A 545,315-nucleotide genomic window follows, 5' to 3' on the forward strand; every position below is an offset into this window, starting at 1 on the left:
TCTCTTGCTAGACTGATAAAGGTAAAATGTGTAGGAAGCCATGTGAAACGTTCTTCAGATGGTGGCCTCTCTGTCACCATTCAAAGACATGTTGAAACTCCAGCTGACTGGAGACCCACCTGGCCCTGGTGGTCTGGAGAACACTGCTTATCTTAGTGCAGTATGACAAATCCAAGCTTCCCATGGGTATTTTCAGCCCTGGTGGTAGTGCTGAGAGAGGACAGATGATGCCTCTCTCAAAAAGTTATGGGCCAAATCAGTTGGAGGAAAGAAATTTTAAAAAGAATTTAAAATTGTAATCGACAATTACAATTGTAATCGACAATTACAATTGTAATCCACAATGTTTCTCTGAGGAGAAACATTTTCTTAGATGGCCAAAAGTCAGAGCTTAACATTGGGAAAAGAGGTTTCTCCTGTTTTTCTAAAGAAAATTCCTGCAAGTAAAATTATTCAAACAAAATAGAAAAGAAAAAAAAAATGAGACATGGATAAAAACCCCCAAAACAACTAAAGTAAAAAAGTTCACAATCTGTATAATTTGGATTATTAGAAATTTAGATTATTAGAAACTAGATTGTTAGAAATTTAAGAATTACAGGTGAATAGGGATTGTTTCTGGAATAAACATTTCTGGTAGAAATAACTCAGAAATTATTTTGGCCCTTTGGAATCAACTTATTGTGGCCATATCTAAAAGTATTTTTAATAATACAGAAAAGGTGAAAATGCATGGAAATTATATTACTTTCCTGTGGGAGTGTTCAGACAATATTTTGGTGAAACCAATAGTGGGTAAAACACTTTTCACTCCATGCAGGAATGTGAATTGGGCGTTTTCAGTCTGCAGGTTTGGCCACCCTGTTCTTTTGGTGAATGTAGGCCATCTCTCCATGTCTTGTAATGCCATTGGTCAGGTTTGTTTTTTTTTTAATATGTGATCCCTTCCTGATGTTTGGACTATTTGGGGACTTCCCATGACACTGCAGGCTCTCAGGTCAGCCATTATCTTTGCCTCAGTGCTTTACTGTCTTGGTAAACCCATGCTATTTCTGATTTCAGGTTCTAGATTTTGCTCTTTGATGCTTCACAGAGGGAAGTTCAAAACCTTGAAACCCTTCTGTGCTGCATTTCTTCCTGTGATCTCTGTATCATGATACAGGTTTTGTATCTGCTTGAATTACAGGGAATATATATCTGCCTCTCAGAAAGTATCTCAAAAGTGTGGATTGTCAGTAAGACCAAGACATCCAGGTCACAGAAGTATGACCCTGTCTGGAGCTCTTGCAGTGGAGCTCCAAGTCTGTGGAAGAATGAGGTTGTTTACTATCCCTGCATAGCAAAAATGGAGCAGTCTGTTGTTCTTTAAAAAGACTGAAGAGCCAGTCCACAAATATTCAGGAAATGCCTCTTGCCAACAACAGCAACAGCTCTGAGCAGGTCTGGAGGTGGGCTCTAAGGACCTGCAGTACTCACATACTCACACTGTGCCCAGCCAGGGTCTGCTCTGACTCAGCCCCCCTGAGCCAGGTTCTAAGCTCCACCAGCCCTCCCTTAACCAAGCAGCACAGCCCTGCCTGCCATGCTGTGGTCAGAAGCAGTGAGCTCTGCTGCAGCACTCTCCCAGGGGGACACTGAGGTCCCAATCCTGCAGGACCCAGAGCTGGCTCCTTCCCGAGCCTCTCTTTTGAAACAGAGCTATGATGTAGGACACCACCATCAGAGAAGAGGACCACTGTTGTCCACCTCCAGCACCTGGCTCTGAGACACCACACATACACACATTGTGGGATTGTTTTTTATCTTAATGGCATTTTTTAAATGTGCCAACAGGAACTTCCAAGTGTTCAGGTTGCAATGAGTTTTATTTTCACTTCATTTCAAATGGAAAACTTAACTGTGTATTGTGCTTAAAGAAAACTTTTCTGTAAGCCAACAGCTGACTTTTTAAAAATGTAACCCATATTTTTAGCCCAGAATCCCCTCTGAATCACTTTTTCTTGAGTTTTGAGGTTTTACCTCCATGTAGCTCCACCAATATCAGCAGTCCTCTCTGTTTCCCCAGGGGAAGGCAGAACAGGACCCAGCCTGTTCTCCTGAAGAAACAGAGCAGGAAGCCAGCATGCTAAACTCTGATTATTTCTCTGGCTCTGTGTATTTCCTGAGAGATCTTGAAACAGAACCATATACACAAGTTATTTTGCTGGAGGTGAGCTATGAAGATGATAAAAAAAAAAAAAATTATTGTGGAGGGAGTGGATGAAGGTAGCACATGATGGCTTTTGTAACAGCAGACTATAAAATGCTACATTCTTTTAGAATACATCTAGGTGTGTATTACAATCAGAAAACAAATTTCTGTGCTTTAGGCTGGTCTACTTGCTCTGAAAGAGAGCATTCGACAGCTTTTGCTCTGTGAATGGGTCTCTTGGCTTTTGGGTGGGATCCAGGCAGAGCAGGCACAGATCTGTCACCAGACAAGCCTACTCTCAGTCACTGTGATGTGACCATGGATGGGCATTTTTGGGAATGCAAAACACACAGCTCTCTGTTAGTTTTACTGGTGGTTGTGTGTGCGTGTGAATCCTTCAGAAGAATAGCAGCTGAAAGGGTTTGATTCTCTTCCCATCAAAAATAAATTGCAAAATTTGTATTGATTTCAGTGCACGAGGATTGGACCCTTAGCCTTCAAGAGGATATTTAATATATTCCATTACTAGCATCTTAATGGGATACAGCTATACCATGCTGCACATGGAGCTACATATGATACAGCTCCCTCAGGCTGCTTGACAATATGCTCTCCACTTCAGAGACTAGTACATAAATACAATTCACAAGCTCTGTCTTTAGTCATGCCACAGTTTTGTCAACCACACCACATTTTTCTGCCTCAGGCTGCGGTGTGTGCTGTTAACGCATGTCTTCGGACTCAGGTCAGAGAGTGCAGGGACAGCACTGTATGGCTTCTGTTTTCAAGGGACTTTCCTGTCTTTTCTTGTCATGCAATTAACTTGCCTCATTCCTATTTTAGCTTTTTTATTATTGTTATTTTGGCTTTTTTATTATTGTTATTTTTGCCTACCACACAACATCCATTTAATGTAAATACAATATAATTTGTACAATTCGTTCTACTGTATTTTTCCAAGTAGATGTAAAAAATGCTGAAGTGTAGGGAAAAACCTCTGTAGCATATTACGGTTCTGCATAAGTGAAATCCACTAATTTTCTCAAATTGCCTCCAAATCTTCTTTCTCAAGTTTTCTTCCAGAAGATTTTCAACCAGTGATTCTTTCGAATTGATTGAAAATTATCATATGTTGATATCTTGATTAACCTTTGAACTCCTGAGAATTAGCAAGGGAAAAACCTTTTGCCCACTTACAAAAATATTCTTCCCAGTCATAGAGCTGGTCAATGGTTTTGGAATTTCCATATGAAATTTCATAAAAATGGAGAGGAAAGGGGAGAAACCATCAATATCTCTTTTGTATTTAACTAACACCAAACACCCTGCAGCTGGAGAGGCTGGATGGTGAATCAGGTCAGGGGTTCTTTGCTGCTCTCTATCTTCATGGGCAAAGTTTCTCCCAGGATGTTGGCATTATTCTGGAATTTCCTTCCCTCTCTCTCTCTCTGGGCTGATTTTGCCATGGCCTAATGTACACAGCAATGAAGTAGATGAAAGCTGACCAAGGGCATACAGAAGGCAGTTCAGCTGTAACTGCAAATCCCTCTTCCTTCATCCTTGTTGACTGACCCCACCCATCAGAAAAGCTTTTGTCTAAGAAAAGCAAAAGCAACATGAGACTATGTAGATGGGTGACTTGCTTTGTTTCCATCTTTGTTCACCCAGCAGTAGCTGGGTGAACAAAGAGACTGCTCAGCTTCCTGTGCTTTCTGGATTCAAAATGGAGAATACCTTACAATAATAGTTAGTTCCTTCCTCTTGGACACACTTCTTCATAGAGAAAACGTAGCTTAAGAAAATCACAATGTCTCTGTCTGGGTTTTTCTGTAAAAATTTAGTGGCTTGCCTCTAATGTTTCTAATCCATAAGGATTCATTGCCACCATTGTAAATCTTTTAAAGCAAAAGAGAGTGAGAAATGTTAATGACAAAGAGGAGAAAGGGCTTATTTTTCAGAAGTTTATTTCTCTGCTGGACATCAAAATGAAATGTAAAAAGCAAATTGGTCTTCAAAACATGCAGCTGAAAGGAACTCCGGCAGTAGGCAGCCACACCGAGCCACATTCTGGCCTACAAATAGAATTCATGTTGTACCATCCAGATGAAGATGGCCACTGTGCCATGGCAGAGCATCGCTCTGGCCTTGTTTCTGCCCTTTCCTTGAGGTGGCCATGGGCCTGTCTGGGTGAATGATGTGGTGGGACCAGAGCTCTGTGGGATGGGCAGGGCCCTGCCTGGCTCCCCACCTCTGCCTCAGGCTGGGCAAAGGCACAAGAGGAATGTGGGATATTTTATCTCTTGTGGTGGGGTCAGCTTAATGGAGAGTGATTTCTGGAGTGGTGAATGTTTCCTGGATGATTTGAGGTGTGTGTCCAGCCCCACAATTTTGTGTTCATTGCAAGAGCTTGACTTTATTTAATCTGGTAAAAATAAACTGGAAGGGAACCTAAGTTATCCTTGGCAGTAAGTGAAATGTGCATTGGTCCTGTTAGCTGTGGTTTTGAACTTGCAGTGGTGTGAGAAGGGGTGCTGTAAGGAGGCTGGGGAGCTTGTGGACAATGCTTTACACAGCAAAATCCAAGCAGCCATGGAAATGTAGTGCTGAGTTTAGCAATAGATACAGGGGAATCATTAGCCTTGACGATAACTTGCATATTTCTTGTAGGCAGAGTAAGGAAACATTGGAACAGGCTGCCCAGAGAGGGAGGGATTTTAAAGATATGGGATCATGGTTTAATGGTGTATTTTGCGATGCTGGGTTAATGTTTGGACCTGATGATCTTAAAGGTCTCTTCCAAACAAAATGATTGTATGTAGCACATGACTTTGTGCTGCTCCTTTAAGGATGTCTTATTCCCAGGGAGGGAAAGGCTGGCCAACTGAGCTTCAAGGAACTAGTCCTAACCCCATCCTGGGCTTTTCTGCAGCTGCTAGCTCCTGCAGGGTGAGACCTGACAGAGCTAGGACAGCTAAGCCATTTACCTGTGGGCTGCTGGACTGCTTTAGGTGACTACAGCCCTAGTGCTGTGGCCCTGCCTTGCTCTACCACTGCAGGCTGGCTTGGGCCAGGCAACTGTGAGTGTCATCCTTATTTCCTTCAGTGGTGACATGACTAACGAAGCCCTTTAGACACCTTTGCTGTTACAAATCTCTTCCCTGGTGCAGAGGGAAAATGTCCTTATGTGAGTACTGGACAGTGCAGTGGGTCTTGTCTCTAAGCAATAGCATAAGTTCATTAAGTCTATGCTGTCCTGATTTTTCATTCCTCACAGATAGCTCAGCATGAAGTGTAAGCCTCTCTTTCTGCTCTAGGCACTCTGTGGTCTGATTAGAGCCATGCAGTACCACATTCCCCTCCCAGGGGACAGCTGATGGTACTGCAGCTATTAGTTCAAGCCCTGAAAGCTTTGGTTTGGGAAAAGGCGCACAAAGACTTGCAAGAAACAAAGGGAAAAAAATACCACAAAATTCTGTGGAGTAAACAAGATCTGGTTTGCAGAGGCTGACTAGAGACAGCTCGGCAGAGGCACTTCCTAAAGTCACAAATTTTCTTTTCTGCCTCTGTGCCTGTTTCCTGAAGGACCTGAAGTGCTTTCATGGACTCCAGATGTAAGACAACAGGTCGTATAATTGAATACCCAAACCAAAAGCATATCATAGCTGCTAAATTGTATAGTTAACACCAAAAGTTAGTATTTTTACATCAAAACTGTCATGTGGTTAGAGGACCTCAGGTACAAAGACACAGAACAGCCTCTTCTGCCAGGCAAGGCAGATCTTAGGATTTTAATTATGCAGGTCTTCATGTTGGTTAGGCATCATGTGTGAGAAAGATAAAAGAAGTAATTTTTATTTTTGTAAAATATGTTTATATTGGCATTTTTTAAACCCACATAACTTTTGTGGAAACATTCCATTCTCAGTTTAGTCCCAGTAGTACAATGTTCATAAAACCCAGGGGGAAAAAAAAAGCACCCTAGTATACCATAAAAATTAAGTAGGATGGGGCATTTTATGTAAAACAGCAGGGTGGGGTAGGAAAAAACCTCTGTACTAATTCTGAAAAGGGAGCAGTCACTTGCTTGAGGTGCCCTGACGAAACAATGGAAATTTTTGCATGAACAGCTGCTCACTGGTGTAAACACAAGTTGCTGGATTTGGCCAGTCAGTACCAACTGAGATTTTTAAAAGTAAGGTCCAGGTATGATTTTTAATATATCCCATGGACACCCTTTCTTTTGATTTTATCGATGTGCAATTGAAAAGAAACTCATCTAGAAATAAAGAGACTGACGTGTCACATCCTGATATTAGTGCAGAGTTGCATTTTGTGGCCCATGTTCAGTGCAGCCCTCCAGTGATCTATTCCAATAACGCAGATAACAGCCAGTAGGATGATTCACCCATCAAGCAATAATGAGCAGCCATTGCATCACCTTCTGTTGTTTATTGTACCCTCAGGCCTTTCAGAATACAGTTCCCTTGATAAAAAGATAAAAGAAAGGAACATAAAACTTGGGTGAAAGAAAAATCTTATTAAACTGAATCTACTTCTTGTCTCTCATTTCTCTGTTCTCTTTAAAGTTATTATTAATAGGGTTAGACTGTTTGATAGTGAGCAATGTTTGAATGAGGTGTTGCTTGTGGAGCAACCCTTCTGAAGGCTCTTGGTGCTTTACTCAATGAATAAATGAGGCTGAAAGAATGTAGGATGGATTAGAGCCAAGTCCAGCCCAGGAGAGAGAGGTACAATATGGGCCAAATTTTAAACACTTTGTTCCACATATTTGCATTGTCCGGAGGTCAGTAAGAACTCTGCCAGCATAAGAGACCTGAGTAAAACCGGAGTGATCCCAACAGGCTTTGAAGCTATAATAATGTTTATGTCTCAACCTCCTCTCAGAGTTCATAATGAACATTAATTAAATACACCTCAGGGCTCCCTATGTAAGAGTAAAATAGTCTTACTCCCACTAAAGAGAGAGAGGAAACCAGTCCTTGCACAGGAGGGCTTGAAGTGTCTTCTGGCTTTGGGTCTTATTTCAAAGGGCTTTGAGTGTTTGAGTGGTCAGCTAGACATCAGATTTAGCTGTGACCACAAAGATTTAGTTGTGACGTTGATCCTGTGGCTCAATTTTCGGGAACTCCGACCTCTTCCAGCTCCCCATATCTTCAGGCAGAGATGTTGCTTAGAGATCCATATGCCAACATTCTATTTATCTTTAAGAACATGGGGTAAAGCAGTAATCTATTTAGTAGACAGTCAATGTAAATGATGTTGAAGATAGCTAGTGTACTTAATTTATGTGAGGTAGGCACCAAGTGAAAACTTAGTAATAAATACATCTAATTTGTTAGCTTCAAAGGTGACCAATATGAAGTCCTCCCAAGTCACCAAAGAAATAATTCAACAAATTCATGTACATAGTTAAAACAAGCACATTGATCAGAATGTGAAACAAGGTACCAGACTTCACTCTGGGAGGGAACAATGACAAAGTCTTTGTCACAGAAATGGCAGTGGATGTGTCAGTGTGAGCCACAACATACAAAGAAATGATGATACAGAAAGAAATTTATTGCCTGTGAGTTCTGAAATACTTACAGGAACAAAACCTGACCAATGCCATCATAGGGCCATTTGCTTAGATGTGGTCCATGTGCCTAGATAAGGTCTTCTGATCAAGTGATACTTCAGTTTCCTAGCAGCTGTTTCACAACCAGCACCCCCAAGAACCTTGACAATGGTGAAAACTTGGAGGGTGAAGAGAGACTTACTGTACCATTACAAGTTTTCATGGTTCATTCTCTGTTTTGCTGCTGCTGAACAGATTCCACATGTGACCAAAATCTGCTCTTGGGCATGCAGGAGTATTTCTGCTCCTTCTATCTCAGGTGGTAGCACTAGCAGAGTTCTCTGTTTAAGCTCACTGGTGGAGTTTAGGCCATGACCAGCACTCATCTCAGTGGCAGCTGAAGAAAGCAGAGAATAATGTTTTGATATGGCTCTTTTAAAGAGCTACATGGGAGAATCAGCATAGAACTTTTTATCTCTAGAACAGGCTCCTCTTGGGCTGTGAGTCCTGCAATACCAGGCAAGTGTTTACATGCAGATCCCCCACACAATCTGCCTTGGAGACTAATAACCTAAAGCAAATCATCTGCACACTATCTGCAGGTTCTCTTCATATAGACCATATAGCTCCAAAAGCATATGAGCCTACACACTTGTAAGAGTATCATTCTAATTCTCATATTTATTTCTTTGTATCATTCCTAAAATTTTACAGAATTAAATCATTCTCCCTTTTCCCTAGACTAAGTCAAATTTGCAGCACTTTTACTTTTCTGAAGTTCTCATGGTTTCTCCAAGTTTTCTGTGGAACACATAAAAGTAGTATTTGGTTTATAAGTTGTGACGTTTTCACTTCAGTTTTTTATTTCTAGATTATGCTGTAAAATCTCACATTCACTTAGCTGTCTAAAGTAAAGGAAAAGTTATAAACTTTTGCCCCAGGTCTGAGACAAGACTTTCCTTATGGCAAAGTGACTGTCAGGAGGAAACTAGCCAGACAGTCTGAGTGATGACCTGTGGGGGGGTGATGGAAGCCCCTCTGGGACAATGCTTTTTCCTGCTTCTGGAAGTCCCTCCTATTTCCACATTGGCTTCTGCATCCGGTACTTTACCAGGATTCTCTTTCACATCAAAGCATCTCTCCCCAGGCTACACATGTAGGGGCACAGCCTTAGTTTCCATGGGAAATAGTTTTATCCCAAAGGAAAGGGAAAGAAATGTTTGGTTTAAACATGCTTAACACTCCCCCTTCTGTATAAGGCACTCTGTTGTTGCACTTTCCCTGGTCCCTTGGGGTATCAACATGCTCTTTACCACACTTATGCTTATTTTCTTAGTTGAGGTGTTTAAAAGAGGCTGTGGGGAAATTTTGCTTTCATCCACATTGGTTAAATAAGCATCATCAGGCTGAAAGCTTGCTAAATTAATTGCACCAAATTATTTTTTGTTGGTTTCACCTTTAGGATGAGTTGATCCCAGTTCTACTATTTAAAAGAACTTCATGATGTAGACAGCATGGAATTCGTGTTTCTCTTCTAAAGTTATTAGAAATACAGAAGGAGCCAATGTATGGATGATAAAGCTTTTGCTTAGCTTAGTGAACAGATTCCTCAATTTATGTGCAGGGAAATTAAACTTCCCTTGAGTTGTGTGCTCCTCTTGAGTAAACAAACTACCAGCAAAAGTTGCAAGCTCCATGATAGCAGCTACAACATCTTAAGGTTATTGATGTGATAATCAAGATATAGATTTATAGATTTACAGATCACTATGAGGTTTGTAGCTCATAGGGATCTATAAAACAGATGGGCTTTTGAGTGCACAGTCCCTTTTCTAAGCTTAGCAAGAAGACAATAGCATTTTTCTGGTTTGACTGTGAGTGTGGGACCATTCAAACTACACAAGTGTTTGCTGGTAGCCATGACTGACACCAAGGAGGAAACACCCAGTGCTTTCCATGGTCAGGATTAAACCAAGCCTGAACACTCTAACCACACATGTTCCTCCTTATCCCAAATACTTACAAAACATGCAATTTGGTAGCCCAGTTATTCCATTTCTGAAGTCTCCTGATTTTGTTTTTCAGCTGTTGATGCCATTAGTTCCTCCCTTATTTCCCTCTGTTGGCATGTAATTTCTTTAGGTTGGTTGCTCATGCCTTCAGGGTTGCTGGGTTTCATTCCATGACAGACTCTTTGATTTTGCCTCTGTTTGGGGGTGGGTAGGTTTTTTGGTTATTTGAAGTACTTTTAATGCTGACTTTAATTACATTGCCTTGTAAGAGGCGCTTCTACAAGGGTTGGTGACTGCAAGGCCTCTGACTGGCTCAGGAGCCATGCTGCTGGGTGGAGAAAGTGCCATGGAACACATGTAAGTGTTTTATAAAGACAGTAGCCATTGAAGTGCAAAACTGACAAATTGCCTTCAAGAATGTGAGACTTTGTGTTGTTTCATTTGTTTTATTATACATGTATATATATACATATTTATCAGTACTATCAGAAACTAAAATGCTTACATCTACCATGGAAAAGTGCTGGAAAAATCTGGAAACAGATTTCTAGCATCTCACTCAGAAGTGTGGCATTTTTCTTAGCAACAGATTGTCAGGCAGGGCCCAGCAGAGTTGAGGCAGGGCCCAGCAGAGTTGAGGATATAGATGAATTGGAGACTGTCCAGAAGAAGGCAACAGGAATGATAAAAGCTTTATAAAACATGAGTGATGAGGAAATGTTAAAGAAACTGAGTTTGTTTAGTCTAGAGGAAAAAGACTATGGGGGAAAACATATGAGTTTTTCAATATGTAAACAATTGCTTTAAATAGGGCAGGAATCATTTGTTCTCCATGGCCACTGTGAGAAGGATAAAAAAACATCAACATCATTTGCAAGAAAAAAAAGTTAAGCTATGCTTTGGGAACTAGGTTTTGTCTGGATATTGAGCCCTTTCATTGGCAGATTCAAGAACAGGTTAGACCAACACCTTACAGGGAGGAGGTGGCTAAACCTTATTCTGACTCATGGGAAGATTTAAGAGAAAATCACTGCAGGAGATTCTTTCCAAGACTTCCAGCTTTATAAATTTATGAAGAAGGACTTTGAAGGGAAAATATTTGAGCTGGGTGTAGTTGCTTTTTCTAACTGGTACCTCCAGTCACCCTCGTATCATTTCAACAGAAAGAAATTAGGTCTCCCCTGTGTCAGCTTTTCTGGGAAGAGTTTTTAGAGCCATACAGCTACTCTGTTTAGCAGAAGCTCCCATTCTTTCCTCTTTGTTCATCCTCTTAACGTTCCTCCATACGATGTAAAATACTTTTTGGTCTCCTGCTTGAGGGATTTGGATGGGCCTCATTCAGCTTCTCCCACTGGTTTTAAAGAAATCCCCGGTCTGAAATTGCAACCAATCCAGTCTTTCCAGCAGGGAAAATGGTTCATGGAGCCATGGTGGGATAATACAGTTGCAAGTTTTAGGTATCACACCTCAGGCAAACTGTTCTGGGCCCTCAGTGTCACGCTGAGGAAGTTTTCAATGCACATTCATGTGACATTATGGTATCGGGCTTGTCAGTGTGCACCAACCACCATTGTGTGGTCAGATTTGTAGCCCTGTTTGCAACAACAGAAGGAGTGTGGTGTTTGCTGTGCCTGAGTAACAGTGGGATTAAAATCATCTGGGGAAAGGTCCCTTCTGACCCAGCCAGTTGGTGGGTCAAGGGCAAAGTCGGGGAGCAGCTGAAAAAACTGAGTGCTTTAGTAAGGGTTTTTAAACAATTAGAAAACATTTATGCAACAGAGGAGGTTAACAGGAACCTTTAAAAAATGTCTTACTGTGTTTTGTACCTTGGACGTATTTTTCAGGGAATAATAATTCATTTATAATTAATTGCTAATGGATTTATTATTATCAATATTGATTTCACTTGACAAGGCAAGACATAAAGTTAACAAGTGTGAGGCATTGTGTGCAAAACATGAAATACCTCCAGGTTCATTGCCATGCCAAGTAGGTTGATCAAGAGCCAAGCTTGCAAAATGTGGCATCAGGGGACCCCTTACTGCCAGTCTGCCAGAGAGGATAAGAGTCCTGGAGGCAGAACTGCCATCAACAGAGGAGGCATAAGCAGACAGCCTTGAGCAGGCCATGGGGGAGGCAGTATACTTCTGAGATTAAATCCTATGTGTCTTAATAGAAACAACTTCTCTCTACAGTATCTTTCAACATTCTGTTAATTAAAAAAAAAAAAAAAAAAAAAAAAAAAAGAAGACTAGGATAAATTTACAAAAATAAAGAGAAAGTAACTTCTGCCAAAAAATGAACTTTCATGTTCAGCTTGAAACTAACTTCCCAGGAGTCAGCTTTCTCAGGGAATAGCCTGTTATCAGATAAAGGAAGGACTGAATCAGAAAGATAATTCCTTTGTTATGAACGTCATCCCCCTTTATCAGGACATTCTCCTCCAGCTTTTAATGCTCACTGAATTTCTTCTGATCTCTTAACATCTTTATATTCTCCCACCTGTCTGTCAACCTCCTCTGAGGGTATTTTCCTTCTTGAAGCTAAACTTTGCAACACAACTAAGAGAAAGCAAACAGAAATTTCTTCAATCATTCTCATTGCTTAAAAATTCATAATCATTTCTATAGCCAAAGGCAGAAAAGCTAATTATTTACTGTCCCAAGCAATCTCAGCACCTCCCGGGAAAATGTGCTATTGAGCCGGCTGCACTGATGCATCCGCAGCTCTCATCGCTGGGGCCCAAGTGTGCCAGCATCACCAGTGGGACTTCTTCAGCTTTGAACAGAGCTGCTGCAGCAGGCTGGCTATAAGGCAGAGGAGCTCAGCCACCAGGGACTGGGAATATAGCAGCATCTTGCTTCTCTCCCTAGTGAACCTTCTGGCCATCTTCATATTGGCATTTACAGGAAAGTGAGCTATTTAGGAAAAGATCGTCATTCTTCTCTTTTCAAAGTGCAGCCCATTCAAGTTGGTACATAGGATATAATGGAAAAGGAGCACCAGTAGAATTCTGGCTGATGCAAGCAAATACCTGTCCAAAATTATTCACTGAGTTGTGGCTTTGCCTTTCTGTTTATGTGTTTGTTTGCCTTTTATGGAAAGATGCCCAGCTCTTTTATGGAAAGATGCCCAGGTTACTGCTGTGAGAGATTTGGACTTGCTCTCTATCCCACATTATATTGCTGTCAGATTCCACTGGAAGATCATCTATATGGGTATCCTCTTCCTCAGCCTTTTGAGGCAACTCTTTCCCTCTCTTTCTTACGTGTTTTCCAAGGCCTTTCACAATCTGCCTCTAAACTGAGTTCTGATCCAACATTTGTGACTTCTTTGTAACATGTTCTGAACCAAAAAGACCTTTTCCTCAAAACCTCAAATTCTTTGAACTGCCCCATCCAAATTCCCAACAGACTCTTCTTTCCTGTCCTTCTCTTGCTTTTTGTTGTCAGCTGGAGTAGACTTGCTACATTTCTCTGTAAAGACTAAGGAGGATAAACCTGAATACACAGAACTTTACTGAGGTCTCACTGTGGGCTACCTCAGGCACTGTCTGCTGTTCTGCACTGGAACAAGAAGAATAGTCAGAGAGCTATAATATGCAGTAATTTACCTGGTCTCTGGCAAGCTTTAATTGCCATTGCTGATTAAAAAGACCTGGGAAGGCTAAGTGTGAATGATGGGGTTCTAGCAGAGGTGGATGGTCAGGGGTGATAGATCAGGCATGACATGATGATAGTACAGAGAGGATAATGGGCTGTCAGCACTGGAGCTGCATGTGTCAGAACTAAGAAAAGCAGCAGATCTGGGACAGCAGTGATGGGAAGGGTCCTGCAATGGAGGGAATGAATATGAGGGAACATGATGCAAAATGGAGAAGAGGGAATTGGCATGGCAAACATATCTATGATTGGCAGGTGCCAAAAGGTAGACTCGTTCCTTTCCACAGTGAATATTGTGGAAAGGACTGTGCTATTCTTAACTCTTGGAACTAGATTAGCCTATTGTGATATGCATCATAAATCAACAAAGCATATGTGTGGTCCTAGCCATGTATCCAAGACAGCCTAACTTCTGCCAAGGACACCCCACAGAGGTGTGTCCTTGGCACCACAGAGGTGCTTGTGGATTCAAGCAAAAGGCAGAGTCTCCAGTATTGTATTTAGTCTAGGCTTCAAGACATCCAAAAGGCTGCTCAGAACTCTGCCCTGCCATTGCTCCACCATGGCCTTTCCCACCTTGGCTGTGCCCCAGCTCCTAGATGTCCCAGCTCTTCCTTCTGTTAGGCTTTGGCTTCCATTCACAGCCCCATGTCAACACTTTCTCTCCATGCCCTGAGCACAGCAGCTCCTCTGTCAAGGCCAAAGTCTCCCACCTGCTTGCGAGGGGCAGTGCCACCTCCTCCCAGCACTCTGCTGGGGTACCTGGCTTGCACAGCTGGGGCTGAAGCCAGCACAGTTCCCCAGCTGTAAGGAAAGCCTCTGGGTAGTTAAGGCTGCTGCTGTTTCTGGCAGAATAACTATACTGACACGTGCATGGAAAGTTTCTACCTTTTCACGTGTTTTCACTGAGAGAATTCAGCATTGTTTCCCAAGGTTACTATGAGCTAACAGACTGCAGACATGGAACAATGACAGGATTTTTCCCTTGTGAAGGCACAGGACTAGTGACTTTCCCCTACAAGGACAGCCCTATTCCCTTCTTCCCATGCTTTCACTCTCCCATCCACCCAGCACAACTTGATGTTGCATTGATTGAGTAAATTATAGAGAAGGATGCAAACATCTGGGTGTTGGCAGAGTGTCTCCCAGATGGCCAACACTCTTGCTTCTTTCTTTTTCAAGATGAAAGGGTCCATTTTAAAGCCAGTTAAAAGAATATTAGAGAATTGATCCGAACACAACAAAGTGAATAGGCCGAGTTACATTTTCATCCTCTACTGCCCTCTATTGAGAATGGATACATCTGCAGAAAAAAATCTAAACTGCATTTACTAACAACAAAATTCAGCATAGAGTTTTATCTCCACAAAAAAAATCACTATTTTTAAAAGCCTATGTGTTCAGTTCCAAACAAAGCTTATAACTTTGCTTTTTGACATATTTTTTAATGCATTCTTTTTAGGTTCCATACATGAAGGCAAAATCCTTCCCTGGGATGTGCTTACAGAGAACCTTTTATATTAATAACCCAGCTAATAACCTACCTGTTACAATGACCAAAAATAATCCATTTGGGACATGATGATGCCAGGTGGAAGCTGCTTGGAGGGTTCTATGTGTAATGTCTTCCACATGCCTTATGGCAAAGGCCCTTTACTTTCACCCTGACCTAATCAGCTCAAATGTCAGTGGATGAAAGGGCCATTAGCTATACTAGTCATGCTTGGAAACTAAAATGACGATGCATTTACCTAAAAAAAAAGAACTCAGAAGAAAATGTGCCTCTTCACTTTAAAACCACTCTCTGGCAGTGTGATTCCTTGGCAACATCATTCCTTCTTTGGCAGTATTTGTGGAAAAATGTAGAGGAACAGAATGAGTTATAGTGATGCTAGCAAAAAGAAGACAGAACAGATTATTATGTCCTGTATTTTTCTACCACTTTATCATCTGAAGAGCTCTAAAGGCTCACAAATAATTGTTTACAAATTAATTATTTGCAAAGTAATTATGTGGAAGTAATTATCTGAAAAAGCAGAACGAACAAGCAAAGATTAAATTTGGTTTTGTTTTACATAAAGGGAAATTCGAAGGGAAAAAATCATATCTAAACTGTTTAGGTCTAAAGCCTAAAACTAGAATCCTCCATCTTCTCTTGTCCTTTCAAACAAAAAATTTTAATATTTACAGGTGTATAACACTTTCAGCTATATAAAGGATGGCAGGGGATTCATATTGGTAAACGACATGACCTAACATTTTTTTGAGGTGAAAGTGTCCCACTGTGACATCATCTTCATTGTGAAATTTAAGAGTGAAAAATTATGTGTTCTGGATAAAGCTGTGATGAGTTGAAGATGAATTTGCAAGAAAATTCCATCTATTTTGGATGCTGATTCCAGATAAGAGTTGGAGAAGATTCACTTCTCTGGGCTTTCTTCATTTCCCCACTATTTTGACAGGTCCCCACTGATGTTTCTAGGTCCTCTTCTTCCAGTGACCCCTAAGCTCTGGCAGGCTTCCCCCAGCCCAACTTACTTCTTCCTCCCTTGTATACAAAATGGTGTAATTTTTACAGAACTTGTATTTTCTTAACTATCTTCTGCATCCCAGATCCATCAAATGACTGGCTTACATTCCAGAAACACTAGTCCTTCAGTATAAATCTGAGCACCCTGAATGGGGAGCTGGGATCTTAAAAAACAAAGCCCTCTACTCCTGGAGCTCTTATGGCATTTCATAAAAGCAATAATCCATCTTTTGCCAAGCAAGGATTCTCTCCCACAGACCATCTATGTGGTTTCCATCTGCACATTAATTGGAAACTGCTTGGGGTAAAAAAGTATTTATATGTTTCAAATTGCAGCTGTTCCCATGCTCTGGCCAGGTGCAAGAGATCTCTTTTCCCACAGTCCAGCCCTCCAAGGAGGAACCACAAGCTGACTGCAGACGTGGAGCACTGAAACTCTGGGGCATTTGGGTGGTATCGGCTGGGCCGAGGTGGAGCTGCGTGCCAACGCTCACTACACGGAGCAGTGTGCCTCTTTGCTCCCAGGCAAAGGGCTCTCTGCTGGGCACACTCCTGCCTGCAAGTCTTCAGCAGTGTCTCCTCCTCTCTGCCAGCTGTGGTTGAAGGAACATGTATTTTATATTGTTTCTGCCAGGTGAACATCTTTAATTCCCCCGACATTGATGCTGATGACTTCCTTCAGGCACATAAGTCTTGAAACACATGGGAGAAACCTAAAAACACAGATGAGAGCCCTCAGCACAAAAACTAAACTGAAAAGCATCAGAGGCTGAGCAGACAGAGCACTTCTGTCTTACTCAGACCTTCTCTGGAAACTGGGACTTGCCCATACAGAAAATTACAGGGACCCTGAAGAGCAAGAAATGATAACAGGTAGATAGGCTTTTCATTGGACTAACCAGGAATGGTCCAGCAGTGCTTTACACTCAATCAGTTTATCAAAACAGCTTTTCCTATGTGCAAGGGCTAACAGTTTTGGCAACATTCATCCTCAAAGAGCACTCACAGAGCAGATCTAAGGAAGATTTTACTCAAAAACTTCTCTGGCATCTCCTCACTTAGGAAATGATAGGCACAAGAAACAGGAGAAGGCTCTTAGATGGCCTGTATCCTAACTGGAAAACTGTTTTGCAGACTTGCTCTCTGTGCTGATCTTCCTCGCAACTCATCTTGGGATCTATGAAAAAAAAAAAAATCCCCAACATTTATAAAATATCAGAGCAAGTTTATCCATGACATGAGAAACATTCCATGGGTATTATTTTAGCAGAGGATCCAGATGGTGATCTATTGCAGCTTAGTAACCAGAAAGATTTTTATGCTGCTGTGAGAAAAAAAATTTCCGAGGTCTGAAATCAGAGGAATTGACTGACAGTCTCTCTGCATTAAATAAATAATGTGAAAAGCGATAAATGGAATATTAATTTTTATGATTAAACGAATCAGCAGGTTAGTTTTAATATAATGTAAATGCAGGTTTTATGGAAGGGATAGTACATAGCTAAATGCTATGCACCAGTTTTCCATTGCTACAGGGATTTCACTGCAATGTACTTAAAGCCCCATCCTATGTTTCAGCAGGGCTGAAAGCCTGCTAGTGCTTTGAAAGGATGAAAGCAAATGAAATTGAATAGCAAACAAAAAAAGTCCAGACTTGATCAGTGATGATGAGAGAGTTCCAACTGGGTCCGCTTGGGAGCAATGATCAAGAATTAAGGTCTTGATTTTTTTTTAAGCTAACAAATGAAGCTTCTTTATTCTACTTAAATGGGATAAGAAAAGCCCTATTAAAGGGAGCTAACAGTTGTACTAATCTGTGAGCCACGTCCCTATTGGCCCCAGTAGGGAAAAAAAAGGAAAGCCTTTTAAAAATGTTTAACAAAACACACAGAAAATGAGAAGAGCAAGAGATAACTCTAAAATGTGCAACTTTGTTTCTGTGGAAGAGGAAAAAACTCTATTTTCATAACTGAGTGAAGAGGCAGGAGCATGAGGTGCAGTTCTCATCCTTTGCACTCCAACCTCTGGAGTTTACAGTCTGCAGGCTGGCTGCAGAGGGGCTCTTGCCAGGTGTATGAAGGTGGCCTGGGGCTCAGGGTTTTGCCTTTTTTTTTTTAATTTTTTTTTTTTTTTTTTTTTTTTGACTGAGGATTTGATGCCCCCAGGCACCTGTCTTACCAGGATTACTTGCATTTCTGGCATGACTGATCTCAGCAGGTGGCTCTATGAGGGCAGCTTGCCCATTCCTGGGCAAGCCAAAATATTGGCCCACTCTGCTGTCACATTGGCATCCTTTAATGCATGCTCATCTCCATATAAGTATTGCTTAGGCTCCAGATTTGGCCAGTAGTGAGATTACTGTGCCATCTGTAATCTGTACCCTCTCCTGAATCTCTGGCTGGCTTGCTGGCTAAGGGGATCTTTCAGCACTCCTGCTGTATCCATGTCCATGTGCTCTTGGTGGCACCATTCAGTGTCACTGACTTGACTCTAGCTGACAGGGAGAGCAATAGCTGTGAAGATGTGTCAACATCCCTGGCTGCCAACATGTAGAGGCAGCCTGAATGCATGCCCAGGACTCCTCGGGAATTAAGATGTGGTTTCTAAATCTTGTGGCTGTCTCTGCACAGCCCTGGTGACCTGTGCTGGCTGGATTAGTGACAGAGTAATGCTGTGAGGACACTTTCCCAGGGCTGGTGGACTAATCTCTCAGCAGGGGAGGAGAGAGAGGAATAGCATGAGTGAGATAAGAGAGAAGCTCCCTTGGCAAATGTGTAGCAATAAGCTAGGAAGGAACCATTGCTCTGGGAATTGAGGACAACATGCCCTCATTAGTCTAGGACACAGAAAAGACAGGGGGTGGCATGGGGTGTGCAGGGACGAAGGATAAAATTTGGCCCCATTGTAGAAATACATAAAACAATAGTTGAACCAGGGTCTTACTTTAGTCTTTTTTTCATATGGACCAAGCCCAGCTGTGAATTGATAACCAAAATGTCCTCATCTCAAGTCAGTGTTTAAATGCACGTGATGAGGAAGAACTCTCAGAAGGACCCTGAGCTCATTAAGAAGAGAAGGCTCAAGGGGAATCTTCCCAATCAGTAGAAATTCTGAGTAAGGGAGAATAAAGAACCCAAAACCTGAAATACAACAAGTGTTGAAATACAGAAAATCCAATTTGTACTTAAAATAAAATGTATTTACTATGAAGGTGGTCAATCACAGGAACAGGTTGCTCAGAGAAGTTGCGAAGTTAAAATTTCTGGAGGTATTCCAAACCCAACTCCATGCAGCTTTTTGCAAAGTGCTCCAGCTGACCCTGCTTTAAGCAAAGGGATTGGACTAGATGGGCTCATGAGAACCCTTCCAGCCATTTTTTTCCCTTTATATCCCCAATCTCATCATGGATTCAAATTGCACCCTCTTGATGAGACCAGTACCGTTCTTAAACTCCTGCTCAGCAAACACATGAGATATACCATGGAGATGCGTGTTTTCACATGAAGTTCACAAATCCTCCATGTCTTACACTTTTAGGTAAACATTTGCCCCTAAAATTTTAAGCTATAAAGTGCTTCCTGACTTGCTGTTAATGATTGCATCAAACAATGCAGCAATGAATTCAAGGCTAAAACAGGGGTCTTTCAATGAACCTCAGAACTTCCAGCTGCCGCACACAAACCCCATTAGTGCAGAATTGTTACACAGAATAATGAAGTAATTTATCCAGGCTAAAACAGGTCAGAGTTTTGATAGTGATTTCAGTGAAAACATGGTGAGGTCCTTGGGGTTTGGTTATTTTTTTCAAAGAACCAAACCTGATTCCTAGTACAAGGAAGCATGCCCAAGTTACATGGCTCTATATTTTAAATAGAACTTCTTTTTAATAACCTGGATTTAATGTGTTTTACAATATATTTATTATCTCACACTGTGATATTTTGTAACTTAGATTTTCAGCTAACGAGTAGCTCATCTAATGAAAATAATGATTTTTTCATGCTGCACTACATGGAAACTTAAAGTATTTCAATTAAACAAACCACCTCATTAGTGTGCCTTGATAACATAGTTGAGTTTTCTTTGATATGGTCAGAAATATCTAGCATGCTTTTGGGATGCAATCAAACTCTCCAATAAACTTGTTGCTAAAGACATCTGCCTAGCACCATGTATTTCTTGAGCAGTCAAATGACCTAGTTTAGAAGTGTTTGAAGCCATTTTATACTCTGGAAGGAGAACAAATTAACCTTGTTTAACAAGTAGTTTTCAATTTGTGCTCAAGTACTCTTCGGCACTCTACCATCTCCAGAGCCGTAACATGGTCTTATTTCATCCTTCCTCTTACATACTCTATATACTTAATGCTACAGCTTTGGGAAACATCTCCCATGTGCTGCATGGACCCTGGGAGGGGGTACTGTCATTGCATTCAAAATGCATTTGAAGCCACTAGTCCTGTTATCTGAGGTCTGTTTCAGTTTTTTGTTTTGGTGGGTTTTTTTGTTTTTTTTTTTTTTTTTACTTTATGAAGAACTAAAAGAAAATCAGGGCCTTTGTTACCTTTTACTCAGATTTATTTTGCCTGTTCCTTTTAAAGACTTGTTCAATTGGATATTGCCAATATAGCAGAGAACTCTGCAGCAAAAACCTAGCTTTTGGTTTAGACAAGACCAAACTGATCTTTTTTGCAGAAGATTTCTGTGGCTGCAGCTAAATGTGTTGTGATGTGGGGTCAGACCTATGGCTATTATAGATCAGCATATCTCTGTTCAGGGAGCTGGTTTTATCAGATGAGGATCTGGATTCACATTTCCATAGTTTCTCTGAGAATGAGCATTTCTGGATAATTTTCTTTCTATAAGGCTAGTGTACATTGAAGTTACAGTGAATTGCTGTCTTTTAGGCTCTTCCCTTGAAAAACTTGGTTCAGATTTGGATCTCGTTATAGGCAAAATGATTTGCAGAAAATATCTCTTATTCTTGAAAGTAATTAGCTACTCTCTCATCAGCTGCAGTAAACCATACATTTAACACTAGATAGCGTCACCATCTCTAAGAATTCACTATAAAGAAAAAGCAGATGAAAGGCATTTAGTCCAGTGCCAGCTCACCTGTATAACCTTTCCTGTCACTCTATTCTTTTGTCAATTCTTTCAAATAGGACTTTAGTGTGGCTTTTTATCACTGTGAAAACCACGCTAAACAACAAACAAGCAAGCTTTTCACATGCAAAATTTAACTGGTACACTGTTACATTTGGGAAGCTACATGGTATCTCCCCATCTACATTCTTTGTTAGTTTTCTATTCAAGCTAATTTTGATGTCCTCTGTTCTCAGCAGATAAAGTCTTCATCCTGCTGCAAAGAAATATTTACAGCCAAAGTGCAAGCTCTCCTCCACCTTTGCCTGCCTGTTATAAATCCTAAATTCTAAGATTAATGTAAATTGGCAGTGTCCCTTTAATCAAAATTTAATGCTTGTCTTCAGTCTCCTCAAAGCACTTAAAATCTAGCAGCTTTATAAGGGAGAGAATCATTAGTGCTGCTGTCCTCTGCTTCCCAGCAAGCAGGAGGTTTGGCAAAGGGGTGTTACAAAACTGGGGGTGTTGTGTTGCCCTCCACAGAGCCCTATTTGGGATCGGCCTGTTCGACTTCTGCTCTTTTGCTGCTCACAGGGAAGAGGGTGCAGAGCAATCAGAAAATCTGCTCAAGAATAAGATGAAGCCAACACTTTCCTTCAGAAGTTCGGAGCAGGCCCTTCTTTGCACCTGCCATCTCTGTGCAGACAGGTACTAAAATTCACATCTGACTGTATCAGAAATACTGCATTCAGCTGTCTCAGCTTCTGTCACAGCCGTATCTGCTGATCAGCCAGTTAGTCTGGGATGCTCATAAGAGATTGGTTTCCATTGAGTCATTCTGATTCCTGGACCTGTGAGAAGCCAGGCTTGCAGCTTGGCAGCCAAGTGCTTAGAAAGCTGGCTGTGAGCCCCTCTGAAAGTCTGGCCTTAAATCTGCAAATATGCAACTCGGAAACCCCTGTAAGGAACAGCCAGTCCAATGCCAAGCATAAGCCAAGTTCATCACAGCTTCATGAAAAAATAACACCTTCTGGGATTTTTGCAATGCACAGCAAAGTACAGTGTTGCAGAAATATTTTGTAGGCAGCTTTCTGCATAGTAACCTGCTGCTCTGCAGGCATGGCTACCTAACATTGATCCAGGCATTTCTTTCAGCACAGTGTCACATCTTGCATTCTACCAGTGTGATGCTTTATGATTTAATATGCTCCATTGTTTGCTTCTCAAACCATTTAATTTTTCTTCCAATTTCCCTTCAATCAAGGTGAATTTGCATTATTTCTTTGTTACAAAACTTCATAAATGCAGAGGTATATGGGTAATTCTAGGCCCTAATTGTTTCCTGCTGAATACCAATAAAAATGTATCTGGACAGATATTTTAATGTATTCCTATTTACTAATGTACAGTTTAGGTTGTACCTAGCAAGGAATATCCAAAGCCCCATGTGCACATATTTTCTTGCTTGCTTTCTCTGTGCTTCTCTCCCTTTTGCATCTGAAGTGTGTAGAATTGTTTTGGTCTTTTACCTTTGGAGAATTTGGTTCAATCTGACTTGCACCGTAAGCAAAATTGAGTTGCAGGAGATCATTCTAGTTATTGGAAGTATTTGCCTAATCTTTAGCATGTTACAGCCTGGTCATTACCATTTACAGTACATTACAGTGTTAGATTTTAATATATGTTCACAGCTGGGCAGTACCTTGATAGCTCAGGCAGTGAAATCTGGTGTGAGGGGAATGTATGCTGCACACAATAAACCAGGGAGACAGTGTAAAGGGCAGGAGACTTGGTCCAGTGAATGTGCAGTAGATAATTTTTTGAAGGAGAATAATTTTACATGTAGCTAGCTATAAAGAGCACACATCCAAAGGGATTCTTGCCTTTATGCCTTCTTGAAGAATGAAGGCATTGATGGACAAGTAGGTTAAGGAGACACAAGGAGAAGACAGGAGGCAGCTCATTCATAGACTTAGTGCAAAGATATGGATGCACTTAACTGAAGGAATGATGCCTTCTTCTCTCTTCATATGATGAAAATAAAAAGTGATCAAGATAGATTTTTGTTATCCTCTGGGCATTAAAAGCTTAAATGCAAAATGCATGACTTATTATATCTAGCCAAATCTTAGGGGTAAATAGGCAGTATGGGGAATTAGTTGTTGTTAATTGGACTTCTGAGCTGAATTCCCAGGGTGCTGCACTGCCAGCATATCCCTTTTGTTTTAATATTGAAACAGTGAGAAGCCAGTTCTATGATGGATTCATTCCACTATAGAACAGCAGAGCACGCTAAATCATCTTCTTCAAAAAAAATTGCATTTGTTGAATGTAAATATTTTAGGGTTAATTTCTGCAAGTGCTGTAAAAGATATTTGTTTCTCCACTGAGCATTTTGAAACTGTAAAGTAAATCTTCAAGTAGCATAAATTGACTAATTGTTCTGTAATATTTGAAGATATGAATTGCTGTCCCTTAAGCTATTGTATTTAGATCACATTTTCTATGTAGTTTGGGGCAGTCAATTCTGCTGCCGGTGAGCTGACCTCTTCTGAATTCCATGGCAGTGAGTGTGCTTTCAGTGATACTAACAAAATGTACAATCTCAAAAATCATATTTCATATTGTTTTATCAACACTATACACAGTGTTCCTTCTTTAGAAAGTTTTAACAATAATCACAAGAAAAGCCCCAAAAGCCAAAGATATCTCACAGATTCAGGAGACCCAGAAAAAATAGTCTTTGCATCAGACTTTTGTTCTAGCAGCTAGTCTGGTCTCACGTGCTGAAAAAATTGATAAAGCAGAAATCCCCAGAGCCAAACAGAGGCCACAGGTCACACACCTCCTTTAGCAGCCTATTGTAGTTGATGCTCCTTGCACTGCTAATTTCACTGGTATAATCCAAAAGGTAACTGAGAAAAACAAGCATCTCTTGAGCATTCAACTTAGTAAAATGTCATGAAAAAAGGTTCCTAGTGCTCCTGAAGTCCTCAGAAAAAAAAACAGGGAGATGTTTGTATTAATTATAAACTCCTCAGAGAACTTAAGCAGCAAAACCTTCCTGTACTGTTAATGTATCTTTAAATCATTAAGACAAAAATATAATTTTTTTAAAAGGTACACTAATGCATTATTGACCTTTCTTCATTCTTTATCTCTTCCCCTCATCCCTGTATGGTCAACATTTGCCATGGTAGGTAGCCCTTCCTATTTTAAAGAACAAAGCAATAGAAAAATGCCCAAAGTTCCACCCTCTGACACTTAACCTCTCACTCACTGGTTTGGTCTCAGTCAATTCAAAGATGTTTTATTGTTTATTAGGCTTAGATAGAAATAGAGTCTATTCTATACCTTTCTTAGCTGTTCATGGGATCCATCTCAATTTATGGCAGATGGTTTTGAATAATTTCTTGTGGAAAGGGGCAGCTACGCGGGGCAGCTAGTATTTGGTGTTCACTACTCTCCCAAAACTTGTGCAGATGAAGAATTGTACTTTATTCTCTTTACAGAGTCTCTAAGATTTTATTAAATAGTAACATCAATTACATTTATTTTAGAACAGGGAAGGTTGGACTTAAACCAGTTAGGACTAGTGTTTAGGGAACTAGATTGTTAAGGTATTTGGGAGGTAACACTGAGTGACCTGCAGACATTACATTAAAGATATCCAAAATCATGGCCACCACCAGCACCCACACAGCTGATTACACTGCCCTTAATTAAGTGATTGACCCAAGTCTGCCACAGGAAACTCTGGCAGTGAGAGTGCTTTGCCCCTTTGATCCTGGGCACAGGCACATCCTCCCTGAAAGGCAGGGAAAATTCAACCATGCCCCTCGCCTTGGGTGGCTGCTGTTGGGGGAAGGAGCAGTGTGAGGTGAAGATCCCAAGCAGCTCTGGAGACATTTCCAGTGTGAGTCTTCCCAGAGATGGAGATGCCTACAGCATAGTACACACTGCTGGGGAAAGATTGCCTCTGTGTCCTTGAGGCCTGGATGGTCAGAAGGCTTAGACATGAGAAGCAGACAGTGTTTAGCTTTATTTGGCACAAAGAAGGAAATGCATTTTTCACAGCCTGGAAGAGCAGTGCAGAGCCCCTTTATTTTTCCATTGCTCTGTGTGGAAGATGCATAGCCCAGCTTATCACGGCTGCACCAGGAGAACTGACACAGGGGATGTTGTAGGCCAGGGACCCTGACTTCAGCCTGGGGCCTGATGAAAAGCAAACATGAGCTGTCACCATGAAGAATTCATATCTCAGCTGCTTGTGCTGCCCACGGGCTCAGTACCCTGCTCTGTCTTAAACACTTTCCACAGGGGAGGGGGAGTGCACACAAAGCCTGTTTAATTAGGTGTTGTATAGGAAGGATGAACTGTATCCCAAGTGAGAGGGAGGACTGCATGTCTTCTCCAGATGGTGAAAGTCTTTTTTTGCTTTAAGGCAGGAGAAAATAAGCAGGTGTGAGTATGGGACCTACCTGTATTGGTTTTAATCGGCAACTTTAGGCAAACCCAGTGTTCTCATCAGAAAAGGGGAAAAATAAACAGCTGAGCACTGTGATTCATTTACACTTCAAATATACTTTGAGTTGGTTATTCCTCAATTAATCAAATAGCTGGTGTATCCCTAAAGTAGTATAAAGTGACACGCTGTGTGAAATCAATTTTCCCTTCCAAAATCATTAAATTCAGTAGCCTGTGACTACATCCCTGCTAATTCTAGTACCGGTCCTTTCATCCTCCATTAACTTTGGCACGCCTAACAGGCTGTCAAAAATAATTTCCCAGAACGTAAATAATTCAGAAATTAAAAATTAATAAATAATAACAGAGAGCTACTGGGAGATAGACTGGGTCAATTAGTCAGCTCTGCATTCTGTTTCTTCGCAGCAGGGGGGCAGCCACATTCGTTACTAGAATCTTTCCTCCGATTCCTAGGTCTGATTTACGGCTCTTCATTACTGGATCCAGTCAGACACAATTACCTCCATCACTATCTCAGTTCCTAACTTCAAAGAAACACACATTTTCTTGTCTGCTTTTTTTCTCCTTGCAGCAGCCTCAGCTTGACGTCCCTGGAATTTCTTCCACGCGGACTAATTAATAAGACTTTGACTTATCATATTCACTTCTCTTCTTTGATGTCCTACCTTAGTCAATCATCCTATTTAATTAGAATTTCAATGATAACTTTACTTATCTCGTGGCTAGATGTAAATTAAAATAACGGGATTTTAATTCTCTTTCTTACAGGGTTATGACATTTTTGACAGAAAAAGTTTCAACCCAAATACGATATTATGTACTTCCTATGCTAGGACTGCATTCCACTAAATTGTTTTTCCCTTTGCTACAAAATAATTTTGCTTGTTTAACAAGCTCCACTGAAATGGAAATGAACTACAGCTTCTTATAATGTAATTTGCACAGGTCTGTGTTGTGGAAGGTTATGTTGATAGAAATTAGTATAATCAGATTGTGACACACACCACATAGTTAACAAGGAAAGGGAATGAGATTTTTGAGAAAAAAAATCAGCTCTGGAGAGACAGTGGAGCCAAGGACCTCTTTTTTCTCCCCTTTCCAACAGCTGCTAAAACTTTTCCAAGATGTCTTGGTTCCTTTCCACATTTATAGATCTAAGCCTGTTGGTTGTATCCAAGCATCACCTGAGGTTGGATTCTGACTTCAGTGAGACATTTCTAAAATACGTACTGATACACAATTCATGGAAATGGTATCCTTCCTGTGACTTAATAGGAGCACCACACCTCTCAGACATCACATCTTTTCCTCTCTGCAGCACCCAGTATGTGCTTGCCCACAGGCTTGCTTTCCTTCCCATGCCAGCTAGATTTTGCCAGTCTGGACTGGTACAACAGCAAGTGAATATGAGTGAAAACATGTCTCATTTTTCAATTGGAGCTTATTGTGGAGAAAAGCCCTAGAGGGGTCCGTGAAGAGAAGTTAATGGGGCAGTGGAACCCACCTGGGGCCTGGTAGATTCCTGGAAGTGGTACAGAAGTGTGAGAAAAGTATAAGGGGATCCAGCCAGGCTTATCAAGCCTTTTGCCTTTGGGAACTTTCACTCTTACTCTGTTGGAACATTCCAGGTGATCAAGCAAATTGTCATGCACATAGATAGGAGCTTTCAGTAAAAAGAGAGATCAAGAGAGGACCATGTGGAAAAGAAAAGATGGTCAACATACCAAGAACTGGTCGTAAACTGTGAACAAAGTGTTCTTCTGATGCATTAAACAGAATGTGGTGACAGCCTGCTGGAGGGTGGAAAATACATTCCACTACTAACTGCCGTCAGAGGTGATTATCCTTCCAATTGGATGTGGTGGAAAAGAGGTTTACAGTTTTGCACTGCTGATAAGCAAGTACACCTGGAAGCCAGCCTCCAGTTTTCTCAATGAAAAGGCCCACAACCTCAGGTGCTATGCTTCCACTGACATCCTAGAAGGGAAAAAATGGATTTTATAGGATGCCACTGTTACTTTTCTACATTGTTGGGCAGTGCATTTGCTAATCCATCCCCTTCATTGCATTCAAGGAAAGAAGAAAACGCAGAAAGAGTTAATGAGACATGTTGGATGTGGAAAATGACTGCTCCCAAAAGAGACGTTTTGGTCCTCTGAAGAGGTAGGAGTAGCAGAGAACATGAATCACTTGACTAATCTGTACAAAATGGGCTTAGTGAGCTTCTGCTTCAAATCTTATCCCCACATTAGATAGCATTAGACCAGTTGTCATTAAGCTAACATTTCCAGATGCTCTGGTGAGCCGTTTGCCTGATAGCCCTGTTCCTCTTAAAAAAAGAACTGAAAATGCTTGAAAAACTAGGCCAGTACGTCAGCAGAAGCAAATGGCTGGAATTTAATTGGCAGTTTCTAAAACTTCCACACGTTGAGTTTAGAGCCTCAGTAAAGTTCAAAACCTTATCAATATTATTGCCAATAATCAAATAGTTACCTGTTGCACTGACAACATCCAAACTATTCTATCACAATTTAATAGTGTTGTTCTTTAACAATTGGACTCTGTTACGCTTTTATATTTAGGCATGATTATTTAATATAATTTAATTGGCTTTCTTATTCCCCTCAGGGTTCTGGGCCTTGAAAGTTCATATTAAATACTCTAATTGCTCTGAAATTTACTTGTCTTCTAAAATATGCTCCTATTTTAAATATACCCTAAAATCTAGTTCATACATATTTTCTCTCCTTTCATGAATTAAAAAATAATTCTGGTGTCCATGATTTGCACTTAAAAAGAGTCAATAATTAACCAAAATAATAATTATAGATTGAAAACAGAGAGGATGCAGTACAACAAACTGTGAGTTACATAAATAAGGCCAGTAGCACACATCAAAGCTTTCTGAGCACCTGCTAATCTCCAAAAGCAGAGCTGAAGCTGCTAACGATGGCAGCAGCAGCACCCTACATGCTTAACGTGTGGGTCCTTGATTATCACTGTGGTACAGTGCTCAGGTCAGTGGAGCAAAAGAACATTTGAGGGCTCACAGACAGTGGGCCCAACCCCATCCTCCTTGCAGGTGGTGATCTCCCATTGGTGCTGCATGGAGATTTTGACTGTGTGAGTCAGTATCAATTGTGGCATTCACAAGCACCGTGAGAAGAAGGATTTGGTGTGGCAGTGGGAACACAGCCTCTGCCACCAGAGCTGTGGAGCAGAAGTGATGGAAAAGTGTGCTTTAAAACCTCTTGGTCTTTCATGTGTCAGAGCCAGGCGGTGGGGTGGGATCCAGATCCATTAGTAAGGTCACATATGGATAGCAGAGGCCAATTGCTGATTTCAGAACACAGAGGCAGCTCTGCTTGTCAACATGCTCTTCAGCTTGGCAGGGACCAGGGGTGTGGGATGGGAACTGAAACAAACATCTGGGAGAAGTGTAGTCCAGGGAGTGTTTCTCCTTTCCTTCCTATCAACACAGTGTTTAATGAAAAGGTGAGGGTGTGCCAGAGGTACCTTCTGTGCATTTAGACTTTAATGTGGCAGAGCTCGCACCACGGGCATGCTGTTTCTGGCTTCTGACAGGCCATCCTATAATCCTGTAGCTCAGGCTATTTCCTTTCTTTTACCAGAGACTATTAAATAGATTTCACAGAACATTCTGAGTTCAAAGGGACCCACAAGGATCATTGAGTCCAACTCTTAAGCAAATGGCCCATACAGAGATTGAAGCCACAACCTTGGTGTTGTTATCACCATACTCACACCAACTGAGATAATCTAAGGTCAGGAAATGTGATCCAGCTCAGGACACTTGGCCGATGCTGATGGATGAACACCTGGAGGATGTATTAAGGGACAGTTCCACTTGCCATATCCTTTTTTCCCCTATGCTTTTCCTAGATACCTGTAGCCTGGAAATGGAAGGTGGACCTTTGACCAGCAGAGAAAGTTTATAACTTCACGCTCCTGTGTGAGCATGTGACACAGGGAGTACAACAAGGAGGTGTCAGGCAAATGTGGGCATTGGGTAGCTCTCCAGAGGGGGCAGTTTCGGGATCAGCCTGTCTGCCTGGTCCTGTGCCCGGGAAGGCCAGTGCCGGTCAGGAGTGAGGGCATCTCGAGGGGAACGGAGCCTGCCAAGGGCAGCCCTGCAACGCTCCAGGCAAGGCTTTTGAGGGATTCTGTGGGATCAGCCTTTCCTTGTTGAAGTTCTGTGTAAGACACACGTCTCCCAGGTGTGTCACGAGCCAGTGCACCGTAGAAAAGCCTGTAGGAGTGACTTGTAATTGAGAGCTTAAACAGCAGGTTGGGGAATGGCTTCTGGGCCCACAGCTACGTAATTACCATAGTGAAGCACAAATCCTTCTTTTCCAGGACAGAAGCTGATATTTTAGTACAACAGTTTTTCAGTAAAACACACAGTAAATAAAACAGAGCCCCCATAGCGCCCATTGCTCCGGCTCCCGATCCCGCCGCCGAGCGGCGCTCCGCCCCGCTTCAGCCGTACAACATGGCGCCACCTAACACCTCTGTGCCGTACAACATGGCGCTGCCCAATCACCGACCGGCATGGTAGACGGACTACAGCGCGCAGGCGCCGCTATTTCTTCCGGGCTCCAGCGCGCCGCTATTTCAATGTTGACCCGCGCATTTCCGCTTCCTCTTCCGGGTTCGGCGGCGCCAGGTATGGCGGTGGGCGACCGAGGGCTGTGGCTGCCCATCCGCCTCCATCCGCGGCCCGGCGGGCGGCGAGCACGATCCGAGACCCCGAGGGGCCGTGGGGATGGGCCGGCGGAGCTTCTGCTGCCCGCGCGTGGGCTGGAGCGGGGGGCAGAGCCGCCCGGCAGAGAGGCCGGGCCTGCCGAGGCCTCCGCCGTGGGGCTCCCGAGTAGGGCCCGCGTCTCCCGGGGCTGCGAGTGAAGCTTATGTTGACTATAAAGTACGGAGCTGATAAAGCTTTATGCAGTTCCTTAGGAGAGCTTGACATAATCCACGCAAGACTAGGATGTTTGAACAGCGTTGGCGTTAGTTCGGGTGAATCTTCATTGCGGATCGCATCTTCCCGCTGTCACGCGATTTGTTGTTCTCTGATATAGTTCTGCTCATGTCGCTGGTCAGGAAAGGCTTTAGTTTTATTAATACCGAATCGGCAGCTGCTGATTCACATTTGGCTCTGTACGGGTGATCTTGTGAGATGTGATTTCCTCTGTGAACATCGAGCTCTTAACTACTCCCGCTTTGGTTTTGATTTATTTAGGGGTGAAAAATGGTGCAGCGCCTGACATACCGCCGTAGGTTGTCCTACAACACAGCTTCCAACAAGACCAGACTGTAAGTAAGAACGTGTGTAAGAAAACTTGTGTTGTAAACAGGTGATGCTTCTCTTCCGATTGTTATGTTAACTGAGTGTTTCTCTGCTGTGCTTAGGTCCCGAACACCCGGGAACAGGATTGTTTACCTTTACACCAAGAAAGTGGGAAAGGCCCCCAAGTCAGCATGTGGGATTTGCCCAGGAAGACTTCGTGGTGTGAGTATGATTATAAACACCTAAGGGTGTTGCTGTGCTGCAGTGTTTCTTCAGGACAAAGAGCCTTTCCAAATATACAGCGAGCCTGCTTATTGACCAGTTCTTGTTGAAATAACCTTTTTCTTTAAAATGTTCAAATGTTGTAAAGTTTACTGGCAAAATAAGCTTTGGAAGCTCAAACTTTTTTTAGTGCTCTCGGTTTGCATTATTATTAAATATAAACTCTAGTGTTAGAAAGTCTGAAATTTTTAAAACTAGGGCAATTCTATAGCAGATTTGAAAACGTAAATTGGATCTATTAGACTTGAAGGAAAAAAGGGTAAGCCAAGTTTATAAAGTATTTAGAAAAAAAGAATGTTCTTAACATAGTTTTCTTCAGTAGGTTTTCTTGAAGTAACACCATTGCTTTTAACAGTTACAGGAATGCTTGAGTAATGTTGATCTTAGAGCAGTTCCTATCTTTAAAAAAATCTTTTTTATATCCAGTTCTTTAATGAACTTCTTGTTGAACCACTGTGGTGGAATGAAAAGATCAGCTTAGGAATAATTCGGATGGCCCACGCAATGAGCTGCAACCTCAGTCACTTTTTAGCATCTTGAATAGTAAACTTCAAGTGTTGCTGCTTTTTATTTATTTTTTTTTAACTATGGAAGTGATGTTATTTTTTATGTGGCAGAGAAAAAGAATTGCTGTCCTATGACACACTTGTTTATTTTTTGCCGTCTGTAGGTCCGTGCTGTGCGCCCCAAAGTTCTGATGAGGCTGTCAAAAACGAAGAAGCACGTTAGCAGAGCCTACGGTGGCTCCATGTGTGCCAAGTGTGTCCGTGACAGGTAATTCACACAAAGCCAGCTTTATTCCTCAGGTTGCTTCTTACAAAATTTTTACATTTCTCCCAAACTTTGAAGACTCTTGTCTGACACTTGTGTAGGGAGATGGAGAGTGAGTGTGGGGGACATCAAGCAATGATGTGTGTGATTTTTGTCCCTTGGATTTGAGGGAGTTCCTGCGTATGGAGCTCCTTTGTGGAGATGTTGTGTTCTTCAGGATTTCTTGGTGCACTGTTGCATCGATACAAAACAGTCTGCTCATGCTGGGTATTTATCTTTTGTATTGACTGCCCATAGTTAAGATTATTCTGTTCTGTTGTCCTGTTTTGCCTTATGCAGATCTAATTGAATTTGTCACTTCTTTGTAGTGTTTTGGGATTCACAGGTATTATGTGGTTGTGTGTTAAGCAGCTTTATGTGGTTAAGCTTTAAAATGGCCTTTGCCAGGCCTCGCTGAATTCAGTTTTATTGTGTAGCAATTGCATATCCTATGCTTCCTTGGCAAGTTTGTGGAAAAATATGACCATGAGTTTGTCATCTCTGTGAGTGGTAAACAAAGCAGATCTCTGGGGTCAGCAGTCTAATGCCAGGTTTTTTTTCATCTGTAGTGCTAGCATTTTTTTTCCAGTTTTGGCATGTGTAAGTTCTAAGATAAATTACTTCAGGTACCACTGAAAATAAGCTGTTGGAGCTGCAGAGCCATAGCATAACTTTTCTGTATTAAAACCCACGTTTTTTTCTGAGGTTTTCCCAAATCCTTCATGAACTTAAAAGGTAGTTTTTAGTGTATGAGTATGTTTTATTCTTACTGTGCCTAAACCAGAAATTACAGTCTGTAATGGTCAGATTTTCTTCTGCACCTGCTTAGGCATCTCTGACAGGTTTGTACTGCAGAAGTAGCCATGTATGCCAGGTACTTACAGAGGACATTTTAATGTTTAAGGGTAGAGGAGCGTGTGTGGCACACTTGTGCTGTTAGCTCAGAACCATCCAATAGTCTGTTGGTATGTGAGTGTTGGTGCACAGATCTGTCCCATCTGCCTGGTGGTCCTGCATGTCTTCCAGAAATAGTCATATTTGGGCATGACTTGACCTGCTAGGCTTTTCCCTGTTGATGTGCAAGGAGCTTTAATCCTGACAGGGAAAGTATTCCTGTTTTTGATAACTGGATGCACATAGTTTCCTGTAGTTCTGAGGAAGAGAGCTGACCACCACACGTCACACCAATTCTGACTTCAACAGAATTAAATTAATTCTCCAGTTAGGAGTTCTGCTTTTTGCCTTTGAAGTTTGTGAGGGTGATAAATTTTCCCATGATCAGCCATCAAGTATTACCTTGCTTGCCTCCAAGCCACCCTAAATTTGCAGGCACTGTGGGCTCCCATCCCCAAACTGCTACAGTGCTACTGTGCCTGTCTTTTGCTGCTGGCAAGAACAGCAGTAGGTTCCCTTTTTATGTTTTATGTAACTGTGGAGCTAACACCACACGTGCAATGAATGTGGCAAAATTAATTGTAATTTGTTATATTTTTGTGTTTATACTTTAGTAGATAGACATATATCCTAAAGTCATTTTTCTTTTCCAGGATCAAACGAGCTTTTCTTATTGAGGAGCAGAAGATCGTTGTGAAAGTGTTGAAGGCACAAGCACAGAGCCAGAAGTCAAAGTGAATCTATTTGTAGTTTCAGCCCAATAAATGAGATCTCCACTTCTCCTGTGTCCTGTCATTCCATGTGTGACTCAAAGCTGGTAGGAGCTGCTGCTGCTTCTTGCAGGTTGTACAGTGCAGAGCTGGGTTTTGCTGCAGCAGAACCTGTAGGTCAGGATGCTCTGTTCAGTGCTGCCTGCTGAAAGGAAGTCTGGTTAAACAGGACTCTCAGCTCAGGCTCAGTCATGTAGAGGGATTGGAATAATTTTCAGCAGTGCAGGTTTTCTTTCAGCAGTTGTTTATGAAGTCATTGGAGGACTTGTCTCATAAGAAAGTTAAGACTTTGAAAAAGAAAAGCAAACAGAAGAGGATAGCTAGTATAAGCTTAATGTAATTTTTTTTTAATTGTATCTAGTATTACTCAAGAGACAGTGGAGAGAATAGTCTTAACTTCTCAAAGTCAGTGCTGTATCCACCAGACAGTTGCCTACTGCTACATCTGAATCTCAGGAAGAAAGCTGCAGCTGCTGTATCTTGTTAGATCTTCCTGGGTCAGCAGTTACAGGTATGATACCAACAGAGCTCCAGGGTGCAGCTAGGACAGACGTTTAAAGGCTTCCTGATTTAGATTAGCAATTTGGGCCTCTGGTATTGAAGTTTGAACCAAAGTTTGTTGGGTTATCATCAAGGATGTAATTGTAAAAACTGAACATGGCTTTGCTTCATTCTGTCTTGTAGAGAACTCTAAATGTGTCTCTTAACACTGTCTGAGAGTGTACTAACGCAGTCAGGATATTCTTGCTTTGCTTGTATGTGCAGTAGTATTCCTCAGCCCCAACTCTGAATTTTGAACTGCTTTTAGTTTTTGACAGGCATCTATTTTTACCTGTTTTTAACCAATAACTATATTTTCAAAAAGTAGTGAGCTCCACCATGAGAGTAAGGAAGGAGGAGAAATAATAACAGCACAGAGGTTTACTGGGAGCCATGAGAGTGCCACTTCAAGGGGTTTCTGAGGTCACCTGTGCAGTCTGCTCAGGCTGTGGCTCAGATGTGTGCAGGTCACTCCTGAGTGCATGCTGCGTTTTGACCCTGCCTAGCTCTGCCAGCTGCACAGGCAGCCAAGGGACAGAGGACAGAAGGCTGAGTCGAAAAGCCCTTCTGGTGGCAGTGAGCTGGTGCTTTGGGTGAGGTGCCTGGCAACTCTCAGCTGCCTGCTGGGTGTGACAGCTGGAGGTGGCTCTGTCCAGGGTAAGTGATTTAATACCGTGCATGGTGAAAGCAGTTGTACCTCCCCAAGGATTTCTTCACAGTCTCCCAAGGAGTTAAAATTGTTGGTATTCTCAAAATGGATAAATGTAGCTTTAGGTATGTGAGGCATTTCTCCTCAGCTCAGGTGTAAAGGCTGTAGCTCATTAAAGGAGGTTTTGAGCCTAACATTACTACTCTTAACATTTTTGGGTGCTGTTACTATAGTTACTTTACAAGGTTAACATTTCCTTAGTTGTGTTACTGTTCTGGTGCAAATTTTAGTACTTTGGAATGCTGAGAAAAAAAAAAAAAGAAGCAGCACCTAGGGCAGGTGTGCACTGCAACCCTGTTTTGCCTTAAAGGCTGTGAGATGAGAGTTTTCCTCCAGGCCTTTGGAAAGAAGTAGAGATTGGAGGGAAAAGAATTCTGGAATAATGAGGATAAATGTCATAAACATCTGTTGACAGGTACTGTGAGGAAGATTCTTCCAAACATGAAGGGTGAGACTGAAAACAGCTAGCTATAAATGACATGATTGCCCCAGAAGGCAACAGTTATGAGTTAGGAGAAGTGGTGTTGCCACTACAGGCAAAAATCAAAGCAGTCCTTAGGGGCAGTGTGTCAGTGAAATGGTAATAAGGCCCGTAATTATTTTAAAACTGAGCAGTTGGCTGCAGTGTAGGTACGGGGCAGACATTTGGGGAAGGGCTGTGCCGTGGGAAGTAGGCTGGGTAGCATGGCGAGGTGGGCGAGTTCAGCTGGTGCTTGGGACACTCTCCTGTGTAACCTGGAGTGATGAGTTCTTCCCCGCCCCTTTCCTTAGAGAGGCTTCCACTCAAAAGGGAGAGTATTTCTGACGTGCTGCCTCGCTGCTGCTCTCCAAAGCGAGCTGAGGACAGAGGCAGCAGGGGCTTGGCTGGCCTGGGCCGATGTGTGCACCCTTACAGGAGTGTGTGAGATGGGCTGTACCACACGGTACCCTGCTTGCTCTCAGCAGCGACTGCTGTGATGTGCCTTTTCCTGCCTGTGGGTCAGGATGGGCATTACATCCCATGGTGCGCCCAAAGGACGCCCCACGCTCCCCTGCAAACACAGGGACTGGGGTAAAGTCCCAGTACGGAACTTGGTCTGCTCGCCGGGCCTGACTGTGCAAACTCACGCGGGACGTGGCTTTTCCTCCCCCCGCGCCGGAAAACTGCATCAGCACAGGGGTGTCCAAAGGGTGCTCCTACCCCGTGGCAGGGGCTGCGGCGCCGGAGTCGCCCCTGCTGCAGGAGCGTCCCGCGAGTGGCCGGCGGTCAGAGATGGCCAGCGAGCAGGGTCCCACCGAGTGACGGACGGGCAGGGCCAGCAGTACAAGCGGGGCCCGGGGCGGCCACGTGGCTGCCCAGCCTGGAGGCGGGGCCTGCGTCTGGCCACGCCCTCAGCCACGCCCCCGGCCCCGGAGGCAGTACCCAGCGTCGACACGTCAGGGCTGCCGGGTCCTGGCAGGTGAGTAAGGCGGATTAGACCCTTCGCCGGCAGACTGGCGGCGTTTCCATGTCTTTATGCAGACAGAAAAAAAAAGTCTGAATCTTTCATTTAAGCCTGGTCGCAAGTTTCTAGAGCTTTGTTTAGTTTGTCTCTTTAGAAAGGGATCCACTCCCCCCTGTCAGGACGAGGCAGCCCATTTCCGTTTCCGCCTTCGTGTCGGTGGCCGAGCGCGGCCGCGGCGGGAGGGAGCGGACAGCGCCGGCAGGGAGCAGCGGGCTGCGGCCGCCCCGGCACCGCACGGCGGCCATGGAGACGCTGTACCGCCTGCCCTTCGCCGTGCTCGAGTGCCCCAACATCAAGTTGAAGCGGCCGAGCTGGGTGCACATGCCCTCGGCCATGACCGTGTACGCGCTGGTGGTCGTGTCCTACTTCCTCATCACCGGAGGTGAGGCCGGGCCGGGCGGGTGAAGGGGAGGCCCCGCTCACGGAGCAGCTCTCCCTCGGTCCTTGCCCCGGTGGCAGAGCCGCGGCTGACCCCGTGTCCGGTCCGAACCGCCCGTAAAACACGAGCCTCGGGCATCCCGCAGCGTGCCCGCGGTGTCAGGGCGGCTCTCGCTGCTGCGGGTCCAAGTCAGTGCTTGCTTTCCTCCCCGCAGGAATTATCTATGACGTGATCGTGGAACCTCCGAGCGTGGGGTCCATGACAGACGAACACGGGCATCAGAGGCCGGTGGCTTTCTTGGCATACAGGTAAGAGCAGGGCCCTGTTCCCACGAGCGGCGTCTTGCAAATGCCTAAGCTCAAGGGAATAAACCCCTCTTGCCGAGCTGTGCACCCTTCCCTTCCCTTCCCTTCCCTTCCCTTCCCTTCCCTTCCCTTCCCTTCCCTTCCCTTCCCTTCCCTTCCCTTCCCTTCCCTCTCTGCAAGGCAGGAGTTGTTTTATATCTGTTCTTGGTTTGCCAAGAACTCTCTTTTGCTTTTTACGAAAAGCCCACCAAATCAGCATTGAAACCAGTGGAAATCAAACAACCTAGTCCTAAAACTTTTAAAAATGAAAGGTCTGGTAGAAGGAAATTGGTTTGTGCTGTAGGTACTTATTTTTTTGCTAATCAGGTTGAGCTTTATACTGGATGCAGATACATTTGATCAATTTTTGTTGCAGAATATGTAATGTTTGGGAAACTTTTGTTTCTTAACGTTTTTAACTCTAGTGTACTTGGGATTCTGGTGGGGAACATTGTTACAAATGTGTAACAACAGGGTGTTCCTAGTGCCTTTGGCTTATATTACTGAAAATTACCTGGAGACTCCTAGTAATAAACTGGTCTGAAGAGAGTTAAGTCTACTTTTGTAACTGGGGGGTATCTATGTGTGTGGAAACAAAGAATGATTTTTATTAAATACTAAAAGGTTGATTGAATCGGTGAAGTCTGTGGCATGGTTGATGTGACAGATTTTGGCTTGGACTAGATGTGTTCTTCAGACTGGGTTGGATTGTTGCAATGTTGATGAATCAAGTTGCTGCAGGGAGTTGTTAGCACTGTCAGGGTAAACAAGACAAGAGAAGACAAACTTGTTTGTTTCCAGGATATGAGGCAGTAATGATAATCTTTATTTCTGTACGGCCATCCTCCGTAGTTTCATCAGTGCCAGTTTTATGAGGTTGCTATTTAGGAGGATGGGAAAATGGTCCACTGACTGTGGGAAGCAGGAGACTCGTGATCCAGGTGCAATATTCTTTGTGCATCTCAGCTTCCTCACTCTCCATCTCTTTCCATTTGTAAGAAGGAAAAATGTCAGCTCTCTGTCAGCCCAGGCAGTGCAGCTGCCTGGGCTGACAAAGAGCCCCATGGGGCACCCCCAGGCTGGTCTCTGCAATGGATCCAATGCAGGCTCAGCAAGCAGGCAGCAGAACATCCTACAGGATGTGTGCTGGAGCCAGAAGATGTGCTTCATGTGCTGCCATAGTGCTTTGAGTGGAATTTGTCCTGAGAGGAGGATTGAGGCAGTCCTGCCTAAACATGGGGATGGAAATAAGAAGGTCGTGGTGCCATGCCTTGGGATCATCTGCATAACCAGGGACCTCCTTGCACTGGGTGGTTTTACAATCCAGTGAGCTGAGTGGTAGCTGTTGGTATGCACAAATATGTACAAATCCTCCTGTGTGCTGCACTGGACACCTTGCAGACTCTCAGTTCTGGACATAAATTGTGTATTAATGTCTTGGTGTAATTGTATAACATTTTCCTACTTGCTTTAGTTAGAAAATCAGCCATCAAAGTTAATCATCCTGTGTGTTTGTACAGCTAAAGCATGTAGCTGTACAAACAATACAGCTGTACAATAATCTCTTTAATCTTTTTCTGACTCTTTTCACCTTTTTTTTTTCCCTTTAGAGTAAATGGACAGTACATTATGGAAGGCCTTGCATCCAGCTTCCTCTTCACAATGGGTGGCCTAGGATTCATAATTCTGGATCGATCCAATGCACCAAATATCCCCAAGTTGAATAGGTTTCTTTTGCTCTTTATTGGATTTGTTAGTGTGCTTTTGAGCTTCTTCATGGCCAGAGTTTTCATGAGGATGAAATTACCGTAAGTGATTTAACTGTCTTTCAGTCTTTATTCTCTTCTGTGGCTCGTGTGTGCTGTGTTATATTTAAGAGTAAGAGAAAATATGGTGATCTTCAGCTTGGATATAAGTTGCTTTTTTCACTGCTTTTTTTTGGAACAAGCTGCCTTAAATGAGGTGGGATGCTTTGGGAGCCAGTTTCTGTAAGATTGTGCTTATAGTTAAAAAAGGGTGACATTTCCTGGTATGTTAGAAAATGTGATTACTGAGTCTGACTTGCTCAGTGTACCTTAAAATTCATTGTATGTACTGGTCAGGTAAGTAGCTACAAAGTAGGGCTTTAAGGAATATGGAACTGTCAAAGTACTGTAGCTTTCAGGCTGTGCAAAATCCAAATGCAGGTTTTCCAGTTTTTTCCTCCTCTGTATTTTTCAGTCTATTTATTTAATTTAGAATAGCTGAAACCTGTTTTTTGAGGCACTGGTAGGTAATTTCTGGAGTAGCTTCATGAGGTGTTGAATTAATAGTGACAGTAATTCTATTCTTAAATACTTGTTTGGCCTCTGCAGCATACGTAAAAAAATTGTTTCATAACACAGAAGTGATGGGTTCCCATCACGCAGCAGCTGTCTGGATAGGGAACTGCCCTATATTTTCTTGCTTCATTGATGCTGTATGGTTTTTTTTGCTTCACTGAGTACATGTGTGTCTGTACAACAGTTCTCATTCTGAAATTCATGAAAAGAACAGGGCTTCAGAGAAATGGAAGAGAAAGAGACAGCAGATTTGTGTGAAGTGTCAGAAAAGATCAGGCTGTATTGAATATCTTAACACTTGTAGTTTGTGTAAAGGACAAATACAGGACATTTCTTAGGGTATAATGTGGGCTTCAAAATTTCCAAACAACTACCAAAGTTGAATTAAGAACATTGCTAATGCATTTTCAGTGTTCATTGAAGAAAATCAGCTGAGGACGGAGTGTGTTGTTAAGATGGCTAAATAGTCTTGATCAGCAGAGGCATTTTCAGTCTTAAGTTTTGGTTTAAGATTGTCTGCCTCTTAATTTTTGAGGAGTGCTGCCTATGTTTACTAACTTTTTCTATGAATTGATTTTCTTTCTGTAGGGGCTACTTGATGGGTTAGTACCTCTTGTGCTGTGTGAAAGTGTGAGCTGAATTTCCTCCTCTTCACAAAGTGTTTTAAGAAGAAACAGCAAGAAACAAGTTCCATAGTCACCATCAACAGCAGAGACCTGGCCATGAGAAACAACTAGGGAAAGAGTGCTTTCTCTGCAAACAAACTGTCACTACCAGTGGCTGGCTGATCTGTAGTTTTCAAGCAATGTTTTATCATTTCTGATGTAGAGCTTTTGAAAAAGAGAAAGTTATATAGCTGAGTATTTCTTTTATATTCCATCTCGGTGTGGAGCAGAGAACCTACCTTTAGCTCTACTTGGAACGAGTTCTCGCCATTGACGGTTCTTTGTTGCAGGTCTGTCTCCTCTTCCTTGTTTGGGACAATTATGTATGTGAATCAGAGAAGAAACACTCAAAACATTGATTTCCAAGTTGTAATCAGAAAATAAGTAACTTTGGATGCTTTACAGCCAGAATACAATGTATCTGAAATTATTGTGAAGGCATCTTTGGCCTTGATATTAATGATATTAACGCTCAATGTGAGCAGATCCAGACATGCACTGGGAAGGGCAAACTGTATGAATGTGCATTTTTTTTTTAAGAAAAAGTGTACAAAAGGAGCCAAATAAAACTTATTTTCTAAAAAATTATTTTAAATTTGTGCAACTTGTAAAGCTTTATCTTGTTTGTATGGACTGTTCTGCCTTCAGACAGGAGGTGCCATACCATGACCATGTAATTTCAACTTTGTTTTTCACTGTTGGATAATGATTTTATTTTTTTTTTTAGTATCAGGGACAAGAAACCTCATTTTCCATGAATTTGTACTGTATGCAAACAACATGCTGTAATCAGTAGCCAATAACACTTACTTCTGAGGCTGCTGCTTTTTTGTGTGAGGCAAAGTTCCAGTTTAATTTGTCTTAATTTTAAAAGATTGAGTGTTGCTGAAATGTTTAATTCAAGTAATGTAATGCATTTTGGGGAAGGAAAGACCCCTCTGAATCACCATAAATGTCTTTTTTTGCAGTCCATATATGTTTGAAGCACTATTTTAATCAGTATAATAGTATAAAGTAGAAAAGTTATTTATTCCTGTAGTTGTGAAGTAAGCATTGCTGTTCACATACTTAATCAAATTTCTGAGCTAGTTGTTAATCATCTGTCCTCAGGATATGTCACTTCCACTGCCACATCTTTATGTACGATGTGACACTCTTGCATCTGTTCATCTTACATGTTTGTCATTAAGATTTAAGGTTGTTTGAGCTGTTTTATGAGGCTCATAACTGCAACATTTCCAGTCTTTTTAACAGTTATCTTTTAGCCACTCTGGTTTTGGTGAGACATACGCTTAACTTCAGGGGGGAGTGTTGATACTATGTAAGTAAATAACTGCATCTTAAGTCATCTTTTAAAATACTCTGAGAGGTAAGTCAAACCAGAAAGTTCACTGACTAAAATCAAGACTCTTCTGGCTCATTGCTTGTTGTAGTGTGGTTTAGCTTCAGCATCCCAAGTTTGCAGCTGGTTCTAAAAGAGCAGGCTCTTCAACAGTGACTTTAAAGGCACAGTTCAGTGCCTGTGCTCTGTGAAGTGCCTTTCACTGTCATTGCAAATTTCAGTTGTAACTTGAAACAACAACTGAAGCAGACATACTTGCAAGGTAGAATATAATTTTGGGAGAGTATAACTAGGTAACTCCCTCTGCAATAAATAAGGCTGAAGGAACATCATGGTTTTTTGGTCACAGACTCCCAGCTAGGTCTGGCATGATCATCTGCCCAAGTCTGGCACGGAAAGAACCAGGACCACAAATGCAGAGCAGAAGATGGACTACCCAGAAATGGTAGGTTGGAAGATGGCAGAATGCTCTACTGGAGATTGGTTAATTTTGAAAGTGGTTTGGAGGCTTCTTTGTCACCCAAGATAAAATTTCTACTGAGTCACATAAACTGCAAAGAAGAAGTATTGCTGTGTGTTAGATTAATCCCCTTGGCAGTAAAGCAAGGCTGGTATATTCTGTAATTGTCTGCTGTTCTTTATAAGTAACAGCAGGTGGCCTCTAAAGCAGGGGCTTGGAATAGTAATAAGAATGTTTCAGTGACTGAAGGAAAACTGATGACAATATCCATCTGTGTTTCATGTTCATATCTTCAAGGTTCAACTGAACTAGATCGTGGGTGAAAGGTTAAAAACAAGGTAAAGGTAAAGCAGAGCCTGCAGGAACACGTCTTTCCTGATTAAAACCAGAGATTTGGCCTGCTTCCAAGTGCAACAGAAAGAGTCAGGCTGAAGTGGAGAGGTCTTGATTTTCTGGCTGTCTTGATGGAGAAAATACTGAATGCATGGCTTCAGTATAATCTCTGAGAGATGATGCCTAGTCAGTATAGTCAGGAAGACATATATAACTTGTGTAGCTTTTGAAAGTTAGTATATACATATATGAACCCTAAAATGATTTTATACTTAATCGAGTTAAGTTGAAATATACATCTAGATGAAAAAGAACAGACCTTGACTTATTTTTTAGTCTTTCCCTCAATGCATTTTCCAGACACTTGCATATTGTGGAACAGTAAAAGAATAATGGAATCATTTAGGTTGGAAAAGATCTTTAAGATTATCAAATCCAACTATCAATGCAGCATTGCCAAGCCCACCACCAAACCATGTCCCTGAGTGCCACATCTCCGTGTCTTTTAAATACCTCCAGATGCAGAGGGGCTGGTAAGTGATGGGAAGTGGCTCAGTGAGCAATTCTACCAATTGCCTCTGCTGGGGATCCTTGGATGGATTCCATCCAGGCCCATAGATCTGTGTGTGCCCAATTCCCTTGGATTATGGGGGCTTCATTCTGCCCCCCATCCCTGTCTTCCAGCTCAGAGGGCTGGCTACCCACGGAATGACTTGTCTTGTTGTTGGAGACCAAGGTGAAGAAGGAATGGAGTACCTCAGTCTTCTCCTCATCCTTGGTCACTATGTTTCACTCCAGATTCAGTAAAGGATGGAGATTCTCCTTAGACTCTCTTTCGTTGCTAATATATGTTTAGTTGTAATTTTCAGTTGTCTTTTATAGCAGTAGCCAGCTTAAGATCTAAGTGAACTTGGACCCTTCTAATTTTCTCCCTGCACGTCCTCTTGACCTTTTTGTACTCCTCCACTGCTTCTTGCAAAGGTCATAAACTCTCCTTTTGGTTGTGATTTTCAGCCAAAGCTCTCTGTTCAGTCTCCTTCCTCCTTGTCTTGTCTTTAGGCATATCCTGCTTCTGCATCTTTACAATTTTCTTTTTGAGGAATGTCAGGCCTTCCTGGACTCCTTTGTGACCCAGGGGACTCTGCCAGTCTGGGCCATAATCAGGCCAAAGTCTGCCCTCTGGGAGTCCAATGCAATAGTTCCACTGACCCCGCTCCTTACTTCTCCAAGAACTGACACATATTTGGAAGATTTGTGTCACTGAAATAATTTGTAGGAGAAGGAGGATGATTCAACCATTATGAAGAAATGTTAGTCTTATAACCTGAAAAAACCCTTAATTTCTTCTGCTGCCTTCAATACAGAGAGCCAATGTGCCTCTGGGAAAGACAGCAATTCTCTTTTTTTTTCCTGACATATGGAAATCTAGCATGCAATGGAAACTGTTTTCCTACAGCATAGCAATGTCTGTGATAGTGTAATCAGCATCTGTGATAGTGTAATTGGTATTACACGTTTGTGAATGTGATTATTGTGTTTTTCCTACGTCTTTATGACTGTCCCAAAAAGAGTTGCAACAATAACTGGCCTATTTTCAGAATTTCTAATTGCTACTTCTCAGCACTACAGTTTCTTTAGAATATATTTCTTCCAGAACTTGGTAAAGGAGGATTGAAACAATTAGAAGAAATTATTTGGAGCAGTTACAGTAGAAATCTCAGAAGAACGTTTTGTAATACTTTGCAGTTACATTAAGGTTTTTCAGCTACACTAATGTTTGGAGAACTCTGGAGAGATCTGGATTTTAGTGACAACAAAACATATAACTAATGCATCAAACTCTGTTCAAAGGGTAGTGTTTCATGGGAAGTGGCTAGTAGGAATATGGGAGTTTCTAGGTGATTTGGTTGCTCTGGTAAAAACTATTTGAGCTGGTGTCCTTTTTGTTTGACATGGATACCTTTCAGCCAAGAACTGGACTGAGACCATGAGCTCATTTCAGAGCAACAGCTGTGGCCTTGTAATGAGAATCAAGCATGTCTGACTTCTACTGTGTTTTAATTGGAAATGCAGAAGCAGGGCACTGCATTCTGCTGTCCACTGTCTTGAGTCCATAAGGCAATTTGCTGAGCTCCTGTTTGATGATATCAGTTTAGTTACTAATGTTCTTCAGGCATGGGATGGAGTTACATTTCATCATCCCATATGGGTTCTATGAATGTCAAAGCTCTTACACTGTTCTACCTGCAGGCTGGAAGAAATAGTATTTATCTCTCAGTAAATCAGATCAATATGGTATCATCTGCTGCCTAATGCTTGTGGAAGACTGACATTTGTAATTTCCTTCTCTTTTTGGTATCAGTTTTCACTACAGAGATCAGTGTGGATGGGGGTACTGGTTTCCCTTGTTGTTAGTGGAAATGTTATGCTTTTAGCTGGAAACAGGGAAAGAAAAAGTGTGAAAGAACTCAGACTGGTTGTGTTATTCTAAAATAAACTGTGAAAGTTTAACTTTTTCTCATTACTTTGTAGACAGCTTAAATAATTTAAGAATTTTTAGGTATTTCTGACAGATCCTGGATGGTAGATAATATGTTTACTACATTGGGCTTTCCGGTGTATCATCTGCCTTTAAATGCAGATGGAGACTGTGAGGAATGGGGAATTATTAAAAAATAAGCATAACTGCAGTTGGAACAAGAGGTTTTGGGGTGTGGGGGAAGCATTTTAAGCACCTGGAAGAAAATGGCAAAAATATGAGTAGCCAACTTGGATTTTTAAAGAATAAGTTATATGAAGATAAAGGCATATATGAGAGTTATGGGCCCCATGGATAGAAGAAAATCAGAGTTTGGGCTGTAGATTTTGATAGTGTCTAGAATGTTTTGGAAACTTGGCTTAGCTAAAACAGCTATAAGCTGAATTCCAAAGTACTTTAGGAAGCATTTTCAGAGAGTGTTTGCTGATTAGTTGATGTCTTTATATCAAAGTGAAAAGATATCTTACTTTTTAGGTCTGTCCTGTGGCTAGTTTTGCTCAACACCCACTGACCTGTATTGAGGAGAGTGTGCTGACTAAATAAGCAGAAATCATAAAACTCAAAGACAGCTGGGAGGACAGAATTAGGATGCATAGTGATCCTAACAAATTAATGAGTGGTCTAAAAAAACTAGGCTGGTTTATTCTTTCTGGGAACAAGTGCAAAGTATCAATGCTACTCAAGGAAAATAGCTGACAAAATGTGGGATGTGAGTAAGTCCTTGGGTTCTGCTGCACCACAAGCTGAAGATGAGAGCAGATTGCCTTTTGTGCAGCAATACAACATCACATGGAGACACTGGAAAAACTTTAAACCTCCAGGTATAGAAGGCATAAAATTAAGTGGGAAAATGAACTAAGAAATATTGTTTGTGCATCAGTAGTAAAAGAGCTTCATAGCAGCAAGGAGGAGTTGGGGTACTAGAAGGATTTTCATAAGGGTAAAATAGTTTACTACTGGACTAAATAGTCTGTGTCAGTGGCAGCACTTCTTTGTGCAGCTTTAAGAACAGGCTTGGCAAATGCCTGCTAAAATTTGCAGGTACCTTTGGCTTGTTTTGGGATGAGTGACTGGTTTCTGGAGGTGTCTTTCAGCGACTGCCCATCTTTATTATTCCACGGCTGAGAACAAAACTTTTGACTTTCCAAACACCAAGGCTCTGTGTCTTTAAAAACAGTCATTGAAGGTCTTTGCAAATAGCAAAATCTGTCCTTTAAAAATATCCCTGCAGTGCAGTTGTAGGACAGAGTGCTGCTGGCCTTGGTTCAGTCTGAAAAATCAAGTGGTTGTATGAGCTAGACATGACAGCAGAAAGTATCTCCTTTAACTGCCTACTGCCAGGACAGGAAAAGGAATTAGCTGTTGGGGTAAGGGGAATAGAAGTGTATGGAGGATTGTTTAAGGCCTTTTTCTTTTAAATTTGTCATCTTAGTCCTTCACATAAAATGTGTTATAGTTAGACAGCTGTCAATATAGCTGCTGTATTAGAACAGGGTGATGAGTGGGAGGAAGGAACCTGTGATATTCCTAGGAAATATTTTGCTGGTGGAGCTTTTTTCTCTGCTTTTCCCCTCTTTGAGCTGGAGCAGCTGTTAGACACTGACACATTTCTCAATTACACCAGCTTCTCCAGACACCTCCTTTCAGCAACTGTACTTCACTGACCTGTGGAATTTAACTTCTTTGGTGTTTGCCCCAAGTGTGTCTACCTCTCTCTGCTACAGCTGTTGTTAAACCAGCTCTGAATGCTGTGTTTCATCTCCTCCTGCTTGCCTGATGCTGGTCTGAGCTTATTCAAGGTCTTTATCCTATTGTCTTTCAGCAGCTGCCATCCCTTGTTTCTTTGCTGTCACTCCAGACTTCTGAGTTCCAGGATACCACTGTTGGTTTTGATTGCTGTCTTTCTAACTGCTGTGGTATTTCTACCTTCAAAGGGTATTATTTATCAGTCTCCTCAGCTTTTCCACTTCCTTATTCCTCCTCACTGGTACTTGCTCTTCTATCACACTGAAATCCATCACTTAGCCCCAGCACCCACCTGGCTGTCCATGAGCCTTGCTCCTCAGTATTCCTGCCTCTGTTCCTTCTACTCTGACTGCAGGTCCTTCAATATTCCCTGCTGGCCATTGTTTGAGCTACTTTACCCTGCACTGACTCCACACTTCATTAGCTCCTGCTATCTGTGGCAAAGCTTAACCTCCTGGCTTCTCTCCTGCTTTCAGCTTCTCTCATCCTCTGGTTGTTTCTTTGTCCATTCCAGTTTTCTCTTAGCTGTCTCCTACCTTTGTCTTTATTGTTCTACACTCTACACCATCTGTTGTGCTGCTGCCTGCATGACTCATCCTGAAAACAATAAAAATCCTACTGCATTCCCAATCATTACACCAGGGAGCCAACGGAGGCACGCCAAAACCTACATCAACAGCAGTCAAGCCAGGATCCTCATGGAATTCAGGTACATAATTTTTGTTTAAATCAGTGTAAGTTAACTGCCAAATACATCTGAGAATACTGCCAAAGCTTCATCACAACTCTAAGGAAAGGAGGCAATTGTTTCCTGGGGCTGGATTTAAAAACACCTCTGCAGGGATGACCTGCAGGTTCTTAAGTTTCTTAGCAAGTAACATGAAAAAATGTTTTTCTGCACATACAGTTACTGAGTGTTTTATGAGCATAGACAACATATGGTCTGTACACAATAGAACCAACTAAGAAAAATCTGTCACAATTATCAAGATTCATACACGTAGTAGACAAGGCAATAAATATGAAAGGTCATAAAACCAGGAAAATGGAACATTCCATCAGAGTTTCTTTAAAGGTACACAAGGCACACGATGCCTAAACCCACTGCTAAATAACAAAATTAACAAACTATATTTGAATCATAGTTTGGTTTCATAGCCTAAGGAGGAATAATTTCAGATGTATGAGGAGGTTTTTTCCTCTAGTGTTTTAAAAGGCAGCAGATACACAGTTACCTTAAATATTTTTTAGTCTCATCTAACACATAGGTAAACCCAGGCTGCACTTCACCAAAATCAATGGAAACAGACCCGTGCAAAGAGGGTAATAATACTTGTAGTATTTTGGATGTGTCTAAGGATTGTGTTTAACCACTGCTTGTTCACTAGGCTGTGACTGAACAAGCCTAATTTTACCTGCTTTTCCTGGTCAGTACAAGGTACTGCCTTTCTGCACCTACATTTGGAAAATAAAGGACTTGTACTTAAATACTATCAATAATCTCTGAAGCTGACTAAGGAAATTCCTTCCATCATTAGTACTTCCAGCATTGTCATTAGCTACTACTCAGCCTTTTTCAGCCTTGACACCTTTAACTTTTACCTTTCTGCAGTTCCAATCCCCTGCTAAGCTGTTGGTTCCCCACTGGATGGCAGTCCCTGCAACCTTATTCTTTCTGGGAAGGAAAGTCCAGCTTGGAAGCAGAGAGCTGAAACCTCAAATGGCTTTGTAGATGAATATGTACATGAAATGTTACAGCCGTGAGTATATTTGCATTCTTTTTTCTTGTTGCTACAGTATAAGTGTGTGAAGGATTTTTTTGTTCTTGTCTTTCACTCAAATTCATTTTCTAATTGAGACTTCAGGGCTTAAAACCATGCAAGAGGGTAACACTTCAGTGGATCAATCCAGCCAAAAATTTCAAAGCATTTTACACAGGCTAGGTCAATTTAAAAAAATCAATGTGTGTGTGTATTTACATGTGGATTTTATACATAGCTCATAAAAGGGGAAAAAAATCTGGAGTTTCAAAAAGTCATATGAATTACACAGAACTACAGTGCTTACCTAGAAAGATAAAAAAAATAAAGTTTCAGTGTTTTGATTGAACATTCACAGAACTTCTGGTGGTGGGGATGTAATTCAATGGCTAAAAGACACAGATTATTTAAAACACAGTAAATATGCAGATCAGAACCACATAGTACTGAAATGATGACTGATGTTTTTAAATTACAAGTCAAAGTCTAGATTGCAGAGGTAGAGAAAACCATGTGGACTTTGCCAGGGTTTCTATGTATATGGCTCTAGAAAAATTCCTGCCAGAACCTGGGGCTCTCTGTGCTGGCATCTGTCTGGAAGCAAAAGGTGAAAAAGTATTGCTACAGCCCCTATAAAATACTTCAATCTCTAAGATGCACTTCCATAGGTGGAAAGGTTTTCACCCTAGAATATTTTAAGGCAGTAAGAGTCTGCTGTTTCACTTGGATAGAAATTTATATAACAGCTTATTACAAGTAAGTCCTGCATAGGTCTCTTCAAAAGTGACAGGGAGATAAATGAAAATAGGAAGAAGAATATTTGCTTATCAGTGCCTGTAGAAAAGACCTCTTTTGACACCCTGAGCATTTCAAAGCACTCCTGTCACACAGTTGGCTGGTTTTGTGCAACTTCTAGAGATGCCATGTTGTGATGGTAATGCTTAAAGTTATAGAGCAGCTTAATCACCATGCCAGAATAATATTAAGATCTAATTGTCAGTTCTGCATCGTACTAACATCACTAGGGGCTGTTAGCAGCAAGCATTCACCAAAGTCTTTACAATTTTTTTTTAATTCTAGATAATTTCAGGGTAACAATGGCTTTTTAAGTGCTTTTGTCAAAGGACACTTTCTGCTGAAAAAAAATTGTAGCAAAAATTTATTGAAAGTTTAAGCACGGTATGTCCTGCTTACTGGTTTGTTGGCAAGCTCTGTCTCTTCTGTTTCCTGAAATGTAGACAGCGAGATCATTCCTTCTCCCTCCTTCACAGCTCATATGTTACTGAAATGGTTACTCCCAGCTCTCTCCAATCAGCTCATTGTGCTAAACTATCTCCCTTGATAAACTTTGAAAGGAGCTCTGTCACATTTTCACTTCTCTTAGCCTTTTTGCTTGTGCCCCATATATTTCTGCTGAAATATCATGTTATTCTTTTCTAAGCATACCTCACTTTGGAACTGCCTCTGACCCTGTGGTACCTTCAAAATTAGAGGACTGGATTCAGCTTTGGTGCTGAGACCAGCCCGATGGTGCCCCTCCACCTCCCCCTGTTGCCCATCTGTTTGCAAATTGCCCAAGGGCAATTTGTGAACTCCTGGGCACAAGGGCAGCCTCTGTTTCTGCCACACCTTACCCAAGTTAAGGACTCCTCAGCATTTTGGTTACATCCGTAGTAGATTTTGCATTAATTAGATTTTATCACACAAAACTGTATCACCAAATTCCTGACCAACTGTACTGTTCATTTCTGTCTCACTGAGGTTTCAGATTACTTTATTTCTAAAGCTGTCTTTGCCACTTTTCCACAGTTTTCCACATCCAGCTTTCCTTTCCTTTTCCTCTACTCTCCTCCCCAGCTTTCTGCTTGCAGGGAAATGCTGGTGACCTCATTAGTGTGGCCCATTTCTTTGCATTTCTGAGGCCTTTATTCAAACCCCAGGCCAGCAACTTTCTCCCTGTTTATTCTGAGCTTTTCTGTGCCTGGGAGCGTGCCCTGACACACCCTCCACTCCTGCCCAATCCTTTTCCATGCTGACGCAATTGGGTTTCTTTGGTCTGCTGCCTGTCCTGAGATAACCTTGCTCACCATCCCCACGCAGTCACATCCTCTCCCTGAGGAAGAGAATGCTCTCCTCAGCTGGACAGGTCCTGCTGTAATCACGTGCAGACCGTGGGTAGACAGTCTGGGAGACAAAGCCTGATACTTTTTGTGGCAGTTCAGGCTGACACCGAGGGCAGAGGCGGGTTCTGCACAGAGCAGGGCAAACAGCCACAGGGCCATGAAGCTGCAGCAGCTCCGGTGCAGCTGGGCTCGTTCTTTCTGAGCGACTGGCCCATCTGAAATGGGGAGGAGAGGGAAAATTGGTAGGAATTTAATGATTTAGTACTTAACCACAGGGGAGGCAGGATATTCAGTTGTGGTTGATTTTTTTTCACTTCCCCCACTGAGGAAAGTGTCCCGAAATAAAAAATGCCCCCCAGGGTTAGAAAGACCAGTCATCGATTGAGGATAAACTTGGACTACAGTCCAAATCTTTGTTCCTGACTGAGATAGAAACTCCTTTATGGTGTAGGTACACATGAGGGCAGGGTTTTGATTTAGACAGTTGTAAAGACAGTCATGGCCCAGCTGTGATTGGTATCCAGAAATATATCACGGGGATACCACGTTTGGAGATGTCATTTAAGGCTTTTCTCTTGCATGGACAAGTGCCAATAGAGTTCCCCAGTGCACACAGTGGAGCCACATTTGTTCTCTGAATTTTAGACAGTGATCTTTGAGTTGCTGTGTTGCCCTAATAAATTCAGAACAAATTATATCTGCCTGAACAATCTCCTGTATTCTCTTGTGCTCAGTTATGGAATGGGCTTGCACATAGATTAAGCACCAGTGGACAAAAGGAGGTTGCTGTAACTTGTACCTACTTCACCATAGCACGACTTTAAAAGATTTTATTAGAGACCTTCTGTACTCCCTTAAGATTTTATTAGAGACCTTCTGAACTCCCTCCTGACACTCCCTTGCCCTGTACATGTTTTCCTGTTTTGTGCTGGGGACTTGGATGGGACTTATTCTCGGCAGCTTCGTGATATGTCTGCACTGCAGGAAACATCCTTGGGTCCTACAGGGCACCCTGGGTTCCCACACAAGCTTTAAGCCCTGTGCTAATTGCCATCCACACAACCTCTGGCAGTAGTGGCCTGTGATGATTCCGTTTCCCATCTGTATTTTCTTATTGATTACCGAGTGTTCTTTTTGAGGTTACCATTATTAAAAATATATCATCATTGCCTGTGCTGTGACAATGCTTAGAGGAGCAAGGTCCCAATGGGTTTCACTGCTTCAGTTAGGCAAGCCCTGGGATGGCACTGCTGAGTTCCCAGGCAAGTTTTTGTATCTCTGTGGGTAGGGAGGCAAGAGGAGTCTGGTGATTAGAGAGCCCTTCCTCTAGAGGTACTACCTGCTCCATCCCTCCAACTTGAAGGACTTGCATACACCATGGAAATGAAACTTTTTGGTACCTGCCAGAAGGTTGTTTCTGACATTTCAGGAAGCAGTTTCACCATACATTTGACATGTTTTCTTATATCCTTGGAAAGACTCTGCAAAGCTTTAATTCTTACCCAGTTTTGCTTTTTGGGAGGACCTCTCCTTTACCCTTTACTGATTTTTGGATGGAACCTCATTGCTCTACATTTTACTTAGATATGTTGTCCTCTAGGGGCATGTGGAAAAATTGCCTGGTGGGAATTGCCTCTGGGTGGACTGTAGATATTTATGTTTGTGAAAGCTGGATGTTTTGCAGCCTGTGAACACAGACTTCTTTTAAAGCCAAACAGCCTGAGAAATATAATTGCATTATGTTATTTGATGAATTTTGACTTCTGTTATTAATGCAGAACTTCTTTTGATGATGAAAGGAAAGACGTGGGAAATGTGCTATCTTGGTCAAAGATCTGTCATATGATTTCCATTCACCATAGAGTGACCACCAGGAGAGCAGAGGATGTGGGTTGTTTTGAATGGCTTCTGTATACATGTCATATGTCTATGTGACTGCTGGTATTGTAAGTGTAAGGGGTTATGCCCACCAGGATTAGAGAAGTGCAGAAAGGCAGACTATACTTAACCTTACTATTGAAATGTTTAGTCAGCCAGTTCTGACACTAGAACATATTATTTTCCTGGGTTGAAAAGAGGACATCCAGTACAGGGCAAAAGCAGAACTGCACAGCTTCATGAGCAGCAGAGTCTGCTGACTGGCTGAATCCATCTTATCTGCTGTAACTAAGAGAGAAGAGAGGAGAATGATAAAACCTCAGGTGAAGGGCAGGAGGAGACACAGATATTTACCTCCTACTCCTTAAAAAGGAAGTTCATTGCAGCAAGGGAACTCCATAACTAGAGGTGATGCTTGAAGTGCACCTTGCATTGCTGTGCAGATGCACAAGACACTGAGGAGGGTTTAGGCAGCTGAGCTGGAGCCCTGCACTGGTGTTTCAGATGCACAGCAAGGGTAGGTAAGTCTCAGGTGGTGCAGAGCTACCAGCTGGATGCTGGCATGAATTATCCACATGCCACAGGACAGGGCCATGCAGGGAAGCATGCAGGAGTGCTGGGAGCAGCACAGCTGCGTCAGCTTGGTGCCATAGAGATATAAAAGCTTGTTTAGCATTGGGTGCTAATGTTCACTGTACTGTGCTGCTTCAAGAACTGAAAATGAGTCACTTGGTGATACCTAGAGCTTAGCTGTGCTCTGGAGCATAGCCTGTCTATTTCATTTAATCTGTGAGTAAAGCAGCTGAGGTTGAGAATTTCCATTTGACAAATCGATTGTAAGGGAGTAGGAAGGTGGAGTTTTAGCAAGAACGTCTGTGGACTGTGATGGAGTCCTGGGAAGTTGAGCCTTAAGGTCCTGAGGAGCCTGACAGGGGGAAAGAAAGAACATCATTGCTGAAGTCTGGAGAACAGTTTCAGACCAGATGTAGCATCCCTGAATGAAATGTTTTCCCAGCCGGAGCAGTAGGAAACAAAATTGAAGTCTAATATCAAAATAAGTTGGCTGTTTACAGAATGATCTCTGCCAGTGTTGTAATAATTTTATTATATTATTTTTATGAGCATCATTTAGTTGTTGTTATCTCCTTGCTCTGTTTTAAGCTTTACAGGAGAACTTAGATCCTTTTGCAGATTCCCATTGATACCAATAAAAATCTACAGCACATCAGTGAAATCCTGACCAAATATAAGTTTTACCTGCAACCATTCATTTCCAGATTTATCCAAGAAATTCATTCTTTCCTTCTTTTATTGTGTAAAAATATGTGTTCTGTTGCTTGCAGTTAGCAGCATGACAGTAATAAACCATTAAAGAAGGATAGGGACATTGGAGATGAGCTCAGGAAACTCTTGCTGCTCATCAGGGACCGGGGGGCAGTGATCATGAGGGGAGCTGCTGAGAGCTCTGGCAGAACAGCTGTGGTGAGGAAATGTGGAGTTAGACAGGGAGGGATCAATGGGAGGGGGGTAGGAAAGGCAGCTGTATCCTGGGATTTGTAGGTGGTGACAAGAAAACTGTGACAGTAGATAGTGAGCAAGTGGGACATCTGTCATCTTTGCTTTTCAGCCCTATGGAAAATACTGCTAGAGCTTCAAAGCCATATTGCCTTTTCAAAATGAAATGATCAAGCACCATGTTTCAGGGAGGATCATTGTCTACCTTAATCCCATGCATGATCTTTGCCTTTTGGCCCTGGTTTGTTAATTCACTCAGCTGTTTTGTGCACACTTATCAGACATGTGAAAGCCAGGCCAGCATTTCTCATCATTATCAAGGATGATACTTTGAGCTCTAAAGCAACCACATACGTGGGTAAAAGGCTTGCAATTTGTGCTTTTTATTAGCTACTGTTTTCCAGAGCATGAAAATCAGTGAAGATTTATAACCCTATTGTAAATAGGAAAAGACAGACTTTTAACTGAGGAAGACAGCAATGGCAGTGAAATATGCATTATGAAACCATGAGTATGTTCCTTTATCACAGAACACTGTTGGGAAATGCATTAACTGTTAACCTCCAGTTAACTGGCAGGTCAGGCAGGCAAACCAAATGTAAAGGTCTATTACCTCTCACAGCAGCCCTAGGAATGACAGCTCAGCTGGGAAGGCAGCATAATTCAACAGGACCTTGTCCCTCTGCCTCCCCTGCTGCCATCTATGTTGTAGTGATTTTGGGAGAGACCATCATCTGGTCACTGGAAATACTAGAGTGATCAGCAGTTACTCTCAGAAACACTTGATCAAAGCCAATTCTCTGTGAATAAATAAAAACTCTTTGATGTCTCCCATATAAAAACCCCCATTTGCTATAAAATATGGCTATGAAATGTACAGAAAATGGTTGTATTTCAAGTGACCACTGACAGGTTGTGGCTTTATGAAAAAGGAGTTTGAATCCTTGGAGAAGGGATGAGTTAAAAAGAAGGTAATGATTAAAAGTAAAGAATTTTGTTTGGGAAAACTATTAGCAATTCGTAAAATACCTGAAAGGCAAAATAAGTTGGTTTTGCTGTTTAGTAAGTTATGTGTAAGAGTGCTCAAATTTAGCGTTGCCTAGAGAATAATTAAATGTGTTTTAGAGGTAGAGGGAAAGCAAATTATGGAGATATGTGCTAGAAGGAATATGAGTCTTGTCCACTGAGCTTTACCAGACCTGTCAAAACTTGGGGGTGATGTATGAGACCTGAAAAAGTGGCAAGAGAGAAGTATTTCTAGTCATACCAGAAAAAGCTCTACTCCTGGCAAATAGTAAAAGTGAAGTTTCAGAAAAGGTTTGAACCATCTAAGAGCGTGCTGATTTTTTTTAGTATAATTCTGCAGTTTTCTGAATCCTCAGTGAGTTGTTCAAACCAGAAGAGCAGAAAACTAAACCATGAAAAAAAGAGTGATTGATTTTCTGCCAGCTAAGCTTCCTGACTTGGTTCTCCATTGCATCGGATGGGTGACCCTGCTGGCCAAGGGGAAGGGTGGGAAGACAGCCAGGGGTCTGAGGAGGAGGAATAACTATTTTGAGCAGCAACTAACCATTCAGTATGGCACAGTTTTACAGTATGGCAAAGCCAAAATTAACTCAAGTGCTGTGCAAAGAGGAGGTTCAAAATAATGGGGTTTATCTGATTTTTTCTAAGTATTGTGCTCACCTCTGTGAGTTGTAGCATACGAAGAAGAACACAACATTTTATATTTCAGATTAGGATAGTCATGGAAAATTGAAATAGAAAATAAAGTGGTTTTGAATTGAAATGAGGGAGATGTGGAAACATGAATTCAGGTGCACATCAGAAATCAGTAGAAAGGGTTCAAATCTGTTGTTTTACTTTTAGACAGATGAAAAGATTTTAAATCAATAAAAAAGCCAATGTTTTTCTAAAAAATAGCAGCAATTGTCCAGTTTCCACTGACATGTTTTTAAATTTTGTGAACCAGGCCACCAAACACTGATGGTCAGTGCTTTAGTTCCAGATTTATCCTTTAGCTGGCACACAGCTAAAACTCAGGCAGTTTTGATGGTCACCCTCCAGATGGGAATGACAAGATAGCTCAGCCATCCTCCTATTTATCATATAATTCATACTTTGGATATCTTTTTGGGATCAGGTGTGTATGTGGAGAGATGTACAGAGGCATAATAATTAGGAAATTGCCTTTTTCTTGTTAAGTACATATGATGATTCCACAAGTGGCTTGATCTGCCTTTACTAGGTGAAATAAGAAGTTCACTGAGTATTTTGCCTGAATAAAGCCTGGAGCAAGGTGCCCAGACAGTGAATTCAGTCCCTACCCCACCTGTGGATCGGTCACCCAAAGGCTGACTGGTAATTCCCTTCCCAGCCCCATGTGTATCCGGGGTAATTTCAGACACATCTGACACCACCCTAGCCCAACAGGAGCCCAACTCTGCTGCTCTGTGGATCGAGGTAAGCCATGGTCCTTTCCTGTTTCTCTTGAGAAGTTCACCAGGCATGTCATGAAAGGTTGCTGGTGTAACCCAAGCGGAATCCTCGCCGGATAAACCCAGGCACTTCCAAGCAGAGGAACAAAAGGTCAAAGCACTGCAAACCCAACACCGGCACCAGCATCTTGGATTACAAGGTTGTGGTACAGAGGAAGGAGGGGGATGAAGCGTAGCCTAGTAAACACTCAGTCAGCTCTCAAAAATAGAAAGTGACATGGATTCTAGGAGTAGAAATATGAAGCTACTGTACAGTGTATATTCACCTGTCATTATCACTTACATGTGCTGAGAGGTAGGGCAGCTGGCTCCAAACTTCTCCCCCAGCCGAAGAGATATTTCTAAATAAAGTTAATGCAGTAAATTTAATTTAATTGGCAGCAGGAGAGACTCTGGAACTTTCATGATCATTTTGGAAATGCTTCACTTTAGACAGCAGTATTTCATAGTGTCTCATGTTGAATCAGTATTGTTCCAGCACTTTTCATTCATGTAAAACTGTGTATAAAAATGGCCAAGATCTCATTCTGATACAGTTTTAATTCATTTGAACAGCCCTTTGGTAAAACTGCTGCACATTTCCTTTCATTTGGAGCAGGTCTTTGAGAGTTGTTAATCTGTATTTGTTTTTTAGGAAACTTCTAAGTAGAACATGGTTCATTGAAAGTGAAATATCCTTGGTGCCATCTTTTAGTCATGGCTATCTCCTCTTCAACATAATCTGCAAAATTCTGTGTAAGGCAACAACTTATTTAATGCTGTCTGATTCGAGCATAGAGGAGAGACTGTAGCTGGGATATTGCAGATTGTACCAGAAATAAATGATGCAGACACAGATACTTAACACAGCAGTAATAATGTTAGTTAGAAAGCCTCACTTTACATTTGAAAAGAAAATAGAAGACACCAGAGTAAAGAGATTGGCCAAAAGACTCTACCAACTGCTATTCTCTGTAAGCCAGAGTCCTGTTAGTCTCCAGCTATGCTCCTGAGCCAGCTTGCTGGATTAGCTGGAGTGCCAGATCCTGCTTTGCCTCTCAGTGCATGTCAACATTGGAACAAGCCATAAAAAGGCAGGTTCTGTTTCACAAATACCTCAGAGTCTTTCCAAACTTTTGAAATCTTCTGAAACTTGTAATCAGGCATGACTTTGTTGAAACCTCTGCTTGCAGAGTGAAAAGGTCAGTCTCTCTATTTAAGTGTACCTCTTTTATGTACACTGGACTTGCAAAATCTAGTAAAAAAAAGTTGAGACTGATAATTTGAACAAATGTGCTTGGTTTGACAAAGCAATTTCTGAAGCAAAATCTATTCTTTAAACAGACTTGTCACAGTTCCAACAGAATAATAAGGCAGCTAAGAGGGATGTCTCTCTCATTTAAAGACTCCTGCACAGAACAGGATTTTTGTAGTGAGTCCTTCTCACCACATTTCAGTCCTACATGCCTCTGGGGGTCTGGGACTGTTTGCATGGTTTTGGAATTGTTTTGATCAGAAATTTTATTGGCAGGTCCTTCCTGCATGAGGGCTGTTGATGTACCTCTGCCCTGTACTTTATGGAACTATCACTTAACTCTTTTCAGACAAGTCATGAGCTTTTACCCTCCTGGTAACTACATTCCTGGTGTCCTAGTGCTGCCAATGTTTCCATGGATCTGGGAAAACTCCTGGGTATTTTTGTAGGAGACTTGCTATGATTCTAAATAAAGACTGACTGTAGCTACCCTGTCCAAACTGTTTTAGATCACATGAACCAAATTACAGTAATTCTTCTCTAAGTGCTTTGAAGTTTGATTATCTCTTTATAATTTATGTCTAACCTAATGCAGCACAAACAGTACTGAATTGGGCTCCCCAGTGACATGCAGAAATGCTATGCAAGTTATATAATCCAGGAAACCATGGTGTTTGTCTAAAACCACAATTTATACTTTTATGTTGGTATCCAAAACCAGATTGGGTTTTGCCAGTGTACTACAGAGATTGGCATTTACCAGTGATTTCTTTTTGTATTTTAGTAGCAGTTGTAGGAACCATAAATCTGGATTAGGGTTTTGATGTTCCAAGTACTACACAACTAAACACAAAAATTACAGTTCCCCAGAAATTTTCAATGAAACTTAATAAAGCAATTCAGTAGTGGGATGCAGCCACTTAATATTGTCCTGATAAACCCTAAGGAAATTCAGAAGAGTAAAGGACCAGAAAATACAGTTAGGGTTACCTGAGTTGATTTATTAATACATTCCATCCTACCTCATGCCTGAATCCTCCAGCTAAACTGGAGCATCTATTTGAAAGGCATAGAAAATAAATAGAATTAAGCTGAAGAAACAATAGAGAAAGGGGTTGGAGTTGCCATGGGTCACAGTAATACAGCTTTGAGTACAGAGGGAGACAGATAGATAGATAATTAGATAGATAGATAGATGGATAGATAGATAGATGGATAGATGGATGGATGATGTTGGTATTGCTTGGAAAATGGGATTGGAAAAATGAACTGTATGTCAGCAGAAGGTAATTCTGTACCTCAGGACCCACCATAAACGTGCTGCATTTAGATACTTGTTTTAAAACAATAATGCAGGAAGAGAGAGAGATCAAAGACAGCTCTGGAGTAAGTCTGACAAAACAGGGTCAAGCAGCAAGACCAGCAACTGGTACAAACCATAACTGATAGAAATCCATATACACAATAATTTATATATTTATAGCTCTGCTCCACAATAATGTCCACATTTTCCATGCTGCTTTTTAATTTCCTCAATCATCAAAGACACAAAAAAGGACACTCTTTAAATTCAGGTGAAGAGTATTTATTGAGTGGTTTTGTCTTTTTTATTATTGACTACCAGCTACCTGGTAACTAGCTACAAACAAATGATTACTCATGGTTGGTGTAATTTGTCCTGCTGGGTGGCTCAAGGTTCAGTAAGAAATTAAACATCAAGCAAAAGCACTTGCAACAGCTAAATGAAGCAAAACAGCTGAACGATAGCTCACGAGGAATACTGTTTGTGTCATGCTCCCACCACCTCTGCAGGGCCTGTCTGCTGGCCACTGCTCCCTCTGCCCTCTGGTTACCCTGAATCACACACAAGCCAGGAGAAGAGCCAGCTTTTGTGACCACAGATTCCATGAAATTCTTGCATGAGTGGGGTCAAAAGCTTGCTGCTCCTGAAGGGCACAGGCGTCACCGAACCTTTGCAGTACCAAGATGTTTCAAGAACTTATGAACTGGGGAGGGGAAATAAGCAAGGTCAGACATTTTAAGCTGCTTGTTTCTGGTGTTACTAGCTGTCTAACAAGTACTCCAAAAATCCTGATTACTGCATAATTTTGGGGAATACAAACAATATGTAGGGTTTCTTGCACATCATTTTGTGTATATTTTCTCTGTGCCTGGGGGCTTTGCAGTATGAAAAAAGAAGTCACATACCCAGAGCTTAGGCGATATCCTCTCTGTGTTCCAGTCCAACATTGTTCCTGTCACACAATCAAAGCACAGTCACTAATTCTGTAAGCCTACAAGGATGTTATATCACCTCCTGTGAAAGCCTGGGGTGAAGGTGACTCAACCCACACAGTAAGCAGGTTATCCTGTTGCATAATTTGCTTTATAGTAAAATTAGACATGGTCTCAACCAACAAAGTTTGCTTTGAGATCCACATCTTTGTTTTTCTGAGACTCACATTCACTTAAGTAATTTTAAAAAATCAAGTGTTTCTGTACTAACTTGTAAATTTCCATATCAAGTTAGACCAACAGTTGCAGAAGGACTTAAGGCTTATGTTTTTAATCTTAAAAGCAGCAGAAATAAGAATAGTAAAAGATTTAAGGGTGCCAATGACCTTGTAGTTTTGTACTAAAAATATAAAAAGTCCTAATCATGGGTCACCTGCTCCTGTGACCCAGAATGGCTCACATTAGTGTTAGCCTCCAAGAGCAGGATGAGTGCAACCAATCTGTCACTTTAGAATGGTCTACTTGCACCAACTCCCTAATTTTATCCTGGAAGGTTTGGAAAAAGCTGTGGGCCATCATCATGTGCAACACACCGTGAGAACTTAATAGGACAGACAGCTGAGTTGTTTTATCCAGAAATGTTTGCAGGCACTGCTAACAATAGACAGAGCCAAAAGTGATCTGGCCTTTTATTCCAGCTGAAAAGAACCAGGTTGTTCCTGCACTGCTGGCAGTGAATGTGGTTGTTCACATTGAAGAAGTTTCTTCTCCTTACCAGCCTACCCAAACCATAAGCAACCTTCCAGGAGGGAGCTTGGGGTACACCAGAGCAAAGGGCAGAAACCCCTAAAACAACATTCTGTGTCCTGGGGCCATGGTGGAGAAGAATCTGTGCCCTGGCCACCTCCAGGCTCGGTGGCCCAGTGGCTACCTGCAAGGCTGTGGTGTTTTGGAGGGAGCATTTACTTCAGCGAAACAATTTCTGCTTTTTGTAGAGCAGAGCCAGTTGTGTTTTTCCAGGTAGCCCCTGTCATCCTGCCAGCCTCTCTGGCCTGAGGGCTTCTTAGACAGTCAGGAGTTTCTCCTGGTGATGGCTCTTTGGTTTCTTCCAGCATGGCCGTGAGGAGTTTTTGGCACTGAGCAGGTGGGACTTTTCCTGACAGAGCACGTGCTCCAGAGCCTGTGGGGCATTGTGATGGTTGGCCAGAGGGCTGGGGAAAGGAGAGCTGGGTGCCTGAGAGGGCACAGAAATACTTGATCCCATTGAGCAGCACTGGGAGGGAGTAATGTCATGGAGTGCAGCAGACACCTCACTCTACAGCAGATTCTGTGTGGGCTTGACAAGGGATGTGGGGGATTTAGGAAGTGAGGCTTAGCCTAATGCTATGGCTCTCAAGGGTGTTTTTTGCTTTCCTAGTTGATCATAGGTATGTGGAATAGTAGTTCTAAATTTAACAGATGAAGCAAAGCACATTGGAAAAATGTGCATGTTTATACGGTTAAGTTTTTAAAATGTGCATGTTTATACGGTTAAGTTCTTTGAAAGTGTGTTTCAGCAGAAAGTGTTGCTTTGCTCATGTCCATGGAACTAGATGATTTTTCTGAAAAAAGATTTCTGAAGTGGCTTCACATAAAGCTTTTTAATACACCCTGAAAGTAAATGACAAATAAATATTCTAATGCCTTACAATTTTTTTTGAGAATATGGTGATTATTGGAGATCTCAACTCATAGTTTTTGGTAATTTGTGCCTAGCAAAGAATGAATCAAGTAGATTTTACAGAATAGTAGAGATTGTTCTCTTGTTTCTCATTGGCAGTGAGAAAACTGGAGGGAAAAGATGAATTTTTTAAAAGTTTTGAACAGCAAAGGAAATTATTGCTAGGAACAAAGTAGGTTCAGCATGGTGCTTGCTTGCAAGACAAGCTGATAACTCTTTCAACCATTTTTTAAAATTGTGTTGATAATTCATTTTTATGTTAGATTAGTGCAAGATAGCATGGCCTGGGAGCATGTGAGCTGGACTGTGGGTTTGTACTTCAGGCTACCTGTGCACTTTGGGTGTAAAACACTACATCTTCCATACTGTTGTTTGAATGCATGGGACAGGGAATGAAGGACTGTGAAGGAAGATACTGATCCAAGGCTGCTGTGACTTGCACAACTTCACTGAGGCCTCAAATGCCCCAGGAATTTATACATCTGGGAATATGATACATCCTAGCAAATTTGAGACTTGCTCAATAGAGCTGATGAACAAGCAGAAGTTTGATACATCCTTTCATGTGGAAAGCTCTGAGTGGTTCAAATATTTACATGCATGTTTCAGGATGGACATGCACAATCTTCCCTCTGTCTCTCTCTCTCTACAAGGTTGCTCCAGACCTTTGAAATGCTCAGATTCCTGAGGAAAAGTACTTCCCAGCACTTTAAAAATGAACAGTCCATGAAGGCAAGGAATTAATGCAGGACAGGTATCAAGACATTTCTCTGCAGAAGTCATAAGCAATGTAGATAATCTCTCATAATCTGAAACATCTCATCTCTTAGATTTATCCTGCTATGTATTGTAAATTAGTTAATATTACAAATGATTGAAACCCCAGTGAAGACTTTCCATGTCCCTGAGTTCAGTCTGTACCGTGCTCTGGCTGGATATTTTCATGTGAAATTCAGGAGGGCACTTACAGGTTATTTGAAATTCCTTACAGTGGATCCCTACCCAAGGCATGCAGGGTTTCAAGTGCTAAAATACCTGGGTTTCAAGTGCTAAAATACCTGGGTAAGTAATGTAACTGTTGTCACCCATTGAGATTTTATGTGCCTTAAAGTGCACTGTTTGCTGCTGGCCATTTTACATCCTGTGCTGCTGCTGAAGTGTAGAGACACCTCCAGAGACGCTACACCTCTTCTTTTTCTCATTTTATGGTCTTATACTGAAAAACATCATCCTTGGCATGTTCAAAGCAGTGAAGTGCTTTGGGTATCATCTGCAGCAGCACTCTTCACCAGCACAATCTGAGGAGCACCTGAGTCCTCATGTGGTGATTTACGCTTGCAGTTTTTCCAGAGAACTGGATGTCTTTTCTGGGCACTGTGTCAGACTGGTGTCTAGCTTCTGGCCTCAGGGCACATCATCCAGGGCCAGATACTGGCTCTGTTCACTGCTGAAGCATTCTGGAGCCATGATTCCACAGAGATGAGATGAATACACTTGATGACTGAATTTCTGTCAAATTCACCAAAGCACATCACATAGAGTTTATGGACTCTATGCTATCTGCACTAGGACAGTATAAGCCTCACCCAGCATAATATTTGTCAAATTAAACTTCCCCTCTCTCTGCCCCCAAAATTTAATAAGCTGTTTATGTACTGAACCAGCTCAAGGGTGGCTTGTGACCACATTGGTTTTGATCTGGTAGTAGCCAGCCTAAAATTGTCACATCAAATCCCCACCCCAGGTGTATGCTTTGTGGTCAAGAGCACAGTGCTGAAAAATGGGCTTCCTGCCTGGCTAATCCAGGGCTAGGATGCAATCACCCATTTTGTTCAGAGCACCAGCTTTTAGGACTGTCAGAACTAGAGCCAAGGAAAAGAAATACCGGCTGCCTTGAATGATCTGAAATCATCTATTGACACCATTTTGAATTTTAATGTGTTTCCTTTTTATATATCTTTTTTGCTCAAGCATTCCCAATAGAAAGAGTGGCTGCATACACAGAGAAATATTTCCTTTTTGACTTTATGAGCCCCATTGGAGGAGGTTGACCATCCCATTCTACGAGAGTTAAAAGTTATTGAGTAAGCAGTTCTGGCCTGCTAGATGGTGCTGGAAATGAGCTAATTTCTAATCTCTCTTGCAGGCAAAAAGAGTAAAACACTGTCTAAAGAGCCACTGATTCTGATTCCCAGTGCCATCATTGCTGTGTTCAGAGTCTCTGGAAGACTATGGCAACCAAAATTTTGAGCAAAACTATGGATATCTCTAAAAATATTGTTATTGGATGCCGTGGTCATTCATTGTGCAGCTGTAGTGTAACAAGCTGGTCCTCTCCCTGCTCCTTTCAGAGTTACTGAGACAGAGTCTGCTATGCAAAACACAAAAGGGTCCTGGGTACTGTGGGCCTGAAGTTCTGAACCTAAAGGTACAGAGACCCTAAGAACATTAGTTACAATATCTGCTGCAGAACTCAAGGATGTCAGCAGGAGTTAATCAATAAGAGGTTCTCCAGAAGAGAAGAAGGTTCTCCCTTCTCTTTTATTATTCCCTTTATCCTCACCGCAGAGCTAAATTAAATGTATATCAAAAAGCCTGCTGGAAAAGGAAGAACAGTGAGAGAAAATATCAGACTCAAGCACATCTGAAAAAGAGATCTCAATTCTGATATGTTTCAGATCCCAAATTCTTCCTTTCAGAGTGAGTGAATTAATCTAAAATGGAATGAGGCAGACTGATTCCAGAACAAGTTTTCACACATGAGTTGCTCTGCAACAGTTATTGCAAAGTACGTTTACTCTGTCCTGGTCAGAATTAATTTACAAGTACAGACAAGTCATTCCATTAGACTTGAGCAAACTGCAAAAACATTTAATAAAGATAATTAGTTATAAAATCTGCAGTGGCATTTGTAGTTCATTTTGGTTTTGCTTTTGACAACATTTTGTGAGCTGGCACTAACCCCCCCATATTTTTTAAATAATAGAGAAATTTGTTAATTCTTCTGTGATAGTGTATGCTCAAGTATTTATACCAGAACTGTTGATCTGAAAATTGTTTAGGAATCAGCAAATCAGGGACCATTTGAAACTTAAATAATGAAATCTCTGTTGACAGCACTCATAGCATTAGAGAAGTAAATTATTCCAGAGCAGCCTAGTGAATGTTTACGATTTTCATACAGGGAACACAAAGAGAACTGTCAAAGGCATGACCTTACACATTCCCATTTTCCCAAACCATGGCCATTGCCACCTCCATTGCCACATATTTGTCCTTCAGTGTGCACCAGCACTGATCTCTAAAGCAGCAGGAGAATGACGTTCTCGGTGCATTTTGTGTCAAGTTTCAAATCAATGTTGACTTTGTCGCTGACATTTCAATGGCCAGCACACCTCCCTATTCAGAGGATGAATTTTGGCACTGTCTACTTGAGTTAATCCTTTTAAAAGTGCTTCAACATCAACGGTAGTATTTGGCTCTGCATGCATGATTTCTGGGCAACTACTCAAAACTTACTAAGCAATAATCTTTTTGTTTAATCATTCACTGCAAACAGGTTACATAAAATGGTCTGATAACAGAGTCATGTGACTATTTTTTCCACTGCTATTGTGGAAAAATTATGAGTCTTAAAAATTTTGGAAGATAGGCAGAGCAAAATTTTTTAAATTTTTTTCAAAATTAAATTTCTCCTGCTGCTGTGAGAAACAGGAATTTTTTTCAGACCAATGGAATTAGGTCTTGTTAAGTAACTGATGCCCCTCTTCCCATGGTCTACTGACCATCTTTTGGAAATCTCAGGTGCTGAAGGGCTGCTGCATGTTCTTTGTTCAGCAGCAGTAGGGGTGAGGCAGACATCGTGCACCATTAGGAGCTGCAGAGGTTTTATGGAGGCAACACTTGTGTACTGTCAGAAAACTTAAACCAGCTCAAGAAAGCATCATTGCATCCTGGCTGGGAGAGATTCTGGGGTGTGAGATGAGGCTGCTGCTCCAAGGCCCTCAGCAAGTCTGCACTGGGAGCTGCGTTGTGTCAATCTCCACGCAGACACTGGCATGGTGTGGAAATATCCTGGCACTGCTAGGTGCTCCGTTGGCTGGCAGAGATTTCTCCCATCTGTCCTTCTGTTGTGCACTTAGGAGGGGCTTCCTTGTTCTTTCTTGTTTGCCTCTTGCCTAAGTCAGCCCGTTGCCCGTGGGCTGGAAGGTGTCACCACTTTCTCCCGTGTGATCTGCTCTGGGTGCCTGTGGCTCAGCTGCCACGGACCTTCTCCCTTGGGCAGCCTGCTGCAAGTCATGGTCAGCCAAAACGAGCCCAAAGCCTTGCTTGCTCTGCAAGGAGGTGCTGCAAATGAAGTGCTGTTCATGCAGAGAAGGCAAAAACATAGGGGTAGAAGATGCAGGTGTGACTGAGGAATGTTACTGCAGAAGTGAACACAATATTTGGGCAGGCTGTGGAGCTGCTCTGTTGTGCAAGGATGAAGCAGTTAATTGAATAGAAACCAGCCCAGAAAAACAGGAAAGAAAGAACAGACTGTCTGGAGGTAATTCACCATTCAGCAAGCACGGGGGATTGCTGCTGGACGTGCCAAAGCTGCCATCTCTGACTTTCAGCTCCCTAGCAATTGGCCTAGAAGGCTGCCTTGAAACAAGGCAGGAGGGAGGGCAGTGTATGAATGGCCTTAGAGAAGGGAGATGAGGAAAGTTTGCTGTGCTTGTTTCTTTCCAGACACATTTTGTGGGGGGAGGTGGTGAGGGAGTGAGAAGAAAAGCAAGTAGAAATTTTCTACAATAGAGATTTTCTCTACAATACAAATTTTCTCTACAGTAGAGATTTTCCTCTAGGCAATTTTGAAGAACCTGGGTCTTCTGGTAAATATTCCTCTGTAGGTGCCATAGCTTTACATGTTGAGAAAGACTTTTGTTTCCAAAGAGCTAAATAATCCACGTGGAGCACTGGCCACAGACACTTGAGCAGCACTCTGCAGCCTGTAGCATCAGTGCAGGTGCAGAGACTTACAGCCCCACTCTCCCCACCAGAGCAGAGCCCCTCTAGCTTAGGAAAGCTCAGGACCATGAAGTCTGATGCCTAAGACACCGCGTTGCCAGTTTTAGCAGGGAAGACAAGCTCTGCCACAAGAACTGCAGGTAAGTTTGCAAAGTGGTTGTAGCTTCCAGCAATTTTCCTGTGTGAAGAACCCTTTCTATTTTTGTTTACAGGCCCTCCCTAGGCATTCAATGTTTCAAGGCTCTCTTATGCACTTTTTAGCTGCGAGGTTTTCCACAAAAACCCATTTCTGAGTATTAAACCTGTAGGTCAACCAGGTTTATCCATTTAAATGTTTTGGTGTAAAAATTTCTCAGTTTGAGGAATGGCATGTAATCAAGACCTGGACACTTAAGTGAGGGCTTCATTGTTGTTAAAGTAGTCTAGTTTGTCAACCCCACTTTTAAGTCTCTGTTTTTCAGGATTTGTGCTTAGATGGTATTTCCTTCTTTTCCAGCACTGGCCTACAGATATCTTACTGTCTTTTCTTTTTCTTTGCCATCTGTGGAAACAACTTTCCCCATGACAGCAGCATGATGAAGTATTCTTTAAGGGTTCTCCTGTTAGTATTAGTCTCTGAAGCCCCCCTCCCTTCATAAAATATTTTTTTTTTCATCTCAAAAATATGTCCAGTGAGTATAAAGAGGTTGCCTCACAGATAAATTGCTTTGGAATGCATCTGTATACATGTTTCTGTATGCTTTTGTGCATATAAATAAATAATAAATAAATAAATAAATATATATATATACACACACAAAAACCTACTCATAGATGCACAACGTACGTGCACGCACAGTATTTCCAGAAGAAATGCTAGTATAAACAGCTGCTATTTGTTCTTCTAGACTGTTCTTCTGGAATGTAAAATAACAAGTTTATACAGAAGGCAGTATTGTTAGTAGCTGGAAAATTTTTGAGAGACAAGGAGGAAGAAGATGTTTGGCAAGTTTATGATGCTGGAAGCAAAATAAAGCAAGGAAAAAATATACCTGGAGATGGGTGCCAGCAGCAAGCACCTGAAGGTTTGTGTTGCTTTGACTGTACTGTGGGAGGAGGAAATGTTTGTGTTCCAATATGGAGTGCTCTCTTGGCATGTTTTCCAGTGTGTCCCATTCCCCCTGTCTCAAATCCAAACTGGAAAAAGATTTGCAGTGTAGGGTTGGTGTAGTAAAGAGAGAAAAGGATGCTCTTTGGGATGAAGCAAATAAGAAAACAAGCATGAAGAAAAAGTCTTCTGAATTTCATATGAAGACATGCATTTCTGGGCAAGTAGTTTCCTACAGTGCTTGCAAGTAACTCTCCAATCCCTCCCATCAATTGGGAAGTAGTTTAAGGCACTTTGCACAAAAGAATGTAGGTGCACTCCTTACCTGTAGGTATTTGTTCTACTTACACATCAATGTCAGAAGAAAACTTTCTTGGATCAAATCTAGCTTAAACTGGAAGTAATTTCACTGCCATTTGGATAAAAATCAGTGTCCTCATTTAATTGTGAGTTAAGAAAGCAGCATTTAGTGCTGTGATTATTTTTGCATAGGGACATAATTTGGAATGGAATCTGGCCCTGTCTCTCAGAGATTTCTAGGTCTCACAGCGCTCAAATTCTGTTCTTCAAAGGTGAATGTGCAAAATGTAGTCTGTCCTTATAGTCTCGTTTATTTATGATTTATAAGCTCTGTGTCTTGCCTAATAGAGAATAGAAGAGAGCTAACTTAATTGAGAGCTGGTTAGAAGCACTGTGAACAGAAACCTTTGTTCTCAAGAGCCCACCACTGGAGCGTGTTAGCAGCACATTTTCCAGATGAACTCCTTTCATGCCTTATTTTGTGACTAGAATGAAGAAACTAAGCAATGGGTACCAGAAGCCTTCTATTTGTTTGAAGCATCTTTTGGCAACAGAAAATATATTTACAGACCTTTACGATTCCTGGGAGATGCTAGCCAGACTGCTTGTGTCATGGTTCTGCAGTTGTGTCTTTTCTTTTCTTCCTGATATTTCACATAATCAGTCTCTGAATAAGTCCTGCCCATCAAAGGGGTTTATTCCCTGACAAAATCACAGGCGAGTAAGGAATAAAATGAGATAACTCCAAATAAGTAAATTGAGCTAAGTATACTTTGGGTCTTGCAGTTTTGTATCATCAGCATTGTACCTGATAAGGTGATTAACCTTTACAAACCATAAATAAGGTTATTACAGCTGCTCTCAAATGTGGAAGTAAATAGAGACATAAAGATGTTAAGTCACCATATGAGCCATGCAATGGATCAATAGTAGGCTGAAGCCAGGAATCCTTTCCAGGTTTTCTTGTGACCTCAGGACTTTCTGCCTTGTCGATTATCAAAGACTTTTAGCAATCTTCAGTGCTGTGCCAAAACATATTTTTTTCATGTTCTTCCCCTTCCCTTTCCTTTAATTTAGTTTTTAATTCCATATTGTTGTAAACGTGTGTCATTGTGATACTGGAGCTGTGTTTACCTAAGACACATGAATGGCTGTGAGCAGAGATGCAGAGACTGAAACCTGTTTTGCTGAGTGCACATTGGTCTTGTGCTGCAAAGCTCATTGAGGGCTTTAAATCTTTGCTGCTTTGTACCTTGGGTATTCATTTCTGCCCAAATGTTTTTCCTTTTGAAATATTGGCAGGAAGAGCCCTCCTCTGCAGAGCTGTCTCTCCTGGGCTTTGTCAGGTACCCTGCCCCTCTGGAGGCTGAAGCCTACAGAGACAGCAAGCACAGTCCAGGCATGCAAGTCAGTGGGAAATGCAAAGGTACAACTTGCCTCTTCTGATTCAGCTTTTCTGCTGAACCACAGGAACCGACAAAATCAAGTGTTCCAGGTAGGAAATACAAATGTGTGTGGATAGCAGAGACAGGGAAATCCCATCACTGTCATTTGGCCCTGTGTTCCCTTGCATACTCCTTCTGGCAGAGCTTGGCTGGCAGCAGCACAGACCAGGCCCAGGTTGAAAAGAGGCACTACTAGAACACTCAAGTCATCCCTGAGAAACCTGGAAAAGAAAACCAACCTTTCTGCTGCCATGAGCTAACTTGCCCTGCTGCAAGCATAAGTCACCTGGTTTTTTCAAAGTTATTCTATTAAATGGAGACAAAGCCCATAGAGTCAGGGCAAAGATGCAGCTACAACAGGCTTCAAAGTGTCTGCCCAGTACATAACTGTACATCCCAGTGCCTTATTTGTTCTTCTCTAATATATTACCTATTGCCTCTTCTTTAATACATTCTGTTTTTTCCAGCTCTTAGCTTACAGTAGCTGCAGCACTGGGGGCTTACTCTCCAAGAAATATCTGTACAAATTCATTTTGCAAGAGCATCCAGTTAGTTATATTTTTATGATGGGGGTTTATGACTATTTCTTAGGTGTGATTTTTTTTGCATGTTGGTGCTGAAATTGTTGCCCCAGTTAGACATTTAACTCAAATTTTACCATATTAAAAAAGAGTTTTCTCTCTGTTTTACTTTTTTTTTTTTTAACCAAAAACGCCTTGTGCATTACAGTGACACATATAAAATAAGTTTTTCAGGCATGTCCCTTTATTTCCCTCCCTTATTTTATGATCTGTAATCAGAAGTTGCTGCTTCTGGTTGTGTGTGGGGAGGACTTTCCTGGACTTTCCCCGTCTGTGTTGGGGCTGTTATTTCCCAGCCACCAAGCTTAACAGCTGTGAAAATTATAAATGTGTTATCTGAGAAGAGGCTGTTTTATGTCTAAAACCCATTCATTTAAAAAGCAACAGACAAACTATAATACCCCTGAATAATTCAGAGTAGTCCCTTTGCAATGTTTTACGGAGGTGAGGCTGAGGCTCTTCTCCCCAGATGAGAGCATGTGGCATCACACCCTGTTTCCCTGGCAGTTCTGCAGTGTTGTGCTGACATGGCAACTTTGGATGCTCATTCTTCCCTCCTGAGCAGTGCTGTCTAAGGCACAGCTTCCTGCCTCCACAGAGCCTCAGTCCTGCTTTGTTTTTGTGCAGCAGAACTGGCAGTGGGTTCAGACTCAGTGTCACATTTTCATCGGTGCTAGCAGCAAGCACTGTCCCTCCTTGTTCCCTTGTTCTAACTGCTCTCTTGTGTAAATGTGCAATATAAAATGATGGGGAAAGTGGCAAACTATGAGAATTCAATAAAATTATCTTGACTGAGATTCCAGTAGGATGATGAGCTGGAGTGAAGATACAAGTGACCAACTCCGGTGTGATGCCCACTTGGGATGGATTCCTGCCTTTCCCTCACTCCACTGTCTCTTACTCCTTCATGAGCCTGTTCCTTAGCCTTCCAGAAAACTTGGGGGGGAAAGGTGGGGTCTTTTATTTATTCTGCAAGGTTAGTGAGTGGAACTGGCTTATGGAGTTGTCTGATGATTGGAAGGGCTGGGTGGAGGTTGAAGTGCATGGCTAAAACAAGGACTTGTCTCCTCCAGGACAGGAGAGGTAGAAAGACGAAAAAGGAAGATGGAATTGGAAAGGGGGAAAAAAGCTTTTCCTGTTTAGTGGAGAGAATATATTTGATCAGTTCAGCTGACTGGATCTGTGGTCCCTGTGTTTAACCTTACTCATTTCTTCTTCCACTCTCTCATTCTTTAGTCAGGCTCTTCTAATTAGCAAGGCCTTCACAGTGGGGAATGTGTGGGTGGACCCTGAGATGCTGTGGGATGTTGTGAGATATCAATGCAGTAACAGTAAGCTTAATAGGTCCAGCTCAAATCTTGGTAGTTGTTGGATTGTTTCCTCCATTTAAATGATTGTGGCTCTTTTTGGTGTGCATCATAGGTGTGATATCCTCTCTTGTTGAAGGAAATAAAACACTTGCCTTTTCTAGGTAACCTGCACTTTGCAAAATGAACAGAGCCAACAGGTAGAGAACTTCCTGACTTGTGAAGCAGAAGCTGGGTGAAAAACACACGTGGATAGGAGCAATGGTTGTTCCAAATAATTTGAGTATGTGCAGAACCAAGGCACAGGTACAGGGAGAAGCACAGAGGCACAAGCCTCTCTCTTGTGTTTATGAGGTTTCAATCTTCAAAGCACCCCACCTCAGATTTAAGCTAATCAGATTTTTTAGTCTAGTTCTTTGACATACTTTTGAAAATTAAATATTAGTGACCTGCCACAACAGCTGGTGTCATAGTACAGACTGGTACTGGGCTCTGTGCCTTTGGGCTTAGGCTTTCTAATAAATCACACAAGTATTTGCTTGCTAATTGCTCAGTGGATGAGGTGAAATATAAGTAGTGGCACTCCATACAGGGAGTGACTTAAACTGTGCCTTTAGACATACCAAATTAAGTTGACTCAGTTCTTTTTGTAATTTCATTTTGGAAAAGACCTGTCCTTCCTGGTGCAGAGTTAGCAGGGAATGAACTGTGGCAGCTGAGGCAACATTTGGCTTGGAGGGTAAGAGCTGCCAACAGCTGAGTGCCTCTGGGAAGCACAGCCTAGCCAGTTCTGCCTTGGCATAGGAACAACCTCCAGCTAAAACTGAAGTTACTTCCCTCAGCAAACAGGTGTTACTGCAGAATAAAATTAAAACAAACAAACAAAAACTTCTTGGTGTAGCACATCATAATTACAAACAAGAGATTTATTTTTATGGAATAATTATTCAAGGATCACGAGAGAGAAAATAAGCCAGCTTGAGGATGTTGGAAAGAGTTACACCAGAAACACAGACATAAATGTAGCAAATTGTGGAAACATGAAATTAGATAAAGTGCTCAATTTTCAGTCATATCAGTGGGATAATTAGCAGCAATTAGGAAACAGCAGAATTTAGGGTATTAAGATTGAAGAGGAAATAAATACACTTTGTATTTTTTTCTGAAGTACAAACTGTTTGGAAAGCCCTCAGTGTCCTCCATAGCATGGAGCTGTTCATACACTAAGAAGGGCTTGTGTGCTGTCATTGAAATTTAACCCTGACAGTGAGGAAAGTCAGCCTGAAGTATCTGCAGCACAGAGAGGCACTGGCTGCATGCATGGCTTATGCAGTGTCCTCTCCTTTCAGTAACCTGTCCAGTGTCACCACTTATGTGTCTGGATCCCCTGGAACTGGTGTGCAACTCTTCATCACCCCTGGCAAAAAGTACCAGCACCGCTTTGACAGGATCAGGCAGTAATTCCCATGACTCTCAAAACAACTCAAATCCATGGGAATGCAAGCTGGCCTGTCCTGGGAACCTCATTTTCAGACACCTTCAGGTTAAATTCAATCAATCAGTGTGTCTGAAATTATATATACTTTACTTGCATATTTTATAGACTGATAGGATACAATCTATAAACTCTAGGGAAAAAAAATTAAAATCTTACTCTATATAAATATTTATAAATGTTGCTTTATTCACAGAAAATTAGATTCTTTATTTTCCTTGTGAATTTATGTGAGAGCTCCCTGCATAGACATTGTGTCTCTACACACAGAGTTGTAGACTCTTAGTAGAGCATTGCTGACATTAGCAAAGCTACTCCAATTTACATCAGCTGGGAATATGGTCCATAGGACCAAAGTTACACTAGAAGATAATAATGATTTCTTTCTCAAGCATTGTTTAGTGAATTCAGCCATTAAAACATGGGAAGTAATTAACATCTCAATATTACATATTGAAATTTAAAATATTGTAAAAATAGCATGTTAAGCACATATTTTTTTAAACTTAATAGGATTGGCATTTGCTTTATGGCAGTTAAGTGAATCAGATTCTGCACACTATGGATAAATCTGCAGTTTTCACCAAGTCTGTGTACCTATGTCACACCTGCCATCAGCACCAAGGTATTTTTGTATCACTTGTGCATTCTGTCACATCTAGATTTCCAGCCACATGGCACAGTTCTCATGTATCTGAAAAGGTATTTTAAACCTACTGAAGCTAATAGGAATCCAGGCAGTTTGTGAAAGGCATGACAAGGCTTCAAACAGATCCTAGAGGACTCAGACTATTGCACTCTTCATCTCAAAAGCATAGGGACACAAATTCAAACTGAAGGAAGAGACTGTCCCTCTTCATGTTCTTATTCTTTTACTTGGCACTGAGCGTTTCTTTGAGTAAATCCCATTTTCTTGTCGGCAGGCAGCTCCATTCATGTGGCCAATGCTTTCACTGGCACCTTCTGGTTGAGAACTCTCCTCAGTTGTCTGAAACAGAAAGGACATGTCAGTGGAGGCATGTGTGTGTCTTCCACCAGGCACCCACTGCACCTGGCCCCCATTAGGTAGCTCTCCATTATTGCCACAACTTCTTAGATCTGAAAGAAATTGAACTGACTGTGTAAAAATGTCTGTAGGAGTAGGCTTGCACTCCAAACCTAGTAAAATCTAGATACATGGCAAATTACTCATCAGGTCTCTGCTTTACTTTCACACTTTGTGGCAGCTGAGCTATTGCATTCCCAACCCCACAGCACCAGTGGAAAATCCACCAAGGGACAGTTCAGCCAACTTTCCTGTAGAGAGGGTGATATGTTTTTAAGGGTGTGAGAAATCATATGTGATTTATCCAGAGCTTGGGCTGCAACCTTAGAAGTCCTAATTTGGATGTGTGTCAGCCATTTATACCCTAAGAGCTATGGTGGAAACAAAATCCTTGGAACTCTCTGAAAACCTGGCCACCTTCCAGGCTGCAGGCTCACTTAGAAAGCCAAATATCTTTCAGTAGCATGTAATACCAAGAGCCAATAGTTGCTGACTGCTGTGCTCATGACTTTGTGCAGCCCAAAGTCTGGCTGGTGTTGTTTGCACACAAGCAGATAAGGCGGGTGGCTCGTCTATAACATGTTGTTGGTCTGGATTACTCAGCCCTTTTTAGGTTTACCCCAGTGAGACAGGGTAAATCCTCTCAGGTTTCTAGCAGTGAGTTACCCTCCGAGCTCAGTTTCAAGGCACAGAGCCACTCACACTACCGAAATTGAAGGCATGCTCTACCAAAGTAATTTGTACTTGCTTTGCCAAACTCCTATCTGAAAGAAGAATTAGAAAAATTAAAACATACTTTTCTTTTACACTGAACATTTGTAGATGCATTATTTTCTGTCTTCATTCCAGTGGCCTCTTCCAGTTCTGAAACAAAAGTAATAAAATGACTAAATTAAAGAGAAGTGGGGGGAAGTAAGCATACCATCAATTTAGTGTCTGCCTGAAGTTAAAAAAAATCAGCTATTCCCCTCGGAATTTATCACACAGAAGAATAATTGAAGAGTGATGAGTACTTCCTAAAACATTTTTTGAGGCAATGTGATTAATCTCAGGACTGTCTAGCTTGGGGGTATTTAGAGAAAATAATAAAATTAGCAACTTGACTGTAGCACAGAATCCTTTTGGAGTAGAATTATGCTGTTGTCCAACAGGTTCACAGAAGTCTAACTTTATTTGTTATATTCTCAGAAGCTGGGAGCATTTCATGTATAACAGGCTCCAAGAGCCCTCATGCTAACAGTATAACTGATGTTATTTTCTCCTGGGCTGGTCCTCAGGTAAAAAACAGTAGAGCCTGAAAACCTTCAGGCTAAATTTGAGTGAGACAATCACGTTCCAGTACTCTAGTTAAAAAACAAACCAAAAGAAAAAAAGAAAAGGTAGAGCACATTATGGAAAGTTACACCAGTGTATCTGCAGTGTCTTTCAGGCCTGTGCTGAATTAATATATTCACTCCTTAACAAACAGCACATGTGACCAGAAATGAGTAGTAACATTGAGTCTGTAAGAGAAAGGCTCAAGAGCAGGATTTTGTCCAACAGTTTAGATGAAATACATATTGGAGGGCTTTGTATATATTTATAATAATTGGCATCAAGAATAGCAGTTTGATGAAGGGTAAGAAATGCAGATGATTACTTTCTCTTGCATCTAATGGCCTAGGCTATGATGGTTTTTCACTGGGAAATGAACAAAGAACATTCCCTTGAGCCCTAGAGCACACATACCTGTAAGAAGTGCATCGAGTGTCTCCACTGCGTGTTTTGCATCTTCCATTGTGAAACACATTGGTGGCTTAAATTTTAAAATATTCCTGTAGGGTCCATCAGCACTAAGAAGGATTTGATGCTCTTTGAGTCTGTGGAAAGAGGAAACACTTGTGTTAGATACAGGTATAAAACTGTGTCCTGTCACTTCCTTCAAGCTGAGACAGATTTTGAAAGTTTTCTTTTTTTAGTATTATGTCACCAAAAATTACACAAATTGAGAATAAAATTAATGACTAACTGCTGGAAAATATTAGGAGGGTTTGATCACTGTACACAGTCTTTAGGAACTACTTACTTGTAAATAAGATGAAGGGCCTCAGCCGTGGCTGGTGTTCGCTTCTGCTTATCTTTCACCAGATCCACTCCAACAAACAATCCAACACCCCTGGAGTAGAAAAGAAAAGCACAGACAAGTGAAATCCAGTGCCAGTAACCCAAACCTTCTGCTGCAAATGCAATACCTGTTTCTAACAACTGAATTTCCCTTCCCTGAAGCACAAATGGGGGAGGGAGAATGAGAGAGGAGACTTTGTCTTTGGTCACCTTTTGGCAACTTCACACAATCAAATGGGATATCAGGTATTTCTGGATAAATAAATTTACCTGGCTTAATAATGCTATGTGGCCAGATAAGAATGACAGAATAATTTCTTTTGTGCTTATCCTGAAAATCACAAGCCAGGGAGACAAAAAGAGAAGCCCAAAAACCCTCCAATCCAACCTCCTCCCCCAGAAAAACCTGAAGGCAATTATTTATGGTAGTAACTAAAATCCATAGTAACATCTCCCAAGGAAACCCCAGAGATTTTAACAGGGTCTGCGTGATTACAAGGGTGTGCTGACGTCTTGGTTATTGCATGTGGATGGCTCTTCCTCCTACTCTCCCAGAACTTTTTTAGTGGCTATGCTTGTAAGTAATTAAGCAGAAACAACTTAATAAATAAATAAATAGATAAATATATATATATATATATATATATATATCTTTGCAATACCAGTTTTGGACAGACCATTTTAAAAGAAAGGTGTAGCAAAATCATGGCATGTTTCTGTGTTCCACTCACACCAAGTTTGCCTCTTTTCTAGCACAGTTACTTTGACATTGCTGTGATGCACCCACCTGATATCTCCCACTAAGGGATGCTTCTCCTTTTGCTCAGCCAGCAACTCCAGGAGATAATTTCCTACACGTGTGGCATTCCCTTGGAGATCTTCTTTCTCTATTACATCCAGCACAGCCAAGCCAATGGCACAAGACACTGGATTGCCTCCAAACTGAAAGCAAAGACAAAACAAAACATGTCATCAAAATCAAAACCATCAAAACCAAACATTCACCTGTGGCTATCCACATCGTTTTCACTTGCCTCTTGCCTCCTTATGTCATGCCAAGCCTCTCCTGCTTGGCATGTCATAAGGAATGCTCAGAAAGGTGGGGATTTTATGGCATTGAGGTTGTGGAACACCATCCCCTTCATTTGGGCAGGGGAAGGGCTCTCTCTTCCTCTGCTCCAGGTTACAGTAATTTGAAGATCTCAGGACTGATGAATTCAGCTGCTTTCACGTGCAGGCAAAATGCTCCTGGGAAGAGCAGTGGGTGATAGATTTGATATTTTGATCAAGAGAGTATAAACTCCATTTAAAACAGGGAATTCAGCTGGGAAGAAGCCTGAGTCTCAGGATCAGAAAGCAGGCTCAGTAAACGAGAAGACTGAACTTCTGTGGCATGCATGCAGATGAACTGTTTTCTGGTAAAGGGTCCCTGTTTTGTTAAGTGTGAGTTGCAGAGCAAGGTCTGCCATGTCATGAGCTCCACCAGCACAGAGCCTGACCTAGAAAATGGAATTTTACATAATCAACATTCCAGAGAGGGGAGAGGGAAAGAGACATAAGGAAGAATTTATCTGTATGGATGTGAGCTGAGATGCATGACCTGCCAGAGAGCTCGTTCTGGTCTATATGATGATGTAACCCTTGATACAGAGCACATGTCAAAGCCTCTCCACTTGCTTTTAGATACTAGACTGTGGTTGGCTGGAGCTATTGGTAATGTAATGCAGTGATTGCTGCAGATGTTATCTGGATCACCTGGAGAATTTCTAACTGGAAAATGGAGACCAAAACAAAAATTAAAAAGGCAAAGCTTCACCTATGAACTTACTGTATTGAAATACTCCAGCCCAGAAGCACCAAAACCTTCAGCAATTTCCCTCGTTGTGACCACACAAGACATAGGGTGTCCATTGCCAATGGGCTTTCCCATGGTGACGATGTCGGGCACAAAGTCTTCACCTTGCAGCTGGAATGCCCAAAAATGCTTCCCAACTCTGCCAAAGCCAACCTGGACCTCATCAGCTATGAACACTCCACCTGCTGCACGCACATACCTGAAAAAAATCACAATACCTTGAAAGTCTAGTGCTGCAGAACACGAGTAGGCAATCAAGGACAAGGCAGTCTGCATCGCAGACATTCTGCAGTGTGAGACCAAGTTAGGAAAAAAAGAAAGAATACAGTTATAGCTATTTTATAGCTATGAAATATTTAGTATGCTACATGTTAAGGAAAAAATAATTGACATTTTAATGTCAAATAGGAGTACTGTAATGGTACTGTAGGATTATAACTGGTTTAACTTCATCTTCCATCAGACTTATGGCTGAGGATTAAAGATAGGAAAAGAATAGCAATTATCTAGCTAAAAATTAGCCAATATTCCCTAAAAAAAATCAAACTGAAATCATACTCTTCAATAAGCAGAAATGAACCACAGATAGCCAAGAACAGGAGAGGTTAATAGCTGAATTGATTAGATAAGTCTATAGTGAAAAAAGCTATTTCTTTGTTTAATTTCCCCGTTACACCCCTCTGAAGTGCTGTACGTACTCTGCCACTTTCTGGAAATAGCCCACAGGTGGAATTACTTGGCCTCCACAGCTCTGCATGGATTCAGCTATGAAGGCAGCAATCTACAAGAGACAAACTCGTGTGAGAGCTGTGTTCATCTATTTGGCCTTGGCAGAGACATCTAACAGTCTAGAAATAAATGTTTAAATGTGGGCCTTAATTTAACCACAGAATGGGCTGGACAACTGAGAGCTCTTGAAAACAGCTATGGCTAAAGGATTTATTAATTTTGTAATCAGAGTGCCCAAATTTGCAGTAGCCAGGGCCACCTTTGCAGCCTGATGGGAATGCAAGGATCTCCATAATTCTTTTGTGTTGAACTGGATGACACTTCCTGGTGTCAGTGGATGCTGGATTAGCTCCTGGGAGCTACATACATTTATTTTAAAATGCCTGTTTACAGGACACACACAACAGTGTGTACCATCTTCCCTAAGAGGTTAATAAAGCTTGCAGGTACATGTGGGGTTTTTGTTGAATCCTGAACACCAGGTAGTGGTGGGTGGAAGCTGACCTGTAAGATGACCTGTGGCTAGCCTTTGGGCACCCCTGCCTAATGCATATAACTACACAAATAACATGTCAGCACGAGGCACTTGACAAAAGAAGAGAAAAATTCTACAGATGAAATAATTCCAGTTGCTAGGAATGAAAAAGAAAGTTATTTCAAGTCAGGAAGGGTAAGAACAACAGATCAGACACACTGGAACACCAAAATTCATTTCTTATCAACAGCAGAGGTCTGTGCAGCAGAGATACAATATTACCCCAAGGTCTCAGCATAAGTCTGCTATTTAAGGGATTGCATCCCCACACCACTTGTGAACCCCTCCCTGAGCATCAAGAGGTCTCTGTGCTGGTGCAGTCTTCCTGGAAACAAGGCCGAGCGGGAAGGTGCAAAGAAGCGCACACTACACGCGAGCACGCGGCCAAAGAGCGAGAGGCTTCCCACAGCATGTGAGGCTTAGCCCTTAGCACAACTTGTCCTGCCACAGGTCTATGTCACCAAAACCTAAGAAATGTGCAAAAGAAAGGAAACAAGGGAAGAAAAAACAAAACTATCCGTTAGTAGAGAATAAAAAAAAAGTTGATGAAGAAACTAAAAGAGGGATGATGTAAGTCCATTGGACTAGAAGGGAACATGCTCCAGTCTCCACTGAAGTCTTCTGGGACTTCAGTGGGTTTTGGATCAAGCCCTACAAGTCTCAACACACTAATGCCATCATATAAAAGATTAACACACATTTTAGGTACACCTGATCAGAAACTGTCTGTTTTTATCAAGGTCATAGTGTGTATGAGTGAAAGTTTGACCTTTTTATACAACTTCAAAGTTATCTTAACCAAACAGGCTCAGAAATGTAGTATTGAGATTTTTTCCCAATAGATTTTCTCCATGTCTTGGATTTTTAATGTATCTTTGCTAGAATTTGTGATGTAGTTTCTCAGCTGGTCTCAAAACCTTTCCCTAAGATATTAACAATCTACCAAATCAATGTTATGCATTGGGAAATTTAACAGCTTTGATTGTGTCTGCTTATATACAACTGTATTATTGATCCTTTCATTGATGCCTAGAAAAACTATCATAAGAGCATCAGATAGAAAAATGGCCCATTTTGACCAGAACCCATCATAGAAAAATGAAGGGAGAGGGAAGCAGGTGAAACTGGGAAAGAAACAAGTCCTTAGTTGCCTGTTACACACCCCCATGCCATAATAAATAGGTGAAGCCTCAGCATTGTGCTCAGCCTCAGAGCACAAAACACACCTTGCGTCCATTCTTCTGTGTTTCTTCAATAATCTTTTTCACCTCTTCAGCATAAGCACTTGCTGGATCTGGGTGATCTTCCCTGTATTTTCCTCTGTAGATGTCTGGAGAAGGAGCCTGAAAAGACCAATCTATTTATTTGTTTTCATGAAGGCAATACTTCTATGGAGCTTTTACTTTCTTTTCTATTGTTCCACTTTATTGGCTTTTCACACAAATAGGTAATAGGAGTTAGTACAGCCTGAATGTTTGCTTTGAATTGCAAAAATGATTACTGGAGCTCAAATTCAATCTGGGCCTGTCATGCCCAATTCAACATTGCTGAACACAGCTGTTGTAAGAACCATCATCTACCTCATCCATCTTTCAAGCCTGTCCTTCCTCTCCCTCAAGACACAATAATGAGTAACCCATCCACCACCTCATTTCAGATTCTCACAGAAGATCCCTTTCTGCAACTGGATAGTAGGGTTTTCCAGCCTGCCACTTCCCTTCTGGCATTTTAGTCATGGTGCAAATCTGTGAGACATCCAAGCTTCTACAAATGGTGTCAGGAGAGGTTCAGTAACCAAGAGACAGAAGTGGTGCAAAAGGGTGGATGCTGCTTTGGCAGTGTGGTTAACACAAGGAGGTCTAGACAGAAAAGGTCTCCCTGGTGTACATTTCTAGACTGAGGATAAATTTTGTCCTTTTAAGATACACAAGTTTATGTGAAAAATAACACCCCCTTAGACACTCAGGAGTCCTATACCCCAAGCTGTGTAAACTTGTGAAATCCACATTTCCAGTTTTGGAACTAGACCAAAGTCCTGCATATCTTTAACCAAACCAATGCAATGGATATTGGCTAATTTCATCAAATTGTGTAACTATACAATGCAGTGGCTAAGAAAACCTGTAGCACAATGAAGGAAGTGTTCAGCCCCCCAAGTGAACACTTTCTTAGAAATCCAAAAGCAAAGAATTTTGCTGTATTTATTCCACTGAAATCAGCTGAGCATATGTACACTAGCATCAGCAAAACAGAATGAAAATATATTTACACCAGAAGTGGGTAATACAATACGCTGCGTAACAGGCAAAATGACAAAAAAACCCCAAACCCAAAACAAAACCACAAACAAATAAAATCCCAAACCAAAACAAAAACACAAAAAAAACCCCAAAACAAACCAAAAACCATACTTACAACATGCACATACTCCTTCTTGCTGTCCTTTCCCAGCTGATTAAATTTATAGGGGCTGATGTCGATCAGAGATGTAACATGGCCATGGTAAGCACTGTGTGAGTGTTAAATATCCAAGTCACTTTTCACCAAATATATAGAAGAGCCAAATTTATACCTGTGCCTATACATCATCCAGAATAGCAACTGTATCTGCATCACAGCAGCCTTGTTTGTGAAGGGATCTTGATTTAATTTTCTGTCTTTCCCTCAGAGACAATATGAAATTGCTGTTGACTGTAATTCACTAGCAAGACCAAAAACAGGATAAAATCAAGTGCCAGCATGGGGACAGACCAAAGTGCTGTCTGGAGTGCACTGATGTACCTAGAGCTGAAAGGTGGGTCCAGCTGCTTCACTTCCCCCATGGGCCCCCCCAGCCCAGCCCAAGCTAGAGCCCACCACCACTGTGAAAACTCTCAGGAGTGGGCATTGCATGGAGAAGTGGGGACCTCATGCAGCAGCAGCCCATCATTATCTGCCCTGAAGGCATTGCAGGTGAGAGGGTTTGGCAGAAGTCTCTGTCAGGAAAAGGATTTTGTTGAACTATAAGTGTTTTACACTGTAGAGTATGCTAAAGCTGGTTACTATTGAAGCCAACTGATTTAGAAATGAGGAACCAGAGCCTTTTGAGCCTAAAGCATGTAGCATCTTTATTCAGGGAACAGTAAACACTTTTGTTCAGACATAAATTTGAAGCAAAGCAAACCTCAAACCAAACCAAAGGCATGTCAAGATTTCTTAGTAGAACACACTTAGGTTAGTGTGTTGCTAACAGGGACCTGAATATAGCTGAGTCAAACTAGCTTTGTGCTGCTCAGATGGAGACATGTGACCTTGCATTTGCTCTGCCTGCATTTTCTAATGACAACCTGAGAAGAAAATCCAGCACTACAGCAACATCACCAAACCTACAGCTGCATCTAGGATAGGAAAACCCTGCAATGTGGTCAGCCACCTACCCTGTGGCTGGCAGCCCTCCCAGCACCTCCTGATTTTGCAGTCCCTTGGTTTTATGTGCACAGTTGTTTTCACTGAAGGAGAGATGAGCATCATTGCAGCACTGCTGCAGAACTACAGGATCTTTCTTCTTGACCACTGAATATTTATTTGTGCAAAATGAAACGTGTCCAGCAATGTGTGATGAAGAGAAAGCACTTTTCCAGAGCAGCCCAGTAGCCAGACCTCTCACTGCTTTTGAAAGCAGCATTTAAGTCTCTGGCATAAATTGCTTTGGGAGTCTGTGGGAAATGCCCTCTAACAGGTGCCTGACCTTCTGGGGTGACCGACAAGCTTATTTTTCTGAGATCTTCAAAACTTGTGTTTATCCAAATGTGAAAAAGGGATTTCCTGATCTGTTCTGATACAAAAGCAACAAAGCTTTTCTTTCAGCAGGCGGTGGAGTACAAACAGCAGGGGGTTGCTGCAAAGCTGCTTCTGAAGTAATGGCAGGAGCTGCTGGCTGCTCACATAAGCGACTCTGTGTACTTACTTTTCCAGGGTGATCACATCTTGGTGCCCACGGTACTGCCGAGCCAGCCGCAAAGCAAGATCATTTGCTTCAGACCTGCATGGGAACAGATACAGCAGCAAAGCAGTGAAGGAACACTTCCAATTAAAGGGGTATTCCAACAGAAGGCAAGCCATGGGACTCATGGATATAAGAAATCAACACAGCAGACTCTGTTACTCTACAGATTACAATGCTAAGGTTGAGACTATAAGTGCCCTGTAAGGGGGCAAAGATAAAACAGCCCTTTGTATAAACAGCAAACAAAGAGATGCTTTCTTTCCCTCCCCCAGTTTGCCTGTAGATATTTACCTCCCCTTGGTACAAAGGAGGCCAATTACAGCTGAGAACACAGTGCAGTCACTAACCCTCAAAAAGCAACGCCCCATCTCCCACAGTCCGCAACTCCTTTCTCCCCAGTGCTTGCACCATCTCAAGTCTGCACCCTGGAAAAAGACTCAAGCTTCCAACCTGAACTGTCACAGCCCCTCTGCTCACAGGTTGTCTGTTTTGGACATGTAAGTGATCACAGACTACCAATCTGCCTAAAGATGACTAACTTGTTTCCAAGGTTATACGTCAATTTACAGAAGGCATTCATCAGTCTGTACATAACATTCATCAATCTGCAGAATTAATTTCCTTTTCTGGCTTTTTTCCCCCCACTTTTTTTTTTTTTTTTTGCATAGCATTCAGCAGGCCAGTTTTGTGTTTTGGCTCTCTTGCTTTGAGCCATCACTCTAAATATGATGGCTGCAAATAGGAAGTAAGTTTTGATCAGTGCTGGGTATATTTTTGTTGCATGTTACTAAGTCCCGCTTCATAAGATTTAGACCAAGCTGTCCTGAGTGTCTGTCTCAAACAGGAGCAAAATAGTCATAAAGAACAGTGATATAAAAAACCACAAGTCAGACCTACCCAGAGTTAACAAAATAGCAAACAGAGAGTTTCTCAGGCAGGGTGGCTGTGAGTCGCTGTGCATACTGAACAAGGTTGTCATGCAGGAAACGAGAGTTTGTATTGAGCAGCTCCATCTGTTTTGTTGCAGCCTTTATCACATATGGATGGCTGTGGCCCACTAAAGAAGAAAGTTATTAGTTATTACTAGCAAGCCAGTTCAGTCAATTACTGAATAACACTAGGACGTTCAGAGAAGCACCTTGAACATCACCACTTGGCAGAAATGTGTCCTGATCCCTACTGGAAATTCAGGAATAGAAGCAGTCTCACAAGTCAAACTGCTTACCGTGTGCAACATTGTTGATGCAGTCTAAGTATTTTTCTCCTTTCTCATCAAACATATATTGGCCCTGAGCACGGACTATCTTCAGAGGGTCCTTGGCATAGAAAACTTTGCAGGAAGGCCTAAAACATAATAAACATAACACCATTTTAATTTCCTCCCTTTTTTTCTGCCTCCTTTGAGTGTTGAGAAGGTTGATTTTTTGCAGCTCAGGAGACAATTGCCTCCTTCTGCAAAAAAAGCTTGTGAGTCATTCAGGTGGTGGTCAAGCACAGCTCCTGCTCACAGTGAAAACCCATGCACTCCCCCAGGCACAGTGGGAACAGAGGCTGGTCTTTAATAAGGGTGTTTTCAAAGCTTGACTCTGCCTGCAATTGATTTCACAGGAGAACAGTGTCTGCACGTCGTTCCAGGTCCTTATATGTCCTACCATGTTCCTGGGCTGTAGCTCTGCTTGTTTACATGCCTTACAGGCATCCATGGCCAAATAACTCTCTGGGACTAAAGGAAGCTGTTAAGCACAGTTTTATACTATAGCCAAAAATCATTACGCAATGGATGGCTGTAGCATATAGAGGTCACAGTCAAGAACAAAACACTAATGCCTTGCAGGCTTTATATTCAGAGGTGCTCAGCAGGTCCTAAAACCCTCACACTCTTTGGATAAAAATCTTTAAAAGCAGTCTTTAGTAAGCATCTCAACCACACTGACTTCCAGCAAAACTCAAGCTCCTTATAAAATTAACCCAAGTACTCTTTAAGCACTCTTTTATATTTCTTCCCCCCCCGTTCTTGGAGAATGTGCCAACTATGTTATTATGTTGAATGATATTACTGAGCAGAAGGAAAGTCTTCTGAACATTTAGCAGCGTTTCTATGAACTTGGATAAACACAGTTGTTTCCAGGTAAATCTGAGAGTTATTGTCAGGTTTACTGAGGTTATGAACTTGAAAATGTGACTCCTGCATAGTGAAGTAGTTTGCTTTCTTTCTCACAGCTTCTAGCCGTGCTGCAAAGCCATACAATTTCCTGTGCTGATGATACATTCTTTTTCTTGATCAGCATCGGTCACAACCTCTGGCAGCCCCCCTGCACGTCCCTCAGTTAACATAAGGAATAGCAACAGGTTCATTCAGTGGACACGGCTGTTTTGCAGGTGCATGCACAAAACCACCCCAACCCTGCGCAGCCTCATTTTAGGCATACACCTGGGTACCACATTCTGACCTCTTCATGGGCAGTGTTCTAATGACGGCATCCCTCCGCCCGCCTAGGGAATTCCGGCTGGCCCGAGACCGGGCAATCCAGAGGGATGACAGCTCCTGTGTGCGCCCATGTCCCCCTCCCCGCTGGGTCCGGAGGGGCTGCCCAGCGCTGGCAGCCCCCGGGCAGCGCCGAGCGGGTCCGGACGGGCGCTGTCACCAGAGACAGACCTTCCTCCTCCTCTTCCTCCCCTCTGCCCCGCTCCCTACCCGATGTGCTTCCTTCGAAGGGCGAGGGTCTCCGCCTTGCTGTAGAGCTCCTCCATCCCGCCGGCAGACAGGCACGGCACGGCACGGCACGGCACGGCACGGCACGGCACGGCACCGGAGAACACGGTCCGTCCGAGCCGCCGAAGGGTTCTCCGCCTCTTATCCCGGCGCCGGCCCTGGCCAAACCCCTCCTCCCCGCCTCCCTCCCTCCCGCCTGCCCCGGCGGGACGGGACAGGACGGGACGTCCCGTCCCGACCGCTCCCCCATCCCCCTGGGCTTTCCTTTGGGGGGGACTCGTGTTTCCTGCTGAGCTGAGGCGGGCCAGCCGCGGGTGAGCCCTGTGCCTTGGAGTTGTATTGGTTTTTGGTTTTGTTTTTGTTTTTCCTAGGGTGCAGACCCGCATAAATTTGCGAAACAGCCGGCTTGGTGCGTGGGGCAGGTCCCGGCTCCCACGCGCGATCCTGCCATTCCTGCCAGTCCTCTGTCACCCTGGTGGCCACAGCGCCACTGTCACAGACATTCGGGAGGGGGGTGAGGAACACAAGTACATTATTTAATCAGAATCGGGGCCATAATTCAATGTTCCTCTCTGCCTCTTATGTCCCCAAATCTGTTTGTAAGAGTAGGCTGAGGTATTACTGTATATGTCCATCAAAGCCAGGATCACTGTTTCCGCATTTCTTAAAAAGTGAGGCAAATGAGTAAAATCTACAGCTTGCCAGGTTTTGTACATGTACCTAAAGAGCCGTGGAGCTCAAACACGTTGGTTCACCCTTAGGTCCAGGCAGTATCTAAAAATACCTAGTCCTTGATCACTTTGTAACCACAGAAGCAAAAAAGAAGCGACTTGCTCGGACGTGGCATTTCTTCATGGTTATATCGATAACCACCTCGCTGGACATCAAAGCCCACAAGAAAAAGAGGGGAGAATAAGACGGGGGGAAGGAGGACAGAATTCCCATCAAGAGGCATCACATTTCAAAACAGCGAAGCTGCTGGTGAAGCACCTCGGATTTACCTTCTCCCTGCCAAGCACGCACCAACTCCTCCGGAGGCTGCATGAGCAGACAGCACGAACACTCGCCCACGGCCCTGCTACCCCATCTGTAGCTCGTCTGTGCCACCTGCAGCACTATGTTTGGAAGAGTTTTCAGAGAGCATATGTAAAGCCACACAATTTCCTGTACTGATGATACTTCCTTTTTCTCGATCAGCATCCAGCAAGACACCCTAAATTCTGCATATTGAAGAAACACACTTCCTGATTTTTACTTTTTTTTTTTTTTTTTATTAATATCTCTGCCAGCAAGCTACCTTCCTGCTTCTCTAGACAGCACTTCTTTCCAACCAGTCATTTACTTGAGCTTCCTCGGAGTTAAATTTGAAGCTCTGACATTCTATACTCCTGCTCCATTGGAAACCTTGCCTCACCAGCCAACAGAGTAGCAGAAGTCAGCAGCTCCACCTCTATAACCCAGTAGAGACAGCTGCTGCCATCTTCAGTGCCTTGTCCAGGCAGAAAGACTTAAAAAGACAGGAAGGAATTGCCAAAACTGTCAGCTAGGGCAGTATTGTACAGGCAAGGATGAAATTCATTGTTGGGTCCTCAAGAAGAGAGAAGGCTTTTAGGTCTGCTAACATCCAAACAGAGCCAAGGCTAGAGGCTGTCAGGAATGCTCTCTGCAATGCTTTTCCTTTTTGCCTGCACCTCTGAAAACTGGGCAAGGATATTTAGCATAGGGTAGATGCAGTTCAAGTTGTCCTACACCTTACATACTGACTTTGCAGCAATCCCTGGGTACCAGCAGTGTACAGATGGACTGGGGCCAGGCAGCATCCAAGCCTGTGAGTCCCAAAGCATTTCAGGAGAGAGGGTTTCCCCTCACCGGGCTGGTGCCTGCCCTCTGTCGGTGCCGAGCACAGCCTTGTCCCTTCCTGCAGGGCTGCTGCCGATGCCAGCACTAGAAAATCTCAGCTGTTTATGCTGATGTGCCTCATCTTGCTCATGTGGAAACCCTGGGCCACAAACAGATTAAAGGTATATGCAAAATATTGTGCAGCTAGTTCTTTAGAAGCATGCACTGACAGCCTTGCATCAGGGCTTTTGTTTCAGGTTCAGCAAAAGCAAGTTTGCTCACAGCTAGCTTAGTAACTGCTTGAAGCCACAGCAAACCTCACTGGGAAAGCTTGAAGTGGTAGGTGAAGTAAAGGGGGAGATTGTTTCTCTGTTCCTTTAAAGCCATGGAAAGGGTCTTAACAATCAAGGAAACACCCCTCCCTCTTGGCTCATAGTTCTTTCACGCTCTTTTGAGACCATGAGCAGGAGCAAGCCTGCCAAGTCTCATGTGAGGAGTCTCTCCCTAGATAAGCAGAGACCCTGACCCAGACTTTTGCAGCACCACTTGCCCTCATAATGCTATGCAGTAAATACTGCCAGCTATCTCTTAATGATATATAGTAGGATTAAAATAGTTTATTTTCTTTTTTTTTTTATTTTCCAAAATACTTTTGTTTCAGTAAAAACCAAAAATACAAACCAAAACGTGCTATTTACTCCATCCTGCTCTATTTGCTTCACAATTTTAATTTTCTTCCTTCCACATGTGTTTATGGGCTTTGTCCTGGCATGGTACCAGAAACCAGCAGCCTGGCTGCCTGTATGAAGGATGAAAAGGAGTAAATATTTCTAACAGTTGCCCAAAGTATCCAAGTAAGGTGCCTCTGGCAACCTATGTGACTGCAAAGGAGTCCCTCTGAAAACAACATACTGCTGGTGCATCCTGAGAAGTAAACTCACTGCAGGTGGATTTGCTGAGGAAATTGAAAAAGGTCTGTTTCAGTGCAGAAATTTAAAGATGGACAAACCATAGCTGTCTGCACCTTCTCAGGGACAGGCAGCTGCTTGGCATTTGCTCTGGAAGGGGAATGGACTTGCCTGCAAGTTCATGCAGTGACTGGTCCAGCAGGGCCCCCAGTCAGTTAAGCACAGGGTGTGTTGGCAACATTTGTTTTTATCAGCTTTATCTCAATCAGAGTCAATTACCTCACAACAATTTTAATACACCAAACAGAAGAGATCCTAAAAGCTGGCAAAAAAGTTACCAGATACTTGTTAGCTCCAGGAGGGAGCAGCCAAAGGTGATGTCAGAAAGACCTCGTGACAGGTCCACTTAGGTGTGGGCACTATGGAAACTCAGTCAAGCTGTAACCTGCACATAAAAAAACTAACCAGGATATTTATTAGCTATTGAACATTCTGTCTTGGTGTAAGCACATGAAAAAAAACCCCCACACTCTGGTTACCTGACAGGAGCCATGTCCACCTTTGATCTTGGAGATAAACTAAAGCAGCTTGAGTACAACTATATTAGCAGACAGACACCTCTCTGAAGAGGTTTGTGTACAGTATTTTCTGAACTCTACTGGTCATATATATATATATATATATATATATATATACACACATTTATATACATTCAAGTAGACACATGAAGACATTAATATAGATACATATATATAGATATATATGTACACAAATATATAGATATGTATATATGCAGCAAACCAATGTATTTTTTTACTACATCTAGGAGATGGGAAAGTAGAATGCCCTCCAGCTGGAATTTTCCAGAAGCCAATGGAAGAGAAGACAAATTAGTAACCCTGGGAAGACAGAACCCTGCCGCAACATGACTTATGTTTTGGCATTCCCTTGTTTTCTTTTAGTCTTTATTTGGGTGCAGTTGTTACTACTTGCTGGAACATGAAATGCTTTGTCAGCTCCTTAGTTTGTTTTGGTTTTGGTTTTTTTTAACATTTATGTATTGTTATAATGGAACCACAAGGTGAAGCTGTGTGAGAAGAGGACATAAAAAGCCACTTTTGTTGCATTATTTTTTATTTTGGTAGGGATTTCCCAGGTTTAGTAGCTCCACAAGGCAGATAGCCTCTAAGTATTTAATTAAAGCTCCATTAAAAAAAAAAAGGGGCAGAACTGGTAGGCATTTCACATACAGTCCTGCATGTGCTCTGCCACATCACAAAACTGTGAATGGGGGCAATGCCAGAGGAAAAGTCATGTCCCATGGCTGCAGTAGGACGTGAAGGCTGTAGAATATTGGTCACCTGAGGTTTGGCCCTGAAGCATCTAAAGGGAGCACAGGAGTGAAAAGTAACAGGGAATGCTGTCAAAGCACGGAATGGGAAACCCACGGGGTGTTGGCTCTGGCAGCAGCTCAGAACACACGTTTGTGCTTTGGCAGGACATCTAGAGCTGCATTTCTCTATGAAAGCAGAAGAAAGATGAAAGCAAGAAAAGGACAAGAGTGGCCACAGCTGAAGCAAGGACATCACCTGGGTCAGGCCTGCCCAGCTGGGGTGACAGCAGCACCCGCAGCCCTCGGGGCCACACGCTCAGCCTGGCAGAGCACAGCATGTTAAGCTGGAAGTACCCTACCCTGGAAAGGGAGCAAAGGTATTTTTAGTCCTTCCAAGAGTCTAAAACAGAGCTAGACAAGATTAATGGACATTTGTGGGGATTAGCAAGAGTTAATAGGAGAGACCAAACTTTTTCACCTACATTTCCCTCCACCTGCAGTGACTGCATTTTTGAGGTGATGGAAAGGGAAACAATGAGGAGTGTTCTGTTTGTCTGAAATATTTTGGGAGTTAGAAAATTCAAACATTTAAATAATGTGTTCAAGAAATTACAGCTGCTCCTCAGTGCTTTTTTGGTTTTTAAACATTTTGTTCAGGGAGACTCCTGCAAACGTATACCTTCTTAAACCAGGGTGTTAAAAAATATACCATTTTGTAATAATTATTATTAACATAATAATTACAAACCAAGCTGGATGTGTGGAAAAGAGACCCTCACATTTTCTAGCTTGCATTGTTACTTGTGACACTGCCTGCGCACATCTTCATTTCTCAGGTGTTCAGGTTTATTTTTCACCTCCAGAACTACAGAAAAGGGAGACTGGTGATTTTCAGCTTTATTTCTTTAGATCCCAGGGGGCCTCTGAACTTGCCAAAGCAATAGTTTCAACTTCTGGTGAATGCACAGATCCTTGCAACATAGCCAGAGTGAGGAAAGGCTCTGAGAACTGCAGCAAAGCTTCTTCCTTACATAATTTTTGGATGCCCCAAGCCTGTGCTGCCTGCTCAGGACAGATAATGAAGAGGCACTGCTTTGAAGGGGAAAGGCACACGAAGAACACGAAGAGGAAGGTGAGTTTTCCTACTGCACACGTGGCAGAGGCCCTGATTTTTGTGTGAGTGTCTGACACAACTTGGTCTAGACTTCAAACTTCAGGTTGGCACAGAGCAGCACGCACGTTTTCCAAACCAGACAGACTAGGACAGTTTTTTGCATCAACATTAAGAACTTTATAGCTATTCAAAATCAGCACCAATGGTTGGATTAATATTTTAATAATTACACACTTTTTACATTATGAAAATAAATCATAAATAGTGTAAAAAATAATTCTGAAGATCAACTTCTCACAAGCAAGAAACAAAACCTGAAGTACAAAACTGAAAGAAAACAAAACAATATTCAACTGAAAAACAAGGAGAAATTTTAATAATAAAAACAAAAGCATGCTGTTTGATCGGGTTCAATTAAGTCCAGACCAGTGGCCACAAGAAAGTGGTAAATAATAACAAATTAAAATGGGTGATTAAAACCTTGCAATTCTTTACACTCCTCATCAAAAGAGGTCTTGTGACATATTTACAGTGCTAAGACACTCAAAATTATTCTAGTATTGATAATATGATGCTGACCCATGTATTTTTCCCCCCAAATACCGAAATCTTTGCCAAATTACTTTTCTTTGTATTTTTATCTCTTCTACGTCATTCATGAGACCATTTGCAATACAAAAATAACGGCACATATAGATGAACTTAAAAAAGTAAAAAATACAAATAAAAATATATAATATTTTCCAAAGGAAAAAGTCAGATACATACATCTTAGCAACATTTTAAAAGTTGTGTGATATTTTTCCAAACATGTACAATAATATAGAATATCCACATATATGTTAACAATATGTAAAACATTCTTCCACCAACCCAACTCTCCATAATACTTCAGGGCAGTGTGCAAGTACCCATGGGATATCTGGGAAATTCATACAATTTCTTTTTAAAACAGAAACAAGTAAAACACTAACGGTCCCAGGTTAAGTTAAGGCCCCCTGCTTTCAAAGAAAATTCAATTTCCAAGCAGCATTGATAATTGGATGCATTTAAAAACAAAATGAAACAAAAACAACACTCCAAATCCCTTTTAAAATACAAACTCCACTTGTTCTGTAGAGTATCCTTTTCAGAAATGTTGGTGGCAGGCACTTGTTTCTAACTGCATTTAATGAATCCAACCACCACGTAAAATACTTTCATAACAGAGGGTGCAAGAAAACCTTCATTTGTACATTACAGCAACACTGACATCCATAAAAATAAATGGCAGAAAATAAAAAAAAAAATCAGTGTTAGTTTTAATTCCAGTCACTGAAATAGAATTTTTACAATGATTACAAATTAGACTTTCTTTTGACCACTATACTTGCAGATGTGTTTTTTGTGAGTCTTAAGTGTGAAAATTAAGGAATCTCATTAGGTAAAACACAGAGATTTAAAAATGTAATATAAGATGGTCAAGGAGCAGAGATCAGGAAATTTGAAGGGAAGGGTCAACCTCTGCATGCCTTGAACCTTTTCATCCCTTTCAATAAATAGGCTGACAATATCTCTGCAGCTCTTACTGAAGTAGCCCTGACTCAGGCAAAACCCCACTGCTGAAGGTGGTAATATCCCCCCCATTACAAAGTGTAACACCTGCGTCCTTCCTCCTGCGTGTCTCAAAGAGCTTTGCAAAGAGGAGAGGACTCACCCTTGTCCCCTGCCCTTGCTGGGGGTGGGGAGGCACAGCCAGGGAAGGAGCCTTGCATGGCTGAGCCAGGTTTGCCATCCCAGCTCTAGGGCGGCCAGTGGGACAACTCCCTCCTCACCCCACGGGGATCCAGGATCCCAGCCACGTATCCTGGCACAGCCCCAGCCCTGCAAGCACCACTCTCCCACCAAAAGCCTGCTGATCTCATTTGGGGTTGCTCTGTCTCCCTCGTGGTCACACACACCCTGTCCACAGTGCCATGCTCAGTGGGGCCAAAGCTAACTGTCCACACTGTCCATCAACATCAAGAATTATTCCTTCTCCTACTCTATACTTTACACAAGTGCAGATAAATGGATCTGATTGCTCTGAAACTCATTCACACTACTTACACCATAGACTGAAAGAATATACAAACAGCTGGATGAAGAGTATCATTCTGCTTTGCTACACTATCAGAATATGACATCACGACCAGCAATAAATAAAAATATAAATCAAAAATACTTTGTATCATTGTTCTGTGATTTACCACCTCATGCTTTACCTCAGGAAAAAATAAAAGTTTTCCAAAGCATCCTGAAAGAAAGCTTTCCCATAGTTAGTCCATGAATATGAAGACAAGGACCATGTATGTCAGACATATTCCATACAGTGCTTCAAAGATTTGCGGCCTCTGTAGCAGGACTTCTGCACAATGTGATTTTAATGCACTGGAGTAACAGATAATTACAAAACTTCATATGAAAGAAATACTGAAAACTCTCAAAGAAACAAGGAATAATTATTCCTGAAAAAGTCAGGATATAGAAACTGTGTAGACTAATACCACTACACATTTCTACAACTGAAAAGACTGGTAGAGGAACTACTGTTCCTGTCACAAACTAAACAAAACAAATTCATATCTATCTGGAGGAATGCCACTAAAAGATACAACACACTGGCAGTTCAAACTGTAGCTTTGCCATCAAAAGGAAAAAGCTATACTAGCACCAGAAATAGTTGCTTCTTGAACAAAACAAACACGTTGCAAGTCTTCACAGGGTGCTTTTCTTGATGAAATAATAAACCAAATTATTTTTTTTCTTGTACTGACCATGCAACTTTTCTAGATATGTTTAAGTTTCATTTCAATTCAATCTGAAATGCAAGTATTAATGCCAAATCTATGTATGTAGTTTAACCATTCAAATTAAATTGTTTATCTACTGCTCACTCATGGTTATTTAAAAGGAATGAACATTTCATGATACTGAACAACACAAAGGCTAAAAAAAGCCAAGAAAGATTATTTGAAAAAAAAAAAAAAGTATTCCTACGTGCTGGAAATTTAATAAAGAAATTAATTTACAAGACAGAAAAGAAAGCAAATGAAGGTGCTTAACTGTTTCTTCAGTAGGGTCTCAATGTCAAGGAGTTAAAGGAGATTTGAGTTTTGACTGACATTTAACAGTAGCATCTATAATTATTTCCTGAATGACAAAACTGTGGACAAAAGCTCTGCTAGCTTTATTGGTGCATATAGAAATGGATGCTAGGAGGGCAGTTTAAAAATCTAAGTACACAAATTTTAGAAAAAGAAAAAGAAAGTGCTAATTATTTATCAGCCTTTTTTATCTTGTTGCTATTTCTCAAATAAGTTGTGTTTTTGGACAGTCTCAATATGGAGTTGCTAAATCATCTAGCCAGATAATAAACATCCTACTTGATTTTGCATGTAAATACTCTGAAGGACCTTTAAAAAATATTTCATCTTATGTACCGATTGCCAGTATTTTGATAACTTAAGAAACATTCAGTTTCTCATCTCCCCATCTACCACCCAGCCAGATGTGCCAAGTCAGGACACTGGCATGGGCACCTCTTTTCTGGCAGGCTTGCTCCTCACCCAGCCTGCTGGCTCTTTGAGACACTGCTGCCTCAACAAGCAGACTGAAAGTGGCAGGTCAGAGGCTCACATGGTGCTGCTCCTGTCCTCCCTCTGAAAGGCCCTCAGTCACATCTCTGCTGTAACTCTCTGGTAATGTTTTATATTCTGTCTGTGCCTCCTCAAGGTTCCCACTGTTGTGATCACCACTGTTCTAACAGACTGATACTTGCATCTCTGAAAATTTAGGAAAAGCAAAACATATTTCCTTACATCTGTGAACACTTGTTCATTTCTCACTATTGGAAAGAGGGAACTGAGCAGTGAAAATACATATGTATTCAGTGTATAGTGTGAAATTTTTGTTTTTATTAGTAAGATAATACTAATTGGAAGCCATTAAATTTACTTTTTGCTTTAAAAATCTTGTTTTCCTCAATGAAAAGCTGGGTTTGACTCCAATATACCAAAATGACAATAAAGATTCATCAAAGAGAAATATTCAATTATAGTGGCATTTCCATTGATCTGGGATTGTGAAGCAATACAAAAAGTGTGACCCCATCTTCACATGATTCAGAAAGGATGGAGCCAGGAAAAATGTGCGTTCCAAGAAGGGCATAAGGTGCCCTCATATGAATGGAGACAAGCTGTCTTCTTCAACTTTAGTTTTGGTCTACATATGAAAGACAACTCCTCAAAAAAACCCCCTAAAACTGGGATGATTCTGCTATGTACATTAGAAACAGAAGTGATATAAAAAGAATTTCCATCTGCCAAATATGGCACCATTTCTCATAAATTATACTCTCAACCTAACTTCAGTGCACCATATGAAGACTCAAAATTGTAAAAAATACCTCGTGGCAAAACTACAAATGTGCACAAATTACATATTTCTAGCAATAAAAAAAAAGTGGAGAAGGAAATGTTTCTCTAGAAAGCCATCTAAACAGAAAGGGAGAAAAATCAACACATTTAACAGTGGAGCGTGGTGACAAGCGTGCAGTGATAATCACACAGAATTGTTTCTCTCCAATGGTTTTTGAGCAGTAATGTCCACTAAAATCACCGTAACAACATGAAAGGAGCAAGATGAATACATCATTCTGTGAAACATAAAAATAAACTCTTTCTTTTCTAGACTTAAAGGCTTCAAAGACTCTGAAATAAAAACTGCTAATACTGAAACAAGATGAATACGTGGCTTGAAAGTATTTTCTTCAATGCCGTCATCACAAATGTTGAATAGATGATTGAAATGCATTCTTTATGGCAACAGAAACAGGAAAGGAAACAAAACCAACCGCTGCTTCCATATTCCCGTTGAGAAGTTCAGCTAGTTATGAGTAATTTAAAGTGAATAACCTGAAAACCACACCATGATACATACATCTCTGGTCAGTTCCATTGTTATCCTCCTCTGGAGGATGATGATCTGATTCATCCCCGCCCCAAGAGTGCTTTCTCCTCCGGCAGTCCCAAAATACAACATGCAGAGTGCATACACTCTGTCCCTCCTCAAGCGAGGTTGAGAAGCGTCTGGTCTCAGACGGTGTCTGCCATCAAACGATCCCTGCAGCACCTCTGTAACCTTTTCAAACAACCCACAGAGAAGTCTGGTTTCTTCTTCAAACTTCTGTCCCCCTTTACTAAGGACTCGACAGGGCCTATCGTGAATGTCTTCTCGACTGTGAGCAGTGCAAGGCAAACCGACGCTGATCAACAGGCGCGACCCTCTCTGATCCAAGGGGCCAAGTATCCCGCAAGAATGGAAGCCATCCACCTGCAGCTGGAATGCTATTCCCCAAAAATTCAAGGCCTCTCTCTGTGCTCCTCTGGCTTATCTCTTTTTAGCAATGAGCCATGGTGTGACTCCCTTGAGATGACAAAAGGAAATGACTCAGAAGCTGGAATCAAAGGTCACCGTCAGCAGCCACTCACGATCACACAGCAGGCAGGGCTGGCACACAAACTCATGCTTTTAGTTCACACCAGCAGATGCGGTGTCATGGATCAGTGACGTGTTTTAGATGGACATGGAAGCCAAGTCAGTAAACTCCAACAGCAGCTGGTACAGTACATTTCATAGCATTTTGCTCTTATTTGGTCACAATTTCTTGTAAACTAATTCATGGCACTCATTGTCCATGCACATCCACAAGCCAAAATATAAGAATTTACAGAAATATTAATTTCTATTACTGATCATTGTTTCGAGATCTCTCCCATTAGAGAGACAATCTTTGCAGGTTTATCCTGCAGTTATTGTATCATCTAACTGCAGATGTAGGTGAAAAACAGATGTATGTATGGACTATTGCAAACAAGTAGAAGCAGCTACATGTAAACATATCTCAGACTTGTAAAATCAAATTTTCAGTTCTCAACTATAAATAAAAAAAGTGGAGCACTATATACACAACTTCATGCTTGTAAGGTTAGATTCATCACTGCAGAGACAAAAAGAGATACAGATTAATCAAATTAGTAAAATATTTCAGACATCTATTACAAATACATAGATAAGGCAGAGTTGCAAATACTGATAGTTATTTCCTCAGCACCAAGAATTCTTCAGAGAAAAATGCACCCAGGATTTCACTTATGCTTCATGTTTTCTGATGTATTATATGCCATTGTCCCTCCAACTATATTATTCTGAATGCTGTGGTTTTAAATCAAGCACTGTCTAGGTTAAATCTTTACTAAAATAATGTCACCAGTTAATATTGCCATAAAACACAAAACCCAGGAGGATTTATTGAAGAATAAAAAAGAAAAGGCAAAGAAAACGTCAGGATGCACTGTCCTTCTCAGTCTCCCAGAAAGCCAATATAATAACAGATTGACAGATATATTTGACAAAAATGCCACATCCATGAGGTTTTATAATGAATAGGAAGCACTGATCATCTGCAGAAACCAAAGGATGTGAGAGTCTTCATGTGAAAACAGAAAAGTCTTGGACTTTTCACGAAACTAATGCCAACTATTTCTACAGTACTGCCTCAATGAATTATTCTACATAAATTGCAACATATCACATCAACTACTGTCATGGGGAGGTCTGATCCTGCACTGCTGGTATGTTTGTCTAGGAGGCTCTGAACTGTATCTTGATACTGTTCAGTACGATTGTGACAGGCATTTCTGTGTTCTAAGGACATGCTAGTCCTGAAAAGAAAAAGCTCTGCCCATCCTACCTTTTGCCAACAGCCAGGCATTGGTAATCCATCAGGACCCTGTTTCAAGGGGAGGAAAAGGATGAAGAAAAAAAAAAAAAGGCATAAGTAAGTTTGACAGGATAGATATTTCATCAACATCTGTTACATCTGTTAGAAAAGCTGTTAGAACAGCTTTGACTTTCTATCTAAAAAGTAGCTACCAGTTAATTTATTCCCTCTGTTATTCTCAAAGTGAAGGAAAAACCAAAGGCAGGAAGGTTTACACTGTAAATACATGCATGCATTTCTCTGCCATGAAAATTTGGTTTTTTTCTAGACCATTAGAACTTCTTTATCGGTTTCTTATTGCTACTAGAGCACAGGTTACATGTTATTTTAAATATAATCTGTTTTATTCACAATAATCTGTATCTGAATGTACAAGATCAGTGAGAAAAAAAATATCACTTTTATCTGGAGACTATTTATGTTTTATGGGCCCCTTGTTCAAAGGTCACCCTGTGATAAGACAGCAAGACTCAAATGGGAGTAGGATGTTTTCTTTTCACTTTCAATACCAGTTTTTGAATGAAGCAGCAAAATCCCAAGGCCTGAACAGACCTTGAGTGCCACAGTGGAAGAAAACATCAGCACTGGGAGCAGGCCAGCACAGCATCACTGATTATTTCAGTGCTTGGACAACAGGGCCATCTAACTTGTTCTCACATTAGTGAGAGTCACTCCTTTTCTTGTATCATTTCTACCTTCATGTATCTCCATGCATCCAGTAAGATCAAGGTTAGTTTTTGACCAGAGTCATGCTGGTTTTCATGGATCTAATTCCAATTTACATGGCTGCCCAGGGTTTATGCAGGGAGTTATATGCTCAAAATTAAGAGCACATACAATGTACCTAGACTATGCTTAAGCAGAAAAAAAATCAGGCCTTTAGATTTCTTAGAATTTAGAATACCAATACTTAATGTTAACTACATGTGAAGATAATGATTAATACAGATTTTTGAATATACTTGCATGTGGTCTGGTGTAAATTACTTGCTGCCTAAACAAGAGACAGTGCTGCATGCTAAACAGCCTACTCTAGCAATTATCCACAAACAGAATATTTTTGATCCATCAACGATTGTTAGTGAATCTTCAGATATAAATGATAATACAGAGACAGAAAAACATTTTTAAATTATAAAAGCATGCTTGATTATCCCCAACAAAATATGAGATATGGTTACCATTAATTGGAAGCAAACAACATGGACTATGGAATAAACTTAATGGACTATGTATTTACAATTCAAAAGCAATTGACTTCAAATAGAAGTGCTATAGTCAAAGTAAAACCTACTTAAATTTAACATTCATCTCAGAGAACCGTGCTTAACCACCAAACAATATCGGAGCATGCAGATCGAATTTTACTGTGAACAATTAAAAAGAAAATCCTCCTTGTATCTTAAGAAATGTGTATGTACTATTCATTTGGGGTTTTCTTTCTTAGATGAAAAGAGCTCCAACTTACTTTACCACTAAATAAAAATCATTGTTGCCAGATTGGTACAAGGGAGAGGGTCAAGAAGTAGCATTTTAGTATAGGTGGGAACTTGAATTCATGCTAGCATAGGATGGGGAGTGTTGTGTGTATTCCAGGAGGGTAAGTTCCAGGGATAAGACCATTAAATTGAGGACATTAAATAACGAAGACAATGAGGGTTTGGGCTGCAGACTGTTATATTCTTACAAACCTCAGGGAAGCTTTTCCTGTACTCTGATGAACAGGCCAGACACCACAAACACTACTTGTGGATGGTCTGGAAGCCAATTCCAGCTTGACTTACTGGAAATCTTGATTTTTAGAAACAATTTTTAGTATATACCTCCTTCTGTTTGTGACTCTTATTTTGGCCAAACTGTGAAAACGTGCCCCTAAGATGGTACAGCTTTGGGAGGAAGACCAGGGTGCAGAATAGCTACGGGGCAGGTCAGGGTGTGGAACTGAGCCAGTGCAGACAGAAGTCATCAGACTTGATTAGAGGTGAAGGCTGTGCTGGATTTCTACAACTTGGGTTCAGGGTGAGTGAGGGTGAATGGGTATTTTGCGAGGAAAGTAACAAACCAATGATTCTCAGGGAAAATGTAGGAAGGGCACAAACTTATAAATTACCAGGTCATGTGGGAGCAAATTGCTGAGAGTTAGGCTTAAGGTGTCAACAAAATCTCACTGTGGTTATGATCACTTGAAGCAGCTGGTTTGTTCATGCACATGCACGTGTTACGTGAAAAATGTAAAGTCAGCTCAGAAAAACATTACTTTACATTGAGAATGGCTGACCACAAACAAAGGAACTGCATGCAGGGTTGGTAGGAAAGAGAAATACTGTACCAATTGGCAAGGGGCATCCAGCCCATCCAGGCCAGGCTGGCCTGGCTCCCCTTTTTCCCCCTTAATTCCACGGAATCCCTGTTTGTAAAGATTAACTTGCAATGTTACTGTCAAGGAAATGCCTTCAGTATTGACTTAAATGGAGTGAACAAAAAACAATAGAGAGGCAAGAGGAACAAGCTGACTGCTTATGATTTAAACCTGTGGGGCACTGATTCTGGCACATTCCAAATTTGGTTCCTTTCCAATCTATTTTGCAGAAAAAAAATGAAAAAAACTTCCAAAAAACCCCACTGTCAAAACCTCACAAACTTAGACCAAAGTTCTTAAGTCTGGTGCTTTAAACCCAATTAGGAGTTTTACAAACAAAGTCTGCTCCAGAATTTGCACTTGAGATGAAGCTGTGTTAACAAAGGGCAACAGGTTGCACAGTAGCTGGTGCTTGTTCCTCTCCCCTCATTTCTTATTCCATAAGTTTACAGCAGGATGACTGATCTTCCAATACACAAGCGAGACGTACCAATGGGCAAGGTGCATCTAATCCAGGAGCACCCTGTTCTCCTTTCTCCCCTTTAGGCCCTTTTTTGCCTTTCTTTCCCTTTTCCCCCTGTGGATACAACGGTTTGGATAAAACAAGTTTCATTCTTTTGGAAAAAAAAATAAAGAAAGATTGGGTTTAAAGTTTGGGTTTTTTCTTTTTAAGCCAATGGAGAGCTGAAAGGACACTTACCACTGTGTTCTGGTTTGGATGGTGCATTATGTGGAAAAATAAATTATATGAACACAAGCAAGAACTGCAATCAGTCTCTATTAGTTTGTGTTGGTATTTCATACCAGTATTATGAATGTTTTGAAACCTAGAACAGGGCTTGAAATCACTGATTTCTTGAGACAGAGGCAAATCTGCAAATCCCCCCAGTCTGCAGTCCAGAATAAAAGGTCTCCTATTTTGATAAGTGATAGCACTGAAGGGTACATGCTCAGCTTCCCAGAGGATTTGCCACTAGCCAGAAGTAACTTTGGGAGAGCAGAATCCATCAGCAGAGTCTTTTGGTAAAAGACCTGTGGCACAGATGCTTCACAGGGATGACTGACTCAATTCCATCAGCTTCCAGAGTGTCACACCAAGGGCAAACCTGGCCAGGAGCATCCTTTACTAACTGACCCTCTGCACTCTGGAAAGAGTTTGGAACAAATCCTGTTCTCTGTGGTGCCCACAGAAACCCATGGACATCACTGAGGGTGCACTGCTGTCACTCCAAATACAACACGACCATTTCAAACCCTGTTACAGGAATCAAAACACTCAAACTGCTTGATGGAGAGGTGCTATGACACTTCCAACAATTTCATATGGTCTTGGTATCATAAAGTAATCAGAAGTGGTAGTTATTTATTTAAGCATTTCAACATTCAAATATTCTGTCTTCTGCAGGCAATGTTTCATCTATTTGTTTTATCAAAATTCATCAGTCCTTTGATTTCACACTGAGTTTTCTTTTTAAATGCGAAATTTCCAATGCTTTTATTCTCATGGAAATTAGTTGACTCCCCTCAAGAAAGCTATCTGCAAAGATGACCTCACCTTCAAGCAGTGTAAGAGGTTTAGAGAGTTCATTTTATAATTTCATTTCACACCAGTTGATCACAATGGTAAATGAGTTTCAGGTTGCTCTCAATTTCACAAAAATCAAAAAGGGATCACTTAAAAAAAATAACAAATTGGACTAGGATTGTAAAAAATGGGATAGGAAGGATGAGTAAATCAGCATATCACAAAGAAGTGGGAAAAATAGTCATAGGAAAATTAGTATAACATTGGAGAACCAGCAAGTGAGGTTGTGGCTATGGGAGGATTTAATTTGTGAGGAAAAGGGTAAAAAAGACAGAGGAATTGTAAGGAATGAGGGTGGAAGGAGAAGGAAGGAATGCCCCTTTGGAAAGACAGACGGATTTTGGTGAAGCATATTAAATAGACATTTAACTTGTTCCACACCAGTACAGAAAATCTTAATCCATTAACAATTGAGAAAACTAATTTTTATACTTAAAAAAATTATATAAATAATATTTTTAAAAGGAAGGAAAGCACATTAGTCATTTAATATAACAGGATACTTGACACATTCAAATAAAACAAAATGTTCCATGAACAAAACATACTGCATCCATGTCATGATAGAAGCAAAGTTACTTGTCTATCTTTTCTGTGTGCCAAAAGGTCACAGGATAATATTTGGAAAAACAGCAACCCAAACATTACCAGTCCTTACCAAATGATAAGATTGTGATGGAAAAAAATCCTCACAAGACAAGAACCATAAATTGGCTACATTTCCATCTTAAACCTACAAAGATGACAACATAGCAGAGAAACCCAACAGCTTAGGGTCAAATTTCATGCTATTTGTTCTAAATGTAGGACCAATATATTTGCAAAGAGTGTATGCAAGGAGTGTATGGACATACTCCAGAAAGGATTCTGAAAATGAACAGTACAGTTTGGTTTCTGACTATGTTTAAGGGATTTTTTGATTTTTTGTTTCTTTAACTTTTTGTTTTACAAGCCAGCAGGTAACTATTTTCAACTTCTAGTTTTGCAAGCATATCTATGATCTTACTCAAACCAATGCAACAGTCACCTGTGCAGAAAAAATCTGAATTTCCTGGGTACTTTACTACTTTTTCCACTGACTGAGTTCCTTCTTTTTAATCTTTGATCTTTACTCCTTATCCTGAACTACAGAAAATCACAGGCGTTCTGGGAATTCCACATGTGATGAGGATAAAAAAAGAATTCCTTTCTGTCCTTCCTCAGTGCCTAGAGAAATAAGAAACTGTGGCGCTCCTGCAACACCATTATGGTTGGAACAATCTACAATCCTCACATGCACAGATTTCCATCAATGCAGAGTGTAGGGGAAAAGGATGATGCCTTTTCATCCTCTGTTCAGACACACATACTCCTCTGTCAAAGACATAACAACAGTCACAACTGTGCATCGGGGACTGGGGGCCACTTCCCTCCCTTCCCCACAAAACAATCTCTAACTTTGCTTAAAGCTTATTTGTTTCTGAAAGAATTTCTTTTCTATTCATACAACCTGAAAATAGAAACCTTTTTTTGAGAGGAGTGCTCCTGGACTATAGTTTTATAAGAGTAATTACAGCTAGAACACTTTTTAAAATACTTTCACAGCCATGTTAAGAAGACATAATGCAAACACTGACTTGCTTTCACTGTAGCAGAAATACTGATGGGCTAAAATACAGATCAGCAGTCTAGGCCTCATCTCAAACCTAAGAAGTTAAAATTTATTCCCTGCATGTCTATGAAAAAATTGTCACTGATTCTCTTTAGAATGTTCATAATGATACGTATTTTTGCACTGCAATTAAAGTTTTTTAACTAGAAACACACTAATCTCAATTTGTGTGATGTCAGAACAATAGCCAATACTGCAGAAAAATATTTATTTAAATATTAATAAATATTTTAAAACCAATATTTTAAAATCATAAGCTAGATGGTCAAATTGTTTATCTGTTATTACAAAAAACAGTTTATCTGTTGAAAATGGGTGCTGTTACACCAATTTGGTCTTATCTAATTAGGAATTTACATAAGGAAAACCACCAGAAAACAGAAGATCTGTTATAATGAGAACTTGGATTAATTGCCTTACTTTGTATCTTTTCAGAGTCAGCTTTTTATTTGGAAAATAAACTACTGAGGCAGCTAAAGTAATTTTACTGAAATAAGTTTGCTTGCATTATATAAATATTCCCTAATTTATGGGAAAAATGCATTTAAACTGTGCAATGGAAGCGTCTTCCACAGAGGTCTCAGCTGGATCTTCCCTGACTTTTCACTGGGAAAGGCCTTCCTTTGCCTCCTAGGTTTCCTGAAATACTCTGGGAATTTTTAAGGCAGGTATTCAATCTCCATTTTTGCCCTACAGACTTCCTTTCAATCCTCTTTCTCAAAGTCCTCACAACAGTGTTTTTTGAAACATGTATCAGACCTGCTAACTACTTTATCCTCGTGCATTCTCCTCAGGAAATAGGGTTTGCCTTTTCAGGAAGTTTTAGGGGGATGGAGGACCAGAGTTCTTGGGAGATGTGTCCTGCAGCCCAAGAGAACAAGTCTCCACAGGCAGCCTAAATCACAACTGAACTCTGAAAAGAAGTGTAGCCATGCCACACACCAGTCCCACATAAAATTCCCTCACTCCCTTGCAACTGGAAGTCCCATGTTGACTTATCTAGCCAGTCCCTGGGAATCAAGTCTAATATCCAAAAGCAGCACACTGGACACTGGAACATTAAAACATTTTTACATCCTGAGTGCTGAAACCCATCTGTTCCATTTTCACATTTGTACAAGCGAACTTTTTACCAGCTTTCCATCTTTTCTCCCAGAATCCTTCTGGAGCTCTGGTGGCAGGAATTTGTCAGTCTTGTCTGCTCTAGCTGTACATGGAAACATTGACTCAAAGTCTGGCTGACGGGGAGCTCTGGAGGTTGCCCAAGATTCCCATTGTGATGGGGATGATTCCTGACCCTAGGTCAGCTCAGACCAGACCAGGTTCTGCAGTGCTCCTTGGGCAGGGGTCCAGCCCCCTCTCTGGACTCATTGTCCCAGTGCTGTGCTCTCCTCCTTGTGAACACTTGCTCTGATTCTCTCAGGAGCACCTTGTGGTCCTGTGTTTCCCCATTTGCAATCACTCAGAAGAGTTTTGCTCTATCATTTTTTAATCTCCTCTTTCGAGTGGTTTGGCCATCTCATTGTCAGACTAAGCCAGTCCCCCTCATCCAGCCTCTGCCACTGGCTGTGTTTGCCCCAGACCCCTGCCAGCTTGGTAACCTTTTTACTCTCCAATTTTGTCTTGAACTGTGAGGCTCAAAAGACCATCTGCAGTATTCAAGCAACCTCACTGGAACTGATTAGAGAGGCATAATTATTTATTTTTACCTTCTGGACACAACTCTTTGAATGTATCCCAGGGTGAGGACACCCTGTTAAGCTCACTCAATCTGGCACCTGCTGTAACTCCCACTTAGCCCAAAGAGCATTTTGACCATCACCTCTCTGAGCTGGCTGTTATCAGTTGCACCTTTAGACGGACAGCTGCTCCCAAGGAGAAAAGCTGCTCACTGGTGGCAGACAGACCTGTACTCTGGCAACAAGCAAGGGCTCACCATTCATTGTGATTACTCTGCCAGGTCAAACACTGCCTGTATAATATTCATGGAGCACATGCTTAAACAACTGCTGTTCTGCAAAATCAGGGCCTTACCAGGGATCTCTGAGCTCAAAAGAAAGAGCAATATAGCAAGGGACAAAAGGGAAGGATGAATTTCATAATACCCTTTTCAATGCATTCTTGGGAAGTGTTTTGCCTAACCAGACTAAGAAATGGAGATGAACTCTAACACTCATGGTGACTTTTTATCCCTGCTTCTTGTTTAGGATACCATAATGAGAAATTAATCCAGCCTAATCCTGCATATGTCAGCTTGAACATTGGTCTGAGCCAGAAAAATCATCTGCTGCATGTATGGACTTTTACATTAAGTGGCTTGGTGTGACTTCTTATTCAGCAATTTTAGCAGCTGGGCCTTGTGTTGGATAGAAATGGAAGAGATTTGCTCATGAAGTTTCTCTACCCACACATTTAAGTCCTGCATTGCTTTTTACTAAACAGATTTCCAAGTCACTGTATCTGGACCCTGAAAATGAAGTCAACTGTTTCTGTTAACTTCACTGTCTAGTTGGTTTACCAAAATGGTAGAATATATGATTCAATTTAAATCCAGAAGTATCACAAAGTCCTTAACTGCAAATAAAACATTACCAAAAATAAAAATTCAAACAGTTCTTATCTCAGACACTTGGTGGGACAGTTAGCATGTACAGGCATGCTACACCAGGATCAACCATAAGTGTGCAAATACTGCCAGGGAACAGAGCTGAGCTCCTCAGTATAAAATCACTGCCACAACTAATGTCTGCATTAAATATTTCAGGATTACCAACAGGTGCTGGATGGATTGGGGAAAATGAGCCTAAAAAAAAAAAAAAAAGCTGTGCTTTTGGACATGTTGGTATTTCTAGTCCTGTACATACATTTTTGTGGTTTTTTCATGATTTTGCTCTAGCATGTATCTGTGACCTGCCTTTTGGCACACAGTAAAAACAAAGGTAAAGCTTTAATGGGACAATTTATAGCGTCAAGACAGCAGAAGTGATTAGCTGAGGAATCAAGCAACAGTTATGAACACTGTGGTCACCTTTTCTCCCTTTTCTCCTATATCACCCTTTTCTCCTCGAGGACCAGGGAAACCCTATAAAAACAAAGTGGACAAAGACAGGTTGACTTTTATTAACATAAAGTTTAAGTTCTCAAATACTCCTGGAAAACCTAAAAAGATGATTTCACTACATGCTCTGTACATACATTATGCGTGGAAACATGCACGGACACAAGAGCATGTGGGACGAGAAAGCCACAGAGTTTGGTAGAGACATTTTGGCAGCTACAGAAAGAACTCATACCACTCAAACAAGCAATCATCCATGCTCATTCCTAAAAAGATTCCTCCAAGTTAGGGATTTCAATGCAGGTCTGCAGAAAAGGGCTTTCAGTAAGTCTTTTTAGCATGCCAAGGAAAGAGTCTATGTTTTGAAACATAACCCTTACAAGGGTATGAAATTATTCTCTTTAATTAGAATAAATTTAGTTAACTAAGTGCTAAGTGACCCCTTGTTGTTCTACAAATGAGTCATCTGAATATTTTCTAAGCAAGCATTTTTTCAGCCTACAGACATGGAAAGGACCAAGTGCTAGTATTGCTGAGCACTACTATCTGGGGGTGTCTGTCGATAAGGGCCGTACATTGCACAATCTTTGTCCTCTTGAGCAGAGAGAAAGAGCAAACACAGCACTCAGCACACTCTCTGCAGGTCCTGCATGCACACTAAAGGGCAGCAAAGGTGTTGTGCTCCAGAAGGGATTCTTGGCAGACTCTTACCAACCCCTGGGGGTGCCCTGGTCACACACATTACTTACGTCAAGGCCAGGCTCGCCGTCTTTGCCCTGCCAAAGAACCACAGGAACTGCATTAGCTTCCCTCAGACAAGGACACTGCTGCCCATGCTCAACAGTTCTAGGAACTGATAACCTGGCTGCAAAATTTTGCTTGAATGTAAAATCTGCAGGCAGATTCCAGGAGCAAGCTAAAAATACAAAACCAGCTAAAAACCTATTCAATTTTATTTTTGGTTCTCAGGAACAGGAAACATGAATAGGATTTTTTTAAAAAAATTAATTCACAAAGGTGACCCTCACATAAAAATGTGTGGCAAGCTAATTTAACACTCCATGGAGCCTGAAAACTGTCTCCAGCTACTGACTCCTGATCCAATTAAAGGGATCCAATTAAACCACAGGTCTGTATTCCAGCTTAAATTAATTAATCAAATGATTAAACTGGCGAGGGTATGGAAACACTGAAAGTCTCCTGGAAAGGCTGGCTGTGCCTGGCCAAGCACATTGACATGACTTTCCTTGAGTCAAAGTACAGAACAGACTTGTGTATATGTACACACCTGACCCAGTCATTAGCAGTGTAAACAGGGAAAGTCAACTGATTTTATTTGGGATATCGTTGTCAGGCCAAAGGAAGTTCTCCCTCATATTTTAGAAATGGATAACATAATTAAAATTATTAATTTAAAACAAATAATTTCACCTATGAGTGAGCAACAATGAAATTCTCAGGAAACTTCAGAGTAGATTGCACAGAAATGAAAACAAAACGGGTCTCTGAAGCAACCAACCAAACAAAAACATCATGGAGAAGAAACCTTGCAGTATGGAAATCGAAGCAGCAAACTGACATGAAGAAATTCACAGCTTTCCACAGTTCCTCCTGAACTCCTGGCACTTTCACATGGTCCCCAGGCAGCTGATGGCCAAAGGCTGCTGAACTAGGAGCACCTGCATTCTCCATCTCCTCTCTCTTACTGGTTCATGTCAGGTCTGCTTCTTTATGTGCATGGGTAGAAACCCAAGAGTGTGATACAGAACACTGACCTTGCACTGTCAGGGTTTATTATCAATCTCTGCCTTTTCCAACTAATTCTACTGCTAGGTGAAAATCAGCCATAAAGCACACAAAGTTTAATCAGGGAGGGATGAAAAGTGCAGTGTGTACAAACTCTGTGCAACTTACAGGCAAGCCATATGGTCCTCTGGGTCCAGGGTCACCTACGGTTCCCTTCTCACCCTAAGAAAAGATTACAGAACAAGCAAACAAAAACATTGGCTATCTTAGGAATTATCTCTACCAAGTGCTTTTAGGTTAAAGTTTATGCATTCCTAAGTATTTTGAGTGAAAAATATCCAAGCTCATTTGTTTTCATTAAATGTTTAAGGGAGAAAGAGAAGGTGTGTATTACCACTCTTTGTAGGAAGAATGCCTTTTTAGGCATATGATAGCACATACATTTCTAAATATGTTAGTAACTGAAAATATGTTTCAACTGAACACGCACTAGTGTCAAGTTTAAGTTTTTGACAGCTTAATGTTGCTCTCAGTAAAATGCAAAGTTGCAATGAAAACTGAGAATATACAGCACCAAGCTGTATATACACACAGCAGCTGAGATGCAGCACAGTGATAGGCAAAAATAATGTGCCAGTCAAAGCTTGATTTAAGTAGGCAATGCTATTAACAGTGACCTTGTGAAGATTATCCTATGCACTGTGCTGTGTTGCTAAATCCTCTACTGGATTCTAGGTAAGTGATGTAAATACCCTGGTTTATTAAAATCAAAACAACTGCAATGATATGCAAGACAAACACGTACAGAGATTTCTGCAGAAGTCTGATCTCATTCTGCACTAAAATCCATGGAAAAATTACCATTTTCCAGAGGGGTGCTGCCAAAGTCATTTGCAAGCTTAATACAGTGTAAACTTTTCCAAACAGAATGGAATTTCAGGGTGACAAATTTCAGGCTGACAGTAACAATCACCTTTGCTCTCTAATTTTTCTTTACCAAGATTGATATGAAGTTAAGCTTCCCAAGCCAGCCAGGACTAGCCTGTGTAACTGCAAGCACAGGTCCCTGTGAGCTTGGCAGGGAGTCAGGGCTGGGAAGAAGGTGTGCAAAGCAGTCTTGCTTCAGACTGTTCTTTCTTCTGAATTAAATCCATCAGAAAAGCATTTCTCTCTGTAGAGAACTAAACGGCTCAAAGTGTAATGAAATGAAAGAAGAAAATCCTGACCACCTCTACTTTTCAAAGTTCCTACTCTGGATGTGTCATGCAGGGTGACTTGGATCCCTCTGTCACCCCCTTTGCTGAACACACCCTAACACAGGGCTTCCTGCAAGGCTCTTGGTGTGCCCAGGTGCTGTGTGTCATCCTAGCATCTGCTGCACTTGTGCTCGTGAGAGAATTCCCTGAACAACACCCTCTGGGTTATTTACTACTTACTACTAATTCAATAATGACTCTATCATTAAAAGCACAAGACAGAGATGTAGATGTGTACCTAATTAATAGTGGGGATTACTGGCCCAGCCAAGTACTTGGCACAGCTCTGAAAATGGGCTCCTATGTCTGAATTTCATTCAATGAACTACACAGAAAGGCAGGCACCAGAACCAATGGGACCTTAACCTGTGGTTGAATAATCCCAGCAATAAGGAGTTTGTTGGAGTAACTGACATTTGATCTGTTTTAAATACTTAATATTTTTACTTAGATGGGCACTTGCTTTAGTCTAGATGTAATTAGATGTACAATGTCAGGTTTTTCTGGATTCTGCTACTCCCTTGCTAATTTCTGAGCAGCTTTTAGGCTGGATGCCCTGGCAGGACAATAGGAAGTATTGGGAAGTAACAGCTGATTTTCAAAACAATAAATCCCTTGCAGCTTTAAAGCCTTCTGCTAAGAAGAAACTAATGTGCTGACCTATGGAGGTAAGAGCTACAAAACTCTTTGATCAGTACTTGAAATATGCCAAGACTAGTCAAGCATATTTTTTTCTTTAATCTTCAACAGCAAGATGACTGTATAAAGTCCTCTCAAGATAGGCTTATGACACTGCTAAACATATGGCAGACACAAAAATACTGAATGTATCAGTCTAGGAAATAATCGTGCCTGTTATGTAAGAATATATTTGGAGAACTGTATCTCAGAATTTTTTGTGTCCAACACAAAGCACATGCTGAAACATGTTTGGAATATCAGATGAGGTCCCGAATGTTCATGGATTATATGAGATTAATGGACTGTCAAGAGCACACTGCCCTCAACCATCACAATTTCCTTCAGGGTAGCAGCTATTGACAAACTTCAAGATTTTTTTTTGAGACAATACACCAGTGTCCAAAGAATAGAAACCATAATGTATGTTTATGCCTCCTATTTCACTTCAGTCTCCTGAATCATGGACAAATATGAGTTACAATTTGAATGAATAAAGCTGAATAATCTGTGTCTCCATAAGGATAGACAGGGAGATTTCATAACATTGTTATGGTGAGAAATATTTTAACCAAATTAAAGAGAATGCACTTTAGCTACTAGTACTAACTAGTGTGTAACGATGACAGTGTTGCACGGGCTGCACATCTGAAAGCTAAAATCAAGCTCAAAACCAGGTCCTTGTCATCAATGAAAAAAAAAGAAAATGTTTATTTCCAGCTCTCAGATTCCTTTAGCTGGTCAAGAAGCTGGATATACATTATGCCTGTCATCACCCTTCAGGCCTACATGTCCCCTTTCATCAGCAGTAGCTGAAGATGACTGTTTTCCAGTGTTCTCTACTTTCACTCAAGTGAGTATGTAAGTGAAAATAATAGGTACACAGTCAGATTCAGAGGCCTATTATGATCTACTCCTCCATTTAATAAAGATGGTCTCAGTAAAATCTCTCTGAGCACCTGGCAAAATGTAATTCCCATAGCTGAAAATTAGTAAGAATTAATGGACACTGTCCTCATAAGTTGTATTAATTCACATTCTTAATTACTCTTTCAGTTTCTACTAAAAAATGCATAAAACCACATTAAGTGTCATGATTTTCTCAGTCTATGTTGTCACCGTCTAAACAGACTTTGTATAAAGATGATCTGACATTTTCTATTTTAATAGTTATTTGAAAATCAGCAACCCACCCTAACTTGCACAACAGTTTGCTCTACCTCAGAGTAGTAACTGAGCATCACCTTGAATGCAGCCTGTGCAACAATGAATTCATGATTATTCTGTTAAAGAGCCCTAAAGCCCTCCCAGATTTATACTGGCCCAAGATTTTTCTTATCAATACAGACAAAATGGGGCCTTATCCAGTGACAGTGAACACTGGCCCTATGCACAGTTTTTAATTAAAAAGTAAAGCCTGAAATCTGCAGACAAAAATGTTCCCCTCCTGCTCTCACGTAAACAAGTTCAACAGTTGCAAATGCAAATTGTGAAACAGCATTAAAAATACATGATTTGTTATTTAAATAATGAGACATATATCAGCACTGCACACCTGTTACATAACTGTGCTACAAACAACTTCTCCTCCCAAATGCTATTGAATAATTAAATGAACAATTACAGCAACAATCCTACTGGTTGCCTGCTTGGGAAAAACCCTTCCATCTGTCTTGTGAATTTCCTCCCATTCATTTAGCTCCACAGAAAATGGTGGGTGTGTAGGAATTTGCTGCACACCTTGGTCTCTCTGTTTTTTGTGAAGTTCTCCTTCTGTACTCATGCAATTACTGATTTAGATCACAGCAATTCCTATCCCCTTTGTAGCTACTGCTTTTCAACAGCTACAGTAGGGTTTATTCCAGATCCAGGTGTAAGACTTCTTATGACCTTGAATACCCTCACAAGAAATAAATATTAGTAGCTGTCTTCCATGGACAAAAAGAATAGTTTATACTATATTTCATTGTCTAAGAAATTTTACAATTAAATATATGCATTACACATGCATATCCTTCAATATAAAAGGTCATAATGCTAGAATAAAATGTATTGTATTTTTATATACTTCTACATGTGTATCTCATCAAAATTTTTTACTTAAGATTAGAGGATGTTCAACTATCTTTCCAGAGTTGACAGAAGATATATTTTGTCCTAACTAAAGGAAAAAAAAATAATTGAATCAGTAATCCCCTAGAAAAACAAAAATTACTCAAGTCCTTCAGGCACTTAACTAGCCTGAGTGGTAACTGCAGCCCACTGTACAGTTTAATCTGGACTGTGCTGCATGTCTTGTATTCATCCCTCAGTACACAGCTCTGCAAAAATGAATCTTACTTTTCTCAGAGGAAGCCAACTGGACCTCTGCCATGTGGCTGTGTCATTTTTACAGCCAGTCTGAAGTTGTTTTAGCACAGTGGTTTTGTTAAAGTGAGGAAGTCAAAGAGACAAAGTTCTGGACTGGTAACTCCTTGGAGGTTTTAGGATATCATCTTCTGGTTTGTTGTAAAAATTGATGGCTGTATTGTTAAAGGTGACAGGCTTATAGTTAAAGATCAGAGTTCCTATCCTATTTTCACTGGAGAAAATTTACTGTGAATATTTCAAAATTAAGTAGCAGGGATCCTATCTTCTAATCTTAAAAAAAAAAAGAAAAAAGCTTAAATTTTACAGAGGCTGGAGATATTTTTCCTGGATAAAAACATTTAAGTGAATAGAGGAGAGAAATACTCCTTTTTTTTTTAGCCATTGCATTCTTATATAATCAGATAACACTAGCTCCTTTTGTACCAGCTTGTTCTCAATTTGCACAACATAATGAAACCAATGAAAATCATGTTCTGTCTGTGGCACTGTGAACTAGAAAGTCCAGTCAATTTCTCACTGATTAGTCATTTCAAAATACCATCTCTCCTGAAGTTAATGAGTTACAATGTCAATCTCAAAGAGATAAATGTGTGTGTAAGCACAGCACATATCCAGTCCTGGGCTGCTCCTCTACAGGTTCTGTAAAATCTAGGCACAGTATGTGTCCCCATCTGACATTTTTCCACTGTGGCAGTCACTTTGCAGGGAGGAGCACATGGAACATATACTTACTCTCTCTCCTTTGGGACCTGCAGGGCCATGGGGACCAACTGGGCCATCTATGCCCTACAAAAAGGAACAAAGAGGGTAAGAGAGAGGGCTTGTTCTTACACTGTGATGTACACAAGAACTAACATGGAATCAGTCTTTACTGGTTGAAAATTAGGATTTAATTGTGATGCAACCTATTTGGCTTTCAAAACTCCACCTATAACCTCTCCTGTTCCAAGGCAGAGCACTCTGTTGGCATTCACTACATCCATGGAAGCAATCAGATTTACAAAGATCTTAAACTGATTGGAAGAAGATAAAAAGGTTAAAAAAATATTTTAAATTATTGTTTTATTTTTAAAATTGATTATCTTTGAATTGAAATGTCCACCTATAAGATGGACTTAACTATTGCTGGGATCAGTGAGAATCTTACTTCCAAGATATAACTCTTTCACTGGCATAGATTTCTTTATCATTCAAGAAAGCAAAAGATTTAATATCTCTGATGTGTAGCAATGTGTGTAGATGAACCCCAGCACATCTGCATCTCCTTCACTGATTCCATATTAGCACTGAACAGCTCTATTCTCCTGTAAGCTAAATCCCTAACCTTACTCAGGAAGCCTAGCAACCCAGCCAAGGCAGCTGTCCAACCAAAAATCAAAACTAAGCTGCCTTTTTAAGGTTCAGAGCTCTTTCTACAGAGAATTACATTCTCTTTCCCACACACACTGCCCTAAGAACCTGCTTGAAGCCCCCTCTTACGCTGCAGGGAAAATGCCTGCAGCATTTGGCCTTCCTTCCTGTGTGCAGTGAGGAGCTTGGCTGGCAGAGCCCTGGGAAGGACAGGGACTGGGTCACAAAGGGGGACACAGAAAGACAAGGGACTCACCCGGGCTCCTGGCTTCCCGTCTAAGCCAGATGCTCCCTGTGTGGTGAGGTGGAAGCATGGATGATGGGCACGACACGAATGACAAGAACGGGAGATTAGTAAGTGGTGCTGATGAATAAACACAATTCAAACGTACAGTACACGCTGTGACAGGGTTCTGGAGTGGGTACCACATTGCTACAGCATGTTAGTTAAAAATCCACATGGAACACCAAGAGCCTGATCCTGTTCTCATTTCAGTGTAACATCACTGACCCACCCCTGCCCTCACATGAAGCATATTAGAGCAGAATATTGTCAGGCTGTAGGAGCGCTGCAAACACCAGATGTTAGGGTGTTTTTGAGCCTGAACACACAAATATTTACTTTGTCATTTACTCGCACGCTTTCTGATTTGTAAATAGCGACAATACTGAATAGTATACACAAAGGAAGAAAAATGTGTGCTAACTGCGATAGGAAATATTTAAGTGCAAGAATACTGCATTATGCGGCCAACAAAATCTGGATCCTGACCACAATGGGCTCATTCATTTCCAAGAGCCCGGGAGACAATCACGTTTCCTGTTTTCCCGCTGTGCTCGCAGGCACGGGCAGCGGCGGGCGATGAGCCCGAGCATCCTTGGGGCCGGGGGGACCCCTCGTGGGCTCCGTGCGAATAACAGAGCACGCTCGGGACACCGGGAATCATCTGGGGAACACCGCCCTCCTAAAAAACCTAACCAAACCAACCCCCAGCCAAACCCAACTAAAATCTCCAGCCAACTCAATAAAACGAGCCGGTTTTTGAAACATCAAACGCTTGGACTTTGCTCCTGGAAATGACATTTAGAAGTAGCAAGCAGGAGCAAGACAAGAGCTGTGTAAATTTGGAAAACCCAGTAGCATATTTTGTTCTGGAGTCTCTTCTGTCTTGTAGCAATTTTCAGAGCATCTGCTCAGGCCTCTAAAGCTCACTCTCTACAGAGATGTTAACTGTCAATGTGAAAATGAGGTTTTTTTTTTCTAAAAAAAAAAAAAAATTCTCAGTGACGCTGACCTTGTCCACAGGCCCTGCACATAATTCTCGAAAATATTAATCAGAGAGGTTTGTGCTCCTTTGGGTCAGCTAAGTCTTTTTTCTCCATTTTACTGTAAAAATGTAATCACTGGGAGCAATCCTCATACAATAACAACAGCAAAGAGGAAAAATTAACTCTTTTTCTGAGAAAAAAATAGAGCTGCCTTTTCAGCATGCTTTCAAAGACATAAAGTATTTTCTGTTTTATCAGCCTAAATTTTAAGAACTCTGATGTCTCCGTATTTTTAAGGTTCTTCACTTGTAAGACAAAATTCATGCCAAACACTCAGAATGGGAATTTTCTAAAGAACAAGGCAAAAAAAAAAAAAAAATCCAGGGGGAAAAAACACAACTAAACTCCCTAAACCAATTTTTAGCTTTCCTCAATTACACCTCACAATTTGAACTGCAGAATGTAGTAAGAGGAAGCATAACTGAGGAGATGGGGGAAAAAGAAGACTGCTTTTTAATGGAAACGCCATACAACGCTTGAATTACAAGAGCATGACTAATGCAGTGGGGGTGATGACATCCTTGGGACACTGAACACTCTCAACTGACACACAACAACAACAACAGCAACAACAAAAAAAACCCTGACAGCACTGGGTTTTACAGGACATTACTTGGGATGACAGCACAGATTTGGGACAAAACAAAACAAGACTGATGCTCTGCTCCAACATGGTATATTCTATGTATGCCATTGAGTAAATCAGAGTTGTTCATGAGGAGGAAAAAGAGATGTTTGTGATTTGCACTGAAATTGAATAGTTGGGGATTTTTACTTACTGGAAGACCAAGGGGCCCTCTGTCACCCTTTTGACCTGGTTCACCCTTCAATCCTTTAAGACCATTTAACCCTGGTTCACCCTAAACGTAAAAGTATAAATGCCAAAGTTTTGGTGCTATAATGGGTGTTTAAGCTGGGATAGAAGAAGCCAGTCTCAGAAGTAGCTGCAAATTCCAGTTTGAAACAAATTCAACCTTCTCAGCTTACTAGCAATTTACATACTGATTTAATAGTGGGCAAAAGTATTTGGGAGGTGTCTGCTCGAGATTTAAATTCTGTGTAAAAAAAACTACAGGGAACTTATGGGTAACAGGTTTTTTTAATATTTTCCTAAGAATTATCACTATAGTTAGATGGTTTGAATTAAGCATGAGTTTCAGGGGGTTTTGGAAATTCTTCAGATCCCATAAACCACCCTATGCAGATAATTCAAACTGAAAGAAAACATTCATAAAAGTAAGCCTCAAAACTGTAAGTTTCTACAGTGGGATCTCCCAAAAAGTACATTTGGAAGGAAGCAATACTTTTCCTTACAGTAAACTGGAATTTGCAGCAAAATCTTACATAAGGATATTTTAAACCTTTAAGCATACATAATAAACAGTAACAAGTTAAAAGAAACAGTACAGGTTACACAATGCCAAGCTATTTGGGAGGTCCACACTTTCTGTGTTCATACAGAGAAATTTTAACAATGTAAGAAATGGCACTTGTTGTGATTATTAAATTATGCACAGGCTATTACACTAAACATCACTAAGTTGATAATACTGGACTCAGAGTTGCCAATAAATCATGCTCTCATAATGAAAAACTGCATCAGCATGAGGGCTGCTCAGTCAAAGAGAGTACTGACCACACCTGCCTCTTTTGGGAAACAGAAATACATGGGTATTTCATCCAGGCTTCTCCCCATGGCCTCATTGCTAGATTTCCCTTTGATGTATTATGTTACCTTATATTATATTCATATTCTTAAAAAAAATCTCAGTAGAACCCAGTCTGCTCCTTTAAGTAACTCCAGACATCATCTGCCTGCTTTGCACCCAAAGCAGCCATTTCTTCATTCTTATTCTATTTGACTCGATGTGACTTACAGAGCAGTAGCACTGGAAAGGCTGAAGTTTTGGAAACAGACCTGAGAAATCCCACAAAAGCCTGAGTCTCAGGCCAAAAGCCTGAGGTAAAGCAGGGCTGGTGCTAAAATGGAACATACTCGATTTCAAAAAATGATTTATGACTTAGGTTTCTTGAGCCAAGGTAACACAGTCTCCTAAGGGGTCAAACCTGTGATTTTCTGTCTTGTAGCTTTAAAAACTCAAAATAAACCCCCAAAACTAAACAAAAACACCCTTTCCTCCTCTTCCTTACTTTTTGAGAAAGGTGTGATTGGAGACCCATAGTGATTTAAATGATCATGCTTGGCAAGAACACTGGCCTTAATAAATACAGTGTCATGCTGAATTTTAGCTTACTGGAGACTACTGAATTAAAGCACAAATTAAAATATTCCAACTCTGCCAAAATGTACTTCCGCTCTCCTGAGCTGTTCTGATGGGCCAAGAGAGTCCCTAAAGAATATCTATGCTGTGGAAATTGTTCAAAATGTACTGCAGACCTGTCTGACCATGAATCCAGTGTGGAAAACACAAAAATGCACACATCAGTTTGTGATGGTGAACCAGCATAACACGTGAAGGAACAGGGCAGCAAAATCCCTGTCACCTAACAGAGGCCATGGAGACTGGAAGAAGCAGGAGATACAAGAGAGCATAAATGAAGTCGAGGTTATCTGACTTCACTTCCCGAGCCTGTAACAGGCTTCTGTAGTCCAAAGTAATTCCAAGGGCAATGGCAGCTTGCCCATAAACAAGAAGCTAATTAATTTAGTGCCACATTCCTAATGTTCATACAAAAATGGACTCAGCTGATGCTGAGGAGAAATACTACTCAGAAACAATCACAATTAAAAAAGCTTTTAAGCTTCCAACATTAAAATCTGCTTTAAGGTTTAAGAATATCAGAAACATTTATTAAATGAGGTATGACAAAACATAGCTCCATGCATTCAAGAGCAAAGCATGACACTTTGCAGACATAAAGAGCTTGTCTACTCAAAACAGCTATTAACTTACCTTTGGGCCAGGCAGTCCATGAGGTCCCTGAAAATAAAAGTAACATTTTTCATTACAAAAATACACCACGATTTTTTTTGACTTTTTGCTTTGTAGGGATACAAATTACCCCTGTATTTCTTTACTCTCAAAAGAAATGCAGCTGTCAATAAAGCAACAGTAAAAATCTGATTCTGAGGTGGAACCAGCCCACTAGCATGTGAACAATAACAGAAATGTGCAATTTGTTTCTCCACCTCCTAAGAATTTTAAGACATGCAAAAAGGATTTCCAAATTAGGCCCACTCTTCAATGGTCCCATATTTTGATAACACTTTTAGAAAGCAGGCAATAAAGTAGCAAGAGGGCATAGACCATTTCTAGCCCCTCTGTTCCTCCCAAGCTTACCATGGGGCCTGGAGGACCATGTGGCCCTGGTGGTCCAGGTGGTCCTATCATCTACAGATAAAAAACAATGGTATTAAATCATGCAGAGCAAAGAACTCCCACAAAAATACCAGAAGTCAGGCTGACCCTTATTGGCAAGCACTTACAAAAATAGCTATGCAACAGTGAACACTGACAGCACATCTAGACAGGGCTTTAGGAATGGGAGTTATTTTGATTTGAAAGACAGGGTACCCAAAGTGCAGATCTGCCTGTGCCATATGGCAATGTGCCTGCCTCCAGATTCTTATTCCTACGGTCTATGATACACTTTAGGACACTATGGGGGAAAAAAATAAATCCCTGTAAAATAAACAATACTGAAATGGGATACTTGAACTTTTAATATTTCATGGTATGTGCTCTGTAGTTCTCTCTTGTACTACTTATTCTACAGAGCTAGAAGGTGATGATGTGTTATTTTACTCCCCCTCAACACTGACGACTGGAAAAGATACTAAATTCAAGCTGGGCTTTGGAGTAATTTCCAAATTGCCCTTTGTCTCTCCTTTTATTTCTTTTAGCCCACTTGCACCAAAAATTCTCTGAGGTCATTAAAATAGGTAATTGGATTGCTCAGCATTAATGCAAGCATTTTCTGCACTGGTTTTCCTTGTTCCTAACAAATGCATGGAAAGAATTTCATGATGATATATCCAGCTTAATATTCTCTCTCTTCCTGGATTTACTCCCAATGGGGTGCTGCCATAACCTGCAGAGTGGCACCAGGGATGCTAATTCAGGTCTCCAGACTCATGCACTGCTGTAGCAGCTGTTGGTGGTGGCAAGAGCAGCAACAAGAAGCCCTTTGAAACGTAAGACAGACCCCACCAGCTGTGAAATCTCCTAAAAACTGTAAATCTTCCTTCAAGTGAAAGTAAGCAGAACAGGATGAATGAATTAGTGAATTAATTTTTAACAAACTAATCTTCTCCTCATAGTAAGAAAGTCACAGATGTGGGGTGCCTCCTGTGTCCCGTGATGGCACAGGGCAGCCTCTTTGACTTTTCAGAGCTATGGCTTCTGTCACTAACCTCTGCTCTGAGGTCTTACATCTTACTGTGCTCTGATAATGAAAGTCACCCACACCATAAAGGCACTATGTAGCAGTTTGTTTGGGGTTTTGGGGTTTCTTTGGTTTTGTTCGTTTGTTTCTGTTTAATGCTTTTATAATGCTTTGAAAAAAAAAAATCAGGAGAATGTCTGGTCTCATACAACTAGCTCACTACCCTGGGTCACATATCTGAAGTCAGTCTAGTCTGGTTCTCACTGGACTATTTGAGATTCCCAGAGTATAACGTGTTGAGAGAGAGAGATTATGGTTTGTTTGGGTTTTTTCCTTTCTTCCTCTTTTATCTTTTGATTCATTACAGAGCCAGAAGGCTTTGACTGAAGTGAGCAGGACTTGCTCATAGTCAAAGAACAGAGCAGAACAGGAATTACATCCTTAAAATTTCTTAAACTGTATTTAGCTCTATCACCAGAAGTCTGTTTACTCTCAGGAAAGATCAGTCATTAATATCAGGTATTGCTCAGAATCAGAAGCTGGGGAACCACTGCTGGACTCCTGTGTTCATTGCAATGCCACACCAAGACTTACTGAAGGACCTTGGGCACCAGGCAAACCAACGTCTCCTTTTTCGCCTTTCATGCCATTGGCTCCCTAAAAATCATTACAAAACAGCATTTATAAACAGCTTTAATCTTACTAGCAACCAATCTGGAAATTATAATATTTATTGGCAAATAACTACAATTTAAAAAAAGAATAACACAGCACACATATAAAGGAAATCCTTTCCAAAAATTCTGGCAGTACTTGAAAAATAATTTTTAACCAATATAAACATATGATTTTATATTGATAGCTATCAATTGTGGCATGATATTTATGACAATTCTTTAAAATGGCAGTCCATTCATGATATTGTACTATGGATACAATTTTGAAATTGTTTCTATTTTTTCTGTGAAATTTTATGTGTATGTATATAAATCTATACATATATATATATATATATATGTATATATATATATACACACACACAAAATAGGAAGAATGCATCCCATAAATATTCATGCATTTTTTCTCCCTCTTCAATCCAAGTCACCTGAAATTTTCATTCAAAACACAGCTCCTTTCTCCTTGCCCAGTCTGTCCTATATATTACAAGAGAAGTACAATTTTGGTCAGCCTGCCAACTAATTTCTTTCTTCCCAACATAGTATTTTTTTTTTCACTGTAAGTGGAATGAAAAGTTCTGACAATCTTACACCTCCTCCTAGATTTGCTGCAAAACAATCTCAGAGTTTTCTCCCCAGTGCTTTCTGTCCTATTTGCAATTTATCAGCACTGTTGGAAATTCCTAGTAATGGAAGAGAGAAAACAAAAGGATATTTTTTGCTATAATTAATTAATTAACTTTTCATACTCACTGGTAGGCCAGGCAGTCCAATTCCTCCCTTTTCTCCAGGCATTCCAGGATCACCTGTGTCTCCTTTTGAGCCCTTAGGACCCTAAAATATGGACTTATTCAGCAAGTCATGTAAAACACTAGAGACATCACCAGAATTCTAGCTTTGATCCTGACAAGCAGAAGTCATGTGTATGTTATATATGTTATATCTTTGCTGGTAAAATGCAGAAATGCACTATATTAGACCACAAAGTATGCAGCAGCACTATAATGATCTTTATTAATTATTATAACCATAATGCTTAGATTGATGAAAACTAAGTTACAACTTGGAACCATGGAAATAATCTCCTAAAACAACCTATGGTTGCCCACATGTTCTTCACTCTATGCTTTAAACAAAATGTACCTGCTCTCCATCAGCTCCTGGAGCTCCTGGGGATCCTGGTTCACCCTGCAAGAGGTAAGACAGAACTGGATTATTCCAACTGCCCCAGATACTAGAACAAAGAGCCAGAGAAATCCCCATAATTAACAACAACAAAGCTAGAGAATATTCTGTCAAAAGCATATATTTATTATCTATATTAAATAAACAGCACATCTGATTATGACATTACACAAACTTTGGGTTGTATAAAGGCCAGATAAGTGCATAAAAAAAAAGGAAAAAGAAGACAAAATCCCAGGGGTGAAAGGACCCTAATCCAGTGGAAACTTTGCCTGCTACCAGAATAAATACAGAATCATGCCTCCTGATTTATGTAAGGTAGAGAAAGACTTCATGTTTTTTTCCCTATTATAAATCACCCACTGAAGGAGTTCACATTCACCACATTGTCTTATGACCAGTTCTTGGATACCATTCTCTAAGGGAGCAAATTATGGGGATGGATGGAGTTGATGACATTAGAAACAAGCTCCTGTGATGTTGAATTCTGCTTTACATTGTAAATTTTGAATGAGAACGCTCACCTATAGAAAGGAACACAACATCTTCCACACTCCAATTTCTGTTTTACTACATACTCCATGTTGCAGAATTGCTGGGTAGATGATAATGCCAAAAGCAATTTCTGCACACTTAACTGTATACTCTATTATCAACTTTCACACTGAATGAACCTTGTTTCTCCCAATTTGTCAAACAATGTACATGTGTATTGTGATGTATTTCCATATGAAATACTGGATAAAGTCTAAAATTGACATGTCTAATGTTATTGAAAATGCACACATTTGCTCTTGGAATAGCATAGAGACACTGGGAGAAGATGCATTATCCAGTATTTAAGACATAGGAGGAACATCTCAACAAGTTTAAAAGCATTTAGGGAGAGTCCACTAACTTTAACACTTCTTTTCTGAGTATAGGCAAACTTACTTAAACTTTATAGAAGAGTGCAGCATATGGTACTCATTGTCTATGTATGGGCTGCTCACTAACCGTTCTGTACTACTTTTAAGCACCAGCCAGGTGGAATTGGCAGGCTTGGGTTTCCAGCCAGGCTCCTGCCCACGTGTGTACGCTGTAATTTTTACTGACATTAGACAATGCTGCACTTATTTGGGTGGGAGCCCCTGTGATAGAAAAGCTGCATTCACATGCACTGACATGGTGGCCAGTGGTCTTGCACACAGTTTTGCCCATCTCACTCCCAACTCAGCCAGAAGTGAGGCATGGGAGCCACTGTCTGGCTGTGTGGCTGTTTTGCAAAGTCCTCGGGAGCAACCTTGGTGCCGATCCCCGAGTGAGATGCTTCTGCACTCTTTCAGTACTAATTAATTTTGCTGGTCCTTAGTTAAACACCTCTGTGCGGCAACTAAACAAGGCACCTATTCTGGAAAGCTGCATCTCAAGAACCTGGGATACAATGTTGGAAACATGCCATATTTGTTAGATTAACAGTTAAACAACTGTGCTGGTAAGCTCCTGTACATACATACCTGTACACACACATCATTTAAAAAAACCCAGAAAATACTCCACCCTTCAGATACAATGAGTAAAGTAAGCAAGATCACCTTTGACCCTTGCAGCCCTTGGGGTCCTGGTGGTCCTGGTGGTCCCTAAACAGAAACACACAAACCTCTCAGTTTTTAAATAAACTCCTGAAGAACTTGTCATGTAAGCACTGGGTGAATGTTAATACAGCTACTGTAACAAGATGGGTTAGAATTTTAACACTAGGGGAACAAAGACTAGTTATGGACAAGTTGTTAACCTATGACAGATCTCAACAACCACAACACTACCACAAAAAACAGTTACTGTTAAAATAACAGTAAAACTCATATTTTATAAAAAAGTCCTCTGCTCCCATTGATGAAATGGCACTGCTTCCTCTAATGGAAGGGAGACCAAAACCCAGTCATATTTGCCAGCCCTCACTGCCTGATCCAAAACAATCTGAGACCAAGAGAAATCTCCAATCAGTTGTATAGAGGATTCTGCTGAAAGATGCTAAGTGCATCTGGGGACACTCAGTGCTTTGTGAAATTGCCATGGAATAAGCTGTAACCATTTCTTTCATTTCTACCTCAGGCTGTGGACACAGTGTCATGTATCAAACACTGGATGATGCATAGTGGGGATGATTTAAAAAAACCCCACAACAACATTTAAAACTTCCCTGCATTAATACAAAGAAAGGGCATGTCCAGAAAGGAAATATAACTAACAGCAATCTTGCAGGGAAGAACTTGAAACTAAAAGAATGGGCTTTCCCAGTCTTGCACTTAAATGACTGAAGTTCTGCCATTAACTCAGAAGGAGCAGAATTGGTTCCATTGTTGGCTCTCAACAATGGGTCTTCTGCTATGGGAACACCAAGCAAAGAAGTCAACACATGTTATGATGAACCAGGTTGACATCCAATGCAGACTTGTCCTGAGCAGAATTATGAACATGCTGCAGCACAAAGAAGTTCTAGGGCAGTAGAACAGTAAGTCATGCAACAGTAATGATGAATTACCGTGACAGTCAGGGTGGCAATCCTCTGTTGGCAAAAGGCAATAACAAGAGTTGTCAGTGGCAGAATTAAACAGTGACACAAGGAATTCTGTTTGCTACAGTTATAATCTCCACAGAACCTAAGCTGCAGGTGAGAGACATCATGCCTTCAAAAGCACTAATAAAACCATTGTTATTTTTAAATCTTGGTGTTGTATTAGCTGCTTGGTTTCTGTGGGGATTAGATGAAGGCAGTACTTTTGTACAATGCAAAAGATCAAATGAACAATGACTAAATAACAAAATCTAAGCAGAATGCTTCAAAAAGGTAAGAAAACATAATGGGTTGGTGTCTGAAGCTGACCAAAAGACTAGCCCTATGTTTTGTCATGTCTGCAGGATTTGTACCAATGTTTAACTAATAAACATGACTTCTGGAGTGGAGCTGTAACATCAATTTTCATATAAAAATGCAGTTCAAAATCCAAAACTGCCAGTCTACAACCCAGCCATATACACTTTTCTGATACAATTCTACTTTGAATTCTTGGAAAGACAAAAGATATTTTCTTCATGGAAGGAGGCAAAATACCTTGACCTGTCATGGATTATTTTTTTTAACCAAAGAATCTAAAAGCAAGTGGAAAAGTATTAAAATGGAATTTAAATGCTTGTCTGTATTTTAAAACAGAGTAAAACTCCCATATATTGCAGCTCACACATGCTTTCCTTTTGCATGTAAAGAACTTACTGGTCTATGTGGAACAAGAAATATCTTGCTTTTGTGATTATTATCCAATGTGCAAATAAAAGTTTGCAGATCTCCTGTTTTAAGCTGTAAAAGAATCTCCACGTCAGTGCAAAAATACCTACTGTTGGCAAAGATCTGGAATCTACTCAATACAAAGTACCTGAACAAAGTGGTTTTCTAACACATGGCTCTAATATATTCATATTCTTTGTATTTCAACATATTCATAGAAATATATCCAGAACTTTCAAAATACTGAAAAGTTCAGGTATGAGCATATCTAGGTATGAAAACCTAAAATAACCATTGCAAAGAACTGCTTACACGTTTACAGTCACAGATCCCTTACAGTGGCAGATATTTTAATACCTAATGCTGCACTTCCAACAAAGGTTAAACTTTTGAAACTACTGGATTTTGCCCTGGGAAATTCTGCAGAATAGGTGTGAAGAGCAATTTTGACAGAGAGATGAATTTTTTATGTGATCCTCCAAGTGAAAGCTACGTACTCTCAGCAGGGGTCTTGCTCGAACCGCGATGACAATTTTAAGATTGCACATCAGACTGACGAGGAGGCACAGGGCAAAGTCACTAAATTGCTAGACTGCTTCATGATTTATTACTGAATTCTAGCAAGAGACAAGCAGTCCGTATCCTGCAAACACTTGTCAACTTCTTAAATCTGCAGGCCAAATTCTGTGCAAGTTCACAGTTGAGTGCTGAGCACTGAAGTTCTCATGTGCTTTTGCGAGAGAACTGCAAATCTCAGAGCCCCTAAGAATGTGGCACCAGGAGACTTAGGAATGGGTGTTTGCCATCTGAAAGGACCGAGCTGGATTTGGCAAGGATCTTTTTGACTGATCCTTTATAATCGTACTTAGACCCTCCTTGCACAGCCATTCCCATTAATATCAATTATTTGTTGCCCTGGATCAGAAGGTGATGACGTTTGGAACGACTTGCAATGGGATAAAGGTTTTCTAGAAAGTTTCAACTACTGCAGAAGGCTTTAGTCCACTTTTAAGGCTGCTTTATGTGCTGCAGCTTTTCTGAGGAAGCTTGAAACTAACACTGATGCCAGAGTTACAATACCAAGACCGAATATAGGAGATACAGGGGCTAAAGCCCCTGCTAAATCTCTGTCTGGTAATACCCAACATGAATTTCAGGCTACTTTAGGCACGTAACTCGGAGAGGGATTTAGGTGACTGAAAGTTGTGTGTCTGAAGTCCCTTACAAGCAGACCAAATGAGGCAAACATAATGCAGAGCCTCACAACATGCCTATGCAGGCCTCCCCACAGACACAATGAAAGAATGGACTCAGCCTTAGTGACATACAAGGCTTTTAGATTTTAGTAAAGGCAGTGAGGTTTTCTTATTTTTTGAAAGCATCTTGGAAACCAAATGACTGGTCAGACATTTACCCACTCCCACTGCGTAAATGTAAGAAAAAAGTTCAGTGGCTTCAGTGAGAAAGTGATCAGATGCACAAAGAGCCAAATCCAGTCTTCAGTTTCACATAAGCAAGCCATTCACTGTAGTGGAGTTATACTGCACAGAATTTGCATCTGAGTGTAAATTTGCATCAATGCTGCAATGTAAATCACCTTGACTGCAATGACATATGTCATCTTGCTCCTTTGCTTTTATGCAAACACTCATTCTTTCTTTTGGTAACCCTACTTTAATCCTCCACACTTTTCTGCACACCAGTCAAAATAGGTTTTCCAGAAATGAATAAGTGAGAAGACTGGTGCTTGGTCTACTTAATGTACTCAAGTTGCTGATTGAATCCACAGCTTGCTAATGGAACTGTGTTACATGGTTTCCAAATCTCAAATATTCTGCTCTTTGCATTTTACAGGAAGAGGAGGAAGAAAACAAGGGAAAAAAAAGAAATGTCAATATTACAATATATGAATTGAAAAGCAGACACTTCTGTTGAACCTGTGTATGTGGTTTATTACATTAATTCAGCACTAAACACCAAAGCCAACAACGAATTAGTTTCATCCTGATTAGGTGATGTCAGTACTCTCCAGGGAACATGAAACTAATTCACTCAGCTAGTTTGTATCAGGGAAACAGTTTTTCTAGCACAGAAAACCTGGTTTCCAAATATAGAAAGCAATCCCTGATTAATAAGCTCAACAATTTTGCACACAAAATGCTTTCAAGCTCTAGGCAAAAGAGGAATATAATGCTGTCAAATGACTTCTTCCCAGACCAGACTAAGCCAATTCAGCCTTGTTAGGTTTGCATACCTGCAGAGCTTCATGGATATTGCCATTATAATCAATTATCTCTGTTGCACCTTGATCACCCTTCTGTCCAGGTGGTCCCTGTAATACATTTTCCATTAGAATTTTGAGACAACTAATGAAGACTATTTTAGACTCTTAACTACTGACACATGCTTTGACCTGATTGTGGGTGTTAGTCTCTAACTGTACTTACAATATACTACTACAAAACACAGAATTTGAAGGAAAATATTTTTTTTTAGTAAACATAAATAAGCAAGTAACTACAAAGTGACTTGTGCTGCAGTGGGAAAGAACTACATAAAACCTCAGCGGGAAGACATTTAGGATGTCCCTACCCTCTAGTTCACTGAGTGTAGGAACTGGCAGTGAACAGTGTCAGAACACCTGGCTTGTAGTAACATCCTGTCCATAAAGTGTGGATTGCACCCTGCTCCAAATAGTGGCAGGTGGTGTTAGTCATATTAATGTCCAGTTAGCAACCATGTTCCAACAGTGTCAAGTGCCCAATTTCACCCAGAGGTCTAACTAGAATAACTGCTACAATTTCAGTTCATATGGACTGAATCGAAAGATACAAAACAAAGAGCTGAGATAAGAAGTAGACTTACCCGTGGACCTGCAGATCCTGTGTCACCCCTCTCCCCTGTATCACCCTATGTAAAAATTATACAGGAAAAAAACCAGATATGCCATTTGACAATATATCACATAGTTCTTCCCTTTTAAATATGTTTTCTTACATGAACTGGTTTACAGGGCCTCTCATCCTAAACAGAATGTGAATCCTATTTAATGAAAGGAAGAAGTCCATCAAAATCTGTATACTGGTAGAATCTACAATGATGCATTTGGTTCTGTGTGAATATTAGAGTATTGTATTGGTTTGCAATAAAAAATTGCAAAGAACCAAAAGAATGGGCAGATTACCAATTAAGCAATTTGTGCAACATCCCTATTATTTATGACACTAATATCAAAAGCTTGAAGAGAATACTAAAGAAACGAAATTATTCAGTCTGAAACCAGTCAAAAACTTCTTCAAATGTGTTTTTCAAAATATATAAACTTTTCTTTCTGTGATCATGCCTCCACTAACCTTCTGAACTTCCCTGGTCTGAGTCACTGTCTCCCCTGCAAACACAACTGTATTATCAGATTTAGAGTTTCTTGATGCCCTTTCTGTGACAGGCTTAAGATCATTACCAGCTTACACACAGCTTTTTATTCCTGGCTATTAGTAACATGCTTCAAATGATGGAGGGAATTTCAAACATGTACACATTCACATCCCAGCATCTACAATTCATTTCACAGTCACTTTCATAGCAAGGTCTTATATTTTAATTTTAATATTACTCAAAATTAACATGGGTAAGAACTGCAAACTTTGCTCCTGTTGACATCCAGAGAACTTTGGTAAAAGTCAGGAGAAGAATTATTAATTCACCATTGGTAACAGAACAGAAAACTTTCTGGTAATAGAAACCAGAAAACTTTCACAGAGCTAATGAAGGCATATGGAGAGCAGGCTGGTGGCAGGGCATAATCAAGGTTGTGCCATCTGCCTTTCCCTTCAGGGCTGCTTTGGCAGAAGCTAGAGAACATTAGAACTGCTAAAAAATGAAGTTCCCCACCACTAGACTGACTTCTGTAGGTCAGATTTTCATGACAGGTATGCAGGTAAAATGAAAATCACATATCCCTTTTTGATAAAAAGGGAATTAAAGGGGATATCTTTATAATTTTGGTGCATGTGGAAGGTGCCCAGGTACTGTAGAGAAATGAGAGGCTGATTTACTTTTCTGCTCTCATTCTGATACTTTAATTCCCTCGTCAGTTCCCTTGCCTTCCAACACTTCTTTCTGGTGGGAATGAATGAGCTTAAATGGCACTTGTTTAATCACATCCTTAAGCACTTAAGGCCACTCCTCAAGGACCTTAAAAGTACTGCAAACAGTATCACACCAGCCTACATTGTCCTGTCACCCTTATTCTGACAGTGGACCTGTCAATAACCACCTACACAAGTACATTTTCATCCCTCATACAACATGAAGGAATCCAGTGGGAACAGTATTTGCGCAGCAGACAAAGGAACAAAAAAACCATACATTTTATCTCTCCATGTATGTGAACCAACTATATCTACAGAAAGATAAATGGGTACACAGATATAATCAAAGTCATCTTTTCAAAGCTGGTAAAACAGCAACACAACAACTCTTGCCTTTGTCAGACTTCAGCCCATCATATCTCAGCCTGCAGTACTTGGAATACCTCTGATTCCTAGCTCATCAGAGTTTGGATCCATGAAATTATTGCAAACCAAACAACAGCACAGTCAGGCATTGGGTCTTGGCACATGGGAAGACTAACACACATTGGTTACACAGAGAGAAACCAAGTTGCATGAGGAAAACAGCAGCAGAGTGGAATGGATGTTGTAACAGAAAAAGGATTAGAATCACAGTGCTCAAAACCCAAGCGACAAAACTAAATTTTTTATCTAAAATTGAAGGTCAGAAGATTTCACTTATAAAGAACACTGCAGATTGTTACAGGTTCTTTTAAAGAGAAATGTTACAAATAATTGATCCTAAAAATCATCATGTTAATTAGTCCCCTGATGACAGTTTCTTTACTACTAACCTTTGACCCTTTGGGGCCTCTAGATCCAGGTTCACCTGTTTTCCCCTGTTTGAAGGAAGATAGGAGAAAAATGGTAGAGAAATGGGAGTGCAGAGAAAAAGAAATTAGTAATCACTAACTACAGTTTGGAACAGCAGAAATACTTTATATTGATATTACCAAGATAATGAATTTTTAGGACATTTATTTTAATAGCACCCAGATCAAAATATTCTTTAACACTAGAGTGCAATGGTCACAGATTCCACTCTTCCAAAGGAAAAGTAGTATTGGCATTAGTAAAGATAGGCATCATTATCACTGGTTTTCAGGAAAGAGCTATGTCATTCCATTGCTCCTGAGAAATGATAGCCAAGAGATAGAGAAGGTAGTTAAATATCCTAACAGAAGGAGATTAAAATAAAGTGTTATCACAACTTCTTTTCCTAACAGTTCAGATGAATACAAACTAACTGGCCAAGGAGCACAAAATTAACCTTATTGTTTTCAAAATCCATCAGGAAAGAAAAACTTGACAGTATCAACACCAGGGGAAATATTAAGACAATGCTAAAAGTAGTTAGACTGATCTCTTTCTTAGAGAGTTAGAAAACAGCATGCAAAATGGATTTTCTCTGCATTCAACTGCTACAGTGGTCAAAGAGTTCAAACTTCAATGCTGAAAGTTAGGGACCTGGAGGTCAGTACTTCAGCTGGAATGAATTAGGCCAATTCCATGACAGTGTATGTAGGTAGTGTCTTTACTTTGCAGACCAAATAAAAGTCCATTCAGACTGCAGTTCACAGCTGTGAAGACAAAACTGCCATTCTCTTCTGGACTGAACAGAGCATTTGACAGCATTTTCATTTAAAGTTCACTCACCATGTTTTGTTCTACTTTTCAGCAGGCAAAGACGTGTTCATAGGTGTAAAACTAACAAAACATTTCCAATGTAAAAATCAGACTGACCTTTGGTCCAGGGATTCCAGGTTCACCTCGCTCACCCTTCCCAACAGGGCCTGCCTCTCCTCTGTCACCCTATTGAAACAGACACACATATATCACAAAATACTGGGCAGCCTTTAGCACACCACCAACTCAACAGGATCAAAGAAACCAAGCCAACAGCAGAAACAATGGTGTAGTCGATGTGTATTTTCAGAATCTGGTGGGTAGTATCAAAATTCTGCTTCCTGCTCAAAGTTTAAAGTAATCTTCCTAAAAAACCCCATGTTTATGAAGATATAGTTTCTTCAATCATGCCTATTTTGCCTCTTGAACAACTAAATGTGGGGATTATAACATGAAAAAAGATAACTTTTTAATTAAAGTTATGATGTAACATCTGCCTTCACATTTTTTGAGGGCACCTACATGAATATTTATGTAGCTATCTCATAGCACTGGTCCATGACTTTTCACATTTTCTCCAATAGTAGCCCCAGTCTCTGCTACTTGCTGAGGAAAGTTGAATTTGACATCAGCTCAAGGGGCTTCACACCAGAGCACTGGCCCATTACCCTTACCTTTGTTCCTGGTAGCCCTGGCAACCCAGGTTCTCCTTGTGGACCAATGAAACCTGGCTCACCCTTTAAAAACACAATATGAGAGGGTTACTTATTTAGCAGCACACAATTATAATAACACAGGTTTATTTTGGGCAGTGTTTTCCCCTGTACAGCTTACAGCTCTCCAGCTGTGATGAAACAGTTATACAGAAGTACTTTTTGTCATGGGTTACTTTCATCAGCACAAATTCCTGTAGCAAGCCACCAGGCAGCAGATGAGATGCAAATGAAGCAGAAGGTGCCAAACATGGGGTTTATGAGGTTAAGGACTGTTAATATGCAACATGGTCTGTAATGTAACACATCAAACTATTATCCAACCAAGTCTGAATGCAGGAGGAGAGGTCTGAGTGTTCCTAAATTTAAAAAGGGACAGTTCATTTCAGTGATGTGTTTTCAGGTGGTTTCCCACTGCAGCATGTGAATAGATGGCCAGAAATGCAGTGTGACATAGCAGTGACAAATGGAGATGGCACTGTTGTGATGTGTTTCCTCTCCTTTTGAGTCAGAGACTTGCAGTGCCATGGTACTTTCCCTCCTCATTCTGACACTAAAATATTTCAGCTCTCTGTGCCCAGACAATTTCTTGGGCTGTGAACAGCTGGGAATAAGCCACAGCTCTCCTCACTCCCTCTTTGTTCTGCCCCCTTCCTTCCCATTCAATTGTACTAAGAGGACAGAGGAATAGCAAGAATCAAGCAGAGTTGCTGCAGAAGCAGCACTGAGCAGAAGAGAAAGGCCAGATTTTGTTACCCATCTCCATGTCTGAAGAGAGACATTGCAAGATTAACAAGCCATATGCTTTCCTTCAAAAACTCCCCTGAATAAGCCTTCCTGCTATTTAATTTTGTATTTTTTTCAGATATGTTTGAACCAAGAAGATATATCTACAAGCTATTGTAAATTTTAAAATCAGTTATGTAACCCAATTAATATTTATTTAATTAGCCTTTTTGCAATATCCCTGAACTTAATGACTAAAAATTACCCATCAAAGGCCTCTTAAAATAGCTAAAGGACAAATAGATCATAATACTGTAGTGATATCATTACTGACAATACACAGAGACAGTGCATATGAGCAGTTGAATAATACTTCTCTTCATCTCTTCCCCTCCTTAGAAATACAGGTATGCTGCACATGGAGAGCAATTAGGACACATTCATCTGTGCTCTGATCAGCAATCCATCATTAACAGTTCAAAGCCAAAGAAATCTTCCCAGTGGTTATATCAAGGATGACAGCAAGCTCCCAGAGACCTCCATTTAGCTTATAAAAAAATACAAGTAAATAATGAGCTTTCTCACATGAAGTTCCAGATGGCTGTGATTCAAAATATGGTAAAGAAATAAACTGAGACAAACATGTCTCAGAGAAGTAAGTGGGGTTTTCTATTTGCTCTCATAAGGAAAAAACCTAAGAGTTTACATAAGTCTTTATGTTAGTACATACCAGCAAGAGTAACATAAGGTTGTCACTGCAGATGGAAGCACTTTAATTTCAGTAAATGAAGAACAATGCAGCTCCAATCATTTATTTTAGAATGAGAGGGTACTCAACAGCCCCATGTTGTTTTAATACTGAATTTGCCTGGGCTAATTTTTGGCCAGCTTATTATGACTTCAGGCAGAAAAATTACACAGTGACTACATGATTCTTTTCAGTGGTAAGGCTTAGAAGTGTCACTCAAAGACTGATGCAGTTTTTGAGTCAAATTCTTTTCTTTGCTCAGAACTATACCAACTGCACACTACAAGAAAACTTCTGGCCAAAGTCCAAGAAGCAGCCCCACCTTCCCCCAAAATCTCTAAAGAGAGAAGAAAAAGATGCTTTGCAAAAGCTAGTGGAATCAATAATGGTATAAGTTGGCAGTCTAATTAGCATAATTAGAATACAGGTCTTACATGGCTTTAAAATGTTTTGAAATGTGGAGTGGAAGAAGTGGTGTGTCAGCAGAGAGCAGGAACTGCCTGGGTGAGCAGCAGCTCTGCTGGGAAAGATGCAGCAGTTACGGTGGATGCCAAGCTGAACGTGATCCAACAGGGCATCCTTATCACACATGAAACAAACTGCAGTAGTTAAAACCTGGCTAGATAAAGAAAAACATGCAATTCTCCCTCAATCCAGTGTAAGAGAGGATAAGTAGATTAAAAACCAGATCTGATTTGCCATCTGAACTAAGCTTCTAAGTAAAAAGACAACGCGTTTGAATGGTTTGAAACTAAGCCATGTCTTCTCTAATATTTCAAATCTCTTGAGTGCAACCATGGCATAAGCAGTTAAGTAAAATGTTCATTGGGTAGACTTCTGCATCCTGCCATAATATTGATGACTTTGTGCTTTATGCTATCTTTTATGCCACTCAGATAGCAAAAAACCAGCCAAACAAAAAAGGAATCTATCAAAATTGGCACTGCCAGTGATGTGTGAAACGTAAAGAAAACAGTTTCCTCTCAGTAAGGCATGATGGTGTCTCAATTATGCAAAGGCAAGGGAAAGACCTTTATGATTAGTCCATGACACAAAAAATATTCCAGAGCTGTACAGGAATGTGGTTAGAAAATTAAGAATTAAAGGCTTTAGCTTTTTTTGTAAATATAGGACATATTTGATTCAGCTGGCACATAGCAGCTGGAAAGCAAGGGTGAAGGCTGATTGGGAGGGCACTCCTCTTCATAAGTCCTTTCCTTAAATAAACTCAGAATTTGTTCTAGCTACTGTGAAAGGCAGAGAGGAATGCGAGGGATCAGAGTTACCAAGACTTAAAATACTTTTCCAAACATCTCACTACAATTTGTTATAATAAAATTAAGGTTTTATCCAGTTAGAATGTACAGCAATCTTCTTTGCCTGCTGAAGCTGGGACAGGGAACACAAAATCTGTAATACTGCAATCTAAAGTACTGTTTGGCAGCTGTATGGAAAGCCATCAGCAAATGATGACTCTGTCACACATTTTAGTTTTTAGTTTAACCCTTTGGTACAGTTATGAAATCACTGCTTAGAAACCACCACATTGCACAAGATGTCAACAAGGCATATTTCAGCATTCAAACTTCATCCACTGTTAGACTTGGAGCAATTTGTGCTAATCACAACATGGGAAACTTTGTTAAAAAAAAAAAAAAAACACCAAAAAACCAACAAGCTTGTGAATTTCTTCCAGTCTACAGAAGTGATGTGTTATGATATTAAGAATAATTTTTAGTGTATTTATGTGTTAATATTTTAAGAGACTACCCCCATGCATGCTCATTTTCATTCTCAAGTATTTGCTGACTGTGGAAATACTAGAGGGTCAGATAACAAATTATATACTAACATTCACAAGCATTGTTAGTGTTCATTTTCACCTCTTATAAAAGTCTGAAGCAGAAAAGGGCCCTAAAATGCTGTAAACCTGGTGCAATATCAGCGCAATCAGAATTTAATATTAAAAAGTCACCTTGTTATTTACTTCAGAGGATAGTCAGATTTTTATGAGGGTTATTATCTAGACACAATTAGAACTGGTTTTCATGATGAGCAAAGCTTTTATGGGCTGAAGCAGAGGCTAGCTTTGATACTAGAGGTTAACCCTAAGAACCACTTTAGTTCACTCTCACTGTCAGCTTTAAGTTTTACAGAACCCATGATGCCTAAAACTTGGACTTTTCCTTAAAAAAGCTACAGCTACGGTTGAAATAACATTTCCACTGCTGGTTTCTGTTTTAAACATCACTAATTTGGCAAATATTTATTAACAGTGTAGTTCTAATACCTTATTTGGTCAGAATAAGCCTCCATGGCACAGCTGGGACACACATCACCATCATTATTTGAAACTTTGTTCTCAGAGACACACCTATTCCTCTCCTAGTGCCTGAAATATAAAGCTTTATGCTGATGCAAGCAATCAGCAGAGAAAAGCAGTTGTTGGGTACACTGTTTTCCCACAGAAGTTTCTTCCTCCTTTAATCACTCTCCTAATGACTATACAACACATTTTCACATCCAGATCAATGAATTCCTAAAAAAGAAACCTGTGCTGCAGGAAGACATCCAAACCACAACTTTCCTATAACAATGAAATAAATTCTCTCCCATTTCTGAAATTACCATCCTACTTGTAAGTGCCATGGTTACCTTACTATATTCCAGCTACATCAGATTATTACAGTATTTTCTCCATGCTACAGAAATGTGACTAAAGCAACCCTTAGACCATGAATTTGAAAGGAGAATGTAATTTCAAGCCTTATTCTTATCTAGTGCTATGCACTAGAATTAGCCAGAGAAATTGAAATGTCTCACTCTGACCTTTATTATGCTGTTCCCTGGTCCTGAAAGACTTTGTTCAGTGTTGGCCCCTTTGCCAACACCATGGAAGTTCTGTGCCTCCTGGGCTGACTGGCAGGTCTGCCACAAGGCAGGGCACACAAACACCTTTTCCTGGCATTCTCTTGGAAATCCAAATGTACCAAGGCCAAGACTCCTGTGTGCACACCTCTGAGCTGGCAAACCACACCAAAGCATCCTGAATTTCTGTGGAGGACCCCAGAAAGGGCGATGCACCCCACTTTTCCAATTAACAGAAAACCTAGTGGTGTGGGCTGGAGGAAAACCACAACCATGCTTGAACACACAGCTTTGGACAGGCTTGGAGATTCCAAACTCCTCTCTGCAAGTCTAGTGGACCTCCAAAATTCCTGTCTAACATGGGCCAGCATGCAAATTCATCAACAGAATTTGGGAGACCCCAAAGTTCCTTTCTGATGAGGACTGATGTGGAAGGGTCCTCATTTTAATAACATCAAGAGAGCAGTGATTGTTTTCAGTGTTACCCTGGCTCACTGATGAGCATATTTAAAACAAAAACAGTAGGATGCCCTTTCCTTGCCTAACACTACCAAAAGAATCCTGCAAAGGTGGGGATATATAGAAGAGCTATCAAAAAAGACCCAAAACCCAGATGCAAGACAATTTGAAGAACAGCTATGAAGCCGTAATAAATTGGATTTGGTTCATGGGTATACCTGTGTTGATGTTCCGTAAGTTGCCATCTGCTGTCCTAAAAGACTTTGTTTTTGAGGTTGCTATCTAACTAGAACACTGCAATTCCTCCACTCTGGAGAGGGGTAAAAGCCAAATTCTCAGGATCCTGCAACACAGCAATCCATGGTGGTCTACGGAGCTGCACTTGCTCATGCCCTCCCTCTGCGTGCAGCACTTAGCTCCAGTGAAGCAATTTCTCAGAAACTCAGCTGGCCTTAGACTATACAAGTCAGAGAGTACTTTGTCACTGTGAAGGGCATTAGGGGGACTTTATATATATAGCCTGACGTCCATGGGAATTTTCCTCTCAGGATGCCTACAGTATTCAGCTCCTAAGAAGGAAATGAACAAGGTACAAGGAAATCTGATAAAAAAAAGTAACCCTAACCCCATTTCATAAGGTCTTTCTTAAGGCTTTTCATATCACTTTAGAATTGGCTCCAGAAATTGCCAGTTAAAACAGGTTGTCTGGCTCACTCATCACATTTGAAACAATATCTTTACTCCCTAATCGTTCTCTAAACTTAGAAAAACAATTGTGGTTTAGAATTTCCAAAAGCGTATTTAGACTTTATGATTCATTTGGAGTTAGGGGAAGTAAAACCTGGCTAAACAACCTGGCTGAAACCCTGAGGTTTCACAACAAGCCTCACTTTGTATGACATATATTGCTTTTTAGTGAGCCTAATTTTCTTCTTGCTTTTAAGTCCTGTCTCCCTAGAAAGTATGTTGCTTTGGGAGAGTGCTATCAGAACCAGTAATGATTCTGATTAATTCTGCATTCATTAATCATAATAAAAGTAATAAGGAATTCTTACTTTAGGGCTAATTATAATCCAAGTCAGCATGGTAACTATTTTTAAGGCTAGAATAAAAACACTTGTTGTAACGAGCACCTAATTTTTAATTCTTTTCTATGACCAAACTGCTAAATGATGAAGAGTTTGGCCCTAAATTGCTTCTGTTAAAAAAGACTTACATGACAAATCTAAGGAATTTTGATGCTCTTCTGAAAGCTAAGGAGCTTTACTGCATGCCTTATTTCTGAGCTTATAAAAATTTGTATTTGAGAAATAATTTCAGATTACTGATGTCAAGTCTTCTTTCTGGATGACAAAATACTTGATTTCTGAATACAGCAGGGTGTTGGATTCTGACTTCATTAAACTGTTTCCAAAATTTTTGATTGGCACTTTTTTTTGTACAATGAAAAATTAAGCTATGCTATAAAAAATATGCTGTGAAGTAGTTCTTATAAACGTAGTCTTCCAACTATTAATAGCTTTAGAGGAAACCACATTTTGTGTTTCAGTTACTTATGTTTTAGTTTTTTCCAGAACAGAAAATAAGAGATTTGGAGGATATAGTTTGTGAGAAATCAGTAAGAACTTGAAGAATTTACCTAGATCTTACTAGGTAAAGTAAGCAACCCTGACACACGTATGCCATCCAATGTTAATGATGATTTCATTTTCTGGCCTTGATTCTCAGAATCACTTATTGGAAATTCAATGTCTATCCATGCAACTGATTACTGCCATAATATATGGAAAGCAGACAGCTAGGAATCAATGAAGAAAGTGTAATATACAGATACATGCTTGTTTATGTACTTCCATTATGGAAAGTGAATACTCAAAACACATTACACAGTTGTGCAATGTATTTTACCTACCAATGCACAGAGACACTTCTGAAACCCAGCCCTCTAAAGATGGGCACTAAGTCCTATTTTTTAGATCATTTTTCCCATTTGCACCCAGAACCTGCAGAGAGGGGAAGAGAGAGAGAAGGAGAGAAAGAGACAGAAACACCCTGCAGGTTTACTCTTAACACTATCAAGGAATAAAAACAGGAAGAACAGTGGAAATACAGAAAAGAAAAAATGCATTAGAAAAACTAGAAAAATTACAGCCTTCCTAAGAAGAACTCCTGTGAGAAAATGAGAATTTACCAAAATTTCCTGTAGGCAGTAAATGGCATTGACTCCAAACCAAAATGCTTAGAACTATTATTCACTTCAGATTTCCTTTCATTTTGCTGCCAGATGGTAAAAGCAGCACTTGAACACATTAAGCTTCAACAACAGTCGCTCTCTTTTCTACAAGAGTTTAAATAGGATACTAACTTCTATGCATTCAGCTGGAAAATTCTCTCTCATTTCCTCCAAAATTTCTCTTTTTTTACAGAACTAACTGGGTGAGAGTAGTATCAAGTCTTTTAGACCTTAAAAAAATAAATTCTGCGGAGCAGAGAGTCATTTAGTCTTTAGAGGATAAGATCTCTGAGTAGGTATAGGAAAAAAAAAAGATTTAGGTACAGAAAAAATTAGAACTGCTTTTGCTTTCATAAAAAGAAAAATAAAAGGATATAAAATTGATTCAAATTCCCATATCCTCATCCAGGTTTTTCTGAAACCTTGTTCAGGCACAGTTCCACAGAACTTCAAAGCAATTAAGTATAGAAGTTCAAAGTAAGTATAGAAAGATGCAAGACACTGCATACTGGCAAGTCTATTGAATCTGCTACTTCCACTGAATTCCAAAACACAGAAAGCTTTCCATTCTTCCCAAAAGCAGAAGGGCTAAGCAGCCTTTCTCTTCTCACATCAAACCACTCACAGGTTCTATTTTCTTGAACACAATAAAATAAAAATTTATACGTGCTCCTAAGCTTCGGTTCAGTATTTGCTTTAACATCTTAGGGACAAATGCCAGAAATACCATAGAAAATCTAGATCCTGCAAAATGTGCTGTTACTAAGAGGCCAGTGTTTTGAGAAGGCTTCTCACTGCAGTGAAGAAACTGAGGACTGTCCAGGCCAAATTCCGGAAAATGCAATGCAACAGATTTGAGGTCTGACATTACAGTGAATGAGGGCATGCCTGATTTCCATCACAGTGAGCAAGTGCTGCTTTGTAAGTATCTTCCTGCAAAAGTTATGAGGTAAAACAGACATATGAAGTTTGTGTTTCACAGACAGGCTTCTGTGTCTGCTTGGCATCAGCTGGGGGATAGTAGAGCGATGAGTTAATATTCTGAGTTTAGGTGGAACACATTCAGGGCTCATTAAGTTTCCAGCCATTCCTAAACAGCAACAGGTGCTTGAGAAACGTTTCTCCAGCATGTCATAGACAGCCTTACACTGTCTTGGAAATAACTGGCTGCACTTGTGCTTCCTCCACGGCATCAACTGATAAAAGAGGAGAGAACGAGAAGGAACAGGAAGAACTCCCAAAACATCCACATGTGCCTGGTGCATGGGTCTAGAAATGTACGTAATAAAAGACCCTGCTGTATACCCTGAATTCAGATATGCTACTTGCATGTCTGTCCAATGTTGCCACTCATTCAGACTGCAGTATCACATTCAGCCAAGTCCTTACAGGTTCCCAGGAACCTTGATTAATTAACTGAAATGGCATTATAAGAAGCTGAAAGTTTCTCAGTGATTACTGTTGCTTAATCCTTCATGTATGTTGAAGTACAGAGGACTGAATGTCTTGGGAAGCTTGTTCAGCCATGGGAAGAAAGATGAGTTGTAGCTGGAGAGAGTGCCTGGCACAGCATTTGTGGCAGCACAGGTTGGTTTAGCTTTTGTGAAGAGTGCTGAGCATGTGCACAGTTACCTAAAACATTTCATAATACAGCCTGCCACTGTAGAGAAACATGCACAAGGAAACAATTTTAACTTCAAATAACAGATTTAAGGAAAACAGGACTTAATATTTAACATTTAAGAACTACATCCAGGAATATTCAATGTGTAGAATAAATCTGTATCTTGATATTTTCCTTACCTCTTGCAAAGTTTGGAAAAAGCCTGAAAAATCTCTGCCAACAACTACTGGGCTGGCATGAAAATGCATGAGAATGGTATAATCTGTTTGTTAGGAAAAATTTTCCTTATGGAAACTTAAATTTTGTAACAAGTTCTTAGATGTTGCAATGACACTGCGAGAGTTTCTGCTAAGTCTTTGATGTTATACCACCACTGCGTATCACTGGTAAGGTAGAGCTTGGAGAGTTTTATAAAGTCCATGTGGGAACAGAACCCAAAATCCCAGAAAAATATTGTAACAGACAACAAGGATCACTCCAGAAGGAAGGAAAAAAAAAAAAAAAAAGAAGAAAGAAGCACTGCTCCAAGTAAGATTCCCCTTGGTTTTGTACAAGATGACAGTACGAACTGATTCAAAGTCCAGACAACTGAGTTTCCTCCACGCTCAAGTTTCTCATCCTGTCACTGCTATTTCTAAGTAGCTTTTGAGCAACACCAGGTCACTGGAAATTTGTTTCTCCATGAGATAACAATGATGCTGTTTTTGGAAATCGATGTAATGATCTTACCATGGTGGTGCATAAATCTTTGCTAAAAGGGAGGGTGAGAAAAGGGGGGAAACTCCTACTTTACCTTTGCTAATGAGTGCCCATATTCCTAACTCCAGCCATTCTCTGGTTCCTGCTACCACTTCTCATGCCACAATCATAGTCTCAGTGACTCAGAGGAATCTAGGGTTTTTTACTACAGACTGATTAATAAAAGAGAGCTTACAAATGCCTTGAAATGAGCAGCAACCATCCTGCAAGTCTGATGTGACCAGATATGCTTTGCTCTGTCCTGTGCATGTTCTGCTTCCCTGTCACCATCCAGGTTGCAGGTAGCCACTTCAATGCAGAACTGCAGCATATTAAATTTCTTCACTGAAACACCACCAGTCTCCCTCTGGACTGGATTTTAAACAGGAGAAAGTATTTTCCTAAATGATTAACATTTGACCAAATTATTCCATCTTGCTCTGCAGGCAACTGCACTGTTTTTCCACTGTATCCACTGAATTTGGAAACAAATTTTCACTGGGCAAAACTCCCACACTTCATTCGTTTTTCACTTCACATTTTATCTTTCAGGTGATTCTGGAAGCTGCACTTCTGAGCCGTTCTTATTGCCAACAAATAATTTTCCCAGAGCAGCCACTCAGGTGTAGACTTTTTTTATTTACTGGTTATATGCATGGACATGTGGTCTGCATGAACATGGGAACCCCAAAGAGCAGCCACGGCTCCAGTTGCATTTGGCAGGTGTCCCTGGGATGAGTGCCTCAGGCAAGTGCCCCACTGACCTCCATCTGAGCTACCTCTTTGCTCACTGTTAAAGTAAACAGAATAGGGATTGCTGCCAAAGGCCCTAATAAAAATAGTTCAATCACACAAGACTTCTCCTGCATGATCTTCACTACTCAGTACAGAGTTTGTTCTTGCAGAAAATGAACAGCCTCCACAGGAACTATTTTTTAAGCTGTTACAACACGCAAAATTTAATACGCACATTCAATTTTTCCCCATAATTCACTAGGAACACAGAAGGGACATTATGCTTCAATACTGTGGCAATTCACAGGTCCCTTGAGAAAATCACTGCAAATGTTACATTCCACGAGATAAATCCTGAATCCTACCACAATGGACAAGAGTTTGGTCTCTGACTTCTCCTCCTCGTTAAGGGGGAAATCCAATAAACTTTCTCCTTGAGACATACACAGGCCCATGCTGGAATGCAATGAAAAGGTTTCCAAGAGATTTTGTTTTCTGAAAGGACAGTCTTTGGTACACAAAGGAAAATTGGCCTTTCTAATCTGCACTCACTCAGGACATGTGAATCTGCTCACTCTGTGCAGAATTACACAGTTACAGCTCAAACTGTGCAAGTGTCTGCAGATCCTAATGCTACCACTTAGGCTAGAACCAAACCAGCTATGTGTCTTTTGTATCAACTTGCCTAAAGACTCCAGACAAACTGGAAGCCAGGGACTAAACCAGGTATTGTGTCAGGAACTGTAGCTAATACTGAACAGAATATTATTCAAACATTTTGACTTGTCAGTGGAAATCTCTGCTGTGTAATGGAGCACAGACTATTTTCATCAACAGAGCCAGGTCTGCACTGCCTGTGTATAATTAATGCAGTTCTCTGGCTGGAGGATTGGTTAATTCAGTAGAATATTGCTACTGGAAAGCACTCACAGAAGTGGAAACCAACTAAAACTTTGTTGACAAGACTTTTCCATTAAAGAAAAAAAAAAAAAAGAACCTCTACTATTTTTGTTTCTTTAAAGAAATAACTAGAATGTTCTGCCTCACATTTTAATGTAAGATACAGTGTTTGCCTCCTCACAGACACTTAACCAATTTTCCACGTGAGAACTTGCTGTAAAAAAACCCAGTTTAATACCAGAGACACAGAAAAGGATATAACACAACACAGTTAGTCCATCTGAGCCACATTTTGCATTTCCCCCCTCTCTGTGGTATTCCCACCCAGTACAACAGGTACTACAGTATTTACCTTTATTCCAGGGAGTCCAGGAAGCCCAGGAAGGCCTGGTTCACCCTACATAGGAAAATTACATAACATTACAGACATTATCCAGTTAGGATCACTATCCATTGAACAGCCCTGTAAATTCTGCAGGAAGATAAAAGAGCATGAATGATTGCTAGTCAGCTCCAGCAAGACTGTTTTTTTCAAAATGAGTGACTTAAATGTACAATTAGTAAGAGTCATGTTAAGGACTCCGATATCTTCTGGGAACCTTCAATGTGAAGATGACACACAGGGCTGAAAATCCACGTCAGAAAAGCCAAATATGAATTCACATTAGACTTCAGCAAAGGAGAAGAAAACAAGCAGCACTGGTTCATTTTACTGCCATCTAAGTTCCATGCTTATGACAGATGTTTAATTCTGTTCCATTTTCAGCTCTGAGCTAGATACTGTGCTGTGTGACTCTGATTTAGCTAAAAAGCCATTCAGAAGAGCTTGCTTTAAATTGCACAATTCAAGCAGGACTGCCTAATTATACCTGGGCCATCAGTTTTATAGAGCTATCCATGGCATCATTTCAGAGCTTGTTCTTTATCTGTGAACATACACAGTGTCATGAAGGACAGTGGGAATGTAACCTTTTACTGCTTTCCCCAGAAAAACCTTGCTTATTTAAAATTGCAATGGAAAGACCTATAGAACTCTATTTGCAAGGTAATTTTGTAACAAGCATTGAAAACTGAATGCATTAACTTTGGAAATATTCTAAGACAAGAATGACAACACTGTCACAAATGGTCATTTTGAGATATCAGCTAAATGAAAAGATGTTGTCTAGGGAAATAAAGATGGTGAACAGAAAAAAAAAGCAATAACATGTGAATAAAACATTATTTTAAAGGCTGGGGACTTTATTTTAACACAGAGATGGATTCTAATCAGCACCTTGGATCTGAATATTCCCTGAACTTTCTGGAAGCTCAGGTTTGAACTCTGAAGCCAACTTTTACTTTTATAATGAACTGAACTATATTCCAGATTTTTTACACTCATGAGCTTTACAAAATCCAGACTTCAACTCTGTGGTTTGGGCTGATACCTACAGGTAGTGCTATTAAAATATTTTCTGTGCCTGTGTACACCCAGGCTTACATACATCCATACACCCCCAGACACTCATGTGTGTGTACACACACACAAACATGCAGGTGTCCATCCAACTGCTCGACCCAGAGACACTTCTTTGAGGCAGAGATGTTACACAGACTTGGAACACTCAAAACAAAATTACACTCTGCCACAAAATGAAAAACACGGTAGAGGGTCTGCAAATCACTTCACCAAATGGAAGGATTTTTAAGTGGTATAGAAGGATCTGATAAAAGCTTCTTCATCTGTTTTAGTTTCTCTAAAGTTCTAACTGCTCAAATTGCCTAAAAGCACAGGAAAGATTCCAGTCTCAAAACATTAACTATAAAATCAGATGAAAGAACAGAGGCTGGGATGCCATTTTCACTAGGCACTTTCTGGAATGGTGACTATCACTTTCTAAAGCTGAAAATAGGTTACTACTCTTGCAAAAGAATAATGCTCCACTGCACTAACAAAATTTTAACTCCAAACCCCTACTCTGTCTTTCCACTTTTTGCATGAGCAGCCATACATACAGCACTACAACTGTCAACTTTACCCACCTAGTTGTGGAAGCACTAAATTTCACTTGCAAGCACAGAACTGGAATATTTATAATTGATATTATATTAGTGTTGCTGCAGTAGGTTACTCCTTAGCCTTGGGACAGAGCTAACCCCCATACACTCACACATAAAAAGCATAAAGGATCCACCAAAGCCAGTTCAGAGCCACAGTAATCTAAAACAATTAAAATGCCCCTAAAAGATACATCAATATGAAACACAATTAAATCAATCATTATTTCTTAATTACAGCTGGCATTAGAGATGAATGCAGAGTATTTACTTTTTTGGACCTTTCCTAATATAAAATTTCTGAGTATGATTTATGACGAGAATGACTTTTAAAGAAACCAGGTCTGTATACTAACTCTATTACATAAAGGCAGGGCAGGTCATTCTGTCACCTCAGCACACAATGTGGCCCAAACAGCCTTGTCAGACTGCTGAAACATTGTCATGTTTCATTTCATGCAAATAGTGTTTGGGTGTGCAGCTCAACACATATTTGTCCTCAGGAGATGGATAAGGGCCAACCAGAAGATAAGAAGGAAAATATAAGAAAGAAAAGAAGACAGAGAAAGGAAATATGAATGGAACACAGAGAGGGAGAAAAGCATTGAGATGATGTAGATGGTAGAGAAGTGCCTCCAACTGGAAAAAGAGCCTCCCACAACCCCTGGTGGTGGGAAAAAGTCCCTGCCAAGCAGGGGAGCAGGGCAGCAGACATGGGGCACCTTGCTGGAGGAGGCATGCTAACTGGGCATGTTATGGGAGCTGGTGCTTGGGGCTGGGACAGGAGTTGTGACACACTAGGAAATCATGGGGTGAATGGAAGGAAGACACCAAGCCCCCCTCTGGTGTCAAAAAGAAGGTGAGAATATAGAAAGTCTGACCTGCATACCTCTCACTTCTCCATGTTGCTTGAATTAGATCAAATCTGAGTGCCTGAGACTGAGAACCAGGAGCCTGCTGATAAATCACTGCTAGTTTTGCCTCCATGGCAGCCACTTAATGAGAGTCTGAATCTCCACAGGCACTTAAGTGCATTTTCTAGTTTATTAGCCAAGCAAAGCACATGCTGCAGAATGCACACACTGAGTGATTCTGTGGATTAGATAGCTTTAAACTACTTTGATTACCTTTCCTAATTAAAACTGCACTTTACTAAGGAACTGCATTTGCAAGCATAATAGTTTTATTTAGTCTCTGATGAGAGTTATAATTTCTTAAATAAAAATACTTAATGTCTTATTTATTTCTTATTTATATGTGGTTTGGGGGTTTGCTTAGTTACCAGAATATCTTGAGTATTAGAAAATGTTTGTCTTGCCATCCACTTTATAGAATTTTAGTTCTTGACTGTCTGTCTGGATAGCTCAGCTGGCAGAAGGACTCTGTTCAACTCTGGTAGCAGTGTGCAGTGGAAAATTTTCAATGTTATAAGGGGCAAGAACAGTGCCAATGGCTCCAGAGGGAACCCAAATATTGCAATGCACAAATCCATTTCTCTCACTGTCTCTCTACTCTCCCTGCAGGGCCTGCCCCCTACTCTCAGGAAAGGCAGCTGAAAGGCACGGCCTTTGCTGTGTTTGATGTACTGTGCATTCAAAGAGCACATCCCCAGCTGCACAGGGCCTCGTGCAGTACTGTTATTGTCACTCCTGCAGGACCTTTCCTTGCAGAAGCAGCCTCAGCCACACAGCACCCAGGGGAGTTTCTTTCACTGGAAGGGAGAACAGAGCAGCATTACCTGGTCTGTGTCCTTCCCAACACACTGTGTGACACTGATGGCTTGATTCCCCTCACAGGTGTAGGTGAAAGGGATTCCACCCAATATTTACTTCCTTCCTGATGAGATCCAACACTGCACCACAGATTAAAGATTAATAGTCAAACATGCAGGGTTAGCTTGTGATGACCCAAGGAGCAGAGCCATTCTTTGTTAGTCTCACTAGCTGCAACAGGGTAAGCGTTCAATGCAAGAAGTGTGCTGGGGCTAGTAGGGAAGGTGGGTTAGTCAAAATTGCTCTTCATGTTAATTAGTATCATCATTCCTGTGCCTTTCTAAAATAAAAAATAAACCAAATGTGTACAGCCTTGGGCCGCTATATTGTACTGCCTCAGACTCATCCCAGTGCAGGTAAGTGCCCCTGGTAACACAGATGTAACATCATTTATCACAAATCCAGCAGAGAAGGGAAACTGAACATTTCCAAGCAGTACCTTTTGTCCAGGCCGCCCAGATTCACCGGGTTCACCCTACAAGAAAACAGATTGAAGACATGAGATCTGAGAAAATGAATTAAAGATGGAGCTGTGGAATCCTGTAACATTAATGATACCCAAAATGTGACACTGTGAAGTACCATGGACCAACCACCCCTCTTCTCCCTGCACAAGTTCTTTAGAACTCCATTACCTTAATTCCAGCCGCAGAAGAGCCAGGGTCTCCCTGATACAAAATCCACAAGAAATAATCACTCTTACTACATAAACTATTTTCCAGGAAGCACATAAATCATGTAAGAGTACAGCAACATTATATAGCAAAATAACTGCATAGCAAGATTGCCTGTTTTCTGTGCTGCTTCATAGGCATTTAACAAATTAATTACATCAGTGTGATTCAGAAAAAGAGCAGTGTTGTTTTCAAGACCATGCAGAGAGAGATTTAGCTTCACTCACCCAAACACCTATTATAGTTAACTTCAAATTTCACAACTAATAATGTAGATCTAATAATTGCAGATGTTGTATAAATGTACTTCACACAGCCAGAATATGGGACATACTTTGACATCTCTAAATTGCTGATCTACATTAAAAATAATTCAATGTTATTTACAAAGAATATGAGTGACCATTTGACCTAATTTCATAGATGGCAAGAGTCAAGACTCAAATGAGAACATTTTTTGTGCTAATGAAGATTCACATTGACAAAAAACCCCATTGACCTATGAGTTTATCTCTATCAGGACAGGTCATAGCTTTATTTCCTCAACACTCCAGGGTATTTAAATGGATAAATTAATGCATGAAGGGCTATACTTTACATGATGAGACAGCTATGGTAATTTTACATATTCAGGAAAGGTCTGTGTTCTGAGAGGACATCTAGACTCAAAAATATTTGCCTATATTTTAGTGGGTTGACTGGATTTCACAGGCACTGATATGCACAGGACAGATGATCAGTTGTTTTTTTTTACCTTGAACAATATGCCAAAGAAAAAAAACCTACTGAAAAGTTTGCTAGTTAGGCTATGTACTACTGAAGATGACTAGCATGCTTCTATTTGAAAAAATGTTTAATTATTCATTATGCAGAATAAATGTACATTGTTCACTGAAAGCAGCAAGTTTTACATAGCAGCAACTTCCAGCTCTGAGCAGCCTGACAGTGCTTTACATAGGTAAGACAGAAGCAGAGATATATATAAGCAGAGTATAAATGTTTATACAACATTCCTGATGTTTCTGTGAATGCCATAGCTTTACAGATGGTTTGGGCATGGCATCTTTTTGGTATGGTCTTATACAATTAAATTGTGCTGGTTAACATGCTCACTGGCCTCTGAAAAATAGGAATACACAGTTACTGCAGCTTGCAGTGAGTGAAGAAAACACAAAAATCAGTATGATGAGATTGATACATGCATGGAAAGCTGAGCTGCCTCATTTTAATAGACACGTGTGAGTGACACTGCTAATATCCCCTACAAGCATGTGCAACTGAAAGCCTCAAGAACCTTTCATAGCTATAAAGGGCCAAAGCAACTAGTAAGACACATTAAATGTTTAAATATTTCAAAGGGCAATGATGGATATGGGGAAGATAAGACACAAAATATTTATAATCCACCTACATGCAAGAATAAAAATTAGATCAAAGAAAAAATTACAGTACAGTATGTTCACAATTCACTGCTGAGTCAAGACAGTTTGCAAATAAACTTTAGCAGGGGAACATGTATAAAGAAGGAAAATCCTCGGTAGTTTCTAGGGACCAAGGCTACAGTGGAAGAACAGAAGCAAGAACTCAAGCTTGGCATTGACACTGTCTTCAACAACTCAACAGAGACATTTTAATTCTGTAGTCTCGGGTTAAGAATTAAGGACTCAGGTGCTTATTTTTGAGTGTCACTAGGTACAGCAGTTCAGTGAACAAAGCTCCTTTTTTTTTCACAAACAGGAACCTGCTCCTAAACCAAGTCTGGATCTGTTGTCATGTGCTATCTTACTCTCCCACCACATGAATAAAATTTTATCTCACAGAAACTCTAAGCTTTCAGAGAAATGTATTTAAGTTTTATGGACTACGGATTAGATCTCCTAAGCAAAAACTTCCTCCTACGGTGAAGAACAGGAAAGAATACAGACCCTGTTAAGTAGCTCAAGTGTAAAGTAATGACACCAGTTTAATGCTTACTCCTAAATTATCTGTCAGAAACCACCCTTGTAGGCTCTCTAGAAAGTGCTGTTTGCAAAGCTACCTATCAGAAGCTTTAGGCTGCAGCTCTCCTCTAAGAGCTGCATCTTTTTCTTCTGGGTGGCAGATTGTCTTGTAGGTAGGGAAAAAGAAAAAAAATACTGAAAGTCAATGAAGTCACAGCTCTGGAAAGTCTGGCAAAAATGAATGCAGAGGACCCTAATCCATTATGGTTAAAGCAGTGCACTCCAAATGAACAGAATATATTCCTATGTCACCACACCACCTCTGAAAATAATATAAAACCTAGAAGAGATGGGAGACTTCTGCATTATGAAATTGAGGAGGTGTCTTGAAATTTCTTCATATACAGCAATATAAGAAGTCTCCTGAGAACCTCTGCTTTCCACAGGTTGATCCCAAATTGACTGCCTAGCTGCTGAAAGTTCACACAGCAATATTTAAAACTTTATACTTGAGCATAAAGGATCTCCCACTGAAAGAAGGAGAGAACTTGTTTCTTTCCTCAGAAAGGATCCCAAACGGGGGGAGTGTGCACGCTGCTGAGCACAGGGAATATGGGCATCCTTGTGCATGCAAGCTCATCCTCATGGCTAATGAAGTAGAAAAGCAACAGGTGAAGCTGCACTAGGCTTCCTAGAGAGATTTTAGCCTTACCATTTACTTGTTGTAGAACTATCTATCTGAACAACAATCTCAATTTATACTTGGAGCTGATTATATTCTTAAATCACGTAAGAGTGGATCAAGATTATGTTACCAGCATACATCGTGTAAGTAAGTAAATAAGGTTCTTAAGAATTTCATCTCTATTAATAAGCATGACTGCAAATAAGGTGTTATTTAAATTAACTCCAAAAATCAAGTAACTTACTGTTCTTAAATCTAATGTCTATTTTTAATGGCTGATTCTGGAATGTGCCTTAAAATCCTTGTGCTCTTCAAAGTACAGATTTACTGTACCCAAATGACAGCTCCTGAGGGATTTGCATGCACTCCTTACCAGTTTGATAAATCCATCATAAATTTCTCCTTGAACTGAAATGTTGTAAGTTGATTAAGCATCACACATGCAGGGGTACAAGAAGAAATGTTTATGTTTCTGCCCAAGCGTAGTCATTAAAATAAATGGTTTTTAGAAGCATATCAGTTCAAAACTGATGGCCAGAAGAGATCAATATGCCAGACCCTTTCTCATGGGCAACACAGCCTTTACCCTGACTGCTAAAGATTGGCTTTTGTAAGGAAACCACACTGAAAGTTCCAGTTTAATTTTCTGAGCGTGAGTCTCACATAAAATAAAACTCAGGAAAACAAAAATTTTGACAGAATCTATTTTTTGGGGATTTCTACAACATCTTCATACTCTGCAACAATGAACGAAGAAGGTATAAAGTGAGGTTATTGTTGATGTCATTTGGAATAAAGATTTAAAGTGTGTTTATCATCAAATCTTGATTTTCCAGCTGCCAGTTTGGGAGGGAAGCTGCCTATCACGATACCACAATTTTTGTCCCATATTGGTTTGGTCCCACTCTTTGATGGAAACCCAGAAGGGGGAAAGATAAAGGGTACACCAGAAAACATGGCTGTAATTCAAAGGGGCAATTCCAGCTGGCAGGTTGTGACCAAAGCTTCTGTATGATGCAAATTTCAACAAAGAGGAGTGCTAGCTAGAACCATGCTGATACATTCTATACTAGGGCTACTGCTGTAGCCCTAGAAATCTTATGCACAGTTGGACAGAATAGTGAAAATTTTCCTGCTGTTCATAAAAGTGAACTCAACCAAATCACTCACCTATAAAAAAAAAATCATCTCAAAATGCATTTTTCTTTTGAAAAAATTACTATTTTCTTTATTTGGTTATACTATAAGCATGCCTAAGGCACACATTTTCTTCTCTGCTAAGAAGAGTTACCTTTTCTCCTGTGTCACCCTTCAGTCCATTCTCACCAGCATCGCCCTACAATTGAAACACACATTACATTTTAATGATTTTCTGTAAGCACACAGTATGCAGAACATGATTAACAATGCAAGTTGATTTTGTTCATCAGATAGTCAGTCTCTGTGACATGGTCAGGAAGTGGCTATGTCTTACACAGACTTCACTATAACTGCAATCCCTCTCACAGATCTGTAAAAAAGTCCCACCACAAAGCATCAAAATACCTGCTGCTATAATCTACCATCTTTCTCAGTTCCCTGCAGCTTAGCAAGGAAGGAATGATTTAATGATTTCATGATGATTCAGCACTTTAAATTACAAATACATTTTTCCTCCCAACACAGACACATTCACCTAGATGCATCTAATAGAGTTCAGATGACAGAGACAATCCCAGTAGTTTTTATTGAGGTTCTCAAGTAATTTATAGCACACACTCTCTGAGTCTGAAGTCCTTCATGAATGATTCACAAACTAAAAAAAATTACTGAATGTCATCCTCCAAGGAGCTACCAAATGACTTTATCTCTACATAACTTCTATGCACTGTTTTTCTTAAAAAAATGACATTCAGATAACACCTTTTCATTGCTGAGTAGACATTTTCTACTCAAAAAAGTCCCAACACTTTTAAATAAAATGTCACAATATTTATCTATAAAAAAGACCTAATTTCCACCTAGTCATATGGAAACCATATAAGAAGTCCAAACTACATCAAATATGTTATATGTTGGTTTATGTTAAGAATACGGGCTAAAAATTTCTGTGGGATTTGAGGTTCATGTAAAGTGCAATAAGCATTTAAAATGCCAAAAATATAGATAAAACCAGAGCCTAAGCAGACTAAAACCACAATTCTGGCCTTGGTCTGATAACCAGTAGTATTGTTCATATAACATTATTTCAGTATCTGTCATATTGTTCTGAAAACCTTTATGTGAAATCCTTTTGGAGAAGACTCAGCAATTTATACATCACAGCCACTGCTACAATGGGAACCAGCTAACAATCTAGCAGCACTTCAATTAAGGAAACATACATGAAACATGGAAGAATAACACTGAAGAACGTTACTCAAGTTCACTACCGTGATAAACTTATTGAGGGGATCTGTAACTACACTTTTTAGAAAAAGACAAAGGATAATTATGGAAAAATAGAATGGTTTTAAGTAACAAAAATTCACCACACAATAAAATTCATTGTTATTCCCTTTATGTCTGAAGACAAACTAAGCATTACTGAAGTACTTTAAAAATATAATTTTAACAAAATAAATTATTTCATTATGCATATTTCATGATTACATAGTTCTACATGTGAGGTACAGACTGTCAAGATTTCCCTAGATTATTTTTATGGGGTGCTTTTGAAAATGTGAAATTAAAAGCCTTGGCAAAGCATGCTTAGAGCTGCTATTGCACAGATTTACGTGGATCTGGAAGTGAAATTCAGTTGCAGCTGCAAAGACGCAGGTAAACATTTCTCAAAAGCAAATTGCAGCTCAGTACAAAACTTTTTAAACATAAGCTCAGTATACTTGCAGAAGATGAGGCTGTGCATGGATTCCTACCCAAAATAAGGCTTATGCTATTTCTCAAACTGCCCCTGTGAGCAGGTGACGAAGCTCAGCTCTGAACTCCCTGTGCTCCTTCCAGCCACTATGCCTGGAAGAGCAGAATTATACTCCCCTTCTGCAGCATGGAGCTTGTTCCATCCCCTTGTCTTGCCTTGCTGTGACTGGACATCAGAGAAGCAATTTCTTAGCAACTGACTGCAAGTAAGAACCCCATCAGTGTGCCTCTCCAGACAGCATCGCTGGAGATCGTGGGGGCAGACTCCCTTGCTCTTACTCAAACTGACCCAAACACAAATGGAGCATTCCATTTTTATTTTTTGTTCAATTTTTATTTTTTATTCCATTTCCATTTTTATTTTTAGTACGTGGAGAGCTTGTTATCCAGGTATCACTTAGAATCTGTGTAGTTTTACCATTCTGTTACCTAACTGCTTTATTCCACACAGGTGTCAGAGCATCAAAACCAAGCAATGAGAAATGTGTGGATCTCTAATTTATTCAGTCAGGCTCATCATTTTCTGAGACTCACCACAGTTAGGATTAGTTGCCTGACTGCTCATCTGTGCAGCCTTTAACACACAATCACTCCACTCTGTGACTAATCCCACTGCAGTAATCACAGATCAATAACTTCCATTAGCAGGTATTATCTGACCCTTGGAAAGGCTGCACTGTGCAACCTAAGTTCTAGGTAGGAGCTGTGGTTTTTTATTTTTAAACTCAGGATCAGTGCACTCCAAGCAAGTAACCCAAAAAAGAACCACAACAAAGGAAATGAAACATCTCACCTTTTCTCCTCTTTCTCCAGGGTCACCCTAAGGAAAATAGTTGAGGCAAAGAAGTCATAAGTTACTAACTCAGGCAGAAATCTGAGTGTTAGCACTGAGTGTTAGCTTTACTGTCATTAGTTATTACTAATGTTAGCATTTCTATCCTTACTAATAATTATGTCACTACTCATGACAACGTCTCAGATGACACAATACAACAAGAAAATCTCCAATGGGCAACAAAAAATGTAAATTCAACAGATCTCAATGGACAATACAACTTCAACATTCTTTTTTAAAAGCTTCAATAGTTTGTATGTGAAGACCTCTCTCTCTCTATTTTGTCCTACACTCTGACAAAGAGGCATACATCTTTGAAAAGCAGCCTGCAGGGACTTAGGTGGCTCCTATATGTGGTTCTCCTTGTTTTGGGAACAAACAAAAGAAACAAAAAGTCTGAATGTGAAGGGGAAGTCTCATGATTCTGTCAACGGCTCAGAAGATTCCTCAAGAGAGAGAAAATGCCTTTAAGTGTCCTGAACAAATTCATGACTGTTCCAGAGTTAAGAGCCTTCAGTGCTCTCTATATTCTCTGTAACAATCCCTGTAACAAAAAGCTAGCTTAGAGCCATTACTTTTTTTCAAAATGAAAACGTGCTCGAGAAACTGCAAAAGCACTTTTGCACGCCAGCCTGACCCTGACAGCTCATCTCTGCATTTGTGGCTCAGAGCTGCACTCTGGCTCATCTGTGCCCCTTCTGATGGCTGGCAGTCGCTAGGCAACTCAGGGACTACAGCTGTGAATACGAATGAAGCATCAACTGCCATAATTTGGCTTCTTCTCTGTACAAAGTAAGAAAAGGTCATGCTCCCAAATGGTTTGTTTTCATTCCTGATGGACAAGCAGCCAGTCAGTAAATGTAAAGAGGCTGCCTTGCATGTCTGTCAGCAGCAGCATGATGCACAGAATCAGCTGAGGAGCACATGTGCACCAGGGATGCTCACTCGCAGCTGATGGGATTAGAAACTAGCATTACCCCCTCCCAGAGGCCCACAGATCCCATCATCCTGGACATGTCAAGTTTTCTTTTAAATGAAGCTATCATCATAAGCTTTATGTTCTATTTCACTTGCTCAATATTAAAACATCAGAACAAACTACAGAACAATAAAGTGCAAAGAGTCATTCTGATGTAACAAACACAGGCTGAGACATGCTCCTAATGAGGCTTGTTGCTAACTTCCAGAATAGCAGGATCAGCCCTCAAGACTTCACCCTGACATTTGTCAAAAAACTGACCACAGCAGCTCTTGAAAAGAAGCCTGAAACACATTGAAGGGGCATAAACAAAGCCTTTCTGAAAAGGTCCCCAAATTCCCAAACACTTGCAGGCATGTTGCATTCAGCTGGCAGTGGATGCCTATGAATCAGTGCCACCGACTGGAATTATACATGCACAGCAGAAGAAAATGCTTCTTTATGGTGAGATGTGTAAAGCCTCTTACACTGATCACTGGAGGGAGCAGATCATTAAAAGCCAGTCAGAATATAAACCCAAGTTGGAAAGCACAACTCTCATCTACAATATGCACTCACATGCTCTGTGCTTCCGTTTTTAATTCCTTTTCAATACTGACCTTGAGCCCAGCTTCTCCCTTCTCTCCTGCTATGCCAGGCAAACCAGGTTCACCCTAAAGGCAAAGAAAAAGAAAGATGAAGTTAAGAAAGACATGATGAAATATATAAACCTTCTCAGAATGGGTCAGTAATGATAAGCACAATTTTAAAAGACTCTGCAAAGATGCAGTCCACAGCTGGGCACTAAAATGACTTACTTTGTCAGTTAGGGTGGATTAACTCGAACCCATGTAAGGTAAGAAATGATTCTTCTGAAATAGGTGGAAACACACAGATGTCACACTAAACAGGAAGGAGACCTGTGACTCCTGATTCCTAAAATCTGTCCAATTAGCCTTAAAAGCACAGTCTTCCCAGCAAGACTGCCAATGCTTTCCTCTTCTCTTCAACTTAGAAATGCTGCAAGAAAGGCTTGTCTTAATTTATTTTGACATTTGTGCTTCTGGTCTCAGATGGAAAACAGATAATGAAAAAAAATGAGAAGGGCCTGTTTCAGAAATGGAAGAATTTGGTAAAGCAGAGAGCTTTTCAATTTTTTAAATATACTTTGCTTATCCATTTTTTATACCAGTGGTTGAAAAGTGGTTTTAAAAGATTTAAAAACTGTCAGCATTACATCAATGCTCCAAGTTTTGGGTATGTTCAATGGGTAGTGTATTACTCTTCTACAGTTTAAGGAGTCATAAATTATTTTCATGAGTCAATCAGCAAATAACACTTATTTTCAATCTTCTCTCCCATCTTCAATTTTAAAAATAAAGAAAAGAAGCCAACAAGAAAAAAAACAACTTAAACAAAAAAAACTAAAAATATATTTTAGTGTTTATATCCCATATTTATGGGAAAATGACAGATATTCATTTTAGATAAAATAATGTTAGACTTTATGGTAAAACAACTAGAGCTTATGGCTTACTATGTAAAATCTTCTGCAGATGTACATCTCAGTTTCACAAGAAATACCTTTGATAACACTCACATAGAGAACTGCATGATACTTCCAACATGGCAAAGCACATGAAAATAAAAGCCAAAGAAAGATTTTTAAAAGTCTGCGGCTTGGTCCTTCTAAAAGCCTGCCCTTTGCTATTTGAGTGTAGAAAAATGTGGAAAAGTTAAATCCAATAGCTAACATAGCAATCACATTTGGAACAGTAATTTCTATCAGTAACTCAGTGAGCAATTTTCACACAGTGTTGAAATTTAGTACACATGATGAACCAATCCTCTACTCAAAAGTTAGAGAGGTGTTAAGATAAAGGCTATTCCAAACACAACAAGACATTTTCTAGTCCTCCACAGAACTCTCCTATTTAGAACTTATCTTTCTTACTTCTGCAGGCAGATTTAATCATAGATGTATTAACCCTATTGTCCATGAAAGCAAGTTCCATTGTATTTCTAAATTAGGCAACGGAATCATTAATTAAATTTTAATTTCCTCAAGACTTGCACTGTTTCAAAAAACAAACCAAAATCATCAAAGTTCTAGCACAATTCTAGTGAGGCATTTTCCAAGCCAGAGCAAAAAATGTTAGGTACCATAAAGCCCTCAGGGAGTTAAACAGTCACTTGTGTCAGCCCCTTCTCAAGGCCCCTTTGTACTACAGTAGCTGTGAGGCTGAGAAAGTGGCACAGGCATTTGATATTTGAGTGCTCAGCATTTGAAGCTGTTGGAGATTAGGTGTGAGTGTCCTAAAGGATTGACCTAAAAGGCTCTTGAAGAAAATTGCCAGTTGACAAAATGAAGCAGAAGGGACCCATGAATATACACTTGTTTCTCCTCATCCCCACACCCCAAACACGCTTGCTTCTTCATTTTCAAACAGCTGCTGTCGGCTGATGCTTTCAGGGGCTTAAATCTCTAATCTAAAGGTTGAAGTTCCAAGCTTGTACTTTCCTCACAGGTTTACATATCAGTGCTATGGATGCAGAGGGCTACTGCTGTGACAAAAAGGAGACCGCAAAAACAGAACAAAAAAATTATTTTCTTTGGGAAAAGTGAAAACCTCAGCCTGTCAGCCAGTCATAGTAAATCCCCATTCATCCCAGCAATTGCATTTCTGACCTATATGCAACTCTGCTATGCTCAGCACTACTCCTACAGTAATGCAAGTACTAGGCAGAGATACTTGAAGTGCAGAAACTAGCTCTGGGAATGGGAAAGACTGAAGGCAAACCTAGAAGGATAACACAGAAATGACCCTGTGCCTTTATGTTTTTAAGTCATTATCATTCTGTTTCTAGTGTTCAGAAGAACAGGGAAAATATTCCTTTCCCTATTTTAGACCTTTATTTTCTTGTGTGTAAAAAGAATCAGTGAAAAGAAGTGAAAATGTACAGCCCATAAGATTTCTATGTAGAAGCCCTGATGAACATTCCCAGTGCACAGCTAAACAAGCTTTGTGCCAGGGAGCCTCCCTTTGTCACTCTGCATGTCTTGTAGGCATGGCAGTCTGGCTTTATGTGCAATATTTTTACAATTCCAGTAGGCCTTAACATAAAACCCCCAAAATAAACAAGAAAACCAAACTAGAAAACAAAAATAAAAATGCTTTGCTCAAAGTAGTTATGAAGCAAGGAGCTGGTAACTTTTGCAGATGAGTAGATTGACAGCTCTTCCCTACTCAGATACTGTGTCATTTTAGACATGTTCATCCCAAAAAATTATTTTTATTCTTGGCATGAAAATAATTTAAAATATTTCTGTTAGGAACTATAGTTAGTTATTTTTCTTCTGTTTAGTTACTTTTTAAAAATTTATCTATTTATTACTAAAAGCATGTATTAAAACCAGAGTGCAAAATGCTGTTAACAGTAAATCTGGAGTGTAAAATGCTGTATAAGTACACTTCAGCTCCCCAGGTTGGTGTTTTGGAGATGAGCAAAAAGCACAGCTGACCTTTAAGAGGCTGAAGATGATGACCCTGCTGTTCAAGGAGTGATGCATGCAAGGCAACACCAGACACTCAACAATGTCATTCAACACAACAGTTTAAATCAGACTGCTTTTCAACCTGATAAAATGGAAGAAGCTATAAAGCTAAATCCTCAATGTCACATGTTTTTTACATTCACTAGGCCATGGCTAATGTCTTTCCTGACTGCTATTGTAGTCTTCAATTGCATTCACAGCAAAGCTGTTAGGTTGCAGAAACAATTGTCTTATGCACATCAGCTAGGTTTCAAACCAAGGCAGCATATTTTCATCTCTTCTTTTATAGAATCACAGAATGCTTGAACTTAGAAGGCACTTCTGGAGATCACCTTTGAGGCCCTTACTTGGATTCTACCCAGTATGTCCATGTCTTTCTTTCACTGAGGAGCCCACAACTGCAGACAGTACTCCAAGAGTGGCCTCGACAGTGTTTTTCCCACTTAAAGAGTAATTTTTTCTGTAGTACATCTAACTTTAGCTCACAGCTCGCCCTTCTCCAGTCATGAACCCCTGAGAAATTATTGCTCAGGAACAGAGTGATGGCAATAATTCTAAAACTTTCTAGTGTCTATAAAACCCAACCCATGATCCCAGTCAGAGAATTTATGAGGGCTAAACTGCACCATCACACAAGAAAAAGATGTAAGACCCAGAGACATTGTGTGAAGGTACCCTCAGACAATCCCTTTGGAACTTTTCCCTAAAAGGGCTGGACAGTGAGGTGTCTCAGTACAATTTAAAGCAATTGTTACTTGCCCTTTCTGCCCTTCTGCATTCCTATTCTCAGCTAAACCACACTGCAGAAGCTGTCCTATGCAACAAGCACCGTGTGGAACTACCATGACAGACCAAAATAAAAATAAAACTCTCCCTCCTGGCACTGAGGTGGGCTGTGATTTCCAAAGGCCACCTCAACAATGTGCAGCTGAACTGACACTGTGATGGAAAGAGCAAGAGCTTCGTGGGATGCTGGGGTACCAGCATAATCCTATCTGAACATCCTCTCTCTATCAAGGTTCTGCTGCACCAAAGCAGCAACAAAACTACCAGATGCACAAACATCATGCCCCACATTGATAAACATGCAAATATTGCATTTGAAATGCTATTTAGGTAACCCTTGACTTCTTTTTCATAAGAAGTTTTTTTTTATCTTGCCTTTGTGTAACTTGACCAACCCCCTAACTCTTTCCTGTATTTGGGCAAAGAAAACTTTCAGCACTGTGCTCAATAAATAGGTGTAGCAGCTTCCTCAGGTGCTCTTGTGGTAGGATGAATCTGAATTTGGTGAGTACTCAGGTGTAGAGAGCATTGCTTGGGCTCTGCTGGTAATATGAGAAAGAAATCTGTCAATATGAACTCATAAAATCTACTTCATAACAGGTCAGAAAATGTATTACCCACCAGAGTCCATATTAAAGGAGGTGAGGCAGTTGAAAGCATGCTTCTCCTCACTGGAGTGCTTTCTGCCCCTGAGGCATATACCTTCATATCCAGAATTAATCAGCTAAAAACAACATGGCTGGAGGCCCCAGCCTTTCTTGTTTGTAATAGGGAAACAGCCCAGAGGCTGCAGTTCTGAAACAGGTTTTGTTTTGGGGAGATGCAATAACCCTCTACACCAGCTGGTTGATATCCACCTCACCCTGTAAGAAAGGCTGTCAGTATTGCTATATTTTTCAGTCACTAGAATGTAATCAATTTAAGGATAAGGAAACACAAGAGGCCCCAGACTTAATCCACTCTAATTTTACTCTAAAATACATAGATGAGGACAGAGGGTAAAAAAGAGTTTTTCAGATATGTTACTACGATTTCCATTTCAAACCAGGGTTGAATTCAATTCCTTTCAACTGGATTCTTGTGTCCCTCAAAAGTAACTTAAAATTGTTTGTTTAAGGACTGGAAATCTCTCCTGGCCCACTCACCAACTGAAATGAAGTGGAAAGGCTCTTCAACAAGACTCAGCTGGCCTGCAAACCTGTCTGAGAATTTGTGAACTACATTTATAATGTTTCCTCCCTTTATTTAACAAAATGTTAGTACATGCATACCCTTCCTCATTTCGCTGAAGAAATTTGATACTGCCACCTTCCAAATGTGTTCCCACACAGCACTGTATACAGTAATAAGGAAATACATGTAAATTAGAGAAACGAAAAGCATGAAGAAAGCAGTAAGAAATGAGCATACCCAGACTCTTAATCTACTGATATGAAGGAAAATTGTTCTGAGGTCTATCATATTGCTATTGCAAATCTAAGAAGAATTTGAAATGAAGGGATCTATCCAGACCACTCATTCTGTTTTCAATATACCCTTACAAAAAACCCCACCAAAATATCAAGTACTACGTAAGAAAAAGCCATTTATGGAAGTTCAGAGCGAGGGGTTTATGCACTCCAGGCAAACTCTTATTTATAACAAAAAGAGTTATTTGCACAAACTCCAGAAACTGGGTTCCTTCAGGCCAAACACCATCTTAACTTAAGGAATCTCTGTTTTTCTCTTTGTGTGCTGCTGCAGTCATTGACAGCCCTTATCAAATCAGCACCACTTAACAAATACCAGAATATATATTCTATACTTGCAGACTTTAACTTTCCAAGAAGCCCTTTGTGGCCATTTCAACATGATTAATGTAGGGATGTGATATCCTCAGATCACTGCACCCTCCTAGCTCCATGCAGAACCAATGCTTTTCTGTACTTTTCAAGTGCCTGAGGAGCTTCTGCCAGGGATGGAGAAAGGGAAGTTTATCTGCCATCGCATCGTGACAGAAAGAAACCTGTGGATTGCACAACAGTCTGCAAAGGAAAAGGAGCACTCAGAAAGATTCCTTATTTCAGCAGGTTTTGGTCCATCCCAAAAACAACACTCTTTTCAGCTGCAGGTATTATTAAGCAGCTCCTTTCCAGTTACTGTTCTCAAGATAAACTTGCTGTCGTTTCTCGAGTGTAGGAACAAATGAAGACTGTAAATGTCCTTGCAAGACTACCTGCAATGTTTCACTGGATTTGGCCGAATGTGTGAAGGTTTTATGGCAGTGATTTTGCTACTCTAAATACAAGAAAAATCTGCTAGTTAACAGTCCTGCAAAAACATGTGGGTTGTGTAAAATTACACTTACTCTAATATCTAGAGACTGTCTAAGACAAGGGGTTCATATGTTAAGGGATTAAAAGACTGTTGTAAGTGCACTCAGAATTTATGATCTCATTCCCGGACCTATGGTCAGACTTGTCAATCATCTCCCATAGCTCAGTATTTCAATTAAAGAAGAGGTGAAAACAAAGAAAAAGGAAAATTACAGAGGCACACAGATGATGGAAATTACCTAACTCTGTTTTGTTCAGCTGCTTGAGGACAGAGCAAAGCTAATTCACTGCTGACATTCATCGGCTGAAAAACACTTCATTGTCCAAACGAGAAAAGCATTCACACACTAAATTTTAAGCAAGTGCTTAACACTCACTGCCTTTTAAACCAAGGAAAAATATTAACTTGGAACTTTGTGCACTGCACATGCTGCTGTCCGACAGAGAGAGCTCACTGACCAAAAGGCAACCAAGACAGTAAGGCTTTTGTAAGATCCTTTAACTACGCCACTTGTAAAGAGGGGATGACTCGCATCACACATGCAAGTTGAACCCAGCTATTCTGCAAGTCACCATGAATCTGAATGAGTAAAGCCAGAAGTGCCAGCAGCTGGCTCACAGTACAGCCCAACTCTTAAAATCACCACTCTGGTCCTCATCAACATCTTGTGTGCTGCACTGCACTGAGAATCTGTTTTTTCATAGAAATTGGAAGAACTGACCTTTTGATAGCAAAATATTAACATGGGATTGCTAGGCTGCATTATAGTTTCTAGCTTTAGAAAACACTGCTTCAGTTTAAACTTCATTTCTACAACTGTTTCCAAGCTAACAGAATTTTTTAATCCATTTAATAAAGAGATAGCAACATTCAACTTTCATCTGCCTAGTGTTACATGAAAATGATATATTTTTTGCAAATAAGGAAGTGGTTTCTAGTCAATATCGACCAACAGTTGAGAAATCAAACTAAAGAATGCAACAGCAATTTATTTTTAGCTGTGTGGTTTTTGTCCTGGTACCTATGTTTCCCTTTAGTAATTCAGGTTTTTTTTTTAAAGGTAAAAAGTAAAGCAGTCCAGCTACACTAAAAAAAACGCTGACATCTTTAATAAAGTGGTAATAATTTTAAAATGTCTGCGAAGTTATAGATGTGATGAATGTTGAAGTAAATCAAATAAATAGAAACCCATAAATTGAAAATTTTGGAGTTTTTTAAAAGCACAATTTAAAATTATTAACCAACATTTAAAGATGTGCTTTTCATTTTCCCATAATTTTCAACTGCACATTCCTTTTATGCCCCATGAAACATGACAGCAGATAAGTGTATGTGGTCTCCTAAAAATAGACATGCAACAACCTTGCCAAAGAGCTTAAAAAAATTCCCCGTCTCCCAAAATGACACATTAATCACACATTTGACACATTTCATTAATATCAATTTTTTCTGCTTATTTGAATGAATTTTTCTGGCTGGAGTTTGCATGATTACTATTAAAAATAAAGTTCTTGAATAAAATATGAATCATCAGTTCTGTTCTATTCAAAGCAGTTTCCAACTTTACCTATCCAGTCTTCTTACATATTCCTACAGATATGCCACAGAGTAAATTTTCCCTGGCCTTTCAGTCACGCCACAAAAATTACTTGAATCATGTACAGCAAGAGCATCTCAGTTGGTAAGCACTGTCTAGTACTTCTCTTGCAAGTGAATGCAGTTATAAAATATGAAGGAAAAAATCTGATGACTTACTGCAAATTTGTTTCATAGTATTTTCTTATAAATTCTGGTATTAAATATATATATGTGTGTATATCTATATATATGTATATTTTCTAAATATTTCTTATTTTGTTGTTTCACATTAATTGTAATACTCAGAATAGTTTAAAATAAATTCCTATCACTATCACCAAAGTGAAATATATGATTATTACATTATTTCTTATAACCACTCTGAAAACACAGGTCTAATATTATGTATTATGCTGTTAGAAAGAATACATTATTTTTTTTCTTTTTTAGGAGAGAAGAACTAAAAGTAAATTATTTGAAACAACACTTATTCCTAGGGCTCTTGGTGAGGGGGATGCAGAAGAGAGGATTGGCTAATACAACCCTTATACACTGCCATCTGCTGCTGCTTGAACCTGGTGAACATATATATCATACATTTTCTTTCTGGCATCCCTTGCCAGTGCTTTTGAAGTTCACTAGGAATGCTAGGGCTTGTGAGAACACCAGATGGATAATACTCTTTACAGTCAAGGAGGTATCCTATTTAAACTTCATCACCCAGATTTGCCAAGAAACCTTAGCAATGCTGTAACACAGCCCTGCTGCTTTATTATGACCTCTCCTTCTGGAGGGCCATTCTAAACTATGATAGTGACTTGCCTAAATTAGCATTTCCTCTTGGTTGTATTCAAAAATATCTGTTTGATTTATTCCTCTGTGTTTTCATCCCCAAAATTCAATTTCAAGTTATCCTCCGGCTGCACTTCCATTTCTTTTTATTTCTCTATTTATAGGTTGCATTAACAATGTATTGGCACCACATCAGTATCCAGTATCAATGTAAGTCTTTGCATTATGGGACTGAGTTAACAAAAAGTAAAAAACCCTTTGTTTGTAAATATGCTGACTCAAGAAACACTATCAATATGCATTTCTTTCTACAGCCTATCAGTCATCACCAAATTTGAAAACCAGACTTTCAGCATAATTAATTACATTTGCTGCTTGTTCAGGTAAAACTAGAAAAAAATTACTTCAGAGCACAAAGCACATTATATGTTCTTTTCCATGAAGCCAATTGGAAACCACAGTTCTGGATATAAGGTTGCATATTGCTCACGTGAACAAGCCCAAAATTGCTTTAATCCACTACATAAATACTGGCAGTGCTGAAAAAGTCAGAGAACTCACCACTTGTCCATCTCTCCCTGGAACACCAGGCACTCCGACAGAACCCTGGAGGGAAACAGATGCCCGTGTTTAGCAAATTAAACAGGTCATGAAACCTTTCATCTCATAATACAGTGCTTAGAAATAATGGTGAATGTTTGCTTATTGGAACTGCAATAAATTTTTCAAGAACTCATTTTTATCCACGCTGAGCTCTCCTTTCAGTGGAGATTTTATACTAATTAGACATAGTCTCATGTTGTACATTTTAAAGACTGCATGGCCTTTTCCAGAAACAAGCTTCAAGCTCATGTTTTGTAATGTCGTGGATGCTTCACAAGAAATGTTAGAATTAAAATGCTATTCCATTTAATGCTCTCAATAAGTTTTGAGACTGATCCCATGCAATCAAATATAGCACCTGAACAAAACTATTAATGCTTCTAGAGGGATCATTCAAGCTCAGTAACTTGTAGCACCAATCAGTCTCAAGGCTTTTAAGAGATAATATGCACTGATTCAGTCTGAAAGAACAAATTACTTTGAAACTGCACCATTATAAGCACAGTCAGAATTAAAAGGCCAATACAGGCCAAACACAAGTGACAAAGAAGGACAAAAAAATTAACAATGACATAACATTGGAGGGATCTTTTTTACAACGTTCTCATACTGTACATTTCTATGTGATGGATAAGTTTTTTGAAGGACCTTGTGCAACTTGCTATGGAAGCTCAGTGAAAACACAAATCATGAGGAAAGCAGGAAAGCTGCATCTGCTTGTACAGCATTCTCCTCTTATTTTATAAAGATGGTGCTGCTCAGCAAGGCAACTGAAAGAATTGCTGCATGGCAATTCCCCCTCTATTTTGCTTAGAGGTGTCACTAAAATCATCACCAACACCCAAAGGAAATGTGTTCAGAATGGATGCAGACATTTGTCAATTGAGTTGGGAAATCCTGTAAAACAGGAAAAGGAACCAACTCATGAGGGTCTCAAGAGCCCTCCAAGAGCTAGTAACAGAGCTCTGAATCAGTAAGAAATAATACAACACATCCCAGCTTATCTCCTTGACTCACAGTGCTCACCCCTTTCTCCCAAAGCTTCCACTTTGGCATCCTTGTTGTCTCTTTTTGCTGGATGCATGGCCATGGCTTTATGCTACTGCAAAGGGGCCTGAGTGAACACTTTCACATCTCTGTATCATTTTTCCAGAAAATCAGAGGGCAAAGCTCAGGAGGGCATTAAACCATCAGCCTCAATAAACTATCCTATGTATAACAGTTCCCTCCTCTCAGTGGCAGCTGATTATTTTTCTTATGAAACACAGGATGTTAGAAAGTGTAAAATGAAGCTGATTCTGCTGTGATAAGTTAATGTTTATCAGATAGTCAAAAGTTAATCAGCACGTGGGTTTTGCTGATGTTCTACATGCAAAATATCCTCCTCCACAATTCTCAGAGTATAGCTTTGCAATGGCAACTTAGACATGAGCCACATTCCTGCATTGCCAGACACAAAGGGTAGTCCTCTCCTTCAGCCTGCAAACCCTATACAGCCCACAGCTGCCAAAATTCCACCAATTTGAGTACTTTGGGATTATGTTTTTACATATCACAGGTTTTTCTTTCTTTTGTTAAAAAGTTTCATGTTAACAGATGCTTCATTCTAAAGAACATTATCTCAGAAGAAGGAAAGCAGGCATCCTTCTCACATATGTCAATATTACTTACCCTTCCTCTTTTTTTTTTCCTTTATACAAATTACAGATGTTTTATTAAATATCTTTCATACAACTTTTCGATCTTTTGAAATCAGCTAGAAAATTACTCACCTTGGTGGTACACGAGTCAGATGCCGGAAAAGTGCCACTCGCTAGCTGTTACTGCTGCTATTTTGAGGACTGTTTTAATGGTGGAATTCCATAAATCCTAAACTCACTCAATCAAACTGAGGCAGTCAGCTTTAATGAGTGTGAATAAGGCTGAAGGCATTCCCAGGAAGTCAGGTCTCAGGTTACCGAAGGAACAGGAAGACACCGGCAGACCACCTGAACACCACCGGCCAAGCACTATTTATCAGCAACACCTACATCCTTTGTTTCAGCTGCTCAGTTCTTTAGTCATATGGCACTGATCTACTTGAGTAGAGACATGCATTTAATCAGAAACTTTATCTCCCCAGCTTTCACAACGTTTTAACTTTGGTTTCCTAATCGTACCAGTCTATGAATGAGAAAATTATAGTGACCTTTTCACCTGAGAGTTAAGCAGACAGATTGAAAACAGTCTGCTCTGCCTTGCTTGAACTTCTTATGATGGGGGAAATGAGAAATCTTGTGGCTCACATTATATGGCTCCATTTTGCAAAAACAAAATTCAGAACCCAAGCTAATTGACTCAATGCAGTGTACAGTAGCTTACTCATTCACCTCTTCTGCATGCAATTTGGCACGGGAGGAATAATCGCTTTCACAGCATTGTTGTTTATACTATACCTTTTGTCCCGGAGGTCCCTGAGGTCCCTGCAAAGGGAAAACAATTCAATTAACATCAAAACTTCAGCCAATTTAAACTGAAATGACTAATTAAGACTGTCTTATTGTGTAAGCACTCTGATACTGGACTGAAACCAGCTGATGTTTTATAAATCAAAGAAAAGTAAGAGTCTATGCTCAAAATGCACAATGAATCTTTCCTCTTCACTTTTGGAACTGATCTAACTACTACCCAGAATACTCAAATTTTCCCCCTTCTAATCTTTTTTCTTCCAAGATATCTGTTTCTTCTAATACTGACAAATCTCCCAGCATTAAGATGACTGTGGTTTTTCTCTCTTATATCAGCCAACAGCCAGTTGTGTGTCCACAGTAATATATCAGCTTGTCAGCATAAAAACAAGGTTTATGCAAACAACCATTTTTGCAACGGAGAGAAGCATAAACCTCAATATCTTCTCACCTTCTAAGTATCAGCACACATGACCGTGTTATACTCAACTTGTCATGTGTGCCATCATTTGCAAGTTAAGAGAAAAATCTTTAATTTCAGAAATTCTCAAGAATGCTCTTGGGAAGCAAAGAGCCACCATTTTGTCCCCATGACCTGAGAAGGCAGGAAGAGATAGGTCAGGAAAGCTTCACTTTCCTGAATGTCATGCAGGAGTCAAAGTCTCGTTGATATTAAGAGGACCCATTTCTCAGCTGGTGTCTCTGAAGTATCCAGGTGGCCACAGTGGAGAGGGGGAACAGAGAGAAAGTAGATCAACAGCCCCATCTAGGACACTCTGGCAGTCTGTTTTGGTGACAGAGAGACCAGGTCCACCACAGCTCTATGCAGGTTTGTCCCCAGGTTCCTACGATGGGCGCTGGTGCCAACTGTGGGTGCTGGTGGTGTACCAAGCAAAGTGAATTCATAGTCCATGAGGGTGCAAAACCCAACACAAAAACTGGGGAATTCAAATCCTTCTGATGTGAGAAAGAATGAAAGAAGAACTGATTGATACCAGAACTGCAATTATTCAGGAAAACAAAAGGATTTTTGGCTCAAAATGTGATGCTGATTTTATTTTTAAATTAGAGTGAAGTTGGGCAGAATCCTCCACTGTCAGTAGATGGAACACTGCTTGTTGGAACATTGCTCTGAGGCAACTTTAAACTGCTAACAAGGAGAAGCTACACTGGTGGTAATTCTGAGTGCTGCATCCACTGATGTGGACAAAAGCCTTGCAGTTTAAAATGTGGATTGGTATGTCTAAGGTTTGGTATCAAGCCTTGCAAAAGCAACGATCAATGCTGCTTCTTCAAAGTTTTGCCTGATTGTTTTAACAGAAGACAAGTATTGTGAGCATCTCCTTTAGACTGCAGAGACAGAGTCTGATAAAGGCAACCCACCTTTACTCCCTTGCCTTCAAAAGAAAGCAGAAGTACCTAAGCACTCAACACTGGTGATGATCAGAGCAATGAACAGAGTGAGCATCTGCTCCTTCAGATAAAGAAAAATGTCCCCAGCTCGCAGTGTTCCACAAAAACTGTTGTTTAAATCAAGTCTTCTTTTCAGTAAGTGCTTGAGAGTGAGTGATCTGCTGGGCAAGGAATCAGAAAAAGAACAACAAGTCCACAAACAGTGTTCTTCCCTTTCTTCGAGTGCCTGACACCACCCTTCTCTTCTTCCGTAAGAAAGACACAAGTTTGCCCAGCATTTTAAAAATGCCAAGAAATTAATGCTCAAACTAATGCTTTCCCTACAGGAATGGTATCAAAACAGGCTCCAAGTGTCTACATCTTGGGCATCAGTTGTCTGTTGACCTGTTGCAAATTAACCTGCTACACTTCAGGGTTATTTCAGGTCTTGGGAAAAATCTCTCCATCAGTAGGCCAAAGTGAATGCAGAACAACTGAAGACCTCCATAATAGCTCATACCAGCTATTTTTATGTCCAGGGGATGGATATATCAGTTTCTAGCTACTTAAGAAGCTATTAAAACCTTCTAAAGACCCTCAGCTATATTAAATTACCTTTTGGGAGCCCTTAATACAATACCACTGTATGAAGGAAAAATGATAATTCACTTACTAATATTAGCCCCCAAAGCAACCTGTTAAATGCACTCTCTGTTGAGGACTTTCTGCCTGGTGCTTGCAGCTGTCAGCTGTCAGGGATGGATACAATTCAAGACATTGCAGGAAACATTTTTTTTCCCAGAATTTCCTCTTCATCCCTGACATCATTCCAGCTTCTCCAGATGAGTTACTGAATATAAAAATATTTACATAGTAGCTTTTACATAGCCTTGCTCTTAGGTGACTTTAAAATGACTCATTCAGAGAAAAGATGCAGCAGATACTTGTCAATAAATATCTTACGCAATGAGAAGTTTTCCATTTCTGGTACTTAAGCCTTTACTTAAGACTGGAAGTAGCCCTGGTGCTTCACAGCCACTGAGCCACTTGATGACATGAACAGTCCCCAACAGCACAGCTACCTTCACAAATTGTATGGTATTGACTGAAAAAAACAATTTCAAATAAAAGTTTACCTAAATTGATACATTTCATAATTTACATAGGATAACAAGTCCTTCTTATCCTTAGAATGTTCTGACTGCAAAGCATACGTGAAGAGAACCAATTTTTCTTTAAAGCACTGCTCTTCAGTATTGGGAAAGAAGCTCAAAGTCACTAGAAAATTAACAGCTCATTCACTGACAGCTCTCGTCCCTCCTCCATACAAGCCAGCAACCATTTAACAGAAAACATGAAATTAGGTTACTAACAGAAAACTTCTTAAAAAAACAAAACAAAAACACCTGTCCAGAACACCTCAAAATGGTGCTTATTTTTCTAGAATTACCTAAAATCTCTGATCAAGGCACAGAATGACACTGGAGAAATAGAAACAAGCAAGTAAATATAATAAGGTAGAGAGAAAAAATAAAAATGAAAATTAAATTAATTTTAATAATGGATTATTAATAATAATTAAATTTTTAAAATTTAAAACAAAAAACCAAAACAAAGCAGAAAACCAAACCAACCAGAAAAAAAAAAAAACACCAAGAAAAACCACCAAAAAACCCCCAAACCAGCAAGGCTTTAGCTTATTTCCAGAGGAGGGAATGACAGCTTTTAAAAGAATCTATGTAGAAAATTCCATATGAACATGTGGATTTTTCCCCCATATTACTCTACTGAACTGGGGAGCATTCTGTGGTATCCACCTGATGAACAGACAGTAAGGCCAGCAATCAAAATCTCTATGTAGGTCTAGAGACAGAAGCAGAAGGCAAGAAATATGTGAATGTTTCCAAGCAATTCCTCAGGATGCTTTGTTTTGATGTTTTTCTCTGTTTTCCTTCAGCTGCTCCGTGCTCCGTAACAGCTGCAGCAATATCCTAGCCCTGCTGTTTGCTCCAGCACATCCAAAGGGATGCTTTGCAAATGCAGGCTCAGCTAAGCTCCCCCCTGGACAGATATTCTGCCCCTGGGTGCTGGCAGGCAGTGCAGAGCTGCTGCCACAGGTCCCCATCTTGTCCCCTCAAGCCCAAAGCCTCAGATCTGCACTGACCCCCCACACACAGAACCTGCTGGAATCTCCTCCAGCTGCAGGCTCCATCTACACCACATGGAACACATTGCCCCTCTGCCACCAACACAGCTGGTTGTATGAAGGAGGCAAAGCAGAACCACACAGCCCCTTACAACCACTGGCTGGTCAAGAAAACAGAAGAATCCCAGAAGTACAGAATTCTTTCACCTCCTAACTACATATACATATATATGACACCTGTCATTGATCAAGGACAGATTCTGCTGATAGCAAATATTTGACTTTTGCCTGAATCACTGAAAGCTGCCAGAGTTTCCACAATGGGATGCTTAGAACCAACTCCTAAACCACTGGCAACTGATGTCAAAAAGCTCTTTTTATAAAGAGCATTTAAGCTTCAAGAATTCCAAAGAAACTTTGTGAAAATTGTTCATATGAAGTGACTGCTCAGCGTTTTCTAGGATTATGCCACTTTTCCTCAAATTGACACATATTCACAGAGGAACTTAATTGAGAAGGCTGGAAATTTTGGTTGCAAGAAGTCTTGAATAGCCCAGAATAGGAAGATAACTAAACATAATGAAAATAAAATCTAGTTCTTGATCTTTCAGCCATCATGAACATTTCAGAAGAGCCCTTTGCCATCATGTCCAATCAAGTAAACTAGCTAGGCAGCTGTGACAACTTCTTGCAGGGCTTCACTGAATTCAGTTCTTGTTCGAATAACTCCACAGTAGGAGGATGGAAAACAAGGTGTGTTGCTCCAAAGAAATTTAACTGCCCTCTGTGTTTCTCTGGAGAAGGAGAATTATTGATAATATCTAAACACTTGGAAAACTGGGTAACTAAGGATAAACACAAATGTTTACAAAGTCTTCTATGCAATTGTGTTTTTTAACAGGTAAAATATATCCATTATGACCTGCAATTCTTCAATCACTGTTTTTGGAAATCAACCAAACTTCCAGAGATTGAGCATGTCAAGTCTTTGTGTTATAGAAATGATTGAATGAAGCTGGACATTTCAGTTGGTCCTTAACAAGTAATTATTCAGAATAAATTAAACCAAAAAAAACCCACAAAACAAAATACACCAAAAACTAACAAAAAACCCTATAAGCAAGCTAACAAACCCCAACCCACCCTCGCCCCCCCTAAAATCAAACCAAACTGAAAAGATTTACCTAAGTGTAGTAACACAAAGTTTGGGGTCTAGCATTCTTACTACACCTCCTTTCTAATGTTACAGTTATATTTTCTTTTTATGCTTCATATGTTCCCTGTGTTTTAGCAAGCTGGAAAATAAGAAAATTCTGTCCTGTAAAGGTTAAAGCTGCGGTTTCAAAGAGAGAGAGAGAGAGAGAGAGTAATTCAGGGTGTGATACATTAGCAACCTTTTGTATTCAATTTCTAGAGACTCTGTTGCTTAATGTTTGAAGAAATGCATGAATTAAAAACTCGGGGCATTTTCAATTTGCAGGTCTGGGGCAGGAATAATGATTTGTTTTACAAGGTGTTAGAGTTCATGGACAATGAGCACAAACACCAAATGAAAATGCCTAACAAAAACATAATGAAAATGTGAATGTTTTTGTACACTGAATAAGTTATACAGCAAAATAGGTCACAACGGTGCAATACAGTGTCATACAAAAACTCTCTTATTCCAAAGCCTTGCAAACAAGAAAACCCCAAAAACACAACTGAAGAGCAACAAAACAACCAGATGAATTTTTTTTACTTCCATACCTTCTCTGAAAGTAAAAGCTCTTTGTAACCAGAAAACCTCTGGGAAGTATTGTGTCTGTACTTCTATGAAACAAAAGAAGTTCCAGGACTGTTCCTGAGAACAGAGATTTTCCCTTTGCTGCCTGTAAGAATCATTAAACACTTAGAACAGAATCATGGAATTGTTTCGACTGGAAAATATGTTTGAGACCATTGAGCCCAACTGCTAACCTAACACTGCCAAGTCCACCACAAAGCCAGGTCCCTGACTTGCCACATCTATGCACATCCTAAATAACTCCAGGGGTGCTGATTCAACCACTTCCCTGGGCAGCTTGGTCCAATGCTTGACAACTCTTTCCGTGAAGAAGTTTTTCATAATAGCCAATCTAAACCTCCACTAATGCAACTTGAGGCACTTTCCTCTTGTCCTATCACTTGTTACTTGGGAGAAGAGATCAGACCTCACCTGGCTGCAGCTTCCTTTTCAGGTAGCTGAAGACAACAAAAGGTCCCCCAAGGAGCCTCCTTTTCTCCAGGCAAAGCAGACCCAGGTCCTCCTCACAGGACCTGCACTCCAGACCCTTCAGCAGCTCCACTGCCCTTCTCTGAACACTCTACAGTGCCTCAATGTCCTTCCTGGAGTGAGTGGCCCAGGAATGGACACAGCACTCTGGGTGTGGCCTCACGAGTGCCAAACAGAGGGGGATGATCCCTTCTTTTTCCCACAAACCCATTTCTTACCAGTCTAATGGCAAAAAGAACTGAAAATGGAAACCTGAACTAGCAAATATACATGAAGACAAAGCACAGGTTTCACACAAAGCATTAATCTGCATTTCAGTGTAGCCTGTGTCTGGATCCCATTTCCTTCGTGTAAAACTCTGAAAGTATGTACCTGCATGGTTCAGGAGTGTTTCATAAAGATTACAGCTTCTAGAACACTAGTATTGAAATGTTCAGTACTGTAATATTGATGCATCACCCAGATATAAGAATGATCAGTTAAGAAAGGAGATTAACTATGACGAAAAATCTCCTATAACCTTGCAAAAAGGAGTGACCCCATCCCGCACTATCTACTTTAACTGATGGTGCAGTTAATCAGTGCTCAAGAAGAGCTTATTATCATCATTCTTCTAGTCATTGCTGTGGCAGCCATCACCAAAGTGCAGAGGTTACAAAATGCCCAACTATTTTCCCAGAGATCTCCAGCAAGTTAGGTCCAGTGCAACTGCACTGGTGAAAAAAAGGAATAGTTGCTGTGAAAAGCACAGGCTGAGAATTTCCATTTCATCTGCTAGCTCTCATAAACTTTTGCAGCTAAACAGCTTAAGAACAACACCTTATAAATTTGCTATGAACATGCTACCAGAATAAAACAAAGAAGGCGCCTACAGAACACTGGCCATTGAAAACAAAATCACAATTAGTAGCTTCCCAGAGGAGCTGTGAAGATTCCCAGCAGCTGAGAATCTGGCCTTGACCATTGGCTGAAAGGCTGGATTGAAATCAGCAGAACTTCCCAGACAATTCTGCCTTGGCCCTGAGAGTTCATTTTAACCTAAGATGAAAAATAGTATTAATTAATTTTAAAGATGTGACTTTCTGCTGACTTAACTGCAAGGTTACACTTTTCCACTGTCTTTCACAAATATGGCTATATCCTTTGGAAGAACATCATCCTTTTTCTGAGTAACCAGTGAAAGCAATAACATTATGTTTTACTTTCTTGAACAGATGCCCAGCAAGTCTGTGTAAGCACAAAGGTACTACTTTGGAAAACAATGCATCTTAAAGCAGAGGGATTTTGCATTTGGGTTAATAATCATAGTATAGATTTCTTTTGCAAAGAGGCACCTTTACCTGAATTTTCTGGTTATTCTGGAGTGTTCTGTTCATGTAAAACATGTGCAAAATTACTTATATGTCTTTAAGGCCCATTTTGGGGAAGAAAATAATACACTGAGGTTTTCTTTCACAGATAAATGTGGTTGTACACTAAACATGTTTAAATTTTCTTCCGAAAAAAAGGAGCTGAAAATATAGCATATTTAGTATTCCAGATTTTTAGTAATATGAACTAGTTTAAAATACTTTACACATAAATACAAAAAAAGATCTCCTAAATGGAAATTAAGAACAATCCACCCCATACACACCTCCTATCCCACTGCAGTTTATGAATCTCAACATGTCCATCTGCCAGGGTCAGCCTTTAATATTTTCCATCACTGCCTCTAACTTCTCATGAATAGTCTGCAACCAGAAATCCTAACTCTTGGGTAGAAAGGAATCACAAATCCATCTATTATTCACTCTGAAAATGAGAAAATAAACTGGAAAAACTCTTTCATGGTACTTAAGAGTCCTTATCACCAAGAATTGCAGACAAATGGCAGGGAAAGCAGGATGAATTATGAGAGGCAGGACACAACTTTACCTGAAAAGGCTGAAAACCTACGGAAACTACTGTCCTTCTCTCTTGAGTAGCACACATTTTTCTAGTTCCACATAATATTTCAAAACTTAATCCCTTTGGTCACCCCACTGCTTGGCCTCCCCCTGAATTTTCTTAATCCTTTCTGCACAGAGCAATGATACCTTCAACTCTTGAAGAAAGTACATCTGCAGGGCTTTCCAATGTCATGGAAACCAGACAAAAATTTCAACTACAAGTCATTCTTTCATTCTCTTCTAACATTAAAGAGGCATGCAGTCACATCTTTATAAGCTAAACCTCCATCGCACCTAAAAAGAAATGGAAATTTCTTGGCTCAAAGAGCAAACATATTCTTCCTGACACAGCAACATACAGAGTCAAAAAACCCTTGCAAAGAGTTCTCCCAAACATCTCAACTGCAAAGACAGACCAGCAAAAGAAGCATGCTGGCACTAGAACAACCTGGAATGATTTTTAACAGAGACTCCTGTAAGAAACAACTGAATCTCCCACATCCTAAATTGTCCCACCACCATGCCATAACCCACACATCTTTTTACAACAAAAATAGGGGAAAAGAAAGGCCATTCCTTGTCTCAAAGATGAACTCTCTTGAGCCAAAGCAGAACTCATGTCAGAGAACTCAAACACTGTCATTCTCTGTGTATGGTCCAAGCAAAACTCTCCTGCCTGAGAGGTAGAAAAGTTATTACTGCCCTCTCCCAAAACATCACCCTGAAACATCATTTTCTTTTTTATTTACTAACAAAGAACTTCATTAAATACGAAACAAAACATGGCAGCAGATTCTCAGTTGCAGCAAATTGCCATCTTTTCACTAGAGTCACGGGATTTCCAGTTTCATTGAAAGAAGAACATGAACATTCCCAGAATTCCAAACGAATTAAAATAATTTCAACTTTCTGTAAATCAAGGTACACATTTTTGCAGGTGCTGGGAGGAAAGGATTAAACCCACAAGATTCCTTAAGGAGGAAATAATTTCACTCTAAGTGACCTTGCAGCTGGGAACACTGAGAATTTTGGTCTGGGGAAATTCCAGTTATTGTGTCTGCTGTTGTTCATCCTCTGCCTGTTTTGAGAAGCAGAATTCCTGTGTGGAGGCAGCACCCTGTCACAGACATGCTTGAGCCCTCGTTCTGCTGGGAGAAGGAGAGAGCATAGAAGCAGAGCCTTGTGATAAACTGCTCACTCCTGCAGGAAACCTTTGATATACTGGGGCCAGCAGCAGCCCCACCCCAGCCCTGCTGTGCACTAGGATGAGCTGAGCCTAACAGAGCCTGTGCTCATGTGTGTCTCTCTTCACTAGGACAAACTGAGCCTAACAGAGCTGGGCCTCTGTGTGTCTCTGCTGCCTGGTGCTGTCAGCAAGGTGACACGAAATAAATCTGCTCTGTGCATTTCAGCTGAGGCTTCCTGGTTGCCCTGGTTACCTGTAAGCATTGATTGATATCTCATTACTCAGTGTGTGTCACAGGCTCGTGGTACATCCTGAGGAACAAGCTGGAAAACACTGCTACCTATTTCTGTTGCCATATCTTGTACTCTTCAAGAAATTTATTCCCCTTCTTTTGTGAGAAAATAGAAAACTAAGTAATTTCAAGCTATGCCATTGCTGGTTCACAGGTTCACACTAAAATTGCCAGCTCTATCAACACCATGTACATTCATCTAGAAATACCAAAGCATGCTACCAAATACAGCTGTAAAAAATGCTTTTGAAAGAGAAAAATGTTCTGTCCCCATTATTATAATGCAGAGGTCAGGCTTGCTGCTATCCCTAACTTGAACAGCACCATGGGATTTAAAGCCTCAGAGAGTGTGACCATGTGGGCCATAAATAGCCTTCATCTTCCACAACCTTCAGCAAGTCACCCAAACTGTATGGATTCTCCTCCAGCATTTAGGGCTCTTCTTGGCAGCATCCCACCTCTGTCTTGCAGGAAGAATCAGAATATATGCCACAATCCTTGCTTCTTAATGGAAAGGGCCTTGGACAGGTGGGCAAGCAGGAAACCACAGCACACTCCAACATATGGAATTTTGGGAGACCAGGACTGGTAGTACTTTTTGGGACTCATTGAATTCCGAGTTTCAATTTCATCAAGAATTAAAACAGGAAGCTAACTCAGACTGGAGACTCTTGGTGTGAAACAAAGGCAAGTCCTTACGAAAGAATTCCTGCAGAAATAACAGAGAAGCTCCTCTGGACAGAAATCCCCGTTTTCCTTTACATTGAAAAGATAATAGGTGAAAAATGCACAAAAAGAAACTCAGGCAGAAAAAGGCCTGTGGTCCTCACCACATAATACACTATTTTTTTCTAGCAATGCAATCTTCTAACACACCCATTCGGAAATCAGCTATTCCTGGAGCAGTATCTGAATTTCCAATATGGAAATACATGGAATGTATGACAGAAGTTGTCAGAAACAGCTGAACAGCCCCTGAATAATTGTAACATTTTCCACAGGGAAGAGAAGTCTGCAAATCTGTACTGGCATAAAGAGTATGTCAGAAGCACCAAGAAGAATAAAAAGAAACTAATTACCTCCCTGACACTCTGATGCTCTTTACTTGATCTATACAAAACCTAACATTTAAACCATCAGACTGAATTTTGAAGTAGACATTTGGAGCTGGAAATTCATGTAGTCTGGGATCCATCTCCAACTCAAGCTCGCTGGTTTGATTTTTAAACACCTTTTCTTCCTATCTAAGCATATCTGCATTTAGAGAAACATAGTAGTAGTATTTTTTCAGTTCTTACACACATATGGTTACGTTGGAGCAGTGGGAATGCTCTGAACATAGGGACTAAAAGGTGGTGGATTAAAAAAACCCTCAAGGATCCTGTGCCTCTGCAGATCTGGTGTTGAATAAAAGAACACTTTTGCAGAACCTGAGTGAGTTCTGTCCAGAGGTCAAATTGGAGAATATTCCAAATACAAGAAAACAAACCAAAAAGCTACATTCTTAGCTGCTGTATCTATTCTTCACAGGCACTCAGAAACCAAAAGAACAGAGTAAAAAAGAGCCCAGCAGCATGCTAAAACATGAGGTAGTACCTTTGGGAGGCTTTGATTTTAAAATTAATAAACCTTTACTGCAAAATGAAACAGTACAGGACTTCAACTGCCTGATCACAGCAGATAGTTCCAAGTCTCAGGATCTTCATTTTTTTTCTTTCAAAAGATATTGGATTTTGTCAATTGAAAATATTTTGCAATTTGTCAAAGTAAAATATCATCACACCTGTTTAAATCTTCACAAATTCAGATAGAAATCATATCTGCACTGATTGTTGAGCTGATTATTGCTGATAATCCTCCTCCTCAGAAGCACTCAGGAATCAAAACCACATGCCCCGAGCTACAATCTGTCATCTCTTATAAAAATAAAAACGACCGTGTTTAGAGAGATCTTAAGGGAGAAGAAGCACTGCATGTTCCACCGTTCTGGGAATATGTGACAGGCAGAAACTTATGATGTTTAGCCTTAACCTGTGGCTAAAGCTGATTTACAACCAGTGGAGCTTCAATTTCATTCCAAATGAATCAAAGTATTTGACAGACAGAGGATATAAACTGAAAGCTCAGAACAGAAGAACTTTCTGACAGTTTCACTGCTGACTCTTTGCTGCTCTGTCAGGCAAAGGTCCAGAGCCCTTGCCACAGAGACAGCCTGAATTTTGGCCTGCAAAACTGTAAATGGTTCCTGTGCTGCTCAATGGTCTCAAGGTAGAAACAGCTCAGCTGCAGAGCCAGTGTGAAGAGGGGGCCAGGAACTGGGAAACCCTGGCTTGGTTCTTTTTTGTTTTATTGTGCCCTTAGCTGTTTTATTTCCTTCTGCTTCTCCAAGCTTAAAGTAGTTGGCCTTATGGGACAGGTGACAGGATATAAACAGAGAACACTTTCTTGTGTTTTCTTCACAAATAAGGCCTCAAATAGCCAGTGACATAGGAAGATCAGGAAGTACACAGCCATAAAGCTTTTTGGAATTTCTCATTTTAAAAGGCATTTGTCATGTTAAGACTTTCTTAGAAAACTGGAAGGATACTTACTGTCAATCCTTGTTCTCCTGGTTTTCCTGGCTCACCCTTCAAATAAAAAAAAAAAGAGTGAATTATTTCAGCAACACATCTTGAATCCAGTAATAAAATATCTTAAAAAATTCAATCCTAAAATAGGCGTGGCAGCTAACTACACATTAAACATATTAATTTTTTGCTCTTCAACCTGGTAGTCCAAATCACAGACATCTTAAGAAGTACTACTTCACAATTGTGTAATGGTATAGTTCTCAAGGCAAGAGTTAAGTATTGGTGTTCTGACTCTGTCCATTGGTTCTAAACATAATATTCCATTCCACTGTGCTAAAGGACACAGAGAAAGGTTATTTTCACATATGTGCTGCATCTCACAAGATTATCTACATTATCTACTCCAAGATTACTGGTCTGTATCATCACCTCAGTCAGCAGGCAGAACTTACTGTTGTCAATTACCATGTTCCATAAAACCATGCATATTGGTATTCTGAAGCCATGAAATAATTACTCAGCTGTTAAATACCTGGACTGGCTTTCAAAATGGTAACCCATCATTTCCCCAATGTATTCTCTTTCTGTGGGCACAACTCTACATGCAGTCAGAATTTATCTTCTCCCCTTTCTTCCCATATGAACACATATACAGTAAAACATATCAGTCATACAATATGGGCTAAAAATACCCATCCAAAAAAACCCAGAGCTCCTATCACTTTAGTGGTCTGGGTTATACATCACTCCCTTGAAAACCCAAGTGAGCAAGGGCAGTCCATGCACTATTGTATCAGCACAGCTGCAGGGTCTTCTTTAGGCAGCTTTGTCATAAAAGAAAACCTGTCATAAAATTGATGGGAGCTGTTCTGATGTCGTTGTTCCTGGCAACTGAAAAGAATCAGAGCCTCGTCTCTGGCTGTGTGTGCATTGCACTCAGAAGCAAACAGGCAGCATCTGCAAGCACACCAAGGACACCTGGGAGCAAGAAGCCAGGGAGGCACACACATTTATGCCCCAAAACACCATCTTACAGCTGTGGCAACTGTAAACCTTCTTGCTTGAGAGGGACAGGCTGGAAGAGAAGCCCTGCTTTGTCTAACCCTGCAAAAGAGGCAGAGTCTGCCTAATGGTCATTGGTCACTCTAAGGACACCCTCCTATAGCTGTGTGATGCTGCAACACATCACAGCACAGTGCAGCTGCTGTTTGCAGCTCACCAGGTCCACACAAGTCTTTACCTCAAAGACAAAGCTGTCCTTCCCTCTTAGCTAAGTTCTCCCTTTAGAGCTCTCCTATTTGAGTGTGTATCACACAGTCATGGAGGAAAAAGCCTTCTGAGATCAGGAATATTTACCTGAGGGTACAGAAGAGTAGCAAGGGGCAGCAAACTGGATGGCCTTTACCTGAGTGCTTGTTTGTATCTGATTCTAAAGCAGTATTAGGAACTGATTTTCCGTAATGTTATAGGGCTTAAGACAGCCACAGCTTAAAAACTATAAAAAGAAACTCTCTCTTGCCATCTAAAGTCAAAATCACTACAGAACTATTATAAAATGAAATGACCTCATTGCATAAAATGCATGACTTTCCTGTTATGAGAAACACTAATGATCCCTTTGCTAAAAAGCACAAAGCAACATGCAGCCACGCTGTAACCAGCAAGGCCAGCTGATTCTGCCAGCCCCATCTATGTATGTGAATTATTAAAACACTATCCCTGCAGTCAGAAATGGATTCTGGTTTCAGTCTTGCCCTTACTAGATCAAACCAGCACCAACTCTGCTGATCACAGTCCATTTAACAACAATAAAAGAACAAGGGAGACCCACAAGAGGCCCAGAGCCTGATGTGCCACAGGTCTAACAGGAAATGAGAAGGTTGCCCAAGTAAAGCATCATGAGAGCTACAGACTTCTAATGTCATTTCATAACCTTGAGCTGGAACTTACAAGGGCAGGAGTGGTAAAAAAGCCAAGCCAAAATGACAACAGCAGCAGCTCTAGAGTCCTAGATGTCTCAACTGGCCAGCTTTGATGGATTTTCACAGGAAATTTTAGCAGCATCTTACTATTATCATGCTATATTACATTTAGACAGCTAATACCTGAATTGGGTTAGAACAGGAGTGTAGGTATTTTCTTTCACAGTTTTAGCTAAAAGGCCCTGCAGGAAAAATGTATGCTGTCCTGGCCTCATTTAACAAGTGATGCTTTTTCTTAAAGAAATCAGTTTCTGTTTCCAGTTCTGGTCCTCACCTTTCTGGTTCCCTGTGTGCCTTCCTGGCCACAATCTTCACTTTTCACGGATGTGAACATGTGTGTGCATCTGTACATGTGCCATTTCATTTTTCATGTCTCTCTCCTGCCTGTAATTCCATTTCCACACTGATAACATAGTGCCATTCATGGTGAAAAGAGATACTTCTTTCAAAGGAATAAAAATTAAGGAGGCCACAAAATATGAAACCAAAAATCAAACACATACTTTTCTAAAAAGTTATATGTTTAGGCATCTGTTTAAAAAGTGTGGGATTCATCCCATGCCTAAAACAAACAATACACAATATACTGGATTCTGCTGCCTGTCCTAATGAAGTATGGGGGCTGAGCCAAAGAAAATGGTACTGTTCTTCTTGTTTAAAGATGTCAGAATCTAACTCCAAACTTCCTCATACCCTGGGCAGCTTTAGCAGTTTATTACTTTATTCCATGACTTTTGAGCTTAAACCATTAAGAAGTGAGAAGTCAAGCACATCCATGCTATGAGGTCTCAAATTCAGTTTTATCTTGAAGTTTAAATAGAAACATTTACTACTTGTGGAAAGGGCACACTCTCTTCACATAGCTATTAAACATCACTGAGTGACTGAGAAACCTTAGAAAGTGTAGGGAAACTGCTGGGGGAGGAGGCAAGGCATTACTTCTGGCCCTGCTATACACTTGTTCTGTGTGTGTGTGACTTCGGGTACACCCTGAAACCTGCTGCCTGTGGTTCAGCTTCCACATGTCATACTTGCCAGTCTGACCTCAGAAAATGTCTTTGACACTCTGCTGATGTACCCTTGAGAGAAATGTGCACACCAAAGCAGCAACAGAGTAACTCACCGTTAAGCCAGGCATCCCACGAGGACCATCTTTGCCGGTATCTCCTGGGGGACCTCTGGGTCCTGGTGGCCCTGGAGGTCCAGGGGGTCCAGCCTGTCCTTGGTCCCCCTAAACCAATAAAAAACTCATCACAAATTGGCTTTAGAAGCATCAACCACATAAAAAACCCCACCAATTTGCCCCTAAAGAGTGCAAGACAGGCTGGAAGAAGCTGCCATGAACTGGACAGTGTCTTCTTCACTGCTTATGGCAGAAACAGCACTTTGCCTTGAAGACCAACAGTTTGTACAGGTCTGGTGCAATCAGCCACAGAGCAGAAGGTTCACATCCTAAACTGCTTGTTTTACCACAGCATATATGCCAAAATTTGGGATGGTCTTGAAATATTTTACTCATCTAGTTCTCCAGAGCAAGTGACTGTTTTTGATAAGCATCTGTTTGCTTCATGATTTGCATAATCATAACAAAGCTGAGGCGAAAAAGAAAAGTTGCATCTGAGAATATACAGCAATTTTCCAAGCCCATGAATGATACATGGACAGATTTCAAAATTGAGCATGGAAAACAACTACTTCTTGATGGAGTTGTACATAATTTTCCATCTGTTTTGGGAGGCTGTTTTATAGTGACAATTAGCTAACTCTCTTCATTTTTACCTATTAATTTGTAAAAGTCAATTTTCAAGAGAGTTGTCAAAACATGTTACCTTCCCCTCTAAAAAAGAAAAGACACCCCAAAATGGTGCTTTAGTTATTTCCAGCACATCACTGCAAACCACTGGAAAAAAGCTGCTGGCATCTCAAACATGGCTCACTTAGCAAAGCCACCCATAGTCTTTTAACTGTTAATACCATTTAACAGCTGCTTCATTTCAAAGCATTTTCAAGTGAACAACCTGCTATAAGAAGGCACCTGACCAAAAGGTACAGCAAAGAGCAAACTGAATGTAAAGAAGAACCAGACTCCAGTGAGATGAAGCACTACCTTAATGAGGCGGCGTTTAATGAGCTGCTGATCAGCAGAGAGAAACCCATGATTGATTTTAGGAAACACCATCTGATCAGGCAGGTGAGGTCAAAGGTTGAAGATCAGAGATGAGAGAATTGAAGAATAGACATCAGAAGGCCCGAGAAAGAAATAAAGACATATTCATTAGATTTGTAATAGCTGTTATAATATGAACTGGTGCTTCTGCCTGAAAGAAACTGTGCATTTTATTTTGGAAAAAGATTACCTCTATTTTACAGGACATACTGCTATGATTTAAATCATACACAGTGACTTAAATGCGTAACTGTTTTCTCCCCAGATTCTGCATGAGAATTCTGCATTTGTATTAGTTTTTTCATTACCCAGGCTCTAAAATCAGTATTTTTAAAATATTGCTCTTTCAGCAAAGCTTCTAGAGACAAAGCACCAGTTCAACTTTCAGTCAGATTTTCTAACCAGCATAGTGTGCCATGAAGAATGGTGTTATTTTTGTAAGGTCTGAAGTTCCATCAGGAAACAACCAGATTGTTTCCTGCTTAATTTGCAAATCCACTTTGAAAAAATCTAGATGTACAGATTAAACCTCTGATATCTAACACAAATATCTGACTCTACATGTAACCAGTATAGAGTTCACTGACATTTTCCACACTCATGTATGCCTCAGGGAAGCAGAACAACAGGAAAAACTCATCTGAAAATAAAATCCTGACCAAGACCATGGGGAATGTAGGCATTTCCAGGGGTACACAGTTATAGATTTGACTCCATGCTCTGCATCAGAAGTACTTAGATCAATGCAAAGGCAGTGAGGGTTGGCTTAGATCCACCATAAGAATTCACTGGTATTCCATGCTAAAAACAATTTTTCATGTGCACTTTTATGCTGATAGAGAGAGACCTGACTGAACAGGTACACGTCAGCCACAAACCTTGACGGTGAGGATCTGATTACTGTGCAGAGCAGCAACTGTGGGGAAGCCTGGCAGACCCTAGGGACACAGCATAACATGGTACGAGAACAGCACGACACAAACATCACAGAGACCATTTACTAAGAGACAAACAGAACAAACACCACGTTTAGTACACCCCACACTGCCAACAGACAGGAAACGGCCTCTCAGTCATATGGCAAACAGAGTGAGGTCTGCACTGCACTGCAGATGCAAGCTGGTACTTCACAACGGGAATATCAAGAGGTTTTAGAAGGAGCAATCCCATGACGGTGTCTCTTCTTAAAATTACAATTGTTATGATCATTTGAAAATTGTTAAGACTATCAGCCAGCAGACGGTTGAGCCATTTTCAATTAAAATGTACTACAGCACTTTGAGATCTGTGTGGAAAGCCTTGACTCTGGATTGCTGCAGAAGCTGACAGCAATGACAGTATGCTCTCAAGAGCTTTGCATAACTAATATCCTGCTCCTCACATTCTGTTTAACATATGACATTCAGCACATAAAGTGGTAGCACATAAACAACTATGAACACTGAACATAAATCTGCTGCTAGATCTTGGGTAGTCCATAATGGCCATGGTCAAAGTTTTCAAGACATACACAGCAGTATTTTCACATCCATTTTTACCCCCTTGGTTGCTATATGCCACATATGGTTTCTCATATTCTACTCTACCAAGATGTGCAGAACTTGTACTGTGCTGGCACAAAGAGGGAAGAGTGTGGTGACTGTAGCCTGCTGTCACACTATAAGGGGGTGAATTTTGCTCTCAGTTCAACACCTTTCTTGAGCTGCCTTGTAGGGTGTGAATTAAACCTTCTGATAAAGCCAAAACCTTATGCAGTTGAGCAGTGAATTCCTAAAGAGGAGGAAATCCCTAAGTCCTCTCCTTGCCTTTAGCATAACACACACTGCTAGAAGCAGAGGCTTGTTCAATGGCAGAGAGACATTAGGCTGAGGAACATTCAATAAAACACATCCAGGGAGCTCTAAGGCCCCTATATGCCCACAGACCACCTTGATGAGGTAGAGTTGGCAGCACAGTCCCTCTGGGGGCTCCTCCTGGAGCAAACAGTGCACCATGCCAGCCTGGCACCTCCTGAAGGGAGGGCTGTGCCCGGCTCTTGCTGCCAGGCAAGGGCCCTCCTGAGGAGTCCTGTGTGAAGGTTCTGCTGGTGCAGCCCATGTTGCTCCAGCACATGAGCTCTCTGCAGCCCAGCTGGAGAGCACCAACAGGCCAGGGGCAGCCTGCCAGGTCTCTCAGCTGCAGCAGATTCTTTTAATGTGGCAAATACTTGCTCTGTTCAGCACACCAGAGAGCTTGCGGATCACAAAGACTGCACCAGTCTTTACAAAAAAGGGAGAGAGAGTTACTTTTTGAGGCATACATGTCTTCACTGGCATCTTGGAGTTGCATTTAGCATTTTTATTCCTGCTCGACATCCCTGAGATGAAGCTGAGACCCTGTAAGTTGATCCTATAAAGCCAGTGGCTAAATGCAGCTTTCCCACTTCATTGGGATGAACTGCAGTGTGGCTAACTGCATTGCTCAGTGACCTGAAATCTCCTCTTTAGAAACAAATAAACAGAAAACAAAACCAAAAAAGGCTAAAACTCACAACATATAAAGGGACTCACTCCTGAGACACTGCTAAGACTGGAGTGATACATCATTTAGGAAACAGATGTATCAAGCTTTCATTTATCTTATTATGGAATATAAGTTAAATAAGTTATTAGAGAGTAATGTGTCAGAATCTTTACATCTGTGACTCATTAGCCCTGCTGTGCACATGATCCATTTCTCCTCTAGACAGAACTACAACACCAACGTAATGGAAATGAGCACAAACAAGAAACCTACATAAGAAGATAAATCTGAATAGCAAGCAATAAATGACATTCATTGAAAAAATGGATAAACAGAAATTTTTTAAACAACTTCATTTTTACTCATCAGCCTTTAGAATTACAGCACAGTAATTTTCAGTTACCTCTAAATTAGCATATTAGCAATTTGATGTTTTAAACTCATATGAATTTTGATTTACTTCATCTTCAACATGAAGGAGAACTGAGAATTAATTAAGAAAGGCACTTATTCAGAAAATACAGTGGTTTGTTATGAAAGATTTTCTTTCTCCTTGCAAAGAAATAAAAGACTTTGGAAAGATTTGTGTAGCTGTACACAGAACCATTTACATTCAGCACTTCACAGTCCAACCCCAGCATTCCCAAAGCTTCCCAACACCACCCAGGCAAGTTCAAGATTAGCTGTCAGTACTGCAGCGTTCTGCCTACATGAACAACACATGAGAAAAGGGTCCTTCCCATTCTTCCATCTGCAGCTTAGTTACTTCTTCCAGCTTGTTCCCAAATAGGACAAAGCTTTCCTTCCTTTGCCCAAAGTGGTCATAATCTTAGACCTAAGATTAGGTCTAAGATTAGACCTAATCTAATTAGATACATGCAGTGCCAGTTTGGACCTGGATCATCTCCCCATGAGTAACACGTGTCTTTGGAGAGAGCCAGAAAGATGGGAACGCTAAGTGGAACCCAGCAAAGACACTACAATAGGTCAATAGTTTTTGCATGTCTGGGAGGCTTTAGAAGGCATTGCACCCTCTGGCATCCATGAAAGATAATGCTGGCACACAATGAGCTTCTAAAAGGGCATAAAAAGAGCTATCCTTCCCACAAAATGAGTTCTCTTCCTTTCCTGTCACTCTGCTATAAATATAGCCACAAATATCCCCTGGATCTGTTTTATTTTTTCCCTATCGAAGGCTGTTCTGAACGACGGATTCAAAGTTACTCAATTTTCTCTTTATTTGGTTTGATTCTTGAACTACACATAGGAAGGGTTCTTGTTCCACACCCTGGGAGGCCCTAACAGAATACAAAACACTACAGTCATCAACAGCGACCGCTGGCCTACTAAATTCCTCTGCTGACAGCTACTCAAGCTCACCCTGAAATGCTAGCTGGTTACAATTTCTAAATTAGCACAGTTGCTGCATGCCTTGCTGCCATTTTTGCCCAAATGCCAAGCAAAACACGATGCCTGATGGAGACCAACAGCCATGAGACAACATTACCCACCTGAAAGTGCAGGTGAAGCCTACTTGCCCCATACAACAGCTATTGAGAAAATCAAGGGATGCCAGAACATCAAAACATTCCCCCGTCTGATTTTTTTTTTACTTGGATGAAATCAGTCCTGTTATATTCATCACAGCCTTGAAGGATGCAATTCCCGCTAGCTGTCCTAGATTTTGCACAGGGCTCTCACCTTTGTCCATTGGTCCACATGAGGTCAACATTGTAAGGTCATCATAACCTTGTCAGAGGCAAGTATGATAACATTAGGCAGCAGTGTTACTGGTTTTACACTGGTTTTACTGGTTTTACACTGTGCTCCACACACTCCAGTTTGACTACTGCATTTGCTCAGTATAGTAAATGTCTCAGTCCTCTCTAGGATTTTCCTTCTGACCTGCCAATAAACCCAAGCTGCACAAGCTTGCATGTTCCTGTGAAGACATGGTAAATGAGACAGGAATTGCCACCTGCTGTTCTCTTGCACTTCCTAAGGTTACAGCCAGCTGCTGCTATTTCACATCAAATCACACAGGCTTCAGGCCAGAGTGATCCTGACACTCTTTATGGCTGCTCTGCCTCTCTCCAACACCACCCCAGTTCTAATTAATCCCTCAGACTGAGTGCCAGTCCTGTGGCTAATTATTGTACCTGCCCTGGGGAATACAGTGTTTGGTATCGCCCTGTACAGTGCCACAGACTCCCAGCAGGAGCTCTCTTATATAACCCCTTTTATCGTAACTGCTGCTTTCTCCAGCAGCAAATCTGCTAACAAAAACAGTGCACCACAACAAGACAAGAATCCAGAAATTTCTTTTCACTTAGGTAAACATTCAGCAAAGAGTTCTGATTTGAATACATTATATAATGATCCAGACTTTGAAAAAAAAACCAAACCAGTAAAAAAGCAGTGTTTAAGATCTCGAATAAACAGATCACTGTAAAAGCATTATTTCCTATAATGACCTCTGTGAAATTTACCTGACACTGCATTCAAACTGAATAAAAGTGGACAAAGCCAACACTTCTCTACTTTTGTCCTATTATTAGATGAATAAGAGACATTTTGCCTTTTCAGTGAAGCAAAATGTCTTTTCTACACAACTCAATTATGTGTTGTGATGAGTGATCACACATCTAACCTCCATAAAACATCCTTCCTGAAAGCAAACCTGCTACTCTCACTGAAAGTGGTGGTAGGCATCCAGCTAACTGCAAGACAGGCTGGATGTCTTGAGAACCAAGTTGGTTCTCAAAACAAAAATCTTCTCTCCTGGCTTATGCTTATCTTCAATTTTTTACCTGCTGCAGTTATGTGATACAGGTAAGTGGTTCAAGCTTCTCTGATTTTTATAAGGACTGGATTAATTTTTAAAGAGTTGTTTACAATCAAATTTATCTAATTCAAATGTTCAGTGCTGCAGCACTTCTGCGTGACAGCTGGAGTTTGAGATACAACAACTACATGATGTATTTTCAGCCACAGGACAGGGCTGTAGAAAAAGGAACAGGATGTACAGAGACTTCCTTCCTCACCATTCCTCTGGCATTACTAAAAAGGGGCAAGATGCAAACCAAGTGGTGGAGAGTGAAGACACGCACTGCCCAGCTCTCAGGACAGGAATGTCAACATCCTCCTCTAGGGAGCAGGTATGTGGCACTTTCTCTGGAGTGTCACAGCTGTTCTGCATTCCCCAGGGGAACTTCAGGAGCTGAACATCAAAGGCATAGCTTGGCCCTAGAGAGTCATTCACAGCCAAAAGGGCACCCCTGTGAACTCTGACTCTCAAGTCTGAGTGTCCCAATGCTTTAGACAAAGTTGGCAGCCAGCACCATCTGAGTTCTTTCCTAACCTCTCCCAGTTACAGAGCACCAAGTTACCTCGCTCCAATTTGTTACCCTAGTTTTGCCTTAATGGAAAACAGGGGAGCCACAACGGCACAATGCCAGTGAAGTGCCGATAATTAATCCCAGGAATGAAGTAGGTAAATACCCCTGTTGCCTTCTGGCAGATAAGGAAACAAAGTCTTAGGAATTAAATTAAGTGCTCACAGACAAATTGGCATTAAACCGGATGTCCAGCAGTTTTCTCAATGATTCTGCTTCAGTGAAAGCTGGGTTAACAGAAGGAATCACTAATGCTTTTTTAATGTTCTTGTTGTGGCCCACTAAGAGTGCAGTTTGAAACAGTAGCTAGATAAACCTTATATAACTTGATCTACAATTTGATCTAAACAGGTCAATTAACAAGAGAAGAAACAACCATGAGTGTAATCACACTGGCAAAGCATGAAATTAAAGCAGCACTCTGTGTCTGCTAGATATTTGATGCAACATACAATAAAAGAGAAAATATGCTTTTAGACACAGGAATCACCAAGAGCAGAAAAAATTCATAGCATTAAATGGAATTTAAATTATGCAAAATTGTATTAAATTAACATAATACTTTCACTCTAATACTATACATTTTCGCTTTGGCAAGATGTGGAATGAGGATCAAAATTACCAGCACGGAACATTTGGGAACAAATCTTCCTGTAACGTAACTGATTTACCTACATGCACTGCAGCTAGCAATGTCAACCTGACCTCACTCCAAAAAACTGAGTTCTGCTTTTGGGGAAGGCAAGAAATCAGATTAGTTTATATACTACTATTTATTTTGTGAAGCAAACCTGCTCCTTTCTTTAAAAAAAACCCAAACAACAACAAACAAACCAAAAGCAGAATCCCCCATATAGTACCAAATAGACTGGCTTTAAAGAGGGGTGAAAAGTTAATGGTCATGGCTTAATCAGCATTCAGCAACTATTATTTTCTAATTTATTTGAGATGCTGATTCTAAGGAGATGAATACAGGTTTTCCATGCATTGTCACTAGGAGCAGGAAAAGACTCAAAATACTTATTATATATTCAGAAATATATTAGAAATATATTAACTAATAATAATGCACATATATTAAAAGAAGTCTTTTTAAAATTTTCATTTAAAAAAAATCAAGTCCAAATTTACTGCTTGCACACCTTTAATTTCCCTTTAATATGGCATAGTTTATAAAAGCTGTGCTTATAACAGAACAAGTGAATCAATACTTCAATTTGAAAAGAGAGCTTATGTTTATATATACAAACATATTTGTATTTAGTTATTTCAGTAAACAGACTGCTTCCCGGACCACATTTGTTGATATTAGGTAATTCTGAAGTAGTCTGCCAGCACAGAAGAGAAGAAGTTGCAAAGCAATGATTTCTCTCGACTAGGCAGACAATAAGTAGCAAATATATTAAAAGTAAACAGGAGAAAGGGTTAACTAGAAAAGAACATTATACCTCTTCTCAACCTGTTTTAACAGGACTCAAGGAATGTTTTTAATCTTCAAGTCAATAAAGGTTAACAAAATAAAATAAACTTCTGAGTTCCTGTCTTTTCTAGAACTTCATCTTTCCTGCTTAAGATATTTTAGAGATATTATCAGTTTTGTGCCACCCCAGCCAATTGGATAATTTATTTCAACATACCAAAAATAGAAAATTATTTTATAGAAATACTTAAGTATGGCTTCTGGGTGGTATCTCATTTCACCTGACCAAAACTAATTTAAAACCAGTTTCTAGCTAATGATTTCTAGCCCTGATAAGAAAGAAATCTCTCATGTATCTGAGATAAAGGACAGAAGATATTTATTATGTCATTTACAGATGGCTGAGAGAAAACTAAGAATCATGGGGTCACTAAAGTTGGAAAATACCTCCAAGATCACAGGTCCAACTTCCAACTGAACACCACCCTCATCCACTAGGCAGGTCATCTGGTCATGAAAGAATATCAGGTTGGCCAAGCAAGACCTGCTTTTCCTGAATCCATGCTGGCTGGGCCTCATCCCCTGGATGTCCTGTACATGCTGTGTGATCTTATTCAACATGATCTGTTCTGGAACTTTTCCTGGCACTAAGGTCAGGCTGACAAACCCATAGCTCTCCAGATCCTCCTTCTGACCATTCTTGTAGCTCCGTGTCACCTGGTCAACCTCCAGTCATCTGGGACCCCCACAGTTAGCCAGGACGGATGATAAATGATGGAGAGTGGCCTGGCCAGCTCTTCCACCAGCTCCCTCAGTACCTTCATGTGAACCCCATCTGGCCCCAGAGGCTTGTGAGTTTCTAAATGAGACAGCAGGAATAACTACTCCCTCCTGGATTGCAGGGAGTCTCTTCAGATCCCGATCCGTGTCAACCAGATCAGGGGGCTGGTTGCCCTTGGGACAGCCAGTCTTTTTGTGGAAGACTGAGGCAAAGAAGGCACTAAGTACCTCAGCCTTTTCCTCATCCTTGGTTACAACATTCCCCTCCACATCCAGTAAGACATTCCACTAACTGTTCTGTTCCCAAACATTCACCTCTGTAGACCTATTTCCATTATCAAGATGCAGTCTCTACTTGCACAATATATCCTTTGAAATACTACCAGCATGGAATTTTCAAAGGCTTTTTTTTAACCAGACTAGAGCTGAACAACTGTAAATGAGCAGCCTCATATCACCATTTATTCTAACAGTCCACAGGCTAAACTCCATCATTTTTAATTTTCTCATGGTTCAATACAGTAAAGCAAACCTCCATGGACATTTCATGAAGTCATGCCCTCTGCAAAAAGAAGAGCATCCAAAAGATATATTACTACCATTTCTTGCACTGGTATCAAGGAAAGCTAGTTCTGCATTTGACCTAAATGTTTAGTCAACCAGAACTTTAGAGTAATTAGAGATCTGATATAAAAATACATAAAGAGATAAAAAAAGAATGTTTCCAAATAAGATCAGGACTCACCATCACTACTTTATTGGTGGTCTCACATGATTAAAGCTGTATTAACTTGCTGCAAAAAATCACACTCAGGGCATGAATTTCTATACCATTCACACTAGAATGTGTTTTGGCTCATATTTTCTACATAACATGGACATTGGTAGATCAAGCCACATGGCATTACTAGAACCCTTATGCCATCTCTGCTCAATGAAGGAGCCTGATCCACACACTGCTTCTGAACACTTCAGAAAACTCCTCAGATTCTTAAAAAAAAAAAACCAACCAAACAACCAACAAAAAAAAAACAACCCCAAAAAAACCCCCCAACAAAAAAAACCCCACAAAACCCCAGCCACGTTATTCTAAAAATACAAGTGCCTGACCTCTGGCTGGTATTTGCATGGCTGAGTTCTTAGTGTATGACTCTACTGAAGAAATTTTCAATAAAACCTGAACTTCAAAGCAGTTCAGTATATATTCTACAGGTCCAGTGACTGTGAACATTTTGAGATAACTGATTATTATTTTTACGGTTTTGAAATTATTTCAGAAAGAATGATCCCTCAAAATCTCATGGTGAAAAAAACTGGGTGGTACAGAAAACAATATCTTTTCCTCTTGCAAAATGTTTTTACAAATATCTTTCTATTTTCTTATCAGCAGATTTTTGGAAGTTTAAGATCTCATCTTGACTTGGACAGTCTTTACATTTTATTTTGATTTCTTTTACAAAAATGCCTGGAGGAAAGAAAGCAGCTCTTCTAAAGAAAAAGGGTCATTTTGACATTTCAGTCATAGCTTGGAACACTAAGAGTTTTTGCTAAGTTAAATGCTTGTTTCAAGCCAGTATGTAAAAATATAAACCCAAAGAAACTTCAGGCTCCTTACCTGTAAAAGATGAATTAGCACTAAAACATTCACTACTCTTAGATATTATATCCAATCTGTCTGCAAACTTGTCAAATCCAAGTGTTAATGTCATGCCCCACTTAATTTCAGGTACAATATTCCTCAAAAATAATATTGTATGCCATTACCTCCAAATCCATTTATTTTACGCACACAGTGATGGAAAACTATGTGCAAAGGTAACCAACCAGGACTAAATGGGTTTAGTTTCATTTGGTGCATGAGTGGCTTACACATAAAAATTCTATTAATTACATTGTAAATCCCCTGGCACAGCAGGTTGAGCAGACTCACCCTGAAGACAGTTATCAGAAGAGATAACTGCTGTACCATCATAACATAAAATGGTCAGAGGCTTCATGGTACTTATTACTTGTGAAAAATGGAGGGAAAAAAAAAAAGAGAAGAGGCTGTAGAATACATTCAGAATAGATTAAGGGAAAACCAACAAAACTGGGCAAATTTCCCAAGTTCGATCCATATACTTAAAAAGGAGGTATGTTACTACAACCTGCATTGACTAAAGAGTTGGTAAAGATTTAGCTTGTCCAGAAGATGCTAATCATCACCTCTTCCTCCCCACTGCTGACCTTATTGAATTCCTTTTCTGTAATCAGATACAGAATTCACTCTCAAGTGCCAGCTGCTGCTGCAGATACAACTTCGTGATGTCCTTATAAAAGAATTCCTCAGGTTGGACATTTTCTGCTTTTTATCTGCACTTGATTTACCAAACCCACAAATAGTCATAACCATGATTTGTACGGCTCAGTAAGCACTCTACTGCCTTCCTGTTTATGGAGTGTCTTGGCAAAGTAGGACTCAACAATCTCTGTGTAGCAGAGGTCCCATTGCAGTAACACTGACCAAACCTGCATCTTCTTCTTGGGCATTGCCAGCACCTCCAGACCAGGAACTGAAAGCCACATATGCTTTACCACTTAACAGTTCTTACATCTCTTCAACATTTTGCCAAGATTTCTGCATCATCATTCCCTTGTGTTGATACCACTTCCTTTGTTCTCCAGTTTTCAGACCTCTGGGGCTTTCCCTGGAAAATTCTCTGACAGTCATAATTCCAGATTCTTATCCTCAGCTATGTAATGCTCTTCACAATACTGCTCTTCCATATTTGCTATTGCACCCTCTCTGATACTGCCATCAAATTTTCCCTCCTGTTCTTTTGAATCTAAAGCCTGTGAATGTAAGAACATGCATTCTTCTGCATGCAAGGCCACTTGGTGTGAGCACTTGCACTCGAGCCTGTCTTATGCCACCTGAATGGAGCCTCCTCTCCTAAGCCACAGGCACTGCACTGCTCTCCTCCCCTGCATCTCTCTCTCCTCACATTCCCTGCAAAGCTCTGTAGCACAGAACCAGACAAAATACACAGCCCAGATGACCTCTGAGACACTAAATTTGCTTTGAAGTTAAAAGGAAATTTTTACATTATTCAGAACCTTTAGTTTGTATGTTAGTTACCTAGGAAAAAAAGCTCTCGTTATTCTCTACTTTCTTTTTTATTTATTTAAGTAGTTTTCCAACTCTTACTGAGTTTCAACTGAAATAATATTTAAAGCTGTTCACTCTCAGGCTGGTGACTTTATGATGTGCAGTCCTAGCATCAAGCATAACAGGGCACCCTGGCAGTTAACAGAACATCAAAATCAGCTGTAAAAGCATGTTGTGACTTTAGATAATCTTATTGGCTGAAAAAAATGAAAAATCCAATTAAATCAAATTATATGAAACAAAACAGTAGAACGAAATAAAGCTGCAAATTCAAAATATTTAACATAGTTAACAGAAGAAAATAATCCATGGAACATACTGTTATGGGAAAAATTATAAACATGTAACCAAAGAGAGATCCTATATCATCTGAACAATGTAACCAAGAGTTTTCTAATGAAGCACAGATGTAAAGAAGAGTGAACTAGCACAGCCAATCCATTCAAACTTACACTCCTGTATTCCTCTATTTCTCTGTTAAAATAAACATCACATTTAGAAATTAAAAGAACCTTCTCATTTCCTCAATTAAACCATGTTCTAACTGTCTGGATTGTAACTACAAGGTGATAATATTGTTATTATTAAAAATATTAAATACATATATGTCAGGAAAAAAGCTAATACATGCATACATTATATTTGTTTATAATTCACTAAATATTAGCTACATTTTACATTAGATCCAGAAGTATCTTTATTAGAAACCCACTGGCCCTCTGCACTGTGGAAGCCCATGCATGGCATGAACACACTGCTGGGGAAACTGAATGGTTTGGTTAGGAAAGCCAGCTTTATACAGCAGAGCAAAATCACTGTGGAACCTGCTTCCACCCACAATGGAAACTCCACACTTTGGAGTCACTCACATCTTCCCAGACACTTCCTGCTCACGTTCAGCACTACTGTCCTGCAGACACTTCAACATGCAGGGTAAATGCAGCTAATAAGCATAATTAGCTCAGACAGTGTATTTTAATTTAGTTTTGCACTAAAGACTAATTGCCTACTCAGCGAAGGGGAAGTGGAACATTTTTTTTAAGATGCTTACCCGAGGGCCCTGATCACCTTGATCTCCCTGCAAAGTGGAAAGATGAGATGATAGGTTTAACACAGCATCTGTGTGCTACCCAGCTCTCTTACATAATCTAACATTTCACTGCATCAATACAAACAGTCTCTTGAGTTCATGCTGGGAGGACTTTCCAGTCACCTTGTAAGAATCACCCGACCATCAACTCACCTTCTCGCCTTTTGGACCAGGAGGACCCTGAAAGAAACAAAGGCAAAGATTATTTCCTGATGTTGATGGAGTCCTGGGATACAGCAAGAAACAGGTCTGTGTCAATCTGCAATTTCTTCCCAACAATATATTTCCTTATAAGTTTTAATTCCAAATGCCAGTGCCATTCCAGAGATGGTTTCTTCACTGTACTAATAATAGGAACTGCACACCATTTCTTGAATAGTTTGCTAATGTGTGTTGAATTAGTCTACTTAGACAAGCAAAACTATGCCTGAAATGGCAAAATATCTACAGATTTCACTTAGGGACAATAGTTTATCTCCTATCAGATAAAAAAAAAGTTTTCTTAGACTGTAAAAGTTCTTTGCAAGAGCACTTAATAAATTCAAATGCATATAAATCTGTCATGTATTTTGGCACCCTCCTTGTATCAGATTGCCAAAGAAAAAAGGATTTGAAATCCTAAAAGTAGGGTTTTCATTCCTTTCTTTGGCAATACTGATGTTTAGTCTCAAGCAGACTTTTAAGGCAAAATGAGCACTTTGTGTAACACAATTTTCCAGGAGTATTACTTTTTGTTCCTTACCACCCAACAAACAGTAAGGTGACAGAACCACAAAAAGGAAGTCCTTTCCTATTCCATTTTTAATAAGCACTTTTCAGAAAGCTAGCAGCAGGTTTCTAAACCACCAGTTTTTCAGGTTAGTATCTTGTGAATAAAAATGCTATCAGTCTGCAAAAAACTGTCTGCTTACACTGTGCAGACTCTACCTCCAGCTTTCTGAAAGATATGCAGGTGTTTCATTACAAAGAAGGACCTGAGATACATATGAAAGCAGCTGTAAGCAGAGAAGTAGCCATTCAAGCCAGCATGGTTCACTGTGATAACACAAAGAGAGTGTGTGGCAGTGTGTGTGTGTTTGTGAGGGTTTATGCAGAACAAGAAAAGATGTCACTAACAACACTGGTAAAAAATTCATGTGGTTCACATAAATGCAGTGGAATGGAGGTCAGTCTGCTGTGTATTAAAGATGTGATCAACCACAGGCAAGTCTTGGAGAATCCCCATTGTAGCCAATTTTCTGCTTAGTTTTAAGGGTTTCTGATGCATGCCAGAGGAGAGCATCTGCTGCTGAATCAAAGGAATTAAAGCATATGCCTCTCCTTCCATGGCCTGCCATCTCTTCTGTCTGCAGCAGAGGACACAGAAACAAGTCTGCCTCCTGATGTCCCCACATCTCCTTCAAGGAAGGACAGAGCTCACTGCCAGCTGAGGGGAAAATATCTGCTCAATTAACTATGACCCTGGCCCACTTTGCATTGCCCTGCAAGCACTTGGCCTCCTTAAAAAGAAATGAAACAAAATAATTTAGCTAATATATACAACCTGGCTGCACCTCTAAAGTCTCTCCATATATTTTTTTTAATGCTTTAAGCCCCACTGTCCCCTCCCAGTTCACATAAATATATACTGAAAACTAAGTGCAGCACTGTCAACTTTTAGCTACAGTCTCCACATACATGTACTGTGACGTGACATTACAGTAGAGCAGGTTTGCTTTAAAGCTTACACATGCATGCCACTGAGCTTGTGCATTAGTGAACTCATACCATCAGTAACACAGAAATTGCAGGATGGGAGGAACTAAAGTCAGTCAGGGCAGGCTGTTGCTGCCTTCTCCATAGCGACCGCGAAGCAAAAGCGAAGGGCTGTGCTCACGTGTTCTGCCTCCTTGAACCATCGAGCCATTACTGGCTCTGAATATCCCACTGGCTGCAAAGTGCAAATAGCATAACCCCTATCTGCTACAGCCAGAACCCTATTCCTCAGGCCTTAGGCATGAAATGATAGGTAATGTGAATGACTGAGACTGCAAACAGATGTTGTCTTGTGGGAGCTGTTGCTGCCTTCATTTAATGCTCGGTGCCGCTCTTACACCCAAGAGTGGCCCTGCTTCTGATGGGTTTTGGCTCCTAACTTTGCTCAAGTGTGCTTGCCACAGCTCTGCCTGTTGGTAGAAACTACAACAGGAGAGATCACATCAGCTGCCTAAACTAAGCTGGCTCACAGGAACAGAAACGAGTCAGAGCTCACATGAGGGGCTCAGCCACCAGGGCTACTGCACTGTCTCCCTGGCACGACTGTGCAGCCATGTTCAGCCATCACCAGTGCACAACTGGCCCCTTCCTCTACCCTGCATATCTTCCTCTACTGAGAGTTCTCTGAAAGTACAACCTATACCCAAACATTCTTTTTAATAAGACTGAATCATATATCTTTTTTTTATCCTCCTTCTTCTGTGCAGGATTTTCTGGAAACTGGATTCTCTGGAAACAGGATTTTCTGTGTCTGTACACATCATAATCAGATTTTGCTTTGTCGTTTATTGCTTGGTGTTTTCTCTCCCTGAGTGGCACACATGGTCATCTCTAACAAGCCACCCTTCCAGCATACAAATTTTTCATAGAAGTCTTCATAAACATCTGACAAATTTATTGTACCAGGGTGAAAAACAGCTTTTCAAAAGCCCACAAAAGCACGTCTGGTGTGAACATTCTCACAAGTCTCTTCACTTGTATTTGCAATGCTTTTGCTTTCTGCAAGAGTCTTGAAAAACAAACAAACAAATGCAAATAAAAATGGTTCTTTTGGATGCAAGGGAAGAGAACCAGTGGGGTTTCATCAAAATAAAAATTAATGGAATACTTTCATGCCTTGTTCACCCATCTCTGGCTTTTCCCCCACTGTTTCAATTGTCCTCTATTGTTCTTGCAACTTTGAACAGAAAATTCCTATCCTCAGCCTTTGACATCTTCTTTCCATTTGTGCTGAGAAATTCTCCCAAGGTTTTAACTGCAGAGTTTATTAGTATGTGTACACTGAGTGGAGGCAGAGAGGAAGAAAAAATCTGAGGGAAAGTTGGGTTTGTTGGGGGTGGGGTGTAATTAGGAGACAGATTTGTTTAAAGGAGGGCAAGGTTCCTTCTGTTTAAGGGTACAGACACAAAGCACAGAGTGAGTAAAATAACACTAGTTTTGGAGGCCACAGCATGGACTTGCTGCTTTTTTTCCCAGGGAGACTTCTGTGCTTTCGTTTATGAGATGGCAGAGATCAAGCCACGAGCTGCCGAACAAATGTGAAAGCATTTTGTGTAAGTTATATGAAACGTCTGAGGTCAGAGCATTTCTGAAATAACTTCACAGTGTTTTCACTGGAAACAGAGGCTCTTTTCTCAAAGTGTAATTATCTACTCCAGACTACTATACATTTCCAAGGAGAGTTTATAGCCTGTTTCACATAAGCAAGGCCTTGTAAATCTCAAACACATGCAAAATCTGCATTCATAATTAGGCAAAAAATACTACTGTTTTTAAAACAAGGTCTCCCACAGCAGACTGAAAGGCCTCCAGGCACCTGCCAGCTAAGAACAGAGCTGAAATCAGGGTCAAATCCAAAAACCAGCCATATTCAGGATTGCTGACAGGTGACGCCCTGCATTTATTTTTTTTTTTTTTTGCTATCAAAATCCCATTTCCATACTCTGATGAAATTTTACATTATTATAAATATATGTACAGGAATAGAAAGGCAAGATAATGCAATACTAGAAAACAGGAGACTGGTCCTGTTTTCAAGGACCTTCATCAAGTAATGTTCCCTTAGAATTAACTGAATGTGATCAGCATGATTTTTTCCACACAGATGAAATTTTGTAATTCATTCCCTGAAAGATGCTAACTTTGAATTCCACCCTTGAGGTTATTGCCACCTATATAGTTTTGCAAAAGTTACATCCAGAGACATCTTAAAAAGCCAGGAGTTGACTTATAATGGTTTTACAAACATTCATAATTATCAAAATTCTCTTACAAATATATTCTCTCCACAAGCCTATTGCTACAGATCTGCCTTTAGCCATAATACAGGAAGTTCTGCTGCAGACTCACCCAAAAGGCTCCAAGAATTGATGGGACAGCAGAACTGAAAACAGTAAGGGATTCTTAGAACAGAGTACAAAGCAATGCTGAAGGTTCTGTAAAAAGCTCCACAGTCAGTGGAGAGGAGTGCAGATTTTCTCTGACTGTCAGTCATATGTAACAAGGACCAGCCAGTCCCCAGCACAAGCTGGTGACAACCAACCAACCAAAAGAATCAGTGGGACTGTGACAGTCCCAGGTCCCACTGCCTAAGGAACGTGACATGCCAAACTTGGCAGCTCCCATCAGACAGAGCTACCACAGAAGACACAGGTGACAATGACCTTTCAGGCACAGTCCCTGCTTTCCTACACTCCCACCACAAGAGCCACAGGCTAAGGCAAGCTGGCAGCTGGAGGAGTGAGTGTAGTTGGCAAGGTCCAGCCTTCATCTTCATTTGGGACTGAGCGGGGCACAGTGCCATCATCCCGACCAGCACCCAGTGTGACTGGCAGCCTGAGGCAACAGCAGCCTTGCAGGATGAACAGAAAGGTGAACCAGCTACCCCAATGTCATCCAGACAAATCCAAAAAGGGAATCAATTTCCCAGCTTAGTTTAACCATGTTTTCACAACTAAACAGCATACCATGCATTGTCTAGGTTAATTCAATATTGCAGATTACTTTAAGGTAAAAGGTGGCTTTAGCAGGTAACAACAAAATAATCAGATACAAAAGCTGAACTTTCTTTCTTTGAAACTTGACTCAGGACTTCAATAAATTACAAGAAACTGACTGGAACAACAGTCCTCAGCCTACCCTGTAATTTCTGCAAAATGTTAGGATCAGATATGCTGAATCACAGGAGGTTACACAGAGCATTATGAAACACTGCTGTGTATCATAACTATTCCAAAGTTCCTTCACTCATTTCAGTCTTGTGTCCACTATGCAAGCTGAACTACTACTGAGCTACTGAGGCAATGTGATTTTGGCATCTGCCGAGCTTGGCCACGTTTTCAGCCAGTGCTTACACATGCTAGTTTACAATGCCAACATTTCACCTTGCAACAATTTTATAAGTACTCAGAAGAATTTTCAGTGAATCTGAACAGCTTCTACTGTTGAAGTGCCTTCCTTTTTGCATGTTTCATTCTCCTCCTGTAACATGACTGACTTATGGTGAAAATTTCAACCAACCACCTCTCAAAGGACTCTTAATAATATCTCATTTTCTTCCTTTATATTCTGAAGTTTTTGTTAAAAATCCTAAGGCAGAGAAAAAGAAACCTGAATTATTGACACAATAAGGGTGACCGCCTTAAACAACACTATGTAAATGATTCAAGCTGAGAAACATAAAACTGATTTATATAGCAATCTAGATAAACAGCTCCGTTAACATTCACAACAAGCAAATTATAAATGACTCCTGCTGTAAATTCATACAATTGTATTCAAAAGTCAGTGATTTATAGCCATATATAAATCAGACAAGTTTATAAACTACAGGCAGGAGAACACAGTCTACCCAAAATGTGTCAAGAAACCATTTAGACATTCATTTAGACATTCATTTCTCACACAGTGACCTAGCTGAGGTTGGGATAAGGTGCTTATTTTGAAACTTATAATGCTGCTCACAAAAACCACCAGCTCACATTAGAAGCTGCACAGAAGGGTTGCTGCTAACTCACTAATCCAGTACCCAGGAAAAAGCACAAGGCCCAGTGTCCCAAGCAAGAACCTGCTAAAGGGGATCTCCTCTTCCTTTCTTTCTTTCTTTGATTAATCAGTAAGACTGCCATCTCCTCCCCTTCCCCTTCCCTCTGCAGACAAATATAACATTTTTCTTTGAAAGCCTACAAAACAACACAAACAGCCCTACAAAGATTCTATGGTACAGAGGGTATGTGACTATGTATCCACTGCCTGAGCATGAAAAACAAGGATCAGCTTTACTACTTCCACAAATTAATTTAAGTAAACATTATGATTCAAATCTGCTAAGTTTCTTGGGAGTCAAGTAGGTGCTGTATGTGACAGTAAGACCATTTATATGGTGGCAGAAAAAACTGGCACATTCTTAGAGAAAAGAAAATGGCTTCTGGTAAAGTCAAAAGCCTTCTGACTTTCACTCACTGCTCAATGCACTGCAATACATGTATTTCCTGAATCTTAGCCCTCATTGCCTTTTGTCCACAATGCACCTTCCTGTTCTCCTACTTGTCAGGGAAGCAAAAATTCCCTAATAATGTTAGAGACCTCCAGCAGATCCCTGTCTCATTAGATGTCCACCTGAGACTTGAAAAAGCATCACATGCTACCTTAGAATCAGCAAACAGTTTGGGTTGGAAGGGTTTAAAGGTCATTTAGTCCATCCCCCCTGCAATGAGCAGGAGCCACTTCAACTTGACCATTAAGTAAGTACTTTTTACACTCCCTTTGGTAGATTTTTGTTGACAGGCCAGTTCTCTCATTTATTCCTAAAAGTTTAGTAAGAAAAAAGCTCCTCACTGGGAGTCAACACCTTCTTTTATTTCCAGAAACAGTAGTTCATATTCCAATGTTTCAGCTATTTTTACCCTAAAACTTGGATGGTGGCTTTTGTAATTCAAACACCTCTGGTGTTTCCCTGATTTTTTACCAGCCTAGTAGATAACTCAGGTGAAATGACACTGCCCTTTGTTCATTTAATATATATATATATTTAGTTAAAAGAACCTTTTCTATGAGGATGGCAGGCTGAACTTCAGATATTCTGAAGGAAACAGACAAAGGATGAAAGCAAGGGAAGGGGGGAGTTTCAGACCAATGGAGAGTCACCACTGCCACTTCACTACCTGCAACAGAAGTACCTATGGTCATCAAACAAAATGCATCTTACAAGCCCTAGCCTTTTGGATATTTCAGCTTTGCTGCCTGCACTACTACTCTGTGATGAAATAGCACCCAACTATCTACCAGGTGGATCCTCCTTTGACCAGCAGCTGACTCCAGGAGATTTATGTACTTCATTAACAGATGCTGCAAATGGTCCAGCTCCACCAAAAAAGCAGTAACTGCACAGAAACAGATGATTGAAATTCCACAAAAACCCCTCCCTATTAATCTATTTGAAATAAGGGCTACTTTCAAAACCAGGTGGGTTTTTGAAGAATTTTGCCCTGTACCTGCTATAATATCAAGGCAAATTTATAAAGTAATAAAGGCTGAACTCATGTAAACAAGCAAACCTGCACAGCTCCCATCTGAGCAAGGTTTTGCAGACAACATGTATTTGCTGTATTTTAACACTAAACCATCTTCAGCAAGAGGATTTTAATACAGACTTTGAAATAGGGGAAGCCAATTCCATTTTTCATTTACTGTGGTGACTCCACACCAGTTTCAGTAGCAATGCTAGGAGTTTCACTCAGTATTTCAAAGGCAAGGCATGCTGTCTATACACTGGTTTTTCTTTTCCAAATTTTGCTACTTAGTACAGGAGATATTTTCTCTTTCAGGGTAGTAGAATGTCAAAGAAATATTTATATATTCCTTTAGTTTTGTCTGCAAATACTACTCTAAAATGCTACTGTGAAAGATGTTAGATTACTTAAATCATGAATGGTTAAAAGAAAATGGCAGTAAAATAGTATAAAAATAAAAAAGAATAATATACTATTTATACTAATAGTATACTATTATTATACTAATACACTTAAAATAAAAATAATATACTATAAAAATAGTATAAATCCACAGTCATGTAAAAAATAGCACAGGGGTAGAAAGCCTTCTGAGACATCCACAGATCAAGAGCAATGGAATTATTTCAGAAATCAGGTAACTTTTTACACTTCAGGGTATGCTAATGCTTGGGAAAAATCTATTTCAGCAAAACACTACATTGCTCTGAGAATCTTTCTCTTTTTTCTCTCCTATGACCCCTTGCAAATTCTTTGGCCCCTAAATTGTTCCTGTGCATGGGCTCCATTGGTACCCAAAAAAGCCTTTTCACAAGAACAGTCTGACAAATGTAGTGATAAAAACTACACTGCACAAACCCACCTGAAGTGACCTGCAAGTATTAAGTTATCACAAATGTTTCTGAATATTCCAGGTAAAAGGCATTGCTGAAAGAGGCAAAGCTTGACACGCTAAGTCATAACTCTAGTCTTGATGTGGATGTGTCAACTGTTAGTCAAATTAATGTATTTAACATCAAATAGTGCACAGAAAGAAAAGCACCAAAAAAGCATATAAATAATACTTACGTTACAATAAGCTAAACAAATAGCTTATTAAACAAGAACCAAATTTTTCATTTACTGTCCCCAATTCCCTTATCTGCAAAGGGGAAAACTACAATGATGTATTTCATAGAGCTATTTTGAGAACTGTTCAGATTTGTGAAGTTTGAGATGGAACACCAGATAAACTCAGATGAATTTTTATATCAACTTCAAGCACACACATACTTTTATATGCAGACATATGTAAAAGTGAGATGACTGAATAAATTCTTGTAACCTATAAGGCTGGAAACATCTTTATACAGGAAGCAATTTAGGACAACATAAAGTTTATTAAAAACAAAACTGTTTACTCCTGAAGACTAAGAGTATGGACTAGAAAATTCAGAACATCTTCAGGGGAAATTAAACACATATGTATATTTATACTTATATGGATATTCATTCTTTTTGGCAAATGATCACTGGCAGACATACTGGGCAATATAGCTGGATTGTATTTCTGAAAATATGTGATTCTCTTACATGTCCCTCAGCAGCTCACAGCTCTTGAATATTACTGATGGATCTCAGTAAAAAACTATATTAGGAAATCCTACAGGGCTGTAGGCACAGACAGAGCATTTTTGAATTTGGCAATCTGGATCAAAGCCCACAAACAGAATGGACATTTCCATGCTGTGCTCAACAGCAACATCACTGGCAATACACAAAATATTCCAGTGAAAGTAACTGCTGCATTTTCTGCCTTTTTCTTCCTTCTTGAAACTCGAACCATACTTACAGGAAAGAGTAACATATCAGCACAGCTCTTATTGCCAGCATCAATTCAATATAAAGAAACCTAAGGCACTTCTACTAATTCATCAATTTGCTTCAAGTAAAATTTCAGTTCACAGGAGTGTCACTTCAAAAAGGGAAATACAAATTTTGAATGTATCCTTTACCAGCCTGGGGAGGAAAACACATCCACATCTCCCAGGTCTGCTCAAGTTTACAGGACTTTTCAAGCATCTAGCACAAAGCATCACCAGCCTCTGAAATAATAATGGCTTTCAAAGGAACTCTGATATTTTGAAAACCTTGTAGAAGACTAATGTCTTAGACATCACAGCATTATCTTCAACTCACAATAAACTTGATGAAATACACATTTTTATAACTTCTAATTTTTTTTTTATTAAAGCTAGTGAAATTACTGGGATCTGCAACAAATTGAACTGGATTTCAAAGCTAAGATACAGCATGAAGATCACTAAAAACAATAAGCCAGCGTGAGCTTAAAATAAAATTAAAAACATGTGCAGAAGGATAGTAAAATAGTATATAATATTTCTGAACACAGTTCAATATGTTGCTTTGACATAATCCCTAACAGAACACAGAACCCATGAGTGTATTTCTGCCATATGTAGAATAAGAGGAAGAAAGCATGAAGGTCATTTGATAAAGAAATTATTTAGGAATACAAGAAATATTTCAGAGTCCTTAATTATATTTTGACAACCATTTGTAATGTCATAATGGAACCACAATACAAAGTTTGCAATTGCTTTTTTGTACTCATATGTCCTCTGTTAAGCTAAGCAAAGGTTTACCAAATTAAGGCTTGCAAGTAATTTTTGCTTCACAGTTTCTCACTTTCTGTTAGAAGATCTACTATGCCCTGGTGACAGCTAGAACTTCTAGATGAATAGATGGAATGCTAATGTGTGATTCTCCATCACATTTATTCTGGCATATGTAACCAGTGAATCAGATCTTCATGTTTATTTTATGAAAACAAACCTAATTCTTTTAAAAAATTAATGATGCCACCATGAAGAAAAGTTGGTAACATCCTACAAATAGAAAGCTCTCATGCATATTTTCATTTAGAGCTTTAAATATTAGTTTTATGTATTGTCTAATTTTAGGGCTTGTTTTTTCAGACTAACAGTATCATAAATTGTTGCTATGTGAACTATGAAATGAGGAGATCAACTTCTAGAAGTTTTGCATCAAACTGTTTTCTAAGCCCATATTCCAAGCTTTCTTTATCTTTTGCATACAGCTACTCCCAAAGGAGATCTGCAGATTCAGAAAAAGAAGCCACCTTTGTAGGAGCAGAATTTATTTTACAAGGGCATCCAGAGCTGAAAATTATGTTACATGAGGAGCCCTTTTCACAGAATTTTGTACAATTAATATTCTTATTTTTCTGTTTGTAGAAAATCAAAACCTAGACTGAATTGGTAATGGTAAAATTAACAGAATTCAAGTCTGATACTTTCTGAATCAAGCAAGAAAATAAGAAATAAATTATCTATTTCAGGAAATGCTGTGGAACATCTGAACATCTTGCCATTTCAGCACCCGATAGTTACTGAAGTTGTAACTCAAAAGCTTGCCTTCCAGAGTAAGTAAAAGAACACAGTAGCACAGCTAGGGTAGGAGTCTGGCCTCCTCCTGGTATCTGGCAGAGCCTGATAAGCAGAGCTCTAAAAAGTGTAATTATCCCCAACTAAGTTCACTTAGCAGGGTACTGTAGGGAAGTCATCAATCTGCCATTAGAGGCTTCTTTGCAATTCCTGATAAAAGGGTGGGAAAAGACAAGTAAAAAAATATGTTGGAAGCAGAGCATAGTATCAAATTTTAAAAGAACTTTTTTGTTGATGATTGGAAGTTTTACTGTCCTCTGCCTTTTTAAATTATGTGTGGTGCTTCCTTAGTGTTGGTACAACAGATAGTTCTGAACAATTTTCCCCGAAATCACCAATTCTGTGCTCTCTTCTTTACAAACCAAAGAATCCTCCTACTTGCACTACTACTGTCTGCATAGCCAAGAAAACCATTTAATATTAACAGCTCTTCTGGTTTACACATGTGCCCCTGGTCTACCAAGAGAAACTGGAGTGTTTTATATTTGAAAGCACTCATTGTTGTTGTAAATGCCTTTTAACAAAATTAACTTCTTTTTTATTACATATGAAGCTGAGAAAGCACCACACTTCAAAACAATTAAATGCACAATCTCCTTCTGAGAAGACACATTTCTGGCTTCTTTTGTGTCATAAACACTTAAGTATACAGTAAATGAAGTTTAGAGCATGATTTCTCCTCTTAACATTCTCTGATGTGGTTCCTTTTAGCAACTAACATAAAATGAAAAGCCATGAAAATGGCATTTGTTTCTTCTTGTTCACAAATCAACATGGGCTGTTTCATAAAAAGGTCTCACAATTTCAATGGTGTTCACAAATGCTATTACCATGTAAGAAAGGAGAATGGCAACTAAACTCAAGCTCTGCCTGCTTGAACAGATCAAAGAGTACAAGCTTGTTCATTTATGTGATGCCCTCAGATTAATTTCTGATCTCATAATTTACAGTAAATTGTTATTAGCAGCAAAGGCATCAAGGATTTATCTTCCTTATTTGTACAAAGAAAAAGAAAAAGACTGTTACTAGTCTGCTACCTAATGTTAATAAACTAATTGTTGACGTTTAACAGCAAAATCCGACCTGCAACTTGTAACTCAAAAGGAGACTAGCATTTGTATAATCAGTCTGAGTAATACAATCCTCAATAGTTCAAAAAGGAGCATAGGGTGTGAGTTTCTAGGAGAAATACCCCACAAGATCATTCTCAACAGTGAGAACAGCTGATGGCCTGGGTACAACCACTGGGATTCTCCCAGGAGCAGTAACTTCACTGCACTGTGTATCTGAAAGTGAACTATTGCTTCAGTCTTCAGCTGATTTTTCCCTTCATAAGTGTATTTCTTGCCTCCCTCCCCCACTCTCCAGGCAAGTAAAGAGTCTTGAGGCATTCATGAGAGAAAATCGCTAGAAAGGAAGGAATGTGGAGTTTACACCTCAATTTATGGTGATCAGAACAAAATAAACCTGTCCAGCTCTAACAATCTGACAGGCAGAGACCACTGTGCAGCTCTGATCAATAGGACATTGTGTACCTTACCCACGGCTTAAAAAGCCATAAAAGCACACACGATCACTTGATGTTATCAGCTGCCCCACTACTGAACGGCATGCACTGAGAGCAACACTGGACAGGCTGTGGAATGCAGATGGCTATCCAAAACCACCAAAACTGAAAGGGAACCTCAACAAGAATTAAAACACATTTTGTTTATACATCTCCTTTCCCATCCTTCCTACTGTCAGATACTCTTTTCTAAGATCTAGGAGTCTCCCTACCAGCACAGTGTTCTCTAGGAAGAGATAAATATCTTCCCTAGACTGCTGCCTTCCAAACCCACTCAAAACTAGGGCCTGGGGCCTGCTGTGTTTCTCTCTCCTTTGACAAAAACCAGAAAACTAAAAGTTAAAATGGTTCCCACCAGTACTGTTGACAGCACAAGCCAGTAATAGCCAGTTTAACCATGAATCAGAATCTCTGTCATCAGAAATTAAAAATACTCCAGTCACATACCCTGATGCTTGATGGTGAAAAAAAAAAAAACCACATACATTTGTCACTGGAATTGCTATGGAAACCTTTATCATGCACCAGGCACTGGGAAATTTCAGGCTGTTACAACACCACATCCATGGACGTGCCACACAAAGGAAAACAAGAATCTCATGAAAACAAGTATCAATCATTAACACTTTGTCCATTTCTAATGCAGACTTGGACAGCTGCCAAGGAGAAAGGAGAAGCATCTGCGAGGCTGCTGTATGTCAAAGTCCCACACAGGGAGTGCTCATGTGTGCTGACATGAGAGACAAAGTATGTTGTGCCAGAGATGGGCCAGGGAGAGGATATTGCCCCAAAGAAGGAAACAGTTGGCTGGCTGAGAGCAAGTCAAGCAAAACACCACCCTAACCCCACACTTACAGCCTTTTGCAGTTTTAGTTCAGCAAGATTTCTTTAAAGGATTGTTTTGTCTTCCCTCACCATGATATTAAAAGCATGGCTTCTAGTATTTACATGAACCTTACCTCTAAACAACAAAAAAAGTTTAAAATAGCCAGCCTTCTCTCTTTACCCAGATAGCACATTCTTACAGAATTAACTTTAGACTAAAAGCTAAACTTTGTTCTCTGACAAGCAGGAATATTTCCATTATTTAAAAAAGAGAACGTATAGGCAGAATTTGGATGTACAGATTTATTGGGAGAAGAACCCTTTATGGTTCAAGCTAATATAAATACATATTTATATTCCAGATAAGAAAAAGCAGATATTTTTTGGGTCACTCAAGAGTCGGAATTTAATTTCAGCAAAAATATTAAAGATTTTATTACTTGCTCTTCTAAAGAAGAACACAGCTTACATGGTATTTCAAGTACCTTTTTTTTAACAGAAAACCAAAATCATAAGAAGATACTTTACTTTTTATAGATTAGGCTAGAAATTCCTTAGGGTTTTTTTTTGTGGTCTTTACTTTTCAGAGATGCAACAAAACCATAAGCTTTTTCTGGAAGAAAAAAAAAATAAAAGGTGCCTGTAAATTGTAATAAAGCTTGTTGTTACTTAAAATGAGAAAATGTGAAGCAAAATTATCTTTTGTCATCTGTTTTTGAAGAAAATAAGCAGTAAAAAAAATTAAAATGATAGGAGGATGTGCCCAGTAATTAGGTGTGTGTTAGGTGAATATAGCATGTACTTTATAAAACCACAGTGAAAAAGAATAAGGGTTAATAAAACAGTGAGTATAGAAATTATTAGAATTTATCCCTGACTTTAGCATGGACTTGCATGGCCAGGACACCAGAAACTTCCTACGTGCTTCTCCAATCAGCATAACAATTCTGTTCTTTGAAGCCAGGAAGACTTTACTTGGTAACCAAACTGATCAATACTTTAAATTTTGAGTTTCTCACGGACACAGTTAAGACCAGAGAAGCTGCAGACAATCATAACAGGCTGGAATTTCTGCATTACTTAATGACATGCCAAGGGGTTTTGATTTTATCTGTATGGGAATGAAATCTGTTTTCTATGGATACATTTGATTTTTAAAAGTCTTGAGATTTTCAACCACAGATTCCAATACTTAAAAAACTCAAAAGGAGACTAGCATTTTTATTATTTAAAAAATGCTGTTTCACCAAGTTATCTGGATCTGAGTTTCAATTTAAGGGGATAAACTTCTAAATGTACAGCCTGCCTGTTGCTGCCTGAGACACTCAGATGTCAACATTGGCTAGAAAGCAATTCAGCAGAATGGTTATCTGGTTCAGTAGCTGCCTACAGTCAGAATCTGGAATTAGGAGGTACAAATGTGCACAGCTAGCATCACATGAGAGCTTCCCTAGGTATCCAGGACAGCTGCCTGTGACTGACAGCTACAACCACAGCCCAACACTGACTCCAGCCTGTACATAAAACAGCCAGTGGCTGAGGCCAGAGACTCTGGATCAATTCATTCACCAACAAAAGCCTGAATGCAGACAATGTAACTGAGCCCCAGGAGCTCACCATGAGCTGAACAGGTTGCTCAGTGCACTGAGTATTGACTTAATCTTCAGTGGCTGCCAGGAGTGCTTAGACACCATGTAGGTCAACACCTACATAAGACAAGCTTCTGGATTAAGGCATCTTAATGTAAAGCTGAACACAACTCTGTTTCATGCCCTTATGTCTGCCCCACCAGCGCTCCCAAAAGAATTATTCCTGGACTTAATCAGCCACTCGAAATGACTGAGTACACACATATCCTCCTGACACAGTAAGAGCATCTTGAGCCGAAAAGGAGGAAAAGGCATTATTAAGGATAATGGTACGTGTTGCTGAGGACAATGGTGATGACACAGAGTTGAGCATTTCCACTGGGAGGAATTACAGAAGTTAACATATAAGAATTCTCTCAAACAGTATGGGGAACAGTTTTAGAGGGCTTTTTCTTTGGTTTGCACTTCACTTCTCTTACACCCATGATGAGATTTCTCTGCCTTTCTGCCCTTGAAAGAGCACTGAACACTGCCATCTCCATGGTGGTTCGTTGCCTACAGCTATCCCAGGGCATTTCATGTAGAGATATGAGCTCCAAAGTCTGAGCAGCTGTTTACAAGCATCAGGCAAGAGACACTCTCTAAGCAACTGAAATGCGGGAGGTGGGGGTCCAAACCCAGAAGGAAAGGACACGGGTGGCAGCACAAGTTAACATCAACTGGAGGGCAGCCCACAGGCTCAAGAATCAGCCTCAGGTCCTCAACAGAGCTTGTTCAGAGCTACAGTGCCACACAGAATTACAATCTCTCTCTTCACCAGCCCCTGGCAGCACAGAGGCTGAAGATCCCTCTCTTTATAGCCAATACATCAAGAGCCCATTGTGAAACGTAAGTGCCATGGGCAGTAGTCATCTCCAGTACCATAGGGATTTCTTACACAATTCTGTTAAATGGAGCCTGGCACTGCAAGGCTACTGTGCATTAAGGCCAGGTGGTTTGAGGGCTTGTAAATCAATCTGTCTTTCAACAGAAAATTATGTTTAGAAACTAAAAAATCTAAAACAAATGCTTGCTTCTCATAATGAAATCTAAAAAATTGCCAGTCAATACGGTGGTAAAGCTCTAACTTTCAATTATGATTCTGAAATATAAAAGGCCCTCATAGTAAACCTTGTTTGGGCAACTAAATTGTGCTAAGACAGTTCCACAGACCAAAGCTTACTTCCCACAAAGCTTATGAAGCACACAAAAATCCTGAGTTTCTCAACTGATTTCGCTAAGTATGGCACTGGTACTGGCTTGGTAATTTATTTGTTTTTCGTATTTCCTTGCTCTTCCATATTTTTATAGCACTCAAATAATTCACATTTCATTTGTGCTACATGTAATGTTTCTGTTCTGCTGGTCTATTTCTTCCTTAGAACTGAAGTTAGGTCCCTAGATTTCCACGTCTTCAATTACAGTTCACAAGACAAAGTTCTACTATTCTTAAATAAAGCAGAACTAATTCAAAGCAGTGTATCTAATTAATCAAAACAGCTAGCAGTGCAATATTTAAAATAACTGAGGGCTGCCTGGATTATAGCAACATTATTAGCATGTGATTAATAAGCAGTTGAAGTATTACATTTGCTACACATTTGCTAAGCTATTTTATCTTGCTTTAAAGTTTGGTGGCAACGTTTCAAGCCATAGTTAGGAGATTTGCTCTATTCAGTATTATGTTGTTAACCCCACCATCTGGTCAGACAGCTGAGGGAACTGAACCATATGTGGGGGGCATATTTCTCTCCCAGGAAATATTTTTCTCACAGAATTATGCAATGGTTATCAGTTTCTATCTTACTACAGCAGGATCAAAAAATAAAGTAAAATACTTTGTAGACAACCTGAGCTCAGTGGGTCCTGTATTTAACTGTTACTTATGTAAGAAAAAAAGATGGCACTTACTTGGGGACCAGGCTGACCCTGAAAAAAAGACAAGAAAAACAAAAGATTATGGAAAGTTATGACAAGGATGAACTCTTTAAATAGTAGAAAATAGTTACAGTGCTCTCTAATAAGGAGCTAACAAAATATACAGTGACTGCTTTGAAGTCCGATTTTGGACTCCTAAGTTGATACTGAATTTGAGTGTTTTAATTCAAACTGATACACTTGCTTTCAACTAACTGATTCTAGAAATAAATTACAATAACATATCAAACTGCATTTGAGAAACGTCTCATTTTAGATATTACAAACAATTTGGAAATGATAGGAGGACTTAATTGACAGTTCTCAAGTGAGAAAGAAGCCAGAGGTGCTGAGATGATTCAGAGGAGGTATTATGGGTTTTTTGTTCTCTCATTTCTTTATTACTGCTTCCCTCCATACTTCAAGGAGATGCTAATTATTTACAATTACTGCTTGTTGAATGAACAAAGTCTCAAACCTGGAGGAACACACTGCTGGACAAACAGTAGTCTTTTTGCCATTGCTACAGGCACCACAATTCTAGGCAAGTATAAACGCCTATTTAAACCAGCAATTGTGGAAGGTCTGAGATGAGTTTTTTTTAGTCAATCCAAGAAGACAGCTGATACATTTCCTCTCTATTATTTATCAACATCCCCTTCAGATCACCCCTGGACAAGTGGAGTGGCACCCTTTGCACACAGAGGAACTGTATTTCTTCTTGCTGCAAGCCCTTACAGAGTAGAATTCCTGTCCCTAATTTCCCTAGACCAGAAAAGCCAATGAAAGCCATGAATTATTTTAGTGCCCGTAACAGAAATTACTTGCATGAAGCAGAATTATTTTAGCAAACAGTACAGTAGCTGTGACTATAAACAACATGACCCAGAAAATCAGCCCACATTGTAAGACAGAGAAAAATAATTACATATTTCTCCTCAGAGAATTCCTTTAAATGCCTAGGGCTAGCTTAGCCTCTGGTGTTTTATGACAATTAAAATAATACTTCAGTTAAACTGAAACTTTGTTTCCTTTTGTTGACAGAAACTGAGCGTGGAGACTTCTTTCAAATCATATAAAACCACTTCAGCTGGAAGGTACTTTTACAGAGAGCTGAAACTTTTCTGTCTGAACATCAGGAAACACTTTTTTAATTGTTAACCAAGCATGGGACCATGGGAGATTGTGGAGGTTCCATTCTTGAAGGCACTCAAAAACAATCTAGACATGATCCTGGGCAAACTGCTTGAGACAGCTCTACTTGAGCAGAGAGGTTACACCAGATGCCCTCCAGAGGTGCCTTCCAGCTTCAGCCATCCTGTGATTCTGGACAGTTTTAGATGGGGTGGGAGGCGGAAGCATTTCTGCTGGGAACCATAATCAACAAGAAACACAAATGGAGAAATGCTTTTTATAGTAACTAATAAAACTTCCTGTGCCAATGAAAAACCACAATAGAATGGTATTTAAATTCACACAAAGCTTTTGAAATATTTTTTAAATGTATGCAATCACGTTACAGAGGAATAATGGTAAAATACATAATTATTGTGGCTATCTAATCTTTACACCGAATGCAGCATAAAGTATTCCTTGTTGGGGATGCTGCAGTTTTCTTTTCATTCCTTAGAACAAAACTGCACCATAGAGAATATAAAAAACCTAAACTTACTGGCTGAGGTTGGCAGTTCAAGTATTAGCTAAAACTTTCTGAGTTGGTAAGCTCTATGAAGTTACACATCATGCTGGGTTAATGAATATGATTGAGACTCCTCAGCACTCATATATTACCTCAATTTTCCCCTCACAGCAGGTTTTAAGCTATTTTATGTTATACCTGATCTTAAAATCATCAGGAATTGCTCATAGATGCAGTACTGGGCAGCCAGTACAATAAAATTGTACAAATTACCTAAACTGAGGTCTGTGCCTGCAAACTTTATACATAAAATTCAGAACACATTTGCTCACAAAAACATCTAAAGTTGCAATAGATTTTGGCCAAATCATTAAAGGCTGTCTCCAACATATATTTATATTTAAAATCCAAAACCTAAATGAAGGTCTGAAATTACCAAAATGTTTCAACAAAGAGTTGATTTGAAGCAGTAGAAAGCAAATAAACTGAATATATGCATATATATATTAACAATGAGATTTGAAAATTGACTTTTTTTCCTTCATCTAAGACACAGAGGCTGCTAAGTGTCCACATGGTACATGCTATATATATGATACAAGACACATACACACATAACACAAACATATCCTGAATGGAATATGAGGTGAGGTTTGCAGCCATGCTCCCACAAAAGTGTTTTCTACTCTCAGCAGCATCACTACTTTGCCTTTCTGGTACTGAGGATTTATAATTAGTCTTCTTTCATGTCTCCAATACAGAAAAAGTTGGAAAATGAATTTTTATAGGACAATGTTATTTTCAAGTAGACAGAAAACTCTATGAGGTACCAGAGAATATAATCACTGCACTACTCTTAGTTTACATCTGCTGCCAATATAACCATTATCCTGCATTCAGCTATAAATGCAGATGCTGAATACAAAAGTACTCAAAAGCAGGATAATTTTAACCCCTTGGCTATTAGCTCCTTCAGCATGGAAGGAAATTTGCATTATTGAATGTAATTATTTTCTGGTTTTTACAATGGATCCTAACCCTTCAGTATTTCTGAGTAGTCTTATCTACTTCTTGCCCTACTATCCACTGCAGTTACAGTAGAATTTTCCCTTCTCAAAAGTGATCCAGTGACATGACCCAGAAGGTGCAGCAAGCACTGAATTATGGAACTCATCAGCTCTTCTTACAAAGGTATGGGTAGAAAAGCATCACAACACTGACATTTTTAATTGTGAAGGGTTATTGTCACACAACAGCAATTCAAAGTGTGGGACACAAAAAGAGACTGTTAATTTTGCCATCTTTAATTTTTTGCATGTTGTGAAAGGGTCAGGAATTAAGCTCCTTCAATTACTTTGACGTTCATTAAAAAAACCCTCTAACATGAATTCAATCTGATATCATAACTCATCAGAGCAAGCTCAATCTCAATTTATCTGCTTGTGTTCCCAAAATGGCCTCAGGATTTCTGACATCAGTCTGGTTCATTGCTGCCTGAATCGCCCCCAGCTCATGTTACTTGTGGATTAAAATGTTTTAGCTGTAAGTCTTTCTCTACATTTTAGACAACCAACAGGGAGAAAATACTGTTCAAGACTGAAAAGTCACCATTACTCTGATTTTTGTCTAATGAATCTCTCTCTATTCAAATCTGGTACATACTCTAAAATTGATTCATTGACTCTAGCTACCAACTAATTGCTGTCTTTGCAGGGATTTAGGGATCAGTCCCGCCACCACAGACTGGTTGGGTGCATTTTGGGGGCTGGTGCTTTGAGCTCCAGATTATTGTTCATATACTTGATTATCCCAACTGAATGCTGCTTTTTATTTTTTTTTAATCTATATTACTACAGCGGGTATAGCTGCATAATATCTCATGGTTTCAGTAAAATCTCCAGAACAATTTTCCCTTCTATATTCCTAATAACTGGCTTAATACACTCTTGAGGCAAACAAAGAGATTTGGAAACCTGTTCTAATTGCCATGATGGAAGGTCTTCTACTGTTGTCAGTTAATCCCTTCCTAGAAACTGAAACCAATTATTAGCTGCTGATATATAAATGATATTAAAACAAAAAGAAAAAAATCCATGGTAACTAAAGCCAACAGGTAAGTTATCAATCCCCTAAAAGAGATTAAAGAACAAGCTTATTGACTGCATGTTGCAAACTTGACAGACAAGTTACTTAAAAGTAGAAAGAAACCTCAAAGAGCAGAGAAAGAGGAGAAAATGAAAGCTGACACTGCAAATTAGCAGGTTGAGCTTGCAAAGGAAATGGAGCTTGTAGTAAGAGGATAGAAAAGAAAATAGGTATCCAGGCTATCAGTGAAAAGGGGTGCCCTGGGAAGGGAGAAAAGAGAAGAAGTGAAAGGAACAGCTAGAGAAAGTACCAAAACTGGATTTTCACACCTTTGCCATGGTGTTAATCTTTAAAGAGCTGGGAACATAAACTTCCAGGCTTATACATCTAAACATAGAGCTATACAAATATACACAAAGTAGAAATGCATTAACAAATGAATACTATAAAATTAAATGTTATTTCTAACTTAATTCAAGCAGCATATCCCTAATGAATATCTGGAATATCATACAAATGCATTTATTAGGGTACATGAGGCTGCTCAGATTTAATCAGCCAACATAATCCAGGCACAGAAATTAAAACATAAAAATCAAGAACTTGTGAAAGAAGGAGGAGTCACAGAAATGTAGTCAGAAGTGATATCCTGCTGGTGGAAAGGCACCACCAAATTACCCTTGGACAGAGCACCCAAGGAGGAACATCTGCCTTCCAATCTAATTCAGACAGAAAATGAGAAGTGAAGAGGAGAAGCAGGACTGACCTCCATTTCCTTGCATAGGCATAAAAAAAAGACTGAAGTGGCTTTTCAGCAACCTGTTAAAAATCCATGCTACTGGATTGCTACTGCTATGCTAAGTTATGCTGAAGTAAGCCAGTATTTGACTAATATGCATTTCAGTGTAAGTAATTTTAAAAAGCAAAGAGGGGAATATGTGAAAGACCTAAATTACACTGGTTTTGAACAAATCACCTACCAGCTTTCCATCCATACCAATCGGACCCTGGGATAATCAAAAGTCAAAACAAAATGGAACAGTTAAATCAGATTAACACTGAAGATGAGGGGGGGAAAAACAGACTTGGGGAATACTGTGGACTTTGGAAGATGAGTAACTGTGTCAGCAGCTAAAGCAATACATTTTGAGAATGAAGGCACAGAAAAGAAACAACAAAAGAAGCAGACCTAAGACAGGATTAATAAGAACAGCATGGTGGGAAGTAGCCAGGCAATAGCTGATGTTTAACAAAAGAGAGGTTCAACATGCAATGAAGGAATTGTCAGTCTGGCAAATCACAGTGGTCCAACATAACCAAACATATGAAATAATGCATCTTGCTTTATTATTTTATTTCTGTTATTTCTTTAAATAACAGAAAACAGCTACTTACTTAGCCTATTTATTTATGTGGTTGCAACATAAAATCTCATAACTAATCTGTATTTAAATTAACATTATAGAAATTATTGTTAATAAAAAACTTTAGCTCACACCATCCACAGGGATACTAAAGATTTCCACATACACCTTCTCATAGAAGTCCTGTACCTTACCCCACTTTCTCTTTTTTCCCTTGGGAAACATGGAATTTTCCTCACTAGTACTTCACAAATTACTCATTTTGCTTAGGAATCCAGAAGTTGGTTGCAGTTATATGAATGTAAATTATACAAAGATTTAAAGTGGATGTATACTGCTGTAACAGAGGAACCGATCTCTTATCAACTGTCTGTTTAGGTGATCAGAGGAGAGAGGACTAAAGAAAGTTGGATTAATTTTAAATGTGATGTTTATTTGCTATGTCTTCTGACAATGAGCAGTCAGGTTAACTTCCACTGGCAATGGAATAAGAGGCAGGGAGAGCAGGCAGGCAGAGCATGGCAGTTTTTTCTGCCCTTTCCCCCTGGAGCTTCCCAGGCACCCCTCTCCAGTCTGCCCCTCCTAAGCACACAGCCCCTTAGGGCTGACTGCTCACGCTGCTACATTTGGATCACTGCTAAGAAGAGAGCACATAACATACTTGCTGGTTTTCTGTTGATCTATTTTATCCTTACTGTATTTAGCCCTCTTCCTAAGCACCACTTTGGCTTGTGAGCTAACAACCAGTGTAAAAGTTTAGTCTAAATCAGGTCTGCAGGGGTTCTGGTGACTTCTTCATCCAGGAGTGTATATTCATACCTTTTGCACTATGACTGATAAATAATAATATCTACTACATGTAGATACACATATATTGAGCTACTTCAACAAGCTATCAAGAAAACAATAAGCACTATGAAAAACTGCTGCCATATTATCTAGTGAGTTCCCTAAGTATCTGTCTTCTCCCACCCTAGATCCTGGACTATGCCAAAAATTCCAGACATACTTAACAAGAACAGGGCCATCAGATGGAATCACACATTGTCAAACTCATTATTTTTGGTACAGTATTGGCTTTGTAAGAAGCCTGTGCACCAACCTACTTGTCAGATCCCATAACAAGTTACTGGTCTGGGAAGCCCTGTGGGAATAAAATGCCTCACCTCACTTTCCCACCAGCCCTCGCTGTGGTTTCCTGTCACATCATGAGTGGGTGACAGGCTGAGAGTGTAAAACAGGTCATCAGTATCCTGGCTGTCTGCATGACCACTACCTTATTTATGTGCTGACATCCTAGGGAAGTTTGTGACTGCTGGGACGACCTACACTACCTGTCAGATGTTATCTCTGAACAGTCCTTCCCTGGTAGCAAGGAAGAAGAAAGCAGCACTGTCCAATGGATTACAATGGTAGAGCTTTTAACATTATGTTTCCTCTGTGCCTCTTGATTCCACACATGCAGCACACATATAACACTTACTAATTTTCTCATAATTATTTAGCAAATTTCTAAATACAGTTCTACACACCCCAGAAATTAAGGCCTTTTCCAAGTTATTAGTTAGCCCAGATTTTTCTAGCACTGGGTACTACAGGATAATTACCTAGTAATATTTACACACACAGTCTGCTGCAGGTACAGAAACAAAGACTGAGCTAAACTCTGGCTATGCATAACTTAACTTCTCAAAAACAAGCTGGAGATATTACCAGTTAAAACACTCAAAAGCAAGGTCATGGTAAGTATAATAAGTTTCCCACAGGGATTTGTGGGTCAGAAGATAAGTTTAACTGTTAGGTCCACTGCAAGCTTAGCCCAAAAGATGCAATTATTCTTATGATGAATGAAAGCAGAAAATGATTATGCAAGTATTTGTAGAAGGAAGATTAGGGGGTTAAACTGGCTTACAGGGACCATTCAACAGTTGTTGGACCTGTATTAGTGCTTGTATTGTCAATATTAGCACAGTTTTTGGGAATGTTTCTTTATCATAGAAAAAAAAAAATACTATTTGTGCTTCTTTACAATGACAGGTGTTTTAAAATTACTATTGGATTTTTGCCTGTTCTTTATCCGCACTACATAGCTCCTGTATTTGAATTAAAGGACTGTAGGTAACATCTCAAAGAGTCTCTGAAAGAAGATTCAGAAATTCCCAGCAGACTGCAGAGAAGCATCTGCTTCTCTACAGGAATGGAAATACTAGGTATTTCTCCCATGACTCCATTTTTACCAGGGCGATTTGGTCTGACATCTCAAAATGTCTTCTGGGATTTGCTTTGTAGAATACAGGAAGCAAGCAAAACTGTCTTGAGACACACTGCCTTCCAGAAGAAAAAAAATACTGTGAAACAGGATACTATTCCTTCATTATAAAAATACTGACTTTTTAACAGCCAAACATGGCAATTTCCTTCTTTCCTCAATTACTTCTTTCTAGTGTTAAAAAGAGAGAGAAAGCACTTTAAAAAAAATGTAAAAGATTAGAATGTCCACAAAAAATACAGGCTAGATGACAAAGATGAGTAAATAGTACATGATATTGCTTCAGGATGCACTGAGTAAAATCCTATATATGACAATATTTATTGAAATTCATTACAAGATTGCACTGGAATTCCAAGTAGTTTTCTCGAAATAAGGAAAATTTAATATTTTCATTGACTTTTAGAGAAAGAATTCAAGCCATAGTCTGTCTTTGACTTAAACCTGAATGTCTTCAGGGCCATGCTATGTAGCTCAAACTACTTTCTGTTCTGTTCTATAAAATAACTGCCACTACAGATTAGCAAATAATTTTTGCCAAGAAGTACCAAATACATGGTCTTCCCTAACACAATCCCTGTAATGCAGTTTAAAAAACTAGACAAGACAATGAATCATGAAGAACTGGATGAGGAGGTTTAGACAACACGTGTACACTAAATATTTTTTCACTTACAGCAGATAGTACAGATGGTATTAAAAATGTTTCTTCAGGACTCTGCATTTCCCCTCCAGGTTTCCACTACCACTTTTAAATGTATGCTAGGGCTGGATGCAGCAGGTTTTGCTGGAACAGAGTTAAATTTCTTTGCAGCAGCTCATGTGGGGCTGTGTTTTCTATTTCTGCTGAAAAGGGTGTTGATACTATAGAGACGTTTCAGTGAGTGCTGAGCAGTGCTCATGCAGCACCAAGGCCTTTTCAGCCTCTCAGCCCACCCCAGAGAGGGGACTGGGGGTGCACAAGGAGTTGGGAGGAGACACAGCTGGGACAGCTGATCCTAGCTGATCCAGGGGATGTTCCATACCACAGTGCATCATGCTCAGCACATAAACCTGGAGGTAGAAGGTAGAGAAGGAGGCACAAAAAGGAAGGAAGCTTACATTCACAGTGATGGCCTTTGTCTTCCCAGATAACCACCAGGTGTGATGGGTCCCAGCTCTCCCAGAGATAACAGAATGCCTGCCAGCCCATGGGAAGCAGTGAGTTAACTCCTTGTTTTGCTTGGCTGTGTGCACACCTTTTGCTTTAACTATTAAACTGTCCTTGCCTCAACCTACAGTTTTCCTCACTTTTAGTCTTCCAATCTCTCCCCCATCCCACCAGGGGAGTTGGAGCGGCTGTGTGGGTGCTGAGTTGCCAGCTGGGTTTTAACCATGACACTATTTACTTACAGTCCTACATGCACCTTTTTTTGCTGCCCAGAATCCTCAAAAGTTGCTTGTACAGTAGATTTCTTTTTCCCAAGTAGTACCCAACTATCTACTTAGCACTTAACTACCTGTCTAGTAACCCTATTATGGACAGAGACAACACATGAGACATAGCAGAGTATGAGTGGCATTTCAGGCTGGTTTTGCACAAAGTAGCTTCCACTTCTCAAGAATACTGAAACAAAATCAGTTGTTTTCCATTTAAGTAATATCTTTTTGCCTATTTTTTTTTTTTTTTTCACACTGCAGGTTAATATTTTAAGGATTTTAGGGGTTTTTGTTAGAAAGTGACTATGTAAGCAAGGGCATCAGAAACCTTTGGAGAGTTTCTGTCAAATAGATGGCAAATGTTATTACTTATAGCAGCTTTAATGCCATAATAATTTCTAATAATAATTTCTTCAGAAATTTCTCACTGAAAAGGTGAGAAAAGATATATGTTGAAATTTACTGTGTGATAGAAGAATCCTCCAAGCAAAGAAAAAGAAGAAGGTATGGATTATCTTCTTACTCTTAACTTCTCCACTCATACATCAGTGATCTTTTTTAATTAATGAATACACATCAGAACACTGAGTTGTGAGCAAGGACAAATAATAAACTGAAAACAGATATGATTCCTTCTTAATAAGCTAAAAACCTACATCCTATATAAAGAAAGAGAGAGAAAGGTGTTTTTTCATTTGATCTTTTGTTTGTTTTGATTTGGTTTTTTCAGAAATCAGAAACTTCTATCCTGACAAAATTATGTGACTGAATTTTTCCACATTTATAAACTATCTAGTATAAATGCAATTGTGATTGTTACTTGCAGGTGCCTGAAAATCTCTCATGTTAATACACACACAATTGGAGATTCAGGAGAAAGCACACATCGGCTTCACAGCAGCTTTATGAGTGGCATGCCAGTTACTATGCCAGACTGAGCTTAAAAATACCTATCTGGAGGGGAAAAAAAAAAAGAGAATCTGTCTCAAGCTGCAGGTTTGCACATCATCCCATCTAAGATCTGGTGAGGTGAAAGAGGACACACTGCCTTTTCAAAACACCCATTTCAGTCTTAGAGTGATAAAAGTGGAAAAAACCCCCACCACTGTCAGGTCTTCTCATCATGATACAATTAAAATAAATAATTTCTTTGTTTCTTTCTTTCAAGGATGTCTTGATTTCTTTTTTCCCCCTTTGTTTAATTACAGGTTTACCAAGGGTGATTTTTTTTTAGATTTAATACAGTATTCCTGGGGAGGATATATAATTCCTAGCAAGTCTGATGAAATTCCTCTTTAGTGAAATTTTGCTTTAGAGCTATGTGAACAATAAGCACAGTTAAGATCATCAACAAGCTAAATCTCTTCTATTGATGAAACATTATTGCTTCTTTTTCAATGACTAAAAATGATTACTGTTAAGATCAGTCAGAGACAACAGCCCAGGTACAGAAGTCACTTGCTCCATGTGTGGGAAAAGAAAAGTGCACTGAATCAACCTGCAGCAAGTCTCTCTGCCCAGCAGTCAGGTTATTACTGAAAAAAACTCCAATCGAATGAACAAAAAAAAAAATCCAGATTGTTTGGGCAGGAGAAAAATTTACTGTAAAAAGAACAGACTAAAAGAGTACAAGAAAGATGAGCTGAGCCTCTCTAAAACTCCTTTACTGCAAAAAGAAAAATTACTGACAATGACAAATGAAGCACTACTAGGCTCCTTCAAAAAAAGCCAATTCCAGTTTCCAGAATTCTTCCCTCAAGCAGTTTGTATCAGTTACTACCTGAGACATAAAATTCAGCTAGATGGATCATCACCTGGAGATTGCAAAGTGTAACTGTGTTCTGAGGTAGAGATGCAGAGGTTTAAATGAAGTGGGTTTCTTTAAAAGCAAAACCGACAGTGCTGTTAGGCTGCTTGATTTTCTTTACCAGAAACTTATGTATCCCCATCCTAACTGCTAGAGGCTTGATCACATTCAGCTTTCAGAAACACCTTGTTTTTCCTAGACTCATTCAAAACATTGGTGCAAAACTAATCATTCAAGATCTGAACTACAAACCCTCCCAAAAACACCTCACTGATTTCATTCTCATCGAAAGGCTTTCTTAATACCTTGATAGAATTATCCTGTAATCCCAGCCATCTCTCACCTGTTTGTAAGGCCCATATCAACTCTCTCATGTACAAAACTCCTACAAGATCACCTTTACCAAACCAGCAAGTTTCTCAAAGCATACCATGGAAGCACAGAAGAGTCCTGGAAGCCACGTCCTGATAAAACCAGGAGAGTGATGACTTGCAACACCACAATTAAGGCTCCATCAACCAGAAAGGTTACACCATGCCTAAACTAGGTTCTAAGTATTGAGAATTCCTGAACATAACCAGAAGTTACTCAAATTTACATTTTAATCCACCTGTCAAGTGCAGTGCCTTTAGTGCAGAGAAATATGCAGCATGCACATGCAAAGCAATATGGCAATGATAATAGTGATCTGCTGAGCAAAAGTGGCGGTTAACACATATTTTGCTGATCTTGTGACATCAAAGAAAATTTTTGAATTTTTCCATATTTTAAGGTACTTTGAATTTAAACAAACAAATGGACATGTGACCTGAAGTAATGAATTTCATTAAGTGGCTCTAGTGTCCGTATTAACCTAAATTAGATGACGAAAATTATCAATAATGGAGTAAGATGGAAGATGAGGAACAGTTTTAAGTACTCCAAAGTAAACCAGAAGTGCCAGGTACCATTTCCAAAACCTCCTGAAGCATCACTCTACATTGCAAGACTCTCAGCTGAGAGCCCTACCTGCATTCTGAATACTCTTAACAGCTCCTTTGCAATTATAAGATGGACTGGCTATGTCTAGAACTAATCAAGTGAAAGAACAAAAGAAATTGTTCAGAGTTTGGCTATTCACGGAGTGGCTGAACTGCAAAAAACGCTCTGCATATGGTAACAATAAGGGAGTACAAAGAGTTCTGTGCAAGAAAAATTACTGTCACAGCTTTACAAAAGCATGTTTCACAGATGAAAAAGATACTTTTTTATTTTTATAGTTTATGCAGGAGATCTGAAAGGCAGTTTCTTGTGGTGCAGATGCATTTTTTGAGTATCTCAGCACTATGGCTGCTCTTGCTACTGAAATTTGTATGTAAAAGAATCATGAGAAAGACCTGGACAGATCCAAGTTAGAAGGAACTTCTTCCTTCTCAAACACTGTGGGTGGACAGTGTGCTTCTGTTTATCATGGCCAACACTGTATATGTTGCAAATATATTTTTTAAAAAAGGGCCCTGTATTAGTGTGAATCCCAAACCGTGGAATACCTCTGTTGTCTTCATACATCAGACTAGCAAGAAGATTATTTCCAGGCAGTTTTCCTCCTTGTAGCCTAAGCCTCTTACCAGCATCTACTACATTTGTACAGTCATATCTGGATGACAAATTACTGCAGAGGGAAACTACTGTTGACCCCAGAAAGAGTAAGAGTGACATAGTTCAAGTTATGGCAAAGAATGAAGCCAAAATGCTTCACCCATCCATAATCCATTGAAACAGTCCAGTGAAGTTTTGCAGAACTATGTGTTTCTGTAAAAACACTCAGTTTATGCTACTGAATTCCAGCATAGCTTAACAAGTACTTGAACATGGAAAACATTCACACAGAGCAGAGAGAAAACTCCTACATTCTACCTAAAACTTCTCTTTTCACCCAAAGAAATTGAAACTCCTGTATCCCTAAATAGAAAGCACATGGCTAATTCATCAATGCCAACATCACTGGGTGATTGTATTTGATGTGGTTGGTGCCATGTTGATGAGAAAACAATAAACTGTGAAAAATGTCATTTCTCAAAAATTAGCTGGCTAGCCTTCAGTAGGAGATAGATTGTTGTAACAGCTGTGGCATTGTGACTTTGATGAATTAGATTTTTGTTCTTCTGGAATAATTCTGAAGAATATGTCTACTCACACCACCATGGAAGCAAATCCATTTGATCACTGAGACCCTCTTAAAGAACAATCTTTCTTATTACCTGGGTTTTGATAGCTTTAGTGAATGTGAAAAAAAAAATCCCTTTCACTTATTTCAACCTGTTTTTTGGCTCTACAAATCTTTTCTATTTAGAGGGAATAAGGTCTACTAAGGAAAAATAAAAATATAGTGGGTACATAACACAGTATCATATGGATGTAACCTTCAGAGACCAATTTTTTCACCTTGCCTCAGTGGAAACATCAGATTTTGAAGATTGATAAACTCAGGAGCAGGAACATAAAACAATTTTTGCTCCATTAGGACCAAAGAATCCTACCAACACGCTCCTTTTATCTGCCTAGAGAGGCAAATATTCTGAATGAGTCCCTCGGGGAATTAAGAAAAAATACAGCTGCCATAGACACTTCTTATTTGAGTTGCAATGAAGAACATCAACTGGAGTGGATACATCTCCATAAAAGAGCACAGTTACAACAAAGGGTTTAAAAGAGAACAAAAATAAGAGCCAAGATACTGAAGCATTTAAGAATAAACTCACGAAGATAAAACCCCAGTCTCTTTCAACTGCCATTAGGTTGAAGAAAGATTTGTTTGAAGAATTCCAGGATGAGGAATAAAAGCTCGTGCAGATACACTACATTAAAACTTAAAACTGCAAAGCAGGTGCTTTCAGCTATGGACTGCCATATGTGGTCAAATACTGAAAAATAAAATTCCCTACGTGCAAGTCTATTCAGATACTTCTGGCATTTACCTATGGGATTTAAAAGGCACAAACATGCATGCAGCTAATGTAAAGACACCCCAGTTCTAATTGCATTACACTTAAATCACTTGTTAATGTGCTGTATAACAATGGTTGGTGCTGTATAACACTATGACACCTCCAAAATTACTTGGAATCATTAAATTCTCAAAAAGCATAAAGCATCATGGAAAAAACTACAGGAAGCACACTTACAAAGATTATTTCAATCACAGAAATAAAGCAGAATTCAGGGATGCAATACAGATTTTTTTTCACTCTTTCTTCCTGAAACAATTCCCTACATATATTTTTTTAATGATGCACCACCTGTTCTATTTCCCTGGTTTAACAAGGAAAGAGGGATGTAGCAAAGAAAAGAATTTGCATTGCAAGAAAAGACCATGTCTGGTTCTTTAAAAAAGAAATTTCACGTGAGTCACCATCACTTTCCATAAGGAACTTCTATTACTGTGACTTTGAAAACAAAATCATTAAGCCTGTGAAGTGCTCAGACAGGCATACAGCAGCTTTATTTCCATGTCTGTGCTTTTATTAGATATATTAACTTGGGAGCTGCATAGTACCTCACTTACCATCTTAATACCCTGTGCCATCAATCTAAGACCTCAGTCCTAATGGCCTGTCACACAAAACCCTGGACTACTTTGATTCTAAATTTCCTTTAAAGTCCAAGTACATCCTCACTGCAAAAGAGAAATCTTTCTTCCTTCCTTGACAACTGCTGCACAGAAAAAGCAAATTCAACCAACAAAACATTAAACCAGGGAAGCAAAAGTTCCTGAAATCTGATCTACCATAGAACGTGGGCTACCCCCAGCCAAGAAAACTTGAAAATCCAAGTATGCTATGCCTGTACCTTTCTGAGCCATACTCCAGCAAATCAGACACTACTCTCAGCTATTTCCTAGTTTCAATCAAATTATGCAAGTTAAAATGGATTCCACCAGAGCTGAACAGGTAAATCCAAAGGCAGAATGTAGTTCAGTGTAACAACTTTAAATCTCCAAGCATTTACCAAACTCATTAGTTCATTTAATCTCAATCTCTCTGGACTATTCTCTTACAACTTGTGGATCCTCACATGAATACCTCTAAATAAAAAATATTCATTACTTTCTTCTGACATAGTTTTCAAGACTATAAAAGGATTTTGGCAGAAGCTGGTGACAGCATTAAAAAAAAAAAAAAAAAAAAAAAAAAAAGTGGTTGTTCACATTCCCATCTAGGGAGAAAAAAATTTGGATGTGATGGCAATACCAGATTATACTTAACATACCCTAAGGGCAGAGACCTAGTATTCAGAGTGGATTTAAAAAAAAAAATCAGGATAATTGATCCACACAGCTGGAAGTGGAAATGTTGAGGTAATTTTCTCTTTGGAGACTGACTAATCAGCCAGAGTACCTGAATGAAAACCACAGGTCTGACTTGTGCCTTTTTCTATTAAAAAAAGGAAGCTACAGTTGCACTTTCTCAATGACTAGGAATGCAAATACTACATTATGCATAACAAAAGTTACTGAACTGCTGTATGCTACTCTTGGTTCTTTTGGAGAACTTTTTTTCAATGTTCCCTCTCACCCACAGAAAACTGTACCATTATTAATATCAACCTGTGAAACTAACTGCAAGGAGCAAACTAAGGTCATTCCAATTGCTGGAATCCACAACCTCAGTGTACATATCTCATACTACTGAACTAAAACATTAAATTGAATGTAAGCTTAAGTCCAGTGTAGTGATACAACTCCTGTTTCACAAAAGTCTGTGCACTGAGAAGTAGAAGAATCTACCCTTAAAATTTGGCTTATCTTAGCTGTAATTGATCTATAAAATGAAGAACTGTTAAATATAAATAGTGTAACTTCTGAAAATTTCCAAATTTTCCCTAGGCTTATTCACTTGCTAGAGTTTCAGCCTTCCAACAGCAGTTTATTTTCATTAGAATATCATGCTGCAGAAAGAAATTGATTTCTACATCAAACTCATGAGTGGTCACATACATGACAGTTTTTCATGAGTCAAAGCAGCAAAGGGCTAAATTCCTTTCATTTACACTGGGATTTATATCGTGAAAATGTACAAAATAACCCAAAAAGAATTTTTAACTCAATATTTCTCTGTTAGATTGTCAGTACTTTATAGTACTTTCTCAATACTAGCATAAATAGTGAATCTTGACTGCTTTACCTAAAGCCAAATTGGGTGGGCAGGGAGAGGGAACCAACAAAATAAAAACAACAACAAAAAAATATCTCAAAATCATTTTTTGAGGGTCATTTATGATCTGTATCCTACACAGTCATGGAAAAACCTTCCAACTGACATTCCACACTGCTCGTATATATCTTTCCTTCCAGACAACTATGTTTGCTTTCAGAAATGTCATTAACTAATCTTGATTTCAATAGGCACAGCTAGAGAGGTGAAAAAAATGAAAGTAAGAACAGTCCAAAAAACAGCCTAGAATTTTCCCTGTGGTTCAAGAGGCAAAGTTAAGTTACACCCTAAGTATGTCCATCCCAAGATCCCCACAATGGAGGAAAAAGTACTTAAAGTCATTGATCTACCAGCTAACTCCTGACCATGAAAAAGGAATCCAAAACCACAGAGCTGAGAACCCTATTAAGCTTGACAAACACTAGCCAAATAATTTTTGTGAGATTACTGAATGATGCTGTCCAGTGTGGGGCCCAGCAGAGGTGTATCAGAGAATGATTTGATTCCCAGTAGGGAAGTATTTCTTCACTCAGCTTTGTAAAGAAGAGCCAGTTGAGGTGACTGACTGCTCCAGATGTTCCTCTCCTCATATCACCTCTCTCTTAAATGGAATCTGAACACTGACTGCAGAGGAAAGCAGAAGTGCTTCAAGGGAAATCCTCCCCCAGCACTTTCTGGAAATCACAGAATCCAGACACCTAGTCTAGTAATTCAGGAACGAGTTTCTACAATGAAATTTTACACCCCTTGACCTCTGCTAGGATTAACAATGCACTTAAACTCCTACATAGGATTAGTCACCTGGGAGCTGTATGGGTAATACAGTTTTACACATCATTCAGAGTATCATAAATCAAAATTAAAAATCCAGCATGAAAGAAAACCTCAGAATCATCTGTGTAACCCCCCTTCCAGGCAAGGAACTGATGACTTAAGAATTCTTAAAGGGCAGTTTAGGATTTTCCTTCGCATTTATGACAGATGTAATCTGAATCATAGTATCATTTAGGTTGGAAAAGACCTGTAAGATCATCAAGCCCAACCATTAAGTAATTAAATACAGGATTTCTACTGTAATTGATTTAACCTTGTCTTTGAATTTCCAAGCTTCTTGAGAGAAAGTGACAGTTCAGACAAATTCCAAGAGGCATTTTTAACCACCACTGGTTAATCACTCTACATCCACATGCAACTGTCAAACATGAAAACGTGAAATATAGAATTAAAAATCATTTGGAAAACGAAATTTTGCTCCAAGGTAGTTTATTTCATAAGTAAGGCTTGTTCTATTATACCAGAGAGCTACATCATGCACTGGGAGGAAATGACTGGAAAATTTCAAGTGGCAGGCCTGACGAAAAGCAAGTATGAATGATCGCAGGTACAGTTCAAGCATCAATTAAGCCTATCAAAGCATAAATGTGAAGATATTAACCACAGCATTCTGCATGGCACCTGCTAAGCTGCCAAGCTGAACTCAGTGGAGTAGCCCAAAGAGACCAGAAATGTATGTATGCTGTCAAAAAAATGACAAACTAGCTTAATTCCTTTCTCTACCTACACATGCTTTACTATGATAGAGAAGAGGGAAATTTCTAAGTCTGCAGAGGAAAGCACTGAAAAAATACATTTAATTCTTAAATTACACCTACCCCCTATCTATCTACCACCAGCTATAAATCTTTATTTATCTGATAGATGTATGGGTTTGTGTCATTTTGAATTGACGTCAGCTGTGAATCAAAACTGTACTGACTCACACCAGCCTTCAGTATCCCAGCATTTTGTGCTCAGTGTTTAATCACACACTGACATCTAGAAAGTCCCATGCAGAGCTGTGGATTTTTAAAGTACCAGAGTCCACGCATCTGAGATGGAAATTGCCAGTTCAAAGAGGGTCTTGGTGGATCCAGCATATGGCAACAATTGTCTGTATTACTAATCATTTACTGAGGTTATTTATTATAATGCTATTTCATTCTTCTATTGGTTTTCTACACCTTTATTTGTAATGCTATGTATGAAACAGACTCAATAATTCAGGAAGTTTAATGCATTAAAAGCAGGACACCCTATGTACGCAGGCATTTACAGCAGCACAAAAATTTTTCTTCAATCTCCATCTGCACTTTCTCCTTTAGCTTATTTATGGCAATTTATTTCTACTATCTTCAGTGAAGAAATGGGTAGAGATATCTTTTAATATTGCTGGCTTTTGCAGATGAGGAAGTTGTTCCTTCACTATCATAGTCACAGAAAAGGAATAGCTTGGGGCTCTCTGAGATTCCTCCAAGGAGCTGCAGAAATAAACACTGCCTGCTCTTATTTATGCAGGCAGCATTTCACAAATGTAATGAATGAGAGCATTTAGCTCATAGCTCATTCAAAATGGATACTGCCTTGTAAGTGGCTAATGAATGTGTTCTGATGTGTTGCTTTTTTCCTGTGACACAGAATTAACAGCAACTGTCATTTTAAGAGGTCTCAAAATTTTGTTAGAATCACCTTTTATAATTATCTTCAATCATTGTGAAAACATTGGCGAATGAAAAAATTAAACTCACGAGTTGCAATATATATTATTTTGAAGAACCAAAGGTCATAAAACCCCATTACTGTATGAATGTGACTGATGTGATTACAAAGGCCACAGTCAGTACTCAGCCATGCAGATTTAGAGATCCTCCCTCAATTTCTAGGAAGAACTAGAAGTTTATTTTCTGAATAGTATCATGTGTCCTCAGCTACACTATGTTTCCAAAACTTACCACATTTTTACAGCCTTCCTATGGTTCTCATAGCACAGAACTATTACAAAGCTAACCTGCATGGCAGCAAGTTTAACACTACACTTCTCAAACCTGAAGCATCTATTTGGGAACAGTGTTGAGGTTTGTTGAGGATACTGCTATTCTATGTGGTTCCAAACAAAGAAATCTGTAAACCCAGGTATCCTTTAAGATGGAAAGCTGACCACTCATGTCTCTCTCCACTCCCTGAGAACAAGCAAGGAGTCTGAGGCAAACAGATCAACTGAAAACCTCATGTCTCCTATGGCAATTCCCTCTGTTGTGACTGAGTACAAGGACAAAGCATAGAAACTGAGAAAACACATACTAAAATCACAGCTCAAAGAAGCTGTTGAGACTCTGTATGTTTTGAATTTTCCATTCATTTAAAAGCAAAAAAAAAAAGAAGTAAACCTGAAATAGTTATCAGTGTTTCACTGCCTAACCTGAAATTTATTGCAAAAGTTTTGCTGCCATATGTCTAAGAGTTACTTTGGGCAAATGCCAGAAATAAAAGGTGGTCTGTGAAGACACCTGTTGAGAAAGAAAAAAAATTGCTGTGAAGTGGAAAATTTCTATAGGATCACCAAGCCACATGCTCAGGGTAAGGCAAGGAATTGAGATAGTTGCTCCATGAGCTTAGACATTTATATTTTTGAACGATTCTGAAAAAGAGGAGAGCTGAGCAGCTATTAGAAATACAACTGTTGCAAAAATGCTTAACATTGCCACAGGCTATGGTTAATCACAGATGAAAAATGCACAATCTTTGCTCATTTCTTCTCTTTTGATTATTCAAATTCTATTTGTTTTACAGCACCTGAGTTGCCATTGTATCTGAGGCTGAAAAACTTGCACTTGGCTGAAATTAATTTTATGTATATGAAGAGACATGGCTACTTATTACACATTTGCCTAGGCAGCCCCAATCTCTAAGTGGAGACACAGAAAACAAAATATGAAACACCATCAAAGACAAAGCAACACAGCAGGATGATAAAAAAAAATCTTTCATCAATTTCTCACAAGGGTGATTTTCATTTTCTTCCCCACCAGGCCTACTTTTTCCAACTCAAATGCCCTTCACTGTTCTACCTGGAATTCTCCTTGCCTTTTGTGATATAGGAAGAGAAAATGAGGTGAGGAAAAATCAGCGACATAACAGCAACCTGAAATTCCTTACAGAACAGGATAACAGCTTTTCTTATAGTATATTTGAACAAATTTTTATGGGTGCAAAGATCAGAAGTGTGATGACAAAGACAAAGACAGTCTGTAATCTAGAAGGAATAATATCAGGCTACAGAATAATTGAAATTTTCTACTGCACTTCAAAGCTTTGCCCCTTCGTTATCTTGAGGCAAGTTTTCTGAGAGCTAGGAAAATTTAATTTAATTGAGAGGTAAAATTTCAAAGATCTACATTTCAGTGATGTAAAAGTGATGATATTTGACACTTGCAGAAGCATAATCTCCAATTTAGACTTTTTTTTTCCTTCAGGAGAGGAATCTGTCTATACTTCTTGAAGATGAAATGAGGATGTTAGAAGAAATGGGATTTAATACAAGGCACACAGTCACCTGGAGAAGCCATGACCCTCCACAGCTCCTCCAAGTCTTGTAAATGCATAAAGTGCTCTGCAGACTGACTGTCATGGAGAGATGAAGGAGAAATTTCTACATTCCTCTGTTTATGGAGAAATGCTCTGGAGGTATTTCCATATTCTGAAACGTCATTCTGAAGAAGCGAAGCTTTATCACCACACATGTGGCAACTTCCAGCATGGTTTGCTTGGATGTTGAGCTTGATCTTGCCCAGCTTGGGAAAAATGCTATGGAAAAAAATTGTGCTTTCTTCAATTTTTCAATGGAAAACAGTAAAAATCTGCTACCCATTTAACCTAGAATTGTAAAAAACCCAACAGTTTGTTTATTTGGCCTCCTCACTGCATTCACAAGATGATTTTTTTTTAGCGGCTGGGTAATTTTGGGGTAGAGAGTTTGGTGTAGGTATTCTTTAGGGGATATGTGTGTGTGTGTGTGTGTGTGTGTGTGTGTGTGTGTGTGTGTGTGTACTTTTTTCCAAGTTCTAACATTATTTGCAAATAATGTTATAACATTGTCATACAACATGCCTGCAAAAGCTGCCTGTCATCTCATTCTCCAATGTTTGTGCACTCTTCCCTCTTTTATTTGATGATGGTCTATTTCAATTTTAAACTCAAGCTGAAAGGGTTACAAGTCTGAATTTGGTCACTGTCTGTTATACAAAACTTGTTATAAGGAAAAAAAAAAGAGTTGCACCAGTGTACCCTTATTTCATATTCTTGGTGCCTTAAATAATAACCAGTTAATCAGATAATTGTTTCTAAGCTCCTTAATAACTGTGTTACTCATTAGCAGTAAACCCCACCTACTTTTATTGATTTTTTTGATGCTGTACCTTCCTGGGAACTTAGATTTCTGACTGTAATTCTTTTAGTGTTATAATTAAAGTATCTTTAAGATACTTTAGAATGAACACATTCAAAGAAAACTTAAGCCTTGGAGAAAACAGCCACTTGCTTTTGTGAGAGAGCTACACCAGGTTTAGGTTACATGTGGCACATACACCTCACTATCCTCACAGACTATCCCATAAAATCCAATACAGATTTAAGCAAAAAGGCTTCTTATGGAGCTACATAAGACTCTGGAGAAATAACTAAGAACACTAATAGCCTTCTAATAGACCTCTACAGGGCTGTAAAAATACTTTTCAAGTACATGGCACTTGCAGTTACATATTTCCCACCCAAAGCAGGGGAGTATGACTGTGACTGAAAAGACTGAAACATTCAGCCACATGAAAACGTTCAGGAAGCAAAGCCAAATTTTATACCCAGTCATTTTCAAGCAGCAAGAAGCAGCACTCAATCAAGTGCTAAGCACTACTGACAGCTCACATCTCACATGAGGAGAAAGGCATTCAGACTAAGTTTGCCCATAACAACACCATTAGAAACAGTAATTTCATTACCATGGCTCTGAAGTACCTTCATTGTTTTCAGATCCCACAACAAATCTCTTCAAGAAAACAACTTCTACTCACCTACACAGATCAATCACTCTAAGAGAAATTGGAATGTGAACTCAGAAACCTGATAATGGCTTTAGTACATCCAAGCAAGTTTCTTGATACTGATGATCAGTTCCTCACCAGCTGACTTCCAACTACATGTAATTATAAAAATGGACACTGGATCATGACCCATTGGTGACACCACTCTGGAATTCCAGAGCCTGCCCAGGTAAAAGCATTGAAATAGGCTGCATCAAATGAAAAAAGATGTGGAGAAATATACTTTATTTTACCAAGGTGTGTAGTGACAGGACAAGGGTGAAGACTTTTAACTAAAAGGAAGTTGATATTGGATATAAGTAAGAATTTTTAAATTATGAGAGTGGTGAACTACTGGAACAGACTGCCCAGAGAAGCTATGGATGATTCATCCCAGAAGTGTTCTCAATCCCTCTAGTGTTCAAGACCAGGCTGGATGGATTTGAGCAAGCTGGTCTAGTGGAAGGTGTCCCTGCCCATGGCAGAGTGATTGGAACTAAATTCTCCAATAATTTCCTTTCTCACCCAAAACATTTTGAGAGTCTGTGATTCTACAATATTCTCTAATTGCAGGTACTCAAGGCTTACAATTTATATTTTACCAATAGAAACATTTTTAAAACACACTGAAAGATTACGTACGTTTTGTCTGAAAAACAGGGGCAAATCAGTCTATGAGGGCCCTTTAAGCTCCACTATCAAGTGCTATAAATAAGATCATTACTATATTTCAACACTCACTATGTTGTGCACATATATTATCACATTTAGTCACTTGGTTTCTAATACCCATGTGACAGCAGGCATATAATTCTTTCAATGAATGGGACACTGCAGTTTGCCTGATTAGTAGAAAGAAATGTATTATTAATAGATTTTAGAAAGATGCATTATTTCATATATATATATATATATATGTATATATATTTAGGCAATGAATCCTAAAGATATGAATGAAAATGACAGAAAAATGAATTGCATCCATTTTCAAAAATTACTCTGTGATAGTCACTGCAGCCAATTGCTAGGACCTCTGTCATAACACTTTACTTTGCTCAAAATGCATTGAACATCACAGTCAAGTGAAACAGGAGAGAATTTAAAGAAAGGAGTCAGGGGTTCCATAAGGACTCAGAGGTTTCATATGGCAACACTACAGCTTTCTAATATGGAAAATTGAGATGCAGTATCTTAGTAAGCTTTTCAATTAATTAATTATGAATTTTGTATGCAAGAATGAAGAAACTCAACACAAAATATGCACAACATCAAACAAGCAGTGCATCTCATTTATGCATTGTAAATAGTCTGGTTCTTTCAGGAAACTTGTCACAAGCTCTTTATTTTGCTTTGTTTTTAAAGGGAAATCCTGCATTTTCCAGACATCTGAGAAACCAAACAAGACAAAAAAAAAAGGGGGTCCTTTTGACAGTAATAAAGAGAAACCAAAATATACCAACAGGATTTCAGAGAAACCATAAATTGCTATCAAAAATATATGATGAGTTACCGGATAGCCATTTCGCCCTGGTGGACCCTGGTTGAATGAGATGAAATGGTATGACACATTAACAACACAGTCATGACATATGACATAACAAACATGCAGAGCACATTACCAGGAAATTTTAATTTGTGTATTGCTTGACTTTTTTGCATGTGACGATATTTCAAACCAAGAAACATGAGATGGGTACTACAGAGTGAAGAAACGAGGCTTTGGCAATGGAAATTATGTGTTTTAACTTATATAAACCCTCTGATTAAAAAACTACTGGCTACTTCTGATGCCCACTGAAGTCCTGTTTTTTTATGAAGAGAATTATCCATGTCAGCTGACAGGCAATATGCAGTTAATTTAGAAAAAAAAAAAAAAGGTTTAGTGCTTAGGCAATAAAGTATTAGATTCCACTAGAACATAGATGGCAAAGAAGAAATCTGAGATTGCTGTAAAAGATCATAAAAATATTCAAAATCCCCAGCCTCTGACTGCTACTACATGTGCCACTCAGTAGTCATGCACAAGGAAAATAAACAGAGCAACTGTGGCAGCCTTTGAAACTACAACATACACCTAATTCTCCAGTTTAATGTAGGATATATAAATATTTGATATTTTAAATGAAAACTATTACCACAGTCTCCCAGGTGAAAACAATACTTAGGTTCACAACAGTTGCCCCTAGCCAGTGTCTATGCAAATAGAAATGAATTAGGAAGAGAAACTACACTATTTTATGCCTTGTAACAACCTAAACCATTGCTGCCTGTCAGCAAGATGAAGTTTCATAGGTTTCAAGTATGAAACTTGGAATTTAAAGTCACTACTTCTTAAAATTATTCAGTTTTGGAACCTACTTCAGGTTTGTGCTAATATTGCCAAGACTACAACTTATTTTAGGGGGATTATTTGCTTGTTTGGGTTTTTTTAATGAACCTATACTGAAACAGTGGGAAGCTAAAGTCAGAGAAATTCTTAATGAGACATATCGTGAACTCTTGCCACATTGCCTTGGTACAGGAAAATAGCTTGTATCAATATTTATGTTTGCTCTTTGTGTTTCACAGGAGGACTTCAAAAGAAATTGGGAAAAACAGTGTTTCTTTCAAATAAACAGCACCTTTATGCGTTAAGCCTAGCTTTTCATTGATGGCTTGTTAAATGAATTTGTCACTATGAATTGCTGAGCACATGGTCAAAGTCTTAAAAGGGTAAGTCATATCATGACTCAATATATGCAGTTGACAGTAAAATCTTTAGGTCGCAGCAGGAATTCAACACATTAATTAAATATTCTTAAACATGCATGTATCATAGAATAGACAGATGATACGGTCTTGAAAATATTGTGGAAATATTGCATCTGATAAGGAAAAAACATAAACAGTCACATTCCTACACCCTATGATGCACATGGATGGCATGACTGATACAAAGGTTTGAAAAATACGTGCTTAGTCAGACTTTTGACTTACTCTGGGAATATACAAAAAAGCAAACAAAAGACATACAAAAAAAACCCAAGCAAAAAACGAAATAACCTCAAAACCTCAGAAGAGAGAAAACGTTTTCTCACAAGAAGAATTAGCACAAGATTCAATCTACTTACTAAATGGAATAGCACTATTTAACAATAATTTTACACAAGCACTTATTTGCTTCAGTAGCAATTACAGTGAAATGAGCTGGACAGCCTCCATGCCTCTAAAGAACAGGGAGCCTGTACCACACGACTTTGTGATAAATGCAGAGGAAGTTACTACCCAGCAAAACTGGCCAGGTTTGGGCTTAAGATAGGATACTCACACATTTTCATACTTCAGTAAAGTATCTGTTTTATGAAGTCACAGGCAAAATGAACATAACATACTTACATGGAGTTGTGAATCCAAATCTGGAGCGCTGAACATAAAGCTTTATTGGTTTAGAGACTCTTTCTTTAACCAACTTCCTGATTAAATTATTCAGCTCCAAGATACTGTGCATGTATAAATGCCAAAATTCCCTCTTGAGTATACATGATCATTTTATCACGCTGATAACTTAACAGGATCTAACAGATTTCTGCCTGATTCTGGAAGAACCAATAATGTATCACTGTACTTACAGGAGGTCCTGTGGGACGGGGGAGAGGGGGAAAAAGGGTAAAAAAAAGAGAAAAAAGAAAACATAAGCTTATGATGTTACTGAAGAAAGACACACACAGTCAAGCACAAGGCCTTGGGATTGTCAGTGAGCAGCACTGGTAATACAGAGCATACATTTTCCCAAATAAGTAATCTTGTGCTTTGGTAGTGCTCTGAAATTTGTAAGTATGACTACTGCCTAAAGGCATGCACTTACCTTAACAAATCTTCAATTACAGTCATGCAAGCTTATGAAAGTTGCTTCTCCATTTATTTCCATGCAATTTCATGCCAGTCCAAAAATACCAGCCATGGATACAATTCATTTTGTCAGGCTCCACATAAAGCACATGTACCCACACCACCAGTTTCAGTTAACCACACAGCGAGCACTGGATCAGAGCTTGGCTGCGGAATTGCACAAAGTACCCTTGGCATTTAACCTGGGCATCTTGTCAAGAATATGTGTACCAGCATCTTCCAGACTTCCAACTTTGCCTGTGAGGGGAGGTTTCAGTGGCCACCTGACAGTGCTGAACTTTATTTTCATCGCCTTCCTCTCTCAAGGCACACATATAAAAAGCTCCCCATTAAAATGTCACACTTCGTGAAGTGATATTTGCACATTTTTTCAATTATTTAGACCTCAAAGACGTTTGTGTAGCAGTTCTTGGAAACATTATCAAAGGGCCACAAATCAAAACTACTATTTCAGTCTTATTAAGGTGAGCAGCTGCAGCTCCCAAATCAATGGCATTTCATTAAGCTTTTATGCCTCTCTCTAATTTCTGAATAAAGTGAAGTGCAAAAGGAGTATAAAACAGCCGCAGCTGTACTTTGAGATTGCTTTTAATACTGACAGCCTTTTGGTTTTAACAATGCAACTTTTATTGTCCAGCAACTAAGGTAATTTTGTTATTCTGGCAAACATTCCTAAACAGCATTTTAAAGTGCAGGTCTGTTTTTAAATGAGAGATCCGTTTCCTTTATTAATAGTTTACCATGTGTTTATTCCAGATTTAAAATGAATCAATGAGCATCCCATAAAGTAATTTCCAGGATCATTTGTAACTCAATCTTCAACCACAGAACTTCCCTCTGTATCATAGCCTCTTTCTCTGAAGCAGATACCAAGACAGCAATGAATGGAAACACAAAGATGATTTGTATCAACTTTTGGCAGGGCTTGGTTTTAGTTTTGTGATTCACTTGTTTTAGTGATTCAGGAAGATATGCAAATAGTTTTTAAGAGCCAGATAAATTATCATTTACATAGGTAAGAAAGGCTATAGAAGATTTATAGAGATCAAGTTGATTGGAAGACTTTCCTAGCTGGCAGATTAGACAAAATAGCCAAGGAGAAGAGAAATGCTCATTTTCTACTGCATTTCCTCCAGAAAGTTCACCTTGATGAAAAACTCAATCCCGCAAAGTAATTGATTCAATTCCTGTGAATGTCAACAGCAAGAGGTGCTCAGCATCTCCTAAATTTGCCTCAAATGAAATTTCAAGCTACACACCAGCAGCAGGTTTCTATCAACAGCAACCTCCCTGGTAAAGGGTAACAAACCAACAAATGTTTTTCTTATTTCTGTAAGAACCTAACTGCTCATTTCTATAAAACTTCTCTCATGCAGAGTAGTCTACTTATCACATTATGTCCCTGATTATCAACATTCTCAACACAAGAAATTTTATTTCCTTTGTTAATTCTTTACAAAATTGTTCTCCTCCAACCAAAGGGGCCTGATGTAACACTGACACAGTATTCCAACTACTGACTTATATGGAGTTATTTTAACTTCTGCCTGTGTGAGAACACCCCTGAAGGGTTTGACAGGTACAGACCTGTTACCATAGGCACCGTGTTGAGCATTATGAAGTGTGCCTGCAAATTATGGGTGCCCAAGACTAGAGAAATATCTAGAAGGCCACCAGATACATGCCAAGGGTCACAACATTTTACCAGAGAAGTTTCAGATTTCTTTTTCAGGGCAAACGTGCAGTACAACTAAAAATCAAGGCATGCTGGGTATGCATCCTCACAAAAACAGACATCAAATGACAACAGATCTTATGAAATTAAAAACTTACCAGTCTCTCCTCTTCTTCCCCGCTTACCTCTTTTCCCTGGAGGACCTAAAAAGAAGATGGTGGATAGTAACTTTTCCCCTTGAAATTATATGTAGAATATAATTTGTTTGGATATAAGGACATTAGACTGATCTACTACATGATGTTCAGAGACTCTGGCTGAGCAGGGGTAAAAGATAACCCAAATAAGATTTAGGAAGTTTGTAATAAATTTGACAGCTATGGTACCCACTACAGGCTCCCTGAAAAAAGGCTGGGAGAAACTTTAAAGGACATCCAGTTCGTCCCTCTTTGTTCAAGGAAAAAGTTAAACACATCTAAATTTTTATTGCAATTTCCACAGGCTTTTTATTCACCCCAATATTTCACTGTTCTGACAAGTGGAACATTTTTCTTTATGGCCAACTCGCTGCACTGAAGCCTGTCAATTCTCATGCCTTCCACCATGAACCCCACAGAAGTTGTTCCTTTTCTTCTCTCAAAAATGTCTTTATATTCCTCAGAATAGCTGTAGTCATCCTAAACCAAATATATTGTGGGATATTAAGTTTCATTAAATTATTCCTGTATTAAGCCAAAAGATTAGTATTTATTTGTAAGAGTAAATCCTCTAGAATCTGCTTTCAGCCTCTATCTGAAAACATGCAAGAGATGAAGAAATCATCACTTGGCTTGCCATCCCCTAAACATTTAACAACAATGTACACGTTGCCAGACCCAGTGTACGGCACTTTGCCTCCATTATTTATCAGCTAACACAACGGCTTAGTCTCTGTATGCTTTTTGCTGAGGAGGCTTTACTTCTCATTGTTCTTTCTCCGCAAACATTTACATATTACCACCAGCCTCCAATGTCACCTCTGAAATGCAAAAATAAAAAAAAAAAGGAAAAATAAATAAATCCTTTTTGTTCTTCATTTTTGCCTTTAATATCTTTTTTCAAAAAACTGCAGATCTTGGATGTCAGACGGCAAACACTTTCCTCCCTCTACTTGATAACCTTGACATACTGTCCCTGGAAGTGCCAGAACACTTGCACTTCTCCATGTCCAGCTTGGAGGAGAAGCAGCAGCTGTGGGGGTGACACAAGTCCTGAAACTTGGCTGCTCTGAAGAGAGAACCACAGGTGGGACTCTCAGAGCTGCAGAGGAGAGGCGAGCGCACGGGTGGAATTTCCAGAAGCAGCGAGGCGTGCAGGAGCACAAGTACCTCTGCTGTGGCTGGATCTCACCGTTTGTAACGGATATGAGATGCACAGGTGGCTTTGTGAAAATGGCCTGCTACTTTAAACTTTACAAATCATCTGAAGCATCATGCCATAGCTTTTAAATAGCTTTGCATCATATATTTGCAGCAATCTGGCTTAGAAGACTAAGATGCTGAAAAATAGCATTAGTGAAACAATTTCAAGACATATGAAACAGCATTCGTTCTCCAGGTGAATAAAATACTATTGCTTTCTTTAAAAAGGAAGAGGGGAGAAGAGAAGAGAAAGGAGAAGGGAGGAGAAAAAGGAGGAGAAAGGAAGGGGAATAATATAGAAAAGTAGCTTCTGTCTTGAATGTAGGGAGGTTTACTCCTAATAAAGCATCATAAATTTGACTAAAATCCTTCTTGCCTGATCCAATAATTACACTAGTGGCATGATGCAACAAAAGCTTAAGACAACAGTATCATACAAGGCAAGAATGGCATAGGATATTCAAAATCAGTGGCATGAATACTTTAGCATCATGAAAAATAGCAAAAGTGACATTTAAGTATGGGAGAATCTTCCAACTTCGTCCTGGAAGGGATATCTAGGGAAACTTCTTACACAGGGAATAGAATGTTACAGACACAGTAGATTTCTATATTGCACCTCCTTTTTTCTTCCCCCAACACCAAAACTGCTCAGAGTCCCCCTACATGCATACAGCCCTGCGGAGACCCTCTGTGGAGATTTCCTGGGCTCTACCCAAGCTCACAACACAGATGTAGAGCAACTTGGACTCAACAAGAACATGGACATGTAGGAGAAACTCAGAATGTTCTCCAGTAATGACATGTCATTGTGCATTTAGCAATAATATTCTCCTAAACAGGGTGGTGATGTTTTATTTTATTAAAATTCAACTGTGCTATAGGTGTGCACACACACACAAACAAGTCTATTACCAGGTTTGCTTTTGAGAAAGGAACAGCACTTGGAAAGTAAAAATTTTGGCTACACACCAGCAAAACACATTAAAGTCACTAAGAGAATATCCTGAAGGTCACTTCAAGCTATGAATTTTAGGAAGGAATGAAATCTGTCCAGGAAATCAGACTTTCATAGAGCACTCTTGCTAGTTTAGCTGTATACAGGGACAGCAAAAAAACAGCCCCAGTTCAGCTCTTCCTTTGTCATCAAATGCTGATCCCTTCTAAGATATTATTCTAAGATTATTAGATTTAAATATGTGAATCATCAGAAAAATTACTGTTATTATTATGTTTCCAAAGTAACCACACTGCTGAGGTTAGGAAAATTACTCTGGACTTAGGCCAGTATTAATGAAACCATACCACTGCCCTGAACATCAGACCAGCAGTATTTAAGGGCCACTGAGTGACAGGTATCTCTTCTCTCTCATTAAAACTTTTATGATTTGTGCACTATTCAAGTCTATCAAGGTGGTAGCATTTGCAAAACTCTAATTAATTGTGAGCCAAGAGATGGATCTTGCAAATTTTTTTGGTTTTGATAATCATCTGAGGAAATAATTGCTGTGTATTTATCTATTTACCTACTTTTTACCAATACAAACAAATTCATTTTAAACTTTTTGCTACAGATGGTTTCAATTCACAGAAAACTAACTCTGAAATTTATGGTCATTGTTAGATGACCTACTGCTTCATAAAGTACACAAGCTTTCATGTTTTTCTGAACAGGCTGCCTTCTCTAAGTCTCAACTGCTAACACATCATCTGCAAAAGTTTCAAGCTATCAAAACCGTGGGCATTTTTCTATAAATACTAATTTCCCATCTGTCTATAATTTTATAACTTTGCACTAATTGGAGGATTTGGTGGAGACTCATCACAGCAGAAGGAGAAGGGAATAAAGCTGTATTATGGACAATGTCAGCTTAAATCAAGTCCACAGATTTTACAGCTTGCACAAAACACTCAACATGACACAACTACTCTGAACTTTCCTGCCTGGGGTAAAAAAAGTCTCTTCAAAAATATCAGAAATGTCTATGCTGAACTGAATTTATTCCAGATTATTTTAAGGGTACTTTGTTTTAAAATACATTTTCATATTAAAAATAGAAATATTAGGAAGAAAAATTGGAGTTTGAATCTCAGTGAAGTGGAGTGGTTAATAAATACTAATGATACTGAGCAATAAGCAAAAGCTTGTTTATAGTAGCCAACTTTGGCTAAACACTGTTTTTCCAGGATCACAACATTTACTTACCTGTAGGGAGTTAGAATAAAAGACCAGACTACTTGGTTTTCATTTTCAACCTAATTTAGTTGAATTATATCTGAAATTATATTATTATATCTGAAATTATTTTATTTTTCCAAAACCATTCATAAAACTAATTCTTATCAACAAAACTAATTCTTATCAAAACTAATTCTTATCAAAAAATTTAGAAAAAATATTTTTCCATTAAGTTAAAAAAAATAATGCCACTGCTATTCCATATTTATGAAGAAAATTTTGGAATTGAAAGAAACTAAAGTTAATTGAAACTAAAAGTCAAGTATTTATCTAAATTTATCTTCTCAAGCACAAAATGTCAGTGACTCAAAAAGTAGCTCTTACCTACCATTAGATTCTGTCAAACAAACAAAAAACTGCCACAAATAAAAAACCCTCCCACACTGCACAAAATGGACAAAACCACCTGTACTCTTTAAATTTATTGATATACTTACAGCAAAAAAAAAAAAAAAAAAAAAACCCACTACATTTCAGAAACAGCAGACAGAAAAAAAAAAAAATAAACCCCACCACATTTGGTGGATGAGACATAGAGCTCCTCTATCAGCACCTGCCAGGAACATCAAATGCTTGGCCATTTGGCCACCAGCTGATCTAGAATGTCAAGTTTCTCCTAATTTTGGAAAGAATTACAGCGGCATTATCAAATCAAAAGAAACATCTTTGGTTATAACAACCTCCAGAAGCTTACTTAAGCTCTTGCATTGTCATTGCAAGTAAGAGCTACACCAAACCATGCACCAGCCTAAGAATAATGTAAGAGTTCAGAACCCTGTTCCCTATTTTACTGATGCCCAGCACATCACTCATACATGGTTTCACACATACACATAGCCACTGTTAAAGGTAACAAGTATTCCACGTCACATGAGAAGAATATTTTCCTGGCTATTTCAAAGGACATCTCATTTCACTTGAAGGTCACAGCCACACAGGATTTTTGCCTGTCAAGTCAGAAAAATGAATTAACACAACTACAGTCTCAGAATAAATCCTGAGCAGCTTTGCTGAAGGTAGTAGAATTACTTCAGTACTGTCAGTCATGAAACTGTCAGCCTTGCTGAAATCATCTGGATTAAAATATCCAGCAATCAGCTGAACTATACCAGCCAAACATCCTTTCTGATTCAACTATGATGCTGGTAAAATAGCTGCTATTGGTTGCATTACTCCATCACTCCAAGCTGTAAATGGATCCAACTCTTTCCTTTCCACTTCCAAAGTACAACCCAGCTGTCATCATTTTATCCCACTTCACATTTCTGCCTGTCAGACTGACTCAGGAAGGAGCAGGGCACTGAAGGGAGCCAACCCCTCACTGCTCATAGGGAGAGGAGAGCCTTCCCAGCAAACTGGCACCCTGCCTCAGAGCTGTGGGAGCACCAGCTCTGCAGGTAGGGGGGAGAGCAGAGCAGCAGCTGCTGAGCCTGACACCCTGACACCTCCTCCTGTGATTTACACAGGCCACGAGAAGTGTAGTGGCTCCAGGTAATGCTGTCTGAGTGCCCCATCCTGCCAGCCTCCACCTGCCAGGATGGTCACCACCTCCAGCAAACAGCACTGAAACATCCTAGTGGGCTGAACATACACCCAGTGGATGTCTGCTGGGCAACCTGAGATTCAACAGACACACCTGTGGTCCTTTCTCACAGCATTGCCATCATTGGGAAGATTTCTATCTCCAAGGCTGAGCATGTTCATATAAACTCTGCATGGATGTATTCCAGGCTCCTTCATCAGCCTTTTCTGCTCTCCCCTCTTTTCTCTGCTTTTTTAACTCATGCAAAACTTGGACTCATCTTTCCTCACACTCTGCAGAACCACTCCACCTGACATGTCAGTCTTCTTTGTACCTCAGTCTCTCTGTGACAGCCTGCCTGAACTTCCTAACTCATAAAATTATCTACCCCATTTTGAGTCCTGGCTGGATAAATAACATCCATTCTTTCACACACAGTACATCATCTATTTGGCAATGCAGTATCACTGCATTGCATGGCTTGGATATGTGTCAGAAACTATTATGCAACTTGGCTGAGGAAATGTCAAAACTGAGTCTGTCTGATTCCCACAGCAAAGCGACCTGACTGCCCTAAGTCAGATTTGTACCATTTCTGTACATGCTAAATACCACCTGATTAGAGACATCTAACATAACGTAATTTCAATAGTACCAGATGCCGCTGAGGAAGAATCCCATTATTGTCACCTGCAAAATAGCCAGACCTGCCCAGAAAAACACACACACATATATACATATATTTTCACAGAATCATAGAAAGGTTGGGCTTGAAAGGAACCTTAAAGATCATCTGGTTCCAACCCCACTGACATGGGCAGGAAAACCAACCACTAAATCAGGTGCTCAGGGCCCCATCCAACCTGGTCTTGAACACTGTAAGAGAAGCAGCATCTGCAGCTTCTCTGGGTAAGCTGTTCTACCAACCTCAGTAAAAATTTTTTTCCTAACATCTAAGCTAAATCTCTTGCTTTTTTTCTTTAAAATTGTTGCCCTTTGTCCTAGCACTATCTGCCTGTGTAAGGAGGTTGTTCTCCCTCTTTTTCATAAGCCCCCTTTAGGTACTGAAAGGCTACAATGGGGGCTCCACAGAGTCTTTTCTTCTCCAGGCTGGACAATCCCACTTTTCTCAGCCTTTCCTCTCAGGAGAGGGTTTCCAGCCCTCTGACCGTCTTGGTGGTCTCTTCTGGACTCACCCCAAGAGATCCCTATCCTTATCCTGGGGAGCTCAGTGCTGGCCACAGTGTACTCTGCTGGCCTTGCTTCTCATGATGCAGCCCAGGATGCAGTTGGCTTTCTGGGCTGTGAGTGCACACTGCTAGCTCATGTCCAGCTTGTCATCCACCAGAATCCGCAAGTCCTTCTCCACAGGGCTGCTCTCAATGAGTTCTCCCAGTCTCGACTCACATCTGGGATTGCCCTGACCCAGGTACAGCACTCTGCCCTTGGACTCGTTTAACCTCACGTGGTTCTCACGGGCCCACTTCTACAGCTTGTCCATGTCCCCCTGGATGGCATCCTGTCCTTCTGTTGTGTCTGCTGCACTGCTCAGCTCGTGTCATCTACAAACTGGCTGAGGGTGCTCTCCATCTTGTTGTCTATGCCACTGACAGAGAAATTAAAGAGCACCAGTTCCAAGAGGGAGCTGTGAGGGACACCACTCGTCACCAGCTGTTTTCCATCTCACCTGTAAATCCAAGGATGCTTTCCCTCAATAACAGCTACAGTCAATGGTTCACAGTAACCCTGGGTTTTGAGCATTCCATAAACACCACACAACCTCCACTTCTTTCTCCCTCCACCTGCACTCCCCACAGGTACAGTATTCTGGCATGAATGTGTTACACCTCTTACTCTTTGGTTCTTTTCAGATTCAGGCTATGGAATGTCTGAAGTCATGATTTCCCTGCCAACCCCTCAGATGAGTCTTTGGGTTGAAGCTTCCTGAGAACTTTGTGAATGCTTCTGGTGCTCCTCCGTGGGGCTAGATGCTTGAGTTCTTAATGGATATTCCCCTTTAGGTGCTCTGTTGGCTACCAGTTCCCATCCCAACCTGAAGTTTAGGTTCATTAAACACGACATAAAATATCAAGTGCATGTATCTTCTCTTAAAGCCACAATATAAGGTGGATTATCTGCTTTCTACAGATACCACACATGACCTTATTAGCACAGGCAAGAGGTGTGAGAGCAAGTTGTTCTTTCTACCAATCCTTCCCCCACTGTTTTTCTTCTGCATTTTTATGTTATTGTGATTTTCATGTTCTGTAGGGACAGCAAAAGTGGAGCCACTGGTTTCTCTAACAGAAATATTTTGCATTTAACTTTATCCCTATGTATGCCAACACTTTGGCCATGTGCTTGGCCACATCTGCAGTTTTAGGACTGCCTTCACTGACCTCATCATGCCTACATCAAAACTTTCTGAATCACAGAAGTCTCACAGAGTGTTAGTCACAAAATTCAATCATAGTGACATTCTCTCTCTTTCTTTTTTGTTCAATAGTAGAAGTAGTGGGGTAAGAAACACTGCTGCTTTTGTGAGCTCCTTTTAGTAAGATTCAACAATGCAGAAAGAATAGAATCTTGAACTTTGCTTTTTTTACAGGTTACTGCATCACCACAGAGCTGTGGCAGAACACAAGTAACTAATGATAGCTTAAAGACTGCCAGAGGTGAAGACTCACATTCAAAAGGCAACCAATGAAATTATGCATGTCAAATCCCAGCACTTCTACCCAGATGTGATCTATTTTATGATCTATTTTGCCTAAGTAGTCTGAAATAGATCCCAGTAGCCTGAGCTGGAACATTTGATGGTTCTTACAGACTAAATTTTATTGGTAAGGCTGTTAAACTATTTTAATGAACATGTAACACTCCAAGCACACATGGTCATCTTGCAAACACAGAAATAGCTGCTATCACCTGGCTGACAAATATTGCTGAGGAACAGCTGAACCGTGTAGGGATAGCTATTCTATACTAGCAAGGCATGACAGTATTATCATTTCAACATTATCATTCCATTGTATTATTATCATGCCATATCAATAGTTGGCCCTATGATGCAAAAAGCATATGTCATATTGAGAAAAACTATTTAAGCTTCATTTAACTTTTTCAGATAATAATGTGGATGAAATAAGAAATAGGGTATCAGAATTAAATTATAGCCTCAACAGAATTTGAATTAACTTCAGAAAGAAATTTAGAGGCTTTTTGAAGACACACAGCCAGCCAGATGGTAAAGTAACTACACGGTACAATCACAGTCATATAAAAGCAAAAGCCTCTGAATTAGAAGTCCTTAAAAGCTAAACCTCCAACCACCTTTAAGGAAGTCATGTTATATCTCAGTGTCAAAGTTCAGCCATCAGGAAAATAACTAGAACAAATAATAAAAAATAATTAGAACAAAACAACAACACAAAGCATATTATCCTTCTCAATGCAGTGCTTTGGAAGCAATAGGGCTCAAGTAGAGAGTCAAATTGTAATCCCCAAGAACAAGTCATTATTTCTCTACTATTTACAGAGTAACACCAGATACAGGTGAGGATGAAGAAGGACTGAAGCATTCCAGGTTGTGTAGCTGTGAAATGAAGACTTCTCCACGGCAGTCAGTACCTCCCTCAACCCCAGGGAATGGCAGCTACCTTTCCATGCAGTAGCAGGGAGCAGCCATCCATCCTGGCTGCGGATTCAATGCTACTTGTGTGTCTGAGTGATTTTTCATCTAAGCCTTTCATGGCCTTGCTTGTGCATGGGAGACTTTGGTCATTCCTTTCTCTGAAGGCACACTCTAACCTGAGGAAACCCATGGCCTCAAAGCTTCCACAAACAACTAAATGTTTACATCTCTCCTCAAGAACAAAGGACACCTCTCCCACATCACAGCAGTGTGATCATAGGCTTAGATGTGTGGGCCACACAAGACCTGAAATCCCCACACCATGGTAGACTTAAAAAGGCTTTTTCTATTTCCTCACAAGTCCTACACAAATTTATTCCTTCTGCTGTGACTTCCCACCACATTCCTCATGTCCTTTTCCCTTCACATTTCATCAACCTGATTTTGTTTGCTTGTTTTGCTCTTTTTTTTTGCACTCTTTTTCTTTGCTGGCCATGTGGCTCTCAGCTGCCTGGCCCACTGCAGCAGCAAGCTAGGTGCAACAGCTGGACAAAAGTGCTGCTCAAGCACCCACACCAGGATTAAACACACTCTTGGTACTCTTGGTAGATGAAACAGGCTGCTGGTTTTGCTTTGGAACAGTTGGGATAGCTCACCTCAGTGCAAACATGGGATATGTTTAGCATATGAAAAGAATGATTTTTCCAAGTCTTCTAACTTTGTCAAAGTTGGGTTGCCATTTTTTAACCACACGTGACAACAGCAGAAGGTCACACAGACCTGATATCAGCCAAGGTAAAATCTCAGTCTTTCACTCCAAATTACAGCTTTATGAGAGTTAATTGACAAAGAAGAGGTAAAGCCAGAATATGTTTCCTTTAGCTTTCATTCTTAAACATCTGGTCCTGCTTGCAAAGAAAAAACAACAGACTGCAGTTGCTTTTTGGCAGAAAGGTAAGCCACTGAAACCCAGCCTCACCATGACAGGGAAGAGGCAATGCTAACAACATGCCAGGTCCTCACAACCCTGATCACAATTGGTGATGTTATTTTCACAGGCAGTAATGAAAATAAAATTATCTAAGTATCACAATTCAGATTACTCTGAATGCTCATCATAAAACAGGAGTTTTGCTACAATTTTCCACAAGTACAGATTTTAATTAATAAAAGTGATTTGAAGTGACTATGGTCTCTTTCAGTTTTAGTGCATTTGTAAAACTTGGGATATTTTTATAAGGTACAACTTTTCTACGTATTCTGATTTTTTTTCCCAGCTCAAGGGCACACCTAAAATCCAAAGTATTGCCACGAACAAGTAAAGTTCCCATCACATAATTTGTCACAGCAGATTTATATTATTCTAAAATTTTTCTCCTGCCAAGTCACAGAGTAACCTTTCGAGGTTTTTACTGATGAAGAACAACAACATCAGCACCGTGTTCAGTTAAAACTGTACAACACAAATGAAACCAATTTTTAGCATCCTGGACTATCTCCACTTACAATGTGGAGTCCAGGTGTCTCCTCTTACTGCAGATTTGATCCGCATGCTTAACTTTTAAGCCATGATTGACAAGAGTTCGTGATTATGATGACAGATTAAAGTGTTCACTGAATTCAGAGGGTTTTTATTTCAGTTGTGACAGTAGTGTACTGGGAGACAATGAAACACAATATCACAGGATTAAAGGCAGCACATAACTAGTCAGGCACTGGTACTGCAATCATCTTGGTCTCACACACATGCTGATCACCCATTTAAACATAAAACCCTACCCTGAGCACTGCATATTCCTTTCACAGTCTTACTCACGTGCCTCCTCTCATTTCTAACATAATAAATATATCATCTGACGAGGAGCTTAGTGACAGCTGCACAAGTTAGTTCTAATTACAAAAAATAATAAGTGGTTTTAAAAAGTTCAATAAGTCTCTATTGCATAACAGCAGCAAAGCAGCACAATTATTGCTTACAAGCAAAAGTAAAGACATAAATAAAAATTGTGCTAGGTTGCCTTACTCCTAAACTAAAAATGTCAGTTTCTTCTGTATATTCTAAAAAAAAAATTCCTTTTCTTGATGCACCATCCACCTATAGACGGGGAAAACAACAAACTGCAGACAGATGCTTCCAAGTATTTTGCCTGAATTAACACAGGAGGTACACAATTGAAAAAGACCAAAAATTATAAAGAGGAAGCAATATATTCACTTTGGTCTACATCTTACAGCTGCCTGTGAACTTTAGCAGTGATACAGGCTTTGGTTTCCAAGGAGATTATTCAACCTGACAGACACCAGTAAAATATTTTTATTATCCTGGGCTACATCCTGCTCCTTAGTCTTGATCATTTCCAATAGCAAATGTCCTCCCCAAAAAAACCTTCAAAGAAAGGGCAATCTCCCATGTTTAAACACTCTCGTGAGACTACACTCATGAAATATAGCAGCTTGTCTTTCATCCACTGGACATTACTTCAGGTTGAGATGTGAGTGCAGTGCATAATGACAATAAAAGAAGACTCCAGCAGATGCCAAAACAACCAGAATTTGGGATTATTCTTGCTGTGCAGGTCTCTTTCGTAATTTAAGAGGATAACAAAGGGAAGTTGTACTACGTCAGGCTCAGAGTAAGATTAAAGAATTAATGCATAAAAGTCTTTCATACCACTGCAGCGACTTATTTAATTATATTTTTTAAATGGTTTTTAAGTTTCAAAAATGTTCTGATAGAAATGTAAATCTTAGTACACATCCCACAAATGGAGAACCTGCAGAAAGGAGCACAAGAGAATGGATGCTCTCAGCTGCTTCTCTGCGACCAGCTGTATCTACGGTAGCTTGGAAACCATCCAGTGCTGTAACTTTGTCAGCCAACTGTAACCCCACGTTGAACCTAAAGAACTTAATCCACTCTATTATTGCCTTTTCACAGGTGGAACCTGTGCCCTTTTCTTTTACCAAGATCCTTCCCGTGACATAATAAGAGACACCAAAAATCAAACTGTTCATATTAATTTATATAGCTCATCCTTTACCCATACAAAGAAAATGAACTAGAAGCATAAATAAGTAAAAAAATTCCATCTCAAGCAAAGCAAATGGAGTTGAGCCATCATTTTAGACTGCCAGACACACAAATATACACTCAGAGTCAAGTACACACACAGAAGAGCTTTCTACTTTATAGGCAATTCCAGAGGGCCTTATCAGCTTTGACTGAGGTAAATCCTCCCCTGAAGCTGTGGGGCTTTTACTTGGACAAGTTCTGAATTTAAAAGAAGCATCTTGAGATTTGGCAGAGTTTCAAACAAAAATCATGTCATGGATATTCATCATAACATACTGCAAAACTAACTGTCCTCTAACATATAATAGTTTACATATGCTGCTCTGTAAATAAGATAATAAATAACACACTAGTTACACATAACTCACTATTTATGCAGGAAGATTAGGTGCAAAATTTACTCACAGTATTTTCAGAAAGTAAAAGAAAGACATTAACAAAGTTTTTACATACCTACTACTAGCATGGAATAAAAGCTGGGCTAGAAGTCAATAAAGTTAATCAAATTATAGATAGCAGCATACTTTTCTAAATTGTATCCATGCAAGACTGGGGATGAGTATAAGCCAGTTGTAAAGGAAACACCTCTCACTGCAAAACAGGGCAATCTCTCTTGGTCTTCCATCTACAAAACACAACTGCAGCTTTCCACCACCAGTTAGTAGCAGTAACATTGGGAGTGAAATGACAGTAACGCATAACAAGCTCGGAAACAATGAGATCATGGCTTTTACCTGCAAGTCAAGCTGCAACAAGTCCGACATGTGCAAAACTATTGAAAACCAGGCTCTCAGCACCACAACTGAACCTTCAGGGAGCTGACCATAATGGAAGGCTGTTCCTTGTACAGATGTTTGAGCAAGAGTTACAGTCTTAACCTGCCCACCTGTACACATGCAATGTGTCACAAAAGGAGTAAACTACTTTTTACAAACATCTTTCTTAGTGAAACTGGACAGCGTGACTTAACACAGCTTTAAAAGAAGGGGATGTTGAAAAGCACTAGGCTCTGCATTACATCTAAAATGCTCTCCAGAGTTAATAAATTTATATGGTGCTGTACCTAAACGTCCTGAGAGCAGAACTTAAAAGAAGTTCAACATTAGCACTTTGCTATGACTAAGTGTTGCATTTTACTAGAGGCAGGGAAATGCTATATTCATCACATAATGGGAAGTTGTATTTGTAACCCCTGTCAAGGTTAAGCAGTAATCAAAGAATCTTCTTTAAAGTTTAAACTTTAGGACTGAGTCGGGAAGTGAGCCATCCTCATACCCCCTTACAGTCACAGCTATGTCCTAGCAAAGGCCACAGACCTGCTAAAAGTCCAGTCTTCCTCTTGGGAAAACATCTGAGCAGAGCTCTCAGACAGGGAAAAAAAAAAAAAAAGGCTACAGCTTTACTTAGGTCCCAAAACCAGTGGCATGAACTCATATGTTCCTGAACAAAACACTAACTTGGCAGTGATGTTTGGAACATGTTATAGTTTGCATATAAACCAACTTGGAAAGCCAGGCAGCAATTGGAATAATTTCTCTTGGATGAAGAGACAGACTAACTCCTCGATGCCACTCACGAGCAAGCATGCTAGGGGGTCTGGCAATATTTCTCAGACGTTACTACAAGGTCATGACCATCTGCTGAATATCAAAGCCCAAACATCAGTGCTGAATTAAGACTAAAATATCTACCCTAGTTAAAGTGATAGTGAATGCAATCAGCAAAAGCCTACCCATGTGAAAAGACACTGGGAAGCCACCTGTTTGCTGTGGCCTTTCAAATACAGCCACAAAGCAGACAGTGCTACAGTGCACAGGCACACACAGTGAAGGAAGCAAGGTTTTGCAGACCCAGGGGATGCAGCCCCTTCCTGTGGTCCACACAATAAAATCACCCACAAATTTCATGATTAGTGAGTATGAGTCTCTAGTCCAAACAAGCTTAAGTGAATTAGATGACAGTCAGATTCAGAAACTGTCATGAGAAACCTAAAAGGCAACAAATGTATGAACAACTTAAAATTAGGGCAACTTATTAGATAAAGGCAGATCTTTACCTATTCATTTATCCTTTTGAAAGGTTGCATTAATTGTATTAGCTCCTGTGGAAAAGAACATCCACTCAGCTACTGGCGTGATGTCAGACAAGCACCATCAAAACTGCTTTTGGATGAGGAAAGATGAGAAGACAGAAATCTGAAACAGGATCACTTAGAAGCTCAATCAGAGTTCAATAGGGGTGGCCTATTATTCTTAAGCTCTTGAACCTCTTGCTGAATTCCCCACAAAGAGTGCTTTGACACCCAGATACTGAGTCTGGGTTTTTAATAGGCTGTTACCTATTAAAATCAAACATTTGGTGGAGAAAGGTAGGAGGGAGAGAAGCTTTATGCCTTTTGGGATCTAATTATCACAACAGCCAACAAAACAGATTGTTTCTTCACTTATGGAACTATCATCAAATGCAACTAGCACCCTATGATCAAGCCCCAATTCTGATTATTCAGGCTTTCAGTAAGATGGTTTACTTTCTTCTAAGGTACAACAAGATGTAAGCAAACTTATCTCTAAAAATAAAACCCAACAAAGAGAAAAACATGTGTTTAGTATACAGGCTATTATAATTTCCTCTATAAAGCCCTTGAGATCAAGAGAATAAAATGCTTAAGTAAAATCCAGTTGCTGCTGGCACCATTACTAGCAGTGCCACTGGTACACTGTCCATCTTAAATAAGACTGAGTTCATGTTCTGAAGCACAGAAACATAATTTTCACCATTCAACAGAGAAAAAAAAGGTAAGGTAAAAATAGATACCTTTGATCTTAAAAAAAACCAAAATACTGAGACAACAGATTCAAAAGTAGCTGCCTCATTTATCAGACTGCCATGCATAGCAAAAACTTATTTCCTCTGAAGCGTTTTGCTATAGATGTTAAGGCTATTAAGTCATTATTTCTTCTTCATAATCAGGAAGTGTGCATCCCAAATTTTTTATGCTAAAGTATGCAATCTATGTAAATACTTGAGGAAAACAAGATTATTAATTCTGCTTGAGGAAACAGATTGAATATGGAAAACAGTGTCTTAGCACCAGTAAAATTGCAGGTATATGGAGCTTGTGTAAATCTTCATGTATTTATGTCCTCTGGCTAATACAAATTTTTTTGGAGCAGGATCAGCAGGGGATTAATGAAATTACCTTCCAAAGTCTTCTAAAGTGCTTAAACAGCTCTAAGAGTTTGTTCAATGCTGCTGTGCAGTTCTCCTACACAGTGAATTTATCATACAGAAAATCAAGATGCACTGAATTAGCACTGGTACCCAAGTAATTTGCTCAGCATGCAGTGCAAAGTCTTGTTCACTATGTTTTTAAGACATCATAAAGAGCTGAAAACTTCAGCCATAACTACAAAAGTATCATTTCTCCACTAAGAAGTTTTGCACCATATCGACAAAACAGGGTAGAAAGTAGCTTACAGGAGGACAAAATGCTCTTTCATTACAGTAAAGGTGCAAAGATGTTTCTGTTCCACCCTCTGCTTGAAATCCAAAGAGTCATCACAGCCTCCTCTATCACAGGAGCACCTACTCCATCACAGCCAGCACCTACGCATAGTAAGGATCTGTCTTGTTTTTCTGGACTACCTCATTTTTGCTTGTTACTCATGGTAAAACCATCCTCCAGATACTTCTTTGTTTCCATGAGACCTAAGGACACCTGGACAGTCTTCACAGTGCACTTGCACAATGAAAATTCGAGACAAAAGTTGGCTATGCTTGACCAAACTTACCTTAATATGTCTTCCTTGCATGAGATTGTCAAGACATCCCATAGCAGTGAAGTGCATAGGCGTCACACCTTTTTTATACAATTAATTTTTCAAACTCAAGATGCTTTCACATAATTAAATTACCAAAAGAAGTCAGATTGAGGGTTGCAACCCTTCTTAACCCATGTTGACATTTTGTACAGCATCACAAGCAACTGTCAATTTGTCTTCCCAACTGCCAAACCATATGTTGAAAACTTCCTTCAGTTAATACCTGACAGAAGAAGGGCAATTTTTGATTAAACTACCTTCTCAGTCAAGACAAAAACTCAGTTTCACAGCCTAAAGAAACTGAGACTGAAAATGATATCTAAATTAGAATCCTGCTGCATATTATGAAACTTTTCAGCATCCCTAACATCTTTGCAATAATTTTTATTTTCCTTCTATCAGGAGTCACTCATTTTGGCTCTCAGGATCATGTCATCAACATATGAATTGGAAAATATAGAAGCTAAAAGCTCAAATAAGAACATGCATCACTCAGTATTTACAATTCCTGTGCTTTGCATGGGGAGATAGGCAATTTACTATCAGTTCTTAGATCAGCCACCTACCGCAAAATTGTAGTCAAGAACATTAAAAGCATCTAACCTACCTTCCAATGGGGATTGTTTTCCAACGGGGATTGTCCCTACTTCCCCCAATATCCAAACTATTACATTAGGGAAGAGATGAAGTGGTTCGTATTCACATACGAGCTGAATCTGGAAGGTTTATTTAATAGGATTATTATGTATGAGAATAATATTACATTACACTGTTTATTACTGTTTCTGTCAGTGCAAGGTCAACAGCTATTATCTAGAATGCTCGTACTATTAATACACTACTCCACACTTCAAGACTGAAAATGTCTAATCTCCTCACTTTATTGTGGGTATTTCTGAAATTAAAATGTACAGTTCCTACCTTATCACAGCAGTCTTTAGGATGTGTTTCAATTCAAACCTTACAGCAATAGGAGTAAGAAATATGTACTGGTATTTAAGGAATCAAAACATAACCCCCAAAGTTAACAAAAACCAGCCAATCAAACAAACAAAAAAAACAACCAGTATGTGCAGGTTTTCTTTTTTCAAAATTAAAATATTTTTAAAAATAAATTGCTCAGATATTTCAATGTCAAGAGCTACTTCTCAAAATTCACTAGTGCTAATAAGAGGGATCATTTACCAAGCAGTGCAAGAACTTTAAAAGGCCACATCTAAACATCACCTGCTCCAGAGCAATAGCTTGTATCAGCCCAGATAGCTATGCATGTTTTCACATCAGTGACTTAACATTATCACTACAGGAGGCATAACTATTTTCTCATTAGCCAGCTCTCTTCTTCAGGAGCTCATGCCAACTCCACAACAGCCACGTGCAAACGTGCAGACTGGGATTTTATTCCTGTCTAAAGCAATGAACTCTAAAGACATCTGCAGCTGGGCACAATGCCCACACTGGTACAATTACAATGCTATGCCAGCTTCTCATAGTTTAAGGTGATGGATTTCATATCTGGGCACATCATCTTGCCAGAGTCAATGGTATTTTTTTCTTGGAAGCAAGCTGGAATGGCACAGGACTGTGCCAATTTCAAAGCACTGTAATGTGTTTCTACAGCGTTTCATAGGTCACATTATAAAGCAATTTCTATTGTGCACCCTGCCAGCACTTTATCCTGAACAGGTGCTAAACAAACTTAAGGACTATTACAGTGCAATATACTTGAGAAAATCAAGACATGAACAGCCAACCCTCTTAACAAAGCAGCAACAGGAGCATGCAAGTAGAATGGCACATTACATTTAACAGGCCCCTCAATAGGATCCCACTTCATTTATTAGATCAAAGATCACATATTACATCCACTAGGGCAAAAGACCTTCAAAATTTGAAACAGTAGACAAAAGTCATTCACAGCAACAGCTCCCAGTTGTATTCACAACTAGAAAGTCTTTTGGCTTCCTAGTATCTTTTTGTTGCTCAGCTTCACAGAATGCAGTGTGGCCCAAGATGTTTTCCCGAGGCTTACTCTTATTAATGCAACAAGTAAAATACAGTATCCGTGGTACCACAAATAAAATACAACTGCCTATTTACATACTTGAACCTACAATCTCTGAATAAGGTCTGTAATGCTCTGTACAGCAAACAAAAGGACTGTGAACATCAAGCAGCTGCTTGCAATGTCTTCATCAGTAACACAGACAGTCGAACTGAGACGCCTGAGGGAGTGGATGCCATTCAGAGGGACCTGGACCAACTTGTGAAGGGGGTCCTTGGGAACCTCATGAGGTTCCAAAGGGCCAAAGTGCAAGGTCCTTTGCTCTTGCAAGATATCCCTACACATGGCAGGGGTGTTCAACCAGATGACCTTTGGCATTCCATTTCAACCAAAAGGATTCCATGAAAGACACAGCATCTTCATTCAGCATTGTCTGGTTCACAAAATGGGGAAAATAATCAATATGGAGCAGTCTAGAAAACAGTCCTGGATAAAGAATAAGAAAGAATTCACTCTTTGCCTCCCACCCCAAACAAAACTCACTGTTTAAACATGATTCACTATAGAAAAGATTATAAATATTGAGACCATACCAGATGCACATTTTATTGGAAAAAAATAGTGTATGCACCCATTTAAAAATCTCATTAATATTACATTAATATCTTTTTAGAAATAAATATATATGTTTCTATAAATATAACTAACTACGAACACCTATCCCAAAGATAAGCACATATATAAGCTGCAAATATTTTAAATACCATAAAGGGATAACTTTCCACTACAGATCCTGCTCAGAGGGGTCACACTATCAGGCATTAAAATCACCTGAGAGATGTTCACAATGAGACAAGAAGCTGCCTCCTCTGTCTTTGCAAAGGTCTGCAGAGTGCAGCACCAACAAGCCCTAAAAATTTCGAATTATGAAGTCTTCATTGCAGACCATCCATGTGATGTGCTGTTAGCACCCACTGAGGCCAGAATATCATGGAAGGAGACAATTCCAAATTATTAATCGATTTTTTCTTTGCGATTATAGGCTGCTTGTAAAACCTTTCCAGGCCCCAAGCACAACCATCACAGACTCTGGATAATGCTGGTAAATATGATGTGAGCAAAGCAGCTTGACATATTTGATCAACATACTGCAAAAGAGCAAAGTGGGGACTAGTTCATCATCAGCTGCTGCTCCATGCTTGGGAATCCAGTTTTAGTATAACAGAAAATCACAATACCTTCATGGATCTTTCAAGGAGCCAGTAAAAAGCCCCACCAGCATTCTTCAGGCACCTAGAGAGCATTATCTGAGTGCGACAAACAGATTCAGTCAGAGGTCCACTGGAATGGTATGTTGCATTGTGTTGGTCAGCAGGGGTTGAGGCAAGAAAAGGGTTATCAGACAGTGAGTAATGGAACACCTGCTGTCACCTACAGCCAGCTCTGAGTCCATGCTATACAGTTTCATCACTGACAGCACCAGAGTGTAAGTAATGCTGCAGGCCAAACATGGACCTGCCTGTCAACCTCCCGGTGTTTGGACAAAATGTCCTGAGAAGCTGATGCAGTGGCGACATTCAAGAAATGCAGGAATCATGGCTGGATCCCAGCAACTCAGCAATGGCATTAGTGATTCATGCTGTGGGTATTATTCCTGAATTCTGTGAAACCTTTCAGGGGTGAGTCCCATACATGGAGTCATATGGTCCCTCAGGGCTACTCAAAACTTCTGTCACTTTTAAAGCTTTTCAGCACCGAAAAGAATTTGAACTGATATCTCTAAATGGAACCATCAGTGCAGACAAAAGTGTTGCAGAACAGGCAGGCATGCTGCCTCAGTAATACCAGCCTGATCCCCTGCCACGTGCTGACCCAGCGCATTACCCTGGATCCACCTCCCAAGCCATCATTTGCACAGGTGCAGGACAGACCTCCTGACAAAATGGAAATAACCCAAGTGCTCATTTGTCATGTACAGGATGTGTGGTCAAGACCTAGAGGCCGTCTTCTGCACTTTGCTTCCTCAGCATCTCAAAGCAAGCAAAGGAAAACATTTATACAGGCCTACAGACAGGAGCTGGATACAGAGCCCCACTAAGATCAAAAGTTGGAATTTTCTCTCTTCCATTAAGATATTACTGCACAGGAGGAGAAAAAAATTCTAATTATGATTTTGAGAGTTCCCATCTGAATCAGCATTTTAGTCTCTAAAAAAAAGTCAGCTCTATTCTAGGAAAGCTTCCATCAATTTTGAAGATACGTTTCCTTGAATATGATCTGCAAGATTTCTGGTACTTACTGCACTGGTACATTCTGCAAAATGCCTAACAACTCTACACCTCTTTCCTAAACCATCTTAAATCTCAAAAACCTGAGGATTAGTAGAAATATGTCCAAAGGATTCTTTACCATAGAATCATATAGTTCAATATGTATTGTGGAATTATATATGCTGCCTTTATAGGTTAGGAAAAAGACAGGCATACTGTGGTGTTCAAATCATTTATTACACACTTAGAATGAATTAAGTATTAGCCTATAGGCAAGAAGGTCCCCGAGAAAGTGACTTTGTAAGCTGGAAGTACAGACATATTCAGCACTGAAAGATATTGTCTTGCTTTCTAGAAAAGGATTTCAGCCAAGTGCCACTGAATTAGTAGCTACTTCTCTGATATTCTACATATTCTTCAGCCAATTTACAGTCGCTGCCTACCTAAAAAGAATAAATTAAAAATCACTAAAAAAATTATCCAAGTCGATAAAAAACACAAAACCACCTTTCAGTGTCAGTCTTAAAATAAAAGAATATTGGTTTAGCACCCTTCCTTCTTGCCAAAACTCAATTACTGGGGAAGTACTGTATTTCAGGCAAAGACATTTGAGAAGAAAAATGCTTCTACAAAATACCTTTGAAAATCCAATTTTCAACCACTCAACTACTTGAGCTCCGTAGCTCCTTTCCACATGAGAACACAGAAGCCGGCATGGATAGGATGAGGAGAGCAGAACCACAGGTGGGTAATGCAAAATACTCCCTTTATTACAATATTCAAACTAGCAGGCACCTGTACCACCTTCCTGTGGTGCTGTCATTAGCCTTTAGCCTCTCTAGTTAATATTCTGCCCAGAATTCTGATTTACACAACACACAACAGCTGGTGTTAACATACCTGAGGCACCACCTAAACAAATGAGACTTAACCAAACATGTCCAGCTCAAACTGACTGGATGAATGCAGCCTGTGCTGGAGAACAAAGGCAATGTTTCTTCTATCACACACAGGCAGGCAGCCAGAGGGTGACAGAAACCACAGCAACAACCACTAATTAGCCTCAAGGAAGGAAGAAGTCAGAGAGATTGGCCTGGGGATATATGACTGCACCAATGATCTAATGTAGAGAGCAATAAAAAATTAAGACAATAGTCCCAGGGCTCACAGAGTGGTCAGAAGGGATAAATGCAATGCCTGGAATTCAGGTATCTTGTAGGATCTGCAGTCTGAGGAGAACAACTGCTATGTGTAGTACTGAGCTGTGATCCGCACACTGCTGAGTGAGTATCCCACTCCCCTGCCACAGGACTGGATTGAGGTGTAGGACTGAAGCTCTAATCTGTGATACATGCATTTCTGTAGAACAGGAATCGCTGCACCTACTGGACCTGTCCTGCCAAACAAGCATGCTATAGTTAATATGTCAAAATGGGGTGAGATTCTCTGCCAGTGGCCACCTCACTGACCTCCCATGACTACTTCAGGGTCTAGCAACTCTGTGTATTACATGTAATAATAAAAATACGCAGAACCCCTCCATAAATGTTCTTAAAAGAATTAAGAAACCAGGAGGAAAAAAATTGTATTTAAATTACCTCATAAAAACCCAAGCAGATGAAGTCTGCAATGTAACACACAAACATCACGTTTTCTTTTGGAAAGGCTAGCAACAAAAAATCTTAAAAAAAAATGCGAGCCCTGTGCCTCACATCTGAAAAATTGCCAGATGTATGCCCTTACAAACAAAAATTTCCTTTAAATGACAGAAATCACTTGTGGAGAAAGAATGTTTTTAAACAAAATTATTTCTCTAGAACAAAAAAGTCTTTCTACAGTTATACAAAGTAAGCATTTTAGACAAACAAGAAAAACAGACGTAGGAGTGTTGTCAAGCTTTTTCCAAGGTTTAGCCATTAGATAAAGCCTTTGACAATTTATTCATGAATGTTTAATCTGCAGCTTTAATCTTCAAACAGCTTCCTAACTTTATTTTACTACTTTATTTCCCTTCCATATCCTACCCCACATAATTACTTTTTAGTTTTGGAAGTGATTTTATGCACTGATTAGCCCAGCAAGTAACAAGTCCATCATTCAAACTTAACCATGCTCCTCAGAAATTTGTGAAAACCAGTGGTGAAAAAAAAATCTCCCTCATCTGTGTTTACTTAAGAGTAAATTAAAAGGCACATTTCTGGCACATGAGGCAACCATGAAAATACTGCCCTTCTAACTACTGAAATGTAAATGAACACTTTCCTTCATCTCTAGTTTTTTGTGTTACCATTGTGGTAATTTATTCATAAGTGTTACAAAGAAATACTTTCCCTGTCACTTTCAATTGAAATACAAATACTTCAGTTTGAATTTCTAGAATAATATGCTAGATTGAAATTATACTTGAAAGTTTATTTTCTCTATCAACATCATCTGAGCTTTTAAAACTAACATCACTCAAATGAGTGATTATTTAGGGTTGAGAATGAGGCACTGGGTGATGAAGGCAAAAGGAAGCAGACAGACACGGAACAGGACTTTCCAGGATCAGGAAAACAATGCTTATGGTATTCTTGAAGAATCCTTTGTAAGGTTAAACATACATATTAGCCAAAGGAAAAAAATACCTTTTATAACTGCAGTGGCCAGTAGGTAGAATCATGTCCTAAATTTTTAGTGTTGTGGGGGAGAAAATTTAGTAAATTACAGCATGTATTTGTAAGAGCTTTAGAAATACATGAAGAACTTGCAATTTCTGAGGTCACCAAATTACTGTAGGGTCAACTGGGTCAGTTTTTCACAGCCTAAGTAAAATGGGTAGCAAAATACTCTATTCACCTTCTGCAACAAATGACAGTTCTGTAGCTAAATCAGTCATTTAACCAATTTCACTCTTTAGAAATTGATGAAGTTTAATTAGTTACCATCTCAAACAGGCTGATGCATTTCATCATATATCTTGAGTAGTCTGTCACCAGACTTGCACGTAGCAAGCTGAGCAGAAGATTTTCCAAGAACAACACTCTGCTGTTGAATACCATAGATCAGAAATGAGCCTGAAATCTGAACCCCTGCTAACAGAAACTCTGAAAGTTAATGAACCCCTGATGGTATTGAGACCCATGGTATTCATCTAGGTGCCCAAATACAGGCAGAAGAACTTAATGTCTTGGACTATTACTGAAATAGACCCTTTGCCTCGATGTCAACAGCACGTGAAGGAGAAATCTGGGTATCAGTTACATTTCTGTACTTCAGAAACACCTCTTGATGTCAATCTCTGTAAAAATCAGGAGTCTCATGTGAAGAAGAGATTAGGCACACATCCAGAATATTATGGAAACATAACTATATTTGGCAAACTACTTGATCAGAGAGTGGCTTAGGCTTATACCAGGATGAAAGCACAAAACTCAAAACTGCCATACCTAGAGAATTTTTTAAAAACACAGAACAAAGGACTACATTTTATGAAAAGAGACTTTTTTTTCATTATATGTTTCAAATCCCATATAGCATATCACTATATGCCAAGTTCCTAAATTTTGGGCTTTTTTTTAGTAATAAGATAATCCTGATACCCAAATTGGTTTCAGATATTTTCATTTTATGAAAAACACTGCTTTAGAAAATGTACACTGCTATTTCCACAACACTGTTTTTCACTGAATTTGATGGAATGGAAAATCTGATGACTGCATAAAATAAGGTCAATTATATACTTCATTACAGTTCAACACAAACACTTATGGAGAGGTGAACTTGGCCATTTAGGGCAACTAGTCAAATTTATAAAAGCAGGATTGGACTTTTTCAATTCGGGTGGTCAACTTTCACTGAATCCCCTCCAACACATCTCTGCATCTCACTGACCCTGTTTTGATATCAGTCCACCCTTTGACTAATTTTTTTCTTTCACAATAACATTACAGAAAACTTTTTACAGGCACAGCTGACACACCTCCCATAAACTAATCATATAAAATATGTGATCTATCAATCCGCCTGCTGAATAGATGAAAACAAAGACACAAGGTACTGAGGTACTAGAGTCATCCCACAAAGCACAAAAACACAGCACATGATGGATTTTTGATTAAAAACTCCCATTTCACAACTCAACTCATCCTCAGCAACTCCTGACTCAGCATTCTCTGGCTGTGTCATGGTTGAAGCAGGGTCTGCAAAACCCAGGTGGAATTCTTTCAGCTCTGACAACCATAACTACAGCAATCTTTCTATAACTGCATTAAGTACCAGCCACCGTCATGGGCACAGCATGGACAAAGGCCACTGCAGAAAAAGGTACTTCTGATGCAAATGTGAAGGTACAGAGACCTCATAAAGTACCAAATTCCCTCCTTACTTGCATTAGGGCAATTAAACACCACTTAATCCACCACCTTTGCTGCCTCTACTCTTTGAGAGGTTTCCTTTTCAAAGCTTTGTTGCACCTGACAGTCAGTCCCTAGAAGGAGGGAAGCTTTCAGAAACAGCTCCACAATCAGCAAAGGATCCACCAAACAGTGGTTTTCTGGTGATAAAGGCTATGCCCTCCTGAGAAATAAGTTTTCACTCTTTTCAGATTTTTCTCTTTATTAAAAACGTTTCTTCAGCATTAACAAGATTTCCCCATCTGATAAAAAGCTCCAAAAACTGACAAAGTGGACTTCTACAAGAACAGGAAAACCCTGATTCTGAAAAAAGGTTTTTAGTATAGGCAATTTTATCTTTCCTGAGAGATAATTTGCATTTAAAAATGGCCAATCTCTAGAGGTGTGTCAGAGATGACTAGCATTGGAAAATGGCAAGAACTGAAACCAGCATTACATTACAGACTAAATCAAAGCCTGCATGACACACAACTTTCCTTTTGGTACTCAGAAGCATCCCCTCAAAACTAAAGCCTTGGCAAGCTTTTCCCCCCTCCCCCACAATAAAACCTACGTGCCACCCAACTCTTTGCTGGTGAGTGACATCCTTGCTTCCTGGTGCTCAGGCAGTCCCACAGACCAATGTCCACCAACACAAGCAAATGTGAACCTACACAATTTGCAAATAACTCAGCCAACAGGCTACCTACAACCTTCTAGCCAAAGAGCCAAACCAAAGCTTCAAGGAGGAATAGTCAGGCATCTGTACAACACTGGATTAACATCCACCTGGAACATGAGGGGCAAAATTCCTGAAGTGCCGTTACTGGGAAAAGATGACAATTCAAGTGGTGGAAAGTGACTGCTCTCTAAGCACATTGATGGGCTTGTCTTTTGAGAGACACAGGACCATTTCTCTTTACAAAAATAAAATTATTTCTGTTAAATTCAGCAAATAAATTCACTGTCAATCAAAAGCATTTTAACAAATTTGGAGAGAGAGCAGATTGCAGTCTTGCACAGAACGTCCTCTCAGGGCTAAGAAAGCCTGTGAAGTTGTTCTCCAACTGCATTTCTATGCAGAAATAATCTGGCACCTAGCCCACAAAACAAACAAATACCTTGCAGTCTCACAGTAGAGCTATTTTGGGAACCTACAGCCATTAGAGCTATTTTATGACTTCTAGAAGCTTCACAATAACACAAAAAAAATTCTCCAGAATATATTTTATACTGCATTTAAGAGGAACTGACTCTGCCCTGTGTCACAAGGCTCTCTCTGTCTTCTTCTGTAAGGAATGATTTACTTTTAGTGACACAGCAGCAGAGGCTAAATAAAAGAGAAAAAAATCCAAAAACCCACCAAAAAAGCTTGGGAAGAAGGTCAGCAACCAAAGGCACTCTCTGTTTTGGGTCACTTTTCGTTCAGAGACAACAGACCTTCCTGACTGTCCTGTGACAGCATCCAGTGGTAGCCATGCATACGTTATTGACTTGGAGACTCACTAAGGCATCAGAATCATTTCTCCACTAAACCTAGTTTAGCTTCAGCCCTGTATACATCAGATTTTCTGAGGTGCCAATTCTGGAACTGTATTTAATGTTTGTTGTTGCTTGAAAGCATGATTATAGAGAAATACCAAGCAATTAAAAATAGTTTTAAAAAACAATTTGCATTTTAATGCTCAATCCTTAGAAACTCGGTAACAGGCTTTTTGATCCACTAACTAAAGAAAAGTTTCAATAAAAAGGCTAGGAACCACATACCTATTTTATGCTTTGAAATATCTGTCTCTAAGACTATTTTGCTGGAACAAAGCTGCACAGTCAAAAAGCCTGGTAGAATCTAAATTTTATCCTCTTTCATCCTACAGCATGAGAACACATTACGGGTGGATTTAAAAAACTATTTTTGTGCATTTGTTCTGTTTATCTTTTAAATGCTTTGTGAGATATAAATATCCTTCAGTCACGGACAAAAAGAGAAAATATAAGTCAAATGTGACCTTAAAGAAATATTCATATGGCTTTAGATATAGCCTGACCTGTATCTGAGTGATTCTAGCACGTTCTTTTGTGAATCTGCATTTTATTCTTCTATTTTTTATTTCACAAACTGTTTATGTTTTCAGATTAATTTCCTCCATATTGGCATTTAAGCAAAATCTTTGTGAATGTGCCTGGAAGCAAGTGCATATATGTCCTAATAGTTTTAGGAGAAAAAGTCTCAGGGGAGCTCTGCAGACTGGATGTCCCACTGTTTTCTAATTCTCTTACTATTGCATGACTCCATTTTTTAGAAAACCGTGTCCTTCGTTTGCTTTGTGTCAGCACTGTGATTGCTATTTCTCCTTTATCAAATGCAGCCTTCTGGTTATCTGCTAGGATAGCTGAAGTCATGCATCGAGCTGAAAATGTTACAAGGTTGCACTATTGGAAAAGAAGGCAGAACAGCACATTTAGAAACAAAGCACTGTAGCTACAGAAAGAGAAGTATGTTCTGAACAAATAACACCTCTGTGTAAAGGTAATCCACAGTATCTAATACCAAACTCCAATAAAGGATAGACATTTCCTACATTAGTCTTCACTAAGTAGTTTGAATTAAAAGCTTTTCTGGTTTTGAAAACAATTATCCAAAGGTTACAAATAGTCCAGCTGCAATTCTCCTTTTATTTATACTTCATAGCAGGATTCATGTGCATTGTTCTTAGGTTTTATTTCCTTACCTGTCAAGAAGCAAAGCTATTTCTACCAAACTGCTCAGCAGCCAAACTTAAGTCTGTATGTTCAGCAACTGCTCACTCAATGCACGAAAAGCGTACCTTGCGTACACAGAAGCACCCTATAACTTATATTCACTACTTTTTCTGAACTGGTCATCGTAGTTACTATAGGGTCAGTTATGTAACAACCTAACACAGCTATCTTCTCCCCTACAGGAACAGATTCTTATCGTACTTTCATCTATTTAATACATAAATACAAGCCAGATTACGTAAGTGAGGGACATTACTACACCTCATTAAAAGACCTTAGGAAAAAAAAAGAGGTCACTACTGAAATAACATCAACTTAGAATAACAGAGCCATTTTGGCTGGAAAAAACCTTTGAGATCAAGTCCAACGCAGCACTGCCAAGTCCACCACTAAATCATGTCCCTAAATGCCACATCTACACCTTCACAGGTGACAAATGAACCACTTTCCTGGGCAGCCTGTTCCAATGCCTGACAACCTTTTTAGAGAGTAAGTTTTATCTAATACTTAATCTAAACCTCCCCTGGTACAACTTCAGGCCATTTCCTCTCATCCTACTTCTTGTTCCTTAGAAAAAAGTAGATGTTAAGAGATCAAAGAAGAGGGGTTGTAGACCCTCCTTCTTCATGAATATTCAAAATCCACCTGGACACAACCCTGTGCAACCTGCTCTAGGTGAACCTCCTTTAGCAGCAGGCTTGGGTTAGACGATCTTGAGAAGTACCTTCCAACTTCAACCATTCTGTGATTCTCTGAAAAGAGCGTGACTCCTACCTTGCTACAACCTCCTCTGAGGTAGCTGTAGAGATCAACAGCGTCACCCCTGAGCCTCTTTTGCTCCAGGCTAAACACCTTCAGCTCCCTTAGCCTCTCCTCGCAGGAATTACAAGATCAACTAGGTCGGAAAAGACTTTGAGATCGCAGAGTCCAGCTTATGACTGAACACCACCATGTCAACCAGACCATGGCACTGAGTGCCACATCCAATCATTCATTAAACACCTCCAGGGATGGTTACTCCACCATCCTGGGCAGCCCATTCCAGTGACCAGTCACCCACGCCTTTTGTGAGGAGTTTCTTCCTAATGTCAACCCAAACCTCCCCTGGCACAGCTTAAGACCGTGTCCTCTTGTCCTGCTGCTGGCTGCCTGTGAGAAGAGCCTGACCTCCACCTGGCTGCAGCCTCCTTTCAGGGAACTGTAGAGAGTGAAAAGGTCTCCCCTGAGCCTCCTTTCTCCAGGATAAAACCCTCCAGATCCCTCAGCTGCTCCTCATGTGTTCCAGACATTTGCCAGCCCTTATTGCCTTTTTCTGGACACTATCCAGCATCTCAACATCCCTCCCAATTTGGGGGGCCCAGAACTGGACACAGCACTCAGGGTGTGGCCTCACCAGTGCCAAGTACAGGGGAAGAATGACCTCCCTGCTCCTGCTGGCCACACTATTCCTGACACAGGCCAGGATGCTGCTGGCCTTCTTGGCCACCTGGGCACACCCTGGCTGATGTTCAGCTGCCATCAGTCAGCACCCCCTGGTTCCTTTCTGCCTGGGCACTGTCCAGCCACATTGTCCCCAGCCTGCAGCACTGCAGGGGCTTTTTGAGGACAAAGTGCAGAACCTGGCACTTGGTCTTGTTAATTCTCATACTCTTGGATTTGGCCCATGGATCCAGCCCATCCAGGTCCCTCTGCAGAGCCCTCCTATACTCCAGCAGACGACTGCTACAACCAACTCTCCCCCAATTTTGTGTCATCTGTAGATTGGCTAATGGCAAACTCAATCCCCTCATCCAGATCATCAATAAAAGTGTCAAAGAGGACTGGGCCCAGCACAGATTCCTGGGAGACACCACCGGTGTCTGGATGCAGCGCCATTCACCACCACTCTCTGTTCCTGGCCTTCCAAGCATTTCTTAGCGCAGCGAAGAGTGCTCCTGCCCAAGCTGTGGGCTGCCAGCTTCTCCAGGGGAATGCTTTGCTGGAGTCCAGGTAGCCCAGTCTTTCCCTCCAGCACTAAGCAGGTTGCCTGAGGTTGTCCACTTATTTTCAGTATGGTACACTAATAGCAACTGATTTTCTTGTTTATAAACAATATTAGCAGCATGTCTTCCTGCAACATATGTGGGAATCCTTCTTCATTTATTTTTACTTCCAGAAGAGTTTATCTTAATCCGTATGTGTACCTAGTGCACAATGTAAGGTTTATGGTTTGGTTAGGAAGCTGTCAGAGTTCAATTAAATAATTTACATCACTCAGCAGTAATGCAGGGCTTTGGCAGTGCATTTCATGCCATCTGTCCGAAAAGTTTAGAGAGCTCAGAGATTAGTCAAACAGAATTGCTAATTCTTACTTTGAATGCATATTGTGATACTTAATTTCCCAATAGGCCACAAGGGAAAGCAAGCTTTGAAGTATTAATTCAACCTACCAAAAAAAAATGAACAAAAATAATTTGGTGGATCATCTGTAAGCTTAGGTGAACAAGCTAGACAAAACCAAGAATTAACTTGTAACTATGAGATACCTTTTACAATTCAAGACCTTAGGGGGGAAAGATAAAAAAAAAAATACCACTTAGCTTGATTTTATATTGGCCACATGTAGAGAATCAGGTAAAATGATTTAAAAATCTGATAATATTTTAATCCCAGTTTCTGCAGCTTTTGTCTGCTCATAACTTGAAGAATTTCTGAAGCAATTTTACTTTAGACAAGGGCTCATGAAAAGAAATAACTCCCACAAATTAATCTCTAGAAAGAGGAATCTTGTATGTACTATTTTTTTAAGTTAACAGCACTAAAATCCTTTGACCTGGTTAAGAACAGAGCCTGGGCTCAAGGTAAATGCCACATGACACAAGGGTTTTTGAGCATAGCAAAGCAATGAAGAGACCAAGGTGGAAGACCCACACTCTTTACACAGCTGAAGCCTGAGAAGGGTCATCCAGCTCCTCATGGAGAATGGCTCCCTAATGAAGGAAGCCAAAGAACTATCTAAGAAGAGAAAATCAATCCTTGCCTGGTAAGAGCTCAACACCTAAAAGGAAAATACAAAAAAACTGCATCAGATTTTGCTGTCAAAAAGTTTAGAGTGGCTGATGGGTAAATCTAATAGCCAGAGGAGTTGTTGTGTGGTGAGGGAAAACCCAAGGTACAAACAAGGTTTGCATTTCTCTTCAGGAGTCTCTCAACTGACTTCTTTCCTGAGGACAAGCACTTGTTTTCCTGATCTCATTACTTGAAACAGAAATTCCATCATTTGACTTCAAACAGTAACTAGGGAAAATTACTGACTGATGAGTTATGTCACCATCTCTTTTCTAGGTGTTCTAAGGCTTTACATAAGATATTCACTTCTATTCATTTTATTGGCATTTCTGCCCAGGAGTTTACCAGCACTGCAGCAATACTTCACAGCAAGGAGCTGTTTCTGATCGCAGGGCTGCTGCTGGCATGTGAACTTCCTAAATAGATACTGCATCATCCTAAGTAAGTAAGAAATGCCATTCTTAGAGCAGGAAATGAAATTCATTTGAAACAATGAGGAAACAACATCCGCAGTGGGACAGATGCTCTATTGACTTTCCAAAGACCTCCTCCATGCAGTCCTACTCCATCACTCCATCATGACTGTTCACTAAGGCCTTCTCTGCTTTGGGCAATAATTTACAGTCTTCCATCAAGATCACATGCTTCCTGAAAAAAATCCCAGACTTACAGCATGCTGCTTTTATTAAAGGAGATGCAGTGCTGCTACATCGCTTAAAGCTGGCATCTGCTTTGGAAGACACAAGCAACTGAGTGTGTCTGTCCACAGGGAAAGTGGCACTTGGTAGCTGAAGTGCAATAGCCTGCTTGAACACAAAAGACCATAGGAAATAAAAGGAGCATTGGAATGCCTACAATTTTCAGAGACCTAGCTGCTGCTGAATTGTATTACCTTTTGTCACTAAATATATATTGTCAGAGCCCACACATCCAAAGGAAGTGACTTACAAGACACGAGGAACCACCTGCTGTGCTCTAAGCCAGGGAAATATTTCCTAATGTGCAAGCAAGTATGCTTGAATCTAATTTAATTATCTTGGGCATGCCAGAATAGGTATCCCTTTCCATTTCTCTTTCTTTCAGAATAATAATTAAACATTTTTTTTTTAGTATGAGACTAGCTTTGATCCCAAATTTACACCAGCCGTCATCACTATCACTTGAAAGCACTCCTGCTGTTTCCAGTTCTTTGTTTAGCCAACTTGGAACACTGGCTAATCTCACTGAGATCACTTCACCTGTTTGGAAGAAATTTAATACCTACGGTGAAGGAGAGACAAGGATAAAGTGACACAGTGCATCAAGTTCCTTATGCCAACAAGTTTTTTCATGGAAATCACTGTTTGGCAAAGGAACACGTCAGATTACTGAACAATGTGCCGCCTCCACTATTTTGTCTACAGGGTATTATGTAACGGCTGCTCTACTGGCAATACTTTCCCTTTCTAGGGGAAGGCAGGTGGGCAGTAGGAAAGCAGTTTCACTTTGAGCTCAAAGGATCCTACTCCTGGGTTGGGAAAGGTAAATCTATCCAAAAAAGAGGTTACCATCTTATTGGGTAGCAAGTGTTGAGCTTGTTCTAAAACTTCAGTGTTAGCATGAGCTTTCCAAATCCAATATTTTGATGTCTAGACAGGGAGAGGCAATATTTTAATGCTGCTTACATAACCATTAATGGAACAAAAACAAGCTTTTCATGCAGAGCAAGTGTATTACAATCATTTCATAGAAGCAGACATACTAGTCTTTAGTAAAGATAATACTCTAGCCACATTTCAATATCACACATATATTACATTATACATGTAGTGAGAGAGAAATTCAGGAAGTTCCACGTGAAACTGGCAAAAGTATGAAGTACTGCAGGAGTGCTTTTGGAAGGAAAACCCACGCTCAACCAATTCCCTGCATTGCTGTGAAGGAGAAATACATTTTTTGTCTCAATTCAAAAGAAGCTGTGTTTTATTCCACAACTTAACAAAAACTTCAAGAAAACACACAGCTCTATTGATCCACTTGGCTTGCCTATCACAGGGTACTCAGACTCATATGTCTAAGAAGGCCTATAGTTTAATGATCAAAGCCAAGCAACTGGGAATCAAGCCACCCGGTTTATTTTACAGGAAAACAAATACAAAGTGAATTAATTAATTGAGGTTGGGACTGTTATTTGCTCTGGTGCTGAACAGAGTAAGAGCTCAGTTCTGCAGGAGCAGCAATAACTACATGCCACCTCCACCTCTTCCTTCTCCCAAGGCCAAACCTGCAGAGGGAGAATACTTTGAACTTAAACCATCACAAAGGTAAGAGGAAGCTCCCCTGGAGGGTGGCTAACTTTACTTCCCATTTTGGAGGCAGTGCAGCTGAGCAGTGTCCAAGCTCTGCTGGACAGAGCTGTGCCTCAGTGCCGCTGTCAGTGCTGCTGTGCCTGCGCTCTCCACAGCAGCTGCCTTGTGCTCACACTCTGAAGCCACACGGCCTTGGAGCAGAGGATCCCAGCCCCACTGGCTGAGCAGGCACAGCAGGAACCAGCTGTTCCTGCCCTCCATCCGCTCTCTCCTACAGACTCACCTTCCCACTGGCACCTCACTGCAGCAGGATGAGAAGTGAATCAACCGGACCTTTGGCAACCTCCTCCCAGCTGCCAGCTCCTCCAGGGAAAGAGAGGAAGTCTGATCCTCCCACTGTCCATGATCAGATTATGTGCCTTCAGCATACCCAAACATGATGCCACCATCAGCTGCACAAATGACCTCAGCAGGCTACAGGAAGCCTCTAAGCATCTTTAGTAAATGAGTAATTTTATAAGGAGTTTTGGAGTGCTTCATCAATGAGGGAAAAGTAATAATGGCCTAAATGGTTGATTCTGCCATGAACAGCATTGAAACAACTAACAAAGCTTTTCTGAACGCCTCTTCCAAGGAGCCACATAATTAGTGTCTCCTTCTGGGGAGATAATTACTTTCTTTAGTCAACAAAGACCAAATACTACTCCTGATTCTCCCACCTTCATGTAATACTACATCTTTTATTGCTGCCTTAGTACCAACAAAAAGAAATACTAAACACATTTTGACACCTAACTTACTTTTCCCCTCTAGTTACAATTAGATGCTTCAGCTCACAAAGCAGTGTGATGCTGGCTTTTTTCCACTAACACTGATCACTCTTTTCAGATTTCACACAATCACCCTTGAATTTTAGGAAGTTATTCCTATCTCTCCTTCTTGATCTAAAACACGTGGAGTGGAATTGCAGATTTTGACTTATACAAGTGAAGAAAAATTAAAAAAACAAAGCTCAAGGGCCAGATTACATGCAAGGAAAGCAACTGTGCAAGGCCCTTGGAGGGTATGAGGCTGAAGGAGGGAAGGCCAGATGGGAGGAGAGGCCAGATACAGTAGTCCACAGGAACATAAAGTTTTCTTCACTCTTTTTAAAAACAACTATACAGTGAGATCTTTTAGCACTTAAGTATAAACATAAATTTCCCGATTTTACAATGCACACTAAGTGTATTTATTTGTACTGTTTGTACTGAGGCTTTTATTTCATACTTTTCAGTGTAAAAGCACAGTCAGACAAGGACAGGATCACCTATTGCAGGGAGTCTTCCTTTGTGAGCAAAGGCTCTGAACATAAATACTGCAGTTCAAGAAAGGCTTCTGGTAGAAAACAAAATAAAACCAGAAACATTGGAGCAATAATGAACTGTTCAGATTTCAATAACCCTTGCACTAATTCAAAACAACATTTTTTTCTACAATTTAATGTGAGATCCATGATACAGAACACTGTAAAACTGTAACTAGGTTAATGTGAAGAAATTTTTTTTCACATAGCTACACCTATATCAATTCTTTGATTCTGCAGTGAGCACAGGACTGTGAGGGTATTAATTCCAAACTAAACCCCCAACAATTTTATTGAAAATTGAGTCTTGAAACATAGAGCACCATGAAGAGATGGTCCCCAAGCAGGAAAGGAGAATATTTCATTTTGCCTCATTTGTACCATATCACATTTACAACAAAGCACACTTAAGACATAAGTCCTAGATGATCTCAGACAGGAGCAAATTACATTGATAGGAAAGTTTATTTTTAGTTATATTCAACAAAGTAAGATCAGACCAAAATAGCAATTTATGTGAAGCTGACAAAGAAAGTGATGGAATATGTAAATAGGTAGCCTTCCAAATGGACCAAAATAACACAGGGAACAGCTTTTTAAAATGGTTCCCTACTATATCTTTGAGTAATAAATTGATCACCATACTGAGCATTCTTGTTAACCATCCCATACAGCAGAGTCTTCCTTATACCACTGTGCCTAATGTGAAATGGTACTCTACTTGGGAAGGGCAATTCCTTCCAGTTGCCTAAGGATAATAACCTTAGTGTCAGTTAACTTGTCAGTTTTGTCATATTTTGAAACTAATATCACAGCTCATGACATCTCAACAGACCATAAAAACATGAACAAGTTCCAAAATATTCTCTACTCTATTGTCCATGGCAATCCAGTTGTTACAACAACACTACAATACCCATCTTAAAAACTTCACTTCCATAGAACCAGGCTGGAGATGGATACTTCAGAACAAGAGTATTCAAGGATTTAAAAAAAAAAAGACACAGAAACATTAGGATTAAAATGCCACCTGGCTCTCAATATCTCCTTACTTTGGGATGGCGCTAATTCATCCATCCTGTGTTCTCACAACATCCCTCAATACTGCCTTCCTCTAGAAAGAACTCTAGGTGTCATTTGACTTCACTTATGCTTTTTACTTCAAAATAACTTCCCTGTAACTTATTCCATATGTTTACCATTGACTCTTTCATGAAACAGCCCATAACCTGAAGAGGAATGGATAAAAATTTCCTCACAAAGCTGACATCTGGCTGTCTTTTTCTGCTTCTCCTGGGCCTTCCCTGCATACACACCAGACTGACTGAGCTACTGATAGAGTTTTCTTTTCTCTCCCTGGTGAAAAATTTATAAGCAGCAGTTCTTTGTGTCTCACCTTATTGGAAATGTATGCTGAAGTTGCTACCATTTTTTCAAATAAATGTCATGAAACTTAACCTTTTGTACTATTAAATACTATAAAATATGTACTGTTTCCTTCAACAAACTCTTTGGAAGTACTGTTATCAAATACCATTGAAGGCCAATAATAGTCTCAGAAGCTCCAATCTCACTGATATTTAAGAAGAATGTTATCAGGCCACATCCAGGCCCTTGTGAAAAAGTCTGACAGATACGCAGACTCACATGCTTCTCCTTTACACACCAGTCTAAGAAAATAAATTCAAAATAATCCATTTAATGCTACTAGCATTAAACTATACCACAAGAAAAATTTAGCTTGGTGTTGCATTTATACCAAGACCTTGGTATTCAGAAGAATCACAGAAATTGTACCTTAATCTCTACCCCACTGTAAGGGGTTCCTTGTGGGACAATGTGCTCTGTCACTCAGTGAAATGCTGGCGCTGCATTTGCAGAGAAAATCCACAATACCTCAAGGGGCTGGTTTTTGTTTCCATTTTCTAACATAAGCTTATTTGGCTAGCTAATTTTCTCTGAAAACTCAAAAGAAACGTAGGTAACATTAACAGCAGAAAATTGGCAGGAAACAGCAGAATTCCATGTTGGAACTTGACTGCCAGTTTTGTGGCACTGCAGAGCTGGCCTTCCATGTCAGAGCCACCAGAGTACGTAACTCATGACAAACAGGCTGTTGTTTTTCTCTATGAGCAGCACCAACAGAGTACCTGGCTACTCAGGACTGACATCATTGTAAACTCCTTGTATTTGCAGCACAGCCATCCATTCAGGAGCTCTTATGACTACTAGAAAATAAAAATACTAAAGTAAAGCAGAGCTTTATTTTGCACACATACTCCAGAGCAGGAAGAGAAGGAACCTACAGTAGTATTTAATCACTGTAATACTGTCTCATAGTCTAGTTAATTCCCTGATAGAAACTAACCTTCCACTTGACCCGAGTGTCACAGATTAAGATACACTAGACAAAAGAAGAAAAATTGGACTTAAAATTTAATGTTAGGCCTTTGGAAAAATAAAATAAATTTTAAAAATCAAGCAATTTGTTTTATCTGCTTAAAGGAAAACTGCAGTTAAAATCACCAGTGATTTTATTGAGGAAGGAACCACGAAATGCTCCTGCTGTAGCTGATGACTGAGACACTATTTCCCTTCTGTTTTGCCACAATACATGATGCTTTCTTTAAATACAACCTATTAAATATTGCTCTGAAAAATCCTTCAGTTACTGAAAGGGTTTCTAAGGAGCTCAGAATGCTGGAATTTCAAACCCCATAGGAGAATTTCGTTAAAAAGACAGATGTGGTCATATTCATGAGGACTTGTTTTCCATATTCTTAATCACCTCCAGACATTGCAGAAGTCATATTGTGCAGGAAAGGTACAGAAACATATGCTTTGTTTGCTGCCTACAGTGTGGAGCATTCCAGCTAAGTATTATGCATCTGGAACCCAAACAAAACCTCAGGCTTTATCAACAGAGAGAGAGTCCCACAACTGATAACATTATGGAACATGCTTGAGAACCAATGGTTTCTCTGCTGCAGAGTGAAGGAATAATCATGTAGTTTAAAAACCATAAATTCTACTTTACAGACTTTTGATTACATTACCCATCAAAAAAAAAAAAAAAAAAAAAAAAAAGAATCCAGAATTGATATCAACACAAGCCCACATCAAAGGTAACAAAAGTCAGGAATTAATTCCTGTTCCAGCCTACATGTGAAAGACAGAAAAAAAAAATCATGTCCTTCTGATGCTCAAACTCTATTAGTGAAGAGCTTCAAAAATTAAAAAAAAGCAAAGCCTTAGGCCAAGTATTTTTCCTTAAAATCTTTGCTAGTACATAGCAGAAATAATACTCAATTCTTTCTTTTCTCTGATATTTTGAAGCAAATGTTGCCAGTGGAATAAACATGTGAATAAAGCTTGCTGTCAAAAACTGAATCAAGTCTGAGACTTACCAATGTTTTTTATGGGGAGAGAAATGACTAGCAGGTGAAGTAAATATTGCCCCATTAAGCTGTCACATTACATTTCATTAATGTCTTCAGTTTCTAGTGGGATGAAAACTCTAAATGTTTACTAAATTGCCAAAAAAAAATGCTCAAAATGTTTACATCAGCTAATAAAAATTTGCTCCTGCAACAAAGAGTAAAAAAAGCAAAACCTATCTGCATACCTTTCCTTGCTTACTTTTTGAAAAACAAAGAAAAGCCACAAATACCATGCCACACCCAGATGGTAGAGTTGCTAACAATAAAAGTCAACAAAATGAACTGGCAAATGTATCAACAAGCTTCTCCTCTACAAAATAAAAACAAGCAAAGAAACAATTATATTCTTTAGAAAATTAATTTCCACTTGGAGATGTGTTTCTAGTAGTTCTCCCTATTCACAAAAATAGCCACAACTCATCCTAATTAGAATGCTAGTCAAGTCTTTCTGCAAAATTTTAAGTCAGTACCTTTCAGCACCCAGATAATATTTCTAAGGAGAAAGTGTGATAAATACAGTCTTGCTGCTTGACAAGGCAATAACGTTACTGAAAAGAGATTTTCAACTTGTATTCATAATCCTCTTCCTTTCTTATGTTATTCCATTAAACAAGAAATTATAGTTCAGTCACTGAAACTGCAACCTAATTAGGCTGAAGAAAAAACTCAAGTTTTTTAGTGTTTTGCAAGGTTTTTAACTCTATATTTTTACACAAAGAATTATCCCATAAAACCTTTCTTTGATTGTAGCACCTCATGATGAATTAAAGTAGTTTTTCTCTTGCAGGCTTTTTGGTTTGGCTCTGCTGAAAAATTCTGTATAGCTTTGATTTATACTCTGTTCCACATATAAATTTGAGGGAACAGATCATTCCAGATGCTGTAAAAGACAGTTTTCTGTTTTCCAGACAGTGTTATCTACAAGATTTCAGTTTATTTTATGTTTTCCTGTAGATTACAGCAACCAGGAACTGAAAGATTACTTAAAGACTAACCAGAACATCAAATTATAGGTTAAAAGAGATTAATTTTTAAAAAGGATTTTAAGGAGCAAATGCTGTGAATATGCTACAAAAGCAATTTTTCAAGATACATAGAATACTTCTCTGGCAAGAAGAGAGAATTCTTTTAGTCCAGTCCTTACTTACATTCATATCTGACCATCAAAGACTGTCATTCAACACCAATCTTTTGTCAGATGTGCTACTCCAATGTCTTAAGTTGTCACAACGCTGGCTATGGCTGTTAACTACACCTTCAAAAGTATTACAGGGAACCAGCTGCAGATTCCCAATTATTTTCCACCAGTTTTGTCACAAGGTGAACTGGAGGGAAGTACCTGTACCTTCACTGCCTTCCAACCACACCAAAAGGCCTGGATAGCCAGGCATTAACAACACTTTGTTCCACATTTCTTGGTCATAATCTCCTATCACCTTTTATTTCCCCATACTCTTCCCAAATACCATCCCTCTAACCATTCTCTTCAGAGAGAATGGGTGGTTTAGTGATTATTGCAATTTCTTTTTGTACCTTCATCCACTGCAAATGGAATGCAGTCAAAAAGAGTCTGCAGCTGAGATCATTTGTCATCTGGGTTCTGGAAATAATTAACCTGTTGCTTCAATAGCTCTATGTTTCATTACACAGATTTTTTGACACTGTGCAAGCCTGAGTGACTGCAGAAAAGCACAGACCTTCAGATACAATTACCACTGAGCAGTGATACGTGTTTCTCTTTGAACAAGCTCTTCATCTCTCAGAATTCTATGGTCAAGGGAAGCCAGACAGAGTTTGAGAGTAGTACCCCACAAGGCTGTAGGGCTGGCCTCAACAGTTGTCTGTTGACCCTTGCTGATCTAAAGACTTTGTCTGAGCAGATAGTTTCCCAGGTAAACTCTTCAAAAAGCTGCAAAAGGAAAAGCCCAGACTAAGAAGCTCCATCCCATTGCAGCTCATTAAACACTGGATTGGGTCCAGGCAGCTTGGCAAACAGCGGGCAAAAGAGAGAAGCAAGAGGAATGACAGTCACAATTCATGATCTGCTGAAGGTGCTTTCCTCTTTCTCTTTTGGACAGTAAAACCTGCCAGCCCCGAGCAGGGACTTCAGAGACCAACCCTCCCACCACCGGTGAGAGCAGCCCCAGGAAGGAGGGCTCTCCTGCTACCGTAACACAAGCCTGGCAGCCAGAGGAAAAGCAGGCACCCTGCCCACTCCCAGAAGATCTGTGCAGTGCAGGAGAGCTTAGCTGAATGCCAAGTGACAGCCCAGGAAGATCTCAATGCTGCTCTTTCAGTGTCCAAGCCACCCCGTTCACCACTGCCCCACCTCTTAGACCAGGAAAGACAGTGTTATAGAGAGGGCTACTGCAGAGAGCTTGGTTTGGGGGTTTTCCTGATTTTTGTGTTGTAGGGCTTCTGTTTGTTTGATTGTTTGATTTTGGAGGGGGTGTTGGGATTTTGTGTATATGTGTGTCTTTGGTGGGGTTTTTTGGTTTTTCTCGTAGAGGGAGCAGTATGACTGTTGCACTGGATCAGTAAAACCATATTCAAGCCATCAAAACAAGAAAAGTTCACTTGAACCCATACATCATGTCAGTCAGAGAAAAAAAGCCAAAACAAAGTAAAATAAAGAATTATTAAAGTTCTGAAATCAACCATCACTTCAAGCTTTTCATTTAGTTACTTTTCGGGTTGCTTTAAAGTTGTGTATTTAATGTTTCTAACTAAAAATAAAAGGGTGGCAAAATCAAGTATCATCTATTAAAATTCACAAAGTATATTAGAATAAAACATACTTAGATTCACTTCAAGTTCTGTGAGAAGAAACAGCCAGCAATAAAAATTCTTGTAATAGAGAATCTTTTAAATAACAATCATTCATAGTGATTGTAAAATCTCTCCTAAGGTATGAGTGCTCATTTTCTCAATTCCATCAAACGCTATGTATACATAAAACTGTACAGCTCTCATGGTAACAGCCAGGCCAGAAACACTTTTCTAAAATAAAATATTGGTGGCAAAAAGGATTCCTTCATACTTCCATTTGAGCAACCTGCTGGCCCCATTCAACTATCAGTATCCACTCTGACCTTTCCTACTTTCCTAGCCTTACTTGATCCTGGTCTCAAAACAGAACCAGTACTTTTTTAGGAAAAAGAAATACAGTTCATTTGTCAGCTCACTGCAACACTGTAAACAGTTTCTCTGAATTGTTAGGTAGGTATTATTGCCCATGAATCTTAACTTCTGCAAGGAATTACTCCTTCTCCCTATAAGAATTTACTTCTGAAAGTGTGGAGCCCCGTACCTGAAAATAAATTATAATTTTCCACCCCTTTTTTTTCCTTTTCTTTTTTTTTTTTTTTAAGGAAATGGCAACCAATGCAGTAAAGGATATCCATAAATTACTAAAAATTTCTTCTCCTAAATTTCTGCTTTATCAACTGTCAAAACACTTTTGTGGAGAATAATCTTCTCTGTGTTGAATCATCAATTACTGAAGGCATGCCCAAAAGGTCAGACAGCACTTTCCACAAACATCTTTTAGTCAGGCTATGCATTAAGATAACCATACATCTAAAATAAGTCAGAACTCTGGAGATTACAGCATTTAGTCATGACACAGAATGAACTTTGTTTCCTGGCTGATGACCACATTAATTGAAAAATGTCCCATTTCTTTCAGTCAAATGATTTCACAAGTTTACTAATGAATAAAAAATGGCTCAGAAAGACAGGAAAAATAAAGGAATTCACAAGATGACACTTGAAGTTCCATATTTTCTCAACACTGGATGAACAAAGAAAACAAAAAAAATTTTAAAAGGAAATGTAATAGAAGTATTGGACAACTGTGAATAATCTCTTTCTTGTGATGTATTTCCCTGAACAACTAAGGGTGGATAACACTTTTCTTACCAGAACAGGAAGACAAGTCCTACTTTAACATCCTGATGAAAGAACCAAGCTGTTTTTGTAGCTATTAGGGGAGATCTGCCATGAATGTGCAAAACAGATCTCTCCTACTTCATACTACATAGAACTACGGCACAGCAATTTCCACAATCACAGGTTTATTTCTCCTTGGCACGCTCCTTGGTGAAACAAAGGTTTTTTACTTTATGGAAAGTATCTATACCTTGAAGCGTCCTTTACTGTTGGCAACCCACCCCCACCCAACCTCTAAAAACATTGCCTCTCTGGCTTTCAGTTGAATTCTGTAACCAAAAAAAAAAAAGAATAAAAAAAGAAACAAAATGCCCAAAGAGATGCTGATTTAAAAGAACACATGCTCTGTTTTTAAATAAACTCCTTTGAAAACCATCAGTAATACACTATGAAAATTATTATTTGTTTTATGTCTGTTGCTGTTTTCTCAAGCCTGTTTCCAAGCCTCTACTTCTCAAAAGCACATTCAATAAAATCACTCAACTGAATGGCTTCCTATTCAACACTAAGAATAAAGAGCTTACAATCTGGTTTAAAATTAATGATGTCTAAAAAGCATTTCCAATTAATAATACAGTTTATGTATGAACAGTAAAAATAGTGAAAGACTAATTGTAGCCATAACTGCTACATTATCAACCCTCCCCATCACATGTTTTGTTTACTTACATTACACATTTTTTATGTCTGCAGTCTGTATACATTTGTACAGGCTTTTTGGGGTTGGTTCTTGTTTCCCCTAAGTAAGCAAGTTTCAAGACAGAAATGAGATGGAGAATAAGAACAACTTTAGCATTCACCAGAATGCCAATAGCAGACGAAAGCTGCACTTATCCCAGCAACAAGCAAAGCACAGAAGGTGGAAAGGTAAGTTCCTTTGTGGTTTTTGGTCTATGGCATTGTCATCACCAAAAAAAGATTCTCTGTATGACAGAAAACTCCATCACAGACATCTCTGTTCAGCTGATAGATTCAGATGGAAGTATCAATGTAACTGATACATTCTTTTGTGATTTAATAGATAATAGTTTTCTAAATGAAAATGAGGAATGAAAACACAGACATGCAGGAAGCCTCTTCCTTCATGTAAAGTTTGTAGTAGAAAAAAATCACTTTGGCTTTGGCCCTATTTTCCAGCTTCTTGCATGTGAGAACTGGATAGACAAAACTGCCTCAGAAACCTCATATTTGTTCTACCTCAGGTTATGCCTTCCTCGGGAAAAATACGATATATTTCCTACAATGTTAATGATGATTTCAACACTAAGTAACAAGCTGAGGAGAAAGTCTCTAGTGGATCTATTCCAGATGCATTGTAAAATATTTTTCATTAGCATAGAAAGCAGTATTTTTGACTGACTTGTTCTGCCAGAAGTTGAGCATGAAAGACAGTGAGTCTGAGCCACAGGTGCTTCAGGCTCTGCTTCAGGCTCTGCTCAATGGTTTTCCACACAGATTGCAATTCATCCTGATGCAAAGAGCTGGAAGAAGGATTTGGTTTAGTTGTAAAAGGAGTAATTTGAATAATGTTTTTCAAGGATGTTTTTTGTTCTTTACTTCTTTACATACTCATTGGGCACCATATTAAGGTGATTTGTAAGTGCTCTATTACCACCTCTCAGCTGATAAAGAAAGAAGAGTCCCTAGGTCATGAGTACAAATGCTAATATCTATACATGTCTGAAATACATTTTGAAACCTACAAGATCATCACCTGTGGTATACAAGTCAGCCAAGACTAAATAATAAAGCATTTTACAAGGGCAGAGAGCTTTCCTTCACCCTTTTGTAGGCTAAATTAGAGGTCCTACAAGTGTCATTGGATATGATGTTACAGAACGGGGACTACAACTTCTGCATTTTATAGACACAAGTAAGAGAAGAACACTTCAGAAGTCATTGCTTAACTGTTTCATTGCTAATTTATTTCCTCCATCCTCCCTCTAATAATCTGATAAAGTAACTTACACTGCAGCAAGGTCAGGTAGAACCTATATGCTAGGGAATGTTGATTCTGAAGAGCACTCTGTACTAAGCAGTAACATGCCTTCTTTACTATTGTAAAAGGTATATAGAGGGAAAGAAAGGAAACTATGACTCATAATTTCCGCTCAATTTATACAAAGGCTTCCATTAACATACCAACCACCAAATGTGTGCAGCAAGGAGAGCATACTCTGCTCCCCAGTACACGTAAACTATATGTCCACAAGCACACACATCAAGAGGATATGATTACATTCAGTGTAATCAGAAACTCAAATAGTTTGTGACATCTAAACCCAAGATACATGTGCAGTCTTAGGACCATATTCTGCCCTCAGAAGGATACTCACAGGTTGCATGGATTGCCACATTTTACCGAAGCACTGCAGTAAAACAGATTCTGATAATGACTTTGGTACCTCTGTAGTATTTGGCTCTAGCTCATCACAATGAGAAGATAGTTCATATTGAGCCACACCCTGGAGCCCTGGATATTGACAAATTCAAATTCAAACCTCCCCTCTTCTATGCCTGTTCTTAGATGAACCATGTAACTGCTGATCTTCTGATTGATAAATAAACAGATGACTATCAATGAACTGCTGTCAATTTATTAAGTGATACTTTATCCTTCAGAAGGCAATGACTTCCCAGCGTCTCTCAACTTTCACCACACGACAACAGCACCACTCTCTAACAAACCCTACTGTGTACTGGGAAAATGATGATTATCATCCTGGATCCTTGCCACCATACAACTACAGACAGCAGAGACTATGAAAACGTAACTCTCAATTCCAATAAAGATATGCTGGGATAACAGCAAATAAAACTAGTGCTATTTAACTCTTCAGCTTTAGTGTTAGACTTACTTAAGAACAATCAAAATTGCTCCATAAGAAAAGATAGAGGAAAAGAGAAGGGGGAAAGGATGAGGCAGAGCCACAGCTGTAACTCAAGGTGCCATGTAAAGGTTCTGCCTTGGCTCTTTGCAGCATGAGGAGAACCAGGTGAGCCTGACGTGGTCCTACCTGCCCTGTGTGCCAGTTGGTATGGCCAGGCAAACCATGGTACCACCATGGCTCCACTTCTCTGCAGGAGCACCTAACAGCATCCAGCAAACACAACAAGGAAGCCTCACCTGCAGATCTCCACAACCTGTCCAGTGCCTTCTCTCCTTGTAGTGAGAGAAGCAGAACAGCATTCAAGGTTTGGATAAGGGATTAATCTCAGGGCAGTGCACTACTCAGCTCCCTGATTTCTAGAAGAGATCATGTGGAAAAGGCCTAAGTAATTCTACAGAGAATAAAGTTATAGAGTAAGACCTCTATGGTTAAACATCATGTGCTACGAATCCCCTTGAATGATGCAAAGAATTTTATAATAATTAAAAGTACGTAAGAACACCTTTCATACCAAAGCACGTAGACCTTGCCTTGTGCCAAAAGCCAAATAAAATCTGAAAAAATTTTCCAAATATTCTTCCTGTTACAACACTTTCTTGGTTCTACAGATCTTAATGCTTCAAAATAAGAATGAAAACAGTATTCAGGAACAGTGTGTTAAAACTTGGCAGCAATGTATCAAAGCACAAAGGAAAAGAGATGGTTCACTATTTCTTCTCTATATTACTGAAGCACCTGATAACCTTCAGAGATGCCATCATCACATTAAGTACTACTGCTACTATTATTGGCATGTAGTAGTCCGAGAACACTAGCCTTGGATTCCACATTAAAAAATAGAAGCCCTATCCCTTTTATCAGTAAAGTCAGAAAATATCACCATTATGAGCACAACTACCAAAAGGGAAGGGTACTTAACAGAAAAACCTATATAAATCAAGCAACTCTTAACCAAAAGCTAGTCGACTTAATGGATGATTCTTTTATTTCACACATTTTTTAATTTCAAAATGTCCCTTTTCTTCTAGAAGAGGTATATATGTAAGAGATTGTTGTTTATAATTTGCATAACAGGGTATTCAAGTATTTAATATACACTTGTTACCACTAAGCATAGGAAGAAAATTTGCTACGGAAGAGAATTTTTTTTTAGCAGATCCAGAGGTTCAGGAGGTTCATAAAGGACCCTATGAAAGCTTAGATTTCAAAGGCAGTCCATGAAGAAAATTGTCAGAACTATGGAAAAATAGCAAGAAATCTGTGTGCAAATCTGCCTTATTATTCTCTCCAGTTCACTGCTCAGAACAAATAGTTCAATGATTACAGTTCAGTCTATATTTAGGATAAAGTAAGCAAAAGGTGTTGTGTTAAGAACAAGAAAGTAAGGGAAAAAAAACTGATCATACTTTCTGAGAAGAGCTTAAGTACAGTTGATGAAAATAGGGGGTTTTTTTCCATAAGATATATCCAAGGGCTTTGTAAACCTAAGTTTTCCTTGCTGATTCCTAGGTGGAGAGAAGGAAGAGAAAGCAGACCGCTATCCATTGGGGAAAGACTTTGATGTGTCTGCATGACTACTGAACACAGCAATAAAAATCTGTTCCTTTAACCTTTATCATCTATTTAACACCTACCTTATCCTCAGTGGAAGAGAGCACATTCCTTCAGGATGCAATACTGAAACCTCTGTCAGAAGAAGTGTGGTACATTGCTCAGGATCAGAACAAAGTGTTAATACCTGGTACACATTTTCCTGGACATGTATTCCTATGCTGCCATGGAAAAGGGGGTTTGCAGGACTGTACAACAGTTTTGAAAGCATGTCTGTCTTAGACATATTATTCAGAAGCTTATCCTTGACTACATACACTTGCATTATAGCTCAGTTTCCCAAGCAGAAACAGTTTGGGGTTTTATTTTCTGTTTCTGTCAATTTTGCTGTGTTTGAAAGGCAGTATTTCCTTTTTCACTCAAATACAACATAATTTTGTGGGAGAGGGACGAGGACAGAGTGTCTTGGCCCTCTTAGTCTTTTACTCCAAAAGCCAGCACACCTCAAAAGTGAAAGATGCCAAATCTTGAGAAGACTCAGTTCATCAGCCAAACAAATTGAAATACAAATGAAGTCAAGCCTACAGCTTCAGACATTCCTTGTATTTGTGAACTCACTCCCCAGCAGCTCTCCCCTCACTAGTATCACTTCAAGGGCACAAGCCTCAAATGACAGAAGCAGGTGTCATAAAAGGAGGTTTATCTATTCTGCAGAGACAGATCAACTCCTCCAGAGGCAACACATACATCTTTTAAAATCCAGAATCTTACTGGTCTGACAAAATGAAACCCAAAGCTACTACAGCTCAAAAAAAAAAAAAAAAACATATGAAAACATATGACCTTTCAAAACACTGCAGAAAATGTGCAATTCATCTGGCCCTTGTCTATCCACATGCAGTTTGGTCTGGTCCAAAATCTGGGTCTAAATGCAGCCATTACCCACCTTCAAAAGCCACAAGGGAAGCCACAGCCTGGCTCCAGGGCTAACTGGCAGAAATTAGTAAAATCTTATACTTTCAGCTAATCAACACAGAAAATAGATCTTTTTAATCAAAATTTCAGTGTCTGAGTTAGCCACATTATGCTAGATTACCTGAGAGGGGATTAAAGTTTTCAGTAAGAGACAAAAAAAGACAGTCACATTACAGTTCAGAAAATCAGTCTTTCACACAGATTTAGTACAGTCATTATTAATTTTTTAAAAATATCATGTCTTCCATGCAAACTGAGATGATGCACAGATCACTCTTTCTGTATTTAAATTTTGTTGATACTCTTGTTGCTTGTATTTCCCTGCTACTACCTATGTAACTGAAAATTTATTCTTCATGCTGGCTGAGGAAAAACTAGGGGAATTCTACTACAACACAAACAAATACTTCAATAAAGATGATGAGGAATTCTGTGGGCTCTGGTTTTAACCCTATAAACAAGCAGAGAAAATCCCATACCTCAATTCTGCAAGATGATTCAGTTTGAACAAATCAAAAAATTTAGTTCCATCCCAGTTTCACATATCAACAACTTCATGTTGTTACATATTAATGTGAGTCTACTAATTATAAAATTTTCTCCTATTCCCACAAATGAAAATCAAACAAATATTTCACATATACATTCCACATTTGCTCTTTGGTACAAAACATGCTTTGTTTACTTGTATCTTCACTTAAAGCCAAGCCACTGCATGTTAGTACTGGCAAGAATGTAAATCTCCAAACACTAAGGCATGATGATACATAACATTTAACACACAGCTGACTAAACACCCTTAAGTGTTTACTTCAAAGTCATTGTCACCTCTGCCCACACCGAGAATATCAAATACAGCATAATCACAGTGCTATGTTAACAACAGCCCCACAAAAGGCTGCCCATGGAACTCACTGGCATTCTGATGGATCAGTGAAGCCCAGTATGTACCTGGCTGTAAGAGCAGCTGCTTTTGCAAAAGTTGCAGTGCATGCACGTGTGTATTTATGTGTGGACGTGAACATGTGTATAGATGCCTATATGCCCACCCTGCATCAAGATTAAGTATTCAAAAAGACTAATTTTAATAATCACTGAACATTTTAAAATAGGTTTTAAAGGACTTGACATTGCATAGATAGAGACCTTATTCTCCCAATTACAGTGCAGGCTGGATACTCAGAATAGCCTAAGGGTCCAATGTGCATGGCAGAGATACAGGAGCTGGCTCTGTATGAATCCACTGAAGGTGTAAGAGTCAAGATGTGCTTCTCAGCAGGGTAAATCATCAGGTGTGGGTGCTCCATGTGAGCCTGATGAACTGCCTTTGCCATTGACCACAACAAGCTTCTCTAAAGCTGAGCACACAACTCACTGGGAGCAGAAACATGTCAATGAATCAGGTCAATTCAGCTTCTGAATGTTCAGGCATCTGCAAACTTCTGCCATTGCTGAACTTCAAGCAGACGCTTCCTACTTAGCAAACTACAAAACCCATTTCAGTTAGGAATGAGAACTTTGCAATGTGGAGATTAGCCTTGTATTTCATTTTGCTTTAAATATTAAAAAGCTATCTCTCAAACCTGATCATTAGCAGGGCTTCTCTTGGACCCTACTTGCTTAGATTGCGCACAGAACTTTCCAGCACTTCAGAGGTAAAGGAACCAATTTCCCAACACTACTCAGCAACTAGAGCGCCTCCACTGTTATGGTACGGTTTTAGCTCTCAGGTACTTAGAGAAAATGGACTGAAATCAACTCCTGCATACACAGACATTTTTCCTGAGAAAAATCTGGACCACTGCCAAATGCAAAGTCTTCAGGGGCAGAGTTATGGCAGGGGAACCTTATCACAGACAGCTATGAACTGGAAGAGGCTGCCGGGATTGTGGTTAATTACCCAAAGAAGAGGAGCATCTGCAGATGCTGCAACTGAGGCCATTCTAGCTTACACATATACTGAGATAATGCTTGTACTTCACGCAATACTAGTTAGAGTCTTACTGAAATTAAGAGGTCAGTACTAGTATCAATTTTATAATGTGAACCTGACTATTTGGAAACAGTTCAGAGAACAGCTAAATAGTATTAGTCAAGGCTTGGAAATATGCCTCAGAATGAAACGCTTAAGCACTTAATCTATTTATTTTATCAAAGAGAAGGTTAAGATGTGACCTGATTATGGTTTATAAGTAGCTACACATGAACAGACTCCTCAGATTAGACAGCCATTTACTCTAGCAGATAAATGCATGGCTAGAACCAAGGGCTGGGAAAAAGGGGAAAGTATGAATGTTTAAGTGAGATGAATTAACCATTATTAAAGGACTTTTTTTTTTTTTTTTTTTTTGGTACACTGGAGCACTTAGCCATCAAGCATTGTCTAAATATATATTTACCAGATGAAATTATATGGCCTGTTATCAGGAGAAAAGAACTGTCCTTACCACCTGAGGACTTAACAGCCTTCACATTATAGCGACATTTTCACTTCAGGCTGCAAACCGATCAACACAAAGTATTGGGTAATTATACACCAGTAAGGAGATGTCAGAAAAAGAAGGCAACTCCTCTATATTCTGTCTAAAATCAATTCCACTTTGAAGTACTGACACACAAATGCAAATAAGCAAACCTGTCTCTACACGCACACATACAAACACACCCACAAAACCTCAGCAGTCTTTTAACAGTTTTGCAAAGTTCACAAACTTTGCTCACTATAAAACTCTGGCCTGAAGAACAATTTAACCAAGATATAAAATGTAAGCAGTAAGATCCATAAGGTTAAACAGTTCTGGCACCTTTTCTTTCCCTTGGCAGTATTAGTTTAACATAATGATCACAAGGCAACATAAAGCTGTGTGACTGCTTCATGCTACAGTTTCTTTGTATACCTTTTTTAGCACAGGAACAAGAAAACCTATTTCACTCTTAAATTCTTCTGCATCACCAAGATCTGCTTTGACAAAATAGCTCTGTCTTCCTTTGAACTCTCAATCCCTACTCAAACAACTGCCAAAGAGGATATCAGAATGCAAAAAAGAGCATAATGCATTTAAAAAACAAAGCCAATGTAATTACTTTTGATCGGATTCCTATGGAAAGAAACAGCTGAGGAGAGATGTTCTCAACCATGATATCCTGTATGGCCTTGTTTGGCTCTTTAGAATACATGCTTTTTATTATGTTGTTGTAGCTGTTGTTGTTGTTGTTATATTAATGATAATAATCAATGATACTGTAAAATTATTATAATTTAATGCATAGGACTAATATTCTTAATCATGTTTGATAAAATATCATTTTGGTATTTGTATATGGCATTCAGTATTTCCTTTACTTTTATTTTCAAACAATGAAAATTCAACAGAGCATTACACTGCAACTGAAAGGTTAAAACTGAGTTTTCCAGAGCAGTCTGTTGAACCTGAAAGTGAGGAAGAAAGTCAGATGGCAGGCTTAAGAGACAAAAAAATGATGGAATAGAAAATGCCGTGCTCTTCAACAATTCAATCCAAGGAATAACTTCAACACAATGTACATCTCTTTAAGAGCAAGAAGTTAAAAAATAGCAGGAAAGCAAAGGAGAAATAACACTATATTGGGTCTTTAGGTTTACAAATAATGACAATACAGAGTTGGGACCTTCAGGACTGAGAAGAGTCAAAGGACTATCTTACTGTAAGGAATTTACTCCTTAACTAATTACAGTTCATGAGAAAAGTATATACTGAGGAGGAGGATTTTGGTGCTCATGAGAACCGGGCAATGCTGGTGACATAAAGGCCAGCAGAAGCTGATGAAAATGCACAGGGTGATAACAACTAAGGCCCTCTACATCTGTGATGTATTTTTTTGGTGGAATGTGCCTGTAAACCCTTCCACAGGGTATATGCCACGTAGGTTTGGGCTTTGTTTTGTGCTTGGCTCCTGAATCTGCTTCAGTTTCATGACTGTTTTTTGTTGCCACATGCCTCCAGGAAATATGCATAAATATGGAAATATGGATAAGCCCATTCCCAAGGGGATTTACAATTTTTGCAGTTCTCTGTGCTCTTCTCTTCCTCTTTTACATAGATATATAATAATCTCCCCAAAAGGTAGAGAGGAGGTGATTCATTGAGATTTTCCTGAATGACAATTCTCCTTTCTCTTTCTTCCATCTACCAAGCTATCTGACTAAGCCACACAACTTTTTAAGGACTTAAGATAGAAAACCTGAGTGTTGCTTTTTTGGAATGTGGTTAGCATATTTTTTCATTTAATATATATATTCAGAGTGTAAGAACCATAAGTAGACAGATTAATCTTTAGTGACTTCATTATTTAAAACCTTGTTTTTCCATAATTTATGGCTGTATTCATGTGTTATTACTAGACAAATAAAATCAATAAAGATGCATGACAAAAGGAAAGGGGAATTTATTCTCAGTGACACAGCAAATAAAAAAAAATACGGATAATGAAAAACAACAGTAAAATAAGGAATACAAGAAATACACTACCCAGCACAGGAGGCATAAACTGTGTTACCTTTCTTCTTCATCTTCCCTTCCTGCCAGAAGCTTATGTGGCACATTGTAAATGGTAGGGTTTTATCAAGGATGATACAGCATCATTTAAGCTATATTAAAAAAACATCCTCTTGGCTCCAAAACTGTGGTGTGCTTCACTCAGTAAATTACAAGTGACAGCTCTTTCACTTTACCAAGAGGCCTCTTGTGTGAGACATTGTGCTGTTGCCTCGCTGCCCCTGTGAAATTCCATTTACAATGTTTGCAGTGCTTCTGCTTTTGGAGTTGCAGTAGGATTACTGACAGAAGAATTACCTATCTTCATTTATAACAGTCACAGGACAGAGATATATAAATGAATCAAGGCTACTATTTTTTTTTTAACTTCTCAATGATACCATCATAATGACAGCTGATCATTTGTTTAATCTATTTTGCATTCAGATCTCAGAATTATGCAAAAGAGACATGAAATCTTCTACCAGGATGACAATTACCAAACTGCTTCACCTTTGTTTCAACAGAAACATGAAATATTCCACTTCTTCAAGCATTACTTCTGAAGAGAAACCAAGAACCAAAGTTACCTGTAGCACAAGTGACTCTTAAACAGAGGATTAAAATAACAATTTCCTATCATTTCTATTATACTGTCAAGATATACTATAATCATGTCTTGGGTTACAGTGGAAAACAGCACAGTACAAATAATTCTGCATACTGTGTTTCTAAAGTGCTAAAAGCTAGGGAGTTATTTTGTATTACTCATCTTTGGACAACTTTGGCATGAACTTTCTCTGTACTGGGCCCCATGTTTCACTGTAACACATTTTCCTTACAGGCATTCAGTCATGAAAAGATGACAATTGAAATAGAAAGACAACACTTCTCTTCAAAGCATTGAGCTCCAATATTTAAGCCTCTTTTTTATGCTTCTAGCTTTCTTTGATATTAAGTGTCATTAGCCCTTGTTCTTCCATTCATGTCTACAAAAAAAAGCAGCTGGTACATAATTTTTTTTTGCATAAACTAAGAATTATTTTTTGTTTTAATAAGCTCCATCTTCTTCCTTTAGCAAAAGTCACAAAGATATCTGAGTGCACAGAAAGATATTTCAATATAATTGTTGATTGTATGGTGTTCCAAACACCATCCAAAAAGTCTGAACCCATTATACTTAGAAACTCACACATGCATAAAATTACCCATTATATTTAGGCTTTTTGTTGAAACAGAAACTATTCTTATCAATTAGAAAAAAATATTTAGAAAGGCTGTATCACCAGGAAGCTGATCCTGTAATGTCTGAGATGGAAGAACCGAGCAGTACTTTTATGTTCTGTCCTTAGTGTCATTAATTAATCATGGCTGTGCTCCACAGCAGGACACATTCATATTCAAGGCTGTACTGAAATTTGGTACTGAGAATTGCCAAGATAAATTAAATTGGCACAATGTCTCTTAAGTATCTAATGTATGTTAAAACAAGGTCTATCTAAACTCATCCTTACTTTTATCTGCATATATCTTAAACTTTGAAAGACTTTAAAATTAATCTTCTAAGGAAGACTATAATATCTAAGACATTTTTATCCTCTGCTTCCTGGGAGAAAAAAAAATACCAAACCCAAACAATGGCCTATTTGTGAGGGGCCCTGCTGCATGTCATTTTAGCTTTGATACTTCATGATCTATGACATCCCTGCCTATCTCCATCTAGCAAGTGCCAAAAGGGGAGAATAAAACTGGCTGGCTTGACCTCCTCATGCTTGTAACACTTTGTGACACTCAGTGTGGCCAAGTCTCATGCTCCAGGGCTTCACCCAGATGTTGGTGAGGTCAGTTCCCCCTACTTGGGCAGGCCTTCCCAAGGACCATCAGAGCCCAGGCACAGGTTCAAAGCAGACAGGAGATGAAGTGCCCCACTGTTCAAAAACTGCAGCAGGAATCCGCCTTTGAGATACCTGGCTGGTGTGTGACCAGTTCACACGTCCAAGGCATTACTGATTATAAGGCCATTCCAATATGAAAAGTCTCCCCCTGCTTGAGGTGAGCAAGGCCTTTGGTTTATTTCCTTATTCCCTCCTCCAGAACAGAATAGAGGCTTTCCTTGGGGCCACTGGGATATATTCTATTCAACCTGAACAACACAGAAAGCTCAGATGTTTACCAATGCATTTGCTGTCCTTGCTTACTGCTCACAGCAAGCAGTTTCCAGAGGAATAAAATATTTTCATTATGCTCTCTGGTACTGCCTGTGATACACAGGAAGAGGTCAGCATAGGTTATCTAGAAGCCTCTTCATGGCCTGACTATCAAACTTTGATATTAACTACTATATTTTTTAAGGGGGATATTAACTACTGTATTTTTTAAAGGGCTAATTCCAAATAATATTTTTATCCACATAGCAGAAAATTAAATAACTTACTGCTATAAGCGGCTGTTGTTTCCTTGAATACACAAATGTACATATGCATTTGTATATACATTGATCCACAGTTGTATGCTCACATGAATTAATACAGAAGTGCAGCTAAACAGCATATACAACAATTTTTTTTTAATGGATTAGTTTTCTTGTTCCTGAAGCAGCTTAAACCAAAGAAAAACCATGGAGTAAACTGCCTGTGGGTTTGCTCTCAAGCAGCTCTCTGTGCTGGACAGGAGGGTAAAACTATGAATCATCCACTGGTCATCTACTCAGACCAAAACAATAAAAGACAGTCTGAGAACTGCATCCAGCATGATTGCTGGAGTTTAGGATTGCTGTGTTCCTATCCCATGCCTCTGTTTTAAGAGGTTTTAAAAGATGGCAGTAAGTGCACTTGCTTTAGGCAAAATTTGGGGTTGAAAGGAACCAATTCAGAAGGAAACATGCTGAACAAATTAACTCCCTTCCAGTATTCTACTTAACTATTTTAATTAATGTGAACATTGAAAAGTGAAAAGTCAGCTAGTTAGGATTGTTTATTCTGAGCTTACAACTTAACAAGAAGGTCAATTACAGAGCCATAAGCAAGAAAATATGTGCATGTGTGAAATGGTTCTTGATAGCATAGAATTATTTCGTGGTCCATTAAAAGCATCATCACAAAACTCTCTGCCTTTAGATTTTGAACAGAACTTGGTAATGGATTTGTCTACAGCATTTCCTTGCTCAGGAGGTACAAATCTTGAGATTTTTACCAAGCAGGTATGCTGTCTGGTCCACAGAACAAACAAGTAGATAAGACTTCGAAGATAAAAAATGAAATGAGTCATTTGCACTAAGAAAGCACCAAAGAGGAAGAATGAAAGCATGTCACAGAATACAATCCCAGTCCAGCGTCTGTGGACCCACAAACTGGATTTTCACTGTTCCCTAAACAGAGAAATATACACAGACCTATTACTAGTAGCATGTTTTAAAAAATAAGAACTCTCACTTTATTTTCTCAGAGATCTAAGTTGGCACATCTCTTTTCAGACTTTTCTCCTTGTGTTAATGAATGTCTGCAACACCAAAGAGTTCATGTTTCAAACCTTGATCTGCAAGGTAAAATTCACATATTGATGGCAATTTAACATATGTATATCCAGGATCAGATCCTTCCCAGTGACCTTGACTTAAGTCAACTATAGCACTTGTTGTTAAGAAATTGTAAACAAAATAAAAATTAGAATTACAGAAAGTTACATATATAATTTATATATTCAAGTTACTGAGGATTAATGTTCATGAAAAGTCCTCCTGTCATTGCATACAACACGGTATTCTCTTTACATCTTGAGAAATATATGGAAAGTCACTTTGCTAAATATTACGTAACAAGAAAATCCTTTTAGCTCTTGTTTGCAATCTACACTTCACTTAGACATCTAAAAATCACAAAAGCCATCCACAGAGAGGGATTTAAAAATCATTACTTTACAATACTTGTTTAATAGAAAGTGATGGCTTAAATGCTACAATATGTTCCTTGAATATCTTCACATTAAATGGGAATTGAACAAAAAGCTGCCTGGTCCTCTTCAAGGGCAAGGCCCACAAAGCTCCTCATTATCGTAATTTCCAATTTGGAAGCCAAACTAAATAACAAGAAGTAATTTGCCAATTAGAACTTCCTGCTCTTTTTCCCTTTATTCCTTAAACACCATTCAGGGGCTGAATCAGTCAAACACTTTTAGCTTCAAAACTGCAACTGAAAGAATTTAATTTGTGTCTCTCCACGGTGAACCTGTCAAGAGGCAGCAGTGATGCATACCATGGCCCGACACAACAGTTGCCCTTAAATACGCAGAGAGTTCTCCATGTACTTGCTCTGCCTCAGGTTTCCTGTAACCATTTCCTTCATTTTGCTCCCTTTAAAATATATGCACGCTTTTACAAACTTTAAAATTTCTCATCAGTGATTTCTGACATATTGAACAGTCCCACAGACAAAATTCATCTTTTGTGTTCCAGAAGCCTGTAACAAGTAAGAGGCACATAATGATAAAACCAACACAAAAGAGTGCTCAAAAGAAACAAGGTTCCATTCAGCCAGTGAAAGCCACAGAGACCAGATTACTCCAGAGAGATTTACAGCTTCAAAAACAGGACCATGTGTGAACTGTGCTACATGCTGTCCTGAGAATTAGAATGCTGACCAAAAAAATGAAAACTGTTTTACTTTTCAGAAGTTCATTTGAAATGTGTGCATGCAAGGCCAAGTACAGACACAGAGATAAACAGCAATGTGTAAGAGCGATGCTCATATCATGGACTATTTAAAAACTCTCTGAAACAATAAAAGGCATTTTCTTAGGGAACAAGAGATTGTATTGTTATGAAAGTCTGCCATGTATTTGTTTTTTAAGAAGATATTTAAATAGTAAAAAAAGGTACAATAAAGCTAGAGTTAAGATGTCTCCACAGTTTTTATATACTTATGGTAAAATAAATGCTAAATACTGAAAAAAATGTTTTTTAAAATATTTAATTTTTTTTCTTTTATTGATTTAAAAAAGATTTTCCTGGCACCTTTCAGATCAGCAGCTTGATCTAAAGAGAGTCCAGTACTTCCTGCAACAGTTCATTATGTGAGAATAATGAAGAGAAGGATCTAATAGCACACAGATCAAACTGCCTTTTGAGGTATCAGGGCCCTGAGGTCAGAACATCACATTGCCACAATGGATCCAAGGGGAAAGAAAAAGTGTATTATTTTGAAAGACATAAAAATTTAAAACGCTGTGCATTTGTGATTTTAACTTAACTGTAAGCCCTTAAATCTCTCCTGCAACTGCCATGTCCATTATATTGACTATTTAAACAGCTTCTTCCGTTGCTCAGCCATTTCTGGCTAAACTCTCTGGTTTTGGGGAAAAAAATTCAAAATCTATTAAAAAGGCCCACAAGGAGATACTTCCCTGACACATACTGTGTGAGTAATATGGGATAGATTGCCTGAACAGGTCTCTTTCAGCCCTCATGCTGCTGTCTGTGCAACTATTTCATGGCCTAAGTGGAAGAAAACATTTGAGGAAGGCTGCAATAGAGGGAAATTCAGTCTAACCTAGTCTAACTTACACTGTACAGCTTGAGTATCTGTACAGTTTGAGAGAGATGGTAAGAAATGGTATTTCTGGTGGTAGACGGTGCACAAAAAGGAACACCAGGACACACACACAAGCGCCATGTTTCCTGGTCACCCCCGTGTGCCATTAAACTTCACAGAGCTAAGCTGGCATGGACTTTAAAGCCAAAAATGGTACCTCAACAGCCCTAGGCCTTGATCATTTCCCCACTAAAGATTTCTCTAGCATGGGAACCTGCTGTTTTCTGGGTACATGCAGCTTGTGTGTCCAAAGAGATGCTCTGATTTGTAACTCAGCATAAAATTCAGCACTCTTGCTGCACAGTTCACTCAAAACATTCCTTCCCTTATTAAACCTCACAGAGGCATGTGGATGACAAACCACTGCCTAGCAATCATACCTAACACATAAGGCTGTGCTATATATAAAGAAATATGAAATGTACTCTGAGACACGAGACTAAGGGTTTGCACTGCAGCACTTAAATTGCATCTCTTTCAGTCAAATTCTACATTCAACCTCCTGGCAAGAGGCACAACCTGAAAAGGAAGAAAAAAAAAGCAAAGCATGACCAAGAACATTGAAGTGGTCTACAAGATAATAAAAACATCACTAAATCACCTAATTTAATATATAAATATATATTATACCAGATTATAAGCTGCAACCTCATTTACGGATGAATTCTGATGGGAAAGATGAAATATAACCTCTGGTCATCTCAAACTAGAGCCTAATACAAAAAGCTGGGAAAAAACAAAAGTTCATTCATAGACCATCAAGATAATATAACTATATACTTCAAGATCAGCCTTGTTGCAATTACTTTAAAAATCAGCTAACTCCAGTGCAGTTCTAAAAATAATTTTAAAAAATTTATGCTTCTTGAATTTCAAAAGGCTTTGGCAGATCTCCTCAATTTAGTTAATCAACTAATACCTCCTAAGAGTTCTTCTGAAACATCTAAAAATCCCATTTTCGGTGTATTCAAGGAATTATGACCCAGTCCTTATGTGTGGGATAGGACCCAGGAGTGAATCTATGAAACAGCACTTTTTTTGGCAAAAAGATAAATATATCTACTTGAAGAAACATCTTTGCAACTTTCTAATTTATTTTAACAACATGCATCAGAAATAGTTCAGTTCAAAAAGAGAATGAGCAGGGGAAATGCAATTACATGCTAAAAAAGGAAATAACTTTTCTATGTCTACTCTGAACCTCCAAGGAACAAACTTCACAGCATGCTGAAGTCACAGACAAATATATAAATCCTTATATTACTATTTACTAGAAACCATATCATGGAAATGAAGTATATATTACATCCAGAGATCTCAAAGTACATTATCAGCTAATGCAATATCCCAGTTCCATATGACATGAGCATCATTACACTGATTTTCAGCGTAGGTAAAAGGAAGATGAAACTGGCTTTTCTATTTCTTAACTAAAGAAAAGTAATTCACTGTGGTCTCACATTCTGAAAACAAGTGTTTGCCAAATTAAGGACAGCAGTGGGCAAACTCTCTTGAACCAAATGAGTAGATTTGAAAAGGCCAAAAAAAGAACTCAATAATGGCTACTTTCTATGCCACTCATAGTACAGCTTCTAAACAGTTTCACATTTAAATGACTTCACTGTCACATAACCCAGCACCATTCAAAATACTTTGTCATTTTCCTATCAGACAGCTATGAATTAGTGGGACAACATCCAAAGCTGTTCATACCAACTTACTCATCAATTAACTGAGATTTTAAATTAAATTCTGCCAGGCTGTGAAATCATTCTACCTAGAAGTCCAGGGAAGGTTTTATAAAAGCAAGCATTTTAATCCTTCATTCCTACAACATGCTTCATATGACCAACCTTGACTTACGACACAAAATTTGCAATTCTCTGAAGCCCAAACCGGGACTCCTCCAGCTCTTTCTACCATACTGCAAGTGTGACAAGAATATCCAAGGTACTTTTTCTGACTCATGCCTGCAGTTCATTTGGCTGATGTAAACACACAGTGATAACCTTGACCCACGAGAGGGCTGCAAGAGCAATTAGGAACACATTCAAAATGCCACAGCAATGAAGTGATAAAATTAAACAAACACTAGAACACCGTGCTATCAGATGTGAACTGGACTGGACCATCAATGGCCAAGGCCACACATTCTCCAAGTCTTTCCTAAACCACAAGACAGTCTGTTCCCCATCCCATGCTTGGGCAAAATGGAGGAATCTGAGGGAAGAACGCAGCCAGCACTGCACTGCCTCCCTTTGCCAAAACCTCACAGAAACATCTCTTTGGGGGGTCCATATGCACTGGTCTTCATTTCTAGGGATGGTAGGCACCAGGGAAATCCACAAGAGGAAACAGGTAGGTTGCTACAAAATGGCCTTTCATGACTATTGTGCATTCCTGGTATCAAAATTACTCCTACAGTGTATTAAATGGGGAAAATTGCTCACAAACAGGAAGTACCTGTCACACAAGTTCAGCCTTATAGTTTTTCACACATAATATAGAATCCACTGCAACGTTTTATTGTGTCAATTAAAAACAGTCTCTGAAAAACTCATAATATGGTGTATAAACACTAAATACACTTAGCAGTACATTTGCATATACAGCAATAATCACTCTTTTCTGTCCCTTACTGTGTAAAATGGTTTGGTGGTCCAACTCCTCAGGAACACCTGCTAGCCACAAAAAAACCACCATCATAATTTTTAGTTTACTGGCAGCCTGAGCAGGGAGGCCAGTGACTAGCATGAGGAATGAATTGCCCTCAGAATCCTGGAAAAGTGTCATTCTGCAATGCAGCTGAGGCACATTGGCAGAAGCTGCCTGCACTAAACCTGTCCTGAAAAAGAACATTCCTATTCAGTAAAAGTGATTAAAAGAACTCCATGAATACAGCTTTGCTCCAGGAACCACACAAGGAGAAGGCAAACAACTGTTGACTTCAGCACAGGTGTCCAGGTCCTATCATATCTCTTCTTAATTCAATTCCAGTAAAGCCAAAGACACAGGGTATGAACAGCTAGAGGGAAATGTTCTCAGAGGGCACTCACACCTGCTCAGAAAACCCACAGCCTGTTAACTTCCACTGTCTGGACATTTCAGACAGCAAATCTACAACTGCCACTGGCTCCTAATGCTATGTGCAGGTCCCACTCCTTCATTAATTCACTTTTTTAAAAACAAAGTGACAAGATGATGGATGGAGTCTTCAGGATCTTTATTTTACGAGCCATGGAAAGAGATGGTGTTTTGCTGTGACTGCAAGCATCCTAATATAAGTATTGCCAGGTACAGTATTAGAGGATCTATGGCTCAAGACCAGATATTGCTGATGGTTAATACTGTATTTGGAGAACAGTCTTAACTCAGAACCAAGTCACATTCAGCCCACATTTGTTAAGCAATTAATTTATTCAGCATTTAATTTAAAAATATTTTATAGGGTAAGCTACTTTTTTCCATGTATGAGGCTTGTCTCCACTTAGCATTCAGAGATAATGCCCATGCTTTGAAGCATGTTTGTTTCATAATACAGAAAAAGTTCAGTAAAAAGCATAATTACCATATATGTAAAACTGGCTGCATAATGATTACTTGCAATTAAGAAATTATTTTAATAATGAACTTATGGGAAAATTCATTAGCCTCAATGTTTATTTTGTTAATATGCTAGAGATGATGTTCCACTGGGATAAAAGTTAAATTAGTTAGGACTCCTTGAACTTCACAGACTTCACATTACACACTTAAGAGCAGAACAAAGAGTTACACTAGCTTCACTAATACAGGAATTAATAATGTAAAAATACATAGGACAGCAGACCAAATACCATTTTGAAATAATTGCTACCCCACCAATTAATGTTGCTTTTAAAATATTGAAACTACTAGATTCAATAGCTAAACTCTGTAATTTAGTGATTCATTTAATTCTCAAATAAAGTATTTTCATCTCATACTGTACCTCCCAGTATCAGTATTTTAAAGAACACAGATGCTGGAATTGAAACATTCAATTACAATAAAGAAACTAAATTATATGACTGCTCCAAAAATGAATACAAATAAAACTGAGTCGATTGCATCTACTAGATCACCTGAAATATTATTTTAATGCCCTAATAAGTAGAAATACATTTATCTAGGTATTTATCAACAGCTTCTTTCTGAAGAATCTATGCACTGAGAACAATGGTGCCTGGGTATTTATGCCCATCTGGCTTACAAAAAATGAAAGATCACCCAGAAAAATGCAGCATCCATCAAGGGTTTTTTTGAAGCAGAAATACTTGTATTTGAAGAAATAATCAACACATCTCATTACAGACTGAAAATTGACTAAATGCCACTTCTGCTAGATGAGAACAGGCTTGAAACAATCTTTCAGCAGTTTGGTGATGGTAGCACTGGATGTTACACTCTGCTGTAACTACAGGACACAAAACAACACAAGTGCACACACACTGCTGCTCTCATGGTGAAGAAAAGGGAAGTTTCTTTTCTGACTCTAACATTTATAGTTCTCTAAAAGTGACAGTGAATTGGAGGGTGACAGTGCCACCTCGCCAATGACACTGGACAAACTAACAGTCTATCAAATTCCTCTTCCTCTATAAAAGAATGCCAAAAAATGAGTTATTTACAGAAAGTGTGTGAGAAAGTTTGCTACAAGAATGTAAACATCAGAAGGCTTAGAAAATCTTAAAAAATCAGGGTGACACTCTGCCACGTACAGACCTTAACTCAAGAGCCCATAGCCTGCACCAGCTACTTTAAGATGACTTCCATCATGGAAAGGCAGGATGCAAGGCTGGCTACCCATCCTTCACTGCAAGCTCATCCAGTCATCCTCTGCCAGTAGAAGGGACTGCTGCAGTCTGTCTGTCTGTCTGGGGCTCTTCTCCTAACACCTACCACTAAGGACTGAATCCACAAAAACAACTGGATGCAGATAAACAATGAAAAAGCCATTGAAGGGATTTTCATTACCAATGAAAAAGGGAAAAGCTTAGTAGCACTTAAATAGATTTAAACAAGACTGGACAGAACACACGTAAAGCACCATCCTACCTGAGAAAGGCAGCACACAGGATGAACTTGGTCTTACAGCCTTTTTTTCCTACTATTCCCAAACAGTAACTAATGCACTATGATGACATTTAATAAAACCTAAGCCCACAATTTGTTTTGATGATGGTACCACAGGCAACAGGCTGGGAAATTCACAACAGAAGGCAGTAATAGTTGTAAAATTAAAATTTACATTATGAAAAAATAGAACAACCTTGAAGCAATTTCTTAAATTGTTCTAGTCAACTGGCCTGTTTGGATTTTTGGCTTGTTTCAAACTGGAAGCACTGAGACATTCTACAGAAAAGGCAAGGTTGCCTGTACAGCTTGTCTGACCTCCACATCTAACCCTTAGCCTACCAGGAGCAGCACATTCCAAACTCCCATTTATCACTTATTTTAACCACCATAAATTACTTTTCATGCTATAAAACAACAGGTTATAATCCAGTAAAAATTTTAGAACTCCAGAAAGTTTATTCAGGCTTAGGTATCAATTTTAAACATCCTACCACCCCACCAAATTTGGTTATTATAAGAGTTGGTTTCAACAGCTGTAATTCATAAGTGAAGTGCCCTTGCTACAGAGAAAATGAAGCAGTATTTGGTAGCAAAGTTTGATCCTACATAAATAGCATTGTATGGACTAACAAAATATGTCTAAACAAAGCATTCCATTGACCCTGCCTGCTCTTTTTGAGTTACTCTAGTTTTATTACCATATTTTCAAACTAATGCTGAAGTACAAAAACACTATGTACATATGAATTCCAGATTTAAGTTCTACTCTTAGTTTTCCCTTTCCACACCCAGAGAAACTCCACTGGTTTTTGACTTAGTGATCCTAAAACTTCATAATAATGAAAATGCAAACTCTGAAAATGCAGATCTGTTCAACTGAGATACATTAGTCTAATTTTACAGCATGCTATTGCTTTTGAATGCATTCATAATACTCTGAAGCAATTCTGCTTAGAATGTTAGTAGAGTACGAAAATAGGTAAAACAATAAAGCATTCTTCTATATGAGGTTAAAAGAAACCATTCACAAATTTCAGGGAGCTATCCACTTCTTCTATCTGTTTCTCTTGTACACACACACACCCATATTAACCCATACAAATTTTATTTAAAAGGCACTAGCTTTATATGATCCCACCAAATTGACAAAATCTCTCATATTTAAGTTAAGGAAACAATCTATGGGAAAGTAACCACAAACTTGTCTAGCAGATGCATTTTCAGAGTTAGAAATTTGGTTACATTTCAAAAGATGCTTTACCAACTATCTGCCTGAAGAGGCAGAACTGCACTGATCCTGTCAGCTGTCACTGCCACAGCTCAGTGTACCAGTTCTAATTTGACCCTTCTGAAAAAAAAGTACAATTAGAAACAGATAAAAGGAAAGATTTAAACATCTCTGTTTAGCACACAGGCTAAGCTGACGTGTAGGTGTCCAGTGAAACAAAAAGATAAAGAAAGTTTCTAAAGGGGTTTTTGTGTCCCAGATAAAAGCAAAGACCTTTTAAGACCCAGCTTTTGAAGTGGGCTTCCCAGGACTCAGACACAGACAAGACTAAAACATATCTTCATTTCCTCTGACCTGTAAGTATTTGAAGATCAAGTAACTGAGGAACAATGCAGTTAGGCATCTTCATGCATCTGTGATCCATCCCAAGCACCTTGAAGTTGTACTTTTTATCACATTCATATTCTAATGTGAAGTATTCCAGCAGCCCAGACAGCTTCAGACACAAGCATCGGCTCAACTCTGTTTTCTGAAACAGCACCTCCCCAGCAATGCCACACCAATAATCAAATCATACAGACATACAAAGCTGGCCTACAAAAGACAAGACAGGATTTTGCACAGTATTCAAATGGCTGAACTGTAAACTCCAGACTATAAACAGGTAAAAGAGAAAAAGAAGTGTATAGAATGTCAGTTAGACACCTTTTTATCTGAGCCATTACAGACAAGGAAAAACTGTTGGAATGAGAGAAGTTTGACGTGACATTACCAGAAAATCAGAGATCTTAGGTTATCAGCTAAGGCAATATCCCAGTTCCAAATGACATGAGCATTACTACACTGATTTGTAGGTAACAGGAAGGTAATATGTAAAAGGAAGATGAAACTGGTTATTCTGTTTCTTAACTAAAGCAAAGTAATACACTATGGTCTCAGCTGGACACAGGTCTTGAAGTAAGAGTTGATACACACTGGGCAGATGCAGTAAAGAACACCTTAAAGAATTATCATCATTATTCTTAGTCCTAATTTTCCTTTTTTCAAAATAATTTTGCTTTCTGTTTTTGAATTATTTCCAGTAATATTATTACTAAGATTACCAGATGAAAGAACTGTACAAATGACATCTTTCAAAAACCTACACAGATTACTTGATGCAGTTCAGTAGTCAAAAAAATGTCTTCATGACCTTCCAGTCAAACCCCCACTTCAAGCATTCATTTATGTTTGCTGCAGGGATTTAAGTACAGCTTTGTTTACAAAATCCTCTTTGTCAAAGGCTAACACTGATAAATCCTACATCAAAAACTCCTAGTTTTTCAGATGCAAGCAATACCAAGAAGTCTGTGAAAACTATAAAGTCACATAGAACAAAAATTTTATAAATTAGGTCACCAATATGAGAAAATAAATTAAATTTCAGTGGCCTCCTGGGGTGAAGTCAAAGTTAGCCACCCACTCAGGTTCTCCCCATTCTCACTAAAACATGTGGATTTGTAGACAATGCATTAAAAGGTGAATTCATCAGATGCCAAGAGCTGTGATGACAGTCATTGTCATTTCTGTCCCTCCACACCATCATTTTTCACCCATACAATATTCAGTGTATGGCAGTAGTGCATAATAGCCAGTTGCACGAGGAATTGTGAGCCACTGTTTTCATTTTGGGGAAAGAAAACATTCACACACATTTCATTAAACATTTCCCTAGTATTTCCTTTACCTTTAAAATAACATGAAATAATTTTCAAAATTTTTAATGTAAGCTTTTGTCTTCTTTCAAAATACTAAAATGAGAGAATCTTAATAATATCCCTTTTCTGCTGAATGGATTATAACAGTAAGACCTAGTTTTATTTCAACAGTTGTACAGGATGTACTTGCTACCAGTGATTATGCATGAAACACTTGCTACAGGAGATTTATGGCAGGGTAATCCTTCAATGATCCCAATGGAGAATTGTGCATGTGATTAATACAGATTGAGGTGCAGTACTAACTAAGACAGTCTATATGAATGCTGAATTCACAAAAAAGGTGATAATGTGCCCAATACATAAAATGGACAATTAAGTGTCAATCCCCTTTCCTACCTTCACTAAGAAGATGCATAAGATGAAATGAATATTGAAGGTGGAGGATCTGGATGGCACCCATATATATTGGGTGTTACCATCCTTTTAACCATTACCAAAGAGTTACACAAGGGTTTATCAATATCTGTTGGGCAGAAAACCAGTGGGAATACAGACTCACTCCTTAGCTTGCAGTTTATTATTTACTATCCTAGGAATCAAGCTCTTTCTGTGGTAACACTTCACACAACAGATTTGGTGCAAACAGGGAACTGCTTTTGACTGAATAAAAGGCATTACAGAATCCCACAATCAGCCAGGTTGGAATGGCCCACAGTGGCTCATCTGATCCAACCTCCCAGACAGGGTCATCCCAGAGCACATGGCACAGGATTGCATCCAGATGGCTCTTAAGTATCTCCTTTTACAGAGACTCCACAGCCTCTCTGGGCAATGGGTTCCAGTGCTCGGACACCTGCACACTGAAGAAGTTCTCCAACATATTCAGGTGGGACTTGTGAGCACACTGAGCCACTCTTTCTGAAGGCATCTTCCAAAACCCAGCACCTGAGAGAAACAGTCCCTACAGGATTTTCCAAAGGGTCTGAGATTAGATCAGTGACTGTCTGCATTCCTTTAATGCAGACAATAAAGACCTGCTCATATTGCTTCTTGTCTTTACAACAACAACCAAACAAACAAAAAAACCTAGCAATTAAATACATAAATACTTCCTTTAACCATGTTTGCCTTTTTAGGTGAACAGGCTAGGTTTGAAAATAAGTCTATTACATCACAATCTTAGGCAACCACTGAAATTCTGATGAACTCAATGACTGATCCTATGGACTGCATTTTTTCCTTTTTCCAGCTTTCCTGATTGCCCTAATAATAATAAATTATTTCTTGTATTAGTGCTATGTACTGAAGTTGTTCAAATAAATCAATCTTTTGTCAATTCCCAGATAAATCATCAGTCTGTAATCCTCTGTCTGTTCTTAGCTCCTGACCAGTCTCTTCTCTAGAAGCTGCTGTACCAGAATGTCAATAATTCAGGGGGTTTGAATCCTAAATTTCCAGCTCTTCGCTATGGCAGATGTTTTCCTTCACTAAAGTTGAAGTGGCCTTCAAATATTATACCCTGGGCATGCACAAGGCAAACATTCAGACACAGTTTTCTCTTTTATGAAGGAAAGTAATAGTTTGATCAGTTAGGAACAAAAGCTTCGATACATCATTCATTTCACACTCTTACCTGAAAAACTCGTACTTCTCCAGCATTTTATTCCTTAACATCATCAGTAATCCCAGATGAGACCACCTATGAAAATCATATCTATTCCATTTTAAGGGCTGCTATTATATGCACCATTATCAAATTATGATTCTGTTCCAGTAACACCCAAATTAGTTAAATGACATACTATTTTATCTCTCAAATTAACATTGATCTCTACTAACTTGAAGGTTCAGAATCCAGTAGCTATGGTGAGGAACAACAGGCCTAGACTTTGGACAAAAAAAAAGCCTGACTGGCACTGCAATGAGCAATCCTGCACATTGTACTGCAAACACAGGACAAAGTGTCCAACACCCCAATGCGAAAGGGAAAGGGTTACCTAGGACTTGTCAGCACCCTGGCATGTATCATAGGGGTCAAAAGGAGTATCTGTCTTTTATCCTCTCTCCTGCTCAACAGTTTTGATGCTCATCTTTGGGCACTCAGGCCACTCCACACAGTGGGAAGAGAATATCCACTGGCAGGGGCTCAACTCCAGCATCCTCCTCTTCACACTGCTGAGCTGCTGCATGACAAAGAGAGTAAGAAGACAGCTCTGAGCACTGCTCCTCTACACAGCCTTAAAGTGCTCATTTATCTTCTCTCTTGGCATTCCTGCTCCTTAATGGGGCGCTTTAAACAGACAAGAAGAAACGCGATGATGTGTTTTGAATGATGTCGTAATCAGTGAGGATGACTGACTTTTCTCTCTATATTCATGTACTCTCACACTGCTCTTTTTCCCTCATCTGTTCTGATTTAAGTGTATCCAAAGAAAGCCCAGTCTTTTCCTCTCTAAAGCTCTAAACCTGATAACAAGTAGGTGTTTGGGTTTTGTTCTGTTTCAGAGGGGTGGTGTTTCTCATGCCATGTCCTTGCTCTTAGTGCAGCAAGCACTACTAGGGAAGACCTAAGCAACCACTCCTCTTTCTTTAATTTACAACTTCCAAGGCATCAAACGAAGCAGCTGCAAGTGAAAAGGGAGAAGCAACTCCAGAATACACTGACCACTGGCAATCCACTAAGCAAAATTTGAGAGCAAATGAATCAAAAAATTAAGCATTAGAATTGATTAGTTTTTATTTCAGTGGCCACAAATTAGCAAGCTAATGTAATTACAGTCAGATATTACTATAGAAGGGTATCTCCTCTGCACTGTGATTTTAAGGCCACAACAGCCATAAAGTGGGAAAAAAATTATTATTGGGGGACCTTCACTGAAACAACAAAATTGACAGTTCAGATTAAAATGAAAAATTTCAGGCTAAAGCAGACAAGTAACAGTTTTTGACACAGAAATCCTGATGAGCAGTTAGAAGAGCTTTTTTCACTTCCATTTACACCTACTGGTAGAAATCAGAAATGGACATGATTTTATTTCAATCTGATGGGCAGAGTGTCATGAATATAAATCTCACAGTATCTTCTTCACAAAAAAGGCACAGCAGCACAGCCTGCATCAAGTGTTCTAATATCACCAGCAAAAAAAAAACCTCTCTTCACTGTAAAGGAAACAACATGAGGCTCACTGATAATCAATTCCTTTTACAGAGATGTCATCAGACTTTAAACACATTAAGGATCCTTGGTGCTATCAAAAATGTGGCAGAAGTAAAAGTGCTTGTGATCATGTCCCCCCTGCATGCATTCTGATAGGAATTAACAAAGTCAGTAGAGATACTCAATCTAAATAAGATGAGAAAGAAATTCTGTCAGAATAAAAACTGTAAAAACATAATACCATTTACAAATTTGAAAAAAAATCTACCAGATTTCAAGTTACTTGGCTTGTTATAATCCAGGGATTTAAAATACTCCTTAACCCACTCTTCAAATCAAAAAAGTGTTCTTATTTCTTCCTAAATATTTCAGAGAATGCAATATTGATCCTCTTGAGAGACAACAAAAATAGAACACACACATACTCAGAGCCCACATGGACCAGAACCATTAACAAAGGTGATACTTTAAACCATGTGTGATTATCTCTCCACTTATCAAACTCCTCTGTTCAGCTGATGGAACGTCATGCATTAGCATGGGGCTTTTTTTACTGTGATGTTTGTAACATGGTGCTCATCCATATTATCAACAAATCTGCGAAACCCAAGCTTTACTACTCCAGCTGCCTTTTACATGCACAGCATGAGCAGTCATTGACACAAGAAAGAATTGAGCTGGCACCAGGCACACAACCATGTAGCCAACACTGACACACAACGAGTTTAAATAGTGCCATACCATTCCCAACACTGCAGCGCCAGTATCAAAGGCATGGACATAACTGAAATGCCATAGTCTATGTCTCTAAAGCTTCTGAATACCTCTATATAAAATTACAGTTATGTTGACAAGCCACCTGTTAGGCTGAAGAAAAACTGAGTAACATTGTACCCTTGTGAGGCCACCTTTCACTGCATGTCCTCCTGACATTTTTCCTGCTCCCCAGCACACCAGCCCTGCTGTGTGACTCACCATGGTGTGTGCTCGAGGCTGGGCAGAGCTGGTGATGTTTGCTGGCACCCTGCACTGGCCCTGGCTCAAGCAGCACGGTGCCTCGCTCAGCCAGGGCACGCTCCCTGGGCACACAAAGGTCCTGCCAAACCCCCAGGGCTCGATCTCCTCTCTGCTCCAATGGGACAAAATGATAGGGGGAGAAAAAGGCTCCTAACTCTCACAGGGACTTTACTGGAAGAGAAGCTTCTAAAAAAAATCATAGTCCATGTGTTGTGTTCTTAAGTTGAGTGACCAAGACAAAACTATTAAATTATACAGCTCTGTGACTCTTTTCATTTGTATTTTTTCAGATTCTCATCTGTCAAAGTCTCTCTCACCTACAGACAGGGTGTACATCTGTTGAAAATATCATGCTTTAATGTTCTCTATTTGCTTTTCAATAAGCTCAAATATCACTGTATCTTCGTTCTAATAGAAGACTGGGATTGTCAAAAAGGATCTGGAAGACAATATTAGATGATAACTACAACACAGAACAAGACATGGTTTCAAGGAAACCCCTTGAATTTTAATTCATTGTTTTTTAAAAGTTTTAAAAGTAACGCTGCAGAGCATAAAACCCCCCTTTTTATTGGTAATAGGTGAGTTCTGATCTTTAGATACTTAGATGAGGCTGTTCTCTCTTTAGAAAACTACAGTAAGTGTTCTAGCTCCCCTTATTTATATTTTAAGAAAAGAATATGAGAATTATAAACTGTATCCTTTTGCCCAATAAATTTCAATACCAGTTTGGAGAAAACATTTTTAAGGGCTGCAATTTTATTCTACAACACAGATTTTTGCTCCCATACAAAGACTGCTAGCTAAGCTAACAATTGTAGTAACTTTTTTGCAATGTGGACACCTGTTCAGTACAAACTGAAGTAAGACAGGCTACTCATTTCACATAAACCACCAGCTGTTAGATGGTACCAGGATTCAGTGACTACTGACCTGGGATAGATTTGAACTGGTGACCCAGGAGTGGAAGACTCTATATCCAGTTACGTATCCACGTTTAAAAAACTCAACCTTTTCAATTGCATTCTAATTGCAAAGATCTCAGTTTTAACAAATGGCCTCATTTCTGTGAAATGCAGGTGTATCTAGGAACTTTGCTCTTTCTAATTGTGGATTTAATTGTAGTTGTTTGCATTATAATAAAAGAGGGGTTTTTTTTACTTGCTAGCTGGCTCACCATATATGTAATAAGAATGTATAAGTATTTAAAATCTGCTCCTGGAACAGAATGGTATTAACAATTCCTTTGCATATAGGAGTACCGCTACAGAAGAAGGTATTTAAGTAGCATGGAGGTAAATTCAGCAGTTCCAAGCTCTTGGAGGACATGGGGCTGACTAATAAGTATTAGCAGATGGTTTTCATTAAATATGCAGAACCAAAAGGCTAACTGCCTGTAAAAGCTAGGAACAGGTTGACCTGGAGAGCAAAGACATGGCTTGAGAAACACAGGAACTGAAAGAAGCTGTAACATTCAACAGGTCTGGAGTGACAGCCCCGTTCCCAAGGTTTCTGCAGTAAAAGAAACATGGCAGCTGCACTGTGTAGGATGAGCTGTTTACTGCAGAAGGACGGAAAAGGAAAACCAGAAGGGAATAGTGGGAAACACAAGCAGCTTTGCACTAGTAGTGAAGGTCTAAATCTTGAGGATATATTTATTTATCTATTTATGACTGAAGTTTCATAGAGGCACAGCATAGACCACTCTATTCAGCTTGCTAGATTTTAAACTAGCTTGATCATCTTTTGTGAAGCCTAGATAAAACCTAAGCATTGTGCAAAGCGTTCTGGCTGCATTCTAACTTAGGTAGTTCTGGAACAAAGGGGAAAAAAAACCAAAAATCACAAAATAAAGCCCCCCAGAAAAAATCCCCAAATCCAAGACTTTCTGCACGCAGAGAGCAACTTATGCATCCCCGTGTTTGAGGATTCATTTGCTCTCAACATTTCTTCAATACTATACATAATACCTAATGCACAGAAGAAAAAAAGCAGCAGCCACTGAATTTGGATATGCTGGGGATAGAAAATTACTATCAGAACTGCTTCTTATGGAAGACATTAAAACAGCAGCAGCTTGAGTCTAAGACTTGGAGATTTCAATGAGGCACACAACCTGCAAAAGGAAGTTATGGGATTGCTTGGGATTCCTCCTTTTCAGAGGAAAAGTTTTCAGTTTGCCATTAACCGCAAAGCAATGAATTAGTCTGTGTAAAAACCTTTAGGCTCACCTCCTCGATTCTTTAAATATCCTTTACATTTATAGTGCCCCATGAATGTTAACAACTACTCTAAATCACAGGGATTTTACTTGGACTAAAAAAAAACCCCAGACAATTGATGTGTATTCTGACCCATTTAAGCATAACTCCAGAGCCTCTCTGTAACTTGAGGCAGACACAGTGGGAGAAACTTGCATATTCATTGTGCAAAATCATTAGCTTTTCTGTAAAGCACAGATTAAAAATTGCTAGCTATTGCAGGGGAGCCTGGGTCTAACCTACCCCCAATAAAGCTTGCATGATAGGTCTATGCAAAAATCACTTACTCTCATTACATGGTCCTTCTGCTGGCTTCACTGAAGTAAAAATAGTACTGATTTGGTCCTGTCAGAGCCACAAACAGATGTGAGGTGAAAGCCAGCCAGGCCAGCTAGTAAACTCACTGAATTAGATGAGTATCTTTAAAAAATCAGAAGTAAGAGGCAGATTTTAATTCAAAAGTAAGACTGCAGTGTTATTAAATATGAAAATATGCTGACTGAATCACAGGCCCATAAACACACAGACACACAAATATACGTACACATAGATACACCCTGAGGCATAAAAATAGATTTGCCAAAGCACCTGATGCCACACATTGTCTGCAGCCTATTTTTCTGCACATGTATTTCCTCCTTGCAGAGCCTGGCAAGGAGACTACAGAAAAAAAGGCTTTGTAAATTTCTCAAGGTAATGAAAGAAATCTTAATCCACACAGCTCCTTTCAGATGGGAAAATTCCCATTTGAAATGACAACTTGCATCACGCTGAGGCAATTTACAGGTGACAGCATACTGTATTAGCTCCCCAAAGAGCATAATAAGTTAAACTGCAATTCAGTCTTAACTATCAGCCAACTGCTGCAAAGGGAATAAAAGGACAAGCCAAGTAAAAGTAAAACTGCACACAAGAGGGGAATTGCAGGATCAGAACCAGCAGCATATGGTGCACCAGCACGGGGAGCACACAGCCAGCTCTCACTCCAGGTCCAAAGCAAGTCCTGGCAGGGGCTGGCAGTATGACCATGGGACTGGCAGTCAGGGACAGGATTTGTGCTCCCAGCCATGCTGACAGCACTGCCACCCACCTGTGCACCAGCTCCTGCTGCCCCTACACGGCCACCTCAGCACACTTCACACACGCCAGTCCCACACGGTTTTACAACACGTTTCTAACACTGCTATTGAGAGCTCCCACCCTAGTTTGCTCACGATTTGACCTTTCAAACGATGAATATTTGCTGGAAAGCTACACTCCTAAAACATGACAGGCGCACATATGATACAGGGAATTAGGGATTAGGGATCATCTAATCAACCTCGGGAAGATGACCCAAAATCTTGAGCTTCTTTTTCCTTCCACCATATGTTTCCATCAGTCAGAAGCTTAAACAAAACCAATGTGAACTAACACATCTCAGATGCAAGTGCTAAACACGTGGTACTCTGATATTTTTCTTTCAAATTACACTTATAATATACTATTTAGGCTTTGTATGCTCAACAATATTGTGTGGTTAATACCCTCTTTCAAGGTCGATTACCCGAACCAAACACTGCCATAAAGATATAAGGAGGAATACACCACATTTGATTACACAGATAGTGTAAACGTGTAAAACCAAGTATTGTTAACAGCATGATTTAGCAAAGTTTATAAATAATTATATTTAAATCTTCGAGGGGTCAGAGTCCTAAAAAAAACCAAAAAAAAAAAACCCCAAAAACTATGAGCAGTTTCAATTATGGGTATTTTCTCTCCACATCATATTTATACCAAACATGAAGCAAAACTGCCAAAGAATATTTCAGAATACTTTAAGAAACTCTAGGTTGGATCAGGTGAGAGTGAAACTCATTCAGCTGACAGTGCTGTTTTAGCTTTTAACCACAGCTCCTGACACAGACTGTATGTTCCCATAAGTCTGTCCATTGGCACAATCTGGCCACATTTCCTATAATTAGGAGAAGAGTGGTCATTTGTTAACCCAGTGTCAGCTTGCACTCTGAGCTAGTAGTGAAGCAAGAGGAGACGTGACCTTTCCACTGACCTGAATGACGAGGTGATGACCTCTGCAGTCCAGCCCAAAAAGGAAAGGGGACACTGTAAGATGGTCACTATGATTAATAGTTTTCTCAGGGTAGGCCAAACGAGTAACTGCTCAATCAAAAGGCCCTCAGGCCCCAAATACTTAGCTTTATTACCTGTAGATATGAGATATCTTTTCAACTTCTAATCCTCTTTGCTCTAACAGGGAATTACACGGAAAAATTTCTCGTTGTATTTTAGGAATTCAAATTAAACTTTTTGGATCAAAGTATAAATAATTAAAATACTTAATTAAAATACAATCCACCTGCAAAGCAAAGGTGACTTTCATAACTCTGTTATTCTGAACTTTGGGTTCCATAATTAAAATTCAATCCACCTGCAAAGCAAAGGTGACTTTCATAACTCTCTGTTATTCTGAACTTTGGGTTCCAGCTAGTGAGCTTTTCTTGGAGCATCCCAGTGTTGCTTGCAAAAACTTGAATTCCAGGGAAGATGTTTCAGAAAAACAGACAATTAACAAGCTGTAATCGTTAGAAAATTAAGCATGCTTTCTCAAGTTGTTGTCAAGTGAGACAATTGCCTCTTATTGTTTTGAAGTCATTAGCAATCTGTTCTGTCAGCCCAAAATGTATGCTGTGCCAGAAATTAAGCAATTCAGCATTATGAATTATCAACCTTTATTCTAGCACAGCACAGGCAAAGTTTCTATATATTGTTGCTCACAAGTTCACAACCCTAGAAAGAAGTCACTAACTTCTTGACAGGATGTTGCAGATGTCACCACCACTATGTGACAATTTCCTGGCAAAACCACCCTATTCCCTTTCATAACTCCTGTAATCTGCAAAGGATGGCAAACTTAAAAAGAGACAAAGGCCCAGATATCCCAGTAAAGCACTGGTTTTTCCTAGACACCAAAAGTTAACACCACAGATAACTGTAAATAATTGCAGAAGTTATGTAATTTGATAGTGAATAGAAGACACTCAACTCCTAAATCCAAAACCACGGGGCATTAAATTTTCATGAGGGGCTGTACTTCTCATCTGCTGTATTTCAGTGCAACTGACATCAGAATCACGTCCGATACATTTCTGTTCAGTTACTTCAGCATCTTTCTCAGCAAGGAGGGTGAGCAGAGCACCTGTCTGCCTTCAGGGGGAACTCTGGCTCGCAGGATGATTGCATATTAACCTAGGATAAGGTCAGGGAGCCTGCCATTTATGGAACAATGTAACTGTTGTCATAAAGCATATCCTATAAAAAAAGAGTCCCACGGTCAACTTAATGACCACATGCAACTATCGAGGGAATATACCTGTAGAGAACAAAACCAAACCAAAACAAAAAAATCAGTTAAGAATTCCAGAAGTACTAGGCAGAAAATCTCAGGAACTGCTGGAGAAATTACTATGATTGGACACCTGCTATTCCCTTCCTAACACTCAATTTTTTTATCCACCTTTTTTTCCTAAGCCAGAGAGGCCACCAGTAATACTCTTCTGCACATATCCATGGAGATAACTGAGTTCACAATTGCACAACTTAATTTAAAAAAGGTTACCAGGAGGGTTTAATGGAGAATCCATACACTGCAAAAGTGAGAACATGGAATCACGAAATACTGCATTCAGTCCAGGAATTCAGTACTTCATTTCCTCTGAGGCCAGTGATTAAAGTCTCACAGAAAAAATGCTAAGCAATCTACAAAAGCAAAGGTTAACTGATCACTCAGTTAGGATAGACCTGGTTGGGACAAAGGTTGACAAGGCTGTGTACTATAAAAAAAAGTTTATCCATATTCTTTTTTTAGTTTTATTTCATCTTGAGTGGTACTTACAGGTAACCAGGCGACACATCTTACAGTCTTCTAACTAAAAGCAAGCAATGACAAAGAAGTTCTTTGGAAAGGAAAGTGACATTTAGAAATCTGAACCCATAAAACGCTAATGCAGCTGTAGAGTCTTTATGCATAGTCACTCAATCTGAAAATTAAAATATTAAAATGCAAATGTTTACTTGCTCTTACATGCAGTTTTAAATAGCCATTTCTTTCCTTTTAGAAAGATTTATTCATTATGTGATTTTTTCTTAAAAACCAGCTTTTTATCTCTGCACTATCTTCGGGCAATCTTTTCTTACAAGGTTCCTCTTTAAAATTGCTGCCCTTATCAAATGCTTTCTCTTCTCTATCTTGTCAGCCTTTATAAAAGTTTGAACTCCTGACATTTTCTGCTTCTTTGCTGCATGTGCAGTTCCAAACCTGTGTATATGAATTGGCCTGCATATTGGATTGAAGCTTATCCATAAAAACTGGCTTCAGAGTGAAAAAGAATATCAGAATTGTTTTCAACTGCCATGAGTCATAACTCAGTACCATTTTTCAATCACTTGGTTTCTTTGTTTTGGTGGATTGAGTTTCTACTCCCTGTTCCAAAGTCCTAAAAGCTTCTACATTTTTCTCCTCAGGCCACAACAGAAGGACTGGAGGTAGCAGAAAACACATCTTGCTCTACTTTCACCAGCACCATAAATTTTCATAAAACATTGCATTATATGATGTTTTATCCCTCTTGCCCCTCTAATTCTTCTAGGTGGAGCATTTATGGCTCATCTTGTCAATCAGCTTAGTTCAATCAATATTGAACTGGCAGCAGATACATTTAACTATTCCTGGGAAGGACAAACACTGGCAGAGTAGGGCTGTAAATCCATCGTTCTTCCCAGTATCACATACTTCCTCCCAACCCCCACCAAGTTTTAGGTAAAAAACATTCCATGAACTGCTGATATGCAGACACTGCTAGGAGTTTTCACCCATCTAAGCTGGCATCTGGATAAAAGCACCCTCCCCCTTTTACATTTTTATTTTTAGAATAGTAGAAATAGCATCTCAATTCAAAATTGTTCAAGTTCTTAGATACTTCCAACCACCCAAGAGTGTTCTCAGTCACAGCAATACAAATTACTGCAGCTCCATAACTTCATATAAACCTTAACAAAGATATATTTGCTTAATCACACTACTGGCACTCACCATCATTCTCTGCATCTCCTCCAAGCACTGAGATCTCATTTTTAATTCTGTAATTCCTTCAAGCTCATTTCCATTTGTCACTCCAACAGGCTGAATGTGTTATGCCTGCAGCATTCCCACAATCTAGAACCAACACATTACCCAGTTCTACATTCACATAGTTATCTGATATGTTTGTCTAAAAAAGGATATCACTTTATATTTGTCTGCTAAAGTAAATTCTAGGAAAAAATGAGATCATTTGTATTATTACAGCAATCAATATTCTATGCAGTACTTTCACAGAATTAAATGAGCAATCCAAAGCTCTAATCGGTAAATAAGCCTCCTGAAAGAAAAAGTAAAGCCTAAGTAATATAAAGATTCATTGCAGAATAGGCTCAGTCATATCTCTTTGAAGGTTTCAATCTCTCTGTTAGAGATTTGCTTTAATGTCTATTGAGCATAAGATCCATTCATAATGATAAGGGATTTGTTGGAGAAAATACATTGGTACTATTTAACATCCTTTAGTAGACAGTTTTGACAGCATTCCACATGGAACTTTACTTGCTGGATGGATGGCAGAACAGCAATTAACCGTGAGTTTCTCAATCCATTCAAATTTGACATGTTTACCAACAGAGAGCAACCCCAGCTGCTGGGCACATGGAGTCCAACCACGGAATAAGATTTTAAAAGCTTCTGAAACTTCCATAATCACTGCTCTGGTTCTGGTCCTGATTTTTACATCTTCACTGCAAATACTGGACACAACCTGAATTTTAATAGCATTTTAAAAATTCAATGTATTATTAAAGAGTTGAAGTCAGATTTCAGCTATTTTACTCCTTCAATTAGGTATACATTTCTTCCCTAAAAAGAGCAATAAAGTACTACAGGAGGAAAAAAAAAGACTTTCTCTTCCTTTCTGTCTACTATTTCTCCCCCTCCAAAACCCTGGAGACTAAGCATGTTACCTAATTGATTTAAGCCTGCTATATCCATCTCTTCAAATCACAGTGCACCAACCAGGAGTCAAATTCAAATTTGAGTGAAACAGTGATGAAATATAATGTCGGACAGCACTAGATTATTTATTCTCTTTTAATCCTATTCTGACTGGGAGGGCCAGGGGGAAGAAGAAATCTGCAAAATATAATAAAGAAAGGCAGAAACTAACAAAAATAATACAACAGGATGGAAGGTCATACTGTGAACTTCCTAGGGCAACCACCATTTTCTTATGACATTTTCATACCATGACTGACAAGAATTCTGCCAGCATATAACTAGAGGTTCTAGGCACTTCTGTACCACAAAAAAAAAAAAAAAATCACTACTAATGATTATTCACAACCAACTGAATGGAGACTTTTTACACTTCAAGAGAGCCTGTGTGTCTGACATACCCCTAGATGCAGTATAGTAAATCTGACCATAATTCTTTATTAAAATATAATACAAAAACGTATGTATGCACAAATTGATGCAGAAGGAAGGGGCAAAAAATAATCAAAGAGAGGGAAATTGTTTCTTGGGGATGACTGCTGGCATAATTCTAAAATACACTTTATTTATATTAAGTACCAAGCCGTGCTAAAGAGTTTCAGTAGCATATATTTTATTCCCTGTTGGTAACAAATGTGTTTCACTTGGCACCACCCCATGTCAATTGCCACAGCCTCCATCCATCCATCACTAGCTGATTTTCAAAACCTGAAAGATTTTCTTTTAGATACAGCTGTAACTCATTAGCTTTTTTTTTTACCAGTCTTGTTGCAATGCATTTCTTTAGTTCCTGCACAGACACAGCTTTCTCCCTCAATGACAGACTATTTTTGTGCCTTGGTTTTTTACTCTAAAGCCAGTAAAATTAGAGTATCATAAGTTTGCTCACTGTAATTCTGTTATTCTTTCTGTTTCTGTCTATCAGCTGAATTACTAAGCTCTAGTTTACCAATATGCTTGTCCTCTTAAACTTATTTGAGCTATTTGAGCTTTTTTGGTTGTACCACAGCAGGGACAAAAGCAACTATCTAATCAGAGCAGAACTTGTGAGCAAAGGGGAGGGGAAATTGGTACAGTGATCAATCTTTCACATTCAGTAATTTCTTCTCAATGTACATCAGAGAACAGACTGCACTGATTTATTATCAGTTTACTTCTTGGCCCCTGGAATTACCAACCTCATGCTGACTAAGGAATACAAACCATGTACCATCTTTCAGGCAGAGACAAACATCAAAGACTCAATTTATGAACATATTCTACTTCTGTTGGAAAAACTTTTAGGTCTAAATGAATCCTGAAAACAGGGAGCCACAAACACTCTCTTGGCAGAACACTGCCCTCTGCTATATCCACATTTCACAAAAAGGACTCTACGTTATCTGCTTCTGCAGGATTATAAACGAAACAATGTTTTCTCTGTCTGGGGGGAAAAAAAAAATATATCTATCTCCACAGCAGAAGAAGAGGGATGGTTACAATCTGTACCTTCTTGAGATGTGGATCACTGTTCATGGACCATAAACCGTACAGGATTTTAATCTGTATAGAAACACCAAGAGTCCCAAGTCCTGAGGAACCTTTAGTCCAGAGAAGTATGTAAAGACTTCTGTGCTGTTTCTTGAATTAATTTACAAATTATAGCCAAGAAACAGTCCTATTCCCACCTTCAGAGTATCAAAAAACATCCAAGAAATGCTGGGAGGTTTTGTAACATCTATTAAACACATATAATTCCATTATATCATATAAAGGCTTAACAGACACTCATCTAGTCATCAGTAAATAAGTAAATCTAGGAGTGTCAAAACCACTTTATAATACATGTACAATAACAAAACTCTCTCCCCTCTGACACAAAACCCTCTCCCTTTACCCTCTATGACTTTATGATCTACACAGAATAGGTATATATTAACAATACCAAAAAAACCACTGAAGACAACTCTATTCCCTACTGCCTATTCCCTTTCAGTTTTCCAGGAGACTATTTCACAGAACCAATTAGGTTGGAAAAGACCTCTGAGATCACTGAGTCCAAATACAATGGACTAAGGCAACTGAGCATAGGCCAGAGTAAGAGGAGGAGGTGCCCCAGGCATCAGAGCAGATGCCTACAGAGAAGTCCATAAAGGAGCCCCATGCCTAGAGCACATGGATATTTGCTGAAGGAAACAGTCTCTTTAGAGAACCCATGCTGGAACTGTAGAAAAGTGGGAGGGAAGGAACAAGTGAGAAAGAACTATTTTGTGGTAATTGTATCCCCTCCTAAATCCCACTTCTGCCACTTGGGCCAGGCAGAGGAGTGTGGAATAAAGGACAGAAGTTGTTTGAATTGGGGAACAGGTGTAAGTGGTTAATATTTATTTGTTTCTTACTACCCAATCAAATTTAATTGGCAGCCAGTTAATTATCCCAAAGGCAAGTCCTTTTTTTGCTTGCAAAGGTAATCAGTAAGAAACCCCCCCAGCCTTTATCCTGAATCACAAGTTTTCTGATTTGTGTTTGTTTCCTGGTTTCCCATCCAACTGAGGTGTGGAGAGTGTGGCTATGTGGGAATTTCACTAATTCAGCACTAATTCACGATTAATTATGCAACTTCAGTGGTTTTACTGGGATTATTTCATCTCTTAATGCATTTGAGAGAATATTAATTGTTCATTCAACATTTTTCATTTTCCTATGTTTTTCTTAGTCATAGGATCTGTTGGATACGTTATATTTGTCCATTAAGCAGCTGTTAAGTCTTCTCTGCACCACATATTTGCCAACTAATGCTAAATCACCACATCAAACATCTATTTACAACATGCTCATTTTACTTCAGAGCAAAAACATTCTCTCAACATCTGAATTGTTCCCTCTGTACTTTTCATTTAGCTGATAACACCACTGGACATCTGCAACGTGTTTAATGAACAGGCATTTTGCCTTCCCTGGTAATTGGCTGGTACTGCATGTGCCACTCTCCAAGAAGGCACTTGGGAGGAAAGGGGTAGTGGATCATCTTCACTGCTTCCACTCATGATGGGCCATACACCATCAGGACTTGGTAGCACGTTTGCTTCTCATTATCACTAGCTACATTTAGTATTAACTGTACGTCTGCTTCAAAAGTTTCTCCTTTTCCAGATTTCCTATTTCACTTCTCTGAAGAGCCTGAAACTGTTCCAGTATTCTCCCCTTTTGTTTTAATTACAACTTTATTTTAGGATTCACTCAATTGCTCCAAGACAAATACTACCATCTTTTCTCAGATTGCTCTCAGGTTCTCTTAGATCTACTCCTCTGCAGTAACAGTAACTTAGTTCTAGAACACAGGTTCAGAATTTACCATTATGTAAATTAGTTTATCTTGCTCATATTAATGTTTTAAAGATAAAATGCATATACAGACACACACATAAATCTATAAACACCAATCATAAGACTAAGCAGTGGTTTAGCTCGACTCCCTGATCAAAGACACAAATTTGTTTACCCCATTTAAACCAACTTTTTTTATCCTGAAGTAAAACCAAATGTGTTCATATCTTAAAGTCAAGACCAAGCAAAAAAAGCTTGATAGGACTGAGACAACAGTTCATAGTTTTCCAGAGAAAGAATGCAGGAGAAGGAAATTAAACAAGCATTCTTGCATATATATCCTGATGTTATTTTCATTACGGAGAAGTAAAATTACATTTACTCCCTTGACAGCAAAGGTCAAACCATCTGATAAAATCTAGTTAATGCACTGAGAATGACTGATGTTTAAATGAAAAAGTCATGTTATTTTATGTAGTAAAACGTGTTCTCTCTTCTTTACGCTCTCCATATCGTTAATATATTTATTCTTAATATAACAAAAAGGTCTAAAACCAAATTAAAGGTCAAAGGAGCCTTCTGATTTATGTACTCCCATATCCAATAAAGATTTAGCCATCCATGACATTTTCATAATGGTAACATGCCTCCTTTTTTAAGTACTTGAACTAGATAGCTCAACCACAATATTGATTTTTAGCCTAATCCTTACCCTGGTATTAGTACTCATACGCCTGTTTTACACATTTCATGCTTCTCTGAAAGAAGCAGCACTAGATGTTATCAGTAATCATATGTACAATAAAACAAATGCACCCATAGCTTCTTATAGATTATGACTTAAAACCCTTCAGAATCACCCTTGAACATGGCTTTTTAGCTCTCAGAAACTTTCCTCAATGTCCACATGCTATGGACGCATACTACAGAGCTGCAGAAAGGCTGGCAGTATTTACTGCATGTGAAGTTACTGACGTGCTCCAGAAAAATATCTCTTTCTGCTCTAGAAAAACACTAATGAATTGTCTCCTGAGACAGACTGGGAGCACCACTCTTTCCACCCATCAGCTGAACAGCCATTTGCAGCCTTGACATAGTTCATGATTCTGCTCCTAGATTTCTGAAGCAGGGCAGAAAGCAGGATGATAAAAATGCAAGGACCTGTGTGATTTTTTTTTAATGTCATTTGCTAGTTCATCTGGCAGCAATGATTTAATTTAAAGGCAATGGAGCTGTAACAGATGATCAGTTTTTGAGGATTCTGTGTAAAAATCACTACATGACAGACAGACTATGTTGGTCATCTATTTAACAGTGGCACACAACACAGATTGATGGCTTTAAATAAGTGCACCATTATATTAAGCTGAGTGACTGAAACAATATTGATGCTATCCCATTTATGGGTATTGTCTGTCAGGGTAGCAATAATTGCTTACTTTTAAATCCAGTTACAATCATCAAGGTCACATTTTCTGGTGTGGACAGAACCTAACAACACAATTTTTCTGCTAATTATCTGCCTTCAACTTTTCTCTCCCTAGTAAAAACCCATTTCAGTTTGGCAGCTGAGATTTGAGGCTATTTCAGACTGCCAAATCACCACTATGGAATTTTATTCTTTTTTCAATTCAGGAAGATTGCCATCTGAAATACTCTCCAGCAATCATCTGCAGTGTCTGGGAAGCCATGACTTCTCTATTGTGGGTACAGAAAAAAAAGCACCTAAGGTTGATCAGCAAAAAAACATGAATTCTTTTTAAAAGAAGTAGTAGTAATATGTTTATTAATATACATAAAACTGCTAGCTGACCCACAAAATTAGTCAAAGCCTGAAATAGCACAGGGTCATACCAAATGTACAGAAAAATGCATAACTATTAGGTTGGCTATTTATTTGGTACCATTCAGTTTATTTACAGTAATATACTCAATGAATAAGCAGCAGAAGCAAGTACCTTGGGTGAGAAATTCAAGGTGGGTTTCCATTCTTTGCCAATTGCAAAGCCGTTCCCTCTCATGCATAACAAGTCCTCAGTCCTTCCACTTTGTCTTCCACGGATTGTCTATCACCTCTGAACCACTGACGGGACCTCCTACCCACAGAGACCACCCCTAAAAATGTCTTGGATTATTTGTCAGTCTCCTGTGATACCAATCAGGGTCCTGAAAAAGATTACTAGAGCCCCTGATACTGCTGTAGAAAAAAGCATTTAACTGCTCCCCATGTAACCTGAAAGAAAACTTAAGCAAAGTCTAGACAACAGATCAAAGATTCATTTGTGGGCAGCTGCCACAGCTCTGCAATGCAGAAATATTATTTGCTGAAGGAAAATACAGATTAAATTTCATGCTTTAATTTGCTGATAAAACACCAAGCTCTGTCAGAGCCAGCCATCAAACGTGCATTAAGTCTCAGTTATTTGTAGGTGTAGCCTTACCAAGTAAAGTCTGAAACGGAAAAAAAAAGGATGTGGTATACAAAAAAAAAAAATCTGATCTTCACCATTTCCCTCACAGCAGACTAAAATACCATGCAAAAGCACAATTATGTCCTATTATTATTACTTGTCTTACACAAACACCATTCTCTATCATCCTTACAACTCATTTTAGTTAAAAATACTGGAAGTGTTGTGGGGACAGTAATCTCCGGGATGAAATTCTGATTTCCTCCTATCTTTAAATCATTGTAAAAGCACTTGATTTGATTTCAAAATAACCAAAATTTCATCCTCCATACCAAATATATCAGTATCCTTATACATCATGAAAACCGACACCAAAACAAAAGAGCTTTGCTCCTATTATTCCTAATGCCTTCAATTTTCATGCAAATTAAAGTTAGACTTGGCTACTGAGCTCTTGTTTCCTTGCCAAACACAAACACGGTAATACTTGCTTTAGATAGAAATTATGGAAATAAAAGTGATTTTTTTTCATATTTAAAGCAATAAAAACACTAGGCAATATTCTCTTAAATTCCAGGAAATTATTTTAAGGAGGAATTAGGTGCAGGATCACAGCAGTGCCCATAACTTCTCCACAGCAGTACTGCTCTCAACCAGTCAGTGACAGGTGCCTACATCACTCAAGTTTGGACAGTTATTCTTCAGTAATACAAGGAAGAAAGTTCTTCTTTCTCTACTTCTGCATATTCAAATAAGTAACAAAATCATGTCCTAACCACGGCCCTGCCCTTCAGCCCAGCCTATCAATGTACAGCTGAGTTCCTTCAGAGATAAAGAAGTGGGTACCATCTGCTATCAATACTGTGCACACAATTCTCAGTCAAGACTTGTTTCAGGCCAAGCTTCTTTCCTGAGTTAACAGAAGGTGACAAGCCTGCCAGTTTGCAAATTTTCCCTGCATGACTGATTCAGCCTGGCTGACCAGATACATGCTAATGAGAATGTGCCAGCTCAAAACAAAAACATTTTTGAATAATTTAAAACTTCAGAGCTTGGTGTGCCAGATAATACAAGTCATTGTTTAATGACGGTGCCAGCAGAATGTAGAATCATCTACTACAAACACAGACTGCAAAAGCATCATCAGACCTAACTTTATAAATAATGCAAAAGGAAAAAGAAGAAAAGCCAACTTAAAACTTTGCTTTCAACTGCATCAGCAAGGCTGATGACACAGGCTATATACATTTCCCAGATTCTTGATTTTGAGGCTTCTCGTATTTGTGTGAGTGCTTTGCTTTCTTTCAAAGATAAAGGGCACTGCTGACTAAATCCATGCCCTGAAATTTTTCAAAGAAAATACTTACCATTATTTTCCCTTTTAGCTTGCCTGCGGAAGTGTATCACCAACACCATCCACTCAGCAAGACAAAAGTGAATCAGAGGTGCTTCAAAACAAACAAATATTTAGGACGCTGTCTTTGGTGATAGGTCCCATCATGCCACACTGTACCTTTACTGGAAGTCCTTAAAACTAGTTAGACTAGTTAACTTAGAAAATACTGCCATTAACTACCTTTCCACAAGTGAGTATTTTTGATAAATCCATTCTTAACTGCAAGAGTTGAAGTGTGTTGACAGTTGAAAGTCCAATCATAATTTCACATTTTTTTCAGATAAAAAGAGTTGTTAACCTAATAGCGAGTTTGGGATTGGGTTTTTTTAATTTGGTTTTGTGTGTGTGCTTTGTGGTTTGTTTCTTTTTCCTTTTAATGTTTAATACACTGAACTTGTGCAATTTCTAATTAAAGTGATTTTGTCAGACTTGAATAAAACCAGTCTTATTCTTCAGAACAGCTAGCACAAACAGAAGAATTGCTAAGTTAAAAACCAGAATAAACAGCAGCTCTGAAGAGCAGAAAACTGTATTTAGGTGCTTTGGAGCTGATGCAACTCCCTGGTAAACCACTAAGTTGGGGATGCAGGTACTCTCAGCATCTTTATACTATTTTTTGCAATAGCATCAGTCTGACACACATCCATTAATGACTAACTCAGGCACAGAAAGCCTTGCAATTTATTAGACAATTTAATAGACAGGGGCAGATAATTGTTCACTTTTGTAACTACTCCCATCTTTCCAAACACCACAGAAGACTAGCACAGTGTACAGAATAGGTAGTGTAATAAAAGTTCAACTGGAATAGCAAAAATGGTCACTGAGTGACCATTCTATTAAAAGAAGAAAATACACACTCTCAAGTGTTTGGGGGTCTGTTTTGTTTCTTCAACTCCATGCTGCACTTGGACAACTGGCTGTGTGTTCAGAGCTCCACAAATTATGAACTGGCCTTTGTTCCAGGAATCTATGTCTTAATTTTGATAACTGCTTGGACTTTTTTTTAAATATGCTGCAGCATGATTAACGTGTTCCACCATTAGTGATTTATTTCATTCACAAGAGAAAATTTCTTCTTTGGCAAACTAGGAACATGTTCTGCCACCCTCCTACAAGCATGTTCTTGTCGTTCCCCATACCTTGTTAGCACTTTCTGTTCACTACAAGTCAGCATTTGTCAGGCTGTGACCACCATATGCAGCAGGCACCATCTGCACCCTCCCAGCTCCATGGGCTGGACAGCTATTTGGAAATTCCTCCAAAATGGCAAAAGTACATCTTGCACCACCTCACAGACTGCCTTCCACTGCCACGAGTGGCCCCAGCTACACCTGACACCACAACTGTTTGGACAGCTCCAGCCAGCACTGCGGATTTTAAAGCCCCGTTGTGTTAAACTACACGTGCTGGTCTCGTCCTGGTTATACCACGGGCATCCAAAACCACTGAGAGACAGTCACAGTCCCAAAAATTTGCTACATCTTCTTGGGACTTCAGAAACTTAATCCTGTTTAAAACTTTGATGTACACCTTCATACTAGAACCCCTTTTAGTATCAGTCTCTGCTGCCCTATTATGTAAGAACTGACCTGCTATTTAGGTGTCCTATCTAAATCTAAAAACAACTTTAAAAAAGTCCTAATGATTACATCTATTTCTCCTGCTCTTGTTCCATCTCCTTAGCAAAGGTGCAAGTATAGCAGGGTGAGGGCTGCATTTAAGACAGAATGTTGGATTGCTGCTTTTGCTAGCATTTCAAGATTTCAAAATCTTATCTTGCATGTTGGGTGCTAGCCTCTGCTCCACCAACCACCTTTGAGGAGCTTAACAGCAATTCTGAGCTAATTAAAGGGCCTATAGCCTCCCTTGCCCTTCCTATGGTTAGATGGAGTTGGCCACATTCTAGATTAAAATAACTTCCTTTTTATGGAAGAAAGGCAGAAGTAGGCTTTAATTAATTTTCTGACTTATTTTATGTGTCTGGTTATTTCAGCATGAGAATTCTATTACAGAGATAAGGAAATGCATGAGCTGTTTAAAAGGAAATAAAAAAAGCTGTCAGACATTTTGACTAATTAGTGAGAGTTAATAAATTAAGAATTTTATGCTAATACCAAGCTAGATGATTTTTGTACTAAGGGAAAACAAAGGAAGAAGTTAAAAGGTTGCTGATACGAAGATGCCAAGAAAGACCAACAAAACCAGCATTCTCATTTCTGTACAACACTGGGCAATAAAGTTGTGGGCCCTGCCCCTGAGATTTGAGTTCTTGCTGCCCAACTAATCAGTGGGGCCAGGTTTTCCTACCTCTCCATCTGCTTTCTTGGATCCTATTCCCACTTCAGAGGTCGCCTGCCAAGTGACCTCATGTAAAACAGATATGGGAGACCTTGTACAGCTCTCAGCTGACAACCTTGCTGTGTCCTCACCATTACAGCATCAGAGGAACCAGAGAGAGAAAGAGGGGTTTGACCCCAACAAACTTTGCATCAACATCATGCTGAGTTTGCTGCCTGGATTTTGCTCCAGTGATGGTACCTTCCTTTAAAATGATGCGGGATAAAGATTCCATAGAAGACAGTTGTTCCACGTGCCTTTTTATGAACAGAAGCAGCTTCTTCAGGCCTTTATGAAAATTATAGAAAACTAGCTTTTTAACAGTAAAGGTGGCAAAATAAACAAAGTCTTCTAAAAGAAACCTGCGAGGATCTCTTCCAGACAGACCATAAGCAAACCACAGCAAACCTGGAAGGATTATGCATCTCTGCAGCAGCCAGGGTGCCCTGTTTTCCCTGTCCCTCCTTTTTTCAAACACACCCCAGAAAGGGCAAGCTGTGCTCTTCTTGGCTATTGTGGTCCTGTAACCATACAAATGTATCAGTTCCAGTACTGAGACTTCAAGGAATATTGTTTGTAGGATAATAGGGAACTAAATATTAAGTGGATAATGCATTTTGTTAGTTTAAGAATGTGCTGGAGGTTTGCACACTTTCTGGAAGTCTTACCTTTACTATTTTTCCTACAAAGAATGTCTGGTTTTATTTGGAAATTTTACAAACAGGCCCAGAACACTTGTTGAAATTCTTCTCTGAAAGTCAGGTAGTGCTTTCAGAAGTTTATCAATAAGATAGCCTAGCTTCTTCTCTTCTTTTTTGGCACTGGAATAAAATGGATGTACTGGCATGTAGTCTGAGGACCACAACCCCACTCTAATGAGGTGGTACAGGGCCAAGCAGAAAATAATTCTCCTGCAGAGTCCCTTGGTGTCTAATGTACAATATAGTACTGGTATTTTCACAGCTAAAAGCAGTCATGAGTACTTAAAGCACAGCCTGAACAGGCTTCAATGTCAAAACTTTGGGGGAAAACTAGATTTACTTGGAAAGCTCAAGAGGATCAGGATGCAGCAACTTCATGGCCATACTTCACCACGTCAAATGCATATTCCACATTCATGGCAAGATGACTTCCCAAAGCAGAGATACTTGTAGGTATGATTTCTGGGTAAGGAGATCCCTTTCACTACAGTCTCCAACTGGGAACATGCTTACAGTTTTATCTGCAAGTACAAGAGACACATTTCTACATTGTCTAGCCCTTTTGCATCTGCCTGAGTTCAAGAAGTGTTTGGTCAATGCTCTCAGGCACTGGTGTGACTCTTGGGGTGTCCCATGCTGGACCAGGAGTTGGACTCGATGGTCCTGATGGGTCCCTTCCAACTCAGCATGTTCTATGATACTGCTGGACAGCTTGCCCTCCTTGAAGCTACATGGAGGAGGGAGACTTCAATCTGTCTGCAAGCATGCAACAGGGCTCCCTTACAAATTCAGTGAGTGTAACTGCCCCTTCTGGGATAAAATGTAGGTCTCACTGCAGCTGCAAAAACAGCCAAAGGGTGCCAGAATGCCAATTCACATGTCAGTGTGTGGCCAGGGCCCATAACCATTCTGTACCTGTGCCAAAACAAGTCCTGAGTCGCAGCACATATCGTTTCTTTAACAGCCAGGTAAGCAGATTCATTACAGGAAACATTACAGAACTACAAGGAGGAAAAAAAAATATTCTTCCTTCAGAGTATTCATCTTGTACTTTTACAAAATTCTTCATGCCAAAACAGTAATGTGCAGTCTGAAGAGGCAACACTCAGCCTCCAAAAAGCATATGCAGAACTACAAGAACTTCATAAGTCCAAATAATACAAGGTGATGTTCACAAGTGGTACAAAGCCCAGTAACAGCAGTGGGATTTACTATGGACTTATGGTTATCAGTGTGATTAAGCACCCATCCAAACTGGGGCAAGCTGCTGCATTAGTTGTCAAAGCAGGTAATTACTAAAGCTTGATAAGACAGTACAATATTAACCCCTAGTCGCATTAAGAGAGGCTCCTTGTGGAGCAAAAGGCTGGCATACAAAATTCAAGGAAGCAGATAAATGTTTAAGCAAGTCTAAGAAATAAGGCATACTTTATTACCATTACTTTTTGAAACTGTATTTCTACAGCACATATTATTCAAGCATTTTCCAAAACCTAAGCTTTTGAAAAAAAACCTGTTTTTTGCTGAACAAACCCAAAATTTATGCTTGATAGTAATTTTAAAATGTTATCTGAAGGGGAAGCCTGACTTCTGTTTTTTCCCCATAGTTTAAATGCCTGGAAAAACATAGTGCCATTACAGAGGAAAACCACAAGGGGCCATTACTCAAGCTCTACTATATTTGCAGACCTTTTGAACCCATCTTCTCCACATGAATTCCCAGCTATTGTAAACAGAGCTCTACCCACTAGTCCTACTAAGCTTAATGATACAGAGAAATGCCACACTTTGCCATCTGCAGAGAATACACTTCATACCACTTCCAGTTCAAAGTCAGAATGAGCACAGTGGCCAAATGCACACTTGGTGCAAATTGGTGCCATCTCACTTCAGCACTGTGGTTTTTCCAAGGAATGCCAGCTGAGTGGCCATTAAAATGTGGTGACATCTTTGCACTACAATCATCTCCAAGTGTTAACTGCAGCTAATGCAGCCATAGCAGGACAGAAAAGTAAACCTAGAAGGCATTGCAGGACTGCAGACCTCAGGCCTCACAGGGCTTTTGTACAGCCTGCATTCAGTATGCTTTAGTAGAGCCTGTAGAGTGGGAAATGAAGAATGAGAATTCTTCACCCCAGGCAGGGGTGGAGAAGGGGACAGTGCTGAGGACAGGCAGACTTCTTGTGATACAGAAGATCAGAACCAATATCAGTTGGGCCAGAAAGCAAAAAGGACCTGTGCCATTGTCCTACCATCTACCATTATAATCAGCCAGCCAGACCATTCTGATTGCAACATACAGCTGATAAACTGTGGTACTGGGCCTTTTAGCTGCCTGCAGAGACAGCAGCCGTCACACAGGAAAGCCAGCCTTCAACTACACTGCCTGTGCTGTGAGGCAATGAAACCTGGAGAAGTGTTGAAGAGCTCAGTCTCACTGCAGGTTGACAGACTTGCCAGACTGAGTAGAAGTCACGTTTCAGATTACTCTTCACATGACCAGAGCAGATTTAGACCAAAGTTCACTGCAATACCCAGTTATACATATGACCTTGTAGGCTGGCAGGAAGAATACCCCGTGGGAAACTCAGAAGAGAATCCCAGTTATCAGATTTAGGTGCTGAATTTCAACATCCAAGGTTGTGAACCCCAATATCTCTTCATTCTCTCTGCCTCTGTCCCCCAAAGAGATTTCATTCCTCACCCAAAATTAAACAGAGAGAAGTGAGATGAACCCCAATATCTCTTCATTCTCTCTGCCTCTGTCCCCCAAAGAGATTTCATTTATCACCCAAAATTAAACAGAGAGAAGTGATATGAACTTAAGCTGCTATTCTGAAGAGACCAAGTACTCACAAATTAACAAGCAGGCTCTGAAGTTCCTCCAGTGCCCGAACTTTAAATCTGTTTTTCCTTTGTGAGTAAGTAGAAAGACCACCCCAAGCAGCCTATAAGCCAGGATGAGCTGGATAAAATACCTTACTCAAAGTTCCAGGAATTAGAGCAGTAGATGGAAACCAAGAGCTGGTTAAGTGAATGCTCCTCATAGTATATTTTCACTGGCAACATCACTGCCTTTTTCCCTGTAATATCAAATTCCTATCTACTTGGATGTTGGGAAATCCTATACACTCCAAAACAGGGAACTGTAAGTAGTGACTTGTGACCACCAGTTAAGGATATGGACTTGCATATCTCACCTGAGACCTCAGTCAGAGTTTCAATGAGGTCCACGTGAATAGATTGGAAAAATCTGTGCTTTTATCTGACCTGCTGACTAGACTACTAAATTTTCATATTCGAGTACTATCAAATGACTCACAGAAAAGGCTAATGGACCAACATTTTTACCCTACTTAAAAGAACTTACTTTGCTGGATAAGAGACTACTAAAGAGAAAAGTGACATGGAAATCCCCCATGAATTGTTCTTTGTTCAAATAAAATTTGAAGGATGACTTCCTTCAAACACATGTGCATCGGTACCTAAAAAGCCAGCAGTCCTCTCTCTCTCTCTAGCAATTTTCCTTATCCCTCTGACATTAGCCTATCTTTACAAAACCTTGCCTTTCAAAAAGTCCCCACAAATGCCATGCTTTGCACAAGCAAGGTCCTGAAGAGCAGCACTCTGCGCTGCACAGGACAAAAATTTGGTTCCATAGCAGCAATAGGAACACAATCCCTCAATCCCTTATCACTGCAGCCTTTTTAAGAATACAAGTGTTAGAATATTAGCAACTAATGTTTGAATTTTTTAAGACATCTTTTAAAACATGAAGTCACACATTTCAAGGGTTTCCATTCCATATTCATTATGAAAATTTCACCTTCCAAGATCTTAATTTTTTTTTGTTGTTGTTTTGGTTTTTTTTGGGTTTTTTTCTGTTTTTCTGAACCACGTATCTTAGCTGAACAAGGTACGATCATCTTCACCCCCCAATTCTAATTTCTCAAGAACAAGGCTGAAGGAAAAACAGTCATAAGGCTCATTTCAGCTCACAGCTCCTTAAATGGCCACAAAGCAATGAGAGCACACAGATGCCCATCCACTTATCTCCATCTTTTCAACCTGCCTGGCAAACTCTGTGGATAACACATGAAAACACCAGAATCCTGGCCTCGGCAGCACTACTGGAGTGGGATTTGCTGCTGCAGAATATAATTCTGTGAGGAGTTGCAGGCAGGGAGAGTGAAAGGCCAGCGAGACACAGCTGCGAACCCAAACAAAACTATTAAGTCCAGTATTAGAGCCAGCAGCTTTGTCAGCATACCTCTAATGTAAACAAAACATAGGCTGCACAGCACACCCTCAGGAACAGAGTGAACAGCCTTCCTCCAGCTACCAGACTTCCTCCACAACACGAAGACAAGGCTCAGGATTCATACTTGAGACCGAACTAAAATTTACAGTTTTCCAGGCCCTATCATCTTGAACACATCACGACACACAGAAGCCAAGGCAAACAAATGGAACTCATGTTTTACTGGGCTCCACATGCTGCAGTATTTCCAAGCCTACTAGCATCCACCAAGAAACATGCAGAATGCTCAGTTCTGAAAACAAATCCATTACCGGGACAAAGGACAGAACAAAATCAACTCAACGAGCTACTCCAGATGTTTCTCATTTAACTGTATGCTGGAGAGGAAGTGAATTTGGTACAAAATATACTTGGATTCAGTCCATATTATTTTTATTATTAAGCCTGGGGGGGCAGGGGGACTAGCGCCCATCTTCGTAGCCAGTTTGTCTTCCTTCTTGGTGTACGCTCACTCCCACTCACAGCAGATGGTACAGAAGAGTCACCCATTCAAAGCCAGTTGAGGGTGCTACTCTGGCAGTGATGTACACATGGGCAGATAAATTAATGTGTACAGCAGACAGAACACATGCTGTACACATCTCGGATCAACAAGACGTGAAGCTGGACTTGGAGACCCTGGCATGCATACACAACAGCAGAGGAAAACTGACAGCAGCACAGGCAGGCGGCTTTCCCTTTCCCCTTAACAAGGCTAAATCAGCAACATAAAGATGACTGTACACCTTGGCTGTCGCCCAAAAGTTTACTCTGAAGGGAGAAATCTGATTTAGCCAAAATTATGTGCTGTATAGATACCATATGTACAGTAAATACATTCCTTCTGGAAGAATACACACCCACACTTATTTATTTATATGCAACTGACTGAAGTGCCACCAACTCCAGCAAGTTAAGCTTCCTTCAGTGAGTTTCAGGGGATACCTTTATACAATTTACTGTCCCAGAGCATTCCACTAGCACAAACAGGGAAGTTGCTGCATACACCTTGTGTCTGAGAAGCATGTGTATAAAACAAAACTGTTTAGACAGCTCTCCCATGCCCAGCATAGAAAAACATTAAGGAAGAAAGAGGATGTGAAATTATTTTTTTCTGTGCAGCACATTCCTCCCACAAAACAGTATATCTAAGCATAGTCAAAATAATAGTATAAACGGAGCAGATTAATAAAACTGTGAGGTTTTTGTTTTTTGGTACTAAAATAAGCACAGTCTAGGCACAAATCTGATTAATCTGAGTCACCTTTCAAAAGCTACACTCTAATGTCAAAGTTTGAAGAGAGATTTTGATACTAGATTTGATTTCTTTGTCCAGTAGTATGAACTACTACTTAAACTATCAACAAGTTATTACAACACAAAAATTGCCAGTCTATTTCTGTGTTGTTAGCATGATGAATCATTCATCTAATTCCTTCATTAAATGCCACCTGATTATTCACACCCCTGTCTAGCAAACATCTGTGCATTGTGCTACAAAATCTAAATTGCTGACAATCACCAACATGCAGCTATTCCCAAGCAAATTTGTATTCATTATTCACATACTACTTAGAGTTTATTAACTATGAAGTTTCTATGAGTCTAAAACCAGACTAAGCAACTATGTCAACACAACTGTGTGTACATCTGTACATATATAAGTTACTTCTAGAAACTATTTCTAATTTATCTAAAAAAAAAAAAAAAAACCTTGAGTTGTGCAGGAGCAGATCCACATTTGGGAACATACAACTGGAACTTGATATCTACTGAAAGCACATTTCTGGCCAGTATTCCAGGACATCACTGCAAGACAGCTAAATCTTCTAAGGGCCCACATCCAGCCTGGTGATGAAATTTTGGGAAAACTCTCTCTTTCTACACAAAAAACGTGATATAGAAAGTGCCAAAAGAGTCACTTTATCTCCAGGGAACTAACAAGCCTGCGTGGTTACAATGTAGATATACAGCCTTTGGCAAAGGCAACCTCCACCTCCTCCCACCTCTCAATCTGACAAAATCATAAAGCACCACTGTCAGATTTCCCTGCATATTCAAAATCCTCAGGGGAACAGCTATTTATTAATGCTACATATATAGCTTATTCAACAGCATTTACTTATTATCTCCAATTGCATTTTGTTTTCATACAAAATCAATGCAAGAACATTTTGCTACTTGGAAGTATTTAGGCTTCTTAGAAGAATATTTCATATTTCCATATATTGTGTTCTACTTCCTTTCTAAGTTTGCTTCCAGTTGTTTTATTGCAGCTGTGAAGGTGTGCACAATTTCCTTGTCATTTACAAAACACCCAGGAAAGCTCTTCAGTGAGTAAGCCAGCACAGATCCCCACAGTTCAGACACACAATTAAAACTGGGAAAAGGAATTACTCCATCCCTTCCAGTTAACAGTTTACTTTTATAACTAGGTCAAGTTGTACTTTCAGGCCACAACAGGATGCATTTGGGAACACAGAAGTATGGGAGCACTCTGAGGTCATCAAGTGCGGTGCTGAACCGTTACCACCAATACCTAGCAAACTCCATTTCAAAATTCTTTGGGATTTCTTATGCAAACACTCTAATTAGAAGACCACTACAGACCTTTGATTTAATGATGAGAAATTTTTTTTTTTCTAATTTGCAGCCAGAACTTAATCATGCCCATTTAAAGCCAATTTAGAAGCAACTCATACTCCTTCAGATATCTATAACCCTAAATTAACCTCAAACCTGCCTGATTATACATCAGCCTACTGAAAAGCACAGTCCAGCAAGGGAGATTCCAGTGAGATTCTGCGGGATTTGAAGGAAATGCTAGCTATAATTCAGTACTCTAAGAAGGTTACACACAGAGAGAAGACACAAAACCTAAAGACAGATAGACCACTTAAGACAGAAGCAACTTCTGTAAAGCACAGAAGGGCTTTAGAAAGGCAAGAAATACAAAAGCGTCATCTAAGGAGGATATGAAGGTCACAGGGTTGACACTGTACTTCTGGGGAGCTGCCTGCTTACTGCTAAAGGATCTGGGCAAACATTTGCAATACTATACCACTATACCTACACTTTTCCAGCAAGCATATCTTTTTTGTGCACAAGTCACGTGTTCAAGAGTGATGAGAGTCAAAACGTTTTGACAGCATTAAAGGAGCTACTCACACAACCATGTTATTACATGAACACTGCCATAGAAGAATTAAAAATTGCAGATGTTCTGTAGATATTCTTTGCCTAGAAACTCAGTTCTTTTTTGTCAGTTCTTAAAAACGTGTTCTAGGCTTTTAAATCTACACTTATACACAGAAGCAGCTTAAAAGTGGATGCAGAATTTAAGCAGGCTGGAGTTAACAGACATCCCCTTTGTTTTGTCAGAGGGGGAATTGCTAAAGGTCAGCGTGTTTTCAGTGCATGCTACAATAGCTATCAGTCACAAGAGAGCCGCAATACAAATCTCTGTTTGGAAGTTGATGGCTACAAGGATACAGTTTAAATTCCACTGTCACTGTGTCACAGTAAAAGGAACATCAAGGAGAAACTTCCACTGCCCTGGCAAAATTTGTACCCCACAGCAAGCCACACGTTTTGGGTTGCTTTTATCAACGGTGAGAGTGCATAGATGTCTGAGAAACTTTTCTAAAAAATAAAGTCAAAACTTGAGGGGAGGGGGAAGATTAAAGAACTTTGACCTCTCATGTTATCACACTAATCCGATCATAAAATGAATGTTATGAAGATGAAATAAGTTACAGTATAACTGACCAGACACAGGCAAAGCCATCATGAAAGAACACGACCCAGAACTTCTAAAATCATTAGAACCAAATCAGAAGGTACAGTTATTTCAAGTCACACACTCTCTGAAGGATTTTTTAAACAAGATAAATACCGTTCTTGAGAGGTTGAAGAGTAATGGAAATGCTACTTCAGCAGCAGCTGTCATCAGTGTTGAGTCTTCTCTTTCACACAAATGCAGCTCAGTCCATACTCTCATCTTTAGGAAAACTGCTTGGGAATACACACATAACACAGGGCAGCCATGTAGAACTGATCATTTTGGAAAACATGCCTATTTCATCAACACCAGTTTATAACATTATTTACTGTATGCCTCAGGATTGAATACACAGTGCAAGGCTTAAGGAGATCTTATCATTGACTGCAACCAGAAGAACAGTTTAGACAAACAGAAGAGACAGTTTAACTTATTAACTGTACACTGCTAAAAACAGAAAAGGGACTAAGTGTTACCACAAACTGAAATCTGATTTTATTATTATTATATATTGGCAGCCAATGAGATTTAGAATATCATCAAAACATAAGAGAGGCAACATAGTTAAGATCTTAATTTTTTTCAGAAGTCAAAGGTAACAAGAGAGTCAACAGAAGCCTCATTTTTTTTATGTTCCTTTCTTTTACCCCTTCTCTCCTATTTCAGGGGAAAGCACCTTTAATAAAGAACAAAATACAGAGGGAGACCACCACTGATTAAGAGAGATAAACAAAATTATCTGGATAACTGAGAATCAAGCAAAGGAATCAGGAACTTCAATTAAGGCCAAACTTCAGGAAATAGAGTGAAGAAAGCGTGCATCCATTTTCTTTTGATAGGACAAGATTTGTATAGATTTCAGCAAACTTCTGTGGAATTTCTCTGGGGTTTTTTGAAAGTCATATTTCTTACTTACTACATTTCCTGAAAAGGTGAACTGAGAAACCATGGTCCAGAACATTAGAGCTTGAGGAAGTGGTGCAGTCGAGCCAGTGTGTTTGGGGAGCTCTAAAGGCAGCTTAACTACAAACTTTCCTTCCTGTTCAGTTACATTAGACCAAGACCCCATGTGTAAGGGGAATGTCAGATAAACAGGGCTGGCTCCTTTACAGACCACCAACACAAAGATTTAGGTATGCCATGGGTTGAACACTGTGGCACCAATCACAGTAGCCTGGACAGCCTACAAAATACTTTCAAGGAGTAATGACAACTACAGTTCACCTCCACCCAAATCCATCTGGAACAATTTAACTGAAACCATGGCATTATTGCAGGATGAACCTTTGTGCAAGAGGAAGTTGATTATGTCCCACTTACTGGGTCCTTTTCTGGTCTAATTCCAGTGTTAGGATGATTTTACTCCAAATATTTCACTTTTAGAAAAAAATCAGAGCATAGAAACAATACAGTGAGAGGAATTCAGGGAGATCAAACACTTGACAAAACAAAGTCATCTAAGGCCACAGGCAAAATTGCAAACTCCTCATTCCTGAGGAAAAATCAGATTTAGGGCAAGACCCAAAGTGAAGAGTGCCACCTACTGAAGTGCCAATATACCCTACCAAAAACTAGGTTTTTCCTGGAAAATTCCCAGCTGTATAGAGTACCAAGCTAATTTTGCAAGGTCACAAAATCACAGACTAAAGAGGTCTGGCTGGAGGCCATGTAAAAGTAGACACTGTACAAAGACCAGAGACAAAGAAAGCATTTGACACCGAAAGCAGATGGAAACCTAAGAAGTCTTTGTTTGTTTGTTTTGTTTATCAGCAATTATCCCAGACACAGGAGGACTGGGATTTATCTGTTTAGACTTACCATAGAAATCAAGCTATGCTTGATCACAGATACCTGAACTTTCACAATAAAAACATGGCACTTACTCATCTAGCTCAGTATGCCTTTTTGTCAAGCACATACAATTTCTCTGGACTCCCAAGAACATTGCCATAATAAGATCTACCTACCTATTCCAGTTAGTCTAATTTCCCTAGTCCTGTTTCTACTGAAGGAACATGCAGAAACTCTGAACTGACAGATTCCTGGTTTCTTGCTTCAGTTCATTTGTAAACAGTTTATACCTCCTTGTTCCTGAGCCAACATTATCCCCGAGTTTAAATATCTTTTTCTTCCCTGGTGAATAGCCCTGTTCAATTCATTTACAGGCAGGAAGCATTTTTCTTCATATTCACTTTGCAAGGCCACAGAAATCAGTTTCTATAGCCTCTCATAAGCCAAGCTCTCTTCCCTGCAGTGATCTGAATGCCCCTGCTCCAGCAGGAGTTCACCTTTTTGAACATGGTGGTAGTACAATACTCCAGATAAGGCTTTGGCAACACCCTGCACAATGGAACTAGTATTCTCAAGATTTTTCTTATTTTGGGGGGCTTTTTGTGTTTGTTTGTTTGGGGGAAAAAGAATTTTTTTTGGCTTTTTAAATACAGAGATGAAGGCTTAGCCCTTCACTGAATAAAACCCAAGTTTTTCTGCTTTCTCAGGGATTCCACCTGCTGGTCCCCCATCTCACAGTTTTAATTATGATGACTTAGTCCCCAAATGCATGACCTCTCATGTTGAAACAGACTGCTTTATCTCTGTCTTATTATTCTAGTGCTGATGGTCATTCAGTTCTGTATATACAGCTTTCTGATTGGATTTATATTTCAACTCCCTATAGGCAGAAAGCTGTATTTCTGAGCTAATTTTGTTCATGAAAGTATCAAATAAAACTTCATTGAGGACAGAACGAAAACAGTAGAATCCCATTTACAGTATACATCTTTGCAAAATCTTGTTATCTTCCTGTGTACTTTGTTACATACATTCCCTGAACCAACTGCATCATCTACAGCTAAATTAGCAATATCTCAGGTCCTTACCAAATTCTTGGAAGTCCACATTAGACCAATTATACCTTCTGTCTTCAACAAGACAACTCTATTATAGAGCAATTTTAAGTATCATCTCTGCCAGTACTTTCTTAATCATTTTTATTAGTATTGGCAAATACTTCATTAATTGATAAACCCATATTCTGTTCTGTGCCGTTACATGCATCCATAGTTCCTCTCATAATTTCTTTTTAAATTGCCATTTCATGTAAAATAAATCTGGCTACAGAAGTAGAAGTTGAGAAACACAAGGTTAGGGAAAAATTCTGAAGCCACAACATGTGTTCTGTGAGGGAAAATGTGTATCCTCTCCTCAATTTGTCAAGTGGAAGAAGAAATGAGCTTTTTATTAAAGAAATACTTCAATTATTTTTGTAGTCCTATAAAGATAATAACTTAAACTTCACTACAAAGAAAAAACATACAAATGGATCAATATTAATGTGAACAGAAAATGAACTAGTAAAAGAGGAACTTTTAGTTTAGTCCATAAATTATTGTGTGTTTTACCCTTATCTGATATCTGACACCAAAGCAACTCTGGCTAACATCCTGTTTACCCTCACACTGGGTTAAGTGAAAGACTTCATTACTTTTGGGTGAAGTGCCAAGTGTTTCAGCGTGCCCCGTGCTGATATCGGAAGCTGCCAAACCCTGAAATTAGAAATGAGCATGCCAGCTGCCCCTGTACCTCACCCTGTGTACATGTGATACTGCCAAGTCAAGGAGCTCACATCAGATAATCAATTAGCTGGAGGGGGGAGACATAAAAATTTTGGCACAGCCCTAAAGTATGGTCAGAGAGATGTAAATAATATCAATGCCTTCATGAATAGCAGAAGGGACATTCAAGGTCTTACTATTAAACAGTCACCACGCCCTTTCTTACACATGCTTCTGTCTGAGCTCTGCTACAGCATCTGCAAGAAGCTTCCAAGTCTCTGCCAAGCAAAAGTATACAGTGTGTCCCTCTCTATTTCTCAACTGGACTTCCATTTCCGATACAGCCTTCCATTCATTTCCCATTTTAATGTGAAGTTACCATATGCCTCCTTCCAAAGACTGCGATGTTACCAATTAACATGCCTTAAAATTTCATTTCTGAATTCTGATTCTGTCTCCCTTCACAAGGAAAGCTCAAATAACTAAGCTCAAATAAGAAATGAGAACTGAAACTTATGTCCATATGAAAAAAGGCTGCCTTTTACAGTAAAGGTATCATTATATTTACAAGCCAAACTGTAACCATCAGGGTATTCTATTTGCAATGGTAACATCATTATTGTTGTGTTATTTCCCATGGTTAGTCAAAATTAAACATCATTATTGTTGTTGTTGCTGTTGTTGTTGCTTCCGACTGGTAAATAGATTGGGAAATAGCAGAAAAATTTAATACAGGGAACAAAATTGGAAAAGCAGCATCCTGGCATAACTCAGGTGAAGGTACACACAGAACCATTTACTCAGGAATTCACCCAAGTCCAAGTCTGTACACACAGGCTACACTCATGTTTCTGCTTGTCATGTTTAGGATATGCTGGGATTTTCCAGCTAATGAAGGCCTTACAAAGTGTATCATGGGATAAGTTCCCTATTTAACATGCTCTCCTCAGGAAGTGGCCCGCAGTTCTCATGTCACTTTTTTTCCACATGACGCTGATAGGAGCTGATCATCACATTATGTTTATGTTTCCTTGATCTCAGAGCTGGACCTGGAATCACACAGCTTTCAGTACTATTAAAGGCAGCAAGCATGGGCTGTTGAACCAACCAGAATCCTACCCACCCTTCTCACTTCTACAAACAGCTGCTACAGTTTGAATACAGCTAATGAAGCAAAGAGCAGACATTCCCATACTGCTTCCCCTGCAACACTCTCCAGACCCACAGGAAATAGACAAAAACTAAGTTTCAGGAAGCCCAGGAATCTCACTGTCTCCATCCTAAATTTAAAACTGCCATTGAAGTAAAGAGAACAATACTTCTATCTGTTCAAAACTACATCCAGTGGCATTATCCTCCAACAGACTGAACACACCAACAAATTCACAGGGTAGGAATACCTATGCTGATGTCCACACACTATCCCATCTAATGGGGAGTCTAAGCTATATTTGAATACGTGACTAAATTCTGTCCTCAGAATAAATAAATAAATTCTAGACCCCTACTTTCCATTTGAAGAATGCTATATGCACACTCCAGTGACTGAGGTCCATTATACCAGTTTTAGTAGAGGAATGCCGTGATGCTTCAGCAACAGCATTTTATCTGAGCTAGCAGTAGCTGTGGACATGAACTGATCTTCAGAAGACAATTTCTACAGCCATCCACACCTTGTACTTTTTCTCTTCACCCACAGATGAAGAGAGACTTGACTGTCTGTAATGATTATGAGGTAAGAAACAGACCAAATTTAGCCAGCAGAGCAACAAAAGCAGCAATGTACAGTACATTTATTCATTTATATATAAAGCAGCATCAACTTCTCTCTTGCTGGACAGGACCTAGTGCTACAGAATCTCAATCCTTACTGATGCCTTTAAAAGCAAAGCCATAAAATCTCTGCATTGACCATAGCAGGAGCCAGTCCTTACAATCTATTATTGTAGCACTACCAAGGGGGACACAAAGACTGAATTAATTAACTTCATTATGATTATTATTCAAGCATTCCTATACAAGTCACTGAAGCTGATCGCATATCCTGATATATTCTTCTGCTTCTCCCTAGATATTATTCCCCACACCTAAGCACAACAGGACTAAGAGCAATATACTACTGAAATGCTTTCATCACCCTTTGGGCTTTGGTAAGCTTCACAGTTGTGTTGGTGACTTGAACTTTCCATTCAGATTTGCTACAGGAATGCCAAACTGATAGATCATCTGGTTTTCTCTCCACAGCATTTAGATTTATTGTGAGAAATCACTGAAAACAATATTTTCCAATTTCCCATATGCAAAGCCACTTGTAATAAAAAACATATTTCCCTAAATGCATCTTCTCTTCAACACCAACTGCAATTTCAAACCAACAAACTACTCAGTTTTAGAGAAGCAAGACAATTCTGAAAACAGGCTCCCACTGGATGTTTTTTCCTGCCTCCTTGAAACTCTGTACTTTCTGACTGAGGTTCTATTATATCCAGAAACCTTACATGTTCATTAACATCATGGTTATTAATGACATAAGCAAGAAAAAAATTTATAGGACTCTAAAAATGCACTCATAACACAGAATATGACCCATGTAATAAAGAGACTGTAACATAATGGATTGCTGAACAATAGCTATCTATATCAATTCAGTTCTAAATATATTCATACCATTACAACATTTAGAGCACATACTTAAGCTATTTTCCAGATAGCTGTATGCAGTATAACTCACCACTGCTCTAGGACTTCGTCCTGCACTGCACAGACATGGACTTAATCATTACAATCATAATGATGCATTATTAGCCACAGTAACAAGCTTAAAAATCACATTCCGTTGATAATGATGATGAAAGTTAAATGACAGGCTACATCATGACAGATAACAAAGCTAATGTAAAAGTTGATCAAATTTTTGGTACCTATAGCACTACCTACAACAGGACTCCTGCCTTATACAAAATAAGGTGATCTGTGGACACACAGGAACTCTTCAGACACAATGGCAGGACTCTGCTCTAACAGTGGGCTTCTCCAAGGCTGGCACTTCTGTGCAGAACAAATTCTCCAGTGATTGAAAACCAGCCACTGTCAGTGCACATAAACACCCAGCCTGGCAAACACAGAGGGAGCAGCTACACAAACAGTGAGTTTTTCTACCTTAACTAAGAAGTACCTTTTTTTTTCTTTTTTTTTTTTTCTTTTTTTTCCTTTCTTTTAGTATATTCAGGCTACTGGGAAATAAACCCTGCGACACTTTTACTTTCCTATAGCCTTTTCAGAACATTTTCTCTTCAAGGATTGCAATCCAGCCTACCAAAAAAAAAAAAAACAAAAACAAAAAAATACCAGGAGGAGCACACTGACTGAAAAGTATCTCACCACCATTCAGGAGAACAGAGTAGTTCTGCAAAAAAATGACAGCCCATCTATGCTGCCCAAGAAAAGAGCTGATAAAAGCCTCATAAGTGATTTTGGTATCCAAGAGTAGGCTGTGCTACAAGGCAATGTCTGAGACTTCTGTCTATATGCTGGCTGTCAACATAAACACTAAGAATGTCAGAGATCAACCATTCAGTCATGTTTTAAACATCAGACAGTCACAGTTTCTCCACCCACACATCACATCTCCATAAACAAGCCCCAAACATGTCAAATGGATTGATCGCTGTGATAAAAAAGCTCAGTAACATCAGCTCTTCAGCTTCCACTCTTTTCTCACCTCTTTCCACACTGATGTTTTGTGTAGTAGGCAAAGGAGTGCCTGAGAGACCACACAGAAAAATGGAAAACCTTCTTGTCTACTGGGCTTCTGAAGTATTACAGTATCTAGAAATGCAAATCAGTGCCCCTAAAATCACAAATGGGAATTAAGTGCTTATGCATTATTTTTTAAACCCAAGAAATTTCTATGCATATCTTAAAGTACTCAAATACCTTTGAGAATTTGGACTCTGGAGCACTCAAGTCAACTGAAATCTTTGTGTCTACCAAAGAAAAAAATGGATCAAACACATTAGAAAGCAGAGTGTTGTCTGGGAGATATTATGGGATGATGTCAGCTATGTGAACTCTGGTTTCTTTATTTGGCTCACTATATTTTGTCTTAACCATTAACTGATTTGCTCTTCAGTAGACCCTTGTTTGAACATTAAGGCTCCTTGAGATTCAACAGACCTCCAGATCACGCTAGGTACTTGTATTAGCAGTTTAACTCACACTGAAGAGACATTCAAAAGTGACCATACAGAAGACATCTACTAAAAACAAAGCAGTTCAGTAGAGACAAACAGATTGTCTACAAAGGCCATTCATGCAGCACACATTGGCTTTTTTTGGCTGTGGAATGCAGGGGGAAAAAAGTTGACCACAGAATTTTAATTATGTTAAACAAGACTCGCCTAACTCTGCCAGTGCATCAAATTTGAGTTTAATAGCCCTTAATCAGGTATACAAAGTGCTGAGCTGACAAAAGGGGCTGTTTTGTATATACGTACATTGAAATACATTACTCAATTGAATGAAACCTTTTCCACAGAAAGACAGGCAGACCTGAAGCTCTCTTCAATTTATTTCTAAATCCATACAATAAAACCAAAAGTATTTACCAAGCAATCCTTTCAAAAGCACAGTTTCCATTTCAGAAAATGAGGTCTAAATCAACATTTAATTTGAGCAGATGGAACGAATTTTCCCTTTTGTAAGGCAAGCATGCAGCATTATTTAACTCTGAGTTTTTTCAGCACTTTGTTGGCCTAATTACATCAGGTTACAGTATGTTCAGTTATAACAAGGCATCATCATGATCTGCAGTAAAGTCCAGTAAGCTACACATAATGAAATAATGGTACCTTTAAGGTAAAATTACACACCTGAATTCAGTTCCTTGTGGACTGAGCTGCCCCAGCTAATTCAGCAAACTGATACACATTGCCAAATACTTTTTTTTTTTTTTCAGCTGTAGGTCAGCTGAAAGGCCAAACTCTTTATGCAGTTGATTACTGCCAGACAAGACGTGCATGTACACAGCCCTGATGTACTCTCCCATTCAGATGCCCCAGCTCACTCAGGTTAAATCAAGTGAGCCATTCCTAAATTCAGGCACCATTCTAAAGAAAAAAAAACCCTACATTTTAAATCCACCTTAACAGCCTACTAAAGGGTAGACCTGTGCTTCAGAGAACTGCACCCAGGTATGCTATAGAAGCAGATCTACCAAAATGAGACAGAGAAGCAGAGGGATGTCATACAGGTATGACACAGAACTGTCCTTCAGGACTCGTTTAGTTTACACTACCTGCTATGAAAAGAATCACTGGTGTAAGTTTAAATCATGCATCAACTTTGCAGTTGGGGTTGAGAGTGAAACAGGTTCCTAGAACAACACCAGTTCACCTATTCAAGTAAATAAACTCTATTTTCAAGATCTCTCCCATTTACTTTCTGAACGTGGCATACCAGAAACCTAATCTCGTTAGCAAACTGAAGTCCAACACTTGCAAAGGTACGACTCAAGAAATGCTCTGAAAAAAATCCTCCAGATTTCAATTAGTTGGAATTATTTCTCCTTTCAATTAAAAAAGAAAAAAAATGTATAGCTCTTGCCAGAGCAAACAGCAATTAATAGCTTGCTGGGATTAACAATTCCATTGATTCCTCTGTGCACAGTTACCCGAAATGAATTCCTTTACTTCACACTCATATTTATGTGAATGGCACTCATCCTTTGACCTCCTGCCGAACCCTGCACTGGAAATGCATTTATGCAGCACAATTCACACTTTGTTAGGTCTTACTCCAGAAAGCAAATCCTTATTCAGGCTGTAATCGGGGCATGCCAGCGAGGAGCTCTGTCCCAGCACTATGCTTCTGTGGATATTACGATGGCTTATTGCCTGTTCTATGAACTTTTCAAGAAATCTGATGGAACTGGCTGACAAAGAGCCCAGTAACTTCAACAAATTCAGATACTGAGACCTAGAAGAAAGTGTTATGATTAACATCTAATTAGACCTCTTGAATTTCACCAGCTGATTCTTTGAACAGCTCCGTAATTTCTAGTGGAGATAAAGCACATCTTTCAGAAAGTCATTTGATCTTGACTGAAGAGCATCAAGTCCTGGAAAATCTACTGAATCAAAAGATACATTCCAGTTTTTAATTGACACTATTCTGTTTTAAATCTCTTCTTCAACAGGAGAAAATTAAGAGAATAAAAAAATCCTCGACATATGGTGTAATTTCTAAGGAAGAAAAGCATCAAAGTGATGTAACAGCTCAAATTGGGTTTTCCTTCCTAAAAAAACTCCAAAACATCTAATCAAGATTTTAAAATCCATTAATGCTTAGATGAGGGTGGGAAAAAAACCTAAACAATTTTCCTCAATGACATTCTGATGGTAATAATGACACATTTATCCACATTTATCCACCATGTAGTTTTCCAATTTACTACCTAGCATAACTGAATTAAAAATTAGAAACTCTGGAGTCATGTAACTCCTCAACAGTACTCCAGTCATACAGAAATAAAAGAAACATTTGCAGATTTAATGCTTTCTGCTTTGGATCATTGGTCATTCTTATTTAATTTAAAAACAATAGTATTTCACTTCCCATATTGTGTTAAGACCTCAAAGATCAAGATTTTTCAAATTATTTTGGTGATACCTAAGGACAGCCTGGCCTTTAATCTATATAAAAATATTTTTACTGTTTGTTTAAATTAGAGGGAATAACCAGTCAGTAGCATTATTTGCAAAAGCCTAAAAGTATTAGGAGAGGTGAGAGGTCGGGGGTGGGTTTTGGGAACTATGATGGATTTTAGGTTCATTCCCTCACTCAAATATGGAAAAAAAATATATACTGTTGCAATAGAGAAGCAGTACCCCTAAAGAAAAATATTATATAAAATCATTATTTGCCTATTAGGGTATTTAATAGATTTTTTTTTCATAAAAGATCACCTAACCCTTATTTTGTGGTTCTGTACATTGTAAATGGCCTTAAAAAAAAAAAAAAAAAATTGGTACAGCCCTAGAAGACAGTGCTTCTGAAAGCAAAATTCAAATCTAATTTACACACTGAGAACAAGCACTGAATTTTTGAGCATTAAAGAATTGCCCAGTACTAAAGTTTTAATTTTCTAATTGCTCCACCCCACTAAGTACCAAAACCATTTTTATTCAGAAAATAGAAGTCCATAATCTAGAATTTAATTTATGGAGATCAATTCATATTCTCAGAGTTGGAACCATTGTGTCTAGACAAACCTGCTGCTTAACACAGGTTCACACAATTTCCAACATTAACTTCAAGCAGGAAACTTACAAATTCAACATTTCTGTAATTCACCACAGAGAAATCTTCTGTGTGGATTCTGTCACAACACTTATTTCAAGATGTACAAAATTATTCAGAGACACAACTCAAGCAGAATTAATGCAGGTACTTAGTTTGTCTGCATGGAAGACAAGTAGGACTGCTGTTCTATTCTTAAATAACAACCACTTCTAGAAATGAAAAAATCAGAGGCAAAAATACAAATTACATTTTTGTTTCCTTCCACAGCTTCGTTAATGCATTGTTTCTGACCAAACCAGGCCCTAGCAAAGACAGACACCTACACAACTGGTGTAGAAAACAGGAAATGAAGGCATGTTCTACCTCTGTATTATATAGTAAACCTTATGTGATTTGTGCCAATACATGGGAGAGGAGAAATATAGTTTGATCCTTCACTCTTTGGAAACTCCACGTGCAGCCAGAGTAAACAGTCCTCACCAATTTTTGCAGTGCTCTTTAAAGCCCAGGCAAAAAAAGCACCATATAAAATGAAAATTAATCAACTTATTTGTAGAATGCAGCTTTCTAAATTGGACTGTGTACCTTTCTCGGTGGTAGTGATGTATTTTCTAAACTTTTGGAGAAGTTTATATGTGCCATGCAATTCTGAAGATACTTCACTAGTTTCAAGCCACTAGAGAGTTTGTTTATCCGACCACAGAAGGATGTTTGGGGATGGTTGTTACAGGGCAGTAGCACGTAACGATGTTTTCTCAGAAAACCATCTTAGCAACACTGCAGCTCAGGCATTTTCTGAGGCAAGGGTTTATGCCTAACAGGCATAAACATTTATTTTATAAATTCATAAAGATCCTTTCTGAATCCATATCCACCATCTGCAGCAAGGACCTCCACAGCTGAGCCGTGCGCTGCACAGCCGTCCTTCACCTCTGCTTCCTGTGAGCAAGGCACTTCTGACCTTGCCCAAGGGAAACAAGTGCACCGTCACTACCTACGCACGTTCTCTGGATCAAGGGAGATGCTACACACTCCTTATTCAACCCAGGCTTTGCCATTCCCTGCACAGAACCAGCCCTACAGCTTTGGCCAGCCTTTCACCCCTTCTGAGACTTTTCTAGCTCTACCTCCTCCTTTTTCAGACAGGGCACCCGGACTATACATGCACCAAGGAATTATGTCGTGACACTACAAATTTGTTCTCTCTGTTACTTTCCACATGATTCATCCATGTCAGAACAGCAAGAGAAGCCACCACACAAACAAGTACAGCAGAGGCTATATTTAAGAAAAACCCAACCTTATCTGACAGCTACTCTTACTGAGCTTTATAATAAATCCAAAACAAAACAAACAAACAAAAAACCCCAACCAAAACCAGTAATTAAATTGATTCCACATCAACAAAGCTTTCCCCAACACATTTATCACCTTCAGACAAAGCTTTTATTAATATTATTACCATTTATAGTCTGGCACTTTTCAAATAATGCAGCTGATATTTAGATCTTCCAAAAGCAATGATGTAGCAAAACTATTCAATTCCACACAGACAGACTATTAGGCCGTGATTTTTTCCTCTTCCTAAACTTGGATCTTCACTGACATCTTCAGTATTAAGCTATGATGATTTACTGTCCTGGTAGCTTGGGATCCTCTTTCTTTAACCATCAGACTAACATGCACTGCTGTTAGGGACAGTAATGAGATCTCATTGATATCCAAGCCCAGTAAAATTTACAGGAGCTCCTTTTTCTACATATGAAATACCCCAGTGTCAATCTAAGCTTCCATATTCTGCAGGAATATTTCCACAAAGTTAATGGGGATAGGACTGAACTGAGGCATTTTTCTGCAGCTATGGCTGCTATTTTCACAGATCAGTAGAATGAACCTGACCCAGCCTTCACCCAGCACCAGTGCAGGATTATGCTACAATGTCAGTGCACTTGGCAATGCTGCATTGACATTACGGAGAGCGGCTCCCCTGCAAAAACTTATTTTCACACCATCCATGTCAAAACAACATTCTCACATTCTAAGTCACTTTTACAGCGGTTGTTTGAAAATTAGATATGGCTTTCACAATTAAATCAACAAAAGGTGACTGTTATTCAGCTGTTTTTAAAATACAGAATAATCTGATGCTTTTTCATGTCCTTTAATATTATCAGCATCCAAAACAGCCCATTAAAGACACTGCTAGCTAGTTTTCTCATCACCCCCTCACCCTGAGCCTTTGTAACACTTCTGCCTTGCTCCTCATGAAAAAAGTTTTATTATTTCTATATCACCTTCTCATTATCCAAGTTTTGTTCCCCAAACATTAAAAACATCTCTGCAGTACAAGTGCCCATAGTGCAATTTTCAGACCTAAAAAAATACAAAATCACAGTCTTAAGCACCTTATTAGAAGCCTACAGTAGTTGACCATCTCGCCAGCACATTGAGCTAGTTTCTGTTACATGCAAATCTGATTTTAAAATCCAAAATTTTTAATTTTATTAAAAACAAAATTGTATGTTTTTAAAAGTCAGTATTATTTAACATACTGGAAAGAAATTTACAATTTTATGTGACTGAAAAATAAATTTTCAGTAAGTCTCATGCTTTTATTAGAACATGTATAGAGGACATATTTTGCACTGTGAAACAAGGTGGTAGGCACTCAATTAAAATAATTGTCAAGAACTGCTGGCTTGACAAAGCCAGAGCTGAGGGAACCACATTCTTCATGAAAACACCACAGAGGAGATTCTCTTAATTGCTCACATTTAGAATGGGTTTTGATGCAAGAGTTCATGGCCACAGCATATGTACTACTGTAATATATTATATTCTTTAGGGTATTTAGTTACCTCGTTGGGCAACGATTACTGAGAGGTAAGCCTTGAAACCTCTACCCATTGCTGAAGAACAAAGCATTTTAAGCACTTTAAGTCACCCAGTTATTCTACTGAGCACTAAAATAACCTTGATGTCTTAGTTTCAGAGTGCATTCATTTTTAAAATCCACCAGGAGAAAAAATATTAACCAGACAGAGCCAAGGAAGCAGCTGACACCACCATCACGTGAAAAGAATGTTCCTCAAAAGTTCAAGCATCTGCATTGCTATCCATCACAGTTTCCCCCTCTAATATTTCAAAGACATAAGAAAGTGCTAATTGCAGTCTTAAGTGAGAAAGAGGAAGTAATGGACTGCTGGAGTGAGAGAGGATATGGCTCCATTCAACTGCAGACAGACATGCCTTCTGCTTCCTGGACACTGCCAATGTCACAGACTTGCTAACAGTTAACAGAGGTCCAGAGAAAAAGAACCTGAAGGCTCACAATTCTCCAGGCTTTACCAGAACCTCCAGATGCAGAACTTTTGTAGTTGTAGCTTCCCAAGGCTCAGTCCCCAACCATCATCTCTCTTGGGTGTACTCTAGAACACATTTGGATTTAAAAGTTCAGCACAAAAGTAAATAGGGTGAAAACAGGATGCACAACAGGGAGATATTTGTATCTTTGCATTTATGCTTCTAGCTTCTGGTAACTAATTAACTCGATGTGCTAAAGCAGGAACCAGTTGTTTCCATCTCTAAATGACAGCTTTTTCCTCTCTCAGCACACCATTACTTGTCTTCCAGCTCTTTCCAAACATACAACAGATTCTGGGAACAGGTGTTTCAGGCCTAACTTCCTGCTTTCTTATGGGGTAAGAAGTATCTAACACACACTATGCCCAGAACTTTATGAAGTCTGAACAGAACACGTTCATGCATCAGGTATGTACAACAGACTGTTCAGTATCAATGTAAAAAACACTTTTTAAGGGGTTTCTAAGGCTTATTAAGCATATGGAGAAATTTATGACTTCTGTAACACAGGAAAACAGAAGTTACTAATGTCAACTCCTCAGGCCATACTAGCTGTCAGGTTGGCTAAGAAATGCCTCTCAAGTAGAGCCCTACGTTCTTCACAACTCCAGACACTGCAGTGTCTGTCTGACAACTAATGACTCCACTAACTCCACTCTCACAACACAGCTGTCACGTGTCCATAGCCTATCCTGAAACAAGCTAGACTGATAATAACAGGAACCACAACAACCAGCAGCAGAATCTTCCCAAGCTGCACAGACATCACCTGACCTTGTTCTCCATTTTACTGTTATCCCCCAGACAGCCAGGGTATTTCATACAACTGCAATAATCATTTCCAAGCACACTGTAGATCCATCCTTCATTACATCTGTATTGAGTGTACATGCTGCTGAGCTGCTTTTGGCTGGGACAGGGTTAACTTTTCTTCACTTCAGCTGGCATGGGCTAAGTCTTGTATTTGTGCTGGAAACAGTGTCAATAAAACAGGGATGTTTTCATTCCTGCTGAGCAGGGCTTACAGTGTCAGGGCCTTTCCTGCCTCTCACACCACCCCTCCAAGGGCTGGGGGTATGCAGGAGGTTGGGAGAGGACAAAGCCAGGAGATCTGCACAACTAACCCAAGGGATATTCCATACCATAAGTCACTGTGCTCAGAATTTAGAGCTGAGAAAAGAAGGCAAGGAAGGATATTTGGAATGATGGTGTTTGTCTTCCCAAATAAGCATCAGGCATGATGAGGTCCTGCTTTCCTGGACATGGCTGAACAGCTGCCTGCCCGTAGGAAGTGGTGATTGAACTCCTTGTTTGTCTTTGCTCGCCTGCATGGTTTTAGTTTTACCTCTTTTTGAGACAACTTGTGGGTTGAGATAAAGACAGTTTTTCTCATCTTTACTCCTCAGAGTCCTGCCCCATCCCATCAGGGGAGAGAACAAGCAGCTGTGTGAGGCTGAGCGGCCATCTGAGATTAGAACACAACACCTATGTAAGGACAAACTAAAACACTGGGATCTTCCAAGAGATAAAGGATTTTAAACACAGAAGGTAGACGACAGAAACCAGAACCTGAATTAGCCTTGTGTTTGGCAACACATCAGAAAGTATGGCATATTCCTGATATGGTCTTCTGGCTATTCTATGAAAGCAGAATATCCCTTCAGCCCTTCTTTCCATGCCTTGTCAACCTTCCTGATTTACCTGAACACCAGAATTTTGTAGCAGGGCCTCACTCTAGACCTGGCTCCCATAAAATGATGTGTGTGTGTCTGCTTGGAGAAAGAGTGCGCTACTTGGCACGGCTGCAGCACAGAAACCCACACCAACACGAAGTGCCCTGCACATTTTTACAATGTGACTGGGAGCAGTAGTGGCACCAAGGACAGGCTGTGCCTCTGGGATGTCACTGTGCCTCTGGACCTTCCCCTGTGCACTGCCCTCTCACCACAGGCACATGGCAAAAAGCACATTCCAATTGCAGTCACAGTTTAAAGTCTAAATAAAAAGTCAAGGTTTTCCATTTGACACGAGTTAATAACGCTACCAACCTGCTATTTTACAGTCATCTAAAAGCTATTACTCTACTCTCCGTTTAAGTTCTTGAACAATTTACATTTCAAAAGACAGGGTGTCATTGTAGAATAATACGTTAAAATTGCCTGTATGTGCTATGAATGCACACTCAAAATGGGATTAGTCTTTTCAAAGACTCTGAACTCTTGGCATGGCACCCGCTTTTCCTCTTGTCAGAGTGCTACCTGATGCACATATGTAACTGGAAAAATTTTTTGTTATTGACAAAAAAAATGGTTTAGTGCAGTGCTCAAATATGTTACATAAGAGACATATAAAACCAATTTTCTTTCAAGAAGAGATCTGTATTCCTCTAACTGCCAAAAAATTGAGTCTGGAAGGGCACTTTTAACTGAGATTTAAGACTCCCCGTACAGCTGTAACTTCTTAGATGTTTTCAAAAGCCTCTGCCAACAGTCATCACTGCCCACTGGACCTGAGTATTTCATAAATTCAGAAAGTTAGACGTTACTAATAACTAGTACACATCCTATGAAACCCTTCACAAAATTACATCAAAACTCGATTAATCAAAGACTCTAGAGATTAGTCCCAAACTATCACAATTTTCTTGAAAATGGAAAGACTGTTCAAAGTAAGTTACAGCTTATGAGAATTAGTTTATTGTCAAGCAGAAACTTCTCCTCCTGAGAACTGCAGATCCACATTTATTGTAAGAACTAGTAGCAGGTGGTGGAGAAATTGGTGCCCTTATTCACAGTATAGACACTATGGAAATACACTCAGCAGGCGGAAATCAGTGCTTTGATTTCAGTGACATCACTCCAATTCATGTGAAGTGATAATCTGACATTTAATATCCTTCCTGTTCAACATTCTCATTCCCAGGAAATAATTAAAAAACATTTAGTTCATTCCTGTCATTCCCAATTCAACTATCAGACAGCACCAAGGTGAATGAATGCTAAGAGTGTTGCAAGCTGTTACAGTTACGCATCTTCACTATGGGGAAAAGAAACTTGACATTGTTTCAGGTCCTTGCAAATTCAGGGCCAGATAAAAGAAACTGTAAAATTTCTTTACCATAGGACCCAGGCACCCTCGTTATTCTGGAAAACATATCTGCCTTAAAAAACTTCAATCAGTATGGTCTATGCCAGTCACAAAAAGAGAAAAACTTAGATCGTGTTCTGTTTTATGTAAAAAATATCTCTGTTCCTTGAATTGATAACCAGATGGTTGTACATATTAAAAAAATATTTAAAATGTGATTGAGTTCTTGGAGAGATAAGAATTCTGGTTTACTGAAGGTGACTATTTGGACAAGTATCACTACAACATAAAAACTAGATGGACACATTGCAACAATTAATTTCTGAATTAAGGATGAACCATACATCAAAGCACTTCTGCCAGTACATTAGGAAAACAAGCCACTGAAAAAATTGTAGTGCATTCTTTCTTTCAAAGGCTCCCATTATCTTCGAAAAGAAAATGCATCTTCTTACCAGTGTAGGAGTTAAAAAAAAAAAAAAAAAAAAAAAGAACAAGATCTTTCCTTACATCAAAGACCTAGGCTGCAGATTGAGATGCTATGATTTCCTGAGACCTCACATACAGTTCCTCTGGGTTATTACTTACTCAAAGTAGCCAGAGAGCTACAAGTGCTAATAGTGATATTTCACAATTCTTACTACTATTCCGCAGCATGGCCTCCAGGCAAACTGTACAGATGGTAAGGTTGCCATTTGTCATGTAGGAATTTAAATGCAATTTAAAATCTCCACAGCTTCAGATTTGAAAACATAGTTTTTTTAAAGCATCAACATTATTTTCTTTCATTTCTTTTTCTTGCCCACAGCAGGACTGCCATCTTTACTCTCCTCCAAGCAACCTCAGGAAGAGAAACTCCCTTCTCTGGACACAGCTTACTAGCTCCCTGCACCAGACCCTCCCTTTCTACCTGACTCCCTCCTGTTCCCATGACAGGAGAACTCAGCTATGGCTGTAGCCCCTCCTTGCCCCATCCCTTTTCCTCCCCAGCAGCCCAAGAGGTAGGCTGAATGCTTTCTGTGAGGACTTCAGGGGGGAGGCAGGCCAGTGCTGATGGGCAGAGTAGGGAACCTGTGATTCCATGGCTTGAAAGGTGCAAATCAGCTCCATGACCCAGTGAATGCAAAGGAGAGGTGGATACACTGTGCTAAAGTCCCCATACTCATACCCAAAACTCCTTAAAGCAGCCGGCATACCTCCAGAAAACCAGGTTCCCTGCTCCACCCCACTCCAAAATTCCCTTGCCTTTTCCAAGCCACCTCACTCACCTGGGATTCACCCAATTCCTCCAGAGAGCCACTGCACCTCAGCCACAGCCCAATGTGCACTACCACGAGAGGATACCCTCATCACTGAAACACCTTTAATTAATTCTGGTACATGTGAGCTTCTCTCTCTCCCTCTATATATGCATGTGCATGTAAAAACACAGAAAAGGGTTGGTTCATTTAAGTAAAGAAATACATATATATTTTATAAAGCATTCTGAAACACACTGTGATTCAGAGTTTGGATATTTACAATTACCATTACCAGCACGACTGCTGCTGTCACCATAGCTATACATACAGAACAAATTCAATTTTGGTTAAATAGCAGGAAAAATACTTCCACCCTTCTCTAAAAGCAAACTCAGGCCAACTGCTCCCCCTCATCTTTCCTGACTTTTTTCCTATGCTCCATTAAGCACAATATGAGGCAAGTGCCCTTCCTACCAACCCCAGAAGGATCACTTCTTTTGAGCAGCTAGCCTCCATCAGGATATAATCATTTCTGGAATAGGAGAGGAAACAGAGCGTGGTAGGAAAAGGACTTTCAGACAACCTTTAGGGGAACATGAGCTAAATGATGCCTTTCCATCATGCTTTTGGCCAGTGCTAGCCCTTGTAAAATAGTGCAAATGAGAAAAAGTCCACTAAAAAAGATTTCCTTAGCAATCAATACAGAGTATATGACTGGACAGATGAGCAGAGGTACTGAGCTGCATGGATCAAAAATAGTTTGACAAATAGTTTCTCATTAAACATGTAGTTATCTCAACACCTGATATTTGGAGCTAACATCTGGCTGGTGACCAGTCACCAGCAGTGCTCACAAGGGCAAAATACCAAGGACCACTTCTGTTCAATATTTTTATCAAAGATCTGGAGATGGGAGTTAAAGGGACCATTAGCTAGTTTGCTGATCACACCACACTGGGATCTGCAGCTGGCTCTTCTGAGGGATCCCCTTGCAGAGGAATCTAAATAAATTGTAGAATTAAATGGCATAAAACTGAAAAAGAAAAAAAAAAAAAAAAAGCCTGATCCTAATGCTAGGAAAGAGTAATGCCTGGCACAGGCATAAACTGGGAGAGGAGGGGCTGGAGAACAGTCCTGCAGAAAGGGATCTGGAGCAGCTGGCTGACAGCAGGGCCAATGTGAGTCAACAACGTGCCCTGAAAGCCCAGAGAGCAAACCCCATCCTGTGTGCACCAAACACAGCACCACCAGCCAGTCAGGAGAGACAAACATCCCACTGAACATCAGCACTGTGTGCATTTAAGGGCCCCACAATTTAAGAAAGATGTGAAGATGCATCAAATGCATCAAATGCATCCAGAGAAGGGCACCAAAGCTGGTGAAAGGGCTGGAAGGCATCTCCTGTGAGGAGACCTAAAGTGGTCAGGTAGTTTAACTTGATGTGTTAAACTAGTAGGTGGCCTCCAAATGAAATAGCTTATTTAAGAATAAAATATCTTCTGCACAAATTGCTGTATCAGATCTTGCCCTTTTTCATGTCAGATTTGAGGTCCATTTTCCCATTTCATATCAGGAACAAAGACAAGTGCAAAAGCATATACATACATAATGTATCAGAATATTTTTTCCAAAGGAGTTTCAGATTGCAGAGTGTGGCATTAATCTTGAACTATTAGTAGTACTGAACACTTCCACCATAAATAAGCATTAAAAGCATTTTAACAAGGTTAAAACAGAATAATTCAAATTTCTCCATCTGGTCTTATGGAACATGTATTTTGTGATAGACTTGTATGCTACAATTGCATTTCTTTACCTAACATCTACATTTTCCATTCAATTCAATTTTTTGACTAGGTGAGAGGTAACAGATAAAAACACATTCCGTTTAACAGATGAAAAAAGCTACAACAACACTGTACTGCCACATTGAATAGGACTGCAAAATAAAAGGACCTTTCAGACATCATCCTCTATAGATGTCTCAGTTTCTAGCTACAGCAGAGGAACTGATTTATTAAATTTAATCAGGGTAGTGTCCAGAGCACACCTAATACAAGCATTTCCAGGGCTGGGTCAAATGGAATTCACTGCAATAGAATTTATTGCACAAGTGTTATGCAGTCAAATTAAGTAAGAGGGGGGTGGGGAATCACCTTAACTTATCCAATGGCAGACAGAAAACAAAATTTCAGAAAGCTATTTGTGAGGAAAAAGTAGGTCCTGCATCCTAACTTTTCCCCTCCAACCACTTCTTTTAGAGCACTTCAGACAAACTTTATTAAAACTTGTCAGCACTGCATTCCTGTATGTATGGACACTCTGTTTTTGAAAGAGGTCAACATGAAACACACAAGCAGGCTTTCAACATCAAAAATGCCTGCTTTTTCTTTTGACTCCTCCCAAGAAAAGGAACTTTCTCATGTCCCTGTAAGAAATTACAGTGCTCATAAAAGAATCTGGGGCTTTATATTCCCACACTCAACTATTCTGACTCCAGCCTTCAATCCTTTCAGGTATGTTCTAGAAGGCAGGACTTTTTTGTTTGTATATACATATAAACACATTTATATGTATGTGCTACACTGACATTGACAATGTAGTTCTTTAAAAACTTTGGATGCCAAAGTTTTTGCTCTTAGGCATCTAAATACACATCAAAAGACCCATTTTTCCTTTGAAGTCAATAGGAACACTTGGAAATCGACTGCTTACGCAAGTGTCCAAATACAGAGTGGCATGCTTCGTGTTAGGTGCTCAAGGTGAAAAGTTTATCTACATCCTTCCTCTTGTAATAGAACCACAGAAGTGGTCTGTGACAAGGTGTAAACATTACAGAATTTTCCACCTAAAAATACAGCCAGGCACTGTCACAAGAGTAAAGCCATTCTGTTCCTAGTGCAAGACAGTGGGAACTCTGTCTACTGACAGTTATGGGATTTTTCTGGTGCTCCATCTTTCTTTCTTCTAGGATTCTCTCTCAAAATTGCAACACCTGTCCCCATTCTTAGGCGAGGTGATGATACACTGCAGTTCCAGAGAAAAAACAGTCATCTGCTCCTAGTTCTGCCACAGAATTCCCTGAAGTTAGCCTGGATTCTCACTGAACTAGCAGAAGAGAATATGCACTACAGTACAGATAAAAGGCTTGGAAAGTCTGCAAATTAATTTCAGATGAAGGCAGAAGAACAGAAACACATATGATCTTCACAGCACTAGAAGGAACAAGGCATTACATCACCAGTGTGTCTGGCTCTGTGATGTAATGAGGAGGTCAGCCTCTTTTCCTACCACAGAAAGACTCGTATTTTCTATATGGCTCCAGGGGCACACACACCCGTGCTGCATGCATTCACAGAAAACAAACATCTGCACATCAGCTCTTGTAAGTGCCTACCCATGGTACTGACACCTAAAAACATCCAGGTGCCACTGAAAATCTTCTGGCAGCATTAATCAAACTACATATTAGGGGAACATGAGCTGAACAGCCAGAGATTTACAAGAGAGTTCAGCTGACTGCAATCAGTATAGAACCACTGCAGCTGGACATATCTCAGTTGCTCTTAGCTGGGAATCTGATCCTGGCATAGAGCATGTGAAAAAAGGGGAATAATGTTTATGCCATACACACAGGCACCTGTGCACACTGACACAACTCCATGGATTACAACTGCAAAGTCCGTGTGTACTTACTTCAAAAACACAGTAAATTCTCCATTACTCAACAAACACAAAACAGAGCAATACTGTCATTCCCATATCCATGGGATTTAAAATACTTCCTGTTCTGCTTATCAAACCTCAAGTCTCTGTACATAACTTTATCAGCTGCAGCAGGATAAGCAAACTACTGAATCTAAATAAAGAAAATTAGCTCTCAAAAGTACAGCGCTTTCAGCATTAGACATACCATGTGCTACACCAGAGAATCACTGTGGGAAATTCAGGTAAGAGGCTGTCCAATTCTATTCCCCCTCCTAACAGGATGGCAGCAGTGCTGAACCTGATCTTACAGATCTGAATGTTTCATAGAGCTATTCTTACTTTTTCTCCATTTGCAATCAAGACAAGGGCATTTGGCTCAAGCAGGCAGGCTTTTCTTCAATAAATGTGGTTTCAGCCAGCTTGAAAGGATTAATGAATCCAGGTCAAATTCACTGACTAACTTCATCTGGGAAAAAATAAACTAAGAGCTAGTGTCACAAAACCTCCATCAGAGGCTGGAATTGTTCCCTCCTTACCCAGTACCTCAGTCAGAGTACTGTGGATACATGGGAAACCTGGGCTTCACCCAACACTTCCAGGGCAGTTAAAACAAAGCCCAAGCTATCAGGGGAAAGGAGATGCCTTCTCAGCAGTTCAAATCTCCATTTTTATTCACTTGGACACAGAGTGTCCAAAATGAAGTATTTGGCTTCTAGTCAGACAAACCATTCCACATCAAGTGAAGCATTGCTTTTATCTTGCCATCTAGAAGCACACAAAAATTGATCACTACCTTTGGTTCAACATTAATTACCAAAATTAACCAAAATTAATTTTGTAATCTTACAGGCTTTGAAGTGCAGATGTTGAAAAGACAATTGCACTGTCCTGTACATATTATTTAGTGTAGTAGATTGCTCAAGATGAAATCTAAATTTCAGTTACTCACCAAGCAAAAGAAATATTCACATTTAAGCAATACTCTCCCCAAATACAGTCAAACAGCCTCTTATAACCTCCCTCTTTCTAATTCACCTTTCCTAACACTATAAAAAAGCCAAAAAAAAAAAAACCACACAAAAAAACCAAAACCAAACAAAACAAAACAAAAAAAACCACAAAGAGCAAAACCTGACTGCCAAATAAAATGTAATTATTTCATTCTGTTTATCATGCTGCTTTGGAGACAGTTCTTTCCTTGAAAACAAACTGCTATAAATATATAAATATACCAAAATATTGCTTGCACCTTGATGTGGTCCTAAAACCTCAGTCCCCTTTAGATTCTCAGACAGTCATAACTGAAGTCGATTCTTGTCTAATTTACAGTAGAGGACACTTTTTGCAACTGTTGTTGAAGCAGTGCAAGTGAAACCCCAATAATTCAGATCTCACCCCCAGACAGGTACATCAACATCAATTATTTATCTTCTTAAGTTCCTTTTGGGCTCCTAAGTCTTCTTTACTGTAACAATTTTACTTTTCTTCCACAGTACCTTAGCATCCCACCCCCCAAACAGATTTTTACATAAAATATGTGTCATCACAAGGTAGCATTTATTCCTTTCAATTCTTGCATCGCCCTCCTTTGAGCTGTTTCAGTTCTGCCAACAGAGAGTAACACACACAGAGGCAACAAACTTCCTCTTGAGTGTTACTAACACAGTCTTGCTTTTTCTCTCAAGCACATCACATTTTGTAAAAACAACATCACTGCTCCAGTGCACCTAAGTGGGATACCATATGTCTTTGCAACACACTTCTCATGCACCCCATCAGTCTGCTCTGCCTTTAGACAACAGCCAAAGAAGAGTGCCATGTGTACAGCTCACTAACATAAAGCACAATCAAGCCATAACCCCTCCAGGGCTCTATGCTGATCTTCATCCCCATTTCTAACCCGTGTTTTTACCAGCAGGTGCTTTACTTTAGCACAACAACAGTCACACATCTATTAATAGCTTATGACCAAAGCCAAAACCAATAATTTTTTGCAACAATGGAGGTTTCCCTGATGCCTATACACAGAAAACACTCAAATTATTATTAAGATGGCATGTGGTAACATGAAAGGTAGGTTTGCATATCATTGCCAAAAAGACTACAAAGTGGCTTCAGGGGGCACAAAGATCCAGCTCCCTTTGGAAAATGCTTTCCACAATGCACTCTCAAGGGAGACATGGCAGATGTCTGGCTGTTCACGAAACAAGGAACCAGCTTGACTGGTTTAATAACCTATCCTAAATACACGCCATAAAACAGCTGCTTTGCCTGGATTCTTTGAAAGAACTGGTAAAAAACTCCATCAAAAGGACTTGAATGGAAAATACCAAGCCAATACACAAACCTGCGTATGTGTTCTCACACTCTCACTTAAACTTTCCCAACTCATTCTCCTGCTCTTCAGACAAAACAGCAGAACATCAATATTTCAATATTTCAAATATTTCAATATTTCAGTATTTCAATATTTAAAATAAAAACTTTATAAATATTTTTTGTATTTATCAGTATTTTTTGAGCATCACTTAAAAAAAAAAAGTACATCAAGTAATATGCTTCTGTAGCAATTGTTTCTACAACTCCATTACACTAAAATGGGTGTGCAAACAGAAGATTAGAGAGAAAAAGGTGAAAAAGTTCTCTTTCTGAAGAGAAAAGGAGAGAGAGAGCTGAAGAGAAGGAGAACCCACATACATATATTTAAGAAAAGCCTCAAAGTCCTTCCTGCTACAGAAGTCAAGAAAAGGCGACACCAAACCCCACTAAGCCTGCAATAAATTTATGGCACTTTTGGAGCATGGAAATAAACATACTTGTAGCCATACCCAGTACCACAGGAGCTCTTTAGTCTCTCCATCTCAGTAACTGTCTTGCAAAGATCAGGAACAAACTGCTTCCCTGCACGCATTTGCATGAAAAACATTTTTTAGTCTTCAGTCCAGCTTTTCTTAATCTTTTTTATATTTTTTATTAATTACCCCAATTAAAAATTTCCAACTAAACATCTAAAATAAACTACTTCTCCTCATTTATCTTTCCAAAATTTACTGGACTTTTGGATGCTTTTACTCTCTGAAAGGAGAGATGTGACCTCAAATATTGACCTGGTTGATAATTCAGCATTAATCAGAGGATTGCTTTGAGAATGACTGTCCTGGTTAATTATTTTCTCCTCAATCCTCCTTCCTATGAAAAAAAATTACAGGGTGGTGCTCTTAAACAATGTCAGAATAAATATACTACTGTCTACATTGCTCTGTTTGGTGCTCTTTAAACTGATGCAAATTGATTTATTAATGATGTACTATAAAGCATACTTTGGGCTTCTGGAATCACCAAATATACACAATCACTAGCTACTGTTTTTTCATGGAATCCCTTTTATAAAAGGGATTCATTCAATCCTTGATGTCTAACTACAGAATAAATTTGAATTTTTTCCTCATTTCTTAGAAACACTTGAGATCCTGAGCAGCGACACCTGAAATTCAGAATCCCACAAGCCATAAGATCCAAAGAATGACTTTGTTTTGCTGGTGATTTAGAGCGTGTCTTTAAATGCCCTTTGAGGACTTGAACAGCTTAATTCCTTCATGGTACAGGCTTCCCATTTCCTTTCAACATTTGAAGTCTCTGCTTTTCTCTGTAGCAGATTTTTCTGTAAGGGCCAGGAGCCTGATGTAAAAATTGTTTTTCATGAAAAGCTTATGCAACAAGCTACAGCAGTAACCCTTCTTTCCCATCTCCCACAAAGTTTACAGAAAGAAAGCAAAAGAGAATTAATAAAGCGAACTTAAATTTTTAAATAAGTAAGCACACATTTGTTAATTACTGCAGTAGGTGTCTTTTTCGTAAGTGGATTTTATTTTAAGGGTTAAAATTTCACATTTGCAAAGTAAAGGACCTGACCATACCACCATAATCTTCTTTAACCACATCCCTAAAGATTTTTTCTACAAAAACTCCGAGAAAAACTATGTATCTCAAAACCTATTAAACCATTAAGAGATTTTTTGTTTTGTTTTGTTTTGTCTCCCCTATCCTCTCTATCCTCACATCTCTTACAAGAAGGAGCCTAACTTCTCCACAATGGAGAGGATGCTGACAGTCAACTTGCTTTCTGAAACAGTTTTGGGATTCCTGTCACTTTGAAGTGTAAAACCAACAAGTATAAAGGAAATTCCCTGGAGTCATGTTAGTCAATACAGTGAAAATTCATGCTTAACACACAGAATGCTAATGAAGACAAACTGTGGTTGTTTTACTCTGTGCATGATAATTAAAATTTTATTAAAACAACGTATTATTTCCAAAGACTGAATTTTAAGAGCACACAAACTATCTAAGATGGTTAGAATAATAATGGGCCTGAAGTGATGAAAGGATTACCCCTGAGAAGCCCCTCTTATTTATCAAAGTAAAGGTAGGAACCATGTTACCAAAACTGATCTGAGAGGCATCCTCTACCCAGCTCCTTCATTTGCCAAGATAAAGTATTTTGAAAGTCTGTTTGATCATTGAGACATCTGAGGACACATATATTTCCAGATAAAAAGCATCCCATTTATAGACAAATTATTTTCTAAGTAAAAGAAAAAGCTACTTCTGTAGCTTTATTCCCTTTACCATAATTTTTTTCATAGCACCACTTGGGTTTGGGTTTTTTTCTGCACTACCCCTTTCATATCCAATATAAAGATTTGTGTCACTAAGTCAGCCTCATTTGCCTAAATGATGATAAAGGGTCCTGTCATCTGTCATTTCAAGAGTGACTTTTTTTTAAACTGAATTTTAAAGTTGTCTCACAATTAAATTCAAAGACAAACTTTTGCCCTCTCTCTGAAAAGCAATTAAAAAGGAAATCAACTTACCATTAAGAATGCTTTCAAGTCCTAGTTTAGCATTTTAAAGCTATTAACATGCACCTGCCGTTGTACAGATCAAAAAGACACTTTCACCCCATTCCTCAATTAATATGAAATGTTAATCTACAAAATAAAACATACATGCAGTGGCTAACTTGACTATATAGTTATGATTTCACAGGAATAAACAAGCTGAGCTTCATACAAGACATTCTGTGTATCTACATCTTTTATTAAAATTGAACCTAAAACCTACATAGATCTCTCTTCAAAGACTAGGAAAGGAAGCACATGGTTCTCAGGGATCATAAGCTTTTTGAAAAAACATTTTTTTCCTAGCTCTCCACATGGCTGACGGAGTGTTACAGCTGCTTCTATTCAGGTCAGCTTTTATTTAGGGAAATGTACCTTTGAATTTTCTTGACATTAACCTGACCTCTGTGGAAACTGATGAGTTTGTCTTGTTTTACAAGGAGGCACATGTTAATCTAAATATTTAAACTACTGACCAACAGTATTCCTGAAGTGTGCGTATCTGGCTAAATCTTCAGACTCTAGTAAATTAACAGATGAATGCTGTGACACACATGGCAATAACACAAAGTTAGAGATACAGAGATGACAGCAGAAATGGTTGCACCTTTCTGTGCATCAAGGACAATTAGCTGTTACCTGCAATCAGATAAAATTAAGATTATTAATTTAATAATGTATTAGAGCAGAGTCCAGAAAGCTCTGGTTTCACAAGGAGAACTGGGCATGGAAGGAAGGAAGGAAGATAACTGCCACCAGTTTTCTCTATGGTTTCATAGTTCAGGAATCCTTTCAGACACATTTCCACCTACATTACAATTTCTGGCCCAAAATCTCTTCCTTTTCATATATGAAGCAAGTTGCTTTTATGGGCAGACTGTCTAGTAGCACTCATATGGGCCATCTGGATGGTCCAGAATTATCTTTTTTTCTTCTATATTCCTTGAGGAGATCTAATCAAATAACTGCATTTCCATTAAATATTATATGAACTTCCACAAGCTTTTTCTGCAAAATTACAGCAACTGTCTATGATATGGAAATCCAGAAGTTTTTCATTACACTTTTTCCTCCTCCCACCCCATATTGTGTTTTACACATCTGGAACCAGTAGAAAAGCTATCACATTAGTGTGGGCAATGAGAATCACAGCAAATCCACTTACAGTACAGACAGCCTGTTCCAAAAAAATACTGCCAATAATGGACTTCTTTTCCCCTCCAAAGTTCACATAACTTTGCAGGAATAACAAACTATTCCTTGCCAGCATACAAAGACAGAAAATGTACATGTCTTGATTTTTGGGCATTTCTGAAAAATCAGATCCCTTAGTGACCTTCCGCAATCATTTCATTCAGCAGCAGCACTAGGGCCAAGGGTAAGGAGCAGTTATGTGCAGATGAAAAAAAAAAACTGATTTAGTTTAAATTTTTTTTCCCTTTTGAGCAGATACTATGATTGTATCCTCCCCCTTCTTAACTTTGAATGTCCTTATTTCAACACCCAATCACACCAGTAATTAGAGACAGGATTTGATTTTAACACATTTTCCTTTCCAGTCAAAAGACTACTATGGATAAATTTGGCTGAACAGAGGCACATTTACCCACTTTTCATCATCTCTCAGAAAAACAACCTTCAGACTGGAAAAAGCAATATGTGCCTGTGAAATCCATGCACCTGAGTTAACACTGGAATTAACATTCCATGAGGCACAAACTAGTGCATCAGGCAGTGATGACACCAGGTCAGGAGTGCAGAATCCCTGCTTGTTGGTATGCTTTACAGCCTCTGAGTTTTATCTGGAACTGCAGATAGGAATACAAGTTTTCCTTTCTATTCACAAGTAGCACACACTTATCTATAAACAGTTTCAAGTTTAGCAACCGTATCAGGCAAAACACACACACACACACAGACACACACAGACACACACAGACACACACAGACACACAGACACACACACAGACACACACAGACACAGGGACTTCTCATTAATGCATCTTACTTTGGAAAAAGAGCAGTTCCAGGACTAGGACCAGTGAAATTGTGCTAAATGGAACACAGCTGGATCACTGCAACACTGCTGCAAGTGCATCAGTCCGTTTTAAAGTAACTGCCTTGGCTGAGGGAGGTTTTGGCTGCTTGCAGCTGGGCACTTGCACAGCACCTTCCTTCACTTTCACCAGAGTGAAATAAAAAGGCAAACGGTTTTCCTGCAATACATTTTATCTGTTTTAAAGCAAACACACAAGTTTGGAAGAACATGTGGATGAACATGCTCAAAGACACCTGATTTGCTGTGACATTTCAAGAGGTATATGAGAAATACTTGACGACCCTTTCACTGGAATTGCCATTATACATAGGAAAACAAGTCAAAATTCAGAAATATAAAAGCATCATAAACTTGCTTGCTATCAGGATTGATTCTGAATGTGAAGAAGCAAAATGAACTTGAACATTCACAAATCATGAGACAAGTCATTGTCACAATCCTTCTCCCTTTAGCTTCTCTTCATTTGTTAAGACTGTAATTATAACAGCATCTCCTACTACCCCTACTGCTAACACCAACTTCTCAGCTCACAGAATGAAAATAACTCTCAGACAGACTTTTCTCAGGAAGATGAAAACGTTCTTAGAAAGCAAATTCAGAAAAAAATTATCCCAAAGTAGTATCAGAAGCTACCATACACTTAAGGCGCAATGAAATGCCAGTAGCACTTTCTAGAAATTCTGTGTTCATTTTGGGTAGTTTGGTTTTTTAATAATGTAATTGTGCCCATTTGTTTCAGATTGGGGTGAGTTAATTTGCCAGGGTCCAATCACAGAGTCTGGATTCAAACTTCAGTTTGAAAAAAACCAAAAAACCTCAGCTGCAAATACCATATTATGCTGAAAACAGAGACTGGCTCAAATTCTCACAAACTCACCTCAGAAATCAAATCACATTCTTCACCAAAGAATGTTTACTAAACTTAGACTTAGACTGAGATTTGTGAGCTTAAACTGTCAGAGAGTTCCTAGACAGGAAAAAAAAACCCAACATGCTGACATGCATCTTCACAAAAGGTCTTATAGCAATGTCATTCTCATATAAAAAGTGCTTTTTAGAAGTTTTTAATACCGCATGCAATAAATGCAGGATCTGAGGTCTGCAGGGGGTGTTTCCTCAAATCCTCTTTTCCACCCACTCTGAGAACTCTACAGATCAAATTCAAAAAGTAAGTGTACTGCAGTTCCATGGCAAAGCTCAGCTATATTTGTAACCCTGAAAAAAAAAACCAGAAAAAGCCTCAAACTCAGATCTTTCTTCTTCTGAAACTGCTCTACAGAATTCAGCCTTGAAATACTAGTTCCAAGTCATGCCTATGCCTCATTGTGTCTTAGACTCTAAAGTGCATTCTATCTTCAAATTATAAACGTCTTCTATTGTTTCAGAGCAAATCATATTGTGTGCTGCATGAAGGATGTGTAAATACTCAGCAAAGAAACTGATGTTACATTTTGGTCTTGAACAGCAATAGGACTTCATTGCAATTCTAAGCAAATCTGATCATTTGTAAACACATTTTTTAAGAAATGTAATTAAAGCACCATGTTCATGCATTATGCTCAGATGGTGACAGTTGTGACATTTTCAATTTGAACAACATTACCAGGATGAAATGAGGTCTGAGATTTACTCATTTCAGCAGAGCCTGCTTCCCTGATTGAAACAGCCAGAATTTTAAGTCCTAACATGTTGTATCTGTGCAGCTACTTTTTGCTTGTCTTCACAGACCACTGATCAATCTAGTATTTTGGAAGTGAAGGAGTCCAAAGTACTCAAGAGTCTAGACTAGATGCTCTTGGCTTGATGATTCTGTCATTAAGTCTGGTATGACTGGGCTGTGCTACAGGCAAAGTATCATTGCCAGTGGAACAGCAATTTTCAGCCATGCAATTTCTACCCTGCTAAGGGTAACTGTGAGTGTGTTTTTCATGTATTTGGTGAGAAAATAGATACTTGTCTCTTACATCTTGGCTCTGGATTTACAAACTTTTGAAGTGTGTGTGTGTGTTCATAAGGCAAATGTTTGACACATATAATCATAGCAGGGACTTACACTGATTTCAGTACCTACTGCCCTTTTCAATTAAGTCAGTGAAAAGCAGGCTCCAAAACAGCTTCAGAAATCCAACCTTCTCTTGGTACTTAAAATTTCAGTTCTCCTATTTTCATTAGAATGCTTGGCCAGGCAGCATTTCAGAAGAATGAGAAACTATACAGAAAGCAGCAATTTTATTGAAACCAGCCAAAATACCTACCAGGAAAACACAAGAGCTTGTACAAACCGAACCCATGAAACTGGGCAAAGCACCCATCTATTACAGACAGGGAACTTTCAAGAACAAGGTTCACTTCAAAGGATGCTCAAAAATTTTTATCACCTTAAACCAGAGGAAGCCTCTGTTTCCTTTCTTCGGTTCTTACTATTTCTACTTCCCTGAATCTTCTCTAAGTTGCCTCCAACTTTTCCAGTTCAATAGTATGACTAAGATGAAGAATTTCATAGTGAAGTCATACCAGTGTCCAGGGATAATATGCAGTGCATGCCTAGATATCTCTTATTTCTCAACTCAGAATAAAAATAGGCATCCTGATCCTTCTCTCACAAGACTTCTCTCTGTGTCTCTCAATCCAAAAGCAGTGTATAAATTCTTGGTCACTCAGGAACATAGCCTTGGATTCAAGGCAGATGTGAGGACCTCTATGGAAATCTATCCCTAAGTGTCCTGTCTCTCCATATCTCTGTTGGTGTTCCTTTCTCTAGAGGGTCAATGCTAACCCATCAAGTTCTGTATTCCAAATAACCTCATCTCCAAAACATCAGTCTTGATGCCAAAACAGCAAACAGCAGTGTCTGCCTGCTTTTACTATTTCTAGTTTTCAAAACAGTACCTCTTAAAAGAGCATCCTCCATCCTGTCCTTGCCATTTTGTAGGACATTTACAAAGATCAGCAAAGCTTCCTCATTATCTTTCTTGAAGTCCCCACGAGCCTGTACTGAACATAACTTTTACTCTTCACACTGATTGTACACTGTCAGGAACAGAGACTGCCTGTCCCTTCATCCACCTTCCCATTTCCTTTATCCAACAAAATCTTTGTCTTTAGCAGAGTTCCTAAGCACTGTGGTAGTACCAAACAGAATAAATACACCAGACATTGGACTATATTGATATATCATTGCCGAATCACTGCTGTGGTCTCTTCTACATAGGAAATAGCACCTTAAGAATGCCTAGAAACCTAAACTGAATTTGAAATGGTAACAGAGTTCAGTACTGGGTTTGGAAATACACCACCTCTCTACTAAGGTATTCCTACTTTTCCAAGCAGTTCCTTCAAAACTTCCCTGAGCAGCAGCTTGGTGCCAATTATACTTACTGGGATAAGGACATGGTTTAGAGACACCCACCAAGCTCTCCTATACCCAAAAAGTTACTGATGACATACGGAAGTTTCCTTTGCAGTGCACAGCTATGATGTGAGAAGTTGTTTCACTTTTCAGTGATGATCAATGGCTGAATTCTTTAGAATTCATTAAATATCATCAACATTCTCCTCTCTATATTAAAAGAAAAACAAAACCAACACCAAAACCACACAAAAACTGCTGACATCTACAAAACCCTCTCAAAGCAATTTAATGAAAATCATTACTTACTTTTTCAAAACATAATTAAGAATTTTCTTATTTTAGACTCACATGTCTAAGACCATATAAAATATGGTCTAAGATATGCCTTCATAGAATGTGTTTAAGTTAAATTGCTTAAATCTTTAAGGTAGGCTATAATCCACTGGTTACAAAAATCAGCCCCCTAACTGACACATTCAAGCAATTTTTATGCGCCTTTGCACTTTCATAGAAGAGAAGCAGCCACCCTCCCATTTGAATGAATCGAGATCACAAAGGCATTTCCTCTTTTCCCCTTCACACTAACAAATCCCCCAAAGACTACAGACAAGTTTCCCATCACCACAGGGCTACCAAGGGCAAAAAGCAAACTTAATGAGGCCAAATGGATGCCTTCTCTTGCACAAATGTTAATCTCACTTTTAAGAGAAAGGGAGGCAAAGAGAATCACACAAAATCTGTACAAAATCACTTGTTATAAAAACATCTACAGGATTTCTTTTGTCCAAGGTTACCACGAAGGGCTTTAATTCAGAGGAACTAGTGGGAATAGTGTTCCTCTTGTTAAAATATATTAATTAGTGTAATATATACAGTTGTCTCCTTTGAAAAGCAAACCAGCTGAGAGAGAAACTCGTGAGAGGAACAGCAGGGTCCTGCAAGGACCTGCCCCCAGTCTTAGATTTACTCCTCTGAGGATGGAGTCCCAGAAGCTGCCTCTGAAGCTTCATCTCCTTTCATCTTTAAAACCTTCATTTACAGGCATAAATAACAATGGCATAATCATTAGCAGCAGCAAAGAATCAAATTTCAGCAAGAATTGCTATCATTCTTACCAGTCTCTCAAAATAGAAAGGACAGTTTACACACTGGCATCTAGCTTTAAAATTGCAGCTTTTTAATGAAATCCCTAAATATATTTCCCAGGTCTGAAACAAAACAACCGCTAAGGAACTGGTCTTGATGCTTTATTCATTTCATATACGCACATAGTGGATATCCTGACTCCTAAATTCCCAGCAGCAATGTAAATACAATTTCTCCTTTGTGCTGGCTGATGGACAAATAGCAAGCTTTAGCAGTCAGCAACAACCTCTAAACTGCTCATTTCAGGTGAAAATTTTTTAAAATGTGATTTTGGATACTAGTTTAGATGCTAAAATATAAGTGCCTACCCCAAAAGACATCACCTCTAACTGAAACTCGCTCCAAAAATAAAATTATTGAAGGTTGCAAGTGTGTTTTGTGGAAAATTTACTGTGTGTATACAGCCAACAGTGATGTTTTCCATTTCATGTTTCTGATTTACACATAAATATATTTGTACCCACTCTTTGTCTTTCTGCAGATCTCCTACTGGTTAAAAGATACAACAGTAAATGTACAGATGTTATTAAGAAGTGAAAAAGTAGCCTATAACCTGTTTTAAAAGAAAACCCACAAGACCAGACAAGATCATTCTCATTTCCATGCAGTGTTGTCATAAAGGTTGTGTAAGTCCAAACTTATCAGTCCTTTCATTAGCAGAGCCCTCTGCTACACGAGCTCGTGAGGGTTAGCACGGGTAAGAATCATTAGCCTTTTAAGTCATACAACAATTCTGAGGAGGCTTAGGGAGAAATAGTAGCCAGTTTACCCTACTGCTGACAGGACTAGGAATAATTGTGTTTTTGTCTCTTCTGTCTATTATACTTCATGTCTTCGTGCACATACGGAGCAAACAGCCAGTGAAGGCATTAATTTACAAGTCAGTTTTTAGAATCCAGCCACACTTTAAAGTCATGTTTGTTTAATCACTGCTGCCACCTCATATATACAGAAACGATGCCAACAGTACCATGTTTTTGACTGCAAGCTTTTTTTTAAAAAAAAAAGCACTGAAAGCACCAAGTTTGATCAAACTGTGACTCAAACTAAATAGAGGCTCCCCTCGCTGAGAGGCCCTTGGTGTTTCTGAACCTAAGGAGCATTCATCCACCACTCTGGCAGCTAGCTAGCCATGCCAACTTTTTAAAGGTGTAAGGAAGACGTGGGGAGAAATGAGAAAAAACACATCAGACTCAGAACCTGTTAAATCTTGCAGGAAACTTCCCACTGAAGTAAAATTATTTGTTAAGAAGGAAACAGGTAAAGGCTTGTGTGGAAAGAGGACTAAAGGAATACAGGAAGCACAACCATTCCAGGTTCTATATATATGTAAAAAGGATGGCTCACCCAAGTGCTCCCCTAACACATTTCCTAATGTTTTTGGAAGTACTGAGGGTTTAGAGAGGTATATTCCATCCTAACTCTCATTAATATTCTTTACGGGTTATTTTAGAAGCAAAACTACACCTGCTGTATCAGTGATCACGATTTCAACATGCACCTCACCCAAAAAAAACAAACAAACAAAAAAAAAAAAAAAAAAAAAACCACCAAAAAAAAAAACCACCACCCAAAACCATAACTTTATGCAACTGCTGTAAACACGAGTGTAGCATTCTGAGTTAGCTACAGAACAGCAGAGGAAACACTATGAAAATGAGCTTGCTGTCATATCTCCTGTGGCCTGTCTGCTTTTCTAACTTGACTGTCCACCAACCAGGTACTTACTACGGCCATACCTGCTTGACTTGCGCGTAAAAATATCACTGAAGAACCACACAGCCCCACTGAAACCAAAGTAGAAATACTTACCCAAAAAATCCCACATACAGGCCAAAGAGAAAGAAACCCAACACTGGCAAGCACGTCTATAAAACTTTCCTTTCCATGCTACTAAAAAAAAAAAAAATACATGCTCAAAAAGCACTCCCCTCTCCTCCAAACTGAGCTAGCAGCAGAATTTATTTTTATCTTGGTGATTTAGAAAATTACCCCTCAACTTTAAAGGCTTTGAAATAAAATAAAATCATCTGACTGAAATGTTTCAATATTACTATTCTATGGAACAAGACAGACCTGGAAATGAGAGTGCTGCCAATCTCTTGCCTCCTTGGAACCTTTCTCTCATACACAAGACATACTTAGCCACAGCTTTTGAGTTTTCTTTCTCCTTTCTGAATGGGTGTGTGGGGGGGGAAATATACATTTCTGATATCACCTACATCTACAGGCAGCCTATATTTTAAATAGAACAGAAGTGTAAAGATGGCAGTGAAAAAATCCTGGGGTTCTAAGAAGCAGTATCTATGAAAAAGAACCAGAGAAGCAATGTCATCTACCAGAAACAATGAAATGACACCATATTTAATTTACCAGGTGTTCAAGATGTGAAAAACTGAGAAGCAAAACTGGAAATATTTTCAAAGATCAACTATACTGCCACCATAAAGTAAGGGCAAAAGTTATTGATACCACTCTTGACAGATTTTTACTAGCCTTGAAGACATCTTGTGATAGAGATGCTATATCCATCAAATAAAACCAGTTCCAGTGCTTACAGTGGAACTGCCTTCAGCAGAGGGAACAAACAAGAAATATTCACACCACTCAGTTTCCCTTTTTTTTTTTTTTTTTTTGGTTCCTTTTTAAGTCTTTGAAAGCTTACTCCTCCCTTCATTTGCACACTCTATCCTTTCTCATCTAAACCACTCCAGAAGGTCACTTTCTTCTGATGGCTGGAGTAGCTGTGCTTGGATTCTCCTCATGGGAGCCATGTTTGCATTTAAATGCTTCCCAGAACAGGACAAAATTCTGCAAATGATACATTACAGAGAGAAAGAACCATTTCACACAGATAGCCTGTTTTAATATACATGTATGCTGTCTGTCATTTCTCAGAACAGGAGAACACTTAACTTATGCTTACCTTGGGATTGACTACAAACCCCAGAAATTAGCATGCAACAACTGGAGATTTAGGTGCTAACCTAAATCCTTGAACCCAAAAAGAAAAGAAAAAGGGCTGTAAACATATATGATATATGCATGGACAGGAGTGTGCCAGTATATTTGTATGGCTGCACAGGCAAATAAGTAGCTAAGCACCTAACACCTCATATATATGTAATACCTACCCTATTAACACATCCAGCCAACAGCAATACACATCTCTTTGGGGAACTTGCACCTTCATCTTAGAAATTGCAGCCCAGTCATTATTTTAATGGAAAACAAGAAAGTAACTTAGAAATGTCTCACTTTATTAACCAAGGATTTCTTTCCTGTCTACATATCCTTACATCTCAACAGCCATCTCTACATGCAAAGGAGAATCCCAAATAAACAGAAAACGTGCAAATGGCTTGTTCCGCCTCCTGGTTCATCAGAACTACCTCGAAAGTGTTATTACTGAAAGTGATTCCTGGTGGGAGGCAGGGAAAAAGGAACTACATTGAATACAGCTTTGTTTTCCACTTGTTAGCATGAGCTGCAACATTGCCAAGTAGAGAGGAAAAAAACCTTCTCTCACCTGCAAACTAAACACATGTATGGAAGACAAATAATTCACTTTCTCAAAGTCGCTTTTTTCCCATCTATCTTAACTACACTGCCCTAAGCAAACACATTTTCTAACTCAAAATTAAGGTCAGTCGAACAAGTAGTGCCATGGAACCTGCAGTACCACACATCTACGAGGAAGAACAAGGCACAGAGCTATTTGAAGTTGTTAAATGCAGTGTAGTAGAAGGGGTTTAGAGTAAGTGCAATGTACTGTAAATCCAACCCAGTAACAACCCAGAACTTGCACACTGTGCAAAGCAGATTTGTAACCCTTGAAAATTAGGTATTTCAGTATGGGTAGTACTCCATCACCAGCCACTAAATCTGCAATTCCTTAACACTGGATTAATCAGTCCAACAACAAAAAGCAAAACACCAATAAATAAAGGCCAGTATTTTTCAAAGACCGCAGCATATTCCACGAACCCTGTAAATTACTTCACCATATGAAGAACTGAAACTTTATCGAGTTCTCATTCAATAAAATTAAAATGCTTCTACCAAATCAAGTAATAAGACATCAAGCCTCCAGAGAAAGATCACTTTTGATTCCATAAATAAGACAAAATTTCACAAAATTAGCTGCAAGGAACTCTCTTTCCTTGCAACGTAAGAGGACACACTTGGGTAAGAAGCTCAACAGCTCCTGTATAAAGGCTAGAAGAAACCAGCAATAAAACTCTGATCACTCTATGCCTCCACTCCCTTGATATCCTGTAAGACCACAAGCATTTAGGAATGCTGTACAGCACTGAGGGATGCTTTTGTGCCTATAGCCAATCTCCTGTTTCACTCAACCATTTATCAAAATTTTAACAAAAAGTTTTCTAGTAAAAATGGGAGCTTTTTGGTTTTGGTTTGTTTAAGCTTTTCTTAAAGTTTCATGTCAAGAGAGGTATTTGCTCACAGACAAATTTTCTGTGGTTTTCAATCACCTTTCTTGGCAAGTAAGGTTCTAAAATTTTTTAGGGTCCAAAGTTTTTATGAGTTCTGTAACTTCCAAAGGTATAAGAATTTTCCTAGTTTTTCTTCAGTTTAAAAAAATTTCCACTGCTAGTCTGTTCAGTGATGTTTTTTAAGAAAAGCAATTGGTTTATCCATAATATACAACCATATACCCTTATCCAAATTCCAAGTTTTTTTAAAAATAATCAATGAAAAATACAATAAATATGAATACAGGTTAGAAAGAGATTTTACCTGTAAATATACAGTAAATCCCTGGGGAAAACTTTTTTAATAGTTATTTTATAAAATGTGTTCAGCTGTTGAAAACCAAACAAACCAGTAAGATTTGTATTTGCACTAACTCCTGATGCACATATTGAATGGGCAAATAAGAAGTGATATTAATGCATTATTAGTTAAAAAATATTGCCATTGATCCCTGTAACAGATGTTTGACTTGTGCTAAAGAAAAAATTCATACTAACTTTGTGTGTCATGTTGGCATAAAATACTACTGACTTCCATCTCATTGTTTTGAAACTGCTCTCAACTGACAGTAGAATAAGTAATCAATTATTTCTCCCGACAGTTAAACCAAGAAGCATTTTTAGACTCTGGAAAGACCAATGTCTTAAGATCATATTTTGTACACAACTGAAAAGCAATTGAAAGGTAAAATGCAGCATTCATTATACTCATATATAATGAATGCAAATAAATAGGAGCTGCCTGCTGCCGGTCAGTTCATTAGTAGTTGTATTTTGCAGTGTGTTTAGGAAAATAATTTATATCCCTTCTGTGCTAATCAAGAGTATGTAATTAACTTTCTCTGTGGAAAAAAAATCTGCCATTTTATTCAGGTCACTCACTTGACAGCACATTTTTTTTAAAAATTGTATTTTACCAAAACACAAACATCTGGAATTTGGAACTACATGTTTCTAGTCTTCCTTCTGGTTGCCTTTCAGAAAGAAAACAGGGGCCAGTTATTTAGAAGGTACACATTTATACAACGTCATTCTTCATGAAACTGTTTCATTAAGAACCCTATTTCACTTCCCCAAAGAGCAGTCATTCTCTCAGCAAAGCAGCTGAAAGTAAAGTAGCAACAAGTAAATGCCCCCTTCCTAGCACCTATGGAAAGTGTATGCTCCCATCATGAAGGAGCCCTGCAACCCCACTTGGTGTGGACACACGTGCTGCTGCTGCTGCTCTGGTATAACCTGCACAACCTCAACAGGTGGAGAAAACCTGTAGCTTTGCTACAGCACTTGTAGCTTTGCTGGGTGGAATATCTGGGTCTTTACAGCTGTAGCTGCTATTTGTTATAGCTCCCTGACACAAGACAAAAGGAAAAAGAAACTTGGCATGTAACTAAATTTTAATTTGGCCTAATCCCTCCAAATCCTAAATTGTGACTGTTTTGTAGTACACATTGAGAGAAAGGGAGACTGATACAGCTAAGGCTGGAAATATTTTGAAAATTCATCATTCATCAAAGGGGCTCCATGAAACTCTCCTCACAGGTCACGACAGATTCCTTGCAATCTTCAAACTGATGGCTCTGTGTCACCAAAGTTCTGCTTGAGCCACTTTTACTCAGCAGTTTCATTGGGTTTAGACTGAGCTGACAAATCACAAACAAAAAGATTACTGTGTCTGGACAGAGTGCAATACAGAGGTGTGAGTATCCTTCTGTGCCACCTTTTCCAGGTGCCCAAGCAATTTCTCTTTTTCCCTGCCTTCAATGGCCCTTAAATCATATTGCTGGAGATGCCTATTTGAGGGGATAGCTGTCTTCACTTGAAAGATAAAGGTGCTTTAGAACCTACAGGAATTTTCAGAGAGGGTCAGAAAAAGTTTGGCTGCATGAGTCCCTGTCCAAGTGCTATTATTGGTAACTGCCGAAGTTAAACAATTACAGTTCATGTCAAAGCACAAATAATAGCAACATAATACTATTATACCCACCCCTCTGTTTCTGTCAAGTCCCACATTTTACAAGACAAACACAGAAGATGAAGCATATTTAAGGAATGCAAATTAACATGAACTGCCTGCTGCTGATCAGTACATCAGTAGTTAGTTGTCTTTTGCAGTGATTTTAGGAAAATGACTCGTGTCAATATGTGGCCACCAGGTTACTAAGACAAACACAAACTACAAGTCTGGGAAAGAAAAAACTGGGACTATAATTAAATTTTCCTTGTAGTGAAGAGCAATCCATATGAGGCATCAGAACTCAGGCCCTTGTTGCTCTCCTTCCTGCTCTACACAAAGCAGGAAATTAAAGAGAGAAAGCACTCACAGAGACATGATTAAGCAAGAAACAGTGATTAACAGCTTTTGAAATTATTCAAGTCCATCTGTGCCTTTAGGACCTTAACATTAACTTCTACTACAGACCATAGGTCTTGACAACCTAACATGTTTCAACAGAGGTAACAGAGAGTGTGATAGTTCCTACAGGTTTTAAGGAACACTGCTCTCACCACAGAGGAAGCCAGCACATGCACTGTTTTCATGCTTCTGTCCCTACAGTCCTGCTGCCAAGACCAGAAGAGAGTGATGCAGAAGTAGAGTTACAATCAGTGCCTTGCTTAGAGAATTCCTTACTGCTAGTTCCCACTAGCCTTCGTCTTCTGTAAATCCCGTGACAGCACCACACAGCCTGTCAGCACCCTCTGTCAGGGCAACAACCCGGCTATGCACTCTGCCTGCTCACCACTTCCCAGAAGCTGACAATATGCCATGACTATATGCATCGTCTAGGAGATACCCCATAAATAAGCGACACTTACCCACCTTGTACCACTGTTTAAGTCCCCAGGTCATCTGTCCCTTAAGCCACTACACCTGGACATCTTAGAGAGGTACACATCATAGATGTGCTTCAGACATGACACCCCACAGACAAGCCCCTTTTTATTTCTTCTTGACAGGACTTGCATTTGCACAGTTCTGAGGAGCCCCTTTAGCAGATTACACTTCAACATACCCTGCTGCCATCCACTGCTCAGACTGAGTGAGCAGTGACCTGACATGAGACCGAGGTGACCTCTAGAACACCAAAATGCACCCTAAGCTAACCTCTCCCAGATGCTGCAGAGAAAAGCTGCACAGAAAAAACACTGGAAGATTTTTTCACTATTTTTTCTCTTTGGATTGTGTCGGTCCTTGATTCTTCTTCATTATCTCTATAAACAAACCAGGCACCTCACTACCAACTGCCTCACTCAACACTGCACTGCTGTGGCTTCATCTCGGGGACTGTGTGCAGCTTGGGGCACCTCAACAGGACATCAGCCTGTGTGAGTGTCCAGAGGACAGAATAGTGAAATGTCTCAAGTGACATCCGCTGATGTCACTTAGATTGCTCAGCTCAAAAAAATGGAACATTTGTGTCAAGCAAATAATGACTTTTCAAGCATAGCATCAGCAAAGTGGAGAATGGGAGATCTAGCTCACTGAGTTAAAAGAACAGACTGCCTTGAACCACCTCTCATCCAAGCATGAAAATCTATTTGCATAGAAACACACATGGATATGCAGACTTCAGTTATGCTGGTAAGGAAACTAAAATGAAGGTCCAGCTGCATATAGTGGTCTTCCTTTCCTATCCCTCAGAACTGAAGTTCTGAACACTTCTGCACAATTTTTAGTTGTTTTATCTAATCACCTCAAGCAATAAGCAATCCTGAGAACAACACTCCTTGGTCTATGAACTATGAATTAAGATGCAAGAAGACAAATTCTCCACGAAGATAAGTAAGTTTAGTAATTTTTGCTATTCAGATTGTCTCTGAGTGCAGCCAGAATTCTTACAGTATTACAAAACTAGTTCAGTATTCCTAGAAATAGATACAGACATAACTTTCTTGCTCAGAGACTGAAAAGGCTAAACAATAAACTGAATGGCAAATGAATAAAAAAATAGTATTTGTATCATGGAAAAAGAACTATATATCAAACCTAAAGTAGATGGCAATGGCTGCATACATAAACAGGCATTCCCAAAGAACCAAAGGAAAAAAAAAAGATTCAAAAACAAAAACAAAACAAAACCAACAAAAAAACCAACGAAAGAAACCCCAACACTAAGGCCACACTTTGCTCTCAGATTCCAGAGTAACTACTGATTTCAGTTAAAATCTTTGGGATTATTAATGTGCCTGAAGCAATGTACATGTCCATATCAGGCCTGATTATGTACATGTCTGTATCAGGTCCATATATTGTCAGATCAATATACATGACCATATCAGGTCAGAGTATTAATTAAAAGCCTCTTTTCACCAACCTTCAGATCAAATTAAAATGCTGTTTGGATATCAGAAATTGTAGTAGCAGAAGCAGCTACTTCTACATATAAGTGATTTGAGCCGACATTTCCTACCTGTTCAACTAAAGAGAATCTGCAAGGATGGGTTGTTTTGAAATAAAAAAATTCTCTAAGAAAGTCCCCGAAGGTTTCTGTAGTCACAAGTTGGTTTTTACAACTATGTTAACTTGATGACTCCAGCCGATTATGTCCTGTCATATGGATCAAAATGGAGCAGAGAGCTGATTACAAAAAATAAGAAAGCAGAGGCAAGGAATGTATTGAAGACAAACTTCTGCTCCTGTAGACAGTAACTTCATTCAAAATTATGAATACTATGTCATTTGCACACTTTTGTTAATGTATTTACATCAATCATATTTTGCAGATACAAGAACTCTCAAATATGAAGACTTCTATCCCATCCTAACAGTCCTGTACAGGAATATAGTCACAATAGAGAACAACTACTTCGTACTTCGTGAATTAGCCTGCTCTAATTCACTAGGCACACTATTTCCTCTAAGGTGCATTGCTTCAAACTCACTGCGAGAGAGCTTTTTTCTAGAGTGTTCCAGTTGTTATGCTACACACTGAAAACAGATTAATTTCTCCTTATTATTCTAAAGTGGACTTTAATTGTTTGAAATACATAAAAATACCACCTTGTAGCAGCAAACCAATTTTAAGAGATAAAAAAGTGAAAATTTCAGTCTTGCTCTATTTCTCTGTTATTGTTGGTGGTTCAGTTTTGAAGGCTCACACTTCTTTTTAATTGGCCACTGTAATGGCTTATGTGCAGCCTCCTAACTGAATGTGATAAAAAAAAGTCCTTCTACCACACATTAGGACATGGCTCAGCATGGAATTCAAACTAAGGAATTACACAGAGCTGTCCTAAAGTGAAATCCACAACAGTCAGACTTCAATACTGGTCTCTCTCAAGATTAGTCTCCCTACATTAAAGAAACACAGTGCACTTACATGTTTGCTGCACTGGAAAAACACTTCATCTTCACACACAGAAACCTTTCCAGCCTTCTACAAACATGGCTGTCATCATTACAAAGACACCAACTAAGTAAGTATTGACAATGGCTGTCTAAGCACTGGTTCACTTCAAACTGATGCCATACCACTGCATTTTCCAGTCTCTCTGATTCATCAGTATTCAGTGTGCCTACTCCTAGGAACCACGAGGGAAACATATTCAAGACGAACCTCACTGAACAGAGATGGCTTCATAAACACACATGGATAGCTACAGCACACACCATGATCCATTTCTGTGATAACACTGCATTTTTCAGTGCCAACTAAAGCCATTTCCTGAGCAGCTTATTATTAGCTGACACAAACAACTACCAAGCACCCACGAGGACAGAGAACAAATAAAAGCTGAGTTCAAGCTCACCACTGCCATAAAGATCACCTTAACAATGACCCCACTTTGGTCTACACTTGCGTCTGTGTGCACACAGCACATTTCCTGCTACAGTGACCAAATTAGTAGCCAGAGAGTATTTTTACTGAGAAGGCTATCCTGTCTGAAAGGTGAAGGGAATTAAATAAATAGCACATTAATCACCTCAATGTCAAGCTGAAGTGATAGCTCTCAACACATGTCTCCCTTCAACCAGCAGTAACCTGCAGATCAGCAGTGGCACTGAAAACACTGAAGGAGCACTTGATAAAAAGCACCAGAAGAGCTGACAGCATAGAGCCTGTCCAGCCAGCCCCAAACAGGATTTGTCACAGCAATGCCAGTGGGCATCATCTGGATGTAAGCTCTGTGACTGGAGAAGAAAATATTAATACACAGGCTATGGAGTTTATCCTTTTAATCCCCTGTGGCCATAGCCCTGTGCTCAGGTATCAAGGCTTCCTCTAAGATCAAGGGAATCTGAACAGGAGCTTACTCAGAGACTAAGGGCACAGGGTGGGGAGGAAGAGGAGAAGTGCCTTCAAGCAGCTGGTTCTCATATTCTTAAGAGATTATTGGAGGTTCCAGCTGAAGGAAATACCTCCTCAACTTTAGAGGCACACACTTTGACTTTCAGCACTGCAGTCCTCTGTGAGGACCCTACCATCACCCAGCTGAGACACTGATATATGAAGAAGCTCCACATAATTTCCTAGCAACAAAACTAGTACTACCAGCACAAGCAAGACCTTTGTAGCCAACTTTGACCTTAACCATAAATATCTTTTTAGAGTGTTCAGTTAGTGTCCTTCAAGTCACAGGATGCTGTTCTGCTTTCAGATACACAAATCTGTCACCGCTGCAATGGCAGCCACACCTCTGATAAGATATTTTGGTCTCCAATTTTCAATATAATTTCCTGCTTTCAAAATTTCTTCTGTGTTCCTCAAACACAGGCCTCACTCCTCCCCACACACAATTTTACAAAGATCTTTTAAACAGCAGTTTTCCAGCACAATCTCAAGCACAGTGTGCTAAGAGACTATGCTTCTCAAAGAAACCTATAATCTTTAACATACACTTGTTTACTTGTTGTATGATTCTTCTGTGCTTTTATATTCAGAGAAGGAATATTAAATATACTCCAACGGGAGGAAAATAAATGGGGGGGGTATTCTTAAGATGGTATAAACTTAAAATGGTAGAATAGCAAAGATCTTAAAACTACAGTTTTAAGTTTTACTTTCTACAGTCTTTCTTCCATCATATTTACAGCTTTTACTTTACAGCCCCTTACTCCTAAGGGTACTAAAACTATTTAAAAGGGTAGAAAGTGCCAAATTCATGAACTTGTTTAAAAACAGAACAAACAGAAATACAGGAAAATACTCAGCTCTCACAAATCTGCTGATCAGAGGAAGCACATCCCAGGTATCAAGAGACTGAAGCTGTACCTGGCACAGACTGTTATTTCAGCCAGCAGAAAGCAGTGGATCAACCTGGCTTTCTGCAGGTTTTCCTTGCTAAGGTGAGCTGTGCTGTATACTGTGGCACCGTGACTTAGCAGGCAGCCTGCTGTGTGCCCAAGATAGGACAGAGTGTGACAAACCAAAACCATCATACTGCTAAATATATGCACTGGTATACAGTCCTGTGCACTGCATTAAAAGGAGGACCAAGGTTCAAAGAGAAAGATCATTCGACACTCTTCTCCTCAATACTTCCTCAGCTGAGCTTGTAGAAGAGCCACAAAAGGGGAGGGGAAGCTACTTGGAGAGACTCAATAAGAGTCCATCATTATTTCATATACAGTCATCTTTACAGGCTCCCCAAGAACCTGTTAATCTGTGAATCCACTCTCCTGTGTAATCCCGACCAAAATACATCAGCAAAGGTAAACATCTATGAAAAAAATTTGCTAGTAATATTCCCAAGAACCCAATTTTAATTCCTAAGCACCTAAAAAAACACACAATCATCAAAGTTCTCTAATATACTTATCCAATACATTAATTACAAGATTATATTCTTGCATAACCAAACAAAAATAATTCTAAGGGCTAACTAACCTAAACTGAACACTTCATCTATGACCTTATGAAATAAAATCTGTACTTTCTTCATATCTGTCAACTGCCTGACAAATTTTAACATGGTGCAGGGTAAAATATTATTGCTTAAAATCTGTATTGCTTCTTGGTTGAGCATGTCTAAGCAGAAGTCACTGAAATAATTGTACTAATTTTCAAAGATTCTAAAATAGAAAGTAATATCCCAGTTTTATCGCCTCTGTTATTACCCTCTTTCTTCATTCCATTTATTGTTCCTTTGCCTTACGAATGGCTGTCTTGCTATCTTTGATAATTATAAGAACATATATTTCGGTCTAGCAAAAAAAATTTAGATAGGGTGTAGTAACTTCACAATTCTTCAAACGGTTTAAAAGGCATTAGCATCATCATCTGTTTCAAAGCTTTCCCAGCACAAGAAGAAATAGTTACATGCAGACATGCATGCAAAACTCACAACTACATGTAAATGTCTCCTTCTATAAACATACATCTGCACAGATAAACAAGAAACAAATTTAGAACAACTCCACCACTAAAAAAAAAGAACAAGGAAGAAGAAGACGCAATAAGTTTTATAGTGCACATCACAGACAAGACTGTCTTCTAACATATTTTGATCACTGTTTTAAGGAGAGCACAATGATCAGGTTTTCTTCATCAGCACAACAGATGGAACAAGTGGTTTGCTTCACAAATGAGGAAATTGTACTCTGCCTGCTAAAAACTAGATAATCTAAAGAAATACTTAAATAGTAGATTATTTTAGCTAAGGCACACCTATGCACGAGCAATTTCTTGCACTGTATGTTCACCTATTTACAGGGCAGAACTTATTTTTAGCTAAAGAGACTATTTACATGAGGCTGCAGCACTTATTTACAAGACTAAGGCAGATCAAACAACTTGTTGAGTCATGAATGACTACACACTTGAGTTGTGAACCACCTGGAAGGAAACACTTGACAATGATGGCCTAGATACATTTCCTTCAGAGGCCAGTAGCGTGCATCAGATCATCTCCTGGAATATCAACCTGACCAGCACTTCTAAAGTAGCTCAAATCTACAGGGGCAAAAAAAGGCAGTATTTACATGAAAGGGATATAAAAAACTCACACTTTCAAGTTGGACACTCTGTTCTGAAAATTTGTCCTGACATTTATTCTGATTAATCTCTTACAAACAGCTGGTTCTGCTTAACTTAATCTCATTAAAAGTCCCAAGCAGACGAATTTAAGCAGGCCCTGTTCTACTGTAAGTCTAACCTGTAAAAACATGAGAGTCCACAAGTTTCCAAACAACGAGCCTTCAGCATCGTGTTCACTGGTGTGTATGTGTGTGTATATCTTCTAACTGCAAGCTGCAGCTTTAGTTGTATTGAGAGAGAAGTGTTTCCCTCAGCCTGTGTTATTCTATGCCTTTTTACTCCTTATTTGTAGTTTCAAGCAAGCAGCCAGATTTCCTTTTTTGTGGCTGACTTAGGAAATCAACTGAAATGATGAAGGGGAAAGGTGCTCTGTGTCGACCAGCCTTCCCTGAAGAGACTGAAGTTAGCAACACGACTCAAGGTCTGTGTGCATTCAAGTGTGATGGATGATTTCACCAGGTGGGTAACTTGAACACATTAGTTATATGATTCTATTTGGTAACCTAAAAGACCCTATAAAAACAGCTTCTGTCAGTCATGCTGTTTTCAGATTTAGCTGTTTTTTTACTGTACCAAGTATAGACAAAACAGGCAGGTAAGCTGCAGCCAGTAAATTTAGAAGGGAGTGAGAAAGAAGATGAGTGCTGAAATGCAGGTTTATCAGTGCTGTTCTGGCAGTACATTTCCAAGAACTCACTAAGCTTTAAGGAAAGGGACAGGGGGTAAGTATAGCTAAACAGAACTCAGTTATACAAGCTTTAAAGACGTTTAAGGAAACAGATGCACAAATTTCCCAATTTAAGAAACACAGCAAGAAAAAGAAAAACCAAAACCCAACCACCACAGACACTACAAGCATTATTCTAGAAATGAGCTTAACAGCCATTTCTCCCACTGCCACACTCACAGAACTTGAAGACCTCATCAGTTTGAGATGGACCAGTGCCACAAAAAAAGGATGTATAAGAAAACATATAAGAATACATATATGTAATATATAAGAGTATCCTCATACATTACAAGAACAGCTAGTGCAGATAAACATCCTTTCTTCTAACATGCCTAGTTTGATATAACTCCACAAGTCTGAATTTAGTCAATGCAAGTAATAGAAAAACCTTTTGTTAATAACACTTTTGCAGTCAAACCAACCTTTGCTACAGCACTGCTGAGATCAATAATATTACAAAGGAGAGAAACTGGTGCAGTCCACTGTCAATCAGTTCTCTTCTGAGCCACACTGTGTTTCATTCATCATGCTGCACACCCTACTTCCTTGCCCAGAGGGAAGGGAATTAAAAGGTCACCCCTTAGCCAATAAAATATATATTTAGCTATTTTGTGGGGAGGAAACAGTATCTTTAAGCAGTCATCCAAAGAAGACAGACTACCCAGAAGGTCGCATGCTGCTGCACATCAATAAGCATCTTGATCTAGAAACTGAAATGAAAAATATCAAACCACTGAAGGTATGAAAGGGGGACTCGGAGACCTGTCAGAAAAATTACAAAATTAGAGCTGAGCACTGCATTCAGCAAATAGATGATACAGAGATGGCAGAAGTAAGTAGTGCTGGGAGCTAGGTTAAGATTGCACACTCTGAAATTTTCAGTAACAGGAAAAAAATCACTTTGGATACTTTTTATATATATCTACATTTTCTCTTAGGTCTCGCTACAGGTAAACACCTAAGTCAGCTCCTCTTTTCTTTCTTTACCTCTTCAGTCTTTCTTTCCAGGACTGCTTCACTGTAAGCGTAATTAAAAAAAAAAAAATTAAAAGAGTAATACCCTGCTGATACCTATTTCGTGATTCTTTTAATCCTGAAAATTGCTTTCTCCTCCATTCTTTCAGCCTCACTAATTGAAATGCTCCGGGGAGCAGTCCTTGTGGAAATAAGAAAGAGCACCTAAATTGTACTTGCATTGCATGTCAAAACAAACATTAGATGCTTAAGACAACAAAAATATCACTGGGACTCTAAGAAAATACACTGATTTTTGCTATCCATGCTGCTATCAAAATACATATAGCAGATTCATCATCCCACCACAGAACTGTAGCTGTAGAAGACAGTTTTTGCACTGGAACTACCGTAATCAAGAAAAAGACCAATTGGTATTCTACAGTCCCTCAAAAAAACCCCACCCTTGGCTTATGGAATTTTATCCTGAATGAACAGGCTTATACCCATACACTGAAACAAACCTGATGGCAGCAAATTGCATAGTGAAATTGGAGGTACTTCAAATGCCAAACCATAAAGCTCTCTAGGACTGGAACAGAAAATCAAGATGGCATGATTACAAAAACAGCACAAAATAACTGGTTAAGAAAGAATGACCAGAGTTTCTGTGGAAAGGGTTTGAAGGTACAGAAAGGGAAAGAGTCTATGAAGGCCCTGAAGTCACAAGAGGAAGAAAAATGTATGTTTCCTGATGGGAAATATACAAGAGAAAGAACAAAGAAAGAAATATTACTTGTGGCACTGAAGAAAAAAACTTTGACAAGTATCCAACACTGAAGTTCACCTAATGTTCTGGGGAAGGAAAAAAAACCCCAAAACAAATCTCAAAACCTACAGACCCCATAACTTTATATGCAAGTTATAGTGAGCATTCATACAGAGTGTGCTGTATAGCTATACAGTTAAAGACATCTCTTATGTAACTTATACTTTGTCAACGCAGAACTAAAGAAATGTGTGCCTTTAAGGAATGAATTCACTATAAAGGTCTTCCTAAAAATAGAAGATGGGAAAAAAAAAGTAACTGCTCCCTAAAACTGGTCCCTGGTCAAAAGGGACCTACATAATCAGCTGCCAGCCTTCCTGCTGAGAAAACCTGAACTTCTTGTACTACTAGATTTGATTCCTACTCCTGTCAACATAGTGTGACTCCAGGAGCAGGCTCTGAGGACCACTTACACAATGAGATATCATGGCACAGAACTGCAAGTGTCAGAACTTGACCCTTACAATATATAAAGGATCAGATCTTTAAGACATATAAACATATGTCCATTTTCGTTGGAGTCTACGGGTACATTCACATGTGAATGACTTTAGGATGAGGACAATCTGAAAGAAACTACAAAAAAAAAATTCTTTAAATTCTATTGAATGAGTACCATCCTTGTGCTTTCTGTATGTGTTACTCTTCCCACAACTGTGTAATTCTTGGCACTTAGTAAGAAGTACCCAGCATGGTGCTGGACTGTTCCTCATAAGAGCTGATTATGCTCCCACAGCCACTTAAGAGGAAGATTTAGAAGTATGAAATAAGTACCTACACACCTACATTTTCTCTTCATCTTTTAAAGTAGAAAAACATCAACCTAAAATAAAAAATACACCTGGCAAACGAAAATTAATTTATTATGCTTCAAATTATTTCAGCCACTCAATTTGCCTCCCAATCCTATGTACAAAAGGCCAGCAGTGACTGCAGCACCAGCTAAAAGCATAAGATTTACACTGGCACTCTTATTAGAGCTGAGGTAATTTAAGAGGAATGTCAGCACAAATTTACTTTTCAAACTTTATTACTCTGCTTTAAGAAGAGAAAGAATGCCTGCTATTGTAATTTTCAAAATATTTACAAAATCTTTGGTATCTGGTTTTAGTCGCACAGAGTTAAAACCAAAACTCTAACATCACCCTACATCATGTTTCTTTCATAAGAAAATAGAACTAAAGAATAAGAAAAATCACATCAAGTGAAAATAAAGTTTTTAAAGAGAAATGTGATCCCTCTTCATTCTAGATAAAATTCAAGGCTACCACTGAATTAAAAGGAGCTACAAGTAGACTGTTCTGCAAGCTGTGAGCTTGTGAATCTGGTTTCCATAGGTATCTGAGCCATTCAAACCCACTTCCCTTTGAATGTGAAGGTTCCAACCATAGAGAGGCAAAAGGGGATGAAAATCTCAAGCTAATCACATCTATGCCAATTGCATAACTTTAATCCTGAACTAGAGGCCACATTCTCACCCTCCTGTCTGAACTTCCTCCTCTTCTTTTGGCAGAGAACAAGGTAACCTACTTTTAAATAATCTTTATTCCTCTTTGAAGAGAATGATGAGGGAAGCTGTCCTGGTGGCCATTCAGTAGTGACCTTTTCTCACAGCATAGAGACATTTCAAAAATCACCTCTGTACCATGAAGGCCTTCCAAAGTAATCTCGAAGAGACATGTATTTTATCATTATAGAAACACAGGAAAGAAACTAAGAAGTAGAGCAGAACACAGAAGATAAAGGGAACCACATCAGAAAGAAGCAATGTACTCTTTGGCTCTGCAAACATCAGGCAACAGAAAAACCATTGATGTACTGATGTACCGTGATACTTTTCCTATTAAACCAAATACCTTTTTGAACATAACTGTTTATAGCAACATTAAGAATTAAAACAAAAGCCCATTCTGTGCAGCCAAAAAGTAGTTCTAACAGAGGGAACCAAATGAAGAAGCAACAATTTATTTGCTCTATCCCCTCCTGCTCTGCCTAATGCCTGCAGTTAGGAAGGCACTGTCCTCAGGTGGTGGTGCCACTCAGCCCCTGCTCTCTCAGACAAGGCTCCCAAGATTATTCCATTTTGAGGTAGACACCTGTCCACTGGCAACAAGCATGAGAGCATCAACTGCAAAATGAGGCTACCACATGGCAACATCTTTCAGTCACTACAAAACTTGCTTCCAAATTGAAACAGCTACCAAGAGGTGAAAAGCTCCATATCACATTTCTAATCCCTCCTCTCTGCAACTTTTTTTTTGGTAATGATTCATGTAAGTTTTCCTGGTCTTATAGAACTTGTTCCCTCAAATATGCTCCCCAAATCGCTTTGACTCTCATGTAGCAAGGATTTTTACAATGCATGTGAGAAATATTCTGTTGCTCTTTATCCATTTGAAAACACACACTTAAGAAAAAAGGTCAGATAAAAATTGGTATAATGTGGAGCTCTAGTGGCAGTGAAGAAGTAAAGCAGCATGCAACACCAACCACGAAAAAGTAGATATTGACCTTTAGCAGGAAAACAGTAAGTGAAAATATGATAACAGATGGATTTAAACAAGGAAGAAGAAAGAGGGAAAGAGCTTAGCATCAAATTAAACATAATTTCAGGTTCACAGAATGCATCACTGCAAACAACATGATGAGTAACACTCTTTTCTGAGCACAAACTTGCATCTTGTAATTCACTGCAGTTAAGCAACAGAAAAAAATAAGATCAGTTTGCTTATGTCAGCCTTAAAGGAAAAAAAATATATACATACACTACAGCAGGAAACCAGTGCTCCTTACCAAAACTAACAGGGAGTTGAGTAATTCTATGCACTCTTTTAAAACTGTACAAGTCATATATACTGCCCTTCCTATGATAGCTGTGGCAACTCCAACACCAGCAAGTACACTGTTCTCAGCTGTATCATCACAAAAATAGAGTACCAGCCACTGTAGGCAGCTTTAACACTGAGATTCGGCAGCCCCTTCAGACTGATGAATTTGGCAGGAATTGAATCCTAAACCAGGAAAGTTCCTGCCTTACATACAAGTACTATCACACATCCTGCTGGCAAGCATTATCAGCTTAAGTCCTGTTGACAGTCAATATTCCACCTGTAAAGGAGATGGTTTTTCATACAGAGGAAGAGGACATGCAAAGCATCCTCTGCATCTAGTGTGCTTCATCAGAGAGGATGATGGAACTCTTACATGCCCCTGTGAAACACTGGCATTATTTTCCTAACTTCTAAGGTACTAGATGAATATAGGATTGGATATAGGTTAGAAGAAGTTTATATAGCTAAAACAACATTGACAGCTATCAGACTATCACAAAGGAGCACAAAGACCACAGAAACACTGCAGCACAAATGTACAAACAACTATGAAATATTAGAAGGGACCATTTCCAAAGTCAAGCGACATCCCTGGTTGCACAGACACACACAGTTTTGAACCTTCAGTAAGAAAAACCTGCAATTCCTTCCTAAGGAAACTCCTTTCCACCAACACTACAGAAAAACAAGATTAAAAGTCTCATGCATACATTGCTGCTAACTTGCAACAGACCCTCTACCTATTTCAATCCATGTTATAAATCACTCAATATTTTTGCTAGGGGCTTTTGCTCCATTTCCCAGCCTGAGTACACAGTGCCTTGATTCAGTACTACCCCATTTAAGACAGAATATATTTCATCTGCTAGAGTGGATCATTAACGTCTTCATAAGTGTTCTTGTTTGGCAACATCCAGTCTAATGAGTGGTTTTCATTAGCATTAATTCCAGTCTAGGGCCACAGTGAAAACCAGTCATTCTAGGCTTTACATCTTTTGCACCCAAGGAACAGCTGATTGAAAGGCATGCCCTGGACCTGATTTAGGTGTATTGCAAAAACGTGGGATACCAAACAGCCCAGAGTTACAAGCCTCCGAGAGGAGATTTCCAAGCTGTGTCTGTTACCTGGTGGGCAGTTGCACTCTGGAGCCGCTTCTCTCGCTACTCGTATTTTTGCCAAGTGCTCGTAGGATTTCTGGGGGCGAGAGAAGCGACATGAGGGCGGGCACTTGGCGAGCGAGCTCGCCCGCCACAGGCAGCGCTCCCGACCGCGGCCGCACACTGGAATTTACCGCTATGCCAGAGGCTGAGCAACCAGCGGCGGCTCCTGGGCTTGGACTCGGCCGAAGGTGTCTCAGTGACCTCACAGCCCCACACCAACAGCGCCAAGCCCGACACCTGGGGTCTGTCGCACCGCCGCCCAAGTGACCCCGCTCTCTCCGCCTGCTCCACACGCGCGGTGCAGAGGCGCAGGGAGGGCGGCAAGTTACAGATGAGAAAAGCGCCTCAGCGGCGGCGCACACAGGGCTCCCCCCGATCCCCATCCCGCCGCTCCTGCAGCCCGGGGCGTCCCCGGCCCGCTCCTCCCCCGGCCCCGCCGCCCCGTGGGGTGCCGGGCTCACTTTCCCGCTTCCCCCTCCACCTCAGCCGAGCAGCGCCCCCGGGCACCCTCCTCATAGCCTCGGCCGCCCCCCGCCCCGAGCATCCCCCGTGCCCCCACACGCACACCGCACGGCAGCGACCACCCCCGTCCCGCACACCTGGGCGAGAAGTTGCTCCACTTTCTCCTGCATCATCGCGTTCAGCTGCTCCAAGGAAAAGCCGGGCAGCGGCGGGAGCGGGGCGGCGGCAGAGAAGCCCCCTCGGGCGCCTTCGATGGCCGCGACCCTGGCCTGGAGGTCGCTGGTCCGCACCCCCAGGTAGACGCAGGAGGCCGCGGCCAGCGCTGAGAGGAGCGCGGCCAGCGCGGAGCCGACCGGCCCAGCCCGCCGCGGGCAGCGGTCCCCGCCGCAGCCGGGCTTCCCGAGGCCGGGCTTCCCGCTGCCGCCGGGCTTCCCGTTGCCATCCTGTCCTGCGGCTCCTCGGCTCTTCCCCAGCGTGCTCGCACACCCTTCAGCTGCGGCAGCTTTGATTTCCTTTCCTCCGCCCCCCATGGAGGCAATTACTTTACAAACAACGATAACAAAAATAACAGCAACGAAGTAGGAGAAAAATAAATAACAAAACGGCAAAACAATTAGTTAAAAGAAGAAAAAAAAAATTTAAAACCCGCGGCAAGTAGCAGCAAAGCCCGCAGCCGGCTGACACACTTTGAAGGCGAAGCGGCGGCGCGCTCCGCAGCCCGCACCGCACCGCACAGCACCGGCAGCGGGTCACGACCCACCCCGCGGCAGAGGCGGCGGCGGGAGGCGGGGGAGGCGAGCCACAAGCCGGCAGCGGGGCTGGGTGCGAGGCGTGCCCCCGCGGCTTCCAGCCGTCCTTCGGAGGGAGCAGCGTGCTCTGCGAGCGCTTTGCCACTTGTCAGAGAGGTTTTCAGGCGCGGGGCGGGAAGCGCCCCCCTCCGCCTCCCGCTCCCCTCCCCGCTGCCGCCGCCGCCGGAGGACTTGTTGCTCCCGCTCCACCTGCCTGCCGGCGCCCAGCAGCCGCGCCGCGCCAGGCGGGGAAGTCCGCAGGCGGCAGGCAGCCCGCGCTGCCCCGCTGTCAGCCGCGGAGCCGCCCCGCATCCCCGCCCTCATCGGCATAATTTATTCACCTAGGCGCGGAGGGGCGGCCTGCGGGCCGCGGGGGGCTCTCTTTGCATAATGCATGCACGGCGTGCAGCACATCAGACTCACAAATTAGGAGGGCGAGGGTCGCAGAGGCCTCGGGAGGGGCTGCCATGCCGGGTGGTGCCGGGGAGGGGGCGGCAAGGGGCGGCTGGCCGCGCCGGGGCAGCTCCGGAACACCGAGCAAATTTACGGTGGTTTATGGCTGGGCTGTCGTGCCCACGGTGCGGGCATAAAGCACGGGAGTGCTCCGTTGTCCCGTTCTTTTCTTAGAGTGCGGAGGATAAACGTGTATAACTCACCGTGGCAGGCAGGTGAGGTGAGGGCTCACTTCCAAAGAGGCAGCCTGCACTAACTTCCCATTGTATGAAGGCTTAATTTTAGCCAGTTTTCTTTCTGCTTGTTTATTTATCAAATTGCTTGTTCACTATTCCATGCAGACTGTGAAGTTTTCTTTGTGCCTGCTTTGATTGACTAGAAAAGTAGCATCAACATCCAGAGAACTGCAGGTGTGGCCTGATGGGAAGCTTGGTGGTTTCTGGTCCTTTCCTCTCTGCCTCTTACTGCCCAAATGCTGCATTGACCTGCTGTAGTTTGGTTCTCACCTGGGCAGTACTGCAGTGCGTCTCCTATAAGGCACTTTTGTGTGACATTTCTTGTGTTGGGTACACTTTTTGACCCAGAGAAACTTCTCAAAGCAGGACCAGATGTTGAAAGAACACATAGCTCACCTGGTTTGGCGTTTACTTATGTGAATGCATACAAGATATATGATGAAAAAGAGATTTGTCAAACTAAGGCACTTCTCAGACAAGACCAAGAGTGTTGGTTTATACTGTGAATCAAATTTCTTTGTGGAATCATATTTGTGCAGTTTTATTACCTATTGTTTCCCAAGAATTCAAGCAGTCACAACTGCCATGAAGACATGGATCCAAAAAAGCTCTGTGGGTTTCAGTCTAATTACTTAGACTTTTAATGAAGTGTACCAGAAGTTCATAGCTAGTCATTTATTCTTCATCATTTGTCTCTTCTTTCTAAACAAAAAGTTTTGTGTACTCTAGTCAGAGAGAAGAAACCATGATTACATAGCCCTAGGTGATGGTTTCTTCACAATAAGCAGTTAAGGGTTGCAAGGGAGAGTTTACAAACAAATTCCACCAAGCAGCACATACCTTATGGTCAGGACTTGGGAATAACAACTACACTTTTCAAAACAAAGACTTGCTCACAGACTATCTGTCGGCAATAGTAAGAAGCTGAAATAGTATTTGGAATTAATAAACTGACAGCAGAAAATAAGTAATACCGACATGCTCTTATTTGGTGCTCAGCATGGGCTCCCCGAGTATGGTATGAGCAGTGCCCAGGCTGCCTCAGAGTGGCTGGCAGCACACGAGGCGCTGGGAGCCATTGGCGCCAGCCCCAGCGCTTCACATTACCCCCTGTTGTTAGTAGCCAGCACCATTACTCACCCCTGCTCGTGGTGACATCCAGCAAAAGTAACCCTGCAAACCCTCGGGATATGATTGCCATTTTCTGCGGGGGGTCAGCGAGGCGCCGCGGGGAGCAGGAGGGCTGCCCGCCGCCCGCTGCTGCCTCACAGCAGCACTGCCTCACTTGTGGTGCACAACTGGGTGCTGCTCATCGGAGCCAGGGTGACATCTCCTCCTGGGATCAGCTCTTCTTATTTCACGGCAGGTACACACATCCTCTGGCTGCTTCAGTGCCCCACGTGGGCCACAGACAAGCACGTACCCATAGGTCAGTGTGACGTGGCTCGATGTTTTGCTTGGCCAAATGATGAAATCTTTCTGCCCAAGCATCTTTCTGTCCCAGCATCATGCCATGCGTTCTTTTTGGACAAGGCATATTCTACATCAGAAATGTAATAGCCTGACACAGAAAATCCTATTAGATTTGCACGTACTAGCCATCATAAAGGTTGCCAAATGAGCCAGATTACCATGTTTCTACGGGTTACAGGGCAAAGCCATTTTCCTATTGAATAGCAATACCATGCTAGATGATTTTTATTCTGAAGAGGTATGATGGGAAACCTTTCATTTTTCTGTCCAGTACAAAAAGAAAAATCGGCCAAACTAGAATCAAAGTCCAAGCCGGGGAAGCAGAACTCTAAAATACCCAAGAAATTGTTTCCATTCTCTTTCTCACACTGGGTAGCTATACTTCTGTACTACTGGGAGAAATATTAGCCCTGTCTGGTATCAGCTCTCAAAAGAGATGAGGCTCATGCTCATGTGTACATGGGTCTGCTCAAACATATCCTCAGACAAAGGGAAACATGATGAAGAAGAGCAATAGGAGAAAGAGATGTCAGCTAAGGAGAAAGGAGAAAGATGTCAGCTAAAAGTTTGTCGAAATGCTTAGAAATTACATGATAATGGCAGAGAACAAATTATTTCCCATAGCTTTTTCCCTAATGTGTTTTCACATAGAAATAGATAACAGAGTTGTTGAAAATGCAAATTAGCATTGTCCTCTGCTTGCAGCAAAACCATGGTGATTTTCCTGATGGAGGCATTATTTATCCACTTCACGGCAAGGCTTGTCCAGAACAGACTGCACTGGACTGCAGAATCCAAGCAGCAAGTTAAATTATGCACAGTCTGATTAGATCGAGCACAGGAGTTGTTTGTGTAGGTGAAGAACACAACACAGATGTTTTACCTGTTATAAAAATCTCCGATCACGTCTGCCCGAGTTAAGAGCAGTAAAGCAGCCATACCCTCCCATGCTCAGTTACTTGATACCATCAAGTGGACAAGCAGCAGCTTTGCAGTACGCTTGTCCCATCTAAACACAATCAACCAGAGGAAAAAGTGTTAAGGCACAGCGTTTGCTGCTTTTGCCAGCTTTCCACAAGCGGGAGGCAGAGCGAATCCAGGACATGCATGTGCTCAGTGCCAGTGAGCCTGCTTCTTATTTTGCAGCCATGATGATGCCAGAGTCAAGAAGGCATCTACTTAGGATCATAACTAAGATTAAAACCAGATTTCTGTAGCACTTTTGAGAATGCTATCCATGCAATGAAAGAACTGGGTCTTTTTTTTTTTTTTCCTCTCTATCTTAAAAAAAGCCACTATATTTTTAACCTTTTTTATTGGTGAAGATTTATAGGTCTTGAATTAGAGGGAGTAACTTGGTCTAGCAAGTTAAACTTCTATTCCAGGAGTAAACCAGACAGCACTTCATATGGGTAAGCAGTAATTTAACTGCTTACTGTCAGGAACTGTATCTCAGATGTTGCTGGTCGCATTTAAGATATACCATCTTAAATGGTATATCTTAAATGCGACCAGCAACATCTGAGATGGCAAGTTTAGGTAACAAAACACTTAAAATGCTTTAAAAGCCTATTTTGGATCGGATAGCCAGAATACAGCAGCTTGAAATAATACCTGTACACCAGGTATTTTGAGCTGGCCACTAACACATACAGGTAGAGTATATAAGTATATAAGTATATAAGAAATGGCAAATCTGCAGCCCTCCACCTCAAACAGCAGCAAAAGGAGGAGTATTTTAAGTAAGGTCTGCATGAAGTGCTCATGCACAGAGACCTAAGGCAGCCACACTTCCCACCAAGAGGGAAGTGCTCTGGCTTTGAAGACTCAAATCTCTAAAGGCCACGTTTCAGCAGATCTTGTATATGGCCAGGCCAAAGGTATTGACACAAGATGCTACTGTTTGCATTTCATGGGTCTGTGTTTGAAGATGTGGATGGTGTTTGCAGATAACAGTTTTCCACCAGACAGGACCAGTGTCTGGAGTTCTTTCCATATTTTTATGTCTACAGCATGATGTATTCTGGCTGACCAATCTACAGTTCATTACTGGATTTCTTTACCAGATGCAACATAAACTTGTGACTAAAACAGATGTGTGAAAAACAAGCATTCATCTGCTGAAACAACAAATCATGTTCAATTTGTGATATATATTGCACATATGATCAGGAAAGGCAGAAGGCAGGGAGTAAATACAACTAGGGACTGGAGTCTAGGACCTCGAGTTAGAGCTGAGGCAACACACACAAAGATAAATGCTCAAATGGTTAATAATGGTTATGCAAACCCTTCTTCTGCAGAGGTTCCCGTTTTCAAATGGAGCTTATATATTATTCATTCTATGTGAAGCCAAATTGTATCTGCATTCTGCTTCTTCCTCCATTCATCTCTCTCCTGCTCTCTTCCTGCCTTCAAATTGGAGTGCATCTTGCACCCTAAATGAGATTTAATTCAACTTTTTTATACTTATATAGGGAAAATGCAAGGTGGAAGCAGAATCCAGCACTTCTCTCACTTCTCAGCTCTCTGGCAGGTTAGGTAGTATGGTATTTCTCATCGACCTGCTCATAATATCTGCCAAGATAGCTCAGAATCACCAGAAAAACAACTTACTTCACTGTTTTAGGAAGAAAGTTGGAAAAGCCTTTCACTTTCAAATATCCAAATTGATTTCCTTCTGTCACTTTAAATTTAATATAAGCACATTACGTACACATGATGCAGTACATTAATATACTTAGCAGATGGATAACACTTGCTCATGATTTAATACTTAGATATTCTCATTTCACATCTACTGTACAAACACTTCATATATTTGGATTTTTAAGTCAGACTTATCTTCTGACTAGAGGCAATTGGGTCACATGAGCATAGGATTTAGTTTATTAGTTTCATAACCTTACTGGTATTTTGGCAAACCTGATCTTAAAAATAAAAAAAATAAAAAAAAAAAAAAAAAAAAAAAAAAAAAACAAAAAAAAAAAAAAAACACCAAAACCTTACATCTGGATTTTAATATATTTCACAGCATTTCCTTTTTCAACATGATGAAACCAGCTCTCCTAGACCTACAAACCGATTCAAGACAAAATTCAAACCCTGTGTGTCATTCTTTACTAAAATTCACGTGAATGTGTTACAAAACACTTCATAACAGATAAATCAACTGTCTTACATTTTTCATAGATTCAAATACTTGCTTTAAAATGCAGCTGATTCTTGGGAAGCTCTGGCAAGAATTTTACTGAATGGAGAGCCATCATCAGAAACTGGGACAAGGAGAACAGACCTGAGAACCTCAGACAGACAAACAGACAAAAAAAAAAAAAGATATCCTTGCCCTGGCTCCAGGCCAATTAATATCCCTTGGTTCCCTGATCTGTTTATTTGTGTACGAACGAACACCACTGGAATTCCTGGGTTGTGGTGAAAGGCTGGGAGGACAAAGTTTGGACTAAGAGTTTCTGAGCCTGCAAAGTCCTATATTAACACACAACTTCACTCACATCTGTAGTCTGATCCAAATCAATAGGATTAGTCATGGAAGTAAACTTTCACATGTGCTGGAATATTTGGAGGGTGTAAAAACGCCAATACGAGGGACAAGATGAATGCAACACAAAAAGCTAATTAAACAGCAGAGAAATTCTCTTCACCTTGTTAATTCCAAATTTCTTGTATGCAGAAGCAGTTACATTTTAGAAGAGCTTGTTGAGTGTTTTTTCTCCAAGAAATTATTACAATAAAGAGTAAACTGCTGACAGATCTCAGTGGAAACAACCTCTGAAATAGGCAGCAGTAACTCTTGAGTACATTTTTATGCTCCAACACCGCTAGAAAAAATATAAAGTTCCTGCATGATACTGGCAAATATAGAACCATTATAATGCAGATAAACTAACATTTCTATAAGTACTGTCAATGATTTACATACTTGAAACAGGGGGAAGCTTCTACAATCTACAGACTTGGGTCAAAGATGGACAAGATTATTGTGGAAAAGCAAGTAGGAATAAGAAAAGGCAGAAGACAGAAGGAAGAAGGTCTGATTGCCAAATCAAAAGGAAGGTGTCAGGAAGCAAGCAGAATTAAAATCTCTAAATGGATTTTAAGAGGGTGAAGGAGGATGTTGCAGCAGGAAATCTTCCTTGGTTCAGTGGATGGTGTCCTCCAAGTGACTTAAAGACAGATAAAGTCTGGTGATTTCCCCCTCCCCTCCCCCAACAATTTGGAGTTAGTATATTCTGAATAATTTACCTGGAATAAAATTTCTTCCTCTAAGAGCTGCATGTCTGACAATCGGTGCATCAGTTTATATTGTCATCCACAATTCTGCTCAGGGCCATGTCCTTCTCTCTCTTTAACTAAATTACAGTGATGCTATCAAATGAAAATCCCTACCAGGATGTCCATGACACTTCTGGAGGTTTCTGTTTTATGTTGCTAGGCCTGAAAAAGGCAGTGGTGGGCTCGGAAGATTTGTCTTTTCTAATTGATTGTTGAATCTCTCATTATTTCAGTAAGATCTGGGAACAGACGTCTACATGCTCACTACTACCTCCCAGACAGTCTCGTCACAGGAAAAAAGCACTGTATCATTCAGCAAATTGTGAAAAAAGTCAGTGCTCTAAGCACAAATTCTCTGTCATAACTCCCAAAACTGTTGTATGATGAAAGGGAAGTCTGAAAACTAATTTTAATTTCAGATTTGGTTTCCTGTGTTACAGAATTCAATGAAATTGAATTGTTGATATAACTTTTTAAATAAAGGATGACAGGCAAATTTATCCTACTCTTCTGAGGACAAACAGAATTCAGTCAGAAGATAGATCTGGATAAAATACAAAAAATTAAAACAGATCAAACTTGGATCAACATAAATCACAATTTTGGTGGGTTTTTTTTCAGAGCTAATCCCTAATTTGACAAGTTCTATTAGTGGTGTTCCCCTCCACAGTTATTCAAGTACATTTTCAAAATGTTCTGCCATTATCAGTTGAAGATTTTAATGCACTTCTGAAGGACATAAAGTTTGCTGAGAAATTGTTGCTTACTCATACAAAATGGCCAAACAAAAAACCTTTCTTTCCCAATCATGCTGAGATCAGTTGTATATAGTACCTCCCTTCCTGGTAAGAAAAAAATGCCCAACTGCATCATGGGGGGGAAGAAACCAAACACAAAACCAACAAGCAAACAAACAAATATAAAATCCTTGTCTTAAAGGCATATTAACATCTGCAAAATAACTGCTTATCTTCTCTGGATCAGAAGGAAGTAAATCTTAAGATGCCTGCAAATGCATGACAAAACCTACACAGCAGGGTTACTACTACGAGGTGTAAAATAAGTGTGTATTTTGGATTTCACTTCTATTTCAAGGGTTTTGAGGGGACATCCTGGTTTTCTCACACCTTTTATGACCACCAAACTGCCAGCTGCCAGATCACCTACTTTCCCTCTCTTTGCAATGAGCTTCACTCTGCCACTCTGCAGAGTGGGAGCACAAGGAGATGGTCATCAGGCTTTCCAGAGCTCCTGGCTTGGTGACTCGCTATGCTTCTCTTTCTCTCTACAGAGAGAAAGGAGGGGAGAAAAAAATCTCAATTCCTTGAAGATTACAAAATTGTAAAAGACTTTATAGGGTGTTCTGTAGGGAATGGGATGGTCAACCATTGAGGCTGATTCCAAAAATCTGTGTTAGAGGTCTCTTTCTCATGTCTTTCCATCTATGAACAGCACTGTGATCTCTTCCTTGTAAAAATTTTCAGAGAAGGAGGTTGGGGTAAGATAGCTGCCATATCTAGACAAAATTTAAGTTATTATGAAAATTACAGATCTGGGATATTTGAGCACAGCCTCTGAGAGCTGCAGAGCTAAACAATTAAGCTGGTGGTCAGAAAAGTGTCTGAAACCTTATCACAAACATTTAGGACATTTTTTCCTTGCTGTGCATAGAGAGATAAAGGAGGCCAGTCAGGAGATATTATCAGCTAAAGAATCCATAGATCTCCAGTAGATTTCACAAGAATAAGCACAATAAAATAGCCGGCTGCTTGGGATTACAGGTCCCAGCCTTGTGTCTGCATCATCTCAGCTCCATCAGGCCGCCAGCTGCCAGAGCCTTTACTGAATCGTTCAGGGGCATAGATTCCTCAAATTGCTGTCATAGACTTCTTGTAGCTGTCCTATTCTTTGCACTACTTGTGTTATTTTTATGCCAAAGGTAAAGTAAAACTGCTTTGTCTTCCCTATTTTCTGTGCCTATAAGAAAATTTAAGTCTTTGATGATAGTTGGAGGTCTAACCTAGTCAGCACTGACATAAGGGAGAGAGGGAATGCTAGGAAATGTCTCAATTTACAATCCTAGGTATAACTCATGCTCCTCAGTCCTGGAGCTCTTCTGCAGGACTTCCATTTTCCACAGCCCTGTTATGCTTCTTTCTCACCCAGAGCCCTCCACATGTACGCTTTACACAAAGTTGCACTGCTGCATTATAGATGTCTGTTTAGATGTCAACACCAACTTTCCTGCTCCTCTAACTTTCCAAGATTGATTGCACTGTCAAAAGCAGTCAACTGAAAGTTACATGTGAGTTAAATGCTCTCTCTGTCCTCGTCTCTCAGGGAGTTCTGAGACCCTGTCTTCATAAGTGAGCAGGAATATACTGTAAACTGCTCATATGAGATCAACAGCAAACGTGAGTATTGGTGAGGGCTGATAAAGAAGAAAGCTGGAGGAGAGAGTTAACCCTACATTAGCATTGCAGAAAGCAACAATGAGGAAAATATGAAGAAATAAAATTTACTACAGCCCTTTATTGTTAATGCTCCTAAAGGCTGTTTCTTGATGGAGCAGAAGTAGGACCAAGAGAAGAGAATGGACAGGCTTTGATGGTGGGGGTGGTAGCATTATGGATGAAAAAGCAGAGGGGCGTAAAAGATCTATGATGGTGACACAAAAGACTCTATATTCTTATATACAGAGACTGAGCAGATAAAGTAACTTTAAAGCTTGCATTTTACCAGCTAACTGGAGGACATGATGAAGACATCTTTTCTGGGCTCAGGAGATCTTAAGATGAAGATGGTGCCTCTCACATGTGGAGAGATTTCCCTGCGCACAGGGCTGTGAATGTCTTGTAGCAAGAAAGTGTTATATGGACTTAAGAAAGAGTGTCTTCCAGCTGAGAGCTTTGTTCTGGGTTGGTTAAAACCTCTAAAAACATGTCTTTCTGATGTTTCTGGTTAATAACAGCATAAGTCCAAAATTAAAACCGTCCTTGTGCTGAGGGACAGAAACAACCCCAGTGGGCTTTGGGAGTAACATTCCCCCAGTGAGGAAGGGAAGGGAATGTTTTGATCACTGCAACTGAACTATTTTCTGCTTGATGTGGAAGGCCAGGTGGGTGAGCAGAGTAGCAGAGCACAGAAAGGCTCTCTGGAGAAAGATCTATTATTTTTGGGGTTCAGTCTCCTGAATCAAAGAGAGGGAAAAAAGGTTTGGAGAGGAGTTCTCTCCCAGGGTATTTACTTGTAAGTCTGCTTTCTGACACATACCTACTCAACATCAGCGCTCCAGTGGTTATTGCCTGACATCATATTTAGATAAACTGTCCTTCTGAAACAGCAGGATGATTTGTGTATAATTCTTCATTTTTATTGAATGTGGACTTCTACTCATTTAGGAAAACTTAGGCTCTTAATTTTCCATTTCATCTTGCCCTTGAGGATACTTTGGTTCTGCTGTATTTTTCTGTACTTGTCTGTCCTCTGTGATTTTAAGTGCTTGAGACTTATTAAATATAAAAACTCTTTGATATCAGCTGGAGCACAGCTGAGGATTAAGCCTGCCCCTCAATGCTCTCTCTGCCTGCTGCTGTCATGTGTAAATCCTATGTAGGAATCACTCCCTTCCAAAGAAATCAGCTGTAGCCTGCGTGAAACATAGCAGATGCTTTGCAAAAAGATCAGAAAGGAAGTGAAGATACCTTTTCCAATGAACTTTGTGATGAATATAAAATCCGGCATCAGAGCCGCTTCCCGCAGGAAACCAGCAAACAGGCATCCACAGCTCACTCATCTATAAAATGCCTCCTGGAATCTTTAATGGCTGTGAGCGAGCACCTGTCAGCCCTGTGCCACGTGGGGAGAGCTGGAAGCAGCATGGTAGCAGCAGTGTCCATGGGAGCAGTGCTGGCAGGCTGTGCTGCTCCTGACAGACCCATTGCAGCCACCCAGGAGCATCTGGGAAATGCCCCAGCTGGGCATCGAGCTCAGCTGACCCCAACTCAACCAGTGAAGTCTCTCAGCATCCCACTTCTATGTGTTACAACTGCAAGCAACAATACCCTAATCTCCAGAACATAAGAAATTCTTTAAAGTTTCTAAGACCAAAGCAAACTGGTAGTATTGGTCATCAAAATGTAATGAAATTTGGCTGTAAGGTAGGAATCTACTTTTCTGGCTATGCTTGAATATTTTGCTGCCAAGGTTTCCTCAGCTGTACTTTACATTTTAGTCATTTGAGTCCCCATTAATGTGTCTGTTCTGGAACTAATTTTTAGGTGGTTTACCCACAGGAATACCAGCCCATATGCTTAAAATAAAATGGGGGATATACATAAATATATATACACACATAGAAAGAAGGAATATTTTTTGGTTTTTTTGCAAGTGATAGTATGCTCTATGTGATTACAATGTGTAAAAACACTCCAAAGCCTTCTTCTCAGTCTGTATTTATAGGAAAAGTCCCATGCACTTATAAAAGAGTGAAGAGTTCTGAAACCATACCATAAATCAGCAGTAAAACTTCACAAGCTACAACTGTGATGTAAAGTTTCTTGGACCAATATGAGAGTCCAAGGCCCTTTGCAGCCTCTTGGTTAAGGTTAGGGTTAGACTGCAGCTGTGCTGAAGTCTAGTTGCTCCTCAACACTCAACCATAATCAAACTCCTGCTCTGCTTCTCAGGGAAGCTGCATGTTGCCCTAGTGCCTTCATCTGAAGGCTGGTTTGTTTGGGTTTTGTTTTTTGTTCTTGGTTGGTTTTTTTTTCCACTAGAAGCTCATTTTAAAAGATATATTGACAAAGAAATGCACATAGACTGTGGGCAGGCTTACTGCTACTGCCATTCATACCTTTTTGAATCACAGCATGTTGGTGCAATCAGCTCTTCAAAGGAGTCTGCCTGAATGTTTCTTCTTCCAGATTTGATGCTAACATGTACTGATTTATTACAGTCAGGAGCTGGGACCCATCAAAATCACCCTCTGTGTTTATGTCACACCTTCACTGTTTTCTCTTGTGGCTCCTGTGATCCTCCCCCAATTAAAGGCTTGTCTCATCTTCCCCTTAGCTCAGAGACAGCATCCTTCTTTCCAGCAGTTTGTCCCCTTTCCAGCTGCAGCTGCAATGCCGCCCCATACAAGCTCTGTAGGTCTCTGCAGAGCTCTACTGCCAAACCCCCTTTGAAGACAGACCTGTTACATCTTCCTGAACCCTTTGAGAAGGATTGTAGCTCAGTACAAACGTTTGCAGTGCTGTCTCTTGACCGATTGTGATGGTGGCTGCTATGAAACAGTTCTGTGCTGATGGAAAGGAATATGTGTTCACCAATGGCTGTTGGTAGGAGCTCCCTGTGGGCCACATAATGGCATTGCCACAGGCCAATGAGATCTGCCAAAGGCAAAGAAGTTACCTGAATTTAGGGTATGACTCTCACATCAACTCTTTATTTCCTCTGTTTTATTGATCTTATTTTGTTTTCCCAAAGGCTTATTCTGTGCATCTGAAGTCTGCAGTTTTTTTAGCATTTAAGCAACTTGTTTTGTCTACCTCTTGCGCTGATGTGAATTTTGTAGGATCCTATTTAAGGCCACAAAGATCACTGTTCTTTCCCCATGAGCTGCATATTCAAGTCCCATTAATATTAAATAGGATTTTAGGGAATGTATTGAGGGAAAATAATCTTCTTTAACACCTCTTTTAACACACCTATTTTATTTATTTGGCATTTCTTACCTCTTGAAGCTATTTTCTCATTTCCCTGTCTACACAAGGGTAGACCACATCTCACTCTTCTAACACAACTCCCTCCCTCCTGCCCTCCCTCCCCTCTTGAGGACCCTCAAGGATGCCAAGCATATGTCTCTTTGTGCTGTTTTCTTTTTCACTTCCATTTAAGAGATGCTGTTTGCTTCCTCTCCAAACCCATTTTCATTCAGAGACCAAAAATGCTTCCCCTCTGTTTTGATCTGAAAAGGAACATGTACTTGCCTGAAGCCATATGATGTTCTAAGACTCCTATAAAGATTCATTTATTTATTAGCCTTCTTTGAGCTTGAAAAATACAACCCTTTTTTTTTCCCACAGTGTCTTTAATCCTTAAGTACTTCACAAGTTACAGCTCAAGCATTGACGGAAAAGTGCTGTGGGCTGTAGGGCTGGGCAGCCCTGTTGGAGTAGATGGCTTCATGTGGGTCCTTTTGGGAAAGGAATTGTTTTCCTATGAAGTTCAGTCTCAGTCCATTAGAGATCTCTGGGCAGAGATGCTGCTAGTGGCAGGCAGGATGAGGGGTTAATACCCAGTTTCATGTTCTGTTTCCTTCTTGAAATGGGAGCATGAGCCATCAAGTGCCATTTCTACATAGCTCCAAAATAATAAACAGCATTTCTGTGCTCAGATGGACCATTTGCTCCAGCCTTTGATTAAATTGTTTTTCCATTATCCAACAATGAACTGTTAAATGAGTTGGAAATCTGCTCTGGACTAAAGATGTCTTTTCTATAGTACTAATTGCTAACAAAGTGGAACAGAATACCAAGGAGGAGGAGGATAGGTCACCTGCATGAAATTTAGTTTTAAAGGAAAATGATCTGGGCATATATGAACCGTAGCTTAGAAATCTTAGAAGGGAGTCACTTAACACTTGAGATTTTGAGGATGTTGCAATTTATCATGTATGACTTCTTTAGTTGCATGTAGCTAGCTTCAGAAATGTCTGAATGGCTGCACAGTTTACAGTTACCTGGGTAGTATGCTGGTCACAATTTCTGGTTTTGTGTGAGGATTACAAGGCATTTCTAGCGTAGTCATTGTCATTTTTTGCAATGATTGTTAGTTAATCCCAGCAATCTCATGTGCCTGTGATATGAATCAGTAATTGCACACGGCCAATTAACCTTTATTTCCCAGGTGAGAGAAGTAGCGGATAGGGTAATGAAGGAGTGCTTAATAAAGTATCATTCCATCTGGAAAAGTTACAGCACTGGAGGGTGAGAGAGAACATGGACCCTATCTTTGAAGACAGCACTTCAAAGATGTACATAATAAAGGGGCTGTGTGAGCCATACACAGTGATACCAGGAATAGTCCCGGTGCTGAGAGGAAAATTACTACATTGCTGTTTGCTTTTTACTATTTTTTTATATTTTTCCCCTCTCCTGTTAACAGGGGCCTTGTGAGCACCAACAAAGTAAGAGCTTTGGCTCACATTGGCTGTGCAGCTGCAGGGCTGTGCTGCAGGGCTGCCCCTAGCTGGGTGCTCTGCTGCAGGCAGCTCCTCTGCAGCAAGCAGGGTCCAGCAGCACCCAAGCACCTCAGCCATGCAGCGTGGCAGCCCACCAAAAACTGACTCTGGAAGTAGCTTTCTGAGCCATCATCTCATGCCAACATGCTGACTTGTCCCTGGCCTCTGCTATTCCTCCTTAAGTCAAAATACACAATCACTCATGCCATGGGCTTCCTCCTTAGGCTTTTGTTCATGTCTTTATTTTTCTTCTGAGTGTGCTTTCTTCTGGGTGTGCTTTCTTCAGCTGTTGAGCAGGACTGTGTAGCCAGAAATCTGGGAATGTCCCACAGTAAAACACTGTCCTCTGGTCCTTTTCTGCAAGACAGCACCATGGGTGGTAGCTCCTTCAGAGAGGAGAAAGAATGAGAAAAGTTTTTGTGCTCCAGATCTCAGAAGAGCTTGAAGATGTGAGTACTGAAGTCTCAGACTATTAGTGAATTTGAAAATAAATTAGTTTTGTGTGCTTTGAAGATTTAGAGACAGTCACATCCCTTTTTAAGGAAGACCTGCTACATTTGTGCTTTTTGAATTCTTCCCACTGGCTAAACAGGTGATTTACCTTCTCTTTGTTCTCACTGCTGCTGATACCACAAACACATTTACTAAGGCAGGCAGGCACCTCTGGCACATCAGGAGGCAGAGGGGTTAGGTTTGTCTGAACATCATGCAGAGCCTTGTCATGCCTGACCTACTGGCCATTGTGAGGAGCTCAGACTGGGAAGAAGACACTCCTGGGGTGCAGCACCAGGAGGAAACAAGATGACTCCTCCTCATTCACCAGGCTGGAATATTGGGGGATTATCTGCAACATCCAGGGGAGCCTTTAGCCAGTGCACTATTAAGTAAAATGGCATAATAGTCAAAAAGAGCACGGAGCATTTCCATGCTGCCTGCTGTGCTTCACAGGCACGTGCAGAGCTCCACCAACATGTCAGCATGTACAGTGGCACTGAGCACAGAGAGGGAAGGCAGGAAGGCAGGAACCAATTAAGGTTTTACTGTGTTACCAGATCACCAGCAGAGAGGCAGAGACAGAAAGGGGCACCTTTGGGCTGTATCCCTGCCTACAGTGACAATAAGAGGTGCTCAGCTGCTGCTGCCCCACCAGGCTGGGCAGACATTAATGGTCTTGCTCAGACCAGGAGTGTGCTTTTCAAGTGAATTGCCTGATTACCTTCCATTACCATGTTCCATTGGCAGTCTGGGTGCACAAGTCTGGATGCCTCCTTGCTGGAACAAAATGGGATGATGTGGCTGGGTGTGAAACTGAGGAGAAAGCCCCTGAAGCCTGTACAGTGCCAGTGCTGTGTCAGGAGCACCCATGATCCTGACCTGCCTCTTTGCAGGGATCATGGCAAGGAACAGGTCTTAAACAGGTGGCAGTTTCCAGGAACTAAGGAAGTTATTGATGGCTCCATGTGCTGTAGAATGCTTAATGTAGTGAAACCTTTATGTTACTTTTAGGTCCAGTTTTCACAAGTGAGGTGTGAACACAGGCTTTGTTTTTTAAAGGTGTGACTCTTCCTCTGGAAGCTGTTTGAAATATGTGCCTCCATGTTCAGTGTGCCAAAATAAATGTTCTGCTACATTCTGATTCTGGTTTGGATTTTCCTTCTGAGTTTTAAGCCAGTAATGTGCAAAGTTACTAATTTGGTATCAGTGTTCAACACCATCAAATATATGATACTTCATGTTGCTTTGGTCATCTTTCTTCTTCCCCTAAAGTTGTTGGCTCATACATTGCTAAGAAAATTACAGGGAAAAGAAAGTTCTAGAAAGAATAATTACAAATAATTTGAGAAAGAATAATTAACATTTTCCTTTTTTTTTTTGTTTTTTGGGGAGAAGCCTATATTTCACTCAGGTCTCAAAAATAAGCCTAATTTCTTTTTTCTTTTTAACAAGACTGCTGATCATGCTGCTAAAAGTTGAGAAGCACTACAGGCTTTATTTAAACCCTCAGCTGCTCAGGTAGTCACCAAATATAGCTGAGCTCTTACAGGAACTGCTTGTAGGATTCTAGTATTGTTTAGTTTGAATACAAATCCTAGTTCTAGGGTTTCATACCACAACTAGATTTAATGTAAGTGAGATTCTGATCTGGAGCCAAGCTCCACATCTGACCAAATCCAAATATGTCAGAATCCCAAAATGTATTTTAAGTATATCACATAACAGACTCTCTGAACATCATAAAAAGTTATATGATAAATATAACCAAATAGGAATGTTTTCATAAATAAATGAGTTCTTGTGCCATTGAGCCCTTCTGCCATGGTGTTGAGGGTCAGATCCTTATCCATCTGTGCAGAATAGGCATGCATTGTGCTTATGAACTTGGCCTGTTCCAAAGCCACGCTCGAAGGGCACAACATCAATTGCAGAGACGAGAAAAGGAGCCAAACTTTTCAAATGCTCTGACCAGGGCGAAGCTGCTGCGCAGGAGGGGCCCACGTTGAGCGCTGCTGATGCTCAGGCCAGCTTCGAGGCACCCATTTGTCTGAGAGATGCGGCACCGCGGCCCCAGCGCTGCTCTCCGTGCTCCCCGCAGGTGGTTACCAGGCAACACCGCAGCTCCACACCCGCCTTGTCCTCCCTGCCATCCCTCGCTGCTGCTGCTCCTGGGAGGGAGGGAATATGATTTTGGAGAAGGGTGGGAGGAAGGTGGCTATAAATGAATGGGGATTTATATATCCCCCTACCCCCTAGATTGCTGCAGATCAGTTGGCTGGTACTTGTAGATAGTCTTCAAGGAAAATTCAGGGATCTGAGTTCAATCATTTCACAGCAAATGGGATTACTGTGAAAGGAGAAAGATTCCAGATGCTTGCTCTCCTTGCAAAAGAGCTAATGCTCTTGCCTGATTTTTTAGACTAGGCAATTGTAGCACCTGCCTTTCCTGAGCTGTGCAATGACGCAGCTCACCCTTACAGTGACCTTCAAAGGCGAAAACAAAAAAGAGGAAATAGCTTGTATGCAGAAATACCTGTAACACATCTCGAAGGGACAGACTCAGCAGAGCGCTTGCCTGCCGGCTATAGCTGATGTGATGGGGTGTGGGGCTGGAACTCCATCCTGGATTCTCACACCATTCCTCTTTTACAACCAAAGACGCTGAATGGTTCCTGCTTTTTCTTGGCTATTTTTCCTATGGCTGGGTTCATAGCCTGAATAGTTAGGATAGGGATCTTGTGCAGTACTTCATCCTGCTCACTGCCATGGCACCACAAACTTGCACAAGAGAAGGAGGAGGGACAGCCTGGGTGAAAGCTGTGGGAAGGGCTTGCAGGGAGCCCTCCCTATGCCCACTCTTCCAGGGTAGCCAGTATATATGCCCAGCCTGCTGACCCCAGCTTTATGCTTCTACAGAAACTTCCCAACCCGGCCAGCAGTGCCAGCTCCTCCCCTTGAGCTGTGAAGAAACTTTTCTGCAGACCATGAGGGATGCAACATGAGGGTGAGAGAGGGACTGGAGAGGATGTGCTTTCCTCTGTAGCACATCTATGTAGTACAAAGTGTAATTTAGCCCATTGCTTCATATCTAGTTGCCCTTAGATGCCATGCAACCAAAAGAAGAAACTCTTTATTTGTTTTTGGGCTTTATCAGTTGTGTTATACACATATTCCTCAAAAGAGCTTCCTAATGTAGGCACACAAAGGATCAAGAAATGCTCACTTACTGGACCCACCTTGCCCACAGGCAGAATGGGCTTCAGAAGGACCCTTTTCACACTGTATCCCGCAAAAACTTGTGTAATATATTCCTGTTTAAGCAAAAAAGGAAACACAATAAACTATGTTTTGTTTTCAGTTTCCAAACTTGAAAATGTTCGCAAGAGATCTGATTTCAGCAAGCCCTATTTTTTGCATATTCTTTGTTATGAGATCTGCTCACTGCCCAAAAATGATCTCTCCAGCATCTCTCCAGGTAAGGAGCCCAGGCCCCCATTCAGGGTAAATAAGGGTAACAGAGGCTGCATCCAAGGGAGGCCTCACCTGAGGAGCAGGATCGGCAGCCGTGCCCGTGTTGCAATGCGGCTGCATGATGGAGCAGGGACTCAGCACATTCTTCTCCCTGCCACAGGCATTCCTGCAGAGGCAAGGAGGCCTGGGGGCTGCCAGCTGCTCGGCCCTTTGCTGCTGGAAGAATGCAGCTGAATGTGAAAACTTGTCACCAGGCTGAAGCCACGATACACCTGTCCCTCCTGTCAGTCTCCCGCCACAAAGTCTCCCAGGGACTTGAAAAACTCAAGCCATAAAAATGGGATTTAACTAGCCTTATTCTAGAATGCAGTATGTAACATCCATGCTCCATATGTCCCATGATGGGAATGTCCATTTAAACCATGCTATGTAAACAAGACAACAGCTGTGGAATGGCATGAGCTGTCCTGCAGTAATTCAGAGAAGAGCTGGGCAAAACTTTAGAGGAACATTCCTTTTTGTTAAATACCTATGCCCAGAGAAATGGGAAGAATGTTTGATGGGGACCAGTGCCATCTCCTTTTATTATTAAGTGACAGAGCTGTGAGAAACCTGTTAGAAGGAGGAAAACAAGTCCTCCAGCAATGAGAAAAAGGGAAACTATTTCCCTTTTTCATGCTGTTAACAGTCTTGTGTCTAGCCTGGAAAGATAACACCTTGAGAAGCTACTTGCACTCACCTTTTATAGGTCAGCAGTGTGGGAGCCCTGGAGGAATGTACCCTGCTAAACGTATGGAAACAGCTGGCTGCAGCTGAATCAGTTGTTTCCACCCTGGAGATAAATGTTTGTCTGTCTTTTTTCGCCCCCTTAAAATCTAAATTAGACTGCCATAATGAAGAGAAATTTCCTGATATGTCTAGTGAAATATAGCAAATGCAATAACAAGCACTGCTCAGAGCATTACTTTTTCTGAAGTGAGAGGAAAAGAGTTGTGGTTTTCTTTTTGTTCCTTCAGTTGGCTTTTCTTCCACATCCAAACAAATATATTAATCTCTGGTTAAATAAAATGTTTTATTCCACTATAAATCAAATGTCCTTGTTGGTTCTTCTCCCCCCACCCCATGCTTTCTTTTATTAAACTCAGATAAATTGAAACTAAGCATCTCTAAATTGCAGGTCAAGATGCTTGACCATTTTTTAAAAAGCAGCCCAATGGTTTGATTAATTTGACTTTAACCTGAAAATAATTAGTTTTACCAAACTTTCATTATTGGTTAATAAAACTTCTAGCATTGCAATTTTCTTCTGTTCTAGTTGCCATATATATACTGACATTTGTAAAAGACACTAAGATTTAATAACCTCCCAGGCAAATATTGACCAAGACAGGAGGTCAATGTTAAACAGTCAAATCAATAAATCCAAACATTCACACTGGCAGTAGTTAATCTGCTTATACTTATTTTTAAAATAAATAAATAAATTAAAAGCCAATATTATCAAAGAAGTTAAAGTTGCTGAAGCTCAGAAACACGTTTATTCAGCACATTGTTTACAAAACTAGTAATAAGTGTTTACTTGAAACATGGAAATTAAAACTGAAGACCATCATAAATCTTACCTACTTGACCTAACCAGAAATTCAGAACCATCATCACACACACACTTTTCACTTGGATTTTTAAAAGGTGCATTTAAGTAAGCTTGTAATCTTAGTGCCTGAGTGCAGGCTTGCAGGGTCAAAAGTGAGAAGTAGCTACACCCTCTTTAAAATATACGCTCTGCAAAACGTCCTGGCTAAACTTACTTGCATTGAGAAACTGGTAGCTTTGGAAGGGAAAAAAACCTCTCAGTGAGGGGAGGAGAGATTTTATAAGCAATTTCTTCAAAGCCCTGGGTAGGAAGCCAAAATCTACATTTATGAATGTTTTCAGCAAGGAAATCAGTACAAGGTGTCCATCTGAAAGAGCTTTCCATCTGCGGTTGGGGAGCAGTAAGACTTCCTAGCAATGATTCCACCTTCCCCTAAAATCCATTATTTATGATGGCCTTGTGATAAAAAGTTAGAATCCTGCCTGAGTTACAGGGAAGTGGGCATACACCTCATCAAGCTTTCAGAGAGGATTTTGAGGAGAATTTCCTACTTGCTGAATTAATAACCCTGTATTTGAAAGAGGTACAGTCAGAAGCTGGGAGCGGATGGGGAACAGTCTTCTTTCTCTTCTGCAAAGAACATCCTTAAATACAATATTTAAGGTCTCTGGCCTTTATTTTTTGTTTCTGGAACTCGAGCAATTTTCTGACTATTGATTATCTGTGAGCTGGAAGTGCAAATCACCATGCAAATGAGTAAACCAAGGACCCTTATTAACAGAAAGGCAACAAAGACTCTTCAGGAAAAGACAGGGGAAGCAGGAAAGGCGAAAAGGTTCCCGAGGGTCAGTTGCAGGGTTAACAGAGGGAATTCAAGGCTTGGAGCTGAACCATCAACAATCTCTCTCCACCCTCACAATGGGGCATTGTTCAAGCTTTTTGGTGATGTTCTCTATTAATAATGGTGTATTCTCTTTGAGTAGCATGCCCTAGAAATTGTATGGATTAGGCATTGAGTCCCACATACTTTAGTAAGGGAGAAAGACAGAAAGTGTAGAAAAACTAGGTTTGCACTTGCATTCCTTCACCATAGAGGGCAAAGGAATAATGCAAAGCATGCAGGAAAATGTTCTTAATAAAGTGTGTAATCTGGTTGTGAAAAGGGGAGGGAAAATACAACTCTAACACTACCAGTTTCATCCTAGCTTTCAGCATGGGCTGTATTCTCTGCCCTTCAATGTTAATGCAGCTGAAGTGGACAAGGTCTGCAGAGCACCATTTATTTCAGTTGTCAGCTGTAATCACGATCACCATCACTTGTGCTGCGGCTGTGCCCCGTGTAACAGGATAGGGGTCCCCCATTCTCCCAGATCCTGATGAAGTATAAAGGACATCAATCCTGTCCCAAGCAGCTTACCATGCAACCACCAGGCAACAAGCCTGAGCAACAGCATAAAAGCCAGCAGTGAGGCAGAGAAGGTGCTAAAGGGAAGTTTGCAGCATTTCTGGGCTACAATGATAGCTTTATTTAGCTTTATTTCCAGCCAAAGGAGTCTGGACAGTTTAGAATTGTTGAGTTTATTAAAAAATGAGCAATTAAATCATGTCAGTTCTGATCAGACACAGTTCCACGTGGTCCCCTGAGCATGTTGCTCTTGGAATATGGGATCAGTGAGTTCACGCTTAGATTGCATTAAGACTTTTTTTCTCAAACAGCTCTAAACAAGCCAGCTACAAAGGGCTGCAGAGGAGGACAAAGATGAAGCTGGTTGTGGAGGATGGATTAGGATGGCCATAGAGAGAAGACCAGCTGCAGTTGGAAACATGGCAGTGGGTTTAAGTTGAGCTTTCAGCCTACAGCATCCACATTTTCAACCTAGTGCTGAGGGCTCAGAGACCATTTGTACTACACAGGTACCTTCAGGTGCAGGAGCTGAAGGTTTGTCTGGTGGGAAGCATGCAACAAATGACTCTCAAAGACAAAAAGGAAGATAGGTCCACAATCATATTCAGAAGTGAGGCAATTGAAGAAAAGTAGTATTGCAAGAACACAAAACAAGTAGGTGGATAGACAGCAGACTTGTCTACAGTACCAGCTAAGCTGAGATGTGAATTTATGCAGTCCTAGTTACTCCACACCAGCTTCCTGTGCGGATAGTCTTAATCTGTGCTAAGAACTCTACTGTGAGCACAATGACACATTTGCTACTACGGGAGTTAATGGAGAGCAGCTAATGTGCTGCGAATTCACGCCCTGGCGAGCACCATCCCCTGCCCCTGCTGACTGCACAGCCGCGCTTTTCCAGCAAGGGGCACTTCGAGCCAACTACAGTCAGGGAAAGCTTTTCCAAGTGCTGGTGCCCTATTGGGACTGGGCTGCCTGTGCGACCTCGTGGACAGAAATCGTTAACAAGGACTGAATGGAAATGCTTATGAAACAAATAAGTCTGGACTTTTTTTTAGGTTATGTCCTCAAGGAAATTTTTTTCTGAAGTGTAATATTTTATTTTGTCAAATAACGCTTTGAATATAGATATGCTAATATGCTTTATGTATCCTACAGATATGGTTATTTCACCACATTAAAAAGTTTATTGAACCTCTTTTTCAGAAATGGTGAAACTGATATACAAGTGAAATTATGTACCTGAGAGTATATCTGGAAAAGGAGTCCTTATCTCCTGATACTAAGTCCTGCTTCTAGGGAGTGTGGCTGTCATAAAACAAATTATCTTGTTTCTGTGAAGGGCAGAAGACCTGAGATTTTGGTCCAGCTATGAATCTGAATCCAGATTTTGCAGCTGAGGCACTGCAGTATGTAATGTACCTAGTGAAAACATGGGCTTGTTGGAATGCATCAAAAATAACACTTTAAAGAAAGAGGCTTTTAACAAATCCCAGTCACTTCTGAAAAATATTTGCTTTAATCCTACTGACATTACTGAGAGCCTTAATCCTGGAATTGTCTCACTTACTTGAGTACATGTGGGGGGAGAACAATCTGGATCTATGGAAACAAACATACTCTTTTTATGAGTGATAGGTTAAGCATGCAAAATCTGTCATTACCATAATGACAAGAGTGATGCTCTATGAGGAATACTAATGCATCTGTACTCATTCCATCATGGAGGGCATGCCACCTTTTTTATTGAAAGCTGCTGATGTGAATAACACAGAAAGGTTTCTCAACATTTCCTGTTTTGCTGAATAGTATGTCACATTGTCACATCACACTGTTATATGATCTGGTAATGAAACACCATAATGCACTTGTGCATGGAAACAGACTTAAGGATATGGAGACTACATTAGCCCTCAATTATCTGGCCTTGGATGGCCTAAAGCTCAACTTTCTGGATGCTTTTACAGAAATGCAAAAAGTAGCAATCCGAACTGACAACCACCGCTGGCTGCAGGAATGTAACAGCACCTTCTCTGAAGGCAGACAAAACCAGTGTGCTGCTGTACATGGAAATATTGGGTGCTTATCAGGAGACATCCCACCTGCTTCTAGCTATCTGATTTTGTCCCTCATGTTTTACAAGTAAACAGGCTTCTGTAAACCCTCAGCCATGCTGTGTTACTCTGCAGTTATATATAGAAGCTGCAGTGTGCTGCTTTGCAGGGATGAAGCTGTTTTATAAGGGGATGCTCCAATAGGAAACATTTGTTCCTTTTTTATGGGCGTGGTTTAAGCCACTGAAGTGATGCTTCTTTCCTCCTTCCCCTCTCTCCTAGCAAGATATTCTTCAGTTTGCCAGCTATTTAGTCTCTCCCAAATGTCCTTCTCCTATTTCCAGGCCTGAAATCAGCCATGACACTACTCATTATGCTGATATCTTTGAAGCTTAGCATCTAAGGAGATGTTTGCTGGTTCTCTTCCAGCTCAGAGTGGATGGGTACAGAGTGGGTAAGTTCCTCAGAAGTCTGAGACAGCCAGTTCAGTCAGGCAGGGAATGGCTGTGTGTTGCTGTATCCCATCTGCAATGCTATTGTTACATGGTTGAATTGCAGTTTCCATTATAAGCCCCATTTTTCGGGGTTTGTAGCTCATCCATAACTGGCCGTTAGGGTTGTCAGCATAGAAATGAATATTTTTCTAAGACTTTGTAAGTAAATTATCCTAGCTTGCCCTTATTTTTTTTCTCCTTTAAGAGCTGAAGTCTAAAAATAGATTTTAGATGTGGGCTGTGAAAATCTCAACAGATCGCAATGCCCTCACCAAAATATCATGGGTACTTTGACGCACATGCTCAGCCAGCAAAGCAGCACATTCTGAAACCTTGAATTTGAATTAAGGTTAATTGAATGTCTTTCTGCATCTTGTGTGCCATACTGCTCCATTCCTGGCCTTCCAACTCTGATTAGAGGCACTGTCTATATTTAGCTTTCCCACACTAACCCCAGTCGTTCTGCATATTGGACTGGATTTCACATATTCTGCATTTAGTTTAGTCTTGCTCAATTTCAAAGGCAGCAAACACCACTGCTAAAATCTGTGTACACCTCCAAGGAATGCAAAATAAATTTCATGCTTGGGCAGCAGTTCAGAGCATTGTGACTGTTGTGGGTCTCACCCTCTCTCTGCTACCTAACCTTATTTGCTTTTTCTTCTGGATCTCCACTGATCAAAAGTGGAGACTCACTCTTATGGGAAGTATTACAAGGAGGTACTTTCTGTCCTACTTCCTGAGGGTGAAGGAAAACAGTGTTCATTCTCTTGTGGAGTCTTCAACTTCTGAGATCCCTAGAGCTTTGTGAAACCTAGGTACAAGAAATGCAAGTCATATTTTTTGTGATCTTTTGTCCTGCTCTGGGCTTGGGTCCCATCTTTTTACTGCATCTCTCAGACAATATGTCTTCAGATGGTTTTCTTGAAATGGTTAATCTGTAGTTTGGAAGGGTCATGTCATTCCCTCCTGAGCTTGCCTGAGCTCCTCTCCAGCCACAGAATTTCTCATTCAGGTAATATGGTTGTGGCAAGCTATCTACCATGAAAAAGACTTGCATCCATCCCTTGATTTAATTGTGTGTCATGGTCTGATTGTTTATTGCTCCCTTTGGAGCTAGGACCTGAATTTTGTATCCTTGCAAAATGCTGTGAACTCTGTGATGAAGTCAAGCAAACAGCAAAGGGTCTGATAAATTAACAGCCTTGCCAGTTGACATTGGAAACCAAAATTCAGGTGACATTCCACTATAAAATTTCAATTTGTGAAGCTACAGTTCAAAGTCAAAACAGTAGGCAAACTTGTGAAAATATAAGACTGCTGTAATATTCTAATATGGCACCAATAAGGAATTTGTATTTCCCATTTTCCTACAGTTTACATTTTCCTAGTTTTGTACTATGGTACACAGTTCCCAGCATGTATAGCAATGACATCCAGAAAGTTTGCTGCCCCTTAACTCCTCTCTGTCCCTTTGTCAAAACTTGATACTTCAATGGCAGAGATAGCCTAGCAGGCAACACATCAGCTCCACTGATGCCACAGTGCACAATATATCAATGTAAAGTACTACTGTTTTAGTTGATAGTAAAATACTGCTTCTGAGGAGCAGATACAGCAGCTCCATCACTTCTGCCACAGGAGCAGCAACCTTAAAAAAAAAAAGGTAGGTCAGCCAGCTGGGGCAGCTAGGATTTAGCTGCCATGTCAACTCTGACAGGGGTCACAAACCAAAGACCTCAATTTCACCTACATTATCCACTCCTGCTGTATTAACTCATTCCTATCAGCTTTTACTGCTTTGGCTAACATATGTGGATATCATGTTGCTTATTGCTTAGCCAAGCTTGCTTCGAACCACAACTGGAGACAACTCAGAAGAAAACAATACAATGAGTTTGTCACTGACTCTTCTGGCAATGACATACCCAGGAACAGGGCACAATTACCCCAGGATCCTGCAGAGAGGTACCACTGCCTTCTCACTCCTCATGCATAAGTAAATCACATTCTCTTAAGTAAAATCAAATGCACAGTAGAAAGATGAAGCTTTTCCCCAACTCTCCCTTTTGCTTGTTCAATTTCTGAACTCTTATTTCTTTTTGGAATGCCACTGCTAATGTAAAGGAAATTAAATATCAACATTTCTTTCAGCACTTTTTAATCATATCCTCTGTGGCTAGAACTTACGCTGTTAGTAAATGCATGTTAAACCTCGAGGAGATTACAGCGCAGCCCTGGCATCTCAAGAAACTTCAGGGAATTAGCCATTCATTGTCCCACTGTTGTGTTACAGCTACCTATAGTGCTAGGAAACAGAAAATTAATACTGATTAACTCATTTCTCTGATTTATACTCAATACAAGAAAATGGTAACAACTTGAAATCTAAATTAATTTAGGTAGGAATTAGATTTATTTCATACAAAGATCTTATCTAAAGGTAGTAAAAATCATCTTGTAGGGAGAAATTAATCAAAATAACGTATCTCTAAATCCATCTCATTCCTAGATTCACAAAATCAATTCAGACCTGCTCTAAGTGAGCCCAACTCCGTGAAAATAAGAAATACATAACTCCTTCTAACAGGTCTACAATTTCAATGTGTTTTGTTCTTGCTTAGATTTAAAACTAAGCAAACATTCTCTAAGGAAAAATTGTGGTCCTAGAGGAAATGAAATGCCTCCAAGAAAGCAATTGCCTCTACTAGAAAATAAGCAATGACCTACTAATACTGTGTCCTTGAACCGAACAGCAACCAGTATCCTGAACAGTTCTTCTCCAGATAGGTTTTATTCAGGAGCCTTTTGGTATTTTCAGTCTTTGGGGCAAGGCTCACAAATAATCTGTAGCCAACTGTGAATTTAGAATACTTCCTCAGCCAAATATGTCTGCTGACTTGACACAAGTTTGTGCCTCAATAGTTCACCCTGCTCCCTGCACTGCTCTTCACAATGAGACAAACCAGGTCCCTCTTTTTCTCCTACAACCTCTGGAATGATGAGTATGCATTCCTTTCAAACACCAGCTAACAATTTAACAAGGTGGGGAATCACCACGGTCCTACCAAGCTGGCAAAATCCATCAGCCAAGAGAATGTCTTCCCTTCCTCTTAAGCTTCTGTCTTATGGATATATGCCTCTGAATCACATTAGCAGAAGTGTCCTACCCTGGGATATGCATTCCTGCAAAGATCTTGTCTGTTTTCTGCATGTGGAGTGCCAAGAGTGGTGGGAACCTGCAACACCCACCGCAACACCCTCCTCTGAAATAAATAGGGATAAAAAAAGGTTTGCTACTTATAACTAAGCTGTAAATCACTAGAAAATAAACAAGTACAAAATTGTGAAGTAAATTCAGAGTTGATGTTTTGTGGGTGCAAAAGACACCAAAATGGATTCTTATTTAATCAGAGGCTAGAAGAAAGGTAAAAAGCAGTTAACAAAATAAGTTGTACATGGGTGTGGAATATCAATTTAATTGAAGGCAATATTATATGTGATTTTCTCGTTAAACTCACCTATCCTTAGAGCACAAAGTAATTATTTTTTTCATATGCACGACTATAAAATATTTAGTGCAAATAACACTGTTTTTCCCACATACATCTATTTTTAAGGTACTTTGCACCTGAGGTGCAGTTTCAATTAGTACTGAAACTGATTCCTCACATTCTACTAGTGGATTTTTTCTGTCTGTGAGTGAATAACACTAGAGGCTCATGGAGTATAATGTATGAATATGCACCATACTGGTACTAAACTTAATTATCATGGGGTTTATTAAAGTTTTCTTTGCATACCTGCCTGTTTTCATTAATTATTTCTTCAGTGTCAGCACCAAATACCAGTCTTTTTACTCTCAACTTTTCCATCACAGGCTTTAGTTAATATTGACTTCCCATCCAGCAGCAAAAAAAAACTTGTGTAATGCCCTCAACAATTAATACTAATGCCTCTGCATGATACTCATCCAAAAGTGAATAGTCCACTGCTGGTTTAAACCTTTGGAAGATAAAGTTTAAATTTATATTTCAGGATCTAACCTACAAAACCTATCACCATTTTACAAAATCGTACAACTCTTTGTGACCCCTGAGAAACTAATAGTGCTACATTCCCAACTCTGACCCACAGGAAGGGTCCCCAGACAGGGGAGGCTCAAGGCCAGTTGTTAGTTTTACTGAGGATTGGTTCCTGAAAAAGTACCACATGTCACCTCCACAGCTGGGGACTGAGGCAGTGAACTGCAGCTGCCCCCTGGGAGACCTGTAAGGTCTGGCAATAAATACCAATAATACCGAAAAGTTTCCCACATGTCAGTTGGAGACTCAGTGAGGTCTGGGCAAGCTGTGCTTAAAATCCTGATCCATGCCAGAGTGCCCATTGGAGCACCTCTGCTCTAAAGCATCAGAAAACATCTCTACTGTTTCCTGTGTGTTTGCTAGGAATTCAGTGCTCCTCTGTCTTTCATAAAAGAAGGTAAGCAGCTCCCAGCTGTAACACAGAAGTCTAAATACCCTCTAAAAATATCTTTTCTGTCCACTGCAACTGAGATACACCACTTTCCAAATTCTCTGTGCAGGGCCAGAATATATGTTATTGATTCTTTATTAATAGCTTTGCCTAGCAGAGATTTACTGATCCTGCAGGGTAAAGAATCCAAAAAGTAAGGCTTAAAGATGGTGAAAGGTGTTTTCTTTCAAGAAAACGGTTATAAACAAGCTGTATGCTATCTCTAACACCTTATTTTCTCATTTGTATCTGATTTCTTCCTCATGAGAAAATTTGGAGGGAACTTTGCTACCATATTTGTGGTGAAGCCACAATAAATCCAACCGGATATTCTGCTCAAGGGAGAGATCCAGGGGGGAATAATATAAATTGCCAGCAAAAGCAGAACTATTTCAGGGTGGTCTACTTAGAACTAGCTTCGCTGCTTGTTGATTATGTTGTTGACAGTTGGCCAAGATTTTTTTTCAGAAGTACCTAAAGTTAGCTCAAAAGGTCATATTTGGGAATGCGAATAAATGGCCCAAATTACATACATTCTGTGCTCCAGCAGCTCAGACAATTACAAAGGAAGTGTGCTGCTTATTCATCTTCCTCAACGTTTTGAAAATCTTGACCTTCGATTTTCAACCAGCTGTGATGCAGTCTCTGCCTAATCAACAGCTCTTAATCTATTCCACCAAGAAAGGAAGTTAAACTCTGTACACATGAGACTGTAAAAGGCATAAAAATTAAGAGATGAATTGATAAGAGATCTCCAGAATGGCCAATCCAAGAGCAAGCTGCCAACATTCTCTCTTTTCAGATGCCAGCCTGCCAAAGCAGGAGAGGCTCTTTCAAGTCTTCCTAAAAAACCCCAGAGTGGAGGGTGTTAGCTTCACTCTTTGGTGTCATGTTGAGAGAGCTCGCTGGAAAGCAAGTGCATAGAATTAGATAGCGAAGGAGAGACGAGAGAGGGATCTGAAACACAAGTGGTGGGATCACAGTGGGATAGCACTGAAGAAGCTGGCACAGACCCAGAGAGCTCTTTGCAGTAACAGAGCAGAGAATTACTACAACCCTCATCCTCATACCACGAGAGCAGTTGGTAGCTGTTATCTACATGCAGTCTATAAAAGGAGAATGAGAACTGGCTACCTTCAGACAGAAGAAGAATGAATAAAATGCATTAGGTCTCCAACATATGAAGAATGAAAAACCTATACAAATAAACTATTTCTGCAACAAGGCACAATGCCAGCAGCAACAGTCTGAAGTACTGGTCTGCTCTGACAGCAATGAGAAATGGCAGCTGCTCAGAAGACACCTTAAAATCATAACAGCAAAAAGTGCCACAAATCTGCGTATGTTTGGCTTTTTTAGGGAGAAAAATATTTTGGCCATAGATAGTTAGTTTCTGGGCTTGGCTTTTGAGTAATTGAAGAAATCAGGCAGTGATTTAGGATGAGTGGATCACCCAATGTCTACACACAACTTGGCTGTGCTAGCAGAACTTACGGCTCTTATCTCGTCTCTCTTGATTTTAAAAAGACTAATCATCAACACAGCAGGGTACATGCAGAGAACCAAAAGGCCCAGTCCCACAGTTGCATGAGCCTGCAGTAACTCACTTGGCTGAGTGGACAGTAGAAAACTGATAGGAGACAAGGATCTGACCCCATCTGGAGAGTCTCAGGGCAATCAAAGGACAGAGAAGTATGGCTTCCATTAATGTTTATAGCGTTTGCAAGAACAAATTCTTCCTTCTATGAAAATTTGTTTAGATACATCTGTGTATTAAAAATAGAGAAGAGACTCCCTATAAATCTATGCACACTGAACTGAACATTGCGGTTGGGTACAGTTAAAGTAAACAGTGGAACACGGGAAAGTAGGGAAGAATGGATTTGACCAGTCTTCAGTTAACTATACCAATTCCTTACTTCCTCTTATATTTTATATTATTCCTTCAATCAGGTTGTGTATTTTTCTTTTGCTAATTAATCACTAGGGAAAGATGCACTTTTAAGAAAGTTTAAAGTGGTGCTTTCATACTTCTAATAGGCAAAGGAAAATTGTCCAAACTCAGCTCCAAGAAGCTCGTGATTGCTCTGATAAGCATTGGAAATACTATCATCTTCACATTAAAGGGGCCCTCATCTCCCCAGTGCTATCTTTAAAATTAATTTCATACAAAAGGCTTCATATAACATGGTCATATAACATAAGTGACCTGTCTGCAAGAAGATCGGCATTGGCATCAACCACTATCTTTAGTTTCTTTCTCACTCTCTGTGACTGTAGACTGGTTAATCAAGATTCCTGTCCAACTGAGTAGGTCTTCTACTTTGATACTCCTAGGAGCACTGTTAATCCTTCTTCCAAAGGAGACCAAACATTTAAGATTAACTTCTATAAGAATTCTCTGTGAAATTCTCACAAGCAGCCAAGGGACTTTTCAGGCTTGACACTTGCAGATCAAATATCCCGTGATTTGTTTGGTGACACAGTTCTGAATGTCATCCTGTCATTTATGGATGAAGTATAAACATTTCATCATAACCTCTCACGTGAAAAGCTCCCACCACTTCCTCCTTCAAATCCCTCCTTAAGTACATTTCCTTTGAAAGGCTTACAGTGTTCCTCTGCTCACCAATAACATCTGCACCCACTTTATGGTAAAGTAATATCAGCAACTTGAGCCTAAAGTAGACTTTGTGCTGCCTGTAGAAGGACCCAGTCTGTTTGCAAAGTCTGTATGTATCTTAAGATCATCCCCTTTCCTTTCTCACAAAAAGCAACCAGGAACTGATATAATCCAGGATGAAATTTTGATGGCAGACCTTCCAGCAGTGTCGTGCCAGTGGAACAGCTGAAGAAAACAGCACAACCTTCCAACCAGTTTCTACAGAGAAAACAAAAAAGGAAATATTTTTATTGTACATAAGAACACATGGAAGCCTCACAAGTACATTCTCACACAAGGAGTATCTGCAAACCTTATAAAATGGAAATAGCAAAAATTAAACTATTCTTCATTATGGTCCCTGTTCTACACGGCCTACTTTTCTTGGAAGCTTAGGACTTATCAGCATAAGCTTTCTGCTCAAAAACAGGTTTTTCAGCTTAGCCATTTAAATTTAAAGTTACTTTATCCTTTCAGCATATATTTATCTCCCTGTCTTCTCCCTGCAAAGCCTCCCAGAATTACAGTTGGCTTATTGACAAGCTGACCTGGAGTTGTGCTGTAACACCTGATTACTGCTGACCCACACAAAAAATATTAAATGTGTCACACAGCATGAGATTTACCAAATCGATTTCCATCTTCCTTGGAACTTCAGACCCCAACTCCCCACATCTCACCCCTGCCTCTCGTGCTGCTCTTTTGTCATGGACCAATGCCTTGTTTCCCACAGATGCAGCTGCCAGGCCTGCCATCAGCAGAGGCAACGAGTGGGATCTGGCAGCAGCAGTGATAGAAGCTGTGTGGAGGAAATCACTGGAGAATGTCCCCTAAAATGGCACTGTATACTTTTGGTTTAGGAGCACAATATGGAATACCCAAGGGGAGGGTGAAGGAGGAGCTAGCTGCACAGAGAGTTGAGCCTGCCTGGGAATTGAGATACTTATTTATACACTATTCTGGACTTATAATTCCATATATTTAGATACACAAATATATGGCCTCTTTTTCTGCACTACTGAGAACTGCATTTACTAAATATGGAAACAGGGTATCTAAAAATAAACACACAAGTATGAAAATATTTATCTTATTTTATAAAATAGGGGCAAGAGAACCACAGCAACTTGAATGTCCAAAATACTCCTAAAAAGAATCCCTTCTCCCACCCATCCCTCAAAGACCCATGAGCAAAACTCATGAAGACAAAAAAATCTTCACAAAAATTCCCAAAGCTGAGTGAATATGTCAAGACAGGCACAGAGAAAGATCATTAGTGATAAGTGGGCTCCCTGCAGATGAATAACCATTTATGTTGCCAGAAGACAATACAAATTTGACGTTGTTTTACTAATTTTCACATTCTTCATTTTATAGCAGCAATCATCACAAGCCAGCAGAAAACAATACTATCTGATGGCAAATGACCAACATAAGCACTCACAGCATCCCCAGTCACTGTGCAGGGTGATAAAGCCACATGGCAGCTGGAGTTCTGCTACAGTGACAAGCAAATATAAACACATAAATGGACTTTTCAGTTACTCTTCATATTTTGGAAGACCTTCAGCAGAGCTCCAGTAAAAAGCTTTTCTAACACCTTAGTTTTGAACTGGAATTACCATTAAACCTATCAGGTTTCTTCCTAGACATAGAAAATCCCCTTACTTGAATCCCAGGTGCATGTCTAATTTCTCTGTTTAATTACATCCCTGAATTTTAATTTAATTTTATCCTGGAAGGTTTTTGTCAATATATGTTGAAGTCATATTATCGAGTGGGCTAAAGTCTTCCACATACAGAGACACAGACATTTTTGTTACCCAAATCCCAGCAGTCATTACTCTAGATCAGAGAAGTAAATTCCTGGGTTAGTAATTTATATCAAACTAAGAGGCAATGCCTTTTTTAAGTGCTAAAGTAGTCCTCACAAATTACTGCAAACTATGAGTTACTGTTTCACTCAACACAACAGTCTTGTACATATTTCTGTCTCAGATTTCCCCTCTAGATGCCTTAAAAAAAAAGAAAGAAAGAAAGAAAGAAAATTTTTAAAAAAAGTGCCACGGCTCAGTCTGGACTGAGGTATTTCTTCCTTGGTTTTTGTCTCCCGCGGTGCCGGGTGCATTCTGCGTGCAGCAGCATCTCCTAGTGGCCGTCCTGCCTTTGCTGCGTGGGAAAGGCAGCAGAAAGGGGACTTTGTTTCCCACCGTTTCACTGCATTTCCGGGTGCTTATGCAATAAAAGGAATCAGCTGGGACCAGGTGTTCATAATAAAAATCAGTATTTACCTTGGTGGAAGTGTGGGTTGCCCCGCAGTTACAGGACCTGGCAATGCGAGGGTTATTATCCTTCCTGCAGGAAGAGGCAGGGTGGGCTTTGCTGAACAGCCCTGTCCAAGGGTCCTCTGTAGGAAGAGTTTCTTCAAGGCTTGAATCTGCTATCTGATATAATTTTGTGCTAACTTATACCAGTGCAACACTACCGAATTCTTCACTTTTAACAGATTAAATGAAAAGGTGTCTGCTTGCTTTCTGAGCAGTTAATAACAAAGAGTGTACTCCTGCTTTATCTGGGAAAAGTGCTGCATGAAGTTAAAGAATACTGAGGGTAGTTTCCAGACAGAAAAGAATTTACAAGGGATTGGGGGAATGCTTTGGTACTTTCTGTAGACGGGACGGAGAGATGCATAGGATTTCAATACACAAGAAGTGGCAGAGAGATTAGAGATGCTGTTAACATTGCAGCTCTAATCTGCAGCCAGCAGGCTGGAGCTGGGTCTATCAGTGTGTGCAGAACCAAGCACGGTGTGTCCAACACTCACAAGATGGGGGGAATCCTCTGAGCCACTGGACACCTATGCATTCCCTGTGGCCACTGCCACTGCTGGGCACAATGCAAAAAGTCTGTATTCAAGAGACAGTTACTATTCAGAGCAGCTTAAATGCCCTCTTAGCTCCTGTTGAAGTCAAGATTAAATGTCAGGCACATGTTTCGGGATTTTCCAGAGTCAAGCAAAGTCAATTACTTGGAAGGATACTTGCCCACTGAAGTAATTGCTAATCCTGGTCATTATATCCATGCTTGCAATACCTCAATCTGCAAATGTTTAGAGCTTTGGTATTGTTTTCTCTGAAGCCTGCTGAAGAACATTAAAACAGACTGAGCATTCAATCTCCAGAGGTCAAAAAAGAAGAAAAGAAGTAACATTGAAATTGTGCAGGAGTGCAGTCTTGCACAGTTTCCTGCACAGATAAATCAGAGTATTTTTTTCCATATGGGTTTTGATCTTGGCTCCACTGTAATATCTCTGGCAAGGGAAACATCACAGAGCAGTAAGAAAACTATAATTATTCATTTATTGAGCACTCTCTGTGTGATTGACATTTACAGTACCTGGGGGGAGACACAGGCCTTGTCTCGAGAGTCTTGCAGCCTGGAAGAACAACACAGCTTAAAGTCATTGGCCAGACAATCGGAGCCAAATATGTGAACCTCAAAGTATTCTCCACTTCATTTAAAAGTTGTTTTGCTTGTTTATTTGTTTGTTTGTTTTGGTTGGTTTGTTGGTGTTTTTTTTCTGATCAATTTAAAAAGTCTTAGAAGATGAAGGGTGCTGGGGAAAAAATGTAGACTGATTTCACAGTAAAGTAGAAAAGGCAGATAAAATGCTTTTTTCATTGCATCCAGAAAGACTTAGCACTCTTGAAGAGCTAAGGGAGGAAATCTTCAAAAGGATTGGCTGTTAGCACTCCTTAATAAGTAGAATTCAAAAAAAAAAAGTCCTGAAAATAACCAAATGTCTCATCAGTCTGAAGGAAGAATTAGAAACAATTAAATGTTGATATGTTAAAGTGGCAAAAGTTCTTCATCCTCTCTGCCTGTCTCCCTAACTCTGTTGTATTCTCCCACATAAGTAAATTTTATCTAAATCTAAATCTGAACTGGTTCTCTTGTTTTTCTTCAAAGCACGAAGAGTGCAGTGCAGGACAAATGGAGCAGGATTACCTCTCTTCTTTCTCTCTCCTTCCGCTTCAAGAAGGAGTCTTTATGAAGCGGAGGGAAGTGGCTGCAGAGATTGCAGGGAAATCAGTTTTTTCTGAAGTATTGTGCAACCTGTCAAACTAGGCAAATAAAAGCCCTTATATACCATTAGTAACCAGTTTCACTGGTGATGTTGCTTCAGTTCAAGTATTATTTCAGATTTGGGACATCCTACTCATTGTCCTCTTATATTATTGCCAGTAATCCTGCCATAGTGTACACTACTTCTGACATGCTATATGCTAATTGAAAGGAAAAAAAATCAGTAAACCGCCATTCTCTTTTAAATTCTGAAAACAAATTATCACCTTTAATTTTTTTTCTAAATTTAGTACTATTCTGTGCCATTTGTTGAAAATCAATACATTTTCTAATTTAAATCCCTAAGAACTAATGACCTCAGCACAATAAATGTAAATCCTGGGGATAGATTCATGTCCAGAGCTACCAGAATCCATGTTGGTAACAGCTCCTGCATCTGGGAAATGCAAAAACTATTCTCAGAGGGCAGTTTATTTATGGTTCACACAGAGCTTGACCAGTTCTCTTCATGAATGTGTTTACTTCAGGAATAGTAAAACAAAATATTTGAGCACAGTTTTTCAGCTGCTGATGGGTCTCCAAGGAGCAGGGAAAAGATATCTCTCAATTTCTCTTGCTTTCTTCACCCAAATGAACATAAAGGTTTTGTTCTAGTGACACAACACTGGTGTGTAAAACCAAACACTGTGCAACGAGAGCAACAGAAGTTGTCACAGCTATAGGAAGTTAACAGCATGAAATTTTGAACAGGAAAGCTAAGTCTAACCCCACTTGCCCTGTTCAAGCCTAGCCTAGAGCTGGAAAGAAATAAAAACCACTCTTTTTTGCTGCTTCCTGAACAGCTTTAGACTTTCAGGGGCAAATGTGATTACTCCCACTTTCACAGACCTCAGAACATATCAGGTTAATTTATCTCCTGAAAACATAATCCTCCACTCTTAGGAACAAGCAAACTCAGTGAATGGGGCCTGTCCAGTTGATTTTTCTGGCAGAAAAATTTTTTGGTTTTTGTCCTCAGAAAGTACACAGGTACATATTCAGACATTTGCTTAACATCCTTAATTTAGAGGGCACTTAGACACATGGTTAACATTGGATACATGTTTCTGAAGCAGACTTGTTTAAATACTAAAAGGGATTCAAGAAAATGGCTGGCCTGATAATTTGGCCAAAATGCAAAGAAACAAACAGATCTTTTGAGTCACATTGATATGACAAAAAAAAGGCTTTTTGACATCAGGGAGAAAAAGGGTGAGGGGATCTGAACTCAGTATAAATCATTGAGTAGCATTTCACATGCTACCATTCCTTTCATCACCTTTCCTTATACTGCATTACACAGCAGGCACAATGCTAAAGAAAGTGCTTTTGAAACTGAAAATATTCAGTCACATTTCTAAGTGCTGTCAGGCCAGAGCTGTCTTGTTTGCAGCTAAGTAAATAATTTGTCAGCAAATTTTCATCTACTTGTAGAGCCAGTCCCAAACTGGGACCTCAGTTACAATGAAAGCAATTTGATGGAGGTCAGAGGAGGAGAAAAATGGACATGTTTCTCACCATGGACTAAGAAGCAGCAATGTCTTGCTGTCCCAAGTCCTAGCAACCATCCACAGAAAAATAATTTGCCTTACAAAATAATGCACAAAAAGGGTGCTACTTGTTCTTTTGTAAACAAAATGGCTCCCGCTGGTGTGATTTGAATCTTCACTATTTCTAGTACAAAGTGAAACCACACAGCACCAGCTGCTCTAAAAAGATAAGGTAACAAAGACCTACTTTCACTTCTTTTTAAAGCAAAAGCATCACACCAAAAGTAAGTTGATCTTTGTGCATGAAAATTTACATTCTATGTTAGAAAAAAGTATTTAGGTGTAGGTACTTTATTACTGAAAGCAAGTCATTGACTTTTATTGGTACTTTTATAATTTCATGGTATGAGGTCAAAAATGTTGCAGTCTTAGTAAAAGATGTGCTAAACAGAAGCACTCACCCCACTTCCCCATGTTTCAGAGGATTTGAAATTAGAATGCCAACACTTATTTCAATCAAAGTCATTTCACAAAAATAAAATGTGAATTTCACCCACTATCAAAAATGAAATTAAATTAGGAAACAACAGTTGAGAACAAGCTACAAACAGTAAAAAGCCAGCATTCAAAAAAGCTCAAAGTAAGACTGAGTGGTGAGGCAGTCAGAGCACCTATAAGCCCAGAAGCATTTTTTCAGATGAGCAGTTTACATGTCTGAAAAGTTTTCACGTAAACATGTCTTTCTCCATGAATGCTGTTACTTAGCTTGTGCTTGAAAATGAAACTAATCATCGCTGTTTAATTTTTTTCATGCATATATTGTTATATGGCTCAATCAGTAAGTTTTTCATTAATTATATTTATTTATTCTTCTGCACACTGAAAATCACTCTCCAGGTTCCCTTGGCTGAAGACAACGCCCTGCTACTCATGAAAATAGCCTGACCTTAAATAAGTGGTACTTGATGGTGTACTGCTGTAGAGGAAAAGTACGTCACTTGATGCGATGCCTTTGAGCAATGTTTTTTCTACCAGTGCAGAGCTTCATGTGCCTCCTCCAGCTGGTCTCACGAGAGGGCAAAGGCAGTTCGTGCAGAATCTGGCCTTGGTGGCCACTCTCCGTGATATTTAATTGGATGACGAGCTTCCCAAATACTGCCAAATATTGCGAGAGGAATTTTTCAATTTGTTTCAGAGGACAGCAGCCTCTTCAGATAAGGACAGACAATTCCAGCTTTTTATGTTGTTTCAAATGTATAAAAGAACCCACAGTTTATAAAGTACTACTGCAAAGTCCTTGAGGTTTACAGCATCAAGCTGCTAATCCACAGCATGGGACTTTTAAGAGTGCTTCAAACATTTAATTATCTTCTATTTTAGTTTTGGATGGTTTGATCCACAGTTCACATGAGCCTATCTCATTGCCATAGTTCATGTGAGAAATCCTTTGAAGCCAAGGGTGTTACCACATGACTAAGCTCCTCAGGACCTGTGATGGACATAAAGAGTGAAGCCTGTGCAGTCAGATAATGCAGAGGAGGAACTAAGTTTTCATGTTGGGTCTGTTGGTTTCTTACTGATTATATTAAAAAAAGATACAGGGGGGATCAGTGACATTCACATCCAGGAAAACTATTTTTGGACACAGGTTTCCATATGTGGAGCGTGTTTCTCTTGTAGAAGTAATAGCAAGATTTGCTCTGGGCGCAAGTATTACATCTGGAGCCACAGGAAGAAGAAGGCAGCTCCAGTGGTTTGGATGAGTCATTGTTCTCTCTTAATGGAAAACTATAAAATACGAAACTGCCAGAGAATAAAATCTTTCAGGGGTTTATTAGTTTTACAGGCCTTATAAAAATTACTGGAAAATCATAAAATTTTGATAACTGAAAACTGAAAGGGTTTCATGAGCTTGAACTCAGCCCATTTGGATCACAGCATCACTATGCCTGCACAGCTGGGATGTGGCATATCAGCTGCAGAAATTTCCCAGACTGTCTTGCTTTTGTTTAGCTGTGCCCCAAGGTCATATGAAAGCTTACGGCTAGAGTTTCCCTTTGAAGATAATTTCATGAAAATATTTTGACCTCAGGATAGAGCTGAGGCTCTTCCTTAGTGGTAGCTTGCCTGGTGATTTCCAAGTACTGTTGCCATAGACTGAAGTTTGCAGCTGATGAAACCACCCAGGAATATTACAAACCTAGATACAGATGTATATGTTTATTTACACTCCATACTCAAGAGGCTTACCAGGCATAATTGCCAATCAGGAGTACCAATTTAAGTGAGAACTTAGGTCATACATCCAGATATGAGGAGGTATTGTGGAAATTATGGACTGGAGTATGAGCAGAGACAACACCCATCACCAGCAACTATCAGCTGTAACAGTTTGCCTTGGTCCAGCAAAGAGCTAAATAATTATTTTACATCATTTACAGCCACCTATGATGATGACAATTAGACTGTTGTTGATGCCAATGCAGTCAAAAGTAGCTGGGTCACCACTATTATGTTGATAGTCACAGACCCCTTTATCCTATAATTTGTATAGTGATTAGGAAACATGATGTCTAAAACCAGTATGCATATGTAAGATTTACTTAGAGCTGGTGAAACCACAGCCAGGTAGATCCTGCTGCTTTTTTGAGCCTTTTCCATTACAGGTATAAATACCCCAGGGAAAAAAAAAAACAAACCCTCACAAAAATTCAGCACAGTTCAGTCTTGTGACCCAGCCAGAATGCATGCCAACTGCTTCAGTCAGATAAACATTCTCACTGCTGAGACACAAAACTCCTCTGGAGTTGTCTGGATAATTAATAAAATAAATTGCATGGAAAGTAAATCTGTACGTGTGTAAGAAAACTCAGCAGCATCACAACTGATATCTTGCTCTTTAGTATGTTTTAGAAGTTTGAAAGATTTTTATTTTAAGTGGAGCATGACTACCCTGGGGCCTCTTCTGCTAATTAGCCAGCTGCAAATGAAGTATAGCATAGCTCTCACCCAGTAGATGCAGGGATATATCTGTCAGTCAGATGTAGAGGTCACCCAAGCAGAGGCACACTTCACAGTGACATCAAGAACCTTGATTTGCCGTTCTCATTCTGGAAAGCAATCACACTGCAGTGACTAGAGGCAACCTACACAAACACAATGATGTTAACACAACTGGAGACTCTTACTGTGGAAACGTGAATCCTTATTACTTTGCACTGAAGTGGCCCAGTTCCTGTCAGAAATACAGGACAAAAATTAAAAATTTATTAGTAAGACAGCATGACCCACAGCTATATTTTGTTGATGGAGGTTATAAAAGCACCTAATTTTGTCGTTCTCCTTCTGAAGCTTCTGATCGTGCTCTAGCTGCCAACTCATCTGGATTTCCTAGGAAATAATGGCTTAACCACAGTGTCATTGTTGTTTGTAGAAAATAACTGATCAAGCCATGTAAAAGGTTTTGTAAAAGCATTCAAAAAATGGGAAAATTCCCAGTTGCCTCTTCTTGCTTTTAGCACAATGATCTCTCACTACTTCTACTTGATCCTAAATTGATGTGTAATTTTCAAAGATTGGGATATAGGATGTGGTTTCACAGTACCAGGAGTTAGAGAAATGAGACTTTGGAAAGGAAAAACCTTTGTCAAAACAAAGATTCATATGTGCTGCATGCTGTGACAAAATATAGTTGTAGTACAAGGAAGCAGTTAGAACACCTTCTCAAAGAGCACAGAGAATGAAAAGACAAATCAGCTGCTTGTCCAGATATCTGAAATGTTTTGCTGTCATGCAATCATTTCTTAGAAGTACTTTGTGTAGGACAGATTATGGGCTACAAAGAAGGGAAAACATGGGTAACAATGGAAGAACAGCTTTAACCACAGAATTTGTTAACCCTGTCAGAACAATACAGCACTGAAGGGACTTCAGAAGGTCACTTGCTGGTTGACAGTCAGATTCTCAAAATGTTTGTGTAACCCCTGCTAAGATTCCTTCTATTACAGCAATGTCACACCATTCCCATGCCACCTAGTCCTTTAGTATCCTAATAATGTTTATTTCTTAATAGCTTACCTGAACGTTGCTGCATTTTGAGCCTATTATTTCTTGCCCTAGCTTATTAGGTCATGGAGAAGAAACGCTTTCAGATATGGATCCACAATCCAAGGACTAATAAAGGCCTGTACAAGACACTTCTACATAGTCTGATAGGGTGTGAAGGTTGAGAAACATTCCAATACAGTCAGTTCCTGCAGTATTAAAAGATGCCCTGCGTGCTTTGTAATAATTGTAACAGTCATAGCTGGGCCATATGCTAAGTATAAAGGCAAAGTAATTTAAAAAGTACTTAAGGACAGACATGCATAATAACCAGTAGGAAGAACATCAAACACACAGGGAAGGGACTGGTCAATGTATGCAAAAAGTAAAGGTGACTCTGTCGTTGGATTTAGTGTTGACAATATAAATCACCAGCATATTATAGTGCTTTTGACTTTTTGCATAATTAATTAAATAAGCTGAGCAATTAACTCAGTATTGAGCAGTGCCTGAGTGAATGATAGGTGATAGATAGGTGATGGAGACAGACAAACAGTCAAAATTAATATGGTTTAGTGTGTGGTTTAGACTGTGGAAGGTGCTAAACTGAACAGAAATCCTTTGTCAATGGCAGCCAACGAGGAAGGATGTGCTGGTTTTGGCAGGGGATAAAGTTCATTTTTTTCACAGCAGCTGGTGGGGACTATGTTTTGGCTTTTTGCTGCAAACAGTGCTCATAAAACAGAGATGTTTTCATTAATGCTGAGTAGTGCTTATACTGTGTCAAGGTCTTTTCTGCCACTCACACCTACCCACCAGCGAGGAAGCTGGACAAGCACCAGCTGGGAGGGGACACAACTGGGGCAGCTGATCCCAACTCACCCAAGGGGTATTCCACACCAGGTGGTGGTGTGCTCAGCATACAGAGCTGGGTGAGGGAGAAGGAGGGAGGGAGGCATATTCAGAGTAATGGGGTTTGTCTTCTAAATAACCCTTACATATGATGGAGCCCTGCTTTCCTGGAGGTGCCTGAACACCTGCCTGACCATGGCAAGTGGTGAACAAGGAATTCTTCGTTTTGCTTTGCTTGTGTGCATAGCTTTTGCTTTAGCTATTAAACAAACTTTATCTCAACCCAGGAGTTTTCTCAGTTTTACAATAATGATTCTCTTCCCCATTGCAGCCAGAGGGGGGGTGGGGGAAGGGGCTGTGTGGTGCTCAGTAGTTGGATGAGGTTAAACCATGGCAGAGGCTCTCCAACACTTGCCTTCCTGCTTAGAGAATATGGAGAATATATTCTGCAGAGACTGAAAAGTCTTGCCTTATCTCACCTTGCCATTTCGTGTGAAGGCCTGTCTCTATAGATAGCATACATCCACACTGGAGACAGACAGAATGCAGTGAGCACTCCTAGCACTGAAAGAAAAGCCTTGCCTCAGCTCACCCCATCTCACTAAGGCTTTTCTGTCTGTACAAGAATAATTACAGAAGGAGAGCTTTCACCTCACCTCACCTTGTGAGGCCTTTTCCCCTGTGCAGTACACATTACCTCTCTGTGTGTTCCAGGATACATTTCTACCTAAAATAGCATATATTATCTACACAGACAAAAATGTCTCACGCAAAATAAGGACAGGTGTATGTATTGCATATGTACATGTCTGTGCCCTGAGGCAGGGACATGGAGCAGCCTCACAGAATCAGTGAGATTGAAAGGGACCAGAGTGGATCATCTGGTCCAACCTCCCTGCTCAAGCAGGGTCACCCTAGAGCACATGGCATAGAATTGTGTCAAGAGGGTTCTTGAGCATCTCCTGAGAGAAAAGTGAGAGAGAACTCCACAACCTCTTGGAGCAATTTGCTCCAGTACACAGTCAGTATAAAGTTCTTCCTCATGTTCAGGTGGAACTTATGTGCATCAGTTTCTGCCCATTGCTTTGTGTCCTATTGTTTGGCATCATGGAGAAGAGCCTGGCTCCATCCTCTTGGCACTCCTACTTTGGGTATTCATACACTGTATAGATATATATTTAAATATATATCAATGAAATCCTCTCTCAGTGGTCTCCTCTCCAGGTTTAACAAGCCTAGCCTCCCTGAGTGATGCTCCAGCGCCTCAATCATTTTTGTTGCCCTCCACTGGTCCCTCTCCAGGAGCTCTACGCCTCTCTCGTGCTGAGGAGCCCAGCACGAGAGAGCATAGAGCTCCTGGAACACAGGATTCCACATGTGCCTCACTAAGGCCGAGCAGAGGGGCAGGATCACATCCCTCCAGCCCCTCCTCACCCTGCCGCGGCCTGCCCACGGAGTCGCAGATAAGGCAGAGAGCCCCGCTACACACAGACTAAGCGGTTTCTCCCGGCCACACGGGCCGTTCCCGCCGGGACCGGATGAGGTGAATCCCTCGCAGGACGCGATGCCCGGCCGGGCTGCCCGGCCTGCCCTCCCCTCTCGGACCACCCTCCGCGGCCGGGCCGGGCCGGGCAACGCCGGGCGGGGCGCGGCCTCACGGCGGAGCCGCCGCCGGGGGGCGCTGTAGGCGGCGGAGCTCGGGGCCGCGACGGCGCGCGCGGCGCTCGGGCCCTCCCGCGATTCCCGGCCTCGCTCGGCGCCCGGCTGTGGATCGGGGCGGCGGACGAGAAGGAGGAGGAAGGAGAGGAACAGGCGGGAGCGGGGCGCAGTGAAGAAGCGCTGCGAGGAGCCATGTCCGCGCCCGCCGGGCTTCCGCCGCGGCCCGCAGCCGCCGCCGCCGCGTTTTCCCCGGGCGGGCCCGGCAGCTCGCTGGAGGCCGCGGCCCCCGGTAGCGGCGCGCCGCGCTGCCAGAACGGTGAGGGGCCTGCGCGGGGCCCGGGCGGGCGGGGAAAGGCCCGCGGGCTCCCCGGGACGAGGCGCGCCTCTCCCGCGGGGGGTGAGACCCCGTGGGTGCCGGGGCCTGCGCGCTGTTCCTTCCTCCCGGGGGGCGGGCGTGGGCCCGTGGATCCGGCACGCAGCGGAGCCCTTTGACTGAAAGGCAGCGGGACCCGCGGAGCTGCTCGGGGATGGTGCGGGCCCCCGCGGCTGCGTGCGGAAAGAACTTGAGAAGGGGCAGCCTCTCCCGCTTCGCTGAAGGGGCGAGGGAGGGGGTATCCACACCTTTATCTCCTCTCGGATTTGGATTTGCCCGGTGTTGTAGCGCCTGTTTGTGGCGTTTCAGGAAGGCTCTGGAGGCCGAGGCACCTCCAGGCCTCGATGCTGGCTGTCGTGCGTGAGAATGGGGAGAAAATCGCGTATTAGGGGCGAGAGTAGTCACTTTGTAGCTATGTCTGAACTTAAAAGTAGTGGGTGGATAGGCGTTCACATAACTGGATCTTGGGATTTGAGCTGAACAGGGAACATTGGGCCAGTGAAATGTGGGTCACCGAAAAACAAAGGCAGAATAGTTTAAAGTCACAAAATACTGACGCCCATTTCAGGCAGAGAGGTAGTGAGACTGACTGTAGTATGAATGAAAGTAGTGCGTGTACACTTCCGCATTTTTAAATTGGTGCGCTATAAAATCAGTTCTTTATTGACACACCACGTTAACTCTTCGAAATCCCTATATAATAATTTTCGTTGTGCAATATTGGCTTGGTATCTAAGTTTAGCCTCTTATTTTCATAGAGTTCTAGCTCATACTGTTAAATCCTTTGTAGTCATGCTATTTTCTGCACAGGTGTGTTTTCTGTGCAGAGTAGGGACCTACAAAATATTTTACGTGAGAATTGTGAGCTTTTCTTGTGTCCAAAGAGGTAGTTAAGTGCTAAGCACTTAAATGCCTATACAGTACAAGTTGAAGCAGTCACCGAAGAAAATGAAGGTAGTTAAATGCTAGGTTTTAAGGAGATACTGATGCCTCAGTTGTATCCAAACTGGTATTGTGATGCTGGGGTTTGTAAAAATTGTTCAGAAAATGCCACTTTACTTGGCTTTTAATCAAAAAACATGGCCATTATCAGGATACAGCTGCTACAGCATGAATAACCTGGAAGTGTTTTGCAGAAACAAATAGAAGTTGTCATCCTATCTTCTCTTTGTGTTCTTATCTTAATAATTTTAAAGAGCCATTGTTACTGTTTGTTGTTTTAATTAATTAACTCCATGTTCCTGCTAGTATTGGTAGAAACAGCTTGTGTAAAACCAGGGCATAGACCATTTATTTTCTGCAAAACTCTCTTTAATTCTGAAAAGTGTATACACTGCTCAGTAACAGTCTTAAATGTTTATTGCATAACTTTGGGTTTTGTGTTCCTTTTGATGTCTTTGATGACTTTAGTCAATAACCCTGAATTTTTTGTTTTGTGACATCTAGCAATGGCATTCCAAAATTTTTTGTTGGTCTATCTGTTGTCTGAGTAGTCATCTCCTGAAGTTACAACACAGGACTTGCGGTTTTGGAGTTTTTTTGATGGAAATAGGAGAGGAAGTAGAGGGGACTATCACTAGAAAAATACTAGCAGAAAGATCTGTGCTGTATAATAGAAACTAAATTTCATGAACAGGATTGTCACTCCTTTTGAAATTTAATTTTATGTCACTGGAGTGGAGTTTAAATGTAAGATCCTGATATGAATTGAGCTGTTTCTGTATTGGCTGAAAGAAAATACATGTGAATGTTTTTCTTTAGAGTGCTCTGTGTTTTAATTTGATAAAATGTGAATTTTTCTTGTAAAACTATGTTGTTGCTGCCATCTAATGAGAGAGAGTGCTTTTTGCAGAAGCCAAGCAGCCTGTTGTACATAAAAGATATTAAAAAGGATGTTCAGGTTTGTTATTAGTGAATTTTGCCTGGTTCAATGACCAAGTCCATTTGAAATCCTTGGAGACTTCAGTTTTTGTTTAATTTAGGCGTGATTGTTTTGTTGAGTTCTTTTAAAAGTAACTTCTTGTGTGTATGGTATTATTTTCTTCCTTCTCTCTTACAAGTTTGAGAAGCTTTTTTGTAGTCTTAAAAGTGGCTTTGTAGATAAGTGGAAAATTACCTCTTTCCTAATTTCAGCATAACAAAATAGTTCTTGTAAATCAGTACTGAAGGATGATTTCTTCAGTAAGTGATGAAGGACTTCAATGCTAACAATTTAATGTATTGAAATGCAGCACTGAGAGGATGATTGTATTGAATTCCCATGACTCTTTAGAAGAGTTTTGTCTGGTGCTGTCTACAGCTGGTTTGTAAGGCTACCATTAGTATTTCTACTGGCATTTTGGAAGTAAAATTTTCATTATTATGTTGTTTAGTCTTGTTTTTCATCCCTCCTCAGACTGGAGATAGTTTTGGTCAATTTAACAAAGAGAACAGAGATGTGAAAGATGGGAAACCTCTGAATATTTTGTGAAAATGGTAACCTGTGTGAATCCTCCTGAAGAAGGCGGATCCAGTTCTGCGACTGAGCTGTAGTGAGAGCTCAGCAGTAAACAAGGGGCAATGGTGCTGCTGCTCCCTGCCCATGGGGTAAAGGACATGTGAGGAGGCTGTGGGAGTTTTCTCTGGAGGTGGGTAAAGGGGTGTTAGGAGTTTTGGAAAGCTCACAGGTGGATTTGGATAGAAAGGCAGCTTGGTGGTGTAGCATCCATAGACTCCATGTAGGTAGGGTATATGGCAGATGGCTGAATTATGCTGCTGGGGGAATGCCTGGACATAAAAACCAAATGTGACATTAGCAAGCAAAACTTTACTAATTCATGTGGTGGAATAGCCATAACACTGGTCCTTTTATTTTTTTCTGGGAGTTTGGAATTTTTTGTGTTGTGGCTCCCCCCTCCCTTAAAAAGAATTAGGAGTTTTGGGATTCACCTGTTAATGTCTATGTAGTTACACATTGTAACTTTATTTAATGTATACTTTATATAATAAGTATTAATTTGTTCGTAGAAGGAGAGATGCACTGCTTTTGTTACAGAGATGATATTTTAGAGATACACCTGCTGTGTGCAGCTGAGGTTTACAGTTTCTTTATGGAATTTTTTGAGATATTTTTCAGGTATTTTGGAAGGATGGAATACCTGAGACATCGGGACTCATTGTGCAATTAACCAGGTTTTGAAATGACACTGAAGATATGTTTTGATTTCCAGTGTTGAAAACTGTCCAGTTATCTAGTCACCATTAGTAGCTTCAGCTACTAATTGCAGTACAAAAATTACTTTCCACTCACATTCTTTGTAATCAGATGGACAAAAGACTCATTTCAGATAATGAGAATAATCTTTCATCTATAATTGTAAAACTTGCTTTCAAAGGACCTGCAGCTTGAAATCAATATAATTTTTCAAATGTTGTTTCTCTCAGTGAGGTTTTCATGTGTGTGTTTATAGATGTTTCTGCTTAAAAATATGTATAAAAAGGACTCTGCATTCTGTCATGCAGAGACTGATATCTTGTATTGGTAATTTAATCTCTGTTTATGGTGTGTATTTTGAAACAAGAGCTAGATACTAGAAGAAGACTTTGCAGTAGATTATTTGATATGTAGCCTTTTATTTAGGAGTCAGGTGCTCCTAAACCAGTTTCTAAGTTATACGTGCTCAGTTAGTTAAATCTGCATATATCAGTAGAACAGATGCACATTTTATTTTCAAATAAAATATCTCTTCTTGCCACCTTAGGTGGCATAGCTGCTTAAATCCATAAACCTTGACCCTTGAAAATTATTGCTGTATCTTTGGGTTTGGTTTTTCAGACTTTAAAAAGCAGATCAAAAGTCTGGCAAAGTTCATGTAGCTGTTAATGGCTGTCTAACTCAAAGTCATTTTCCTTTAAAGGAGAAAAAACTATGTAGCTCTATAAAGCAGCTCCCACTTTTTCAAAAAGAAGGTGAATCAGAAACAGCTCATACATGCTCTCTTCAAAACTTGAGATAATTTTTTTTTTAAGCTCTTTATGCTTTTCTCCCAAGTACCTTCTGTCTTTTCATCCCACATTCCAAGTTACTGCAATTTTTTAGCTCCTTTCTCTTCTGCTCAACTTCCTGTTAGTTATGAAAGGGCATTTTTAATTTTACCAGAAAGTAATTTTGGGCAGCATTAGCCCACAACTTGCTTTTAGGAGTCTGTTAACAATTTTTTTATTAAAATTGACTTGCAAGTTAATCATAGGACATCTAGAGGTTCCTTGGAGAACAGTGATTTTTCAGAATTTCAAGACAAGAGAAGTAATGCTTAAGTTTTGTAATCATTGTAAATATAAGCAGGGGAATCAACTATTCATTATTACCTCAGCTGCCATTTAATTTGTGAGTGGGCCAGTGCTGTGTTTATGTTTTTATTGGCCAGGAGTGGGAAATAACACTGTAGTTTTGTGTGATGTAAGCAATAGGGTGTGGGAATTTTAAGAAAGCAAGTTATCCATTCAAAAGCATCTATGGTTCACTAAAAATAAGAACAGAGTTAAGGAATGGGACATAAGGAAGAACTTTGAGATTTCCAATTGAGCAGTTGGCTGAGAAAATCAGTTTGGACATAGTTAACATTGTCTGTAGCAGGCGAGCCCTGGTTTGACCCTTACTTGGCTAGTATGGAATTAACCACTAATGTTGCAGAACCAGTTGCAGTGATACCAGAGGTCAGTTTCTCTGATGCCAACATCTCTTAGACCTGATGTGAGTATCCGGCAGTAAATAAAAATGATGTGCCTTGTCAAATACTCTGTAGTTTCATAAAAACATCAGTTTTCCTGAAAGCATAATACTTAAGGACATAGAAGACAAATATAACTGTCCTGCAACTCTTTCCCTATTGAAGACTTGTAGAGAAGAATACCTATATTGTTAGGTATTGACATACTGATTTGACTGCAGCTTTTCAGTTTCCATATTCAGGTGGTTCAAACACTTACAAATACCACTTTGGTGCTTTTTGTTGCTCACTATTTTTTAAGTATTAACTGCCTATAAACTCTAAAAAATATTGAAAGTACAATCAAGAGGCAAACAGTCTTGGCATGGAAGCCTCTTTCAAGAATGGAAGCAATCCATTTTTCGGCTTCTTCTTTGTGTATTTGCAAATTACTTCAAATACTGTATTTACATGCATTATACTTGGTTTATTCTCTCTGTGCTGATCAGAATCAAACTCAAAAATAGAAAAGAAGAAAGCAGTTGTTTGTTAGTTCAAATGCAGAGTCCATTGGTACTACTAGCAGATGCCCCTTTAATACATATGTTTTCTCTTCATTTCAGGTCCTATGCAGAGTCAGATGCAGTTCCCCTCTGGCTATGGCTCACATCTTCCAAACTACAGTGCGCCTTCAGGACACTATTCCCAAGTGCCCAATAAAGCTGCTGCTTCACATCTGGATAATCAGTACAGAGCCAGTTACTATCCTGGTTACTATTCAGCACCAGCACAAAATGTTATGACATCTGTGGGTAGCAACGTGTTGAATGCACAGGAGTCGCATCAATTGTACAACAACACTCCTCCCCATTCAGGGGGCTCCAGTGACAGACCTGTTCAAGGAGCAGTATCCTCTGCATCCTACTTGCATGTGAGTGCTCAGCAGTCATATTCAGCATTTGATAATCACTACAGCACTTCTGTCAGCTCTTCAGTTGCATCTCAGGGATTTCCCCTTAATTCTGATCACTACGCTATGCCCGTGGTTTCTGGTGCCATGTATCCTAATGTTTCCTATCCTCCCGTGGCTGCTGGAGTTGTGTATGGGCAGACATTTACCTCTCAAAGTCTACCTGCTGTTGGACAGTTCAAAGAGACAAATGCGTTTTCTAGCCAGAGTACATCAGTACCTCATTCCCTTCAACAGCACGTTCCCGTGGGATATAATACAACATTATCAACTGTTTCATCTGCTCAGGCTGTGCAAGACAACCTCAGCAGGAATCTCACTGGATCGGTTCCTAAAGTAAACAACCAAATAAATACAGGTATGGTGTTACTTGAAAGATAGTGAACTGCCAGATTTGTCTGGGAAACATAAGTAATTGTGTGCTCTTGTTGCCTTGTTTGTGTTCACTGTGTGGAATTCTGTTCTGTTGAGAGATACAGAAAAATACACTATTGAGGGGATGGTTGTAGTTTATTTGTGTGTTTTCATGTGAGTGGCCTCAGAAGGGAGCTTTTGCATGCAGTTCTGAAGGAATATGTAATTTCTGAAATATGTCTGTTATTCACAAAGATACTTTTTTCTTTTCTGGCTAGAGAATTTCTTTAAGTCATGATTGTTGTTTCTTTAAATTTTGCCTTAGTGACACTGTGAGAGACTGAAATGTTAGTGGCAATGACTCAAAACAATCAGACATTTGTGGAGGCAGCAGGGTGCTTTGCTGAGGCCAAGTTTGCACTCTTTTCCCCTGGAGTAGGAGAGAGTTTATGGGTGTGGAGTTAGGGGTGTGGTGTGTGATGGGAAATCAATCCACACAAGACAGGGAGAATGAACACCCGCTGCCAGATGCTACAAGCTGGATCTTGAGCCAGGTGAGAAGCAGGCCCTGTGGAGGCGGGCTGGTACTTTTTTATCATGCCAATTGTCCTTCCTTATGCAACTGTCACACATAAGCCTGAGCATGTTCATCCCTTCTGATGCGGCATAATGGACTCAAGTGCGCTGACATGAGAGGCAGCTTTGTGCCTTAGAAGGGGCCAAAACCATCAAAGACCCCCAGAGTGCCCCCAGACTCAATTTCCAAAGGAGTGGGCATGATCCACAGTGTTGCAACAGATCCACAGTGTTGTAAAAAACAATGTAAAATTCCCCTGCTTGCATCCAAGGGGAAGTGCTTGGAGTTCCCATGTACACCTGAACATAATTAACCCATTGAGCTCTGTTGTGTGGGACCCCCGCCACCAAGAAGACCAGAAGAAGAGGACTAACTGGACACTGTCTGGATCCCCAGGTGTTGATATCTTTCTATTTATCCAACACATATAATTTGTACATATTGCTTTTTCACTTTAAGTATAGGTGGCCTGCCCACCTCAGTGAAAATCAGTAGAATTTAGTCCCGTTTGGATGGAATGAGACGCCTCATGATATGAGTCCATTGTCGTCCACATGTGCTGTTCACACCTGGTGTCAGCTGGCTTGTGGCTGCCCAGCACCACTGGTATTCACTGAAACTTTATTGGTGCTAAGGTGATACATCAGCACATACAATATCTGCAGAAGTTTGGAGCACTCTGAGGCCGGGGCCTGGGCTGTCTTCTCCTGCCTTGACTTGGAGTGACCCAGAGCCCTCAAGTTTCTGTGATACCATTTCCCCTCCACTCCACAGGGAACACTCACAAATACGATGTCTGTCACAGTTGTGAGTTCCTGAATGTGTTGGTGATGATGTTGGTATTTTTCACTTTTTCTACAGTGCCTTCTCCTAAGGATGTGTCAGTACACTTGTATCACACAGTCACATCCACCGTCAATGCTTGAATTTCCTTCACAAAAATTGTCTGGTTTGTATAACTCATTGCTGTCATCTCATGTATGTGGTGCCTGAAATACTACCCAATCTTGCTTTTTTGCTTCCTTTGATATTATTTCACATATGTAATTGTGCCTCTCAATTCTCGTATCCTGCACAACTGGGCAGTTCCCAATGATGTGGGAGCATGTTCCATTCTCAACCTGTCAGTGCCTGCAGGATTTGAGGTATTTTTCTTGTCTACCCCTTGTCTCTTGATGGGTCTTAATCTGTTGCTTTTCACTCCCTTTCTCTCCTCTCTTTCTATTTTATTCTCTCTCTCTCTTCTTCTTCACATTTACTGTTAGATAAAATTCATACTATTGACTTTGGCATATGGACTCATTTGCACCATAATTCAGGAAGAGGTATAAACATATCTGCATTTTCCCACAAAGTTCAGGAAACAAGTGGAACCCTACTTAGATTTCAAGTCAGTTGGGGTTTTTTAATTAATATTTATGATAAGCATTTGAAAGAGGAAGATGTAGCTGATTTTTTCAAGCAACAACTTGATGGTTTTAGTATGGATGTAGCTATAAGGTTGTGATGGTGCCAGTTGAAGGCAAGTACACTCAGACCTCGTTAGTTCTTTCAGCTTCTGTTTCATAGGAAAACTGAGTACGAGTTCATGGGGCAGTACTTAGTAGGTAGCATGGAAGAGACTGGAGATGTGAAAGTACCTTCACAATGAAATATATCGCTCTGCAGAGGAGAGAGTCTGTGCAGGATTGATTTGATTTTCTTTCTAAACTGGGAATTTTCTGACTTCACGTAGTTTTGACCTGTAAGCAGTACCAGACTACAACTTGCTTTTTCAACTAAAGACAGATGTTACATAACTTTAGGTTTCCTTTTTAATGCTAGATATTTCAGATTATAGTGTAACATTGAAACTGTGTTAGGAGTCCTAGTAGCTGAGACTTTCTCAGACCGAGGACTTAAGAAAAAATATGGGTTTGGTAAAGCCATTTTTTTTTTTTGGGAAAAGCAGTTGAGCTTAAATGAAGCTCATTCAATCCAGAGTTTGAATTTAGTTTTGATATTAGTTTCCTCTCCTCTCCCAAGACTAGGATGTAGAGTGTGATTTAATATTTGTAGATTTGAATTCTATACTGATAAATGCTCTGTGTAATTTTCTCCAGTATTTTCAAACCATGAAACAAAATATCATTTAAAAAAAAAAAAAAACAGGGAGCTCCTTGAAAAGCTCCTGAAGTTACCAGAATTTCATGGTTGTTCATAAAAATGGATTCTTTCAAGGACTGGCCAAAAAAGTTGACTCTGTTCAGTGCAGAATGTTCAGCTGGACTTGACAGAATGCAGGTATCTTTCCGCAGTAGGCATATGAAAACAACCTTTTTTTTTTTTTTTCAGACTGTTTCTGTTTTACTTGCAGAAATTTTTAATTCCAATGCTTGTTAATTTTCTTTCCCGTAGAGGTATCTTGAAGTGATTTGTTCATAGCAGTTTTTTTTGCAATGAGCAGCTTTTTTAAAGGTGAAACAGTGGAGCTGACCAGACAGTGAAGAGCAATATGAGCAGTAGTTTTATTTTTGAACCGCTCAATGCTGCTCTTAAGGGGTGATTGAGTTAGTATATGGCCTCAAGAAAAAGTAGTGATATTACACTTAGATTTCAAAGAAAGAGTGATAGGCTTGGCTGTGATAATGCTGTGTCATGGATACTTACTTTGCAGTATGAAAATAAACACTGATCCACTGTTTCTGTTGTACTTGGGTAATGCTGCAGTCTTTGGTTGGTTTGCTGAACTGTTGGCCTCAGCAGTTACACCACATGCAGACTCTTTCTGGGATAGAAGCATGCCCTGTGCTTCATTGCACAGTACACAAGTTTCTGGAAGTGATTTATCTGCAAAATAATTTTTTTTTCTTCCCCCTGGATTCTGGTTCAGTCTCAGAACACAGATGATTCCATATTTCCTGACTAAAAAAACAGATAAACACAACAGCTGACAGCAAGGCTGAAGAAAGAGCTGGTTTTAGTAATAAAACCTTGAACACTAAACCACTTTTGGTGTGTGGGGCTAAACAAACTGCCTCCAATGATATCTGATTTCTTTTAATCTAGAATTCAATATCTTTGGCTAAAATATGTTAAAAATCCAATTGCTACAACACCCGGATAGTAAAATCTTTACATAAATAACTACAAATAAGTGCGTAATAATAAAATTGTTAAGTAATTATAATAATTGTTTGATCCTGGCATAATTGGTTTGGTTTTGAGATGCTGAGATGCTTTCTAAATTTCCTAGTGCAGTCTTACTGTTCTCAGATGGGGTCATTTTATATATAGTATTCTATTTGTTTACAGCCTTTAAGAAAAGGAGTTGGATTTTGAAAATTATTTGCCAGTTCCTGTACATCGTTGGAAAGTGTCTGAATACAATTCATAAGGAGCATAAGGAAATAATGAATGATCTGTTGGAAGGAAACTTTCTGAATATTTCATCCTATTTCTTTGGGAAGAAGCAATGATGGGAAACAGTTGCCATCTGTTCTGTGTATAGTTTTTTGCTAAACTACTTGAAAAAAGAAAGATTTACTGAAATGCATAAGCATGCTTTCTCCACTGTTTGTGTAAGAAACTTGGATACAGTGTCCTCCTCTTTGTCAGGGTGCCAGTGAGAGTTTGCTGTCATTGCCCCTGTGCTGTGAAAGATGCCCTTACAATCTTTAAATTATAAATAAGCAAACTGAAGACAGACTGTCAGTCAAGATGCTACAGTTTTAGTGTATTTTTCCAAAGCAGTTTTGTACAGTCAGCACTGAAAGCTCTCTGTGATGAAAATGAATCCTTTATATAGAAGAATGATGTGTTGGTGAAATCTGTGTGTCCAAACAGGACTTAGTCAGGAAACTTAGGCTGGCGAGAGTTTTTCAGAAGTTGTTTGATTTCTGAATTGTTTTTTACTTTAATCAAAAAAGTTGTCGCCACTGGACTTGAATTGGTTTCTTTAAAAATTCAATTTTATGTATAGCTTTGCAAAGCCTCCAGCATGTTGAATTTACTAAGGTCGAACCTCTTAACTTCTGTATGTTGTGTACTAAGGACATAAAACTGCAACAAAGTATTTTCCTAGGACTTCAGCAGCCTCTTTCTGAAATAGCTGAAGTATTTTCAGCAAGTGTGCTAAGATTTCAGTAGAAGAAACCAGATTTATTTTAAGAGGATTTTTTTTTTCTGGTGGTTGACTGCTCTTGGTGAGTAATAGCCAGTGAGAATAATTTTCTTTGCTTTAGGAAGTATAAATATAAAGTAGAATATAAACTTCTCTAATATGAGATTTTTCACCTTGGAAGTTTAAACTAGTTTAACCCTGTAGAATCACCCTCTTCTATCTTTAAAAACTCTATTTCACCAGAACAGTCTTGGTAAAAATCTGTTCAGGAGTGTTATGCTATGTAAATTTCATACTTCGTATTATTTTGGTTTTTTTGTCTTTCTTAGGTCAGTAGCTTTCTTAAGTGTTTTTCCAGTTTATTTCACCTGAAATTGGAGCACTCTCATTATTCTTGGTGCTTTTCAACTTAGGATGGATGCCAGCCAGGATGCCTGAATTTTACTGGACTCCTCCATGGGGAGATCGAGTTGGAGAGCTCCTGTGGGTATATGGCATGGGTTTCTTTGCATCCTGGTATGGACAGCCTGCTTGAGCAGGAGACACTCTAATTTCATTAGCTCACGTGCATACTTCCCCTTATGTCAGATCAGGATGTAAAGTCCTTACTGCCCCAGTTCCATAGGAATGTAGGCTATAATCCTGTAAATCTGCTAATATAGGTGTGGTTGAAAAAAGGGGAAGGACTGCAGCAAGTACTCAAAGTCAGGGGCAAAGGATGCTGTTGGAAAACAGGCTGCAGGGAAGTGGTGCCTCTCTCCTTAGAAATTGTGTTGTGTTGGGTACAGGGGGTGTGTGGGGCTGTGAGGGCAGGAAATCAAGACCACAGCTGAAGTAACTCAAGAGGGATAATTCTTGCATGTCTTCTGAAATTTTGAGGAGATGCTGTGGTGATACTTTTAAGCTATGACCTCTATGTATAGTTTACCTCTAGGTATCACCAGTTAGAAATTAAATGACAACTTTGTGATGATGTACAGGGAAAAATGATTAATTACAATGCTAATTTGCCCAATTCTGCAGATTCCTTCTGTAACATGCCTTTTAGCTGTAGATCATTATGCTTGATTATTGGTTGAGAGGCATGAAGGAAAGACTTAAGTACACACTGAAGGTGAGGAAATGTGGTTTTAAATGTTAATTTTGTTCAAGTGTTTCCTTTGGACTTGGTTGCTTACAGCATTTAAAACCTTTTTGGAGTCACCAAATAAAGTTTAATATTTGATTTTGCAGGTTGGATTTTTGTACAAGGAGAAAATAAATTTTATTTCTCAGAGTTTAGAAATATTTATTTTACAATGCATTTAAAGGATTTACGTAATTTTGAAGACAATTGGATAACCTTTGCTTGAGAATAGATATTAGTACTTGGCAGGAAGGTATTACATCTTCAGCTAATCCAGGTGTAAATTGGTTTTTGGCTTTGAGCACGTGATGCTGACATTACAGCATTTAACACTCTCTATAGCAGTGCTTGATGCTGCCAGCATGGCTATATTGCCTTCCATTGCGGAAAATACCCCATCACCCTGCAAACAACTCTACAAAACCTGGGTGAGCACATGGATGTGGCGGAGAACTTCTCTTGACATCTTGCATGTCTTGCTTGAGGAAGCTACTGTAATAAGAGCATTCCTGCTGACAGGTTCTGAAGCTCCCATGGGGAATCTGCAAGACACTGTGTAGAAGCAAATGTTACAGCAAGTCCATTGCAGTAAAAAAATGCTCTGTATGTTCATTGTTCATTGGAAAAAGATATCATTTTGATAAGACTTGGAAAAACCATGTGTATGCTCAACAGCAGATTTTAAAATTGAAAAATATATAAAAGATAATAAAGATATGTGCTGTAAATTTGACTGTAAATAATAAAAACAGAAGGATCATTTTAAGCCTCCTCTTCTTCACCCTCTAAAGGAAACCTCAACTTGGCCATGAAGTTCTTAGAGATATCACCTCCATTATTCAAGGAAAAGTTCAGGGACTGTATGAACTACACAGCTATATGTGCAGAAGGTGCAAAATTAATATTACATCTGCACCCTACAGCAAATTTGGTAACTTAAACAAGTACTCTACAAGTGGAGAATTTTGCTCTTGCTTAATTTCTGTGTTTGTTTACTGAGTACTTTTGGTAAAACCATTTCCTTTCTCTTCTTCTTATCAGCTTAGTTGGTCAGAGTTTTTTTAGAAAGACTCAAAATACAGTTTTTCTCAATTTATGAGCAAAAAGCAACCCTTAGTTGAGAGCTAACTTAATTGAAGTTATGTTGTCCTTGTCTGATTGGAGTTTCAGCTGGACTATGTCAAATCTCTCAAAGCATTAATCTGACTTTTTTTAAGCAGATTATATCTAGTCCAGATGTCTAAAACACATCAGAAGTTTTGTGGAGTACTCAGGGTTGATTGAAACAGATTGCTTGGAATATGAGTCTCATAACTGAATACCCATATTGCAAGTGCCAGCACTGCAAGGGAAGCATAGGTCTACTGGTCTACTGCACAAGATTTCTTCCCATGGGAAGAATGTTGAAGGGTGTATTTCAGGTGGACTACATTCTACTTACCTGGGAACAGTAACTTATAAAAGCACAGCATTGTGGGGATGTAGCAAAAAGAAGTTTCAACTTAGTCTTGCTTGTACTGCATCTTGTTTTCTTTTTTTTTTTTTTTTATGCTATTGTCAGAGCAATTTGTTCATTATAGTGGAGTTTTAGCACTGTAGGTATTGAATTTTTTAAAGCAACCAATCTTTCCATATATACTTGTTTGAAGACATCTCTCTTTAAAGTACTGTATTGTTTTTTGTAGTTACTGTGGAATCAAGTGTGATTGCTTGTGCTGTGTAATTGTCTGTGCAAGTACATACAAAGGGTTCCTGCTTTCTGATGTTGTTTTCAGGTGGCATTGATTCTTCACAGCCCGTGCACTCAGTGAGCCAGAATGTTCCATTTACCAAGCCTGGAGCTGGAACATCTGCTGCCTCTGCTGTGATGTCGTCAGTAAGGTCACCTGCTCCAAGCCTGTCTTCAAAGCCACCATCTTCACCATCTGTTACACAGTCACCAGAGCTGGCCCTTCAGGAAGGTACTAAAAGGGAATGGGAAGTCACACTACAGGCTTTTGCTGTATTCCACATGCACACATGAATGCTGGAAGTTTTATTGCTGCTTTTCTGTGTTTGACTGGAGCACATCTCTGGTGTCTCATCAGGCTCGCTGAGTGGTGGTGCTTTATGTCACCCTGGTTTTAGATTCTCTTAAATGCTTGTGTTTGATTTCCTTTGTCCACGTGTTGTTGTCTTTGGCTTGTTTGTCTTGTTGGCAGTCTTATGTGTTTCTTGCTTAGAAAAACCTTCTTTTAGCTCCCTTATTTTAAAAAACTGTTCACTACTTTAATTTCTTAGAAGAAGATCTTAAAATTACCTTGTAATTAGTCTGTATTGAAAAATGAAGTGTAGACTAGAATCTGCTAGTTTGTGGATACAGTGAGTTTGTGGATTAAGTTCAGACTGGTAGAATTGGTTTTTTACTGCCTAGCTGTAAGTGCCCGTGGAAGGCTGCTGCAAGAATTCTTGTGGGAAAACCTGAGTGTTTGTATAAGCTCCTTCCTATTCTGTTGGCAGCATCTTGAGGAAGAATCGATTGGCTCTTGAGCCTTCTTCAGTTAAAGTTAACTTTACATTGATGTTTTGACTTGCCTCTTGATTATTACGTGTTTCTGTATCTGGTATCCCAAATCTAATTGACTGCATGGTTTTTTTTGGTTGTTTTTTTTTTGTTTTGTTTTGTTTTGTTTTGGCCATGTTTTCTCTTAGCAATTTCAGAATTTTAAATTCTTATGGGTAAAGAACTCTGCCTGAGGGGTAGAAGTAGCTATTAATTTTGTCAGAATATGGTATCTCTGGTGTTCAAAATAATTGGCAACCCCATGGTGTGTGATTGTCACAGAGTAGTTTTTTATTCTGAAATTATAGAATCCTCTGACATAAATAACTAAATTATCCCTTTTCCTCGTTTTTCTGCTAGAATGCAGATTACAGGTTATTCATCAATCATTTCTATATCTATTAGAGGAAAAAAATTATTCATTGCTGTAAAGTCCTATGTACAGCATATAATTTTAAAGAAAGTATGTCAATTTTTGGAAGTGTGGCCCTTATACAGTTTTATAGTTGATTTTGGTGCTTGATAGACTTTGTATTGTAGGTGTGCTTACTAGAAAAAAACTGTTGCTTCTTTTTTCAAAGAAATCGCAAACCATGTTTTTAATGAGAAAAAGGATTTCAGCTCTTTAACTGTGATTGCCTTGATGTGCAATGTGTGTGTTCTGGAAGTGATTCCTGTGAAATGTGTTAACACCTGGTAGAGCAGCTACAGATCAGTGCAGTGGCTGCTGAACTTCCCTAAATTCAAATGCTTCCACTAAGTGAAGGTGAATGCAGTAAGTAGCTGAATGAGCACATTCTAAAAACAACAGTATGTTGGCAGTATAAAGATAAGTTGTCAGGAGTTTTTATTGATCTAATTTTATCTATTTACATTTCATCACACATAAGTTTCCATGTTCAGATGATGGTTTTATGAGCACCGGAAGACTTCAAAGTCTTCTCTAGTTTTGTTTGAGGATTCTGAAATAAATAATGTACTCTTGCTTTTTTAATCAAAAATTAAATGTGTTAACTATTTGTGGAAGTGAACCTATTGAAAAACCAGAACACATGTACTAAATATTTGTCTGGATTAGAATTCCAAGTATGTTTCAGCTGCAGTAATCAGATAGACTTGATTTTTTAAAAATATTTTTTAAAATTATGGAATACCATTGTCTATATGAAAGCATTCTGAAAAAACGCAGTTTGCATTTATTTTTGAAAAGGATTTCATTGTTTTAACCACCTCTTGGGGGCATTCCTATAAAAACTAAAAAATTCTAATTGTTTACTTGACTATCTTCAACAGGACAAAAACCTTAAAATGTATTGAAGCCTGTTTAATCTTACATAACTATCTGTACAAATTTAATGTGCACTTTATGTTTGAAAGGCTTTTATGGTGTGGGTGATTGAACTTAAAATACCAAAATAATTAGTTTATTTCACAGGCAAATGTATTGTTATCCCTATTTATCTTCTGTGTCCTGCCATCTACATTTCTAGATGGCTGTAAATTATAGTGGGATAAAGCCTTTGAGTACAATATTATTATATCACAGGTACACTGCTTGCAGGGTTTAGAAATTTCCAGTCCAAACAATTTGTGATGATTTAAATTGTGCAGTTGCATTTTAGGCCAGATTTATGGACTAACATGACTCCAAATAAGTAACTATTTCAAATTTGGCTTTCACGGTTTTGTAAACTGGGAGATTTTACCACCAGTATCAAATCTTTGAAAGATACTAAGCAGAACTGAGTTGTCACAACAGAAAACATTATTTGGAACATGATGGTACTTGGAATTGCTGTCTGCAGCCTCGCATTTCTGCCCTCAGTTGCTTTCTCCCCTGTGTTAGGCTACTATTGGCATTGCTGGGCAGTGAACTAGAAAGGGAGACTTTCCCACCTGACAATGACTTTTTAAACTATGTTATTTTTTAGCCAGATCTATTCTCCAGAGGGTTTTTTTTTTTTTTTGCTGGAGAGTTGTACTAGCACAGCACAGTCTCAAAGGCAGAAATCTGTAGTACTGTTGGCAATGAAAATAGCTCTATGCAGACTCATAAGGCTCCTGAGAACCAAACCAGCCCAGTCTTCACAGCATTCATAGTGACATAGTTCATGATTCCTAAAGTTCTATGTTGCTAGTATACTTTTTCAATCTCTTTTCTTCCTTATTCTTTCTGAACGCCTGTATCCCTAATGCGTGTGACCAGTAATGAGTAATCCAGTCCTTTTCTTTCATCTGTGCATGCTTGGAATTTTTGCATTGGCATGCACCTTACAGGTGGATGTCCTTTCTTTCTTCTTCTTATCCATGTACATGACGTCTGTACACTCTTCTCACACTGGGCACATGTACTTTTGCTTTGGTTCTTGCTGTTACAGTGCAGCCCTTCTTGTCATCCTGACTTTTAACCCTTTGATTTGTATGTTACTTATTTTAAGGTAGGGTTTTTTCCCTCTTTTGCAGTAATGCAGTTCTGTTTTATTCCTCAGTAGTTCTCCCAGGCCTGAGAAAAGATATAGTCTGTTCTTGCACAGATAATGATTTTCTTGTATTCTTCCCAAATGCATTCAGTAAATTTATAAAAGATGGGACTAGAAATTATTCAAATTAGCCCTGTGTTTTAACAGTTTGGAAAAACTGAAGCACTGAATCTACTCAGTGGCACTTGGGATGATTTTTCATTCATTGTTGTGACTACTTGAATTACGGAGGAATTTCATTGGAATTGTACAAGTATTAATGCAGTAGATAAAGGAATATAATGCCAATCTTTTCTTGCACCAGTCTCTCTATGAAAATTCACTTTCTCAAGAATGTTGTTTTGCTTTTTCTTTTTACTTCCAGTATTTGAGTCGCTACTCTTCACCTTGATTCTGTTAGGGTTTTTATGTGAAATTAAATGTTCCTCTTGGGTTCATTTGCTAACCCTTTTTAAAAGAGCCATGAAACTAACAGCATTTATAGACCATATTTTAAATAAAATAAGGGTTGATACAGTTGATTGAAGTCATGGATGGGCATATTATTAGTTACCATGATGGTTTCAGATTATACATAACACTTCTGTAATGCTTTATAGTATTGAAATAAAGAATGCTGTTCATTGATGCCACAGTACTTCTGCAGAGGGATGGAACCTCAAATTCCCAAATGTTTGAAGAGTTTTGAATACTTAAGATATTTTCTTGTCATAGCAATCCATTAGATTGATAAGAGAGAAGCAGTGATTACTTGCATTTATTTAGGATGTCACTGCCTAACTAAAAGCATATTTAAAATCCTTGCTAACTTTGCCTTGTCACAAGAGAAATCTAAGGTTTCTTGAAAATGCTGAAAATGCATCAATAACAAGTAATGTAGGAAATTAATTATAAGCCATTGCTGCATGCTTTACTCTGTTTTGAAACAGTGTGTTTGTGTTGCTTTTGTGTATTGCTCACGTATGTTTAGAGTAGATATTGTAAAAGCAAACAAAAAAATAAAAAAAACCTAATGGGTTGTGCTGTGGATGGGACAGCAGTAACAAACAGTTGCTGCATTGTCACCAGATACTAGAAATGCATGGTGTAATCACTTGCTTATGAGCCTGAATTTAGTCACTCATGTAAGCATAAGACAACCCAAATTTTCAGGTTTACCTGGCTTTAATTTCCCTGGTTGTGTTGTGCTCTCTGTATGTGTGTTTGTACTCTTGCATGTGGCAACAGTAGTATATTTCATTCATTTCTGACAGAATTCCAACATGAATTATTCTTGTCTTAAAAGGTGTGTCAAGCAAAAGTTAATACTAAACATTTTCATAACATAATTTCAATTTATGTGGAAAGAACTCCTTTATTTCTGTGTATTAATTTATAAAAGTACTCCACAGGATAAACCAGTATTAAAAAGATAGGTAGGAAGTTTGTGTGTTTAATTTCCTGGTACACATGCATATACACACATGTAAAATTATCTGCTAACTTCCATGTCCTACTAATATTTTACTGGACTAGCCCACTAATAACTGCTTCTAGGTTTGTAGATTTAACTTGCTGCATGCTGGGATTTTCTCTGGAACAGCTGATTTCTCTCACTTTTAATGCAATGATTTGTGACTTCCGTTTCTCGTCTTTCCTGTCTGTCTGACTCTGATGTTTGTGCTTTCCAATTCACAGGCATGCAGTATGGTGGATATGTTAATAATCAAGCTAGCTCTGCACCAGCTCCCTTGTCATCAAGTTCAGATGATGAGGAAGAGGATGAGGAGGATGAGGAAGCAGGTTGGCTTTAGCTTTACACCAGTATCTTGTTCTCTTCCTACTCAAGGTTTTCCCCATATTTCCATCCCCTGAAACTTTTTCTTCCTTTAAAACAAAGCATCACCCTGACTCTTCAGCTTGAGATTTCTCAGCTGTTACTAGTATAGTAAACAAAAAGGACTTCAGTAGTGACCAACAAATAGGTCCCTTTTTTTGTCATGTTAATATCAGACGCTTTATGAATCTAACAAAGTAATGTTTACAACTTGCAAGACTCCCATATTTTTAGTATTTTGATTTGCAGTGAGTTTTAACTGAAGATAACTAGCAGTAGAACTTACACTGATAATTGTTCAGGTTAAGCTATCCAATGCCATTTGTATCATTACATTGAACAGTGTTTACCTTGTTTCTCATTTTATTCATAAGGAACTCAAACAATTAAGGTAGTAAACATGGAGAGGTTGTAAGTGTGCTTTTTAGGACAGTAAATTAATCTCTGCTGATTTTTTTCTCTTTCTAAAGATGTGTGTCTCAATGGTCAGGCTCATAGGTACAGTTTTAATCAGCTTGCTTTGTAGAAAACTTTAAAAGTTTGTTGATTTATTTTTTTTTAAGTGGATGAATGTTACATACTTGGTTGCATTTTGCTTGTTGTCAGAATGACCCGGTTTTGTGAGTTTAATGTTTCTCACCAGTTTAGTTTCTTCACTTTTGGTAACCTTTACTTTTGGAACTTGAAGAAGTCTTTACTGGCTGCATGAGTGGTAACAGTATAAAAAGCTTTTTTGAGATAAACATAAGACTACTACTCTTGTTGATAGATGGCAGTAACAGCACATACCTTGTACTCCTGACTTTTAGTATTGATTTGGAATAGGAAACTATTGTAGCTTTTTCTTTAATTTTATGATACATGTTGTCAGAAAAAACCCCAAAAACAATGCCAGTTTTATTAAAATAATGAAATAATCACCGAGAATACTATGAAAATAGTGTCGTTTACTCATAATAATTCTGTGAAGAATGGAACAAACCAATGATGACATCCAAGTCATAATTAGGAACAGTGTGTTGGGTTGCATGCTAAGGTTTCTGTCCAAATGATGTTGATTGTGTTTTTTTATCAATTGTAACCTTTTTCTCCTTACTTTGTTCCCTGAACAAAGCTCCATACTCCCTACCATCATTCTCTCTCAAGTTCTGTACATTACTAAAACCTGTAGCCTTGCATTTAAATTTGTGTTACGGAAAAGAGTGAAAGGGTGCCCAGGTTCCATATGGAGGCTGTGTGATTAATAAGCACATACTGTTTTACGCCCTGTCAGCAGGAGCTAATGCAAATCCTTAACAGATTTCAATAGACAAAATTCTGGCTCAGACTGTCACAGTGGTTTTATGAAGAGTAGGTTCTGGAAATCTGGTTGCTTGTGTTTGTGTAACTTCTCAACTGTTTTGTTGACCTAACAAAAGTATATTTTGACTTTTCTGTAGTAAGACTTAGCAAAGCTTTAAAAGCCCTAATCCTGATCAGGGTAAAAAAAGTCATCAATCTTGATTCCTTCAGCTTCTAGAACAGAAAATAAAATCTTGCAATTATGTTCTTTAGTAGCCTCCAGGATTTAAAAAAAAAAGAAAATTTACAGTGAAAATCTGAAAACTAAGTCTGTGTGAATGTCACAGAATTAAATTTTCCTTTAAATAATATATTTTTGTTAGTGTTAGGGATTTTTTAAATAGCTTTTTTGTTTTTTAGTTGAATGCTTTAAAGGCAGAATGCTCAAGAATTACCTCTGCTGTCAGGATGATGCCATGGTTTCTGTGTCCCAAATGTCAGTGATGTTATGTTTTCATATGCAGAGTCTCCTCTCTTGGAAGTCTCAAATGTCCCTTGAAATACTTTCAACTTTGCAATGGAATGTGTGGTCATGGTTGATCCTTCCAAGTAGAACAGTATCAGTGAATCTTTTCAGTCTTTTCTGCCACAAAAATTATATATAAAATTTTCTTTTTTTTTTTTTCCTCAATTCTTAAATGGACACTTTTTTTTTTCTATCACACTTTATGGCTTGGTGTGTTTTAAAGAGAAGATGCATTTAATCTTCTTGGCCCTTTTTTCATTGGAAATAAATGTGTGTGAAATTGCGTTGGCAAATATGTTTTAAAATAATTCTTTGTTTGCCAGATGTTTTACAATAAGATGTTCAAGATCTGTGCATAGGTTGAACTAAAAATTAAGCAATCAAGTCTCTTCAGTCCTAACAGCTATGTATGTGCTCAATGTGCTTTTTTATATCTGCCTAATTAACTTTTGGTACTTATTTTTGCCTAGTTACTTTTTACTCAGCTACTTTAGGCTGAGCCAAGAGTAATTGTTTATACCAACTGAAGTTCACACTCTTGTCAATGATAATGGAAAATAGAATCTTTAGACTAAAAGGAAAGCTAGCTGTGAATTAGAATGCTACAAAAAAGAGAGAAGAATTAAATCCTTGTCAGTTTGGCTTGAAAGTGGATAATCACTCTGAAGATGATGGGAATCTTCTGTTGCTTGCAGTTGTGAAGAAGGTTGTGAATGGATTGTTTTTAAAATATGCAAGGCCTCAGTTGATATAGTCTAGAAAGAACTTTTGGTTTAATATAAAAATATTTTTTATTTCAAGAAACAACTTTTTTCATTGTTTTTGTCTTTTTGCCGTTGATCTCTCTTGCTGTTTGTTGGGCATGTGCTTGTTTGTTTCTAATATCTTGCTGATTATACTTTCTCCCTCTCCTCTTTACAGTGGTAATAGTTTTCAAGTCTTAGGGCTGAAGTGGTGGGATTTTTTTCCCAGGATCTTTCTTGACAGTTTCTTAGCAAAGGTTTTAGAAAAAAAAAATCTCAGTCTTTTATTTAACAAAAGTTTGCTATTTCTGATATCCCTAAAGTTCAACTATTTTCCTCCCCCAGCGCTTGATAGTTCCTCTACTACAAGCAGTGCCTCTCCTGTTCTGAACAATTACGATGCTCTGGAAGGAGGTGGCTATCCAGGTAAGCAGTTTATTTTGAATTATTTATTCAAGTACATAAAGGTGGTTTTTTTATTGTTTCTGGTCTTGTTTATTGTTAATTAACAAGTAGATGAAAGGCAGTGCCTGTGAAAGGAGCAAGGGAAATCATCAGAGAAAATATACATGTCTTTTTAAATAATTTCTCACAGTTTTAACACTGAAGTTCATATAACCATTTAATAAAACTTCCCTGAATCATAAGCCATACTTTCCATTATAGTGTTAAGAGTAGTGCTGAAAATATGCTAAGTGTGAAAGCAGCATCTTTTTTCTAGATTATACTGTATGCCTGATTGTGTTGTTGACATTAGGAGCTGATAATAGTTGCTGACACATCACAGAAGTTTTGGGAGACCAACAATATCAGCTTGCAGAGATGCTTGGATCAGGTTATTTTCTTTTACTTTTCTTCATTTAAAGAAAATGGCTGCTGTTTTGCTTACTCTTAGCTCTAAAAATATCAGGACTGTCAGGTTGGTTCTAAATGGGCCTACTGGCTGACTACCTTGGTCTTGAAATCTGTAGAGCTGCCATATTGAGAGCAAGGGGAAAAGATGCTATTCAAAATATTTTAGCCACTATTTTCAATGAATAATTGGACTAATTTGGAGGACCTACCCGCTCCTGGCTCCTTTGCCTTGTCTGGCCCTTGGGAGTGTCACAGTAGTTTGCCATAGTTTGATGAGTTCCTAATTAAAGTGAAATCTCTCTCAGTTAGAAAGCTGGTATTGTTATTCACATAGAGTCTAGCAGGACTACAAATTCTATACCCTCTGGCCTAATAACTAACCATTTTGTTTCTGCTGAAACCATATTCTAAAAATAACTTGTTCCTTTTTTGTTTTTTTAAGATAAACAGTCATCATTAGGTTTCTTAAATCTGTTGCAGTTTTTTTTATGGTTTTATTGGGTTTTTTTCCCTCATGGAGTGTTCATGACAAACATAGTTTCTTGGCAGTTGGTTTCTTGAAGTGCTTTGTTCCTTTGCTTGCACTTTTCCCAGTTGACTTCACCAAGCTTAAATTCTTCTGAAACTTAGCTCATATCTGTAGACATTTCGAAAGAATACTTTCATCTCTTTACAGCTGTTAAGTTCACTGTAGATTACTTTCAGTTTGACCTTGAAAAATAGCAGAACTAAGCTGTGCTGCAGGCATATACAAGAGAAACTTGCGTCAGGTTAAAACTTCAAAAGAGGCAATGCTTTATTTCTCCTCTACCATTTCTGAATACTGTCCAAACATGAGGCTGAGCCAATGGAACTATTCACTAACTCTAGGCACAGCTTTTCACGAAATAATCATAGAATCCCAGAATGATTCTGGTCATGCTGTGACAGTTTTCAGAAGTGGAGGGGAGATTAAGTGTGAATGCTCTCATTTGTGGTTTATATCAAATGTATATATTGGAATAAAATGTGGTTCTATTGTTATTCAATTCAAATGACTTTTTTTTCAAGTTGCCTCTTTTTGTAAAGTAACATTTTGTTTGTAGTGACACAAGTCCCTGGTCATCTTCCATACACACTGTCTTTGTCAAAATTCTTGACATAATCTTTCTTTACAATTTCTTTTTTCAGTGCATAAAAATAACTTGATGGATAATGAAAAAAACTTACGAATAGTAATGTTGTTTTAAAGTATTTAGGAGTTTACATTTAAATTAAGAAGGAAATAATAAGTGAAGTGTATTCAGTATCTGTGGCATTTCTTTTGTCTTTCCAGAGACACGTTCTGTGACTAGCAGCCCAGTTCCCTCTCCGTCAGTCCTCCAAACATCAAAAGCTTCTAAGCCCTTTGGTTATGGATATCCAGCACTGCAGCCAGGCTACCAAAATGCAACACCACCTACTCCTGTGCAGCCCAGTAATCCAGGACACCATTCTGGTTTTCAGCACTATGCACAGGCTTGTATTTTTCATTTTAAAATTACTTTGTGAAGTAAATTCCTGGGAAAAACCTTTTCTGTGTGATATATTTCCCCTTTATTTTCATATTTTTATAATTTCTGAGACAATAAACATTAGGTATAATATTGACATCATATCTCTGGTTCTAGACTTAATGGAAGGCTTTTAAAGGAAAATTTTAAGTGTGCCTCCAAGTTGTTAGGCTTAACAAGTTTGGTTCACCAGTTATTAGCAAACTCCACACTGTTAAGATGTGATATTTGAAAGAGCTGAAGTTTATTGATAGGAAACAATGAAGAAGCATAAGAAAGTACTTGATCAGCATAGGGCATTGCTATAGGCAACGATCTCAAGCATTAAATGACCTTATGAGCAAGGCATGGTATAGGGTCCAGATAAAAGAACTCTGTAGAGCTTGTGCTGACTGTGTGTAGTCAAGCAGGCTGCCTGCATCTGCTGTTTTCCTCAGAAAGATAGCTCCAAACACCCAAGAAATGGTGTACAATCACCTGATTCCTATTGCTCACATGAATTCCCCAAGAACACTGGCAGAAAAGGAGCCAGGTACTGAGGCAAGACACAAATGCTGAAGAATTGCAGAGGAATGTATGTGCGAAGGGTCTAGTAAAAGAAACATACTGATACACAAATCCTGCTATCTGAAGTAAGGGCCAACTGGCAAAGACAGTAAAACTACTGTGGTAGGTGATCAAAATTCCTTACTGCATATAACATCCAGTAAGGCTCTCACTGTCACAGGCACAATGTAAAATATGACTTGGAAGAAATGTTTCATATAAATAATTTTTTTTTAATTAAAAGGGTTGGCTTCATCTTTAATGTAATGTGAGATGAAGTTGGGCTCTTTCAGTAGCACACAGTAAAAGAACAGCAGTTGCTTCAAGTGAATTCAGGTTGTACATAAAAGGAGAAAATGCTTCAGGATGCGAGTGGGGAAGCACTAGAACAGATTGTGCCATGAAATTGTCCATCCTTAGATATTTTGAAAACTTAGCTGGGTGAATCTGTATGAGCAATCTAAATTAACTTTTAAGTTAGCCTTGCTTGAGCAAGGGATTAGACTACCAGACCTCAAAGGTGCCATCCAACCTAACCTTTTCTCCTCTATGGTGTTTTGTTTTAATTTAAAAATAAATTTTTAAAGTCAGTGTCTGTAACTTTGAAAAGTTGATTGTAACAAAAGTTAAATTGTAGAGCAGAGTGGGAGAGAAATTGTGTCAGCCTTTTTAGTAACTTGTTTTCTTATGCCTGAAGAGATGGGTTATGTGTGACTTCCAGTGTTGGTTTGCGTAACGAAATTGAATTTTGTCCTATGATACACATTTGAAAGGCGCATCACATTTGTTGTAGCATTTTTAAATTTCTACAGTACAACACTCCTTTTGTTTGTTTGGGTTTGTTACTAATGGCTGCTATATCTTTTCTAAATATGTGTCTGGAAGGGAGGGCACTAAAGAAGATTGAAGGTTGTTATTTGAACATGATTGTGTGTTTACCTGTTTGTCATGCTCTTAACTTTACAGCAATATCCAGGTGTGAGCCAGCTGTCCTCTTCCTTAGGAGGATTAAGTCTACAGCATTCTCAGCAGCCAGAAAGCTTAAGACCCGTAAACCTTACACATGATAGAAATATTTTACCGGTGTCTTCAGTTCCAGCACCTGTGCCTAACTTGAATTCTGATCTTAGAAAATTAAACTGCAGTCCAGAGTAAGTTTACTGTGTCTAGGACACTGTCTTATATTTTTTAGTGGGCAATAATTATTTAAAATTTCAAAAAAAGTTGCAGCTGACTCCTAAGTTTGAATCTTAGTGATGAAAAATAAATATTAAAACCCCTTTTAACTGAAAGTATGTTTATCCTCTGAATCATTACACAAATATTGGAACTGTCCTGCCATCAGAATATATTATATGTAGTGAGTGTAGCTAGTTTCTTAGTATTTTAATAATTTTTCTATATCTTCACCTTGTTTTATCCATTTAAAAGATATTTTAATAAACACCTTAATGTTACACAATATTTTTCATAGAATACTTTGTAATATTGCATAGGATTTTTTTCACAAAAGTATTATGATTATGCCTGAATACACTTAATAATTTATGAGTATATTTTATTATGATAATTCTGCAATCAGGTATCCTTTTACCTCTAATTAACAATAAGTAGTATTATCAACTATCCCAAGTCAAGTGCAGCTAAGTACAGTGGAAAGTGCTTTTCCCCAGAGATTTTATTTGTAATTCCAAAATAAGTATTCTTCATTGCCTTAAAGTGACTCAGCATCCTTATTCCTGTAGTGAGAGTGCATGGTCCCTCCAGGAAACAGAAATCAGAAAACTGAAGGCCTGGGAATCATTCTTACAAGTGGAACACTTTTGACAGCACTATTTGTGCATTGGGCTTTTTTAGTGTTTCATAGAACAAAAGCTTTTGACTCTCTCAGTATGTGGGATCCTCTTCTAATGTTTTCTTATATAAATATGGCATTCTGAGTACTAGTTAAATACTTTCTTGGTTCACTGAAAAAATCTTTGTAATGAACAGAAAGATACATAGTTTTCATTGAGTGCTGTATCTAAAACAGTCCTGTCTCTTAATTGCAAGTTGGTTGTGGTATACTTGCATTGCTGAACTACTAAACTGTGGGGCTGGGGGGTATTTTTTTGTGTGTTTCTTTATGAAGCCTTTTTAGAAATCTTTCTGCATTTTTTAATTAAATAATTTGTAAAACATAGGATTTCTTAAATTTCTAAGTTCTTTAAAATGAGATGTTAACACAATGTTTTCAACATCTTTTAAAATTTCATTTTTAACATTATATTTCTATTTCCTTTCAGCTCATTTCGATGTACATTGACAAATATTCCACAGACACAGGCTTTGTTAAACAAAGCTAAACTTCCTTTGGGTTTGTTGCTGCATCCCTTCAGGGACCTGACGGTAAAGTACTTTACTTTTTTTTGTGTGTGTGTGTTTGTTTTATATATGCATTTGTTCTATTTTCATTCAAACAATGAAATATAATGAACTTCGAGTCCTGAGTTTAGCAGAACTACAAAAAATTGTGACTTAGAGAGGAGGAGAGCAAAAAAATCTTGAAATTGCTACTTCATTGGAATGCATGAGGGAGAAGCCCTTCAAGTTTATTTTTTTGTTGTTAGAAGTCTTTGCTTGCCTGTGGTTCTCCGAAAAATTGCCACTCTGTGTGTTGGGCTCACAAGTGTCAGATACATCTTGAAAAAGTGTTTACAGAGCTCTCCTGAGGGGAGGTGCTCAGTTTGAATATGTGACTGGCCTGACTCTTGCTTTTAATAGAACATAAACACAATATAATATTGAAGACATATTCATAAGCTTCATTCATTCATTCATGTTAAGCAACTCCTCTCAATGTAATTTATAAGCATTTTTGTAAAAATGTGAATAGCTATCTGGTATAACTTCTTTTTATTAATTGTGTGTGCTTTGTGTAAGATTTGCCATCCATCATATTTCTTATAGAGTCACTCAAAAGTTGTCCTTCATAATTTCTTTTGCCATAGTAGCTATAATTTAAAGTAGTTTCATTTAAGATCTTACTACATCTTTGATTTTGAGACGATATTAAGGCAATATTTAAGTGTTAATTTTTTTGATTATAGGGGGAGATTGTTTTTAATAGACATCATAATTACTCTATAAAATTGACCTAAACAGCTAAAAGGAAAGATGATAGAAAATGAAGGCTCACAAAGCTTTTATGAACTGTACTGCACAGAGATGATTTCCATGAAGTGTATTACATACCTTTGTGACAGTTTTTCATTGTTTCCTTTTTAGCAATTGCCAGTAATAACATCAAGCACAATAGTGAGATGCAGATCCTGCAGGACTTACATCAACCCTTTTGTTTCTTTTATCGATCAAAGGCGGTGGAAATGCAACCTGTGCTATAGAGTTAACGATGGTAAGTGATCATAGCAGGAAATGCTTGCATTTGTTGAATCTCTTTCAAGTATTTACGTTGTATCAGTCCATAGGATATTTTAGATTAAAACATAAACTACAGTGACAATGTCCTTATGATCCAGAGATTTTGAAAAGCATCTTAAGACAGATGTGTTGTGCTTTTTCTTGAAACAAAAGATTGTTTTGCAATCTTTATGGACATGAAGAAAATGTATTCATAATATGCTGATTCCTTGTCTAATGAAATCAGCTAATCCCACTGACTGCTGTTGCAATATGCAGATGGAATCATGATGACAGCTACAATCCAGGCCAGAGGTTATGAGAAACAGTACAGATTGCTGCTTAGTTGTGAAAAGCTCTGCTTGCATTGCTGTTATAGTTGGGGATCTGTTGTTGTTTAAAATATATAAATTTTCTTTCCAGTTACTGAACTTTGATGTTAAAGATATGCTTGAGATATTTGACATGTTCCGTTTTTATGTATCCTTAATGTAAATTTTTTGCTATTGCAATAATTGAAGTATGCACATATTACTTTGCATTTAGCTGCAATAATGGGGCTTTTTCTGACAAAAATATAATCTGTATTTGGGGGGTAATTTTTTTTTTAATAGTTCCTGAAGAATTTATGTATAATCCTCTGACACGGTCTTATGGAGAGCCTCACAAACGGCCAGAGGTGCAAAATTCTACAGTGGAATTCATTGCTTCTTCAGACTATATGGTAAGAAAAAGTTTTCATAGTAACATCAAGAGCAATTACATATTAATATAATAGTGCTTGAAATTAATGTTTTCTAATGATCCAGTGGTGTGTATTAATTTTTCCGTGATGCTTCTCCTAACACCAAGGAATAGTTAAATTCATATTTTGAGTTTTGGCTGATGTAAACAGTCAGAAGCTTTTGAGATAAAAGTAATTGGATGTGTGTTATCATTCAGTGTAGTTTAATGTGGCACAGTCAGATTTGAATCTGATGAAGTGTGATTTCTGCCTTTCTCCCTCACTTTGAGGATGTTTTGAAAGACCAGTAATAGGATAATGAGCAAATAATTCAGCTTCAAATTTCTAGTTAGTAATTGTGAAGAAATGGTTCTTATTAGGAGTCAGCTTACAATTGCTGAGATGGTGGTCTTGTCTGCCTGGGAAGAGGCCTACTTCAGAATGACATTTTTAGCAGCAGCAAATTAAATTGTTCTCTTGTCTTTGAATTGAAACATTGTGGCAGACATTTTACAGTGAATAAATAGCTCAATACATAATTGGGGGAAGGGTGTAGGTAGAATGCTCTAACCCTGTTTCATGGATCACATTGTCCATGCACTGAAAAAACAATGGAATTTAAAAGATGGAAGTCGGTCTCTTTTGTCATGTTTGAATTGACTGTTGGAAGGAGGGACTAAAATGTCTTTTCCCCCCTGAAGTATAACATACAATAAACATTTTATGTTTATTACAAATGACAGTTGTTAACCACATGTGGGGATTGTGGTTAAGTCTATCTGCATATTGCTTAGAAAATTACCTTTATTGCATAATGTATACCTTGCATTTTTCTAAGTATTCCCTTTTCCTACTTCCCTTTCTAATGACTAATCACTTTTAACATTTCTTTGAATATGATTTTTGAATGTTTTTATTTTTTTTTTACTTTGTAGCTTCGTCCTCCTCAGCCTGCGGTATATTTATTTGTTTTAGATGTGTCTCATAATGCAGTGGAGGCTGGATATTTGACAATACTCTGCCAGTCATTGCTGGAAAACCTAGACAAGTAAGAGTATAAATAAATCAAATCAGCTAACGTTTTTGTTATAAAAATTGTAACTGAAAATTTTGAAGGAAATTTCAAAATGTCTAAACATTCTGTCCCTAAAGGGCAGAGGTTCCATTGCCTGGAATTCCTTCCCTGCATGTGTATCTGCATAACATTTAATTACTTATCAGCAGGGAATATTTAGCTGTAATTTCTAACATCAAGTTGATCGTACAAAGATTTTTAAATTTCATTCTTCCCCCTTGCCAAGACTAACAAAAATAATAAATTACAACAGTTAAATTATGTGGTTTTTGTGCTGAAAGGTCTGAGGTGCTGCAAACTGGAACATTGTAACCACGGTAGTAAGACTGCCTGGGTGAACTGTGTTGTCAGTTTGGTTTTTTTAGATCACAGTTACCTTGTGTCAATTTCTCTGGTTTTATTTTTGCACTGGGACAGCGTGTATGGGATTGTTCCTGGTGCATTTTGAGTGAGGGTTAATGAGCTTCACTGTGTTCACGCCTTTTGACAATTAATCCTGTGGAGGCCTTGCCTTAAAAATTCCTTTCTACAAGTTTTTCTTGGTAAACTTGGTTTTCTCATGAAGAAGCCAACATATACACTAAAAATCTTTGCTTCCATTTTTTTGATTCAGCCTTTCTTTGTTCAATTTTTTATGGCTATTTTATCAACAGAATCTCAGAAACATGCTCAGTTATTTTAGGAAAATTCATAAACTCCCATTCTAAGTCCACAGGAGAATCAGTGCATCCACTTCATTTATATACCCAGATGGTAGCAACAATATTTGCCTCTATTGCTCTTGGTCACTGACATGGTTTTCAGCACTTCATGATGTATTTTATATTTTACTTGAGAAATCCCCTGTAGTCTTTAATTTTGTCTTATGCCATACACTGAAATATGGTCTACATAAGAAATAAACATGTTGCTTTGTAGAGACGTTGGATTTTGGTTTAGAGCTGTAAGTACTGTGTAACTACATTAGTAAGTGGGGGTTCTGAATCAGGAAAGGGCAGAATGCACTGATTTCTGTTAAAGAACTGAGAAGGCTGCCTTCTTTCATGTGTCAATCTAATGTTTAAACGAACTTATTAAGCTCTCTTGTGGAACAAAGTATCAATATATTAGTGAGTGCTTATCTGTAACACTTGGTCTTGTAAGCTGTGTCATTACCCCAGCTTTTCAGAAAATGTTGAGGAAGTATTGATTGTATTCCTCTTTCAGATCTCCCTTCTTATGTTCTCCCTTCACTTCTTTACACATGAACTGAGTTTCTTCTAACATCAGCAGGAGCCCTAAGTATCTACATGTCTTGAGAGAGAGATATAGGGCTTAATAGTTTATTTTTTAATGCTTCAGGCTGCCTGGAGATTCAAGAACAAGAATAGGGTTCATAACGTTTGACAGCACTGTTCAGTTTTACAACTTGCAAGAAGGTTTATCACAGCCTCAGATGCTGATTGTCTCAGATATTGATGGTAAGTAAAAAGAAAATGGAAGCTGAATTTTTGAGAACCTATTTTTTTTTCTTTTCCCCAGAAAAAGGTTAGAATCTCTCAACTATTTGGTATTAGGTCAATGTTAATGAATAAGACTATTTTTTTGAAAAATAGTCTTACACCAACTACAGAGTAGGTGATGTTTAAAATGTGAAATTCAAAAGTTAATTTTGCTTTGAATCAGACAAGCTTTGTACGGACTGTGTTACTCTAACACACTTTTATCTGCATATAATTTACTTATCTGCAAGGAATATTTAGCTGTAACACACACATTAGAAAAGTATACTGTCTCATGGTGTTTGTAGCAGTGGGCAATTAAATGTTTTGTTCTATTTTAATGTTATTTTTTCTTTATAAGTTATTTTTCTATTCTCTCTACAGATATTTTCTTACCTACACCAGATAGTTTACTTGTAAATCTCCATGAAAGCAAAGAGGTATGATTGCTCAAAATACATCATTAAATTTAAGGTGTTAAATATTCAAAACAGATGTTCCTGTTAAACTATGATTTCAAACTTAATCTTCATAATATGTAGTTCCAATGCTAATTTTTTATTATGGAAATTTTTCATTGATACATCATTTCTTTTAAAATTACAACTTTGTTTTCCTTTGTGTGTTAAAATAGAACCGAAATAGTTGGTACTGGTTCTGCCACTTCAGTCGTGGCAGTAAATTTTTTTGGAAACAGAAAATCTCAAGCTTGCAGAATCTCATAAAATACCTTTCAATTTGTTCTGCAGCTGATAAAAGATCTATTGAATGCGTTACCAAACATGTTCACCAATACAAGAGAAACACACAGTGCATTAGGCCCTGCTCTTCAGGCTGCATTTAAACTGATGTCTCCAACGGGTGGTCGGATCTCTGTGTTTCAAACTCAGTTACCGTCTTTGGGAGCGGGGCTTTTGCATTCCAGAGAGGATCCCAATCAAAGATCAAGCACAAAGGTAAAAAATTTCCCTTACTATTCATTTCAAAAGACTAAGGACTGGCCATGTCTTTCTGACTTGCACAGTTCTGCAGATCAATTGCTTTGTCTTCATTTACAGCAATTAGCTAAATTTTAGTTATGTTTATGCATTTAAGATCACTACTTTATACATGCATGTGTGGTATTACTTCTTTTGAAGTGAGTGGCCAATAATTTTTCTTGGCAAGCAAAAGAAGCTGCAAATATTTGTGACTCAGTGTCACTCGTGCGCCAGGGTCGGGGCAGGAACAGGCAAGAGGCAGGATCGTAGCAAAGGCGAAGAAGAACTTTATTCAAAAGAACCACGCAGTTTTTATAGAGTGGTATGATAGAGTCTGTTCTATTGGCTAACAAACACAAACATCTTTCTCACTCACTGTCTTTGAGAGGAACAGAAAAATAAAGTAGAAAAACACCACCTGCAAATTGTTTATAGTCAGCAAGTTATCACATCTTTCCAGCTCTCTAAAATTTTTCACAAGCCCCTGTGAGAAACGCTTGCCGTTTCTCTCTCCCTGTCCCATGGCATCCAGAACTCAGTTACTCAGATGCTTCTGAATAGTATCTCTTTTGGTCCATGAAGTCTAAAAAGCATGATTGTTGTCATAACTCCTCCCTGTATGATTTATTTACTAAAGGTGGTCCAGCATCTTGGTCCAGCAACAGACTTTTATAAGAAGTTGGCACTGGACTGCTCTGGCCAGCAGACTGCTGTGGATTTATTTCTCTTAAGTTCACAATATTCTGATCTAGCTTCTCTTGGTAAGGAGTACATGATTCCCTCTTTCTGCACTGTTGTCTCTCTTAAGAAGCACGGGCTACCTCAGGAATTCTAAAGTCATGTAAATATTTTAGCACTTCTATAATTGCAGCTCATGTTGCAAAGGAATTGACCTTGAAGTTGATGGAAGTAAAGAACAGAAATATTATATTGGTGGTATCAGACAATTTATTCTAAGGTTTAAAAGTTTTAAATGAGAGGTATTCTCCTGCTCAAGAACAGAAACATGTCAAGGAATAAATGAAGTTTAATTATAGGGGCAGAACAGAGTTTTCATCCTTTGATAAATTATCCAAGATTTGTCTCTGTACTACAAACACTTAATTTTACCTCTACACCATTAGATATTTCTGCAAGAACTTCAGTCTTAGCTGCCAAATATACAATGCTTATTGAGCTTGGTGTATAATTAGGTCATTATGTGTTGGGGTGATTCATTTCTATCTTCACTTGCCTGGGTCTGAGACAGTTGTCTTTCTGATGTGGGTGATACTGAGAAGATTAAGGTAGATGTTATTTCTGGAAGTCTGTACACAATTTTTATGTCCTGATTTCATGGTACAGTTTTAGTTCTTAACTGTATCTTTCCTTCCTTCACAGCTTGCATGTCCAAGTATTCTGCTGGATGCATCTATTACTATCCATCTTTCCATCGCAGCCATAATCCTGCTCAGGCTGAAAAGTTGCAAAAAGACCTGAAAAGATACCTTACAAGAAAGATTGGATTTGAAGCAGTTATGCGCATAAGATGTACAAAAGGTGTGTCTTAAATACTGATTCCTATGGAACCATGGTATAAATGTGTTAGCAATCATTTTGAATGTGCTTAGTCTTTAGCAACATTAAATTCAAAATTATTTTTCTTTCTTTGAAGAGTAAAAGAGTTATGTTCTTTATACTAAGCTTTTGGTGTTTGATTTTTTTTTTTTTTTTTTAGTTGATAGTACCATCTCTATAAGTTGATATGTGTAGTGTAAGTGCATCATTCACTTTGGAGTGTTCAGAATTGAACATGTACTCTACAGGATCATGCTGAAATGTCTAATGATTCATGTAATTGGTTCTACACTATAGAATTTTTACTGTTTTCTTTAACCTTAGCTTGAGGACTGGGGTTTTAGTTATTGGTGAGAGTTTTCCATGCTGTTTTAACCTCACTCTGAATATTTAATCTGATTCTAGGTCTTTCAATACACACTTTCCATGGGAATTTTTTTGTACGATCTACTGATTTACTGTCCCTTGCCAATGTCAATCCTGATGCTGGATTTGCAGTACAAATGTCCATAGAGGAAAGTCTGACTGACACATCCTTGGTTTGTTTTCAAACAGCTCTTTTGTATACTTCCAGTAAAGGTAAATAAATTCAAATTAATTGGTCACTGGGAGTTTTGTTTCTTATTATGGTGTAATGTTTGTAAAGTTTGTTCCACAGCCTTTTGTTGTGCTCTGTACCCTAAAAGAATCTTGTCAGAGCTAGTGAGCCTACTTGGCAGTTAATCACATATGGAAATCCTTATAAACAGGATTTTAAAGTGAAAATTTCATCTGCATTTGACATAGTACTGATTCAGCAAGACTTTTAAGTAAAAAAGCCTGGCCATTGTTACAGCCAGTAACATGTTTGGCAGGCACTTTGTCCAAACACACAGACCTGTGATGGATTGGATCAAGCTGCAATTACTACACTGGGTGAGCATAAAGAATAGCAGCTAATTTCTGTAGCAGAAGATGCCACAAAATTTTGGGGTGGCTGTCAGTGTACTTCATTTGTAGGATCAAAGACACGCACTGTGGATGTTGCTAGTTTGTGTTATCAATTTGTGCTGCTTTAGAGTAGAATTTTAATAAGTTGAGACAGGAATGGGAGACAGTGTTGCAGCAGTTTCTTGACTGCTAGAATGGGTGCTTCTTAGATGGGAGGAGATGCTGTAATGACTGAATTTGTTAATTCTACCAGGAGAGAATGCAAAATGATTTCCCACTGATTTCTCTTAGGTGAGCGTCGAATTCGAGTGCACACACTTTGCTTGCCCGTAGTGAGTTCCCTGTCTGATGTGTATGCAGGAGCAGATGTACAAGCAGTTGTGTGCCTCTTAGCAAACATGGGTGAGTACAGGCCGGGAAGATTCACATGCTTTTTGGCATGTTCCTAATTTTGCCAGCCATTTAAATTAAGTAGTGAACGGAGCCTGGGTATTATCAAAAAAGGTTGGAGTGCAACACACTGGAGCATGTGTGTGCAAAAGATGACAAAACCAAATTCATGCTGAAATTGTGAACTGAAATACTCCTTGTTCTGAATACTTAGTTGACTTTAGTCTTCTAAAAGGAGCCTTCTTACTTTGTTCTCTGGTTGTTAGTAAAGGACAAAGAATCATAACACTTGGATCAAAACTCTCATTTTTGTATCATCATTATCATTGTTGTTCACTCAAACTTTAGCATTCTAGGATTACTTAAGAAACAGTGGTTCAGTTTAGTGAGTTGCTGGAGACTAAAAGGGAGTTTCTGACAGCAGTGTATCTGAGGTATTGATTTTCTATCCTTCTATTGTTGCAGGATTGAGGATTCTTACTTATCCCTTAATTGTCATAAGTAGCTGTTTCAAAGACTGATCTCTCCTGTTAAATATGTATGACTCTGTGCAGCATTTTAACATGTTCTATATTGTATGTTAGTATTGAAATCAGTTAGAAGAAGTAAATTATAATTCTGTGTCTTCTGGGATTGGAACTAGATGATCTTTAAGGTCCCTTCCAACTCAAACCACTCTGTGATCTCCTCTTAAATACACATTCAGTCCAGCAGGTGGCTTCCTCCAACCAAGGATTTGCAGCCCTTGCTCAGCAGAGAAAGATGAAGCAGCATTTACAGTAATAACAATTATGCCACTGAAGTAATGGAAGAAATTTCTTATGGGAGGGAGGAAAAAGAAATCAAAATAATTGCTGCAGATCTTATCGTGGAGGTTGGGCAACAGCATTTCAACAATAGCTAAGTTGTTTGTATAAGATTTAAATTTATATATAGACTTCACTATGTATGATTGCTTTAAAAATTTCTTTTAATTCTCCAAGAGTACAAACCAGGGAGCCAAAATTAGCTACACTTATGAAAGTGAGTTTCTGTATGGACAGTTATCTAATTTACTCCTAAAAAAAATTAGGACCACAGATGCGGTTTGGGGGATTTTTTTGGTCTTAAAACATGACCTGGAAGCACAACTCAAACTTTCAAAGTTCAAGGGAATGAGTGAGGCCATGTCTGGTAACTTCTTCCCTCCTAATCCCCCAGCTGTCGATCGCTCTGTTTCATCCAGCCTTGCAGATGCAAGAGATGCCTTAGTCAATGCTGTGGTGGACTCCTTGGCAGCATACATGTCAACTGCCTCAAATCTGCAGCAGTCCATGCTGATAGCACCAAATTCCCTCAAGCTTTTCCCACTCTATATTTTGGCTCTTCTCAAACAGGTATGTGTGATCTAGTGGATTAGTGTTTGATGTATAGTTCATTGTTCCATTTGAGGAATTCTTCAGTTCTAGGTCAAGCATTGTCTGCACTTCTCTAAAATTATGGAAATTCAAATGCCATCTTTTTGCTGACTGGAAGATTACTTTAGTAGTTTATTTTAAATTGTTAATGCCTGAACCTTTTAGTAGTTTACTTGATTTTGAATATCTTATGTTCTGTGTTATATTGCTTTATAATTAAAATAAATGTATAGTTTACAATCAGCATTTCTCAGATTTTGGCAGTTCATTAGGGTAACCCATAAAGGTTCTTGGAAACTGCTTATTAGTACTTATTCATTTTTATTTTATGAAGGCAGAAACAAGTATTTTCCAATACATATCTTTTGTCCTTTAAATTTCCAAGAAGAAAGACGAGTTTCCATGGAAATACAGTAAAACTTATAGGAAGTTGAAAGTTGACATAGAAGTAGTTACTACTTTTTTTTATTATTATTTTTTAATGATGTCTTTGTTTCTGGATTACTGAACGTCATACTTAAAAAGAGAGAGCTTCCTGCATGGTTTTGTTATGAATAAATCTCACTGCCTAAAGTTTTTCATGTCTGACAGGTCTTGGTTCTGTTATGATGAATAAACCTTTTATATAAGTCTTGTAAGAGATCTAAGCATAATAATATATTTTCTTTGGTTTAGTAATTACTTCAGTCTCTAATATACTGATTATGATTTTTTGATACTTGCATAACAAATGCAGTTAATGTCGAGGAAAAGGCAGACCATTTATTATTGAGATCTGCGTAAAAGACATAAATAAGAGTGGCTGGGGAAAGTTGTTTAGGTTTGGATTTTTTTTATTATCATTATTAACAATAATAGAGTATGGGATGTTGAGAAACCAAAATCAAAATGCTTGTGGCAGCCAAGAAGGAGTGATGTCCTTAGCTTTGTTGTAGAAGTGAATGTGAACTTTGATTATAGGAATGTTCTCCATTGAGTTAGAATATGATGTTTAATGCATTGTGTTGCTTCTCACAGCAATTGTGTACCAGTTGCTTCTAAAAGAGATCTGAAAAATTCAGTAGGAGAGAGTTAAAAAATAATCTTTATCCCATGGGGGTCTAGTCTCTGCTATAAAACATGAAAGTATGTTTCCTTTCCACAACTTTTCCTTAACATTGAATTCTTACTACCATAAAGTTAGAGTTAATCTTGTGCGCATATGTACCTTGCCTGAACTCTGCTTGCCTCATATCTCTCCTGTGCTAGCCTCCACTAGTGAGTTTCACAGGCCAGTGTCACTTGTCAAGAATAAAAATGAGAAATGCTGGTCCAGTTGTATCTAAATTTTGGACAAACTGAGGGGGAAATTTATTCTCCTGCATCAATAAGGAGGAGCTAGATTACGTTTTAAAAATCTTGCTCAAACTCTATGATTAAGGTTTTGCCAATAAGATACATTTATTTACAAAAGCTTTGCCACCTTTGCTTGACACTTTGAAAAGTCTGAAATGCACTCTTACAAGTGACATAAAGTACAGGATTTGTTTGAGTAGTAATGTTCTCTTGCAGAAAGCCTTCAGAACAGGCACAAGTACACGCTTGGATGATCGTGTCTATGCAATGTGCCAGATGAAGAGCCAGCCTCTTGTTCATTTGATGAAGATGATACATCCCAACTTGTACAGAATAGACAAGTTGACTGATGAGGTAATGTATGAAGCCTGGTAATAGCATTTCCTAATTTTAATGGCCCATTAAATTTGGTGCTGTGCTGCAGTAATTTTATGTTGTTCTTGTAATACAAATGGAGCATTTCCCCTAAGTTATAAAAAAATCAAAAAAACCCATTTTTTAAAGTTTTGAGTTGCATGTGCAGTAGTGTGGTATGAGCTGAACTGTGATTTTACTTCATCTTGTTTCAATGACCACAGTAATGCCATAATTTATTATCATACAAGCAAAGTAAAGATATTGTATGTATGGGAGATATTTTCAGTGTGTTTTTATTATTTAGAACTGTCTTAGGTAAATGGGTGTAGTAGGTCTGATGGATGATTCAAGGTTTTATATACAAAAATCGGATATAGTTGCCTGCAATAACAACCTTCCAGTGGTTTTTCAGACTGAAGTGGATAAAACAGAATTTTACTTCTAGATGGTTGTGATCAGACTGAAAAAGTACTTCATGTACAAAACCAGTTTTTATTATTTCCTCTTCAACAGACATAGCCTAGGAAATGGATGCATTTTTTTAATAATAAGAAGCGAGATGGTGAAAGTTAGTTATAATGGCAAAAATAAGGGGGTTTATAAGTAAGATTTTATGAGTTTTTTAGTCCCTAGTTTTGGAAAAGTATATGTAGAAGTTTGTTTCTAAGTGATACAAGATTATAGGGTAAACTGAATAGTTTCACTGGCAGTGGTGTTGTATTATTCTGTTCAGCATAACCTCAGAGCTATTTGTAGTCTTAAAGTTTCTTTTAAGGTATTTCATAAACTCAAATAGGTGAGTCTAAGCTCAGTGTTCTTCAGTGGAGTTATTCTTCTTATGTTCCACCCCTACCAGTCTTTGAGACACCAACTTCAGCTGGCCTTGTGAAGTTCTTTTTGTGGCACTTAAGTTGAAACACTGTGTTAAGTGTGCTTCTGCTGTAAAGAATCTGCAGTGTCTTTAGGAGATCCAGTTTTATTAGCAAAGGCTTCCAGATCAGTTTTTCGGAGTACAATAATACAAAAATAGGGCTTTTTTTTAACTGCTGAAATTAATTAATCAACCAGATATTAAATCATAACAGAATGCTAATGTGCCATTTAGTACTACTTCAGTTAAAAGTATTCATGACACAGGCTGCTCTTAAATGTCTTGTTTCTTCAAAAAACTCTCTGAAATTAAAAAAAAATAATAATTTAATTTAAAAATTTTATTTAAATTTAAATTTTAAAATATTTTTAAAATATTACAGAATTCCTTTAAAATGTTTTTGCTAGTTTTCTTTTAATACTTGATTCTTGAGAGTATTGAGTCAAGCCTTGAACTTCCCCAAGTGGAATTCAGTAGCTTGATTTTCATAACTATGTCTAAATCCCCAAAAGCTGTTAATCTATGGCATTATCATATGAAATTTTTAAAATAGTGGGTTTTTTTTAAAATAATCTTATACTACATGGGCGTGTGCTTAGTAGAGTATTTCTCCCCTATATTATTTGCAGAATGCTTCAGAGATTCTTGAGATATCTGGCCTGTTTTAGAGGCAACTTTAGTATGAAAATATTGGGGGGTTGTGTACATGGGGGTTTTTTATTATTGTTTTTGTTTGTTTTATTGCTGGGGAGAAAGGCAGGGTATTTTTTAACAGTTAGTGCAAACAGCCAGATTCTTTAATCAGATCAGTCATAGGGCTCTGTGGACAAACCCAAGGATCACTTCATGCAGGATCTTAAATCAGGGCACTTCCTGTTAATTGAATGCAATAATATATGGAACCCTTCCTTACAGGGAGTAGAATTTCATGGTTTTCTGTTCTTGCAACATTTCTAGTGAAATTGAATGCAATGGAAAAAAAAACCAGAGGTTGTTTGTAGAAAACTTAAGTCACCAGTAGTAATTATTTTGAAATTCTGACATCTGTAGCATCAAAAATGTTACATAAGCATCTTCAATTAACTTGCATTATTATGTTTTTGCTAATAAAGTAGCCCTTAGAATAAGTGACATTCTAGAACTGTTTGATGTACATGAATGCTCAGAATTTTGCTAGAGATTATCAGTGTTTTTCCTGTTTTTTTTTTTTTTTTACCTTTAAGGGTATAATTCTAGTGTTATTGAGTATTGGGTTTTTGTTACAGAGTACAATACATGTAAATGACAGAGTTGTTCCTCAGCCACCCCTTCAGAAGTTGTCTGCAGAGAAGTTGACAAGAGAAGGAGCTTTTCTTATGGATTGTGGTTCAGTAAGTTAAAATTTCACACATGCTTTTTAAAAAAATTTCTAAGGAGAAAAAGAAAACCAAAAAGCAGTGCCTGCTCTCTTATTAAAATCAGTCAGCTCTCAGCAATAACAGTGTTGTGAATCACCATTCCAGGTAACCAAACAGGAATCTGTGTTCCAGTGAAAAGCTTTCATATTTTGATCTGAGGCTATATTTGTCTTTGAGGCTAGGTTGATTTTTTTCATGCAATACTGGCCAAAATATACCAAGAGATCACATAAAGACGTTTTTTTATGGAATTAATGTATTTTTATTTTCCAGAATTTCTTTTAATGGCTATTGAATTGCACATACTAGAGGATTTAGCAAAACACTTGGTGCAGGAATGTTTTCAGATATGCACAAAGAGTGGGTTTATGATTTGTAGCCTGTGTTATGTAAGAGTTGCAAGTGAGAGGGAATTGGAGATGAAACAAAATCTGTAGATACAGTTTAAGGCATTTGTAGAAATTGCACTAAAACACACTCAATTGGATAAAGCATTATGCTACCCAGTGGCAGTCTAGAAGGTTCTTTTAACCTTGAATCACTTCAGGGGTGAGTGTCAATGTAAAACCAGCTTTTGTCTCCAGACCTCTGAAATAATTACTACAATAAGCTTTGATAATTAGTGCTTTGCTACAACTTGTTTAGATTGGGACGCCAGTGTGCAGTTACCAACAGAATGGTGTGAATTCAGGTAATTTGAGGGGTTTCATTTAAGGAGGTAACATAGGAAATTACTGCATTAACTGCTCCATTATAAATGTGTCCTGCAACATCATTCTTTCAGTATTTGAATTCTAGCTTTTAATATATTAATTTTTTAATATATTTAATGACCTTACTCAGTTACCAATGTACTGATTATTTACACACTTTCTTATAAATATAGACATGTATGTATGAATTGCAACTGGAACACTCAAGTGATACATTTGCATGGAAGTTACTATTCTGGTACTATTCCTATTGCATCACCACTTGCCTGTTTCTAAAATGTATGCAGGGCCTTTTCTAAAAGTGATTCTGACATGTTACAGATTTTTTACCTTTGGATTGGAAAAAACTGTGATAACAACTTCATAAAAGATGTCCTTGGATACCCGAATTATGCATCAGTGCCACAGAAAATGGTAGGCATTTTAATGAGCTGAGCTGTAAACTGCTTACACTTGTAATGTGCATTTAATCTATTTATTTCTGCATTTTCAGTTTTTAATTGTGTAAGCATGAGTTAGATTGGGTTTTTTCATAGTTAGGTAACTTCTAACCTCTTGTCAGCTTCATAGGAGCCAGATAGAAGTTGTCAGATCTTTTCAAGGAAAGAATGTAAACATGTCAATTTCATCATTCATGAAATGCCAGACAGTTGCTCTATAATATAACTGCTTTTAATATTTTAATGGAAGTACAAAATTTACCTATTCAGATGTGTTAATAATTAAGATTAGAGTTAGTTCGTTGATAACACAGTTTGCAGAAGCCTTGTGTTCTCTGAACCTGGTGTAAGTTACTAAATCTGTGATATGACACAATAGGCCTGTAAGTTACGGTAAGAGTTAAGTTTTACTCAGCTTCCAAGCCTTGGCTCAATGTTAAAAAGAGAAACTTTCAGCTGTTAGAACATCAGAGACCCTTGGATGTGTGTTTTGGTGGAGGGTTTTTTATGGTATAACCTGTACCTGTAATCTAGTGTATGAAACAGAGCAGCAATTAAAGAGAAGTCTCCTCTTCAGTAAGTAGTGATTCCATAATATCCACAAGGATGGACCCTTTCAAGACACTCTAGGAAAGTTCAGAATCAAATGGTTATATCCAAATAGTACCGAAAAATAATGGCATAGGAACACACAGGTAGATATTTTCTGCTAACAGTTGCATAGTATCAGGAAGGAAAGCGACGAAAACAGGTTAAGAGTGGTAAGCTTTAAGACTACTATAAAACTGGACTGCTTGTTCAGAGTTTTGTATTTTGCATGTATTAGCAATTTAGAACTGTCCCCTATGACCAGCTGGTGGTCCAGAAGAACTTAGATAAAGGAAGGATGATAATTTTTTTCTAATGGCTATATGGCATCTATTATAATGAAAATGAGACAAAAAGTTACATAAAGTTATCTTTGCTTTTAAGTTACGCCCTCATTCTACAAAGGTAGCAGTGGAACTACTTTAACTGAAATAAATTCCTTTGTGTCATGTTAATTTAATTGTCTTTAAGCGTTGTATTGGCTGAAGAGGTGATACATTTAGCTCAGTGAATTGCTCAACCCTTTTAAGTCTGTTTTTTTTAGGTTATTCCCTAACCAAATAGTCCAGTAGCATCTTTCCATTGATATTTAGATAAAATTCAGATTTTACCTCTTGTTTCTTCAGTGATGCAAAGTGCAACATATAGAAACTTGATTGACAGAAGAAGGTACAGGCAAGAAAACTGCAAAAGCGGCATTTTGAAGAGATTACTTTGCTGTCTAAAATCTTTTGCACTTAAAACACAGTAAACTGTGTTTTTGAAAGTTAAAGATATTTGAAAGTTAAAGATGTACTCCTTTTAAAGTTAACTTCAAAAGTTAAAGATGTACTCCTTATAGTAGTGCACCACAGATACTATGAAGTATTGTCCTTTAAGCTGAAGAAAAACATTAGTGTATGTAAATCCATGGTTAGTAACTTCTTAACAGAGATTGTGGCTTGAGTTATGTTACAACTTTCAGGATCTGTTTTTTTAAAATAGTTTCAATAATAAAAGGTGATGGCTTCTTTAAATTACCTTCAACCAGACACAGCTTCCTGAGGTGGATGCACCTTCTTCAGAAAGGACACGATCTTTTATATCTTGGCTTAGAGATAGTAGACCTTTAAGTCCAGTTCTTCAAGTAATAAAGTAAGTATTTCTATTATGCACTAAGTTGTTACTAGCAACTTGTATTTACAATTTCTAATTAAGACTGATGAAAAGTGAGTGTATCTGTCTTGGAAGAAACTGAATAACATCACCTTCCCAACTGATAAAATGCTGTTTATAAAACTGTCTTAGTGACAAAAGTTTTCTTTGAATCTAGTGCAAATTCAGTTGCTCATAGTTTTATTGGTAGGAATTAGTTGCATAAATTTATTAGGAATATAGTAAACCTCAGTGGATGTCCTTATGATCAATGGTGTTAACCAGGTTAGTTTCTGGTATAGCTTTTATAATTTCATTATATAGGTATAAAAAAGATTCAAGTAAAGTTAGTAATATGTAGATGGTTTAATAATTGTATGTATTTGTCCTGTATGAGATCTACAGGACAGCAGCTGATAGATGAGTCAAGTTCTGAAGCCTTTTCAAGCTATGACTTGCTTAAGGAGGTTTAAATTCTATGAACTGTTTATACTTGAGATTACATTTCACTTGTAGAGTACTTGTTTAACTGAGCTGGGCAGGAGATCACTTTTTAGAGAGTAAGATGACTTGCTCAGAGAAATGATACTGAACTATAGGACTGAAGGTCTTGAGCTGTTGGCATTGTGGCTGCTGCTTGAGTTGTAGGAATTTCTGATAGACCATGATAAGTAGGAGAGCTTTACTGCATGCTGCACAACACTGGAACAGAGGACTGTGTCCCAACGAATTTTTATCTGGCAATAATTTTGGATACTAGCTCTTTGACATGTTAACTTTTCTATTCTGTTGCTAAGGAAGAAAATCTGGGCAGGCAATTGAGATTACACGTAAACAGAGATGTAGTTTTTGCATTTTTTCATTGCCACCAGCATAATTGTTAGCCTCATAGACAAAAGAATTTTTACATTTCCTTTTTTGTGTTTATTCAAGATACTCTAAGTGCTATATTTCACCTGCTTTTATACCGTTTTATATACTTAAAAAGATGCTCTTGTTTTATAGTGTATTGCAAACTTCAATATTTTCTAGACTTTGGATTATTTGCAATTGTAATCTATTTGGACTGAATTTATATTCCAGATGACTGACAGACAGCAATTTATTAGAACTTATCTCTCTGAATTTGCAGTGAAATTTTTTGCTCAAAGTTTGATTTTGCTCAGTACCTTCCCTTCTTCTTTCAGAGATGAGAACCCTGCCAAAACAGATTTTTTTCAGCATTTAATTGAGGATCGGACAGAAGCAGCTTTCTCGTATTATGAATTCCTACTTAATATTCAACAGCAGATTTGTAAGTGACCAAGGAAGAGGTAGAGTAAAAAGTCTGACTTCAGACAAGCATGGGCCAAGAGAACCATATCGGAAGTTACAGAAGTGGATGCTTGTTCTTTACAATATACAGTGACCAGCACTGTTTTGGAAGCTTTACAGCTAAAGGAATATACATTTCCAAAAGAGTTTTGCAGATTTCCTTCAGTCTAAAAGTGCTACGAGTGATGAAGCTGTTTCACTAGTAAACTTTAAAATTGGTTTGTACACGTTTCCAGTTGTGCAGCGGTATGGTGCTCTGTTTATTGCAAGCTGGTGAATTTATGTAGCTATGTGGGATGGTATTTCTTAACAAAATGTACAATTAGGTAAAGCCTTTTTTCTTACATTTGTTATAGTAGCCCTTCCAGATCCAAATCCTTAACAGAGATGTCAAAGGGCAGTGATGTATGTTGGTTGTTTATATGAATTTCTTTTTAAAAGGAATGGTTCATACTTCCTCAAGACTTCAGCAAATTCCCTGTGAAAGTTGTAGAGTTTCAGTAAAGTAAATCAATTGTAGAAATAAAATATATAATGTACATAGGTATTACATTTGTAAAGAAAATGTAAAAAATGTAACTAAAAAAAGACCTAGCTCATTGTGCAGAATTGTTGAGTACTCGATGATGATGAATTGTTTTGTCCCAGGCTAGACAATGAAGTTGACTATTAAAACATGATAAAAGTATCAATGTAGAAGGAATATAGCTGCTGCTTCTGTTAATTTTAGGTGAATTTATTTATGATTGGCTTACTAATTAAAATATTTTGCTTTATCATGTGGTTTTATATTTATGCAACTATAATAATAATTTTCCAGCTAAACTCTTACCGAACTGAATTGAAGAAAACATGTTTACCACCTTATTTCACAGACCTGGGAAGGGAGGAGAAAACACCACATAATCTGAAATGAGTATTGATACAGAGTTCCTAAACCCCTTCTAATGTATTATCCTAAAGAAGGCATATCTGTTAACCTTGTTTTGCATTTTATAACTACTGTAGTCTTGGTCCAGGTTTCTGTAACTTGTGTTGTCTGCCATTTAGAGTAAGTGTGTGTAATCACACACTTATAGATTTGAATTCTGCTGTGATCTAAGGAAAAACAAGAAGGGATGTAAAAATTAATTACATTACATCAGTGAAAGTAAAGGCTTTAAAATGACAAAATTCAAAATGTAATCACACTTGCATATTTCAGAAACTTTATTCTTGCTATTGTTTTGGTAACTCAAGGGTTTGGGCTTTTTGATAGATCAATGACAGATTTTTTTCAGTTTGGTGAATTTGGGATGGTTTTCTTTGGCCTTTTTTTTAGAGACACAATAGAATTAATTCATAAAGCACAATCAATCATACTTTGTTTCCTGAACTTTGTTTATCTGTTTGGTTTAATGAAATGTGACTACAATGGAATAATTAAGTACAAAAAAGTAAATTATTATTAGTATGATTACATTTTAATTTAATGTAGCCTTGAAAATGCTAACATTGTATTTTAACTGCTATAGCCCCTGAGTCAAATATCCAAGGAGAAAATGTACTAGCTATGGTTTGCAAATGCTTTAAAAGCTACAACAGTTAAATTGCACCAGTAGTGTTACTCTGCATGTTAGCACAAACTCATTGTTTGGAGAAGATACCTTATATTTGTGTGTTGTCCTTAACTAAATGTGTTTAAGTTACCCAAAGAATTACATAAGACAAACTTTCCATTTAGTAAGTTAATTTCTCATGAAATAAACATCTGAGGCAATGCTGAATGTTGTCCCGAAATCAGACCTTCAGGATTCCAGTGCTTGTTTGTAAAGTAATGTGCATTGGGTGAAAGCCAAATACTGCTGAAGAGTGGGGCATCTTAAAAATCATTTGTATTTGTGAAGATGAGAAGAGCATGTTAACATTTTAAATGCTCCTTGAAAATGCTTCTGATTTGTGAGTTTGGTGTTGATATCTGGGACATGTTATGCCATGATTAATTGCAACATATTCTGTAAAGTCATTTCTTAAAGCTTTATTCTTCTAGTATAGTTTTTGTATATAAAAATTATGAAAAATACGTCTTTAGAATTATTTGTTCAGTAAAATTACAGCACAGAGAATGTAGGTTTTTTTATTAATTATAGAGCACATCTCCATTCTGACTGATTTTTGGTTTAAATTTTAACAAGATAGTCTCATGGAAATACTTTGAATTTGAAACATCTCACTATTCAGGGTTTTAGTCTTCTGATCAATCGAGTATCCGTAGGCATGGCAAGAGTATCTCTCTGAGAAGGACCTGGGTGTCCTGGTGGAGAACAAACTGTCCATGAGCCAGCAGTGTCCTTGTGGCCAAGAAGGCCAATGGCAATGGGGTGCATTGGGAAGAGCATTGCCAGCTGGTCAAGGGATGTGATCCTGCCCCTCTGCCCAGCCCTGGTGAGGCACATCTGGAGTGCTGTGTCCAGTTTTGGGCTCCTCAGCACAAGAGGGACATGGAACTCCTGGGGTGGGTCCAGCAGAGGCCACAAGGGCAATGAGGGGACTGGAGCACCTCTTATGAGGAAAGGCTGAGGGCGCTGGGTCTGTTCAGCCTCGAGAAGAGATGACAGAGAGGGGACCTCAGTATCTATGAGCATCTGAAGGGAGGGTGTGAAGGGGATGGAGGCAGGCCCTGCTCAGTGATGCCCAGCAATAGGACAAGAGGCAACAGGCAGAAACCAATGCTCAGAAAGTTCCACCTGAGCATGAGGAAGAACTTCTTTACCATGCAGGTGGCTGAGCACTGGAATACATTGCCCAGAGAGGCTCTGGAGTTTCCCTCACTGGAGATAATTCAAAAGCCATCTGGATGCAATCCTGTGCCATGTGTCTTGCCATGAGCCTGCTTGAGCAGGGGTGTCAGACCAGATAAGCCCTGCTCCCTTCCAACTCAGCATTCTGTGATCAAAAAGACAATTTCTGTTAAAATGGTTCGGATCACGCCACTGTAGCAGAAGATACAGATTGAAGATTAATCCCACCAAGGGAAGTACTGTGAAGCTCAACAAGTTTATTGCCTACTTAAGTAAGGTTTGGGAGAAGAGATAAAAGACATACTTTCGTATCTGCTCTAATAAAGTGCTGAACTGCCCAAAGTACCTCTCTAGCCATTCTAGGAATTGAACTTTTCCCTAAGTGTCTTCCACACTGCATAAAATAATGCATGTCTTCTTCATAAGAAATTTAAGATTTCTCAGGGAAGACGTTTGCCAGCCCCAGCTAAGTAAGTCTTTGGGTGATCGGTTCAAATGTTCAGTATTTTAAATCCTGACAGTGTGGATCCCTTTCATGTCTTTGCTTTACAATGCAACGTCTTAGATGTGTTTTACCTAGGAAGCAGTATGGAAGTTCTTGTGGGAGAAATTAGAGCCCATGAATGGGCTCTAATTTCTTCTTAGGGAGCTGCATTACATGTCCTACCCTTAAAATGGCAGCTCCCTAAGAAGTGTTATTGAACTCAATTCTTTATTTTGTTCTTAAGCTTATTTGAAATAAACTGATTTATTACTTGGTGTAGTACTTCTCATGGCAGTGAAGGAAAGATGACTGGGGGAAGTAATTTTGTTTTGCCTTGGCTTTCTGTAAATTGTGTCAGATACCAAAATGATAGTTTTGTCACGGCTGCTGTTTGTAAAAAGCTAAAATCAGTTGATAGTAATCCTGAGAGCCAAGAGCTCTTCAGTAATATTAAATGTGGAGTCAAGCTTTTTCACATCAGGTAGATTTTAAGAATTTTATTATGAAGTTTCAAGGTATGGGACACAAGTGGATAGATGAGGAACTAATTAAAACCTCAGTCTCTGATTTCTGCAGTTGGAAGTTTTCGACTGTATTTGTCGCTGCAGGCAGGAAGTAACCTTTTAATACATGTTAAATTTTTATATAGTATTTTCTGCTAGTTTATTCAGTTCTAAAAAAGTGTGAGAGGGTTTTACATGCCCTATTGCATCTCAGATTTTCATAAAGGAGGTAGACTGTAATTAGAATCACAGATACTTTCTGATTTTAGCATACCAGGATCTTTGGTAGACTTGTGTTGGGAATTTTAAAGGAAATGGGCAAACTATAATGATTTATTGATGCAATTTCTTTACCTCTCAGTCTCTAGAATTAAAAAAAAAAAAAGAAAAAAGAAAAAAAAAAAGAAAACTATTTCTAGCAGTCTTCCATGTCTTTACTTAAACTGATGTTATGTCATATTCAAATTCAGGAATCCGGGAAAGTGCAGTTATGGCTTTTGCAAATAACTGGGATTGAAGTCTCTTTTGAGAACATTTTATTTTTCCTCAAGAGATACTGATATTTCCTGTCCATGGAAAAATCGAAAGGCATTTCTACTTTTTGGAGTGTATCAAGAGAATTCTCACATGATTAGCATCATGTAAAAGATTATTGCAACAACAATGACAACCCAAATAACTATATAATAGGTCTTTCTTCATTTTAAGCTTCAATCCACTTGCAGGGCCTTTGATATCTTTTCCTTTACAGTTTTGATAACTAGAAAAAAGTAAATATTACAGAGAATTTCTTCTTACTTTCCTTTGGCAGACCTTAGCAAAAGGAGCTGCCTAATTAGCACTACCAGTCTTGCACAGGATTTTAGTCTGTGCACACTTCTGCAGAAGATAAATAGGGGAAGTGGCAGAACTCCTGGAAGTATTTCACAACCTATTAAATATTTTTTTAAAAGGAGAAAGGATTAAAATTCCATTTTCTTGCACCTGTTTACCTTTATGTTTTTTTGGGTTTTATTTACTTAAAGCTACATTTGAGGCTTTTATTTTATTTTTTTCAGATGTTAAGAGAACCCTGCCCTAGAGGCATCATCAAATACAGATCTCTAATTACACCCTTAATCATGCTACCATTAAAAAAAAAGTGTCAATTTTACAAAGGTCAAGAGTGTTGGAAGGAAGTACTGTTTGGTTAGCAAGCAGTATAATACTTCTTTATCGATGTGAGTAGGAAGTTTCCACTTGCAAGACACTGAGGCCTTGTGGGATTCTTGAGTTAAGTGTTTATTGGCATAAAAATCCTCAAGTATGAGAAACAGTTGGTCATAATTAGCCATCTTGGTAATCTGCTAACCATAGGAAATGTTATATTGCTTGAAAATATATTTTAAAAATTAACAAATTGTTTCATGTTGAATTATCATTTGGGTGGAGAAAGTAATATTTAGCAAAATACTTTCTTCTTTTGATAACTTCTGTAGATAGAATGCTTTCAAAAAGTTCTGCAGGCTTTAAGTCTCAGCTTCTATGAATACAAAAAACTACTAAAAATTACCTGATGACCTAATGCTGAAGGGAAAAAAAAAAGGAATAAAATATGTAGAAGTCGTCTGTAGCTAAGGAATTCTTTCTGCTCTTTTCAGCAGCAGAATATGATGCCTTAATTATCTGCAGTAGAGCTTAGGAGAGGCCAGAACTAAAACTGGAATCACTGGTACATGTCCTCATCCAGCTTACTGAGCATGTGCAGAGCTTCTGAAAGATTGGTGCTTTCCTATCCAGATGATGATGTTTAGGCATTTCTTACAATCTGGCTGTATTTCACAGTGCCTTATATGTTCATTCAAAATAAAAAGCCATTTGAGTTTGCAAGTTTTCCCTTTTCCCTCATCCAAGCTATTATTTCAAGTTACTAAACCATGTACATGTAAGTGTAATTTATTCTTGGAGAGCAAGCATGAAATGTTTCAGCCTTCCAAACATGTTTTGAAACTTTTTAAGTTCCGGGAAGAAGAGTGGAAACTGCCTGTGCAACACAGGCTCGGGCATCTCCAGCAGTGCGGCGGGATCGATTCTGCAGGAGGGACACAGCCCTGGGAAAAGCAGCGTGAGGGGGCTGGCAGCTGCTCCAGCCCTGCCAGGCTGCAGCTGGAGCATCAAGCAGCACTGCCCATCCACCTGGCCCAGCATCCTGTCTCCTTTAAGAGTGACTGGTATCCGATGGTCGGGGTGAAACATGAGAAATCCCTCGTGTGCAAGTTGTCCTGCCCTGAGATGCATCTCTACCTGACGTATTTAGACATCAGCTGGATATGTAAAACCCTGTCAGCGTTTTTGCTTATCAGAGTAACTGAGTATTGTTGGCCTTAGACTGAGTCATTTCTTCTAATGGGTGGTTTTGGGTATAATTACCTGTGGAGAAAAGTATAATTTTTCCTTCTTTCTGAAAGATTCCAAATGTTCTGTACCTTCCTGAACTGGGGACAACAGGAGGTAGCAAGCTGCTCTATGCTTTTCTTTCTTTAGTACCCTCTTAAGTCTTCTACTTAATTTGCCCTCTGTGGCTTTCAGTTTCTCAGTGTGTTTAAATTTCTGATGGCATGTTCATTTGTCTTTCCACACCACCTCTTAGGATTATACTTGACATAGGTGCCTAGTTACTATGCAAGCTATCACAAATGGTGTTGCATGAGCTGATTTACATAAAGGTGGGTATCACCAGCCATTTCCCTTTTCTTTCTTTCTTTTTCATCCTGAGTTCTTGTTACCATAAATGGAGTTAACCAGTAATACCTATGTCTTTAAATAAGCAAATGTGCTTGTGTTATAAAAAATAAGTTAAGTTCTGTGTTACCTTCATGGAGAAATTAAAAAAAAAAAAAAAAAACAACTAAACAACAACAACAAAAAAACACCCAGAAACAAAAACATACCAAAAAACCCCAAAACAAACACCACCCCCTCCCCAACAAAAAAAAAAAACCCAACTAAGAAATCCTTCAAAACAGAAACCTGTTAACTCTCAGCCCTCCTCCATGTCAGGAGTTACTAAAACTGGAGAAAGACTTTTTCAGCTCCTTCAAAATTTAGCACTTTCCTTAAAAAAACTCTGGAAGTTACTGAAATCTTGTAGGTATGTGTAGAAACTGCATGTTGTAGAAAAGAAAAAGGTCCAGATATGACTGCAAGACCTCTTGAAACAGGAGTTAGAACTTCTAGGAATGTCATTCAGCTTCAGCTTGTGAATTTTATGTGAAACAAAAATAAAATACCTTAGGAGTCAGCCTTTTCTCAAACGCACTGCTATGCTTCTGGAAGCCTTTCTTCCTCAGCCTAAAACACTAACAGGGCAGACAACATTATACCACCTTGAAGGCAGGGAGGAGTGTTACCCAAACAAGAAGATTGCAATAAAAACCCTTGAAATGTTTTCACAAATATGCACTGCAGAACATGCAGATGGAGAAGAATGACCTGGGAAGGGATGGGGGTTGGAGTGGATACTCATCCCAAAGTATTTACATAAAACAGGATGTCAGAATTTTAGAGTATAGTTCTGACTCATGCAGTTTGAGCTCAGCTCTGGAGATCATTTGCAATGACTACTGTGAAAAGACAATGCAATCTAACAAAAAGAACACGCTGCTGTGGCTGTGCATTACATTCTCTACCATAATGAATGCTTACTTTGAGCAGTAATTTGTTAACTGCTATTTCCAGGTTTGGGCTATGACTTTCAGGAAGGGCAACGGGATCCTACCAAATGGAAATGAAAGGCTCTGGAAAGGAGATATGAAATGAAATACAACTGAAAAAAAACCAAAAAACCTGAAAATCCAGAGACATAGTGACTACAAGGAAGTGGTCTGGGCGGAAATGAGGTGCAGTGCAAAGGACCAAAAGAGGCCAAAAGGAACCTCACAGCTGTTGCAAAAGCAGGGGAAAAATCAAGGAGGCAGACACAACTTGAAGGGGAAGATATCAGGGACATGTCATGGATACTTCGAAAATGAAAATAAAAAACCAACAAAATCTTGGCCAAAGTCAAAGCCATTAAAAGGCATGGCATACCATCAACTGCAGGGGCTTGCACCAAAGATTGCCCAAATTGATCTCCATTGAAATCGCAAGATTCCATGTCTGTGTCTGAAAAGATCGTTCCCCTTTCCCCTTGCTTCCACGTTCTTTGTATTTTAGTGGTGTGTGTTATAGTGTACATAGCCACTCCCACTTACTAGCATCGAATGCTTAGGCAGACTTTTCAGTGAGGAGCCCTCACCAGAAGGGTTTTGCTCAATTCTGAACAGCTGTTGTTTCCTATCCAGCACTGATGACATTAAATTTGCGTGTTCTCACGTTTTAAGCCATCAGTCTTTCAGGTGTAGTGTAGGTCATTAAGGCTGCCTGCGTGGGGAAAACCACTTAGGTTTCTTTCTATGATCTCTTTAATACTGCAGGTGCCAAGCAAAAGACTTGAGCTCTGTCTCTGTGGCAGAGTGATGCAGAAGGAACCAAGCCTGGAAACAGCCAAAGCTTTGCTTTGGGTTTAGCCAGGGAAAGGGAAACAGCTGAACTTTTCCATCACTCTGCTGCTGTCTGATGACAGATGTCTTGAGCACAAGCTGGGCCTGGAATGGATCCAGAGCTGAAACTCAAAATGGGAGATCTCCACCCATATCTTTCTGGCCTGTTTGTTGTGTGTTTCTCCCTGGAGCTGTGGCTCCGGAGGCAGATTAGTCTGATTTCCCTGTGCAGTGGCAGCCAGAGGGGATGTTCTGCCTTGTCTCCCCACTATCCTACCAGCTCCCTCCATCCACAGCCATGTAACCTCTTCAAAGATATATTTACAAGCCAGAGGAAGCATATCAGAAAGTCTAAATGAAATGGACACACTGTAAAAAGATTCAGAATCTTAACAGTGATTTGGGTCTCTGCTGTACTGACTTAATACTCCACTATGATTTAGACAGCCTGGCAACACTGTAATAAAAGTGTGGTTTATGAGCCTCCACCTCTAAGCACTTCTGCCTTGAGTAAGACTTCCTCTGTGTAATTGGAGTCCAGGTATTTTCCCATGTGATGTCATGCCTCCCAGCAGTTTATTTAGGAAATCTTACTGGCATGATCCCCTGCTCTATAAAAAACCCAGATCTTTTGTTTGTGTTCTATGCCAGGCAGTGATAGGTCTCATCTCATTCTTTCTTTAGTAGAGCAGGAGGACTAGTATATTAGTACTGACAGAGGCAATATTTTGCAATGAACTCTTCTTTTATACCTTGAAGAGAGATTTTTTTGCTCTGTGTCATGGGAGAGAACATAATTTTTCCCTAGTGAAAAAGTCTTGTCTTTACATTGAATGGCACATTGCTGATACCATGTCCAGAAGTGCTCCCCTCTTCATGAAAATATGGGAGTTTGGGTTTCATTCTTGAGACTTTTGGGAAAATTCAGGCTGTTTACTAATGACTTGTAAATGACCTTACCTTGAGTTCTGCAAGCAAGGCTTGAGATCTTACTTCATATTTGCTGCTGAAGAGGAGAGATTTTGCAGCAACTTTTTATCACCAGGCACAGGATAAATCCGAATATAGACATGTTTTTTGGGAGATATCTCAGAATTCTATTCTATGGCATTACATTTTCTGTTTTGAACTCTAGTATGCAAGAGTTAAAAAGAAAAACCTGTAGCTGTTGGTTTTCAAGTAAGAGGCATTGGAAAATTTTGTCCCAGGAGTATGCTGAATCCTGCACACTGAAGGAGAATAGAATAGAATAGAATAGAATAGAATAGAATAGAATAGAATAGAATAGAATAGAATAGAATAGAATAGAATAGAATAGAATAGAATAGAATAGAATAGAATAGAATAGAATAGAATAGAATAGAATAGAATAGAATAGCCTTACAGAGAGAACTTCAAACTTTCTGCTGTGGGTTTGGTATTGTTGGGGGACTTTTAAGTCTTGTCATGAGATTTTTTCTGCTATCTCTCCCTTACCCACAAGGTCTGGAAAGGTACCGGTGAACGAAAAACGAAGCATTTACAGAACTGTGATGAACTAAACAAGTCAGAGGATTAGGAAAAGGGCTTCCCTGTAATCATGGCTGAAGTTACATCTGATCATATTTGTTTCCTTGAGTGGTGGGAACATCATCCTATAATTGGGATCCTGATCAAATTTGTCATTGGACTTCTATAGCTGGCTAATGAAGGTGATCACCTTCATTACCCAAAGTCTGTGTGCCTTTCCTTTCTGTACATATTTGAAATATAATGCATATCACCTTCAGTCATGCTCCTCTCTGTGGTGAGGGTGATCTCTGCTCTTGCAGGCGTGTGTTTCTGACAATCCAGTTGGTGAGGCATGTTAGGACCCTCTTCTTGGCTTGCTACTTGGCACAGGAAAAACTTTTTTTTTTTAATTCAGAAGGTTATTTGTGTCCTTCTGTCATATCTTAAAGTTTGTTTTGAAATTTATGAAACTTATAACACAGACCCCTCTCCACTTGGAAGGGTCCCTCTTATTCCCCCTTAGTTTCAGGCTTCCCTAGAACTTCTTCTGGCTTTCTTTTAGTAAAGAGCTTTGTCTTTAAAAAATACCCCTGAGAATATAACTTGAAACATAAGTCTTAAGTCTGTAATAATCTGCTTGCTTTCCTAGTAATTTTCTTATTGGATCTGGGGTCAGTCATGTCTGACTGATATGAAGAGAACCCTGATGCTGTCTGTGCATGCCTAAGTCACTTCCCTTGAAGTGCTGTTTCTTATTGGCAGAGCACATAGATACCAGAAGGGAAGAGATGAATCTGCATCTCACAGAACAAGGAAACTCCTTCAAAGATAGTTGCAGGTTAATATAATTTAACTTCTTGTTACCAACTACTGTAAGCATCGGGGGGAGAGAGGAACAGGCAAAAATTTGGGAACTAGCTAAAAGTTATTCCACTTGAACACACTCCAGGTTGAGGCCCTGTTTTAGCAGTTACACTCAAGAAACTTTGCCTTTCACTCCATTGTTTGGGGATTTTAATGGTGCCTGTGCCCACAGTGATGTTTCACAGCAATATTTGTTTGTATGGTACTCAGGGGTTATGAACAGATAAACACCATGATAATTTTATGTAGAGTTTTCTTTGTCAAGTGTTGGTTATAGATGACATTAATTTAGACCTGAACTACAAGAAAATGCATTTTGAGATATCGTTTTAAAAAACCCAACTAAGTTACAGTGATCAGGGAGTATTTACAGTGGAAACTGTAAGACACAAAGCATGTTGCTTAGCCAGAAAAGCAGGAGTTGCCCCATGAGAGGCAGAGGTGTGAAAGGTAAATTTAGGATAGGTTTTTCAAAGCATCAAAGTCACCTTTTCAAACATGGCAGTGACTAATGTTCTCTTTATTCTCCTCCCTGTATATAAAAATACAAGCCTTGGTTCCCAATCCCCTCCATAAGTTAACATCCACAAGTTCCTGTGAGCATCAGTGCTTCTTTGCTCCCTATCAACATTTGAAACCAAAGTACAAAAAATAAATACAGCATTGAACAATGACCAAAATTAAATTATGTTTTCTAGTACTGACATTGTTTTTCCTCTCCAAAGAAGATAACTTTGATAAAGCCATCATTATGTGGTAGAAGTATTAAAAAAAAAAAAAGAAAGCCAGTTGCCATGGCATTATTACCTTTGCTTGATAAAACCATAAATATTACATCTTGAATTAATATAGCTAACCATTTAATCCTTATTTCACCTTTGGGAACTTTGTGGATCCTAATATAAATTATGTAATAAAATACATAAGGTTGAGAAATTAACTCTTAGTTTTGTAAATGGAAATTATTAAAAAAACCTCAGAGAATTTTTGCTACAGTAAATACTAATAGTGATTGTATGACAAATTGATACCTTTAGGAGTCAGTGTCTGCTAACAGCACAGCTGCTCTTCTACTGTTTCCTGGGATCACATTCATTTTAATAGATCACAGTGGCCCTGAAATGTGAGTGAATGTCTATGTGACCTCAAGTCTAAGCTGCTGGAGGTTTCTGTTCCAGAGCTCAGAAGATAACTCAAGTGGGGACTAATTTAGTCCCCTTGAGCCATGAAGTGTGCAGTTGCAGAGTTTTTCCACGACGGTGGCACTTTCAGCTCTACAGCAGCCCATTTGCTAAGACCCTTTTCACATCCTCGGGGGAGGTTTTGTTTTGTGCAGTATTGCTTTGGAGGAACACCATCAAGGGTGGAGAAAGCAGAGGAATACATCAGAGCTTCCCGGTACGTTTCCCTGACGCTGTGCCGAGGGTCTGATGTGCTTCAGCGGTTTGTACTGAACTTGAAAACCTGCGTTTGTGGGCATCGAGGCGATACCCAACAAATGACTGAACAGGAACACGCTGAGCCTTGCTAATTGCTCTACTGCTGTAAACAAAACTCTCACATAAACTGACTAACTACAAGAGCGTGTTCCGTTGCTTTGCTGTTCATTTCGGTGGTACCTGAATGTGTGTATTTCACCGAAATCCAGGAGCAGCGATAGTCCCGTTCCTCAAAAAAAAAAAAAAAGGCAATACTCAACGACAGAAAAGCCATATGTTCTGGTAAAACAGGCATTAATGCCTATTTTAAAATTTTTGAATAGAAAACCCGTTTCAGTTATAAGAAGAACGACGCGGAGGAGGGGTGCCAGCACCTGTGAGCAAAGGGCGGTGCGTTGGGCACGGCGGGGCGAGAGCAGCTCCCTGCCGGGCAGCAGCGCATCGCTGCCGCCGGGGACCGCCCGAGCCGCGGGACGGAGGGAGCGGCGCGGCACAGCCCAGCCCAGCCCAGCCCGGCCCCTCCGGCGGCGAGCGGGAAGGGGCCGAGGGAAGGCGCACACACCGCCCCGGCCGCCGGCGGAGCCGCCCTCCGAGCGCTCGGGCTCGCCCACGCCCAGAGCGGCAGCGGCGCTGCCCGGCCCGAGGCTCAGGCCGCAGGGGCCGCAGCCCGCCGGGGTAGGAGGAGGCGGAGGTGCAGGACCATGCTGGCGGGGCTGGGCCGGGCGCTGCGCAGCGGCAGGCGGCAGCTCCCGGTGCTGCTGGGCAGGCGGGATGGCTGCACGCCGCCCTCGGCGCCTCAGGTAAGACGGGGAGCGGACGAGGATCCCCGCGGGACAGCGGCGGGAAGAGGCGGAATTGCCCCTCAGGGCTGCTGGCGCCTCGCCCGCCTGTGCCCCGGGGTGCAAGGGGGACGGAGCTTGGGGCAGGTGTTCACCCGGCCGGGCTGGGGCCCCACGGGCTGCCGGGTTTCGCCGCTCCCCTGGCTCGCCCCGGGCCGTGCCCGGCGGGGCGCGGTGACTCACGGGCGGCTGGAGCCGGGGGCTGTGCCCCGGTGACTCACGGGCTGCTCCGTAAACAGCGAGGAGTGAAACGCCAGTGCGCAAAAAGTTTCGCTTGCGGGCTGTCGCGGTGCTGCTGCCCTGTACGTGAAATGCTGAAGTCCACCTGCCTTTGAGCTTCTCCGGGCTTGCAGAAGTCCCAGAGGTTCTGTGATTAGGAGCAATACAGGCAAACCAACGCACGATGGATTTAAAGATCTGCTGGCGCGTAGGACAGTGGGATATTAAGAGCGACTCCTAATTGCTGGGAGAGGAGGCAGTTCAGTCCTTTTTTAAAAGTTCTTAACAATAGAGATATGCCATGTGTATGCTTGGAAATAACTGCTGTGATGGAACACGACAGAACCCCGTCCCTGTGTCCGGGGCCCTCCCATGGCAAGGAAGTTGCTGGGGTGTGTGTGGTGACAGAAGGAAGTCCAGGGCGATCTGGCGCTTCTTCCTGAGCAGCTTCCACAACCCGTGTCTCGAAGCCTGCGGCAGTGGGTGGAGTGGAGTTGTACGAAATGAACTATCTACTTTTTCCCAATATTTTTCTTTTCCTCAAATCATTCGAAAAGCCTATTACAAAATTCCATTGCATTAATTTGCCCCACATCCCTTAATGTGAATAGCCCCTTCTTTGCTTTCTCATGCTTCATGTATATGAGGACATCTAAGTAGGGAATTTAAGATAAATATTGACCTAGCCTCCTTAATCTTCTGAGGTTTTAGTGGGGCGTGCTGAAAACACCTTTTACACTGAGAGCGTTTACACTGTCTTTCAGCTCACACTGACACTGCCTATTCTGTTTGCCACCTCTAACTTCTCCAGGGTACTGCTTTGCAGACAAGCTTCGTGCTTTTCTAAGGCTCTAAATCGAGACTGAAAGCTGATAAAGCTTTAAGAAGAGACACCAAAAATGAGAGGAGAAGGAGGAGGTGGAGGAGGAAAAGCTCTTACTTTGGCACCACTGTCATAATAAGAAAGAGCAAAAAAATGATCGTGTCTGTTACTTTGTGGGATGGAACGACAGTGACATGAATTGGGAATTAAATTCTTGCATCACATAGGTGAAGCAGAGGGATGTTGTAATGGTGAGGGAAAATCTAATTGGGAGAAGTGTTTAATACAAGATTTGGTTTATTAAATAAGTAGAAATTTTTGGAATAAATTAATATACAATACTTTTTATGGTCTCTGCAGCTTGTTTCATGATGAGTTTGGTGATGGGAATCAGTCTGCCCTTGTGCCTTTTGGGGCCTTGACTGGAGTTTCCACTCATAAAGCTGGAGGTGGTACTTCAGTGACTACCCCAGGTTGTAGGATGTCATCACATCCTACATGTTGGATGCACTTGGTCATCACATACTGCATGTTACTCAGGTGTGAATAGGCAGGTGTGTGAATGCACAGTATGTTTGTGTGCTGTGTTTTTGACTAATAAATACACACCTGTGGGGATAAAAGAGCCGTTATTGCTAATTCAGTGTAATTTTTTTCAGGTTTGCAGGATTACAGCAGGGATTGCTGTCCTAAGGAGCTGTATCCTGAATCATTAGTTTCTCAGCTCCACTTTTAAACGAGAACTACAGCTCTTCCTAAAGCTGTTAGCTGCTTTGCCTTTCAGAGGGATGCTTATACAAATTCTGCATTTTGTAAAATTGAGGTTTTTGTTAGGTGGGTCTTTATGTATTTAAAGTGGTTAGTTGTTAGACAGACTCTAGCTGCCTGGGGGGATTGGTGCTTTGACAAGAATGTGTGAGAAATCTGGACAGCAGGCTATGTGCAAAAGAGAAAAGGGCTTAGCAGCATAGGCATTTTTTCAAAATAATTGAAGCATATTATATTGTATTCTTTGGACAGGCATTCTTATTACACATTATTTCATTCCCCAAAGGCTGCAGTTCATTTTGCTAGAGTCCCAGATTTGTAATTCTGCAGTTATTTTGCATGTGGTTAAACCTAAAGGTTGCCAACTCTTTTGCTTCCTCTTGACTTGCATGTTTTAACTCCTGCAGCTCATGCTGAAAGAAATGCCCTGCTTGCACTGCTCTCCACGAGGAACATCTCCCCTCACCATATCTCAGTGGAGAATGCACTTGTTAACACAGAATCAAGGCTTTAAATTACTGCAGCTTTTGTTGTTTGGTTTTTTTTTAAATTCATAAACCTTCTAAGCCAGGAAACACTGAAGGGACTGGATTTAATTTTTATTTTTTCAGATGGTCCTAGTTAGTTTCTCTATAGTGCTGAATCCTACTGGTCTAAAATTGTGTTTCTTTTTATGGCCATTCACGTGAGCGAAATTTCTAGTTTAGTCTGTGCTATGGAGATCTCTACCATCATGCCTGCATCACTCAGGATGGGTGGCAACCATGGGAAATGAAGAAGTCTGGGTTACAGGGTTTTTCTTAGCTTAAAAACAGGTTTCTTTGAGGTCACTTGGCCCTGTGGCTTGCTAAAATTGTTTCTGTCCTGTGTGAAGGTGCTGGAATCGTGACATTTCCTCTGCAAAAGGCAGGGCTTGCCTTGAGCAAGTATTAGTGAGGGAAGTAAAATGGCAAAACTTGAATTGTTTTCAAAATGTACCTTTATTTAGCGTCATTAATTCAGAATACATTCCATTTCTGTGAACAAAATTCTCTTAAAACTGTGCCTCTAGAATATATTGGCAACAGGAAAGATCGTGTGTAAGCTGGCAAGAGCAAATTGCAAAGGTTTCGTGAAAAACATTATGGATTTATTTTCTTCCTTGATTGGGATATTGCATATGCTTGTTGCTGAGGGGAATTTTCTTCCTAGCTGCAAGCTGCAACCAGTAGGAGAGTCATTGGGTTTATCTGCAGAAAGCAGAGTAGTGAGGGTTTTGTTTTGGGGCTTTTTTTTTGGTCAGTTCCCAATGTCATCCATATCTGTCAAAAATATTTTATTCAGTGCTTTCAGCTGATATGTTTTTTGACTACCCAGTTCCTCAGACTAGCTTGAATTTTTTCCTGTCCTTCCTGTTAGTTTTTATAGTAATTCTTACTCACAAATCACCGTAATTCTCCTAGCATTACACCTATCCAGTTTGTCCGTGAGTTTTATACAGTCTTATAAGCAAGGATCTGAATGGGTCCTTAATAGCCTCAGGATATTTCCATGGAGGTTTTTAATTTTGCCTCTTTCTCTTTTGCATATGACCTACTGCTGGGATTTCTAAGATATTCTGACAAACAGCAACCCCAGGACATCTCAGGCAACTACAGAGAAGCAGATTGTCATTGAATTTCTTATGCAGCCAAATATTTCACATAACTGTGGTTTGAGTCTCTACTTTTTATTTTCAGCCCACTTAAGTCCTTTGGAAATTGATATCTAATTGGAGCCAAGAACTGGGAGTAATTTATGGCCACTGGGCGTGTTTTCCCTTGTCTTTCCTCCATTTTGAAAGCCTGGTGCAACAAAAGTTAGCTTGTTGATCCAAATCTTCTTTTCTAAAAGCCTCCTGCTCATACTGGCATATGTCAACAAAAACATACAAATTGCTGAACTGTTTGTTTATGGAAGTACTGTTCACTCTTTCAAATACTAATTTCTGAATGTCTTAGAAAAACCTATTTAGAAGATCTCTGGTGCTTCTGCTGCAAAAAATTTTCCTGTCTCAGCAAGTTCATTTTTTTGACTTTGCTGCTGTATCTGTGCCAGAATAACAGGGTGGCATTGGGAATGGCTGCTAGTCATTTGCTGTTGTCTCTTCTCGTCTGGCAGCTGGGAGATGGCTCTGTTTTCCCTGATAAATACACTTCTGGGGAGAGATGTGATATATAGCACAGAAATTAATCTCTCTTTGTACTTCTGCAGGTACTCCCATGAACTGTTTTGCTGTGTCTTCCCTGTCCAGTACAGATGCTGTAGTTACATAGTGGGCTGTGAGGTACTCTTGTGCACATACAATTACCTGCAAGACACTCATTCTCTTAGAGGTTTGGGAAATTTCTAAAACCAGCCTCACTCATGGTTTGAAACACACATCAACAGTGAGACTTTAAATTCATGGTGTTGTTTTCCAGTGGGGCAATTGACATAAAAGCAGCTAATTGAAATGTGTAGATCAAATCAGCTTTTCTTGCATAGTGTTGCTTTTTTTGCCTACTCTGAGTGTCAGCAGATGTGTGTCTTTGGTGGTTGTGGGAATATGGCAATTCCTAAGGAAAGGAAATGAAAACCAGCCCTGGCAAGGCTGGAAAGAATGTGGTCATTCTCTTCAGCATCACAAGCCTAAGGAAGTCAGAGCTTTTGTGTGCTAGGTCAAGGCTGTGTGGTGCTGCAGGAAATGTAAAGATAACTGAAATGCTGGTCTAACATTATTGTCCGTAGCAAAATCTGTGTAATTTTTAAACAGATTTCTTGAGGAGCTTTCTCATATGTGATGTAGGATTGTAGAGTACAGACTGTGCTTCCCAAAGTTTGGGAAGCACATTACTCCAAATATATTCAACAGATTTATTGTAAAGGAAAATGAAAATTTATATAACTTCCTGTTGATAGTGACTTTTTAAAAAAATATTTTATTTAGAATGAGGGTGGAAATAGTCATAAGGTGATACCTGTATTGGGTGCTCCATGATTAATAAAGAAGATGACAGAAAATGATGCTGTGATTTCATTTGTGGTGGATGCGGTGATCATACAAACAATTATGTAATTATAAATTTTTGTTGCTCATGAGATGAAGGTAAGTCTGGCACTGTTCCTTTCAGCACTCTTAGCAAGTGTGCTAAAAGACTTCACTCACAATCTTTATACCTGCAAAAAAAAAAAAAAACCCAAAAAAAAAAAAAAAAAAAAAAAAAAAAACCTAAAACTCTAGAGAATGTCTGAGAAAATTGGTTTGCAAGTGTCTGAGATGCTCTGAAGATTTACCACAAATCACTGAAGTGCTGAGCACTTAAGGCTGTTGACAAACCTTGTTTTAAGAATACGAGTCTCTTCTGATTTTTCTTTTCTTTTTACATTTTGGTGTTTGAAAGTTTATAGGGCAAAAATGTAGACATTGTCCTAGAGCTTATAATATCTTAATTTCTGAAGGAATAGGAGAAGAGGGAAAGGGAAATTGAGATGTTTGTATTTTGGTTTTTGCTTTTTTTGTACTGAGGCTTTCCCCTCCGGATACACTATGACACTTCTGGCATCAGAGAGGAAGCAAACAGCACACCTGTTGTCAATATCTAGTTAAACAGCAAAATTTTCAGTTCCCCCTTCCTACTGAGGCAGAATGATCTGAAGGAAAATGAGTGGAGTAGCTGTGCTTGAGTTTGGCTTGCTTTCTTTAGGATCATCTTCACCCTGAAGACGTTCTTAGGAAACAGCATCAAAGGTGAATTTCTCTTTGGGTGGCTCATGGTGGGGGAAGTCCCTACATCTGAGAAGGCAGTAGACTCTTCTGAGATGTTTTATGGTCACTTCTGTACCTTTTTATAATATGAGGTTAACTAAGTGTCTGTTAAGGCTATGTATCAGCAGCTCTTGCTCTGGGTTGGATTCTTCTCTCTTTTGCTCTTTTCCAGAAAGATGAAAGGGAGAGGCAGGTTCTCTGTGTTTGTGTCTTGTTCTTTGTCTTGCTGTCAAGATACTGAGTAATAACCTGGTCATTAGGTTTGCTTAGGAAAGAGGTGGCTTTTTATAAGGTCACTTCTGCCATTCATATGACTACTCAGTTATTTCTGTATCTCAGAGCAGATCTGAGCAGCCCAGCAAAGGATTGAAGTTAACTGTTTGCCCTGTGAACTTGAACTAGGGAGGCTGGGAGGAGGACAGTTTTCAGGCCTGCAAGTTATTTGTTGTGAATTGCTCTATTCTCAGCTCATGCCTGAGTCCTGGCTCCCTAGAATTTCCTGCCATCCAGGTGTTGGGAAAGCATGGATCTATTCTCTGAAGATCAGGTCCATTACTAGGAAATAAATCCCTCAAGTAAGAATCACTCTGTGGTGCGGCAGCTGAAGAGGAGAAGTTAAAATGAATATTGTTTGGCTGCCTGCCTACTATGGATGGTCGCTTTTGTCCATGAACTAATTCTCCTTTGTTCAAGTGAGGCTGGGTGTAAGCAGGCACTGTCAGCTGTCAGCAGTCAGGGCATGGATAAACAAAAGGCTGTGTGCCTGTGTGATGAGGACTGGCAAGCACAACCTCCCCTTAGCGATCAGGAAATACTCAGTACTTCTTCAAATGGAAATGGAAGAAAGATGTTTACTGTATAAATGTGACATTTATACCTTTAGAAAAGTTGAATTTATCATCATGAGCACAGGCAGTGCTTCAAAGAGACAGAAAAATTGAGTACATTATACACAGCAAGATATAATTTACTTTTTTCCTTCAGATTTTGAACAACTTTGAAAACAGTTTTGAGGTAGTTGTTTTCACATTTACTATCTTGTAATTTTTGATCAAATTTACTTCAGTCCTCACATTCCTGTCAGATGGCGAGAAATAAACTATCTTCTTTTAAGAAGTATTTTGTTTATCTGCAAAGTAGGCAGCAATTTTGGCTTCCCTGCATCTCCCCATTGTTACCTAAAACTAAAGACACTACAAATTGATTTAGAGATCACAGAAGCATCCTTAAATGTATATCATGTTTGTCAGAGTGGAGGAAAAATTACATTGCTTTTCTTCCTGGCAAATCAAACTCCATTTATCATGAGGATCTCACTTTGGCCAGAGTGCTGTGGTGAGGGAAAGATCACAGAATCCCAGAATGTTCAAGGTTGGAAGGTACCACAGGGAGTCATCTGGTCCAGCCTCCTTGCTCAAGAAGGGACATCCTTGAGCACATGGCACAGAATTGCATCCAGATGGTTCTTGAATGTCTCCAGTGGGGGAGACTCCACAGCCTCTGTGGGCAACCTGTTCTAGTCTTCTGCTCCAAGATGAGTGTTATTTGTGTGGTGTAGTCACTGGTTGTAGTCGAAGTGCCTATGCCATACTGTTCACAGAACAGCATTCCTATGGGTTTGTTCGAGGTTTCTTTTTTCTAGGGCCCGACCTGACCCTCCCTGCACTTCTCCTGCAAACTGTTTGTTATTTTTACTCTGTACTTGCTGTTTGAACCAGCTGCTCTCTGCCTGTGACAGCACAGCTGTGAGCACTTTCCAGTGTGCTATCTGTGGTAGGAAGGCTTTTGTAAAACACCTTTATGTGTTTGCTCTAAATAGAAGCATAAAGGTGCCAGGCCCCCAAGGCACAGCAGCATTCACACTTCTAGGGGCCTTTGTGTCCTCAGCTGCTCCTCAGCCAGCCCCTGCAAGCTGGAGTCCCTCAAGGGAGACATGGCCATGGATCAGTGTTCCTGCAAACCTAGCACAGGGGTGGGTTTGTAGCTGTGGCTTCTGTGGAGGATGCACTGTCAGGGATGCAGGGAAGGCGGCTGTAGCAGTGGGATAATCTCCAGGCTGAGCTAGCTAGAGGCTGGGAACTGAGGTGGCGATTCATCTGGGAGTGGGGCACAGGTTTTGGCTAGCCTGAGGTATGTGGTTTTAACAGGTTAATTGCAATAAAGATGGGCTGAACTGTCTAAAAGTGTTTTGAGAAGATGGCAAACCCAGTGCTTAACCACAAACTAGCTCAGCTTCGTTTCCTACAGATACTGTCTCTGCCCTTCCCTTGACAAGGAAATAAGCTTAAAGAATACTTTACAATAAAAAAATATAAGCCAAATTGAAGCTATATATCTGTTATAAAGAAATGCTGTGTGAGAAGTTGAAGTTAGTGGTCTTGCTGACCTGAATGCTGGACTCAGGGCTGGTGATACTGAGTCAGCTAAATGTTGGAAGTCAAGGATCTTCATCAGTGGCTCAGGTAAATACTTGACACTTTTAACATAGATAAAACAGTTGGAATTAAAGGCAGCTGCTTTTCACAGCTGTATTGTAAGAGCTGTGTATCTGATCTGCATAGCTGATGTGTTTTAGGTAGAAGAGATATTTGTTAAATGGCAAGATGGACCTTATCTTTGCTTCTCAGTGGATACATTTCAGTTTACTGGCCCCTCTCCTCCTCTCACTCCAGCTTTTCAGAATTTGAAAATTCCAGATAAAACTACCAGGAAGCTGCCAGTTTCTTAGAAGACAGAATCAGTTTTTAAAGTTTATGCTGAGATCAGGACTTCCCACAGCTCTGTAAATACTTTTCCAGAGCAATACACATGCTAGTATTTTTAACTAAAGGCAGGAAGTCTACTTAAATTTGGGAAGGGAGGGAATGCAGACACAGCAAATAGTGATCTTGAACAATCACTTTTTTTCCTGCAGCCAGAGGGTATGTCTTTCCTGCCTTCCCATTTTCATTTGTCTGCTGGATGGCCTCAGCTGTGTTGAAACAGGAAAACTGAATCAAGTCCTTGGAGCTCTTTTGTGAGTAGCTTTTGTGCTCAGTAACCAAATACAGTGCAGGGTTGAATCATGTTAGATGGGGCTTTGCTTTTAGTTCACACATTCTCTTTTAATCTTAGGTGCTGGTGGCAATATCCTGGATTCCTAAAAACTGCTTTTAGATGGGTCCTGAGCTATTAAGGCATCAGGTTACATATATTTGTGGCACACCTTTTGGCCGTTTGCCAAAGGTTGGTTTTGAAAAGTGTTTCAACGCCATGATGTGCTTACTGTAATACTGCGAGACCTAAGCCTTGCTAAAGGCACCCCAGGAAGAGGCAGTGAGGTTGAAAATGGGGAGGTTCCTGGGGATTTTGCCCTTGGTTGACTTGGGAAATGAGCTGCTGTAGGATGAGTTGAAATTCACTTAAACAAAGAAAATTATAATTGAAATTTTGAGACAAGATTCCTGCCAGAATATGTTCCCAGGCATTGGTACCACAGCAGTATCTTTTGCAGTCAGTTCTGACTGATGTGCTTTCTCAGGTAGCTGCAGTGGGTTTCAGTCAAAAGGGTGTTTTTGTGAGGCAGGTAACAGTGTTATTTTTTTGCAGAGCTGGGGCTAGTCCAAATTTAATTTTCTGTACTGAATTGTCTGCCATTTTTTTCCATTTTAATCTGCTGGGTGTGAGATCATTCTTCAGTATTTTTTATTATAGTGATTTTCAGAAACATTATTTATCTGATGCCGTAGAGTTTGATAGGCTAAAGGATATGAAAATATAATTCATACTGACATCTGTGGGCTTCAGTCAGAAACCAAAGGTGTGTGCTCAGTGTTTGTAGCCTTTCTGGTAAAATAAAATCAGGCATACTTAGAATATTGCAGTTTGAAGGCTTGGTCTTGCAGTACCCTGTGGCTTTAAGCCCACTGGAAATACAACTGATCTGTAGTAATTTAAAGAGATGTCAAATAACCCAGGCTCTAAAACTGAGTTATAACTATTAAACCATGCATGGTCCTTGGAGTACTGACCCCAAGCTGTTCTTCATGGCAGTGGAAGTGTTAAGTGCATGTATTTTGCTATAGATCAGACCCCTACAACTTTAATCTGTGCAAACCCCCACAGTGGTGACATTCTTCAGCATTTCATAATGCTGCACAATCTGTAGCTTGTTTTCCTCATGAGTTCCTGGTTACTTCTCCTTCTGGAATAGTCATGTTAACTTTTCTCAACTGTTTTGGGGGATTCCTCTGAGCCAGCAGATGAAAACTGTGATTTCACTGGCATTCTAATACAAATACAGCTTTGGGTTGTTGGGAAGTAAGACCTTATAACTGGGCACTCTACTGCTAACAGTTACAGCTCATCTTGTTCACTTGTATTAGTCTCGCTTGTCTCACTTGTCTCACAAATCATTAAGTATCAGTAGTTAATTCTTTTCTTGACATATGGTAAAATAGATGTTGTGGAACTTAGGAATACTCATAACTAATAAAAGAAGTAACTGTATAAAGGTACATAATAAGGTAGAAGCTATCAACAGCTATTAACAGGTTAAAAAAAAGCCCATGTAGAGTATTGATATACTGCTAAAAACTTTGAATGACATACAACATTTAGAATTCAAACCCTTAGATACTGCTTTTGACCTTTGTGGTGCCTCTGATTCTAGATTTTGGGTGTGTAATTTCACAGCTCAAGGACTTGAACTCTTAAAAAAATTACACAGCACCCTGTGGCAGCAGTCAGACCAGCAAGACCCACTGTAATGAACCAGAAGCAATGTGCTGGTTCATAGGTCAGTGCATGCAGCTGTGGTACAAGTTAATCTTACCTGCAAGTGTGCCAGAGGGGGAAAAAAAAATTTCCATGGCACAAATTTTAAATACTCCATATGCACAAGCAATGCAAAGTTCTGAGAGTCAGCCAGCAGCTATTCCTAGGCCTGGAGCTGCCAGGGGATCCACCTTATCTGCTGTTTTTTTATTTTATCTGCAGCCAGACTCAAAACTGGGATGGCAGGTCTCGTATTCTATTTAAATCAGTTGGCTGCTGGTGTCATAGGGCCCCCCTTGCTGTTCTTGAAGTTAAAGTGTGTGTCATTGAAAATTAAAAAAATCCCTATGCCAGTGTATCACGCTTAGCATTGCTGACCACAGAAGCAGCCCAGCCCACTGCAGTTAGCCCTCACTCAGTGTGCCTCCAGCTCCTGCTCCAGGCACCTCACTGCTTTCATTCCAGAGCAGCTCAAAGCCTTGCTGAGGGGTGAGGGTCACACCCCTGCAGTGCTGCTTTCTCAGCCTGTGTTGGCGTCATGATGTGGTTTTTGGTGTTCTCAAGGGATCCACTTCAGGGGAAGACTGCAGTTGGAGGAACTTTGGTTTTGTTCCCTGCTTTGATGCTCCTCTCCCTGGCTGCCTTCCACTGATGGAAGCAGAAAAATCCAGTGTGTCTGACTTCAGGGAAATATGTTTAAAGCCCAACAGCTCATATTCAGAGAGAGAGAAATGTGGAACAACTCTTATTCCAAGGCAGTGGTAAAAGTACAGAATTAATGGACTCTTATTTACTGAGCAGTTCACCTCCATATTTGCTGGTTGGTTGTAGCATGCTCTGTCTACTGTAACATGCACTCTGTGGTATTTATAAACCCTGAGGAGTGCAGAACTAACTATTCAGACTATCCCTTCTTGTTTAAGTTATTTTTGATAGTGTTACTTAATACCTTTGTTTAAATTTCAGTGGTGTTTGCATGTTGCCCCAGAGCCTGCAGCAGCAACAGGTAAATATGGCAGTAGGGTTTAAACTGAGTTTCACTCATTCAGAGAGTAAAAGATAATAAACATAAGAGGGAAACAACCTACAGATACTGATCAAGTGAGGAAAGAGGTTTTTTAATGATGTTTGTTTATCCATATCAGATCCTTGCTCTTGGAACTGGAACACTGAGAAATCGCATCCCAGTGAAATCCTGTGGTATCAAAGAGACTATGACTGTATTTTCCCTTGTACTTTCTTCCAGGATGACATGTTGCAAAGATGGTTATCAGTCTCTATTCCTTACTTTTTGTTGATTAGATATTTTTTCTAATTTTGTAGACTTTTAATAAGCCATCTAGACATTATTTTTCACTCTGGGAAAAAGTAAAGGCCTTTAGGATTCAATATGTTGCTGTAGCTTCTGCAGACTGCATTCTTCTCAAGAAGTTTTATAATGTGAGAAAGATTTACAAGAATCCTTTTACTGTGTGACTGTGGGGAACTCAGATCAGCTCCCACTGTCTTTCTTCCTGACAGCAAAGCAACAAGCCAGTCTGAGAGCCTGGCAAATGCCATTTTCTCCATTTCGCTAAGAAGGATGGTGAGGTGGAATAGTCCTGGGTATCTGCTTTCATATTGCAGATGGTCTTGGATATGCAGATTGGGCTCTGTGGGCATGATTATGCTTTTCACTGTGTCTTGTTCTGAGTGGGTTGCAATATCCAGAAAAAGCTGTCCATATGGAGAGGCTAGCTGTGAACCTGGAAGCAGCGTACAGCCTCTCAGTGTGATGGTGCACCTGGACCAGAAACCCTTCTTTGTTGTATGGGGGCATGTAGCATGCACCTAATCACTGGCTGGGGAAGAGAGCAGTGAGCCAGTGCTTGTTTGAGGCTCTTGCCTCAGGATGCAGCTTTTTGTCCAACTGTCAAATTTGCAAGGTAACAGAGACAAAAAAAGTTTCCTAACCAAAGCAGGTTACAAGGTACAGAAACCTTTTTCCTCCCTGTATTTCTGCTGGTGGATGTCATCTGTGTCCGTTTCAGTCACTTGATGGCACGCAGCTCCTTGAATATTTTGTGTGTGTATTTTTCTTTAATAACTTCTCAGAAACTTTAGGCACTTATCTGCTAAATAAAATACTGTGGTTCTTTGTACTTGCGTTCCACTGAGATTTGATCCTTTGAGATCGATTTGAATAGTGGGGGTTTTTTCAAGCTCTTTCACAATCAAGAGGATAATACATTCTTTTATAAAAACTGAGAGTCTTATCCTGTAAACAAGCAATGACAGAAGGGCTGACATAAATAGATTCGGAGTGTGTGTGTCAGTGAATTGCCAATGGATATATTTTACTCTTTGGGATTGGACTTTTATAATTTGATTTTTTTTAACTTGGTCAGCAGTAGTGACCTAAGTTAAGGATTGACTTGACAGAATGTGAATGGTGTTGTTTCAGAAGGGAATGGGTTTCAGCATCAAATGGATTTTACAACAAAGGAGGTTTGATTTTTGCTTTGGTATTTTTTCAGGTATTTTCTGTCAAAGTAATTTTTGGTCTCATTCAAAAATTAAAAATACTTTCAATTTCAGTGTTCAGCCTCTCCTACATAACAGAGATCAATAAATTGTACTAGCACGATTCATTATAAATAAAAAAATGTGAAATTTATGCTTTTTGAAACATGTAACAAACACCCAAAGTCCTAGATTTAGAAAAAGCCAAGGAACTGGTGTTAATCTTAGTTTGAAGGAAAAACAGTCAGTGTAATTATTTACCTGTTTTGTACATATGAGCTATTGCTATACTGAGAGGCTTTGCTGCCAGAACTATACTATAAATCTTTTTTCGTGGCCACTTTAACAAGCAGGAGATATTTATTTGTTTACTTTGAAAGTTCTAGGCTTAAAATACTTAGAATAGTATATCATAGATTCATAGATTCATATAATGGTTTGGGTTGGAAGGGACCTCAAGGATCATCTAGTTCCAACCCCCCTTCTCTGGGCAGGGACATCTTCCACTGGACCACGGAGGGGCTCAGAGCCCCATCCAACCTGGCCTTGAACACTTCCAGGGATGGGGCATCCACAACTTCTCTGGGAAACCTATTCCATTTCTATTCATTGATCATTTTCTGTATTGCAGCTAATGACTTTAATTAACAGGGAAGAAAAATTTAGTGGATTTTTTTTAATTAGATACTTCTGAGCCAGCAGTAATAGCCAAGGCACTCACACAGAAATATACCCTTTGTCTTTGTAAAGATGTTTCCTGATGATAGCTGTATCAGTAAGTGCTTTTTAATGCTTACAGTGCCTTAGCAGAGCTAATGTGAAAGCATTTTAAAAATACAGAACTGCATCTTTAAATTCTTAATTACAGAGGCAAGAGCTAAGTGTGGTTTTGAGCCAGCTGGACACCTACGACACCTATCAGCAATGCTGTGAATCCAGGTGAGCAGCTTGTCAAGAATAGCATGTCAGGTTTTCTTTTAGCTTGTCAAATTGTCTTTTTCTTTTTTAATTCAGAGGTTAAGAATTCTGATGGGTACTTAGTGGAAGCCAGAGGTGCTGTCTCAAAGAAGAAGGATGCTGCCAGCCAGTTAATTGACAATATCTTGCTTCTGTGTTCCCCAGTGGCTCTCAGTTTCTGTTCAGTGCAGAGCTGTGTGCGAGTCAGGAGCTGGGGGCTGATGGGGGACTCTGGATGCACTGGGATGCTGGCCCTGTACCAGCCTGCCAGCATGGCCTGCAGCAATAGCCACAGCACTTCTGTTTGCACCAGCACCATGGGATGCTGGTGTCTACTTTGTAGAAGGGACTGAGGTCAAACTGGAAGCTATTTTTCCTTGCCCACTGCCAAAGGCAGCATAAACATCTGTTTTGTTGTTACCAATGCTAAAGCAAATTTAACTCATGCTCATAAAATGCCTGCTGTGTAAGTCTCATGTTTTTAGTGGAATACAGAAATAAAACAGCTGGTGTAATAATGAGACCTGCTGCTTGCCATGGATCTGAAGGTATATTTGGGAGTGCAGTCCTGGCATTACTTTTATAATGGTGCTGGTGACAGTTGAGCTGGAATTACAGAAATAAATGATATTTGAAATCCTCATTAAAAAACCTAAAATTATCAACTTTTCTCTGATGGTCTAACTAGAGGTTTTTGCTGAAAATAAGAGCTATGAAAGAAAGCTTCTTTGTCCTGTCTTTGCAGTGGCACATAAAAAGCATAAAAAGAAATTGCAACGTTGCTTAGACCCGCAGATGTGTCCAGAAGTGTATTTCATATTGGCCCTTTGGATCTGGTGCCTTCGTAGCATTCTAATCCTTATGAATGTAGTCAATTTTCTTAGCGAATAGATTTACATATTAGATAGGACCCTGTGACTCCAGCTTTTGGGTTTTTTAGTGCCTGTTTTTTTCTGTGAGCTGCTCCAGTGATCTCCTGTCAGTTTGGAATGCTGACCTGAGAACTGGAGCTTTAGAGGATTCAACTGACTTTTTCCTAAGGACATCTGGATATGCTAAGTGTAATTTTAACAGGCTGAAGAGATAAAAAAGAGGAAGAGAAGAGGGAGAGGTGATAGTTGGAATGACAGCCACTCTCTCATTCAAACTCCTTAGAGAAGGAGGTGCCTTGTTCTGCAGTTCTTGCTGTGTGGAGAATCGGTGGGCCTGGAACAGACAGCTGGAACAGAGAGTGGCCAGAACTTGTCTTGCATCCTCAGAACGGTGCAAAGGTTGGGGCTGCTCTATGCAGCTCGCTTGATGCTTTTCTTTCCTCTAGCTACTGAGCCCTGCAATTGCCTGATGACTTTTTCCACATCTGCCCTTCATCACCCTGGTCTGTGGCCAGCTGGCTAACACTTCATCCATAGCTGTGAAATGCCACCCCTGTCTCCTTCAAACAATTTCTGAGGCTAAGCACAGTTCTCTCCCTCTCTTAATAGTTGGGAAAAGTTTTTCTGATCTATGAAGCTGAAGCTCATAAAGCAACAAGTGTAGAGCAAACATTCAGATAATTCTTTATCTGAAGAGATAAGATGACTGAAGTTCATTTTAAAGTAAATGGTGTCATAATATATTAGTAGGATCTGTTCACATCCTTGAGGAGAAAGGTGCTAAATATGATAGACTCTCTGCTTCAGGCCGTAAGGGATGAGGAAACCATGATTCTGAAGTAAATTTAAGGAGAATCAAGCTGAGAAGTCTGTTGGCATGGCTCTGGTAGTTAAATATTTACCAGCAGCAGATAGCTCTTAGAGTCTCATTTTTCTCCAGCTATCGGTATAATGAGGTAATAAACCATGCATGGATTATAGGTTTCCAGGGAAGCGGCTGCAAAGGCTCCTGCTTCTTTAGCAAGGCCAGTTAATGTCCAGTTCTTTTAAGAAAGAAACTAGAATACATTGAGTATTTATTGAGAATCTCCAGAAAACAAGTTTCTGCTTGAGATATAGAGTTGGTGTAGCACAGCTGGTATTTTCTTCACAGTGGCTGGTATAGGGCCAAGTTTTCAATTTGTGCTAATCACTCAAGGCCTTTCTCTGTGTCATACATGACTTTTGCAGGTATGGTCATGAGTTTGATGGCCTCGTTTGATGTTGTCCTCCTTCCCAGCCCCCCTTATAGTCACTCTGGCTTCTCTCTCTGGACTGCAATTGTTAATGTGCCTACAGAGGTCCAGAATTTGTTACATGAAGGGGAAGAGCAGCAGCAGCGAAACAATGCCTGCTGTGTCTTAACAAAGCTGCCAACATCGCCCTGCAGCTGCTGCTGCTGAATAGAGAGACTGTGCTTATGTGTACCTTATGTTTTGCATAGGCAGAACACAAGATGAATTTCTGAAGTGGCTGATGGTTTTGGTTTTTTTCCAGGCTGTGCTGTTTCACTGGTGCTGAAAACAGAGCCATTTGATAAAAGAGATTAATAACTGTAAATTCCTTTTGTGTCCCAGTGGAATCAAATGGCATAGATGTTGAATCTGAAAGGCACTTGAATTGTGAGAAGCTTTATTGAGATTAACATAGGGCTTATTTTGTAATTTTTGTTGTAATAAATTAAACTTGAAGTCACTTGATACTCCATTTCACTTGGCATTATCTCAGTGCCAGACAAAAAATTGCTGGTCAAAAGAAAAAGGGGAATGTAAAACCTTTGTCGTGCTCTTCCCCATCTCCTTGTGAGGAAGCCCGCTGAATTTTGGCACTCCTGAATAAAGGTTTTAAATGAGGAATCTCTGAATATGCTTGGGTGGTAGAAATGTCAGTGTAGTTGTGTTGCATGTGTTGGAGGAGTTGTTTCACGGGACAGGAGAAGAAGAGCGCTGGTACTACAGGAGTTGAAATTTTATATTAGTGTTCATGTTATAAGGACAGTGGTCATCGAAGATAACTCTGAAGCAGTAAATGGGTAGAAGCTGTAGAGAATAATTTATGAGGAAAAATGTAATAATTAAATATGTATAATTTGCCTAAGCAGTGGCTGTTGGGGTTCATAAATCTAACAAGCATGAGAGGTATAAGCACATACACAAAAAATAAAGAACTCTGCATGTAGTTGGGGCTATGTTTGAAATGCAAACTTCAGATATCCTGTGTGTGACTTCCTAGATGGACATCTAGTAAATATATAGCAATGAATATCTTGTCTTTTTGGGGTGACTAGAGGTATCTGTTCAGCCTGGCTTCATCCCATGACATTAGTCACGTGAGCTGTCAGCGTTATTTGAAGCTAGTGTTCATCTGGAGTTAACTGTGCTGTCTTAGGTCCTGTGGACAATTGCTGATACATAAACCTGACAAACTCCTCACTCTCTTCTCATCCTTGAACACCAAGCTGGGGGAAGGAGTGTAACAATCCTCTTCAATCTCTCACATTTACAGGACAATATACTCTATGAACTAAACTTTATTTAATGAGCTTATTGTGAATGAAAACAAACAAATATGTCAAATGAGCTCAATCCTCTTTGTACAGACACGATTTCACTAATTCATCACTTCATTCATGAGTGATTATCTTTTAAACCCTTCCAGCTAATTTGATTAGAAGTCTCTTCCTCACAGTATAGTTGAGCACCTCTGTCTGTGATCCTCAGACAAGTGCTTCAGGCAGGGAAGAACAATTACTTCTTTATGTGCTTTGAAAAACCATCACTGTTTGAATAATCTAAGTTACTTAAAAGTAACATAGGTAACATTCTCAAGTTCTCTCATTTGTAACTTGTGCACCAGTGAGCAAAGCAGGGACCTCGCTGGTAGTGCTGATCCCTCCTTCTCCCACACAGTGCGGGTGTCTCGCTGAGATGAACAAAAGCCTCAGCAGTCCAGCTGCTGCTGCATCTTCTTCAGAAGCTTTTTGGGTCAGCTGAGGATGTTGGTCTATAGCATTTCCTTAGGATTCTGACAAAACTGCCAGGCAATCCTAATGCTAAGGTGGTGGTTGCAGGAGACAGCAAGCTGCAGGTGATAACAGCTTTTCCTCCTTGCCCGGGGACTCTTCCACAGACTTTTTCTGCTCTTCCTTGGTGTTCTTCTTTGAGGATGTGCCAGTAGCATTTTCTGCTGTTTATGGTCCCCTAAGCATGCAGGAATGACGGGAGTCTGCCTGAAGCAGGCCAGAGAGTGGAGCAGAGCTAGCTGCAGTGTGTGCAGCCCCTCTGTGCTGCATTTGTTGTTTCTGTTTGTTGCAGCTGTTTCCTATGTTTGACAAAATAGCTGAAGCCTATGAAATTAGATCTCCTAAATGCAAGTTGCTGAATGTCTTCAATGCATGTAATCTTTGCAGTGATGGTTGTGAGACAAAGCAGAATCAGAGTGTGGCAGGGATGGCAAGCTGCTGCATTTTGTGATAGCCACTTTAAAGCTATTTGTATTTTGCTCTTTCTCAATGGAAACCTGTAAAATGGGCTGTGAAAGGGAGTGGAAACATCCTTTCCTTGTTCTCATTTATCCTTGGGTACCCCTAAGGGATTTTGGCAGGTTGTTGAGCTAGCTGGACTCTTGTTGGACCATGAGGGCCATTCGGAGGGTTTAAGAGTAGTTCTTGGTTTTCGTGTGGTTCTTGTTTCTTCTCAACCGATCTGCTGTGCCCTCAAAATACAGGCAGCAAATATTTTGACAACACTCCAAAAAAACCCAGGGGCCCTTGATAAAAAAAAAGTCAACAAAAATATGCACTTAAAAAAGAAATAGATTTAGAATCAAAGATTTAAAATTCCAAAGTTATATGTGGATTGTTTAAAATGTAATGTTTATCTTGGTAGGGTTCTTTTTTTCTGCTGAGTCTTAGGACAGGGAAGCACACAGCCCTCTTTCACATGTGATGCAGAGATGACACTCAGAGAAACCGGATTTGTTTTTTCCTCTACCATAAGTTTTCTATGTTCCCTTTAAGTAGCTTAAATTATTTAAACTTTGTGTTGGTTTTTCAAAGTTGATAAAGTTAATTGTTCTTCTCTGCCTGCAGCAGTTGTCTGAGATTCAGAGACAGTCAATTATACTGTGAAGAAGAGACTTACAATCAAATTAACTGGAAGTTCTCTAAAGAATATATTTCCTGCCTCCAACCTTCCCCTGTTCTGCAAAGCAGTTTTCTCTAAACCACCTTTTGGCAGGCTCATTGCTCTGTTGTTGAGCTGCAGATACTGGCAGCTGTTATGCTCTGTACAGAGGTGCTCTTTGCTGTCTGTGCCTGAACCCCCAGCAGTTGCAAATAAAGCCATGTAAAGGACCAAGATGCCAGGTGCTCATTCCCATCTCATATTTCAGATGCCAGCTGTGATTACCACGTAGGGTCAGGCTGTTCAAGCAGAGGCATCTTTCAGAGAACATGGGGTGAGGAGCTGCAGAGGGTTGTCTTAGGGCACTCCTTTATCATTCCTTGGCAGGGGTCAATCAGCTGCTCTCTGTCACAGGCTGAAAGTGCAGGAGCTACTAGGGCAGCTGCTCCTCAGACATCGGCTGTACTGAGGCAGGAGCGTGGCTTTTTCCATGACAGGAACTAAACAGCAGCATGGACTATGGTTTGGTGTAAGAAAGCAGCACTCTGTGGAGACCTAGGAAAGCTGCAGCCCTGTAAGAATTTTTGCTCTTGTCCTAGTTTAATTTTCAGAAAGCTCTTCCTTCCTCTTTTCTACATTGAGCTGTTTCCTTTTTGTTTAAATGCAGCTCATGAAGTACATTGTTAATTTAGTCAGGCAGTTTACAGTTACTTTATAAAATCCAAATAAACTGCACAGTGTAAAGTAAATACAGGTTTCAACACTTTGACTCACACAGGTTTGCAGTTAGCTATTGGACCATGACTAAATCTTCGTGCTCCAAGCTGATGGATATTGTTGATAGTTGTTCCAGTTCAGTCATCCATGAAATATTCACAGATTTATAGTCAACACAGAAGTGAAACTGTCAAAACAACTTGCCTGTATATGACAAAGAAGTAGCTATCAGAGAAGTGGCAGGCAGCTTCTGGGCTGAAGCGTTTCACTTAAGAAATTTCAGTACCATTTGCATTTTGTATCATTTCTGAGAAATGCATAATATGCAAAATGCGTTTGTGGTTTTTTTAAGAATTTTGATATGTCCAAATCTGTCCTCTGGCTATTGCCTTTCATGGTGCTTTTCTTTGGAGAAAGAAAAAGTAAGTAGACTAATTACTTATAACATGTGTTATAAAAAATACATGGTGAATTGCTACAGCTTAACTTCCTGACCCCACAGTCTGAAGACAAGTGGTTGAATATCATTTTTTAAAGTTTTCAAAAGAGATTGTCATGTTAATAATAAAATTGAGTAAGTACTAACAATTGGACACTCAGCAGTTGAGGTCAGCTGTTTCCTATCTGATTTCTTAAACACAGATCTACTTTTCAGATGAAGAAAGTGAAGGGAAATGGTGCACTTGTACTTCTTGGCTTTCATGGTCCTGATAATAGGAACATGGAAAATGTCCTAGGAAATAGGAACATGTAAATGGTCTCATCTGGGATAAAAGTATTATGAGAGAGTGTGGAGAGATGGAACTATGTTTGTGAGCACCACCAGGTGAACTGAGAGTTGCAGGACTACTGAAGATTGACAGAAGTGCTCCCAACAGCTTCCTTGAAGCCTTTCTTTTCCTGCCCCAGGCATCTGTCCATCCTGGCCTGTAGGGCTCCAGCAGAAAGGTTGCTTACCCTTATTATGGAGGGTCTGCCCACCTTGGATTGCTCTTAAGAGTCAAATGTTAAGTCCAGAAACAAAGAAACCAACCCCATAATTTGCAGTTTATTGTTGCTGACATCCCAGGCACTGTTAAATTCAGGCGGTACAGAATACCGATAAAATTTAGGTGATTGCAAAATATAGGTGGGATCTCTGGGTTATTAAAATGCAAATTGAGAGTGAGAGGGAAATGTCACTGCAGGAATGGTGACACTGGTGGGGAGGCAAGGTTCAGAAGGGGCTGCAGAGAAAAAAGCAGCACGCTGTGGTGCTGTAGGTTGGTGTTGTGATGCTGGTCACATTTGTCCTGCTGAACTCCCTGTGATAGACTCAAGCAGTACAGAAAATCCAAACACCATTGCTGGAACAATGTACCTCGATTTTGTACCTTTAGACCTGTAACATGTTGTGAAGGCTTGAGCCATTTTATAGCTACAGCAACTCCCTTCCCTTCTCTATCAACCATGCTCTCACTGAAGTATTGCTTTGTTTTGGGCTGAATTGCTCTGGAACACCAGAAAAATGTGAGTCCTTCCTTGTGGGAACTCTGTCCTGTGTACATTTAAGGTATGTATAAAACTGATGCAGAGCTAAAAGATCCCTTAACAGCTTTTCTTGATGTTTCTATTCAGGTAGCATGTAATGGAGTGATTATAGGTTGCACAGGACAAGCCATCCAAGTTAGATGGCTCACAGACCTAACAAGGCTGTTTCTCTGCAGGCATTCCCCTAGTCACCCATGCCCACAGCATATGCCATGCTGAGCTGAGGGTGGGAAGCATCAGTAGGTCCCCAGTTGGTAATGCAAGGACTGTCTGTGTGCCTGCCATCTCTCAAGACTGAGTGGAAATTTGTTTGCAGGTTCAGGAGCTCCAAAGGTTGAGATTCTTCTCTTCCTTTGTCAGTTTAGTATTTTGATGACCATGGTCAGGTGGATTTGGATGAGTGATGGGGTATGTGGTGAATGTCTCCCAATATGCAGTTGTTCAGCACCCTGATAAAGTGTGTAAGAGACTTCCTTTAAAGAAAAAAGTAATCTTTAGGGTACTAAAGCCCATTGGGAGATCCATGAATGTAGTCACAACGTCTATGTATGTATTCCTGGCTGGCAAGAATAATGCTGTGCTACTTTTGGAAAAATGGATGCCACATTTCCAGGAGTTACAGATTCCAGATAGGGAGGATGCAATGCAAATGTTAATGTTCTGAAAATAACAAGCATGGTTTAGCAGCAAAACAGAAATAGATCAAGTTGAATCAAGCCAAAATAATTTTTTTTTTTTTCCGTACCAGAAGAGAATTCTGAAGTGAACTGGGGTGTTCACTGACCAAAATCCACCTGGTTTTCAGGCTTTTCTAATTTAAGCTAAGGACAGGAAGGCTATATATATATATATATGTTTATTTATATAGAGTTAGATGTAGATCTCTCTCTATATATATAGGTATGAAATAGCTGTTGAAGTGCCTCTGATATCATTTTCCCATAGCTCAGGGTTTGGATTGGCTTATCTTGGCTCTAGGCAGAACAGGAGTATGAGTCTCTGCAATGTGGCCTGTCATTTACCTTCAGCAGTTAACATGAAGCTCTGGATAATAATTATAAAGAATAAGAAAGAATATGTATTCTTTGATTTTTTGCTTTAATCTTCTAGAGATATCATTGAGCTTTAGACTTTGCCTGCCTTGCCTTGGAAAACTAATTGAGTTGTTAAGCTCTTTGAAGAGAGTAAATGGTTTTCTTCTGATTCTTTTCATGTACAGGTGATTGCACTGCTTTTACTTGTAGGACATTAATTATGAAACAAAAGTGAGGTGATTTTTTTTTTTTAATTGTGGCACAAAAGACATTATACTGATTAGTTTGGAAATTGCCTGTGGCTGGCAGCTTGGTATTTCAAAACAGAAAGAAAGAAATTCAGTTATTCAGTTTGACAAAAGCTGAGCTCTGACTGCTGCCCAATTTTGTAAGGAAATGGGTAATCACACGTAATTTAACAGAGGTATGAGATGGCAGGTTAGCCAGACTGTAAGAAAGAAGTGTTTGTTTTCTTTCTGATTGTAAGGGATTCTTGAGCAGTCATTATGTTTGCATGGTGTGAAACCTTTTGCTGTTGTGTCAGTTGCATTTCATCTTTAATTTATATCCTTGAAGCCAATTGTCCTTGTAAAATTGACTTGAAAGCTGTCTTCCTCCTTTTTGTGAAGGAGTATCTCTGACGCTGTAAAAGGTGCAGTAATCCATTTCAGATTCTAAAGTTTGACAAACTGGAGGTGGGAGCAAGTAAGGCCTAACTGGGCTCCCAGCATACCAATTACTAAGACCTCCTAAAAATGTATGTCTTGAATTTGTAAACAGGATGGCACAAAATAAACTGGATGCAGTGATGCCACGTGTTTGGTGTGGCTGTGTAAGAGCTCTTAACCTGGCCAGTGTTTATGGTTTAGTAACCTCAGTGTCTAGAGCAAAATAACAATTCCTGGTAGGATATACAGGTTACCCAAACAATATGTTTTACCCATTCCTTTGTGGATTGATGGAGAGGTCAATGGTAGGAAGCTCTGTGTCCTTGCTGAAATTGATTCCTTTGCATCCCATATAATATGTAAAGGTGAGCAGAAGTTAGGTTAAGTGTCATTATTTCCATATTTGAGGTGCAATAACATGTCCAAGGTTTTCCAGTAAGCTACCAAACCCAGTAGTGTTGTTTCAATAAAGTTTAAAAAACAAAGTAAAAGAAAATTTCAGGATGTTAAAAATAAGTTCCACCATCTGGAAACAGAGAATGTAAATGATAGGTATGTCCCGTAACGTGGCCATTAGGAAGGGCATGAGGATAGTGATGGCTGTATTTGAACTCCATTGTAAGGTTGTACTCAAAAGATTTTGGGGGGATTTTTTGAGTATGGGGAGGGTACTGTGAGTTAGGAGTATTAGTCTCCCAATGTAGCATTAGTGAGTCTGGAATTCTGAATGCTGGAAAACTGGAAAGTTTTGAGTTTTCTTTAAAGAAACTACAAGAATTGTTACCAGAGTAAAAAAAAGATATTTTACAATAAAACCCTGAAGATTATCAATCTAAGTAACTTCTTGTAGTCTGCAGGGACCTACAAACAGGAGACATTTCTGAGGCTAGAGAGCTGTTAATCTAAGCAGGTTAAACTCTACAGATTAACTGGCTCCATTCATAGAAGGAAAATATAGCACCTGGCCTTTTTTGGTTATGCTAGTTCATTATTGTCATCTCTGATTTATGGAGAATCCACAACATCTCTCTCTTAAAATCTTTTAAATCAAGGCAAAAATGCTTTCTGGGGACCAAAATGGAATTCCAGCTTAGGCTGAGCTTTGTGAAGAAATTGCCATTCTGTACATGTGCAGCACATCAGATGGGATCAACCTCTCTTGTCCATTCTGGCCTTAATATCTTGGGGTATGTTTGCTGATCTGTGCTGCTGTTTTGGCTGCTGAGCTATATTTAACAGCTGACCAGGACAGCAAAATGTCCCCAAAGCAAGCAAAAAGGTTCTTCCTCTTCAAATAGTATGTTTTTGTGGAAATAAGTGTATCTGCTTTTCTGTGGTTACTTTGGTTGCTTGTGAGAACCCTAAGCTGAAATAGTGTGAATGGAGTTTAAATGAGGTTTTGTCCTAAGTAGTCTTGGCTGCAGTTGTGCACTGGAAATACAGAAATTGTATTAATGTATTGTGGCACTTATTCACAGTTCTTTTTCTAATAAAAATGTGGGAAGATAAAAACTGACAACAGCCAGAGTTCTTTGCTGTTCTGGTGTGTTTATCTGATCAAATAAGATATTTGATTACATTCAGTTTTTATTACTGCAAAGACATTGTTTGGGGTTTTTTTGGGCACTACTGGAACGAATCAGTTTATGTCCCTGTTGGCTGTTGAGGTTTCAACCTTAACTAAAAAAAGTAAGTTTTATTCATGGCATTTTAAATGTGGGGCAAAAAAAGAGACTGAATTCAGATATTGCTAGCAGTGTTGCAGTGCACTCTCAGTTATACTGAGGAGTACCAGTACATCTGTATGCCATTTGTCCTCTGCTCTCTGGTATATCCTCTGAAGTCACCACTGTTTTGTTAGACATTTACAGCTAGACTTCTCATTGTTTTGCATCCTGCAGTTCCCCTCAGCTAGCCATTAGCTGTGCCTAAAGTGCTCTCTGTACTTCTTACTGATATGAAAACATGGTGCACCAATGTACACTTCCAATCGAATCTGTTTATCCCTTGAGTGCTACGTGCCCCAAGGAAACAGAAGTGTTGTGGGTGATGAATGCTGTAAGGGTCCATATGGAAATCTCTAGTTCTGTGTCCTACAACCTGCTCTGTTCTAAGCCAAAAATCATGAGACAGACCTTGTTGAATCTCATCCTCACAGAATCGTTCATGTTGAGAAGGTCATCATGTCCAACCATTCAGTGATGTGTGTTACAGATTATGAGAAGTTATAGCTGGCTGTGTGGTGTGCTGGAAGTCCTACAGCTGTATTTCAGTGTGAAGATGAAAGTTTAGAAGTTGAAAACCCCAACATTTTATGATGTGCACGCAGATTTGGAGTGCTCAGTTGGAAGGCATGTGAAACTGAGGTTGAAATGTGTGTTAACTTTAGGGTGCTGGATGCCAGGCTTAAACACCTCAAGTGTGAAATACCTTGAGTGTACTGTTCTACCTTAGAACTTGGATGTGAATGCCTTTGCCAAGTCTAGACAGTGAGACAAAGCCAGAATTACCACTTGGTCTGACTTCCAGCTCAAGGCATTGGCAGCAGAAAGAAAGTTGCTGCACTGTAAGATGGCAGAGAATATGTTAGCATGGTTCTTTCACTTTTATGGATGTTAAAATTGATACCTTTGCTGAGGTATGAAAGATACACTCTTACAATAGAATCCTGGAACAATCTGTGCTATCCTTGTCCAAGGGCAGATTAGACTGGGAAGAGCTTGAAAAAGGACTCTGGGGAAAAAAAGCCTGAAAAGTGCAGGAAAGATGAAAAATGTATTAGGCAGTTTATTAAGCCATTTTCCTACACAAGAGTGGTTTCTCGTTGTAGATTGCACATCTTTTCCACGCTTCTGACAACACCTTTGTTGATTATTCCAAGAAGGGCATTTGAATAAGGTGCCCACAGTGCACTTACCCTGCCAGCACTCAGGCTTTGTGGGAGAGCAGGAACTCCACACAGCAATATCTGCAGTGCCCCAGTGCCCATTGTGCTGGCCATCCTGACCTACTGACCTTTGTGGAAGATGAGAGTCTTCCCTCATTGACAGAGATATACAGGTGGAAAGTGGTTTTTTGTTTGGTTTGGCATAATTTTGTCCACATGCACAGAAAAACATGTTAAAACTATTTTACATACAAATTAATTGTTGTTAGAAGGTACTGGGTAAACAAACCAAGGTGGAATAGCTCAGCCTTGCTCCTGAAGAGCATTGCTCCTTCCTCTTGCTTTAGTGATGCAGGGTGACAAGTGTGCTGTCAGGAGTGAGCAGATATTAAATGTCACTTTTGAGTAACCTCTCTAATCATATTTAATTTAAAATTAACATCTCTAATGTGCTAAAGTATCATGTGTCCCAGTAGAGGCAATGCAGGCTGTTGGATCTTTGAACACTTGTCAACTGTTTCTGACTGAGTGCCTGGTAAGCTGCATAATTAAATGATCTTAAATCTTACTGGAAGCTGACTTTGGTAGGCAGACATGTGGTGTGATTGTGTTTCTCCTTCCTCTAGGAAACTACACTACCAAAAAAAAAAAAAACAAAAACCTCAAAACCAAACCAGGTCATCAATAACTCTGCATAATCCTACCTTCAGGTGGAACATTAATTATAGGGGGTTTTTCCTATTCTTCCTTTGGCAGAGTTAGTAAGGCTTTGAGTTGTCCCTGATGAACTGAGAAACTTCACCTGGAAAATACTAGGTCACTTGGAAATTCAGAAGTGCCAGTTAATGAGATAGCTAACAGAGAACTGCCTTGCTAATGGGTTTAAAAAGCTGTTAATGCTCTGAAGACACTTTAGATTTCTTCAGAACAAGGAGTTCTTGCAGCTTCTGATACAAACCTGTACTCTACGTCTTCCTTCAGATCAAAGCTGATACAAGGGAGAAACAGGATCCATACTTTTCAAACTAAGTGTAATTTTGAATTCCATTTTATATACTTTTTTCCCCAATTTACAATTAATAGCTTTCCACTAAGTGGTTTGGTTGATTTATCAAAAATACAGGTTGTCCCTCTGTGTTAGTGTTTTAGAGATGAATCTCTCTGCTATTTCAAGAGAAATTTGATGCAACATGTTAGAACACCTCTTGGCTTCCCCCAGCCTTTTTTTTTTCTTTCATAAACTGGATATATATAATGCTTTACAAAATAAGACAAACATGATATTCTTTGGTGTTTCGTGTCAAAATACAGTGGCAGAATATTTTCCTGTTAGGAAATCTCTTTGCATATACACATTTGTGTAACAGAGGGAAGGAATAACTTTAATTTTCCAGTGATCCTGTGTTAAAATTCCAAGATTAAAAACTGAGCAGTTTTCAGGTCCTTGAAAAACAAGTATGTAGTACTGCTTGCTCTGAGTAGTAAAGCATTAATGATGTGTATGTCAAACCCCACAATTCTAAGTTATTTGAAATTGGACTTTACATAGAATTCCTATGTGAGTCTGGGTGCATGTTGGGAGGGAGGTGAAGATGAACAGAATCACCATTGATCAGTCATTTTCTGGGACAGTGTTGTGGCGTGTTCTGGAGAGCAGGCTATATTTCAGCCTGATGTAGAGTATTCTGTGGGATTTATTTATCTTTTATTAGAGTTGTCCTCTAGTAGTAATTTCCCTGAATAAGATGCTTCCACTCAATTAGGAGCAAGACAAGGGACAAAACTCTGCTTTAACTTTATTAACTAACAGCCTGAGAGGATTTATTGGAGGTACCATAGAGGAAACTTGCCACTATGACTTCTGTCAGTGCTGCAGGCCAGAGATTCTGCTCTCTGCAGGAGTCTGATTCATAGATGGCACCTGCATTTAAATGTATCCCGAAGATGGAGCTGGGTAAGGGGTGTTCTGCCTTACAATCGCTGATACAGCAATCTGCTTGTGTTGGAAGACAAGATGACTGCATCCAGTATATATATTGGTGTTGGTATAGGCTTGAGGAGAAAAAGAGCAACAGCTTTGGGCCACTGCCTGCTTGCTCTGTGTGGCATCAAATTCTTGTTTGCTGTAGTGATAAAATCCTAAAAACACATGGTAAACCTTGCATTCAGAAGATCCAGATTCTTGCCCTGTCTGTTGCATCAGTCTTTCAGATACATGTCCTGAATGCATTAATAGAGGAAGAGGAAATAGAACAGCTCCTAATTGGCTAGAGTTCAAAGGCTCTGGGGTGCAAAGGGAGCAGCTGCCATGCAGTTTTGCTCACTTCCCCCCTGGGAGGCTCAGCGGGCTCATCAGAACGCAGCTTCTGGTCCATCCGGGGTACACAGAGCCTTTCATCTTCCTGTGCTGCTTGTGATTGTTTTTCTTGTGATAGTCAGCTCTAGAAAAAACACTAGAAGCCTTTACAGGAGAACTTCATTTTTTGTTTGCTTTGCCTGCTCTGTAGAAAGGGATAAATGTGCAAGCATGTTGTACAGAGGAAAACTGAAGGTCAGAACAGTAGCTCAGTACTGGTTGTTGATTTCAAAGTTTCATTGCTGTCTGTATACTTTGTGCTTTTAATCCTGCAGGAAGAAGGTAAAAAATCTGTTTAGGATGGATTTGGTGTTGCAAATGAGTTCACTCAGTCACTGGTTCAGCTAAGTTATGTTTTTAAAACATTGATGCCAACAGCTGAAACACGGAAGTATCACCGAAACCACAGCCATTTGCCTGTTTTAGATTAAAAAAGTTTGAATGGCAGTGGGAGAACAGAGATTTCCAAAAGAAAATTAAGAAATAAAGCAACGTTTCCTTTTTGACATCTGACAACATTTTGGTGTGTCTCTTTGGGAATGGCAATGTTGAGACCTCTGTCTACAAGTATTTGGGAGCGATGGGTCCTTAGACACAAGTCATGAAGTGCCAGGAACATAGCTGCTCATTGGGAGCTTGGCTGAACTATTGGGCTGGCGAGACCTCTGCACTCTTGACAGCAGGTTTGAGTCTCATGTCAGAGTGGTTGGATTTTCTAGGTACCTCTGCTGTGGCTACTTTTCTGTTAGGAATGCTCTTGAAGCTACTTCTCCCAGCAGAGCTGTCTTTCAAGAAAACAAATGGATGGTTTTAAGCTTGCCTGCTGGATGAGTTTTGTGGTTTTAAAACTGTTAATATAGATCTCTGATAAGGACTTTCAATGAAGTTGTTGTCTTCTGTAAAGTGTTGTCTTGCTAAACCCGTTTTGTTGTAACAGCTCTGCAAAATCTGTGTGAAGGCTGGAAGCTCTTGAAACTCATGAGTTTGCAGTTGCCCCTTTCATCTTATTCCTTAGAAATGTTTACTTCCTTTGGTTTTGTCTGATTTTTTTAATTTATGTTTCTGCTGTCAGGCTCTGTGGTTTCTGACGCCACCTGTTCTGTCAACTTCATCTATGAAGTTTTGATGTTAAGTTTGCAGTTGGTTGCTCACTGTCGATGTTCTCACAGTGTCTGCCCTAGACATTTTTAAAAAACATTATTCATTAGAAACTTATCAAAAGGGAAAGTAATATGATTCTCTGTTTACTTCAGTTATTGTGACTTTGTTTTCTTGGGTTACTTTCTAACAAGGATAAAAAGTGTGTTCTGTACTCCCGGCAAGTAATTTGAGCCTCCATAGGAATGCAGCAGCATATAAAGCTGGAATTTAAACTAAGTTCCATTTTGGAATTGCTATATAACTATCTGTTATAAAGGATACAGATCACTATATCTACATCCTAATGCCAGCTACTAAGAGAGAAAGACATTTGATTTGATCTAGTCTGTCAGTTGTTTTGTTGTTCTGCTCCTACATTTTATTTTATTTTATTTTATTTTATTTTATTTATTTTATTTTATTTTATTTTATTTTATTTTATTTTATTTTATTTTATTTTATTTTATTTTATTTTATTTTATTTTATTTTATTTATTTTATTTTTTTATTTTAGCTAAGCAAGCAGAAGAAATTAAGAAATATGTGTTTTCCCTTTGGAAAGGTATCTCTTTACAGCTTCCTGCAAAAAATATGATTTCTTAAGTGTTTGGAGTAGTCTTATTGCAGATCTTTAACTTAAAAAAAAAGTAAATATGATGGTTTCTAAAACCATCAATATATGATGTACTATTTTAGAATAATGATATAGACATTGCATTTCTGGAATTGTTGTGGCAGGAGAAAAAGGAGAAACCTCTCTAATTGTGCAACACCAGATTGTCCCAGTATAATTTAGAGCAAATCTAGATGTGACTAAGCCAGACATGCACTGTTACTGTCTTCTGTTGTCTTAGATTTGATCCCTAACATTTTCTTCCCCCTCCAAATAATAATCAACAGTCTGCATTGCCAAAAGGAGTTCTTCCTTTGGGGTGATTTTGTTTGGGCAGGAGAAATTGCTAGCTGTGGGAAATGCTCTTCAAGAGAGCAAAGTTTCTATGCTGTTTTATAGAATAGTGCAGTTAAGTTTTCAGGGAGTGGAAAAAAAGAAGTGATACAATTGAATAGGGGAGATGGTTGCTTTGATTCTGCAGAGTCTTCTGGTTTCTCATGGCTTGTGGTTGGACCCTGGGGGGAGGCCTTGGGAGTGGGGACTAGAAGGGAAACATCCCCAGCAGGAGAGAGAGAGAGAAACCCTTTGCTGGAGAGGTGGCTGGGTGAGGAATGGAAGGGATGCAGTGAAGAGCCAGCTTTCCTTGCCTTTCCTTCAGCAGCTGCTCAGCTGGTTCCCTTTCAAGATCTGTTTAGTGGAGCAATTCTGAAGTGTGTTACCTGCTAGAAAGCTTCCTGAAAATCTGGGTGAAAGCTGTCACTGCTGGTAATTCTCAGTGACTTTTCACTCACATCTATTAGATGCTAATTCTAAGCCTTGAGTCAGTCAAACTTTCCAAGCAGTCTCTACTGTATTGGCCAAGCAGTAAATGCCTTAAGGCTTTTGAAATCTGCAGTTGAGTAAAGAAAAGCCTTGGGAAAGAATGCTCCTGAAAGGGAAGTACATCCTTGTAGGTATATGAAAACCCAATTCTAGTGAGTTGTGGGGTGGAGGAACAGGGTTATTTATGTTGTAAACGGAAATGTCCATTATAAATGAAAATGTTGACAAGCAGTTCTATTTTCTGAGTTACATCATCTTTTTCCCATGTACTACAACCTGCTCAGTGTTTTTAATCTGAAAAGTTCTGTGGGAGAAAAGGAAGACTTGGCTGTAACTTTGATAAACATGTAAGTGTATTCATCTGACTTTGCATCCTTGTGTCTCTTGTTATCACATTTCAGCTGAAATTTAAACAAGGGTTTTCTTGTCTGGCAATTTGAACAAAATAATGTTATTCCTAGAGAAGAGTTTGAGCTTTTTTTTTCCTTTTAAGAAACATGAAAGCAGCTGTGTACATTAAGATAGTCTTTCTAAGACCTTTGTAACAAAATGTGCAGCAAGCCCATTTTCTTATCTAATAAAATATAAGTGTATTTTTGAAAACAAAGTCATTCTTGTTACTCTTAAAGTTTTCCAACATTTGGGAAGGCATGCTGATCTGGGAAAAGGCACAGCACAAGAGCAAAGATCTGTTCTGTGGGACAAATAAAAAATCCTGTCTGTGCTGACACATTAATATTTTGACCTAGACTCTTTTGGGGAACAGATGGTACAGCTCTTGGATGTAGGCTTGCCTTTACTTTTGATAAAGCACAAATATAATTTCATGCTATAATCCCTCCCTCTCAAATTCCTAGCCCTGTCTGATTTGCAAACTGCCTTTTTGGTGTTGCATCTTGTCTTTCCCTCTGAAAATAATGTAGATTGGGAAGAACATCAGCTTTCAGACAAGCAGACTTCATTGAAACTGGATGAAGATGTGATATTTCCAATAATGTAAAACCTTAGATTCGGAACAGATTGAAGATTTGCTTTTCTTTGCAGGAAGAGAAGAAAAAGGTTTGATAAAATAATAAGACACAATGATGTTGTTCCTAAAAATGCACTTGGCCTGCACAGCTGTCTTGGTTTTTTAGGTGTGGTTTTACACTGGTTTGGAGATCAGCTTATTTTGAAAAGGGGGAATGTCTGTACCTTCAGAGTAGTCCCCAGAAGACACCACAGGCAGATGCTGTCAGCTGATGTTCATCCTTCTCATCTCAGCACTTCTGGTGTTGCTTCTTTGAGGAGTTACTGAAATCATACTTTGGGTTAAAGGAGGGCAAGGCTTAATTTCAGCCTGCTTTAAATGTCAGTTTTTTCAGCAACTGTTTTTTTGGCTTGTAAAATGGACGTGGGTGCAAATCCTGGTGCTTCCCTAGAGCTCTGCATCTGCAGGTGCCTGGTGTAGAGTCAGATGACCTCAGTGAGATACGTCTCAAGAAGAGGGACCTCTGCCCCTGCTGCGCAATGGATTCTCTCCCCTGTGTGCATGAGGGCAAGAAGTGGGTGAGAGAGCACAAAGGAGTAATGAGAGAGCAGAGTGCAGCTGGAGGAGGCACACCTGCCCAGCAGGAGATTAGGTGGGAGGTCTCTCAGGAAAAACCCCTCTGCAGTGGTGGGTTTGACCTGCTGGACCTTCATAAGAGAGGTTCTTGGTGGCCAGCTGCCTCAATTTGCTTCTTATCATAGCTGTCATTTTGGTCATTGGTAATGTTTGGCTGATTAAAACTGGTGGCAGCTGTTCTTGGAATCTGAGCAGAAGCAGGAAATGAAAGATCAGCAGGGATGATAAAGGCAATAAAAATAACAGGCACATGAAACCCAAATTTTGATGGCTTGGGCTTTTTTATTGGGTTTTAACAGTGCTGTAAGGTAAGTGAGTTCTGAGGAAAAGCCATATGAATCCTGTATTGCTCTTGCTTCTTCAGGATCACTGGAACATACATACTTGTGATGAAACTACTGCTTTGCTGGAAGAGACCTGCTGGCTACTTCTTTTAAAGTTGATTTGTACTGAGGAAGGGTTAAAAATATTGTGGATTTCGAATTAGCTGCATTGAAAGGATTGAAATATAAATGTTGCAGTGTAGTTTCTACAGCGCCTTGTGGCTACAGTGCCTTGTGGAACAGCTGGGAAAAGGCTGGAAAAGGTATTCACTGCATGGCCCATTTGAGACAGGAAAGCTGTCTCTCAGGAAAATAAAAAAAAAATTGTCTTTTTTTTTATTTTCTTTTTTTTTCCTCTTTTTTTTTTTTTTCCCTAGGAAAGAGGAATTTGTCTTGAACACTCCCAGGTGTCAGAAGTATCTTCCCTGGCTGTAGCTGAAATTGGTGTATTGGAATAGGGGTGTTATGACAGAATGAGTGATGTGTGTGTTGCAAGGATTTTGAATGATTTTGTTTGTTTAATATAAGCTGGGCTTCCAGAAATCTGAGCGATGGCTAAATCTGAGTAATGTGCTCTGAAGCTGCTCTTTTCATTGAGGCTATTGTTGCATGATCATCTAAATCAGTTCTGGGACCAGCAAAGAAACAATGACAACCCTTTAAGTGTAAGAAGAGATGGAAAAAAAGTTAATGAGAGAGAAATCACCTGTATCTCAAATGGGCACTTGTAAGATGATTGTAGGCAGTTGTTTGGGCTCCATATGTCTTATTTTCCTGATCATGTAGGATTGCTTACAAAATCAGCCCAGAAGTTTAATAGCAGATATCTCCAAAATGGCCTCAGTGACTCATTTTAAAAAGGGAAATACCTGATGTGTGCTTCTTGTAAACTTGATCGGAACAATGATTCATTTTTGGTTAGCTTGGTTGTGTGTGATCTGCAAGCTCAGTAGACTGTGGCAGCATTGCTTTTTTTCCTCCTTTGCCTAGGTTTTAAACCATTCTGAAATGTCTGTAGATTATTGTGAAACTACAGATTGTTAGTCCATAATTAATTAATCTTGGTTGCTTTCCCTCAAAGAATCAGATGGGAGCCGACATCATTCATCTGCAGGGAACTTCCAAGTGTGTTTATCAGAAAAACATGAAAGTCACAATGGAAAATACACATAGCTATTTATAGCACATATGCCTTCACTGAATGGTGGCTAACACTTACCTGCCCTCATGTTTCTCCTGCCCTTGCAAGCAGGCAGCATCCAGGGAGGTGACTTGTCCTGCACTCTGCTTCACAAACTGGGTGAGATCAGCACGTGAGGAGAACGATGGATACTGAGAATGTTGGCTTGTCTGGTGACACTCAGGGGGAAAAAAGGCCCCAAAATTCATTCTTAGGCATTGCAACTACTGGTTTCCCCCAAGAATTGTCACTTCCTGCTCCTTTCATGCAGTCCTCTTCAGTAGCTGTGTGAGGGAGCTGTACCAGGTATTGGACAAGGACTCCAGGAGATAACTGAGCTCTCCTCTTCTGCCTGTAGCACTATATTACTATGGAAAAGCACACTGCAAAATATATTTTAATTAGAATGTGTTTTGCTGCAGTGTAATTAAGGGTAAAATGCTTGTGCTCTGTGGAGTAGGGCATTTTATTATTGTGCTTTTCCATATCAGATTCTTATAATTGCCTCAGAGAGAAGGAAATGAGAATGTGGGAGACCATTTCCATAACAGTCTGCATTATTTTTTGTGATGACTACCCATGAGTTTGACTTGAGGCAGTCTCAAAAGGATCTCACACTGAAGGAATATAGTATTTCACTTTGTAGTATTGCATGTCCCTTCAGGAAGAGGGCAGACAGAGTTGAGCTGACCCTTTTTTGGTTGCTTTCTCTAATAAATGCAAATTACTGGGGACTTAAATGTTGAAGGTGTGTTACATTTTTTATTGCTGTTGAAATAAAAACCAAAAACTACCATATCTTCCAAGATGCATATAAGCAAAAGGCAAAAATTTCAAAAATATGATTGCTGGCTAGCTGCGTTTTGATTCAGATTTGTTACAATATTTTGGTGTGGTAAGTCAAAATTAAGTAAGCAATAATTCAGAAAGTGTTCTCAGAAAGTCCTAATAACATCTTTTTGTAGAATTCTATATTCAAGATGACTTTCTGATGTGAAAAATACTTTATTCCTATGCTCTCTCTCTTCCCACCCACATTATAACGTTCTACAGAACAGAAGTTGTGGTTCTTGGTGAGGTTACTATTTGCATATGTGGTGCTGAGAAAGATCAGAGGCTTTCATGTCACCTCATATACTGGTAATGATATCAATTTCTTAAATATAACTTGTCACAAATGAATTCGAGTTTTAAGTTTGCAAGAACAATCACTCAACATCATAAGAGGTAGATTATTTGGAACTGCTAGCTCCAGAAGCTGCAGTGTAGGTAGGTTCAGTCATTTGCCACTCTCAAAAGTGAAAAATACAGTATTTCTATTCCAGTCTCTCCCACTTGTCATGTCTGGCTGCCTGCTTTTCCAGCTCAGTTATGATGCTGCATTAGTCCCTAAAACTTTGCTGTAAACCACCAGAAAATGTTAAAATTTCCACTCTTGGCTTTAACAGTGGCAGCTTCTCTGCTGTTAGAGACCAGAGGTGCCCTTAACAGAGGAAGTATGTCTTTAAACTGAATATATATTTTCTGTTTTAAACCAACTGGTGTTTTTAACAGACTATGTTGGATTATTTTAATCCATATTAACACTCTATGCCTTAAATCCTTAGGAGATTTCACTCCCAGGAGAGTCCATGCCTTGAACTGAATCAAGGGATGAGGCCAACTGCTGCTCCCATGTATTTTGCATTATTATATCTATTTTGAAGGTATAGCTGAGGAAGAAGGAGTGTTTCACTGCTAAATGCTGTTCATCAGCCTTTGACTCCTGAACATAATTGTGGTTGTGTCAGAGGTGTTTTAGCAGAAAGCTGTAGAATAGCTTGCTTAGCCTTTGTGAGGTAGAGGAATTAGCTTAGAGGCACTCACTGGCATATAGGAGTTGTTAGCAGTATGCTGTGCTCCTTACAGTATCTCAAGGCTTGTGATGCAGTTAATTCAGGGCACACATTCCTGTTTCAGCTCTCACTGATTGTTGTGAGAGCAGTCCCTTTGCTTTGGTCCTGTAGTTCAAGTCTTCCTTGTAGCTGTGATGCTTGCTGACTACCATTTCTTTTCCAGGGGAAGGATAGGAGTCATTCCAAGCATCTCAAAAGGAGCACAATGATTTGGCTGTAGGGCACAAGCTAATGGTTTAATCACTTCACTGAAAGTGGAGATTTAAATCTGGAAACAGGGAGAAAGTTAACCCAGCTCCCTTCATGCTTCCCAATTCATCAACCTTGAACTAATATGGAAAGAGTTAATTATTTGGAAATAATTTCAACTCCATGCCTCTATGGCTTTTGCTTTTCTTATTTAAAAAACAAAAACAAAACAGCTCCAGTATATAGAGATTCTTTCAGTGGATCATGAATAGTAATGTCAAAATCTAAAGAATAATAGAATGAACTGCTGTAAAGATCTTATTTCAATAAATGTGATTTAATAAGAATTTCAAATTGATATGTTAACATATTTAATTTGCATTAATTGTTGAATGCATTGTTTCCTTAAGTATAAGTAAAGTATATAATTAATTCCTTTTGTTGGGAATTTGGGGTAACCTTCAAATGCAGGCAGGGTGCAGTTCATTGCCTGGGGCATGTTGGATGATCAGTATCTAGATACTGATTGCAAAGTTACACATTAAGTGTCTGTAATAAAATTAGTTCCTTATTATCCCTTTATATCCCCATGAAGAAACGAGTTGCTGTTGTGTTCAAAGCTGTTGAGTTTTCCTGCACACTGTTCCAAAGCAGATCCTATTTTGAGGGCTGTCTCCCTGCTCCAGGCTGTGTGTTCCTAAATGTTTTGTGGCTGCAGGTGCCCCCTGCAAATGGGATGAGAACTGGGCTGTGTCCTGCCTTGCTCCAGTGAAGGTCTCTTGCTCTGCTCAAGAAACAGATGCATCCTTAGCTCTGGGTGGCTGTCAGCATGCCTGTGCTCCTGCTGTCTACCTTTCTTTGAGCAATACTTTTGTGTTTAAGATATTCTGCTGTTTGGTCTAGATTTCTGACTGTCTCTCATCCCTGAAGATTACAACACACAAATTTCTTAGTGTTGAAAACACCCAGAATTACTTACTTTCTTTAGATCCCAAAAAGTTCTTGTTCCAGGTAAAAAGTTAGGGCAGTGTCAGCATCCATGAAACACACAGATTCATTTATAGATTACTTTATTTAACCTAATAGCATATTCCTATCCAGACAGCCAAGGATATATTTCTTTAAAAACAAATAAATCATGTGAATGTGGTGAGCAGTGTTTGGCATATTGAATAGCCAGGGCATTGTGCATTTACAGTTTTGTTTTCCTGCCTTGTCAAAGACTATTATCTTGCAGACTGAAATGTTTTGGCCTTCAGAAAGATGAGCTATAAAGTTCACCGGGGGAAAATCAATCCTTATCATCCCCCTCCACATTGTTCTCCACCTTCCCCAGCTATCATATTTCAAATCCCAGGCCTTGGTCCAGCACATGTGTGGTTTTTGTAACCGTCTTGGTCAGGGATACGATTTCCCTTCTTTTACCTGTTACTCTTAGTTTATGGCAATAAACTATATCTATATTGTTTATTGCTATAAATTACATAGATATACTATTGCTATATCTATACTATATATAGATATATATATATATACTATTGCTATATCTATCTAAACTATCTGCTCTGTGGAATGGCTCTGATAAAATCGTTGCTCTCCTTGTGCAGGGGGATTAGCTGTGGGTACGAAGGACATTGCAACTTCCACAGCCTGAGTGGACAGCTTTAAGTACTGGGTCTTAAAGCTGTCCAGAGCTTTAAGATCAGAGCAGTTTGTCTTCTGTTCTTTGATATGACTGCCTTGAAGTGTACTGATAGCTCTCCCCAGTGGCTCTGGAAGGGGCAAGCTTTGGCACGTAGCCCTGCAGGTTCAAAAACCCGCTGTCATTGCTGTTCCAGGGCAGAGAGGATACTCACTGCAGCTGGCTGTGCCTCCTTCAGTGTCGTACCAGAGCACAGTGGTGCTGGTATTTGCAGCAGGATCTCTCAGCATGCAGTTGAAACAGCCATTCATAATTGAAACATAAAAGATCTTCAGGCTGTATTGTTGTTTTTGTCCTTGAGCAGCACAAGTCTCAACAGCCAGCTTTTGGCATACAGTATATAACCATGAAGCAACCTCAGGCCCTTATTATTTTATTTGTGATTGTTGTTCATGACAACAGCAAGTTTTCACTGAAGCCATGCCCGCTGTTGGAAGTTACAATGTGGAATTCTGCCTTTATGTGCCACGAGTTAGAGGCTTTTCAAGTGGCTGTTTTGTGGGGAGAGGAGAGGTTTTATTGTAAAAGTTGGATGAAGCACTTCAGAAACACTGCAAATTTTTTCCTTTCTTTTCTTCCCCTTCTCTTTTTTCCTTGAGTTAATTAAACCACAATAGACAAAAAGTTTTTCTCTGGGCAATACCATACCTTTAGCAAAAATTATGCTTTCTATAAGGATGGCTTCACCTTTTTCATGCCATCACACGGAAGCTGATCGCCGTGAACAGGCTGGGTGCTGCCTTTAACCAGGTACTCTTTGCATCCTGACTATTCTAAGGCAAGTTTCCTTGTGCCTGTGCTGCAGGTGGGGCTCTGGAGGCACACCGGAGGTTGGAGGGGCCGGGAAGGAGCACCTTACAGCACGCTGATGCCATCTGATGGTAAGCTTTCGCAGCAACTTTTCCCCCTTCCCGTCGGTGTCAACAAGCCTTGTATTTATTTTATGAGAGTCTGTGAGGTGACATTAGTTGCATGGTTTTTTATATATCTTCCAGAAATAGAAATGCTATATTAATTTTTAAAAATCTAGAAATGTTTTATGTATTTTTTCTTATTTATCCTGTGTTTTAAAAGCAGTTTTACATTAATTTACAATCTACAATGCAACTTTTTCACTTAGTTTTCTTTCTTTACCCCCCAGAAGTAACTATTAATTACAGACATGGTCTTCCTGTGATAACTCTTATGCTGCCCACAAGAAGTGAGCGGTGTCAGTTCACTGTCAAGCCAGTAGTGACCACTGTAGGAGCATTCCTGCAGGATGTGCAAAGAGAAGATAAAGGAATTGAGAGAGCTGAAGTCTTTGCAACAGGTATCTTTATTTCTGTTATTCCCTGAGGTAAATGCATTCCTTTTCAAATGAACTGTGCTGCTCTTCTGGAGCATAAGTTCAGTCCTCCATCAGGTTTAGCACTATTGCTGATTAAAAATACAGAATTGGATCTATTACTGGAACTCTTCTTTTCCTCTGTTACCTTTTTCAGTCAGTTTCTCTTTGTAATGCTGTGTTTAAATAAGTATCTCCTGATTTCCTTGATGTCTCTCTTACCTTGTACTCCATGATCATTCTTAAGACAACCTGTTGGGCTATTGAATGTGGTGCCTGCCAGTTCTTCAGTGTTACCAAGAGCTACTACAGTACAAACTTGTGCAAGAAAAACTCAAGAGCTAAGCAACCAGATAATGTGTACAACAGTAAAGGATTGTAAATTTTTTTAAGACATTGAGGAGATTACATTTATCAGCTGCAGTACAATATTTCAGGGCCCTTGGGTTGAAAGAAAACTGATTGCTAGGATCAAAGGGTAACTGGTATTTTAGCATTGGTGTAGCCTTTCCTCCTTGTAATATCCTGTTTATCCCATTGTCCCAAGTCTTCAGATAATTTTCTCAAGCTTTGTTCACTGTTCTCTTCTATTTTGTCTCTTTGGTTTGCCCATTGATAAAACTAATATTGAATTAACATTATTCTCCATTTTACCTCCAAGAAAACTTGGTCTGTATTTTGGCAGTGCTCTTGCAACCCCTGCCCTGGTACTAGAGAAGGATTCAGTCTTAAAACTAGAATTGGGATGTAGGTTTTTTTTTTGTCTGAATCTGGTAGAATAGGTACTTTAATTTGGCTAATTAAAAGCACCTATTCCTCTCCTTCCCTACTCACACCCCTAAAAAGAAAGAGAAATAAGGATACCTACATGTCTTTGGAAATATTTATTTAAAAGCAGGTAACACATAAGCAGAAGAAAGGAAGTTGTCAATGGAAGCTGGGTTTAGAATATTTATAATATTCTTTTCTTTCTGGTTGATCCTTGCAGAGGGCTGCAGGGACTTTTAAAGAAACTGAAAATAGATGGATGTTCCCAGAAGGTCAGGAAGCCACAGACCTAAGAGAAGCTGCTTTATTTTCCTTTGTGGCACATTTAGCAAAACAGGAAAATACCCCACAGAATATTGATATCCTCTGGAGCAATGGAGATGTGATCTGTGTGGATCCCAGTGTGGACATGAGCTTCAGGAGTTTTGTGGATACCCAAGCTTTGGTGTTGGGTTGTTTTGGTCTTGTTTTGCTTTGTTTTGACAGTGTCTGCTAGGGAGCAAAAATAGAAAATGCTCTTGAAGATGATTTTCTAAAAGACTCTTTATCTTCAGAAGCCACTGTAAGAAATGGTCGTTGTGAGCAGCTGGCCTTCCCTGTAACACAGAAGTTTTTCCCTACAAAGGATTTCTTAGTGGGGTGGGGCAGAACCTTGGGTACTGCTGTTGTGCAGATATCCAGGACAGGAGGTTTTGGGATTCACTGCTGGATTGCTTTCCTCTCTGCTATGTCAGCAAAAGCTAACTGTTCCTGCTTCAGTGCAAACATGGGTCCCTTGTGAAGCATGAGATAATTTCTGTAAGAAACCTACAAGTCTGGCATTTTTGGCATGAACAGGCAGCAGATTCCAAAGGTGAATTTTTTGTTTTCACCTTGTCTGATCTGCTTAAACCCCCATCTCCTCTGATTTGGAATTAAAACACTGACTCAGAATAATTCTCTGCTCTGTATTTGTCAAGTGCTGGGCAATTGTAATGTTATAGAACAGCTGAGATGTTTAATTCATTAGGAAACTGATACTGTAAAGAAAAACTATTGGCCAAGTACTGGGAGTTGAACCTAAACATTAATTATTAATGAAAAATTATGAAGCCTTGATTTAGTGTAGACACACATCTATGTCATTTAACCATTAAATAGACCTAACCTTAACTGATGTCATCAGTGCTGTGTGTGATGACTCGCTTTCATTATCTGTGGATTTGATTTTCATCCTGCAAACCTTTTGTAGACAAAAAATGACCCATTGTCCACATTGGAACACTTGTGTTTAGGTACAGAAAACCACAAAGTAGCTTTTGCTTACAGCCTGTGAGGAATTTTCTAAAATAAAATACCTCCCTTTCCTCAAAACTTCTTTTCAGTTAATATAAGATTGCACAGGATAATCAGTGGTGTATTCAGAATATCTAGAACAAAGAGCCTGTCTGACACTTCTTTTGAAAAGCATTTTTCCCTTAAATGTTACAGAAAGAATTACAAATGTCACCTTAATAATGTGCATGCAAATGAGCCTTAATGTTTTATTACACTGGAAAAGAAAAAAAGAAACGAGTGGATAGGCACATTACAATTTTGGATTGAAAGTGATCAGCTTCTGGGTTTGCTTTGCTACCCACACAGAGTGGGCGGGTGAGCCAGCAGGGGCATTTGCCTCCAGAGTTCAGTAGTCTAAGCCTCATCAGATGGGGCCTGAGAACAGGGTTCTGGTGAACAAATAATTGCAGGTGTGGGGTTGACTGTGGAGCCTTTCTGTAGTGGATCTGTGAGGACAGGTGGAGGAGCTGAGGCAGTAGCACTGTGACAAATATCAACATACAAAAATCTTGATGTTTGTAGCCTGTTTGGTTATTCATCTTGGGAGTAAAGCTGCCTAGCTTTGGCAAGGGCAGGGGAAGGTGCCCTTTTTGTTTATAGAAAAGGAGAATCATCTCAAACAGCTACTGCAGGGCAGCTGCTCCATGGCTTTTCAAACCCTTGTGCCACAGTGATGTGTCCAGCAGCAGTGGTGTGTGGCTCTGGGGGCTCTTGGGCCATCTGAGCCCCAGTGTGCTCCTGGCAGCCACTGATCCATGTTCCTGCTGATGAATCCAGAGCTCCTTTTTGGCAGGAGCTGTAAAATTGCATGTAAAATTTGTGGGGTACCATTCATGTAAATTTCTGCATTGAAAAAAAGAGGTAGAAAAGGGTTCTCCAGAGCATCAAAGTTCAACTCCATTTCCTGCACAGGACAGCCTCAAGAATCATACCCTGTGTTCCTCCTGACTGTTTAGTATTTGCTACTAGTTCTAATAGTAGAGTTGCTTCCAGACATCATTAGTGAAGAATCCCATTATTAGTGAAGAATGATAAGTGATCTAGAACTGAAATCTTTCTTCTGCAGATGGTAGCAAGGTCTCTGATGCAACCTTAATGGAGGTCTTATTGATGAATGACTTTAAGCTTGTTATCAACAATAAAGCATACAGTGTGTCACCACCTGTAAAAGGTAAGAGCAGTCCTTAATGACTGATCATCTCACTTCATTTAGTGAAAGGCGTGAGAAGTCTCAGAAAACTGGGACCTGGGGGAAAGGTGTTTCTCTTTGGCTTTGTCTTTTTACCTTTGGATGGTCCTGCTTTTGGGGTTGGAGGTGGAGAATGAAGAAGGATGTACTCTTGAAATGGTTTATATGACAAATATTTTCTTTTCAGATAAGCTGAGTAGTGAGCATGCTACTGAAATGGACGATATCAAATCCTTGGTTCACAGACTGTTTGTGGCTCTACATTTAGAAGATCACCAGATCAGGAAAGAGAGAGAATTGCTGCAGAAACTAGACCATCTGAAAGGAGAGCTGCTTCCTCTTGAACAGGTTGTAAAGTGGGGGTACTTTTTTTTTTTCTTAACTCAAAAGGTTTTCCTTTCATCAGAAGTAAGTCCTGTGAATGTCTAGAGTGTGTCTGTTCTGTTTCTTATGTAAATGAAGCCAACTCAGATAGAATGCAAATTATTTTCAATTCAGTTCTTCTTTTTCCTGTTGCTGACCTTAATGGGGTTGAAACCACAACACCTGGAGAAAGCTGTCATGAACATGGCTAGTATTGAGATTGATAGGCCATTTGTTGAAATGTCATTGAAAGTCACTTGTTGCTTTATGAGTTCTGAATACCCATGACAGCAAAAAACGCAGTAGTAGGGTTGCCATCCATGGTTTAGGGTAGTGGACAACAGGACTCCTGCTTTATGAGGGCCAGTCTCAGTGTTACCCAGAACTGCTTTGAATGGTAAATGGAAATCAAACAGACATAGATCCCTAGTAGAGCAAAGGGGAGATTAATAGCAGGAATTCTTGCCCTTGGACTTCAGTGCTTTTATTTTCTCAGGAGGTAAGTCAGTAAGAAATGCTGGTAAGAGATCCTGAGAAAGGATCTAGCCCAGGGGGAGAAAGCATAGTTGAGGAGCTGTTCATCAGAGGAGCACTCATGTTTATTTGAACAGGTTTCTGCATTTCTTTTCTTCAGATGAAAGCCAGAATCATGGACAGTGCAGATGCAAAAACCTCCAGGCTTTTATGGGTTGGCCTAGCCCTGATGTCAACTCAGGGGGGAGCGCTGGCATGGCTGACATGGTGGGTCTACTCGTGGGACATCATGGAGCCAGTCACGTACTTCATCACCTACGGGAGTGCCATGGCTTTCTACGCCTACTTCGTTCTTACCAAGCAGGTGAGTGAGTCCTGGTCTTCTAAATGTCTGGATTATGGAAAAGCAGGAAAACTGAGTCTGTGAATCACAATGTTTGAGCTCTGATGAAAACAGAACTTGGTAAGTGGCCTTGCCATCAGACAGGGACTTGTTTGATCCCTAATGCAGCTGGATACAAACATAACATCATGCAGAGTCAAGCAGGTACTGCTGCACGTCAACTGCAGGCCAGCTACTGAGCATAACTGCTGTCAGTAAGATTTCATAACCTAGGGAATGAAAGGTGAGTAAAGATAAGGAGGAAAGTGTCTCCTTTAAAATGTTTGTAGATCACTTTGCATAGTAAATGGCACTTGCTCACTGCAGTATCAGGAGAGCAACTGATAGTGCTGTGCCAGTTTGTGAGTGCTGCATTATATCAGCAAATAACCCCAACAGCAGTTTTTATTTGCTGGAGTTTGTGTGCACACAGTGCAGGGTACCAGACTGTTTGGAACTCTGGCAGTTGAATTGCTGAAATATACTGAAGTGTATTTAGTGCCTGAACAAATGTAACTGCTCCACTCTTCATAATCAGACTGCTTTTCCTTGACTTAGAATGAATGGAGGTAAATCTAGGACAGCTGAAATGAGGCAGGCATTGTGTAGAGGCAAAAGGTTTGCTCAGATCTTAACTTAGCTTCACAATACAAACTTGTTCTGAAATCCTCTTAAAACTTTGAGAAATGTTTCTTTTTCCGGCTTTAGCTCTGAACTTTACTCTCAAAGTGAACATCTTGATGTTGAACTTTCTATGATGCAAAACTCTTTCTGTTGTGGAAGTATGTGGAAGAGTAACCTGTACTTCCTTCCATTGTACCAATGGATCTATACACTGTGTGGGAAATTTGGTTCCTTCAATGAAAAGGGGAGACATATCTGTTTTTATGAAGAGCTGACTCAGAATGTGAGTTTTACTCCTTCTGACTGGTTTTTAAGAAGGCTAAGCCATTCTTACTTTTTGTGAGTAGATAAAGAGATTACTACTTGGCTTTTTTGAAAAGCTGCCTGTGCCATTGCTTAAGACTTTCAAATAAGTCCTCAAGAAGTAGTTCCTGAATTTTCTCTGACTCCTTGGAAGTAGACTCCATTGGCTGAGGTGACTCCAGTCACAAAGATCACTCTGTGTCTTTATTATAACTGAAAATCCCTTCAGACATGATAGAAGTGACTCCTACTATGTGTTTAAAAAGCCCTTAGGTAAGTCTTCCTGAAACAGGCTAAGTTTCTAATCTGCTGACCTCTGCTCAGTTTCCTTGCTAACCACAAATCCATGTCCTCCTTCCTTCCCCAGGACTACATTTATCCTCACGCTAAGGACAGGCAGTTCCTCCACTACTTCTACCGCAAATCCAAAAAGCAGCGTTTCAATGTGGAACGATACAACAAGCTCAAAGACGACCTAGCAGAGGTATTTAGGGGCAGTTCTGCAATAATGATGCAGCTTCTGGATTAACACTTTTCCAGTAAACTCTCAGCTAACAGAAAACTGACCTCAAGGCTTGCTACCAAAACTCTGTATTGCTTATTGGCCAGTTTCAGCTGTTCAGCTATTCATACAATGTTTGCCTTTGATGTATAAACTCCTTCTTGTAGGTCATCAGAAAGGGAGACCTTCATGAATTTAATTTAAAACAAGTCCATTTATCAGCATGACATCTGTTTTTTGCATACTGCAATTAATGATGCTTTTTTGGCCATTTAATACAATAGCTGCATTTATTTTGGGCACAGTATGTTTGCTGCACTGCTGTGGTAAACCAGTCTTGGAAGGAGATTGCCTTGCACACTGTTCAGTATTTGACATCATAGCCTAATTCTGTACATAAAAGACTTAGATTTACAGAATATGTGTGGCTGGATGGAAAAGGTGGTATGTACACCTAGGAGAAATTTGGTGGCCTTCATGACATAGTTGTAGCAGATCTCTCACTCCTCCATCCCATCTTGACAGCCTTGTGTTCAATGACTCATAAAATAAAATAGAAACTACCTCTAACTTTAACCTCAAAACCCATAGTTCAGGGTGTAATTTCATGTGCTGTAATTGACATAGTTTGATGCTTTTTTTGTGGCCTGGAGGTATGGATTTTTAAATTGTCATTTCAGGAAAATAATACTTTGAGATGTGGGTGAGTGGGTTGATGGGCAGGGTTCATGCTTTTCTCTGGAGGCTGCATGAATTGAGCAGGTCTGTCAGTGTTCAGCATCTTCTGTTTGAGTGGTTTGGTTCCTTGCCTAAGACCAGTGCCTTCTGAGAAAAGAAAGTGCATGTGTGAAAGAGGAGAAAACAGAGGCTGCAGAAGGATGAACTCTCCCTCTCTCTTTCACTGGCAGGCAGAAGAATCCCTAAGGCGTCTGCGCCAACCTCTGCAACTGAGGCTTCCCATCCAGGAAATCAACAACAAGGACTGACTTTGGTTTTGTGTATATTGGAGATGCCCTTTCAAAGCTGATAGGAACTTTAGTTGCTCCAAAGCACCTGGGTATTTTTGACCACTTAAGTTTTAAAAGTTGCAATAAATAGCTTTAAAAATTATTTGGTTGCTTGATGTTACTCTGGTTTGGGTTTGTTTTGCTTGTTTGGTTTATATTCTTTTTTCTATGAAAAAACTGCTAAAGCAAAGTTCTTCTAAATATCTGTCAATTCTCATTAGTACAATGGAGGCATTCTTACTCCTGGTAAAATAACAGAACAAAGAAGGACAGCCTTTTTAGTACCATTTACTATGATATAACAGTAGCTCATAGGATAATTAACTTCTGTATGGAGTAGTAAAGATTCTTTTTCTGAAGTTACTGTTTCCTTTTCCCTGGTCTGTGCATTGACTCTTTGTGACACCACAAGTGAAGTTTAGATTAGCATGAAAATTAAGCTTTCTTAGTAAACAAGTAAAAAAGTAAAGTAAAAGTAAAGAAAAAGTAAAAGAAAAGTAAAGTATCTCAAACTTGCTATAAAATCATTTAGGTTTCACTGTTGCATTTTATTGAAAGAATTTATCAAAACATCCAAACATGCATGATTCATACAACATGTAAAAGCAGGTGTAGTAAGATACAGCATTTATGACTCAGAACATTGTATATGGAAAGACTTAACTAAAGCAGAACCAGTAAACTGATTATTTTTTCCCCAGGAAAGTGGAATAAGACACTTTGCTCAGATTGAGTTCTCTGTTGTCCCTCAGAGGAACAATTAATAACATAAAAAAAAATATTTGGTTCAAGTCAGCACCACAATTACTGCAGCAGTAACAACCCTGTGGTGACCATGTGCCATCACTTTTGGTGCATGGTCAGAGGTATGGCTGATCTTCTCCAGGGCCAAGAGGAGGCCTGATGCAACTCAAAGGCCTGAAGTATGAAGGTTTGCATGTTATATTTTGTAGAGCTGCCTAGAGATGTTCAGCATTAGCATTAGAGATACAGACAAGGCAAGCTCACCCTGAGCAAACTGTACGTGGTCTTGTCTCATTACTGCTGTTTTTCTCCTGAGCATGTAAAGCACCAGCAAACTGTAACTGTGCCTCAAGTATAAACTATATTCAAGTAAAAGGAAACCCTTTATTAATCAACCCTATTTGATTAGTCCTATATTAATGCTATAGTTGTACTCAAGGAATTAAGTTCCTTTTTAGTGTGGCAAGAAAATTAAGCAATGTCTAAAAAGCCAAATAAAGCTAGAAAAGTTGTGGATTCTGCTGAACACAAATTTAAAAAGATGCCCTACAAACCATATTCCCTGTAAACTGTGCTCTAGGAGCAAGACAAGTTACTCTAACAGAACATTAAAAATGTTTTGGAAATAGTAAAATCTGCCATAGTTAGATGGCAATCAAGCAAGATGATTTTAGGAAAAAAAAACAATTTCAATTAATTCCAGTTTCAATAAAATCTGAGTACCTTCTAATAGTTTGGCCCCAGTCAACTTTTCCCATATTCCCTGAGATGAATTCCCTGGTATCATTCTAGTTTTAGGACTGCTTCAAGATTTTAGAAACTATTTGGTACGCAAATTGTAATGTTTGATCCCAGTAATTTTACAGATAATCTTGTAGAATATTACATCTCCTCAACTAAGATGGTATTCTTTCCTCTGCAGCAGGTAATAGTAATGGTCATCACTGCTAAATAATCTAATTAGATTTTGGATGAAAATACAGTTTTTTAGTTAACATTGACACAAAAGAAGGAATCTGCTTTTTCCCTATAGCATTAATGTCTTTGCTCATACCCACTCTGCGATATGATACTTTCCTGTTAACAACAGTAAGAAGTTCTGTGAACTCCCCAGAAGATCCATGCTTCCTAAGGGTCTCACACAAATCTTGGATGTACCAGGAGCCATTAAAAATTTCACGATGAGAATAGTAGCCTAGAGTAGAAAAAGAACATAAAATTAGATCCAAATGTAAGTAGTGATAACCCTCTTGGAAAAGTATTGTGAGAGTCACTGTTTGCTAGCTACTATCTATAAGGAATTACTAATGGGTGTAAATCTTGCTTTGCCAATTACACTGCAAATTGTAGATGGGAAATGGCTTTGGTCCCACTTGTGGTGCTCAGCTAAGAGGAACATGATTCAGGGATTGGTACCTTACAGGACTGCACCTCTACTTCATAAGAGAGCAGATGGGACTGAGGACAACATACATGGGACTGGATAGAACAGTCATGTAGTGCAGGGAAATTTATAAGCCACCAGAATTCTGGAAAAGAGGTGGATGTTGGCTGTCAGGAGGCAGCTCAGCCTCAAGACTAATGACAATGCTTTTGTTTGGCAAATTTAATGCACCTTGATAGTTTACTTTCATTTCTTCTTTAGCACGTAACATTCTTTCCCAGACAAGTTGCTACTTATCTGACACGTGAATCAGATTTACATGGAACTGTTCTCATTTTTTGGACTGCAAAATGAAGACATGTTCAGGGTTGCTACAGTGAAGTATCAGACACTGGGTGTAAAATACCAGAACTCACCTGGTGCCACAGAGTAGCACATGATAAAGTCTGCACCGGCAGGCAGAGTGTAGACACCAGCTGCATCCACTTCAGTCTCATTCACAGGGGATTCACTGCTGTTGTCTGGTGCATCGTGAGCAATGACTGCATCATCATGTTTATCACCTCGACAGGCCTGTTGGTGAGAAGTGTTGTTATGTTTGCACCCCTGCCGAGCTCACTGTTAATGTGATAAGTCTGACACTAACCAGAGGCACTTCTGTTCAGCTAGCTGTGCCACATCACCGTGACTCTGCCTTCAGAAAGACACATTTATTTCTCTATCACTTAAAATGTCAAGGACAAAGTCCACTGAAAGCTTGAAGATGATCTCAGAATCACTAAGACTGGAAGGGATCTCTTGAGATCATCTAGTGCAACCCCCTGACTCAAGCAGTGTTAGCTACAGCATGTTGTCCAGGACTATGTCCAGTCAGCTTCTGAGGATCTCTATAGGTGGAGACTCCACAGTCTGTATGGGTGACCTCTTCCGGTGTTTGACCACCACAGTAAAAAAAGTGTTTTCTTGTGTTGGGGTGGAATTTTGTGTTTTAATTTGTTCCAGTTGCCTCTTATCCTGTCACTTGGGTACCAATGAAAAGAGCCTGCCTCCCTCTTGTTCCCTCCCACCAGGGACATTGAACAGACAGCCATCTCCTCCAAGCTGAACAGTCCAGCTCTCTCAGCCTCTCTTCATATCAAACATGCTCCAGAGTCCCTTAATCATCTCTGCAGGACTCACTCCAGTAAGTCTGCATTTTTCTTGAACTGGGGAACTCAGGACTGGACACAATACTTCAGAGGCAGCCTCACCACTGCTGAATAGAGAGGAAGAATTGCCTCCCTTGTTGGCAAGGCAGTGCTGAATTACTGCTCTGAAGCACAGCCATCATTACATGCTGTTACACTTCTGTTCTTAGTGCAGTCTCAAGTGTGTTTTTTGAGGGAAGACTTTTTCTGAGAAGTCAGTAGTGATCCCACTATTGTCAGTGGTGCAGAAAGGCTACACATGGAGGATAACAAGGTGAGAACACTCTCAAAAGATACAAAGGAACATTACTTCAGAACTACCACTAAAAAAAGAAAACACAAAGAATCTTCTTTACAGTGATAAAGTTTCATCTTGATGTTTCTGATTTCCAGAGGTAATTGCTATGCCAGTTGTGCTAGAAAAGAACTCAGCTGATGAACTAAGTTAATTAGCTTTTTGATGAGTATATATTTTAAATGTTTCCAAGTATTACTTAGACCTTAAAATTGAAATATGAAAGTATTTTTTTCCATCTTTGGCACCAGGTTAAAAAAAAAAAGGAAATCTGAATGAGTCCTAATGAAAGGTGAATTAACAATATACTGCTTCTTGCAGCAACCCTGTGCCCTAAGGAAGCTTGCATTTGGGAAAAAATAAGGTAATACTTGGAATTACTCTGTAAACTACTGCAATTATAATCTGCTGAAGTCCAGGTTCATATATAAGTTTGCTAATTGTAATCTAGATAAAGATGGGATAAAGCCCTGCATGACCTGGTCTGACCCCATAACTCTGCTTTGAACAGGAGGCTGGACCAGAGACCTCCTGAGATACCCCCCCACTTTCATTCTCCCAAGAACCGAGGGAAGAAACAGGAAGTTACATACAGTCTTTATCTGACCACTTAGCACAAACACTCCTGAGACAATAAAGCCTTAATTTGATTCCTTGGATTCTACAGAGATGCCGAGTATAGGTCATAGACAAAAAAACCCAACCAACCAACAACAACTGAAAATCACTACCACCACAAAAACCAACCAACCAAAAAGCCCCACAAAAAAAAAAAAAAAAAAAGAAAACAGACAAAAAAGCCAAACACAAAACACAGCTTCACTGAGGATCAAGTCAAGGGACTTGCCTGGAGAGAAGCAATGAAGATACCAAGGGTAGATAGCTTATCAGCTTAGCCTTGGGCTGTGAACTGTGACCAATAGAAACTGATCTGAGGCTGCAAAAAACACTGTACTGCTATTAAATACACACTGGCAGTAGATCTGACATGGGTTTAATCTGTGTTTCTTTTTGTAAAATTATTTATTAAACACAGCTGTAATAATAATAATATTAAAAGTAGTATACATTAGGGTTTCTAATAAAAAGAGAAGAATCCTTGTCTTAAATGCCTTGTGGAAAGACTGCATCAGGAAAACTGACATCTGTATTGCAGGAAGACACAAGTCAGTGTTAACATCACTGAATTCAGAAATGGACATCTTACCTGAATGATAAATATCTTTGGTTTTCCTACCAAACTCTGGCACTTGTCTCCTCTGAACATGTCTGTCATTGTCTGAATTTTGATTTCGGTATCATAGGCATAAATGTGATCATCCTCACCATGGCTCAGGAACACACACACAAAGCAGTCAGCATTGCTGTGGTCCTCCCTAGAAGCTGAAATAGTCAAGTGGTGTTTAAATGATGAAACACTCTTATTCAGGTCTAAAAAAATTGTACATTTGTATGATATCACTGAATCCCCAGTCAGTCCTTTTTGAAATGGATGCCATTTTCAGGAAAAGCCATACTGTAGGGATTTCAAGGTGCATTGATTCAACCTGGCTGAAGGGGCACTAACCATAAAAAGAATGTAATTATCCTCTCCCAGCTGCACGTACTGTCTTTCAGCTTTTAGTGACTTAATTAGTTCTCTCACTGAAGCTTCACTTACATTGCAATAAAATAATTTTCAGTCTAACCTTTAAGTCCTTTCTTGTGCACAGAAATTTATTTTAAGTTAGATTAATGAAGAGATTGGAAGAAAAGGTATCTGGGAATTCTGCTGCAATAGACGTAACCAGTACACAGTCTCTTACCTTCTTCAATTCTCTTCTTCACATCTTCTGCTTTCAGGTCATCAAAAATTCTGACTTCAAACCCAAGGTCTGTCAAACTATTGTTAGAACAGATCAGTATTAGTAAAAATCTTGCTCTAATTATTAAATTGCTACCAACTCAGTTTCTTTCCCTGTGGGGGAATTAATATTCTTATGCATTATTTATGAACAAAACTACTAAAGTTGATTTTGAGTTCAAACTGGTGTCAAGTAGAGGTCTAACACCTAAAGTTACTTCAAAGAGTTTGTCCAAAGAAAGCTCTGGACTCACTGAACTCACAGGACTTGTACCAGCAGTTTCTGTTACCTAAAAAAAATGTCTAAAAAATGAAGCTTTTTAATTAGAGCTTTTTTCACTCCAGTTGCATAGGTGCTATGTCTGCAAAATCTTCTGGCCTCTTCTTAAACACAAAATTTAGGTAACTCCTTAATTTGACCACAATTTCTAAAGTTCTGATTTTTTTAAGGGTTAGTGGAGCAACCAAGTTTCTTACGTGCGATTCAGATTGTCTCTGTCTGCCCTAGTCCCGCGTCTGTCGAGCAGCTTTAATTTCCAATAAAAGTACTCATGATTGAAGATTAATGCAACTCCTCTTCTTTGATGGCCCATTTTGTACTTCTCTTCAAGATCATGTGATTGTCTGCTGCCACAGATGGAAAACATTCTTGGTAAATGAGGTTGTTTCATTAGTTAAGGCACATAATTTCAGACATGGCTCCTATTCTCCATGTTATGTGTTTAGCTAAATAGTAACATAATTGGACAGTACACATGCACTTACTTGGAATTGTAGCTGTCTGTGATTTACATCAAGTTTTTCTAAGTAAATATCAAGTGCTGCATTGAAATCAATAGACAATAAACTAGGGATGAGGTGCTAAGTGTAGTGTATCTTGCAAAAGGTGAACAAATATTTGTTATTTACCCTAATGAAATGAAAGCTATGACAGTTTAATTTTACTAGTTTAAGTTGATAAGTTCATCTAAGATTCTAGCAACCAGCCCACAAAATCCTGAAGGACAGAGGTCTTTTTAAGGACAGAATAAATGACTGACCCAGCTTCTAAGTAGAGGACTTTATCATGGCAGCAAACACATAGAATACCTGTGTGTTTGGGAGTAGCATTCTGCAATTTTATTGGTTAATGAGCAAAACACATCGGAGGATGTGTGACAGTGTGACTGTGCACCCAAAAGATCCTAAGTGTTGACATGGCTGTAATTAGAAGGATGAAGCAGACAGTCTTTCTGCTTTTGTAGTTACTGATGCAGGAAACAGAAACTGAAACACTTCTGACAACAGCACTGGCAAGGGACAGGTCCAGAGTTCAAGGTACATGGAATGACAGTCCAGGTCATGCTGCCCTAGGACTGGCTCTGGTCAGAGCTGTCATTTTTGTCATGTTAATACTTTCTTTCATGCTATGGAGTATTCAGGCTTGGTGCAATTACAGGAGAAAGTTGCTTAGAATATTTGCCTGCAGATGTTGAAGATCAGAGTTTCATTGGCAAGTGCTTTTGTTTCACTGCAAAATTACCATCATTACCTATAGACTATCTCTGCTTTTCCACTTTGTTATGAGAATCCTCTTAATGAAACATGTTTTTGTAACATATACATAAGAATTCAGACAGAGAACAGGAATTTAGGATGACTGTTCAAAGTCAGGGAGGTTCTACAGTGTTGGCTGGATAACCAATAAGAGAAGATGGGTGTTTTATCACATTGTTCCCATTCTGAGTACCAAATATGATAAAATGCGGAAGTTTAGCCTTGTAATTATGAACAATTTCACCTGTACCAGAATTTTTTCAGATTTTGGCAATTTCTCTTCCTCAGGATTTGGCTAGGTGCATGGCTAGTCGAGATTTTGGATAGTTTGGTCGCTGGATCCTGTGAATGAGCATTGAGGGATGATTCCCTAAATAGTTCTTTCTCTACTCAGCTGTATGGATGAGGCAAAGTTATCAGGCAGGTAGTTTACTGCTTTCAGGGCTTTCATGGAATCACTATTCCATGATCCATTTCCCCTCCTTCCAGAGGAATAAGTTCCTGCGCTATAATCTAACACTTAGTCTGTCCAGTGGCTCCTTAGAATATGATGGCATTTGCACATTGCTTACAATAAAAAGAGAACACTCCTCATAGCCCCTTCCACATGCCTTCACATCTGCAGCTGGTGTAGCTAAAACTACAAACATGTTTTGTAAGTGGGTGGAGTTGAATCAAATAATTCTTTCCAATTCTTAGCAAAAATCAGAAAACCCTGCACTGATCTCAGTCCCTTGGGACATCTCTGTCACTGCCACCAGAACTTTACCTTATATTGAATGCATCTACTTCTGTGATGTTCTCATTTCCATCTGTTAGAGAAATCAATAAGTTATTTAGCCACAAACTCATTCATTAAAAATAAACAAAAGCAATTTGAACTTATGCATCCAGCCTTAAAGTTTAGCTGTTAATGTGAACCAAAAGCTCATTCGCACATCAGGTAAGTAGGCATGCAGGTAAACAGTCTCATTAGTGTTTGTCTGCACCCACAGCTTTTGGAGGTTGTTCTGGAAGTTCTGACTCCAGCAGTCTGAATTTCAGGTGGTCAAGACAGGCACATTTTCTATCTGTACCTACATAAGCATATTCAGAGATGATGATTTTATATAAATAACTAGCTCAGTGTATTTTTTTAATGATACTCTAACTTGATAGTTAAAATTTTACATAACTTAAAAATACACTGGTGTTACTTTTCTTTCAGTAATGCTGCTAATACAAAGCTGAGCATTCTCTTTGGGGTTGGATGCAGCACATGAGTCACAGTTGAGAGTGTAACAGCTATTGACAACTGAGAAGATGCAAGATGTAAACCTTTTCTTCTGCTGAACTCCACAGACTTTAAGTACCTCCAGTACAGAAGGGACATAAAAGTAACACTGTGGGAACAACAAGGAACCTGCACATCTTGGGAGCGTGCAGAACTACAGACTTGCACATGGTTAGGCCAAAATCCTTATTCCTCTTACTTAAGCATCTCAGTGAGCTACTCAATCACTACTACTACTGGTAGAGACTAACTACCATATTATGAGAACTGTATACAACACTGTACCTGTGGTTGGTAATATAGGTCTGCTATCCAGCTGGACATGGCCTGCAAGTATAAGAAGAGTCACATGTAGGTGTATTTTGCAAACTACTTTGCACATACTAGCTTTTCACATCTATTTTTCAAATATTATTAATGCCTTTTGCAAAACTAACATAGCTATATCTTGATAGAGGATAAAAGTTCTTGTGATCCACTCCCCCCCAAAACTGATCATAAAATTTTATAGTCATCAAAGTTGAAGACAGAAAATGTAGCCACAGGAGGACTAGAATTCCTGGGTGACAGGAAACTAGAAAAGATGGTTTTCCTGTTTAGTAACTTCCTAGTCTTTGGTTTTTCATTGTCACTCTCGTATCTCAGCTTCATTCACATAAACACTATTTGAGATATCATGATTTATGAAAAGTTTTCTGTTTGTCTTACACAGGAACAAGCTTGTTCTAAAATCTGATTGAGACCAACGGGACTACTTGTCTTTCATTTCGTGAAGATGAATTGCTTTGAAGGAATCAAAAATCAGGTATGCGCTAGGTTACACTGGAATCTCACAGGGTCTATCCCTGGATGCCTTTCCATCTCAACAGGTCTACCATCAAGACCAAAGCACAAGGCACCTAGAAACATGGGAACGGCACACAAAAGAAGTCCCTTTAAGCCTAGCCGCATTTCCGGGAACCCAGCTCAAGTTTCGCTGCCCTGACTTCTCCTGCCCTCCAGTTATACGCCAGGGCCATTCCCCGCTTCCCTGTCCCGCTGCCGTGCGGGAGCCGGAGGGGCTTTCCCCTGCGCGGCGTGCCCTGGATTTATTGCAAATCCATTTCCTAGTTGGCAGCCGTCCTTCGCCTCGCACCTTCCCCGTTCCCTTCCTTCCTTCTCCAGAAGGAAGGGAGGAATGAAGGAACGTAAGGAAGAAGCAAAGCTCCCGCTCCCCTTGAGCGCCGGCAGCTCCCTCCGGGCCGCGTTCCCACTCTGGGGGAAGCTCGGGCGCTGCGGCTGGGCAGCCCCGCTGCCCCCGGCCCCTCGCAGACATTTCCCGTCCCGCTCCCGCTCCGCGCTGCCTCCGGCAGGAACCCCGAGCGGCCCGGCCGGGCTCTTCCCGGCCCTTCCCCACCGCGTCCCCTCCGCACACGCACCCGCCGGGGGCTGCCGCTCCGAGCCCGACATCGCCGTGGACCGAGGCACCGGCTGCACACCGACACAAACGAAGGCAAGTCAAGCCTTCCCTCTCTTCCTCTTCCAACGATGACTTCCCGCTCTTCGTCTGTCGTGGTTTCCCCCGCTCGCCCCGCCCCTAGCCTTTTGCTCCCGCGGAAAAGCCGGGAAAGCGCAAGGGTGCAGTGTTAAAATGCGCCTTGTGTTTTCTGTGCTCCTGGGCTGGTACTTTGAGACCGTGGTCGAGTAACTGCACCGGCTTGTACAAAAGCACCGTCCTGAAATATGGCAAGAGCCTCCCGTATTCACTTAGTTTAAATTTTTCAAAACTGTACTCAAATTCCCATTTCAGGCCCATAGTGTAGGTTTTTTTTCTGTACGGCTCCTGTTCCTCAAAGTGCGTTTCCATTCGGGCACCCGCACACAACCCTTGGGACGTTTGGATGTGTGGATCATTCTGCAGCTTTGCTCTGTTCTCACTTCAGTTCTCTTTGATGATTTCGGAACTGCGGGGCGAGGGACAAGGTATTGACGAGAGTGCCCAGGTGTCTTAATGAGTATTCCCCAACCGGGAATTATGCGGCACTTACCGGTCACCGATCCACTGCATAACAAACAAGTTTCTAAACCAAAGCCAATGACAAAACCCATTCTTCTGTATGAGAGATTGTACCCTAGAAGGATCTGATTTTTTTTATCCGGCCTACTTTTAGATATGAAACTCAGATATGAATGTGCACTTAGAAGAGTGCTGCTACAAGCACAAAAAGAAGCAGATTTAGAGTGGAATTATAGGCATTTTTACCCAGTCTGGTTTTACTCCGGCTTCTTGCATGGGTAAGGATTTTAGACAAGATGTCTCGCTTTGATTAAAGGAACCATGGGGTATTTTCAATTGGCTTTGCTTGTTTTTGTCTTGTTCGGACTTGTTACCCTCAGACTGCCAGTAGGCAGCTGGATCAAGATAGAACATTGTTTCAATTTTCTTTGTGCAAACTTTGGTTAGAACATGACACTATCACAAAGTTTGCATCTTATACTGGGTAACATTTGGACTCCTACCAAACAGATTCATTTTTTGGCAACTGCAGCTCTCACAGCTCATGCTAGAGCTGCTCCTGAATCCACTGGCAGCCAGACTCCTGTGTGAAGTTCTGCAGCTGCAGAACCAAAACCCAGGACTCTGTCAGCCATGTTCCTCAGTCCAATAGTTTGCTTAGATCCTTGTAAGACAGAGTTTTCTTCTGCTCTGTTTTGCTGGAGGCTAAGAGCAGGCTCAGCCACTGTGTTAAAGTCACCGTGACTTGACCGCAGTGCGTGCAGCCCGAGGTATTGTTGGGCTGGTATGCATTTCCAGCTCATTGTAATATTGTGAGACATGCCTATAGGTTTGGAAACACTTCCAGATTG

The 545,315-nt window shown here is 39.6% G+C and overlaps 7 protein-coding genes across 12 annotated transcripts; 4 read left to right on the forward strand and 3 right to left on the reverse strand.

The window, feature by feature from the left end:
- The first annotated feature begins 30,147 nt into the window (after nt 1-30,147).
- On the forward strand, nt 30,148-33,619 carry RPL34 (ribosomal protein L34). Its single transcript, XM_009101260.4, has 5 exons — nt 30,148-30,232; nt 30,806-30,879; nt 30,976-31,075; nt 31,806-31,909; nt 33,493-33,619. The coding sequence occupies exons 2-5, from the start codon at nt 30,815-30,817 to the stop codon at nt 33,575-33,577; spliced, it is 354 nt and encodes a 117-aa protein (XP_009099508.1). The 5' UTR covers nt 30,148-30,232; nt 30,806-30,814; the 3' UTR covers nt 33,578-33,619.
- Nucleotides 33,620-36,468: 2,849 nt separating this feature from the next.
- Nucleotides 36,469-40,639, forward strand: OSTC (oligosaccharyltransferase complex non-catalytic subunit). Its single transcript, XM_030239393.2, has 4 exons — nt 36,469-36,724; nt 36,936-37,029; nt 38,676-38,873; nt 39,975-40,639. Exons 1-4 carry the CDS (start codon nt 36,586-36,588, stop codon nt 39,991-39,993), a joined length of 450 nt encoding a protein of 149 aa, XP_030095253.1. The 5' UTR covers nt 36,469-36,585; the 3' UTR covers nt 39,994-40,639.
- Nucleotides 40,640-72,072: 31,433 nt separating this feature from the next.
- ETNPPL (ethanolamine-phosphate phospho-lyase) lies at nt 72,073-85,766 on the reverse strand. Its single transcript, XM_009101257.4, has 13 exons — nt 85,607-85,766; nt 84,137-84,255; nt 83,809-83,968; nt 82,873-82,947; nt 81,342-81,435; nt 80,153-80,269; nt 78,361-78,443; nt 77,636-77,861; nt 76,595-76,749; nt 75,770-75,859; nt 75,433-75,563; nt 74,501-74,568; nt 72,073-73,647 (listed from the first exon to the last, which is right to left on the reverse strand). The coding sequence occupies exons 1-13, from the start codon at nt 85,660-85,662 to the stop codon at nt 73,516-73,518; spliced, it is 1,506 nt and encodes a 501-aa protein (XP_009099505.2). The 5' UTR covers nt 85,663-85,766; the 3' UTR covers nt 72,073-73,515.
- Nucleotides 85,767-96,689: 10,923 nt separating this feature from the next.
- On the reverse strand, nt 96,690-388,351 carry COL25A1 (collagen type XXV alpha 1 chain). The gene is made up of 38 exons (XM_050974011.1): nt 387,739-388,351; nt 387,104-387,173; nt 238,147-238,191; nt 236,034-236,041; nt 210,757-210,774; nt 194,247-194,273; nt 194,055-194,081; nt 182,637-182,696; nt 180,715-180,822; nt 177,631-177,666; nt 165,827-165,853; nt 163,350-163,394; nt 154,381-154,434; nt 152,761-152,787; nt 150,361-150,405; nt 146,406-146,438; nt 146,210-146,245; nt 142,311-142,355; nt 130,889-130,951; nt 130,332-130,400; nt 127,342-127,386; nt 126,731-126,808; nt 123,736-123,759; nt 122,786-122,830; nt 121,170-121,214; nt 120,780-120,860; nt 119,944-120,006; nt 118,305-118,355; nt 117,918-117,944; nt 115,782-115,862; nt 113,930-113,965; nt 113,056-113,109; nt 108,188-108,241; nt 107,023-107,049; nt 106,244-106,297; nt 100,470-100,556; nt 97,591-97,629; nt 96,690-96,837 (listed from the first exon to the last, which is right to left on the reverse strand). The coding sequence occupies exons 1-38, from the start codon at nt 388,129-388,131 to the stop codon at nt 96,835-96,837; spliced, it is 2,130 nt and encodes a 709-aa protein (XP_050829968.1). The 5' UTR covers nt 388,132-388,351; the 3' UTR covers nt 96,690-96,834.
- A 42,489-nt stretch (nt 388,352-430,840) lies between these two features.
- SEC24B (SEC24 homolog B, COPII coat complex component) lies at nt 430,841-477,327 on the forward strand. 3 transcript variants are annotated; one of them, XM_030238963.2, is made up of 24 exons: nt 430,912-431,266; nt 436,635-437,339; nt 444,916-445,101; nt 449,840-449,944; nt 452,874-452,954; nt 454,699-454,880; nt 456,428-456,612; nt 457,747-457,849; nt 458,729-458,855; nt 459,475-459,584; nt 460,520-460,632; nt 462,001-462,119; nt 462,525-462,580; nt 462,890-463,096; nt 463,758-463,881; nt 464,501-464,659; nt 465,083-465,256; nt 465,899-466,009; nt 467,198-467,373; nt 468,946-469,083; nt 471,223-471,327; nt 472,389-472,481; nt 474,126-474,229; nt 475,417-477,327. In XM_030238963.2, exons 1-24 carry the CDS (start codon nt 431,143-431,145, stop codon nt 475,529-475,531), a joined length of 3,702 nt encoding a protein of 1,233 aa, XP_030094823.2. In that variant the 5' UTR covers nt 430,912-431,142; the 3' UTR covers nt 475,532-477,327. The 3 variants fall into 3 exon arrangements, with proteins under 3 accessions (XP_030094824.2, XP_030094823.2, XP_050829492.1); XM_050973535.1 differs by lacking the exon at nt 430,912-431,266 and adding an exon at nt 435,535-436,055; XM_030238964.2 differs by lacking the exon at nt 449,840-449,944 and having other exon boundaries at nt 430,841-431,266.
- A 10,823-nt stretch (nt 477,328-488,150) lies between these two features.
- On the forward strand, nt 488,151-534,309 carry MCUB (mitochondrial calcium uniporter dominant negative subunit beta). 3 transcript variants are annotated; one of them, XM_050973634.1, is made up of 9 exons: nt 488,154-488,424; nt 496,954-497,055; nt 526,756-526,831; nt 527,092-527,262; nt 530,429-530,533; nt 530,739-530,899; nt 531,549-531,752; nt 533,065-533,181; nt 534,108-534,309. In XM_050973634.1, the coding sequence occupies exons 3-9, from the start codon at nt 526,819-526,821 to the stop codon at nt 534,183-534,185; spliced, it is 849 nt and encodes a 282-aa protein (XP_050829591.1). In that variant the 5' UTR covers nt 488,154-488,424; nt 496,954-497,055; nt 526,756-526,818; the 3' UTR covers nt 534,186-534,309. The 3 variants fall into 3 exon arrangements, with proteins under 3 accessions (XP_030095466.1, XP_050829591.1, XP_050829590.1); XM_030239606.2 differs by lacking the exon at nt 496,954-497,055 and having other exon boundaries at nt 488,151-488,424; XM_050973633.1 differs by lacking the exons at nt 488,154-488,424; nt 496,954-497,055 and adding an exon at nt 502,165-502,235.
- A 424-nt stretch (nt 534,310-534,733) lies between these two features.
- Nucleotides 534,734-544,366, reverse strand: CASP6 (caspase 6). Of its 2 annotated transcripts, none has more exons than XM_018926786.3 (8): nt 543,887-544,366; nt 542,754-542,795; nt 541,965-542,007; nt 540,137-540,286; nt 539,622-539,698; nt 539,024-539,199; nt 536,751-536,907; nt 534,734-536,145 (listed from the first exon to the last, which is right to left on the reverse strand). In XM_018926786.3, the coding sequence occupies exons 1-8, from the start codon at nt 543,915-543,917 to the stop codon at nt 535,907-535,909; spliced, it is 915 nt and encodes a 304-aa protein (XP_018782331.2). In that variant the 5' UTR covers nt 543,918-544,366; the 3' UTR covers nt 534,734-535,906. The 2 variants fall into 2 exon arrangements, with proteins under 2 accessions (XP_018782331.2, XP_009099501.2); XM_009101253.4 differs by having other exon boundaries at nt 540,137-540,283; nt 543,887-544,343.
- Nucleotides 544,367-545,315: the final 949 nt, after the last annotated feature.

This window comes from Serinus canaria, chromosome 4 (genome assembly GCF_022539315.1).
Source record: "Serinus canaria isolate serCan28SL12 chromosome 4, serCan2020, whole genome shotgun sequence".
NCBI classification, from domain to species: Eukaryota; Metazoa; Chordata; class Aves; order Passeriformes; family Fringillidae; genus Serinus; species Serinus canaria.

Coding starts and splice junctions, on each gene's coding strand:
- COL25A1 (XM_050974011.1), bottom strand. CDS start 388,131: ATGGGGGGCGGAGGAAAGGAAATCAAAGCTGCCGCAGCTGAAGGGTGT. Junction 117,945..118,304: donor ATGGTCCTCCAGGCCCCATG/GTAAGCTTGGGA, acceptor TTTTATTTTCAG/GGACCTCATGGACTGCCTGG. Junction 108,242..113,055: donor CAGGTCCCAAAGGAGAGAGA/GTAAGTATATGT, acceptor ATCTTTTCTTAG/GGTGAGAAGGGAACCGTAGG.
- SEC24B (XM_030238963.2), top strand. CDS start 431,143: ATGTCCGCGCCCGCCGGGCTTCCGCCGCGGCCCGCAGCCGCCGCCGCC. Junction 457,850..458,728: donor ATCCCTTCAGGGACCTGACG/GTAAAGTACTTT, acceptor TTTCCTTTTTAG/CAATTGCCAGTAATAACATC. Junction 459,585..460,519: donor TTGCTTCTTCAGACTATATG/GTAAGAAAAAGT, acceptor TTTACTTTGTAG/CTTCGTCCTCCTCAGCCTGC.
- MCUB (XM_030239606.2), top strand. CDS start 488,326: ATGCTGGCGGGGCTGGGCCGGGCGCTGCGCAGCGGCAGGCGGCAGCTC. Junction 488,425..526,755: donor CGCCGCCCTCGGCGCCTCAG/GTAAGACGGGGA, acceptor CCTGTGCTGCAG/GTGGGGCTCTGGAGGCACAC. Junction 530,534..530,738: donor TGTGTCACCACCTGTAAAAG/GTAAGAGCAGTC, acceptor TTTTCTTTTCAG/ATAAGCTGAGTAGTGAGCAT.
- ETNPPL (XM_009101257.4), bottom strand. CDS start 85,662: ATGGAGGAGCTCTACAGCAAGGCGGAGACCCTCGCCCTTCGAAGGAAG. Junction 81,436..82,872: donor GATGTGATCACCCTGGAAAA/GTAAGTACACAG, acceptor ACACTCACACAG/TGCTTACCATGGCCATGTTA. Junction 75,564..75,769: donor GCCCTTCATCTTATTTACAA/GTAAGTAGTTCC, acceptor CTCTTTCCACAG/ACTCAAAGAGCATCAAATCC.
- RPL34 (XM_009101260.4), top strand. CDS start 30,815: ATGGTGCAGCGCCTGACATACCGCCGTAGGTTGTCCTACAACACAGCT. Junction 30,880..30,975: donor GCTTCCAACAAGACCAGACT/GTAAGTAAGAAC, acceptor TGCTGTGCTTAG/GTCCCGAACACCCGGGAACA. Junction 31,910..33,492: donor GCCAAGTGTGTCCGTGACAG/GTAATTCACACA, acceptor TTTCTTTTCCAG/GATCAAACGAGCTTTTCTTA.
- CASP6 (XM_018926786.3), bottom strand. CDS start 543,917: ATGTCGGGCTCGGAGCGGCAGCCCCCGGCGG. Junction 542,008..542,753: donor ACCTATATTACCAACCACAG/GTACAGTGTTGT, acceptor TTTCTCTAACAG/ATGGAAATGAGAACATCACA. Junction 540,287..541,964: donor GTAGATGCATTCAATATAAG/GTAAAGTTCTGG, acceptor CATCTGTGGCAG/CAGACAATCACATGATCTTG.
- OSTC (XM_030239393.2), top strand. CDS start 36,586: ATGGAGACGCTGTACCGCCTGCCCTTCGCCGTGCTCGAGTGCCCCAAC. Junction 36,725..36,935: donor CTACTTCCTCATCACCGGAG/GTGAGGCCGGGC, acceptor TCCTCCCCGCAG/GAATTATCTATGACGTGATC. Junction 37,030..38,675: donor GTGGCTTTCTTGGCATACAG/GTAAGAGCAGGG, acceptor TTTTCCCTTTAG/AGTAAATGGACAGTACATTA.